Here is a 447,101-nt window from a genome sequence, read left to right on the forward strand (position 1 = left end):
GGAGAGGAGAGGAGAGGAGAGGAGAGGAGAGGAGGAGGAGAGAATAGAGGAAAGGAGAGGAGAGGAGAGTAGAATTAACCAGGTTGGAAAAGACCTTTGAGATCATCCAGTCCAACCTCTCACCCAACACCATCTGATCAACTCAACCATGGCACCAAGTGCCTCAGCCAGTCTCTTCCCAAACACCTCCAGGGATGGTGTCTCCACCACCTCCCTGGGCAGCACATTCCCAAGGCCAGTCTCTCCTGCTGGGAAGAACTTCTTCCTCACCATCCAGCCTTCCTGCAGGGATTGTTTCCACCTTGTCCCACAGAGTTTGTTGGGATGGAGCATCAGGATTTCACCCTCTGGGCCTTTAGTCTCAGCTAGGGATCACAGAATCACAGAATGGTTTGGGTTGGTAGGGACCTTAAAGATCATCCAGCTCCAGCCCCCTGCCATGGGCAGGGACATCTCCCACCAGCCCAGCTTGCTCAAAGCCTCATCCAGCCTGGCCTCAAACACTTCCACATCCACAACTGCTCTGGGCAGCCTATTCCAGTGTCCTAGAGCAGTCAGTTTCATGAGCTGGGCTTGGACCAGAGGACTGCTGGAGTCAACACACTGGAAGTCACCTTCTGAACATCTCAGCAAGCCTTCTGGGGTTTTTCTTTAGCTTGGGAAAGAAGCAGGGAGGCAGTTCCAGAAAGCCACATGTTCTGAAGGGCAGTGTGCTGCTCCTTTGGAGGCCCTGGTGGGACTCAGGGCACACCTCCCCAGCCAGATCTCATGAGCTCAGTGAATCAGCAGCTTTTACCAAGACAAGAGAGCAAACAGCACCTCAAAGCAGCTGGCTTTAAGTGCTGCAGCTGAGGTCTGGAGCTAGGGCAAACTGAAAGGCTGAAAGCCTTCCTTTGGTGCTAGACTCTGCCACTGAGGCTGCACTTGCTCATGAGCAGTGCCTGGAAACCCTGACTTTCAACCCAGCTCACCCCACATCACCCTGCCTCTGTGGTCACCAACCTGACAGCACTCAGTGGTTTTGGGGAGTGGTTTCTCTTCAGCCAGCTGAGCTCTGCACTTCTTGAGGTTTTCTGTTTCATCTGGACCCTGCTCCCCAGTGGTCTGTGGGCTCAGGCTAGGAGCTGCTCATCAAAGCAGCCACTTCACTGCATCCTTGACTGGTCAGGACCGTGCTCCACTCACTGGCATCTCCCAGAGCTTCCCTTGGTGACAGCAATGTCACAGGTTCCTGTTTCTGGAGGATTCTGAAGAAAAGCAAGCTCTTCTGATAAATCAGCTGCTGGTTTTCCTGCTGCACTTCTCTGAACTGTGTGCTGTCACTGCCAACCTCTCCTTCCACTCTGGTTATAAGCAGAGGGTCAGCAGAACCTCCTTGCCCATCACTTCTCTCAGTGAGACTGAAGGAGTCTGGGTGCTTCTGCTGTGGACTGACCCTGGGGGAGGACATGGTAAGTGCCCCTGTGGCTGCCTGCAATGCTTTGTTCATGCTCTGGTTGAACAGGGATTGGTTTCTAAAGGCCAAGCTCTCCATGGGTGTAACCCCAACCAATGCTCTGGAGGTTTCAGAAGGGCTGAAGCAGCTGAGGGGATCTTTTCTCAAGGGTGGGTGTGAAGAAGAAGGGGCCAGGCCCTCTTCAGTGGTGTCCTGTGACAGGACAAAAGGCAATGGGCACAAACTGGAACCCAGGAGGCTTCATCTCAGCATGAGGAGAAACCTCTTTACTGCAAGGGTGCTGGAGCACTGCATCAGGCTGCCCAGAGGGGCTGTGGGGTCTCCTTTCCTGAAGACTTTCAAAGCCCATCTGGATGTGTTCCTGTGTGACCTGCCCTGGGTGACTCTGCTTTGGTAGGGAGAATGGACTCAATGATTTCTAGAGGTCTCTTCCAACCCCTACTATTCTGTCAGCCTAAAGAGCAAGCAAAATCCCTGTAGGGCTGGCTGCTGGTCCTGATCCTCCTGTTCACACCCAGATTAGCTCTAGCTCTCCTGCTGTTTGGCTGGTAAGTGTGTGGCCAAAGGCTTGTGTGATTAGCCTTCAGGCTACAGTGAAGATCAAACCTCTTTTCCCTGCTTTGCCTGGTTGAAGTTGTGGCTGCCTCATCCCTGGAAGTGTTTAAGCCCAGGCTGGATGAGGCCTTGAGCAACCTGCTCCAGTGGAAGCTGTCCCTGCCCGTGGCAAGGGCTTGGAACTGGATGATCTTTAAGGTCCCTTCCACCTCAAACCATTCTGTGATATTCCAAGGAGAATGCAAAATTCTGAGGAGTTTTTAGGTGTTTCCTTTTTACTCCTCAAAATTTCCCCCCCTGGGTACATCCCTACAGGTCCTCTGCCTCTGTCAGCAGGAAATTAGTGCATAATAGTCCACATTTGGTTTTCTACAGAGTGGGCATCAAATTCAGGCCATGTGTGAGAAACTTGAAGCCCATGAGCTTGTGGATTTTTGGCAGCCCAAGAGCTGAGCTGGTCCCTGCCACCCCAGAGGTGCAGCTTTGGGTAGAAGAGTGTGGCCAGCAGGAGCAGGGAGGTCCTTGTGCCCTGTGCTCAGCACTGCTTAGGGCACACCTTGAGTCCTGTGTCCAGTTCTGGACCCCTCAGTTTAAGAAGAACACTCCTTCCTGACTGACCCCCAGCCCTCAGATATTGATAGACATTGATCAGGTCCCCTCTCAGCCTTCTCTTCTCCAGACCTAACAGCCCCAGAGCTCTCAGCTTTTCTCAGTGCTCCAGTCCCTTCAGCATCCTTGTAGCCCTCTGCTGGACTCTGCTGCAGATCCCTGTCCCCCTTGCACTGGGGAGCCCAGAGCTAGATGCAGTATTTAAGAAGGACATTGAGAGACTTGAAGGTGTCCAGAGAAGGGCAAGAAAGCTGGGGAGGGGTCTGGAGCACAGCCCTGTGAGGAGAGGCTGAGGGAGCTGGGGTTGCTTAGCCTGGAGAAGAGGAGGCTCAGGGGAGACCTTCTTGCTCTCTCCAACTCCCTGAAGAGAGGTTGTAGCCAGGTGGGGGTTGGGCTCTTCTCCCAGGCAAGCAGCCCCAGAACAAGAGGACACAGTCTCAAAGGGGTAGTTAGAGATCTCCTCAGCCTCTTGGATCCCCGCAGGTCCATGAGACCAGACAGAATCCATCCTAGGGTGCTGAGAGAGCTGGCAGATGAGCTGGCCAAGCTGCTCTCCATCATTTTTCAGCAGTCCTGGCTCACTGGAGAGGTCCCAGAAGACTGGAAGCTGGCCAATGTGACAGTAGTCAAAACACAGCTACCCCTGGCAAGGCCATGGAGGAAAGAGAGAGAGAAGCTGCAAGCAGAAGTGACAGAAGAAGAAAGAGAAAGAACTGTTTATGCCTCTGCTCTCTATCCCCATTAGCAGTCCAATGAGTTATAGCAGACCTTATCATTATCTTCCTTTTACTTCCAATGGTAATTTATTTTACTTTCAGTCTTAGCAGTCTGGGTCTAGGCTCAAGTTCCCCCTTCAAAGGGTAACAAATCCCTCAGGATGCAGTGCAGAGCTGCAAACTATGACCATAGCAGGGCAGGCTGAGAGCATCCTGCAGGAAATGTCCTCTTCCATGGAGCCACTGCCTCAAAGGGGCCCTGAGCATTTTGGGGAGATGCTGGGATCATGAAATGATAGAATCATGGAACCATTTGGCTTGGAAGGGATCTTAAAGGTCATCTAGTTCCAACTCCCCCTGCCATGGGCAGGGCTCTTTAGCCTGGAGAAGAGGAGGCTCAGGGGAGACCTTGCTCCCTACAACTGCCTGAAGGGAGCCTGTAGCCAGGTGGGGGTTGGTCTCTTCTCCCAGGCAAGCAACACCAGAACAAGAGGACACAGTCTCAAGCTGTGCCAGGGGAGGTTTAGGCTTGATCTTAAAAGAAGTTCTTCCCAGCAAGAGAGATTGGCCATGGGAATGTGCTGCCCAGGGAGGTGGTGGAGTCACCGTCACTGGAGGTGTTTAGGAAGAGCCTGGCTGAGGCACTTGGTGCCATGGTTGAGTTGATCAGATGGTGCTGGGTGATAGGTGGGACTGGATGATCTCAAAGGTCTTCTCCAACCTGGTTAATTCTGTATTCTGGATCTTCAACTAGATCAGGTTGCTCAAAGCCTCATCCAGCCTGGCCTTGAACTCTTCCAGGAATGGGGCATCCACAGCTCCCCTGGGCAGCCTGTCACAGTGCCTCACCACCCTCACAGCCAAGAAATTCTTCCTGATATCTGATCTAAACTTCCTCTCTTTCAGTTTGAAGCCATTGCCTCTCATCCTGTCACTACACTGACCCACGTAGAGTCCCTCCTCAGCTTTCTTGTAGTCCCCCTTAGAGTATTGGGAGGCTGCAAGAAGCTCTCCTGGGAGCTGAGTAGCTCTATGTGTGTGCTGAGGGCTCCAGAGCTGCCCCAGCTCTGCAGGGAGGTCTCAGCAGAGCACAGCAGAGGGGCAGAATCCCCTCCCTGCCCCTGCTGCCCACCCTGCTGGGGATCTGGGCTGGCAGCACACAGTGCAGGGCACTGGCTCATGTCCAGTTTTCCATCCACTAGCACCCCCAAGACCTTCTCTTCCTGGGCTGTTCTCCATCCTTACATCCCACAGCCTGGACTGATTCCAGGGATTGCCTCACACTATGTGCAGAGCCTTGCACTTGGTCTTGTAGAACCTCATGAGGTTCACATGGGCTCACTTCTCAACCCTGCCCAGTTCCCTCTGCATGGATCCTGTCAACTGTGTCAACTGCAGCAGCCCCTGAGGAGCACCACGATGTGTTATGGCCTCAGATCCTCAGGATCAGAGATCATTTGCAAACCTGCCCTCTGCTGCTTCAGCCACGGCTGCTTCTGACCCAGCTCAGCCCTCAGGGGGTGTCACTGGGAGGTAGTTTTAGGCTGTACCTATAAAATGTTCCACAGATCTTGAACAGAAAGTGGGAGGATCACTCTTGGGTGGACAAAGGAAACTACTGATGAGTTGTAAGCAATCCCACTGGACAGATAACAAACATCAGGCTGGTCCTGTAAGCTCTTTTCCTTCTCTCTTTGGGATTCCTTGCTCTGGGAGGTACTAACTTTCTTCTGCTTGGCTTTCTTGACCTTGGCTGTGTTCTTTGTTTTGGCTGAGTAGCCTAACACAACAACTCTCTGCTCCTTCTCTTGTCCCTTTGTGTCCAGGGTGGGGGTAAGGAAGGGAGCAGGGAAGGGAAAGCTGTTAGCAGCTCCCCTGGTTTTTGGCCAGGGAGGTTCTTGTGCTGTTTATCAACTGTCAATAGCTGCAAATATTGTAACTGTTGTACATTTTGTACACATTCATTACATTTCATTGTAGATTGTGGTTTTGTTTGTAAATGCAGCTTCATTTGCATCCAGCTGGGCTGGGCTGGCAATTTAATGGTGGGGGGAGGGAGGGAATTTTCAACCCACCTCACACTGCTTTCTCTTTCCCACCCCAGCCCTTGCAGGTCACCACTCAGGGTTCTCCCAGGTCTCTGGAACTGCTGGCTTCCCCCACCTCCATGAACAGCAGTGTTGACTGCCTGCCCCAGGGGCTGCCCCCCAGCATCCCTGCCCTGGGAAGCCTTCTCCTGCTGGGCTGCCTGGTGCTGAACGGGATGAGCTTCTGGGTGTTCTGCTTCCGCATCAAGCAGTGGGATTCGGGCACCATCCTGCAGTTCAGCCTGGTGCTGGGGGACATCCTGATCATCCCTGCTGCTCCACTCAGGATTTCCTACTTCAGCCTTGGCAACCAGTGGGTGTTTGGGCAGTTTCTCTGCCAGCTGGAGGTCTTCCTGCACAGCACCCACATGTACAGCAGCATCTACTTCCTGATGGTCATCTGCATCCACCGGTACTTTGTGGTGGTGAGCTACAAGAGCAAGACCCTCTGGAAGGAGAAAAGCTTCTTGATTAAGCTGAGCTTATTCATCTGGCTCATCCTCTTCATCCAAGGGCTGCCTTTCTTCTTCCTCCTCAAGACTTCAGTTATTGATGGCTCAGCAAAATGCCTGAATATTCACCAGTCAGACTTGTCCTCTGTTTACTTCCTCTACAACACAGTCTTGGTTGTGCTCTCTTTCCTCCTGCCCTTTGCCATTTCCTTGACTTTTGGAGTTCTGTTGGGTGCTGCCATCAATCAAGTGGCAAAGAAGAGCTTCAGTGGCAAGAAGATGAAGAGCAGGTCTCTGCAGATGATCACAGTGTCCCTGGTGATCTTTGCTGTCTGCTTTGGGCCCCTGCACATCTGTAGGACCGTTGCCGTCGTCATGAAGTACTATGGCCTGGCTTGCAAGCTCCTGCAGCAAGCAGAACTTGCCTACTACATCAGCTGGGTGTTCACCATGGCAAACACCTGTCTGGATCCCCTGATCTATGTGTTTGCCAATGACAAGTTCAAGAAGTGCTTTGCTGACTCCTTTCGCAAGCGCTGGGGCAGGAGGATGGCTACCAAAGGGCCAGGAGCCAGCAGCTCAGACCCCCCCACGGCATCCTGTGTGAACCAGCAGCTGACTCTGCAGTCCTGCCAGGGGCTGGACCTCATCCTGCACTGAAAACTCCAAACCTGCCCCAAGCACCCCCACAAATCCTATTGGCTCTCCTTGGTTTGAGCAGTGACTCTTTGGTGCCTCCAGTAAAGCCACCTGGCTGCAGGCAGCTTTGCTTTGCAGTAACCCTGGGGAAGGTGGTCCCTGATCAGTGGCTGGGAGAAAAGGGTTTGAAGCTTTTCCTAAGCTGTGGCTTTGTACTGGGCTCCCCAGGCCTAGAGAGATTTAACAAGGACTAGAGAGATTTAACAAGGCCTAGAGAGACCTGGGCATATCAGACAGAGCCCAGTGAAGGGCCATGATGGTGATGAAGCATCTGACATACCCAGGCACCAGTGGTGTCCCCCAGGGATCAGTTCTGGGCCCCATCCTGTTCAATATCTTTATTGATGATCTGGATGAGGGGATTGAGTCCATCATCAGTAAATTTGCAAACAACACCAAGCTGGGAGCAGATGTTGGTCAGTTAGAGGGCAGAAGGGCTCTGCAGAGGGACCTTGCCAGGCTGGACAGATGGGCAGAGGCCAACAGGATGGCATTCAGCAAGTCCAAGTGCCAGGGGCTGCACTTTGGCCACAGCAACCTCAGGCATTGCTACAGGCTGGGGTCAGAGTAGCTGAGAGCAGCCAGGCAGAAAGGGACTTGGGGATACAGGTTGACAGCAGCTGAACATGAGCCAGCAGTGTGCCCAGGCAGCCAAGAAGGCCAAGGGCATCCTGGCCTGCATCAGGAATAGTGTGGCCAGCAGGAGCAGGGAAGTCATTGCGCCCTGTGCTCAGCACTGCTTAGGCCACACCTTGAGTCCTGTGTCCAGTTCTGGGCTCCTCAGGTTAGAAAAGATGTTGAGATGCTGGAAGGTGTCCAGAGAAGGGCAAGAAAGCTGGGGAGGGGTCTGGAGCACAGCCCTGTGAGGAGAGGCTGAGGGAGCTGGGGTTGCTTAGCCTGCAGAAGAAGAGGCTCAGGGGAGACCTTCTTGCTCTCTCCAACTCCCTGAAGGGAGGTTGTAGCCAGGTGGGGGTTGGTCTCTTCTCCCAGGCAAGCAGCAGCAGAACAAGAGGACACAGTCTCAAGCTGTGCCAGGGGAAGTTTAGGCTGGAGGTGAGGAGAAAGTTCTTCCCATCAAGAGAGATTGGCCATGGGAATGTGCTGCCCAGGGAGGTGGTGGAGTCCCCATCCCTGGAGGTGTTCAAGAGGGGATTGGATGTGGCACTTGGTGCTATGGTTTAATAATCATGAGGTCTGTGTTGATAGGTTGGACTCGATCCTTGAGGTCTCTTCCAACCTTAGTGATACTGTGAGACTGTGAGACTGTGACTTGGTGATCTCTGAGGTCTTTTCCAACCTTATTGCTTCTATGACTCTATAACTTGGAACAATGGTTTACTTAGTCAGGAGGTGTTGGGTGACAGGTTGGACTTGATGATCTCTGAGGTCTTTTCCATCCTTACTGATTCTATGATTCTATCTGAGGAGAGGCTGAGGGAGCTGGGAATGCTCAGCCTGGAGAAAGCTCCTGGGGATCTCACCAGTGGCTGGAAATCCCTCACACATCCTGGCTGTGCACAACCAACCACTCTGCAGCAGTGGTTCCACATCCCTGGCAAGCCCTGGTGCCAGGTTATCCCTTGGGATGTCACCAGAAGGCCATTTCTGCTGTGACTGTATTGCCTTTGGGGGAGAAGGAGAGAGCTGTCGTGCTGCACGGCTGGCTGCGAGGCTCTGCTGGCACCAAGTGCTGTGATGCTGAGGATGGACACAGGAGGAGGAAGAAACCACAGGAAACTCTTAGCACTGACCAGCCCCTTCTCCTCCATGACAGGGTGTGATGGAAATGAGAGAGAGAAACCACCCCACGAGGTCCTCTGCCTGACAGCCATCACACTGACAAGGAGTCCAAAGCCAAGGCCGTCTGCTGGGGCAGGAAGAAGCAAGCAGCAGCCTGCATGTGTCACAGGCTGGGACTTGTGCCCTGTGCTGCCATGGGGAACACCCCCAGACTGCACAGACAGGAGCCCCAACAATCACAGGCCAGAGGAGGTTGGAAGACACCTTAGGAGGTCATCAGGACCAGGCCCCTGCCCAAGCAGGGCCATCCAGAGCTGCCAGGCCCCAGGAGGTGCTACAGGCACCCAGCTGAGGTGGCCCAAGGCAATGGTTCCCACCCGTGGGGGTAACTTCTCTCCCACCTGGACTGAGCACACAGACCTCAGGGCCCAGCAGAGCTGGGAGGAAGAGGTGGACTGAGCAGCAGGAAGAGGGGGAGGAAGCAGCCTGGGTTGGGGTCATGATGCCAGCCACATGGCTAATAACTCTGAGACCTTCCTGGCATTTTCATGTCTTTATTGAGGGGAGACCTGGGTTCTCATGAGCTGAGCAGAGCCCTCTGGCCCCACGGGGCTCAGCATGTGGCCCTGCTGCTGGCTGGACCTTGCTTTTGCCAGCTCTGAGGCCTTCTTCTGGTGTCACTGCTGGCATTGCTTCTTGGGAGGCAGGGCAGAGCCCTCAGGGCTGTTGGCCTTCCTCTTGAGAGGGCGCTGGGGCCCCTGGCATGAGCAGTCCCTGCCCTGGCTGGCACCAGAGGCTGCTGCTGCAGCTTCCTCCAGCTCCAGGAGCTCTTCCTGCTTCCCTGGCATGGGAGTGGGGACAGAGCAGAGGCAGCCAGGATGCCCCTGAGGAGCAGGACTGGAGGTGCCTGGGACACCACTGGTGGCCCCTGGGGCAGGGCTGCTGGGTGGGGCTGGGGTGGGCACAGGGGTGCCCGCTGCGGGAGGCCTGGCCACGAGGTCGCCCAGCCCTGGCTCTCGGCTGGCAGCCCAGCTGGGGCTGGCCACAGGGCTGTGCCTCGGCTGGCACCCCAAGAGAGCCAAGCAGATGACTTCCCCAGGGCTCTCCTCCAGCCTCCTGGCGAGCTGGCAGTGCCCCTGCAGCAGCAGCTGCTGTGCTTCGCTCCCGGAGCCAGCCCTGCTGAAGGCAGTCAGCTTCTGCACCAGCTCCGCGGTGTGGCTGCGCAGCTCAGCCCGCAGCTCCCTCCCCAGCTGCCCTCCCTGCAGACCCAGGGCGCTCAGCACCATCTCTCCCAGCCTCAGCACCCGAGAGTGCTCTGTGCCCAGGCCGTGGCCCAGCTCCCAGCGCAGCCAGGGCCGCAGGAGCTGCAGCGGCTCTGGGCGCATCCTGGGGGGGAAGGTCGCCCATGGGCCCCTCCAGAGGCTGCCCAGGCCCTGGCTGCGAGCCATCCCTGCCCTGTCTGGCACAACCTGAGCATTCCCTGCCCTGCCTGCCACGAGAGAGAGCTGCTGCAGCCTTCCTCAGCTTCGAGAGCAGCATTTCTTGCTTCCATGGGCGGCAGCAGCTGGGATGCCCCTGGGGAGCAGTGGCCGAGGTGCTCGGGGGGCAGCGCTGCTGGATGGGGCTGGGCCAGGCACAGCTGCTCCCTCGTGGGAGGCAGCAGGGCTGGAGCTGGCTGCATGGTCACCTCTCCATCCCCCTTGGCAGGCAGGAGGGCTGGGGCTGCCCATGGGGCTGCCCATGGGGCTGCCCTGCCTTCTCTCAGGGAAGCCACTGGGGCTAGTGCTGCCCATGAGGTTGTCCTCCCAGCCCTCTTGGTAGGCAGCCCAGCTTGCACTGGCCACAGGGCCATGGTGCTGCCATCTCTTGAAGACATCAGAGCAGAGGTCTTTGCCAGGGCTCTCCTTCAGCTTTGCCCTGGCATCAGGGGAGACCCCAAGGAGCAGCAGGGCCAGGCTCCTGCACTGTCCCACGGTGAAGCCAATGAGCTTCTGCACAAATGCTGTCGTGTGGCCTTGGAGCTTGGCCTGCAGCAGCTCAGCCAAGTGCTCTTCATGCAGACCCACAACAGGCAGGGTGCTCAGGATCCTTCCTTCCAGCACAAGCCCCTGAGAATGCTCTGCCCCCAAAACATGCTGCAGCTCCTGATGCAGCCAGGGCTGCAGGAGCTGGAGGAGAGCTGGGTGCTGCCTGAAAATGAACGCCCAGGAGCTGGGCTGAAGGCCTCCCACGAACCCTGCATACAGATTCCATGGCTGGCATGCCCTGGAGCTGCCCTCTGCTGCTGCAGGTGGTCTTCTGGGGACCTCTTCCAGCAAGTGCCAGCTGGCAGTCACTGTCCTCTTGCAGACAGGGCATTCAGGCTTGAATGCTACGTAGTGTATGATGCACTTGAACCAGAAGCGGCGGCAGCAGGGCAGGACACAGCCTGCCTCCAGCCCAGCGTCCAGGCACAGCAGGCAGCAGTCCTCTGAGGCCATGGCCATGCTCAGAACAGGCTGTGCTTGGGCTGGGGAGAGCTGGTGGGGATGGACAACTCCTCTAGAACAATGCAGCATCAGGGGGGTCCTGCTGGAAGAGGGAGAGAGGCTACAGTCACTGTGTGGCCCAGGGAGGGGGGGAAGAGAAGCCCAGGTCCCTCAAGAGGAAGCCTAGCCAGCTAGTCCAGATCCCACAAGAAGAAGCCCACCAGCTAGCCCAGGTCCCTCAGGAAGAAGCCCAGCCAGCTAGCCCAGGTCCCTCAGGAAGAAGCCCAGCCAGCTAGCCCAGGTCCCTCAGGAAGAAGCCCAGCCAGCTAGCCCAGGTCCCTCAGGAAGAAGCCCAGCCAGCTAGCCCAGGTCCCTCAGGAAGAAGCCCAGCCAGCTAGCCCAGGTCCCTCAGGAAGAAGCCCAGCCAGCTAGCCCAGGTCCCTCAGGAAGAAGCCCAGCCAGCTAGCCCAGGTCCCTCAGGAAGAAGCCCAGCCAGCTAGCCCAGGTCTCTCAGGAAGAAGCCCACCAGCTAGCCCAGGTCCCTCAGGAAGAAGCCCAGCCAGCTAGCCCAGGTCCCTCGGGAAGAAGCCCAGCCAGCTAGCCCAGGTCCCTCAGGAAGAAGCCCAGCCAGCTAGCCCAGGTCCCTCAGGAAGAAGCTCACCCAGCCAGCCCAGGTCCCTCAGGAAAAAGCCCAGCCAGCTAGCCCAGGTCCCTCAGGAAGAAGCCCACCAGCTAGCCCAGGTCCCTCAGGAAGAAGCCCAGCCAGCTAGCCCAGGTCCCTCAGGAAGAAGCCCAGCCAGCTAGCCCAGGTCCCTCAGGAAGAAGCCCAGCCAGCTAGCCCAGGTCCCTCAGGAAGAAGCCCAGCCAGCTAGCCCAGGTCTCTCAGGAAGAAGCCCACCAGCTAGCCCAGGTCCCTCAGGAAGAAGCCCAGCCAGCTAGCCCAGGTCCCTCGGGAAGAAGCCCAGCCAGCTAGCCCAGGTCCCTCAGGAAGAAGCTCACCCAGCCAGCCCAGGTCCCTCAGGAAAAAGCCCAGCCAGCTAGCCCAGGTCCCTCAGGAAGAAGCTCACCCAGCCAGCCCAGGTCCCTCAGGAAGAAGCCCAGCCAGCTAGCCCAGGTCCCTCAGGAAGAAGCTCACCCAGCTAGCCCAGGTCCCTCAGGAAGAAGCTCACCCAGCTAGCCCAGGTCCCTCAGGAAGAAGCCCAGCCAGCTAGCCCAGGTCCCTCAGGAAGAAGCCCAGCCAGCTAGCCCAGGTCCCTCAGGAAGAAGCCCAGCCAGCTAGCCCAGGTCCCTCAGGAAGAAGCTCACCCAGCCAGCCCAGGTCCCTCAGGAAAAAGCCCAGCCAGCTAGCCCAGGTCCCTCAGGAAGAAGCTCACCCAGCTAGCCCAGGTCCCTCAGGAAGAAGCCCAGCCAGCTAGCCCAGGTCTCTCAGGAAGAAGCCCAGCCAGCTAGCCCAGGTCCCTCAGGAAGAAGCTCACCCAGCCAGCCCAGGTCCCTCAGGAAAAAGCCCAGCCAGCTAGCCCAGGTCCCTCAGGAAGAAGCTCACCCAGCCAGCCCAGGTCCCTCAGGAAGAAGCCCAGCCAGCTAGCCCAGGTCCCTCAGGAAGAAGCCCAGCCAGCTAGCCCAGGTCCCTCAGGAAGAAGCCCAGCCAGCTCCCCAGGCTGAAGCTTCCCCAGCCTGCTCACCTCTGCTGCAGTTGACCTGCCACTGCCCCAAGTGCCTGAAGCAGGCAGCGCTGGGGAAGAGGCTGCAGTGGCTCCATGGATGGGCACCTTGCTCCAGCACCACCAGTTGCCAGGGCACAAACCCAGCCCTCAGCCAAAGGCTTGCTCTGCACTCCAAGCTGCACCCACACAAGGCAGCTGGGAGGCAGCACAGAAGGCAGCTGGCAGTTGCTGGGTGCCCAGCACAGGCAGTGAGGGTGGTGATGTGGCAGTGCAGTGCTGATGTCACAGTCAGGTGCTGGGGGATGCTGCTATGGCACAGCCTCACCTGCAGCCCCCACCCAGCAGCCCTGTGGCCCCAGCACACACCTCAGGGATTCCCACTGCCTGCTCCATCCCTTGTGTCTTCTACTGTGTGCTCAGCAGCCACCAAGGCCTTGGCCATGGATTCCTGGAGCTCCCTCAGCTCACCTCTGCAGGCACACACAGCAAGAGGGCTCCTGGGAAGCCCAGCCCAAGAAGGAGCCCAGAGCACAGACGTGGCATGAACAGCTCCTGTGCTGCTGAGAGCACTCAAGGTGACCAGCACCACTGGGCTGCTGGAGGCCTGAGCTGAAGAAATGGTAGCAAGAGGGATTTTGGTGTCAGAGGTGGTCTTGGAGTGTTCCAGGCAATGATGTTGGTTGAAAAGAACCCAACAAATAAAACCAATCCCCAGCAGTGCCCTGGTGGGGTGGCTCCCCAGGCATCTCCAAAGCATCCAGAGCTGCCACTGTGCTGTGAATAAAATGGGGCTGCAGGCAGTCCTGTGCCTGGAATAACATTCTGGCCCAGAAACTTGCCCTCTGGCTCCCAAACCCACCCAGTGATGCCAGGACCTGTGCCCACTGCCAGGACCTGTGCCCACTGCCAGGACCTGTGCCCACTGCCAGGACAGGCTCTTGCTCTGTCTCACCCCAGCCAAGCTCAGAGGAAATCCTCTTGGTGTGAAGTGGTGCTGTGCCTGGCTGTGCCATTTCCTCCCTTCCCTCTGATTGCTGCCACACATCATCTCTGCCCAGACTCCTGCAAGTCCTTGGCCACTGCTTGCCCATGGGCAGGACTTTCTGTGCCAGAAAGAAAATGGCTGCAGCTCAGAGCCCCTTGCCTGAGTCTGGGAGGTGCCAGTCCCACATCCTTCTGCTGTGGCCCTGCTTTCCCCTTGGGCAGTAACCCACTCATGTTAGAGGCTGCTTTAATATCTCCAGTCCCTCACAGAGTCAGAGAATGGTTTGAGTTGGAAGGGATCTCAAAGATCAACCAGCTCCAACCCCCTGCCATGGGCAGGGACACCTCCCACCAGCCCAGCTTGCTCAAGGCCTCATCCAGCCTGGCCCTGAACATCTCCTGGGAGGGGGCAGCCACAGCCTCCCTGGGCAACCTGTGCCAGAGTCTCCCCAGCCTCACTCTCAACAATTTCCTCCTCTCCACTCTCAGTCTCCCCTCTCCCAGCTCAAAGCCATTGTTCCTCATCCTGGCACTCCCAGCCTTTGTCACAAGTCCCTCCCCAGCTCTCCTGGAGCCCTTCAGGTACTGGAAGGCTGCTCTGAGGTCTGCCTGGAGCCTTCTCTTCTCCAGGCTGAACAGCCCCAACTCTCCCAGCCTGTCCCCATAGGGGAGGCTCTCCAGCCTCTGATCATCTTTGCGGCCTCCTCTAGACCCTCTCCAACAGCCCCAGGTCCTTCTTGTGCTGGGGGCACCAGAACTGGAGGCAGTGCTGCAGGTGGGGTCTGAGCAGAGCAGAGGGGCAGAATCCCCTCCCTGTGCTGCTGGCCACACTGCTTTTGACTCCTTGCCAGCATGGAACCCCAGGAGTCACTGAAGGTGCAAAGGCATGGATGGATCCCCAGGGATGAATGTCCCCAAGGCTGGGGGAGGGAGGCTGTCCCAAGCTGGGTGCTGTGGGGAGGAGATGGAGCCCTTGCACGCTGACACAGAGCTGCTCCTGCTGTAACACTGCTGTGCTCCCCAGGGCCTCCTGTCCCTTGAAGTCCCCCATGTGCCATCAGCCAAAACTGGTGATGGGGCAGCTGGGGAGGGCTCAGTCGAGACACCATGGTGTGGGAACAGTGGTCAGGTCTGGTTAAATTGGGCAGAGAAGCACCCAGAGGTTTTGTTCAGGGCTGGAGCAGGCTCTTAGTCCTCCAGGATGTGAAATTCAACTTTTCCCTGTGCCTCTTCCTGCTCTGACTTGTCCCGTGGCTACCAATGCCTTTAGCCCAGAGGGCAGCAGAGCCCCAGCCTTCAGCAGCAGCTTGGGAGCAGGTGAAGTCACTCCTGGAGCTAGCATATCTCCTAGCTGAGTGGCCCCTTTGGGAGCACTGCTGGTCCCAGACCACTTTGTGTTCATGGGCAAGGAGTAGTTAGTGACTTTGCAGCCTGGAGAGGCAGGAGGGTGGAAGGGGATGGGATGGGACTGCAGGTGTCCCAGCCTTGCTCCACCATGCAGGAGGAAACGGTGTGATGCCCGTCAGCCTTGGAGATGGTGAAGGAGGTTGCAGAGACAAATCTGTTCCTTGCAAGAGGATTTGGCTGCCAGATTTTGGGAAGCTGAAGAGAAGGCTGCTGGAGGGATGTTTTATCCCACCCCAGGGAGTAAAACAGGGAACAGTGATGGGGATGCAGAGAGGGGCAGGGGTGGCCCAGGGCAATGTCCCTTTGGGGCTAAGGCTGGCTGTGCCATCAGCTCCAGCTGCCACAGGGAGGGTCCTGGGGACCAGCTCTGGATCTGTTGGGGTGTCTACAGCCATGTTGGGGTGCTGGAGCCCCCTCATCAGGGGTGGAAGCTCAGACATGGGGGTGCAGCCCCCCCTGTCTCCATGCACATGGAGGCTGCCATGCCCTGCTGTGCCATTCTGGCCTCAGGCTCTTCTGCCTCATGCCATAGGTTTGGCTTTTTGGCTTTGGCTGCTGATCAGCTCAGGCACTGTAATGTCCTCAGTTGTGTTGGGCAGCAAAAGCTGCAAGGGTTAGGTGATGGTGGGGGGCTGCAGTGCCAGCTGACCCCAGGGCAATGCTGGCTCCTGAGGCTCCTGAGATTTGGGCAATGAAAGCAGCTGCACTGCAGTCTTGGAAGCATTTGGAGAGCTTCATGCTGGGGGCAGGGGTTGAGCCCCAGGATGGGACAGTAGCTCCAGGGTGGTTGTTGCTGTCACAGAAGAGCAGATTTCCATCAGCTGAACCTCTGCTGGGTGGGGATGGAAGCCAGCGTGGGTGTGGGGTACTCTGCTAGGGAACAAAACTAACTCCTTTTGACTCAATCTACTTGCAAAATGAGTTACATGAGCCAAAAATGAAGTGCTTAGCTTGGGGCTCTTGTTCCCCAGAACAAGGCAGCTCCTAGGGCTGGCAGGTTTGCCTGACATTCCCCCTTCTGAGGAAGGGCAACCTTCTGGGCTTGGCTCTGGAGGCGATGAAAATGAGTTACAGCCCCTGCAGGCTCCAACTCTCCTACCCACAGCCCTCTCCTGCACCCAGCTGCCTCACTCTGGGTCAGCTCAGAGTCAACTCTGGCCACAATCTGCCTTTGGTTTGTGCAGAAGGCTGCAAGAAGATGTCCTTCTTTCAAGCTTTTGCCCCCAGAATGCCTACCCAGCTGCACCTCAGACACCACACAGCACCACCTCTTCAGGGCAGCTTTATTCTGTGTCCATAAGGCCAAACCCTTCAAGCTTTCAGAACTGCCTCAAAAGCATTCCTTTGTTGTTGTTCCCTGCCACCACCTTTAAAGCTCCAGCTCCTGGAAGCACATGACTGCAAGGAGGTGACATTGCTTCTGCAGAGCAAAGCAACTTCCTTGGGTAAGCTCCAACAGCAAAGCCACCAACAAAGAGCCTCCTTTTGCTTTGATTTCTTGCTGGTTTGGAGGGAAGCAAAGCTCCCTCATGACTGAGGCAAACAGAGTCACACTGGCCTGGACAGCCAGCCTGGCAGCTGGGAGGGCTCAGTGAGAGCAGGGAGGGAAGTGAAAAAGCTTTTGCATGTGTGTAAGGGTGCAGAACCGAGTTGCCAAACAGGATACAGGCTGGGAAACCAGCTGGGCGAGGAGGCTGCAGCCTGCTCCGGGGCATCGCCTGCGGGGGGTTAGGATCCTCTGCTCACCCCTGGTGAGGCCACACCTGGAATCATGGAATCAATCAGGTTGGAAGAGACCTCATAGGTCATCAAGTCACAGTATCACAGTACCACCAAAGTTGGAACAGACCTCAAAGATCATCAGGTCTAACCTGTCACCACAGACCTCATGACTAGACCATGGCACCAAGTGCCACATCCAGTCCCCCCCAACCCCTTCCTGGCTGCAACCTCCCTTCAGGTAGTTGTAGAGAGCAGTGAGGCCTCCCCTGAGCCTCCTCCTCTCCAGGCTAAACAATCCCAGCTCCCTCAGCCTCTCCTCACAGGGCTGTGCTCAAGGTCTCTCACCAGCCTTGTTGCCCTTCTCTGGACACCTTCAAGTGTCTCGATGTCCTTCTTATCCTGTCCAACCTGACACCCAACACCTCCTGACTACTAAACCATGGCACCAAGTGCCACATCCAATCCCCTCTGGAACACCTCCAGGGATAGAACCTCCACCACCTCCCTGGGCAGCACATCCCAATGGCCAATCTCTCTTGCTGGGAAGAACTTCTTCCTAACCTCCAGCCTAAACCTCCCCTGGCACAGCTTGAGACTGTGTCCTCTTGTTCTGGTGCTGCTTGCCTGGGAGAAGAGACCAACCCCCACCTGGCTACAACCTCCCTTCAGGGAGTTGGAGAGAGCAATGAGGTCTCCCCTGAGCCTCCTCTTCTGCAGGCTAAGCAACCCCAGCTCCCTCAGCCTCTCCTCACAGGGCTGTGCTCCAGACCCCTCCCCACCTTTCTTGCCCTTCTCTGGACACCTTCAAGTCTCTCAATGTCCTTCTTAAATACTGCATCTAGCTCTGGGCTCCCCAGTGCAAGAGGGACAGGGATCTGCAGCAGAGTCCAGCAGAGGGCTACAAGGATGCTGAAGGGACTGGAGCACTGAGAAAAGCTGAGAGCCCTGGGGCTGTTAGGTCCGGAGAAGAGAAGGCTGAGAGGAGACCTATCAATATCTGAGGGCCATCAATATATATCAATATATCAATATCAATATCAATATCAATATATCAAAATATCAATATATCAAAATATCAATATATCAAAATATCAATATATCAATATCTGACCTATCAATATCTGTCTATCAATATCTGAGGGCTGGGGGTCAGGAAGGAAGGGACAGGGACAGGCTCTGCTCACTGTGCCCTGGGACAAGGGGCAATGGATGGAAACTCCAGCACAGGAATTTCCACCTCAACATGAGGAGGAATATCTTCACTGTGAGAGTCCCCGAGCCCTGGAGCAGGCTGCCCAGAGAGGTTGTGGAGTCTCCTTCTCTGGAGGCTTTCCAGCCCCATCTGGATGTGTTCCTGTGTGCCCTGTGCTGGATTCCATGGTCCTGCTCTGGCAGGGGGGTTGGACTTGAAGATCTCCAGAGGTTCCTTCCAACCCCAAACATCCTGTGGTCTGTGATCCTGTGGGCCTGTGATCCTACTGACAACAAAGAGAGGTTCTTATTTCCAGTGCTTCACTGCTGATTCATTCATAGCATGGCTTAGATCAGAAGAGACCTTAAAAATCATTTAGTTTCAACCCCCCCCCCCCCCCCCCCCCCATAAGCAGAGCCTCCTGCCACCAGATCAGGTTGCTCAAAGCCCCATCCAACCTGGCCTTGATTTTGAGACTGCTCAGAGCACTTTGTTGCTACAGGAGATGGAGTTGGGAGATGGAGTTTTGCTGGAATGAATGCTGTCAGTCCAAACAAAACTCCCCTGGGTTTGTGTCCCAGGAGGCTGGCTGGAGCCCAAGGAGGGATTTCACAGGGTGATGACAGGACCCTTAGTCCCACCCCCAAAGCAAAGAGCTGGGAGCTGGGTGAGACCCCTGTGGGGCAGAGCTTGCTGCTGTGCTGTGGAGAGTTCCAGCTCGTGGTTTTCTTCCCTACAGAGATGAGAAGGAACTTCCCCCTATGAGTCACAGTTCACAGGGTCCATCTCAGCAGAGATCAGATCCTTCTCACTGGCCAGGAAACCCTCAGGCCCCAGCCCCACTGGGGCAGCCCTGGTTTGTGGCTCCTGCAGGCAGCCTGTCCTCCCCCAGCTCTGAGCTGTGGGGGACCCAGAGGAAGGCTTGGGTGACATTTAACCCAACCATTTGCTGGTCTACTAGATTTGGTGTTCCAGCTCCTGCAGAGCCACCCTGTGCTGCTGCTCCTGCACTGACAACCTGCAAACTGCAGCTGCTGGGCTGGCAACCAGCCCCTTTTGCTTTGGCTTCCCAGGATTGTGCATGTGCCCTGTGCTCCCCTTTTCCCCTCCCCCAGTTTCTGTCCTACAGCCTGAAGTGATTGCCAGAGGAGTCCAAAAGAAACCCAAACCAAAACCTTGCAGGAGGAAACTGCGTGGGGGCTAGGGCTGGGTTTCAGCCTGCCTGTGGAGCTGGGGGTTCAGCACAGCCCATGACTGTGTCCCTGCTCTGGGAGGCCTTTCTGCTGCCTGTTGGGAGCAGCCTTGCCCTGATGGATGCACACACATCCCTCCAAAATAATTTGTAAGAGCTTCTTGCAGACAGACCCCAAAGCACCACCTCTGCTGCCAGGCACCCTGGGCTCAGGCTCACTCCAGACCCCAAGGCTGGAGGGGACTCTCTGGCTTCACAAAGTGGTTTCTCTGTGACCCAGAGCAAGTTCCTCACTCCTCAGGGCCAGTAGGTGTTGCAAAGTGCTGTCTCCCCGTTGCCAAGAGGAGACTTTGCTTCCCACAGTGCCCACAGGAGAGGTGGGTGTGGGAGGCTGCCCTCCCAAACCAGCTGAGCAAGGAGCTGCCAAACCAGCCTGGGTGGCATGTGGAGGAAGGAACAAAGCTTTGCCATGTTGGCACTGAGCTACTCCAGGGTGAGCTTTATCTCTGGCTGTGAAGGTAGAGAGGCAGCTACAATTGCACCAGGCAAAATACATCCTGGTGTGTGTGAAGGCTGAAGGGCAGCAGAGATCTGCTTGAAACCCCTCCTCACCTGCTCCAGAACAGGGTTTGAAGCCTCCACTGTGCCCAGGGAGAGGTTCTGGGCAGAGTGAAGCTTCCTCTGCCTGGATTGGGCTGGCTCTGGTGGATCTGGAGTCACCTATGGGTTGAAGTTCTCCCAGGGGGACAGAGGAGGAAAATCATGGTTTGGAGGCTTGGGCTCCCCTTGGGATAGGAGTGAGTGGTGCACTGGCTGGGCTCTTCTGCTGCTGGCTTTTGCCAGTGTGTGATGGGGAAATGGGTGGGATGAGCCTGACTGGGATGATCCCAACTTTCAGGAGGGACATGGGCTGGTGCTGGGCACTTTGGTGGCCACCAGAATGCTGTCTAAGCTGGGATCCACAGGCATGTTCTGGTAGGCAGGCAGAGTGATGGGGGGGTGGGTGTGCAGCTATGTGTCTGCATGTGTGTGCACAGAAGGTGCATGGAGACAGGGGCTTGGGTGCAAACATCTCGGCATGAGGAGATTTGCTGTTGCTGAAACATGTTTGAACTGTAAATGGAAACTGTCAGCTCAGGTGTTTGGTAGGAAAAGTGCAGATCTAACCATCCACTGGGGACAGGGAAATGTCAACACAGCTCCTCCCCCCACCAAGCATGATGCTGAGTGGTCTCTGCTAAACCCTTCAGCACTCATCTGACCCACCCTGGCCTCCTCCTGATGCATCCCAGCAGCCAGCAGCAGCCCCAGCAAGCCACTGCAGAGCTGCTGGGCCATGCACAGCCCCTGCTGCCCTTTCTTCACAGCCTCCCCTGGGCCAGAGAAAATGGCCTGCAGGCAGGAAAATTCCCTCCCAGGCCCTCTAATCCCTTTATGGTGTTTGTGGCGGGCTCCCCCGTGCCGACCCTGCTCTTTGCCTTCCCTCTAATCTCTCTGTCAAACACTTGGGGCAGGAGGCAAACCACTGTGGGTTCTTCAGACCTGAACTGGGAGAGGAACTGCTCTCACCTGGGGCTCCCCAGCCCAGGGCTCAGGGAGATGCTGCTGGGGTTTAACCACCTCAGTTCTGAGCAGCATCCTGAATCCTGGAGGAGAATTTGGAGTACAACCCAAACCTGGCATCCCAAAGTCTCTGCTTTCAAGAGAGGTGATTCTGCCACTCTTTCCCACCTGGAGTGCTGTGCCCAGCCATAGGGTCCCCAGCACAAGGAGATAGACCTGCTGGAGTATGGCCATGAGGATGAGCAGAGGGCTGGAGAACCTCTGAGTACAGGCTGAGAGAGTGGAGGCTGTTCAGCCTGGAGAAAAGAAAGCTCTGGGAGCCCTTAGAGCTGCACTTCAATGTCTGCAGGGCAGCCACAGGCAGGCTGGGGAGGGACTGATCAGAAGGGCCTGTGGGGATAGGACAAAGGGCAATGGTCTGAAAGTGGAGCAGGGCAGAGGTAGGTTGGACATCAGGAGGAAGTTCTTCTGGTGAAACACTGGAACGGGTTGCTCAGGAAGTTGTGGAGGCTCCATCCCTGGAGACATTCAAGGTCAAACTTGCTGTGGCCCTAGGCAGCCTGATTTAGTTGGAGGTGTCCCTGCTGAGTGCAGGGGGGATGGGCAAGGTGACCTTTGAGGGTCTCTTCCAACCCAAGGCATTCTATGCCCAGGGATGGTTCCTCCCAGGCAGGTGTGTGGAGGGATGTGGCAGGCAAAGCTGAAAGGTGCCCAGCTCCAATTCCCTGCCCTTCTTGGAGCACCACCAGCTTGTAGCTGGGGTGAAGGTGTGAACAGTCACCCCAAGGGGGTGGGTTAGTCCCTGTTTAACCCCTTCTGGGTAAAGCCTGCAGTGTTTCTGAAGGTTTGCAACCTTCACAGGCTTTTGTTGGTCTCTGAAAGCAAAGGTCTTGGGTGTACTCTGGCAAGGCTGGAAAACACTTGGGCTGATAAGGCCTCAAAGTCAGAGAGATAAAACCTGAGGGTATTTAGGTGCTGGCCAGGCCTCCTCAGGAGAGCTCTCTGGGCATTGCTGGCTGCAGGCTGATGGCCACCACCCCAAAAAGGGGCTGGGCAAGGGAGGTTCCTCTCACCCTCTACCCTGCCCTGCTGAGACCACACCTGGAGTACTGTGTCCAATTTTGGGCTTCCAAGTTCAAGAGAGACAGAGACCTGCTGGAGAGAGTCCAAGGGAGCACCAGGAGGATGATCTGGAGACTTGAGCATCTCCCCTGTGAAGAGAGACTGAGAGCCCTGGGGCTGTTTGGTCTGGAGAAGGCCAAGAGGGATCTGATCAATGTCTATCAATAGCTGAGGGGTGGGGGGCAAGGGGAGGGGGCCAAGCTCTTTTCAGCAGTGTGTAGTGATAAGCCAAGGAGCAATGGATACAAACTGGAACAGGGCAGGTTCCACCTCAACATGAGGAGAAACTTCTTTGCAGTGAGAGTGACAGAGCCCTGGAGCAGGCTGCCCAGGGGGGTTGTGGAGTCTCCTTCTCTGGAGCCTTTCCAAACCCACCTGGATGCATTCCTGTGCAGACTGCCCTGGGGGATCCTGCTTTTGGCGGGGGGGGGGGGGGGGGGGGGGGGTGTGACTCAGTGATCTCTGGAGGTCCTTTCCAACCATTCTGTGATTCTGTGAACAGCCCTGCCACATCCTGCAGCAGGATGGCATCTCAGCCACCCTGGTGAAGGCAATGGTTTGCTCTGTGCTGTGGCAATAAAGCACAATCAGCTTCTCTTCCTTCCGTCCTTATCTCGAGGACCTGCTCTGTGCCGCGCCGCAGCTCGGAGCACTCCTCAGCAAAGTCCTCTGCAGATCTAATCTGTGACCTTCTAGTTCTGCAAGGACAGCCCTGCTCCCTTCCTGCCTTCATCTCCTCTGGCCACCTGACCTTGGGCCAGTCACTGATTCCCTGGGCCGGGTGCCTCATGGTGGTTAATATTTACTGTACCTGGCGGGGAGGGGAGCGGGCAGGAGCCTGCTGAGTGCTCAGGGCAAAAACATGATTGAAGAGGCTGAAGGATCCAGGTGTGACTTGTGCGTGGTGCTGCTGCTGTAAGGTAGAGCTGATGCCACAGCCAAAGCTGTGCTGAGGTCAGATTTCATCCTGGGCAAAACCCAGCGGGCAGGTGCCCAGCTCTGCATGGCAGAAATACTTCCTGCTGCCGACTAAAATGCCCTTTGGCATGAAGTAATGGAGTGTGGTGCCTTGGTCGTGGTGCTTGGGCAGGGAGGGCACCCCAGGCATGCACCCACGGGCTGGTGTCACCCCTGCCACCCCTAAGCAGCAGTAAACAGAGGGTGTTTGCCCTGCTGGGGCCGGCTGGGCTTTGACCAGGTGAGGGATTATCGGTGTTTATTCTGTCTTCCCCTTGTGGCTATTTTGGTGCTCAGCGGTTCCAGCCGTTCAAAGAGGAGCAGGTGAGTACTAACACAGCCTGAGTCTGGGGTTGTTTCTCCACGGTCTTAAGCCCACTCCTGCTTTGGGATGTTTCTTCAGAGCTGGGCACATCCAGGAGGGAAGCTGGGAATAAAAGGAGGCTCTCCCATACCCAGCTGACTCAGAAGGGTGCAGGAACTTGGCTGAACCTTAGCATCTCACCTGAACTTTAGCATCTCACCTGAACGTGCCATTGCTGGTCCTGCTGTCTGCTGTGAAGGATGTGATACAGCAGGCTCTGCAGAGGTGCTCACTTCTTCCTGGGCTGGGTTTGTGATGATTCCCAAGGGCTGCAGGTCCATCTCTGTCCTCCCTGCTTTCCATGAAAGCTCAGCACCAGCCCCAGGAACAGGGCTCTAATTGAAGAAATCCCTGCTCACTGGAGGGGGAGGTTGGACTAGATGACCTTTAAATGTCCCTTCCAACCCGAATCACTCCATGATTCTATGGTCCCAGGGGCTCCAGTTCCCTGAGCAGGACAGAGGTGGGTGCAGAGATGAGGGCCAAGGAACTCAGCAGAGCTGTGGACACCGCCGTGGCTCGTGCTGGCTCAGCGCCTGTTGCAACACCTCCGGGAAGTGCTGCTGCTGGGTTGCACACCCAGGGGCTTCCTCCTGTGCTGCCTCCCTGCTTGGGACAAATTCCAACCAGGAATGAGGAAATGCTGAGCTTTGCAACCACATTCATGGATGTGTCCCTAAAACACCTCAGAGAGGCAGGTGTCTGCCTTCAAGCTGCACCCTGGCTTCAGCTACAGGAGACCATGTTTGTCACCTGGGCAGCATCAAGGAGATGGGTGACACTAGGACTAGGACTGGGTCTAGGACTGGGACTAGAACTAGGACTAGGACTAGGGGGAATGGATCCAAACTACAAGAGTAGAGGAGGGGAGAATTAGATTAGGTGCTGGAAAGAAGTTCTTCCCCATGAGGGTGGTGAGAGACCGGCACAAGTTGCCCAGGGAGGTGGTGGAAGCCTCATCCCTGGAGGTTGTTAAGGCCAGGCTGGATGTGGTTGTGAGCAACCTGCTGTAGTATGAGGTGTCCCTGGCCATGGCAGGGGGGTTGGAACTGGCTGAGCCTTGAGGTCCCTTCCAGCCCTGACAATTCAGTGATTCTATGACACAGTGGAGACCTGAGTACGCTGCCAGTGCCGTTGTGGGGAACCTCGAGCACATTCCTGGGTGCTAAAGTCCTTTGGAGGAGCTCTGCTCGGGGCAGCACCCATGGTCAGTGGCGTGGGTGACGTCCAGGCTGCCCACAGCCTGCTGCCGTTGATGTCACCACCCGGGGATCAGAATTGCTAATTAGGTTTTGCTTCTCTCTCTCTGCCAATCTCATTTCCTGGTTCTTGTGCAATCATGGATGCTTTCGGGTTTCTTCCTGGTTGTTGATCCACCTGTGGGACCAAAACACCTTCAGAGGAAAAGCAGAGCTGGGGGGTTGGGGTCAGTGCCCAGCAAGGAGGTGTTGAGTGGGGAACAGTTTGAAGGTCTGCACCCAGCGAGGTGTCCAGGGCTGGGGTATCAACCAGAAGGAGGATTTTTTTAGCTGCTCTGGTGCAGATGTTCTATTGTTCTGCTGAAAAACATTCCCGGGGGTGAGTCAGACAGCCCAAGGCACGAGACTGCCTTAAGGACCCAGGGAATTAGCAAAACAATGGTTTGAAACAGGAGCTGGGCAGGTTTAGACTGGACAGTAGGAAGGAGTTCTTTACTGTGAGGGTGGTGAGACACTGGAACAGGTTGCCCAGAGAAGCTGTGGATGCTTCATACAATCATGGAATTGTCAGGGCTGGAAGGGACCTCAAGGCTCAGCCAGTTCCAACCCCCCTGACATGGCCAGGGACACCTCACACTACAGCAGGTTGCTCACAGCCACATCCAGCCTGGCTGCAAACACCTCCAGGGATGAAGCTTCCACCACCTCCCTGGGCAGCCTGTGCCAGGCTCTCACCACCCTCATGGGGAAGAACTTCTTCCTAACATCCAACCTGAATCTCCCCATTTCTGGTTTTGCTCCATTCCCTCCAGACCTATCACTATGGGGAACCATCCCTGGAAGTGTTTAAGGCCAGGCTGGATAAGGCTCTGAGCAAAACCTGTTCTAGTGTGAGCTGTCCCTGCCCATGGCAGGGGGGTTGGAACTGGATGGTCTTTAAGTCCCTTCCGACGCAAACCGTTCCATGATTTTATGAAACCCCCAAACTGCTCTGGAGCTTGGTCCTGCTTTACAGCCCTTTCTTCTCTTTTAACACTGCTTAAAACTGAGGCTGGAGAACGGGGAAGCACTGGGCTGCCTGGGCTTGCTGGGGGGTTGTTTGAAACCCTGCCCTCCTCCCAGGAAAACAAAACAAAACAAAACATCAGGAGACAAGGGCCGGGAGGTGCCGGCGCAGGCTGTTTGCTTCTGTGCTGGCACAGCTGCGATCTGGCTACTCAGATGTGAGCCTTGTAACCCAGTGTCTATGGGAAACAGGGAAGGCAGAGGTCTGTTTAATTAATCTAATTGAGACTGGGGCTCGGCTCGACAGCTGGGAATTGCTGCTGTATAGAAACAATCTACTCCGGTTCGCTGCTGCTGGCTGAGGGCTTTTAGCTGCCGGTAAAGCAGAGCGGAGCCACGGCTGCTCCTGCGTGGTTTGGGTTTTAAAGTTGCTTGGCTGAGCTCTGGTGCCTGGAAATTGGGCTGCAGCTCAAGGGTTTGCAGAGGAAGGGGCTGGAGTTGGGGGTGTCAGCATTCTCCCAGGAGCTCACCCCTCGGCCCTCAGCCTTTTGGGCCGTCCAGGTGCACAGGAGGCAAATGCAACCTGGTGGCTGTGAGGGGATGAAGCTGGGCAGGCAGCAGCTGTCCCTGGGGTGTCCAAGACAGGATGCAGGGCCAGGGGTGGTGTTAGGGCTGTCAGGCATCTGGGTGCCCCTGTCTCCAGGGATCTGTTTGCCTGTGTCCCCAGGGATCTGAGTGGCCCTGTCCCTAGGAATCTGTTTGCCTGTGTCCCCAGGGATCTGAGTGCTTGTGTCCCTAGCAATCTGAGTGCTCCTGTCCCCAGGGTTCTGGTTGCCCATGGCCCCAGGGATCTAGTTGCCTGTATCCCTAGAGATCTGGTTGCCTATGTCCCCAGGCATCTGTGTGCCTCTGCCCTTAGGGTTCTTACTGCCCCTGTTCCCAGACATCTGGATACCCTGTCCCAGGGCATCTCACTGCTCATGTCCCCAAGGCCAACCACCTAGCCCAATCTATTCCCAGGCATCACACCTCTACAGGGTCCCAGTTTGGATTTTGGGGGATCCAGGGGGAGGAGGCCATGCCAGCCTCACCAGCTCCACACCCCACAGCACCAGAGCAGGTCTGGGGTCAAAACACTCACTCATGTGTAAGAAGGCAACTCTGCAAAAGCCAAGTGCCAAGAGAGAGGACACCTGCAGCATGGGGGATGGAGGTGATAAATCATGTTTTCAATTGTGGAATCATTTTGGTTGGAAAAGACCTTCAAGATCATCAAGTCCAACCATTAACCCAGTACTGCCAGGTCACCACTAACCCATGGCCCTCAGCAGCACATCGACACAGCTTTAAACCCATTCACTGATGGAGACTCCACCTCTGCCTGAGGCAGCCTGCTCCAGGGCTTGACAATGCTTTTGGGGAAGAAATTGCTCCTGAAGTCCAACCTAAACCCCCCCTGGTTCAATTTCAGGCGATTTCCTCTCCTTCTCCAACCTGATACTAGAGAGAAGAGACCAACCCCCACCTCACTGCAACCTCCTTTCAGGTTGCTGTAGAGAGTGAAGAAGTCTCCCCTCAGCCTCCTTTTCTCCAGGATGAACAAACCTCAGCTGCTCCTCCCCAGCCCTGTTCTCCAGACCCTTCCCCAGCTTCATTGCCCTTCTCTGGGCATGCTCCAGCTTTTCAGTGTCCTTCTTCTACTGAGGGCCCCAAAACCGAACCCAGTATTCGAGGTGCGGCCACACCATTGCTGAGCACAGGGGCACAACCACTGCCCTGGCCCCGCTGTTCACACCATTGCTGATCCAAGCCAGGATGCTGGTGGCCTCTTGGCCACAGGGCACACAGCGGCCCCTGCCCAGCCGGCGATGCCCAGTCCCTGCTATCTGCCCATCCCAAGCCGTTCTCTCTCCAGTCACCAGCGGCAGTCAATGAGGAGATGTCTCAGCCGTGTGCCGCTCACCCTTCCCACCCGGGCCCAGCCCCGCCAGCCCTTCCCCGCCGCTGCTGCCGGGGCGGGGGCGGAGCGCGGCGCCGCCGGGGCCGCCCCGGGGCGGGCGCGGGCTGCTATAAAGTGCGGCGGGAGCGGGCGCGGGGCTCGTTGGGGCCGGTGAGCGGTGGGAGCGCGGGTTCGAGTCCCGCAGTGGAAGGTCCGCGGTGGGGTCAGAGTAGCCGGGGGTGGGCGGTGGTGTGTGTTTGGGGACAGACGTTTTGCGGGGGAGGGGTGGTTTTGAGGGAGGGGTGTTTTGGGAGGAGGTATTTTGGGGAGGAGGTTGTTTGTAGCTGAATGGGGCCGAAGGGGCTAAGGATGCTGACCTGCGGGCTCTGGCAGGGCCGTCGCCATGTCGGTGTCGCACAGCTCCAGGCTGAACAAGCTGGTGCGGGAGCAGTACATGAAGCTGCCCCAGGACGGGCTGGTGCAGGTCACCTACGTCTGGATCGATGGCAGCGGCGAGGGTGTGCGCTGCAAGACCAGGACCCTCGATAAGGAGCCCAAGAGCATCGAAGGTAACGCCAGAGCTTCACCCCGCAGACGGTGGGTGGCATGGTGCTGGGGCCCCAGCATGGCTGGAGAGAAGCTGTGGGGTACTTTGGGTGGTGGGGGTTGGGGCTTCTCTTCCTGCTGGTGTGACACCGGCCGCGGTTGTCTCGCAGGCTCTATGCGGCGGCAGGTAAATATCTGTCCCGCATCGCTGCGGTTTGCTTAATCCCTAAGCTCTGTCTGTAAACATCTGTCATTAGTGCTGGGTGGAGAGGGCAGGAGAGGAGGAGATCCTCGCCCCTTTCCGCTGGGCAAACAGGCACGGAGAAGTGTTGGCATCCGGATGGGGTTTGGCAGAGGGAGCTGAAGTGGTCAGGGCCGATCCTGCCTGTGGCCCGATGGTGCTGAGGGGGTGAGCACACCGAACTCCAGGGAGAGGCAAGAAAACCTTTGTGGCCATCATCCCAAGGCACTTGGTGCCCTCTGGGTACTCCATCCTAGGTCTGAGCCACTGACACCTACCACAGTCCATATGAGAGAGACATTTCCCCACTCCTGCTACTTTCTCTGTCCCCTGATGCCTTGCAGACGTCCCTGAGTGGAATTTCGATGGCTCCAGCACGGCACAGGCTGAGGGCTCCAACAGTGACATGTTCCTGGTGCCAGTCCGCATGTTCAGGGACCCTTTTTGTCTGGACCCCAACAAGCTGGTGCTCTGCGAAGTGCTGAAGTACAACAGGAAACCTGCAGGTGAGCAGCTCCAGCACCCAGTCCCCAGCTCCCAGGGGCTGCCCCCTCGGTATTTAGGGTACCATCTCTCCAAGGAGCTGCTCGCTCTGAGCCGCTGGCACTGGGGAGCGCCTGGCCCGAGGCTCCAGGATTCAAGCAGTGCTGGTGGATGTTGCTTGCAGGAACCTGTTCTAGTGGTGCAGGGCGAGGTGCAGAGACGTGGAGCAAGCAGCCCTTGCCAACTCGAGTGTGCCGAAGGCAGCACCTGGGTTCCGAGCCTCGGCACGCCCAGCCCCCAGGGCTTGCCATGGGGGATCCGGAGCTGGAAGTGGCAGCAAGGTTTAACGTGCCGGGTCATGGCTGCTCTCCTCGCTGATGGGTGGCTGCAGAAAAGGAGGGAGAAGGTGCTGCTGTGGCGTGGGCTGGCTCGGGGTGACCTTCTGCAAGCGACTCCGGAGCGAGCTGGCGCTTGGCCTTATCGCTGCAGGCAGAAGGCTGTGGTCCCGCTGTCTGTCCAGTCTGTCTGATAAAGCCACAGACAGAGGAGGGGGAGCTGGTCTGCAGGAACTCTGCCGGGCTCTTTGCCGGCCAAGAGCCGGTGATTTGCCGGAAAAGTGGAGCCACGTCCCTGCAGGGGGTGTGGGGGGAGGGGGACGGCATCCGCAGGGTCATGAGCACATCTGCTGCGAGAGGAGAGGCTGCGGGCAGCGATGGTGAAAGACGGAGCTGGTTCCTCTTTAGACAGTGTCATGCCTTTTGTGGGGGGAGAGTCTGGGCTTGGATTCCTGCTCAGCAGCTCCTCTACCAGAGCGATTTGTAATGAGAGTCCCTGGCCCGGGAGCTCCTGGGGCTGGAGCTGGGACACAGAGCTCAGCCTGGAGCCCCGTGGACAAGAGGGGTGGACCCTCCAGCTCTGCCCAGGGTGGGAACATCCATGGATGTTAAGGGCTCTGTTGGGGAACTGCCTTCCCCACTTTTCCTGTTGCAAGGGAGATGTCACTGCCCCTCTCCAGTCCCAGGAGCTGCTCTGGGGTGCTTTATTGTGATCCAAAAGCAAAATTTGCAGCCCAGAGGCTGCTGGTCCTTGTGACAACAGTTTTGCAGCTCTTTTGGCCTGCTGTTGCAGTCCAGGTTCTCATTCCCCTTGCCTCACATGTTGTCCCATGATAGAAGGGTCCTCTATCTGCCTGGCAAAGCCCCCATTGCCCTGAGCACCATGAAGGACCAAGTCAGGGCCAGCTGGGATGCAAACCAAACCATGGGCCTGGAGAAAGATGAGGATAATTAAGCTGAGGCTCATAGAAAGAGGAGGGGGGTGAAGTAGTGATGGAAAATGTATAGACCCTGTTTCCAGATCTGCTGGATGCCTCTAGGACAGGGCTGGGCAATGGCTCCTGGTGTCTGTGTGTAAGAGGAGGATGGCCATTTACCATCAGTGGAGGTTTGGGTAGGAGGCCAATTAAACCTCCATGGCCTGATGCTATGGTGATGGAATAGCTCTGCAAGGAGGAAACTGTTGTGCAGGGAGCACTGCAGGAAGAGAGAATTCTCTCTCCAGTTTACTTAAGGCTTCTGTAGCAAGCACTTGGCAGAGGTGGAGCCTTGAGCTCTGACTGGGATGGATCAGAGGATGGTGGATGCCTGCCCATAACGTGGCTCTAACCTGGACCTCTTTGCTCCCAGAGACCAACCTGAGACACACATGCAAGAAGGTCATGGACTTGGTTAAGGACAGCCACCCCTGGTTTGGGATGGAGCAGGAGTACACTCTACTGGGCATCAACGGCCACCCCTACGGCTGGCCTGACAACGGCTTTCCCGGCCCACAGGGTGAGTGCTCCCTCCCTTCCCCAGCCCAGGTTCTCCCCTCAGCTCCCACCCTGCTGCCTGTAGGGTGCCACTCACCTAATGCAAAGCCTGCTCCCCAGCCTCGAGTGCAGCTTTCCCATCGTGGCTGCCGCCAGGCAGGAGCTAGGATGAGGCTGGGAGCTGTTTGTTGACAGCACTGGTGCCCCGTGGCTCACAGGAGCTGGCACTGCCACCCCCACCAGACCTTGGCTGCACAAACAGCTCAGCTGCTTGACTTGTTTGGCAAGAGCTGGAGAAACCTCCTCCTCATGGCTGTTTGGAAAGGTTCAGCACATTGTGCCCTCCTGCAGCAGGGAGTGAGCCCCAAGCGCCTTCTGCTGCCTCCTGGGAGAGGGCCAGGGGTTTCCCAACCGGACTGCATCAGCCTTTGGTGGGGAGCAGAGCTTTCAACATCTCCCTTCCCCGAGGCAAGGAGCAGATCTTCCTCTGACCTGCCTGAATGAGGAAGAGCTGTGTAAAGCCTCAGTGAGCTGAATTTCCTGGCCATGAACAATGCCAACTTGTCAGAGCAATCTTGGATGCTTGATGTGCTCCGAGGGTCAGCGAGGTGCCTGAGGGCAGAGCAAGCCAACCTCTCCTTATCTCCTGGCCACCTCCCAGCTGATGTGTTACAAGTCCTGTTTAACTGCCTAGATAAGGCTGAGGTTCCACAGCTGAACTGCTGCTCATGCTGCTGGTCCTGGAGCAGGGGTTGATGGATTTGATGCCTCATGGAATTAAATGGTGTTACACTCCCATAAATCCTCTGCAGGTGTTGGCTGGCAGATGGCAGGGGTGGAATTATGCTGCAGTGCTGTCATTGCTCCCAAAAGCTTTACTCCTCTTTCCTTTCCAGGCCCCTATTACTGTGGGGTTGGAGCAGACAAGGTGTACGGGCGTGACATCGTGGAGTCCCACTACAAGGCCTGTCTCTATGCAGGGGTGAAGATCTGTGGCACCAATGCAGAGGTGATGCCCTCCCAGGTATGTGTGGACAGCTCCTGTTTCACTGATGGGTGTGAGTCACCACGAGGCTGGAACAAGCCAGCACCTCCAGGATGCCAAATCCAGGCACTCCTTACAGTTCATCTCAGTGGGAGCAGTGGCACTGCTAGGAGGCCAATGTGCAAGGTTGGAGAGCAGGGCTGGTGAGGAGCAGCTGAGGGAACTGGGCTGGTTTGGTCTGGAGAAAAGGAGCCTGAGGGGAGATTTCACTGCTCTCTACAGCTCCCTGAAAGGAGGCCATTGTGAGCTGGGTGTTGCTCTCTTCTCCCAAGTAACAAGTGATAGGACAAGAGGGAGTGGCCTCGGCTTGAGATTGGGTGGTAGGAAAATTTTTTGTCCCTGATAGGGTTATCAGATGCTAGAACAGGCTGCCCAGGAAGGTGGTGCAGTCTCCATCCCTGGAGGTGTTTAAAAGCCCTTTGGTTGTGGTGCTTGGGAATATGGCTCAGTGGTGGACTTGGTAGAGTAGGGTTAACAGCTGGACTCAATCCTGAAGCTCTCTTCCAACCTAAACTGTTCTGTGACTCCCAGTGTGAGAATCCCTGCTCTTTGGGGCAGGAAAAGTGAAATCACAGATGAGGCAAACTGAAGGAGAGCTCCTTGCAGAGCTGAGCCTGATCTCTGGCAGCCATGTGGAGCTGGATGCTCTCCTGCACTGTCCTCCCTCCACAGAGCAGGGTACAGGAGACAGCATGAGCCAGGGAGCAGCATGTGGAGTGTTGGGTGCCTGTCCTCTGCCCCTCTACCCCAGAAGCTGGGAAGCTGAGTGGGACATGGCTTTGGGGAGTAGCTGGGGAGGGGGGGATTTGGGTTTGTTCAGGAGTTAGCTGAAGGCAGCCCCTGATTGCATTAGTGAGTGGCCAGACTGGCTGGCAGCAGCTTGGCCCCGCAGCCATGAGTGGCTGGCTCCCTATTGCTGATGTGGCAGTGATAAGCAGGGGGCTTATCTGCAGGGTGGTTGAGGGCAGGGCTTTTAACGACCCTGCTGTTTGCCATGGCTTTTCTAGGGTCCTTCCTGGTGACTTTCTGCATCCTGGGCTCAGGCTCAGCCAAGCTGTGCCACCAGCCATTGAATGTGTCACGCTCCGCTTAGTCACTGGGGGTGGCACAACCCTGGCTCCAGCCAGGGAAGGAACAATCCAGGCTCCTTGTTTGTCTCCTGCCTTGTTTGCAGTGTGGGTTGGGGAGTCAGTATTCAGCCTGGAGAAGAGAGGGCCCCAGGGAGATCTTAGTGTTTCTTTAGTACCTGAAGGGGCTCCAGGAGAGCTGGGGATGGGCTTTTGACAGGGGCTGGGGGTGACAGGACAAGGGACAATGGCTTTGAGCTGGGAGAAAGGAGACTGAGTCTGGAGAGGAGAAGAAATTGTTGAGAGTGAGGCTGGGGAGACACTGGAACAGGTTGCCCAGGAAGGCTGTGGATGTCACCTTCCTGGGGGTGTTCAAGGCCATGTTGGATGAGGCCCTGAGCAAGCTGGGCTGGTGGGAGGTGTCCCTGCCCATGGCAGGGGGTTGGAACTGGATGATCTTTGGGGTGCCTTCCAGCCCAACCCATTCTATGATTCTATACAGGATCCTCCACACCAGCAGGCCCAGCACCATCCTTTAAGGCAGGTGTGGTGCTTGCTTACCTCAGTTTGGGTTAAACCCCCTCTGATCTGCTCGATTTGGTCACAAGCAGTTCATTCCCATTTATCTTCCCTGGAGGGGTTCAAGAGGGGATTGGATGTGGCACTTGGTGCCATGGTCTAGTCATGAGGTCTGTGGTGACAGGTTGGACTTGATGATCCCTGAGGTCTCTTCCAACCTTAGCTACACTGTGATACTGTGATCTTCACATGCCAAAGCTCTCCTGTCACTTAACTTGGATGCTCCTCTCCTCTCTTGATGGTTCCCAAGGGACAAAGCTCAGCCATGCCCCAGGCTGGCAGCCCTCACTGCGGGGTGGCTGGGGACACACAAACCTGCCCATCCTCACTGCTGCATCCTCTTCTCCTTTCCAGTGGGAATTCCAGGTGGGGCCATGTGAAGGCATCGAGATGGGAGACCACCTGTGGATGGCTCGGTTCATCCTCCACCGCGTCTGCGAGGACTTTGGGGTCGTGGCTACTCTGGACCCCAAACCTATGACTGGCAACTGGAACGGCGCTGGGTGCCACACCAACTACAGCACCGAGGAGATGCGGAGAGAAGGAGGCCTCAAGTGAGTCCAGGCAGCTGCTCCTGAGGGGCTTGGGGTGTCCTTGGCCATGTGGTAGTTCCCTGTGCCTGGGGGGTGAGGTGTGCATCCCCGCCCCCTGTGCCTGGGGGTGTGTGTGTACATCCCTGTGCCCGTGCCTGGGCGGGGGGTGTGTGTGTGCATCCCCACCCCTTGTGCCTGGGGGTGTGTGTGTACATCCCTGTGCCCGTGCCTGGGGGGGGTAGGGGGTGTGTGCATCCCCAGCCCCTGTGCCCGTGCCTGGGGGGCAGTGTGTGTACCCCCAGCCCCTGTGCCTGGGGAGGGGGTGTGTGTGCATCCCCACCCCCTGTGCCCATGCCTGGGGGTGTGTGGGGTGTGTGCATCCTCAGCCCCTGTGCCTGGGGTGTGTGTGTGTGTAACACCTCCCCCCCTGTGCCCATGCCTGGGGGTGTGTGTGTGTGTGTAACACCTCCCCCCCTGTGCCCATGCCTGGGGGTGTGTGTGTGTGTAACACCTCCACCCCCTGTGCCCGTGCCTGGTGGGGGCAGTGTGTGCACCCCCAGCCCCTGTGTGTGTGCATCCTCAGCCCCTGTGCCCCTGCCTGGGGGGTGTGTGTGTGTGTAACACCTCCACCCCCTGTGCCTGGGGTGTGTGCATCCCTACCCCTGTGCCCGGGGATGTGTGTCACCCTGTGCCCTTCACCTGTGGTTTCACCAGGCAGGGTTGGGGCTGCCCCACCTCAGTTTAGTTTGAAAGCAGCAGGTTTGGGAGAGCATCCCCTGGGCCGTTGTCCCTGCACAGAGGGAGAGGGTGTCGGGGGGTGCCTTTTGGGGTGGAACACCTTCCACCTCTACTCCCCCGGCCCAGAGGGACCTGCGGGCAAACCCGAGCCGCCCTCCTCTGCCCGCAGGCACATCGAAGCTGCCATCGAGAAGCTGAGCCGGCGCCACGACTACCACATCTGCGTGTACGACCCGCGGGGCGGCAGGGACAACTCGCGGCGCCTCACCGGCCACCACGAGACCTCCAACATCTTCGAGTTCTCGGCGGGGGTGGCCAACCGCGGCGCCAGCATCCGCATCCCGCGCCAGGTCGGCCAGGACGGCTGCGGCTACTTCGAGGACCGGCGGCCGGCCGCCAACTGCGACCCTTACGCCGTCACCGAGGCCATCATGAGGACCACGGTGCTGAACGAGACCGGGGTGGAGACCAAGGACTACGCTGCCCGCTGAGCGCCCCTCCCCGGGGGGGGGTCGGGTGGAGGTTTTTGTTTCTACACTGAGCCTCTCCCGTGGGATTTTTGTGCCTCGGCTGCCAGCTCAGACTCTTTAGGAACCTGGCTTCTGCTGTTGTGAAACGTGGCCTTAGAATATCTATAAATATCTATATTTGATAGCCAGAGGGAAGGCCTCCATCTGTTTGGTGTTTTTTCCTCAGCCATTGTTGTTTTGGGTTTGGTTTTGGTTTGTTTGCTTTTTTGCCCCCTGGTTGTAGGTTGTATGAGGGGAGGTTGGTTTGGTTTTGCCCCCTGGTTGTAGGTTGTATGAGGGGAGGTTGGTTTGGTTTTGCCCCCTGGTTGTAGGTTGTATGAGGGGAGGCTGGTTTGGTTTTGCCCCCTGGTTGTAGGTTGTATGAGGGGAGGTTGGTTTGGTTTTGCCCCCTGGTTTTAGGCTGTGTATGAGGGGAGGTTGGTTTGGTTTTGCCCCCTGGTTTTAGGTTGTATGAGGGGAGGTTGGTTTGGTTTTGCCCCCTGGTTTTAGGTTGTATGAGGGGAGATTGGTTTGGTTTTGCCCCCCTGGTTTTAGGTTGTATGAGGGGAGGTTGGTTTGGTTTGTTCTGGTTTTTGGTTTGTTGTTTTGGGTTGTTTTTTTTTAACCCTTGGATGGCATCTCCTTCCTGATGGACTTTACACTGTGATGTACATAGATTCCCTATGTGGAAGGCTGCTGCAGCTGCTGCTGTTTGCACCTAGGGGAGGGTGGGTGCCTTTATTTCCATCTCTCTGTTGCAAGGAAGTGATAATAAATGTCCAGGCTGCGTGGCAGCTGGGTAATGCTGCCCTGGAGGTGCTCCTCTGTGTAGGTCCTACAGCTCTGTGGAGGATTTAATGTGGCTCTTGCTGGTGGGTTGCAGCCATCAAACAGCCTGCAGCAGCCCTGGAGGAGTGGAGATTCATAGAATGGTTTGGGTTGGAAGGGACCTCAGTAGTCATCCAGTTCCAAGTACTCTGCCACCTCCCACCAGCCCAGGTTGCTCAAGGCCTCATCCAACCTGGCCTTGAACACCTCCAGGCAGGAGGCAGCCACAGCCTCCCTGGGCAGCCTGTGCCAGAGTCTCCCCAGCCTCTCTCTCAAGGATTTCTTCCTCATTTCTAGTTTCAATCTCCCCTCTCCCAGCTCAAAGCCATTGCCTCTTGTCTTATCTCTACAAGCCCTTGTAAAATGTCTCCCTAGCTTTCTTGTAACCCACTTCAGATGCTGGAAGGCCACCCTAAGGTCTCCCTGGAGCCTTCTCCAGGCTGAACAGCCTCAACTCTGCCCATCCTCTCCAGCCCTCCAATCACCTTTGTGGCCTCTTCTGGAGCCCCTCCAACAGTTCCATGTCCTCCTCCTGCTGGGAGCACCAGAACTGGATGCAGCACTCCAGGTGGGGCCTCATGAGAGCAGAGCAGAGGGGAAGAATCACCTCATTCATCTCGGGGCAGGTGCCTGGGGCTGCCTTGCCTGGTTTGCTGGTGGCCCAGAGGCCATCTCCTTCCATCGTGATCCCCTGCAAGGCAAACAGAGCGGCAGAGGCTGAGCAAACAGCCGCGGGGGCAGCAGCTGGCGGTGTTTACACAGGGTGTGTGCTGATGACTCGGCAAAGAGCCCTGCTGGGCACAGCCAGCAGCAGCCTCCCCTCCAGGGACATCCTCGGGGGAGGGAGGGGAGCCCCTCTGCGCAGGGACATCCCCTGCTGCACCTCTGGGCCACGCCACGGCAGGGATGTGGAGCAGCTCCTGGGGCTGGAATCTCTTTCCAAGGTGGAGGGAGGGTTATAGATTTTATTCACAGCATGAAACTCCCAGGCAGGGCATTGCCAGGTGGGTGTGGTGTGAACACCTCCTTGCTCTCTACATTGTTTGAGCCTCTTGGCTCCTGGCTCCACGAAGGACATTGAGGTGCTGGAGGATGTCCAGAGAATAAAACTGGGGGAGGGCCTGGAGAACAGAGCTGGGGAGGAGCAGCTGAGAGACCTGAGGGTGTTTAGCCTGGAGAAGAGGATGCTGAGGGGAGACCTCTTTGCTCTTTACAGCTCCCTGAAAGGAGGCTGCAGTGAGGTGGGGCTGGTCTCTTCTCCCTAGTACTATCTGAGAGGAAATGGCCTGGAATTGTGCCAGGGAAAGGTTAGGTTGAAGATCAGGAAAGATTTCCTTGCAGCAAGAGTGGTCAGGGATTGGCACAGGCTGCCCAGGGAGGTGGTGGAGTCCCCAGTCCTGGAGGTGTTCCCTGGCCTGCATCAGGAACAGTGTGGCCAGCAGGAGCAGGGAAGTCCTTGTGCCCTGTACTCTGCTTTGGTTAGGCTACACCTTGAGTCCTGTGTCCAGTGCTGGGCCCCTCAGTTTAAGAAGGACATTGAGAGACTTGAAGGTGTCCAGAGAAGGGCAACAAGGCTGGGGAGGGGTCTGGAGCACAGCCCTGTGAGGAGAGGCTGAGGGAGCTGGGGTTGCTTAGCCTGGAGAAGAGGAGACTCAGGGGTGACCTCATTGCCCTCTACAACTACCTGAGGGGTGGTTGTGGCCGGGAAGGGGTTGGTCTCTTCTGCCAGGCAAGCAACACCAGAACAAGAGGACACAGTCTCAAGTTGTGCCAGGGGAGGTTTAGACTCGAGGTGAGGAGGAAGTTCTTCACCAAGCGAGTCATTTGCCATGGGAATGTGCTGCCCAGGGAGGTGGTGGAGTCCCCATCCCTGGAGGTGTTCAAGAGGAGATTGGATGTGGCACTTGGTGCCATGGTTTAGTCATGGGGTCTGTGTTGATAGGTTGGACTCAGTGATCCTCGAGGCCCTTTCCAACCTCAGTTATACTGTGAGACTGTAATTGTGGCCATGGTGCTTTGGGACATGGTTTAATGGCCATGGTGGGGTTGGGTTTGTGGTTGGACTGGATGACCTTAGAGGTCTTTTCCGTGATTCAGGGGCCAGGCCTTTGGAGTGCCTCCATGCTGAAGCTGTGGTGAGGAGCTGGATGCAAGCACACAGGGGTCAGTTTTCCAGGCCCAGGAACACCCTGAACAGGCAGGTCAGATCCCTGGGAAAGACCTGCAGGATGTGACCCAGTTGCAGTCACCCCCAGGTGGGGTTGCCTAGAGGGAGGGAAGCAGCAGCAGGAGCAGCCAGGGGACATCATGTCCACTCCAGTGCAGCCATGGGGATTATGAAACTGGTTTTGTTTATCTTTGAAGCTGATGCAGGTGAGAAGCTGAGAGGGAGGACCTGAGCTCCCTCCTGAAGGTGATGGTGCTGCCAGCAGAGTGAGGGCAGCAGGAGCTGGGAGGGAGGTGGCTGTGCCCATGTCAGCCAGCCATGAGTCCTCTGTGTCTCTGAGCTGCTGAAGAACAAATGCAGCCCAGTCCCCACCCTGGGAAGGACAAATTCTCCTTCTAGTAAATGCTGTTCAGGATGTTTCATGTTTCCCATCAAAGCCACCCTGCTGTCTTGTTTCCTCTGATGGCTTTCATGGGTAATTTGAGCACTGGGACAGCGGCTGCTGGATGCAGCTGGAAAATCCATAAAGGACTAAATCTGGAGCAGGAAGAGTGATGGTTGTGTCCCCAGCTGAACCAGTGGCTTAGAGTGCCTCAGATTTCCTGGTGTGCTGTGCAGCCCTTCTGAATCTGGGAATTGTGTTTTGGGGAATCCCTGTAGCCAGCATGCAAATATCTTTGGCTGGACACAGCACTGTGCTGCCTCCAACCACTTTGGGCCTGCCCTTGGGTCTCACTGGGTGGAATTTCCCCTCCTGGGTGATTTCTCTTTTACAGAGGACTTTTCTCTTTGGTGGAGGGCAGTGAAGCTCCAGGGAAAATCCCAGGACTTGTAGGCAGGGGCTTTTCCCTGAGCTGGAATCAGCCCTGGTCACCATTCACTGGGGATGCTGCCTGCTGCTCTTCTTGTGGCTGGAACTGCTGCAGCTGTGGACACTTCCATGCTGCCCTTTCATGGAATCAATAAGGTTGGAAAAGACCTCAAAGATCAGCAAGTCCAACCTGTCACCACAGACCTCATGACTACTAAACCATGGCACCAAGTGCCACATCCAATCCCCTCTTGAACACCTCCAGGGATGGGGACTCCACCACCTCCCTGGGCAGCACATTCCCAATGGCTAACAACTCCCTCTGTGAAGAACTTTCTCCTCACCTCCAGCCTAAACCTCCCCTGGCACAGCTTGAGACTGTGTCCTCTTGTTCTGGTGCTGGGTGCCTGGGAGAAGAGACCAACCCCCACCTGGCTCCAACCTCCCTGCAGGGAGTTGGAGAGAGCAAGAAGGTCTCCCCTGAGCCTCCTCTTCTCCAGGCTAAGCATCTTGCTTACACATTTTGAGGTCAAAAGGGGCCAGAAACCATGTCAGGGTTGGGTTTTCTCCTAAAGCAGGAGTGATTCCCACCACCAGGGCCTGCAGCAGGGAAATGAGGACACAGCCAAGGTCCCACTCCCTGTCAGTGCTCTTTTAGAAACAAGACCTTTGTCAGCCATCTCCTGTGGGAGTTTTCCTTCAGCATTGCTGTTTGCTGCTGTCAAAGGAGGCTTCTTGGGTTCAGCCAGTGGAGCAGGTGCTGGGCATGGAGCCAGCCCTTGGGTTGGGGCTCTGGGCTGTGAGGGGGAGATGGTGTCCCTGTCCCCATCTAGGGGTTGGATAGTGCTAGGAGAGGGAGCAGCATCATAGAATCACAGAACAGTTTTGGCTGGAAGAGACCTTTAAGAGCACCAAGTCCAACTGTTAACCCAGCACTGCCAGGTCACCTCTAAACCATAGAATCCAGTTCCAACCCCCTGCCATGGGCAGGGACACCTCACACTACAGCAGGTTGCTCACAGCCACATCCAGCCTGGCCTTCAAAACCTCCAGGGATGAGGCTTCCACCACCTCCCTGGGCAACCTGTGCCAGGCTCTCACCACCCTCGTGGTGGAAAACCACCTCCCTCAGCACCACACCTACAGCTCTTTTCAATCTCTCTGGGAATGGAGACTCCATCACTGCCCTAGGCAGCCTGGTCCAGGGCTTGGTGCTGGGCTGCAAGGGATGGGAGCAGTGCTGGGACCTCACATGGAATCCTCCCCAGTGAGGCTGCTGGGGTACAAGCTGCTGCAGTTTGGGTAATGGTTCTCAAGGGTTTTCCTGATGGAGCATCCCAAGGGCCGTGTGCTGGGGGAGGACAGGTCTGACCCCTTGCAGCCCCTTGCTGGGGTCCTGGCTGGAGCTGTGCTGCATCCTGCAGAGCAGCAGGGTGACAGGTCCCGGGGCTGGGGAGCAGGAGGGTGGCAGGTCCTGGGGCTGGGGAGCAGGAGGGGAGGCAGGTCCCGGGGCTGGGGAGCAGGAGGGGTGGCAGGTCCCGGGGCTGGGGAGCAGGAGGGGTGGCAGGTCCTGGGGCTGGGGAGCAGGAGGATGGCAGGTCCTGGGGCTGGGGAGCAGGAGGGTGGCAGGTCCCGGGGCTGGGGAGCAGGAGGGGTGGCAGGTCCTGGGGCTGGGGAGCAGGAGGGGTGGCAGGTCCCGGGGCTGGGGAGCAGGAGGGGTGGCAGGTCCTGGGGCTGGGGAGCAGGAGGGGTGGCAGGTCCCGGGGCTGGGGAGCAGGAGGGGTGGCAGGTCCTGGGGCTGGGGAGCAGGAGGGGTGGCAGGTCCCGGGGCTGGGGAGCAGGAGGGGGTGGCAGGTCCTGGGGCTGGGGAGCAGGAGGTGGTGGCAGGTCCCGGGGCTGGGGAGCAGGAGGGGTGGCAGGTCCCGGGGCTGGGGAGCAGGAGGGGTGGCAGGTCCCGGGGCTGGGGAGCAGGAGGGGTGGCAGGTCCCGGGGCTGGGGAGCAGGAGGGGTGGCAGGGCCTGGGCCTGGGGAGCAGGAAAGTGGCTGATCCCGGGGCTGGGGAGCAGGAGGATGGCAGGTCCCGGGGCTGGGGAGCAGGAGGGGTGGCAGGTCCCGGGGCTGGGGAGCAGGAGGGGTGGCAGGTCCCGGGGCTGGGGAGCAGGAGGGGTGGCAGGGCCTGGGCCTGGGGAGCAGGAAAGTGGCTGATCCCGGGGCTGGGGAGCAGGAGGATGGCAGGTCCCGGGGCTGGGGAGCAGGAGGGGTGGCAGGTCCCGGGGCTGGGGAGCAGGAGGGGTGGCAGGTCCCGGGGCTGGGGAGCAGGAGGATGGCAGGTCCTGGGGCTGGGGAGCAGTGGGGGTGGCAGGTCCTGGGGAGCAGGAAAGTGGCTGATCCCGGGGCTGGAGAGCCGGAAGGAGGTTTGGGGTCTGGAGTTGCTGCCTGGGGGGTTGCTGCCCTCCTGAGGCACAGCCACACAGAGCGGGACTGTCCTTGGCCCTGCTTGCCCTGGTAGGGAGGTGAAGGTTGGCTAAAGCCTGGTTCCAAAAGAGCGATGTCCAGAAGCCTTTTTTTGTATCTATTTCAGGTCCTGCCCATGCCCACAGCCCAGCCCCTTCCAGGAGCACCCTACCCCCTCGCTGGCTGGACAGATGTCCCCACTCTTACCAGATTTTGCATGTCACAGAACCGTAACTCCTGGACCAGTTTGGGTTGGAAGGGCCTTTGAAGATCACAGTCTCACAGTATTGCTAAGGTTGGAAGAGACCTCGAGGATCATCGAGTCCAACCTGGCACCACAGACCTCATGGCTAAACCATGGCACCAAGTGCCACATCTAATCCCCTCTTGAACACCTCCAGGGATGGAGACTCCACCACCTCCCTGGGCAGCACATCCCAATGACCAACAACTCAGTGAAGAACTTTCTCCTCACCTCCAGCCTAAACCTCCCCTGGCGCAGCTTGAGACTGTGTCCTCTTGTTCTGGTGCTGCTTGCCTGGGAGAAGAGACCAACCCCCACCTGGGTACAACCACCTTTCGGGTAGTTGTAGAGGGCAATGAGGTCACCCCTGAGCCTCCTCTTCTCCAGGCTAAGCAACCCCAGCTCCCTCAGCCTCTCCTCACAGGGCTGTGCTCCAGACCCCTCCCCAGCTTTCTTGCCCTTCTCTGGACACCTTCAAGTCTCTCAATGTCCTTCTTGAACTGAGGAGCCCAGAACTGGACACAGGACTCAAGGTGTGGCCTCAGCAGTGCTGAGCACAGGGCACAAGGACTTCCCTGCTCCTGCTGGCCACGCTGCTCCTGATGCAGGCCAGGATGCCATTGGCCTTCTTGGCCCCCTGGGCACACTGCTGGCAAAGATCATCTGGTCCAAGCCCCCTCCAAAGGCTCCTGCAGCGCAGCAAATAAATCCCCCGCTGGGCTCTTTCCTGGGCGGGCAGGCACCTTGCCGGGAGGTGCCTTACCCCTGGGGACAGCTGTCCCCGGGGCTGCGACCCAGCGGCAGGCTCCAGCAGATGGCTCCAGTGGGCTGCCGAGCTGGGACCCGGCGCCAGGCTTCCGCTGCGCTGCCTCCCCGCAGCGCCGAGCGCCCCAGCCAGGCAGGCAGCGCGGAGGGGCGCAGCCAGGGTGGGCCAGGGTTAGGAGCACCCCTCGGCAGGGAGCAGCGACGTGGGAGCTGGCAGGTTGCTCTGTCTTCAGGCCTCTTTTTGTCACTGTAAATTCCAGCGCTTGGAATTCAGTCCAGGCCTTCAGGATTAATTCCTTCCCTCGTTCCCCGCCCCCCCCCCCCCCCCCCCCCCAATCCTCTTCTAAAGAGGACATTCGAATCCCCATTCTGGTGCTAACAATGGCATTAGCCAAAGCTGCTGGCCACAAGTGGGAAGCTCTGGGGAGAATAAAGACCTCAACTCAAATGTCAATAATAACTTCTTTTATCCCTTCCCTGTCTTCCAGCCTGCACAATCTGCTTGGCTCTCTCTAGCTTAATGAGCATTAAAATGTTTTCACATTAGACCTATGGAAAATTCCATTTATTTCTTTGCTCCCCTCCTCAGAAGCTCAGTCTGGCCTTTAAAGGCCAGTCCTCATATTTGGGTTTTGTATAAAAGCCTCTTTGATCTCAAAGGCTCTCAGCTCATCCAGAGATGCAGCTCCATGACCAGCACCTCACTGCTCCTGCTGCTGAAATGCAGCCACAGCTGGAGGGCACAGGGGGCATGGAGTGGTGCTGGACACGCCAGGAGAAGAGTCAGGGGGAGGTTTAGTCTCAAAGTCCTTAGTCCTGGCCCCCCACTAGCCCCATGTGGCTCTCCTGGATTGCTCACCCAGTGAGCATGGCTGGCAGTGGTCAAAGAATAGAATTGTTTAGGTTGGAAGAGGCCTTTAAGATCATTGAGTCCAACCTTTAACCCAGCACTGCCAGGTCACCACTAAACCACATCTGCAGGGCTTTGAAACCCCTCCAGAGATGGAGACTCCACCCCTGCCCTGGGCAGTCTGATCCAGGGCTTGACAACCCTTTCAGGGAAGAGATTGTTCCTCATGTCCAACCCAAACCTGCCCTGCTGCAACTTGAGGCCATTTCCTCTTGTCCTCTCTCTTGTTCCTTGGGAGTAGAGACCACCCCCCACCTGGCTCCAGCCTCCTTTCAGGGAGTTACAGGGAGCCAGAAGGTCTCCCCTCAGCCTCCTTGTCTCCAGTCTAAAGACCCTCAGTCCCCTCAGCCCTGCTCTCCAGACCCTTCACCAGAGTGGTTGTCCCTCTCTGGACCCCAGCACTCCACCTCCCCCAGGCTGGTGCTGGGTGTGCATCCTGCTGCTTTCACCCCAGCTTGATCCCTCCAAGTATGGGAAGAAAGAGTCCCAGGAGCTCAGCTTTAGCTCTGGGTGGGCTGTCTGGGGAATGGCCAGGGTGGGTGACAGCAGTGTCTTGCTGAGAGGAGGATGCAGCCTGGCAATGCAGGATGGGTGACCAACCGACATGGCTGAGAACCTCTCCACATGTCAGCGTGAGGCTGGGCCCCAGCTGCTGGGGGGGAAGGGTCGTGCTGCCTGTCACAGACCTGCCTCTGGCTCACTGCTGGGGAGACACAGCCATTGGCCTGCCAGGAGAGCTGGTTACCATGGCAGGGCACTGGGAGCAGCCAGCCACTTACCTCACCCACAGCACAAGGAGGGGGCTAGCCTGGGAGGTTCAGATGCACCCAGCAGCTGCACTGACACCTCCCAGCTGCTTTGTGTCTGCATGGTGCAAAGCTGAGCAAGTAAGGCATTGCCCTGGGCAGCACCCACAGTCTGGGGGCACCAGGGACAGCTGACTTGATGGTTAGGGGTGTAAGGTGGGGCTTGCTGGGTGTAAGAGGGACCATTGGGTCTGCCCTCCTTCTCCTTGGAGACAGGGCAGGTGGGGCTGCAATGGTGCCGAGCTGCTCCCTGTCCCCACCAGCCCCCCAAGAGCTGCACTGTCAGAGAATAGAACCACAGAATTGGCTTGGTTGGAAGGGACCTCTAAGATCATCGAGTCCAGCTGTCAGCCTAAGACCACCCTGGCCACCAAAGCAAGTCCCTGCTCATCTCACCCACACTGGGATGGGCAGAGAGTCCTCAGTGCCCTGGTGACAAAGCAGCAGGGTCTGCCTAGGTGCTGTGACACCCAGATGGCCAAGTTTCCAGGGCAGGGGCAGCTCCTCGTGGTGATACCTTGTGCACAGGCTCCCGTGTGAGGAGCTGGGAAACCAGAAACCCTGCTGAGCAGAACACCAGAGAAGTTCCCTGGCCAGGCCTGGGGGGCAGGCAGCAGCAAACCGACCCTGGGGAATTTAATTTCTTCTTCAGTCCTTACATCCTGCAGCTGCTGAGAAGAGCTGATGGGATGCCACGAGTGGGAACATACCTCTGGAGGACACTGACTTGAGATTTGCAGTCACAGAACAGGTTTGGTAGGGAAAGACCTTTAAGCCCATCCAGCCCAACCATGTTCTGATTGCCAAGGCTGCTGCTAACCCAGGGCCCTCAGCACCACAGCTCTGTGTCTTTCAAACCATGGACAGGGATTCAGCCACCTCCCTGGGCAGCCTGTGCCAGAGTTTGAGAAGCCTTTCAGAGAAGAGATTTCTTCTCATGTCCAACCTGAACCTCCCCTGAAGCCACTGCCTCTTGTCACAGAATCACCAAGGTTGGAAGAGACCTCAAAGGTCATCAAGTCCAACCTGTCACCACAGACCCCATGACTAAACCATGGCACCAAGTGCCACATCCAATCCCCTCTGGAACACCTCCAGGGGTGGGGACTCCACCACCTCCCTGGGCAGCACATTCCAATGGCTAACAACTCTCTCTGGGAAGAACTTTCTCCTCACCTCCAGCCTAAACCTCCCCTGGCACAGCTTGAGACTGTGTCCTCTTGTTCTGGTGCTGCTTGCCTGGGAGAAGAGACCAACTCCCACTTGGCTCCAACCTCCCTTCAGGTAGTTGTAGACAGCACTTGTTACACCGACCCCCACCTGGCTCCAGCCTCCATTCAGGGGGTTGTAGAGCGCCAGAAGAGCTCTCCTCAGCCTCTTTCTCTCCAGGCTAAATTGCTCTCCTTTCTCTTACTTTTTTTCCCCCCCAAGTCCATTTTACTGAAGCTGTCTGCAGCTCCTGTAGGTGTTTGGGTGGCAGCAGTGAACACAAGTGGTGAAATCACAACAGCAGAGCTCGCTGAGAGGAGGGACGGGTCGAGCTGTAGCTGTGCTGTGGCCAGGCAGGTGTCTGGTGGAGACGTGATTCAGACCCAAATGGATCGATTTCCTCTGGTGCCTCTCTGGCCAGATCACACAAACCAGGGGGGTTTGGCCTTCATCCCTGCCACAGGAGGAGCTCCTGGTGCCTGAGACGTCAATGCAAGGCAGGTTTTAGGAGGACTCTGTAAAAATAGCTGTGGGTAGGGCTGGGCTGGCGATGTTTGCCCATGGGAGGAGCGTGCAAAGGTGCTGCTGGCAAACAGCTGCTAGCAAAACCTGGTCTCCCCTCCAGCACCTCCAGCTCCCAGGGTGCAGGGGGGATGGGGAAACGCAGCTGGGATGTGGTGGTTCAGGGCAGGTTTAGACAGCTTTGGCAGCAGCTGATCTGAGAGGCAAACTCCATCCCCAAGGAGGATGGTGAAGTGAGATCAGTCAGAGGGATTTAGATAGGATGACTTCATTCTCCATGGAGCTTAATCTGGGATGTGGGCCCACAGCTGGGCCTGGGATGTTTCCACCTCACCCACATGCTCACAGGGAACTGCAGCACACTGTTAACAGTCAGCCTGGCTCTGCTCAACCAGGCACCCAATGTCTTTTCCAACACTGTCACCAGCCAAGGGTTCCATGGCTTGTCCCACCAGCTCTTCAGTGCCTAGCATGACCTTTTCCCACCTTCCTCAACCCTCTGGGGAAGGGAAAGGCTCTCTGGTCTCACACACAGCTCAGTGCTGCTCTGCCCTGAGCTGCCTCTCGGTGCTTTATGGCTTGCTGTGCTGCTGTAACACACTGAGCTGCTCTCACCTCTCAGTTTAATGGCTGAAGCTCTTAGATCTTTCTGTGTGGCCCTCCAAGGCATCTGCTCTGCCCTCCTGGCTGCACTCACTGGATGTTTCTCTGCCTTTTTCCTGCCAGGCTGCACCCTTGTACCTCCCCTGGGTGCTGGTGTCTGTGCCACTGCCTCTGTGCTGCTTGCATCAGCCTCTTTGAGAGCCTGTTCCAGGACAGGTCCCTGGGGTAGCAGGGTGGCTTCAGCTTACACTGTCCCAGTGGGCAAACTGGGAAGCTGGGGCTTGGCAGGCTTCCCTAGAGAGGCAGTGGCAGGCAGTGGATATGGACCTTCAGAAGCTCATCATGCTCAGCTCCCACCAGCACGTGTGGAGGCAGGCAGAGCAGTGGGGATGTACCCACACCCTTTTGCCTTCACTTGCCCCATGGTGGCAGGTGCTGGCTGCTCCCCCAGGGCAGTGTTGCACCCAGCTCCAGCCCTGGGTCACACCAAATTCATGTGCACCTTTTCCTGTCACCACCCTGCACCCCCAAGGGACCTGTGTGGGTGGGCTGGGCAGCTCTCCTCCACACAGGGAGCTGGGGGCTGCTGGCAGGAGCTGCCCCTAGAAGCTGTCACAAGCTGCTTGTGTCCCCAAGGGGACAGTGTTTGACTTTTGACAGCTGCCCCAACACACACCAACCACTGCTGCCTGTTGCCTTGGTGCAAGTGGGCTGCAGGGTCACCTCCAGCTGCATTACTCACCAGCAGCTCAGCTGGCAGTGGCATGGGCTGGCAGAAGATGTCCTGCACATGGCTCCAGCATGGGCAGAGCCCTTGTGTGAGCAGCACTGTGCTGATGCACAGCTGGGGCAGACACCACTCGTGTTGTGACAGTGTAGGGCTTTAATGGTGCCTCCTGCCCTGGCCAGGGCAGGTCTGGCAGGTGTGAGTCACCTGCTGCATGCCAGGCCTGGGTGGCCCCAGACCAGTGACCTTTGAGTCTTGCTGATTAGCTCATGGAACCCTCAGCAACAATGGCTGGGGAAAGGCAAATACCTGCAGGCAGGAGCTGAGCAGGTGGGCTGAGGGGCAGGGGTAGGAAAAGCAAGGGGGGGTGGGGGGTGTCCACCTCCCCAGCTTTCCTACCCAGCATCCACCCATGGTGCAGCCAGGCAGCAAACTCTTTTGGAAAGCATTACTTCAGAGAGAAACGTGTGGAGTGCTGAGGTGCCCTCAGGCACAGCACAGCTCTGGCAGCAGCCTGGGCTGAGAGATTAACTCCTTCCCCTGCCTGCCTGGGTCTGGGTGGCTTTTTGATCCTCCCCAAGGTGTGTCCCTGAGGCCAGCACTGCTGCTGTGCTGTCCTGTTGCTTTCTCAGGCCCTGAAGGGTGGGGAAGGAGCTCTGCACATATGCTATGGAGGGGTGGCTTTGTTCAGAAGGGGACCCTGAGCTGTGCCACCAAGTGTTGGGCTGGAGCCACTTGCAGGGAGGGGTCAGTGTCACCCTCAGCATCTGCCCCTGCACCAAGCCGTGGTTTGGCTCAGACACCCTCCCACCAGCAAGTGCAGGAGCAGCTGCCAGGACATGTTCTCCATGCTAAGGACTGGGACTTTTGCTCTGGACACATGCAGTGACTGATGCAAAGCAGGAAAGTGAAGTGCTCTGAGCCTTGGAGTAGGAGATGTGTGATGAGAGGGATTCTCCAGGGGCTGGTGAAGGCAGCCAGGTGTGGGAGAGCAGCATGGGTGCTGTGGGGTGCCCCCTTGGTGCACAACCTCCTCTCCCCAGACACCATCTCCTGGCCTGAGAGGGCTGGGGGATTTCTGGGTGATTTTTGTCCCTGCTATGTAGGGCAGGGCCCACCCCACAGCTTGTTATCAGCTGGAAGTGAGACATCTGGGATGGGTAAATTAATCCTAGCAGCAGGCTGCTGAGCCACACAGAGATCCACTCCCCTCACTGGCAGCTGTGGTGGTCTCAGATATCAGCACTGCTGCCTTCTGTCCCTGGGTATTCATAGAATCAGAGAATCAAGAAGGTTGGAAAAGACCTCAGAGATCATCAAGTCCAACCTACCACCCAACACCTCCTGACAACTAAACCATGGCACCAAGTGCCACATCCAATCCCCTCTTGAACACCTCCAGGGATGGGGACTCCACCACCTCCCTGGGCAGCACATCCCAATGCCAATCTCTCTTGCTGGGAAGAATTTCTTCCTCACCTCCAGCCTAAACCTCCCCTGGCACAGCTTGAGACTATGTCCTCTTGTTCTGCTGCTGCTTGCCTGGGAGAAGAGACCAACCCCCACCTGGCTACAACCTCCCTTCAGGGAGTTGGAGAGAGCAAGAAGGTCTCCCCTGAGCCTCCTCTTCTCCAGGCTAAACAACCCCAGCTCATCAGTGCCTCTTTGCTGGAGGCTGTCTCCACCACAGGCAGACATTGTGGGAGTGCTCCTCAGCCATTTCTGGGGTGGGGAATGCAGTGGATTTAGGTGAAGGTGCTGCAGGAGGTGTGGCTGAGGACTTTGCATGGGAGTGACTCATGAGACGTCACATCCCTGATGCTGAGCAAGGTGAGGTCCTGATGTCCACCAGGAGGGATGGGATCAGAGGTCAGGAGTGGGGGAAGAGCTTCACTTGCTTCCAGCTGAGCTGGGCTGGCAAAGTGAATGTTGGGAGGGGAAATTCAACCCACTACAGGCAGGGTTAGTGATCTCATTGCTGTAGGACACTCTGCCTGCTCAGGACACCTCCTGGGGTGGCAGAGGAGGACACCTCCTGGGCTGGTGGCCAAAAGGGCCAATGGTATCCTGGCCTGCATCAGGAACAGTGTGGCCAGCAGGAGCAGGGAGGTCATTCTGCCCCTGTACACTGCACTGGTTAGGCCACACCTTGAGTCCTGTCTCCAGTTCTGAACTCCTCAGGTTAGGAAAGATGTTGAGATGCTGGAAGGTGTCCAGAGAAGGGCAACAAAGTTGGGGAGGGGTCTGGAGCTGGGGTTGCTTAGCCTGGAGAAGAGGAGGCTCAGGGGAGACCTTCTTGCTCTCTGCAACTCCCTGAAGGGAGGTTGTAGCCAGGTGGGGGTTGGTCTCTTCTCCCAGGCACCCAGCACCAGAACAAGAGGACACAGTCTCAAGCTGTGCCAGGGGAGGTTTAGGCTGGAGGTTAGGAAGAAGTTCTACACAGAGTGATTGCCCATTGGGATGTGCTGCCCAGGGAGGTGGTGGAGTCACCATCACTGGAGGTGTTGAGGAGGAGACTTGATAGAGTGCTTGGTGCCATGGGTTAGTTGATCAGATGGTGTTGGATGATAGGTTGGACTCGATCTTGAAGGTCTCTTCCAACCTGGTTTATTGTAAGAGTGCTCTAAGAGATGCCCTGCATTGGGCTGCTCTGCTCCCACAGCACAGCTTTGCCATGGAGTTGCCCCTCTGGGGTCCCCAGCAGCCTTCACCTCAGCCTGCTCATCTGTGTTACACAGGGACAGCTGCCTCCCCCCAGCACTGTGTGACCCCAGCCCAGACAGGCAGTGGTGCAGCCAGGGAGAAATGCAAAACAGTGCCTGGTGCTGGGGCCTGAGAGCCCAGCCCCTGGCTGCAGCCGGGCCCTTGCTCTTCTCAGGTGAAGTTCTGCTGGGATCACCGAGGGCGAATCCTCCTGTTCCCAGAGCCTGTAGGTGAGCACAAACCAACCATCCCCAGAAGGCAGAGCAAGGTCTCCCACCACCTGATCCTCCTCCCCAGGCCCACACTGAGGGCTGGAGGCTCCTGCAGCAGAGGAGGAAAGCAGAAGTCCAGGCAGTGCAATTACAATTATAATAATAGTAATTAATACCTTGTCTCTCTCTCTCTAAGGATCTTCCAGTGCTGGCTGGGCATGAACTCAGTGAAGCAAGAGGGGATGGGTGCCAGCTGGGTCAGCAGACCTGGGGGCTTGCTCTCCCTGCCCTCATTTTCTCCATGGTTTAGGGGGAAGATTGAAAGAGAGCTGCCTTAGGAAGGATGGCCCTGAACCAGACCCCTTTGCCCAGGGGTGAGGGTTAATCTATCAGGGGGGAAACAGGCCAGGAGCACCATAATGTTACCCATGGGTGCTCCTCTGGTCTCTAGTGAGGTGCCTGCACACACTGTTGGGGATAAATGCACTCTAAAGCATCAGTTCCTGCATGTGCCCCTGACTGGGGGTGGGAGGCTGCTCCTGCCTGTGGATTTCCAGGGGCACACAAGTGGCAGTGTGGGGGCTGCCTCGACACCAGCCAGCACAGCACCAGCAGGGCTGGAGGGAAGGCTTTGCAGGGAGAGGCTTGGAGAGCTCAAACGGCTCCGTTTGTCAAGGGCATTGAGAGGTGTCTGGATTTTGATGTCTAAGTACCATCAGGAGGAGAAATTGCTCACCACTAAAGGGCTCTTTAACATCAGAGAAAGACAGAACAAGAACCAGTGGCTGAAGCCTGCCAAAGCTGGACTAAAAAGCAGCAAAAGAGCTGAGCAGCAGCAGCAAACTGCCAAGGGATGTGGCAGGGGAGTTTTGTCCCTTGGTGAAGGGTAGGCTTGTCCCTCTGGTAGAGATGCCTCAAGACAACAGGTTCTCTAATCAGGGATGCACTTTGAGGGGAAGCAGATGATATTTATTATGCTGTTACAGCCCCTTGGATTGTCTTTTTCTTTCTCACTCCCTGAATGAAGCCTGCCTGGGAAACTGTCTCCAGGTAGAGAGTCCTGGAGAATCCCTGAGATGGAGCACAAAGCTGCTGCCTGGTCCCTCACAAAGTCCCTCATCACTTACTGCTCTCTTCTCATTGACCCCAGGAGTGGGGCTGGTGGCCCTCACGTGGGGAAGGTTTAGTGCAACCATAGGATGCATCAGGGAGATGCAGCTCCAGGAGAGTCTGGGAGATGCTGCAGACTCCCAGGACACTGAGACCCCAGAGCTTCAAACCAAACCAGTGAGATGCCCACCAGTGGGAATGCTAAAGTCCTGCTGGAATTAAGTCTGGCCAGGGGCATTAAAATTAACAGAGAAGGATTTTACAGGCATGTCAGAGAGAAGAGGCAAGCAACAGACAATGTGGGATGCCTCCAGAGGGATACAGGTGACCTGGCTACTGAGGATACAGAAAAGGCTGAAGTACTCCAGGCCTTTCTGCTTCAGTCTTCACTGGTAACCACTTGAGCCACACCAGAGGGAAATTTCTGTCTCTTGAGAGTGAAGAACCACCCACAGCAGGAGCAGATCAGAGCTGGGAACACCTGGAGAACAGGGAGGTGTGCAAGCCCGTGGAACCTGATGAGATACATCCACAGGTCCTGAAGGAGCTGGAGACTGGGGTTGCTAGAGCACTAGCCAGCACGTTTGAGAAGCCCTGGCAGTCTGGTGAAGTGCCCACAGGTTGGAAAAGGGGAAACATAGCCCTCCTTTTAAAAAGGGGAGCAAAGAAAACCCAGGGAACTACAGAGCAGTCAGTCTCACCTCTGTGCCAGGTGAGATCATGGAGCAGATCCTCCTGGTAAGTGTGCTAAGGCAGATGGAAAATAACCAGGTGAGAGGCAGAGCAGGAGGGTTGGAGCAGATGATCTCTGAGGTCCCTTCTGCAATGACTCTTAACCCTAACATCACCATGAGCCCTTGGGGAAGGGGTCTGGGAGCTGCTTACCTGGCACAGAGCTGAGCCTCTGAACCCACAGCCCAGGGATGAGGGCCCTTGGGGAAGGGGTCTGTGAGCTGCTTACCTGGCACACAGCTGAACCTATGAACCCACAGCCCAGGCATGAGCACCCTTGGTTGTAGCCTCCTGTGGGGAGAGGATAGGTGTGGCTGAGCAACATAACATTTGGGTGAGCAGGTGAAAGGTGTCAGCCAGAAACAAATGGGTAATTGTTGTGGCAGTGTCAGGTGACCTGCTTCACTGATCAGCTGAGAAGCAGTGAGGTGCTGAGTGAAGCAGGGAAGTGGTTTGCAAAGGCAGCAGATGTAGATTGGATGTAAATAGAGCAGTGTCAGGGATTTATATCGCTGCAGGGAGTGGTTGGTGGTGGTGTATCCAGTGCTGGAACAGCAGTGAGCCCTCCTTGGCAGGGAGGTTGGATCTGATGATCTCCAGAGGTCTCTTCCAACCCCTACCACTCTGTGATTCTGCGGTGTGTGGATTGTAGTTCTAGGAAAGCTTAAGAAGCCTAATGGCCAAGCTTTATTTATTTAGAATAAACCAAACCAGGTTGGAAGAGACCTTCAAGATCATCGTGTCCAACCCATCAACCAATCCAACCCACCCAAACAGCTAACCCATGGCACCAAGCACCCCATCAAGTCTCCTCCTGAACACCTCCAATGATGGTGACTCCACCACCTCCCCAGGCAGCCCATTCCAATGGGCAATCACTCTCTCTGTATAGAACTTCTTCATAACATCCAACCTGAACCTCCCCTGGCACAGCCTGAGACTGTGTCCTCTTGTTCTGGTACTGGCTGCCTGGGAGAAGAGACCATCATCTGCCTGTCTACAACCTCCCTTCAGGTAGTTGTAGAGAGGCTCACCCCGAGCCTCCTCTTCTCCAGGCTAAGCAACCCCAGCTCCCTCAGCCTCTCCTCACAGGGCTGTGTTCCAAACCCCTCCCCAGCTTTGTTGCTCTTCTCTGGACTCGTTCCAGCAAGTCAACCTCCTTCCTAAACTGAGGAGCCCAGAACTGGACACAGGACTCAAGGTGTGGCCTAACCAGTGCAGTGTACAGGGGCAGAATGACCTCCCTGCTCCTGCTGGCCACACTGTTCCTGATGCAGGCTGCCTCAGCTGTGCCGCTCTACTGCTTGCTTTCTTCCTCCATCACAGCTACTCCAGTGCCTGACCTTACAGGGTGCTGTAGGCTGACCAGCAAAGCCCCCACCAGGTCACTCACTTGTCCCCCTCAGTAGGATGGGGGAGAGGTTGGAGGAGCAAAAGCTCTTAAGCAAACTCCTGGGTTGAGAGGAAGGACTAGAGCACAAGTCTTCTGGGGAGCAGCTGAGGGAACTGGGGTTGCTTAGTCTGGAGAAAATGGGGCTGAGGGGAGAACTCATTGCTCTCCACAACTCCCTGAGAGGAGGCTGGAGCCAGGTCAGGGTTGGTCTATTCTCCCAAGGCACAAGCAGCAGGACAAAGAGGAAAGGGCTCAAGTTGTACCAGGGGAGGTTTAGGTTGGACAATGAGGAATAATTTCTTCCCCAAAAGGTTGTCAAGCCCTGGAACAGACTGCCCAGGGCACTGATGTGAGTCACCATCCCTGGAGGGACTGAAAAGCTGTGTTGATGTGGCATGGTTTAGTGGTGACCTGGCAGTGCTGGGTTAATGATTTGACTTAGCCTTTGAGGTATTTTCCAACCCAAACAAATCTGCAACTCCATGAATGTCTCCTCGCCCCCTTCTAGCAGAGGGACTGGAGAGCAGGAGAGGGCAGCAGTGTCCCCAGGGTGCTGGGCAGCACCCTGTGAGGCTGGCCTGGCTCCCCAGCCCCCACACACCCCAGCACAAGGGAGCAGGTGGAAATGACATAACTACAAAGTGCCCTGGGGGCAATGTGCTGCTGCCTCACCCAGCAGCAGCCTCGCAGCATCAAACTGGTATCAGTCACAGCTCAGAGCTCCTGGCATTTCCGTGCTGCCTGGCGCCGAGGGCTCCTGGCACCCTCGCCCAGCTCAGCCCCACCAGGTGAGATGAGTGTGTCCAGCATGAGGCATGGTCAGGTGAGGCTGTGCTTCCTCCCTGTCACTGGGCACAACTGCAGGACAACACTTGGAAGACTGAGAGAGGAACAGATTTATCACAGTCACAGAATGCCAGCTGGGAAGGGACCCCAAGGATCACCTGCTCCAACCTTTCTCGGTGATGATGTAGTTGAAATGAGCTGGCCCAGCACCCTGCCAAGCTGAGTCTTCAAACTGGCCAAGGTAGTGGAGTCCACTGCTTGCCTTGGGAGATGATTCCAGTCTCTGACTGTTCTCATGGGGGAACATTTTCCACTGGGAATCTCCCCAGCAGGAACTTGCCCCCATCTCCCCTTGTCTTCTCCATGGGACTCCTTGTGGAAAGGGAGTCTCCATCCTCCTGGCAGCCACTCTTTCTGTTCTGGTCCTTGGCAATAAGGTTTCCCCTAAGCCTTCTCTTCTCCAGGCTGAACAAACCCAGCTCTATCAGCTGGTTGCTAGGCTTCTGAGCATCTCCTGGCTCTTCTTTGGACACTTTCCAGCCTTTTTCATCACAGCAGGGGCCAAAACAGCAGGCAGTGCTCCAGGTGTGGGCTGGCCAATGCTGAGTAGAGTGAGACAATGACTTCTTTATCTCTGCTGGTGATGACTTTGGTGATGCAGCCCAGCATCTGATGCCTAGGAGTTAATCATGAAGTTTTCTGCTTATATTGAGTGCTGGGTTCAATTCTGGGGGGCAGAGTATAAGAAAGACATTGAGGTCCTACAGCAAGAGGAGGGAGAGGAGAGAGCACCCAGAGGAAGTGAGATTTACAACCCCAGGCAGTGCTACAGGCTGGGGTCAGAGTGGCTGAGAGCAGCCAGGCAGAGAGGGACCTGGGGGTGCTGGTGGACAGTAGGCTGAACATGAGCCAGCAGTGTGCCCAGGCAGCCAAGAAGGCTGGTGGGATCCTGGCCTGCATCAGGAACAGTGTGGCCAGCAGGGAGGTCATTCTGCCCCTGTACTCTGCACTGCTGAGGCCACACCTTGAGTCCTGTGTCCAGTTCTGGGCTCCTCAGGTTAGGAAAGATGTTGAGATGCTGGAAGGTGTCCAGAGAAGGGCAAGAAAGCTGGGGAGGGGTCTGGAGCACAGCCCTGTGAGGAGAGGCTGAGGAAGCTGGGGTTGTTTAGCCTGGAGAAGAGGAGGCTCAGGGGAGACCTTCTTGCTCTCTCCAACTCCCTGAAGGGAGGCTGTAGCCAGGTGGGGGTTGGTCTCTTCTCCCAGGCAAGCAGCATCAGAACAAGAGGACACAGTCTCAAGCTGTGCCAGGGGAGGTTTAGGCTGGAGGTTAGGAAGAAATTCTTCATAGAGAGAGAGATTGCCCATTGGAATGTGCTGCCCAGGGAGGTGGTGGAGTCCCCATCACTGGAGGTGTTGAGGAGGAGACTGGATGAGGCACTTGGTGCCATGATTTAGTTGATCAGATGGTGTTGGGTGATAGGTTGGACTTGATGATCTCAAAGGTCTCTTCCAAGCTGGTCTATTCTATTCTATTCTATTCTATTCTATTCTATTCTATTCTATTCTATTCTATTCTATTCTACTCTACTCTACTCTACTCTACTCTACTCTACTCTACTCTACTCTAATTTCCCACCCCCCCTTCCAGACAATAGCCCAAAATAGTCAGAAAGTCAATCTTTTGCAGTTTATCAATATCTTTCTGGGCTTTTTTAACTGCTCTGAATTTCAGCCCTGGTGACTCCACACACCATTAGGTGACAGGTGTGACTCGGGGCCACATGCAGATGAGAAGGGAGGCAGCAACACAAATACCTGTGTGACCTCAATGAGTAAAAGCCTCCTAAGCCAAACACCACCAGTCCCTGTATAGGGAACAGCATGTGCCCTGGTGCTGCAGGCATCACATACATTGAGTTGTACCCATCCAGTTACATCTTGCAAACTGCTGTGTGTGGTCTGGGGGATGAATTAATGCTGTGGCTTTGCAGCCAGGGCCATGGAATCACAGTGTGTTGGGGGTTGGAAGAGGCCTCTAGAGATCACCTAATCAAACCCCCCTGCCAAAGCAGGGTCACCTAGGGCTGGACACACAGGAGTGCATCCAGGTGAGCTTTGAAGGTCTCTAGAGAAGGAGTCTCCACCATCTCTCTAGACAGCCTGCTCCAGGGCTCCAGCACCCTGACAGCAAAGAAGTTTCTCCTCACATTGAGGTGGAACCTCCTGCGTTCCAGTTTGTACCTGCTGTTCCTTGTCCTATTACCACTGAAAAGCGCCTGGCACCTTCATCGTGACACCCACCCCTCAGATATAAACATTAATAAGATCCCCTCTCAGCCTTGTCTTCTGAAGACTAAACAGCCCTAGGATCTCTTAATCTTTCTTCACAGGAGAGATGTCACATTCTCAGGTCTCAGCACTCAGTGCCTGCCTTGCAGTGCTGTAGCTGTGCCACAGCCTGCACAGCCAGAGCTCGGGTGCCTTTGTTCAGCGCCTGGCACAGGAATCCTTTTCGTTCCCATTGTGACCTTGGGCGAGCAACTTGTGCTTAGAATCAACTTTTCTGCAAACAAGGAGCACAAACCTGCTTGCACCAGGAGACCTGCGGTGCAGCGTGACAGGCTTGGCAATGGGGGGGGGGGGGGGCTTGTTTTCACCCCCAGGCATCACGCGTCTTGGTGCCCCTTAGGAGCGAGGGTGCCGCAGCAGCGATGGGGCATCCTCGGCAGCCTGCAGAGCCCTGAGTCCTCAGCCACTTCCCATGGGGGAAGGGAACTCAGTAAATCTGCTCTAGCTCAGGGCGCTTTCAACTCCCCCTCAATTTGTTTGTTTTTGCTGGCAGAGCTAAACAGGGTCTGCAGAGACTGATGAAAGGCTGCAAGCTCGTCTTACAGGGGGAAAAAAAAACCGAGAGAGAGAGAGAGGAGAAAATTGGCGTGCATAGCCTGGCAAAACAAAAGCTAAGGGCAGCACAAGGAGAGCGGTGTGTGGATGTGTGTGGATGCGTGTGGATGCAGCCCTGCGTACACCCCGCGGAAGAGATGCGCTGCTGGCAGCCCTGGCACGGGAGCGCAGGAGTGCTCCTTGCCTGTCTGTACTCTCAGGCTGCAAACAAGAGGCAGCTTTTAACCACCCGAGAAGAGAGCGAGCCTTCTCAGCAGGAGCCCCGGGAGTATATAAACTCCTGTGGTGCTCTACGAGAGCTTTTCCATCGAGACACCCAGCAGCGCAAGGGGTCCTGCAGCCCCATGCGCACGGACTGGTGTCACTGCAGGTCTGCGGGAGGGTGTCTGTCTGTCCGACAGGGTCTGGGCTGGGTGTGCTCTGCAGGTAACAGCCCCTTTTACACTTCTTCATCCTGCAATGCCCTCAGCCAGCGTGCCAGCAGCCGGGTGGTGCCTTTCCCCGGCGCTGCCCTTGGTGTGGGTTTCACTGATGCTTTTTATTGTTACACGATGCTCGGGGAGAGGGGGGGGATGGGAGGGGACGGACACGGCAAGCATGGTGGAGGGAAGGCTGCTGCTCACCCCCCCAGCTTCCCGGGGCACCCCAGCTGGGTCAGACACCTGCACCCTGCTGATATGTGGGGCACACGGGGATGTCATTTACTCCTCAGTCCCGGTCCCAGGCGACCATCAAGTCCCTTCTATTTACCTCTTGCTGGACACTTAAAGCGATTTGGGTTATAAAAATAGGAGGGGGGAGAGGTGACAGCTGGGCTGGGAGAATTACAGGGAGGAGATCAGATTAGAGGGAGCAGGGAGAACCAAGAGGCAAGGTGGCCCCATGCTGGGGCAGTCAGCTCCTTCCTTCACATCTCAGCCCCACAACCAGCTCCTTGACTCACAGCCTGGACCCACAACCAGCTCCTTCCCTTCACAGCCTGGACCCACAACCAGCTCCTTGCCTCACAGCTCAGCCCCACCACCGGCTCCTTGCCCCACAGCCTGGCCGCACCGGCTGCCGTGTCCCTCACGGCACCGCACAAGCCGGTGGCACCCCCCGCCCCTTCCCTCACGACCATCCCCACGGCGCTCCGTCGATGCCCCAGGACCCGCCCCGGCCCCACCGCGCGGGCGGGGCGGGAGGGGGCGGGGGCGGGGGCGGGGCGGAGCCGGCCGTGGCGGGGCAGGGACTGGCGCGGCGTGGAGCGAGGCGGCAGCAGGTAGCGCTGCCGGCGGAGCGGGCCGGGCCGGGCCATGGGGAAGGTGCAGCTCTTCGAGATCCGCCTGGGCGAGAGCCGCGTCGTCTACAGCCCCGGGGAGCCGCTGGCCGGCACCGTCACCGTGCGCCTGTCGGGCTCGCTGCAGTACCGAGGTGAGCCCGCGGCCTGCCTGCCGTCTCCCCCGGGCTGGGGGGGGGCCCTCCCCGGGCCGGGTTCCCGCCGCGGCGGTGCGGGGCCCGGGAGCGGTGCGGGTAGTCCGGGGGAGGGGACGCGGGCTGCCCTTGCCCGTGGTGCTGGAAGTGGGGCGGGGGGCCCGGGAGGAGGTGTGTGCCGTCGTCCCCCGGAGCTGGGGAGCCGGAGCTTCGCGGCTTGCAGCTCCTGCCATGAGGCGGCCGGGGGAGGCGAGCGGCGGCGCCGACAGGAGCAACCTGCTGAATTATTTTCTTCTATCGTTCCTCTGACTTTTTTTTTCCCTCCCATCTCATTAAAAAAAAAGAAATAAATAAAGAAAGAAAGGCAAATGAATCAGCACCCCCCACCCAGTAAAAACACCCAGCCCGGCACCGGCTCCTTTCGCCGCAGCCGCCGAAGCTCCGGGTGCCCAGGGCGGTGGCACCGGGAGGCGGCTGCAGGAGCCTGGTCCCGGCGTCCTGCCTTCTTTCCCGGTGCCCTGCGGCCTCGCTGGGCTGCCAGCATTGCCGTGAACACCGAGCCCCGGTGCTCCGGGGTCTGGGAGAGTGCCGAAATGGGTGTTTTTTACGGCAGGCTGGTGGGAGGAGGCCGGGAGGAGGTGGGCGATGCGATGTCCCGGCTGTCTGCAGCAGGAGCTTCTGCCCACCCGTTCGCAACCGGCTTTTTGTAACATCTCGAATGAACTTGAACGTTTTGAGTTGTGGGAGTACTGGTCGGGGAGATGTCCAGGCTGAGTACACGGCTCTGTGTGAGGGGGGCGTGAGTGCCCTCCTGCATGGTGGGCAAGCAGGAGTGGTCTCAGCAGTGCGGGTGGTGCTGGAGCTGGCTGAGGTGCATGGTTGGCTGTCACTCCAAGTGAGACCCCGGTCCTTCACTGGCCGGTTCAGTCTGTCAGGACAGAGGACCGGGATAGACTGGGGTGAGGCAAGCTGCTGGGATCAGACCTTCTAAACTGGGAACTTGGTCCCCTGCCTTAAGGAAGTCGTTTGTGTTTACAAGTTAGTTTTGTGCTCAGTGCTATGGAGCTGTGAACCGACTTGCTGTTTTCCTTTGGGTTGTCTTGCTTGCTTCTCCTGTGTGCATGTTTCTTCCTTTCACACAGATTATTGGGGGGAGGGGAGGGGGGAGGGAAAGACCAAAGGATGGCAAATGCAGAATTTCTTGGAGAGAGCCATCAGCCTGGATGATGGTGTCTGTGCTTGCCTGTGCCTGGCTTTTGTGAGCACCGCTCCCAGTTGTCTGCAGAAGATTTTTTTTTGGAAGCTTCCTGAGGAAAACCATATCTAGGGCAAGTACAGGCTTGTAGCCTGTTTAACTCCTCTCAGAGCAAACCAGTTGCACATCCAGTGTCTGTCACTTTGGAGGGTACTCCCAGGCAGAATTCTTCCAGCAAATACGTTTTTAGTGCATTGTGGCTGGCTTCCATCCTTGCCCCATCCCACTGAATTCCACCCCAGTTCCTGAAGGTGCCTCTTGGATGGGACAAGAGTGGTTCTGGCCTTGGAGGGCTCAGCTGTGCTGGCCCCTTGCACTGTCAGCTGGGCACAGTTACACCTTGCTGTTGCCCCTACAACTCCCATCTTGGAGAGGGACTGCCAGGCTCTCCTCTTTGCCTGATGTCATTTGCATCCCAGTGTGCTGCAGCTGGCTGTGGAGAAGGAAGAAGGTGTCTCTTTGTTCTAGATCTTTTTTCTGCTTCCTTATTGCTTTGACTCTGTGAACCTTTGGGATCTGGCCTGAGTATTGGCAGAAGCATTGAGCCAAAATCCGAGGTGGGATGTGTAGCTGTTCCCTCTCTGTGCAGAGGTGACCTGAGTGGCTGTTTTGGGCTGAGGTTTCTGAACATTGGCTTTGTCAGCTGGGGTGAAAGCTTTCTATAACTGGTGCCTGAACCTGCCCAAATAAGTCCCACTGGGATGTAATATCAACCTCTGCAGAGCACAGGGTGACTCTGCTGTGTGTCCCCCTCCTTGCTCTCTGGTTTATGGCCTCTGCTGTTTAAAGCCTCCACGCTGGGGCTGCAGTTTTCTTGGCTGTGCACCCTCTCCTTCTGACTGAAGGAAGTGTTTCACCCTCAGAAGGGGAGGCTCATGTAGATGCTGACACTTCCTGGTGTGACAGCAGGCAAATCCATTCTGGAAAGAGGTTATAGAGGGACTGGTCAGCCGTGCTGAGCTCCATGGGCTCAACAGCAGAGGTGTGAGATGACCTCTGCCACGCTGTGGCTTTCTGCTGGGGAGTGGCATCAATTTGGTGTATGCTGCATGCACACCTACAGCTCCTGTGACCAGCTGTGACTTTGCAGACTAGTAAGCAGCTCCCAAGGGAAGACACCAAGTCCTCACCCATTGCAGGCCTGGCCCACAGCACCAAGGCTCAGCACTTCCCATTTCCTGAGCCAGCCTGGTGCGGTGGCTTCTCAGTGTTGTGGTTTTGGAGATCACAAAGGCTAACAAGGCTGCAAATGACTGCTGCACAGGGTAACTCCTTTTGGTGCTCTTGAAAATTGCACCTTCTGCAAGGTGGACAAACAAACACAGCTCATCCTGCCTTGCTAAACACACCAGAAACCTTGGGTCAGAGGAAAGCACAGCTGGAGACACACCTTTTGGGATCATAAATGCTCCCACCTACGCCAGCTTCTGTGCCAGCCCAGCTGACTAGTTCTGGGCCCCTCAGTTCAAGAAGGACATTGAGAGACTTGAAGGTGTCCAGAGAAGGGCAACAAGGCTGGGGAGAGGCCTTGAGCACAGCCCTGTGAGGAGAAGCTGAGGGAGCTGGGGTGGTTTAGCCTGGAGAAGAGGAGGCTCAGGGGTGACCTCATTGCTCTCTACAACTCCCTGAAAGGTGGTTGTAGCCAGGAAGGTGTTGGTCTCTTCTCTCTAGCAACCAGCACCAGAACAAGAGGACACAGTCTCAAGCTGTGCCAGGGGAAGTTGAAGCTCAAGGTGAGGAGGAAGTTCTTCACGGAGAGAGTCATTGGTCATTGGAATGTGCTGCCCAGGGAGGTGGTGGAGTCCCCATCCCTGGAGGTGTTCAAGAGGGGATTGGATGTGGCACTTGGTGCCATGGTCTAGCCTTGAGGTCTGTGGTGACAGGTTGGACTTGATGATCTTTGAGGTCTATTCCAACCTTGGTGATAATGTGACTAGCAGCAAAGGGCTGTTCAGTAGCCCAGCAGCTTCAGCTGACCCTGCGGCAGCTCACAAACGATGCCTGGCCTTTGGTGACCCTTCTGAGGAGGCACCTCCTGTGCCAGCTTCCCTGAAAACTTCTGAGCCTCAGGGGAGAGGCAGTAATGGGAGTGCAGGATTCCTGCTCATTGTGCCTGGCTTGCTGGGTAAATCATCAAACACGGGTGTACAAAGAATAATTAATCTGAACAGGAAGCTGGCGCTGGGACAGCTGGAGATGGAGTTAATTTGGGGGAGAGGAGGGAGGGGAATAGGTTTGTTCTGAGCTGGACAGGCAGCCCTGGTTGCTGGCAGGAGTGTGCTGGAACAAAGGCTTTGCTGCTCAGGGATGCTGGAGCACTTTCCTCTCGGCTCTGTGGCTTCCAGGGTCCGTGCAGATGATTTCAGTCCTGCTGCCTGCCATTCAGTGAGGCTTCTCAAGGGCAGAAGTGTAATGGTAAAATAACAGCCCTCCCTCCCAGGTCATGGAGAGTAAAGAAACTGCAAGTGCTTTCCAGAGCAGATTTCATCACTTTGCTGATCTCTGTTATTTAGCTGTCCAAGTTTATGCAGTGATGACTTGACTTTAAAGTCACTCTCTTGAACTACAAAGCTCCAGGCACAAGTACCTACATCTGTTCAGGCTCTAGAAGCACCCAGGTATACAACTCCCATTTCTGCAGAGCAGAGGGCCTGTGAATCATTGTTTTCATCTCAAATCTGAAGTGTAGTAAATATTCTCACTCCTCATATGGAGAGCTGAGAAAGCTGGTGATGAAGAATGAAGTAGAATAGAATTAAGCAGGTTGGAAAAGCCCTTAGAGATCATCGAGTCCAACCTATCACCCAACACCATCTGGTCAACTAAACCATGGCACCTAGAAAAGCAGGTCACTCCAATCCTGTGTCCAAATTGAGATGACTTCTGCTTCCCTTGAAGGGCTGGAGGAAGAAGTTTGGGTCTGACTGACATTAAGGTGGTTTTGATGCTTGACAGACTCATAGAATGGTTTTGGTTGGACTTCCAACCCCTCTGCCATGGGCAGGGACACCTCCCACTACTCCAGGTTGGTCTAGGTTCCATCCAACCTGGCCCTGAGCACCTCCAGGGAGGGGACATCCACAGCCTCCCTGGGCAACCTGTTCCAGTGTCTCGCCACCCTTAAGTAGTGAAGGTTTGTATAACCTATGCCCTTCTGGAGGGGAAGAGTTAACATCAAAGCACTCTCAGGGCCATGATCCTCTCTATCACTTGACCTCTGATCCAGAGGAAAACAATGTTCTGCAGAAGGGCTTTGGCTTGGGTTGCTTGGGAAGGTGGTTGGTGGTGAAAGAATGGATTCAGTCTATGGTTGGTAGTCTGAAGCTTGCTCTGTCCCCAGTCAGAGGTTTGCCTTCTGTAAAGGTGGATTTGAACTTTGATAGGGAGGTCACTCTGCCCCTGTACACTGCACTGCTCAGGCCACACCTTGAGTACTGTGTCCAGTTCTGGGCTCCTCAGTTTAGGAAGGAGGTTGACTTGCTGGAATGAGTCCAGAGAAGGGCAATGAAGTTGGTGAGGGGTCTGGAGCACAGCCCTGTGAGGAGAGGCTGAAGGAGCTGGGGTTGCTTAGCCTGGAGAAAAGGAGGCTCAGGGGAGACCTTCTTGCTCTCTCCAACTCCCTGAAGGGAGGTTGTAGCCAGGTGGGGGTTGGTCTCTTCTCCCAGGCAGCCAGTACCAGAACAAGAGGACACAGTCTCAGGCTGTGCCAGGGGAGGTTCAGGTTGGATGTTAGGAAGAAGTTCTACACAGAGAGAGTGATTGCCCATTGGAATGGGCTGCCTGGGGAGGTGGTGGAGTTGCTGTCATTGGAGGTGTTCAGGAGGAGACTTGATGGGGTGCTTGGTGCCATGGTTTAGTTGTTTAGGTGGGTTGGATTGGTTGATGGGTTGGACACGATCTTGAAGGTCTCTTCCACCCTGGTTTGGTTTATTCTAAACAAAGAGTTTCCGTATCTGTGCTTGGCGGCGCAGGTCCCCGCTGCACTGAGAGGGGACCCTCTGCCTGCTCCCAGCTCCAGGGCAGGGTGTGCCAAGGGAGCTGGTGCAGTGCAGCAAGGGCTGGGTGTGTTAGGCAGGAGCAGCTCTGGGGCTGTCACTGTCCCCGGTGACACCGGCAGCGCCGGGCGAGGTCCCGGAGCCGGCTGGCGGCGGTGGGTGCCAGGCCGTGGCGAGGCTGGCACGGAGGCACAGGAACGCTCAGCTCCCTCTCCCCGGCAGCCTGGATGGCTGCCGCTGCAGGGGAAGTGGATTAACTTTCTCTTCTCATTGTCTGCAGCGAGCCAGCAGGGAGCTGTGTGGCCAAGCCTGTCTGAGGCCGTGGAACAAAAGAGGGATTTTTTGCTCTCCTGGCTGGCTTGTTGCTGGAGCTCCAACTCCCCTGGAGTCGATAACTAATCGTGAGCTGCTTGTGTGCCTCTCGCTGCTGCTCCCTCCGCCTGCGCGCCGCTCGTGCTCCTCCGAGGAGCTCCGCTTGCCGCTTCCCTTGGCGATGCTGCGGCCTCCCCTCTCCTGTTGAGCAAAATGGGAGAACAAGTGGAGCAGAGTTCTGTCTGTCTGATTTGCTTCCAAGTGTGACAAACGGGGTGTGAGCGCTTATCCCTTCCCCGGAGCGGCACAGAGCTGGCAGAGATGGAGCTCGTCTTTCAGGGCTGGAGTCAGGGAGGCGGCAGGGAGGCTCCTTGGCTGGGAGGAAGAAGTCTGTGGATTTCCATCCCTCTCCTCCCCGCCCCTGGAATGGCCCCACGGGCAAGGTCGGGGGAGGAGGAGCAGGCAGGGAGGGTCTCTGCCAGCCCCTCTGCCAAGGGAGGTGTGGGTGTGTGATGAGGCCTCCTCTGCTCACAGTGTGTGGTGGCATGCCTTCTGCTGAAAGTCCTCCTTGGGGAGGAGGAAGTCGTCTGTCTGTAGAAGACATGTAGCTGTCACTTGACTTGAAGTCTTGCTAGAGGCTCCTACAGCCAGGAAGAACAGGATGGACGTGCAGACCATCTTCTGCTGTCTGGAGAAGGGGATGCTCTGGCTCTTCCAAGAGAGGAAGGACCAACAGGGGAGTTGGGTTGTACTGTGAAGCTGCTGCAGCCCTGCCCTGTGCAAAAGCATAGAGAAAGGTGCTGTGCCAGGCACTGGGGCAAGGCTTTCCTCCCCCTGCTCCAGGCAGCTGCTCCTGAAGCAGCCTGGCAAGCAAACAGCGCTGGGTTTTCCTTTGGTGCCTCCTAGCTCTTGAGGGCTGATTGCTGAGATATCCAATGTAAAGCCTTTTGGCTACTGTTGTGACCTGTGAAGTCTAGCAGCAGGGACTGCTGTGGCAGTTAATTACCTCTTTGTGCTGCTCTTAAAATCTGTCACTCTTCAAACCTCTCGTGTGGAAGTGCAAACTGCTTAGAGAGGAGAAAATGAGCAAAGGAGCAGACTGCTGCCAGTCAGCGGATTTTTGCCCTCTGCAGAGCTGTGCCTCTCTGTGCTCTGAGCCCCTGGGTCGTGTCCAGGATCTGAAATAAGAGGTGAGATGGCTTCAGACCACAGAGATGTGCAGGCTTCTCTCTCCTTGTGATGGCCTTTAAACAGCAGCTCCACGTCCTCCAGCTCCAGTTGCAGTCCTTTGAGCTCCAGCTCAAAGACCAGTTGCAACCAGCTGATGGGGTGGCAGTGATCACAGAATCAACCAGGTTGGAAAAGACCTCAGAGATCATCAAGTCCAACCTATGACCTAATACCTCCTGACAACAAAAGCATGGCTCCAAGTGCCACATCCAATCCCCTCTTGAACACCTCCAGGGATGGGGACTCCACCACCTCCCTGGGCAGCACATTCCAATGGCTAACAACTCTCTCTGAGAAGAACTTTCTCCTCACCTCCAGCCTCAACTTCCCCTGGTGCAGCTTGAGACTGTGTCCTCTTGTTTGGGTGCTGCTTGTCTGGGAGAAGAGACCAACCCCCAGCTGGCTACAACCTCCTTTCAGATAGTTGTAGAGAGCAAGAAGGTCTCCCCTGAGCCTCCTCTTCTCCAGGTGATGAGCATGAGCTGGGTCTTTTGTGGGTAGAAACCTTTCAGCAGCAAGTGGGTAGCTGGCTGGGTACTGCTTTGCCCAGCCTCAGGTGCTGTGTTCAGAGGGGTTGGTCAGTGCCATGTGCTGGAATGGAATGGCTTGAGCAAACTCCCACATTTGTATCTAGACCTTGAGATGTCAGGTCACGGTGGCAGATGTGGTGTGGGGGTGTCCTGAGGGAAGGATGGACACTGTGTTTGACCCTCTTGGCTTCTCATTCCAGGAAGGACAGTGAGGTGTTGGAGTGTGTCCAGAGAAGGGTAACAAAGCTGGGGAAGGATCTGGAGAACAGGGCTGGGGAGGAGCAGCTAAGGGGGCTGGGGGTGTTCAGCCTGGAGAAGAGGAGGCTGAGGGAAGACCTCATTGCTCTCCACAGCTCCCTGAACGGAGGTTGCAGTGAGGTGAGGGTTGGTCTCCTTCTGAGTCTCAGGTGGTAGAACAACAGGCAATAGCCTGAAATTGTGCCAGGGGAGGGTTAGGTTGAAGATTAGGAAAAATATCTTTGCTGCATGAGTGGTCAGGGATTGGCACAGGCTGCCCAGGGAGGTGGTGGAGTCCCCATCCCTGGAGGTGTTGACAAAGCCTGTGGCCATGGCACTTGGGGACATGGTTTAATGGCCATGGTGGTGCTGGGTTGATGGCTGGAGAGCTTTTCCAACTCAGACAATTCCATGATTCTAAGATGAGGGTCACAAGCTAGTGCCAGCCTGAAATTACTTAGAGACCTGGTTTCCAAACACCCTGACCTCTGAGCACCTGAATCTTGATTAAACCCCAGAGCTTATCTGGTGTCTGTAGCCAAGAGGCTGTTTCCAAGAAGCATGAATCATTTCTGGGGCACAAATGCTAACAACTTCCAGTCCTTTGTTCTTGCTGATGGAACCTTGCTCCTGGTCCCTCTGGCTCCAGCAGCTCAGGCCAAAGGTGAGACAGCTGCAGCCACTTGCTGTCCAACCCTCCTGAATCCACCCACCTGAACCACTGATACTCCCTGTGATAAGACTTCAATAAAACTGCCTTGGAAGCTGGTGTCTCCAGGGAGAGAAAGGCAAGGTGTGAGTTGGTGGTGGTGGGGTGTGGGTGTGATTGGTGTGTGGGGGGGGTGTGATTGGTGTGTGTGGGTGTGATTGGTGTGTGTGGGTGTGATTGGTGTGTGTGTGGGAGGTGTGAGTTGGTGTGTGCTGGGTGTGAGGTGCTGCCTTCCTGACAGGGAGTGTCAGGTCCTTTGTCCCAGATGCTTTGCTTTCTGTCTGCTTGGACCTCTGCAGCTGTCCAGCCTGAGCAGGAGGTCTTTGCCAGCTTGCAGCACTCCTAGCAGAGCAAGGGTTTGTTATGTATCCTGTGCTCTGATAACAACAAGAAGTCGTTTCTGCAAACTGATGATCTTGCTATAAATAGAGAATCCAGCTGCTTGCCTTGAATGGCATCAAAGGAAATCAGAGGAGCAGCTCTTGTGCAGGGTGAAGTGGATCCTGGCTGCTTTCTCCAAAGACACTGGTGCTGGGGGATGTCTTGACGAGTGAGATGTGTGAGAGCAGTGCTCCTGAGCTGAGGGTAGTGTGTGAAATCTTCAGCAGGGAGCAGGTGAGGCGAGGTGGCTGGGAGCCCACGCTGCGCCTTGCTGCCTGCCCACCAGAGCACCCGCCGGTCCCGGGCGCAGCGAGGAGGCACTCAGTGCAGTGTTGCTTCACTGCTCTTCTACCATGGGAGGTTTCAAGTGCCTCTTCCTGGAGGAGGTGAGCTGGCTCCAGGCTCGTGCTTGGGAGCTGCAGCAGCACTAAATCACTTGGAGGTGTCTCAGCATATTCCAGCTGCTGACTTGTGAGTTCCGCGCCCGGAGCAAAGCGGAGCGGCAGGGCCTGAGTGCAGTTTGCTTGCCACCTGTGCTCTTGTATCCTTGCCCTCTGTGAGGGCTTCAGCCCTCACACCAAAACTGGTGTTTCCAGGATTGCTGAGCAGCCCTTAGCTCGCTGCTCAAGTCCTTCTCAGGGCCTGGGCTTCAGAGGCTCCCTCAGGACGCCTGGGTCTGGCAATGCTATCTGAGCTGAATCCTCTCAGCGTGTGGTGGGGGGTGGCCAACCTGCAACAGCCTTCTCCTGTGTGAGCTGACTTGGTGAGTGGTCCTCTCTGATGGTGGGGAGCAAGTGCTGGTGAGTCCGTGGTCAGGAGAGTCTCTTGAGCCTCAGGAGGGGATACAGGAACATTACCTCCTCTCCTGAGCATCTGCATGGCCCCTGCAGGGGCTGACTGTTGCTGAGAGGACCAGGAGAGCTGTGCCAGGCTGTGTGGTGGGTGGCAGCCAGGGTCTGCCAAAACGAGCATCAGCCAGCAGGACTTGTTCTAGCCCTAACTCCTGGAGAAGTGTATCTGAGAATCTCAGTAGGAAAGGAGTGTGACTCAGTCCCGCGGCAGAGCCTGGCCCACGGGAGCTCTCCAGCATTACAGTAAGCTTGTTAAGCACGAATTTCCAGAAGTCTTTGAAGCCTTTATTTAGAAAGAGCCTGAAAAGGGAGTCGGCTGTGTTGAATCGAGCTCTTTGTGGTGAGCAGAGAAACCTGAGCAGTGGCTGTTGATCTGCCTGCGGTGGCTTTCGCACCCAGCGCGGAGGGCGATGCTGCGGCGGGGAGCAGAGGGGCTGGCTGCGGGGGAGAGCTCGTGGAACCGGCTCTGGGCTGTGGGAAGAAGGCAGAGCCGGCGGTGGTCACGGGCAGAGGTGTGTTCCCAGGACATCAGAGAGCTCTTGTGCCGGGAGAATCGTCAGCTTGCTCTGCCAGCCGGGTGGGAGGAGGTGCCTGGCTGTGCGCTTGCTGGGGGCACACAGTGGAGTTGGCTAACGAGCTCCAAGAGGCAGTTTGGTGCTGCATGGACCTGACCGCTCTTAAGGCACCCAGCAAATGTCTCCTGAGGCCTGTGGTGGGGTTGTGGTGGGGTTTCTTGCCCGGTTCTTCCTTTTTCAGACAGCCAAGTGAAGTGTACAGGAATATCCTAACTGCTCTGCCTAAAGTAGTGCTAAGTGCTGGGTGGAAACCAGTTTCAGTCTGGGTGAGCTCTAAAAAAAGAGGTTCCTCTTTTCAGTGTCAGTGCTGCTTAGCCTGAGGAAGGGTGGCTGTGGTCCCTGGCTGGCTGGAGTGCTGAGTGCTGGCACCTCCTGGCGTCCCTCAGCATTCCTAATAGCTGGGCTGAGCTGCTGGCCCTGCTCCACTTGTCTGGCTGCACGTTGGGCATCTGGGGCTTGCCTTCCCCTCCCCCAGGGCTCTTCTAGGGGCCAAACGTGTGTGTGTAGCCTTGCTCTACTTTGAAGAGTGTAGCTTGCTTAAGCACAGGCTGTCCAGGGCTCACAAAAGGAGGTTTAAATTGCCCAGGCCCCCTGACAAAGATGACAGTACATTTAGATTGTGAGTAAAACTCTCCTGGACCTCACTGAGATCTTACATGTGAGATGCTTCTGGACCAAGCTGGCAGCATCTGCTGCTCAGGGGTGCCTGTGCTGGCAGGCAGGACCTCACAGAGCTGGTGGGACTGCTCTGGGCAGTGGGGTGAGGGAGAGACAGGAGCTGAGCTGTATTGAGCCCTGAACAGAAAGGAGGATGAGGAGGAGGAAGAAGTGACAGAGGTTGTGTTACTTGCTGGGATCTGCTGGGTCAGAAGCTGAGCTGCTCTTAGCCAAGGTGTGACTCCTGCTGCAAGCAAGCCCTGCCTGAAGCTCAGCCCCATCCATCTGTAAGATCACCCCTGGCTCTCATGGATGGGGGGGCCAGAAGTGAGCCTCAAGCATAGCTCTCAAGGAGAACAGGCATGCTGATCTCCAACCAGGCCAGAGCTTCCTCCTCTCCATTGCTGTCCAGGGAAGTAGAAAGGAAAGAAGTTTCTTGAGACTGAAAGTTGGCAGAGGGGTTGAGGATGGACGTGAAACACTGCCACTATCTCCTCCAGCCTTCTGCTCCTCTGCAGCCTCTCTGCATTTCCCCTCAGATACTAGAGGGGTGGATGTTAGAGAGGAGGCTGTGAATGCTGGCAGTGTGGCTGAGGTGGGTGGCTGGCATGGAGATACTGGTAGTGAGCTGTGAGAGCTGCCTCTCCCTGCCAACGTTGCCTGCAGTGCCTCCTGTCTGATCTGGCTCTTGGGGATGCCTGCATCTGCTGCCTGGCTTGGGAGGGAGAGGCTGAGCCCTTGGCTGGTTATGGTGGTGCACAGTTGCTCTTCTTACATGAGGACCTGAGGGCTGGCATCACCAACCCCTGACCGTGTGTGGCAGCAGGCTCCATGGTGCTGGGCCATGCCACCTCGTTAGGATGGGGTGAGAGTCTGGGCTCCCAGAACTGGTCTGAGGTACACTTTCATAGTTTCATAGTTTCATAGTTTCATTCAGGGTTGGAAGGGACCACAAGGATCATCTAGTTCCAACCCCCCTACCATGGGCAGGGACACCCCACACTAGATCAGCCTGGCCAGAGCCTCATCCAGCCTGCTCTTAAACATCCCCAGGGATGGGGCCTCGACCACCTCCCTGGACAACCCATTCCAGGGTCTCACCACTCTCATGGTGAAGAACCTCCTCCTCACATCTAGCCTGAATCTCCCCACTTCCAGCTTCATGCCATTCCCCCTAGTCCTATCACTCCCTGAGATCCTGAGCAGTCCCTCCCCAGCCTTCCTGTAGCCCCCTTCAGATCCTGGAAGGCCACAATGAGGTCACCTGGGAGCCTTCTCTTCTGCAGACTGAACAGCCCCAACTCCTTCAGTCTGTCCTCATAGGAGAGGTGCTCCAGCCCTCTGATCATCCTTTCCATTTTCTTCCATTGCCACCATGGAGGGAAATTACCTGCCTGAGGCCCAGCCTGGGCTGCAGCATTTCATAGATTCACAGAGTGGTTTGGGTTTGAAGGGACCTTAAAGATCATCCACTTCCAAGCCCCCTGCCACGGGCAGGGACACCTTCCATTATCCCAGGTTGTTCAAGGCCTCATCCAACCTGGCCTTGAACAGTCCAGGGAGGGAGCATCCACAACCTCCCTGGGCAACCTGTGCCAGTGTCTCCCCACCCTCACTCTCAAGAATTTCTTCCTAACATCCAGTCTAACTCTGCCCTTTTCCAGCTGCAATCCACTCTCTCTTATCCTGGCACTCTCAGCCCTTGTCAAAAGTCCCTCCCCAGCTCTCCTGGAGGCCTTTCAGGTACTGCAAGGCTGCTCTAAGGCTGCCTTGGAGCCATGGTTTGGTTGTCAGGAGGTGTTAGGTACTAGGTAATAGGTTGGGCTTGATGATCTCTGAGGTCTTTTGCCAACCTGGTTGGTTCCATGATGCTGTGGTTCATACAAGTTTGCAGAGGCACAGTAGGAAAAAATTTTCCCATCAAGAGTGGTCAGGGATTGGAATGAGCTGCCCAGGGAGGTGGTGGAGTCCCCAAGCCTGGTTGTGTTTCGAGGTGGTTTGCATGTGGTGCTTGGGGATAGGGTTTAGGGCTGACCTTTGTAGAGCAGGGTTCTGGCTTGGACTTGGTGATCCTGAGGCTCTTTTCCAAGCTGACTGTTTCTGTGATTCTCCTCTCCAGGCTGAGCAGCCCAGATTCTCCCAGCCTGTCACTAAGGAGCTGTGTGTGCCTTTGGCACAGGACTGGCAGATGCCAGGCCCAGCCTGTGGCACGGGCCGGTGCCCCTGCTGCAGCCCGCGGGGCCTTGTTTGCCACCCACAGCCCTGTGCAGAGCCAGGCTTGTTAGATGTGCTCAGCTGGGGGTGGCATTCCAGATGTTGGAGATGACCCTTTTCCTCTGAGGGCAGCCAGCAGGCTGATAGAACAGTGCCATGCTATAAATAAACCTGTCAGCTCCACCAGCGAGAGAAAAGCCTTCGGTTTGAGCAGGAGCTTGTGCTGCCAGCAGCCCAGGGGGTGGCTTCCTTCCCTTGGGTTAGAGTAGAATAGAATTAACCAGGTTGGAACAGACCTTAGAGATCATCAAGCCCAACCTATCACCCAACACCATCTGATCAACCAAACCATGGCACCAAGCACCCCATCCAGGCTCTTCCTGAACACCTCCAGGGATGGGGACTCCACCACCTCCCTGGGCAGCACATCCCAAAGGCCAATCTCTCTTGCTGGGAAGAATTTCTTTCTCACCTCCAGCCTAAACCTTCCCTGGCACAGCTTGAGACTGTGTCCTCTTGTTCTGGTGCTGCTTGCCTGGGAGAAGAGACCAACCCCCACCTGGCTACAACCTCCCTGCAGGCAGTTGGAGAGAGCAAGAAGGTCTCCCCTAAGTCTCCTCTTCTCCAGGCTAAGCAACCCCAGCTCCCTCAGCCTCTCCTCACAGGGCTGTGCTCCAGACCCCTCCCCAGCTTTCTTGCCCTTCTCTGGACACCTTCAAGTCTCTCAATGTCCTTCTTGAACTGAGGGGCCCAGAACTGGACACAGGACTCAAGGTGTGGCCTCAGCAGTGCTGAGCACAGGGCACAAGGACTTCCCTGCTCCTGCTGGCCACACTGTTCCTGATGCAGGCCAGGATGCCATTGACTTTCTTGGCCCCCTGGGCACCCTGCTGGCTCCTGTTCAGCTGCTGTCCACCAGTACCCCCAGGTCCCTCTCTGCCTGGCTGCTCTCAGCCACTCTGCCCCCAGCCTGTAGCACTGCCTGGGGTTGTTGTGGCCAATGTGCAGCACCTGGCACTTGGATGTGTTCAGTCTTCTGCCCTTGGCCTCTGCCCAGCCTGGCATGGTCCCTCTGCAGAGCTTCTCTACCCTCTAACAGTTCAGCTCCTGCCCCCAGCTTGGTGTCATCTGCATCAGGTTGACCCCTGATTTTGGAGAGGAACTGGAAGGATGTTGGTTTTTGCTGTTGCTCTCAACCTGATGGAGAAAGTGCTTGCAGGGGGGAGAGGACCAACCTGCCTGGAAAGGACTCAGGGAGGGTTTGCTGCTCTGCTTTTTTTACAGGCACACACCTGCCCAGGCTCCTATTGGAGGCTTCTGCAATCGAGGGGACATGCTCTGTGCCCAACCTAGCTGCACAAATGTCTCCCTCCCTGGGCTGGGCACTTAATGGCTAAAGTAACCCAGAGAATAGTGGCTGTGGGTCACACTGCCCCTGTAGCAGAGCTGTCACTCCCATGCTGTTGCTACAAGTGGAGTCCTTGCAGGCTGTGTTGAGGAGCTGGCTCAGCCTGCCTGCAGTGTGGGCTGGGTCTGGGCTTTCTCCAGGTTGTGCAGGAGACCCAGGTGGGTCCTCCTGCCTTCACCTCACAGCAGGCTAGTATGGCCCTGTTGCTGCAGTCAGGGAGAACTGACACTTGGAGTCCCTAGGGTGACACTTGGAGTCCCTAGGGTGACACTTGGAGTCCCTAGGGTGGGCTTTGCTGAGCTTGGGCTTGCAGGGCTGGCTCCGCTGTCCTGGACATCAGCTCACTGAAAGTCAGGGACTGTCCCTTCCACTGCTGTGAGTGATTGGGCTGGTGTAGCCTCTTGCAGGGTGCAGAGGGCAAGTGCTGACCTGGGGGAGGAATGGCTGGGCAGCAGGTTCTGGAGGGTAACTGATGCTAAAGTCTGTGCTGCTGCAGAGGGAGGAGGCTGTGGGGTGGCCCTGAGCCCCAGCCGGGCTTGTGCGTGGCAGGAGCCTGTCTGCAGCCTCCAAGCACAGAGCTGCACTGGGTGTGAGTTGTGTGATGGGCTGGCAGGCTGAGGGGGGGGTGGCATGTCCCCCTGGGTCACAGGCAGCAGCAGCCAAGGCCTCCGTGTGCTGGAGGCTGCCGCTGGTGTGGGAGATGCTGCTCAGTGTGTCAGCTCCAGACAAGTCACCTCCCAGGGCCCAGCTGCAGGCTTGGGTTCAAGCAGAGATGGAAAGCTTGATCTACTCTTCTAGACAACTCATCTCCTTCCTGCCCATGTGCTGGGCTCTGTGGAAGGAAGAAAATAAATCCTCCCCAGACAATCCTGAGCCTCGTGCCGAGACTGCTGCTGCCTCCAGCACTCTGTGCAGGCTCTGCTCTTGCCTCGCTGGCTCATGCAGGGCCCCAGACTGTTTGTGTCTGCTGAGCTGACAGGATGGCCCCAGAAGGCTGGGCACAGCTGAGAATTAATCAGGAGCTGTTGGTTTAATTAGTAGTGTCTCAGTATATCTGTGCATGAGGGCTGGGTGCTGAGGGAGTAGCTTGTGAGCTTGCAGCCTTAGAGGACACGAGCCCTTTGTGTCTGAGGTTGATCTGGAGTGTTCCTGTGTAAAGACCATGAGTACAAAGCTTCATCTTGCCCCTCTTTGGCATCTCAGCTTCCTTGGTGTCCACTCTTCACTAAGCTTTTCTCCACAGACTGGTTGACTTGCTCTGTCTGTCTGTGGGTCTTGTTGTCTCCCAGGCTTTCCATTTTCCCAGCACCATCTGCTTTGTGGGCAGTGTGGGTAACCCCAAACCCATCATCTCCATCCAGATCCAGGGCAGGGGCTTTACAGAGCCAGGAGATCTCAGGGCATACCAAAACTTGTAATCTTTGTTGAACCCAGAGGTTTCACTCTGAGGTGGAGCTGTGGTGCTGAGCGTGGAGGTGGCCTCCTCCTGCTGCAGGTGCTCATTGCTCAGGCAAGGGCAGGTCCCCACTGCCATTGGCTGGGGAGGGATTTGGGCTCTGGATGACCTATAATCCCCTTCTGCTGGGGCTCTTTCTGGCCCCTGGGGCATGCAGGGGCAGCTAGAGGGGATGGCACCTGCTTCCCAACTGGTGGGGTGCTCTGGGTCCCTGCAGCTCTGGGCATGCAGACAGCAAGCCTGAGGGAGTCTCATTAAAATGTGGTGACAGCCTCTGCCATGGCTTGGGTGGAGAGGAGTGGGGAAAGGAAGCTGTGGCTTCCCATGCTTGGTTTCCTTGACATGAACACTTCTCTGAAGCAGACTTGCTTGTCCCCCACAGCACTTTCTGCCCCTCTGCTCCTCTGTTACCTAGATCCAGGTCTGCACAAGTTTTCCAAGGGGTCCCTCAGTCCCCAGGTAACCTCTGAGCCTGTTGAGAAGCATAGAAGGGCTTGGGTTAGAAGGAACCTTAATGATTATCTACTTCCAAGCCCCTGCCACAGCCAGGGACACTTTTCACTAGCCCAGGTTGCTCAAGGCCTCATGCATCCTGGCCTTGAACACCTCCAGGGAGGGAGCAGCCACAGCTTCTGTGGGCAACCTGATCCAATGTCTCCCCACCCTCACTTTAAAGAATGTCTTCCTAGCCTCCAGTCTCAATCTCTTCTTCCCCTTTCCCCCATTCAATCCATTCACCCTCATCCTGTCACTCCAAGCCCTTGTCAAAAGCCCCTCCCCAGCTTTTCTTGTAGCCCCCTGCAGACACTGGCCAGCAGGTGTGCCCCAGTCCCCTGTGCCGCATGTGGTCGCTGCAGAGGCACAGGGTGGCTTTGCCTTCTGTCTTGTGCCATGCTTGCAGGGCTGGCCACCCCCTTCCCTGCAGCAGGGACAGCTGGAGCCCCTGGGTCCAGCAGGCAGGGCAGAGCCATGGGCTGGCTCAAGGAGGCTCCAGCAGGCAGGAGCAGGGCCGCTCAGGGGTGCAGGTTCAGCGCTCGGTCACCAGCTCTTTGCTGGCCGTGTGCAGGAAGGGCATTGACAGATGCTCTGTTTGTCCTGCATGAGCTGCTGCCAAATGCAACAGCCACACCCCCCAGGCCTTCAGGGGGGTTGAACTAGATCTCCAGAGGTCCCTTCCATACCCTGTCATTCTGTGATTCCCCTCCTGATCCCAGAAGGCCCAAACCAACCAAGCTGTGAGCATCCCCTTCCTTCCACTGCTGTCTGCTTCCCCCACCCCACACAGATGGGTCTGGAAGCCAGAGGAGGTCACCTGGGCCTGGGGCCAGCCCTGCAGCCAGGAGCAAGGTCAGCAGTGACTCTCTGCTTGCTCAGGACATGCCTGGATTTTGGAAGCAGGGTTATGGATGTACAGCCTGCTGCTGGCAGGGGAGGGGGCTGTGTGTCCTCTGCTCTCCTCTCAGCCCAGGAGAGCAACCCACAGGGTCACCAGAAAAAGTAATTTGAAGTCTGTGGCTGCTCTCCTTAAGTCACCTTGGAGGAAGGCAGACGTGCCCAGCTCCTGGCATCTCTAGCTTTGCTTTGTGCAGAGATGGATGGGGCTGAGCTGGCTGCTTGGCTTTCCAGCACTTGGCACAGGCTGCAGCGTTGGCTGCCTGGGAGGCTGCCCAGGGTGGTCCCTGGGGGGGCTGCAGGGGTGAAGGGCTCTTCTCTTCTGCCTGGCTTTGGGATTAATTTCTTCTCTGCCTGCTGCTCTTTGCCTCCCTTCTCCACTCCCTCCCCCCCCCCCCTTTTCTCTGTACTATTCAAAGCAGCCTGAGGAAGCAGGGAGCTGGAGCATGGGCACTGGGGGCCCTGGTAGCAGTGGATTCCAGAGGCAATTTGAATGGGTTTCCAATAATTGAACCTGGCCTGTGCTGGTGTAGAAACCTTCCTTATTTGCTCTGTGTGCAGCTTGGCCCAGAGGTTTCCATGGGAAGGGTCAGGCTGTGCACTTCCCTTCCTGGCAGTCAGGCCGCTGGGCTTTGCACATCAGGTGGCTCCAGCTGCAGCACTCTGCTGGTCCCAGCTTGCCAGACCTGTCCTGGTGGTGCTGGCTTAAGCTGCAGCTGCCCCACTGGCCCCCAAGCACCTGCACTGTGCCTGTGAGCAGCAGCCCACACACCTCAGCTGGGCAAGTCCCCAGTACCATCCTCTGCCCATGGGGTGCTCGTGGAGGGGCTGACTTCATGGTTAGCTTCTCCAAAACCTGGTTAGGAATAAGAGGCATGGTTTGACCTGTTGAACTGGGTGCCTTTGAAACCTCTTGGACAACCTGAGGTGAAGGAGAGCCCAGCAGCTGCCTGGCTTTCCTTTGTGGCTGTGGGGATGAAATTGAGGGGGTTCTCTGGTTGCCCTGGACCTGCTGTCCCCAGTATCAGCCCTTCAGTGGAGGCCTGAGGATCTGCTGGCTCCTCCAGGATCTCCATACCCAGGCACAGGGCAATGGGTCTGCTCAGAGGTGTGGCCATCCTGTTTCTTCCCAAGGGAGGTATGGGGAGCTCATGTTTCTGGAGCAGGTTGGAGAAGAGGCTCCTTAACAAATCCTCTGCCACCTGAACTGCTCTGAGGCTCGTCCTGTGTCTGGTGACTTGGTGTGCCTGGTAATGCTGTGCTGGCAGCTTGGGAGAGCCTGCAGGAACAGGGAGAGTTTCTTTGTTGCTGTGAAATTGCCCTCAAGCTTTTTGGCTTGAAATGTTAGTTTCTGCCCCTTGGGTTGCCACCACATACCTGGAATTGCAAGCTGGGGTGTGTGGTGGTCAGAAATGTGGCAGAGAGAGCTGCCCTCGGGACTGGGACCCCTCAGAGCCCTGCAGTTCCCTCCAGGAGCTGTCCTGCTCTGCAGGCACAGGCTGGCTGTGACCACCCCAGTCTGAGATGTCAAGGGTTAATTGAGAAGCCTCAGAACTCAGAACTGGATTGAGGCTCTGGCCAGGCTGATCTAGTGTGGGGTATCCCTGCCCATGGCAGAGGGGTTGGAACTAGATGATCCTTGTGGTCCCTTCCAACCCTGAATGATACTATGAACTCCTCTGATGGAGAACTCCCTGACTAGCTGCAGTCAGACTTCCAGCCATGGTCTGAGTTAAACCCTCACGGTGGTCTGTAGGGGTTCCACCGTCCCAGCCCGGAGCGTCAGGCTGCCAACCTTTGGTTGCTGTGGGCTGTGTGTGTGCCACGGGAAGGGAGATGGGCCACAAGGGGGCTGTGCCTGGAGGTGCCACCCACCTGCCACAGCAGGAGCTGCCTCAGCTCTGCAATGCAGCAAGAGGCTTGAGTTAGCCCAACAGGCCCTTGTCTGGGCGTCGCAACAGATGGCGGTGAGCTATAAACTGCCGTGGTGAAGGGAGGCTGAGGGGAGCCTGCTCAGGGGCTGTTGCTCCTGAGGGATGTGAATGTTCTGCAGCTCTCTGCTGGGCTGTTCTCACTTGCATCTCCCATATGAAGATGTGGGAGTGGAGGAGTTTGGTCTGGGCTCGCTTTGAGATGAACTAATCCAAATTTTACAGCTTCACAGATTGCATCAGGCTGGAAGGGACCCTCGAAGGGCATCTTGTCCAACCCCCCTGCAGGCAGCAGGGACACCTCCAACTAGATCAGGCTGCTCAGGGCCACAGCAAGTCTGATCTTGGCTATCTCCAAGGATGGGGCCTCAACCACATCCCTGGGCAAACTGTTGCAGTGTTTCATCATCCTCACTGTGCAGAACTTCCTCCTGATGCCCAACCTAACTCTGCCCTGCTCCAGTTTCAAACCATTGCCTCTCCTCCTATCCCCACAGGCCCTTCTAAGCAGTCCCTCCCCAGCTTTCCTGTAGGTCCCCTTCAGATACTGAAATGCAGCTCTAAGGTCTTGCTGGAGCCTTCTCTTCTCCCCAGTTCTTTCAGCCTGGCTTCACAGGAGAGGTGCTGCATAGGTGTGGGACAAGCTGGTTGTGAGCCCAGAGCCAGAGCTGTGTGTCTGAGGTGGGAGCATCTGAGCTGGTGCCAACATGTGGAGGATGCCACCCTCCTGAAACCACTCCCTGTTCCTGATGCTGAAACTCTTATGTGGTTTTGGGCTCTGCTATATGGCAAAAGAGAGGACTGGATCTCACCTGGAGGGGGAGCAGGGGCTGGGGGCATGTGGTGGTTTGCCTCAGGAGGGGATCTGTGCCTGCTCAGACCAGGTCTGGTGTGGTGTGGGCAGTTCCCATCACAGGCCATGCTCTCCTGTTCTTCCCCTGCCTTGGTGGTGCTGATGCATATCACAGACCCCCAGGAGCAGGCTGCTGTGCTGCTGGCCTTGCTGCTGGGTTGATGGTTGGCTAATGAGAGCAGGCATCTGAAAACGTTTGTCCTTTGCCCTTGAGTATAAAACCACTTTGACTGCAATGGGCTCTGGTGTTCCAAGTCATGGACAGGCTTGGTGTTCCAAGTCATGGACAGGCTGTGAAGGCATGGCAGGAGGTCTGTTGAAGGGAGGCTGCTCTTCACTGTGGGATGAGAGACCTCAAGGCCTGGGTAGCCCATTCCACCTGGATGCAGGTAGCAGAGCTCCAGTAAAGGGACTGGAGTAGGAACTATGCATTCCCCCTGAAGAGAGGGCTGGACTTGGGTGTATTATTTCCACCCTGTCTTGAGTCAGTGTGCAGGACAAGGTCATACTTGCCAGGCAGGTGCTCTGGAGAGCTATTCAGGGTGGTTACAAGCAGCACCACTTGCAGCCCTTGATGTTTGGAGGTCGATAGGTGGAGATGGTGAGGTCAGTGTGGCTGAGGAGGTTTGTGGAGCAGGGAGGGGGAGAGCTCTTAAGCCAAGGCAAATTGGCCACCTGCCTGCCAGGGGGTTGCTTCCTAGGAGACACAGCTTGACCAGAGGGAGCAGATGGGTGAAAGAGGAAGAGTCTGTCTGGCAGCTCCTGCCAGCAGAGATGCTCACCTGGCAGAGCTGGGGAGGGGGTTGTGTGGGATCCATTGAAGCTGTTGCAAAACTTGGTGAGAATCAGAACAGGGGATGTTCAGGGTGGCCTAGTTTGTGCCAGGACAGGTCTGTCTGCATGCTCCCTGCCTGGGGGTAGCACCACAGCTCCTCTCCTGCTGTACAGCAAGGCCAGTCTGCCATGGTTGTCTATCTCTGGCCCAGTGTCGACATCAAAGCTTGCTTCCAGGACAGGCATTGGCCAAGGCTAACTGAAAATGTCTTGTGAGTAGCTCATCTTGAAAGCCACACTGCAGGGTGAGCTCTGGGGTGACTTGCCCAAGGCAAAGGCACAGACATAACTCAGATTGCTCTCCTTGCTCTGGCAGGGCTAGGTGTCTCTCAGGTGCTTCCAGACCCTTTTGTGTGGCTTTGCTGTGAGCCCTGTGCCTCTAGCAGCAGGAGGAGGAAGCCTCTGCCTTGAAGTGCTGAGAAACAGTGATGGGAGGTCCTGATGCAGGCCAGGTGTTAATGGGCAAAGTGCTTCTGCTGCAATCCTTTGAAGCAGAGCTGCTCCCAGGGGCTGGGGATGTCTTGTGAGGATGGTGGGCTGGGAACTTGAGCAGCAGCCAAGCTCATTCAGGCTGCACTGGGGGGGCTCCAGCTCTCTACTGCTGCTGCAGACAGGGCTGTGCACCTCTTCCAGCTGGCCAGTGGGCTTGGTACTGAGCATGTTTCTCTTCCCAGGGACAGTGGGATGCTCAGTGGGCTGCTTGGCTCCTTGTGGAGTGGGGAGCAGCAGAACCCTCTGCCATTCATCCCTGTCTGACTGAGGTGTACAGGAGAGCATCTCTGCCACGAAGGTCTCTGCTGTCAGCCCAAGTGTTGAGGCTGATCCATGTGTTGGGAGGGACATTGCTTCACTTGGGAGAAAACTAGAGAGGGTTACCTCTCATGGAACTGAAATCACTGCTGAGGGCTCTCTCAGTGCCAGGAGGCCAGCTCAAGGGCTTCAAAGGTGGTAACATCTGGGGGAGCAGGAAGTGTGCAGAGAGGAAGGGGAACCCCTGCTCCTGAAATGAAAGCATGGCCTGACTCCTCTGCTCCATTTTCCCATCCTCTCTGTGTGTTCCTGAGGCACTGCTCCTGCACAAGCCCCTCTGTGGTACCTGGAGCAAGGCTGCCCCTGAGGCTTGTGCTGTCCCAGTGCTCAGGCTGGTGTTTTCTCTCCACAGCCATCAAGGTGAGCTGCGTGGGCTCCGGCGGGGTCTCTAACAAGATCAATGACACAGCCTGGACCGTGGAGGAGCAGTACTTCAACAGCACTCTGTCCCTGGCAGACAAAGGTAAGATCCACAGAGATGAGGTGGAGACCTGTGGCTCTGAGGTGGGCTGCAGAAATGTGTCACCAAGGCTTCAGCACTGAGACTTGTGAACGTGTCCAGAGAAGAGCAATGAGGCTGGGGAGAGGCCTCAAGCACAAGCCCTGCGAGGAGAGGCTGAGGGAGCTGGGGTTGTTTAGCCTGGAGAAGAGGAGGCTCTAGGGAGGCCTTATTGCTCTCTACAGCTACCTGAAAGGAGGTTGTAGCCAGCTGGGGGTTGGTCTCTTCTCCCAGGCAAGCAGCACCAGAACAAGAGGACACAGTCTCAAGCTGTGCCAGGGGAGGTTCAGGCTTGAGGTGAAATCACAGAAGGAGTGATTGGCCATTGGAGTCACCATCCCTGGAGGTGTTTATAAAAGGATTGAACATGGCAATTGAAGCCATGGTTTAGTTAGTCATGAGGTGTTAGGTAATAGGTTGGACTAGATGATCTCTCAGGTCTTTTCCAACCTTATTGATTCTATGATTCTCCATGCAGTATTCTCCTTCCCAGGCTGCTCTGGCCTGTGCACAGGGGAGAGGAGCCAATATTAGAGATTACAAGAGCTCAGAAGGAGCTGTGCACAGAGAGGCATCCTGAATAGCTGCAGAACTTGGCAGCCACCCCACAAATACTGCTTGCATATCCTCTGGCCCTGGTCTGCCTGGAAGAGAGCTGCCAGCAGCAGCTCTGCTGTTTCAAGGCCCTGTGGGTTCACTCTGCTCCACTTCCTGTGTGTGTTGTCTGTGGTGGTGACAAAACACTGATCAAGGCTGGTCAGCTTCAGGTAGTTGCAGGCCAGGAGTAGTTTGAACTGAAAGGGATGTGGAAGTGTCACTTGTCCTCCAAGAAACTGTCTGGGAGCATGGCAGGAGCAGCCTGGGGCAGCACCACCACACCCCTGCAAGCTGAGATGCCCAGAGATAGCGAGGGGTTGTGTTTTCCTGTGGGTAAAGTGATCCCAGCAGCCTCTGGGGAATCTGGGCTGGGATGAATGCTGCCTTTCTGCTGGTAAATAGGTCAGCCCCACCACAAATAATTCATGCTGGGCCCTGGCTCCTCAGGAAATCAAGCCCTGCCAGCGTTCACCTGCTGAAGGCAGTGGCTGTGCTGGTGACTGTAGCATGGCAGAAGCCCAGGGGAGCAGAAGCTCAGCCCTCTGATCCTGTTTTATCTAATAACAGGAAATGGGTAAAACTGAAGTGGCAGTTTCTGCCAGCTCAGCAATTTTCCAAGCAGAGCTTTCAGCATGGAGGGGAGGCTGACCTCATCCTTCAGCAACTGGCGAGAGCGCTGCTTGCCCTTGGGCCCTGGAGAAGGGAGACAGCTGACTTGGCTCTCCCCTTGGCCTGGCTCAGAGCCCAGGGGCTACAGTTGGAGGTAAGCTGCCCAGGAGGGCTCCTGCCTGGTTTTGGATGTGGTGCTGAGCACAGCCAGAGAACCTTGCTCTGAATGCTGGGGCAGCAAAATCCCAGAGGCTTTATGAGGTGCTGCAGGCCATTGAGCTTAGATGAGTTGGGAGCTGGAGGCTGACTGGGGACTTGAGGGGAGGTTTAAACCTGCAGCTGTGCTGAAAAGCCATAGAATGGTTTGGGTTGGAAAGGACCTTAAAGGTCTAGTTCAAAACCCCTGCCATGGGCAGGGAACACCTCCTACTACACCTTGTTGCTCAAGCTCCCATCCAACCTGGCTTTGAACACTTCAAGGCTTGGAGCCTCCACAACTTCTCTGAGCAACCTGCTCCAGTGCCTCACTACCCCCATGAGGAAGAACTTCTTCCTCATGTCTAATCTCAATCCAGCTTCTTCCAGTTTGAAGCCATTGCCCCTTGTCTTGTCACTACCTGCCCTTGTAGAAACCCTCTCTCCTTCTCCTGCAGGTCTGCACATAATATGTAATGGTTCAAGGGAGAGCTGTGACACTGGGTAATCATGGAATGCTGTAGGTTGGAAGGGACCTTTAAAGGTCATCTAGACCAACCCCCTGCAGTCAGCACAGTATCACCAAGGTTGGAAGAGACCTTAAAGATCATCGAGTCCAACCTGTCACCACAGACCTCGTGACTAAACCATGGCTCCAAGTGCCACATCCAGTCCCCTCTTGAACACCTCCAGGGATGGGGACTCCACCACCTCCCTGGGCAGCACATCCCAATGGCTAACAGCTCTCTCTGGGAAGAACTTTCTCCTCACCTCCAGGCTAAGCTTCCCCTGGCACAGCTTGAGACTGTGTCCTCTTGTTCTGGTGCTGCTTGCCTGAGAGAAGAGACCAACTTCCTACTGGCTGCAATCCCCCTTCAGGGAGCTGTAGAGGGCAAGAAGGTCTCCCCTGAGCCTTCTCTTCTCCAGGCTAAGCAACCCCAGCTCCCTCAGCCTCTCCTCACAGGGCTGTGCTCCAGACCCCTCCCCAGCTTTGTTGCCCTTCTCTGGACACCTTCAAGTCTCTCAATGTCCTTCCTGAACTGAGGAACCCAGAAGTGGACACAGGACTCAAGGTGTGGCCTAAGCAGTGCTGAGTACAGGGCACAAGGACTTCCCTGCTCCTGCTGGCCACACTGTTCCTGATGCAGGCCAGGATGCCATTGACTTTCTTGGCCACCTGGGCACACTGCTGGCTCATGTTCAGGCAGCTGTCAATCAGCACCCCCAGGTCCCTCTCTATTTGGCAGCTCTCAGCCACTCTGCCCCCAGCCTGTAGAACTGCCTGAGGTTGTTGTGGCCAAAGTCCAGCACCCAGCACTTGGACTTGTTGAATGCCATCCTGTTGGCCTCTGCCCATCTGTCCAGTCGGTCAAGGTCCCTCGGCAGAGCCCTTCTGCCCTCTAACTGACCAACATCTGCTCCCAGCTTGCTGTCATCTGCAAATTTGCTGATGACTGCCTCAATCCCCTCACCCAGATCATCAATGAAGGGACATCTTCAACCAGAGCAGGGTGCTCAGAACCCCAAAGAATCTGCCCTGATTGATTCTGTCCTGGTAAAAGCTGAGCAGTGGCAAAGGCCAACGAGGAAATGGGAGTGGAAGAGGTGTGTGTGCTGGCTGTTGGTTTTGCAGCCCCTGGGAGGTTTGGATAGCTGCTTCAGCACTTGGTTCTTGTGAGGCTGCCCTTGGGAGCCATCCCCTTGCCAGCTAGGACCAGCATGGACTGGGAAGGATGGAAGGAAAAGGCATTGATGTCTGCATGCTTTGATGACTCTGGCACAGCCCCTTGGAAGGCCTGAGTTACAGAGACAGCTGAAGTGTGGCTTCCCAGCTCTTCAACCATCAAGGGGAAGCCCCAGTCTTTTGGTTCTCAATTTTTTAGGGCCCAGGCAGTTTATCTGGCTCAGTTTATCTGCAGTGCTGCTATCTGTGAGCTGCCAGCACTGCAGACTCTGCCAGGCTGAGGCTTGAGTGGGTGCCCAGGGCTGGGGTGGCAGGGCTGGGCTGCTCCCTCTGCGCTGCAGCTGCTCATGGAGCTGGCAGCTGAAGTCTTCAGAGCTACCACAGCTCCAGGCATGTGAGGTGAGAAATGGCAGTTCCTGACTTGTCAGAGATGTAATGAAGGGAAGGTCTGTGCTGGAGGACTGTGCATCCTGTGCTCCAAAGCTGAGGTGCTGTAATGTTGCTGTCCTGCCTGGCAAAGCCATACTGCACTTCTGGGAAGAGCCTGCTCCCAGCTAGCAGCAATCAGCCTGAGGCAGTGTGCCAGGTACTTACAGCCCATGACCTCTGCTCTTCTGCTTTCCACTTCAGAGTGGACACAACCACTGGGAGCTCTCAGCTGCAGGGAAGCAGGGAGAGGGGGGTGGTCCCTGTGGGTGGGATCCCAGCCAAGGGCAGCACCCGTGGGGCATTTGCTCTTTGTGTGACTGAGGAGTTACCATCCTGGGCTTGCCATGTTGATCCCACACACCTCTTCCCATGCTCTGAGGGCACAGGGGGGAGTGAGTGATGGGATGTGGCTGGCCAAGGGCAGTGTCAACTTTGCCTTTGGACCCGAGTCCTCCCCTAGAGCCAGCTCTGATCCTGTCCCTTGCTGCTGCCACACTGGATATGGGAACAAAAGCCCTGGGGGCTGGCAGGACTCCAGCCCACAGCCAGGGAAGTGAGATAACTGCTGTCACAGCCCTCAGTATGACCCTGATCCATGTCTGGGCCCATGAATCAGGGGCAAGCCAGCCTGCTGCTCCGTGGCCCTGTCTGTCTGTGATGGGGCTGCTGGCAGCCTGGCAGCCTGGCACAGCATGGCTGGAGCTCGCAAGGGGAGTCGTGTGACAGCCTCAGGGACATGAGCAGCAGGGCAGGAGCTTGACACTGACTCAGCCACAGGGTTTTAGGCTCCCCAGGAATAGCTCTCAGCTGCCCTTTTCCTGAACAGAGCATGGAGGAGCTCCAGCCAGTCCCTTGGTGCCTGCTCTGCTCAGAGCAGAGCTGTCCCTCTCCCCGTGGCTCTGGCCAGGAAGGCTTGGCAGGAATGGGCTGCTCTGGGATCTGGCACCAAGGCAGTCTGGGGTGCAGTTGCCTCTGTGTGGTGAGCTGCCTCTCCACACAGGTCTCACACTGGCTGGGGGTAGAAGGTCAGGCAGTCTTGTGCTTTTGGGGCACTGGGCTGGGCCATGCTCTCTGGGTGCTGGCAGGAGCCCAGGGAGCCAGGTCAGTTGATGGAGTTGGAAGCTTTCCCAAGCAATGACCCCAAAGGAGCCCAGTGCCAGCCCATGACTCCTTTGCTGACCAGCACTGGCCAGCCTCTGGTGAAAAGCAGCAAGCACCACAGGCAAAGGTTAGAGGTTCCACCAGTACAGGTGAGGGATTGAGCTGCTGGAAGGCTGCTCTGTGGTGTCCCTGGGGCACACCACTGGTGCCTGGCTGCCAGCTGGATGTGGCACCATTCACCACCACTCTCTGGGCTCAGCCTCCAGCCAGTTCCTAACCCAGCTCAGAGAGCTGCTGTCCAAGCCAGGGGCTGACAGCTTAGCCAGCAGTTTGCTGTGGGGGATGGTGGCAAAGGCCTTGCTGCAGTCCAGGCAGACCACATCCACAGCCTGCCCCACAGCCAGCAGGCAGTCACCTGGGCATAGGAGGAGATCAGGTTGGAGAGGCAGGACCTGCCCTTCCTAAATCCATGTTGGCTGGCACCTGTGGGGACCTGCAGGGAGACCAGCTCAGCCTGAAACCACCCCACCTCTCTCTGCCTTCCCACATCCTGAGCAGTAGGTGTAAACAGGCAGCCAAGTGCTCTCTGAGGACAGGCTGGGGGGAGGGGAGCAGAGCTTTGCACAGCCACGGAGGCTCGGGTTGCTCTTTAAGCATCAGGGAGTGATGCCAAGCTACTGCACCCACACATCTTTGCATTGAGATGAGTGAGGGGGCAGCTCTGGAGCATCAGCTGTTGCTGGTATTAGACACTGCTGTGGATTTTTTTCAGGCTGTAGGTTGTATGAGAAAGGAGACAGAGCCTGAAATAACCCAGGTGCCTGCTTTGCTACGTAAGGCTCTTATTCAAGGCACTGGCCTCACCCTTCATTTCTCTTCTTGACCCCACTCAGAGCACATCTAGGGTGCAGAGGGCTCAGTCTTGCTGCTGGAGCAGCTCAGGTTGGTGGCTTTGCCTCAGAGGACCTCGGTTGTGCCTGTGCTGCTGTGGTGCTTGCCCCTGAGCAGTGCTGTGTCCGTGCTCTGGGAAAGCCTCTTGCTGGGGCTGAGCAGGGGCCCAGGACCTGCTGGGGGGGTCGTGCAGGGTCTGTGCTGTAGCCTGGGCACTCACACAGAGCAGAGGTTTCAGGAACTCAGGCTGTTTACAGAGAAGCTGTAGGGAAGTGCTGAGCTGCTCTGGAGCCCCTCACCTCCCTTCGTGGCTGGAGGACACGGGGCAGCACCAGGGAGGTTGCTGGGCCCGTGGTGGCTCTCAGGGGAGCCTCATTATTGCTTCCCAGAGAGGAGGCCAAGGCAGGGTTGGCTTTTCCCACTTGACCTGAGTTTGACTTGGACACTTGTTCCCTGGTGCTTATTTTCTTAGGTCCTCTTTTTGCAAAGCAGTGCAATAGGGGTGGGAGGAACCTTGCCATGGAGGGAGGGTGCTGGGTTTCTCCAGGTGTCAGCGGTGCCAGCCAGCACAGTGCTGCTTGTGCCCTCTGCTCTCAGACAGAGATGCTTCTCTTGATCCAATATAATGGAGCCATTCAGCCCAGCTGAGGCCTCCTGCTCCTCCCCTCCCTGCTGCAGCTCTGCCCTCGTTCACTGGGAAAGGAGCAGGTCACAGAATCACAGAATGGCAGGGGTTGGAAGGGACCTATGGAGATCATTGAGTCCATCCCCCCCTGCCAGGGCAGGGTCACCCAGGGCAGGTCACACAGGAAGGCATCCAGGCAGGAAGTTCCTCCTCATGTTTAGATGGAACTTCCCATGTTCAAGTTCATGCCCAGCACCTCTTGTCCTGTCACTGGGGAGCACTGAGAAGAGTCTGGCCCCATCCTCCTGACACCTACCCCTTAGATCTTGGTCAGCACTGATAAGATCTCCCTTCAGCCTCCTCCTCTTTGAGCTGAGCAGCCCCAGGTCCACCTCTCCTGTGAGGACAGACTGAAGGAGTCGGGGCTGTTCAGTCTGGAGAAGAGAAGGCTCCCAGGTGACCTCATTGTGGCCTTCCAGTATCTGAAGGGGGCTACAGGAAGGCTGGGGAGGGACTGCTCAGGATCTCCGGCAGTGATAGGACTAGGGGGAATGGAATGAAGCTGGAGGGGAGGAGGAAGTTCTTCCCCATGAGAGTGGTGAAGCCCTGGCATGGGTTGTCCAGGGAGGTGGTTGGGGCCCTGTCCCTGGAGGTGTTTAAGGCCAGGCTGGATGAGGCTGTGGCCAGGCTGATCTAGTGTGGGGTGTCCCTGCCCGTGGCAGGGGGGTTGGAACTGGCTGATCCTTGTGGTCCCTTCCAACCCTGACTGATTCTATGGTTCTATGTGCCCATACCCACAGGGGGCTCTTTTCCTTGGCCACCTGTGTCTCTGGCTGCACACACAGCCCCGTGGACGACTGCTGCAGGCACAGGTGGACTTTTGGGGGGTGGATGGGTGGTGGTTTGTTTCCTTTAAACCCTACCTGAGCTGATGCCTTGCAGGGAGCTGGCTGTGATTTCCAGCTGACCTTCCTTTTGGCAGCTTGTTAGGGAGCTAGAAAGCGCCGTGGGGAATTCCTGGCCGCTCCAGGCGCTTCCTCTGCTGGCAGGTTTTGTGCACAAAGAGCTAGCAAGGGGCAGCTGTGCAGCACCTCCTCCCTGGGGTGGTGCTCTGCCAGCCTGGCACAACACCTTCACAGCCAACAGTTGGCAGGGGGTGGTGAGCCTGCTTCCAGGTGAATGTTCAAAGCTTGGTGACCTGACTGAGGAGCCATTGAGAGACTTCGTAGATCATAGAATGGTTGGGGTTGGAAGGGACCTTTAAAGGGCATCTAGTTCACCACCCCCCCCTTGCACTCAGCAGGGACATCTGCCACTAGAGCAGGTTGCTCAGAGCCTGTCAAGCTGGCCTGGAGTAGTCCCAGGGATGGGGCATCTCCCACCTCTCTGGGCAGCTTGGGCCAGGGCCTCGCCACCCTCAGTGTCAACCATTTCATCCTTCTCTCTGGTCTGAATCTCCCTCTGTCAGTTTAAACCATCATCCCTTCTCCTGTCACAACAAGCCCTGCTCAAAAAGGCCTGGGTCTCTTGTTCTGTGCCCAGGAGTCCCTGTGAGTAGGAGGTGGCAAGGCAGTGAGTGGTGCTCCTGGGCAGGGGTGAGCTGATAAGGATGTGCTGGTGCCAGCCTCTTTGCTGCCACATTCAGGAGCAGTAACTGCAGGTTCAGACCAGGAAAACTATATGGAAGGAGCTTCAGTTGCCTTGGGTCACAACAGCTTCCTCAGCACTTCCCAGTTTCTTGCCTCAATAGCTCACTGTTAATCCTCAGAGGGCTGTGCAGTGCTGCCCTGCTGCCAGGTCCTGCTAATTCATTGCAAATGCCACTGAAAAACGCTGACCCAGCTCTGCAAGCGGTGGACCCTTCACCCTGGCCTCAGTGCTGGGCTTTCTGCTGTGTTTTCTGCCTCTCCCTGCACCTCCTGTGCTGCAGAAAGGTTTATCTGGGCAGCACTAACCTCATCAGAGCGCCGCAGGTTGCTCCTGCTGCGTGTTTGCGTGCATGCAAATGCAGTCGGAGCGAGCTGCCGCTTTGAGCAGGAGCTGGGAGCCTGCTGGGGACCGCGGGGACCGTGACCCCTCGGTGCCCTCTGCAGCTCTGCTCAGACGCAGGGCTGCTTACTGCCGGGAGCGCGCCCGGCGCGGCCGAGCCCAGCTCAGCACCGAGTCCCTGCCCTGGCAGGTCTGGCCGTGCGTGCTGGAAGGTCGCCCTGCTGCTGCTGCTGCTCCTGAGCACGGTGCCTGCAGCAGGGCAGGGGTGGCAGCAGCACATGTGTCTGTTTACCCTCCCCTGTTGCTGTTTGTAATCCCCTCGATTAGCTTAAGCCACCCGAGGTCGAAGTGGAATCCTCAGGCTAAAGCCGCGGTGGCCCAGCACTGCCTGAAGTGGCCTGGCACAGGCAGAACTAATGCTTCCCATCTGACCTCTCTGTGGCAGCCTCCTGTGACCTACAACAGCTTGCTCTTGCTTTTTTTAATGTCTAATACTCAAGTGTTTGGGCTGCAAAAGTGGACCAGGAAGGCAGGGGTGAGCAGGGTGCTGGCTCCAGGGAGTGCCAGTTTGTTCAGCAGCTGGGGAAATGGGACCCTGTAGAATCACACAATGGTTTGGGCTGGAAAATGCCTTTAAGGTGATTAAGTCCAATGATACTCTAACTCTGCCAAGGCTGGTGTTAAACCATGGCCCTCAGCACCACAGCTCTGCCTCTCTTTGACACCTCCAGGCATGGGCATTCAACCACCTCCCTGGGCAGCCTGTGCCAGGCTTTGAGAACCCTTTCAGTGAAGAAGCTTTTTCTAATGCCCAACCTAAACCTCCCCTGGTGAAGCTTGAGGCCATTTCTTCTCATCCTGTTACTTGGGAGAAGAGACCAACCCCCACCTGGATCCATCCTCCTTTCAAGGAGTTATAGAGAGCCTTGAGGTCTCCCCTCAGCCTCCTCCAGGCTGAACACCCCCAGCTCCCTCAGCTGCTCATCCCCAGCTCCCTCAGCTGCTCCTCCCCAGCCCTGTTCTCCAGACCCTTCCCCAGCTTGGTTGTCCTTCTCTGGACCTGCTCCAACCCCTCAATGCTCTGTAGTAAGGGCTCCACAACTGAACCCAGAACTCAAGGTGTGGCCTCACCAGAGCCCAGTACAGGGGCACAATCACTTCTCTGCTCCTGCTGGTCATCCAGGCCAGGATGCTGTTAGCCTTTTTGGCCACCTGAGCACACTGCTGGCTCATACTTAACAGCTATTGATCAAGAGCCTTTCTCTCCTGGGCAGGTCTCCAGCTACTCTGCTCCAAGCCTGACCCTTTCATGTGACTCAAGTGCAGGACCCAGCACTGTAGCCCAGTACAGAGGCAGAGCTCCCAGTTTCTCCACCCAAAAATGGGAAACACAAACCTGCTGCTTTCCTGTCCTGTCTGGAGAGCCTGGAGAGAATACCTGAGCTGTGTGTCATTAGCACTGCTGCCAGCCTGGCTTGACAGCTTCAGAAGAGCTCACTTTCCCCAGGGGAGCAGGAGGGCTGGTTTTAGGCAGCAGGAAGACTACATTGCTCCAAGTGATGGCAGAAGAACCAGCAGGCACCAGGTACCTCTCTGTGCTGCGTGATTTGGCCAGCACAATTAATGCCTCACTCTTTAAGTAGCCAGAGAGAAGCTGCCATATGGCCCAGCCTGCTGCTCCTCTACTAGGAGAACCAAAAAATGAGTACTCCAAAGGTGCAGCTTGTGCCTGCTCTAGTGCCCACCTGTGCAGCAGGAGGGGGCCCAGCCACTGCTGCTCTTGCACGGTCCAGGCGGGGAGAGCCGGAGCTGGGGACAGGGGCCCCGCTTTGACAGCTCCTGGGCTCCTGCCCTTGGGGTTCAGGGACACCTCGTTGTGGGTACAGAGCCAAAAGCAGTTCCCTCTTCAGGGGTGGAGGGAGAGATGCACAGAATATTCAGGTGGTGTGCCCCAGCCTAGCTGTGGACAAAGCCTAGTGAGGCAGAGAGGAGTGGCGTTGCCTGGCCTGGCAGACCGCTCACCCTCTGGGCTGCCTCTCCCACCCCACCAGAGCCTGTGACTTCACAGGGTGAGTAACAGAGCTTGTCTGAGCCTGTCCTGCTGCTGCCTCACTGGCCAAGGCATCTCCCAGCCCTCTTCTGGCTTTTCTTCCCTTGGCACTGACTTGGAGGTTCTGACTTGGTGGTGGTAGTCAGCTCATGGAGAGACAGCTGTGATGCCTCATGGCTTCCACCTCCTCAGGGATGGAGATGCTGGGAATGGAGGAGCCAGCCATGGAGGAGGTGTTTGGCAGATGTTGCTGTGGTGGCACGGGTGTGAGTGTGCAGCCCAGGCAGAGCTGCCCCCACCAGTACAGACTGTTTGCATGGGCCACTGACTGGGAAGGCTGCAGAACAGCCCTGGGAAGCCCAGGTGAGACCCAGCAGGCAGGGCTCAGTGTGTGGCTGGTTCCTTCTGAAGCCCATCCCTGCCCTGCCTGGGCAGAGGCTGCCAGAGGACCTTTCCCAGCCCTTGGCTGGCTACTGGCAGGGCAGGGTGTGGGCAGGCAGCTTCCCATTGCCCTTGGAAGGTGGCTTGGAAAGTCTTGTGACTTCCTCTGGCTGCTGGCACTGCCTGGACAAGGGCTTGGCAGCACTGGCCAAGGAAGCTGCACTGCTCTGAAGAGCTCAAACCCTGTCAGCACCTGAGCTGTGGCCGAGTGAGCTTGGCTCTGTGCAGGGAAGCCTTGCCTGGCTCTGGCCACATAATATCATAGAACAGTTTGGGTTGGAAGGGACCTTTAAAGATTATCCAGTTCCAACCCCTCTGCCATGGGCAGGGACACCTGCCACCAGCCCAGCTTGCTCATCCAACCTGGCCCCTCCAGGGAGGGGACATCCACAACCTCCCTGGGCAACCTGTTCCAGCATCTCCCCACCCTCACTGGAAAGAATTTCTTCCTCCTTTCCAGTCTCAGTCTCCCCTCTTCCAGCTCCAAGCCATTGTCCTCATTCTGTCACTCCCAGCCCTCGTCCAAAGTCCCTCCCCAGCTCTCCTAGAGCCCCTTCAGGTACTGGAAGGCTGCTCTGAGGTCTCTCTGGAGCCTTCTCTCCTCCAGGCTGAATAGCTCCAACCCTCTCAGCCTGTCCCCACAGGGGAGGTTCTCCAGACCTCCTGGGGATCAAGGTGTTTCTTTTCTGCAGGAGTCTTCCTAGGCCTCCTCCACAGGCATGAGCAAAATCCCTGCCCCAGTGGGGAGCAGCTGAGCTGTCAGCAGGAGATTCCATTTGCTCCCAAGCAAATCTCCGCTGCATCCAGGGAAATCTCCAAGGTCGCTCTCCGCTTCTCACTGCAGGCTGACTCTTCCCCCCCCTCGGCATGTTGTTGCTGCTCCTGCTGTCTAGATCTGTTTTCTCACGGGCTGTCTGGGGCAGCAGCTCCCTTCCCTTCGGGAATGTTTAGGGAGGCTGTTTCCAAGGGCCGTGTGGGGGTGGCCAGGCTCTGCTGGCTGGGCGCCTATCTAGAGGAAAGGCTGCTGCAGGTAGGGCCCCGCAGCAGGACCCTGCTAATCCAGCTTGCCCCTGCTGCCTAATGACTTTCTCAGGGTATTTTTAGCCGCATGCAAACTTTCAGGAAGAGCTTTTCGGCAGCCGAGCACACTGTGGCCTTTGTGCAGGCTCCCGGGAGCGGGGAGGTGAGGGCTCGGCACGGCCGCCGGGGCTCGCCCAGCCCTTTCCCCTCGCCCTGTGCCTGCAGGCGGCTCGGGAGCGCTGCAGCCTGGGGCTGTCAGAGACCCCCTGAGCCGTGCTGAACTCCCGCTGACCTGCCCTTGCCTGTGTGCACTCTACAGCTTGGTTTGGCAGAGCTTCTGGTTCAGGAGCAGCTGAGAGAGCAGCTTTCAGCAGGGGCTGCTCCTCCCGGGCACCGGCACCCTCAGACCAGACTCTCACCCCTGCCTGCTGCCAACAGCAGCCTCTGTGGCACAGTCAGCCTGCAAGTGAAAGCACATTAGGTGGCCTGGGTCTTTCCTTGGAAGCTGTCAGGGCTGGAGGAGCTGGGGCAAAGAGTGGCTTCCCATGGGCTTTGTGTCCCCCTTGCTGCTTGGGGATGCTGGAGCTGCACCGCAGATGCAGCTGGGCAGGCAGAGCAGCTCTGCATTCCGTGCACGGTGCTGCGTCTCCCCTGCTGGCATCTGGGATCTGTCCAAGGCTGTGTGTGGCTTGCAGGGACACAGGGCCGTGTCCTGCCCTGGTGCAGGATGGGTGAGCACCGCAAGGGTTCCTCACAGGGAGCTGAGGTGGGTTTTGTGGCTGTTTTCCAGGCACAAGGTGCCTGGGTGTTGGTCACACGGTGCCCTGCCCGTGCTCACAGGGTGGCAGGGACAAGGGAGATGGCAGGGGTTTGCCACTAGAGCAACACCAGTCAGTGCTTGTAAATGGGAGCCCAGCCTTCAGGAGCAGCATTGCCTCCTGGAGAGTTTCAAAGCAGCTGCCACCTCCCTGCCCACTGGAATGGGGGACTCAAGAGAGCCCACTACAGGGGCAGGATCACTTCCCTGCTCCTCCTGCTCACAGTGTTCCTGATCCAGACCACAATGCTGTTGGCCTTCTGGGCCACCTGAGCACATTGCTGGGGCATGGGCATGGTCAAGCCTGCTGGCAAACTCCCTGTCTGTGGAGGATCTCAGGGTTGGCATAAAGATGCCTCTCACTCTTCAGAGTAAGTAGAGTGTGGGTTGGAAGGAGCAGATCTGAAAACAAGAGCTGCTGCTGATTGCCTGCAGCATCTCTCTGCTTAATGGAGTGGAGAATGGAGCTCCCTGCATCCTGTGGCTCAGTGCAGGGCTGAGGTCTGGGCTCTCACGACTGTGAGCTAAGCAGTGCTGCAATGCCCTTGGTCCATGTGAGCTGTGAGAGGCCACAACTTCAGTCTGGGGTAGCTGGGCTTGGCTGTGATGAGCAGGAATGGCCTTTCCCAGCCCTTATGGGCAGCTTCTTGCAGGCAAGAGCTGCAGGAGGGATTTGCAGCTAGGGTCACAGCCTGAGGATGCTGTGAGGGAAGTTCTTGTCTGAGCTATCAGCATAGTCCATACTGACCTGTGAGCAGTTCTTACCTGGTGATTTGCTCAGAGGCTGGGCCACCAGTGTGAAAACTGTGCCACCAAGTCAGGCAGTGCTCTGACAGCCAAGCCATGTCCTCTGCCAGGGGTGCTGGCCATGCTCATTGCTGGGAGAGCACATTGTCTTGCTCTCTGCTGCTGTTGTGAGCAACTCTCAGGACCTCTGGTTTTCTGCAGGGGCTTAGAAACTGTGAACATGAAGTGCTTGCAGGGTCACTTCCAGCCCAGCTTGGTGCACATGAGCTAGGCAGGGGCTTGATGACCTTGTTAGCTTGTGCTGCCTGTAGTGCAGCAGAGAGTCTTCCACTTTGTGGACTCTGTAAGCTCTTCCTAAGGGCCCTAGAAAGGCTGTGAAGCTTCATGTTCTTAACAGGAGACATGAAATCACTCTCTGAAGGTTTACCTGAGGCTCTGCAGCTCAGACAGCAGGAAAGTCATCAGACCTTTGTGGAATCTCAGTGACCACTGCCCCCTGGGACTCCCATCTCCCTTCACATTGCAGGAGCAGGACTTGCTCCCTCTCCTTTTCAATCAGAAAAAGCCATAGAATGGTTTGGGTTGGAAGGGACCATCCAGTTCCAGCCCCCACCTCCCACTAGCCCAGGTTGCTCAAGGCCTCATCCAACCTGGCCTTGAACACTTCCATAGAGGAGCATCCACAACCTCCCTGGGCAGCCTGTTCCAGTGTCTCACCACCCTCACACTGAAGAACTTATTCCTAACATCCAGACTAAATCTCCCCTCTTCCAGCTTCAATCCATTCCTTCTCATCCTGTTGCTCCCAGCCCTTGTTAGAAGTCCCTCCCCAGCTCTCCTGGAGCCCCTTCAGGTACTGGAAGACTGCTTTAAGGTCTCCCTGGAGCCTTCTCCTCTCCAGGCTGAACAGCCCCAATGCTCAGCCTGTCCCCACAGGGGAGGTTCTCCAGCCCTCTGATCAGCTTTGTGGCCTCCTCTGGACCCTCTCCAGCAGCTCCAGGTCCTTCTTGTGCTGAGGGCACCAGAGCTGGAGGCAGTGCTGCAGGTGGGGTCTGAGCAGAGCAGAGGGGGAGAGGTCTGCTTACTGCAATGCAGAAGCTGCACTGGAGAGCTGATGTACTCCAGTGTATTGATTCCCATTCCCCAAGTGAGGATAAGGGGTCCCAGATGGGCATGGGATGGGGTCCAAGATGGGCATGGGATGGTGCCCAGTGAAAGGCAGGAACAGGCACTGGGTTACTCAGGTCACTGCTATTCAGCAGGCTCTGCCCCACAAGCAAGGGGCAGAGGCACCTGCTGCACCTCAGGGCCCTGCCTTCAGCCAGGAGGCTGCGCAGGGAGGCTGAAGCTGCCGCACGGCTCCCTGCCTGGCTCGGCTCCATGCCTGGCTCAGCTCCCTGCCTGGCTCAGCTGCTCAGCTCCCCAGGCAGGGCCGTGCCTGGCTGTGGGCCTCCACCTGGTGACAGGAGCAGGGGTTGCATTTTAGCCTACATAACCCGGGCTGGTCTGGGGGCCCGGGAGGGCAGTCACCAGGGAGACCTGCTGGGTGTGGCGATGGGAAGCAGCAAACCCCGAGGAAGGCTATAAACAGACATCTCCTGGCTTCCTCCGGCCCTGCCTTTGCTGCATTGTTTGAGCTGCCTTTGTGCTGCAGGCAGGATGCACACCAGCTGGGGGGTGGCTGAGCAAGCAGGGGGGCAGCCTCTCCTGACCTGAAGGAAACACCAAACCCAGCCCTGCTCTGCCTGGACCACAGAGTGTGTGTGTGGGGGGGGTTTACCTTTCTCTTCTCCCACCTCTCCCCGTGGTGTAATTGGCAGATGAGCTGGCCAAGCCACTATCCATCATTTTCCAGCAGTCCTGGCTCACTGGAGAGGCCCCAGAGGACTGGAAGCTGCCAACGTAGTGCCCATCCACAAGCAGGGCCGGTTGGATGAGCCAGGGAATTCCAGGCCTGTCAGCCTGACCTCAGTGCCAGGCAAGATCATGGAACAGTCATCCTGAGTGCAATCACACAGCACTTACAGGATGGCCAAGGGATCAGGCCCAGCCAGCATGGATTTAGGAAGGGCAGGTCCTGCCTGACCAACCTGATCTCCTTCTATGATCAAGTGACTGCCTGGTGGCTGTGGGGCAGGCTGTGGATGTGGTCTGCCTGGACTGCAGCAAGGCCTTTGCCACCATCCCCCACAGCAAACTCCTGGCCAAGCTGTCAGCCCCTGGCTTGGACAGCAGCTCTCTGAGCTGGGTTAGGAACTGGCTGGAGGCTGAGCCCAGAGAGTGGTGGTGAATGGTGCCACAGCCAGCTGGCAGCCAGGCACCAGTGGTGTGCCCCAGGGATCAGTGCTGGGCCCCAGCCTCTTTAACATCTTCATTGATGATCTGGGTGAGGGCATTGAGTCCATCAGCAGTAAATTTGCTGATGACACCAAGCTGGGGGCAGGAGTTGATCTGCTGGAGGGTAGGAGAGCTCTGCAGAGGGACCTTGCCAGGCTGGGCAGATGGGCAGAGGCCAAGGGCAGGAGATTGAACACATCCAAGTGCCAGGTGCTGCACATTGGCCACAGCAACCCCAGGCAGAGCTACAGGCTGGGGTCAGAGTGGCTGAGAGCAGCCAGGCAGAGAGGGATCTGGGGGGAGTGGTTGACAGCAGCTGAACATGAGCCTGCAGTGTGCCCAGGCAGCTAAGAGGGCCAATGGCATCCTGGCCTGCATCAGGAACAGTGTGGCCAGCAGGAGCAGGGAGGTCATTCTGCCCCTGGACACTGCACTGGTTAGGCCACACCTTGAGTCCTGTGTCCAGTTCTGGGCTCCTCAGTTTAGGAAGGAGGTTGACTTGCTGGAAGGTGTCCAGAGAAGGGCAAGAAAGCTGGGGAGGGGTCTGGAGCACAGCCCTGTGAGGAGAGGCTGAGGGAGCTGGGGTTGCTTAGCCTGCAGAAGAGGAGGCTCAGGGGAGACCTTCTTGCTCTCTCCAACTCCCTGAAGGGAGGTTGTAGACAGGCAGAGGTTGGTCTCTTCTCCCAGGCAGCCAGCACCAGAACAAGAGGACACAGTCTCAGGCTGCACCAGGGGAGGTTTAGGCTGGATGTTAGGAAGAAGTTCTATACAGAGAGAGTGATTGCCCATTGGGATGGGCTGCCTGGGGAGGTCGTGGAGTCGCCATCATTGGAGGTGTTGAGGAGGAGACTTGCTGGGGTGCTTGGTGCCATGGGTTAGTTGTTTAGGTGGTGTTGGATTGGTTGATGGGTTGGACACAATGATCTTGAAGGTCTCTTCCAACCTGGTCTGGTTTGGTTTATTCTAATCCACTTTAGACCCCTGACACCAGGCCTGCATTGCTGCCAGCTGTGCAGAGCCAGCATTGCCAAGGGGCAGGCTGTCTCCTCTGTCTTGCCTCGACAAAAGAGCCCAATCTGGAGTCTTTGTGTCTCCATCAACAACCCTACCCTGCAGCATAAACACAGCATCACTTCAGAGGTACCCAGGCCTCCTAGGAAACCTCTCCTCCTTACCCATGTTTTACAGATGCAGATAAACATCAGGGGGGTTCTTACTGAAAGCAACTTTGGGCTCACACTGGGGGTCCAGTTCAGCCCTCATGCTGCGCTGGGAGGGCATCTGGAATCTGGGTGGCAGTGCCAGGAGGTGGATGGGGCTGAGGGGGTTGCAGTCTGTAGCAGTTTTAGCCATGTGCTGAGGCTTGGCTCTGGGCTGAGCCCTCAAGGCCACTGCTGCAGAGTGAGATGTGCTTGGGGAAAACCAGTGCTGAGGTTTTAACATTATGGAGATCTTTTCCCCAGATACAAGCAGCTGAGCTGAGGTGGTGCAGGTCCCTTCCTGGGACCAGAGTGGGGATTTAGGCCTGAGAGATGGACCTCTGGTTCCAGCTGCAGAACACTCCACAGGCTATGTGGGGCTTAGCATGTGGCTAAGGCTATGGCAGCTTGCTGCCCACCAGACCTCCTTAACACCCTTAGGCAGTGCCTGTGCTTTCTCACCTTCCCCTGCCTGGCTGTGGCCTGCTTCAGGGGAGACAAACACACAGCATCCCTTCTCCATGCCCTGTGTCAGTCATCTGGGGCTAACCACTTGCTGTGGCACTGAGATCCCTTAAACCCTGCCCCAAATTCCCTTACTGCCAGGGTGTCTTAGGTAGAAGCAGTCACTGAGTCACCTCCTGTCCCAAGGAGAGGCAGGGGGCAGCAGATGTTCCTGTTGACTTAAGCACTGCTCTCTGGATCTGGAGTTGTCCAGTGGGCTGTAGGCAGCTGAAGCTGTGTGTTGCTGCTGGCCTCTCTCCCCAGATCATCCTCTCCAGAAGATCACACAATTCCAAGGCAGTGGCCTCTCCCACTTACCTTCTGCTCTTGTTTCCTGCAGGGGTCCTGACAGCTGGAGAGCACAACTTTCCCTTCCAGTTCCTGCTGCCAGGTATGGTGCAGATAAATGGCTGAAGGCACTTCCATGGAAGCCTTGGCTCTTGCAGCCCCTCGAGCTGTGCTGCACAGGACTGGGGCTGGGTGGCAGAGGCAGGCTGACATCTTGGCTGGAGGTGCTAGAGGGAACATATGGTCAACCACAGATAGCAGAAGAGCTTAGACAAGCAGTGGGTACCTTCAGCACTGATGCAGAGCCAGGTCTGAGCTAGCACTGATGCCTCTCCAAGCATGACCCTGTGAGCTCTCTGGGTTGTGCAGGGCTCCTGGCCTGTGGCTGGCCAGAGAAAGGATCTCTGCTCTTGCCTGTCTGGTTGTGGAGGATGTCTCCTGTAAGGAGGTTGCAGCAAGGTCTCCAAGTGACCAATATGTCCAGCCCCAGGTGTTCTTTGAGGGAAGCTCCATGTGCTCTGTCTCTCTGGCACTTGCAGCACCCCTCATGTGGTGAGGAAAGCTGCTTAAAGGGACTGCACTTCTAGTTCAGAAACACTTGGCCTGACTCGGCCTTATGACCCTTCTCTTTCTCTCTTGACTCCAGCCTCTGCTCCTACGTCATTTGAAGGCCCCTTTGGCAAGGTGCTGCACCAGGTGAAGGCTGTGATAGACACACCTCGCTTCTCCAAGGACTACAAGTGCAACAGGATCTTCTATGTCCTCTGCCCTCTCAACCTGAACGACATCCCTGACATCGAGGTAAGAGCGAGGAGCAGCGTGCCTGGCAAGTGCCAAGGCTTCTGCTCTGCTCCTTGTCCTGCTGCTTGTCTGGGGAACAACTGTGTGCTTGGACAACCCTCTGCTGCATGCCCTCAATGTGCAAGAGCAGGTCAAGGACTCAGTCTGTCCTGCCTGGCCCTCACTCCCTGCTCCAGGTGACTTCTGACTCTTCTGACATTGCTGTGTAAGATTCAGGTGTGCAGAGAGGTGCTGGCCAGTAGCACCAGGTAGGGGTAGGGTAGGGGTAGGGTAGGGTAGGGTAGAATGGAATGGAATGGAATGGAATGGAATGGAATGGAATGGAATGGAATGGAATGGAATGGAATGGAATAGAATAGAATAGAATAGAATAGAATAGAATAGAATAGAATAGAATAGAATAGAATAGAATAGAATAGAATAGAATAGAATAGGTTGGAAAAGACCTTTGAGATCATCAAGTCCAACCTGTCACCCAACAGCATCTGATCAACTCAACCATGGCACCAAGTGCCTCAGCCAGGCTCTTCCTAAACACCTCCAGGGATGGGGACTCCACCACCTCCCTGGGCAGCACATTCCCATGGCCAATCTCTCTTTCTGTGAAGAACTTCTTCCTCACCTCCAGCCTAAACCTCCCCTGGTGCAGCTTGAGACTGTGTCCTCTTGTTCTGCTGCTGCTTGCCTGGGAGAAGAGACCAACCCCCTCCTGGCTACAACCTCCCTTCAGGGAGCTGGAGAGAGCAAGAAGGTCTCCCCTGAGCCTTCTCTTCTCCAGGCTAAGCAACCCCAGCTCCCTCAGCCTCTCCTCCCAGGGCTGTGCTCCAGACCCCTCCCCAGCTTTCTTGACCTTCTCTGGACACCTTCAAGTCTCTCAATGTCCTTCTTAAACTGAGGAGCCCAGAAGTGGACACAGGACTCAAGGTGTGGCCTCAGCAGTGCTGAGCACAGGGCACAAAGACTTCCCTGCTCCTGCTGGCCACACTGTTCCTGATGCAGGCCAGGATGCCCTTGGCCTTCTTGGCCACCTGGGCACACTGCTGGCTCATGGTCAACTGCTGTCAACCACTACCCCCAGGTCCCTCTCTGCCTGGCTGCTCTCAGCCACTCTGCCCCCAGCCTGTAGCACTGCCTGGGGTTGTTGTGGCCAATATGTAGAACCTGGCACTCAGATACGTTCAGTCTCCTGCCCTTGGCCTCTGCCCATCTGTCCAGCCTGGCAAGGTCCCTCTGCAGAGCTCTCCTACCCTCTAACAGATCAACTCCTGCCCCCAGCTTGGTGTCACCTGCACATTTACTGATGATGGACTCAATCCCCTCATCCAGATCATCAATAAAGACACTAAAGATCATGGTGCTTATATAGACCTGGGTTTGGGGAATTTGCTGTGAAGGGAAGAGTCACTAATGGGACAACAAAACAGGGGGTGGGGTGAAGTGAGCCCTTGCTGCCTGTGGCAGTGCTGTGGGGCTGGTGCTGGTTCTTTCCATCCTCTTCGATCAGACCTTAGCTTGTTTGGGATCTCTGAGTGTCTTCCTGGGGGCTCTTGGTGTCTCCTGAGCTGATACCTGTGTCTCTCTGCTGTCCTGCAGCAGCCCAACACTATGTCAATCACCAAGAAGTTCAACTACAAGCTTGTGAAAAGTGGCAACATCATCCTGACAGCCACCTCGGATCTGAAGGGCTACATCGTGGGGCAAGCGATCCAGCTGCGTACCGACATAGAGAACAAGTCAGGCCGGGACACCGGGGCCGTGGTGGCCAGCCTGCTCCAGGTAGGCATCCAGAAGGCTCATTCTTCACCTTCTGCTGGGACCTCACCCTGCTGAGGCCTCTGTGAAACTGGGACAGCTCTCACCAACCTGCATCTCTGCTGCCTGTGGCTGGGAGGTGGCAGCGAGGAGGCCAAACCTCTGCGCAGCTGTGCTGCTCTCTGCCTTGCCGTGGAAGGGGATGGTGGAACTTGTCTTGCTTGAAGCAGCTCAGTCTGGCACACAGCAATGGGGGGGTTCTGCTTTGCACATTAGGTTTGGGCTGATCTGTTGGAGAGCAGCTCTGGGAAAAAGGAACTGGGAGTCCTGGTGGACAAGAGGATGGCTGTGAGCCAGCAATGTGCCCTTGTGGCCAGAAGGCCAATGGCATCCTGGGGAGAACAGAATAGAACAGAACAGAATAGAATAGAATAGAATAGAATAGAATAGAATAGAATAGAATAGAATAGAATAGAATAGAATAGAATAGACCAGACCTTCAAGGTCATTGTGTCCAACCCATCAACCAATCCAACCTACCTAAAATCTCTTGAGTGCATCAAGAAGAGTGTGGCCAGCAGATCGAGGGAGGTTGTCCTCCCCCTGCACTCTGCCCTGGTGAGGCCACATCTGGAGCAGTGTCCAGTTCTGGGCTCCCCAGCTCAAGGACAGGCACTTGCTGGAGATGGTGCAGGAGAGGGCTATGAAGATAGGGGACTGGAACATCTCTTATGAGGAAAGACTGAGAGAATTTGGGCTTTTTAGTCTGGAAAGGATAAGACTAGGGGAGGGGGATCTCATAAATGCTTATAAATCCTTCAGGGGTGGGTGTCAGGAGGATGGGACCACTCTTTTTTCCAGTGGTACCCAGTGTCAGGACAAGAGGCAACAGGCACAAACCAAAACATAACAAGTTCCATCTGACCACGAGGAGGAATTTCTTTAATTGAAGGGTGTTGGAGCCCTGGAACAGGCTGCCCAGAGAAGGTGGTGGAGTCTTCATCTCTGGAGACATTCCAAACCCTCTGCCCAGACATGTTCCTGTGTGACCTTCTCTAGGTGACCTTGCCTGGGCAGGGGGTTTGGACTGGATGATCTCCAGAGGTCCCTTCCAGCCACTCCCACTCTGTGATTCTGTATGTGACAAAGCAGTTGGGTGGTTTTGTGTCCTGGCTTGTGTTTGGGGGGTGGGGGACACAGAAGCCCCTCTGCAGCCTGGCTGCTAGCTGCTGCTTTCTCCTGCCTGTGCAGAAAGTGGCTTACAAATCCAAGCGCTGGATTTACGACCTGAGGACCATTGCTGAGGTGGAAGGCTCAGGAGTGAAAGCCTGGAAGCATGCAGAGTGGAAGGAGCAGATCCTCGTGCCAGCACTGCCCCAGTCCATCCTGCAGGGCTGCAGCCTCATCCATATTGACTACTACATCCAGGTGAGTACCTCAGTGCTCCTGGGGAGCTGCAGTGGGCCATTGGATGTGGCACTTGAGGCTGTGGTTTAGTAGTCATGAGGTCTTGGGTGACAGGATGGACTTGGTGATCTTTGAGGTCTTTTCTAACCTTATTGACTCTTCCACTCTTCCTCCACTCTTCCTCCACTCTTCCTCCACTCTTCCTCCACTCTTCCTCCACTCTTCCTCCACTCTTCCTCCACTCTTCTTCCACTCTTCTTCCACTCTTCTTCCACTCTTCCTCCACTCTTCCTCCACTCTTCCTCCACTCTTCCACTCTTCCTCCACTCTTCCACTCTTCCTCCACTCTTCCACTCTTCCTCCACTCTTCCACTCTTCCTCCACTCTTCCACTCTCCCTCCACTCTTCCACTCTCCCTCCACTCTCCCTCCACTCTCCCTCCACTCTCCCTCCACTCTCCCTCCACTCTTCTTCCACTCTTCCTCCACTCTTCCTCCACTCTTCCTCCACTCTTCCTCCACTCTTCCTCCACTCTTCCTCCACTCTTCCTCCACTCTTCTTCCACTCTACCACTCTTCTACTCTACCACTCTTCCACTCTACCACTCTTCCACTCTTCCACTCTACCGCTCTTCCCTGCAGCTTCTGTGCTGCTTCTGTGCCAAGCAATTCTGCTGGCCCCTGGGTCAGGTGAACCTTCCCAGAGCAGTGTCTGATGAAGGGGATGCCACTGTGTGTTCTTCTCTTGCAGGTTTCCCTCAAGTCACCAGAGGTTTCTGTCACTCTGCCCATCTACATCGGCAACATTGCTGTGAACAGGGTCCCGCTGAGCCCGTCCTGCTCCATCCAGCACATGCCCTCTGCCGTGGTGCCCAGCGCCCCCCCGGAGGAGGAGGAGGCTGCGGCTGCCTACCACCCGATGGACAATGTCTCGATCCCCACCAAAAGCCATTCCCAGCAGCAGCCATTCAGCTACGCCCCAGGACTGAGCTTCCAGGAGCTGAGGGCGGACTCTGAGCAGACAGGCTCCCCCAGCCACCCCACGCTCTGCCTCTCAACAGGAGCCACTGTCCCTTACTACGCGGAGGGGAACGTGGTGCCGGTCCCCACGGCCAGCTCCCTCATCCTGCCTCCCGAGTACAGCACCTGGGGCTACCCCTACGGTGAGCAGCCCAGGGCTGAACGGCCTGGGGGGTAGCTGGAAACCTCTCCTACCACCAGAGTCTCTGCTAGCTGTGAGCTGGGTGGGCACAGAGATGTCAGCCTGCTGAGGGCTGATGTCAGAGGAGACCACAACAAAACTGGGGAGGGATGTTTTGCAAGAGCTTCTAATGATAGAACAAGGGGGGATGGATTGAAGCTGGGGAGATTTGGACTGGAGGTTAGGAAGAACTTCTTGGCAGTGGGGGTGGGGAGACACTGGCACAGGTTGCCCAGGGACATTGTGGATGTCCCCTCTCTGGAGGTGTTCAAGGCCAGACTGGATGAGGCCTTGAGCAAGCTGGGCTGGTGGGAGGTGTCCCTGCCCATGGCAGGGGCTTGGAACTGGATGAGCTTTAAGGTCCCTTCCAACCCAATCCATTCTGTGATTCTCTGAATCTGTGAGACCATGAGATCTCTCTGCCTGCTTTAGCCTCCAGAGAAGTCCTCTCTTGGAGCTGCAGAAGCCAGCTGTCTGCTCCCATGTCTGCCCTGAGCTGGTCCTGAGAGAGAGGATCTCCCTCTTCCTAAGTGAGCTCTCAGTCTCCCACTGCTAGAAAAAGTTTCTTGGCTTGTGGTGAGGCTGGTGGGAGCAGAGCCAGGAGAATGATGTAACTGAAATCTTCTGTCTGACTTGGAGCAGGCCTGCAGCTGGTCTGAAGGCACGGGCTGTGGGGGTGGGAGCTGAGAGACTCCAGGGTGGAAGAGCTTGGGGGAATCCCAGCGTGCTGGATCGCTGCAGCAGTGCTTGTCCCAGCAGCTGAGGTGGCAGGGAGCAGCAGTGTCTGTTAGCACAGCCCTGCCCTGTCTGTTAGCACTGGGGGAACAAGACACCCTGTGTGCCCCCTCAGCCCTGGCTTGGGGCACAGGGACACAGTGGTGATCTGGAGGCACTGGAGTACCTGGGGATGCTTGGGGAAGAAGGAGAGGCACGAAAGAGGGCTCTGAGGTGCTGATTTTAACCCCTGGAGGTGTCAGGGCAGGGGTGAGAGTGGCTGGTTCACAGTGTGTGTGTGCACACAGCAGGGCTTGTTGTAGGGCCCTGCAGAGAGAGGGCCTGAGGACAGCATCCCAGAGGGGCAGGGCTTGGAAGGGGCCTGTGTCAGGAGGCTGGGGCCAGCCCTTGTTCAGTGGTGCCCAGTGACAGGACAAGGGGTAATGGGCACAAACTTGAACAGAGGAAGCTCCATCCCACCACGAGGAGGAACTTCTTTAATTGAAGGGGACTGGAGCAGGCTGCCCAGAGAGGTGGTGGAGTCTCCATCTCTGGAACCATTCCAAACCCAGCTGGATGTGTTCCTGTGTGACCTCCTCTAGGTTCATGGTAGCTTTACTCTGCAGCCAGTTACACCAACTGGGCTGAAAGGGAACCCCCTGAACACCTTCCATAACTGCTCTTACTCTTTCTTTTCCTCACAGAGGCACCTCCCTCCTATGAGCAGAGCTGCAGCAGTGCCAACTCCAGCATCAGCAATGGCAACTAGCCCTTCCCAGCTTCGAGCCCCGCTGGCACTGCCCGCCCCGGGCACCGTGGTTCATCTGCCTGCTGCAAAGGCTGCTACAGCACAAGGTGGCTTCTCCTCTGGCTGGCTGCTCGCTGGGGTCAGTGGCACAGCCCAGGCTGGGCTTTTGAAGTCTCTTTCTAGGGAGGAGGGGGGAAAAAACCAACCAACCAACCAAAAGAGCAGCCAGAGCAGCCTGTGTGTGCGTGTAGGAGGGGACTCCTGCTGCCTCACCCAGTGCTGGAGAGCTGCTTCTGCCCCCGGGGTGCCCTCTGCAGCAGCCTGTGTTTAAAGTACTGTAGCCAACACTAACTGCTTTCCTACCCAAGCACCTGCGATGCCTTATCTGAAACGCTCCTGGCTGGGCAAGTTTCCACTCTAGGTGGGGGCTGGGCTCTGTGCACTTCCTCCCTTCTCTCTGCAGGGGCCAGGTGCTCTCCAGAAATGGGTTTTGACAGCCTTTCTTCTCCTCCTCGTAGGTCCTGAGGGTAGGTGAAACAGGAGGTTTCTTGGAGTGAGCAGGTTCAGAAGGTCAGGGACTCTTCCAAAGCCACAAGCACAAGCCCTGGCTGTCGCTGTGCTGGGGGGAGACTGCCCAGCAGCGCTGGGGGGTGACTGCCCAGCAGCCTTTGCTCCCCTCTCTGGACCTCTGCCTGTGTACACTGGGAGGAGAGCAGGCTCTGGCAGCAGGGAGCTTGCCACGGCGTTGCTCGTGACCCAAGAGGCCCTGGTGAACTGTGGAGGGCGAGCCTGGTGGTACCATGGGGTACCAGCCAGCCAGCTCCTGGTACCATGGGTACCACCAGCCAGCTCCTGGTACCATGGGTACCACCAGCCAGCTCCTGGGCTTTGCTACCAAGGGCAGCTTTTCACAAGGCCTGTGGGGCCCTTGCTCGCTGCCAGAGCGCAGCACCCAGGATGAGCAGCACTGAGCCTGCAAGCTGGGCACCAGCTCCCTCTGCCCCATCTGCCAGCCCTGCAGGGTGCCCTCTCCATCCCCCCTGCCGCTGTCTTTGGCAGGCCAGATTTACATGACAATCAAGTTACAAAATCTGTCCAATGCTACCTCTGAGTCTGCCCAAGGACCCTAGGGGTGGAAGCCCTTCCCTGGGGGTGTCCCTCCCTCCCTCCAGGCTCAGGCTGGCATCTGGCAGGAGCGGGCCAGGCTGCCGCGGCCCAGCACGAGGGCAGGTGGCCTGGGGACTGCGCTCCCTGAGGGACGGTGCTGGTTCACTGCTTGTCCCCTGAGCCACCTCTGGGGCCACAGAAACGAGCAAGAGGGGACACAAAAGTGCTACTGCTCAGCTGCAGCCTGTGCTGGAGCTGACAGGTCGGGGGAAGAAGCTGGTGGGTGCAAACCACCCTGGTTTGGCTTTGTTTTGGTTTGGTTTGCTCTTTGGTTTCTTGAACCCTTCCCCTTGTTGAGCTTTTTGACTGCCCAAAAGCTGAGGAAGCCACAAACCAGAGAGATCAGAGCCACAGGCCTCCTGCCAGGGCTCAGACTGTGGACTGCAGACCTTTGGGACTGCCTCATGCTGGGTGGGCAGCACCTGAGGAACCTCTTAGGAGCGCTTACAGCCTCTGCTGCACCCCTGCTGGCAGGCAGGCAGGCAGGCAGGCAGCTGGGGCCAGGCCCTGCTTTGCACTCTCCCTCTGCAAATGCTTTTTATTTGGTTTTATCTCTTCTGGGCTTTTTTAAGTGTCTGAAGCTCTTTAAGGGTAAAGGTAGAGAAGTTGTCCTCCTGAGCAGTGCTGGCACAACATGCACCAAGGGTGAGAGAATGATTGTCCTTGACCCTGAATATCTATAAATATCTATATATATATATATATATGAGATGAAGTTTTGTTTTTAAGGACTGAACTCAGAAACACAAATTTTAATGCTGTATTTAATAAATTATTCTAAGAGAAACTCTGTGCTGCTTCCTCCATCGCTGGTCCTCAGCCATCTGCCTGTCCAGGCCAAAACCAGGCCTGTGCACCTTGCACCACACCTCTCCATGGCTTTCTCAATCCCTCCAGGGATGGGGACTCTGCCTGGGCAACCTTTTCAGGGAAGGAATTGTTCCTCATGTCCAACCTAAACCTCCCCAGGTTGCAGCTTGAGGCCATTTCCTCTTATCCTGTTGCATAGAAAAGGAGGTCAACCCCCACCTAGCTCCAGCCTCCTTTCAGGGAGTTGTAGAGAGCCAGAAGGTCTCTCCTCAGCTTCCTTGTCTCCAGGCTGAACAGCTCCCTCAGCTGCTCCTCCCCAGCCCTGTTCTCCAGACCCTTCCCCAGCTTTGTTGCCCTTTCTGGACCTGCTCCAGCCCCTCAGTGTCCTTCTCAAAGTGAGGGGCTCAAACCTGACCCTCAGTATTTGAGATGTGTCCTCACCAGTGCTGAGGGCAGGGGCACCGTCACTTCCCTACTCCTGCTGGCCACACCATTGCTGATCCAGGCCAGGATGCTGCTGGCCACCTGAGCAGGCACTGGCTCATCTTCAGCTGGCCATTGTTCCCAGCTCCTTTTCCACCAGGCAGCTCTCCAGCCACTCTGCCCCCAGTATTTCCAAATGTTTGGAGGGAGTTTGGCACCAAGTGGACTCAGCTCTGGAAAGAGCAGCCCCTCTGCTGCTTCTCAGCCCCATGGGTCTGGGGCAGCGCTGTCTGAAGAGGTGGCTTGGTGGAGAGGGAGTGGAGAGTGAACTCTCCCTTCAGTAGAATGGAGAGGGAAGGGCTGCAGCCCTGCAGCCCAGCAGTCCAGGCCCTCTCCTGAAGAGCTCTTGGGAATAAGCTTATTGAAAATGAAAGGTGGCTCCTCCCCATGCCCACAGTTTGGTGATGCCATGGCTGAGGCATGCAGGTGATACCTAAAGGTTGTCCTGGCAAGCAGCCTGTGCTGTCATCTGTGTCTTGGACATGAGGATCCTTCTTCACTCTCTGCTCAACCTAGGCTTCTGCTCAGCTTTTATTAAGGCTCTCTCCTTTGCCTGGTGGTTGGTGCCTGCTGTGAGAAGGGGTTAAAAGCAGGTGTGTGGCTGTCATGGTCTCCCTTCCTGCTGCTCTTCCTCCCAGTTAGTTGAACCTAGTTTGCCTGGCTCAGCCTGTGGCCTTCCATGCTGTCAGCTCCTTTCAGACCTCAGCCCAAATCCCCTCCACACCTCTGCAAAAATTCCTGTGACCTGCCAATGCTTCTGGGTGTGCCAAGTTCTGCTACAGGCTCCTGACCCAGCCAGGGTCTGGGAGAGGCAGCCTGGGCTAGGACCAAGTTCCTGGTTCCTTGTTCTCTATTCCTGAAGCTAAGCTACTGGTGATGTGTCCAGCACATTTCCTTGGCTGGAAAACTGGAGTGCTGCTTGGTTACTGTGGCCAGAGCCACTGGGATGCTCTTCTAGGCCCCCAGCCAGTGCCTGTCCTCCTTGTTTACCCTTTGCAGTTGGGAATGCACCATTCCTGGTGGGGACTGTGGAGAGGAGAAGCCAACTGTATCTCATGCAGCCCCTGTGCCTCTGCACTGCCCCTGTGCACCTGAGCTTGCTCTCCCAAATTAGCAGAGGACATGGAATGCTTTGGTTTGGAAGGCACCTTTCAAGGTCACCTGGTCCAACCCCTCTGCAGTGAGCTGGGACATCTTTCAAACAGATCAGGTGGCACACAGCCCCTCTCCACCCTGACCTTGAAGGCTTCATGCAGGTGTATTTGCTACAGACTGGTCCTCCAGCAGCTCTTACTGTACACAGTGACTGCTTGGCAAGGCAAGGGGCAAGTGGGCACACTCTTCACTGCTGAGGAGTCTTCTGGCTGCTGTGGAGGGAGCAGGAAGGAGCTGGAGCTAGACCTCGTGGTGGTCCTTGTTCTGTTGTGTGCTAGAACTTGGGCAGGCACAGCTCCTGCAGAGAGAGACCTCTGAGATGTGGGAGATGGCTGTGGCCAGGCTGCAGCAGGGTATACTCTCAGCTTGTCTCTGAGCAGCCTCCTGTTGTGCCCATGGCCAGAAACAACCAGCAAAGGTTTCCATTGTCCTGCCCAGCCAGGCCTGGCCCCCAGTGCTGTGGCAGCCACCCAAAGCCTGACACAAAGAGCTTTATCTGTGTTTCATGGACCCCTTTGAAATTGTCCAGCATTCCAGGGTGGAGGAGTTAGTCCAGCTCTTCTTAAACCCCCCCATGGTCATGGCCCCAGGACACTGCAGCAGCAAGGTTCTTGGGGTGTTTGGCTACTTTAGATGAGCTTGGTGGAGCAAACCCAGTCTGGGTGTGGAGAGGGTGAGTGGACAGTGCTGCTGTCTTTGGCCTCACTGCTCTGCAGCCTCTCCAGCTTCCACCTCTGTAAGTCCTGGGAAGCTCCTCTAGGCCCTGGGCCATCCCTGCCACCCTGAACTCTGGAATGAAGAGATAAAAAAGGCCATTCTCTGCCCCCAGCTGTGGGCAAACAACTTCAGTGCCCAGGAATTCATTCAACCTCCTGTCTCAGACTTGTCAGCAGTTGTTTGGGTGTTGTTTGAAGTGGGGGAGGGAAGCAGTGGGGTGCAAGTGAAGTTTGTTTGCTGATGGTCTCCAAATCTGCATTCAGGGGAAAATACCAAAATCATCATTTGCCTTCCCCCCCCACACCCCATGCTGCTTCCTTTTCACCCTCCATGGCTTTGCTTTTGTCCCACTCTCCACGTGTGCCTCCTCCACTGTTTTGTTTTCTCCCATGCTTGTGTCCTACCAAAGTCCACTTTGGCACCTGCTGCCCACTGCCTGCAGGAGATAGGGAAAGAGGAGATCATAGAATCATAGAATCAATAAGGTTGGAAAAGACCTCAATGATCATCAAGTCCAACCTGTAACAAGACCAAGGGCAGGGTCCTGCAGCTGGGTGGAGGCAATCCCAGGCACAAATCCAGGCTGGGCAGGGACTGGCCTGAAAGCAGCCCTGAGGAGAGAGCCTTGGGGGTGCTGGGGGAGGAGAAGCTCACCAGGAGCTCTCAGTGTGCACTTGCAGCCCAGAAAGCCAACCAGAGCCTGGGCTGCAGCAGGAGAAGTGTGGCCAGCAGGGCAAGGGAGGTGATTCTCCCCCTCTGCTCAGCTCTGGGGAGACCCCACCTGGAGTACTGCCTCCAGTTCTGGAGCCCCTATTGCAAGAGGGATCTGGAGGTGCTGGAAGGTGTCCAGAGAAGGGCCACAAGGATGATCAGAGGGCTGGAGCACCTCTCCTATGAGGACAGACTGAAGGAGTTGGGGCTGTTCAGTGTGGAGAAGAGAAGGCTCCCAGGTGACCTCATTGTGGCCTTCCAGGATCTGAAGGGGGCTCCAGGAAGGCTGGGGAGGGACTGCTCAGGATCCCAGGCAGTGATAGGACTAGGGGGAATGGAATGAAGCTGGAGGTGGGGAGATTGAGGCTGGAGGGGAGGAGGAAGTTCTTCCCCATGAGAGTGGTGAAGCCCTGGAATGGGTTGTCCAGGGAGGTGGTTGAGGCCCTGTCCCTGGAGGTGTTTAAGCCCAGGCTGGATGAGGCTGTGGCCAGGCTGATCTAGTGTGGGGTGTCCCTGCCCACAGCAGGGGGGTTGGAACTGGATGATCCTTGTGGTGCCTTCCAACCCTGACTGATACTATGATACTATGACTACTAAACCATGGTTCCAAGTGCCACATCCAATCCTTTTCTAAACAGCTCCAGGGATGGGGACTCCACCACCTCCCTGGGCAGCACATTCCAATGACAAACAACTCTCTGGGAAGAACTTTCTCCTCACCTCCAGCCTAAACCTCCCCTGGCACAGCTTGAGACTGTGTCCTCTTGTTCTGGTGCTGCTTGCCTGGGAGAAGAGACCAACCCCCACCTGGCTACAACCTCCCTGCAGGGAGTTGCAGAGAGCAAGAAGGTCTCCCCTGAGCCTCCTCTTCTCCAGGCTAAGCAACCCCAGCTCCCTCAGCCTCTCCTCACAGGGCTGTGCTCCAGACCCCTCCCCAGCCTCATTGCCCTTCTCTGGACACCTTCAAGTCTCTCAATGTCCTTCTTGAACTGAGTAGCCCAGAACTGGATGAGGGACAAGAAACTCTTTGTTGGCTGTGATTATTTTTTCGGCTTTCCCCCTTAGCTTTCAGTGGTTTTGTACAAGTAAATATTTCCTGCTAGAAGTTTTCCTGTTGAGCCAGCACAAGAGAGGAGATAAAAGGTTGTCTGGGGGTCCAGTTGGGCTTTATGCTCTGTATTCTAAACCCTTTCCAGCTATCTGCAACAGGAGTGTCCCAGCTCTCCTCCTGAGGAGGCTGGTGGGGTGAAGCCCTCAGAACTTGTGCCCTGCCTTGCACCAATGCTGCTGACTGGAATTCTTTGCTCCTGTGGTTCTCTTTACCCGTGGTGGGGAAGTTTTCTATAACATTTGCCGTGGCTCTGTACAACCTGAGACTTTTGTGCAGTTTAATACCAGGTTTTAAAATGGAAATGAGCAGTTTCAAATGTTTACCATGGCTGCTGGGGAGTTACTTAGAGGTTTTTTTTTGGGGGGAGGGGGGCCCTGGCTTTTAAACCACCAAATGTAAAGAACTGTCAATGTAAATAAAGATCTTTTTAAAGACCAAGCGAGCTCCTGGTGGGGGCAGGGTGCAGCTTGTACACCGAGGTGCTGGCACAGGGGGTGAGAAGTGGCTCTTGGCTTACAGAGGAGACATCCACACCTGCAGCTGAAGCTCAGAAGCTGATTTCTAGCCAGCGATAAAGCAAAGCCACATCTCCAACTCAGCTGGGGGACCGCCGGGCTGGGCAGACTACTGGTGGGACGATCCCCATTGTCCCCACGATGGAGAAAGGTCCAGCAGGAAGGAGCCAGGCTGGAGGAAGCGCTGGGGCGGTTGGGTGTTCTCTTCCTGCTGGCAGGAATCCCAGGATGTGGAGGTCCGTCCCTGCTCGCCCGGCTCGGTGCGGGAGAGGGCGGTGTCAGCCCGGCCGGAGGGCTGCAGCTGCAGCCACCATGGCCAAGCTGTTTGTGGGCTCCATGCTGCCTATGGCCCTGAGCTCCGCCGCTGCTCTCACGGCTCGCAGCAGCTGCTGCAGGGCAACGGGAAGCTAATGGCAAACCAGATCTTGTCCTTGCCCTGCCTGCCTGAGTTAGCACGTGTAGCTAAACTGGTGGAGCTGCAGGGTTTGAGGGCAGCCAGAGAACCATGGCAGGTGGTGATGGGCTCTGGGTGTTCCCAGGGATTTGTGCTTCTTGCGGGAGCCTCTTCCCTGCCTGGTGGCTCAGGGGGGTTTGTCCCAGCAACCGTAGTGTCCCAGCTCCAGATGAGAAAGATAGAGCCTCAAAAAACACAAGGGGAGAGGTAGCGCCGGACCCACTGGCCTGATGGCCCATCCTGCCCTGCCAACCCATCCTGTCCTGCCAACCCTCCTCTGCCTTGTCCCGGAGGCACAAGAGCACCCACAGCTGCTGGGATCTGGGTGTGTGGTTTGTGGTTTGTAGGAGCAGGGGTGGAGGTGAGCGATTCCCTCCCACGTTAAGGTGAGCATCGCTAGTGCAGGATGGAGGCGATGATGCTCCAGGGTGACCCTGGGGCTGAGGCCGTTTGGAGGTGATGAAGCAAATGGTCACTCCATCCTGGGGGCAGACAAGGACACCCATCCCAGCCAGCATCACCGCGGCCGGCTCAGCTCTTTCCCCTGCCTGAGGCAGGGAGCGCTGGGACCCCCGGGTCCCCACACGGCGGCAGGCACCGGAGGGGCTGCGGTGGGAACTCCCTTGGCCCTGCCGGAGCTGCCACTGCACAGCTGGCTCCCGGGGGGATGTGGGTTCATTAATTAGCTGCTGCTGAATTGGGGCAGGGGCTGCGCTGCTGGGGTGACGCTGGGCCGGGCAGGGGCTGCGCGGCGGCGGGGGGCTCAGTGCCAGCGGGGAGCTGCGCGGCGGCGGGGGGCTGAGCGGCGGCGGGGGGGCTGAGCGGCGGCGGGGGGGAGCTGCGCGGCGGCGGGGGGGGAGCTGCGCGGCGGCGGGGGGGAGCTGCGCGGCGGCGGGGGGGAGTTGCGCGGCGGCGGGGGCTGCGCAGCGGCGGGGGGCTGCGCTGCTGGGGTGACGCTGGGCCGGGCAGGGGCTGAACGGCGGCGGCGGGAAGCTGAACGGCGGCGGGGAGCTGAGCGGCGGCTCCCGCCTCAGGCCCGGGGACTCTTATTTTGACCGCGGCGCGGCCGGGCCGGGCGGGGGCAGCAGTCGCCGGCACTGGGCTGCGCTGCGGGCCGGGCGGGGCCGCTGCGGCTCGGCCTTCCCCTTCCGAGAGCCTTTCTCCTGCGCAGGGCGGCAGGGGCTGAGGCCGGCGCCGCGTCGCGGCGGTGCCCGGGTGAGCGGCGCCGGCAGCTGTCGCCTCTAGCAGTGATTTGAGGCTGAGGTCCTGGACGGCCTTTTAGGGTCTCTCACACACTCCCCTCCGCACGCCGCGGGGGAGGCCTCGCAGGGGCAGGAGCGGCCGTGGGCGCAGCCGAAGGCCGCGGAAGGGGAGCGGGCGCGGTCAGGGCGCTGGGTGCGGGCAGGGCGCTGGGTGCCAGCCGGGCGCGGGCAGGGCGCTGGGTGCGGGCAGGGCGCTGGGTGCCAGCCGGGCGCGGGCAGGGCGCTGGGTGCCAGCCGGGCGCTGGGTGCGGGCAGGGCGCTGGGTGCCAGCCCGGCGCTGGGTGCCAGCCCCGCGGGGCCGGGTGCGCTGGGGGAGCTGGGCTCCGCCGGGCAGTACCGAGGCTGTCAGAACTGGGGCCGAGTCTCGGGTTAGCAGGTGTGTGCGGGCACCGGTGGTCTCTCCCACGGTGCTCTACCGTCTCCAATCCCACTGGGTTTACTAAGTGCATCTTCTGATGGTCTCATTGCCCACTGGTGCTGGGTGGGTGGTGTGAATGCTCAGTGCCGCAACGGCGCCAGGATGAGAGCAGTGGTAACCGCAGGTGCAACCCCAGCGCCAGACCAGGGGGCTCTGGAGAAAATCTCCAGGAGCAGCTGGTGGCCAGGGCCTCGCAGCTGGAGTCTCCTGCAAAGCAAAGCAAACACCAGGCTTGTCAGCCCCTCCGTGAGGAGTGAGGTGTCGGAGTGGGGCTGCAGGAAATCAGCCCGTGGGCCGAGGGAGGGAAGGTCGTTCCTCGAAGAGCTGCTAATAAAGGTGTGAATTGGTGTCAGGGTGCTGTGTTTGTTCTCCGTGAAACCAGCGCGCCGCTGCTCAGGGAGGCTGCTGCAGCAGCGTATCCCCAGTGCTGCTGTCATTTCCCTCGCTGGCAGCGAAGCAGCCGCCTATGGAGGTGTTTATCTCCCCCCTTGTGGTATCTTTGACGAGCTGTAAAAGAGCTAATTGTTTTGCCATCATGGATTTATGGGCCTGGGTATTGGGAGGGGCTCTGCGGGCTTTGGGAGGGTGCTTGGGGTGCAGGGAGGGAGTGAAGTGGCTGGAATCCCTCCTGGGACCCTGCGGGGCAGGACCGAGGTGAGCTGCCCCCTTCTCCCTGTGATGTCCATCCCGGTTTGTAGACTCTTAATAGCTTGCAGGCATAGGAATACCACAGTAGTGGCAGAAGTCGCAGCAGAAGACAGTTGTCTAAGGGTCATTCTTTTTGGCAGGAGGACAGAGGGGGTCAGGATCTTTCAGGGGTCTTCTTGCATGGGCTTTGTTTAGGTTTATGGGGAAGTGCTGCCATGGTATTCCTCTCATGGTATTCCTAGAAGTTTGGGAAACCCATTATCCACCAGGAGCGGCTAAATTTGGAGGTGCTCTTGCCCTTGCATAGCACCGGAAGAGCACCAAGCTGCGGCCGTGAATGGTGGGGTAAAAGCCGCGGTACGAGGGGCCAAAGCCGCCCTCTCAGGAGCTGCCGGCACAGGTAGCCCCGAGTCCGTGTTTTGGGAGTGCGAAGAGCCCAGCCTGGCCTTGTCCCCGGCTCACCCACTGCCCCACCTGTACGGCAGCCTCCCGCTGGGCGCCGCCATGACGCGGAAGGAGCCCCGTGGGGGCCGCCATGCTGGAGCGCGCATGCGTAGTGAGCGGCGGAGCGTCTCCATTGAGAAGAATGAGGGGAAAGGGGCGGGACCAAGGCGCGAGGAGCCGCCGAGGGGGCGGGGCTACGCTCCGGGGCTCTGGCCATGGCCACAGTGGATGCCGAGGTGAGTGAGCGGCGGCGTCCATCTGCCCGGGCGGGAGGGAAGGAAGATGGGGGAGCGTACAGTGGTATCGCCCAGGGCCAGGCGGGTTCTGTCGGAGGCCGGGAGGGGGTCCGTGCCCCCGCCGCCCCATGGTTCAGTCCAACTCCTCTGAGGGGAAGAATGTGGGAGCCGCTGCCATTGTGTGTAGGGGGGGGCCCGGGACTCTGTATAAGTAACACCCCTGCACGGTGAGTCAGTGGTATGGGCCATACAGGTTCCGGGGTTCCTCCCCAATGGGAGCGAGTGCGTGTGGCGGAGGCGGGGGAGTGCCGAGGCCTCCATCCACGTTCCGGGGCCCGCCCATGCGGCGCGGCGCGGCGCTGGGCGGCGCTGGCGCCGCTCCATCCAGAGTGCGGGGCCGGGCCGGGCGGGGCGGCGGCGGCGAGGCCGCCGCTATGAGCCATGCATGGTCCCGGGCGGCGGGCCGGCGCCCGCGCGGGGGCAGGCGCGAGACATGCAGAGCGCCGCGCCCGCGCAGCAGCGGCGGGGCGGCCCCGGCCCCGCTCCTGGCCCGCCCCCGGCGGTCTGGCCCCGCGCGGCGGGAGGAGCCGGCGCGCGGCCTGGCGCGGCCTGGCCCCGGCGGCGGCGCAGGGAGGCCGCAGCTCGCCGTGCCCTGCCCGGCAGCCCCGCGGCTCGGGGAGCCGTCTGCGGGAGCCAGCCGCGCCTGGGGCGGGCCCGGCTCTGGCGGGGCTGCGGGGGCGCCTTCGGCCGGCACGTCTCTTGAGTTTCCCCGCAGAAAACCCTCCGAGGTCTCTTCGGAGCCTCTCCTGTACTGCCTGCTGGAGCAGGCCCCCGGCTTGCCCCTGCTCCCGGGGAGGGAAAAGTGCCTCCCGGCGAGCCGAGGGGAGCGGGCTGCGATGTGCGGGAGCTGCAGCAGCTCCTCGGCGAGGCCGGGCTGCCAGCCGCACGCAGCCTGTGTTCCCATGGTTGGCTTAGCGGCCTGAGATGCTCGCTCGGAGCGCAAGGCGAGCGCCGGGATCGCTTCCAAAGTCCCCACAGAAAACCGCCTTTGCCGCGTAATGACTATTAGCTTTAATTAGCCGGGTCTGTGGATGTCCCCGAAGAGCACAGCGCGGCTCAGCTCCCCCATCCCGCTGTGCCGGCGGCACACGGAGCTGAAACCCTGCCTGCACCTGCGGTGGTGCTCAGTGCCAGAGCGAAACTTTCCCCTTAGTTGTGTTGGAGAACATAAACGTCTCACGAGTCTGTTTGCCCTGGAGTGAGCATCAGCTTGCAGGGTGCTGGCTGCTGAGCCTTGGGCTGCACAAAGACAGTGAGGAGATAATTACACAGGTGAGCATTCGTAAGCACAGGGAGCGAGGTGGAGGTGAGTGGTGCTCTGTAGCTGTGAGCAGCTGCTCAGCAGCATCTCCCAACAGCTGGGTTACACCTTCCAGTCCAGCTGTGACAGGCTGTGCTGTGGCCTGTCCCAGCTTCCCCCTCTATTCAGAGGGAACCTCTGCCCTGTTTGGGATGGAGTTTGTGGCATGGCCATGCAAGGGGAAGTACTGCAAGGAAAGATTGAATCACAGAATCAACAAGGTTGGAAAAGACCTGAAAGTCCAACCTGTCACCCAACACCTCCTGACTGCTAAACCATGGCTCAAAGTGTCACATCCAGTCCCCTCTTGAACACCTCCAGGGATGGGGACTCCACCACCTCCCTGGGCAGCACATCCCAATGGCTAACAACTTTCTCTGGGAAGAACTTTCTCCTCACCTCCAGCCTAAACCTCCCCTGGCACAGCTTGAGACTGTGTCCTCTTGTTCTGGTGCTGCTTGCCTGGGAGAGACCAGCCCCCACCTGGCTACAGCCTCCCTTCAGGAAGTTGTAGAGAGCAAGAAGGTCTCCCCTGAGCCTCCTCTTCTCCAGGCTAAAGTTCATTACTCGGACAAGATTTCCCTCATCTTTGGTTGCAGTTTTGTCCAAGGCTTTCCCTTCCACCACAACTGCCTCTCAAGGCCTGGTCCTGCTGCCTCTCCCCTTCTACTCTGCCCTGGTAATGCTGCATCTGGAATACTGTGTCCAGTTCTGGGCCCCTCAGTTCAGGAAGGACCTCAGGGAATTGCTTGAAAGAGTGCAGCACAGAGCCACAAAGCTGCTGAAGGCAGTGGAACATCTCCCTGTGAGGGCAGACTGAGGGAGCTGGGGCTTGGAGCAGAGGAGCCTGAGGGGTGACCTCATTCCTGTTTATAAAGCTATGAAGGGCAGTGTCAGGATGGAGCCAGTGATAGGAGCAGAGGAGGTTCCATGTGAACATAAGGAAAAACCTCTTCACTGTGGGGGTTGCAGAGCCCTGGAGCAGGCTGCCCGAGCCCTGGAGCAGGCTGCCCAGAGAGGTTGGGGAGTCTTCTTCTGTGGAGACTTTCAAAACCCACCTGGATGTGTTCCTGTGTGACCTGCCCTGGGTGATGCTGCTCTGGCAGGGGGGTTGGGCTGGGTGAGGCACTCTAACATTCTGTGATTCCTTTGTACCTTTAAAGAGGATCAGCTCTTCACCTTGTGATAGAGGAATCAGCCCTCAGGTGCTTCAGTGACTCCATGGTCCTGTTTTGCCTTTGGCTGCCTGGGTGGGATTGCTTTCAGGAGAATAGCTGTAACCAGGGCAGGAGTCTGCTTGTAACTCATCAACTCTTAGTGGTCTTTACACTACAGGTGCACACCTTTTATTTTGGGCAGCACCTCCCAGGAGTCCTGGCTGCTCTGCTGTCTGTGCAGAGCATTAAAGAAACATTCCTCTTCCTGGCTTAATATCCCCAGATGTTGCTGTGATTATGGAGCAGGAATGGTGACTCACTTGGAGTTCAAGTCCTCTCCTCCCCTCCCCCCATAAACTCAGAGAAAGCTGTGACCAGATCTGCTTTTTGAGGGCAGAGGGGAGGAAGTTGGTATCCATCAGGCTGGAATTCAGAGGCTGGAGGAGATGCTTTTTGCTTCCCCAGCGTTGCTGGGGCAGAGCAAGGAGTGACAGCCCAAAACTGTGGTGTTCTGCCTCGTGCAAGATGGAGCAGAGACAAGGGATTGTTTCACTTGGTGGAGAGAGGTGCAGAGGTGTGTTGCTGGGAGGAGATGTTTGCTCTGAGCAGAGCTGGGTGGGGGTGGGCCAGCTGGAGGAGTGCTGTCTGTCTGACTATCTCTAGGGAGTGTCCACACCGCCTCTGCAGAACTCCAGACAGAATGGCCAGCATAGGATAACTTCTTGCCTAATCTTATGTTGATGAGTGAGGGAGAATCTCTCTGAGCACCAAAGTCACGAGGAGAAGTTCTTGAGCTGTAAACTTGGGTGGCTGTTCTCTTCTGGCTGCCTTACCCAGAGGCTGCTCCAACTAATCCCTTGGTTGAGCTGCCAGGTAAGTAGCTGTGCTGCAGACATTAGGTACAGTGACCACGCTGCTGCAGAGGAGCCTGGTTTGGCTGGTGCTTGTCTTTAGCAGGTGTCTTGTATCCAGGCAGTTTGGGGCTCTGATGTCTTTTCCACCTACTATGAATGCAGCGCTGAAGATTAAAGTTGAAGGCATCGAGCTCGTCTTGCTCAGCCAGTTCTGTGATCCTGCAGATTCATTGAATTTGCTGCTGCTGCTCCTGTTTGTGAAGAGAATGAGCTGATCTGGTGGTTGGTGTGTTTCCTAAACTGGTGGTTTGGTGGGAGCTCGGAGAGGGAGGTTTCAGGCCTCACCGCTCCATCGGGCTGGTGCTGCCCTGCAGCGGGCTGGCGCCAGTGTGCCAAGCGGGGAGGAAGGTGTGTGTGCGGCTTTGAACGAAGTGCTTCTCTTCAGAAGTCACACTGCATTTGTCATCATTTTCCTCCCTCCTATCTGCTCTGATCTGTTACATCTTTTTTCTCCTGGAGATGCAGCTTTGATCTTTGGAGCACAGAGGCGGCGTGCAAGCCACAGAGGGGACAGACTCCTCGCCACGCAGCACCCGCAGCCCAGCCCGGAGCTCCCAGCGCTGCAGCACCCAGCAGCTCCCCGGGCTGTAAGGCTGAGGAACTCAGCAGGCTGAGCAGCTTCTCAGATCAGGCTGGTGGTGCTGAGGCTTTGCCCTGGCTTTGATCCTTGCTCTCATCCCCCCAGCCAGCTGGTGCCGGAGCTCTGCAGGCAGCCCCTCCGCCCGTTCAATGAGCTCCCCACTGGATTAAGGGGCAAGGCGCTGTCAAAGCGCTGCCTATTCACGGGGCCCCGGCTGAAAGGAGGTTGCTGTAATAGGCCACTGAGTGCAGGAGTGATAATAGGAAAAGGCAGGACCTAATGAGCAGTGCCTTTGAGCTGTGAGCACGTAGATGGCTTCTTCAGTTTCCCACTTTCTGTTTTGCAGGTGAGGTGAAATCCAGCGCTCCTTTCAGGCCTGCCCTGCCCTGCCCTCCCTCCTCTCTCATTTACAGCTGGTGTCACACGTGAGGAGAGGGCTTTGCTTTGCTTTGCTTTCCCAGGGCTGGGGAAGGAGCCTGTGTCAGTAAGCCACATCAGGAGAAGCTGGTGCATTTGAAGCCTCATCATCATCTTCTCTCCTTCGTGAGCTGTCTGAAGCCTGCATGCTTTGATAGCTGCAGGACAGCTGTTTGTCTTGGTGCTGCAAGGGAGGTGTTAATGCTGTAGCTTGACAGGGGGGCTGGATGAACTTGGAGGTCCTTTCCAGTTGGAACAATTCTGTGTAGGAATAATTGATACTGTATTGGCATGAGATTGGGAACAGAGGCAAAATGGGTGTGTTTCCAGCTGGGTTCAGTCTCCTCTGGAGCACCAGGGTGAGTGTGGTGTGCAGCATTTTAGCTGTGCCTTTGTATGAAGAAAGAAGGATTCTTTTTCACTTCTCTGATGCTAAACCCCTAGTAAGGAGAGTTTATACCACGAGGGTGATGCAGCACTGGAACAGGTTGTCCAGGGAGGTAGTCAAGGCCCCATCCCTGGAGTTATTCAAGGTCAAGCTCTACAAGGCTCTAAGCAACCTGATCCAGTGGAGGATGTCCCTGCTGACTGCAGGGGGGTTGGACTGGATGACCTTTGGGGGTCCCTTCCAGCCCAAGCCATTCTATGATCTGTGATTCTGTAACTTTATCCATTAGAGTGTTTCACACAGGGGTTACTCTGTTAGCACATTAAGATTCCACACTGCCCTGTGCAGGACAGAATTTTCCTCTTGTCAAGTGGATGCTATCATCTCTCCATTTAGCTTGGATATTAGAAGAGACCTTTTCACTGAAGGGATTCTCAAACACTGGAACAGGCTCCCTAGGGAGGCAGCTGAATCCCCATCCCTGGAGGTGTTTGAAAGAGGCAGAGATGTAGTGCTGAGGGCTGTGGTTTAGCCCCAGCCTTGTTAGAGTTAGAGCATGGTTGGACTGAATGGTCTGAAAGATCTCTTCCATCCAAAAGCATTCTGTGATTGTATCCCCTTTTGTAAGATGGATTCTTGTGTGCTGAGCAAGCTGTGGGCTGGCACAGGCCCCTCTGGGAGCTCATCCTTTTCTTCCAAGTAAAAGAAACTTGAATCATACCAGAGCTTCAAATAACCACAGGATGGGCAAATGTGACTTCTGAAGTTTGAAGAAAGCCTTAGGAGTGCCCTTCAGTTGTGTTAAGCGAACGTGGCTCAGCCAAGAGAACTGAAGAAAGCATCTGGAGAAGGTTTTGTTGGGTCAAGGCAGAGACAGAGGCCTGGGCTGTACTTTAAAACAAGCTCTGCTGATATAATTACCCTGCCTGGAGAGGATGATTGTTCATTTTGCCTTCCTGAAATTGTCACACTAATTAAAGTCCTTGCTGTGGACAGAGCTGCAGCAGTTCAGAGCTGCTTTCAGACCCAGGCAGCCTATTTTCTGCTTCCCAAAGCGGAGCCTTGGGCTGCGCCTCAGAAGTTTGCCGACTTAGTTCTCTGGCCACGGAGGCAAGGAAATTGCTGTCCCCGAAGCTGTGTCAGCAAAAGTCCTGGGGGAGATGCAATTACCAGCAAACACCCTAACAAGAAGCAGCAAAACAAACAAACAGCTCTTCTGTGGAGGGAGCTGGTTGGAGCTGTGCTGGCAGATTGAGCTGGCCAGGCGCTCTGCTTGCCGCCAGCTGTGCCAGCTGAGGAGGGCATCGGCAGCCCTTAGCGGCTGGCAGAGAGCTGCGCCCGGCCCCGGGGGAGGGCTGCCAAAGGTGCATGAGAGCAGCTGATGGCAGCCTGATTAGGGACTGCTGCTGTGGTGTTGCCACTGATCAGCTGGGGCCTTGCTCTTTAGCAGCCTGCCTGGCATTTTGTGATCTCTCCTGTCCCTCCTGAAGCTGGGGCAGTGCTGCCTGTGTGGCATCCCTGCTGCAGAAGCAGAGCTGGGGAAGAGATGGCATCAGGGCTTCTTCCTCTTACTTTTGCCTAGCTTGCAGCACAGCAGAGCTGGTGCCTGTAGTTTGGATCCTCAGAAGAGGGGAAGGTGGTAGGGGATTATGTTTTGTGCAAGACTGAGTGTTTCAAGGAGCCTGCTTGTGTGCTTCTGGAGATTTTCCCCTTCCCTGACTGTGGTGGGAGATGAAGGTTGCCACTGAGAGGCTCACCTTGCTGTCTGTGCCTCAGATGGATCAGGGAGAGGTGGTGTGAGTCCATCTGGAGGTGATCAAGGCCAAGTTGGCCAAGGCCTTGAGCAGCCTGATCTAATGGGAGGTTTAAGAAGGACATCGAAACACTTGAAGGTGTCCAGAGAAGGGCAACAAGGCTGGGGAGAGGCCTTGAGCACAGCCCTGTGAGGAGAGGCTGAGGGAGCTGGGGTTGCTTAGCCTGGAGAAGAGGAGGCTCAGGGGAGACCTCATTGCCCTCTACAACTACCTGAGGGGTGGTTGTGGCCGGGAAGGGGTTGGTCTCTTCTCCCAGGCAAGCAGCACCAGAACAAGAGGACACAGTCTCAAGCTGTGCCAGGGGAGGTTTAGACTCGAGGTGAGGAGGAAGTTCTTCACCGAGCGAGTCATTGGTCATTGGGATGTGCTGCCCAGGGAGGTGGTGGAGTCCCCATCCCTGGAGGCATTCAAGAGGGGATTGGATGTGGCACTTGGTGCCAATGTCTAGTCATGAGGTCTGTGTTGATAGGTTGGACTTGATGATCTTCGAGGTCCTTTCCAACCTAAGTTATACTGTGAGGCTGATACTGAGGTGTCCCTGTCCATGGCAGGGGGGTTGGAACAGGATGATCTTTGAGGTCCATTGCAAGCCAAACCATTCTATGAATCAACGTGTGGGCAGGCACATCCCCTTGGTGATGGCTGGCAACTGGTTGAAGTGGTGAAGTAAATCTGGCAGGGAGTAGAAGAGTTTGCTATGGCCCCACTGGCTTAGCTTGGCTGCCAGGCTCCTGGAATGTGTATAAACCCTGAACAAACTGTAATGACAGCATGGCTTGGTGCTGGTGTTGCTGTGTCTGAGACAGAAAAGCTTTCCTGCTTTTAATTAAAGACTTCTAGCACAGGCAGGGTATGAAGCAATCACAGAATGATAGAATGGCTTGGGTTGGAAGGGACCTTGAACACCATCCAGTTCCAACCTCCCTGCCATGGGCAGGGACACTTCTCAGCTAGGCTTGGCTGCTCAAGGCCTCATCCAGCCTGGCCTTGAACAGCTCCATGGAGGAGGCATCCACCATGAGCAACCTGTGCCAGAGTCTCACCACCCTTGTGCTGAAGAACAGCTTCCTCAGATCCAGTCTAAACCTGCTCCCCCTCAGCTTCAAACCATTTCCCCTTATCCTGTCTCCAGACACCCTCAGGAAAAGTCTCTCTGCAGCCTTCCTGTAGGATCCTTTCAGGAGCTGGAAGGCAGCTCTAAGGTCTCCCTGGAGTCTTCTCTTCTCCAGGCTGAACACCCCCAGCTCCCTCAGCCTGTCCTTACAGCAGAGGTGCTCCAGCCCTTGGATCATCTTTGTGGCAAGCAGGAATTGTTCTTCCAGGAGGATTCCTGTTCCCTTAGTGCCCAGCCAGCTCCCCACCATTCTCTTGCCTCCGGGCCAGCTCCTTTTGCCCACATTCACCTTGGGATAGTTTGGTGTCCCAGTCCAAACCCTGCTGCCTGACACAGGCTGCAGGCAGCTGCTGAGCAAGGCGAGCCCACACAGCGTAGGGCTGAGCTGCCTGTGTGGCCAAGGGAGCAGCTCAGGGTGGAGGTGGGCTGGTAAATATTAAATCTGCCCTTCCCTGTGTCATCTCTCCTCAAGGGAGAGCTCTCAGAGGCAGTGGTGAGCAGTGCCAGTTAGGAGAGGGAGAAGGTGAGTGGGATGGACTGGTAGAGCAGAAAATTCAGGTCCACTTCTGTTTGCATACGGCTGAAGCATCCTGCAGAGACAGCACATGGGAGAGGGAGGAGGTAAATGTGGAGCCAGAGAAGTGAGCTGGCATGGAGAAACTCAGCACAGAGCCAGGTAAGTGACTGAGCCTCCTTGTTACAGGGAAATGTAAAATCATGCAAACAGGGATAAAAACATTCAAAGTGATGATAAGTTCTCGGGTCAGCTAGGCCAGAACATCACCCAGGAGGTGGTGATGAGCTTGCTGTAGCTACAGCATCCAAAGCCAGCAGCCTGAGGACTGGGGAGCTGAGCAGCTTGAGGTGAGTGGAGCTGCCAGTGGTGCCTAAAGACTGCAGAACAGCCCCATGGGCCCTGATTTGGGGCAGAGGGTTTGAGCTGAGGCCAGGAGGCTCGTGCTGCAGAAACACATGCCTGCTTGTGCTTGTCTTGTTGCTGAGAAGAGGAATGTGGTGCTCCTTGCTTCTGAGGGCAGAGGGCAGCCAGGATGAATCTGGTGGCTTGAGGCATCTGCAGAGGGCACAGCATGAGAGCATGGGCACCTCTCTGGGGAGGGAACTGCAGTGCAGGTGTCCAAAGTGAAATGTGCTGCTGGTTAACTGCCTTGGTTGAGTTGAGAGTCTCTGTGTGCTTCAGAGTGCTGCCTCAGACTTGGCATTAACTTCACTCAAGTGTAGATGTGTGCACAGATGGTTTTTAGCTCCTTAAGTGGCAGAAGAGAACTCTGGTCTCCTCAGGATTATTGGCCATGACCTGCTGATGCATTTGAGTGCAGGGAAATTGATGGTTCCTTTCCCCTTCTCCCTGTTAAGCATGAGCTCCTGGAGTCCTGAGAGTCTCAGCTGCTCTCCTCCTCTCCAGCCCCACATTTCCAGTCCTTGCTGTGTCAGAGGAACTTTTCAGAGGTAATTTCTCCTGAAGGCTCAAAGCCAGAAGGCAGATTACCCAAACCATGTTATCCAGCTTCAGTGCTAGTTGGGGATGTTTCCTACTGCTGATGCAGAGCACTGGGAGGTGCTCTCAAATATCATAATGATGTTTCCATCATGATGTTTCAACATGCACATGATGGAATGCAAGGGAAGGATTAATGAGTTTCAGAATGACAGCTGTTGGTTTGGGAATGGAAAGTACTCCTGTCACAGTATCAGGAGGTCCCTCTGTGTCTGGTGACTGCAGATGTCCAAAGGCCTCTTGACTTCAGAGCCCTGTCCTGCCTCCAGGCTGGCTAAGGGTTTCAGTGCAGTGTTAGCTCAGCCCAGGTGGGAGCAGCTGGGCAGCAAAGCCATAGACATCTGTCCACTCACAACATCTTTGTAGCTTCATTTATCCTCTCTTGATTGAAGGGCTGGAGAGCAACCCCCTGTGGAGAAGGACTTGGGGGTGCTGGTGGGTGGAAAGCTGCACGTGAGCTGGCGTGTAAGGATGTGGCACTTGGGGACGTGGTTTAATGGCCATGGTGGTGCTGGGCTGATGGTTGGACTCCATGATCTTAGAATCAGAGAATTGTCAGGGTTGGAAGGGACCTCAAGGCTCAGCCAGTTCCAACCCCCCTGCCATGGGCAGGGACACCTCACACTGCAGCAGGTTGCTCACAGCCACATCCAGCCTGGCTGCAAACACCTCCAGGGATGAGGCTTCCACCACCTCCCTGGGTGGCCTGTGCTACGCTCTCACCATCCCCATTCCTATCCCTCCCTGACACCTTCAAAATTCCCTTCCCAGCTTTCTTGTAGCCCCCTGCAGATCCTGGAAGGCCACAATTAGGTCTCCTCGGAGCCTTCTCCAGACTGAACAGCCCCAACTCCCTCAGCCTGTCCTCATAGCAGAGGTGCTCCAGCTTTCCAACCCAAAGGATTCTATGATTCTATCATTTTATGTCTGCTCTGGGTGCCCTGGGAATCCCAGCCATGCCTGGAGGGGAGGATTTGGGGGGCTGCAGAGGCAGTGCCTCCAGCTGGGATGGCACCAGGACCCGTGCTGAAGCGGAGGTGAGGCTTTCAGTCTCTTGCACTTTTAGTATCATAGTATCAGTCAGGGTTGGAAGGGACCACAAGGATCACCCAGTTCCAACCCCCCTGCCATGGGCAGGGACACCCCACACTAGATCAGCCTGGCCAGGGCCTCATCCAGCCTGGCCTTAAACACCTCCAGGGACAGGGCCCCAACTACCTCCCTGGACAACCCAGTCCAGGGCTTCACCACTCTCATGGGGAAGAACTTCCTCCTCCCCTCCAGCCTCAATCTCCCCACCTCCAGCTTCATTCCATTCCCCCTAGTCCTATCACTCCCTGAGATCCTGAGCAGTCCCTCCCCAGCCTTCCTGTAGCCCCCTTCAGATCCTGGAAGGCCACAAGGAGGTCACCTGGGAGCCTTCTCTTCTCCAGACTGAACAGTCCCAACTCCTTCAGTCTGTCCTCATAGGAGAGGTGCTCCAGCCCTCTGCTCATCCTCCTGGCCCTGCTCTGGACACCTTCCAACACCTCCAGATCCCTCTTGTCCCTCCTGTAATAGGGGCTCCAGAACTGGAGGCAGGACTCCAGGTGGGGTCTCCCCAGAGCTGAGCAGAGGGGGAGAATCACCTCCCTTGCCCTGCTGGCCACACTTCTCCTGGTCATCCAGTGCAACCCCCTCTGCAGTGAGCAGGGGCATCCTCAGCTAGATCAGGCTGCCCAGAGCCCTGTCAAGCCCTGAAGAAATGACCTTATTTTTTCCATGCATTTCTCATGTCAGGGGGGTGGGGGTGTGGGTTAGGTAGCAAATTTACACCTTGTCAAATGTGTTTGATCAGTGTAAAGAGGAGAGTATCTCTGTTGGGCAGATGAAAGCTTTAACAGGGAGGCTGCTTGCGCGTAGCATCCTCTGGGCCCTGCAAGCCTGAGCACAGACCTCCAGATTGTCAGCACATAAAGCGTGAGTCTAAATATTTCATTAATTGAGGAGCATTATTAATATTTGATTGATTAAATCAACACCCAGAAGGCTTTGCAGAAGCCAGCACCACTGCTCAACTGGTAACCAAGACACGAGGCTTGTTTGTCATAGCTTCTGTCAGCTCAAAATGGTTTAGGTGTTAAGGGTGCCACGAAATCCAGAGAGAGAAATCCTTTTGTTCCTTGGATTAGGAAGGGGTTGGGGTTGGGGTGTTTTTTTAGTGCTCCTTGGATACCTTGGTTCAAATCAGTGCTTTAATGCCTGCTAAATAGGCAAAGATGGGTGCTTATAAGTATGTGTCCTACAGGACCGGGAGATGACATCTGGAATATTTCATCTCTTCTTTTTCCGTTGTCACACTTGGAGGAGAAGCAGCAAATGTCCCTCTAAAGATGGCCTTTGGGTGAGGTGGAATGTTTGCTCTTGCTCTAGTGCCAGATCCTCTAGCTTTCAGAGCATGTGCTGGGGCGAGGGGCAGAGCTGTGCTGGCTTTTAATCAGCATCCCCCTGGAGTGGGGAGATGCCACCAGTGAGCAAACAAACTGCTGCTGAGCACACGTGCTGAAGATTTGTCGGCTTTGCCTTCAGGGAATTTACAGTGGGGAGTGCTTAGCACAGCCTGCAGCTCGTGTCCTTGGAAGAGAGCAGTGAGGGGAGGTCAGTCTGTCCTGGTTGTTATGGGCAGCAGGGGCAGGGAGGGGATTCTGCCCCTCTGCTCAGCTCTGCTGAGACCCTACCTGCAGTGCTAAGGCAGCTCTGGAGCCCTCAGCACAGCACAGCCAGGGACCTGTTGGAGCAGGGCCAGAGGAGGCCACAGCAGTGCTGGCAGGGCTGGAAGCCCTCTGCTGTGAGGCCAGGCTGAGAGAGTTGGGGTTGTGCAGCCTGGAGGAGAGAAGGCTCCAGGGAGACCTTCTGGTGGCCTTGCAGTACTGAAAGCAAGCTGGGGACAGACTTGTGACAGGAGAAGAGGTGATGGTTTGAAACTAAAAGAGGAAGATTCAGCCTGGAGAGAAGGACGAAATGTTTGACACTGATGGCAGTGAGAGCCTGTCCCAGGTTGCCCAAAGAGGTGGTAGATGTCCCATCCCTGGAACCATTCCAGGTCCTGAGGCTCTGAGCACCCTGCTCCAGCTGCAGCTGTCCCTGCTGAGTGCAGGGGGGTTGGACTGGATGAGCTTTACAGGTCCCTTCCCCTTCCACCATTCTGTTTCCACTTTGTTTCCCACTCAGTGCAAGTTGATTTCTCATTGGTTTTTTGTTTGCAGCCTTTAGCCCAGGTGTCTGTCACACACCCTGCACCAACTCCTACTTTTGGGGGGGATTTCTTTGTGAGTTTTATGTTCTCCTTTCCTGCTGGAAGTCTCCTTTGTGCTGGTGATAAAGCTGCACTGTTGGGTTTCTAAGAGCTTCGGCACCTTTTCTCTCCCAGCTCTGTGTCGATAGCACATCAGTCTTAGTCATTTAAGTCTATTATGAAAACTGATTGGTTTGATGCCTCCTCAAATCCACACCTCCAGACTATCCTCTTGGAGGTTCTTTTATAGACATCATTTATCTTCTGCCCCAGTCTGACAGCAGGCTGTAATTTCCCTTAGCTGCTGCAGATGCAAATGCTGGTGCCGGCTGGAATTACAAGGCACAGGTTTTATTGCCCTGGCTGCTGCTTGGCCTGGGGTTGTGGCTCTGGGCTGCCATCACCAATGACAGATGACACAAAGATCCTCCTCACCCCCAGCCAGCGTCAGGGCTTAAATCCAGCTCCTGGTGTGACCCCGGAGGCAGCTGGGCTGCGGAGGAGAAGGTCAGGAGGTGATGGGGTGTGAGGGTGATTTGTCAGGGCTGAGGCTTGGCTACTGCTAGGAAGTTTTTGCGGCCAACTTGCCTTTCTTCACCGGCCCTTTGTTCGCCTCCACGCTTCCGCCGAGAGGCAGGACCGGCGGCTCCTCCATTGGCCGCAGGCAGCCTCCTCCCTCCCTCCCCGTGCGGCACCGGCCGGGGATGCGCTCCGGGGGCAGCGCCGGCCCCGGGCTCCTGCCCCAGCAGCCTCCTGCAGCGGGGAGGGGGAACAGCTGGCAGAGGGGATTCCCTCCTCTGCTGTGACCTGCCCCTAGCCAAGCCAGCACCAGATCGAGCCCTCAGCAGGGCCCCAAGGAAGCCACTTGGATATTTAGGGTCATGAGGCTGGAGGAGGGCCTGGAGCACGTCCTGCAAAGAGGGGCTTGAGGGAGCTGGGGTTGTTCAGTCTGGAGAAGAGGAGGCTGAGGGGAGACCTCATTGCCTCTACAGCTCCCTGAAAGGAGTTTGCAGAGAGGAGGGGCAGCCTCTTCTCCCTGGTGGCAAGTGACAGGACTGGAGGAAATGGATGGAAGCTGTGCCAGGAGAGGTTTAAGCTGAATATTAGGAAATATTTCTTCACTGAAAGGGTTCTCAGACAATGAAATGGTCTGCCCAGGGCAGTGGTGGAGTCACCATCTCTGGAGGTGTTTAAGCAGAGTGTGGACCTGGTGGTCAGGGACATGGTTTGATGGTGACCTTGCAGTGCTGGGTCTAAGTTTGGACTGGATGATCTTGAAGGTCTCTTCCAACCAAAGATCTTCTGTGGTTATTCTGTGATTCTCAGTGACTTCCCAGAAGTTGGGAGGTTTGCTCTGTCTCCCCTCAAGGTGCTTGTGAAGCAGCAGCAGGGGCATGTCAGCAGCTTGAGGCTGGGTAGTCTGCAGACCTGGCCACAGAGCCGACTGCAGGAGGCCCCTTTGTCTGGGTGCTTATACACTGGATGCCCGGGGACGCTCTAAATGCTTGAAATGACAAAAAGTCCACAAGTGGAAGCTGGTTTGGAGCTGCCAAGGGCTGCCTCTGTTGCAGGTGTCTGCTTTTAAAGAGAAATGTAGATGGTGACACAGCCCTTGGTCCCCTGTGCTCTCCCTGAGGAGTCCGAGATCTGCCATGTGCTGGGGTGGTAATGCTGCTGCTGCTGCTCCCTGCCCAGGCAAGGAGATTGGACAGCAGTCCTTCTCCCTGCTGGGTGCTCATTAACATTTTCCTGCTGATGTATTATTAATTAAGCTATGCTTTTTATTGCCTTGCAAGTATAGATAGTGCTTTGTAAGCACAGAACAGAACCTGCTTCTTTCCCAGGCTTTCTGAAGCCATGTGCAAAGTGAGAGCGTTGGAAAAACAGACTGTGGGGCTGACTGCTGAAGCAGGAGCAGCCTCTGGGGTTTGTTTTCTTTTTTCCCTCCTAGCAGATGTCCAGCTTCATGGCTGACTGGGGCTGCTGAATGTGGAGCTATATGAGCAGAGAGCAGAGGACTCACAAATGCAGTGTGTGCAGAATTAGTGCAGACAGATAATAGGACTTAAGTGCCAGGAGAGTTTGCAGCACTGACCCTCCATGAGACAGAAGATTACAGAGACTACAGTGCAATGTTACAGTTAAAAGACTCTTGAGACCTGATCTGAACCCAGAGACCTTGGGGAGGGATTTGCCATCAATGTGGGGCAGTGGTCACTGGCAGCCCAGCAGGCAGCTGTGTGCTGGGCTGCATCAGAACCAGTGTGACCAGCAGGCCAAGGGAGGGGATTCTGTCCCTCTGCTCTGCTCTGGTGAGACCCCACCTGCAGCCCTGCCTCCAGTTCTGGTGCCCCCAGCACAGGAACGACCTGGAACTGCTGGAGAGGGTCCAGAGGAGGCCACAAAGCTGATCAGAGGCTGGAGAACCTGCCCTGTGGGAACAGGCTGGGAGAGTTGGGGCTGTTCAGCCTGGAGAAGAGAAGGCTCCAGGGAGAGACCTCAGAGCAGCCTTCCAGTACCTGAAGGGGGCTCCAGGAGAGCTGTGGAGGGACTTTTGACAAGGGCTTGGGGTGACAGGATGAGAAGCAATGGCCTGAAACTGGAACATGGCAGATTTAGGTTGGACATCAGGAGGAAGTTCTTTACTATGAGGGTGGTGAAATACTGCAACAGGTTGCCCAGGGATGTGGTTGAGGTCCCAGCCCTGGAGACATTCCAGATCAGACTTGAGGTGGCCCTGAGCAGCCTGATCTAGTTGGAGGTGTCCCTGCTGCCTGCAGGGGGGTTGGACAAGATGACCTTTGAAGGTCTCTTCCAACCTGATGCAATCTGTGAAGCTGTAAGTAAAGGCAGGAGAAGCTTTCCTGCCTCTGCTGGATAACATTAAGTGTCCTTTGGGTTTTCAGCCAGGTGAGCCTCAACTGTTTGCTACCAGCATTGTTGTCTGGTGTCTGTTAGACACTGTCCACCTTTCCAATTGGATTCCCAGCAGTGCAGCCATTCCTGGACTTCCCTTCTGTCCTCAGTTCTTTCTGTAGGAATGCTCAAATCAAGCTTTCTGTTGCCTTCCAAGTGGAGGTGGTGGAGTCCCCATCCCTGGGAGCGTTCAAGAGATGTGTGGCCGTGGCACTTGGGGACATGGTTTGGTGGCCATGGTGGTGCTGGGTTGATGGTTGGCCTGGATGGTCCTAGAGGTCTTTTCCAAGCACAACAGTTCTGTGCTGCTGTGCTTCAGGGGCTGTTTTCCCAAGCTGATTTGTAGAGCTCCTCTTTCCGCAGCCGCTGCCATTCTCTTGGTGCCTTGTCTCCTCCCCTCCACTCACCAGCTGCAGGCTGGCATTAAGCAGCTCTGTCTTGACAGGAGAATGCTGGATCGTGTTGCTGCCATCTGGGCTGGGCAGCAGAGGGGAGGAGTAGTTAAAATCTCTCTTTTCTGCTACATCCTGAGCCACTGATGTGACAGCATCGGCATCAGAGGGCTGGAGGATCTCTCCTATAAACTGAGGCCGAATGAATTGGGGCTGTTCAGCCTGGAGGAGAGAAGGCTCCAGGGAGACCTTAGAGCAACGTTTCAGTATCTGCAGGGGAGCTGCAGGCAGGCTGGGGAGGGACTGTGCAGAAGGGCCTGTGGGGGTAGGACAAAGGGCAATAGTTTGAAACTGGAGCAGGGCAGAGTTAGGTTGGACATCAGGAGGAAGTTCTTCACAATGAGGATGGTGAAATACTGCAACAAGTTGCCCAGGGATGTGGTGGAGGCCTCATCCCTGGAGACATTCAGGATCAAATTTCATGTGGCCCTGGGCAGCCTGATCTAGTTGGAGGTGTCCCTGCTGCCTGCAGGGGGTTGGACAAGATGACCTTTGAAGATCTCTTTCAACCTGATGCAGATCAGCTTCTTCAGAGATGTGCCCACAATCATGATGTGCCCCTTCATGAGTGTGCCGGGTGGCCTGCCTGTGGCACAGGGTGGCTGTATGGACATATCTGCTACAAGGGCATCTGAGCATTGCTACCTGGCTCTTTTGGAAGGTCACAGTCAGTGTTTTGTGTTATCAGGGCCTTTGGATCGAGCTGCAGCAAACCCCTTCAGTGTCCCTGAGCTCTGGATTCTCCCCCTGTGTTACAGCAGGCTTGAGAGCGTGGGGCTTGGCCATCTCTTCCCAGAGCAAGGAGGTTCTCCTGGTGCTGTGGTCCTCAGCAGCTGATGGAACATCTCCACCTCTAGTTTTAATCTAGAGGCTGGATAAATACTCTTCATCCTCTTTGCTGCTTGGTTTGCAACCTGTCCAGGTGTTAGAGGCTGGAGGTGGGGCCAGGCTTTGGGCCTGCCTTCCTTGAAGCTGGTGCTGCCTTCTCCAGCCATCGTTGTCCTTTCCCTAAGCCACCAGGAGAATGTTTGCCTGTGTCAGCTTCACTAAAGCATTTGCTTAAGCTTTGAAAGAAAGAATTCTTTTTGGCTGTCATACTGAAAGCCAGATGCCTCCAGCACTTCCTCTCTGATACTTCTGCTCAGTTTGCTGAGTGGTTTTTAATCCCATGCCAGTAGGGTCTAAGTGTCTGGATTGCAAATGTGACGACTGCAGGTAGCTTGCTTTTCCCTGCTACCTTTCAGAGCCTCCTGGAAGTAGTTCCTAGATTCAAGGAATGGTTTGGGTTGGAAGGAATCTTAGAGCTCATCCAGTTCCAACCCCCTGCCATGGGCAGGGACACCTCCCACCAGCCCAGCTTGCTCAAGGCCTCATCCAGCCTGGCCTTCAACACCTCCAGGGAGGGGGCAGCCACAACCTCCCTGGGCAACCTGTGCCAGAGTCTCCCCAGCCTCACTGCAAAGAATTTCTTCCTCATTTCCAGTCTCCCCTCTTCTGGCTCAAAGCCATTGGCCCTTGTCCTTTCACTACAAGCCCTTGTCAGAAGTCCCTCCCCAGCTTTCTTGTAGCCCCCTTCAGGTACTGGAAGGCTGCTCCAAGGTCTCCCTGAAGCCTTCTCCAGTAGTTGGGAGACTGAAGGCTGAGAGCCACTGGTGCCTGTGATAGGAAGACCAGGCACAGAGGGACAGTTCTTGCTGTATGAAGACAGACCCTCTCACAGTGTTTATCTTCAGAGACAAATCAGAGCTAGTCAGATCCTCATGAACAGTATTGGGCAAAGCAAATCTGTGCCTGTGAAGTCTGAGGATCTTCTGAGCTCTTCCAAAGCCCTCCCCTATCTAACCTGGTGCTGCAGACAGCGTGGTGCCATGAGCACAGAGTGCCATGGGTGGGTTTTGACGGTGGGCTGCAGTCACACAGAAGCCTGCTGTTTCCTCTCTCCCTCTCCCCACACTGCAGTGGGCAGTACTGACAAGTGGGGCACTGTGCACACAAGGTTGGTGTGGTGTCTCTGTGCTGAAAGTGCTAGAAGGGACAAAGGAAAGTCCTTGCATCAGTCTGCTTTGAGGATTATTTTCTAAAGCATCCATATTCATTGCCACCACGTGGGCCACTCTGATAAGCCCTGAAAGTGGTGGTGAGATCCCATTAAGAGACTAATTTTGTCAACCTTTGGCCAGTGAACTGCTGGAATTTAACCTAAATTGGATTTGTCCACTGAGGGTGCTCTGGCCTTGTCTCCTGCAAAGGCAACCTGCTAGACATGCCAGCAGGGATTAACTTTGCCTGTCCCCTGGTTCCTGCCTCTCTGCACCAAAGTCAGCCATGAGGTCTTGGGCTGCAGTGGGCATGAAGTAATGAGTCATGAAGAAGAGCAGTGCCTTGGGCAGTCAAGAGAAGGGGGCAGGGGGAGACCTTGCTCTCAATGACTACCTGAAAGAAGGTTGGAGTGAGGTGGGGGTTGGGCTCTTCTCCCTAGTAACAAGTGATAGGACAAGAGGAATTGGCCTCAAGTTGCACTGGGGGAGGTTTAGGTTGGACATGAGAAGAAACTTCTTCACTGAAAGGGTTCTCAAACACTGGGACAGGCTGCCCAGGGAGGTGGTTGGATGCCCATCCATGCAGAGATGTGGTGCTGAGGGCCATGGGTTAGCAGCAGCCTTGGCAGAGTTAGAGGATGGTTGGAGTGGATGAGCTTCAAGGTCTTTTCCTTACCAAAGCATTCTGTGATTCTCTGGTCTTGTCATCTTGTGACTGCTGCTGTTTCATGGGAGAAGCTGAGCAATGGTCTGGTGTTGCTGCCTCATTGCTGGTTTATGATGTTGTTGCTGGGTTGTTTCCCTTTTGCAGAGTGGGGATGCTGACATCACAGCTTAGAGCCTGTGATCTGTCAAAGCCAGGCCAAGAGCAGGCAGCATGGTTGCTCTCCTTCCTGAGGAAATAACTGTTTCAGTGCTTAGCAACTCCAACAGTTCTCTGGCTCCTCTTCAGAGCTGTGCTACAGCCAGGCTGTCATGGAATTGGAGGGGTTGGAAAAGCCTTTGAGGATCATCGAGTCCAGCCACCAACCTAACACCACCGTGGCCATCAAACCATGTCCCCAAGTGCCATGGCCACAGGTTTCTTGAATACCTTCAGGGGTGGTGACTCCACCACCTTCTTGGGCAGCCTCTTCCAATCCCTGACCACACTTGCAGCAAAGACAGTTTTCCTAATCTCCAACCTAAACCTTCCCTGGAACAATTTAAAGCCCCTTCCTGTTCTGTAACCTGAGACTAGGGAGAAGAGCCCAACCCCCACCTCACTGCAACCTCCTCTCAGGGAGCTGTAGAGGGCAATGAGGTCTTCCCTCAGCCTTCTCTTCTCCAGGCTGAACACCCCCAGCTCCCTCAGCTGCTCCTCCCCAGCCCTGTTCTCCAGACCCTTCCCCAGCTTTGTTATCCTTCTCTGGACACACTGCAGCCCCTCAGTGTCCTTACAGTGTGGATCCACTGACCTCCCACTCACCTGTACGTGAGGAGGAGGAGAGAAAAGGGCAGCTTGTTTCACAACAGAAGGCAGCAGGCATTGTGTGGAAGTACTTCTGGTAGGCTGCAGACCTGAGGAGCTCTCTGCAGCGCAGGCTGTGGGATCCTGTCAGCTGCTGCTTTGGTGTGTTGTGGCTTTACTATAAATGGTGAGAGAGATGCACTCCTTTTCCTGGGTGCCTCTTCCATGCCTTGCTGGGATGTTGCAGACCAGACTGACACTGCAAAAGCCACCTGTAGATGCTCTGTGGTATGAAGGGGAGAAATCCTCTCAGATTTTGGGTGTACATTCCCACAGATTCCTGCTGGCCTGGCCCTGATGAAACAAAGAGCCACAGACCCTGTGTGTAGTTAGAGGTGCAAACCTCAGTAGGCTGCTCCACAAGAAGTCTGACCCAGCTGGTAAGCACAGTTCAAGTAATTCATTCTCTGCTGCCTGATTGTCCCTCTGAGACCATGAAAGGTGTTGAAGAGTGAGGACACTTAGGCCTTATCCTCAGATACCTGCATTGTGTGGTAGGTTCATAGATCCATGGAATGGTTTGGGTTGGAAGGGACCTTAAACATGATGCAGTTCCAACTCCCTTCCCACAGGCAAGGACATCTTCCACTAGCCCAGGTAGGTCAGGGCCTCATCCATCCTGGCCTTGAACACCTCCAACCTAAACCTCCCCTGGCACCATGTCAGGCTGTGGAGGTTTCACAGTTTTCTGGTCAGGAGGAAGCAGAGCACCTGGAGGTGTTCAAGAAACATGGATGTGGCACTCTGGGGGCATGGTTTAATGGCCCTGGTGGTGGTAGTTGATGGTTGGACTCAACAACCTCAGAGGTCTTTCCCAACCAAAACAAACCTGTGATTCCATGAGGCTATGATTCCCTGGAAGTAACTGATTGAAGGAGAAGTCTTTTGCTGCCCCCACTTTCTCTCCTCACCTTCATCCAGCTGCAACTTTCATGCTCCTCCTGACAAATGAGGAGTGTCAGAGGTGGGTTTCACCACATCGTGTCCTGTCTCCTGCTGGGCTGATTAGTGATACACCTCCCTAGTGCTCTGCAGGAGCCTGGCTGGCCTGGCTGCCTCCTCAGCCAGGGTGAGGGCTGGGTGGCTTCTTAAATGATGATATTTTAAAATCTGAGAACAGCTTTGATTTATTGACCTGCTGCCTCTCTGAATCGAGCTGTCTGGGCTGGCATCTGCAGATAAGAGGCTGTCGAGTAATTGCTTATTATTGACTGATTGCCAGCTTGGGCTCTTTGCTTGAAGAAGAATCAATAGCAGTCAATCTTCAAAGTCTAAACTCTCAGGGGCTCTGACTGCTTTCCAAATTGGGAATGACAGGTCAGGATAGCTCCATATCTGATAGCCCAACCTCGTGTTTGGGTGTAATCCTGCAACGGAGGAGGAAGCACGGGACATGATCTTCCTGCAGCAGGGCTTTCAAAGGCTGGGATTTTTCATTGCAGGCGTTTTCAGGGACAGATCCCACCCTGGCTCCAAACCCAGGAGCTGGAGCAGCCTCAGAAGCACCTGAGCTCAGTGGGAGGCGAGGGCAGGATGCGTGCAGGCATGGCTGATTAAAGTCCCCAAAGGATGGAGCAGGGAGGGGTGGCTGAACAGCCTGTGCTGTGACACGTCCCAACCAACCAGTTTGGATGCCTTCTAAATAAAACAAGGCATCTATTTTAATGCATGGTAACAGAGATTTCCTTTCTGTGGGTGATTCTATTTAGGTGACAAGAGAACAAAATACCCAGTGTCACCCATACGTTTTCTCAGCCCCTCTGGAGCCTGTCGCTATGGTGAGCAGCGCAGTTTAAAAGCAGCCATAGCCCTTCTTTAACACTATCCTGACATGGTGCCTTGCCTGGGGATTCACATGGAAGGCTTGAAACAGAGAAAAGGGCTTCATGCCATCAAAGGCACTCAAGACTTGCTTTAAAAACACCTAAGTGTTTAGGTCCTCGCAGTGGCTGGGTGAAGGCTGGCGGCTGGTTTGTGAAGCCATCTCCCGCCCTCGGCTGGAGCCCACTCTGGATCTCCCCAGGGCTCAGGGGCTGGAGTCTGTTCTCTGTGCCCCACACTCAAGCAGGGTTTCAAACTTGAAATCAGAGCCCCTTTGTGGGGGAGGGGGAGGCTTGGATCTCCAGCAGCCACAAAGAGCAATTAAGCAACAGAACATAAAATAAGATAGATGGGGAGGGGAAGGGCAGTGCCCTGGTGATACAGGGAGAGGAAAATGGATGAATCTGTTCCTGAAGCAGAAACATTTAGCCTTGGTTTTGGAGCTGTCTTTTCACCAGGGAAGCTCCAATTCAAGGTGGCACCATTTGGGGTGAGGGAGGAATGCCTCAAACAGAGCAGTTGCCTCTCCAGTGGACTAGGAGAGAATGGGCAAGATTACTTGGCCAGCCTCGGTTAGATGCTGGATTTGTTGTCTACTAACAAATCCTCATTTGCATGGGTCCTTAATCTGTGGAGTTAAATGTGTCTCAGGAGCTGTTACCTGCTGGGCTGCTGAGTTGAGAAGTAGGTTTTTAAAGCTGTTCTTTTCCATCTGACTCTTCACCTTCCCCTCCCCCCCCCCCAGCTGCACCCCAAATCATCTGCCTGCTTGTTTGCAAACCTGAGACGAGCCAACAAACGACAGGAGAAGGGAATCTGCCAGCCAAAAGCAGCTGGTTTGGACTTCAGGTTGGGTGGATAAACTGTCCACCAGCTTGGAGAGAAAAGCCAAGATCAGCCATTTGAAACGTGCCTCGCAGGGAAACCACCCCCACCCCCCCCTCCTCTTCCTGAAAGGGCACAAGGACGTCAAGCCTCCAGACCTGCTCTGGAGGTGGAGGCTTGGGCAGAGAGCCCTTTTGGAGCTCTGGGAAGGGATTTAGCCCTCTTGTATTTATTTTTTGGGGGTGTGTGTGTGGGGTGGTGGTGTTTGGTGTCGTGTAACTTTCGCCTGTCGCCCTGAAATGGCATTTCCTCCTGTCTGCAGCAGCCCTCATTTCGTGAAATGGATGCAACTGCTGCAAAGAGCTCTGGCGTGAGCATGCTCACTGGAAGATTAATCCTTTAGAGGGAGTTGGAGAGTTAAGCTACTGTAATTTCTCTGCAGTTGGCTGCAGTAAACAACTGCTCCAAAGGCACGAGGAAAAAAAAATTGACGGAGGTACATGGCATTAATGTCCATCTCTTTTCGTGCTTCTACTGGCAGGCTGAGGGCTTGGTAAAGCTTGGGCTCTTCTTTGGTTTGGTTTGGTTTGGGTGTTTTTATTTGGGCCTTTCCTTTTCTTTTTCTCTCTTTCTTTTTGTAAAGAGCTGGGGAAGAGGGATTCTGTGCACTGGTGTTTTTCCTGGGTGACCTTTCGTGTCGTGGTGTCTTTTGGTGTCCTCCAGGCCAAAGCAGTCCTGTTTCCAAGCCAGGCCATCCTGAGGCACTAGAGCCTGGGGGTAGAGCAGCAGGGTGGCTTCGTGTTGAGTTGAACGATTAGAGGAGGTGAGGCCTTGCTGCACGTTGAGCTGTGCTGGCAGGAGGGAGCTGGAAACACTTGGTCCTGTGTAGTCGTGATCAGAACCCAGTGGGACTCTCTCTGCCATGCTTCTGGTGGAAGGAAAAGGTAGAAAGGGATTTGGCTTTTGCTTGCCTACAGGATAACAATCTCTTGTGTCATTATTATTTGTTATTACCATCATTATTTTGCTCCCTCTTCCCCCATGCTTGAGGAGCTGCAAACCTGTGTCAGATGGGGGAAGAGAAATAATGGTTGAGCTGTTTTGGCTTTGCTTTAAAGGATGAGCACTTTGCGTGTGCTGAGGAGCGAAAGCCTCGCCAGGTAAGTGTTGCAGGCACAGGGATTGCATCAAGGTGAAGCTGAGCTCCTTTCTTCCTTTCTTCCTTCCTTCCTTCCTTCCTTCCCTCCTTCCCTCCTTCCTTCCCCAGTTGCCTCTTTGTGGGTGCATCCTGGAGGAAGCAAACCCTCTCTTAGCTGCCAGTGAGCGAGCGGTGGTTTACCTCCTCGCCTCCAACAGGCATGGGTGAAGGAGGACCTGATTCATCACCCTTGGTGCTTGGTATATCAGCTGCCTCCAAATGCTCAAGGCACAGGCAACAGAAGGGCCAACCTGGGGGCTCCAGGGACATCAAGGAGAGCTGCCTTGGGTGGTTTGGTTTTTGTCAGGGCTTGAGCTGGCAGAGGCAGTGCTCACTACCCATGGCTTGTCTCTTTACCTCTTAACAACACTGAAGGAGGAGGAAATGGAGGCGAGCCCTCAGCAAAACTTGCCTGGCTTGGGGGGTGGTGGGGAAGGGTTCTGAGCGTTGTGTGCCTGACTGAAATGAATCACTCCCCTCCAGCTGGAGCTGTTAGAGGGCACTCCACAGGAGAGTGTGTGAGTGGAAGAAGGGCAACATCCTTCCTCCTCCCAGGAGTCCATGATAACAATAGCTGTAGCTCTGCCTGTGCCACTGTCGTGCATGGCTCTGACTGTCCCCCAGGGGTTGCCCGGTGCTGAATCCCTGTCCAAGGGCAGCAGCATCCCTTGACCATGTTGTGTGTTGGAGAATGGCTTCAAGGTTCTTGGAGTGGCGTGAAGAAGGGAATAACTCCACAGTTTTGCCAGTGCCACCTGGCTCTGTCCCCTGGGAGCTGCCAGCCACGTGCAGAGGTGGGTGCTGAAGGCTGCCAGACGAGTTCAGAAGGGCACTTCCAGCACACACCTGGCCCGTTGGAAGACAAATTTTGCCTCCCCAACGTTTGGCTTGGTCCCTCCTTTTCCCCCTCCTTTCCAGAAGCCCTGGCTAGCACAGATTGTCTGTTCTGTGGGTGATGGTTTCAGGGAACATTGATGGCTGGGTGCGTGGGGGGAATGATTAGCTGCCGAATGCAAATGGATTGTTTCTTGCTGTTTCCAAATCATTGTAATTTCTATTGAGGATGGGTTAATTATATCTTCCCTTTTGAGGGGTGTGAGGAAAATGACAGAGATCCAGCAATACAAATCTATCTTGGGAGGGATGTTGTTTTTAGCACGCTGCTTTGGAAGTGGTGAGAACAAAGCCTCTTCCCTTGGAGGGGCCTGTGGCTGTGTTGGGATCCAGTTGCATGTCTCTCGGTGGTGGATCAGTGTTTTCTGTCTCAGAGTTTTATCTTCTGCCAGCACCATTTCTGTCACCATGACAAGAGAGGTGGGGGGGGTGTTCAGTTCAGAGGAAAATGATCAGCTGTCTCCATCCCTGGAGATAGTCAAAGTGGGGCTTGACAGGGCTCTGGGCAGCCTGATCTAGCTGAGGGTGCCCCTGCTCACTGCAGAGGGGGTTGGACTGGAAAAGTGTGGCCAGCAGGTCAAGGGAGGTGATCCTCCCCCTCTGCTCAGCTCTGGGGAGACCCCACCTGGAGTACTGCCTCCAGTTCTGGAGCCCCTATGACAAGAGGGATGTGGAGGTGCTGGAAGGTGTCCAGAGCAGGGCCAGGAGGATGAGCAGAGGGCTGGAGCACCTCTCCTATGAGGACAGACTGAAGGAGTTGGGGCTGTTCAGTCTGGAGGAGAGAAGGCTCCCAGGTGACCTCATTGTGGCCTTCCAGGATCTGAAGGGGGCTCCAGGAAGGCTGGGGAGGGACTGCTCAGGATCTCAGGCAGTGATAGGACTAGGGGGAATGGAATGAAGCTGGAGGTGGGGAGATTGAGGCTGGAGGGGAGGAGGAAGTTCTTCCCCATGAGAGTGGTGAAGCCCTGGAATGGGTTGTGCAGGGAGGTGGTTGGGGCCCTGTCCCTGGAGGTGTTTAAGGCCAGGCTGGATGAGGCTCTGGCCAGGCTGATCTAGTGTGGGGTGTCCCTGCCCATGGCAGGGGGGTTGGAATTAGATGATCCTTGTGGTCCCTTCCAACCCTGACTGATACTATGATACCTTTGGAGGTCCCATCCAACCCAAACTGTTCCATGATTCTATGATTCTGCTTGAAGGGCATTTGGTTGAAGGGCTGGGAAATAGTTTGGGGTTATTTTTAAAGCAAAGAGAAAAGCAAGAAAAGTTACAGCAAACCTTAAAATGTCTGATCAGGGTCTAACACAAAGGCCTCCTTAACCTGAAGTGTGTTGTGGGGGGGCTGCTTTACCAGGACCTTTAGGTTGAAGGTTGTACTCAATGGTCTTACAAGTTCTCTTCCAACCAAAACAATTCTGGGATTCTAAGGCAGGCCCCCAAGGTCTTGTGGCTCTGCAACCAGTCCTGAGGTTCTTCTCCCTATCTCCCCCTGTGCAGGTCATTGCTCTGGGTCACTTTAGGGAGCCTGGGTGTGTTGCCTCACTCCTTACTGCAACCTCACTGGGAGGTGAATCACGTTCAAAGTGGATTGAATCACATTCAGGGTGGTTTGTACCAGCTTTAAGCTTTTTCTTTTGGTCTTCAGTACCAGGGTAAGCATCTCTAGCACCAGAAAATGGGGGAAAGGCTCAGCAAAAGGACAAAGGTTCCCATAATGCCATGCCTTTGGGCTCAAACCCAAAGAGCCAAGCTCTCCTCCTCCTTGTTGCAGAGTAAAATTGGGGAAATGAGCAATTTTCAGCTACTGAGGATTGCCCCTAGCATGGAGCACCAGGCTTCAGCCTTACCAGGCCTTTGGTGGCCTGGGGACTTTGTGCTTCCAGATCAGAGCAGCTTTATGAGTGTCTCAGCCCACAGCAGCTTCCCTCCAGCGCAGGGCTCTCTTTGCTGAGAAGTTCAGCTCCTCTTCAGCCAGCCCTGGACCTGATCAGTCTGAAAGCACACAATAGCTACATCCAGATTTAATTGCTGTTTGGTTTAATATTTGTGTTCCTGGGCTCTGCTGGAGGAGCTCTGGAGATCCCTGCTGGGGTGTTCCCATGGAGTGAGAGCCCCCCCAGCCCTCCTCCAGTGTGGCCAAACCGAGCACAGGTTGGTTCTGCAGCCTGGGCAGCTCCTGGTGCAGTGTGTGCTGTGAGGCAGGCTGTGACCCCAGCAGCCCAGGGCATGGCCACCTTTGGGAGCCACAGCCAGTGGGGAATGGGGGTGTCAGTGTGGGGAGGCAGCAGCCAGTGCTCAGGATGGGGTCATCTGGGGAGAGCCCAGGTGTCACCCCCCTGGGTGTTTAACTCCTGTCAGCAGGGGGACTGCTGGCTGCTTCCCTGAGATGGGCTCTTCAGGAGGCTTCATCATCTCCACTGAGACTCTCCTCTGGGAATTTTTGGTCAAAAGCTCTGCCTCTCTGCCCAGGTTTGTCTCTTCCTCCATCAGCAGAACTTTGCTTAATGGAGGAACTGAAACCTGCATTTGGGACTTGCTGCCTTCTTTGGTATCCTAGCAGCCAAGGGCTGTGCTCAGAACAGAAAGCACAAACTGGAACTGAATCTTCCAGGTGTATCTGAGGAAGCCTTAAGCAAGCCTGGCAGTCACAGGGAGAGGGAGAGCTGCTGTGCTGGGGAAGGTACTGCATCCAAGTCCCAGTCTTTAATAATCTAATGATGACTACTTCAAAGCCTGATGTCTTTGCTTCTCTCCCTTCTCACTGCTTCAGCCAACCTCTAGTCAATTGGGAACGACTTGAGAACCAGACATTATGATCTAAGCCTTGTAATTACTTGCTGGGGTGAATCCTGTTTCTGCTGTGAAGCTGAGGAAGGCTTTTCTGTGCTGCTCAGCATTTCTCCACCTTCATGCATCACTGAGGCTCACTTCAGAGGAGGAGTTTTATCTCCTGTCTTTCTTGGCCATTTTGAAATCCACCTTATGGCTGCATTTCAGCTTTCTTGACACCCTGAACTAGCTCCTTGCTGCTGCAGCCTTGCTTTGTGCCCTATGGCAGCGCTCTCTCTCTCTGTCCCAAGCCCTCCTGCCAGGCTGCCAGGTCTTCTCCATGTCCTGGGCAAAGCAGGGAAGGACTAATTGTGGCTTTCCAGTATCTGAAGGGGGCTACAGGAAGGCTGGGGAAGGACTTCTCAGGATCTCAGGGAGTGATAGGACTAGGGGGAATGGAATGAAGCTGGAGGTGGGGAGATTGAGGCTGGAGGGGAGGAGGAAGTTCTTCCCCATGAGAGTGGTGAAGCCCTGGAATGGGTTGTGCAGGGAGGTGGTTGAGGCCCTGTCCCTGGAGGTGTTTAAGCCCAGGCTGGATGAGGCTCTGGCCAGGCTGATCTAGTGTGGGGTGTCCCTGCCCATGGCAGGGGGGTTGGAACTAGCTGATCCTTGTGGTCCCTTCCAACCCTGACTGATACTATGATACTATTCAGCATCTCCCCAGCAGCTCCCATGGTATCCCTGTGCTGCTGGGAGGCCAGTGGGGCATGGCTTTGAGAAGGGACCACAGCAAGGCTGGAAGCAGCAGCAGCTGGCCAGGGGCACTCTCTGCCCCCCTTCTGCCTGAGGATTAATTAGTGAAGTTGTGGGCACAGGGGAAGGAGCTGCATTTTTGAGCCACATTCCTGTGGAATTGATCAGCATGGAGGAGAAACCTTTGGGCTTCTGAGTGCTGGAGAAGGAAAACACTGCAGCACGTTGTGCTGGGAGAAGTATGGTCTGTGGTGGAAGGGAAGATGGAAGAAAAACCCTGTTCTAAAGACCTGCATCCACCTGCAGATGGAATTAAACAGAGCAAGGAGAGAGCAGAAGCAGGAGACAGAGCTGTGAGCTTGGCAGTGGAGGAGAAGAGAGGACAGGGAGGGGTGGTGGGATGGATGGGGCTGCGCTGGAGGAGGTTTTGAAGGTGGTGGTGAAGTGATTTGGTGGCTCCTAAAATGACTTAAAAGAAGAGGAAGTGAACTGCAGGGTGGTTCTTCAAGCACCATCTAGTCTGTGACCTACTTGCTGCCACAGTGATTTGCAGCTAGAGAAGCAAACAGAAGAACTGGCTGTTCCCATGGGAAGGTCAGGGGTGCCAGGACGTGTGGCAGCTCTTCCCAGTGGTGCCCTCTCCAGCTGCTGGGACATGGCAGGGCTTGGGCACCTGGGACTTGGACAGTCACTGCTGGAGAAGGCATAGGAGCAGCTCTGAGCCCTGCATTTCCTGGTGTCACAGCAGTGGAGGGAGTCAAGGCTGGGTCCTGGAACCAGGCTCAGATTTATGAGCTGCCTTAACCACATGAGCTGCTCACTGCAGGAGTGAGCTCCTTCCCTGGAAGGGGTGTGGGGCACTGCCTGAGTGTCCTGTCTGGGGTCATGGCTCCCCAGGCTGTGGGATGAACAGTAGAAATTATCCAGCCTGAACCTCTTTGACAGACCACTGCAAACCAAGAGTCTGCTGCCTCCTGCTTCAGCTCCTTCAGGAGCCCCCACTGACCTGATCATTCCTAATCTCATCTCATTTTCCAGATCATCAATTTGATTTCTCAGTCCTCTTAGAGTTCTTAGTGTTGCTGGGAATCCCTGCTTCCCTCAGTTATCTGTGTTCCCTTTCCAAAGCTGTACCAGCCTTGAATCACCATTTCCCTACTCTCTTTATAACTCACACTGCTTGTTAGAGGAGTCCTGCAGAAATGCAGTTCCTCCCAAGAGACCCCAGGATGTTCCCACTACCTAGCAATGTATCAGGAACAGTGTGGCCAGCAGGAGCAGGGAGGTCATTCTGCCCTGTGCTCAGCACTGCTTCGGCCACACCTTGAGTCCTGTGTCCAGTTCTGGGCTCCTCAGGTTAGGAAAGATGTTGAGCTGCTGGAAGGTGTCCAGAGAAGGGCAAGAAAGCTGGGGAGGGGTCTGGAGCACAGCCCTGTGAGGAGAGGCTGAGGGAGCTGGGGTTGCTTAGCCTGCAGAAGAGGAGGCTCGGGGGAGACCTTCTTGCTCTCTCCAACTTCCTGAAGGGAGCTTGTAGCCAGGTGGGGGTTGGTCTCTTCTCCCAGGCAAGCAGCAGCAGAACAAGAGGACACAGTCTCAAGCTGTGCCAGGGGAGGTTTAGGTTGGATGTCAGGAAGAAGTTCTTCCCAGCAAGAGAGATTGGCCATGGGAATGTGCTGCCCAGGGAGGTGGTGGAGTCCCCATCCCTGGAGGTGTTTAGGAAGAGCCTGGATGAGGCACTTGGTGCCATGGGTTAGTTGATCAGATGGTGTTGGGTGATAGGTTGGACTGGATGATCTTGAAGGCCTTTTCCAACCTGGTCTACTCTACTCTACTCTACTCTACTCTACTCTACTCTACTCTACTCTACTCTACTCTACTCTACTCTACTCTACTCTACTCTACTCTACTCTACTCTATTCTACTCTATTCTATTTCACTTCCCTGCTTTCTAATATGAACTCCAGGGCTCTCCTGTGCCCCTTGTTCCCTTCTCCCCCTGGGGTTTGGGAGTTAAAAGCCTTGCCTTGCCTTGCCTTGCCTTGAAGTGAGTGCCTGTGTGTAGGTGTCTGTGCATGTCAGAGTGTGTCAGCTGCACCTCCAGCCATGGTAGTCGTGATGCTGAGCATCTCCTGCTACAGGCTGGCATCAGACAGGGGCACTGCTTAGACAGCTGCCCTCCTCCTTTGTGTTGGGTAGACAACTGCCCATCTCTTTGGCATTCACCAACCAGCATTAGCACAGAATCATGGAATGCTTTAGGTTGGAAGGGACTCTTAAAGCTCATCCAGTCCAACCCCCCTGCAGTCAGCAGGGACAGCTGCAGCTACAGCAGGTTGCTCAGAGCCCCAAACAACCTCACCTGGAATGGTTCCAGGGATGGGGCAGGTCCCACCCCTCTGGGCAGCCTGGGAGAGGCTCTCACTATCCCCCATGCAAAATACTTGTTCCTTCTCTCCAGGCTGAATCTGCCTCTTTTACCTCAAACCATCACCCCTTGGCCTGTCACAGCAGGCCTTACTCAAAAGTTTGTCCCCAGCTTTCTGTTTTGCCCCTTTAAGTACTAAAAGGCCACCAGCAGGTCTTCCTGGAGCATATCACCTTCCTTTGCTTGATTTTGAAAGGGGTTCCAGTGTCTTATACAGTGCTTGAAATCCTGGTAGGTTTATGAATATCATGGACTCAGTGAGGGCAGCTTTGGATGGGGAGGGGGCCCTAAAATCCAGTGTCCTGCTGTACTCAGTGCCCAGTGCTGGGGCTGCTCTTACTCCCATCACACCTCTTCCACTGGCACTAGGGCAGCATCCAGCCTGGGGCTGCTTCAGATTCATAGATTCATGCAATGGTTTGGGTTGGAAGGGACCTTAGAAATCACAGTCTCACAGTATAACTAAGGTTGGAAGAGACCTTGAGGATCATTGAGTCCAACCTATCAACACAGACCTCATGACTAGACCATGGCACCAAGTGCCACATCCAATCCCCTCTTGAACACCTCCAGGGATGGGGACTCCACCACCTCCCTGGGCAGCACATTCCAATGATGAATGACTCGCTCAGTGAAGAACTTTCTCCTCACCTCGAGTCTAAACCTCCCCTGGCACAGCTTGAGACTGTGTCCTCTTGTTCTGGTGCTGCTTGCCTGGGAGAAGAGACCAACTCCCACCTGGCTACAACCTCCCTTCAGGTAGTTGTAGAGGGCAATGAGGTCTCCCCTTAGCCTCCTCTTCTCCAGGCTAAACAACCCCAGCTCCCTCAGCCTCTCCTCACAGGGCTGTGCTCCAGACCCCTCCCCAGCTTTGTTGCCCTTCTCTGGACACCTTCAGGTCTGTCAATGTCTTTCTTAAACTGAGGGGCCCAGAACTGGACACAGTACCAGCTCCATGCCATGGGCAGGGACACCTCCCACCAGCCCATCTTGCCCAAGGCTTCATCCAGCCTGGCCTTGAACCCCTCCAGGGAGGAGGCAGCCACAGCCTCCTTGGGCAGCCTGTTCCAGTGTCTCCCCCACCTCCCTGTGAAGATGTATTTCTGTACAAAGAGAGGTTGGGAAGCAGCCTTTGTATCTTTATTTGCTGTGTTCTAAGTTGCTTTATTAAGTAAATAGCTAACTGAAGTGGCTCTAACAGGATCTGGAGTGGCAACCTCCCTTCTCCTGGGAGTTAGCAGCCCAGGGTTATTTAACTCCAAACCTTCTGCACTGGCCTTGCAAGCTCCATCCAAGAAGATCTTCCCCTTGGAAAGAAGTGTGAGGAGAAGTCCTCTGTTTGTCAGGAGTTGTGAATTGTGCTCTTGTCTAAGCTGATTATTTGATTTATTCCAATAATCCTCTCTTCCAGAAGAGGAGAAAATGAATTGTCTTCCTCTTCCCATAATGATTTGCCCTTCAGCCAGTTGCCAGGCAAAGTGCTTAAAGCCTGAAATGAAAAGATTGTGACCCTTTAGTGGCTGCTTGAAATCCTTCAGCTGCTGTAGGAACATGTTGGGGGGTTTAACAGGGAGAGGCATTGGAGCAGTCCCAGAGAGTGCTGTTTGCTCTGTGCTCTGTAGGATTATCAGGAGGTTTTTCTTTGCTCCTGCATATGAAAACGGGGTCAAGACTGCTGTGGTAGATGGTGTGAGCCCTGGGTAGGATTTTGCTGGCAGTGTGCACTGCCTGCAGTTTCAGCCCTAAAGTTACTCATCATTAACAAGGAGCATTTGTTGTCCTTGGGCTGATTGTGTCTCTTTCTGGGGAGGTGGCTTTGCTGCATTTCAGTGGCTGGAGATGCATAGAACGTTTAGGTTGGAGGGGACCTTAAAGATCATCCAGTTCCAACCCCCTGCCGTGGGCAGGGACACCTCCCACCAGCCCAGCTTGCTCAAGGCCTCATCCAGCCTGGCCTTCAACACCTCATAGTATCATAGTATCATTCAGGGTTGGAAGGGACCACAAGGATCATCTAGTTCCAACCCCCCTGCCATGGGCAGGGACACCCCACACTAGATCAGCCTGGCCACAGCCTCATCCAGCCTGGCCTTAAACACCTCCAGGGACAGGGCCCCAACCACCTCCCTGGACAACCCATTCCAGGGCTTCACCACTCTCATGGGGAAGAACTTCCTCCTCCCCTCCAGCCTCAATCTCCCCACCTCCAGCTTCATTCCATTCCCCCTAGTCCTATCACTCCCTGAGATCCTGAGCAGTCCCTCCCCAGCTTTCCTGTAGCCCCCTTCAGATCCTGGAAGGCCACAATGAGGTCACCTGGGAGCCTTCTCTTCTCCAGACTGAACAGCCCCAACTCCTTCAGTCTGTCCTCATAGGAGGGGTGCTCCAGCCCTCTGCTCATCCTCCTGGCCCTTCTCTGGACACCTTCCAGCACCTCCAGATCCCTCTTGTCATAGGGGCTCCAGAACTGGAGGCAGTACTCCAGGTGGGGTCTCACCAGGGATGGGCTCTTACTCCCATCACACCTCTCCCACTGGCACTAGGGCAGCATCCAGGCTGGGGCTGCTTCAGATTCATTGATTCTAGAATGGTTTGGGTTGGAAAGGACCTTAGAGATCATCCAGTTCCAACCCCCTGCCGTGGACAGGGACACCTCCCCCCAGCCCAGCTTGCTCAAAACCTTGAACCCCTCCAGGGAGGGGGCAGCCACAGCCTCCTTGGGCAACCTGTTTAGTGTCTCCCCACCCTCACTGCAAAGAATTTCTTCCTCACCTCCTAGTCTAAATCTCCCCTCTTCCAGCTTCTATCCATTCTCTCTCATCTTATCACAATGAGCCCTTCTACACAGTCCCCTCCCAGCTTCCAGGTGTCATAGGATGAGGTTTTCCCTTCACCAGCTTTCCACAGACACCCACCTGGCTTTGGGGTATTTTAAACTTTGTCTGGCTGAGGGAAATTAATTTGGGAAAATGCTGAAAATCTTCCTTAAAAGGCTCAGAAGTGATGTAGTATTCAGTGATAAATCTCAGAGCTAACTCAGAGCCTTTGTGGGAGGGTTGGCTGAGGAAGGCAGCTTCATATTTTAGCAGCTAACACATTCAGTTCTCATCCCAGGCTGTGTGTTCAGGGCTCCTGACTTGCCAGGACTGGGGAAGCTGGTGTGCAAGCAGACCTAGACCAGCCTCAGAGGGGACCACACCTTGAGTCCTGTGTCCAGTTCTGGGCCACTCAATTTAAGAAGGACATTGAGAGACTTGAAGGTGTCCAGAGAAGGGCAAGAAAGCTGGGGAGCACAGCCCTGTGAGGAGAGGCTGAGGGAGCTGGGGTTGCTTAGCCTGGAGAAGAGGAGGCTCAGGGGAGACCTTCTTGCTCTCTCCAACTCCCTGCAGGGAGGTTGTAGCCAGGTGGGGGTTGGTCTCTTCTCCCAGGCACCCAGCAGCAGAACAAGAGGACACAGTCTCAAGCTGTGCCAGGGGAGGTTTGGGCTGGAGGTGAGGAGAAATTTCTTCCCAGCAAGATTGGCCATTGGAATGTGCTGCCCAGGGAGGTGGTGGAGTCCCCATCCCTGGAGGTGTTCAAGAGGGGATTGGATGTGGCCCTTGGAGCCATGGTTTAGTAGTCAGGAGGTGTTGGGTGACAGGTTGGACTTGATGATCTCTGAGGTCTTTTCCAACCTTATTGGTTCTATGATTCTATGAATCTGCCCTTCACTGTGCTTCCCAGTTTTAGTCCAACAGGTTTTGAGAGATGCACAAAAACTTGGGCTTGGGAAGAGCCTTGCTGCCAGGGGGGAGAATGCTGAGGGCAGGCAAAGAGAAAAAGCACAGCGAGACAAAAACAAGTCCTCTGCAACAGCACAAGAAGGACCTGGAACTGCTGGAGAGGGTCCAGAGGAGGCCATGAAGATGATCAGAGGGCTGGGGCACCTCCCCTGTGGGGACAGGCTGGGAGAGTTGGGGCTGTTCAGCCTGGAGAAGAGAAGGCTCCAGGGAGACCTTGGAGCAGCCTTCCAGTACCTGAAGGGCTCCAGGAGAGCTGGGGAGGGACTTCTGACAAGGGCTGGGAGTGCCAGGACAAGGGACAATGGCTTTGAGCTGAAAGAGGGGAGATTGAGACTGGAGATGAGGAAGAAAATACTTATAGTGAGGGTGGGGAGACACTGGCACAGGTTGCCCAGGGAGGCTGTGGATTCTCCCTCCCTGGAGGTGTTGAAGGCCAGGTTGGATAAGGCCCTGAGCAGCCTGGGCTGGTGGGAGGTGTCCCTGCCCATGGCAGGGGGATTGGAACTGGATGATTTTTAAGGTCCCTTTCAACCCAACTCATTCTATGAATCTATGCAGAAGTGTGTGTTGCTCAGCCATTGCTGTCCCCATGAGCACTGCACATCCAGGTGTAGGTTCCCAGGCTCAGGGACAGTGGAGGTGGAGCTCATCTCCACTATGTGCAGGGGAAAGGTGCTGGCACCAGACCTGGATGTGGTCCTGGCTCTCCTCACAGCATGCCTGAAGGCATTGGGGGACAGTTAGAGTTTGTGTTTCAATAGGAGAAACCACATGGCACAAACCCCCTGCTCTCTGTCCTGTCTATCCCTCTCCCCTTACATCAAATAGCTCCAAAGGAGCAGAGTGCAATCCCTCATGGGAGAGAGTGGGGTAGGAGTTAATTCATTTCCATGATCCTTCTGTAGCACTTAGTCCAGCTAACAGTTCTTTGTCTCACTTGGCTGCTGCAGTAATCCCATAAGGGACCCACTGGGGGAAGGCTGGGCACAAAGGACCAGTGGCCCCAGGGTGTTTCCATTAGCTGAAGAGCACATGTGGTCAGCTGTTGCGTTTGGATGGAGATGTGGAAGCAATTCTTTCCAGTGAGGGTGGGGAGACACTGGAACAGGTTGCCCAGGGAGGCTGTGGATGTGCCCTCCCTGGAAGTGTTCAAGTTTGATGAGGCCTTGAGCAAGCTGGGCTGCTGGGAGATGTCCCTGCCCGTGGCAGGGGGTTGGAACTGGAAGATCTTTTAGGTCCTTTTCAACCCAACCCACTTGGTGATTTACAGCAGTTTTGTGCTGCCATCTCAAGCAGAAGAACAAGGAAGGGATCTTTAATACCACCCAGCTCCAGGAGACCACCCTACTGAGAGTTCATCATCCAACCTTCCTTAGCAGAGGGGCACTCCCTCCTGCTGAGAGTGAGCTCAGGGAACACAAGGGTGTGTGGGTGTCCTCCTCAGGTCTCACTGTGCATAGACAGTCCTTTGTTTCCTGTTAAACATCATCACCCTGGCAGGGCAACTCAGTCACACCTGTCCTGACAGATTGGGTTGTGCCAAAGACTGCTTGCAAATCACTCTCCCTTACTCTTAATTGGAGACCTCTCTCTCCTCCTCCTCGTTCAGAAGGCCTGGAGGTGCAGATTGCAGCATAAAGCCACCCAGGTTGGTTTGCTCTGTAGCTGTTGGATTGCTGTCTCTCACTGCTGGTGCACTTGGCTCGTTGCACATAGCATGGAAGAAGTTATCTCAGGCAGAGAGCACTCAGGCGACCTCCTCCTCTGTCAGAAGCTGCTCTTGAGTTCAGTATTTTAGGCTGAGTCTCTTAAATCACAGATGGAGCTGCATTTCCAGCTACACAAAGCCATACAGCTCACTGGAGGAGGTGAAAATACTCTGCTTTGCAGTAGCTGTGGCCCTGCTCTGTAGGCAGAGTAAGCTACCTGTGCGTGAGGCGGAGGCAGAAGCCTGAATGGAATCAGTCCTGCAGACTCGGGTACCAAAGAGCTCCACGCTCGCTGCCGTGGCTGCCAGAAGGGCTTTTGGAGCAGCAAAGGTTGTGAAGCTGGGGCAGGGAACATCAGAGCCTCAGAGCTGGCCGGAGGAGGAAGCTGTCCTTTGGTACAGCAGCTGGGGGCGGGAAGAGTGGCTGTTAATGGCTGTGGTTTACAAGGCACCTTCCTCATGCTCCAGGCATTTCGTGTGCTCGGCAGTGACCTGTGGGCCTTTTTCAAATGAGAGCAGTTGTACAGGCGTTTTCTCCTCATCTTTTGATGGCTCCTTGCAGGAGTAGCAGTGTTTGTTAGCTGGGGGCTGTTACCGCTCCCCTGGGACCAGCCTGCTTTTGAAGACTAATAGATTTTGTTTCCCAGTCGCCACCACTGCACTGATAATCTGCTCCTTTTGTCTCCTCTTCCCTAAGGGAGCTTTTGCCCTTCCTGGATCTCATCCTGATCCCTGCTTGTGAAAGCTAAGCCCAGGTTGCTGATGAAATCAGTTGTCTGATGCGCTGCACCATCTCCGATGGTGCAGGGAGGGAAGGAACCTGTGCCCTGCCAGAACAGCTGTACAGGGAACCTTAGAATCATAGAATCCAAGTGCCACATCCAATCCTTTCCTGAATACCTCCAGGGATGGGGACTCCACCACCTCCCTGGGCAGCACATTCCAATGGCTAACAACTCTCTCTGGGAAGAACTTTCTCCTCACCTCCAGCCTAAACCTCCCCTGGCACAGCTTGAGACTGTGTCCTCTTGTTCTGCTGCTGCTTGCCTGGGAGAAGAGACCAACCCCCACCTGGCTACAACCACCCTTCAGGGAGCTGGAGAGAGCAAGAAAGTCTCCCCTGAGCCTCCTCTTCTCCAGGCTAAGCAACCCCAGCTCCCTCAGCCTCTCCTCACAGGGCTCACAGACCCCTCCCCAGTTCACTGCCCTTCTCTGGACACCTTCTGCCTTGGCTCAGGGCACCCAGTCCTCCTTCCCCTGCATCCTCTGGCTGGCTGGGGTAAGAGGAGCTTACTAGATTTGGGTCCTCAAAAGTATTTTCTCCTGGTTGTGTGGTTAGGGTTGATTATTGTAATGTCTATATCAGTAATCTGGGTGAGGGAGTTGAGTGCACCCTCAGTAAGGTTGCAAATGACATCAAATTGGATGGGTGTTTGGGTCTGCTTGAGGGCAGGAAGGGTCTGCAAAGGGATCTGACAAAGCTGGGTGGATGGGCAGAGATCAGTGGGATGAGGTTCAACAAGGCCAAGGGCAAGGTCCTGCCCTTGGGTCCCAACAGCCACACAAAGGCTCCAGGCTTGGGGCAGAGTGGCTGGAAACTGCCTGGCAGAAAAGGACCTGGGGGGGGTGCTGCTTGAGAGTGTGGCATGAGCCATTGTGTGCCCAGGTGGCCAAGAAGGCCACCAGCATCCTGGTCTGGGTTGCAGGAGCAGAGAACCAGTTGTGCCCCTGTACTCTCCACTGGTGGGGCTGCACCTCAAATACTGGCTTCAGTGTTGGGTCCCTCACTCAATCACATTGAGAGGCTGGACCAGGTCCAGAGAAGGGCAACAAAACTCATGAAGGGCCTGGAGAGCAGGACTAGTGATGAGCAGCTGAGGGAACTGGGGGTGTTCAGTCTGGAGAAGAGGAGGTTGAGGGGAAAACTTACTGTTCTGTGCAGCTCCCTGAAAGGAGGTTGCAGGGAGGTCTCTTTGTCCTAGTATCAGGTGGCAGAGCAAGAGGAAATGGCCTCAGGTTGCACCAGGGGAGGTTTAGGTTGAACATTTCAGGGGGGGAAGGGTTAGACTAGATGGCCTTTAGAGGTCCCTTCCAACCCAAGCCATTCTGTGATTAAGGAAAATGTATTTGCTGAAAGAGTGTTCAAAGCCTGGATCAGGCTGCCCAGGGAGGTGGTGGAGTCCCATCCCTGGAGGGGTTTAAAAGCTGTGTAGATGTGGTGCTTAGAGACATGGTTTAGTGGTGACCTGGCAGTGTTGGGTTGACAGTTGGACTTGATCTTAAAAGGTTTCTTCCAAGCAAAACAATTCCATGATTCTCTTGCACGGCTTCATCCATCTTCTCCTCTCCCCTCCCAGCACTTCAGGTTCTGTGTTACCTGTGTGCAGGAAGGAGGCTGAGGAGATAACAGATCTCCAGCATTAGTGGTGAGCCTGTAAGTGAATGTTTAGAGCTGGTGGCATCACTGTGAGGCTTTCACCCTCTGGAGCTTAGGGACAAGAAGATTATGAGAAGCAGGTGATGGTGGGTGCTGTCCTATGGTCATAGGGCTGGTTAACCTCCCCTCTAGGGACAGGCTGAGAGAGTTGGGGCTGTTCAGCCTGGAGAAGAGAGGGCACCAGGGAGACCTTAGAGCAGCCTTCCAATATCTGAAGGGGCTCCAGGAGAGCTGGGGAGGGACTTTTGACAGGGGCTGGGAGTGACAGGACAAGGGGCTTTGAGCTGGGAGAGGGGAGATTGAGACTGGAGAGGAGGAAGAAATTGTTGAGGGTGAGGGTGGGGAGAGACTGGCACAGGTTGCCCAGGGAGGCTGTGGCTGCTCCCTCCTTGGAGGTGTAATGTCTTTATCAATGATCTGGGTGAGGGAGTTGAGTGCACCCTCAGTAAGGTTGCAAATGCCATCAAATTGGATGGGAGTTTGGGTGTGCTTGAGGGCAGGAAGGCTCTGCACAGGTTGCCCAGGGAGGCTGTGGATTCCCCCTCCCTGGAGGTGTTGAAGGCCAGGTTGGATGAGGCCTTGAGCAAGCTGGGCTGGTGGGAGGTGTCCCTGCCCGTGGCAGTGGGGTTGGAACTGGATGATCTTGGGGGTCCCTTCCAACCCAACTCATTCCATGATCTTCTAGGTCTTTTCCCAGTGAACCAATCCTGATCCTGTCATGTGTGAACTTGCATGGAGTTCCTCCAGCCTGGCAGGGTTGGGCTGGGCTGTGTCTGGAGGGCTCATTTCTCAGCGCTGCAGATTTATTGTGCTCCCCACAGGCCTATTGTCTGAGGAGACACCAAAAGTTCTTTGCTATTGAATCTTTGTCTGCAGAGAGCACTGGAGAGGGGGTGTGTGTGTGTATATATATGTGTGTGTGTGTCTATATGTTTATGTGACCGTGTGTGTGTGTGTGCATTTCTCTTTCTACATCAGACTGAAACAACTTTCCCTTGTCTGAGTCACTGCTGCATTTTGGAGCAGGCAGAAGAGTTCCCATGGCTGAGATGATGCTCAGTGGAATTTGTTTGGAGGTTTCCAAGGCTCAGGAGAAAAAAATAAATGCGTTCAAAAATGTGGGGAATGGCAGATTTAGGGTTGGGTTTTTTTTTTTGGGGGGTGGGGAACAACAGCAACAAAGAAAACCCCCAAAGGGGGGGGAAAAAAAGATCATTATCACATTCCAAATCTCCCATCTGCCCCCCCCCCCCCACTTCCCAATGTGCTTTTTGAGGAGCTGCAAATGCTTGTTGGCATAGAAACTACAGAACTGGAGCAAAGCATGCAAATGGAAAAGGAACCATTCTGCCTGGGCAACAGGGGCTGAGCCGCTGCAAAGCTGCCTCCAGCCTTTTAAGGGGCCAAGAAAACTGGCCAGATGTTCCTTGAATTACAATGGCACTAAGTAGTTTTGGGTTTTCCTGTTTGTTCCTAAATCCCCCAACGGCTCGGGGGAGGTGGGGGGTGGGTGGGTGGAGAGAATGCAAGAGCCATTAGCAGAGGGCTTTCTTCTCTTAGGGAAAGAATTCCTAGGCCAGAAATATGGCTGAAATCTGTTTGGCTGCGAGTGGTGCCAAGTCATCATTAGAACATGTGGATATTTCTGGGCTTTAGTCTGTTGGAGATGCATGCAGGATCCAGTTCTGTTAAATTAAGCAGCAATATTGGCCTGGCTGTTGGTTGAAATATGAAATGTGGCAGTCGGAACACCAAGCAAAATGCTTGCACATTTGAGTTGCTCCAGGAAGTTGTTGCTTTGGGTTTGGGGCTTGTTGGCTTGTTGGGGTTTGGGGTTTTTTTTTTAACTTTAAATGTTATTCCAAGGAATAATCAAGAGCCCTTAAAAACTGTCCCTGCTCTCCTCAATAATTTACCTCCCTCCTCCCTGTGCCAGGCTTTGGCAGTGGTGCAGCTTCCCAGCTCCTTGTTTCCTAGGACATGGACCGGATAGGATAGGATAGGATAGGATAGGATAGGATAGAATAGAATCATAGAATAGAATCATAGAATAATAGAATAGAGTCATAGAATAGAGTAGAATCATAGACTAGACTCATAGAATAGAATAGATTTAGATTTGAATAGAATAGATTTGAATTTAATTGAATTGAACTGAATTGAACTGAATTGAATTGAATTGAATTGAATTGAATTGAATTGAATTGAATTGAATTGAATTGAATTGAATTGAACTGAATTGAATTGAATTGAATTGAACTGAATTGAATTGAATTGAATTGAATGAACCAGGTTGGAAAAGACCTTTGAGATCATCGAGTCCAACCTATCACCCAACACCATCTGATCAACTCAACCATGGCACCAAGCACCCCATCCAGGCTCTTCCTAAACACCTTCAGGGATGGTGACTCCACCACCTCCCTGGGCAGCACATCCCAATGGCCAATCTCTCTTGCTGGGAAGAACTTCTTCCTAACATCCAGCCTAAACCTCCCCTGGCACAGCTTGAGACTGTGTCCTCTTGTTCTGTTGGTGGTTGCCTGGGAGAACAGACCAACCCCCACCTGGCTACAACCTCCCTTCAGGGAGTTGTAGAGAGCAATAAGGTCTCCTCTGAGCCTCCTCTTCTCCAGGCTAAGCAACCCCAGCTCCCTCAGCCTCTCCTCACAGGGCTGTGCTCCAAAGGGAGAGGCTTTAGAGGAAGCCACAAAAGTGATCAGAGGGCTGGAGCATCTCTGGTATGGGGAGAGGCTGGTTGGGTGGGGGGTGTTCAGTCTGGAGAAGAGCCTGGAGGGCACCAGGGAGACCTTAGTGAGGCCTTTCAGTATCTGAAGGGGCTGCAGGAGAGCTGGGGAGGGACTTCTGACAAGAGCTGGGAGTGCCAGGACGAGGGGGAATGGTTTGAAAGCACTGGACATCAGGAAGAAGCTCTTTACTATGAAGGTAGTGGAACACTTGAACAGGTTGCCCAGGGAGGTAGTAGAGGTCTCATCCATGGAGACATTCAAGGTCAGACTTGATGGGGCTCTGAGCAACCTGTTCTAGTTGGAGATGTCCCTGCTGACTTCAGGGGACTTGGACTAGATGACCTTTAAGGTCCCTTCCAACCCCAGTGTGTTCTATGATTCTGTGTAGCTGCTCTTTCAGGCTCAGCATTCATATCCTCAGTGTTTGAAATGTTGTCACTTCAGACTCTGCACCATGAAGTGTCTGTTAGAAATCTCTGACACTTCTGAGATTCAGCTCTCCAGCATCCTGGGCCACCTTGCTTTTGACAAGGAAGGTTGGGCCAGATGATCTTTGAGGTCTCCTCCTTTCAGATGTGCTGAGGAGGCAAAAAAAAAAGGCCAAGTGATGTTTGGCAGGTGCTGCAGCAGCTCCTTGCTTGACTCCCACCCATCTGGAGAGAGAGCATCCCACAGACTGCGAGGTGTAAGCCGTGTGCTGTGGTAACACTGTGCAACACTCTCCCTTCACTGGCGGTGTCTGGGCCTATATTGGCAGCTGCTGACTGGGATCTTTCTTGGAGGAGCACGTTCAGCCCATCTGGTTGGGTTTTCTTGGTTTGTGCATTGGCAGTGCTGAAATTTGGTTCCACAAGTGCAGCAGGAGTCATTTATCAAAGGCACACAGGAAGGAGCTGTCTTGGTGTGATGCTCTGCTTCTGGGTTTTGAAGTGAATCATGGGGGTGATCCGTGTTTCAAGTGGAGCACCAGAGCTTGCAGCCACCAAGCAAATGTCTTTGAGTGCTGTTGGAGAAGAGAAAGCTGACCTCACATACAGGAAAGGCTGAGGGAGTTGGGGCTGTTTAGCCTGGAGAAGAGGAGGCTGAGGGGAATTGTGAATGCTTACAAGGGATGGGTGTCAGGAAGATGGGGCCAGACTCTTCTCAGTGTTGCCCATTGACAGGACAAGAGGTAAAGGGCATGAACTTGATCATAGGAAGTTCCATCTAAACATGAGAAGGAACTTGATATTAGGAAGAAATTCTTGAGAGTGAGGGTGGGGAGACCCTGGAACAGGTTGCCCAGGGAGGCTGTAGATGGCTCCTTCTTGGAGGTATTCAAGGCCAGGCTGGATGAGGCCTTAAGAAACCTGGTTTGAAACCTGGTCTGAGATTTGAGCTCTCCATAGCAGCCTTGTGTGTGTCCTCTGTAACACAGCAAGGCTTTAGTGTTCTAGTTTGAAACTCTCACTGAGCTGGCCACCCAAAATCAGCATCTGACTCTTGATTTGAAATTTGGTTGTGTTTTGACCTCTGGTTTGTTTCCTTTCATGTAGAGAAGCGTCAGAAGGAGCTCATCAATCTGAGATTTGAGCTCTCCATAGCAGCCTTGTGTTTGTCCTCTGTAACACAGCAAGGCTTTAGTGTTCTAGCTCTGGGAACCCAAACAGATTGGGTGATTTAATGATTTGGCCATTAAAATAAATCCCAGGACTATCAGCCCACGTTTAAATCTGTCTGCAGACACACATGGGGCTCAGGGCATCCATTGACTCTTTGCTACCTGCAGACAGCAGGCTGTAGGGGTTGCAAGGCAGGACAGGTAGAGAAAAGGAAGTGAAAGCAGTAGATAAATTGGTCAATGAGTGGTGTAATGGCACTCAATTTCCATATTTGCTATTATTTTGTCACAGTATTTTCATACAATCATAGAATGCTTTGGGTTGTGTGGTAGGTTAAGAATTCCCTCCTCCAACATGAAATTTGCCAGCCCAGCTCAGCTGGAAGCAAAGGAAGCAGAACTACTACAAGCAGAACTACCATCTGCAATGAAGGATTGACAAGATTTACAGATACTTACAATCAATAAACAGCACAGGAACCCCAAGGACCAGGGGAAGGTTCTAGCTTCTCCCTCCCTGCCTCCCCCTTACCCCCCTGTACAAAAGGGACAAGAGACAGAAGCAGAGGAGTTCATCGCAGTCACACCAAAAGCAGTGCAGCCAAGGTCAAGCAGAAGCAAGTTAGCATCTCCCAGCCTGAGGAAGTGAGAAGAGAGGGAGATTGTTTTGTACAAGGAGTTTCAGTCTCTTCCAAGGGGGTTGTTTAGAACTGTCATTATTTTCCTTCTTACACCCACTGGTGATTGATTTGCATTTTACTACTTTCTCTTCAAGATCTGTGAACAATTTGGAAAGGCATAGCCTAAAACTACCACAGGTTGGAAAGGACTTTAAAGATATCCAGTTCCATGGGCAGGGATGCCTCCCACCAGCCCAGGCTGCTCAAGGCCTCATCCAGCCTGGCCTTGAACATGTCCAGGGAGGGAGAATCCACAGCCTCCCTGGGCAACCTGTGCCAGTGTCTCCCCAGCCTCACTATAATATTTTCTTCCTCATCTCCAGTCTCAATCTCCCCTCTTCCAGCTCAAAGCCATTGTTCCTCATCCTGTCACTCCCAGCCTTTGTTCAAAGTCCCTCCCCAGCTCTCCTGGAGCCCCTTCAGGTACTGGAAGGCTGCTCCAAGGTCCCCCTGGAGCCTTCTCTTCTCCAGGCTGAACTCTCCCAGCCTCTCCCCACAGGGTAGGTGCTCCAGCCCTCTGATCATCTTCAGGGCCTCCTCTGGACCCTCTCCAGCAGTTCCAGGTCCTTCTTGTGCTGTTGCAGAGGACTTGTTTTTAACTCACTGTGCTTTTTCTCTTTGCCTGCCCTCAGCATTCTCCCCCCTGGCAGCAAGGCTCTTCCCAAGCCCAGGCATTTATGCATCTCTCAAAACCTGTTGGACTAAAACTGGGAAGCACAGTGAAGGGCAGATTCATAGAATCATAGAACCAATAAGGTTGGAAAAGACCTCAGAGATCATCAAGTCCAACCTGTCACCCAACACCTCCTGACTACTAAACCATGGCTCCAAGTGCCACATCCAATCCCCTCTTGAACACCTCCAGGGATGGTGACTCCACCACCTCCCTGGGCAGCACATTCCAATGGCTAACAACTCTCTCTGGGGGCACCAGAACTGGAGGCAGTGCTCCAGCCAGAGTCTCACCAGGGCAGATTTGTGGAGGACCACCCCAGAAATTTTTGGCAGTGAATTATCCAAGCCTTGTTTTTTCCACCTGCAAAACAGCTGTGTTAATTTTGCCTACTGTTCCCCTCTCTTATTATCAATTGCTTTATAGGAATGCCCAGGAATTTGCCTTGTTGCAGTACACTGAAGCCAATCACACTGATTTCACAGCTGGTTCTTCTTCACATGCTGATGCTTAGATGCCTTTTTCAGTGTATGCTCTGCTTTTGATCAGGAAGAACTAGACTGTTCTCCTTCTTCTTCCCCCAGAAGAGGAAGGTGACTAGAACAGTCTCCTTGACATAAAACTCAAGACCAAAACATTGGTTGGAATAAAACTGAGTGCACTACATGGTGAAGGTTGCCCAGCGTTGCAGGGTGCAGGCTGGGGGCTCTGCTGCCAGGGCTGGAGCCGGAATGGAATCCTGTGGTAGCTGTGTTCAGTGTCCTCAGCCACGCTGGAAAAGCCAGTGTGCTGAAAAGAGAGGAGGTTTTCAAGCCCTGGGGTGAGGCCCTCTGGCAGTTTTGATGGATGTTTGCAGGATTTGGGTTTTTTTGGTGCTTTTTGTTTACCCTTTTCCCTCTGAGTGACTGCTTTTGTCCTGCTGTGAGCAGGTTCAAGAGGACAGCAAGGCTGCTTGTATGGGGTTTGGCTGCTCTTGTCTGTACAGTGGCCTTTACAAGCTCTGAACCTCTTTGGAGTATCTGGTATGTTAGAGCTCAAGGCCTGACTTTCAGATGTGTGAAGCATCAGGGGTTCACATCAGCTTTACTGCTGGGCACTGGCTCTAGCAAGGACTCTGTGATTCTCCAGGGGCATTGGCCTTTATGTGGTGAGAGGAAGCTTTTCTTGCTCCTGTTGGTGCAGCTCCCTTGGCTTTTCCTACTGTGGGGATGCTAATAGGAACCAGTTTGGGGCTCTGCTCCCTCAGAGATGAAGGTAATCTCCTCAAGGAGAGATTACATCCTGGCCTCAGCCCAAGCATGCTGGGAAATGAACTCTGCTGAGTCAGCCTCCAGGAGGGCATGTTTAAAGAGCCATGGGTTTATTTCCTGCTCTCCTGTGTGTCCATTTTATGCCATATCTGGCAGATTTCTGGAAGGTGCTGAGCTCTTGTGATTCCGGACAAAGGCTCTGGAGGGTGGAGGTACTGCCTGCCTCTGCAGATCAGGCTATAGATACCTCAGCTCTGCCACTTTTTGCCCTCCCTCCTCCTTCTTGCCTGCGCAGAGAGGTTCTGTGTCATCACCATGGGATTTACTGCCTTCAGCATGAGGACCTTTGATGTGAGCAGGCTCTAAGAGAAAGAGTTAGAGCTGCATAGGGAAGCTGGCTTCCCACTTCAGCCCTAATGGGAGGAAAAAGTTGAGCTTGAAGCAGGCAAAACATACCCAGAAGACGTGAATGCTTTCATTTTGATCAACCTTGTGTTGCCTCCTCAACCTGTGTTGAGAGCAGGTGTGTTTGAGCAGGCCTGGTCTGACTTTTGCAGCTCCATGGTAGGAGCAAGACAGGATTTCCCTTGGATTCCATTGGAATCACCCTACCTAGCCTAGGGTAAGCAAATGACTCTGCCTTTGCTTCCCCTCCCCCCCTCCCCACCTGTCCCCAAGGAAACAATATAAATTCCAATGCCTCCTGTGTGCATCTATGGAGGGGGGGGGAAAGGGCTTTCTAAACAGTGCTGAACTGTGGTTTTCCCTTCGTGCAGCAAAGCAATTGTTCATTAGCCAAACCCATTAACAATTCTCTTGCCAACCCTGTGGGTGAAGTGACTCTGCTGTAATTCCTTTGGATGGACCACAGCTGCAGGTATGTGTGTCTTCATTGCATTGAAAAAAAACAAACCCAAACCAATACATAAAAAAGGATTAAAAAGAAAGGGGAATCAAAAAAGGGGGGGCAGAAAGCAATGCTTGCAAATTGGTCTTTGTTTCCAAGGAAACAAACTTGACATGCTTGAGCTGTGCGAGATGCAAACACTGCTAGCTTCAGCAGACCTGGCTGCTGGATGTTATGGGCTGGGTATTGTTTTTAAACTGCCCCCCGTTTCGTGGCAGGGGTGAGGCCCAGAATAGCATCTGTCTGCAGAGTTTACCAATCTGGGCTTAATGCAGGCCCTGTGGGGTCTTGGATTTGCCTAATGTGGTGCGGAGAGGATGGCAGCCTGCGCTGGGAATGCGGCTCCCCGAGGAACGTCCCCCCGGGAAGGGGCAGCCAAAGGGGGGGCAGACGGCTCCTGCTGGGCCCCGGGCCTGGGGCTTTGGTGAAACCCTGCAGCAAAGTAGAGGTCTGAGGGGAGTTAAGCACTGCTCTTTGTGCCACATTATTATGGTTTATCCTGGGTCACTTTATCAAAGGCTTGGGGCTCTGAAAATGTTTCAGTCAAATGCAGCTTGCCAGCGTTTGGCGTGGAAGGCTGCCTGGTGTTCAGCACTCCACCAGGAATCCCACCCCAAATAAGCTGCTCAAAAGCTGCAGTCGAGGACTGGGCCTGGATTCATCAGAGAACTGATGAGGGAACAAGATGCTGAGTTGTTTGTGTGGTGCACATGAACATGCTGTGGACTGATGAAAATCCTGACTTGAACTTGGCTCACTGAGTTGTACAGAAAAGCCTCTTCGGATTGTGCTTACCTGGGGAGCCTGGTCCAGGAGAGAAGCTGGGGGTTTGGCATTCATCTGTGTCACCCTGATTGTTCCTGAAACACTGTGTTGATAAAGTAACTTGATTTATTTATTTTTCTCTTCCTTTGAAGCATCCAAAGCCGAGCAGTGAAGCAGGCACTGTACATACATGGCAGGAGTCTCAGCCATGCGTGGCGCGGAAGCCAGCCTGGCTCGGCAGAGCGTGCACACAATTAAACCCATCTCCACGTCCAGAGCTGGGTTTGGCTGGGGCCCAATGTGAGGAATCAGGCATCCATTAAAACTTTGCTGGGATCAAATAATCAATTTTTGTCCTGGCCTGCAAAGCTTTACTTCAGCAACAACCATCTTTGCATTCTGGGGTAGCTCTGGAGTCTCCTTCTCAGGAGACTTTCAAAACCCACCTGGATGTGTTCCTGTGTGACCTGCTTTAGGTGATCCTGCTTTGGCAGGGGGGTTGGACTTGATCTTTTGAGGTCCCTTCCAAGCCCCCAACATTCTGTGTGAATCTGTGAGCTGGTGAGGATCTGCAGGGGGTTATGCAAAGGATGGATAAGGAAATGCAAGTTTTAAGGAACAGTCAAGTTCCACGTGCAGGGCTGTCCTCCTCCAGCACTGACAACACCCAGGGGACTTCAACCTTGGGTGCCTTTGCTTATTTTGTGGTTTGGGAAACTGGAAAAGATGAAAAAACTCCTTTATTACTCCTTTGAAATGGTCTTACTGAATCAAGGAGACAAGGTAACGATGGAGTAATCTGAGGGCTGACCAGTGAGGAACAAACCTCTCTTAAAATTCAGGTCCCGAGGAAATCAGAGCATGAAGTGTGTTGTGCTGTTGTCTCTTTCTCCCTCTCTGCTCCTTGAGTTTCTTGCAAATGGAATTAAAATAACCTTCAAGGTGGCAGAGGGTGGACTGGGGTAGGTTTAGCTTTAAGATGGATGGGCAGCACGATTTGCATTGCAAGCTCAAAGCCTCAGTTGAAGCCCTTTGGGGACAGAAAAAAAAGAAAGGGGGAAAAAAAAGGAATAAAATGAATGGTATTGAGTGAAAATATTGTCATTTGTGGAAGGCCCAGAGTGAAGAGTGTGCTGGTTTGGGTGTCATTAGGAAATGCTCCTCTTTTGCACAAGGCTTGGCTGAGAGAGGAATTTCCTTGCTTTTGTTCTAAACTGAGATGCTTGCTGCCTAAAAATGCCTGAGATCCCCGCAGCGAGAGCTTCACCTCCTTGACAGGGGATGGAAACAGGAAGGTTGGCTGGATCAGGAGGAATCCTGCACCTTCTTTTTTCCCCTTTTTTTCTTCTTCTTCTTTTTTTTTTTCCCTCCTTTCTTTGCTAATGACACTTCCTTATGCTTACATTTCATTAAAGCTCTGAAATGGCTGAAGATCAGCCAGTACTGAGCATGCTCCGGGGTGGAGGCTGCACCCATAGAGTGAGATGGATTTGTGGCTGGAGGAGTGATAGGCCTGGAGTCAGGATCTGGAAGGACCCAGCAGCTCCAGACCCAGCAGCCAGGACTGAGGTAGGGCAAATCCGGCTGATTCCTTCCTGTGCCCCCGGGCCGGGGGAGCGAGGAGCCCGGATGGAGTAAGAGCTGCTGGAATGGATTCAAAAGCAGCAGAGTTCACCACTGACACGAGATGGCTTCACACCGCTGCCTGCGGGCCGGCGGGGAGGGGGTTGGAAGCGCTGACCTTTGCTGGCTGCTGAACCCATCCAAAGGACAGACCTGGCTGATGGTGGGGTGGTGACATAAAGCGACAGCAGGCAGGGGCTGGCAGCAAAGCCTGCGGGGACCTGCTGGGTTGTGCCTTCACGCTGGAAGGCATGTGATGGTGTTTCAGTCGTGGGCTGCCTGGCTCGGCCGCTGATTGCCATTAATGGCCTGTGCCTTGCATGGCACAGACCTGCTCCACAGCTCAAATCTAGGTCTGGCTGTGATTGTGAGAGGGCAGAAAAAAAGTAGGACTCAAACTCTCTCTCTCTCTCTTTTTTTTTTGGGCTTGTTTTGCATTCCAAAGATTGCAAACAAACCTTGCCACATCAGGTCCTCCAAAGTGGCGAGGAGAGGAGGGAATATCGATGTGTTTATTCTTTTGGCTGGGAGATTTTTCCCTGCTTCTTGCAGGGGTTTAAGGTGTTGGCAAGAGGGCTTGGGGGAAGGAAGCAGACTGTGTGAGTTGTGCAAAGGTGGGCTGTTGGATTTGGTCTGTAGTTGCCAGCTTTTCACAAGGAATGTGTAAGCACCAGCAGGTTGTGTGCTGCCTGAGCTACTGACTCCAGTTGTTGGACAAGCGAGCTGTGTGGTGAAGTGCCAATAAAACATTTACACTGGCTCCAATGTTTGTCTTAGTGAGGTCTAGGCAAGATCTGACTTTGCATGGAGCAGGGGGGAAGGTGTTGGTCGTGAGGCTGAGCCCTCGAAGAGCCTAGCTTCTATGGGAGGTGAGTTGCTGGGTGTTCACACTTGCTTGAGCCTGGCTGTGAGCGAAGGTAAGGCAAGAGGTTTGCGTTGCTGTGAGGGCACTGGGAATAAGTTGGCATCACAAAAGTTCTTGTGGTTAACTTCATTAACAGAAATCTTTGTGATCATGGTCCCTCGTGCAGTAAGGTAGATCAGCCCTTTCTCCAGGGCTGCTTTTCATAGATTCAGGGGGTGCTTGGTAAAGAAGAAAACACAGGTTGTGATTTTCCTGCCGTGTCCCTGGTGATGGTCTCGCACAGTTGGGTCAATGTGCATGATGAGTCACTTCATTACCTAAAGAAACTTGCCTCCTTATTGCCTGCTTCTGCATTTCCTGTGTTCCCAGCACTTCCTTGGTGTTTTCTGAGCCTGTCTGGTTTTGTCAGCCCTGCTCTGAGCTGGTGACCAGCTTGCTTACTGATGTTGCTTTTACAGTCCCGGCATAAAAGTCTGCTGGAGCCCCAGCTTGCTGGCCACGCAGGACTTCTGTTACTCTTTAATGGACTCTGGCTTGTTTATGGTTGGATGAATGCACAAAGAAAAGCGTTTCTGTAAAATCAACAGCATTGTAATTGTAGACTGGGAGGAAAAGGGGTTGATTTTCTTTGGCTCAGATGGGGGCTGCGTTTACAGCCTTTCAACAGTCATCCTGGTGGCTTTTTCTCCTTGTGCAACCGCGGCGTTGAGTTGATCTCGGCCCCAAGTTTTCGCCTATGGTCCGGGGCTCCCTTGATGAGGAAATTCGAGTTAAACAGTTTCAGATGCTGGAAAAAAAACCCCACTCGTGTGATAATTTCCTATTGTGCTTGTGTGAAAGGTGTAAGGTAGCCTTAAAGACCCACTGCCACCTTATGGCAGTTGCTGAAAAGCAGTCTCTTTAGAGCCAGTTCTGTACACACATCATGCTCGCTTCTTTATTTCTCCGCTCTCCTTAACTAGTGATATTTGCATGAAGGCAGGAGCTTGGTGGTTGTTTTTTCTTTCTCTCTTTTTTTGTGTTGTTTTTTTTTTTTAAGAGTTCATCTGCTCCTTCTGTTCCTTGCAGAAACTGTAGAATGTCAGCGGAATTGCTGGTAGAGCCATCAACGGCGATATTTCATAGCTCAGGAGCTGGGGGGAGAGAGAGAGAGATACAAAAAGCATCATGGATAAGCACTGATTCTCCTCCATGAAGAACTTGCTTCTTTTCACCTGAATGCCATAATCCTTTAGAAAAAAAAAAATAATAATCTCTCTATCTATCTAATTAAATAAATAAATAAACTAGGTGTGAGGTCAAAGAACAGGGACACGTTGAACACGTGAGGCTCGTCAGCAAGAACCTCCAGCGGGGCTCCAGCGTTTGTTTCAGTGAAGTGTTGCAGCAGAAGCCAGATTGAATGTGAGCAGCCATTTTTACAGCCGGCTCTGCTGGGCAGAAGACTCCAAATCTAAGCAGGATGGCTTTGCAGGGACATGGCTCTGGTTCCCACCCCATCTACCATCCCCCCAATAAACCAATAAAACATTTGCCCGTGGAGCAAACGGTGAGTGTGGTTAAAGCTTGCTCCCTGTGCTGAAATGGGATGTGCAAGGCATGCTGTGTTTAGGAGCCTTCTGGAGCAAGGCTGTTGTTTGTAGGGTGGAAGCTCTTGGTTGGTGCTAGCTGAATGAAGGGGAGGTGATGGTGGTGGGTTTAGATTGCCAGAAGAGAAGGAAGGAGCTGTGGTTAACTGTAAGTTAAAGCTGAGGGAGTTTATAATTGGGAACTGTTAGGAATAGAGATCTGTTCTAAATTACAGCTGTCTGGCCAATATGCTTCTAAATAAAGTCCTAGGATTGCCCTTGTAAATGAAATATGCAACGCTTATTCTTATCAAAACATGGAAACCTCTCCCTGAGAGCTTACATCTCAACATCTGTTGCAACAGCAGCTTTTTTATTTCCTTTTTTTTTTTTCCTTTTATTTTTTCCTTTCCTTTTTTTTTTTCCTTTCCTTTTTTTTGCCTTTCATTTTCATCTCCTTTCATTTTTTTCCTTTGATATTTTTTTCCCCTTTCCTTTTATTTCCCCCCCACCCCTTTATTTTTTTTCTTCTTCCTCTACTTGGTGTGTGTGATGTACTCAAGGCAGCATCCTGGGGAACATGTTTCCTATTAAGTAAAAAACAGTTTTTCAACTTTGCTGGGGAAAGAGGGGGAGGGAGATGGCTTGGAAACTTCAAGGGGGAAAAAAACAACCCCAACAAACAAACCCCCAACAATCCAGCCAGGTTTTGGAAGGTGGAGAAGGCTGTGATTCCAGAAGTGTGCATTAATGACTGTCTGCACCTTTAGGACTGGAGCCTCAGCTCAGAGGTGGATATTTGGGCTCCTTTGGGGGATGTTGAGGATACTCAGTTTGTCCTGGGACATTCTGGTTAAGAAATGTGCTACAAAATGGCTGAGGAGGGAAGGGAGGCGTTTTAACGGCTTGTGGCGGAGCTGGGCAGTGCAGAGGCAGATCATTATTCCAGCAGAAATCCTTGCCTTGTATCAAAAGGCTCTTCAGCTGGTTGTGCTTTGGGGAGGCTGAAAAGAAGCTTCAGATTTGAGCAAATGGAAGAAGAGAAGCCTGGTGGAAATTAGGAAAACCCCTTGTATTTTGCAGAGCTAAATATTGTTCTTCCTATGGAATGAAAACTCTCCCTTTGCCTCCCACTTGTGCTTCCTCTGCAAGGGAGCTGTGAAAATGCTGTATGTAATGGTGTAATTAAGCAAAAGCCCTGAGGAACCCAGTGTCCTTTGTGCAGGGAGGTTGTTGTGCTGCTGCCTTCCTCCTGAAAATGGGAGATTTCTGAAAGGGATATTCCAGCCTAGAACGGGAGAGCAGAGGCCAGAGTGCCGCCGTGTAAAATACCTTGAGGTTTTCTGGTCCATGGTAGAAGACAGTTTTAAAGGAGCATGCTATGGTGTCTTGTATTTGTTTGGTAGGGAAACTGCTGGAGAGCATTTGGGTTAAAGAAGGGGGAAAGCTTCACAGGGCACAGGCTTGTTCTTCTTACCATTCACCATTAGAAAAGCTGCCTCCTTGGCCAGCCTGGAGCCGAGTCTTCAGCCAGCTGGTGAAAAAAGAGCTTGTGCAGCACCTGAGCTCTGCAGAAGGGGGGAAAAGGGGGTCCTGGGGCAGGAGGCAGTGCTGTGAGAGCTGCTGGATGCTGCCCAGGCTGTGGTGGTCTGGAAGCCTTTCTCCTTCTAGATAGTATGACTTTAAGGTCTTCTTAACCAGCACAGAGCATCCCTTGGCACTGTGCAGATGCTGGTATGATGCTGATCGATCGCTTCGCTCAAGTTGGTTGTTGAAGAGCTGCAGTAATACCCTGATCAGCTTTGGTTTATTATTTTTCCCCCCTCTCTGTTAAATGGTGTTTAGTGCTTTCAAGGATGGCTGTGAGATGTGGAAAGTGTGTCTCGTTCTGAGCATGTATTTAACCAGGTCTAGTGTGGAGATGTGGTGGGGAGTGCTGCCCTTCTGCCTGCACGGGAAGGCTGAGGTTCTCCAGCATTATTTTCTCTCTGAAAGGGGATGTTGGCTGTGGTAGTTCATTGCCTCTGCCTTCATTAATACCTTTGTTTTTGTTTCTGGGGGTTTAATGAAAGCTGGATAATTTCATGCTGCAAGGAAGGGCAACGCATCAACTGTTTCCAAGCCACCTTTGGTTGGAACTAGAGTCATCCTTTGATGCGCTGCGTGAGACAACCTCTGTGTAGCGGGGGTTTGGTTGCTTTTGTTTAGGGATTTTTGAGTATGTCTTAAATGAGTTACCTCTACACTTCTCAGCAGCTGACAGAAAGGCCAGGAAAATCTCATTTTGTCCATGTTAAAACTTTGAGTTCTACGTCAAACCAACCCCCAGTGGGTTGAAAAGAGAGCTCCTTGCTTTCTACTGTCACCTCAGATATTCCTGATCTATGAATTTCAGTCATCTCGATTTAGCCTTGTGTGTTTTAACTGTTTAGTAGGGAAATGGTGAGGAAAAGAACATCCTCGTGGCCGAGGCAGATCCGTGGCAGGCTCTTCTGCTGCTTTAACTGCTGCTGCTTTGCAAATGAGCCCAGACACAGTGGCGGATTAGCTGCTTGGGCTGGAGAAACCGTGGCCTGTTGATGCTTCCAGGCAGGAGACGCTCAGCAGAGAGGATGTAGCAGAGGAGCTGATGGCTTCCTGCTTGTGCTGAAGGCCTGCGCTTGCCTGCCTGCTCTTGGTGCAAGGTGTAAGGCAAAACAACCCCTTGGGCTCCTCCAAACCTCACTATGGATTTCGATGGCCTTTTCTCTCCCTGCAGTGCAGGCTGCTCCCTGCCCCCTCCAGCCCAACGTAACACATTACACTTGGCTGTCTTCATTTGAATCCCTGCTCTTAAAGAGAACTGCCCTCCCTGCTCTCATTGTTTTCTCTTTGGCCAACAACAAGCGGGTGGTGCCACAGGGCCATTGCTGAGTTTCCTCTTCCTTCTGGCCTCCTCTGCCGGGCTGCCTGCCGCCCTCCCCTTGCTCGGGTGGGAGGTTCTCCAGCAGCCTCCAGCTCCAGCAGGCTCCTGCTCCAGCCTCCAAGAAATGCCAGCCTTGTGCTTGAATCCCTTCCAGCTGTTCTCTGCTTACAGATGTTCCTGTGAGTTGCTCTGGCAGTTTTACTGGGATCTTGAGCATGTATGAAGGTTGCCAAGAGTTGAGGCTTGATTGTTAAGTGGGACAGAGACAAACTACTTTTATTTTGAAGCTAAAAAGTCACCTTTCATCTTGCTGGCTGGGCTAGCTCTATCATATGGTTAGACATAGGCTGAACTCGGAGGTCTTGCACCTCGTAGTGCACTGTCACTTCATTAGGGCTTTCCCCCCTCATTCCATTTTTCATCCCTCTCTTTTTTAATGACCCCCTTTGTGATATCCTTTTAAGGCTGGTTGTACCAGGTCAGGTTGTCTTTATTAATCCCCAAAGTGAAAAATGGCTCAGCAGATTGGATCCTACATGTGCTTGCAGTTGGACACTGCAGACTGAACCGGTTTAACCCATGTGCCTTCCTCCTAGAGCTCAGAAGTTGGCTGCTTTATTAAAGCAGAACAAAACCATCACGGGAGCATCCCCAAGCTGCCCAGCATCTCTCCCTGTCCCTCCTGCCTCTGCTTTTCCTGTGGGCAAAGGCTACTCTTGAGGGCCACCCAGACAGAACAACTCACTCTATGGTTTAAAAGGCCTTTTTTCCCCCCCTTTTCTTGTCTTTTTTTCTTTTTTCTTTTTTTTTTTTTTTCCAGGCCAGCCATCAGTTTTGAGGCCTGGCACCCTGTCAGAAAGTTGACAGATGATCTGCATTACCGGTGCGTCCCCGGGATGCCCGGGATAATCGCTCCAATGGACGCCCTGGAGCCGGCAGGTTCTCTGTGAAATGGCTGCAGCAGCTTGGAGGGAGCAGTGAAATGGTCTCCTCTGGGCATGCTCACTCTGTAGAGGGAGCTTTTATCACATGAGCAGAAACTGAATCACTGCTCATGAGGATCTGGAATATGCAACTCTTTGAGTCTTCACCAGAAGAAGACAACAAGATGTCTGCAGGTACAGCAGGGTCCATCTCCCAGGCCTCTCAAAGAGTGGCTCCCCGCCGGCCCTGGCGCAGGCAGGCTGTCTCCTGATGGGAAGGAGAAGCCTTGCAGAGGAGGAAGAGTTTGGGGAATGGTGGCTGGGGGTTCTTTATTTGTCTCTTTCTCTATACAGTAATTTTCCTGCCCTGTGTGTGGGAGGGCAGGCAGGGTGTGCTGGGGAGCTGGCTGGAGGAGGCTGGCCAGGCTCTGTCTGTGCTCTGAGGCTTGGTCCTTCTGCTCTGCCATGGGCTTGCAGGTACTTCAGCCTCTGACACTGCCTGGCTGTGGGGAGGCTTGGGCTTTGTTTCCTGGCGTTTGGGTGGTCTTTTATTTGTCTTCTGGCGCGGAGAGGCTCGTTTGGCGTTGGGGGGTTTGGTTTGGTTTTTTTTGTGTGCTTTTTTTCCTCCATTTTTTAAAGTGTGAAGTTTCTGGAAAATTCTCCCAGGAGCCCTCCTTGCTTGCAGCTCTTGCAAGCAAGAAGAGCAAACGCTGGGGTATCCGAGCAGCTCCAAGACTGAACTTCCAAAGGGCAGGAGAAGGCCTGTGGCTACATGGCAGCTCCTCACTAGGTCTGCTTTGGACAGCCCCTGCTTGCATCACGCGAGCCTACAGCTCACTTCTTCGACTGGAGGCAAGAGCAAAAATCATTTTTCCAGGAAGAAACAATCCCTTTTTTTATTTTGGGACAGCTTCCTCCCTTCTTTCTTCTTTGCCCTTTTTTTTTTTGGGGGTATTTTTTGGTTTTTTTTAATAGCCACTTGCAATCCAAGGGAACAGCTGATTAAAACAAAACATCCGTGGCTGCTTTCATGGCAGGAGGCCCAAGTCTGCAGCTTATTTTAAAAGTTGCCTAAAAATTCAGACCCCCCCTGGCCTTGACATGCTCTTGGGGCCTTTTTTTTCCTGTTGTTTGTGTAGTGTTGGCTGCCACAGACCTCGGTGGGACTTGGGGTGGACACTGAAGGTCTCAGAGCCTTGGGGTGTCCGGGCCAGTGGGCATAACGCTGCTGTGAGCTGGCCGTCCCCCCTGAAGCAGCCTTGCAGATGTGAGAGTGAATTTTCAGTCGAGGAGCGAGATGTGAAGATGGCATTTAAAAGGCTTGGAAGCTTACAGGATGATCTGTGATACCTCATCTAAATACCCATTGTGTCTCCACTGGACTATAAATACACTCGTTACTCATCATCTAGAAGATATGTGCTAAAGGGAGAGGCATCAGGAGAAGTGGCAACGGACAGGAGCAAGGTTTCCTTGGAGCAGAGAAGAGCAGAGAGGCCTTGACGTGCTGCCTCATCTCCCAGCCGGGGATAACGAATGCGCTTTGGCTCTGATGAAAGCTGAGGAAGCAAAACAACCAAGAAATCCACTGAGTGTGTGCTGCTGTGTGGTGGGGACCACGATGGCACTGGCCAGACGGCTGGCTGCAAACACCTAAAGCTCCATCGCTGCCGGCCGGTGCCCTTTGAAAGCATCTGCAGAGAGACGCCGAGCAGCCTGACCTACTTTGGAGGGAAGAGAGAAACCCGAGGTGTGGGCTTGGTGCCGCTTTCCAGCAAGGGTTAAGAGCCCCAAAGTGAGGCCTTAGGGTCTTGGTTTTCTTTCCCTTCATCTTTTTCGCTGACTTTTAAGTGCCAGCACAAGCTTCTCCCTCTTTCCCAAGAGGGCGTTTGGAAAGAGCTGGGCTCTGTGGCACACCAGAGGCATATTTTCTGCTGATCAACTCATTAGACAAACTTTGGGCCTGGTCACAGGGGTGTGTGGGGCAGGATCAGGCCCATGAGCTGGGGACTTGGGCTGTGGTGCTCATCCTGGGGCTCCTTTTGCCAGTGCTGGAGCCCAGCTCCCCTGACCCTTCCTGTGCACTGCCATCTCCTAACAAAAGAGGATCGCATGCATCTTGTGCAATGGCAGGGAGCCATTTTATTCAGGTAAACAAGGAACTTCACCCTCCTGGCCAGCTGGTTTGGGGGAGGGCTGACTTGACTCCTGCTGTTCTTCTTTGTCGTCCTTTTGCTGCTTTTCCCTGAAGTTTTTCCTCCTCACCTTCCAGCTCCGGAGCTGAGAGCGGTCGAGGAATCCCTGCAGTGGGAGGGTTACCTTGTGTTTGGTTCAGCCGAAAGGCTCGGGGCTCTGAGAGCTCCCAGGACCATATGTTCCTGCAGGGACATGTAGTGTCAGTGATTTGGAAACTGATCTTCAATTTATAACCCTTAACTACCATTGTCAGCCAATTATTTCTGATTCCTGAGAGTTTTGACACCCAGCCCTCTTTGCAGAGGAGACTCCTCTGTCCCATTGTGTTTCCCTCGATCCTGTGGGGTCTATCCCTTCCTGTGCCTATGTGAGCTCCTCGGTCTGTTGGGTGGAGGAGGAGATGTCTGGCTTTGCTGTACGGTGGTGTTGGTCCTGGTGGGGGGTAGAGGAGGAGGATGGGCAGCACTGCCTGCCAGGATTTACAGTAGTGAGGAAAGCAGCGGGAGTGAAGCTCACACACTGTACAAGCTAGTTGGAAAGTACCCTTAAAAAAAGGACAAAAAGTAGAGGGAGGAAAAAAATGTAGACCAAGCTCGTAAAAGTGTGCAAACAACCACAAAAAAACATGCCAGGATCCACCATAACAGCTTGCTTCTCCCAAGCCAGGTGATTTGTTTTCCTTCTTCTGTCAGTCCCCATCAGGAGGGCCAATGCTGGTGGATGTGGTGGAGAAGGGTCGAGGCATTGGGGGTTAAGATCTGACATGCAAGCTTCTTCCCCGCAACGCTGCCATACTGTGTCGGAGCAGCACAGTGCCTCTTGCAAAAGAAGCTTTTCACAACTTGTCCTTGTTCCAAGGATGAGGAAATCTCCAGCTCTTCTGGCATTTTCTCTCCACCATAAATCAGAGCTGCTTTCACCTGTAAATATGATCAACACGGACGGGGAGAGGACTGGAACGGAGAGGGGCTTGGAGCAACCTCGCAAGGCTTTTTTTGTTTTTCATGGAGCTCTTGGTGTTAAATGAGGAACTTCTCCCCTCCTCCTCTCCTCATTTTCCTGCCTGCCTGCAAAAATACTCTCTGGTTTGCATTTAAAGGAGAAAAGTGTATGTGCTGGGGCTAAGCCAAGTTGTTTATTCAAGGGAAATACCATATTTCCAAGCCTTTCTCTCACAGAGGAAGCCTTGACGGAGGATGGCAGACTGGGCTGGGTGGTATATTTTTAGGTGACATCGAAGCACACGGTTGTGATTCAAGGAGGCTTGAAAAATCATGGCTGGCATTTTGCATCGAGATCTGCAAGACCTCTCCTCCTCGCTGCCCCAACCCCCCACCAGGCTTCACTTCTCCTTCCAAAACAGGTGGATTTTGACCTAAATCAAGAAGAGGGGGGGTGGAAAAAAAAAACACCCCAACCCCACAACAACCCAAACAACAAACCCAAGCCAACAGGAGAGGAAAAAAAACTTAACAACAAAACCACCACCACAAGCCCCAAAGCAGCCTGCTGCTTTTTTGCAGCTTCCCTTCTGCAGAGTGGATTTTCTGGTGAGGGGGCTGGGGGCCCAGGGTGGGTGGGGAGGCAGATGCCCGCAGCCCTGCTCTGCTCTCCTCTCCTCCTGTCAAAAGATGGCAGGTCAGTGTGTGTCTGTAAACAATGCAGTTATGAAATGGCAGCGCCAGGCCGAGCTGAGCATGCTCGGGGGAGCTGCCTGTAGGGGGAGGTGAGCCGAGAAAGATGATCTAATTCAGTGCAATTCTTGGGATTGAAGGAAAAGACCAGGCTCCACTCTTAATGACAGAGCAGAAAAAGCAGGCCCCACGCCGGGGACGAAGCCCGTAGGCCATGGAGGAGAGGGGGTGAGGATCTCCCACCTCTAGGACTTCGGGTGCTGGGCAGCGCTGTGTCCCTTTCTCACCCTCCAGGAGAGTAAAGCCTTGGTGAGGTTTTGCTGTAGTTACTAGAGGGACAGGCCCGAGGGTGCAACTTTTTATGATGATTATTCTTGTTTTGTCTTTTTCTGGGTTTTGCCTCCCTCTCCCTCTCCGCTTTTCCGTCTCGCAGGCGTCGCTGGCTTGCTGCTGGCCTCTTGATGGCTGGAGGTGACCCACGTGGAGGTGGCCTGGGCAGCTGAGCGAGGTCCTCCACTTCCCAAAGGAAGCCCGTTTTGGGGGTTTCCCACCTCTGCCACCCCAATGAGCCCTTCTGCCGGGCACCATCGGGATGGGCAGGGGGAGAGGGAGCTGCTCTGCTGATTGTGGTGGTTTGGGGGTGGGAGGAAGAGGAGCATGGAGGCTGAAGAGGTGCCTGAGCCCCACTGATGGGGGTGAGCTGCCTTCCAGCTCCCCTGCCTTGGGCTGCTGCAACTTGCTTGTTCCAGGCTCCTTTTGGTGCTATGGCTTTATCCTGGCGAAGCCTTCCCGGTGACTTGGCGTTTCTGGATGGTTGGTTTGCTTTTGCTAGAGCTACTGATGAATCTTGGTCTCCATTTTAGGGTTTTCTTCCCCCCCCTCCACTCATGGGTTCTAGGAGAGAGCAGGCAGCAGCTGTGCTCCTTGCTAACCTCAGCCCGTGGAAGGAGGAGATGCCTTTGTCTGCTCTGGATTTACACTTGCCTGCACATACAAGTTGCACTGGCTTTAACTCTACTGGGACACAGCTAGATGGCTACGATGCTTTCCAGCGTGGAGGCAGTGAGGAAGAGTAAATTGATCTCCCCTGTAGAGGAGGGCCTGTGCTCTGCAGCCCCCTCCCTTGCCTGCAGCCTGCACGTCATTGTGGAGCGCCTTGGCTTAGGAGAAGTCACTTTCAGTCCTGTTGTGTTTCATGCACGTGTCTCCTTGTTCCCAGCTGTTGCATGCAGGGACTTGCGCCTCCTTTCTACCCTTCCCTCTGGTTTTTGGGAGCTGATTTGTGTGGCTGGGATAGGGGAGAGGACATGGAGGGGGGTAGAGAAGGAAGTGTTTCTTTTCTTTAGGAAGAGTCTGGATGAAAGGAATTCAGGAGACAAAAGAATTGCAAAGAATTTGATTTGGGGACAAACTTCAGGCGGAGGGGCAGTGCTTGTTGTGAGCTGCAGATAAAATTCCAGGCTCACATGATTGCATGAGGCTTATAAGGAAGTGGCCTTAACCTAGAAAAGAGCAGGAGCTTTGAGACTGGTGACTGCTTTGTAGGCCAGGTATGCTCGTGGTTGTGTTTCCTTCCTTCTCCAGCTGAAATACTTCTGCTGCTTCTAATGACAGGCCCGTGGTCAGCGTCCCCACGAGCACTGAGCCCAGAGCAGAACTTGAGCAGTGCTGAGATCTGCCAGGAGCAGCAGCCCTCGTGTGCCTACAAAAGCACCACTCTCCTTTCTACAAGGCTTGTCTTCATCGTTACTTCTGCTCTGACGACCTGCAAAGTGTTTGTCCTCTCTTTGTGGCAAAGATTATTCTGAGCAAGTTGGTCTGGGCTGTGTTCTTTGGATCTTTTAGGAGGAAAAAAAATGGGTTGAGAGTCTGCTGCTGCTGAGGTTGCATCATTTATTGAGAGCTTTGCCTCTCTGCAGTGTGTGTTGCAAACCTTGCTGGCTTGCAGAGGAATGGAAGTCCTGCCCTGCTGAAGGACCGGTGAGAGCCTTGCCTGAGCTTTGGCTATGATGGGGAGCTGGCGTTGAGGTGTGTGCCCCAACCACTCTTGGGGAGCAGTGCCTGGTGGTGTCACCTCTTGGTGTGTTGGTGCCTACCTCTGAGCTGGAGGTAGCAGGCCATGCAGGATCAGTCCTGTCCATCCCTCCCGTCTGTGGGCAGATGTGCTGGGGCAGCCGTCACCCCAAATGGGAGCCAGCAGAGCTTCAGAGGGGTCCTCCTGCTCCCAGCCCTTTTATTTCAGATCAACCTGGTTTAGCTGCATGATCAACCTGGTTTAGCTGCATGGCTCTGATCAGAATAAGGCTGCTGCAAAACCTCAGGTTCTTGAACAGCTGATTTTTAAGGGAAAAAAAAAGAAAAGGCAAGCAAAAAGCCCTCAGTGAAGGTAGACTTCTTAGCACATCAACTGCGCTCCTTCCTGCTCTGCTTCATGATGCAACTCTCTGGTCTCTTGGGCTTGGTAAGCTGCTGTCTGCTGGAGTTTTGCTGTGCATGTGTTGTCTTTGCCTATAAAGCCTCTTTGGATCTTTGTGAAGGGCACCCGGATGGCTGCTGAGGATGCCAAGGAGGAGGCTGAGAAAGCTCTTTCTGTGTTTCCCAGCTTTGTTCTTTCTCTCTTCTTTCTTCTTTCCCTGGGCTGGTTTTTGGGGGTTGTTGTCTTAAAGGCTCCACTGGAGTGTCTTGTCGTGGTCTGTTTGGCAGTGCTTGCAGAGCCTTTCCGTCTTCCATCCCCTCCAAAGACCTCCTCACTGAGGAGAGGAAACATGGTTTGTGGTAAAGAGAGCTGGAGAGGAAAAACTAACCCAGCACTAGCTCCTCTGCTTGGCTTCTCATGGCTTCTTAGAGCCCTTTCAAAGACCTAATCAGCCATTCTTCAGATGCAATCATTTTTTTTCCCCCCTTCCTCTTGAAACCTACAAATGAAAAGGTGTGTGTGTGGGGGGGGAAAGGATAATGCTTCATTGATGGTGGTGTGGACTTTATGGAGGCTTTCTAGCCACTGGAGGTTAATAATCAGTCTGGAGTTGAGGAGGGAATGGAGCCTGCAGGGAAAGGGGGGAAGGAGGGGAAGGAAAAAAATAATGGAGTAAGTGAGACTTTTATTGTGAAGCAGCCTGAGCTTGGCAGTTGGCTTTGTTGGGACTGCTGCAGGAGCAGACATTGCTCGGCGGGGAGGGTGGGATAGGATTTCCCTGCCAATCGGCAGCCGAAGGATTGGGGCTTGGAGAGTCTGAGCAGAAAGAGAAGTTTGCTCTGGATTTAAGGGAGGGGAGGGGAAGGGAGGGGGGAAAAAAAAGTCCCACATGCACAGGCACTCCCCCACGCCCACAAAATGGAGGTATTGACACTGGCTGGCGGTGCAGTGGCTGCGAAGTTGGCTGGGAGGAGCTGTGGGTTGGTGGGAATGGATGGGTAGTGCTGCCCGGCTGCTGCCTGCTGGGCGCCCAAGCGGGTGCCTGTAGGGTGCTGGGGGCTGCCTCTGCAGGGTGGTGATGGAGCAAGGAGGGGAGAGCGCTGGCCTGGGGGGAAGAGGCTTCGAGTGCTTTGCAGGGGTTTCCTCTAGCTTCCTTTGTAGCAGAATGCTTCAGAACTCCGAGTTGGCTCTTTGGAAGGACGCTGATGATTGTATTTCCTACCATGATGCTGAGTTTGTGTTTGTTTCAGAGCAAGGCATGGAAGTTGTAAAGCCACTGCTGCTGCTAGTGAGGGATGTGTCTCTGAGCTACGACCCAGCAGAGCCTGTCAGGTGCTGCCTTGCTTAGCCTTGCCTTGGCACCCAGCTTTTTACTCTCCCAGGAGAAGAGTGATGGGTTCTCTCTTGCCTCCCTTGGCACTGGAAATTCTGCTTTGAGAGCTCCTGCCGCTGGCCAGGACGTGGGGCAGCCCCAGGCGCCTGGTAACTGCAGCGAGGAGCAAGGGTGGTTGTTAGCTGTTGAGCTCTGATGGACTCCAGGGTTCCTGCAGTGGCTTTTCTCCAGGCATCGTGGGCTGAGCAGCAGCAGCACCTCTGTGGAGGGCAGAGTGTGGATGGTTTGTGGTCTGGGGGTACTGCCTACAAAATAAACTTAGAGTCAGATGGCTAAGAGCGACCTGCTGGAAATCCTGGGGCTTCCAGTGTGAGTCACTTGAACAGCAGGAATATCATGGACCTTTCCTTCTTGCAACAAAGGTTGGGAAAACAAGCTGGGCCCTGTCAGACAGACTGAAGCCCTTTGTGCCTTTTGCTGCTGAAGGCCTGAGTGCCCCTTCCCATGGGTGGGAGTTGAGGGGCTGTGCTCAACCCCCAACTTAGTGCAGTTCTCTTTGCAGCAGGGCAAGTCCCTGAGAAGGCTGAGGTTGTTTCCAGATTACATGAAGTTTGGAAAGAGGAGAGGTTGGGTTTACAAGCAGATGTTTGCAGCAAGGTTCTACTATAAATTACCAGTTGAGCAAATAAATGGAGGGGGGGGGGAACAGCTGATGTACGGTCAAAGTTTGGGCTGGGTTTTATGATCATCTCTTGGTGGAAGCTGTTGGTTGGTTCTGTTTCAGGCTCTCTGGTAGTTGGCTGAGCTGAGCTTTTGAGTGCTTACAGCTTGCTTTTTGGTCTGTGCCTGGGAATCTGAAGGTGTGTGCTCGGGGCACAAGTTCTCTCTTGCTGAGAGCATCTAGACGTGGCTGTGTTTGCTGTCTGCTTGTGCTCAGGGGCAGGCAGCCACCCAGAACTTCCTCGCTTGAGGAGCAACCCATGAAGGTGCCCTTAGCTCTGTGTGGGCAGGGCTGGCAGGTGCTGGAGCCTTCCCCAAAAACCAGTGCCCAGCTGTGTCCCTTGAGTTTATTCCTTCCCATCAGCTGCATGTTGCTTTGCAGCTGGTGGCATTCGCTCACCTGGCTGGTGCTGCATTTCCCTCTGGTCAAAGAGCAAAGCTGTTGTGGCTGAAGCATCACCAGGTTCCTCAGGCTGAGGCATCTTTCTCTGCTCTGCAGTAGCTGGCTGGCCAGCAGGTTTTGCTTCTCAGGGGAGAACTGCATGCCTCCTCTTGATCAGTTGGACTTCCAACCTGGTTGATTCTGTGGTTTAGGTGCAGGGCAGGGTGGTCCTGTGGGCACCAAGGGGCAGGGGCCCGGTGCTGGATGAGCTGGCTGCTGAATTGGGGTGAAGGAAGACCCTGTGCTGCGGCACCTGCAGCACCAGCTGGGTTCACATGGCAACAAAAATCCCAGAGGGGCTGGTGGCAGCAGCACCAGAGCTCCTCTCTCATGTGAGCTTTGGACAGAAGTCAGTGTGGGGAAGGGTGAGCTGCTGGTGGGGATGATTTTGGAGCTGATGCAGCAGCCTTCACCTGTGCATCTTCTCTCGCTCACTTCTTTCATGGGAGCGGGGCAGCCCGGGCTCCGTCGTTGTTTTTTTCCCCCCTCTCTTTATCGCTCAGCACGCTTTAAACCTTGTGATTTGCATGGCTGCAGGCACCATCTGCTCTCTGTGCTGGCCTACAGCAGTTGGCTTGACCTGGGCTTATTCTTCTCCTGGGACACAGGCAGGGAGTGGTGAACCCTTCACCCAGCCTGGCCCCGTCACGTGGTGGCTCTGCGGGGCTGTCGCCATCTTTCCCTCGCAGCCCAGCTCCTCTCCTTAAACACACAGCTGGGGCAAGGGGCAAGGGACCCCTTCTCTTCTGCCTGGCTTTGGGGGATTTTTTTAATGCCAAGTTACTTTGTTTTGATAGCCTTGCCCTCCCCCCCCCCCCCTTTTTTTTTTTTTTTAATCCATTTGGTCTTGCCACTTTAAAAAAGAAAGGGGAAAAAAAAGGAAGGTATTAAAGCTGCAAACCTGATCTAGCAACCTGACCTCAGGCATTGGGAAGGCAGAGGAGATGAGCAGGTGCTCCCTTTTTACAACAAAATAGGGGGGAAATAGAGAGGGGGAATAAGAAAAGTTGCTTTCTCTGGAGTTAAAAATGGAGCTCATTAACTGTAATAAACATGGCTGTGAGGATTGAGGGGTTAGCTGGAGCTGCATTTGAATGAACACAAAACCAATCCCCAACCACCACCAGCACCCTGGGGCTGGAGCTGTTGGTAAATGATGTGCAAGGAGAAGGTTGATGGTTCAGCCTCTCCCCCCCCTCCCACCTCCTTCCCCAATCCTCAGAAGTTTAGGGAGAATGAGGGTCAGCTCTTGGAGGTGCCTTTCAGGGCAGTTGGGTGTGTGCTGGTACAGATCCCCTCAGCTGGGTTCCCAACACCTGGCACTCGGAGCGTGTCTGGCTGTGCCTTAAGCGGAGCTGTGGGTTCTCAGCCTGGGCACAGCCCAAAGCCCCTCTGCTGTCAGCTGGGGTGAGCCTTGCTGCCTTTTATCTCTGACCTGTGCCTTGCTGGCAGCTTCCTGGCAGCAGAATCGTGTCTGCTGATGATGTAAACAGGATGTGTCCATGATTGTTTCTTCTCTCAAATGCAGTCTCTCTCTGAACATGGAACTGAACCTTGGTGTTTCTTCTTTTCTCTCCCTTCTCTCCCACCCCTAGCGAGCAGTGCTGAGTAAAGGAGAGACAAGGAAAGACGTCTGCATGAAGACTGAGCTGCTGAAAGATATCACCAACAGCAAAGAGGAAGGTGAGCACCTGTCTCTGTTGAGGGCCAGACCTTCCTCACGAGGTTGGCACGCGATGGGAGCAAAACTGGGGGCTTGGAGATGTACTCTGTCCCCTAAGGGTCTCAGGTGTGCTCCCAGGCATGGAGTGGCTTCAACCTGTGTTTATTCTGAGCAGGGCTCTTCCCCAGAAGACATAAATTTCCTTTGCAGTCCATCTATCACCACCCACCCAAAGAATATCTAATTTTCACTTCTGCTTTGGTGTGGCTGTGAAGTGCAGAGGAGTTACTTTGAACCTGCTCTGGGTGACAGGTTTTAGCTGAACTCTGCTCCCTGCCACATGATGACCAAGCCCTTTTCCTCCCTCTACTGAAGTTAACTTTCTGTTTCCCTCTGAGTTTCTCTGCAGCTCCAGGACAGGCACTGATGGCTGCAGGTGGCCAGTGGGGTTAGACACAACTCCCCTGGTGCCCCTGTGGGATGCTCCATGGCTTCTGCCTTCTTTCCCCTCCCTTCCACTTGGCAGGATGTTAATTGGAGAAAGCCTTTCCCGTGTGCTTGTCTGTGAATTGCCTGCACACAAATCTGAGGGCTTAATAAATGTGTCAGTGGGATTAGGATAAAAAAAAAACCCACCACCCTTTATCTCCCCTCACCTCCTTCCTCCTTTCTTTCCCTGGATTTATTATTCCTTGAGTAGCTGCCTCTCATAGCTCTGCAGGGATTTGGGGTAGTTTTGTTCTCTTTGCCATAACAGAGCGTTAGCAAAGCGCCGAACTGGCCCCGTGGAAATACCAAGTCTTAGCTGGAAACAAAGTTTTGGATTTAATTCAGAAGTGTGTGAGCCCAGCACTGCTTTTTCTTTCTCTTCTGCCCAGCATCATGTTTTATCAAGCTGCTCTAGTGAGAAACTAAAGCTCAGGACGGGGAAAGCCCTGAGCGCTGCGTCAGAGGCGGCCGCGGCGCTTCCGTGGGAGCTGGGAGCGTGTGAGGGCTGCTCCAGACACTGCCTGCCTGTGCACCTCTGATCTGGGCAGACTAGAGCTGAAGTCTGAGATGTCAGTGGGAAGTCATGTTGCTCTGGGAGGAGACTTTTACTTTGATCTCCCCTCTTGCTTGCCTCAAGACTGTAAAGCCAGTCCATTTAGCTCTTGATCTCAAGGCAAGTGTCATGAGTCCAGGGAGGTAACAACCTAGGAAGAGTGGGAAGAGAAAGCTTGCTGTGTCTTGGATGTCTGCAGTGGTTGTGACTTCAAGCAAATGCTTCAACCACTGCCCTGGGCAGCCTGTTCCAGGGCTGGACAACCCTTCTGGGGAAGAAATTGGTGCTCATGTCCAACCTCAACCTCCCCTGGTGCAAAATGAGGCCATTTCCTCTCCCTTGTTCTTAGGGAGAAGAGACCAACCCTGACCTGGCTTCGACCTCCTTTCAGGGAGTTGTAGAATGACAGAGGGGTCTCTCACCCTCAGCCTCCTTTTCTTCAGGACAAACAACCCCAGTTCCCTCTGCTGCTCCTCACTCTTTCAATTTGCTGACAGGAATGCACAATTCCCACCCCTCCCCAGGATCAAGCAGACCCTCCACAGCAGTTTTGACCTTAAGTCTTTTTCTCAATACTAAACATGGAATTAAAATCCCCATGAAGAGAACAGAATCTTAAGAAGGAGGGGAAAAGTTAAAGCAGACAGTTTGAGGTCACCTCATCTAATTTTAGGTGTCAAAAATGTCTCTCTAAGTGTGGGGTGCCTCTAAGGGCAAAGGAAGCTGAGAACCCTTTCTGTGCAGGCAGTCTGGAGGCTTCATAAGGTGCTCAAATTCCAAGCACTTCAGCTTATCCCAGAATGGTAAGGGCTGGAAGGGCTGAAGGATGGCCAAGGGCTCAGGTCCAGCCAACATGGATTTAGGAAGGGCAGGTCCTGCCTCTCCAACCTGATCTCCTCCTATGCCCAGGTGACTGCCTGGTGGACGTGAGGAGGCCTGTGGATATGGTCTGCCTGGACTGCAGCAAGGCCTTTGACACCATCCCCCACAGCAAACTGCTGGCTAAGCTGTCAGCTCATGGCTTGGACCACTACAGTCTGTGCTGGGTTAGGAACTGGCTGGAGGCTGAGCCCAGAGAGTGGTGGTGAATGGTGCCACAGCCAGCTGGCAGCCAGGCACCAGTGGTGTGCCCCAGGGATCAGTGCTGGGCCCTGTGCTCTTTAACATCTTCCTTGATGATCTGGATGAGGGGGTCGAGTCAGTCATCAGCAAGTTTGCAGATGACACCAAGTTAGGAGCAGATGTTGGTCAGTTAGAGGGTAGAAAGGCTCTGCAGAGGGACCTTGCCAGGCTGGACAGATGGGCAGAGGCCAAGGGGATGGCATTCAACAAGTCCAAGTGCCAGGGGCTGCATTTTGGCTACGGCAATCCCATGCAGAGCTACAGGCTGGGGTCAGAGTGGCTGAGAGCTCCCAAACAGAGAGGGACCTGGGGGTGCTGATTGACAGCTGCCTGAATATGAGCCAGCAGTGTGCCCAGGTGGCCAAGAGAGCCAATGGCACCCTGGCCTGCATCAGGAACAGTGTGGCCAGAAGGAGCAGGAAAGTCCTTGTGCCCTGTGCTCAGCACTGCTTAGGCCACACCTTGAGTCCTGTGTCCAGTTCTGAGCCCCTCAGTTTAAGAAGGACATTGAGAGACTTGAAGGTGTCCAGAGAAGGGCAACAAGGCTGGGGAGAGGCCTTGAACACAGCCCTGTGAGGAGAGGGTGAGGGAGCTGGGGTTGTTTAGCCTGGAGAAGAGGAGGCTCAGGGGTGACCTCATTGCCCTCTACAACTACCCGAAAGGTGGTTATAGCCAGGAGGGTGTTGGTCTCTTCTCCCAGGCAAGCAGCACCAGAACAAGAGGACACAGTCTCAAGCTGTGCCAGGGGAGGTTTAGGCTGGAGGTGAGGAGAAAGTTCTTCACCAAGCGAGTCATTGGCCATTGGAATGTGCTGCCCAGGGAGGTGGTGGAGTCCCCATCCCTGGAGGTGTTCCAGAGGGGATTGGATGTGGCACTTGGTGCCATGGTCTAGGCATGGGGTCTGTGTTGATAGGTTGGACTCGATGATCCTTGAGGTCCTTTCCAACCTAAGTTATACTGTGAGACTGGACCTCCCCTGCCAAAGCTGGGTCATGTAGGGCATATCACCCAGGAATACATCCAGGTAGGTTTTGAAGGTTTCCAGAGGATGAGACTCCAGTTCTATCACTGGGGAAAGAGAGGTCCTAGAATCTAGTTGTGGTGTTCAGATTTGTCTCCTCTTCCCCAGCATCCCCCACGTGTGGATGACAATGGTCTGCGTGGTCGTTGTGCCACGTGCATCATTCCTCACTGACCTTCCTTACCCAGCTGGGATCGTCACAGGAGTTCAATTAGTTGCTGTCCCCAAAGTCTGTTAATAACAGTGTTTAGAGCTGGCAAAGAGCTTGCATTTGTGAGTGCTACGTGACCATGCAAGCCTGACAGCACACTGGAGAGCTGGCACAAAGAGTTTCTTTGAACCCTGGTTCTGGGCTCAGGGATGGGTGGCAGCACATGGAGCTGGGGAGGCATGGGCTGGAAAAGCAACCCAAAGGCTGAGAGTTCTCTCTCTTTAAGTTTGCTTGCAAAGTGGTTTTCTTCAGTGAGCAGGCTGGGACCTGTACTGTTGAATGTCTTTATCAGTGCCACAGACAGCAGGACAGAGTTGCACCCTCAGCAAGGTTGCAGATGGCATCAGGCATGTTTAGATGGAACATCCTAGGATCAGGTCTGTGCCTCTTACCTCTTGGTCTGTCACTGGGCATCACTGAGAAAAGCCTGGCCCCATCCTCCTGCCACCTGTCCTTTAGGTATTTATAAGCATTGATCAGATCCCTCCCCCTGGTTTTCTCCAGGCTGAAAGCCCCAAGCCCCTCAGCCTTTCTTCATGGTCCAGTCCCATAATCATCTTCACAGCCCTTTGCTCTACCTGCTCAAGCAGTTTCCTGTTCTTGAACTGGGGAGCTTAGAACCAGACCCAGTTCTCCAGATGAGGGTTTACCAGGGCAGAGTAGAGGAGGAGAACCTCCCTTGACCTGCTGGCCACACTCTTAATGCATCTTAGGATGCCTAGGATGCTCTTGGTCATGAGAGCTCATTGCTGGCTCGTGGTCATACTGCTGTCCACCAGCACTCCCAGGTCTTTCTCCACAGAGATGCCTTCCTTCAGATCAGCTCCCCCTGTGCTGGTGCAGGGGTTGTTCCTCCCCAGGGGCAGGACCATACACTTGTCCTTGCTGAATTTCTAGGGTTGCTCTCTGCCCATCTCTCCAGCCTGGCTGGGTCACACTGGATGGCAGCACAGCCTGACAGGGTGTCAGCCACCACTTCCAGCTTTGTGTCCAGTCTGTCCCTTCAGCCAGGTCATTGATGAATATATTGAACAGTCCTGGCCCCAGTCCTGGCCCCTGGGGAACACTCTTTGTTACAGAGCTCCTGCCACGAGCCCTGGCATTTCATTCTCTGTTCCTGGAGCGGCAGGCATGGCAGACATGCACTGCTGTTACCAGCTGGGATGTCCTCTTCTGGCTGCATCCTGGCATTGAGGAGAGAAATGATAGAGCTATAAATTTAACAGACATCTGGAGCACCAAGATCTTTGTGTGCTCTCAGCATTTTCATGTCCAGTTCTGGGCCTGAATCCCAGCCTGGGTAAAGCCCAGAGGAAATCACTTGCTGTCCTCTCCTGTAGAGCTGCTTGATACAGACAGGGAGCAGGCTGTGGATGAGGCTGAGGTTTGTTGTCCATGGGGAAATGTTCCAGCTCAGTTTTACACACGGGGGTGAGTTTAGGACCATCTTTCCCTTTGATGACAAGGGAAAAGGGGATGGGAGATGGAGAAGGTGAGTGGAGATGTTTGTAGGCCACGTTGTCTTTAGTCTGACTTGGAGAGAAACCAATTAAGAAGTGGTTTCTCTGCAGGAGATGCAAGTGATTTCAATTCTCCTCACATTTAGGGCTCCTAACTCTGGGCTCCATCTCACTTGACCTTTGAAAGCAAACAGCTCCTTTTTTTACTGCCCAGCCCCAGAGGTGGAAAGTTCCACTAAAGCAGCAGGAGGAAGGCAAGTTGGAAGTGAAGTTCTCCCTTAGCCTTGGCATTGCTGAGACTTACTCATAGAATCACAGAATGGTTTGGGTTGGAAGGGACCTCAAAGATGATCTAGGTCCAAACCCCCTTGCACTGCAGGGACACCTCCCACCAGCCCAGGCTGATCATCCTCATCCAACCTGACCTTGAACACCTCCAGGGAGGGAGAATCTACAGCCTCCCTGGGCAGCCTGTTCCAGTGTCTCACCACCCTCACTGGAAAGAATTTCTTCCTAATCTCCAGTGTAAATCTGCCCTCTTCCAGCTCAAAGCCATTGCCCCTTGTCCTGTCACTCCCAGCCCTTAGGAAAAAGACCTTTTCCAGCTCTCCTGTAGCCCCCTTCAGGTACTGGAAGGCTGCTCTGAGGTCTCCCCAGAGCCTTCTCTTCTCCAGGCTGAACAGCCCCAACTCTCCCAGCCTGTCCCCACAGGGGAGGTTCTCCAGCCCTTTGATCATTTTTGTGGCCTCCTCTGAGCTCTCTCCATCAGAGCTGCCCCAGCACTGCAGGTGGGGTCTGAGCAGAGCAGAGGGGCAGAATCCCCTCCCTGTGCTGCTGCTCTCCCTGCTTTGGATGCAGCCCAGCACACAGCTGCCTGCTGGGCTGCCAATGGCCATTGCTGGTTCCTGGGGAGTTTCCATCAACTGACACCTCCAGGTCCTTCTCAAGACTTCTCTCAATCCCACAGGAAAGGAATGCATTCATCTCACTCAGGACATGGAAGTGCTTTGAGTCACTGCTGGTGTTCACAGGCAGCCCACTGGTGAGCTGCTGAATCCCATTGTGTGCCTGGTGTAGTCTCAGCACTGAGCTTTCACAGCAGTTGTTGTTCTTCACCCTTCTCTACCTTTCATGTCTTGTTTTGGCTCTTGGGTGTCTGATGGGGGATGGGAAGCAGTGACACTGCTGCAGGGTGACAGTGCTCCAGAGCCCTGGGAGGAGTGATATTTGTGTTTTGGAAACACAGGGCAGACCCTTGGATGGATATCGCTCAGCTTTGGGGTGGGGGGAAGGAGAGACCATCACTGTGTCACCCCAGAGAGGAACTTGGGCCTGGAACACTAAATGCTCTTCATTTTTTGGGCTCATTTATGGGGCTTTTAAAGTTGATACTCTAATTCTGAGCTAGTGCAGCTCCTTTCTGCTTGCATTTGGCATGTCCATGGGGTGTCTGCTTTATCCAAAGGCAGGTAGATGGCTGGAGTCAGGCTGTGCTTTCTGAGCTGTCATCACTCTGTTGCTTACAAAGGTGCCTTAGGGGCACCCCACAGTTCGACTTTTTAGACACCTAAAATTAGATGAGGTGTCCTGAAACTGTCTGCCTTGGTTTCTTTCCTCCTTCTTCAGACTTTTCTCTGCATGGGAATTCTAATTCAGTGTTCAGTGTTGAGTAGACTTGGAGTCAAAACTGCTGCAGAGGGTCTGCTTGGTCCTTGGGGAGGGGTCCTGGGGAAGTGTGCATTTCTGCCAATGAATTGGAGGAGCAACTTCTGAGGAGCAGCTGAGGGATCTGGGGCTGGCCAGCCTAGACAAAGGAGGCTGAGAGGAGCTCTTCTGTCTCACTGTAACTCCCTGAAAGGAGGTTGGAGCCAGGTCAGGGTTGGTCTCCTCTCCGAAGCCAACATGGATTTCGGAGGGGCAGGTCCTGCCTCTCCAACCTGATCTCCTCCTATGCCCAGGTGACTGCCTGGTGGATGTGGGGAGGCTGTGGATGTGATCTGCCTGGACTTCAGTAAGGCCTTTGCCACCATCCCCCACAGCAAACTGCTGGCTAACCTGTCAGCTCCTGGCTTGGACAGCAGCTCTCTGAGCTGGGTTAGGAACTGGCTGGAGGCTGAGCCCAGAGAGTGGTGGTGAATGGTGCCACAGCCAGCTGGCAGCCAGGCACCAGTGGTGTGCCCCAGGGACCAGTGCTGGGCCCTGTGCTCTTTAACATCTTCATTGATGATCTGGATGAGGGCATTGAGTCAGTCATCAGCAAGTTTGCAGATGACAGCAAGTTAGGAGCAGATGTTGGTCAGTTAGAGGGCAGAAGGGCTCTGCAGAGGGACCTCGACCGACTGGACAGATGGGCAGAGGCCAACAGGATGGCATTCAACAAGTCCAAGTGCCAGGGGCTGCACTTTGGCCACAACAACCCCAGGCAGTGCTACAGGCTGGGGTCAGAGTGGCTGAGAGCTGCCAGGTAGAGGGGGACCTGGGGGTGCTGATTGACAGCTGCCTTGAATATGAGCCAGCAGTGTGCCCAGGTGGCCAAGAGAGCCAATGGCATCCTGGCCTGCAGCAGGAAAAGTGTGGCCAGCAGGAGCAGGGAGGTCACTGTGCCCTGTGCTCAGCACTGCTTAGGCCACACCTTGAGTCCTGTGTCCAGTTCTGGGCTCCTCAGTTCAAGAAGGACATTGAGAGACTTGAAGGTGTCCAGAGAAGGGCAAGAAAGCTGGGGAGGGGTCTGGAGCACAGCCCTGTGAGGAGAGGCTGAGGGAGCTGGGGTTGCTTAGCCTGGAGAAGAGGAGGCTCAGGGGAGACCTTCTTGCTCTCTGCAACTCCCTGAAGGGAGGTTGTAGCCAGGTGGGGGTTGGTCTCTTCTCCCAGGCATCCAGCACCAGAACAAGAGGACACAGTCTCAAGCTGTGCCAGGGGAGGTTTAGGCTGGAGGTGAGGAAGAAGTTCTACACAGAGAGAGAGATTGGCCATTGGAATGGGCTGCTGATGGAGGTGGTGGAGTCACCATCATTGGAGGTGTTCAAGAGGGGATTGGATGTGGCACTTGGTGCCATGGTCTGGTCATGAGGTCTGTGGTGACAGGTTGGACTCAATGATCTCTGAGGTCTCTTCCAACCTTGGTGATTCTGTGGTACTGTGATACTGTGAAGTGACAGGACGAGAGGAACCAGCCTCAATTGCACCAGGGGAGGTTTGGGTTGGACATGAGCACAGATTTCTTCCCCAGAAGGGTTGTCAAGCCTTGGAGCAGGCTGCCCAAGGCAGTGGTTGCAGGGAAGTGTTTCGAAGCCATGCAGATGTGGTGCTCAGGGACATGGTGGAGAAGCAGACCTAGGTTAATGGTTGGACTTGATGACTTTAAAGGCTTTGTTCCAGTCTAACCAATTCTACCTTAAGGGGCATTATAGGCAGGCAGAGGTTGGTCTCTTCTCCCAGGCAAGCAGCACCAGAACAAGAGGCCACAGTCTCAGGCTGCACCAGGGGAGGTTTAGACTGGAGGTTAGGAAGAAGTTCTACACAGAGAGAGAGATTGGCCATTGGAATGGGCTGCCTGGGGAGGTGGTGGAGTCACCATCATTGGAGGTGTTCAGGAGGAGACTTGATGGGGTGCTTGGTGCCATGGGTTAGTTGATTAGATGCTATTGGATGATAGGTTGGATGTGATGATCTTGAAGGTCTATTCTACTCTACTCTACTCTACTCTACTCTACTCTACTCTACTCTACTCTACTCTACTCTACTCTACTCTACTCTATCCTATCCTATCCCATCCCTATTCTATTCTGCTCTACTCTACTCTAGCCTATCCCTTCCTATCCCTTCCTATCCCTTCCTATCCCATTCCTATCCTATTCTATTCTATTCTGCTCTGCTCTGCTCTGCTCTGCTCTATTCTATTCTATTCTGCAGGGCAGGGTGGGTGCATAATCCTGTCACAACCATGACCCCAAGAGCTGCTGGCAGCTCCTCCAGCTCTGTGCAGCTTCAGGGACAATGCCATTTCCTATCTCTGTTTTGTCACACCTCTAGTCACACAGATTTGGATGTCTGGTGCCTGTTTGTAGGGGTTTGGTGACACCTCTGCAGTCAATCAGATTGCATTTCCCACACTCAATAAGAATGCTTGTGTGTGGGAAACTCTGTCTGGGACTTCAATTTTAGCCTCATGGATTTTTCATGAAGTCCATGATACTTGCTGGAGTGATGCAGCTGTTATTTCCCCTAGGGCACTGCTCTCATTTACCTGTTGGGCTTATTTTCCCCCTCCTCTTGGTTGCCTTCATGGCAGGTAGAGCAATATTTGCCCTCTGCCTGTTCAGGTTATCTGATAGTCACCCACTGAAGTTATTTGGTGGCTCTGGGGGGAGTGAGCAGTATTTAAATGTGTCCAGTTCTGGGCCCCTCAGTTTAGGAAGGAGGTTGACTTGCTGGAATGAGTCCAGAGAAGGGCAACAAAGCTGGGGAGGGGTCTGGAGCACAGCCCTGTGAGGAGAGGCTGAGGGAGCTGGGGTTGCTTAGCCTGGAGAGGAGGAGGCTCAGGGGAGACCTTCTTGCTCTCTCCAACTCCCTGCAGGGAGGTTGTAGCCAGGTGGGGGTTGGTCTCTTCTCCCAGGCACCCAGCACCAGAACAAGAGGACACAGTCTCAAGCTGCACCAGGGGAGGTTTAGACTGGATGTTAGGAAGAAGTTCTTCCCAGCAAGAGAGACTGGCCATGGGAATGTGCTGCCCAGGGAGGTGGTGGAGTCCCCATCCCTGGAGGTGTTTAGGAAGAGACTTGATGGGGTGCTTGGTGCCATGGTTGAGTTGATCAGCTGGTGTTGGGTGATAGGTTGGACCTGATGATCTCAAAGGTCTTTTCCAACCTGCTTAATTCTATTCTGTTCTAATTAAATCAACAAAACCTCAAAAGTACTGAAAATATTGAAGGCTTCACTTGGCCAGGTGCTCAGTGCTGAGCACTAGAAACCTCCCTCTGTGCTTAGGGAGCTCAGTTTTGGTCTTTTTTTCTGGCACTGGCTGCTGAAACCATTGTTCAACTGACCACAGCAGAGTCTTTTAAGCACCACATGCAGAAAGAGGAACCAGGATTTCAAGAGTCCAGACACAGCTGTTGGCTTCCTCTGCCCAGGGCTTTACAAACAGTTAAAGACCAATGGAAAAACTCAGCTCTTTCCCTTCTCCCAGAGTTGTTGCTGTCCAAAACAAACCCTTGGGCCTCTTATCAGACCTTTCAGTACACAGAAAGTGGTCTGGGTGGGTGGTGTGAGAGGGCAGCAGATGGAGGGTGATGACTTTCAATTGTGCTTGGAGAGCTGCTCAGTGACTGCCTGCTGGAGGTGGGGCCCCTCAGCATGCCCTCCAGTAAGCACTGGTGAGCTTTTTCTAGAGGCTTTGGAGCTCTTCTTGGAGACTCTGAGCCAGCAGAGTCTGTGTAGGAGGCAGTCACAGGTTGGGTTTTCTGGGTGTGGGGGGATAGAGCACTTAGTGCAGGTGTCTCACCTGGAGAAGTGGTCAGAGCTGAGCCCCATGGAAGAGTTCCTGCTCGTCACCAGGGTCTGAGGACACTTTCCAGTAAGCTGCTTTGTGCCAAGCATCTGTGGCTTCCAGCTGGAAGTAAGGAGCAGGACTAGGACTGTCCCCATTTGTAAGTTACAGGTAGGACTAGGCTGGAGCAGGTTGAGCACAGCAGGTCTTTGACACCCATCTAGGCAGAGCCCAAACAAGGCTGGCTTCAATTCATAGATTCACACAATGGGTTGGCTTGGAAGGGACCTTCAAGGTCATCCAGTTCCAGTCCCTCTGGCACTGGGAGGGACACCTCCCACTAGACCAGGTTGCACTTTCTTTCCTGCAAGAGAGGTGAGGCATTGGCACAGGCTGCCCAGGGAGGTGGTGGGGTCCCCAGCCCTGGAGGTGTTCAAGAACCCTGTGGCCATGGGACTTTGGGACATGGTTTAATGGCCATGGTGGTGTTAGGTTGATGTTTGGACTGGGTGATCTTAGAGGTTTCTTCCAACCAAAATGATTCTGTGAAGTAAGGTGTACCCAGCATGCTGGGCTGGCTGGCAAAGTTGTCCTCCAGTTTGACTCTGGGCCCTGCTGAACACTGCAGGTGAAAACTGCTTTGATTGGAGCTGGTTGTGAATCAGTGCTGCCTGCTCTGCCAGCCCACTTGTGGTGGTGATGCTTTACATAGCTGCCTGGCCCCTGGAAGATAAGAAATCCAGAGAATCCCTACCAGCAGGCTGAGCTAATCATTGTAGTGATCACTCCAGCGAGTTGTTGTCACTCCTGGTTGCCTGGGGAGCTGCTGGTTTGTTGTGTCTCAAACCCTGCTGCAGGAACAGGGGCTGAAATACCTGATGGGATCCATTCCTGGAAGGGGAAGCATGGAGAAAAAGCTTCTACCTGGATTCACAGAATGCTTTGTGTTGGAAGGGACCTTAAAGATTATCCAGTTCCAAACCCCCTGGCACAGTCAGGGACACCTCCCACTAGCCCAGGTTGCTCAAGGCCTCATCCAGCCTGGTCTGGAACACCTCCAGGGAGAGGACATCCACAGCCTCCCTGGAGAACCTGTTCCAGTGTCTCCCCACCTTCACTGTGTAGAATTTCCTAACCTCCAGTCTTAGTCTCCCCTCCTCCAGCTTCAATCCATTCCCTCTCATCCTGTCACTACAGACCCTTGTAAAAAGTCTTTCTTGCAGGCCCTTTTTACCAGGACATTCCTGTTTCTGCCTGTGTGAGCTTTTGCCCAGTCTGCCAAAATCTTGCTGATTTGAACCATGTCATTATTTGAAGTCTAGAATTGTGATTACCAAGCTTCACCCTGGGGTTTGCTCAGGCCTGGCACTGTGAATCCTGCTCCTGTGCTGCTTCACCCTTGGGTTTGCTCTGGGGGGGCACTGTGAATCCTGCTCCTGTGCTGCTTCACCCTTGGGTTTGCTCAGGCCTGGCACTGTGAATCCTGCTCCTGTGCTGCTTCAGCCTTGGGTTTGCTCTGGGGTGGCACTGTGAATCCTGCTCCTGTGCTGCTTCACCCTTGGGTTTGCTCTGGGGCAGCACTGTGAATCCTGCTCCTGTGCTGCTTCACCCTTGGGTTTGCTCAGGCCTGGCACTGTGAATCCTGCTCCTGTGCTGCTTCACCCTGGCAAGAGAGCCAGTCTCCACTGAACAGCCAGTCTCCACTGGACACCCTTGCCAGGAGAGCTGGGATTGCCAGGGAGGTGTTGCTTGCCACGTTTCATGTAGTGGCAGAGCCCTGGTGCAGACCTTTGGCTGCTGAGCTGTCTGTGCCACGAAAGCTCTCCTGGCCAGCCCTCCCGGCAAGCACTGGTTGTGTCAGTCTGGCCCTGCTCAGGGCATTGCCAGAGATCTGAATACAAGGCTGGGCAGGATTATGTTTGCCATGGGAAGCATTGACATATGGTCCAATAAATGTAGTTACTGGAGGAGCTAAAGATAATATTTGCCTGGGAAAGTCCCTCTTTGGGAACAAATGGCCACATCTGCAGCGTGCTGCCTTCAGCTGAGCCACCCATCCCGCTTGTCACCAGCTGAGGATCCAGGCAAGCCGGGCAGGTGGGTGAGCAAGCTGGATGGAGGGGTGGAGACACCTTCTCAGCAAGCAGGTCACTGGAGGGGAGGTCTGCTCCTTGTTGGACACTCTCAAGGAGCTGCCCCCTGAGCTTTATGGCCACTTGTGACCCTTCCCTTTCTCCTCTCTTCCTCCTCACCCTCCCTCTTTCCCCAGGGTTTAATGCCATGGCTGCAGATGAAAGCGCGACGGAAAAGCAAGCAGGGGAACCAAAAATGGCAGTGGACGGCGAAACCAACGGTTCCTGCGAGCACAGCGAGGCTGGTGGCCACCCAAACCCAGCTAAAACCACTCAGGACAACACAAAAGTGAGCCAGCAGGACTCTGGCAGCAAGTTGAACAGGATAGCAGAGAACGGCATCTCGGAGCGGGACGGCGAGGCCGGCAAGCAGAACCACCTGAAGGCCAATGACTTCCCCCAGAGCGCCCTGACGGGCAGCAATGGGTATATCCTAACCAAGCAGATGGCACAGGAGCAGCCTCTAAGGACTACCAGCACCTTTGCTTCTCTCACTGGCCACGCTGCAAAAACCCTGCCAGGAGGAGGGAGCAAAGGCAGAACTGTGGGCTCCTTCTCTCAGCTGCAGGCCGCCGTGCCGAGCAAGCTCGGGGAGGGCAGTAAGGACATGGATGCTAAGAAAGCCCTTGCTGCTAACACTGAAGTCAAGGTCCACAGAGCACGGAAGACAATGCCTAAACCCACCCCCAGCCTGGTAATGTATATGGCCAGCAGTCACTGTGCCTCCTGCTGCTGCTGCTGCACTTGCTCTTGGCTTTCCCTGAGGGTGTGACAGGGACCCCCTGCTGCACGGGCCAGGCGGCACTGGGAGGTGTCCTGCTGAGGGCATTGGTTTGCTTCATGTAGAGGGTTTGATTCCCTTTGTTCTTTCCCCACAGAGAGACAGAGGTGGTAGATGAGAGTCACGTGGCTGTTGTCAGCTCTCATCCCCAGTGTGTTTCTAGAGACCGTGTCCAGTTTGGGGATCCCCAGCTCAGGAGAGACAGGGATCTGCTGGAGAGAGTCCAGTGGAGGCTACAAGGGTGATTAAGGGTGAAAGGCTGAGAGCCCTGGGGCTGTTTAGTCTGGACAGGAGAAGGCTGAGAGGGCATCTGATCAGTGTCTATAAATAATCTGAGGGGTGGGGGCCAGGCTCTTTTGGGTGGTGCCCAGTGACAGGGCAAGGAACAACAGGTACAAGTGGGAGCTCAGGAAGTTCCACCTCAACATGAGAGGAAAATTCTTTGGTGTCAGGATGCTGGAGGCCTGGAGCAGGCTGTCCAGAGAGGTTGTGGAGTCTGCTTCTCTGGAGACTTTCAAGACCTGCCTGGATGTGTTCCTGGGTGATCCTGCTTTGGCAGTGGATCTGGACTTGATCTGGAGAGGTCCCTTCCAGCCCCTACTATTCCATGATTCTATGATTCTCTATATCAATTACCTTTTATCAATTACCTTTTCCATCAGTTCCATGTGAGGCCCTAAGCAGCCTTTCTCTCTTGGCTGGGTTGCTCCTCAGCTGTCTGCTGAAATCTAGAGCAGCCTGGGAAACAAATTGGATTTCTTAGAAGTTTGACCCAAAGGAAATTAAGCAGAGCATGTTAACTTGAGCCTCCTCCTAAGCTTGGAAGCTCTCAAGAAGCTGATATCTTGGACAACTTGATTGCTTTGCCCTGTCCTTAGAGTAGTACAGCAGATGATCATTTCTCTCTCTCTCTGTTGCTGGTGGTATAGCAACTCATTCAGGAATCTTCACCCCAGAGTCCCAAGGGGTGAATTTACCATCACTTAGTGGAACAGAGTTCTGCCTCTTGTTCTAGGAAGCAAAAGTAGATGTATCACAGTCTCACAGTATAACTTAGGTTGGAAAGGACCTCGAGGATCATCAAGTCCAACCTATCAACACAGACCTCATAACTAAACCACGGCACCAAGTGCCACATCCAGTCCCCTCTTGAACACCTCCAGGGATGGGGACTCCACCACCTCCCTGGGCAGCACATTCCAATGGCCAACAACTCTCTCTGGGAAGAACTTTCTCCTCACCTCGAGTCTAAACCTCCCCTGGCACAGCTTGAGACTGTGTCCCCTTGTTCTGGTGCTGCTTGCCTGGGAGAAGAGACCAACCCCTTCCCAGCTACAACCACCTTTCAGATAGTTGTAGAGGGCAATGAGGTCACCCCTGAGCCTCCTCTTCTCCAGGCTAAGCAACCCCAGCTCCCTCAGCCTCTCCTCACAGGGCTGTGTTCAAGGCCTCTCCCCAGCCTTGTTGCCCTTCTCTGGACACCTTCAAGCCTCTCAATGTCCTTCTTAAACTGAGGGGTCCAGAACTGGACACAGGACTCAAGGTGTGGCCTAAGCAGTGCTGAGCACAGGGCACAATGACTTCCCTGCTCCTGCTGGCCATACTGTTCCTGATGCAGGCCAGGATGCCCTTGGCCCCCTGGGCACACTGCTGGCTCATGTTCAGGCGGCTGTCAGTCAGCACCCCCAGGTCCCTCTCTGTTTGGCAGCACTAATGTGAAGTCATCTGGTGCCTTCCTGTTACAGTGGAGTCAACAGAAATGGGCCTGTCTTTGGCATTGCCTGAGTTTGGTGCTTCTGGCTAATTTTGGGTTCTTTTGCCAAAGGTAGGGAATAGCTGCTGGAACTCCCCTGCACACATTTAGTCTCCATCCCTGTGACATTCTGTGTTTAGCGCCAATGAACCACATCCTCCTTGTGTCACAGAACTGGGGGGGGGCTGCAAGGGACCTCTGGAGATCATCCAGTCCAACCTCCCTGCTAAAGCAGGGCACCCACAGCAGCTTGCTCAGGATCACAGTGGTCAGGAGGGTTTAGAATCTCTCCAGAGAAGGAGACTCCACAACCTCCCTGAGCAGCCTGTGCCAGGGCTCCAGCACCCTCACACCAAAGAAGTTTCTTCTTATGCTCAGGTGAAGCCTCCTGGGATCTAATTTGTTCTGTTGTCCCTTCTCCTGCCACTGGGAACCACTGAAGAAGAGTCTGGCCTTGTCCTCTTGCCCCCCACCCTTTAGCTCTTGCTGAGCATTGATCAGATCCCCTCTGGGGCTGCTCTTCTCCAGCCCCAGGGCTCTCAGCCTTTCCTCCTCACAGGGATGCTTCAGGCCCCTCAGCATCTTTGTAGCCTCTACTGGACTCTCTCCAGTGTCCTGTCTCTCATGTCCAGTGGTGGAGAGAGACTGACCTTAAAGCATGCTGCAGTAGGTCAAGGACAGGAGTGTGAGCCCTGCTTGGCAGTGGGGGTTACACAGAGATGAATGCTCCCAGAGGTGCTGCAGCTTTGGAAGGTTGGTGCTGGGGATCCCTCTCAGCTCCCAGCATATTATGGACCAGGGATGCTCAGCTGCCACCCACTTGTTGCAGCACAGCAGTGGTATGATGAAAGGTCTCAAAGCTGTGAAATGCTGTGGTCTAGAGCTGGGAGGGAGGGAAAAGAAGAGATGGGTGGCCCCTGGCCAGCCCCAGGTGGGGAAAGGTGCCCTTGGCTGTGCGTGTGGAAGCAGGTGGGTGTCCAAGGAGCACATCAGGATTGCACAGCTCATGGGCACACAGCCTGCCCAGTCAGGCACAAACCACACCTCCCACCATGTCCCACCTTGCTTCCCCAACTGCTCATTTCCCCTGCTTGCATCTGACTCTCCCTCTCCCCCCTGCTGCTGTGGGTAAGCCCAGCCTGGGCAGCCACAGGGGAAGCCCAGCTGCAACACCTGCAGCCTGCTGCCAATCTCACGTGAGGCTGTCTCCTCCCCAAAGAAGGCTTTGCCACCAAAACTGCCTCCCAGTTTTCCCCCAGCAGCCTGGTGTGCACTTCAGTGAGGCCAGGCAAAGCCCCAGACACTTGGGGAGATTCTTCAGGGAAAGATCTCTTGGGGCACAGTGACTGAAAGAGGCAGTTCCCTTCTAAAAGACAGCTGCTGGGCTGGGAGGGAGTGCTTCATGTTTCATGGTACATCAAAAGAATATTCTTATGCAGCCCCTTGGGCTTCAAGGTTTGTCTCTGGGAAGCTGCCTGCAAGGTGTGCAGGTGCTTTTGCAGCTCCCTTTCAGGAGCTGCTGCTGCTGCTGCTTTGCTCACACAGCAAGAGGCAGCTTCAGAGACCAAAGCCTGCAGGTGTTGGGCTGTCCTAGCAAGTGCATCCCTGGCCCTCAGTGCTGCTGCCCACTTCCCTTGGGCTTTAAAACAGGGGGAGAAGCAAAACTCAGCAGAGGGCTGGGAAGAAGAGGCTGTTCCCATGTTCTCCCCTCAAGCCATCTGAATGTCAACCCAAGATCTGATCTCATTTCTGGGAGACAATAAACCATCTGTTTTGTTCAGCCTTCCTGCTAATTACTCCCTAATTTCCCCCTGTTGTCTTTCCAACTGACATCCTATTTTGTTCTGAGTAGCAGAGGCCTTTGCTGCTTGTCATTCTTCTGGCCTGATCAGTGCTTTGTTGAGCTCCTTCTAAGAGGCTCCTCCAGCATGGCCTTGCAGTAACTCCTCCTGCACCAGCCTCCACCTTCCCACCTTTTCCCCTTCAAAAGCAGCCTCAGAGCAGGTGCCAGAGTCCAGGAAGCTCTGGGAATCCCCCAGAAGCTGGTGGTACAGGACACAGTCATTGTCTCTGCTCCTGTTTTTTAGAGCATTGTTCTTTCCTTGGTAGACTGTTGGTGCAGACCTGGGAGGAGGAGAGGAGGAAGGTGGTGTGTGTTGCCAGCAGTGTGTAGAAGCCTCTGCTCCCCCTGGCTCCTGCAGAAACACACTGGGGCTGAAGGAATTACTTTCTGTAACCCAATGCCTGTCAAGGGAGCTTGGTAGCCTTTTCCTGCATGTGTGGGCTGGTCTTTGAAAGGAAGCAGCCAATTTCCTCACCAATGTAACCTCAGCTTTTTCCTCTGTTTAGGAGTTGCTTCCTGAACTGGGATCGAAGCTGACTCTGAAGCAGGTGACAGTTTCAATTGATGGTGTCTGATGTTGAGGTGGCTTTTGAGCAGGGACCTCAGGAGAGTTGCTTACAGCCTCATTCCTGCTCCCCTCCTGTGTTCACTAACACAAGACTTGCACCTTCTGCAAGAATCTTCCTTTCCTTCCTAATCCCTTTACAGCCCTACTGAAAGCCCAAAAGATTCCAGGGCCAGGCAGCAGCCTGAAAGGAGCCTGGCTGTTGGGTGGTGTATGAGTGCTGTGCTTGGAGAAGGCCTCTCCTGCTTAGAAACTCCCAGTTTCTGAGCTTGACATCATCAAGACATGTCTGGAAGGGATAAAGAATGGTAGAGGGAGTGACTGCCACCCTGCAGTTATCTCTGGAGCTAGAAGGAGCAGATGGCTGAGCTGGGAATCCCAGGTTATGTTTCTATTCATCACTTGGTGACCACCAGGCTGTAGCTTGAGGTGTGTGGCTCTGGTGGTGGGGGTGTTTTTATGCTCTGCAGAGGGCTGGGCCAGTGGAACTGTGAAGTGTTGGAAGAAACAGTGCAAAGCTCCCTGGGATCTGTATCTCAGCCCAAAAAGTAGGGGTCCAGTGTCACTGGGGGGAGACAGAGCCTGGAGGAGGAGACCCTCTCCTCGTGGTGGTGTTTCTCCCCATATTCATCAGGATGTGCCTGTAAGCAGTGCTGCCTCTAAACACCTGAGCCCAGGATGGGTGAGCTGCTTGCTGTCTGTGCAGCCAGGTGTTGCTGTGGCTGAGAGATGTTCTCCATGTTGGTGCCCAGCACTGCTGGCCTGGGCTGTGGCTGCTCTGCAGGAGCTCCTGGGCTGAGAGTGTTTCTGTGTTCATCTCCTGGGGCCAGGCAGGTGGCACTTGCTGGTCTGCAGGCATCTGGGATTGCTCAGCAGTCTGAAACCATCTCTAAAGTGCAGAAAACTCCCAAGATAAGCAGGTCCGGATGGGGATGGTGTCTCCTCGAGGCAGGGGAAGCAAAGGAGAATAAATAAAAAGGGGTCTAGAGCTTGTGAGGAGCAGCTGAGGGATCTGGGGTTGTTCAGCCTGGAGAAGAAGAGGATCCTTGCTCCAAGGTGAGGCTTAGGCCAGGTCAGGATCCCCAGCAGCTGTGCTGAAATTCAGTAGGGAAAAGCAGTTCTGCAGCAGGGAGAGGGGCACCATGGCAGCCCCTATGGGCACTGCTTGGCACCCCGTCTTACAGCAGCCTGCTGTTGCTTGCTAAAATCCCCTTCACCAGTTGGTAGAGGCAGACATCCCTGGGAGCTGCTGCCCTGTGCTCTTCCAAGGCAGTGGTTTGATAGAGTCCATGTTACCCCTCTGTACAACAGAGAGAAGGGGGTTGCTCCCTGACAGCTGCAGTGGTGGCTCATTTAGTCCTCCTGCCTAGTTGGCTTTGGTTTCAAGCTTAGAATCATTGAACCATTTGGGTTGGAAAAGCTCTCTAAGACCATCCAGTCCAGCCATCAACCCAGCACCACCATGGCTACTAAACCATGGCCCCAGGGGCCATGGCCACAGGTTTCTTGAGTACCTCCAGGGATGGGGACTCCCTGGGCAGCCTGTGCCAATCCCTGACCACTCCTGCAGCAAAGACATTTTTCCTCATCTCCAACCTACCCCTCCCCTGGCACACTTTCAGGCCATTTCTTCTCATCCTATCACCTGAGACTAGGGAGAAGAGCCCAGCCCCCACCTCACTGCAGCCTCCTGTGAGGGAGTTGTGGAGAGCAATGAGGTCTCCCCTCAGCCTCCTCTTCTCCAGGCTAAACACCCCCAGCTCCCTCAGCTGCTCCTCCCCAGCCCTGTTCTCCAGACCCTTCCCCAGCTTCATTGCCCTTCTCTGAGCACTCTCCAGCTCCTCAATGTTTTCCTTGGAGCCAGGGGCCCAAAACAGGACCCAATATTTGAGGAGCAGCCTCAGCAGGGCCGAGTACAGGTTGTACTGTGCTGGAGATGAAAGTGCTGAAGAGAACAGATAAAAGCTTCTCTGTCAAAGCTGGAGGTGTTTCAGGTGGTGAGAGTGAATGGCAGTTCTGTGGTGCTTTTCAAAGCTGTCCTGTGCCAAAGCAGGACCTGCAGGGCCTGTGCCAGCATCCTTGTACCAGCACACAGATGCAGTTCTGGTCTGGTTTCTCTTCAGTGGTTGCTACCTTTCTTGCTTAGGTAATGGAAAGATCTCTTAACTGCTGGGCTGTGAGGAGAATGCTGTGTGGGGGCTGCCAAACTAACAGAGGGTTTAATTAGTCAGCTTTATAGTATCATAGCATCAGGCAGGGTTGGAAGGGACCACAAGGATCAGCCAGTTCCAACCCCCCTGCCATGGGCAGGGACACCCCACACTAGATCAGCCTGGCCACAGCCTCATCCAGCCTGGCCTTAAACACCTCCAGGGCTGGGGCCTCAACCACCTCCCTGGACAACCCATTCCAGGGCTTCACCACTCTCATGGGGAAGAACTTCCTCCTGCCCTCCAGCCTGAATCTTCCCACCTCCAGCTTCATTCCATTCCCCCTAGTCCTATCACTGCCTGAGATCCTGAGCAGTCCCTCCCCAGCCTTCCTGGAGCCCCCTTCAGATCCTGGAAGGCCACAATGAGGTCACCTGGGAGCCTTCTCTTCTCCAGACTGAACAGCCCCAACCCCTTCAGTCTGTCCTCACAGGAGAGGTGCTCCAGCCCTCTGCTCATCCTCCTGGCCCTTCTCTGGACACCTTCCAGCACCTCCAGATCCCTCCTGTCATAGGGGCTCCAGAACTGGAGCTTTGCTTGTTGTGTGTTTTTACTTTTGGAAGACTCAAAAAGAAGATATTCTGTCTTTGGCCACTTCAGTAACTTCAGTGTGAGGGGGGTGAGACACTGGAAGAGGTTGCCCTCAGAAGTTGTGGATGTCCCATCCCTGGAAGAGCTCAAGGCCAGGCTGGATGGGACTTCTAGCAGCATGGTCTGGTTGAAGATGTCCCTGCTCACTGCAAAGAGGTTGGAACCAGATGATCTTGAAGGACCCTTCTAACCCAAACCATTCTGTGATTCTCCCTGCATCTAGGCAGAGAGGGACCTGGGGGTGCTGGTCGTTGGTAGGCTGAACAGGAGCCTGCAGTGTGCCCAGGCAGCAAAGAAAGCCAATGGCATCCTGGCCTGCATCAGGAACAGTGTGGCCAGCAGGAGCAGGGAGGTCATTCTGCCCCTGTACACTGCACTGGTTAGGCCACACCTTGAGTCCTGTGTCCAGTTCTGGGCTCCTCAATTTACGAAGGAGGTTGAGTTGCTGGAAGGTGTCCAGAGAAGGGCAAGAAAGCTGGGCAGGGGTCTGGAGCACAGCCCTGTGAGGAGAGGCTGAGGGAGCTGGGGTTGCTTAGCCTGGAGAAGAGGAGGCTCAGGGAAGACCTTATTGCTCTCTCCAACTCCCTGAAGGGAGGCTGTAGCCAGGTGGGGGTTGGTCTCTTCTCCCAGGCAAGCAGCAGCAGAACAAGAGGCCACAGTCTCAAGCTGTGCCAGGGGAGGTTTAGGCTGGATGTGAGGAAGAAGTTCTACAGAGGGAGAGTGTTTGGCTGTTGGAATGTGCTGCCCAGGGAGGTGGTGGAGTCACCATTACTGGAGGTGTTCAGGAGGAGACTTGCTGGGGTGCTTGGTGCCGTGGTTTAGTTGATTAGGTGGTGTTGGATGATGGGTTGGACTTGATGTTCTTGAAGGTCTCTTCCAACCTGGTTTATTCTGTTCTGTTCTGTTCTATTCTGTTCTATTCTGTTCTATTATGTTCTGTTCTGTTCTGTTCTAGGGGACTTTGGTGCATGGTCAGTCCCACATTGTTCCGTAAGACTTACTGAAGTGGAAGTTTTAGGTATACACAGATACAAACCCAGAAGAAGCTGGTCACAATCCAGAAGGCTCTGCTTGCAGTGAGGGTTTCTGATGACACACAGCTTTTTAATTCAGTCTAAAAAGGCTTAATGCATTTCATTATTTGACAGGCAGAGCAATTAAGCATTGGAACAGCATAAAGGAGCTGGTGGATTTGTGGCCTTTGAAATTGTTAATCCAAGACCAGATAGATGCCTTTGAAGAAGAGCTGTGGCAGTTGAGGCATAAGTTATGGGCTTGGGGCAGGCATGGGTGGCAGTTTGATGGCCTTTTCCTGCAGGTCATTTCTGGTTATCATTACAGCTCGCCTGGCCCCCTCACCTTGTGCCAGCAGCCTGCACATGGCAGAGCTGTGATGAGGAGAATCAGCCTCTTCCCCCTTTGTTCACAAGGTCACCTCACTTGAAAGAGGTGTCTGAGGACTGACCCTGGACTTCAAAGAGTGTTTCTGTCATTTGCTGCTTTTTAGCCCTGCCCTTCTTGTGCCTGGGTGCCTCTGTCTGGTCTGGTGTTTTGGCTGTAGCTTCAGAAATCCTCAGTGAAGAGGAGGCTGAGGGGGATCTTATCAGTGCTCACAGATAGCTGAGGGGTGGATGTCAGGAAGATAGGGCCTGGCTCTTCTCAGTGGTCCCCAGTGGCAGGACAAGAGGTAATGGCTGTACACTTGAACACAGGAAGTTCCACCTGAACATGAGGAAGAAGTTTACTGTGAGGGTGGCAGTGCACTGCCCCAGGCTGCCCAGAGAGGTGGTGGAACTTTCATCTCTGGATCCTTTCAAGGCCTGCCTGGATGTGTTCCTGTGTGACCTGCCTTAGGTGATCCTGCTTTGGCAGGGGGGTTGGACTCAATCTTCAGAGGTCCCTTCCAGCCCCTACCATTCTGGGCTGCTGTGTGATTCTGTAACAAGTATTTACCAGCAAGTGGAGCAGCACTAAGACATTGCCAGCACAGAGCTTGTAATCTGTCTGTGCTCTTGGTTTTCTCTCTGCCAAACCTGCCTCCTGGTTGTCAGTGGAGGAGAACCCCAAAGCATCATTTGAGATTGGATATTAGGAGAAATGTCTTTGCTACAAGAGTGGGCAGGCATGAGAACAGGCTGCCCAGGGAGGTGGTGGAGTCACTGTCCCTGGAGGTGTTCAGGAAACTTCTGGCCATGGCACTTCGCAGTGAGGCTAGTGAAATGCTGGAACAGCTTGCCAGAGAGGTGGTTGAGGCCCCATCCCTGGAAACATTCCAGGTCAAATCAGATGGGGTCCTGAGCAAGCTGCTCTAGTTGGAGATGTCCCTGCTGACTGCAGGGGAGGTGGCCAGGATGACCTCTGAGGGTCCTTTCAAACCTGAGGCAATTTGTGGTTCTAAGACTCTGTTCTTGGGCTTGCTTGATGTGCTAGCCACAGTCAGGGTGTTTCAGGGAACAGCTGTATTTGCTGCATTTGTCTTCTCCAGAGCCAACCAAATGTCTGAGAAAGTAGAGCCTCATGCTTTTCATGATCTGCAGCTGCTTTGGATCTGCCCCTCTGCCTCTGCCCTTCAGGGGCAGCAGCTCTCAACCAGGGCAGAAGCAGCAGGCTGGGAGTGTCTCATAGCCTTTAAGCAGAGTAACACCACGTGCTGGAGGAGGGGCTGTGTGCTGCTTGGGCTGTGTGGTCCTGTCTTCAAGTGACAGTGGTTAGTCCTGAGAGAAAGGAGTTCAGTGTGCTTCCTGGGGGGTTGTTGGGTTTGTGTTGCTTTATTTTACTTGATAGTTTGTCTTAATGCAGAGCCTCAGTGTAACTGCATTTTGTCTTCCAGCATGCAAGTAAAGACCCCAAAGATGGGAGAGACAGCAGAGATCGAAAAGAACCCAAGGAGGAAGGCAACAAAAACATCCTGGAGTTTGGGAAACCGTTGCCATTGCCCTCTCTCCCAGGCCTTCACCAGTCACTACCTCAGAACCAGAGCTATGTGGCCACCACGAAGTCGCAGACAGGTAACAAGGGTCAGACCCCTGCCAGCTCCCAGGGGAGTGGCTGTGTGTGGGAGATCATAGAATCAATAAGGTTGGAAAAGACCTCAAAGATCAGCAAGTCCAACCTGTCACCCAACACCTCCTGACTACTAAACCATGGTTCCAAGTGCCACATCCAATCCCATCTTGAATACCTCCAGGGGTGGGGACTCCACCACCTCCCTGGGCAGCACATCCCAATGGCCAAACACTCTCTCTCTGTAGAACTTCTTCCTAACATCCAGCCTAAACCTCCCCTGGCACAGCTTGAGACTGTGTCCTCTTGTTCTGCTGCTGGGTGCCTGGGAGAAGAGACCAACCCCCACCTGGCTACAACCTCCCTTCAGGGAGCTGGAGAGAGCAAGAAGGTCTCCCCTGAGCCTCCTCTTCTCCAGGCTAAGCAACCCCAGCTCCCTCAGCCTCTCCTCACAGGGCTGTGCTCCAGACCCCTCCCCAGCTTTCTTGCCCTTCTCTGGACACCTTCAAGTCTCTCAATGTCCTTCGTAAATTGAGGAGCTCAGAACTGGACACAGGACTCAAGGTGTGGCCTAAGCAGTGCTGAGCACAGGGCACAAGGACTTCCCTGCTCCTGCTGGCCACACTGTTCCTGATGCAGGCCAGGATGCCATTGGCCTTCTTGGCCCCCTGGGCACACTGCTGACTCATGTTCAGCTGCTGTCAATCAGCACCCCCAGGTCCCTCTCTGCCTGGCTGCTCTCAGCCACTCTGCCCCCAGCCTGTAGCACTGCCTGAGGTGGTTGTGGCCAAAGTGCAGCACCCAGCACTTGGACTTGTTGAATGCCATCATGAGGCAGTTTAACAGGGACTGAAGCCTCTGGCAGAACCTTTTTCCCACTGAATCTCCTTCAGCATTTCCTTCCCCCCTGGCACCAGTACAGCTGCTGCCTTAGACCTGGTTTGACAGATGCTGGTTCAGCCACATCTCTGTGTGCAGACATTGCATTGCAGGCATAGGCTTGTGGCCTCTGGACTCCCTTCTGGTCACCTCTGGATGTTGTGCAATGAGGTGGGCTTCCTTTTCTCCCAAGTAACAGGCAGTAGGATAAGAGGAAGTGGCCTCAGGTTGCACCAGAGGAGGTTTAGGTTGGACATGAGGAACAGTTTCTTGCCCAGAAGGGTTGTCAAGCCTTGGACCAGGCTTCCCAGGGCAACGGTGGGGTCCCCACCCTTGGAGAGGTTTGAAAGCTGTGTGGCTAAATGCCATGGCAGTGCTGGGTTAATGGCTGAACTGATGACATTGAAGGTCTTTTCCAACCTAAATGATTCCATGAGTCTTGCAGTCCCGTGCTACAGTAGCCTCCCAAGTGAAGTCCATCAGTTTCTGCTCTGCCGTGAGCACCTGCTGTGCAGCCCTTCCTGTGCCACCTTGTTTCATGGGGTGCAGGTCCCTCCCTGGCAGTGTGGAGAGGTAAGTGTGCTCCATCAGGCACCACCACACTGAGGATCACTCTTCTGCTACAACTGCTTGCTGGAAGAGACACTTTCATCCCATCTTCCTATGGGAGGTTCTCCTCCCCCACTCTTAGGGATGTTACTCTCCACTGGTGAGGCCTCACCTGGAGTACTGTGTCCAGTTCTGGGCACCCCAGCTCAAGAAGAACTACTGGACAGATCCCAGTGCAGGGCCACAGAGATGCTGAGGGGACTGGAACAGATCTCTTAGGAGGAAAGGCTGAGGGCTGGGGCTGTTTAGCCTGCAGAAGAGGTGGCTGAAGGGAGATCTTACCAATGCTTACAAAGATCTAAGGGGTGAGTGTCAGGAGGATGGGGCCAGACTCTTCTCAGTGGTCCCCAGTGACAGGTTAAGGGGTGCTGGGCATGAACTTGAACATGGGAAGTTCCATCTAAACATGAGGAGGAACTTCTTTACTGTGAAGGGTGGCAGAGCACTGCAGCAGGCTGCTCAGAGAGGTGGTGGAGTCTCCTCTGAAGACTTTCAAGGTCTGCCTGGACATGTTCCTGTGTGACCTTCTTTAGGTGATCCTGCTCTGGCAGGGGTTTGGACTCGATGGTCTTCAGAGGTCCCTTCCCATCCCTGGGATTCTGTGAGACTCTGAAGAGATTTCTATCGATTGATTCTGTTTCACCACACCAGTTGAGTGCTACAGACTGCATCCTGCTAAGGAAATGGAGCTAACAGATTTTTTTGACAGGTCTCTTCATAGATTCTTGGTGAAATTTGATCAGAGCAGAAATGCTTTCAAGGAACAGGGTTGTGCAGCTGCAAACAGTGCTGCTGGTGCTGAAACTGCCTGCTCCCTGCTGCATGTTCTCAAAGAGCCTCCACCAAACATCCTTCTGAAGTGCATTCAGCAAGGAGGGTGTCAGGCAGTGAGGTGTGATGGCTGAGTTGATTAGGAGGCCAGGAGGGAGACTTAACAAATTAAGACCCAATCAAAGCAGTGAAAGACATCAAACAGACTTCCATAGTAGGTGTGAAATGAGGTTAATAGCAAACGGCTCTCGATTGAAGGTACCTTGTCCCTGGGTGTTCTGCAGGCATTGTACATCCCTTGCATTGTCAGGTGGTATAATTAGCCTTGCAGGATCTGTCTGAGCAGGCTGGGTTCTATTCAGCTTCCTACAGCACCTGCCAAATGCAGGTTAATGTAAGGATTTGATGCTGTGTGTGGGGATGATGGGGCCAGGATGAGCGTGGAGAGGATACTCAGAATTTGGCTGGGTTAGCAGCACTGGCAGGAAGCTCTCTGAGTGTTTGCCATGTGTGTGTGAGAGATCTTTTGGCTGACTTGTAGTTAAATTCCAGAGATTCACAGGATGGTTGGGGTTGGAAGAAACTTTAAAGATCATTCAGTCCCAACCCCCCTGTCCCATGGGCAGGGACACTTCCTGCTAAACCAGGTTGCTCAAGGCCTCATCCAGCCTGGCCTTCAACACCTCTCCACACCCTCCCTGGGCAACCTGTTCCAGTGTCTCACTACCCTCACTGTAAAGAATTTCTTCCTCATCTCCACTCTCAATCTCCCCTCTCCCAGCTCAAAGCCATTGTTCCTCATTCTGTCACTCCCAGCCCTTGTCAGAAGCCCCTGCCCAGCTCTCCTGGAGCTGCCTGTCCTCTTGTTTGAGACTGTGTCCTCTTGTTCTGGTGCTGGGTGCCTGGGAGAAGAGACCAACCCCCACCTGGCTCCAACCTCCCTTCAGGGAGTTGGAGAGAGCAAGAAGGCCTCCCCCGAGCCTCCTCTTCTCCAGGCTGAACAGCCTCAACTCTCCCAGCCTGTCCCCACAGGGGAGGTTCTTCAGCCCTCTGATCATCTTTGTGGCCTCTTCAGCAGCTCCAGGTCCTGCTTGTGCTGGGGACACCAGACCTGGAGGCAGTGCTGGCGGTTTGGTCTCATGAGAGCAGAGCAGAGTGGGAGAATCGCTTCACTCTTGCAGCGAATTTGTGGGAGTGGGAAGCCTTCTTCTCAGGTCCTGCCCTCAAATGTAATTTCCTCTCAGAACAGCCTCTGGTCTCCACCCCTTCTTCCCATTCCTGAGCAAACTTGGGGTTTCTTTTGCTTTTCTTTTCCAGCTGCTGCAGTATCTCGGAAGAAAAAACGGAGAATGGGAACCTATAGCCTGGTTCCCAAGAAAAAGACCAAAGTGTTAAAACAGAGAACAATGATTGAGATGTTTAAGAGCATAACTCATTCCTCTATGGGTGCCAAGGTAAGGGGAGCACTGAGCCAACTGGACATGCTTGCTGTCACCATGCACATCTCTCATCCTTGCACACCAACCCCGTGGATAGGTGCAGGAATGAGCTGGCCTCTTGCAGTCAGCATCTTCCTCTTGGAGTCTACATCTTTTCTGGCAACAGCATCCTGCCTGTAGCAGTCTTGCTGCTTTCAAAATGGCTTTTTGAGAGTGGCTCTTCAGATAACAGCTCTTACACAAACGTTTTCCAGTGAATGTTCCTCTTCTATCCCCTGAGTCCTGTGGAACAGGAGATACTTCAAGCCTACTTCATGTGGTAACCTTCTTGTTTTGGTGTCCTCCAGATAACTGTTTAGTGTTGCTGCTTCAGGCTGCAACCTCAATGCTTTCTTGAGGCAAAACAAGAGGTCACTCAAAGAGGTTTAGGCAGGGACTCATTCCTGATCAAGCTCTGCTTTTGCTGCAACCCCTGTCCTGAAGGTTTGGTCTTAGAATTCAAGGTGAGCAGTACTGGGCTTCCGTAGAGTAGAGTGAAAATTCCTCTGTGATGGCTTTCAGTTCCCTAGAAACATTCTTGGGGGTTCAACCCTTGCCCTTCCATGTTTGAACTAGACTGCAGGGCTCTGCCTGAAGGCTTCTGCCCAGCAGCCCTTCTCCCCTTAAAGCTTTGTACAACCACGTGAGTCTGGAATGACTCCTCATGGCTCCTCGGTCCCCAGGTTGACAGGGTTAGATGTCACAGCCTGTCAGGCTGGCTTTGCTGGCAGCACTGAGGAGCTCTGGGGGGCCACACAGCCAGCTTTGCCCTGGCAGCTCGAAGGCTCCTCGTACAGAGGTGATCTGGGATGGATTCAGCTGCTCTGTCCTGTGAGTTGATGTTGTCTTTGTGGCTCACGTGCTTGGACGACTTTCAGAGTGAAAAGGACCTGGGTGATGCCAGCCTTCATGTGAACGGGGAAAGCATAGATGTAGACTCTGAAGAGGAAGACTCTGATGAGTTGGAAGAGGAGGATGATCACGGAGCAGAACAGGCAGTTCTGTTTCCTGTAGATGATAACAGGACCTCTAAAGACAGCGCATCCGATGCAGACGCCAGAAAGGTATTCACCTGCCCTCTGCAGGACCTGAGGGAGTGGGATGGGACACCTTGGACAGCTGGGATAGGAGTGACACCACCTGAGGCAGTTTCTTAGGCTTTCTTTGGCCTGCAAGATGGTGGAAGGTGCAGCAGTGGTAGTGAGGCTGTTTGATGAGCTTTTCCTGCTCCCCACTGTAGCTCTCCACCTACCCCCAGTTTCAGCCTTGTGGTCCATGCAGAATGTGACACCCTGTGAGATGCAGAACCCACACCACATTTAGGTGCAGGATTCACTGAACCCATAAGAGCTGTCTTCCTAATTTACTGGTTGGTAAAGCATTCAGCTTGGCTTGGTTCATTTTTCCCCAAGCCAGGACACACAGTGTAGGCATGAGGCTGCTTTTGGATAATCAAGGAAGTTGAGATTTCATTGGAAAACTTTCTTCTGGGGTTGAACTGCATTTTTCCCTCTACCATTCCCATGGATGTACCATGACATGCATTTGCTGCTTTGGAGGTCTTGCCCTGGAGAGGAAATCCTATTGGTGCATGTGCATGCTGGGGCTGAGAGCTGGGGGCAGCAGGATGATGGGGAGATGTCTGCTGGGTGCTGGGCTCAGCAGGATGATGAGCAGATGCTCAGCTGGGTGGAACAGGATAATGGGGAGATGCTCTGCTGGGTGCTGGGCAGAGCAGGATGATGAGGAGATGCTGAGCTGGGTGAAACAGGATAATGGGGAGATGCTCTTCTGAGTGCTGGGCAGAGCAAGATGATGAGGAGATGCTGAGCTGGGTGAAACAGGATAATGGGGAGATGCTCTTCTGAGTGCTGGGCAGAGCAAGATGATGAGGAGATGCTGAGCTGGGTGCTGGGTGAAGCAGGATAATGGGGAGATCTCTGCTGGGTGCAGCAGGATGATGGGGAGATGCTCTGCTGGGTAGAACATGATGAAGGAGAGATGCTCTGAGGGGTGCTGCGTGAAGCATGCTGGGGCTGAGAGCTGGGTGCAGCAGCATGATGGGGGGATGTCTGATGGGTGCTGGGCACAGCAGGATGATGAGGAGATGCCATGCTTGGTGCTGGGCACAGCAGGACAGTGAGGAGATGCCATGCTTGGTGCTGGGCACAGCAGGACGATGAGGAGGTGCCATGCTTGGTGCTGGGCACAGCAGGACGATGAGGAGGTGCCATGCTTGGTGCTGGGCACAGCAGGACGATGAGGAGATGCCTTGCTGGGTGCTGGGCACAGCAGGATGATGGAGAGATACCATGCTTGGTGCTGGGCACAGCAGGAGGATGAGGAGATGCCCTGCTGGGTGCTGGGCAGAGCAGGAGGATGAAGAGATGCCCTGCTGGGTGCTGGGCAGAGCAGGAGGATGAGGAGATGCCCTGCTGGGTGCTGGGCAGAGCAGGAGGATGAGGAGATGCCCTGCTGGGTGCTGGGCAGAGCAGGAGGATGTTTTGATGCCCTACTTGGAGAGACCTGACCTGACTCTTTCTGTTCTTGGGCAATGGTGGCTGCAGCTTGATGATGGCGACTCTGAGGAGGAGCAAGAGTCTGGAGAGTCGATCGAGGAGGAGGAGGATGGCGATGAGTCTGACTTGGTAAGCCGCTGCTCCCTGTGCCTTTCAGCCTTTGTCCTCTTGAGAGCCATTCCCCCCCTGGCACTGCTGCCAGAGGGTGAGCAGAGCCCTGCAGTTTCCTGTCTCTGACCGAAGTCATTCCCTGAAACCACCCCCAGGGAGGATTGTTTTCCACGAGGTGCTTAACCCTGATCTGCCCTACGATTAATTGCTTTCTGATGCTAATTAATGGGCGTTTGTTTGTTGTTTTGTTGTGTTGTTGTTGTTGTTGTTTTTTTCCAAACAAGGTGTTGAATGCTTTTAATCATTTGAATGTTAGCAGAAATATTTAAGGGTGCTTAAATCCTTCAGATGCAGACTTGGCAAGTGGTAGAGCCAGCGATGTTTTCTTCACAACCTGAAGCTCTGCACGGCTTTGGAGCTCAGGTAGAGTTGTTCACCAATCCCTTGGGCCAGCTCACAGCCTGAATTCACATCGATCTGACACATGCCACCTCATCATCCCAGCTGAGCAGCTCTTAACCAGGGAGACAGACAGCACTGCAGACAGGCAGACAGACAGACGCTCACCCGAGGAGGCTGTATAGCGCTAGGGCAAGACTTTCACCAGCTGCTGGTGATTTTTGACTTCTTCTTTTTAGGTGGCTGGTGAAGACAACCTGATTAGTTAAAATTGATTTAAATTATTCAGTGGGTGTTTCTATTCCCCCCTCCTCCCTTGTAGTTAAAGATTTTGCTCCCTTTCCACAGAGGAGCCACCAGTTAAGGCACCTCAACTCTTTAGTCACCATGAAGAAATTCTTGGCTTCAACCCCTTGATGTTTTGAGTTGGGAGGTAGAAATGACTATACCAAGGGGCCCACTTGAGGTCTTAAGGGCCTTGTTCCTTGTGCTCTGACCCTGCAGGAGCCAGAGAGGACCAAGCAGCAGGTGCTGTGTGGCCTGCCCCTTTCTTTTTTGTGGCTGAGGCCAGCCTGCAGCATTAGCTCAAACCAAGCACTGAGCTTGCAGTCAAGCCCAACCTCCCAAGTCATATCTCCACATCCTAGATGGTGGTTTTTGCTCTGCTCACATCTGGTGAGTCAGTTGGTTCCCCAGACAGGGACAGGCTCAAATGCAAACCTCTCCCCCCACAAGCTGTGTGATGCAATTGGTGTAAGCCATGTGGTGGGGCACAACTGAGCCCATGCTCAGGGGCCGTTATCAGGGGCAGTGTAGACAGACCCTGGGGCTGCCCCAGAGAGCCAGGGCTTGAGGCCACTTTTGCCTTTGCTCACTGTGGTAGCAGGGGACAGTGCAGCATCAGCTTCCTATGAAGGCAGGACCTGATCCAGCTGCTCTTAGTGGTAGCAGGAGGTTGTTCATAGGCTTTGGTGGGAGAGGGCTGGGCATCAGGAGCTGACAGCCGCAGTTTGAACATGACTTTTATGATTGATGTGTTGAAGACTGCCTTACAGAGTTGGGACCCCTGCTTCTCTGCTTTGATGTTGACTTTGAAAACCCCACCCCAGACAGCTGCATTGTTTCCAAGCCCAAATCCAAACCCTGTTTGTATTTCCCCCACGTGTCTGAGTATTCGCTGCATGATGAGTCCGTGCTACCCCGCACCTCGCTTTAGGGAGGGGGCTGGTCTGCTGCCATAGAGCTCAACTCCCCTGTGTCCATCCCAACCCTCTCAGGGCTCTTCAGGTGCAAGTTGGGGCGGTTTGTTCTTTTCTTTCTGTTGGCATTTCCTTGCATGACTGTGGATCAGTGTGAACATTTCAGCCTGCAAAGCCCTGGACGCTTCCCGGGGCGAGGAGCTGCAAGTGCGGGGGGTGTGTGTGTGTGTGCCTCCATCCTTGCGGTGTTGCACGGAGGTGCTTGGCTACTCCTCACTGCTATGAGTGTGGTGTCAGAGCCTACGTGGAAGAGAAAGTGAAGCATGCACCATTGAGATGGCAGGAAATACACCCACACGTGTGCTTGTGTTTCCTTTTTGGCGCTATAAAGACATCTTAGCACCACTTGATTTCAAACCCCCAGTCCTTAAGGCCTTTTCGCGCAAGTCAAGCTGCGAGAAGGCTGTTTCGCACGGGCGCAAGGGACTGCCGGGACGCTGCTGCCAACATGCCTTACATGCACCTGGCCTCTCTGGTTATTCAGAGCTCGGAGTCCAGCATCAAGAAGAAGCTGCTGAAGAGGAAAGGAAAGATGGAAAGTCCGTGGCTGAAACCCACTCGCAAGAGGAGACGGAGGAATAAAAAGAAACAAGGCGGTGTGCTAGGTAATGAACCGGGCTGTGCTCCTCTCGGCCTGCCAGCTGGGGAGGGGGAAGGACCTGAGGGCCCATGAGGCAGAGCTCTCTCTTCCTTCCCCTGTGGGGGCAGGCTGGGAGAGTTGGGGCAGTTCAGCCTGGAGAAGAGAAGGCTCCAGGGAGGCCTTAGAGCAGCCTTCCAGTACCTGAAAGGGGCTGCAGGTGAGCTGGGGAGGGACTTCTGACAAGGGCTGGGAGTGATAGGATGAGGAACAATGGCTCTGAGCTGGGAGAAAGGAGATTGAGAGTGGAGATGAGGAAGAAATTCTTTACAGGCAACTGGAACAGGTTGCCCAGGAAGATTGTGGCTGCCCCTCCCTGGAGGTATTCAAGGCCAGGTTAGATGAGGCCTTGAGCAAGCTGAGCTGATGGGAGGTGTCCCTGCTCGTGGCAGGGAGTTTGGTACTGGGTGATCTTTAATGTCCCTTCCAACCCAAACCATTGTATGATTCCTTTACAAGGATGGGCTGTTTGGTAAACCTGGGTGGGAACTTGCATCTCATGAGCAGTAGCTGCTGTTCTGCACCCTGCAGCAGCAGAATCCATGAGGTGGCTTTATCCTTGGCATGCTGGAGGAATGTTTCAGAGCCTATTATTCCAGAGTATCCAGGAAGGACCTTGTGGACTCGTGTGCCATGAGCTCAGGGAGTGGTTAGATGAGCTCAGAGTGATGCTCAGTTGCTGCTGTCTGGATGTCTGTCCAGTTGAATGGAACATGCACATCGTTGCTTGTTCTGAGAGCACCACAGTAACGAGTGGCTTCTGGCCCATCTCATGGTGTGGATGTTGTTCAGGTGGTCATTCTTGTGTGACTGCAGTTACCTAGGACTCAAAAGGGGTTGCCTTCTGAAAGCTTTGGGGTGGGGAGAGCCAGGAATGCAGGCTGGATGTGATACTCCTCTTCAGGCAAGTTAACAACATGGGTAAAAAAGAAAGCAAGCAGCTGTGTCTTCAGCTTTGTTCCTCAGGTTTCACACATCCAGTGCCATCAAAGGGTTTATTCTTCTCTGCTTGCTCATTGCAAACAGTCCAGTTTTTCTCATCACTACTCCTGAGCTAAATGACCATACTTCAGCTGCTGGTCTCTCTGTGGGGTTTGCCAGTCACCTGGCTTGCTCCTCTTCTTCCCAAGGCAGCCCCTCTCTCAGGACAAAGCATGGGATATTGATCCCTTTCAGAGGAAACAGCTAGCTCTTCATTTCAGACCTTCAATAAAGGTGGCAGCCATTCTCCCTGATTAACAAAAGTCTTTTGGCCAAGCTAGAGTGGGAAAAGCAAACCAGGGGAGGAAGCAAAGCCAAGGGAGTGCAAAGAGATTGACACTTCCAAGGAAGGCTTTAAGGGACCCCCCTGAAGCCTCTTCCCAGTGAGAGATCCCCCTGCAGTCTCTTCCCAGTGAGGGATCCCCCTGCAGTCTCTTCCCAGTGAGGGATCCCTATGCAGTCTCTTCCCAGTGAGGGACCCCCCTGAAGTCTCTTCCCAGTGGGGGATCCCTCTGCAGTCTCTTCCCAGTGAGGGATCCCCCTGCAGTCTCTTCCCAGTGAGGGATCTCCATGCAGTCTCTTCCCAGTAAGGGTTCCCCATCCACTCTTCCCAGTGAGGGATCTCCATGCAGTCTCTTCCCAGTGAGGGATGTCCATGCAGTCTCTTCCCAGTGAGGGATCTCCATGCAGTCTCTTCCCAGTGAGGGATCTCCATGCAGTCTCTTCCCAGTAAGGGTTCCCCATCCACTCTTCCCAGTGAGGGATCTCCATGCAGTCTCTTCCCAGTGAGGGATGTCCATGCAGTCTCTTCCCAGTGAGGGATGTCCATGCAGTCTCTTCCCAGTGAGGGATCTCCATGCAGTCTCTTCCCAGTAAGGGTTCCCCATCCACTCTCTTCCCAGTGAGGGATCTCCATGCAGTCTCTTCCCAGTGAGGGATGTCCATGCAGTCTCTTCCCAGTGAGGGATCTCCATGCAGTCTCTTCCCAGTGAGGGATGCCCATGCAGTCTCTTCCCAGTGAGGGATGCCCATGCAGTCTCTTCCCAGTGAGGGATGTCCATGCAGACTCTTCCCAGTGAGGGATGTCCATGCAGTCTCTTCCCAGTGAGGGATCCCCTTGCAGTCTCTTCCCAGTGAGGGATCCCCATGCAGTCTCTTCCCAGGGAGGGATCCTCATGCAGTCTCTTCTCAGCAGCAGCTTTGCTCACTTAGATCCAGACCTTGGCTTTCATGTTTTCCCCCTCCCATTAAGCTGAATGTCACCTGTCTCATCCCCTTCAGGATGTACATGATCAGCTGCTTTGCTCTGCCTGGCCAGAGCGTACCTGGAGCCCTTGGCAGCAGGTTGGAGGCAGGAGGATGTGTTGAGCCCTGGTTCCATCCCTTCCTTGTGCCATTTCAGCTTCTGCTGCCGGTGCGGTGCAGCAGCAGGCAGATGTGCCTTTTGGTGCCACCTTTGTTGTTGTTGTTCCCTGCCTAAGTGGAGGGGGAAGATCTGTCTGCTCAGACAGGGCAGGGAGCAGGGGAGCAGCCCTGCCATGCACGCCCAGGTGCTGCATTTTCATCATGCTGTGTGCATCTGTGGCCATGGCTCCCCGAGGAGCCTGCATACAGCCTGCTGGCTTAGCCATGGCCCTCGCCCCCACACCTGCTGGCACACCAGCCATGGGTTTTCGTAGCTTACATTCTCTTAGTGTGTTTCCACCTGTGTTTCCATCTAGGTGCCGAAGCCTACAAACCATCTTTGGTAGGCAGAGAAGGCCCTGGTCAGGAGAACAGTATGGAGTACATGGAGGTGTCCCTGGATTCCCTGGATCTCCGGGTGAAGGGAATCCTCTCCTCGCCAGCGGGAGGTGAGTTGGGGGCTGGGGTCGGGCCAAGTCCTGCCGGTGCCGGGGCGGAGGACAGGGAGCAGGGCGTGGAGCTGGAGCAGGGGCCGGGCCCGGGCCGGGGCTTTGTTCTGCGGGCGCTGCCGGGGCGGTGCGCGGCGTCCCGGCTGCCCCCTGGCGGCCGCGGGGCCGGCTCGGCACAGACCGCACCGGCCCCGGGGTCCCCCGCGATGGGGACGGGGAGCCCAGCTCGAGTGGGGCACGGTGGCTTGGGATGGGGTCCAAGGTGCTGTTGCAGCCCTCCCATCGCGCTTGCCGGCTGCCCTCCGTTCCTTGAAGCATGCTCTTTTACATCTGCCCAGTGCCCCCAGCAGCCTCTCGGTCAGCCCCAAGGAGGGCTGGGCCAAGCCTTTGTGCCTGGTGCTAACCCCCAGCCGCTGTTCCCAGTGCTGAACTTGCCTCCTTCCAGCATCTCCTTACTGACCTGGATCTAGCTGTCAGTCCCCTGTTGCTCTTTGACTTCCAGAGGTTGTGTATTTTTCTGATCCAGGCACATCAAAGAGTGGGTAGGAGTGTTCACCACCAAGGCAGGGTCAGGGTGGATGAGAGATGCTTTCATAGAGCCTTTGGATGTCAAAAAGATTAGCAGAGTGACAGCATGGAAGGCAAGGAATGAGCTTTGTGATTTGTGGGCCTCAAAAAAGCTCTTAAACCTTTAAGATCTTGACAGGATTTTACGTGAAAACTGCAAGGACTTTCCCTGCTTGGCTGTCTTGAAATATCCTATCCCTTCTCTATCCCTAGTCTTGTAACTTGTTGGCTAAAGGAAGCTCCTGACAAGATGAAAGCTTGGCTGATAGGGTCATGGCCACGGGCAGGGTGCTGCAGGGGAAAGAGCTGCCATTGCCAGGGCAGCTAAAGAGGAATCCCTCCCAGGAATGAGGTTAATCTTTGCAGTTTTGCAGCAGAAGAACTCTCCTTTCAAAAGCTTAAAAAATAGCAGCATGCTTCCTGCTTGCTGGGACTCAATCCCAGAGCAGGCTTGGGTAGGGAGGGCTTGGGATGCTTCACAGGCAGCCAGTCCGAAGGCAAAAGTGTGAAGGTTTGCTTCTCTTATGGAATCACAGAATGGTAGGGGGTGGCAGGGACTTCTGGGGGAGTCCAACCCCCTTCCCAAAGCAGGATCACCTAAAGAATCATAGAATGGTAGGGGTTGGAAGGGACTTCTGGGGGAGTCCAGCCCCCCTCCCAAACCAGGATCACCTAAAGAATCACAGAATGGTAGGGGTTGGAAGGGACTTCTAGGGGAGTTCAACCTCACTCCCAAAGCAGGATCCTCCTAAAGAATCAGAGAATGGTAGGGGTTAGAAGGGACTTCTGGGGGAGTCCAACCTGCCTCCCAAAGCAGGATCACCTAAAGAATCACAGAATAGTAGGAGCCAGAAGGCTCCTCTGGAGGTCGTTGAGTCCAAGACCTCTGCCAAAGCAGGATCACCTAGAGCAGGTTACACAGCATATCCAGACAGGTCTTGTAAGTCTCCAGAGAAGGAGACACAGGTCATGCAGAAACACATCCAGGAGGGATTTTGAATGTCTCCAGAGATGGAGGCTCCACAACCTCTCTGGGCAACCTGCTCCAGTGCTCCATCACCCTTCCAGCAAAGAATTTCCTCCTTGAGTTCAGATGGAACTTTTTATCCTTGTCCTGATGTGTTCTGAAGAGATGTTCCAGCTGTGTAGGATGAGGAGAGGACTGAAGTGTCCCCTTTGTGCCTGGGCCAGTGTTTTGCAGTCATGGGTAACCTAATGGCTTGAATCCTAATGAGTTGAATCCAGAGGAGGCACAGGAATGTTCACGCTGTGCCTCCATCGCTGGCAGGGAGCCCCCTCCAAAGCCATTATCCACTTTTAAATAGGTTTGCAAGCGCTCACAATCTGAGGGAGAGAGCTGGGGAGAAGGCAGAACATCTCAGTGTCTTGCTGCTTGCTTTTTCCTCCAGTTTGTTCTCCTTCCAAAATAAATAATCCTGGGTTGGCTGAGACCAAACAGTCCCAGGAATTCAGTTTTCCCTTCTGTGTCATAGAAGTAGATGTTTTTGCCTTCCTGATCTCCTCTATTTGTCACTCCACTGACTGTTCACATTTCTGACTCTGGGTGGTTTCCTCCACGCTTTCTGGTGCCAGGGCCCCAGTGTTTTGGGGCAGGTGGGGAGGGGAGGCAGGCTGATAAATGGCTGTACCTCAGCTTGTTTTTCCTTGTCAAGGTTTCCTCAGAGTAAACTCTTCTCAACTTCTCACTCCTGATCTCAGCAGTGTCATTTGTGGTGTGTGCTCAGGCTTCCAAGATGCTTCTGGTGCAAGGAAAGCATCCTTTTTTTATACAGGGTTTTAGGGAGTGCCTTCAAAGTGTTTCAGGACACGGAATAGGAGGATGCCACAGGACGTGGGTGGTGTTATCAACTGCATCCTTTCCCCTGCAAGAGAATTCCAGGGCTTGATGTACTGGTTTTCTGTACTCCAGGTCTTTCCAATGGTCCTGAAGCAATGGAAGTAGATGGTCTCCAGGAAGTCCCCCTCTGTAGCTGTCGAATGGAAACCCCCAAAAGCAGAGAGATCACCACGCTAGCCAACAACCAGTGCATGGCCACGGAGAGTGTGGATAATGAGGTAGGAGCCTGTCCTTCAGCTTCTCACAGGCTTGTCTGCTGAGGACCAAGCCATGAAGAGTCAGAAGTTGTGCTGGGCACATGTGTTGGGTCACTGCTAGGCTGGGAACCCACTGATGTGTGGGAGTGGCAGGGCAAGCACCTGGCTGGCCGAGCTGAGGCCTCCAGCGCTCCGCACGTATCGCATGCTTGGGTTGAGGCTGCTCCCAAGGGAAGAGGTTGTGCTCTCTGCAGTTGGAGAGGAGCTGGGTGGATCTCTCCTGCTTGTCCTGGCCTGTGCAGCTGGATCAAGCTGATGTAACAGACACACTTCAGGCCAAGTGGGCTAAAATACATTAGCATGCATCAAAGTGGGAAAACCCAATCAGAGGGAGCTTGCAGCTGGTTTCCCTTGACTACCAAGGAGCTGATGTGAACCTTTCCATAGCCAGCTCTGGAGTTTTGTGAGCTTGGCATGGCCTGTGATGGCTCAGCCTGCCTCAGCCTTCTTCTCTCCTCCTTCTCAAGAGGCTTCTGTTACAAAGCCTCCCATGTCCTGGCAACTCTGTGCAGCCCTCCAGGTCTGGTGACTGAAAGTGGTGCCATCCAGTCAATACAGCTGGGCTAGCTGGGCACCACTGGTTCCAGAAATAGAGAGTTAAATGGCAGAAGTGACTCCCTCCAGGAGTCTGTAAAGTGAGACTGCAGGACAGGAACACACTCAGGAGGAACTTGGGTTTCTTGGAAGCTTCAGCTGAGCCTCAGTCACACTGCAGCAGTCTGATACTTGCTGGTAGTAGGACAAGGAGTGAGAATATCCCTAGTTCTCCTGTAGGATCCCAGGAGAAGGGTGGATGGAGGGAGAAAAGGGTAATCAGATTTGCAGCCCAGCTCTGCTTCTGTGAGTACCTATGGAGAATTTCCAAAGCATGGCAACATTGAGTAATTAAGGAGAGAATGTCCTGGAACCTTACAGGAGAGAGGAGGATCCCAGGCTGCTAAATAACCAGAAGGTACATGGAAGAGTTTTTGTGTGTGCTGTGGTTGGACACTTCTGTCCCCGGATAAATCAGAGATAGGAGAAGCAAAGGCCAGGCTTTATGTGAGATTCTTTCTCTCATAATGGGAGAAGTGACTCATAGGTGTTAGAAGAATATCAGCCATGTGAATAGTGAGTTCTCCAGGCTGTCATGTCCTTGGAGAATGGTCTAAATAGTTTTGAGCACCCTGCTGCACTCTCTAATGGTTGGAAAATAGCAGTTAATCATTTGGTACCTTTTTTTAGAGTTTCTAACAAATAAGAGTGTGTGATGTCATAATGCAGGGGCTTCCTCACATGGACAGTGCAGCTTTGCACGTGTTGCATCTCCTCAGCTCCCCAGTTGAAAGCAGTTCTTTGGTCCTCTCTTGCCACCCTGCACCCCCTGGGTCCGTCTGCTAAGGGCGGTCCCGCCAGCCGAGGTGTCCCTACCCTGGGCAGACTTTGCAGCTGGGATTTGGGGGAGCTCAGTCAGAGAGGCCAGGGGTGAGTGACGAGCCTAGGTTAAAATCTGGTCTCTTTGTCTGTAGGGCTGTTGGTTCTGCAGAGGGAAAATCTAGGTTTGTTGAGGAGGAAGCAGCAGGTCAGAGCTCAGCCAGAGCCGAGGGCCAAGCTGGCACCGTGGTCCCCAGAGACTCCTCTGCTCGTGGTGCCAGCACACAGTAAACCTTGCTCAGGTTTGGGTAGGGACATTGCCTTGTAGCAGCCTTTCACTTTCATCTTTCTGGTTTATGAATGTCCCCTGCCAAGCATCTGGGGAGAGCAAGGTTCTTATCGAGAGGAGCTGGCAAGGTCCAAGCAGTCTCTTGTCCTGCTAGCAGGTGGCACCTGGGATATGAACGTGTCAGCTGTGTGAGTGGGGGCAGCAGAAGGAAGTGCTGAGCCTTCTGCTGCAGCAGAGCCACTGACACTGGCTGGGAAAGGTGAGCCCCAGTTATGGGGCCTGCTGGCATGAGCAGGACAAGGTGGTGCAGAGTGAGACAGCTTTTGAAGTCCACAGCTGGCCATGGGGGAAAGCATGTTCAAACTGCGACTTCAGCTGAGCTCTCCTGGAAGCCTGGCTCTCCATCCCTGTGGTCTGGGCAGGGGCCAGTACTGGAACCAGCACAGACTCATAACTTCACTGGCAACGAGGAGTGATGATTTCCCCCTTTATCTTCCTGTGACTTCTGCTTTTGAACTGTAACAAGATTTAGTGTGTATGGTCTTGTCCTCCCGGTCACCACCACCCGCTCTTCCTGGCTGAGGAGAGTGTGTGCTGCGTGAGTCAGGCCCCTGGGACTGCCCCTTCTGCCTCTGCTTGGCTCTTGCCTCTTTCCAGATACCACTTGGTCTGTGTTTGTGTTTTGCTTTGTTGTGGGGTTGTTTTTTTTCTGTTGTTGGTTTTTGTTTCCTCTTTGTGTTGCAAGGAGCAAGCGAGTCGGGGTCCACATGCATGTTAGTTAGCAAATGACGCATCCCTTCCTGCGAGGGCAGCTTTCACAGCTTCCTGCTGCACTGCTAATGCTCTCTGGCACACAGCTGAATGCCTGTGGAAAAGCCAGGGCTCTCCTCGAGGGCAGTGGGCAGAGCCTTCCCCCTGCACAAGCACAGGGAGTGTGTTGGTCTGCAGTAATTTCATGTCCTTTAATCTCTCCCGTTCCAGCTGGGCCGCTGCACAAACAGTGTGGTTAAGTATGAACTGATGCGCCCGTCTAACAAAGTCCAGCTTTTGGTGCTGTGTGAGGACCATAGAGGGAGGATGGTGAAACACCAGTGTTGCCCTGGCTGTGGATACTTTTGCACTGCAGTAAGTCCGTGCTCTCACAATCTAGGGAAGGGGGTGCCTGGCGCAGGAGCTGGAAGAGCTGAAGGTGGAGATGGTACCTGAAGGGCTTTACTGACTTCCTGGCATCAGCTCCACCTCGGTCCACAGCATGTCAGGTGGTGTTCTCAACAGCAAATGTGTGTGAGGGTAGTTGCAACCATCACCTTTCTCTCCCTGGAGACCCCCAGGGGTGCTACTGAAGGGATTTCAGGGAGTGGAAGAGCCTTAGGGATTCCTTTGTTCAGGGGCTGCTGTGGTTTTTTGTTCAGGGGCTGCTGTGTTTTTATTTCCTTTCTCTCTGTTACAGGTCAACTGCATCAAAAATTGTGTGAGCCCAGGTTGCAAATGGCTCTGTGTACACACATCTCTGTCCTCCTGATAGTTTAGATGGGGGACTTGAGTGATGGCACTGGAACAAGGCAGTGGTTGAGATCTCCTGCTGCTTCTTCCACCTCTGTCACTGGGGCTTTTTAATAGCATTGGTCCAGTCCTTAAAGTCCTCAGCATCCTCCTTTCCCTGTTGGTTAAAACCCACCAATCTAGTGCCTCATGGGGTGATGAGGAGGCTTAATTGTCTGATGCTAGTGTTCTTCAGGATGACTCAATAGAAGGTGCTACAGGAGTCTCAAGCTTTATTGTGCTAAATGGAACCATCCTGGGCTTTCATGCTGAGTCAAAGATCATTTAAAGGATAAAATCCTCAAACCCCTTAAAGGCAATTTTGAAAAGCTGAAATGGAGTATATTTATACAATCCCAGAATCATTAAGGTTGGAAAAGACCTTTAAGACCATTCAATCCAACTTTAACCCAACTACCATGACCACTAAACTGTGTCCTGAAGTGCCACATCTACAGCTTCTTGAACACCCCCAGGGATGATGACTCCACCACCTCCCTGGGCAGCCTGTGCCAATCCCTGACCACTCTTGCAGCAAAGATATTATTCTTAATCTCCACTAAACCTCCCCTGGCACAACTGAAACTCATTTTCTCTCATCCTATCACAAGTGACTTGGGAGAAGATACCAACACCAGCCTCACTCCCACCTCCTTCCAGGGACTTGCAGAGAGCAATGAGGTCTCCCCTCAGCCTCTTCTTCTCCAGGCCATACAACCCCAGCTCCCTCAGTTGCTCCTTGTGTGACCTGCCCTCCAAACCTCTCCCCAGCCTCGTTGCTCTTTGGATAGCCTCCAGGACCTCAATGTCTTTGTTAAGCTGTGGCACTCAGAATTGAACCCAGCACTCAAGCTGTGGCCTCACCAGGGCTGGCTACAGGGGCACCATCACTGCCCTCCTCCTGCTGAAATCAGATTGCTCAGGAGGATTGTGCCTTCTGGAGGAGAGTGGGTTTGGACCAGCCTTTGCTTACATGCTCCTGCAGCTCTGTGTGACATGTCACTGTTCACAGAGGTGACCCAGGGAGTGTTGTCCTGTGCTCATCCCTCACTAGCACCACAGAGCACAGCAGGGCTGATACCACAGGGCAGTGAATTCTGTGGTATTCCAGTCTGGAGAATTTTGCTGGAAGGGAAAAACAATTTCAGGCAGGGTTGCCCAAGTGTGTGAAATGAGAAGCAGCCATAGTCTTGGGGCTGCTCTGAGCAGAGAAGTCACAGGCTTTGGGTTCCATTGGGCTGAGCAGCTGATTTAGTTGTGTTGGTGCAGGTTCCTGGAATGGTTTGTGCACAGCTTTGTTGGTTCAATGCTGGCTCAGCAGGCAGCTCTGAAGTTTTCTCTTCCAGTTCTGAGGCATCCTTACAGTACACTGGCACTTCTAGGAACATAAGCAAGAACTCCAAGCCTTAGAGGAAAGAGCTGGAAATTGGACCTCCCTTACCTTCTCTTTCCCAAGCACAACAAAACCCAACTTGCTTTGCAGTCTCTAACCAAGTGAGCTTTTTCCCCATGACCTTGCTTTTGTTCTCTTCCAAGAAGTGGCAGTGCTTGCTTACTGTACGGGAAGCGCCAGGGCCAGGAGTGAAGTGTTTGAGAGCTCTGCGGATGCAGCAGGTGGAAGGGGGAAGGCACCCGGTGCCCCAGGTGTGAGCTGCTTCTCTGTGGTTTCTTTAGGGCACTTTCATGGAGTGTCAGCCCGAGAGCAGCATCTCCCACCGTTTCCACAAGAGCTGTGCCTCCCAGGTCAACGACATGAGCTACTGCCCCCACTGCGGGGAGGAGGCCTCCAAGGCGAAGGAGGTGACAATAGCCAAGGCAGACACGACCTCGACGGTGTCCCTGGCCTACGAGCAGCAGAAACCAGCAGCTGTGGAGGGAAGGGCTGACACCACCACGGGGAGGTGAGCTTGGGAGCAGGGGAGGTCAGCTTGCTGTAATCTCAGGCCTCATGGTAGACCACGCTTTGTGTTTGAAGGTTTGTGCTCCTCCTGGTGGAGAAAGTGCCCTGGGGTCTTGCTCTGAGGAGGAGGTCCTGCCCTGGCTTCCTTCCCTGAGGCAGAGGTCCTGTTCTGGGGTCCTGCTCTGGGTTCCTTCCCTGAGGCAGAGGTCCTGCTCTGGGTTCCTTCTCTGAGGAGGAGGTCCTGTTCTGGGGTTCTGCTCTGAGGAGGAGATCCTGCTCTGGGTTCCTTTTCTGAGGCAGAGGTCCTGCTCTGGGTTCCTTCTCTGAGCAGAGGTCCTGCTCTGGCTTCCTTCTCTGAGACAGAGGTCCTGTTCTGGGTTCCTTCTCTGAGGCAGAGGTCCTGTTCTGGGGTTCTGCTCTGAGGAGGAGATCCTGCCCTGGCTTCCTTCTCTGAGACAGAGGTCCTGCTCTGAGTTCCTTCTCTGAGACAGAGGTCCTGCTTTGGGGTCCTGCTTTGAGAACCTGCTTTGAGGAAGAAGTCCTGCTCTGGGCTCCTCCTCTGAGGCAGAGGTTCTGCTCTGGGCTCCTTCTTTGAGCCAAACTCAGCTGTAGGAAGTGTGTTTTGTGTGGCTCAGTCTGTTGGAGAAGAGCACAGCAGCCCCAGGGTGAGCTGGAGCAGAAGCTGGGAAGGTAAGAGGGGTTCAGGAGTTAAAACCATTCCTTCTATTTGTAGGAATGGAGTAATGGTGGAATGAGTTGATGTTGCTAGGTCTGCTAAGTGACAGAGAAGTTCATGTAGGACCTGGCTGTGGCTGCTGACTTGTACCCAGTGGGCACAAGTACAAAGAGAGGATGAAAGCACAGAGGAAAACAGGTCAAGCCATCCCTGCACTCAACAGTGCTCCAACTTCCTCTCCAATCTGATCATGGTCTGGTGGCTTTGGTGACTTGCCCCTTTTTCCTGGCTTTCCTGTAGCACAGAGTGTAGCAAAATGTAGTCATAGGAAAGCTTTTGGGAGTAAGTTCTTACCAAAAAGGCTGTAAAATATATTGGTTTGTGTTTTGCTGTCACTTACTGTATACAGAGTCCATTCCCATCCCCTCCTTGGCACACAGTGCAGGCTGTTGTGTATTTTTAATGGCTGTGCTTTGGCTCTCTCTCCTCTTGTTTCTTTCTCTTCAGTGGCACTGGGACTCGGTTGTCAGAGGAAGACAAGCCAGAAAGTTCAGCTGCTGAGGGGTTTGACATGGCTGGGTCTTCAGTTTTTCCAAAGCCTACTACTAGCCTGAGCCAGGGACCAGTTAAAGAAACTCTGGAAAGTGCCCTGATTGCCCTGGACTCTGAAAAGTAAGAAGGAGGCAGCTGGGTCTCTCTACTTCCAGCAAAGTTGCTTAACCTGAGGGAAAACTGAGACTTAGTTTCTCTGCATTTTGGCCTCACTCAGACCTCTCTTGTTCACTTCAGTCATCTGTCACCCCCAGCAGATAACTCATTCAAGAGAGCAGTTATGGAATGGAATGGGATGGGATGGAAAGGAATGGGATGGAAAGGAATGGGATGCAATAGAATGGGATGGAACAGAATGGGATGGAATAGAATGGGATGCAATAGAATGGGATGGAAAAGAATGGGATGGAATAGAATGGGATGCAACAGAATGGGATGGAAAAGAATGGGATGCAATAGAATGGGATGCAATAGAATGGGATGCAGCAGAATGGGATGGAAAAGAATGGGATGCAATAGAATGGGATGCAACAGAATGGGATGGAAAAGAATGGGATGGAATAGAATGGGATGCAACAGAATGGGATGCAGCAGAATGGGATGCAGCAGAATGGGATGCAGCAGAATGGGATGGAAAAGAATGGGATGGAAAAGAATGGGATGCAACAGAATGGGATGCAACAGAATGGGATGGAAAAGAATGGGATGCAACAGAATGAGATGGAAAAGAATGGGATGCAATAGAATGGGATTCAGCAGAATGGGATGCAGCAGAATGGGATGCAACAGAATGAGATGGAAAAGAATGGGATGCAATAGAATGGGATGGAATAGAATGGGATGCAATGGAATGGGAGGGAACAGAATGGGATGGAACAGAATGGGATGGAACAGAATGGGATGCAACAGAATGGGATGCAACAGAATGGGATGCAACAGAATGGGATGGAATAGAATGGGAGGGAACAGAATGGGATGCAACAGAATGGGATGCAACAGAATGGGATGCAACAGAATGGGATGGAACAGAATGGGATGGAATAGAATGGGATGCAACAGAATGGGATGGAAAAGAATGGGATGCAATAGAATGGGATGCAATAGAATGGGATGCAATAGCATTGCGTTGCATTGCATTGCATTGAATTAACTAGGTTGGAAAAGACCTTCAAGATCATCAAGTCCAACCTATCACCCAACACCATCTGATCAGCTAAACCATGGCACCAAGTGCCTCATCCAGGCTCTTCCCAAACACCTCCAGTGCTCTGTCTTACTGATTTCTCTGGAGGATTCAGTTTTTCACTGGCCTTCCAGCCACAGCTGTAACTTCAAGGAGTTCCTGTTGGCAGCCCCAAGACCCAGAATTGGTTGATGTGCACTGAATAGATACAGCCCTCACTCTACAGCAAAGGTGGTTGTGGCTGGAGCAGGAAGCCTTGTGTCCAACTCTGGATTCCTCAGCGCAGGAGGGAACTGGAAATGTTGAAGCAGGGCCAGAGAAGGCCACAGTGGAAGCCTTCCACTGTGAAGCCAGGCTGAGAGAGTTTGGGTCACTCAGCCTGGAGAAAAGAAGGCTCCATGGAGACTTCTGATGGCCTTTCCATGCTCAAAGGGACTGCTAAGAAAGATGGGGACAGAGTTTTTAGCAGGGCTTGTTACGGAATCATAGAATTATTTGGGTTGGAAAAGACCTCTAAGATTGAGTCCAGCCCTTGATCTGACACCACCATGGCCCAAAGTCTGCAGGTTTCTTGAACACCTCCAGGAATGGTGACTACCTCCTCCCTGGGCAGCCTGTTCCAGTGCTGACTGCAAGGGTGTTGGGCTTGAGGACCTGAAAAGTCCCTTCCAACCCAAACCATTCTGTGGTACATTGTAAGACTTCCTTCCAGCCCCTGTTCTTGTGTTTTGCTGGCACTCTGGAGCTGTGCCATAGGTGCAGACTTTGCCATGCCCGTGGGGTAGCAGTGGGATGGGTTCAAATGCTGGAAGTGTTCTTCCAGGAGTGTTAATTGTTGCCCTTTTCCCTTCAACCTGCAGACCCAAGAAGTTACGGTTCCATCCAAAGCAGTTGTACTTCTCTGCAAGGCAAGGAGAGCTGCAAAAGGTCCTGCTGATGTTGGGTAGGTGGCTCCTTCCCAGGACATTGTGTGTCTGGCAGCACTCCCAGCTCCTGCCTGGCAGCTGCCAGAGTCCAGTTCCCAGCACGGCCGCACGTCATACTCCCCGCTGCCCCTTGTGAGCGGAGCTGGAGGAGAAAGCCGCTGCCACAAGTGATGTCTCACTGGGAGGGGATTCATCTTTCCCTGAAGTGTGAACCTGCTCCCAGCTTGTTGCTGCATTTGGGAATGCCTTTATCCAGAGCAAGGTGTTTGTATGCCCAGGTGTGATTCTTCCACTCAAACAGAACCTTTCCTCTCCACGCAGTTGGGTATTAGCACCCAGTGGAGAGGTCAAAAGATGGGAGGCAGCTTAAGCAGAGACCTGTCAGCAAGACAGCAGAAAGGAAGAGCCCTTCCATACACAGGATTTGTGTTGGGGGCACGTAGTTTGCTGTCACCAGATGACTCTGAGCTCTGAGTTTGTTTGAAGCAACAAATATTCCTGTGGAATCTCCTCCTTTGAAGGACAGGATGTTTCCTTGGCATCATTTCCTTTCCCCTCCAGTACTTTGCAGTACATTTTTGGCTGCTTTCTGTTCTTGTCATTTATCAGCTTCTTCCTTTTTCCCCCCCACCCCCCTCCCTCCTTCTAGCAAGTGTTAGCTTCATTGTTCCTGCCTTGAATAGCACAAAAATGATATTCATTGATACTTAACTATGGCTTCAGCATACGCAACCTGTTATCATGCCCAGACATCTTTGTCTGGCTGCCATCATCTGCTGTCAGTCTGTGCACAGCTGTGAGAGGCTCTGGCCAGATCTGGTAGCTGGAGAAGCTCCATCTACTTTGTAGCTTTGAGTTTGCAGGCCTGCAAAGAGGATCAGCTAATCTTAGTGGCAGCTCCTAGTGGGGAGACAAGAGGCCAGGTAGTGCTGACTGCTTCTTTCCAGCCTCTGTGCTGCTTGAAGCGAAGCAGCAGCTCTTTCCCTTTTACCCTTGGGTGGTGGTTGTGGTTTGGTTGCACTGAGAGGTGGTGGACTGTGGATCTGAAGGAGATGGCTTGTGTAGAAACTGTAATGCCTTAAGGATATTAAACTCCATGGTGTTACTGCAGCTCTTGGTTTGAGGGCTGCTGCATACTGAATGCCCAGGGGACTACCCTGAGAGCTTTCTGGCTTGAATGTGTGGTGGGTCGTGAGAAGGGCTGGGAATGGGCTGGGAACCCCTCTCTTAAAAGCTTTCAGTTGAGACCTACTTCTTCTGTTACACTTCAGGCTCTGAATGATGCTTGAAAGCATTTCTGCTCTTGTTTTGCAGTGGATGGAATTGACCCTAATTTTAAAATGGAGAATCAGAATAAGAGAACTCCTCTGCATGCTGCTGCTGAGTCTGGCCATGTGGACATCTGCCATATGCTGATTCAGGTCTGTCTGCACTTACAGTCTACAAGCAATTCTCTGTGGCTCTTGGTCTCCTGCCCCACATGGCTGAAGCACACTTTGGCACTGAACCTCCTCCTTCTGAGGTTTTGCTAAGTGGGGAGTGGTGGAGAGTAAAATCAGATCTAGGAGGTCATGCCTGGAGCTGCCTTTCTAGCCTGTTCTCCAAGCAGGCTTCACTGAGTGGGCAATGAGCAGGTGAAGCTTCCATGCAGGGCACTGTGAAGCATGTGGGAAGCTATCTGCCTGAGCACAGCCAGCACTGCCAGATGTGCAAGCAAGGGCTGACTGCTGGCAGACTGCAGCTTATCTGCAAGCTGCTGCTCTTTGTAACAAAGAGCCTGGAAGCCAGCAGTCCCTGCCTTGCCTTCTGTCAAAACCAAAGGCACTCCAGCAGGATTTCCATCTATGCTGTAAGTGTCCCATGTGTGAAAAGGAGAAAAGATGCAAAGTTTGGGTTGGTGGTCAGAGATTTGGGTTCTAAGTGAGGGAAAATGGTCAAAGACATAGGGATGTGCTCACTGAACCTGCTCCAAAATGATGTCAATGAAAGGGACAAAAATGTTACAGTGCTGGGAAAAGCAGGAGGTTGATTTGTCTGATTTGTTACACAGAGAGTGTCTAGAAAGTAGCAGAGCAATATCCATCAATAGTTATCAGAGGGCTGGAGCACCTCTGCTATGGAAACAGACTGAGGGAGTTGGGTTTCTTCAGTCTGGAGAGGAGAAGGCTCCAAGGAGACCTCATTGTGCACTTCCAGTATCTGAAGGGGGCTAAAGGAAAGCTGGGGAGGAACTTCTGAGGGTGTCAGGGAGTGACAGGACTGGGGGGGATGGAACAAAACTAGGAATGGGGAGATTGAGATTGGATGTTAGGAAGAAGTTGTTCCCCAGGAGGGTGGTGAGAGCCTGGCACAGGTTGCCCAGGGAGGTGGTGGAAGCCTCATCCCTGGAGGTGTTTGCAGCCAGGCTGGAGGTGGCTGTGAGCAACCTGCTGCAGTGTGAGGTGTCCCTGGCCATGGCAGGGGGGTTGGAAGTGGCTGAGCCTTGAGGTCCCTTCCAACCCTGACAGTTCTATGATTCTATAATCACAAGAGTTATTCAATGCCAGCTGTTGATTTCCTTGTGCTCTGGTTATTGGCTGTAGAAGGCAGCAGGGAGGGCAGGCAGTGCTGCTGCCTTCCAGGACAGCTGAAGCTGGTCTGCCTTCTTTCTTGGTTTTGTGTGTTTGGGGTTTTTTTCCCTGCTTTAATAAAGCTGAATTTCAGGAAAAAAAGCTCCAAACTTCCTACTGAATCCCAACTCCTGCATCCTTCCTCTGCTAGGCAGGAATAGTTATGACTGGCCTTGTATCAGTGCTGGGCCCCATGCTCTTTAACATCTTTATTGATGATCTGGATGAGGGCATTGAGTCCATCAGCAGTAAATTTGCTGACAACACCAAGCTGGGGGCAGGAGTTGATCTGCTGGAGGGTAGAGAGGCTCTGCAGAGGGACCTGGACAGGCTGGACAGATGGGCAGAGGCCAAGGGCAGGAGATTGAACACATCCAAGTGTCAGGTTCTGCACATTGGCCACAGCACCCCCAGGCAGTGCTACAGGCTGGGGTCAGAGTGGCTGAGAGCAGCCAGGCAGAGAGGCACCTGGGGGTGCTGGTGGACAGTAGGCTGAACATGAGCCAGCAGTGTGCCCAGGAAGCCAAGAAGGCCAATGGCATCCTGGCCTGCATCAGGAAGAGTGTGGCCAGCAGGAGCAGGGAAGTCATTCTGCCCCTGTACACTGCACTGGTTAGGCCACACCCTGAGTCCTGTGTCCAGTTCTGGGCTCCTCAGTTTAGGAAGGAGGTTGACTTGCTGGAAGGTGTCCAGAGAAGGGCAAGAAAGCTGGGGAGGGGTCTGGAGCACAGCCCTGTGAGGAGAGGCTGAGGGAGCTGGGGTTGCTTAGCCTGGAGAGGAGGAGGCTCAGGGGAGACCTTCTTGCTCTCTCCAACTCCCTGAAGGGAGGTTGTAGCCAGGCAGAGGTTGATCTCTTCTCCCAGGCAGCCAGTACCAGTACAAGAGGACATGATCTCAGGCTGTGCCAGGGGAGGTTTAGGTTGGATGTTAGGAAGAAGTTCTATACAGAAAGAGAGATTGGCCATTGGAATGTGCTGCCCAGGGAGGTGGTGGAGTCACCATCACTGGAGGTGTACAGGAGGAGACTTGCTGGGGTGCTTGGTGCCATGGGTTAGTTGTTTAGGTGGTGTTGGATTGGTTGATGGGTTGGACACGATGATCTTGAAGGTCTCTTCCAACCTGGTCTATTCTGTTCTATTCTGTTGCTTTTGGCCTCTGAACAGGCTGGTGCTAATATAGACAGCTGCTCTGAAGACCAGAGGACTCCACTGATGGAAGCAGCAGAAAACAACCACCTGGAAACTGTGAAATACCTTATCAAGGCTGGAGCACTGGTAGATCCTAAGGTACCAGTTCATTCCTTACCTCTTTCTCCTGGAGAAATCACTCTTCAGCCTTTCTCTCCTGACAGGTTTATGTCTTGGCTGGCAGCGCAGGGGCAGAGGGGAAGCGGGCTCGCTTGTCTCGGGCATGAAGGCTTTGGCAAGGCTGTGGTTGTTGGCAGTGCCATTGTAATGGGGCAGTGTCCTGGCTGTGAGCAGTATGGGGCAAGTGCTGTCACTTGCTACAGCAGTTTGTGGCACCAGATGTGTGTGTGTTGGGGAGGGGGTTGGAGTTCATATGGGACCGCTAAGTACCAGCGGCACGAGTCCATTCTACTGAGTTTGAGTTCACAGTTTTCTTCTCTTATGGACTCCAGTGATGAGAATTTTGGGGTGACATTTTAAAACAGGCTGCTTATTAGGTGCTTGCCAAGCCAGCAAAATGAGAGAGGAAGTTTTGCTGTCCAAAGGACTGGTGTGTGGTTCCTCGCAGTCACGCTGCAGCGGTCAGAATCGGCTCCCATCTCGAAAGGCTACCCTTTAATTTAAACAAACACAATCAAATGCAGCTGTCTGCTTGCCTTTAGCATGCTCTGGTTCCTTTGCAGGCTTGGAAAATATACAGCCTGTTTATTAGTCCCATAAATCAGATGCTATTTGGAGCACAGGAACCCTCCCCGTGTGAACTTCCCATTGTCAGGACCTGCTGCTGCTGCTGGCGCTCTCCTCTGCCATCGCCGGGGAGCACGGCAGGGGGAGGGTGCTCCTGTCCAATGGAGCTGGGCAGGGCCAGGAGGATTGCACAAGGTGTCAAGTGCACCCCGAGCCTTAAATGGGTCTTTGGGAGCCTGTTTGTGGGCTGGGAAGGGAGAAAGAACAGAAAGGTGTGGGCTCATGCTGGCCGATGTCCCGAGTGCCTTGGAGCGATGCAGACATCTCTCACCTGATGAAGAGAACAAAGAGGGTTTATTGCTCTTAAAGGTAAAGGAAAACATCCTGAGCTTGCAAAAGCAAATGAGAAGCCTGAGATCACGTCTGAAGTCTAGACTAGTTTATTATGTTAATTAGTTTCTTGCACCAAATTAGTCATCTCCTTGAAAGCAGCAACCTTGCAGTTTAGAATCGGCTCCAGCCATTTGGGTGAGATGTAGCAGCTCTTAACTGCTGTGGGTGTGAGCTGAGCCTGCTCAGCCCAGTCCTGCAGGACTGCTGGGGCAGAGGAATACTGAAGACAGTGGTGGGGGCTTCTCAGAGGCCAGGGCAGAGCTGTTGATCCTGGTAACAGGAGGTAAAAGCTCCACTCAAAACCTGAAGAAACTCCCTATTACAATCCCCCTGCTCTCTGCAGGCTTAGCTCATGCTCATCAAGGGGAAATCTGTGATGTTAGTCAGATGTGACAGGCACTTATGGGGGTGTAGAAACCTCTTCTGTACCCCAAGAAGCCCATGGAGTGTAAACTCTGACCCCAGGTGTCCCATCGTTGGTTACTTGGAGAGTTGCTCCCTAGCCCTGTGCCGTGTTCTCTGCTCAGCTCCATCCGAGAGCATTTGCCTCTGATGTTGCTTCCACAGGCTTGGCTGGAAGGAGTCATTTTGGGTTTCAGTCCTTCATTTCCTTCCCCTCATTTCCTGGTCTCTGGGCCTTGCCATTTACTAAGCTCTTGGGATATAAAGGCCTGATAAAAATCAGGCTCCAGCCGCTGAGATCTTTGGTGTCAGTGTGGGAGTACCTCCGTCATGACTCACAGCCTGTCCATCTCCACCAGACCTGGGCTTCTCAGCTCCCAAAGGCTTTTTCACCCTTGATGGTTGTTTTTAACTCTTATCTCAGCCAGATGCCTGCAGGCACAAGGGGGGCTTGGTCTTTTGGGAAGCTCCCACCCCCTGTGCAGAACACCCTTGCCCTGCTGCCAGGTGCTGGGATGAGGCCTTGTGCCACTGAAAGAGAGCACAAACCCTGCATAAATGGAGCATTTCAGGTTGAGACCAGGCTGCTTTTCTGACCAAAGTGCAAGTTCTGCCTCTGTAAGGGATTTCTGCCTCCCCTTGGCTTTCCATACATGGAGAAGAGTTGGAGAGGGTCTGCTGGGCAAGGGGAGCATCTGCCAGGGTTTGGGGTTGGTACTCTCCCTAGGTTTGCAGAGGTGTCTCTTCCCATCACCTTTGCACTCTCAGCCTCCTACTTCACACAAGTTGCAGCTCCTCTGAGCTTTGTGTGCAGCTCCCTCAGCTCACTGTTGGTGGTGGTTGATGCTGCTCCCTTCCCCCGTGGCAGTGGGCAGGGGGCTTTTGGAGTCCTCTGCTCCCTCTCTGAACATCTCTGGTGTTCCTGAGTGCTACCAGTGGCACATGGACATGGGAAACACTGACAAGAGATGTCCTCTGAGTGCTTGTTCTGTGCTTGTGCCCAGGATGTGGAGGGCTCCACATGTCTGCACTTGGCTGCCAAGAAGGGGCACTACGACGTTGTTCAGTACCTCCTCTCCAATGGCAAGATGGACATCAACTGCCAGGTGAGGCCTTTCTGCAAGGGGCAGAAGCTGCTTTTCTTGGGCCAGGGAGCTCAGTCTGCACAGCAGCTACTCAGCTACAGTCCTGCTGCTGGAGGGCACCTGAAAAACTACAGGGTGACATGCCATGGGCATCCTGGTATGCCAGAGATGGTGATCCCCTCCACTGACCTCGTGGATCCTTTCTTTCCCTGTGCATTGATTTGCAGTTGCTCCTTGACCCTGAATTTGCAGGTAGAGTCTGTTGCTCAACTGTGCTCATCCTAGCAGGGCAGGAGGTGGGAGCATCCCCAGCAGCATGGGCAGCAGGTGGAGGGAAGAAATTCTGCCCCTCTGCTCAGCTCTGCTGAGACACACACCCCCCCACAGTGCTGGGGCAGCTCTGGAGTCCTCAGCACAGCACAGCCAGGGACCTGTTGGAGCAGGGCCAGAGGAGGCCACAGCAGTGCTGGCAGGGCTGGAAGCCCTCTGCTGTGAGGCCAGGCTGAGAGAGTTGGGCTTGGTCAACCTGGAGAAGCCCTTCTGGTCGCCTTGCAGCGCTTAAAGAGGCCAAGCAGAAAGCTGGGGACAGACTTTTTCTCAGGGCTTGTTGTGACAGGTCAAGGGGAGATGGTTTGAAACGTTTTAGTTTAGAGGGAGATTTGGATGAGATGGAAGGAAGCTTTTTATGCAGAGGGTGGTGAGACCCTGGCCCAGGTTTCCCAGAGGGGTGGGACATGCCTCATCCCTGGAGCCATCCCAGGTCAGGTTGTCTGGGCTCTGAGTAATCTTCTCTAGTTGCAGATGTCCCTGCTGGCTGCAGGGGATTGGACTAGATGGCACTTAGAGCTCCCTTCCAACCCAAGCCATGCTATGATTCTATCAAGGACATGCTGTGGGATAGATCAAGCCTAGCACCTGCCATCACAGAGCTTATCCACTGCCCTAGGGGTGAGGGAATGCTGCATCAGGGTTCCTCATTCTGGCTGAAGGCCAGCTCCCACAGGCTTCTCAGGGAGCTTTTGTAAGAGCTTTTAGACTGGTTGGATATTGGTTGTGTCTTTTGGACAGTCAGCTGTGTTTGGACAACCTGGAGCCATTGCCAGTAGGCTGAGCTGCAGCTAAGCTCCAGCCTGCTAAGGTGTTGGTTTGAGTCACCCTGGGCTCTACAGGACCCTGAGGGACCAATCCCTGCAGCAACATAAACTGCAGGAGAGTGATCCCAGAATCATAGAACTGTTTTGGTTGGAAGAGCTCTCTAAGATCATCCAGTCCACCCATCACCCCAACACCACCATGGCCATCAACCCAGTCCACCCATCACCCCAACACCACCATGGCCATCAACCCAGTCCACCCATCACCCCAACACCACCATGGCCATCAAACCAGTCCACCCATCACCCCAACACCACCATGGCCATCAAACCAGTCCACCCATCATCCCAGCACCACCATGGCCATCAAACCAGTCCACCCATCACCCCAGCACCACCATGGCCATCAACCCAGTCCACCCATCACCCCAACACCACCATGGCCATCAATCCAGTCCACCCATCACCCCAACACCACCATGGCCATCAAACCAGTCCACCCAACACCACCATGGCCATCAAACCAGTCCACCCATCACCCCAGCACCACCATGGCCATCAAACCATGCCCCAGAGTGCCATGGCCACACTGCACTCGAACACCTCCAGGGATGGGGACTCCACCACCTCCCTGGACAGCCTGTGCCAATCCCTGAGCACTCTTGCAGCAAAGAGACATCTGAGACAGGTGTGGGGAGGAGAAGGGGTCTGTGGCTGCTCTGAGGCTTGGGAAGCAGCAGGAGACTGTGCTGCTGTGAGGCTCTGACCCTTTCCTTCTCTCCTCAGGACGACGGAGGCTGGACGCCGATGATCTGGGCCACCGAGTACAAGCACATCGAGCTGGTGAAGCTGCTGCTTGCCAAGGGCTCAGACATCAACATCCGGGACAATGTGAGGGGCTTCCTCCCACCCCTTCCAGAGGGGAACCTCACTCTCTGTTTAAAACCCAAGCAAGCCCAAGGAGGCAGATTTTGGCCTCAGTGCAGGGAGGTGCAGGGCTCCCTTGATGTGGATGGTGTGGGGCAGTGAGGGACAGCTGTCTGGTGGGGGAATTTTCCCCCACATTCTGGGAAGAGGCTGGCAAGAAGTCCTTTTCCTCCAGCTCTTCTGACACAGCCCATCAGGATGTTGTACAAGTGCTGCAGGCTGTAGTCAGCTCTGTGCCCCACTGCTTCTAGCTCATCTGGGTCCACTTGGACACTGCAGCAGGCAGATCCCCTTGAGTCCAGACTTACCAGCTCTGCATTGGTCATGGACCAGTATGCACTGGGGATGGGTTAGGGGGCTCCTGTGTGCCTTTTGAGGGGCAGAAGCTTGTGCTGGTGTTTTCTGGATGGATTGGGCAGACACTGAGCCAGCAAGTATGGCAAGTCTGGCTTGTCCTTGGCATAGCAGGCCTGTAGTCACCAGTGCTGACAGAGCCTGCCTAGGCTGGCAGCTCAGCCTGCTGGGGCTGGCTCTTGGCCTGCTCTTCACCTCTGTAAATCCTGCCCAAGTGGGATGTCCTCTGTGAGTCCCTGGGAGCTCCCTGCCCCCAGCAGCACTGCATGTAGTACTGTGCAGCAGGTTCCACAGGGATCTTGCAAGGGAACAGATCTGATCCAGGGGAGGTGCTGTCTCCTTTTTAACCAGGTTCTCTTCAGGAGGCTCATGAGATCAGCACTGCTTTGCTTCTTTTTTTCCTAGTAGCATGTTTCTCATTTATTCCTTCCTATCTGTAAGGATGGTGGGGTTGTTTATCTGCTTGAAGGAGGGAGGCTCTACAGAGGAATCTGGCTGGGCTGGATCAATGGGCCAAGGCCATCTCCCTTAATGCCTCATTTTGTGTCTTGGGTGCTAGCAGGGGTAGGTGTTGGCATGATTGTCTATGGGGCTCAGAAAAGGCCCAGCTCTTCCCAAGGAGTTGCTGTCCCTAGTCTGAAAGCTCTGTTTGGTAGGAGCCTATTTCTTTGGTAGCTTAGATATTCTCCAGGCAGGTCTGGATCTGATACTGTTCCTAATAAGCCCAAAATTCAAGGCAGGAGAGAGGCCTTCTGGCATTGCTGCCTTGCTTCAGAGCCTTTCTGCTTCGATGCTACAGACACTGGGATTGAGGGCACCCTCAGCAAGTCTGCAGGTGATACCAAGCTGAGTGCTGCTCTTGATAAAGTCTGAAGGATGGGATCACATCCAGAGGGAACTGGACAGGCTGCAGAGGTGGCTGAGGAGAATCTCATGAGGTCCAATAAGGCAATCTTAGATATCAGCCCAGGCTGGGGGGATGATGAGATTGAGAGCAGCCCTGCAGAAAAGGACTTGGGGGTGCTGGTGCACAAGAAGCTGGACATGAGGCAGCAATGGGCACTGGCAGCCCAGAAGGCCCATGACAGCCTGGGCTGCATCAAAAGCAGCATGGCCAGAGATGGAGAGAGAGGATCCTGCCCCTCTGCTCTGCTGTGGGGAGACCTCACCTGCAGTGCTGTGTCCAGCTGTGGGACCCCCAACACAAGAGAGACATGGACCTGATGGAGTGGGCCTAGAGGAGGCCACAAAGATGATCAGAGAGCTGGAGAACCTCTGCTGTGGGAGCAGGCTGAGAGAATTGGGGCTGTTCAGCCTGGAGAAGAGAAGGCTGCAGGGACACCTTAGAGCTGCATTTCAATGTCTGCAGGGGACCTACAGGCAGGCTGGGGAGGGACTGTTCAGAAGGGCCTGTGGGGATAGGCTGAGGGAAGATGGTTTGAAACTGGAGCAGGGGAGGTTTATCTTGGCCATCAGAAGGAAGCTCTTCACGATGAGGATGGTGAAATACTGCAACAGGTTGCCCAGAGAGGTGGTTGAGGCCCTATGCCTGCAGACATTCAAAGTCAAACTTCATGTAGCCCTGGGCAGCCTGATCTAGTTGGAGATGTCTCTGTTGAGCTCAGGGGGGTTGGACAAAGATGACCTGTGAGGGTCCCTTTCAAGCCAATGCAATCTGTGAGCCTGGGACAGGACAGCACTGACTTGTTTGGCTACCAGTTAAAAGATCAGACACTAAATGATGGAACCCAAATCAGCTCAGTCAACAAGTCACTTGACAGACCATCATCCTCTGCAGATTTATGGATCACATAACCCTTCCTTACCTGTGCTAGGGTACTCCTGATTGCAGTCATTAAATGCAGTGTCACTTGTGCTGGGAAACATCATCCTGCAGGAGAAGTGCTCCTGATTGTAATTATGCTGCTGTTAGGCAGGAGCTGATGCAAGGCAGAGTAGGGAGTCTGGAGGTCTGCAACCTGTCTGAGCAGCAACATGTGGTGTGCAATCACCAGGATTAATTATTTTCTGTAGATTGAGTGATGGGATGAGGAGTTTCTATTATAGATGTTGCCACAGCAGTGCTGGCAGGGCTGGAAGCCCTCTGCTGTGAGAGGCTGAGAGAGTTGGGCTTGTTCAGCCTGGAGAAGAAAAGGCTCCAGGGAGACCTTCTGGTAGCCTTTCAGTGCTTAGAGGGCTGAGCAGAAAGCTGGGGACAGGCTTTTGAGCATAGCCTCTTGTGACAGGACAAAGGGGGGATGGTTTGAACTGAAAGTGGGAGATGGAGAGGAGGAAGAAATGTTTGACACTGAGGGTGGTGAGAGCCTGGCCCAGGTTCCCCAGAGAGGTGGGAGATGCTCCATCCCTGGGACCATTCTAGGTGAGGTTGTCTGGGGCTGTGAGCAACCTGCTGTAGTTGTGGATGTCCCTGCTGGCTGCAGGAGGGTTGGAACTAGAGGATCTAGATCTAAGGGTCCCTTCCAACCCAAACTATTCCGTGACTCTATAACGAGAGGCAGAAGCTGTAGAGCAAAAGGCCTCCGCACTCCCTGGGGCGTGTCAGTAGCCTCCCTGTTTCAGAAGGGATCTAAGTGAGGTTGCAATGACTAAAGCTGTGCTTTGGTTTTGCTTTAAAATAAAAATTGGGGGGGGGGGGGGGGGAAGGTAGCCAAGTAAGCTGATGCCTGTCCCTGCTGTTGTAATGGGTGTCTTCAGAGCTTGTCGTGGGGAAGGGTTCGCCGTGTGCTGCTGCAAATTGCACTGTAACAGCAAACAGAGTAGCAGGGCTTAAAATACCTCCTTCCAAAAGATGAGTGTTCAGCTATTTCCAGTGCTGCTGCTGAGGGATGAGCACATACAGTATTTAAGAGAAGCCTCAAGTGGGATTGATTGCTTTCCCCGTGGCTCCTGGTTCATTTTCTAGCACCTTCACAGAGCCTGTAGCTTCTGCTCTGCTCTCTGCAGCGCCGGCAGACGAGCTGCTGCTTTCCTGTCTGGCTGGGCTGGGGAAGCACAGCTTTGAGGCTTCTCCAGCGTGTTCATGTCTGCCACCTCTCTTCGTGGATGGATCCAGATTGCTTTGTGGCTTAGGGACAGATGATTTGCCTGTGTGTGTAAGGCAGGTGATGGAGACCTCTCCGTGTGCAGCCTCCTCCTCTTTGGTGCACAGAGATGGCCGCAGTGAGAACTCTCTGTGTGTCTGCACAGAGAATTTCCTGCCTGTCCTGGCAGCCCTGGCCAGAAAGAGCAGTGGATCTGTTGGAGAGGGCCATAGCAATAATGGAAGGGCTGGAAGCCCTCTGCTGTGAGGCCAGGCTGAGAGAGTTCAGCCTGGAGGAGATTCTGGGGAGACCTGCTTAAAGGGATCGAGTAGAAGGCTGGGGACAGGCCTTTGAGCAGGGCCTGCTGTGACAGGACAAGGGCTGATGGTTTGGAACTGAAAAAGGGAGATTCAGACTGCAGAAAAGGGAGAAATTTTGTACACTGAGAGTGGTGAGACCTTGTCCCAAGTTTCCCAGAGAGGTGGTAGCTGACCCATCCCTGGAACCATCCCAGGTCAGGTTATCTGGAGCTCTAAGCAGCCTGCTCTAGTTGCAGGTGTCCCTGCTGACCTGGAAAGGTCCTTTCCCACCCAAACCATTCCATGATCCTCCACAGAGAAGGAGACTGCAAGCCACATGTTTCATGCTGCAAGTGTAGAGCTAAGGGTGGCGAAGTCCCAAAGGGATGGGGTTTGAATGCACTAAACAGCCTCTGCTCTGTCTCCTTTCCCTCCAGGAGGAAAATATCTGTTTGCACTGGGCTGCTTTTTCTGGCTGTGTGGACATAGCAGAGATCCTGCTGGCTGCTAAGTGTGATCTGCACGCTGTGAATATCCACGGGGACTCACCCCTGCACATTGCAGCCAGGGAGAACCGCTACGAGTGTGTCGTGTGAGTACAGCTCCAGCCCCGCTGCTTCTCTCCCTTCCCCTCCTCACTCCTTTCCACCCAGCTGCTCCTGGCAAGCTCAGGAGATCCTTTAGAAATGCCTTTGGCACCTAAGCACAAACCAAAAAGGGGATGGAAGGCTTGTTTCTCCACTGGCCTGCTCCTCTGGGCAGTGGGTCTGAAATACTACTGCTGAACAAGAGATGAGAAAGCATGGAGCTGTCCTGGAGCCTTGGCCAGAGGGTCAAAGGGCCTTGCTCAGCCTGGGCTTCCCACCAGCAGGGCACCAGCCATCCTTCATTAAAGCTTTTTGTTTTTTCCCCACAACTAGCATGGCTTAATATGGTAACAGGGCTTTGCTCCTTGCCTGCTCTGAATAAAGCCATCATGTGCACTCACCAAAAGCTGGTGAGTATAAACAAGGGCCAAGTCCAGTCCCAGTTTCCTGTGGGACCCTTCTGCTTCCACCCTACCTTTCCCACCCCGTGTCTCTCCTTGCCAGAGAGTTTGAAGCCTGCCTGGAGCTAGGCTGGTACCAGCAGGGTACCTGGCATGCCTGAAGCAAGGCGAGGTTTGCCCAGAGCTCTCACGAGCGCCTAGAGCTCCAGTCTGTGGCTTCTGCCAGCGCCTTCACCTAGAAGGATTCACTGAACCATGCTTAATAAAGAAACCTCAGGTGATTATTCACTACCACAGATTCTTCCTTGTCCCTTAGGGGCTGGCTGGAGGGTGTGATTCAGCTCGTTTTCCCCTTGTGTGGGTTCGTTCAGGGGGTGCTGATCCTCTCTTGCTGTTTTGCAGTCTCTTTCTTTCCCGTGGCTCGGATGTCACTTTAAAGAACAAGGAGGGTGAGACTCCACTCCAGTGCTCCAGCCTTAACTCTCAGGTCTGGGTGGCCCTACAGATGAACAAGACTCTAAAAGAATCATCTACTGAGAAGCCTCCCCAGATAGACAAGGTGGTGAGCAGGTGAGGATATACCTGGCTGTGCTTTTGTGGGTCGTGGATTTAGAGCCTTTGCACCGGGGAGGCTGGGGGCCTGGTTTGGGAAAGGACTGCCAGGGCATGCTTAGCTTTTATAACTGGTGTGAAGGGCAGTTTGAGATTAGCAAGAGCTCAGAACATGCTGATTCAGACTGTGGTTTGTAAATTCATCCTCCTAGTGGAAATGTTTGCAAGCACAAAGAGCAATCTGGAAGACAGGGTGATAAAAAATGAACTCTTGTGTTAGCCTGAGCTGCTTTCAAGCTCTGAGTGCTCAGTGATCAGACAATAATGCTGCCCCAGGATTGGGGGGGGTGTGGGGCAGAGCTTTTCTTCTGTTCAGCCTGGAGAAGAGAAAGCTCCAAGCAAGACCTTTCTGTGGCCTTCCAGTACCTGAAGGGGCTACAGGAAAGCTGGGGAGGGACTTCTAGAAGGGCTTGTAGTGGTAGGATGGGAGGGAATGGATTTGAGCTGGAGGAGGGGAGATTGAGAGTGGAGATGAGGAAGAAATTCTTTCCAGTGAGGGTGGGGAGACACTGGCACAGGTTGCCCAGGGAGGCTGTGGCTGCCCCCTGCCTGGAGGTGTTCAAGCCAGGCTGGATGAGGCCTTGAGCAACCTAGGCTAGTGCAGCCAATGCCAGGGAGATTGGACCTCAGGGTCCTTGCAAGCCAACCTGTTCTGTGAATCTGTGACATTCTCTTTCTGCCACGGACAGAGACATCGCCCGGGGCTACGAGCGGATCCCCATCCCCTGCGTCAACTCGGTGGACAGCGAGCCCTGCCCCACCAACTACAAATACGTGTCGCAGAACTGCGTCACCTCCCCCATGGACATCGACAGGAACATCACCCACCTGCAGGTGTGCCCCTGCCCTGCTCCCTGCAGCAAATGCAGCCTGCCCTGCTCCCTGCAGCAAACGCAGCCTGCCCTGCCCTGCTCCCTGCAGCAAATGCAGCCTGCCCTGCCCTGCTCCCTGCAGCAAATGCAGCCTGCCCTGCTCCCTGCAGCAAATGCAGCCTGCCCTGCCCTGCTCCCTGCAGCAAATGCAGCCTGCCCTGCTCCCTGCAGCAAATGCAGCCTGCCCTGCCCTGCTCCCTGCAGCAAATGCAGCCTGCCCTGCCCTGCTCCCTGCAGCAAACGCAGCCCGTGCACTCAGAATGCTGCTGTCTGCTCCTGATGCTGCTCCAAGCTCCACCTGAGGCTGCAGTCCTAAACGCCAGCTCCTGCTCTAGGAGATGGGATTCTGCTTTTCTTCCTTGCTGAGACTCGAGATCACCTCTGCTCAGCTGTCTGGTGCAGCATCAGCCATCTGGTGCTGGCTGATCTGGCTCCCATTTAGCCTCTCACTCTTTGTGTCTGGAGAGCTAGGGAGTTGTTGTTCCCTGTGCTGTCTTCCTACTGACTGCAGCATCCAGGCTGAGGTCTTCGTGGTCATACTGGAAGTTCAGGGTTGTGAAAGCAGAGTAGGGGAAACATAGGGTGAGGCTGACCCCTCTGGGTACAGCTCTGAGGTGGCCAAAGTGCACTGCCAAGCCCTGTTGTGCAGCAGCTGGTGGTGGGACTGCGTTGGTTTGGGGAGTGCTGGGGAAGCAGCCAGCTGGAGCACCCAGATGGGAAGAAGCAAGCAGCAGGGGAGCGCTGAGACATCATATTGCATCATCTCCTAGCTCTGGTCTCCTCTTAGAGCTTTCCTTGCCCTCAAGTGTAGAATACAGCTCGTAGGCCATGGAGGAAGGTTGGTTACAGAGGGGGACATCCTCTCCTTAGAAATGGAGATGGCTCAGTGTGAGTTCCTTGTCTGCAAGCCCAGGTCCTTTGATATTCATCACACAGAGAGATAAATACCAGAGTACAAATGCCACTGAAGCAGCGAAGCTTGGTTGTCTTTCTGTCTAACATGCTGGAGCAGCAGGCTGGTGGTTTCCTCTCTGGCCTGGCCACAGGAGCTGTTGTCTCTGTGTGAGTGGTGTGGAGCTAACTCCTGTTCTTCTCTTCCAGTATTGTGTGTGTATAGACGACTGCTCCTCCAGCAACTGCATGTGTGGCCAGCTCAGTATGCGCTGCTGGTATGATAAGGTGAGGACACAGACCCTCCTGTTGGCTTCCTCCAGTGTTTGGGAGCTGAGCTTTGCCCAGTCCAGGGCTTGTGGCAGTACTTTTCCAACAGCTCCTTGCGCAGCTCCTCCCTTTTTGCTTTTAAAAGGCCTCAAGGCGCGGCCTCAGCCGGGAGACCTGTGGGCTGACAGCGGAATGGGGACTCAGGGAAGCTTTCCTGGTGTTATTTATTTGTGTTCCCCTCGTGCCAAGTGAGCCATTAATTACAGCCATGTGATAGAGAGCACTTAATAACCCATGCGTGAAATCAGCTCCCGTTTCGGAGCCGCGCAGCACGCTGCGCTCTGTAAACAAGGGGAGGGGAGGGGAGGGGAGGAGGGCTTCTGGCCTTTTATTTATGGTGATGAAGGCAAAGTGAAGCTGTTTTTAACTGCAGCATTGCCAGGAGCCTGGTTTGGTTTGGGTAAGTGTGCTTCAAGCCCTCCAGGGAGGCTTTGAGGTTGATGTTCGGACAGGTTTGTGCTGCGCTCAGGAGCTGGGTGAATCTCTCCACCTTCCTCCCCCCCCGGGGGGCACGCTGGCAACTTTCTTTGCTTCAGAGCCATTTTGTTGACATGCTAATAGGTAATTACATCTTGCAAACCTTAACAGCCAAATTTGTTAAAATGTGATGAGCTGCCTCACCAGCTCCCTTAATCATTCAGGGTTGGCAGCTTTTTGGGGGAGTGTCATCCGGGGAGGTAACGTGGCTCAACGGATCTTTGGTGTGCTGGATTCGCCCCCTGGAAGCTTAGGCTTCGTTCCAGGGACAGACTTAAGCATCAAGTTCTGCCCTCCAGTACTTCAAAACAGTCGTTGTGATGGGGCACACTGTGAGCTCTGAGGGTTGGTGGTGTGTGGAGTGATGGCAGGCAGCAAAACTCTGGCTGGTGTCTGGCTGTGTGTCAGCTCTGGGTGGTAGCGGCGAGCGTGCCCCTGCCAGGGTAGGGCAGAACCGCTGCAGAGGTTGAGGTCTGGGGTGGGCTGAAAATTGCCCCCAATATTAAATGGCCAAAGCAGCTCAGCTGGAAGCAAATGGAGCTGTACTGACAAGCAAAACTACAATCTGCAATGGAATACAATGGATATGTGCAAAGCCAAAATTTAGAATCATAGAATCAATAAGGTTGGAAAAGACCTCAGAGATCATCAAGTCCAAGCTGTCACCCAACACCTCCTGACGCCCAAACCATGGCTCCAAGTGCCACATCCAATCCCCTCCTGAACACCTCCAGGGATGGTGACTCCACCACCTCCCTGGGCAGCACATTCCAATGGCCAATCTCTCTTGCTGGAAAGAACTTTCTTCTCACCTCCAGCCTAAACTTCCCCTGGTGCAGCTTGAGACTGTGTCCTCTTGTTCTGGTGCTGCTTGCCTGGGAGAAGAGACCAACCCCCACCTGGCTACAACCTCCCTTCAGGGAGTTGGAGACAGCAGTAAGGTCTGCCCTGAGCCTCCTCTACTCCAGGCTAAGCAACCCCAGCTCTATTTACATATATCTATAAGCATTTACAAGTGGATAAACAGCACAAGAACCCCCCCTGGACAAACCAGGGGAACGAACAGCTTCCCCCTCCCTGCTCCCTACCGTCCTGTACACAGCAAGAGGAGAGAAGGAGCAGAGCGTTGTTTGGTTAGTGCTTAGCCAAAACAAAGCGATGCAGCCAAGGTCAGCAAAGAGCCAGCAGAAACACCAGCCAGAGGGAGGAAGCTGAAAAGAGAGAGAGTTAGTTTACAGATCTAAGCTTTATAGCAGCTGTCTGTCCAGTGGGATTATTCAGAGCTTATCATTGTTTCCCTTGTTACACCCAGTGGCGATTTGTTGACATTCTACCACTCTCTGCTCAAGATCGGTGGAGAATTTTCCAAGCACAGCCTGAAACTCCCACAAGATCTGATGCTGCTTTTGGGGGGAGGTTGGGTCAGGGCTGTTTTGCCTCTTCTGGCTTGGAGGGTTCAGAGGAACAGCCAGCTAACCAGTCTTGAATGCCTCTGCTCCTCAGGATGGCCGACTCCTGCCTGAGTTCAACATGGCCGAGCCGCCGCTGATCTTCGAGTGCAATCACGCGTGCTCCTGCTGGAGAACCTGCAGGAACCGGGTGGTGCAGAACGGGCTCAGGTGAGGAGGAGGATCCAAACACAGCTTAGCTTGGCAAGACCAGCACCAGGCTCCTCAGCTTGCTGGCTCTCTAGTCTCAGCTCACCCACAGAGCCACAAAACCCTGGCTTCCTGAGGGGAGACAGAAGTTGGGGTGGAGCAGGTGCCGGCGCGGCGTGGTCGGGATGCAGGCAGGCTCCTGTGTGCTGCTGGTGGGAGCGAAGCGGCAGTGAGTTACGAGCTCAGTTAACCTTTGCACCCTGTCCCATCACATGGAGCTGCAGTGTTCTCTCATCAGCCTGGCCTTAAAACATGAAAATGGCTTCTGGGTTTGCCTGGATGTAACTTTTCAGGCGGGGATCTGTGGCTTGGAAGAGACCTTTAAGACCATCAAGTCCAGCTATGGTCCCAGCGCTGCCAAGTCACCACTAACCCATGTCCCTCAGCACCACATCCACGTGGCTTTGAAACCCCTCTAGGGACGGGCACTCCACCACTGCCCTGGACAGCCTGTTCCAGGCCTTGACAACCCTTCTGGGGAACAAATTGTTCATTGTGTCCAACCTAAACCTCCTCTGGTGCAACTTGAGGCTGTGTCTTCTTTTTCTTTTGCTTGTTCCTTGGGAGAAGAGACCAGACCCCCCCTGGCTCCAACCTCTCAGAGAGTAGTAGAGAGCCAGAAGGTCTTTCCTTAGCAATAGACCAGCACTCCCAGACTTGACTGCTTACAATGTCCCAGTTAATGGTGTGACTTCCCCCTGAACTGGCTCCCTGAGTACCTGCTGGCCTCAGTGCTTAGGATTAGGCCATTAGGATTTTGCTGCCAGGCTGAAAATGTAACTCTTCTGGTTTGACTCTCTGCTGTGGAGAAGTTTGCCACTGCACCAAGTTCAAAGGAGTCCCACTGGGAAAAAAGAAGACTGTGGCACTTTTCTTTCCCCTGTAGCACTGACAAGACTTTTTTTCCTCCTTGTTAAGCTTTGTAGTTTCAGTGACATTTTGGGACGTTAAAAATAAGTGAGGAGAAAGCTTGATGCATTTCCACAGAACTTTTCCTTCTCTCTGGTTTATCCCTGCCAAGCTCCAGAGCTCTGGTGTGTCTATGTGGGTGTTCATTTAGGAGCTGTACAGCTAGAGCTGTTGGGTTTGCATTTCAGCCTCGGTGAAGTGTTTCTCTGACAGACAGAAGGGTTGAACGCCCAACCGTGAGCCTGGGAGAGCTGGTGGTAGGGACAGGGGCTTGGCAGAGCTGGGCTTGAGGTCTTGGGGACCCCTGTTTGGGCTGCAGCAAGGCACATGGCTGCTCCTGCTCTATTTGCAGTGCTTCCTTACTCAGATTTGCTCTGAATTATCTCCACTCAGCAGCACACAGGTTTCCATCTGGCCCCACCTCAGCTGGGAGGCAGAGATCAGAGCTGTGGTCCTGCTTCTGCCAGTGTCAGCCCTGCAGCAGAGCCTGCACCTGAGCTTGGCTCTGATGGGATGGACAAGGCAAAACATAGGGGAGCTTCCTCAAGGCTGAAATCAGAGAATCACAGAATGGGGGCTTTTGACAGGGACCTCTGGGGACCATCCAGTCCAGCCCTCTGCTCCAGCAGCGTCACCCACAGCAGCTTGCTCAGGATCACAATGTCCACCTGGGTTTGGAATCTCTCCAGAGGAGGAGACTCCCCAGCCTCTCTGGGCAGCCTGCTCCAGGGCTTCAGCACCCTCACACCAAAGACCTTTCTTATCTTCAGATGGAACCTCCTGGGTTCCAGTTTGTGCCCATTGCCCTTTGTCCTGTCTGTGGGCACTGACAAGTGTCTGACCCTGTCCTCTTGTCCCTCACCCTTTAGCTCTTGCTGAGTCCTGATCAGATCCTCTCTGGGGCTGCTCTTGTCCAGGCTCAACAGCCCCAGGGCTCTCAGCCTTTGCTCCTCACAGAGATGCTCCAGGCCACTCAGCATCTTCAAAGCCTCTGCTGGACTCTCTCCAGTAGTTCCCTGCCTTTTTTGAACTGGGGAGCCCAGAACTGGATCCAGTACTTCAGCTGTGGCCTCTCTAGGGCAGAATAGAGTGGGAGGAGACCCTCCCTTGTCCTGCTAGCCACACTCTTTTTCATATACCCAAACAGAGTGGTATAACCAGTTCCCTGAGAGCCAGCATGAAGTCATTTCTTGCCCTGGTGAAGGCTTCAGGAGCTGTGAGGAAACAGAAGCAAACATGCAGCCCTTGGTTTGAGCTGACACTGCAAGGAGGGAATGGGGGGGGGGGAAGAGAGCTACTGGGAAAAACAAGAGGGTGAAGTTCAGGTGAGAGTCAGATTTCTCTTTATTCTGACAACAGCGCTGCTGAGAGCAGCGTTTGGTTCCCTTGGGGGCAGAACAAACCTTCCCCAGCCCTGGAGACTGTTCATCCTGCACTTAACTCAAGTTCTGGCTGAGCAGGAGGCAGAGTGGCTTACAGGATTGTTTCTCTGCCTATAAACCCCATCAGTAAAATTCCACACAGCTGCTATTACACCAACAAGTTTCAAGTTGCAGCCTTTCTTCCTTGTCTTTCAGCCAGGGAGCTGGATCTGATGGAGCTGCTAAATGCACTGGCCTCAGCAGAGGGCACAGGGATCAGAGCTCTTAGCTCAGGGTGTTCTGAAATCACCATGAGCTCCCTGCCTTGCCCCTGCAGCACCCCTCCCTGCAGATCCACCCTGTCCTAGGTGCCCTTCCCCCTCCCCTGCCCTCCCCTGAGTGCTGGGTGTGTGTGGAAGGGAAGAGAACTGCTGGTGGTGGGAGTCTGGTCTCCTGTGTGTAAATCATCAGTGGTGTAGCCACACTGAGCATCCAGTCTCACACCCTCTTCCCCAGTCTCTGGCTGTGCCCCTTGCAAGCTGCATGGAGGAGGTGCTGGTGGGTGCCCAGCCCTTGTCCCCATCCCTTCTGCCCACATGCTCAGTGGTGGGAGTGGAGAGCCCCCACTGATGCCAGCAGGAGAACTCAGGGGGTCCAATTTTGGAATCATCTTTGAGGTTGTGCTGATGGAAAGGTGCTGCCTGTTTCTTTGTCATCTCTGTAGTGGGCTGAGGGAGCTGGGGTTGTCCAGGCTGGAGAAGAGGAGGCCGAGGAGAGACCTCGTTGCTCTCTGCAGCTCCCTGAAAAGAGATTGGAGTGAGCTGGGAGTTGGTCTCTTCTCCCCAGTGATAGCATGAGAGGAAATGGCCTCAAGCTACACCAGGAGAGGTTTGGGTTGGACATGAGAAGAAACTTCTTCTCTGCAGGGGTTCTCAAACACTGGAGCAGGCTGCCCAGGGGGGTGGTTGAGTCTCAGTGCCTGCAGGTGTTTGACAGAGGCAGAGATGTGCTGAGGGCCATGGCTTAGCCCCAGCCTTGGTAGAATTGGAGAATGCTTGGACTCAGTGCTTTGCAAGCAAGTTGAGTCTGTGATTCAGTGCCAGTTGCTTGTCTGTCTGTGCAGAGCTGCCATTCATGTGGTCCCTCTCTCCTGCAGGACTCGGTTGCAGCTCTACCGGACGCAGCGGATGGGCTGGGGAGTGCGGACAACACAGGACATCCCCCTGGGAACCTTCGTCTGCGAGTAAGCTCTGCAGCTTGCCTGAGCCCCTCAGGGCTGGCCTGCTTCCCTCCTCTCCAAGGAGGGTTTTCACCCAAAGCAAATTGGCACCCAGCTCAGCCAGAGGTTTCCTGCACTGTTTGTCCCTGTCCTCATGGCAGGACGTTTTCTCCATCAGTCTCTGTCTTGCTGAGGTTTGTGCTCAGCCCTCGCCCCTCTTCAGACACAAGAGAAAAGGGGATTTGGGTTCTGCTGTAAGTGTGCTCTACTCATGTGTGCCCTGTGGGTATTCATAGAGTCATAGAAGGGACCTTAAACATCATCCAGTTCCAACCCCCACATCATGGGCAAGCACACCTCCCACCAGCCCAGCTTGCTCAAGGCCTCATCCAGCCTGGCCCTGAACACCTCCTGGGAGGAGGCAGCCACAGCCTCCCTGGGCAACCTGTGCCAGTATGTCTCTACCTTCACTCTCAAGTATTCCTTCCTCATCTCCAGTCTCAATCTCTCCTCTTCCAGCTCAAAGCCATTGCCCCTTGTCCTACCACTCCAAGCCCTTGTCCAAGGAGCCCCTTCAGGCCCTGGAAGGCTGCTCTGAGGTCTCCCTCCAAGCTGAACAGCCCCAGCTCTCCCAGCCTGTCCTTGTAGGGGAGGATGCTACGGGCTGGGGGACACTTAAGGCCAAGGCAATTTGGAACAACCTGGTTCTATCAGATCATGTTTTTTTCTGTTTCAGTTCTGACTCCTCAGGAGGCTTTCCAAGTGTCCCAGCTCTGCTTTGGGTCTGATTCAGCAGAACAGCAAAGCACTTGGCCTTGAGCACAGGGTTCGGCCCCGAGTCAATAAAGTACTTAAGAACAAAAAATGTTCAGGTTTATGTCTAGTGAGAAAGAAATCTGCTGGTGAACCCCCTTTAGGCTTTAAAGTGGTGCCTCTGCTTTACTAAACATTGTGGAAAGTGTTTTTCTTCCTTGCAATGCTAACAGTGAGTTAAAACCTCCTAAAGACCTTGGAAATAGGTGCTGGGGTGTTGGGGGATTGTTCCTTGTGGAGCTAGTTGTTGATGTTCTGCAGGGTTGGGGTGAGGGCTGGGGGAAGATCAGCTGCAGCAGATCAGCCAAGTGTTTGTTCCCTGTTAGGATCTGCCAGATACTAAAGGGTTTGCTCAGAGGTAAAGCTTTAAACTGCTGTTTCTGAGGGTTGTCTCCACTCTGTCTTCAGAGATTCAGGGAATGGTTTGGGTTGGAAGGGACATTAAAGATCATCTAGTTCCAACCCTCACACCATGGGCAGAGACACTTCCCACCAGCCCAGGTTGCTCAAGGCCTCATCCAACCTGGCCTTGAACACCTTCAGGCAGGAGGCAGCCACAGCCTCCCTGGGTCACCTGTTCCAGTATCTCTCCACCCTCACTCTAAAGAATTTCTTCCCAATCTCCAGTCTCTATCTCCCCTCTCCCAGCTCAAAGCCATTGCCCCTTGTTCTGTCACTCCCAGCCCTTCTCAAGTCCCTCCCCAGCTTTCTTGTAGCCTCTTCAGTTACTGGAAGGCTGCTCTATGGTCTTGCTGGAGTTTTCTCTTCTCCAGGCTGAACATCTCCGACTCTCCCATAGGGGAGGTTCTTCATCCCTCTAATCATCTTCATGGGCTCCCCTGGACCTGCTCCTGTAGTTCCATGTCCTTCCTGTGCTGGGGGCACTAGAGATAGGGCTTTGTTAAGTACCAAAGGTTCCTGTGTCCCAGGTCAGTGGCCAGAGGTGAGGCAGAGCCTGTGAGTAAAACTGCTCCCAAAGGAGCATTTGGCTGACTTAACCAAATCCTGGAACACTGACAGGCAGGAGGAATGAACAGTGGTGAGGAGGCAGCCCAGGGAGACAGGGCAGCCCTCTGCACAGTGTGATTCACACAGCTGGTTGCAGAGCATGTCAGAGCTGAGGGGGTGCAGATACCCCAACAGCTCAGCTCTTGCCTCCACCCTTGGCAGGAGCTGCTGAAGCTGTTTCAGTGGCAGCTCCATCTCCTTCATTCCCCAGATGAGCTAATGCATCCCTTGCCCATGCACCTTCCTCCTTATCTCCATCACTCACACGCACATGTTACTTACTCAGCTCCCCAGCTCACGGTGCTCCTCTCCTCCTCAAGCCAGCTGCACTGATGAGTGAGGACTCCTCTGAGTCTTCATGGGCAGCCTAAAGACTTGGGTGGTTCCTCTCCTGGATTCACAGATTGCATTAGGTTGGAAGGGACCCCAAAGGTCACCTTGGGCAACCTTGCTGCAGGCAGCAGGGATAGCTCCAACTAAGTCAGGCTGCCCAGGTCCACATCAGGTCTCAGCTTGAATGTCTCTGAGGTTGGGGCCTCCAGCCACATCCCTGGGCAACCTGTTGCAGTATTTCACCACTCTCATTGTGAAGAACTTCCTCTTCATGCCCAAGCTAACTCTGCCCTGCTCCAGTTTCAAACCACTGCCCCTCACCCTATCCCCACAGCCCTTCTGAGCATTCCCTCCCCAAGCCTTCCTGCAGGGCCCCTTCAGATACTGAAATGCTGCTCTGAGGTCTCTCCAGAGCCTTCTCCTCTCCAGGCTGAACAGCCCCAGCCTGTCCTTCTCTCTCTGGTCACCTTTTCTTTGCAGCTTGCAGAGCCACTCACTTCCCAGGTCCCAGGTTATGGAAGGATGTGTGCAAAAGGGAGCAGGGTCCTCAGCCCTGCTTCAGAAAGAGGGGGTGGTGACATTCAAGGCCAAACTTGATATGTCTCTGAGCAGCTTGATCTGGTTGGAGGTGTCCCTGCTGCCTGCAGGGGGGTTGGACAAGATGAGCTTTGAGGCTCCCTTCCAACCTGCTGCAATCTGTGAGACTGAGAAGTGAGTTCCAGGAGCAGTTGTTAGTGGAACACCCAATCAGGCCCTTGTAATTACATTGTGGCTTTGGCTGCACTCAGCTGTAAACCTGAAGTGGCTGTCCCCAGGCACAGTCCCTCTCTGTGCAGCATTGTTCAGCTGCTGCTGGCTGCTCTGCCATGCCACAGCAAGTTCCCCCTCTCTCTTTGGCCTCCATCTTCCAGGGCTTTAGGTCATGGCCCAGCATTTGACTTCCAGCATGGCTGCAGCCTGACAGGAGCCCTTCATGAGTAGTGAGCTGTGCTGGGGGCAGACAGGAGGATCACACACAGCAGCAGCCTCCTGCTCTGCCAGAGCAGCTTGGCCAGATCACCCAGCTCAGGGAACTGCAGCCAAACCATCTCTTGTCACAGAGCACATGGGGCCTCTCCAGCTTGATGTTCTGTGGCTCTCCTCCTGCCCAGCCCTGGGCTTAAAGGGCTGCCTTGATCCACAGGATGTGGTTGAGGGCTTTGAGAATGCCTTGAGAGCTGCAGGGGAATGCTGTGGCAGGGGCTGCTGCTGGTGCAAGGCTCTCCTGATGCTGTGGAGATTATTTATTCATATTGTGAATCCTTGGCTTATAATTAATTAGTGTTGCATGGCAGGCTGGGAAGACTCAGATCCCAGAATCTGCTCTGCTGTTGCTTCTTTCTCATCTCCTCCTGCCTCTCTTGCTTTCATTGCAAGCAGGTCAGGGCTGGAAATCAGAGAATCATAGAGTGTTGGGGGTTGGAAGGGACCTCTGGAGATGATGGAGTTCAACCCCACCTGCCAAAGCAGGGTCACCTAGGACAGGCCACAGAGGAATGCATCCAGGTGGGTCCAGAGAAGGAGACTCCACAGCCTCTCTGGGCAGCCTGCTCCAGGGCTCTGTCACCCTCACATCAAAGAATTTTCTCCTTGTGTTGAGGTGGAATCTCCTGTGTTCCAGTTTGTGCCCATTGCCCTTTGTCCAGGACACTGCTGAGAAGAGCCTGGCCCCTGCTTCTTGACACCCACCCTTCAGATACTTGGAACCAGGCTTCTCTCCTGCAGACTAAACAGCCCCAGGTCTTTCAGCCCTTCCTCCTCAGACAGAGTTTCCAGTCCCTTCAGCATCCTTGGGGCCTCTGTTGGACACACTCTAGGGTATCCCTGTCCTTGAAGTGGGGAGCCCAGGACTGGACCCAGTACTCCAGATGTGGTCTCAGCAGGGCAGAGTAGAGTGGGAGGAGAATCTCCCTTGACCTGCTGGCCATACTCTTCTGAACACAGCCCAGGCCTTCTGTCCCCTCTTCTGAACACAGCCCAGGCCTTCTGTCCCATTGATAACTTACCTATTGCTGTCCCATGGATAACTTACTGTAGGCCAGGACCATCCAAAACTGTTTAAGATGGACACAGGAGGACAAATATGGGAACAGCAGTGCAGCAGGGCCTCCTGCAGCAAGGCATTTGGCATCAAAACTCACATCTCTCTAGGGTGAGAAAGGTCCTGTGTGCATTTAGTCCTTCTCAGCAGGCCAGGCCAAGCAGCACTTGCTTCATGGTGCTGTCAGAGCCTGGTTGTGATCTGTCCTACAGCTGGTTTTACAGCCAGGTGGTTACTACTGGGAGCACATCTCTGATCTAGTCTGGTTAGACAGGGGTTGAGAAAGCAGCCTAGATCCTTCCAGGGCTCCTGCCTGGTTCAGTTTGGGTGAAGACTTTACAAGAAGAGGTTTGTAGGCAGTGTAATCTCTGAGGGTGCTGGAGCCCTGGAGTTGGCTGCCCAGAGAGGTTGTGGAGTGCTGGAGAGCTTCCAGATCCCCCTGGACATCATGATCCTGAGCAACCTGCTGTGGGTGACCCTGCTTTAGATGATCTCCAAAGGTCCCTTCCAACCCCCACCATGCTGGCATTCTGCAAAACTCCCCTGGAAAATGGAGGAAGGACAGAGAGGAACCCTCTGCTCTGGGCTGTGAACAGCACAAGCACTGCAGTGGTGGCTGTGAGAGCCAGGCTGTGAGTCTGCCCATGAGCATGGGGAGAACTGGATGGAGGGGCTGAGCTTGGCCACCACAGAGATATGCAAATGGAGTCACCATCCCCAGGAAGCAGGGACTGTTGCTGGAAGTCAGACTCCATGGTTACATTAAAAGGGTTGCCCTGAAAAGATGAGGTCTGGAGCCAGGTTTTAGCTGCTGTAAGCTGGCAAAGCTCGGGTGGCTCTGAGGTGACCTGCTCTGCCAAGGCTGTGGGCTGCCAGCTGGGGTTGGGATTGATCCCTTTCTTTCCCTCTTCCCAGAAGGAGATGTTCAAGCCCAGGCTTGTGATTGCCTGGGCATCCAATTTCTGCCTCTCCTCTTTGTCTGCAGGTATGTTGGGGAGCTGATATCTGACTCCGAGGCAGATGTCCGTGAGGAGGACTCCTACCTCTTCGACCTTGACAACAAGGTACTGTATCTGAAGGTGTCTCATGAGGCAAACCCAAGGTCTTGCCCCTCCCAAAGAGCAGAGAGACTCTTTGTGTCCATCTTGAGGCACAGCACAAGCTGAAAGCCTGCAAACAGGAGGATTGTGTTCCCAGGATCGAGACGGGCTGAGGTGAGGCTTGGAGGGCTTGGTGCATCTGTAGTGGAGCCCAGCATCCCTGGGCCACCGTGGTGTGTGCTGCCCACACCACCTCTGCTGCAGGATGCTCTTCTGACAAAGCCATTTGGGCAGCCTGAGGTCAGAGGTTCAGTGTCTGATGCTCCAGTTTGCACTTGCAGGCTTGGGGCTGTGTTGATTTGCACCTCTGTAAGTTGTTCATAAAAAGGTGAGCTGCAGGCCTCAGACCCCAGGTTTACTGCTAAAGGGTTTCATCAGCTAACCCTGACTTGAGGCTTATTCTGCTGGTAGTTCTGCTCTGCTCTGAGGAGGGCTGCTCAAGGCAGGGCTGCTTTGAACAGTGTGATCTGAAGCTTTTCAGCAAGGCCATCAGTTCAGGTTTCACATGGGAAAGGAGAGGAGAAAGGTGAGCTGAGGACTCTGAGGAGGGAGGTGGCTTCCCAGGAAGGCTGTAAACAGTGTCTGCTTGTGTGTGTCATCAGAAGCAAGACAGAGGCTGTTGCTTTGGGTTTTGTGTGTGATTTGATTGGGGTTTTTTTAAGCAACAGACACTCAGCAGCTGCAGGAGGACAGGGAATGGTCCTGCAGTCAGTCTGCAGTCATTAAGAGACTGAAAAGCACCAAAGACTTCAATCTGGTTTGGGCATTCAGGAGCCCACCTGGACTTTGCTTTGCCTTTAGGTTATCCCCTGCCTGGCTACCAGGAGGGACAAGCTCTGTGTTTGCTCCTACAAAGCCTTCAGTGAAGCCAGGAGGGAGAGCTGAGTACAGGCACAGGCATCCTCTTATTAGAGCACCTTCAAAGTGGAGCATCTACAGAAAAGCAAGCACCAAGTCATGGAGAGGTGATCAGAAGAGGCCCAAGGGGCTGGGTGGAGGAGGGCAGAGCAGAGCCAGCCAGGAGTAACCTTGGGGTCCTGGTGTGCCTGAGAGGGGTGGCCTGAATGGACCTGAGCTGTAGTGAGTGTGGCTGGGTCATTATTTCTGTTGTCCCTGTTCCTGGTGGTGTCACTCAGGGGCATGGTGGCTGGGTCAGTGTGCCAGGTCATGCAGTCACATCCCACTCCATGTCTGAAAGAGAGCAGACATCACAGCCCCAGCTTGCTGCCATTCTTGGCTTCCCAGGAGGAGGACACACCTCAACAGGTGCTCTCAGCTTCCACTGCTTAGAGGGATGGCTCCCTTCTCTCTTGTACATGGTGGAGAACACTGTGCTCCTTCTGGGGAAGATGAGGTTGAGCTTTTGTTGTGGTTGCCTTCTTGTTGGTGTTGTCCACCCCTCTCCCATGGCAGGCCCATCACACACTTGGCCCTGCTGTGCTCTGGTGAGCAGTGGCAGTGGTCAGAGCTGTACATTGCTGCATCTGTGTGACCTCTGCCTGCAAGCAGGAGGGCTTGCTCCAGGCTTGCTCCAGGCATCCTCCCTTCAAAGACACCCCAGTGCCTTCCCTATCCTGGAAGGAACTCTAGAATGGTTTAGGTTGTAACAGACCTTTCAGAACATCAAGTCCAAGCATTAACCCAGCACTGCCAGGTCACCACTGAACCATGGCCCTCACCTACACAGCTCTGAAACCCCTCCAGGGATGGTGACTCCACCACTGCCCTGGGCAGCCTGTTCCAGGCCTTGACAACCCTTTTAGGGAAGGAAATGCTCAAGTCCAACTTAAGCCTCCCTGCTGCAGCTTGAGGCTGTTTCCTCTTGTCCTATAAAGTGTTCCTTGGGAGGAGAAACCAATCATAGAATTGTTAGGGTAGGAAGGGACCTCAAGGCTCAGCCAGTTCTAACCCCCCTGCCATGGGCAGGGACACCTCACACTACAGCAGGTTGCTCACAGCCACATCCAGACTGGCTGCAAACACCTCCAGGGATGAGGCTTCCACCACCTCCCTGGGCAACCTGTGCCAGGCTCTCACCACCCTCATGGGGAACAACTTCTTCCTAACATCCAATCTCAATCTCCTCACTTCTAGTTTTGTTCCATCCCCCCCAGTCCTATCACTCCCTGACACCCTCAAAAGTCCCTCCCCAGCTTTCTTGTAGCCCCCTTCAGATCCTGGAAGGCCACAATGAGGTCACCTCGGAGCCTTCTCCTCTCCAGACTGAACAGCCCCAACTCCCTCAGTCTGTCCTCACAGCAGAGCAGCTCCAGCCCTCTGCTCATCCTCGTGGCCCTTCTCTGGACAGGCTTCTCACTGCCTCAATGCACTGCCTCACTCCAGAGCAGGTTAATGGTTTCTCTTCTTTCTCTCTCTCTCTTGGTTCCCAACAACCTCATAGCAAGGTGGGAAACAGTTTGCTTTGGGACTTGTCCTCCTCAGGAGCTTCACAGTGAGGACACTGCCTGTGCTGGCCCAGGCAGCAGGCTCCTTTCTGGAGAGCCACATCTTGGCTTGCACGGTGGAGAGCTCAGCCGCTTCTGGCTGGTGAAGCCTCGTAGCAGTGGCTCTTCCATGGATTAAAGTGAGGGGGTGCTGGGAGTTAAACATAGCATTGCAACTGGAGCTGGTTAGCAGTGTGTGTGATGTGAGACCATGTGGGGTGATGCCTCCTCCAGTCCCTGGGACATCTTCCCCTGGGCCCCTGCAGCAGTGGGTGGTGTGATCTGGCTCAGCTCATCCATTAACGACTGCAAGGTGCTTGCCCAAAAGGGAGCTGGAGCACCACTAATGGAGCCTTTTGCTTTTGGCCTCTTTGCAGCTGAAATTAGCTTCTGTAATTAAAGTCTCTGCTTTGCACAGTCATTCTCTGCTGCAACAGAAGAGCCCTGATGGGGGGCTCTTTTATTTTCATGGAAAACAAAGTATTGCTGCTCTCTGGGAAGGGCCTGGCTGTGTTCTCACTTTCTCTTCTATCTGCAAACCTCTGCCTTTTCTGGAGGCTCTGGCTTTGTGTTGCCAAGCTGTTGTGTTCAATTAGAGGACAGAACAGGTGCCTGCTCCCCTGTCCAGCGGCTGTGCCCATAAGGTGTCTGCTCCAAGCATCATAGAATCATAGAGTTCTTTGGGTTGGAAGAGGCCTCTTAGGTCACCCAGTCCAACCAGCGAGCCAACCCCACCATGGCCACTAAACCATGGCCCCAAGTGCCTTGGCCACGCTTTTACTGCACAGCTCCAGGCATGGGGACTGCACCACCTCCCTGGGCAGCCTGTGCCAATCCCTGACCACTCTTGCAGCAAACAAATTAATCCTCATCTCCAACCTCACCCTCCCCTGGCACAATTCCAGGCCATTTCCTTTTGTTCTGTTACCTGATACATGGGAGAAGAGCCCAACCCCCACCTCACTGCAACCTCCTTTCAGGGAGTTGTGGAGAGCAATGAGGTCTCCCTCAGCCTCCTCTCCTCCAGACTGAACACCCCCAGCTCCCTCAGCTGCTCCTCCCTAGCCCTGTTCTGCAGACCCTTCCCCAGCTGTATGCACCAAGGTGGGGCTGGGGATTGCTGATGTGCCAAGCAGTGCCAGGGGCCTTTGGAAGGTGTGTGTGCTGGTGGGTGCCCTGCAGCAGGCTGTGTCTGGGTACAGAGATGTGTTTCGTCCTCCTAAAGCCACCGTGGCTGTCCTGCCCTGGCTCCTCTCGAAGCTCTGCAGAGCAGCTCTGGGGCAGGCGGTGGTTTGCTCGTCTCTTTCATCTGAAGGAGCAGCAGCAGCAGCAGCAGTGGCACTGAAGCTGCCCTCAGCTGATGCCAGCTGCACTGTTGTTCCCCAGGATGGAGAGGTCTACTGCATCGATGCTCGTTTCTACGGCAACATCAGCCGCTTCATCAACCACCTCTGCGAGCCCAACCTCATCCCCGTGCGCGTCTTCATGGCGCACCAGGACCTGCGCTTCCCCAGGATCGCCTTCTTCAGCACCAGGCACATAGAAGCCGGAGAGGAGATCGGGTAGGTGCTGCCCCCGAGGGCTGCCCTGCTCCCCCGGGGCTGCCCTGCTCCCCCAGGGCTGCCCTGCCCCCTCGGGGCTGCCCTGACTCCCCCGGGGCTGCCCTGCCCCCCTGGGGCTGTCCTGCCCTTGGGGAGCCACTGCCTGGCTCTGGGGTGGAGGAAGTGCAAAGGGAAGGAGGCTCAGCTGCTCCTGAACTCACTCGCTCCAATCCCTCCAGAGTTTCCTGGGGATATCACAGAAGGCATCAGGTTGGAAGGGAGCCTCAAAGGTGATCCTGGCCAACCTCCCTGCAGGCAGCAGGGACACCTCCAACTAGATCAGGCTGCCGAGGGCCACATCACATTGGACCTTGAATGTCTGCAGGGATGAGACCTCAACCACATCCCTGGGCAACCTGTTGCAGTATTTCACCAGCCTCACTGTGCAGAACTTCCTCCTGATGTCCTACCTAAACCTCCCCTGCTCCAGTTTCAAACCATTGCCTCTCATCCTATCACCACAGCCCCTTCTAAACAGTCCCTCCCCAGCCTGCCTGTGGGTCCCTTTTAGACACTGAAGATGTGGAAAGAGCTTCTAGCCAAAAACAAAAGTCATGATCTGAAGCTCTGCAAACCAAAGACACTGAAGATATTGGAAACAGCTCCTAGCCAAAAAAAATCCCATGCCCTGCAAACCCAAGGCTGCTGCCCCCAGCCTCTGTGTGCCTCTGCTTTGCAGTGACCCCCATCTCTGTCTTGTCTTTTGCAGCTTTGACTATGGAGACAGGTTCTGGGACATCAAAGGCAAATTCTTCAGCTGTCAGTGTGGTTCACCCAAGTGCAAACACTCGAGCTCAGCGCTGGCCCAGCGCCAGGCCAGCACCTCCTCGTCCCAGGACACGCAGGAAAATGGGCTCCCCGACACCAGCTCTGCCACGGCAGCCGGCCCCTTTTGAGGCTCTGCTCCCCAGAGACTGACTGGTTTTAACCCTTTAGGTTCACATACTGTCTGAGTTTCCATTTAAAGAGAGAAAAACAGAAACAAAACCAACAAACCCACACAAAACCCTTCAAAGAAAGAAAACAAAGGCACTCAAGGAAAAGCCAGGCCAGGGCTTGGGACACTTAGGGCTGTGCCACCGACTGTTAACTCGAGGAGTGAGTCAGAGCAAATCCCACCTGAGTGATGTTCTCCCTCTCCCCAGTCCAGGCAAGCTGCTGGGTTTCCCAGGTGTGTATGGAGGATGGGGAGGCTGCTGAGTTTGATTTTCCAGGTGAGTTGTCCTGGCCTCTGACTCTCCATGTGCCGAGGGCGGCGCGAGCCCGGGAGCGCCGCTGGTGCCCGGAGGGATGGCTCGTGCCCGCTCGTCTCCGCTTCACCTGTAATAAACTCTCAATACTTGATGGGACTTTCTTTCTGAAAGCCAAGGGGGAAGTGGGGAGGGAGAGGGAAAGGGAGGTGCTGGCCTCTGCCTTTGCTTGGCGCAGCCCTGGGGGCAGGCTCCGCTGGCCGCTTTGTGTTGGTTTGGTCGGCTGTTGGTTTTTAATCCTCGATTCCTCCCACGCCTGCCAGGACGCTGCGGTGAGGCCTTTGCCCAGGAGCTGGAGGGCGTCTCTGCCAACCCCCCTCCTGCTCACCAAACCCACCAGGCTCGGTCTTTCTTTTCTCTGCCGACGAGAAGAAACTCTCAGTCCTTACAACCCCTTTGCTCCCTGGCTCTCTCCAGAGCCACCTGGAGACTCTTCCCCTCTGCTCCCTCCCAGGCTCTCCTCCGTTACAAACCAGCTCCGCTCCGAGCCACGCGGCTCCGTTACTGTCTCAGTGTTCGGTTCGTCCATGGAAGGATCTCCCTCCCCCCCCATCGCTGCCAGGAGGGAAGGTTGCCAGGGGGATTGTTCAAGACACTACTTAAGGAACCCAGCTCTTTCTTTCTTTTTTATTGTTATTATTTGGAAAGACAAAAAGCAAAGGATCTCTCCAGAGAGCCTCTCCTCTGCTGGGGGGAAGAAGGGGGCGGGCAGCAGCCAGGCCATGTCCCGGGCCGGGCAGCATCCAGGCCATGTCCCGGTCGGGAAGGCTGCCCCCCGAAGCTCATCCCTTTCCCCCATCCCTTTTCTCAACGTTCTTTTCGGTTGTTCTTTTTTTTTTCACTCACCCAACTTCAGGAGGTTTTCAATAAAACTGATTTCTTAGGGTTGGGGGTTTTCTTCTTCTCATTACCTAAATGTTGGGGACTCAAAACCAAGAGAGAAAAGGTGAAAGAGACTGCACGGAAAACCCACGCGAAAGATAAACCCAAACGGGGGGGGGAAAGGTCGATAAAGAAAACAACACTCACACCAAAATAAAGGAGAAAAAGACACAAAAAAAAAAAGAGGAGAAAAGAGAAATTATCCAACCCCTCGAAAAAAAACCCCAACAGGATAAAAAAAGAGAGAACCCACACACAGACAACACACAACCCCCCCCCCCACCCCCACCCCCCTTACCCCCGCTCCCCCATACACAAAAACGGTGCTGATTCTGGTGTGATTTTTTGCTCACCACGTGAACAGAAAACTTATCAATTGTATAAAAAGAAAAGAAATGGACAAAAAAAAACCAACAAAACAAACAAAAAAAAACCAAAAAAGAAAAGAAAAGAAGGAAAAAAAAAAAAAAAAGAAAAGAAAAGAACAAAGTGATTTTAGTATAAAAAAAAATGCAGGAAAAAAAAAACCACAAAAAACAAACAAAGAAAGAAAAAAAAAGAAGAAGCCTTTTTTAAATTGTTAGTATTGTAGTGTGAATAAATTTTTGCCGTCACCTTTTGTGTGGTGGCTGAAGCAGGTCATTATTATCTGAAGGGGTTTGGTTTTTTTCCTTCCCTTTTTTTTTTTCCTTTGTTTTGCTTTTTTTTTCTTGTTTTATTTTCTTCCCCCCCCCCCTTTTAATTTTTTTCTTCCCTCCTTTTTTTTCTTTTCCTTTTCTTTTCCTTTTTTTTTAATTTCTTTTTTCCTTACCCTTTTTTCCTTCCTTTTTTTCTTTCCCTTTTTTCCCTTTTCCTTTTATTTCCTTTTCCTTTTATTTCCTTTTCCTTTTTTCCTTTTCCTTTTTTCCTTTTCCTTTTATTTCCTTTTCTTTTTTCCTTTTCCTTTTCCTTTTTTCCTTTTTTCCTTTTCCTTTTTTCCTTTTCCTTTTCTTTTTTCCTTTTCCTTTTTTCCTTTTCATTTTTCTTTTTTCCTTTTTTCTTTTCCCTTTCTTCTTTTCCTTTTTTCCTTTTTTCTTTTACTTTTTTCTTTCCCTTTTTTCCTTTTCCTTTTTTCTTTCCTTTTCTTTTCCTTTTTTCTTTCCTTTTCTTTTCCTTTTTTCTTTCCTTTTCTTTTCCTTTTTTCTTTCCTTTTCTTTTCCTTTTTTCTTTTCCTTTTTTCCTTTTTCTTTTATTTCCTTTTCCTTTCTTCCTTTTCCTTTCTTCCTTTTCCTTTCTTCCTTTTCCTTTCTTCCTTTTCCTTTCTTCCTTTTCCTTTTTTCCTTTTCTCCTTTTCCTTTTCTTTTCCTTTTTTCTTTTCCTTTTTTCCCTTTCTTCTTTTTCTTTTTTCCTTTTTCCCCTTCCTTTTTTTCTTTCCTCTTTTACTTTTCCTTTTTATCTTTCCTTTTTTCTTTCCCCTTTCTTATTTTCCTTTTTTCTTTTCCTTTTTTCTTTTGCCTTTTTTCTTTTGCCTTTTTTCCTTTGTCCCTTTTCCTTTTTTCCCCCTTTTTCCTTTATTTTATTTCCCCTTTTCCCTTTTCCTTTTTTCTTTTCCTATTTTTCCTTTCCATTTTTCCCTGTTCATTTTTTTCCTTTTCCTTTTCCCCCCTTTTCCTGGTTTTTTTTTTTTTCCTTTTCCTTTATTTAATTTTCCTTTTTTTCTTTTCCTTTGTTTTCTTTTCCTTTTTTTTTTTTTTTCCTTGTTTTTTTTCCCTTCCCCTTTTTTCCCCCTTCCCCCCTCTCCCTTTTTGATTATTTTAGTTGTTTGGGTTTTTTTTTTTCCCCCTGTATCTTTAAATACTGTAATTAGTGCAGTTACAGCTTTGTTGGTTTGTTTTTTTTCTCGTTGGTTTCTTTGGGGGGGGTTCATCTCTTCTAGAACATTCATAATGCCCTCATGTTTATTATTATTATTATTATTGTTATAATTATTATTATTATTTGGTTTTATTTTTGGTTTTATTTTATTTTCTGTTAATGGTTTTGGACACTTTTAAAGGAGCAGCCTTTTGGCTCTGATCATTTTCTTGTTCTGTTTTCAATGAAATCAATAAAAAACAAAGGAAAAAAAAGGTGTTTTAAAAGGAGTTTGGCTTTTTTTTGGTTTTGTCTGCTGGGGTGGAGAGGGATGGTTGGGATTTGCTGGCCTGGGGTTTCAAGGCTGGTTACCAGATCCCACAACTGTCAGGGTTGGAAGGGACCTCAAGGATCAGCCAGTTCCAACCCCCCTGCCATGGCCAGGGACACCTCACACCGCAGCAGGTTGCTCACAGCCACATCCAGCCTGGCTGCAAACACCTCCAGGCAGGAGGCTTCCACCACCTCCTTGGGCAACCTGTGCCAGGCTCTCACCACCCTCATGTATCATAGTATCATAGTATCATAGTATCAGTCAGGGTTGGAAGGGACCACAAGGATCAGCCAGTTCCAACCCCCCTGCCATGGGCAGGGACACCCCACACTAGATCAGGCTGGCCAGAGCCTCATCCAGCCTGGCCTTAAACACCTCCAGGGACAGGGCCCCAACCACCTCCCTGCACAACCCATTCCAGGGCTTCACCACTCTCATGGGGAAGAACTTCCTCCTCCCCTCCAGCCTGAATCTCCCCACCTCCAGCTTCATTCCATTCCCCCTAGTCCTATCACTACCTGGGGAAGAACTTCTTCCTACTGTCTAATCTAAATCTCCCCTCTAGCTTGGATCCATTCCCTCCAGTCCTATCACTACCCAACATCCTAAAATCTCCCTCCCTAGCTTTCTTGCAGCTCCCTTCAGGTCCTGGAAGGCTGCTCTAAGGTCCCCCTGGAGCCTTCTCTACTCCAAACTGAACCCCAGCGCTCTCAGCCTGTCCTTGTAAGAGAGGAGCTCCAGCCCTCTGCTTGTCCTCATGGCCCTTCCCTATGTGTCAGAGGCTCTGTGTGAAGCCTTCTGCACTTCCACAGGGAATGAGGAAGAGAAGCTGGTGGGAAACTGACCCAGCTGGGATGAAAATGTGAACAATCCAATGAACTAGAGATACCAATCAAGGTGGAGCCCAACCCCTGATGGCAGTCATGGCACCATTGGCACCACTGATGCTGGGGGCAGACACTGGGGAAGGCCCAGACTGGACTTGGCAGCAGATGGGAACTGGATTCAGGAGCTGGATTCTGGGACTGCATTCAGGAACACAGGGATCAGGAGGTCTCCTGAGACTTGCCAGTGAAGAAGAGGCTTGACCCTGGTGATCCCTCAGCTTGCTGCTGAAGATGCCCTCCTTGGGCTGCAATCCCTTGTTGGGCACTTGAGGGTCACCTGTCCTGTCCTCCCCACAGGTTCCACCTCTGACTTCCTGCCCCCCAGCTGTGCAATGCCCTTAGTCTGCAGAGGAGCAAGCCTCAGACAGAGCCTTTCTGCAGCCCAGCCCTTGGCAGGAGCTCTCATCAGCTTCTCCCTGCCTTGAGCAGCCCCTGGCTGTGCTGAGCTGCCCTGAGCTGCAGGAAGTGCCTCAGTGAGCAGAGCCTGAGGTGAGAAGTGACAGCCCTGAGCAGATCACTTCTGGTCCAGCCCAAACCAGGATATTTGGCTTAAAGGTGGAAACCAGGAGAGCAAAACCAACCCCTCTGTGCTTCCAGGCAAGGAAGAAGAACCCAAACTGTTTGCTCTCTGTTTAGGGAGGGTTTGGGGATGGGTTTTAAATGTTGTGGCATCTCTCAGCCTCAAAGTCAGCAGTCTGGGGGCCTGGGTTCACTGAGTGGGCAGTGCCCAGTGAAGACTGGCAGGGGCTGTGGTGCCTCCTCCTCACCTCCATGGAGGACAATAAATGATATTATATCCAAAAGGCCACAGAAGGGGTGGGGGGGAGAATCTCCTACCTGTGACAAACCCCAGGGACTGTCACTGTCAGGGGAGGAGGAATCTCCTCTGTGCTCTGCTGGCTTCTGCCTGGGCCAGCAGCTCCAGCTGGGGCAGGGGCTGGGTTGGGGATTCCTCTCCTGGGGGAGCATTGCCAAGGGGTCCCCCTGAGCCCTGGGGTGCCAGGTGGGGGGTGCTGAGGCTGCATGACTAAGCAGAGCCACAGCACCCTTGCCCTCAACCTGCATCAGGAGGAGAAGAGACTCAGTCACTGCCAGTCAATAGCTCATGAAAATATTCATAACAGGCAGGAACAGCCTGGCCTGGTGCCAGCCAGCACTGGGAGGAGTGGGAAGGGCTTTGGTCATGGCCTCAGACACTCACCCACCTCACAGGAGCCTTCATTGCTCATGCAACCCTGTAGGTGCCCTCATCATCCTCACTCACACGTTATCATAGAGAATGGTTTGGGCTGGGAGGGACCTGAAAGGTCATCCAGTTCCAACCCCCTGCCATGGGCAGGTTGCTCAAGGTCTCATCCAGCCTGGCCTTGAACACCTCCAGGGGGGTTCCCCAACCTCCCTGGGCAACCTGTTGCAATGTCTCATCACCCTCACCATCAAGCATTTCTTCCTCATTTCCAGTCTCAGTCTCCCCTCTCCCAGCTCAAAGCCACTGTTCCTCATGCTGTCACTCCCAGCCCTTGTCACAAGTCCCTCCCCAGCTCTCCTGGAGCCCCTTCAGGTTGGGCAGCTTGAGCACAGCTGGTGAGTGAAGATGATGTTTGGCTGTTGGTTTTGTCTGATGAGGTGGAACTGCCAGAAGTGCCACCAGGAGCAGGCAGAGCTGTCAGGGACCCCTGGAGCCAGCCACGTGCCCTGGCACCTTGAGATCACTTAGCCATGGGCTGATGCTAATTACTGTCACACCTTCCAATGCTGTATAATTAAACATTGTAATGAACATCATCTGCTGTAATTGAAGGTGAGGAGTGGAAAACCCCCAGAGAAATCTTAGCCCAGAGTGGAACTTGCCTGGAGACACTGATTTTCCTGGGGCTGAGGTGGGAACCTCCCCTGCTCTTGGTGCTGTGTGTGGGTCACTTGGTGCAGGTCCTGGGCACAGAGGCTCACAAATTGCACCAGGTTGGAAGGGAGCCTCAAAGGTCATCTTCTCCAACCCCCCTGCAGGCAGCAGGGACATCTCCAGCTAGATAGGTAGTGATAGGACTAGGGGGAATGGAATGAAGCTGGAGGTGGGGAGATCCAGGCTGGAGGGGAGGAGGAAGTTCTTCCCCATGAGAGTGGTGAAGCCCTGGAATGGGTTGTCCAGGGAGGTGGTTGGGGCCCTGTCCCTGGAGGTGTTTAAGCCCAGGCTGGATGAGGCTGTGGGCAGGCTGATCTAGTGTGGGGTGTCCCTGCCCATGGCAGGGGGGTTGGAACTGGCTGATCCTTGTGGTGCCTTCCAACCCTGACTGATACTATGATATTAGATCAGGCTGCCCAGGGCCACATCAAATCTGATCTTGTATGTCTTCAGTGATGGAGCCTCGACCACCTCCCTGGGCCACCTGTGCCAGTGTCTCCCCACCCTCCCCTCCTGATGTCCAACCCCCTGAGCTAGAAGGAGGTTTTGTGTGTCCTGTGTGCACCCAGGTAGCTGGGAGGGGGGTAACAGCTAAAGCTCTGATTTCATACAGCTGGAGGAGATGCTGCACTCCTCTCATGCATGGACAGCCCTGCTCCTCTTCTTCCCACTGGATCTCCCCAGTGAAGGTCAGGGACTCCTGAGCCAGGTGGAGGTGTGTGGCAGATCTGCAGTGAGCTGGCCTGGACAGGCTGCAGGGGCTCCTTTTGGGATGCTGCACTGCACCCACAGCTGGGGCAGATGCCAGCTGACTGCAGGTGCAGGGCTGGGCAGTCTGAGGTGCCTTGTGGAGGGGCTGAGCTGTGGCACAGAGCTGGGCTCCTTGGGCAGAGGGGAACCTAAAGCACCCCAAAAAGCTGCATCCATCACCCTGTGGCTGCTCTGGCCCAGTGAAGCCATGAAATCAGCCTGAAATACTGGAGCTGGTCCAGCTTCAGCTCATCACAGGCTCCATCTCTGTCCCCCAGTGCTGGCCTCCCTTGCTTGAGGAAGTGTGAGCCAGGTGGTGGCTGTCCTGCAGCCCAGGTGGGGCCTACAAAACTTCTACAAATGGAGGATTTCACCTCCTGTCTCATTCCTGAGCCTTTGGCAGAGCTGGGAGAGGTTTTGTTTTATCTGCCCCTAGCACAGGATATTCCCTGCTCTGCTGAAAGAGCTCCTTATCACCCTTTTAATTTCCTCTCTGTGCTGCAGGGCTGGATGGGAAGCCACAGCCACCGTTGGCAGGAAAAGGTCTCCATGTCCTGGCTGCTGCTGCTGCTGCTGCCAGCCCTGCACCAGGGTGAGCTTCTAGTCTGAAGTCTGCAGGTGGGATGGGGATAGGATAGGATAGGATAGGATAGGATAGGATAGGATAGGATAGGATAGGATAGGATAGGATAGGATAGGATAGGATAGGATAGGATAGGATAAACCAGGTTGGAAGAGACCTTCAAGATCATTGTGCCCAACCTATCATCCAACACCACCTCATCAACTAAACCATGGCACCAAGCACCCTGTCAAGTCTCCAATGATGAAGCAGGTGATAGGAGAGGCCACAAATATGATCCAGGGCTGGAAGCCCTCTGCTGTGAGGCCAGGCTGAGAGTTGTGGAGAAGAGAAGGCTCCAGGGAGACCTTCTGGTGGCTTTTTAGTGCTTAAAGGGCTGATCAGGAAGCTGGGGACAAACCTTTTAGGAGGGCCTGCTGTGACAGGCCAAGGGATGATGGTTTGAAACTAAAAGAGGGAGGTTCAGACTGGAGAGAAGGAAGAAATGTTTGACACTGAGGGTGGTGAGAGCCTGGCCCAGGACATCCAGAGAGGTGGGAGCTGCCCCATGCCTGGCACCATCCCAGGTGAGGTTGTTTGGGGCTCTGAGCTACCTGCTCTAGTTGCAGATGTCCCTGCTGGCTGCAGGGGGTATGGACTATGTGATCTTCAAAGGTCCCTTCCTACCCAAACCATCCCATGGCTCTGTGATTCTATGAGAGGTGTTGACACTGAGGGAGGCCAAGCTCAGCCCACATCCCCCCACCCCTTTCCCTGGCACTGCCCAGACAAACACTTCTGAACACTGCCTGCAAGCAGAGGTGTGAGGCTGCTGCTTTAGGTGGGAGGCTGAACGAGGTCAGACCTGCACCTGAGGCTTCCCACCCAGCTCTTCCTCTCCACTTCTGCTTAACCAGTGTGAGAGTCACCACAGAGCACCTGGCCACTGCTCTGAGCAGCTGCTGGGGCTCCACCTTGCTGGGCAGAAGGCACAAGGAGGTGATGTCCTCCTGGGTGCACCTGTGTGCCTTGCAAGGTGGCAGTGCCCATCACCTTGGCTGGGCAACTGCACCACAGTGCCAAGGGAAACCAAAGCCCCCAGCTTGGTGCCAAGAAGTGTGTGGTGCCAGCTGCTGCTCCTGTGCAGGATGAAGCTCAGCCACAGGATACTGAGGGCTTTTCCTCCCCCCCCATACACTGAACAGTTTAAGACTCATCTTGCCAGGGTGCTGGGACAGCTCATTTCAGCTCTCCTGTGACCTAGAAAGGTTGGAGCAGATGATGCTTGGGGTCCCTTCCAACCTGGCATTCTGTGATTCTGTGTACCCAGCCTGGGAAGCTTTGCTTCTCCTGGATCTTGGCCTGAGCCAAACCCTTGGGCTGCCTCTGCAAGCATCAAGTGGACTTCAGCAGCCCCTGCCCCAAGGAATGCCCCCATGGCTGGCAAGTTTGTGTTTACAATGACCCCTCTGGGGTGAGTGAGGAAGTGGAAGGAAGGAAACTGAGGCAGTGAGCGTGTCCTGACTGTTGCACCCTGGTCCACACACGCTCAGCTCTAGCACAGGTGGGGTTTGATAAGCAGCTCTTCACCTTCATTTCTCTTGGAGGCCTGAAGGGTTTGCAGCTGCCTAAGATGGAGCTCTTTGCCTCTGCTCCACCCCTGAACCTCCTGAAACCAGGGGGTTTGTGCCCCAGGGCTGCCAGTGTTCTTATTGCTGATGCTGTTGGGGTGGGATCAAACTCATCAGCAGAGCAAACCTCCCCAGCTGACCTGGTAGGGGCAGGGAATCAGCACAGCCAGCCAAGAGTGCTCAAGGACTTGGAGCTCTGCTGTCACCAGGACAAGAGCTTATGGCAGGGAAAGGGCTGTGTGAAGAGAGGTCTGTTTGCCAACTTCCCTGGCTGCAGAAGTCTGTGACACTGCTGCAGGAAGAGGAAATGTTGGACTAGTTGGATCCTATGTGCCCAGTTTGGATCCTACCTGCCCAGTTAGCACCCTGGGAGAGTGCAACAGGCATCAAACATCTCAGCCTGGGCACAGCAAAGTGCATTTGGGGCTGAGTTAATTCAAAGGAGGTGGCTGGGGAGCAGGGCAGGGCCAAGGGTTGGGGGAACACCGAAGGATCTACACCTGCAGGGTGTTAGTATCATAGTATCAGTCAAGGTTGGAAGGGACCACAAGGATCAGCCAGTTCCAACCCCCCTGCCATGGGCAGGGACACCCCACACTAGATCAGGCTGCCCAGAGCCTCATCCAGCCTGGGCTTAAACACCTCCAGGGCTGGGGCCCCAACCACCTCCCTGGACAACCCATTCCAGGGCTTCACCACTCTCATGGGGAAGAACTTCCTCCTCCCCTCCAGCCTGAATCTCCCCACCTCCAGCTTCATTCCATTCCCCCTAGTTCTCTTTCCCTCCGGGGGTGCTTTAAAAGCTCAGTGCTGGGAGCTGTGTGCTGCTGCCTGACCTGGGCTCTGCTGCCTGACCCCTCAGGGCCAGTGAGATGCTCTGTAGCTGAACTGGAGCTGAGATGAGGATTTGTGGTGTTGATAAGGTGGAAAACAGGAAGATTTTGGGGGGCTTAGAAGTCCTCTCCGCTGGAGGACTGGGGAGCCTGGGAAGGTGTCTGGGGCCCACTGGGTGCAAAGCACCTGATGCTGGAGAGCTTCCCCTGCCTTCTGCAGGAGCCTCCATCTGTGTTTTCAGAGTGAGGGTGATTGAAACAGAGATGTGTTTGTCTGGGCTGTGTAATAAGCTCACCAAGGAAGAGAAAAAATAATCAGCAGCCCTTGTTTGAGAAGCAGAGGGAGAGGCAAGAAATCACTGAGATTCTCCTTCCTCCTTTCAGAACCCCCACGGCAGTGAATTAGCTGTGATGGGTGAGCAATAAAAAGCCTTCTGTGTGGCTCCCTTGCAGCAGATAAAGCACAAAGCCCCAGTGAGGCAGGGCTCAGGGTGGGCAGGAAAACATTCCACCTGAGCAGCAGCAATTAGTGCACTTGGCTTTGTCTTCGTCGTGCCCTGTAAACACAACTCTGAGCAGCAGATAAGCTTCACCCAGCCATAATAAGACAAATATCCTTTGCTTCTGCTGCTGGGAAGAGAATTTCTCTCAATTTGTGCAGCTGCTGGAGGAAAAAGAGCTGGGATGAATTGTTCAGGAGCTGGTGAGCAGCCTGTGTGGCCTGCCCCACCAGCGAAGGGATGTGCAAATGAGTGAGAAGAGGCTGGGGAGGATCTTCCCTTCTTGATCAGCAGCAGCCCTCTGACACCAGCTTCACTTTAGAGGGGCAGATGGCTGGACTTGATCTTGAAGGTCTTGTCCAGCTTTTGGGCCTTTGTGATGCTATGTTCAGGCAAACATTTTGGTTTGTTGGGGACTGCTTTGAGTTTCCTCATGAGGTTATCAGAGCTGGGCCCAGGACAACCTCATGAGGTTCAACAAGACCAAGGGCAAGGGCCTGCAGCTGGGTCAGGGCAATCCCAAACACCAATACAGGCTGGGCAGGGGATGGCCTGAGAGCAGCCCTGAGGAAAAGGCCTTGGGGGTGCTGGGGGAGGAGAAGCTCAGCAGGAGCCAGCAGTGAGCACTTGCAGCCCAGAGAGCCAAGCAGAGCCTGGGCTGCAGCAAGAGAAGCAGAGCCAGCAGGGCCAGGGAGGGGATTCTGCCCCTCTGCTCCACTCTGCTGAGACCACAGCTGGAGCTCTGGGGCCAGCTCTGGAGCCTCTGTGCCAGGAAGGATCTGGAGGTGCTGGAAGGTGTCCAGAGAAGGGCCACAAGGATGAGCAGAGGGCTGGAGCTGCTCTGCTGTGAGGACAGACTGAGGGAGTTGGGGTTGTGCAGTCTGGAGAGGAGAAGGCCCTGAGGTGACCTAATTGTGGCCTTCCAGTATCTGAAGAGGGCTACAGGAAGGCTGGGGGGGGACTTTGGAGGGTGTCAGGGAGTGATAGGACTGGGGGGGATGGAACAAAACTAGAAATGGGGAGATGGAGATTGGATGTTAGGAAGAAGTTGCTCCCCATGAGGGTGGTGAGAGCCTGGCACAGGTTGCCCAGGGAGGTGGTGGAAGCCTCATCCCTGGAGGTGTTTGCAGCCAGGCTGGATGTGGCTGTGAGCAACCTGCTGTAGTGTGAGGTGTCCCTGGCCATGGCAGGGGGTTGGAACTGGCTGAGCCTTGAGGTCCCTTCCTACCCTACCAGCTCTGTGATTCTCTCCTGCTGTAGCTGGGAGATGCTGTGCCAAACACGCTGCAAATCTCCTGGAGCAGCTGCAGCTCTTCTGGGGAGAGCAGGCTGAGTTGGCTACCCAATGGGATGCTGGAGCTGTGCACCTCAGGTGCTGGAAGAGCTGGAGTCAGTGACTGAGCAGGAAGAAACAAGGTGCTCAGCACCAGCATCTGACACCAGTGGGGGATGGCAGGCTGCTGGTCGTGAATGGGAGGCAAAACTGACTTCAGGCAACTCTGTCCTGATGCTCTTTGTACCCAAGCCATCCCTGAACTTCATTTGGGAATAGATGGCCAGCAGGAGCAGGGAAGTGATTGCTCTACCTGTGCCCAGCACTGGTGAGGCCACATCTCTGAATCTGTGCTGTGACAGGACAAGGAATGATGGTTTGAAACTAAAAGAGGAGAAGGAAGAAGTGTTTGACACTGATGGTGGTGAGACCCTGGCCCAGGTTGCCAGAGAGGTGGGAGATGCTCCATCCCTGGAATCATTCCAGGTGAGGCTGTTTGAGGCTCTGAGCAATCTGCTCTGGTTGCAGGTGTCCCTGCTGGCTGCAGGGGGTTGGTCTGGATGCACTTCAAAGGTCCCATCCCAGGCAACCCAGTCTGTGGTTCTGTGGCTGCTGGTGGCTGCTGACCTGTGTGAAACCTGTTTGGTTTTCCCCCATGATTTGCAAGGTCTCCATTGTCAGTGGTCAGACAAGGGATGTGTGGCTGCCTTAAACACAGATGCCTCTGGCCTTCCAGCATGGCAAAGAAGATGCAGCTGCCCAGGGCCCTGCCCAAGGGGAGCTCCTGGTGCTGCCTGCATGATCCTGGGGTCGTCACCACCACACACATCTGGACTGAAGGCAATCTGCTCCTGCAGTGCATGACTCCTGCTGGTGCTGGGCAGAGGGTGGGGACAGAAAATGGGTTGCTGGCTGCTGCTGAAGTGCCCCAAGCTGGGGGGGGAGGCCATCAGCCAGAGCAGCAATGTTACACTTCTCTGGAACAAGAGGTTTGCTGCCTATTGGGTTCTGTTCAAAGAATTCAATTTAGGAAACATTATGCTGAGGAGAGGAGGAGAAGGGCAAAACATTATGTCTAAATCATTTCAATTAACCATCCCAGGCCTTTTGTGCTAATTCAGTTGAAGCAAGTGCTGCCTGCTCCTCAGAGCTGCCCAACCAAGCCCTTAGCACAGCAGTGGCAAACATGGCTCCAGCAACGTCCAGGATGGCTTCTTCCAGCTGGCCCCAGGGACAGGCTGCTATGGTGTTCCTGAGCCTGAGTTCAGAGGGTCCTAGAATGGTTTGGGTTGGAAGGGATCTTAAAGACAATCCAGTTCCACCCCCCTGCCATGGGCAGGGACACCTCCCACCCTCTTGCTCAGGGCTTCATCCAGCCTGGCCCTGAACGCCTCCAGGGCACAGCCTCCCTGGGCAACCTGTGCCAGAGTCTCCCCAGCCTCACTGGAAAGAATTTCTTCCTCATCTCCAGTCTCAATCTCCTCTCTCCCAGCTCAAAGCCATTGTTCCTCATCCTGGCACTCCCAGCCCTTGTCAAAAGTCCCTCCCCAGCTCTCCTGGAGCCCTTCAGGTACTGAAGCACAGCCCTATGAGAAGAGGCTGAGGGAGCTGGGATTGTTTAGCCTGGAGAAGAGGAAGCTCAGGGGAGACCTTCTTGCTATCTACAACTTCCTGAAGGGAGGTTGTAGCCAGGTGGGGGTTGGTCTCTTCTCCCAGGCAACCAGCACCAGAACAAGAGGACACAGTCTCAAGCTGTGCCAGGGGAGGTTCAGGCTGGAGGTGAGGAGAAAGTTCTTCCCAGGGAGAGTCATTTGTCATTGGAATGTGCTGCCCAGGGAGGTGGTGGAGTCCCCATCCCTGGAGGTGTTCCAGAGGGGATTGGATGTGGCACTTGGTGCCATGGTTTAGTCATGAGGTCTGTGGTGCCAGGTTGGACTTGATGATCTTTGAGGTCTCTTCCAACCGTAGTGATACTGTGAGGCTGCTCTGAGGTCTCCCTGGAGACTTCCCTCCCTAGGCTGAACAACCCCAACTCTCTCAGCCTGTCCCCACAGGGGAGGTTCTCCAGCCCTTGGATCATCTTTGTGGCCTCCCCTCCAACAGCTCCAGGCCCTCCTTGTGCTGGGGGCACCAGGTCTGGACACAGTGCTGCAGGTGTGGGCTCAGCAGAGCAGAGGGAGTTCTTACAGCCCAGATTTTCCATTCTTTGTTTTGCTTTGAGAAATAGCTCAGATCCCTCTTGCACAGGCAGCCCTTGCTGCCACTGACCTTGGCACATGGGACATTTCTCAAGCTAATTGTTCCACCAGTGTAAACCTCCCAGCACTGCCTGGAACTGGGCACACGAGCCAGCTCGACTCTGCTTGGGGAAGACCAACCCAGATCCAAATGTGAAGCTGCATCAGGAGCCTCTGGCAGTCAACCACACTTCTGAAAGCTAGCAGATCCTCCTGCTAGAGGAAGTTAAATTCTCTCTTCAGATGATTGATTTCCCTTCCTTGACCTTTGAAGTGGTTGCACTTGCTGTTAAGAGACCAGCCAGCGTTGAGCTGTTTGCTTTATCCAGCTGTGCTTCAGGCCACTTCCCACATTTGGATGGCAGAAATGTTTACTTTTGTCTGAGTGCTGGGAATCCCTGGCAGTTCAGCTCCAAATCCAAGGAAGCTTCAACACTTGGAAGGTTGGGAAGGGTTGTAAAAGCCCTGAACAGCCTGTCTGGGCTTGTGCTGGGCTTTGTCTTCACCATCTCTCTGCCAGCTTCCTAGGCAACTCTCATGGCTCCAAGTCCCCTTTGCTGACAACACCAAGCTGGGGCAGGAGCTGATCTGCTGGAGGGTAGAGAGGCTCTGCAGAGGGACCTGGACAGGCTGGGCAGATGGGCAGAGTCCAAGGGCAGGAGATTGAACACATCCAAGTGCCAGGTGCTGCACATTGGCCACAGCAACCCCATGCAGTGCTACAGGCTGGGGTCAGAGTGGCTGAGAGCAGCCAGGCAGAGAGGGACCTGGGGGTGGTGGTCGATGGTAGGCTGAACATGAGCCTGCAGTGTGCCCAGGTGGCCAAGAAGGCCAATGGCATCCTGGCCTGCATCAGGAAGAGTGTGGCCAGCAGGAGCAGGGAAGTCCTTGTGCCCTGTGCTCAGCACTGCTGAGGCCACACCTTGAGTCCTGTGTCCAGTTCTGGGCTCCTCAGTTTAGGAAAGATGTTGAGATGCTGGAAGGTGTCCAGAGAAGGGCAACAAAGCTGGGGAGGGGTCTGGAGCACAGCCCTGTGAGGAGAGGCTGAGGGAGCTGGGGTTGCTTAGCCTGGAGAAGAGGAGGCTCAGGGGAGACCTTCTTGCTCTCTGCAACTCCCTGAAGGGAGGTTGTAGCCAGGTGGGGGTTGGTCTCTTCTCCCAGGCAAGCAGCAGCAGAACAAGAGGACACAGTCTCAAGCTGTGCCAGGGGAGGTTTAGACTGGAGATTAGGAAGAAGTTCTACACAAAGAGAGTGATTGCCCATTGGAATGTGCTGCCCAGGGAGGTGGTGGAGTCACCATCACTGGAGGTGTTTAGGAGGAGACTTGATGGGGTGCTTGTTGCCATGGGTTAGTTGTTTAGGTGGTGTTGGATTGGTTGATGGGTTGGACACGATGATCTTGAAGGCCTCTTCCAACCTGGTCTATTCTATTCTATTCTATTCTATTCTATTCTATTCTATTCTATTCTATTCTATTCTATTCTATTCTATTCTATTCTATTCTATTCTATTCTATTCTATTCTCTGACATCCTAAAAAGATGACAATGAGGAATTGAAAACAGCTTTTCTTTTGCTTTCCCCAAATGTTTACAGACCTCCTCTAGCAAGGAGAGGATTTACAGGGCTTCTGGAAGGGGCGAGGAGGGGACACTAAGATTGCAGAGGACTTCCCTTGGAAACTGTTGAGCTCTGTTTGTTTTATGCCTCTTGCAAAGCAAAAGGAGCCTGAGGTGTTTATTTCTCAGGGAAGGGAAGGGAAAACCACAGCTGTTCCCCCGGGCTAATCCTGTCCTAAACTCTCTGAAACAGGAGCAGCAGAGCCCTCAAAAAAGAAGAATATTTGGAAGGCTGTGCTGGGCTGCTTGGTGGTTGTGTGCTGGTGAATGCTGCAGGACTAAAGAGAGCAACCCCTTTCTGACTTAAAATGTTGGGTGCATGGGAAGTGAGTGAAGTGCTCAGGGAGGTCAGAAAATAGGTGGAGTGAGAGCATGCCTGGCAGTGTGTGTGGTGCTGGACCTGGTGCTTGCAGGCTGACTGGGCAGGGGAGGCTGCTGGAGCTGGGAGTGAAATGAAGAAAAGAGCAGAGCTGAAGGCAACTTGATCAAGGGGACACAGTCCCAAGCTGTGCCAGGGGAGGTTTAGGCTGGAGGTGAGGAGAGAGTTCTTCACAGAAAGAGTTGTTGGCCATTGGAATGTGCTGCCCAGGGAGGTGGTGGAGTCCCCATCCCTGGAGGGGTTCAAGAGGGGATTGGATGTGGCACCTGGAGCCATGGTTTAGTTGTCAGGAGGTGACTTGATGATCTCTGAGGTCTTTTCCAACCTTATTGATTCTATGACCAATCTTGCAGCCTCTGTTGGATACTCTCCAGCAGCTCCCTGTCCCTCTTGAACTGGAGAGCACAGAACTGGCCACAATACTCCAGGTGTGATCTCACCAGGGCTGAGTAGAGAGGGAGGAGAACCTCCCTTGACCTGCTGGCCACACTCTTCTCCATGCACCCCAGACTCACTCCCAGTCCTGCTGCTCTTGACCTTTAGCCCTTGGTGGGTTGCTCTGGAGCTTCCAGTGAATCATCTGCCTCTCTGGAGATACTCAAAACCCACCTGGATGTGTTCCTGTGTGAGCTGGTGTAGGTGACCCTGTCCTGGCAGGGGGGGTTGGACTGGATGAGCTTTCGAGGTCCCTTCCAGCCCCTGCAATTCTGAGATCCCATGGAGAGGCAGAGTGGCTCCAGGGCTGGGAGCTGAGCTGCTCTCCAGCACATTCCTATTCCACCCAAGTGATGGTCCCTGTGAGTTTCACGTTCCAGCAGGCGATGTCAAGCGGGCACTGAGTGCCCCATCCACTGGCAGAGGCACGGGTCCCTCCCCGCTGCCTGTGAGCCCTAATTACTGTGGTGAGCTGGCAGAGCTGCCAGCTTGAGGCCCTGGCTGTACATCTGTGTTGCACCAAGGAGCAAGTGGAACAGTGAACACCATCATTTGGCAGGAACATGGGGACTCGCCCCTTCCCTGGGAGGGGGGGTGGGGGGAAGAGGCCATCGTGGAAGAAAAGGGCCCCAGGGAGTGGAGAGCTCCTGGCTGCAGCTGGCCTCAAGGTCCTGGATCAGCCAGCTGAAGACATATTTAGAAGCAGTATTTGATCTGCTCTACTCTGCCCTGATGAGGAATGTGGAAGACTGTGTCCAGTGCTGGACTCCCTGGGTCAAGGAGGGCTTGCTGGAGAGGGCACAGGCAGGGTCTGTGAAGGTGCCTAGGGACAGGAACAGCTCTCTTGTAAGACTGCAAAATCTGGGCCCTTTTAGTCTGGAATAAAAACCAGCAGACTGAGGAGAGATCTTCTCAGTGCTGGTCAATACTTAAAGGCTGGGTACCAGGAGGATGGAACCAGCCCACTTTTTCAGTGGTGACCTGTGGCAGGACAAGAAGTAACTGGCACAAAGTTGAACACAAGGAACTTCTTTAAGGCTGACAGAGCCCTGGAACAAGCTGCTCAGGGAGGTGGTGGAGTCCCCATCCCTGGGGGTGCTCAGGAAATATGTGGCCATGGCACTTGGGGACATTGGGTTAGTGGCCATGGTGGTATTGACAGTTGGACTTGATGACCTTAGAGAGCTTCTTAGATGCCCTTAGGGACCTTCTACCCAACCCACAGTATCTCAGTCTCACAGTATAACTGAGGTTGGAAAGGACCTCGAGGATCATCGAGTCCAACCTATCAACACAGACCCCATGACTAGACCATGGCACCAAGTGCCACATCCAATCTCCTCTTGAACACCTCCAGGGATGGGGACTCCACCACCTCCCTGGGCAGCACATCCCAATGACGAACGACTCGCTTGGTGAAGAACTTCCTCCTCACCTCGAGTCTAAACCTCCCCTGGCACAGCTTGAGACTGTGTCCTCTTGTTCTGGTGCTGGTTGCCTGGGAGAAGAGACCAACCCCCACCTGGCTACAACCTCCCTTCAGGGAGTTGGAGAGAGCAAGAAGGTCTCCCCTGAGCCTCCTCTTCTCCAGGCTAAGCAACCCCAGCTCCCTCAGCCTCTCCTCACAGGGCTGTGCTCCAGACCCCTCCCCAGCTTTCTTGCCCTTCTCTGGACACCTTCAAGTCTCTCAATGTCCTTCTTAAACTGAGGGGCCCAGAACTGGACACAGGACTCAAGGTGCAGCCTAACCAAAGCAGAGTACAGGGCACAATGACCTCCCTGCTCCTGCACCCAGTTCTGGTTCTGTGATTCTTGCTGTGCAATTCTTAGCTGTGGTTTCTTCCTCTGATTTCCCAGGGTCTGGCAGTGCTGTGCCCCTTGTGCAGCACTGCCCACCAAACCCCTTGCCCAGCTTATCTCCATTTAGGCAGCTTCCCCTGTGCCTGGGTCAGCCTGTGCAGCCCCTGCCCTCGCAGCTCTGCAGGGGGAGGGTTTGAAGTGGGAGCTCTTCAGCCACCTGACTTTCCTTGCCATAAACGTTTGGCTGGGGCCTGTGCTGTGTTTGCTGATTAGAATCATTTCCTCAGCAACAGCAGCTCTCAGTGTCTCCTCTGAAGTGAGGAGGAATAATTAAGTCCTCTCACTAATGCAAATAAATAATGCCTTTGGAGAGTCCTGAGTGCATTGTAAATCATCAGAGCTGTGCTCCCGAGATGCCACCTCCTTGTGTCCTGGTGCTGAGTGATTACAGCAGGCCTTTATCATGTGTTGTGCACAGACCACCTGCTGGCCCCTAATGCCACCTGTAATGTCACTGCCTGAAGAGGCTGGTGATGCTGTGCTGTCCCTGATGCCTGATTGTGACCTGCTATTGTTGTCTGCAACTCCTTTGTAGTGAGAATGAAACATCTCCCCTATGGGGGCAGGCTGTGAGGGTTGGGGCTGTTCAGCCTAGAGAAGAGAAGGCTCTGGGGAGGCCTTCCCTTCACCCTGGTGAGGGAATGAGCTCACCATGGGGTGAAGTCACAGCTGTCCTCCTCCAAGAGGAACCTTGGACAGAGCAGGGGTGACTTGCTGCTTTGGGAGGCCTGGCTGTGAGCTCTCCTGGCTGAATGCTGACAGCTGAGACAGACTGGCTGCTTTAGCCTGGCCTCTTCATGGTGAACCATGAGCCTGGAGAAGAGCTGCAGGAGCAGCCCTGCGCTACAGGAGCAGCTGTCTGGTGTGTGGACCAGCTTCGCTGAAGGGCTTGTTGAGCACTGGAGCGGGCTGCCCGGGGAGGGGATTGGGTCATCATCCCTGGCTGTGCTGGAAAGCTGTGTGGGTGTGGTGCTAAGGGATGTGGCTGGGTGGTGGACTCAGCACAGCAAGGTTAAAGGTTGGACTCGGTGATCTTGAAGGTCTTTTCCAACCCAAATGGTTCTGTGATTTCCCAAGGGAATGAGGAGAGAGATGTCCCAGGTCATGCAAGCTCACCAGGAGCTCTCAGTGTGCACTTGCAGCCCAGAAAGCCAATCAGAGCCTGGGCTGCATCAGCAGAAGTGTGGCCAGCAGGGCAAGGGAGGTGATCCTCCCCCTCTGCTCAGCTCTGGGGAGACCCCACCTGGAGTACTGTGTCCAGTTCTGGAGCCCCTATGACAAGAGGGATCTGGAGGTGCTGGAAGGTGTCCAGAGAAGGGCCATGAGGATGAGCAGAGGGCTGGAGCTGCTCTGCTGTGAGGACAGAGTGAAGGAGTTGGGGCTGTTCAGTCTGGAGAAGAGGAGGCTCCCAGGTGACCTCATTGTGGCCTTCCAGGATCTGAAGGGGGCTACAGGAAGGCTGGGGAGGGACTGCTGAGGATCTCAGGCAGTGATAGGACTAGGGGGAATGGAATGAAGCTGGAGGTGGGGAGATTGAGGCTGGAGGGGAGGAGGAAGTTCTTCCCCATGAGAGTGGTGAAGCCCTGGAATGGGTTGTCCAGGGAGGTGGTTGGGGCCCTGTCCCTGGAGGTGTTTAAGAGCAGGCTGGATGAGGCTCTGGCCAGGCTGATCTAGTGTGGGGTGTCCCTGCCCATGGCAGGGGGGTTGGAACTAGATGATCCTTGTGGTCCCTTCCAACCCTGACTGATACTGTGATACTGTGACCCCTCTGCAGGGTGCTGGCATCGAAGGAGGAAGAGCTTGTGCTGGGCAGTGGCTGCTCTACTCCTGCCTGCTCCAGGGCTTGTGGGATGAGTGAGGGGTGGTCAAGTGTTTCTGTAAATGTCTGGGAAGGTGAGGATGGAGCAGCTTGTGGCATGGCACTGGCAGCTGCCTGGCAGCCTTGAAGCTGCATCTTGTGCTCCCAGGGCAGCTGGACCCAGAGCTGGTGGCAGAGCTGCTGCCGATGCCTGGCAGAGCTGAAGTCCCTGAGCTGGGCAGGGTGGTTGTGAACCTCCCCCAGCAATTTCCCTTGCAAGCCATCAGGCTCTTGGAATCTTGGCTAAACCAGAAAGCTGCTGGATCTCTAAGGCCGCCCTGCTGAGTGCCCGGGGCTGTGCTGGCTGCGCCAAAGGCAGGGGTGACAAAAAGGGCGGCCGCCAGCCGCAGAGGTGCGGGATGTCCTGTCCTGCCCTGCCGGTGGGTGTGGGTCGGGGGGCTGGGGTCCTACAGCCCCTCCTGGGATGTGGGGATGGGGTGAGAGGAGTTTCATTTCCGGCCGTGCCGGAGCAGAGGGCGCTGGAGCCCGACAAAAATCCCCAGGCTGCGGCGAGTGGCTGCCCGGCTGTCCCCCCGAATCGTCCCTGGCACCCCCTGCCCGGCTGCCCCCCCGAACCATCCCTGGCACCCCCTGCCCGGCTGCCCCCCCGAACCGTCCCTGGCACCCCCTGCCCGGCTCCCTCCTCGAACCGTCCCTGGCACCCCCTGCCCGGCTCCCCCCCCGAACCGTCCCTGGCACCCCCTGCCCGGCTCCCCCCCCGAATCGTCCCTGGCACCCCCCTGCCCGGCTCCCCCCCCGAATCGTCCCTGGCACCCCCTGCCCGGCTGCCCCCCCGAACCATCCCTGGCAACCCCTGCCCGGCTCCCCCCCCGAACCATCCCTGGCACCCCCTGCCCGGCTCCCCCCTCGAACCGTCCCTGGCACCCCCTGCCCGGCTGCCCCCCCGAACCATCCCTGGCACCCCCTGCCCGGCTGCCCCCCCGAACCATCCCTGGCACCCCCTGCCCGGCTCCCCCCTCGAACCGTCCCTGGCACCCCCCTGCCCGGCTCCCCCCTCGAACCGTCCCTGGCACCCCCTGCCCGGCTGCCCCCCCGAACCATCCCTGGCACCCCCTGCCCGGCTGCCCCCCCGAACCATCCCTGGCACCCCCTGCCCGGCTCCCCCCTCGAACCGTCCCTGGCACCCCCTGCCCGGCTCCCCCCTCGAACCGTCCCTGGCACCCCCTGCCCGGCTGCCCCCCCGAACCATCCCTGGCACCCCCTGCCCGGCTCCCCCCTCGAACCGTCCCTGGCACCCCCTGCCCGGCTGCCCCCCCGAACCATCCCTGGCACCCCCTGCCCGGCTCCCCCCTCGAACCGTCCCTGGCACCCCCTGCCCGGCTGCCCCCCCGAACCATCCCTGGCAACCCCTGCCCGGCTGCCCCCCCGAACCATCCCTGGCACCCCCTGCCCGGCTCCCCCCTCGAACCGTCCCTGGCACCCCCTGCCCGGCTCCCCGCTCGAACCCTTCCCGGCACCCCCTGCCCGGCTCCCCCCTCGAACGGTCCCTGGCACCCCCTGCCCGGCTCCCCGCTCGAACCCTTCCCGGCTGCCCCCCCCGAACCGTCCCCGGCACCCCCTGCCCGGCTCCCCCGAACCCCCTTCGTGCATCCCCCGATCTCCCCTCGGCACCTTGTGCTCCCCCCGGCTCCCCGGGAGGTGCTGATTCCGCCGCTGCGGTCCCACGGCTGCGGGGTGGCATCTGCAGGACCGACCTGCTCTCCGAGGTGACAGTGATGGGCAGCTGCTCCCCGGCCAGGGTGGTGAGAGGCCGGGGGAGGAAGCTGAGCTGGAGGTGGCAGGTTTTCCTCCGAGGCAACTCGGAATCCCAGAATCGTTTGGGCTGGACAGGACCTTTAAGACCCTCGAGTTCAACCAGTGCCTCTACCAAGGCTGGTGCTAACCTGTGTCCCTCAGCACCACATCCCTGTGTCTCTGAAACACCACCCTGGGGACCCTGCTCCAGTGTTTGAGAACCCTTGCAGTGAAGGAATTTCTTCCAATGCCCGACCTAAGCCTCTCCTGGTGCAACCTGAGGCCCTTTCTTCTCATCCTCTCACGTGTTACTAGGGAGAAGAGTCTGACCCTGGAGCAGCCCATCACAGCCCAGCTCACACCCAGGCTTGCCTTGCAGGTCCTGCAGGGTTTCCATAGCATAGAATCACAGAATCAGTTTGGTTGGAAAAGACCTTAAAGACCATTAAGTCCAACTTTACCAAGGTTGGGGCTAAACTCTGTCCCGCAGCTCCACATCTCTGCCTCTTCTAGAGCCCTCTAGGGATGGGGATTCAATCACCTCCCTGGAGAGCCTGTTCCGGCGCTCCTACCTTCTTCCTAGCAGCTCTGGACAGTCAGCAGACCCTGGCTGGGGTTTCTGTCTCTTTGCCACCAGCTCAGCTGCAGCACTGCCGAGCCCAGAGAGTGGTGGTGAATGGTGTCACATCCAGCTGGTGGCCAGTCACCAGTGGAGTCCCCCAGGGATCAGTGCTGGGCCCCATCCTCTTTAACATCTTTATTGATGATCTGGATGAGGACATTGAGTCCATCATCAGTAAATTTGCTGACAACACCAAGCTGGGGGCAGAAGTTGATCTGCTGGAGGGTAGAGAGGCTCTGCAGAGGGACCTGGACAGGCTGGACAGATGGGCAGAGGCCAAGGGCAGGAGATTGAACACATCCAAGTGCCAGGTTCTACACATTGGCCACAACAACCCCAGGCAGAGCTACAGGCTGGGGGCAGAGTGGCTGAGAGCAGCCAGGCAGAGAGGGACCTGGGGGTGCTGGTAGATGGTAGGCTGAACATGAGCCTGCAGTGTGCCCAGGTGGCCAGGAGGGCCAATGGCATCCTGGCCTGCATCAGGAACAGTGTGGCCAGCAGGAGCAGGGAGGTCATTCTGCCCCTGTACACTGCACTGGTTAGGCCACACCTCGAGTCCTGTGTCCAGTTCTGGGCTCCTCAGGTTAGGAAGGAGGTTGACTTGCTGGAAGGTGTCCAGAGAAGGGCAAGAAAGCTGGGGAGGGGTCTGGAGCACAGCCCTGTGAGGAGAGGCTGAGGGAGCTGGGGTTGCTTAGCCTGGAGAGGAGGAGACTCAGGGGTGACCTTATTGCTGTCTACAACTACCTGAAGGGAGGTTGGAGACAGGCAGAGGTTGGTCTCTTCTCCCAGGCAAGCAGCAGCAGAACAAGAGGACACAGTCTCAGGCTGTGCCAGGGGAGGTTCAGGCTGGAGGTCAGGAGGAAGTTTTACACAGAGAGAGTGATTGGCCATTGGAATGTGCTGCCTGGGGAGGTGGTGGAGTCACCATCCCTGGAGGTGTTCAGGAGGAGACTTGATGGGGTGCTTGGTGCCATGGGTTAGTTGTTTAGGTGGTGTTGGATGACAGGTTGGACTCGATGATCTTGAAGGTCTCTTCCAACCTGGTCTATTCTATTCTATTCTATTCTATTCTATTCTATTCTATTCTATTCTATTCTATTCTATTCTATTCTATTCTATTCTATTCTATTCTATTCTATTCTATTCTATTCTTTTCTTCATTCCTCCCCAGGGTGCCCCACCTTGCTCCAGAGGGTTTCCAGCACCCCCCTCCCCCCTTCCTTGGCATCCTGAATGGGCCCTGAGCAGCTGGTGCCTCCTGACAAAGTGCCTTCACATGCTGCTGACCATTTGCTTTTGCATTTGGGGTTGACACCACCTTGTCCCCTATTAACCCTTTGGTGCTGGCTCTGTTGCCTGAAGAAAACCTTCAGATTGCTTTTTTGCCTCTTCAGCACACCCATAGCCTTGGTCCAATGACTCTTCTCTCCCCCTCCCCATCCTCTGACCCTGGGGGTTTATTTTCAGGCCTTCCCACGTTTCTGCTGGGCTGCACACTCGTTCCCCACTGCCATGGGGGGCTCTGACTCCTTTGCACTCTCCCATCTGCAGTGGGGAGAGCTTTGTGGCCTCTGCCTGTGCCCTGGGCTGCTGCTGCTCCTGGCAGGGACATGGCACTGCCAGGGACAGGTCTTTCCCAGGCCTTTTCCCCACTGTGGGCATAAACCCTGGGGCTGCAGCTGCCAGGGCCAGGGCTCTGACACTGTGGGCTTGTTGCAAGGAGGAAGCAGAGCCCTCTCAGCCCATCACTTCTCAATCCAAAGGTGTGGAATCACAGAATCACAGAAGGGTAGGGGCTGGGAGGGACCTCTGGTGATTATAGAGTCCAACTCTCTGTTAACTCAGGTATGCCTGGAGCAGGTTGCACAGGAACACATCTGGACAGGAGACTCCACAGCCCCTCTGGGCAGCCTGCTCCAGGCCTCCAGCACCCTCAAACTGAAGAAGTTTCTCCTTAAGTTCAAGTGAAACCTTCTGTGTTCTAGTTTGTACCTGCTGCCTCTTGTCCTTTCACTGGCCACCACTGAGGAGAGCCCAACCCCACACTTATGTTCTCCACCCTGAAGGTATTTGCATGCACTGATAAAATCCTCTCTCAGACTCCTCTCAGTGGCCCAGGGCTCTAAGCCTCCCCTTGTAAGTGAGATGCTTCAGTCCCCCATTCATCACTGAGCCCCAACTGGACTCTCCAATAGTTCCCTGTCCTCATCAGCCTGGGGAGCCCAGAATTGGACACAATACTCCAGAGGTGGTCTCACCAGGGCAGAGCAGAGGGGTGAAAGACCATCCCTTGACCCTGTAGCAGCTCTGCCCTTCCCTTTTAGGAGGAGCAAGTCCCTGTGGGTTTTGCTTTGTCCCTGGTCTGAGGTGTGACAGGTCTCCTGGGCAATGAACTCATGCCCTGAGTGCTTTTGCTGGCTCTTAACCCAAACGTTCACAGTCTCACAGCATCACCAAGCTTGGAAGAGGCCTCAAAGATCATCAAGTCCAACCTGTCACCACAGACCTCATGACTAGACCATATCTTCTCCCACCAGTGAGAGAGAGCAGCAGCAGCCCCCTTTCCCCCCCACTTTATGGAGTGGTTGTGCACCAGGGGCAAGCGGCTGGAGGGAAGGGATCCATCCAGAGGGACCTGGACAGGCTGGAGAGGTGGGCACAAGCCAACCTCATGAAGTTCAATAAGAGCAAGTGCAGGGTCCTGCAGCTGGGTGGAGGCAATCCCAGGCACAAATCCAGGCTGGACAGGGACTGACTGGAAAGCAGCCCTGAGGAGAGAGACTTGGGGGTGCTGGGGGAGGAGAAGCTCAGCAGGAGCTCTCAGTGTGCACTTGCAGCCTGCAAAGCCAACCAGAGCCTGGGCTGCAGCAGGAGAAGTGTGGCCAGCAGGGCAAGGGAGGTGATTCTCCCCCTCTGCTCAGCTCTGGGGAGACCCCACCTGGAGTACTGCCTCCAGTTCTGGAGCCCCTATGGCAAGAGGGATCTGGAGGTGCTGGAAGGTGTCCAGAGAAGGGCCAGGAGGATGAGCAGAGGGCTGGAGCTGCTCTGCTGTGAGGACAGACTGAAGGAGTTGGGGCTGTTCAGTCTGCAGAAGAGAAGGCTCCCAGGTGACCTCATTGTGGCTTTCCAGGATCTGAAGGGGGCTCCAGGAAGGCTGGGGAGGGACTGCTCAGGATCTCAGGTAGTGATAGGACTAGGGGGAATGGAATGAAGCTGGAGGTGGGGAGATTGAGGCTGGAGGGGAGGAGGAAGTTCTTCCCCATGAGAGTGGTGAAGCCCTGGAATGGGTTGTCCAGGGAGATGGTTGGGGCCCTGTCCCTGGAGGTGTTTAAGGCCAGGCTGGCTGAGGCTCTGGCCAGGCTGATCTAGTGTGGGGTGTCCCTGCCCATGGCAGGGGGGTTGGAACTGGCTGATCCTTGTGGTCCCTTCCAACCCTGATTGATACAAAGATACAAAGATGTGTTTAAAGGATTAACTCCTCCTTTGCCTCCCCTCGCTCTAGCGCGGCAGCCGACGGAGAGCGTGCTGGAGCCTGCTGGCTGGTGTGTGTGTGACCACGAGAGATTAATTAAACAGTGAGCCCTAATTACTGAGGCTAAGGCTGGCCGACTTCCTGTGCCTTGTGAAATAGCTGAAGCCTTCATTTACCCTCCAGTGTGGACATAACTCCCCCCATTAGCTGAATAAACAAGGAGCGCCCAAGCTCAACGGATCGGCTGCCTGATAGGTTTCATAGTTTCATAGTTTCATTCAGGGTTGGAAGGGACCACAAGGATCATCTAGTTCCAACCCCCCTGCCATGGGCAGGGACACCCCACACTAGATCAGCCTGGCCAGAGCCTCATCCAGCCTGGGCTTAAACACCTCCAGGGACAGGGCCCCAACCACCTCCCTGGACAACCCAGTCCAGGGCTTCACCACTCTCATGGGGAAGAACTTCCTCCTCCCCTCCAGCCTCAATCTCCCCACCTCCAGCTTCATTCCATTCCCCCTAGTCCTATCACTGCCTGAGATCCTGAGAAGTCCTTCCCCAGCCTTCCTGTAGCCCCCTTCAGATCCTGGAAGGCCACAATGAGGTCACCTGGGAGCCTTCTCTTCTCCAGACTGAACAGCCCCAACTCCTTCAGTCTGTCCTCACAGCAGAGCAGCTCCAGCCCTTTGCTCATCCTCCTGGCCCTTCTCTGGACACCTTCCAGCACCTCCAGATCCCTCTTGTAATAGGGGCTCCAGAACTGGAGGCAGGACTCCAGGTGGGGTCTCCCCAGAGCTGAGTAGAGGGGGAGGATCACCTCCCTCGACCTGCTGGCCACACTTCTGCTGCTGCAGCCCAGGATCTGATTGGCTTTGCGGGCTGCAAGTGCACATTGAGAGCTCATGTTGAGCTTTTTGTCCACCAGCACCCCCAAGTCTCTCTCCTCAGGGCTGCTTTCCAGCCAGTCCCTGCCCAGCCTGGATTTGTGCCTGGGATTGCCTCGACCCAGATGCAGGACCCTGCATTTGCTCTTGTTGAACTTCATGAGGTTGGCTTGTGCCCACCTCTCCAGCCTGTCCAGGTCCCTCTGGATGGATCCCTTCCCTCCAGCTGTCTGCTGCACCACACAGCTTGGTGTCAGCAGCAAACCTGCTGAGGGTGCACTCAATGCCACTGTCCATGGCACCCACAAAGATGTTGAACAAGACAGGTCCCAGGACTGCTCCCTGAGGGACTCTGCTTATCCCTGGCCTCCACTGGGACATGGAGCCACTGACAGCCACTCTTTGGGTGCGGCCATCAAACCAGTTCCTTATCCATCTAGTGGTCCACCCATCAGCAGGGTTTAAACGGAGCTGCCTCCTGCTGCAGGTGTTTGGCTGTCCCCTGCCTGCCCAGCAGGCACAAGAGAGTCGTTTTGGGGTGGGTGGTTCTGGGTTTTTTTTTCTCCCTGCACCAACCAGCCCTAAGCCTGGGGGATCCCCTGCCTGCTGATACTGTTCAGCTTTCAAGCTGCTTATCCCCGGCGCTGGCATTTGCATTTCACTGCAGGTTGGGGAAGACAAAAAGACCACAGAGAAGATGTTGAAAAGGAGGAAAAGCAACCCAAACCCCAGCTCCCACTGCATGGTGGTGGAAGTAGGGCATCTGGCTCCTGTTTCTGCCTTTCAACAGCTTCCTTAACAAGCACGAGAGGTTGTGAGAAGGGAAAGTCAGTCTGCAGCTCCAGAGCTTTGTGTGTGTGTGTGTGTGTGTGTGTGTTGCTCCTTTTCTGTGTGCATTAACCTTGCAGGCCTTGGAATGCTGTGGAGTGTGCACTGCTGGCTTTAATTCCTGATATTCTTGTGTGCTGCATGGCTCCTGGTCTGCTCCTAGACAGAGTAACAGCACATGCACCCATTAACTGTAGTTCATGGAGTGCTTCATCAGACCTCCAGTCTGTCTCTTAAATTTATGCATGAGGTGGATGGGAGGCCCCGAGTGGCTTGGAAGCTTTGCTGAGCTGAGCACTCTGCAGAGGAAAGAGCATCCCAGATTCAGAGAATCACAGAATGGTAGGGGTTGGGAGGGACCTGTGTCCAGTTCTGGGCCCCTCAGTTTAAGATGGACATAGAGACACTTGAAGGTGTCCAGAGAAGGGCAAGGAGGCTGGGGAGGGGTCTGGAGCACAGCCCTGTGAGGAGAGGCTGAGGGAGCTGGGGTTGCTTAGCCTGGAGAAGAGGAGGCTCAGGGGAGACCTTCTTGCTGTATACAACTCCCTGCAGGGAGGTTGGAGCCAGGTGGGGGTTGGTCTCTTCTCCCAGGCAAGCAGCAGCAGAACAAGAGGACATAGTCTCAAGCTGTGCCAAGGAAAGTTTACTCTGGAGGTGAGGAGAAAGTTCTTCCCAGAGAGAGTCATTAGCCATTGGAATGTGCTGCCCAGGGAGGTGGTGGAGTCCCCATCCCTGGAGGTGTTCAAGAGTGGATTGGATGTGGCACTTGGTGCCATGGTTTAGTCATGAGGTCTGTGGTGACAGGTTGGACTCGATGATCCTCAAGGTCTCTTCCAGCCTTAGTGATACTGTGACATCTGGAGATCATTGAGTCCAACCCCACCTGCTAGAGCAGGTCACTCAGGAACACATCCAGATGGGTCTTGAAAGTCTCCAGAGGAGACTCCACAACCTCTCTGGGCAGCCTGCTGAAGGGCTCCAGCAGCCTCACAACAAAGAGATTTCTTCTCCTGTTCAGATGGAACCTCCTGAGTTCCATTTTGTGCTTGTTTCCACTTGTCCTGTCACTGGGCACCACTGTGAGTCCAGCCCCATCTATTTCCCCTCACCCCTTAGCTCTTGCAGAGCACTGATCAGATCCCCTCTCAGCCTGCTCTTCTCCAGACTAAGCAACCTCAGGTCTTTCAGCCTTTCTTCCTCACAGAGGCTCTTCAGACTTCTCAGCATCTTCACAGCCTCCACTGAACTCTCTCCAGTAGTTCCCTGTCTCTCTTAGGGAGACCAGAACTAGACACAGTACTCCAGATGTGGCCCTGCCAGGGCAGAGTAGAGGGGCAGGACAACCTCCTTGACCAGCTGGTCACACTTTTCTTAATGCACCATGGTTTATGGTTAACTTGCTCTCCACTAGGACCCAGAGGTCCTCTTCACAGAGCTGAAGATGGTTCTTCAGTCCCCAGGTTCTTCAGAATCTTAGAGGACCTTGGGAATCCAAACCTCCTACACTTCTAGAATAGAATTAACCAGGTTGGAAAAGACCTCAGAGATCATCAAGTCCAACCTATCACCCAGCACCATCTGATCAACTAAACCATGGCACCAAGTGCCTCATCCAGTCTCAAACACCTCCAGGGATGGTGACTCCACCACCTCCCTGGGCAGCACATTCCCATGGCCAATCTCTCTTGCTGGGAAGAATTTCTTCCTCACCTCCAGCCTAAACCTCCCCTGGCACAGTCTGAGACTGTGTCCTCTTGTTCTGGTGCTGCTTGCCTGGGAGAAGAGACCAACCCCCACCTGGCTACAACCTCCCTTCAGGGAGTTGGAGAGAGCAAGAAGGTCTCCCCTGAGCCTCCTCTTCTCCAGGCTCAGCAACCCCAGCTCCCTCAGCCTCTCCTCCCAGGGCTGTGCTCCAGACCCCTCCCCAGCTTTGTTGCCCTTCTCTGGACACCTTCCAGCAAGTCAACCTCCTTCCTAAACTGAGGAGCCCAGAACTGGACACAGGATTCCAGGTGTGGCCTGAGCAGTGCTGAGCACAGGGCAGAATGACCTCCCTGCTCCTGCTGGCCACACTATTCTGTCACTGTGCATCTCACACCACAGCAGCTGCCAACATGGAGCCCTTTGTATGGCTCCTTCTGTCTGGTTTCTCTCTTTATGCCTGAAGAGCTTCACTGGCCCATCACTCAGAAGATGACAAACTCTTCGACCTTGATCTATCTGTATTTAATGGCAATGCTGAAAATAACCCAGGCAAAGTGTGCCTGCTCCTGCAGGGGGATGTGACACACACCTGACGTGCCAGGAGCTTTGCATAATGCACGGCAGACGTCTGCGGGGGACAAGCGCCGACACCGCTGGCTCCGTGTGGAGCCTGGGAGCAGCCTCTCTTCAACTTGCATTCACCTTTGGGTGAGGGGCTGATGGAATTCCCAAACTCACAGTCTCACAGTATAACTGAGGTTGGAAAGGACCTCGAGGATCATCGAGTCCAACCTATCAACACAGACTCCATGACTAGACCATGGCACCAAGTGCCACATCCAATCCCCTCTGGAACACCTCCAGGGATGGGGACTCCACCACCTCCCTGGGCAGCACATCCCTATGACGAATGACTCGCTCAGTGAAGAACTTTCTCCTCACCTCGAGTCTAAACCTCCCCTGGTGCAGCTTGAGACTGTGTCCTCTTGTTCTGGTGCTGGTTGCCTGGGAGAAGAGACCAACCCCTTCCCGGCCACAACAACCCCTCAGGTAGTTGTAGAGGGCAATGAGGTCATCCCTGAGCCTCCTCTTCTCCAGGCTAAACAATCCCAGCTCCCTCAGCCTCTCCTCACAGGGCTTGTGTTCAAGGCCTCTCACTAGCCTTGTTGACTGACTCTTGCCTCTGCTTTGCCTCTGACTCTCCTTTGCCAATACATCTAGCTCCTGATCTGGACCAGTGGAGTATTGGCCCTGTGTTGGCTCTTGGGATGCTCCTCACCGTTGGATGTTTAGGGGTGATGCTCACGCAGAGCTGAGCCAAGACATCAGTTTGTCTAAAGTCAGACTTGAGAAGGTGTTTTGACATCTAAATGTTGAGAGGCATCTAGGGCTGATTTTCTGAGGAGCTTAAGCAGAGGACAGACCTGAATCTTAAGGAGGATTAGATGTCTAATAATTTTGGTGCTGCAGGCAGATGTGTGCTGAAAGACAGGCTAAGCCTCATCAAACCTCCCTCTCTGCTGATCAACTCATCAGTTGAACTGTTCTCCAAAGCAATGGAAGAGAGGATGTGAGTTGTTGCCCTTCTTGGAGACCAGTGGTGTGTAGAAAATGGTCTTAGAATGCCAAGGAGAATTCACAGAATCACCAATATTGGAAGAGACCTCAAAGATCATCAGGTGAAACCTGTCACCACAGACCTCATGACTAAACCATGGCTCCAAGTGCCACATCCAATCCCCTCTTGAACACCTCCAGGGATGATCATCAAATGCTTTAGGTTGGAAGGGGCCTTCAAAGCTCATCCAGTCCAACCCCCTCTCCCTCCCCACTCTGCAGTCAGCAGGGACATTTTCAGCTGAAGCAGGTTGCTCAGAGCACCAAACAACCTCACCTGGAATGGCTCCAGGGATGGGGCAGCTCCCACCTCTCTGGGAAACCTGTGTCAGGGTCTCACCACCATCAGTGTCAAACATTTCTTCTCTCCACTCTGAATCTCCCTCTTTTAGTTTCAAACCATCCCCCCTTGTCCTGTCACAACAGGCCCTGAGAAAAAGTCTGTCCCCAGCTTTCTGCTTGGCTCCTTGAAGCACTTGAAAGGTCACCAGAAGGTCTCCCTGGAGCCTTCTCTCCTCCAGGCTGCACAACCCCAACTCTCTCAGCCTGGCCTCACAGCAGAGGGCTTCCAGCCCTGCCAGCACTGCTGTGGCCTCCTCTGGCCCTGCTCCCACAGGTCCCTGGCTGTGCTGAGGACTCCAGAGCTGGATGCAGTACTCCTTGATCTGATCTCCTGGGCTGGAAGAGCTGTGTGGTGCTGTGGATTTGGGATGGTGCTAGCTTGGAGCTCTGTGCACCCCTTCATGCAGAGCTGAAATTGCTGGGCCAGGCAGACCCAGCCTTGGGGCTTTGCTGTCAGTGCTCCTACCCCAAGCCATGAGCTCCCAGGAGCAGGGTGTCTCTCACTCTGCATGTGCACACAGCTTGGGTAACTGTCCCCAGGGGTTTAGGACACTGTGTTACAGACCACACCATGGCTATGGCTTGTGTGTAAGAGGAGATGTATCCTCAGGAGGCCTCTCTTTCCCTTTTAAGCTTTTATACTTGATAAGAAGCAACAGAGCACCTTCCTGCTGGCCTCCCCTCTCTGGTTGTCTTGTCAAGCTGTTCTGCATCCTCTGGCAGGCTGGAGCACAAGCCTCAACAGTTTTGGCTCCCTGTATGGCAGCAGGATTTTCCTCTAGCACAGCTGGTGCAAAATGCCTGCATGGGAGGGAGGAGAGCACCAGTTCCTGGTGAGTTGCTTTGCAGCCAAGCTGCATTTGACCTGGAGCTGTGGACCTTCCTATGGGACTGGAAGGAGCTGTGCAATCTGTGTTCTCTGGTTAGCTTTTAAAGGAAATATATCCTGGGGAGCTGCTCTGCTTGGGCCCAGAGATTGGAGCTGGATGGGGTTGGAATGGTTGCTCTGTTCTTCAACCTTCTTCCAACCTTCTGAGAGGAAAATACCAGCCTGACCAACAGTCTACACCCACTGAGCTCAGCTGGACACAAGGCATGCCAGGAAACCTTGACCTTCCCTCAAGGTGTTGACCCAGCTGCTCAAGGCATAGAGGAGTACCCCAGGGAGGAGGCAGAGCATGGTGGGTTTCCCTTCCTCTCTTAAAGGGAGAATTCTTTTACTTTCCTGCTGCAAAGGTCTCCTTCCTGACCTGCTCAGTGGGGAGTGACAGCCTGGGAGGATGTTGTGCTTTAAGGGGGATGTTGGAGTTGTGTTGGTGGATGTTAGCCCTCACCCCTCATACAGGTCTTGTGTGCTCATATCTCTGCAACAGAGCAAGCTGGAAATCCACTTCCCTGTGGTTTGGCCAGAAAACTTTCCAGCAGTGGATTCAGCCTGTCCCAGGAGTCCCTGTGAGCTGCTTTGCCAGGACAAGTAAATAATACCACTGGTGCTTGCCATGGTCCAAGTGTCCCAATCACCTGACACGCACAGACCTGCAACACTGGGCCATTTTCCTCTGCCCTGCCTCAGCAAGGCTGGCTGCTTTGGCTTCCCAGATGGAAGTGCTGCTCCATTAAACCCAGTCACCTGCCTCAGGCTTGGGATGGAGGTGAAAGTCCAGGGCCATGCTTGGTTGCCTGGCAAAGCTGTGCAGGGAGGAAGAAGGCTTCGTGCTGGAGCCAAGGCAGGCAGTGCTGGAGAGCAGCACGATTCGCTCGCCTCTGCCTTTGGGGCTTGTGAGGAGGAGCTGCTGCTGCCCAAGTCCATTTCTGGTTTTGTCATGAGATGCTCTTTGCCCTGCTGTGGTGGCAGATTACAGACATCTGACCTCTTTCACTGCCCCTGCATATTTATTGTGTGTGTGGGGGCTTTCTTTTGACTCCTCTGCTCCTTTCCTAATCTTAAAAAGCCTGAACGCTTCCCTTCCCAAAGCCAAACCATCCTTGCAATTGCAATCTTCTTCTTGTCTTTAAGGTTTTTCAGTGCTTAAGATCTGTGTGTTCTTCCCTATGGTGTGAAGGAAAAAAAGAAAAGAAAAGAAAAGGAGGGGGAAAAAAAAAAAGCAGAAGCCCTGAGCGTGCAGCTCGAGAAAAGGGCGAGCTGTGGTTTAATAGAACAGCCTCACGACACGCTCACAGCATTTGCTTGCTGTCACAAACACCCCCACCACCCCGTCTGCTGACTTCACTGCAGTGCTGTGGTGTGGGGAGTTTGTTCCTGGAAGAGGCAGGATGCTTTGCTGGCTCTGGGAGGAGAGAATCGTAGAATGGGTTGGCTTGGAAGGCACCTTAAAGCCCATCGGGTGGCACGCCACAGGCAGGGACGCCTCCCGCCAGCCCAGGCTGCTCAAAGCCTCACCCAGCTTGGCCTTGAGCACCTCCAGGGAGGAGGCAACCACAGCCTTCCCTGGGCAACCTGTGTCAGTGTCTCCCCACCCTCCCTCTCAACAATTTCTTCCTAATCTCCAGTCTCAATCCTCTCTCTCCCAGCTCCAAACGATTGCTCTCCATCCTGTCACTGTAAGCCTTTCTAAGAAGTCCCTCCCCAGCTCTCTTGTAGCCCCCTTGAGGTCCTGGCAGGCTGCTCTATGGCCTCCCTGGAGCTTTAGACATCCAGTTTAAATCTCCCCTCTTCCAGCTCTCCTCCTTTGTCCTATCAATACAAGCCCTTGTATAAAGCTGATGTGGGGAGGGTGGGTGGGCAAGGGGCAAATGTTTTTTACCTGCTCCTCAAGATCAGGTGCAGGCAGCAAATGCTGGGTTTTTTTCCAAGCTGTTGTGTAACCCACACCCCCCCTCTCCCCCCTTCCTCCCCTTCCCTTTTAAGCATAAAGAATTGTGGAAAATCAATGTCATTCTCTTTTTTTTTTTTTCCCCCAGATGCTGATTTCCATCAGAAGAGGTGGGGGATTATTCAAAATCAGCACTTCCCCTTCCAGTGGCTACTGCTAAAAGCAGTCACATTTTATTTCCCCCCTCCTCCCCTCACTACAAAACATGAGCCTGCAGAATCTATTAGATTTAGTGACCAGAAGCAGAGAAGTGAAAAATTCAGGCAACTAAATAAATCAGCTGTGGGAGGCTTGATTTAGTTAGTTATTTATTTAATTCCAGATGAAAAGCTAAATTCATTACAGGCAAACTGTAGTAAGGATGAAAATGAAAGTTTCTCCCCCCAGACCATTTTCAGGAGAGCATTTTCCTGCTGTGCTCAGCCTCTGAGCTCAGAGCTCCCTGCACCTCCCTCCTTCCTCCATCAAATAAACTTCCCCTCATGCCCCACTGGCGTGGCTCAGCCCAGCAGCGCTGAAAGCTCATAGGAGGAAGCTCATTTTAACCTCTTCCCAGGGCCTGTTTGAGTGTAACAGGGAGCTGGAGCCGGGCAGAGCTGGAGCAACCTGGTGGCAGCCAAAGCGCAAGGCTTCCTTTCCCAAAGACTTCAGCTTCCTTTCCCAAAGACTTCAGCTTCCTTCTCCAGGCAAAGGTTTTTTCCCCCCCAGAAGACTCCAGAGTTCAGTTTAATCTGCAAATTATACCAAAACTGGCCTTGGGGGAATCACATTCCCAGCACATGCAAAGGAAGAAAACCTACAGGTTGGAACTTTTCCTTGAGCAGGTCCCCAGGGCTTGCAGAACCTGGGTGGCCGTGCCCATGGCGGAGCGGTTGGTGGCTGTTGCTGGGGCTGACCCTCAAGGCAGCAGGATGGGATGCACCTATCTCCCCTGCTGCTTCCCTCTGTGCCTCAAAGAGCAAGTTCTTGGTGCTTCTAGCTCACCAGTGCTGCCTCTGAGGGTACCTTCTGGCTCTGCTGCAGCGAGAGAAAGCCTTTCAGATACCAAAACCCTGGGTGGGAAGCTGGTATCTTCCAGGGAGCCACCCTTCTGGTGGCTATTGCCAGCCCTTCTCTGTGCCATGTGTGGCTGTTGCCAGCCCTCTTGTCATCTCCTGAAGCCAGCAGATGTTATTGCTGCAGACTTGCCTAGTCGGTGGGCTGGTTTCGAACCGCTACAGCTTGGATGACTAAGGCAAAAAAAACACATTAGCAGCAGAGTCCAGGGTTTCCTTGCTGTGGGGGCAGTGAAAATGTCCCCCAGATGGCAGCCCTGGCTTCTCTGGTGGGTCCCTTCTCAAAGTTAAGAGCTTATATCCCACATTCAGCCAAAATGCAATAGCAGATCCCCAGCAGCTACTGCAGTGGCTGTTGAAGCAAGGAGCTCCGGGAACAAGGAGGAGTTAAACGTTCTGACTTGTGGTGGATGGGAGCAACAGAGGGTGTTGGAATAAACAGGATTAAAGGATTTCATCCATAAATACGGGATTAAAGGTATCCAGTGCTCTGCAGGAGTCATTCAAACCAAGGAGAAACAAAGTAAGTTGTCCGGAAGGGCGCAGCTCTCTGCTCTGAGCGCACACTGCCCTGCACCACCTTATCCCCCTGCGCCACCCCCGTCCGTCCCTGAAACGGAGCTGAACCCCCAGGGGCCGGATCTGAAGGGAGCACCACCCCTTGCCCCGCACCCCCAGTTCCCCCCACCTTGCACTCCCACTTCACCCCGCACCCACCCACCACCGGTGCCTCCCAGCCTCCCCTGGGGCTGCTGATGGCACAGGCTGGGCGGGTGGGGGTACTGGGAGATCCGATGCCCAGCGTTGCCCGTGCCCCCGGTCCCCTCCCCCCGCGGATGGGAGCCCCCAAGGGTGCAGCAGCTGGGCGCTGCACATCTGGCCAGCGGCGCGCAGGCGCGGGGGCCGCCTCGCCTGCCCTCCCCCTCCCCAAAAAAAAGCCTGCGGCACCCCCCCTAGACCGGGGCTTTGCGCACCCACGGAGCCCTGCGCAGGGGGCGGGAGGGTCGATCCCTCCTTCCCCTCCGGCTCGGGGAGGGGCCGCGGCTCTGCCGTATTTACCGGGGTGGGCGGCGGCTCCCGGGCCGGGCCGGCTCCATCCCTTCCTCCCTGCCTCCCTCCGTCCCTGCCCGCCCCCCGGTGCCGGTGACTGGAGCGGGCGGAGCCGCGGCGGCCGATTGGCTCCGGGCATCACATGCGGCGGGGCCGAGCTGGAGCCGGAGCCGTAGCCGGGCTGGACTGAACTGGGCTGGGCACGGCGGAGCGTTCCGACGGCGGGCACGGCAGCAGCAGAGCCCCTTCCCAGCCCGGAGCCCCACCGGTCACCGCTGAAGGGACACGCCGGCCACCACCACCTCCCGCAGCCCCCGGCCATGAGGTCGGGCCGGAGAAACGGCACCTGTGCGGGGAGGTGAGCAGAGCCCCGGAGCCTTCCTCCTCCTCCCCGGGCAGCCAGAGCGGCGGGGAAGAGGAGGGGGTGGAGGAAGGGAAAAGGAGATTTTTTTTTCCCCCCCTTTTTTTTTTTCCTTTTGTTTTTTGAACCTATCTCAATATTTTGCTGCGATCGATCCCGACCCCGCCAGCGAAGCCCCCGGAGGGAGGAGAAGTGCTGCGCGCTGTGATGCGTCTTCCTCTCGCCTCGGCTGCCAGTTTGGATTGTAGCGCCCGGCTCCGTGCTCTGCGAGGATGGCTCGGTTTGGGGATGAGCTGCCCACCCGCTATGGAGGTGGAGGGCCGGCCGGGGCTGGAAGAGGGAGCAGCCGGCAAGGTGGCCCCCAGGCCGGCCAGAGGATGTATAAGCAGTCGATGGCTCAGAGGGCCAGGACTATGGCTCTCTACAACCCCATCCCTGTCAAACAGAACTGCTTCACAGTCAACAGATCCCTCTTCATCTTCAGTGAAGATAATGTTATACGGAAATACGCCAAGAGAATAACAGAGTGGCCATATCCTTTCAGGGAGGCTGTGTGGGCACGGTGGGGAAGATGGGGAGGTGGGGAGACTGGGGGAAGAATGAGATTTCTCCCCCTTTCCCCTCCCTCCCCCCAATGGCAGCCAGGGCTGAGGGGCTGGTGCTAATGTAGACGTGTGCGTGCGCTCCGGGGTGTGCGATGGGTGTGTGACATGGAGCCGTGTGTCCGACATCATGCACGGCCGTCTGGCTGGGTGTCAGCTCTGCTGGGGACGGGGGAGCCTGCTGTGGCTGTGGCAGTGGCAGTGGCAGTGGCAGGGGTGTGTGTGTGTGTGTGTGTGTGAGACATACGTGCCTGTCACTGGGCGTTCAGGTGTCGGATGTGCAGCTGGGAGACATTTACGTTGCCAACCGTTTGAGCCAAAGGCAAAGGGGTCTGTGAGAGTCATGCTAATGAACCCTCATTTACCTTTCCATCTCAGAGCCTTTCAACTCCTCTGCCTCACTCTGAGGAGGAGAAGGATCGTGAGATGAAAATGGTGACACCTTAACATTGAAGCTGCATCAATAGTAAGGATGGTGATAGCCAAGGTGCCTTGCAAAGCCCATTAAGAGAACCATTGCAGCCAGGTTTTTAGTACATCACCTTCTGAACCCATTAGAATCAAGATGAATCTTGTCACTCAGGTTAGGTGAGCAGCCTAGTCTTAGGCTGTACTAAAAAAATAGGGATAAAAGGAAAAATAATCTAGGAAATATTTGTAACAGGGGGAGACAGAAAGTGGAGACAAGGATCATCTGCTCTGCTGGGGAAGGGGCAGATGCTTTCTGTCTCAGAAACAGCTCCCAGGCCAAGTGAGCTGCAGAGCGCTTCCTCAGAAGGAGGCTTTGCTTCTGATGGTGCACACAGTGAGGTGGTGAGCCAGGAGAAAAGAGAAGCAGACTGTTTGAGATTACCAGAGTGTAGATATTGTGTGTGTGTGTGTCTGTGTGTGTGTACATTGCACTGGTGATCTCAAGGGAGCAGGTTGTTTTCTTTTCATTTGATATCACACACCTCTTAATCCTCAGCTAATAGCAGCAAGGCCTCCTCCCAGCTTCCTAGCAACACTTTCAATTGCCACAGAGGCCAGCTCCTCTTCAGCCTTCCCCAGTTTTCACTTCCTGAGGGGCTAACAGGGGAAAAAAAAACCCAACCACCAGTGGAGTGCATGCACTTCCCATACCCCTGAACACACAGACACAGGTATTGATCTTCCTGCCCACGTTATACAGCATCCCAGGGATCACTGTACTTCCTCAGCCATTTCTCCTTCCCTGCAATCAAGTAGGAATAAACAATCCCTGAAGTCAGAGCATGGCGTTCCTGGCAAGGCCAGGCGCAGTCTGTCCTCCCCTGCCTCTTGGGTGACTTGTCTGTGTCTGTCTGTTGAAGTGTGTGGAGGGGACCCATCCCTTCAGCAGTGTCTGAGGGGCACCCATCCCTTCAGCGATGTCTGAGGGGGATCCAGCCCTTCAGCAGTGTCTGAGGGGCACCCAGCCCTTCAGCAGTGTCTGAGGGGCACCCATCCCTTCAGCGGTGTGTGAGTGGCACCCATCCATTCAGCAGTGTTTGAGGGGCACCCATCCCTTCAGTGGCGTGTGAGGGGCACCCATCCCTTCAGCAGTGTCTGAGGGGCACCCATCCCTTCAGCGGTGTGTGAGGGGCACCCATCCCTTCAGCAGCGCCACCGGCTCGTCCCCACGGCGGGGCTACCGCTGTCCGCGGTGCTGAGCGCAGCTGAGCAGAGCTATCCGCGGTGCTGCGCTGGGGTCCCAACGAAGCCATCCGCGGTGCTGAGGAGAGCTGTCCGCGGTACTGAGTGCACTCCTCCATGGTGCTGAGCGGATCTTGATGCCCACGGTGCTAAGCTGAGCCACCAGGGTGGTGAGCAGAGCCCTCCGCTGTGCTGAGCAGAGCTGTCCCCAGCCCTGCGGCCCCGCTGCCTCCCGCCAGCGCGGCTCCGCCCTGGGAGCGCAGGGGCTCATCAGTGCCGAGGGCAAGAGGTGCCAGGGCAAGGGAAAGGTCTAACTAGTGTCGGGTTTGTTTCTGTCCCGGGAGGTTCTTGCCTTCAAACATCCGGACAGGGAGCTGTGAGGATCAAATTGTTTACTGTCCCCAGGAGCAGGCATCGTGATCCAGGAGCAGCTCAGGGTTTGGACATGCCTGGGTGTTCTAAACCCAACTTTTCTAGCCCATTGCTTATCTATGCTGTGTTCTCAGCTGAAATGCCAGGGAATTTCTGAAGAACAGTCCAGCAGGGGCTGTTCAGCCCTATCTTCTATTTTAGGGCAGTTTAGTTGGTTGATCTGTGTTGATAGGTTGGACTCGATGATCCTCGAGGTCCTTTCCAACCTAAGTTATACTGTGAGACTGTAATAATAACAATAATACTTAGTTATTTTTATGTACTTTGGATCTTTTGTTTTGTTGCTCCTTGAGCAACAGCTCAGCTGCTGTCTAAGTCACCAATTCTCTCTGAGAAGAGAGACAGTTTCCTGCTTTCCTTCCAAAGCCACCTCAGAAAGAACTGAGCAAGGCAAGGAGGCTGAGTGTCTTGGGGAAAAGACCTTAGAAGGCTCAACTAATGTAGGCAGCAATGGGATTTGGATGAGGCTCTCCTTGTGTTGTCTACTGTCTTCTTTAACTTCTGGCCCCCACTCCATTTGAATACATGATTTTAGCTACAATCATAGCCAATTGTATCGTGCTGGCTCTGGAACAGCATTTGCCGGATGGAGACAAGACGCCCATGTCAGAGAGACTGGTGAGTTGTGTAAATTTCTTGACTCTTCCCCTCCCCTCCTCCTCCCTCCCCCTTCCCCCCCCCCTCCCCCCCTTTCTTTCTGATCTAACACCCAAAGCAGTCAGCCAGCTGGTGTCACGAGGGCTTGTGTCTACTTTGAAGATCCTCACGTAAACAAACGGGCATTGACTTGACAGTCAGGGAAAATAAGTCAGCGACAACAAGTCTGACTCTAACCTCCCAGCCCCAGCTTCACAAGAATGCTTCATCACTCCAGCCAGCCCTGCCTGCATCTTACAATCAGAAGAGCAGCAAACTTAGGTGGACTATAAACCAAGAGAGGAACTGACAGCCAAATGCTCAGGGTTGTCTGTAGAATCAGATGAACCCCGGTGATATTTTCCCAGGAAGTGGTAGAGAAGATTAAGCTTTTAGGTTTGGATATCTTGGGGCTTGTAGTGATGGGATGGGGGGAGGTGGATTTAAGATGGAAGAGGGGAGATTGAGACTGGAGGTGAGGAAGAAATGCTTGAGATTGAGGGTGGGGAGACACTGGAACAGGTTGTCCAGGGAGGCTGTGGATGCTCCCCGCCTGGAGGTGTTCAAGGCCAGGTTGGATGAAGCCTTGAGCAAGCTGGGCTGGTGGGAGGTGTCCCTGCCCATGGCAGGGGGTTGGAACTGGATGATCTTTAAGGTCCCTCCCAATCCAAAGTATGATCTTTCAGCTCTCAGAAGATATCAAGGACCCTACAAAGAAAACTTTGGGTTTAAATGATTACACCTTCCAACAAAATACAACCACCACAAACCAACCAAAAACCCCAAACCGACAAACAGACCCCAACCAACCTCCCCCACCCCCCAAAAACCCCCAAACCAACTTACAGAGGAAATCATTTACCTGCAGGCTCTTTGGGCATGAGCACAATGGCTTTGTTTCAAAAGAAAATACAAGAAAGGCTTTAAACTCATCCTTCCATTTATCATCACTGCAGGCAAAAGGGCTAATAACTTGGTTTGCTTCTTCTCCTGCTGTTAATGACTGGATCATCTCTCATGCCATTAATCTAGGTCCATGTTCAGAGGATGAGTGAATGTGGGTCCGTGTGTGTTTCACATGTAGATATCAACCTATGCCAACAAAGCTGACATTAGGCTGGCTGCCAAAAGCTAGAGCCTCTGAATGCTGATTTCTTCAGGTTCCAAGTTTGGTCTAGAAAGAGCTTGGGGGTCACCTGGTTGCAACTCAGAATCAGAAACATTTGGGCAGCCCTTTAAGATCATTGAGTCCAATCACTCTTTAGCTCTGCCAAGTTAGAGGCCTAAACCATGTACCTCAGCATCACACCTCTGTGTCTTTTTTGAGGGATGGGGATCCAACCACCGCCCTGGGCAGCCTGTGCCAGTGTTTGAGAACCCTTTCAGTGAAGAAATGTCTTCTAATGTCCAGCCTAAACTTGCTGCAGCTTGAGGGCCATTTCCTCTCGTCCTATCACTTGTAACTAGGGAGAAGAGACCAACACCCACCTCACTCCAACCTCCTCTCAGAATGCATCCACCCATGCTGACTGCCCACCTACACTGTGTGTGCTTAGTCTCTCTCCAGTTTGAGCAGTTCTGCTCTAGAAGAGATGAGGAAAAAATTGATACCAAGGATGTACAGTGATCTTCCTGCCATTCAACATGTCCTTGTGTGTTTTGGGCTTGGCCAGCAAGCCAAGTCTGGATTTGTGAGCAAAGCACAGGGTTAGACCCAGGGTACTGACCAAGCTGGGGGAATTTCCTCCTGAATCATGAGCATATAGACTGATAAAAAGGAGAAGTGGTGGCGTGGCTGCTGTGCCTTGGTAAGCCCTTGGTGAGGTGTTCTCTTAGCAGCAGTAGCAATGGTCAGCATGTTGTTTCTATCACACAATCATAGGACTGCTTTGGTTGGAAAAGGCCTCTAAGATCCCCCAGTCCAACCACTGACCTAACACCACCATGGCCATTAAGCTGTGTCCCAAAGTGCCATGTGTATAGATGTCTTGAACGCTTCCAAGGACAGTGACTCCACCACCTCCCTGGGCAGCCTGTTCCAAACCCTGACCTTGCAATCCCTTGCAGCAAAGAAATACTTCCTAATATCCAACCTGAACCTCCCCAGCACAATTCCAGGCCATTTTCCCTCATCTTATCACCTGATGTTAGGAAGAAGACGCTGACCCCCCACCTTACTACAAGCTCCTTTCTGTGTTCCTCTACATCCCTGGCTTTGTAAGGGCACCTTAGAAACTCTTTTTTGGTCCTTTCCCCACTCTATTAATTCCATTTTACAACCCCCAGCACCACACACTCCTCCAGCTGCAGCTCAGATCATCCCAAAGGGAGGCATTGGTGTTGTGGCCGAGGTGTAAGGTGATGGAATCAAGCACTGTGTATGTGTGCACCCTGTTGGCTCTGCCTGGGTGATGAAGGAGGAATTAACCCTGGGGTTTTGTCCCAGACACCATTGTGCAGTGTTGCCTTTGACCCAGCTGTTCTTGAAGCCATTTTAGCCACAGCACATGTGTGCCTCCGAAGCAGAAGAGGGATTTATCATGGAATAACAATGAGAATATCTACAAGTCCTGAAGTGCTTCCTACTTTCAACACGTGCTGGCAAGAGTGAGGCTTGTGGACAGGGAGAACTGACTCTGGGTTTTCAAACTGAAATCTCTTCAGAATGCTCCTGCTGCTTCCACAAACTGCTCCAACTCTGTGTTGAAGCAGAGTGGGCAAACACTTGCAGGTTGGTTGAGCCAAATCAGAGGTCCATGCAGAACAGCAGGTGCTTTATTGCTGCCTTTGGCAGGAGCGGAGTTGGCCTTATTTTTGCTTAATGACTTATGGATATAACTTCCCTTCTCTTGGGTTCATTAAAATCTCCAGATTGGAGTGAGGGCTCATCACAGAGGAGTTAATCAGATCTGAGGGATATGAGATGCACATCTCCAGCCTTTTATGAGCGAGCAATGTAAGCGGAGTCGGTGAAGAAAAACCAAAGCTGCCCAGATAATTTGTGCCGCAGACACAAAGAGAGAAATCTTGAGGCTGGCTGGCTGGCTGTTAAAGCTGAGAGAAAGAGGGAGGAGGAACCCATGCAAACACTTCAGGGTTTTTTTTTCCCTTCTGATCAAAATTTCTTCCTCTGTATCTCCCCAGAGACCCAACAGACAAACCTGCAGTGCAGTCTCCCTTGGCTGTTGCCTGTGCTACTTGCCGAGCAGGGTTAATTAAACACATGGGAAGAGCAAGTGGTGGCTCAGTACATGCAATGCTGGGAGAATTTGAATGGCTGACTTAGGAGGAATTGTCCTCTGCCTGTACTCTGCATGTAGTTGGTAGTACAGAAAAGCATTACTTGGCTTGAGGATGGAAATTCTGGTCAAACCCAGGGCGCTGGTAAAACACTCATCTGGTGGTCAAAGCATTTAGCGGTGAGCTCAAGCATTAGCTTCCAGTTCTTGTTCTTCAGACAAGAGAAATAAGGCCATTCTTCCCTGAGCAGCAATACCATAGAATGGTTTGGGTGGGAAGGGATCTTACCATCTAGTTCCAACTCACCACACCCACCACCCATGGGCAGGGGCACCTCCCACCAGCCCAGGTTGCTCACAGCCTCATCCAGCCTGGCCTTGAACACCTCTAGGGAGGAGGCATCCACAACCTCCCTGGGCAACTTGTGCCAGAGTCTCCCTACCCTCACTCTCAAGAATTTCTTCCTCATTTCCAGTCTCAAGCTCCCCTCTTCCCGCTCAAAACCATTGCCCCTTGTCCTGTCACTCCCAGCCCTTGGCAGAAGTCCCTCCCCAGCTCTCCGGTATCCATCTTCAGGTTCTGGAAGGCTGCTCTAAGGTCTCCCTGGAGTCTTCTCTTCTCCAGGCTGAAGAGCCTCAACTCTCCTAGCCTGTCCCCATAGGGAAGGTTCTTCATCCTTCTGATCATCTTTGTGGCCTCTTCTGGACTCACTCTAACAGCTCCATATCCTTCTTGTGTTGGGGGGACCAGAACTGGATGCAAGACTTCAGGTGGGGTCTCAGGAGAGCAGAGTAGAGGGGGAGAATCACCTCCCTTGTCCTACAGGTCACACTTCTTTTGGTGACCTATTCCCTAGACTCTTGCCTGCTCTGAGCTGTGAGTCTCTGTGTGCTTTGGCTGCTGGAGGTGTTTACTTCATGTCAGTAAATCTCCCCTGGAATGGAGGTGCCACAGTCTTGCTGCTGTCCATCTCCCTGAGTGCCTCAGCCACCAGGCTGCAGTCAACCTCTCTCTGTTCCCGTAAATATCGCATTGTTTGTACACGCTGGAGCCACGCCAGCCTAAAAGATGCTGAGGGAGTTGTATTGAGTGGCCCAGAGCCTGGTGGTGAGAGCTCCAGACGTGGGAATGTGAGCCCTGAATGGCCTTGTGGGTGTTTGCCTTGCTCACAGTACCCTTGGCTGCCCAGGCTGAGGCGTGCTCCTTCTCTCCCTGTCTCCTGCCTCATTTCTCAGTTTGCTGTGAGAAGCTTCAGCAGACCTTAGATTTGTCCAAGCCTGCCTGAGATATGAGAACATGCAGGAGGGGAAATGCTTTTTGTGCTTCTCTCTGGGGGACATCCTGTCTGAGGAGACCTGTGGGTCTATAGGACACTCTTCTGCTGCAGGGCTCTGAGCATTTGGCTCCCCTGGGTGTTTTAGATGTGAGGGCAGAGCAGAATCTTCCTCAGCTATTCAGCATGGCAGCTTGTGCACTTCAGCCCATCCACTGGCACTTCCTCCAGTCACACCTGAGCTGTTCACATCATCATCCTTTGGATGTGGTAGCCTTGATAGGTTTGAGTGTGTAAGGCTTCCTTCATGCAAAGGCCAAGGAAAGACACTAGGACAGGGACTAGGGATAGTAATGACTTTCCAGACTCAGAAGTTGTTTCTGATGTGAAACCTATTGATTAAATGTGTGTTTGGCCCAGCATCAAGCTTTGCTGTGCCCACATCAAGCAACCTGCTGGCACAGCTCTGACTGCTGCCCAAATCCTCCACCCTCTTTCCAAGCATGCACACTGAGACTCATTCTAACCTGCATTCCCACCCTTCAGGCCAGGCAGCAGCACAGCCTCCTGTCTGAGGGTGGCTGCAGGGCTTCTGGATTGACAGTGGTGTCCTCTCGGTGCTGCACAGGGCACGTCACCCATGTTATGTGAGTCTTCTAGGTGTGGAAAGTCTGCCTTTCCGTACCAAGCAGATTGAGAGAGGTGATTCTGCCACTCTAGTCTGCTCTGGTGCAGACCTCACCTGGATTACCACATCCAACTGTGGAACACCAACACAAGAGACACATGGACCTGCTGGAGTGAGTCCAGAGGAGGGCCACAAAGATAATCAGGGGGCTAGAAAACCTCTCCTACAAGGACAGGCTGAGAGAGTTTGGGTTGTTCAGCCTGGAGAAGAGAAGGCTGCAGGGACACCTTGTAAATATATTTTAATAGATGAAGAGGACCTGCAGGAAGGCTGGGGAGGGGCTGTGCAGAAGGGCCTGTGGGCATAGGACAAAGGGCAATGGTTTGAAACTGGAGCAGGGGAGATTGGACATGAGGAGGAAGTTCTTTACAAAGAGAATAGTAAAATGCTGGAACAGGTTGCCCAGGGATGTGGTTAAGGTCCCATCCCTCAAGACATTCAAGATCAGACTTGATGTGGCCCTGGGCAGCCTGCTCTAGTTGGAGATGTCCCTGCTGCCTGCTGGGGGTTTGTGGCAAGCTGACTTTGAGGGTCTCTTCCAACTCAATGTAATCTGTGAGTCTGTGACAGTAGTGTGCCCACAACATGGGCCAGTGCTGGGGCAGAGGTGGCCAGGAGTTGCCATCCTTGTCAAATGAATTCTTGTATCCAAGCTGTGGCCTCAAGACTTGACACTTGTCTTCTTTCTGTAGAAGAGAACTGAAATCCCCTTCTGTTGTCAGCAGAAATGCAAAATGTAAGCAGCTGTGCATGGAAGAGGAGCTCAGCAATTTGGCTCTGCTGGTCAGGACTGGAGAAGCTTTCCAGCTCCTTCCATCACACACAGTCTTGTCAACACCTTTTTACATCTTCAGCCCTCACTGCCTGATGGGGCACAAGTTGCATTATTTGCCCTGTTTGCCCCTCTGCTTGGGCTAGATCAGTGTGACTCTAGACAGCTTTACAAAAGGGGGTTGGACTCAATGATCTCCAGAGGGCCCTTCCAACCCCTAACATCCTGTGATCCTGTGACCCTCCTTCTATCCCCTCTTATTTCCCCAGCTGCTCACTCCCAACCCTCTAAATGACAGCTTCTCTTCCTAATACACACCCAAGCCCATCTGTGAGCCTTTCTACTTCCCTAGAAGCTGACAAGAACTTCTTTGACCCACTTCCTCAGAGCTTCTGTGTAGTCCTAGCTTTGGGAAGAGCATATCCTGTCAAACCCTTGAGTACCTGAAGCCCGCCTCAGCTGGGAGCTGTAATTGCAAGGCACCTGACCTAGATTGAGCAACTGACTGGTGGCAGAGTAGATATAAAGCTTCCAGGAAGCGAGGGAGTAGTGTGGAGGAGTGCATGTGGGGAAAGGTATGGTTTTGGGTCTTCTTTTTTTGTTTTGGTGTGTTAGGAGGGTTATTTTTGGAGGCTTGCTAGTAGTTGTGGGATGGAGTGATAGGCTATGCTGGGAGGCCTTTGTCTGCAAAGATTTGGCCTGCTTGTTGAAGTAGAAGGTGGTGGGGGGTTGAAGAGTGAGTGCACCAGGCTGTCAGAGTGCTCCTGTGTGCACAAAGGGAAAGCAGAGGAGCAGCAGCAGCAGCAAGGTAGCTTCTGGCAGAGGAGTGTGGCCAGTGCTCTGAGGGAGCTTCTCCTTCCTTCCATTTACTCCCTCCTGGTGAATCCTCACCTGGAATACTGTGTCCAGCTCTGGGCTCCCTCCTGGTGAAGCCTCACCTGGAATACTGTGTCCAGCTCTGGACTCCCTCCTGGTGAAGCCTCACCTGGAATACTGTGTCCAGCTCTGGACTCCCTCCTGGTGAAGCCTCACCTGGAATACTGTGTCCAGTTCTGGGCACCCCAGCTCAAGAAGGACAAAGAACTGCTGGATAGAGTCCAGTGCAGGGCCATGAAGATGCTGAGGGGACCGGAACAGCTCTCCTCTGAGGAAAGGCTGAGAGCTGGGGCTGTCTATCTTGGGGAAAAGGAGGCTGAGGGGAGATCTTCCCAGTGCTTACAAATATCTAGGGGGTGGGTGTCAGGAAGATGGAGCCAGACTCATCTCAGTGGTCTCCAGGGACAGGACAAGAGGCAATGGATACAAACTGGAAACCAGGAAGTTCCTTCCATCCAAACATGAGAAGAAAATTCTTTGCCATGAGGGTGGCAGAGCACTGGAACACGCTGCCCAGAGAGTTTGTGGAGTCTCCTTTTCTGGAGAAGTGCAAAGCCCACCTGGATATGTTCCTGTGTGACCTGCCCTGGGTGACCCTGCTTTGACAGTGGGGTTGGACTGAATGATCCCTGAGGTCAATTCCAACCTGAGATTCTCTGACTTCTGACCCTCTTCTTCCCTGTTTTCTCTACTGGGATGCAGTCCTGGGGTGTCTCTAGTTCCTGCTGTGGAGAAACTGCTGGGGGAATACTCTTATTGCAGGATTTCTCTGAAGGTCATAGAAGACCTGCTGGCCTTGCCTTGTTCTTGTTTCTCTGTGGGTAGTTAGCACTGAGATGGTTAGCTGGAGTTTCTCAGTCTGTCATTGTCTCCCTCTGTGGAGGGCAGAGGGCCTGCAGGTGCTGCTGTTTGTGAGAAGCTAGTCTGGGGCTTTTGTTTTCTTTCCCTTCCACTTCAGCCAAGGGCTGATGGTGTGAGGTCAGGAGTCTCCTGCTCTGTTTTGCTGGCTGGCCAGTCAGAACGTGTGAGATCTGCAGGGGACTGCTCATCTTGCCTGGCCGTGGGGCAATGGAAGGTGGAGCTGCATGGGCTGTGAGGTGAGGAAAAGTGCAGGAGAGAAGAGATGATGTTGGTTGGAAGATGAAGCACCTGGAGGAGCTGGGGTCACTGAGGTGTGCAGGGCTGAGAGGTGCTGCTTGCTAGGGAACAAATATTTTCTTGGGCTGCTGATGGAAGAGCCTGCCCAGAAGTAGTAGTTGCCAACAGCTGGGAGGCATCTTCTGTGGCTGACTCACTGAGTTGGGTGTACAATGATGTGCCAAGTGCCTCTTTGGGAGGGGGATGCTGTTATGTGGCTCTTCTAGGTGTGAAAGAGCTGCCTTTTGTAACAAGCAGCGTGCCCAAAACGTGGGGCAGAGCTGGGCAGGAGTTGCCATCCTCGGCAAACCAATGCTTGCATCCCAACTGCTGCTGGCTTTGTTTTGTGGCCACAAGACTTGACATTTGTGTTCCTTCTGTAGGAAAGATCTACAACCACCTTTGGTCATTAGCAGCAGAACTGCAGAATGTAAACAACTGTGCACCAAAGAGGAGCTCAGCTCTTTGGCTCTGCTGCTCAGAAATGCTGAAGCCACTGAAACAAAGATTCCTAATCTCTTCACTTGGGCATTTGCTTCCATTTGGGGCAGGGCTGCTTTGCTTCCATTGGCTTCAGCTGAAATCAGGGAGCTGAGGCACATTTGGAAATTGGGTGCAGGTGCCAAAGCTAATTAACATGTTCTGGAGATGGATGCCCATCACTTTCACCTCTTGCTTTGTTCCCATTTCTTGCCTCTATCTTCTTTCCAAATGTGAATGCTTCCATTTGGCATCGAATTTGTCATGAGATTTATCAAAATGAAGTATAAAGCTGAAGGATTTGGTGGCACGGGGTGGGGGGGAGAATAAAAAAGGTTTAGTTAAACTGTGGAGACTAAGCTTAGAATCATACTATCAGTCAGGGTTGGAAGGGACCACAAGGATCATCTAGTTCCAACCCCCCTGCCATGGGCAGGGACACCCCACACTAGATCAGGCTGCCCAGAGCCTCATCCAGCCTGGCCTTAAACACCTCCAGGGACAGGGCCCCAACCACCTCCCTGGACAACCCATTCCAGGGCTTCACCACCCTCATGGTGAAGAACTTCCTCCTCCCCTCCAGCCTCAATCTCCCCACCTCCAGCTTCATTCCATTCCCCCTACTCCTATCACTGCCTGAGATCCTCAGCAGTCCCTCCCCAGCCTTCCTGTAGCCCCCTTCAGATCCTGGAAGGCCACAATGAGGTCACCTTGGAGCCCTCTCTTCTGTAGACTGAACAGCCCCAACTCCTTCAGTCTGTCCTCACAGCAGAGCAGCTCCAGCCCTCTGCTCATCCTCCTGGCCCTTCTCTGGACACCTTCCAGCACCTCCAGACCCCTCATGTCATAGGGGCTCCAGAACTGGAGGCAGTACTCCAGGTGGGGTCTCCCCAGAGCTGAGCAGAGGGGGAGAATCACCTCCCTTGCCCTGCTGGCCACACTTCTTGATTCTTTTTCTTTCTAGTGAGTTAGGACAGAAAGCTGTGATCCCATGGTGTGCTTTAGTCTGCACCATGGGCCTGAAAGACAGATCTCACTGCTCCTGCTGTGAAGGGAGGGAGTGGGGATTTCTCCTGGAATGAGATACAGGCTGAAGGGAAACTAAGTGAGACTGGAAATTGAGAAAATGGAGGCAGAAGAGGGAAGGAAGAGCTGATGTAATAAGGGACAAACAATTTCCTGCCAGTGTTTGCAGGCTTGCTGTGCAAGTGGGAAGCACAGGTTTTCTTCCATGGCAATAGGCACATAAATAATAGAATCATAGGGCTTGGAAGGGACCTATGAAGATCAAGTCCAATCTCCCCTGCCAAGTCAGGGTTGTCTTAGGGCAGGCCACACAGGAACACATCCAGATGGGTCTTGAAAGTCTCCAGAGAAGGAGACTCTGCAACCTCTCTGAGCAGCCTCTTCCAGCACCCTCACAGTAAAGAAGTTTTTTTCCTCATGTGGAGGTAATCTCAAGTAGAATCATAACCTTAGAGCAACATTTCAACACTGAAATTCCCTCCAGGATGTTAAGTGAAGGTGGAAAGCGTGAGGTGAAATGATTGACATAAAACCAGATGGAGTTTTCTAGGCAAACACCAAAACCCCCCAAACAGAAAAACAAACAACCAAAAAACCCCAAACCCAAACATTCCTCTTCAGATAAAGAATATTGAAATTCTTTTTCTGTGCCTCCAGTGAACTTAAGGCTTTTGGTTTGGAGTCCAGAGAGCTGAAGAGGGCAGGAAGTTGGTGCAGAGGGTTGTTTATATGACAACCATGTTGCCAGTGCAACAGCATTGGGTATAGAATCACAGAATTGGAAGGGACCTCAAGGCTCAGCCAGTTCCAACCCCCCTGCCATGGGCAGGGACACCTCACACTGCAGCAGGTTGCTCACAGCCACCTCTAGCCTGGCTGCAAACCTCCAGGGATGAGGCTTCCACCACCTCCCTGGGCAACCTGTGCCAGGCTCTCACCACCCTCATGGGGAACAACTTCTTCCTAACATCCAATCTCAATCTCCCATTTCTAGTTTTGCTCCATTCCCCCTAGTCCTATCACTCCCTGATACCCTTAGAAGTCCCTCCCCAGCTTTCTTGTAGCCCCCTTCAGATCCTGGAAGGCCACAATTAGTTCTCCTCAGAGCCTTTTCTTCTCCAGACTGAACAGCCCCAACTCCCTCAGCCTGTCCTCACAGGGGTGATGCTCCAGCCCTCTGCTCATCCTCGTGGCCATGCTCTGGCCATGCTCCAGCATCCCTGATGCCTCCCATTTTTCTTCTTTTCCAGGATGACACTGAGCCCTACTTTATTGGAATATTTTGTTTTGAAGCTGGCATAAAGATCATCGCTCTGGGGTTTGTTTTTCACAAAGGCTCTTACCTGCGGAACGGTTGGAACGTGATGGATTTTGTCGTGGTCCTCACAGGGTAAGTTGCCACCCCTTGCCCGAAGGTGAAGGGCCACTCTGCTTTGATTTGTGTTGTCTTTCAACTGTGCTGTGAGTGATTTCAATGAAATAAGGCTAGACCCCTGCATTTCTGACCTTATTGTCTTTAACCAAGGCCGAGTGAGTCGCTTCAAAGCGTTCTTTGAACCACCTGAAAGAGGTTTTGAGGCTCTTTATTTGTGCATCTGTTGGCATGTCCCTCGGCCAGATGCTTGCTGACATTTCCTGGGCTTTGCACTAGGTGCTTGAACCTGATTTAAATCAATCTACCTTCTGCCATTACAGGGTGGCTTGAAAAGCCGAGGTGGTGTGAGCTAATGAATTAAATGCATCCCATTTTTAAGCTGTTACAGCTCTGACACGAGTGAAGCTCCTGCAGGAATCAATTTGGTCTGCTTGGAAAGAAAAGAAAGAACTGCCCTGAGAATAATTCAAAGGAAAAATGTGGCCTGTGCTTTGCAGCCTGGGTTTGAAAGGCTTCATTGATTCCTTGCTGGGGGAGGCTCACAATATAGCTGAGTGTTACACCTTGCAGTGGTTTCTTTACCTGTGGAAACGTCGTAAGTGGCTAATGAGAAAGCAGACCTGAAGTAAGACTTATGGCCTAAAACTGTGCTTGAGAACTCCAGAGGAAATGCCAGGAGGCTGTTCCCTGTGCTCTGCACCCTGGTTTGAAATGCTGCATTGATTGCTTCCTTGGGAAGGCAGTGTTTGTGTGGTGTTATATGTGTTGCAATGGTTTCCTTACCTCTGTCGTGTTTAAGTCTAGTGGGTGACGAAAACACAAACACTAAGTAGCACTTTTGGCCTGCTAATTGTGTTCACAGACATTAAATGCCACTTATGGCCTCCCAGTTGTGTTTGAAAGCTTCAAAGGAAACGTTCCAAAGGCCTGCATGAGGCCCTGATCTTGCAGCCTTCGCTTTGGGAAGGATTTCTGGGGGAGAGTCTGGCTCTGGTGACGGATACGCTCTCGCTCACAAATCTTCTCTGCTCTTGCCTGTGAAGAACAGAGCATTCTTTGGTTGGGTTAGTGGTGCAGAGTAGGATGCTGATGGGGAGGGAAAGTCCTGCATCCATAGCCAAATGTGTTCATCAGATGGATTATTGCTGTAATTCTATTTGCACTCGGTGCACCATGTGATAGGGCAATTGAGAGGCTGAAGGGAGTTCTTGATGTGTTGAGAGGAGGAAAATCAACATGCAAGGGCTTGCTAGTCCTGCTGCTGGGGCTGGGTGTGTTTGATCCATAGGAATTTCAGTGGAGCCACAGGGAGAATTGAATTTACATACCTGGAAGCATGGAAGTGTGTGTGAGTGTGAGTTACCAGGGTGAATCAATTGTTTGTGCTGATGGGAGGTTCCAATTCCTGGTTTGCACGGTGCCCTTTGGTGTGGTAAAAGCAATAAATCAAGGCCCTGATTTAGGGAAGGACTGTGGCATCTGGCTTGGTTTATCCTTCAGCAGGGCAGTCAAGCAGATGTTTGTGTTCAGCTGACTCCAGCAGTTCTGTGTATCAGGTTAAGGTGATAGGTAAAAGCTTTCCTGAAGCACAGCAGAATCCTTTGGTTATGGTTTAGGTTTGTGGGTTTATAAACACTATTGATGATGCTGGGGAGGGGTCTGGAGCACAGCCCTGGGAGGAGAGGCTGAGGGAGCTGGGGTTGCTTAGCCTGGAGAAGAGGAGGCTCAGGGGAGACCTTCTTGTTCTCTCCAACTCCCTGAAGGGAGGTTGTAGTCAGGTGGGGGTTGGTCTCTTCTCCCAGGCAAGCAGCACCAGAAGAAGAGGACACAGTCTCAAGCTGTGCCAGGGGAGGTTTAGACTGGAGGTGAAGAAGTTGTTCTTCACAGAGAGAGAGATTGGCCATTGGTGGTAGAGTCACCATCCCTGGAGGTGTTTAGGAAGAGCCTGGATGGGGTGCTTGGTGCCATGGTTTAGTTGATCAGATGGTGCTGGGTGATAGGTTGGACTTGATGATCTCGAAGGTCTTTTCCAACCTCATTAATTCTATTCTATCTTCTCTAACCTCATCAATAGCTGAAGGGTGGGGGGCATGAGGGTGGTCCCAGACTCTCATTGAAAGCACTCAAAGGCAGGACAAGGGGCAGTGGGCAGAGCCCAGGAGGTTCCATATGAACATGAGGAGAAACTTCTTTGGTGTGAGGGAGCCTGGAGCAGGCTGCCTGGAGAGGTTGTGGAGTCTCCCTCTCTGGAGAGCTTCCAAACCCACGCTGGCCATTGCGATGCTGGGCAAGCTGCTGTGAGTGCCCTGCTTTAGCAAGGGGTTGGACTGGGTGATTTTCAGAGGCCCCCTCCAACCCCTGCCATGCTGGCACTGTCTGCTGAACACAGGCTAACAATCCAAATAGGTACTTTCTTTGGAAAAATCATACAATAGAAACAACAAGGTTGGAAAAGACCTCAAAGATCATCAAGTCCAAGCTGTCATTCAACACCTCATGACTACTAAACCATGGCATCAAGTGCCACATCCAATCCCCTCTGGAACACCTCCAGGGATGGGGACTCCACCACCTCCCTGGGCAGCACATTCCAATGGCTAACAACTCTCTCTGGGAAGAACTTTCTCCTCACCTCCAGCGTAAACTTCCCCTGGCACAGCTTGAGACTGTGTCCTCTTGTTCTGGTGCTGCTTGCCTGGCAGAAGAGACCAACCCCCACCTGGCTACAACCTCCCTTCAGGGAGTTGGAGAGAGCAAGAAGGTCTCCCCTGAGCCTTCTCTTCTCCAGGCTAAATAACCCCAGCTCCCTCAGCCTCTCCTCACAGGGCTGTGCTCCAGACCCCTCCCCAGCTTTCTTGCCCTTCTCTGGACACCTTCAAATCTCTCAATGTCCTTCTTAAACTGAGGGGCCCAGAACTGGACACAGGACTCAAGGTGTGGCCAAACCAGTGCTTAGAAAACTGTCTGGTTGGGAGAGCTTCAAAGTTCTGCAGCAGCAGCAGCTGTGGCAGGGTGTGTGTGTGCCCTGCCTCTGGAATCACCACCAAACGTGTGATGCTGCAGGCGTGTCACCAGCATCTTCCTGGCGCTGGCTTTGCGCTGCGTGCCGGCGCCGTTTGATCGCCGAGTGCTAATTGCGGCCCAGCGCCGTGATTAGGCAGCTGTAATGAGGCCCCCCACTGCCAGCTGCAAACATGCCTCTGCTGCTTCTGAAGTACAGTCCTGTTAACGTCAGAGCTGCTGGTTTCCAACGGTGACACTCGCTGAGCTCCGGTGGAGTCCTCTTGTACGTGGACTTCCCACCAGGCAGGCGGTGCGGGGAAGGCAAAAGTGCGAACCCAAGAGCCATCTCCCCCGGGGGAGTGCAGAGCTCTAGTCCTGGGGCTCAAGAGTTGGATTTAGCGAGGGGCTTGAGATCATGCCAGAGTTTTGGTGCCCTGGTGTGGGACCTTGCTGAAAATAACAGGGCTGCTATTGTGCTTGGCTGGAGAATTGCTCTCCTGAACCTGGGGCTGTTGGTGTAGGAAAGAGGTTGACTTGCTGGGAGATGTCCAGAGAAGGGCAAGAATGCTGAGGAGGGGTCTGGAGCACAGCCCTGTGAGGAGAGGCTGAGGGAGCTGGGGTTGCTTAGCCTGGAGAAGAGGAGGCTCAGGGGAGACCTTCTTGCTCTCTCCAACTCCCTGAAGGGAGGTTGTAGCCAGGTGGGAGTTGGTCTCTTCTCCCAGGCAAGCAGCACCAGAAGAAGAGGACACAGTCTCAAGCTGTGCCAGGGGAGGTTTAGGCTGGAGGTGAGGAAGAAATTCTTCCCATCAAGAGATATTGGCCATTGGAATGTGCTGCCCAGGGAGGTGGTGGAGTCCCCATCCCTGGAGGTGTTTAGGAGGAGACTGGCTGGGGTGCTTGGTGCCATGGCTTAGTTGATCAGATGGTGTTGGGTGATAGCTTGGACTTGATGATCTCTGAGGTCTTTTCCAACCTGCTTAATTCTATTCTAATTCTAAATGCTCTCCTGAAGCTGGGGCTGCATTTCCAAACCCAGTGATGAAGTGCAGGGGCCTACAGTCGAGAGAAAAACGTTGATAAAGCTGCAGCTTCCCACAGGGGATTGAATTAGTGTTTCCTCTGTAGCCTGTTGTGTTTTGCTCTGAATTTCCTAGATCCTTATTCATCGCTCGCTCCGGCGTTGCCATGGGTCTGTGCTAGAAAGCGACATCTCCTCTGCCTAGGGCTGAGGCTTCCTTCTCTGTCCAGAAACCCTTTGATCTGCTCCTCACCTGCCCTGGCTCAGCTCGCAGGGAGAAGCCTGTGCAAGGCTGTTTATTGGGACAAACCTTTTCCTGCCATTTCCACATCGTGACTTTAGAGGCAGCTTGCTGAGGGAGAACGTTTCCCACTGACAAAGCTTCTCCAGGGAGGGGCTCTGAGGGGGTGACATAAGTGGGGCTTTAATTTTCTTTTCTGTGGAATCACAGATCATAAAATGCTTTGGGTTGGAAGGGACCTCAAGGATCATCCAGTTCCAATCCCCCTGCCATGGGCAGGGACGCCTCCCACCGGCTCAGGTTGCTCAAGGCCTCATCCAGCCTGGCTTTGAACACCTCTAGGGAGGAGGCAGCCACAGCCTCCCTGGGCAACCTGTGCCAGTGTCTCCCCACCCTCCCTGTAAAGAATTTCTTCCTCATCTCCAGTCTAAATCTGCCTTCCTCAAGCTTCATTCCATTTTCCTCCTGAAGGAAGGTGGCCTCAGATTTGCCAGGCTCAGACAAATGATCCAGCAGGCTCTGCAATTTATTGGGGAATAATAAAAAGGAAAGTGCTGAACTCCTCCTGAATGTCTTCTTACAAATATAGAGAGGTAGGAGAGCAGCTTTTGAAATATCATTTTACTACTCAAAAAGCTTTGCTTTGCCATATGTGCAGGATTTCTACTGGGGGGGAGAAAACATGTTGCTTCATGTTTCTGAGGCAGGGCTCAGTTTCACAGGGATGCTCCATATTATGGAGGGCCTTTGAGTTGTCTTTTCTTCTTTTCCCCATGTGAGTAGGAGAGAGCAGGAGCACACATTTGTGACCCTGCACGTGGAGCTGTGTGCCTGCTCGTCCTGTCCAGTGCACAGGCCATGAGGATGAGCAGAGGGCTGGAGCTGCTCTCCTGTGGAGACAGATAGAGAGAGTTGGGGTTGTTCAGTCTGGGGAAGAGAAGGTTCCAAGGAGACCTAATTGTGGCCTTCCAGTATCTGAAGGGGGGGCTACAAGAAAGCTGGGGAGGGACTTTTGAGGGTGCCAGGGAGTGATAGGACTGGGGGGCATGGAGCAAAACTAGAAATGGGGAGATTGAGATTGGATGTGAGGAAGAGGTTCTTCCCCATGAGGGTGGTGAGAGGCTGGTGCAGGTTGCCCAGGGAGGTGGTGGAAGCCTCATCCCTGGAGGTGTTTGCAGCCAGGCTGGATGTGGCTGTGAGCAACCTGCTGTAGAACAGAACAGAATTAACCAGGTTGGAAAAGACCTTTGAGACCATCGAATCCAACCTATCATCCAACACTATCTAATCAGTTAAACCATGGCACAAAGCACCCCAGCCAGTCTCTTCCTAAACACCTCCAGTGTTCCCCTCAGTTTAGGAAGGAGGTTAACTTGCTGGAACGAGTCCAGAGAAGGGCAAAGAAGTTGGTGAGGGGCTTGGAACACAGCCCTGTGAGGAGAGGCTGAGGGAGCTGGGGTTGCTCAGCCTGGAGAGGAGGAGACTCAGGGGTGACCTTATTGCTCTCTACAACTACCTGAAGGGAGGTTGTAAACAGGCAGAGGTTGGTCTCTTCTCCCAGGCAGCCAGCACCAGACCAAGAGGACACAGTCTCAGGCTGTGCCAGGGGAGGTTCAGGCTGGAGGTCAGGAGGAAGTTTTACACAGAGAGAGTGATTGCCCACTGGAATGGACTGCCCAAGGAGGTGGTGGAATCACCATCCCTGGAGGTGTTCAGGAGGAGACTTGATGGGGTGCTTTGTGCCATGGATTAGTTGATTAGGTGGTGTTGGATGATAGGTTGGACACAATGATCTTGAATGTCTCTTCCAACCTGGTTTATTCTATTCTAGTGTGAGGCCTCCCTGCCCCCTGGCAGGGGGGGTTGGAACTGGATGATCCTTGAGGTCCTTAACGATTCTGTGGATGTCAGAAAACCTGATCTCGTTTCCAGCTTTTAGCTGAAGCCCCTGAAAGCAAAGAGCAGCTTTGCTCTCCTTAGCTGTTTCCATAGGAAGGAGGCCAGCCAGTGTCTGGGTGTGCTCCGGAGGAGGCTGTGGGGGAAGGCTCTGCGCTGATCGAACTCACCCTTATGTAAACACTACAGTGCACACTCACTAACCCTTCCCACCTCTTTTTCTTTTCCCAACCTATTTTTTTTTGCCTGGTGGGAGCTGGATGCCTGCATGCTGGCATTAGTGATACATATGGATGTTAATTTCTTTCATTTACCTGCAATGATGGATGAGGCTTTGTTTTCCCTTCTATGTTTTCTTTTTTGGGAGGGTCACAATCAGACAGTAGAAGCTGTTAATCAGGGAACAAATCAGGGCTGTGCTATCTGAAGCCAGGATCAATATCTTATTGAGCTAAACTGGAGACTAACAGATAAGGGCTCAAACCAGCTTGGTTTGCTGTTCCAGAAAGCACTCCTGCAGATTCTTTCCTCAGCACTGCTCTCCTGGCTGGCTTGTTTACTTCCAAGGAAGCCTGTGGATTTGCTGCTAACACCAAGGCCTGAGGAAAGAATAGATTCTGCTCCTGGAAGGATGGGGTTTGCTCTGGAATTTTACTTCATCTTATCCCCACCCCCCCAGTTATTTCTTCTTAACTCCTCCAGTTGTAGCTGAGGCTGGAGGGCAGGCTGCCCTGCTGTGATCTGCCTGTTGCTCTCCTGGAGAGCCACAAGGATGTTTTATAGCTCCTGCTCAGCTTATTTTTCACGTGTTTATGGGTTTATATTTGCTCCAGTGATGACATCACTCCATGAGCAGCTCCAAATCTCAGGAAAATGCAATTTCCCAGCTGGCCTGGGACTCTATGAGCTTAATGCACTTTTCCCAAGGTAGGAGTAAAGAGGCTTGCTTTTTTCCCTCACTTGATTGCTGCAACCTGTCTTGGGCTGGAAACCTCAGAAATCCACAGCTCTCTTGGGAACAAAGTCATGCCTCAGATGGCAGGGAATGGAGCTATGAGGCCTCAAGGGCTCAAATGTAGAACAGAACAGAATAAAACAGGTTGGAAGAGACCTTTGAGATCATAGAGACCAACCTATCACCCAACACCATCTGATCAACTAAACCATGGCACCAAGCACCCCATGAAGTCTCCTCCTAAACAGCTCCAGGGATGGTGACTCCACCACCTCCCTGGGCAGCACATCCCAATGGCCAATCTCTCTATGAAGAACTTCTTCCCAACATCCAGCCAGTGTGTTCCTGTTGGAGTTCATGGGAAGAATTCTCATGGCATCCTGGGCTTTGGATACAAGAGCCCAAAGAGCTGCTGGGTTGAACTCCAACCATCCCTTCCAGCTGGAGCTGGTGCATTAGGGTGGCTGCTGAAGGGAATAATGGAGACCAAGGCATGGATAAAATGATCCTTACCTTCTTTATTAGCCAAAGTTCAGGTGTCTAGGAATTTTTTGAGGGGAGAGAAACCCATATGGACCTGCTGGCAGGTCTGGGACTGTCCATGGTTGTGTTTTGGAGCCTGTTTGTACTTTTGGCTTCATCATATCCTGGGTGATGAGTCTCATGGTTGAACTGCACACCACACAAAGGGGTGATGCTTATCCCTTTCTTTTTGCATCACTAACTACCTCAGACTTCCACTGGTGCCTGCTAGGTGTTGGACAGTCAGGCCTGGAGAGCACTCATTCCTTTTTCTGCATGGTTGTGGTTTTATCAATCTCCAGCATTTCCCTAGCCAGAGATGGGTTTGTTTTGCTGCCCTCAACCAGAGAGCTTTCCTGTGCCCTACTGACCTCCATGGCTGCTCTGGTCTTTACCTAGTTCTCCCATGACCTTTTGGAAGCAGTGACCACAGCCTGGTATAAATAAATATGGAGCACTTGAAAGGATCCTGCTCTGTCCTCTGTGAGCAGAGGTAATATTTCTCTGGCTTTCAGTCAGGTTGGAATAAACACTCTCCAAGAGTCCTGGGAGCTTCTTGAGCCAGTTGGATCTGCTGCCTAGATCTCTGGGTGGGACTGGCAGAGACAGAGTGTGCCAGGTCTGGAGGTGCCAAATGATGTGCACAAAGTCTCTGTGCTGCTGCTGCTGCTGTTTTGGTCTGTCAGGAACAAATTACAGGGGCTAGAATTATCCTGATTATCTGGATGCCTGAGGAATGTGCTCCTAGCTCCTGCCTGGTGATGCTCATCACTTGGAAGGGAACTCATTTAGTAGCATAATGAAGACCTGTTCATCTTTGATGTTCGTTTTGCTATTCACCAGGATCATCTTAGCATGTGGGCAGTCTGAGATGCTATTCCTGGTGCAGTGTATGAGGAGCAGCAGCCTTGGTTGCAGTGATGACTGTCAAAGGGGGAGGCATGAGCACCACCCAGCCTGGTCTGTGCAGCAGGCTACCCACCCCTGGCCTTTCAATTCAAGGTGGATGTACCTCTGACAGCGTGGAGTGAGATGTGACTGTGGAAGGATTTGGCAAGCAGAAGTCTGCTTAAAGGTTGGGATCCCTAAAGCTGCTAAATACACAGATGATCATATCCTATAGCACTTTTTTCTTCACAGGCATGTTCCTGTGCATGCAAAAGCCCTTGGACTGGGGCATCTGCATGATGGGGTCCTGTGTGACTGCCTCCTGCGTCCTCCCCACCACACCTCAGTCTTGTCACCCCCAAAGGGCTGTAGGGCATCATCAATTTTGAAAAGCAAGATTAAAATGAATGAAACCCCTCTGGGTGCCCTGCCAGCAGCATGATCAGTGCTTTGCTTGTAGGCTTTAGAGCCAGACACCTTGGGAACAAAGGGTCAAGGGGCAGGGAAATGAAGGTTTCTCTCTGCTTTCCCAGCATGGACCTTTTGTCACTTCTGTGCTAGAAAGCAAAGCTCAGCAGCAAGAGGAGTGGGGGAAGTGGCCACTTGGAGAGGGCCAAGCTTCATCTTGATGAGCGGCCACGAGGGAAAGGAGCAACCCTGTTTGCCTGGTTACACAGTAGGGGTGGTGGTGGTGGAGGACTGAGGCTGATTGCTATTAGCATTGACCATGAGTCATGCAAGAGCCAAACCTCTATGGATTTCGATGGAGCTAATCCTTGTTTTCTGTTTCTTTTATGCCCCAGTGAAGGATGGATAATTGTTGGCTCAGAAAAGCTAAGGGTAGCTTCTGAAATCAAATCAAAGAACTGGAGAAGGCAAAGGGAATTTGCCTGCTCTGTGTGGGTGGCCCCAGTATGGGGCAGTAATGGGGGAAAGCACCTGGGCTTATTTTGAGGCAGGGCAAAGGAGAGGTTGGTAACTGGAAGGGGAAAAGGGGGGGGGGGGGGTGAGGTTTTAGTCTGAATAGCCAATTCTTTTACTTCTTCTATTTATTTGTCCCTTGGCCTTATGGGTTCCTGGGGAGCTGAAGTTCTTCCCTTCAAAGGGGAAGATGCTGGAGAGGGAGAAGGAATTCATGGGCTCCAAACCTGCCTTGGCAAGTGTTCCTGTTTCCTTTTATGCCCTACTGCAGCCAGGTTGTCCCAGTGGGGCAGCAGGCTCCTTGGGAACTGGAGCTTGCTTTCCCTCTGGGCTCATTTCTCCTAGCAAAGGGGGTCCTGGGCCCTGCTGAGCCTGTTGGGGTGTTAATTAGGGCTCATGTCTCTGTTTTGCTACTTAGAGTGGCTTTTGTGCATTGATTTTTGGTGGGGGTGGGTAGACACGGGTTGAGCTGAGCAGGTGGGTGTGTAATTGTGTGGCTGGCTGCTAAATTAGAAGGAGACTTTCCTGAGCAGAGGGAGGTCTCAGGGCTGTGCTTCCAAGGAGGCTACAGATGGTCACAGCCCCTCAGAGGACCTGCAGGTGGGGTGGGGTGGGTGGCCCTTCCCTGACAGAAGGTCTCCTTGAAGCATGGCTCTGCTCTGGTTGTGGCAAATCAAATGTTTCAGGTCAGAGTACTTCTCAAGGGCAAAAAGATAATGAGATTGATGTACATCTCCCTTACTTTATTAGAAGTGACTGCAAGGTATTGAACACCTGGCATGGGAGCTGATAAACGAGGGGACTGCACAACAAGGAGCCAGCAAGTTGGGGCACGGACACAGAGCTCTGCTCCAGAGAGGCAGGAAACAAACACTTGAGGCCTCCACCTTGCTCTGCTTTCTGTGTTTCCTGCCTGTTTATGCTCCCTTGAAGCTTTTCTATTCACAGACAGGGGAGTGCCAGACATCATCTGATGGTGCTTAGAATCATAGAAGTGTCAGGGCTGGAAGGGACCTCAAGGATCATCTACTTCCAACCCCCCTGCCATGGCCAAGGACACCTCACACTACAGCAGGTTGCTCACAGCCACATCCAGCTGGGCTGCAAACACCTCCAGGGATGAGGCTTCCACCACCTCCCTGGGCAGCCTGTGCCAGGCTCTCACCACCCTCATGGGGAACAACTTCTTCCTAACATCCAATCTGAATCTACCCATTTCTAGTTCTGCTCCACCCCTCCAAGTCCTATCACTCCCTGACACCCTCCAAAGTCCCTCCCCAGCTTTCCTGTAGCCCCCTGCAGATCCTAGAAGGCCATGATTAGGTCTCCTTGGAGCCTTCTCCTCTCCAAACTGAACAGCCCCAAATCTGTCTGTCCTCAGAGCAGCTCCAGCCCTCTGCTCATCCTTGTGGCCCTTCTCTGGACACCTTCCAGCACCTCCAGATCCTTCCTGGAACAGAGGCTCCAGAACTGGCCACAGAGCTCCAGGTGTGGTCTCTGCAGGGTGGAACAGAGAGGGAGAATCACCTCCCTGGCCCTGCTGGCTATGTCTCTCTTGCTGCTGCCTGGCTCACGTCTCCCTGCCTTGCAGGAGGTGAATTTGGGCAGTTGCAAAGTGCGAGCAGCTGTCCCAAGCAAAGGGAGGTCTGACTTTGCCTCAGAGCCAGGCAGGATCGTTAGTCCAGAGTCCAGACAGCCTTTTTTAGATGTTTATGGCTCTCAAAGGGAAGTTGGAGGCAGGAAATATTGCCTTCTGTTGAAGGGACCAGCTGGGCTATGCAAAATCAGTGGTGGAGACTGAAGGTGGGGAAAGGACTCTGGACCTTATGGTCTGCTCTTAATATCTGCTCCTGCCTTAGGGATGATGTAGTGTGGGCATTTGTTTGACTGCTTGCTCTTCCCTAGAGGTGGGAAGCATTGCATCTCTAGCTGCTGTTACAGCTGGGTGTGAATTCTGGGGATTGAAAACTGTAACAACAGCTGTGGAGAGATCTGAAGTTTGTCTTCATGCTTCTCAGGTGAAAAAACGGACAGGGAGAGCCCCCTGCTCAATCAGAGCACCCAAGTCCTCTCTCTGCTGAAGAGAAGACTGAGAGGGGATCATATCAGTGTTTATGAATGTCTGAAGGGTGAGTGTCAAGCAGGGGCCAGGCTCTTTTCAGTGGTGCCCTGTGACAGGACAAGAGGCAGTGGGCACAAACTGGAACCCAGGAAGCTCCACCTGAACAGGAGCAGAAACTTCTTTACTGTGAGCTGGAGCCCTGGAGCAGGCTGCCCAGAGAGGTGGTGGAGTCCTTATCTCTGGAGACTTTCAAGACCCATGTGGATGTGTTCCTGGGGGATCCTGCTTTGGTAGGGGGTTGGACTCAATCATCTTCAGAGGTCCCTTCCAACCCCTCCCAATCTATGCTTTTGTGATTAGCTGAGGAGAGCTGTGCAAGGCTGCTCAGGCTGCTGTTTCTCAAATGTTTGTGCTGCTGTGTCTCAGTTCCCAAGTGGCTACATTTTGATGGCAAAGTGTCTGCTCATGTGAGATGATAAGAGCCTGGCTGTGACTGTGGAAAAGAATGAGAATTTAGAAGATTAGTTTTCAGTTGTAATCTCACCTGAGTGCCAGGAGCAATGGTGTCTCCTTTGCACATGCACCCTTGGATCCACAACCTATCCCAAAGGGTTTGGGTGCTTTGGGACCATTGCCTTCCACAGGGCTCCCTGACAACACAAGGGGAGCTTCTTGGAGGTGGAAAATGGAACTTTCATTTTGTTCTTTCTGATCCATTATCAAGGTGTGTGGGACCCTCCTCTCAGCACAAGGCTTCAGTGGAAGATGGAACTGGGAGGATGAGTGGCTCAGGTCCCAGTATAGGGAACTCAAGCTCTAGGGTCAGTACCTGGAGATGATTTTACAATGCCAAGTTTAGGCTCTTTGCTTAATTTCAGCTATGAATGGATCGTCTCTGTGCTGAACAATCTGAACTAGGATGGAAGGAAGAGGATGCTCAGTGGATGAATCCAGTAATGCTAGTGCCTGCTGGATGAATCAGGGCAGTGTTCATTGCGTGGACCAGGGATCAGTGCTGGGCCCCATCCTCTTTAACATCTTCATTGATGATCTGGGTGAGGGCATTGAGTCAGTCATCAGCAGGTGTGCAGGTGACACCAAGCTGGGAGCAGATGTTGGTCAGTTAAATGGTAGAAGGGCTCTGCAGAGGGACCTCGACCGACTGGACAGATGGGCAGAGGCCAACAGGATGGCATTCAACAAGTCCAAGTGCCAGGTGCTGCACTTTGGCCACAACAACCCCAGGCAGTGCTACAGGCTGAGTGGCTGAGAGCAGCCAAACAGAGAGGGACCTGGGGGTGCTGATTGACAGCTGCCTAAACATGAGCCAGCAGTGTGCCCAGGGGGCCAAGAAGGCCAAGGGCATCCTGGCCTGCATCAGGAACAGTGTGGCCTGCAGGGAAGTCATTGTGCCCTGTGCTCAGCACTGCTTAGGCCACACCTTGAGGCCTGTGTCCACTCCTGGGCTCCTCAGTTAGGAAGGACATTGGGAGACTTGAAGGTGTCCAGAGAAGGGCAAGAAAGCTGGGGAGAGGTCTGGAGCACAGCCCTGTGAGGAGAGGCTGAGGGAGCTGGGGTTGCTTAGCCTGGAGAAGAGGAGGCTCAGGGGAGACCTTCTTGCTCTCTCCAACTCCCTGAAGGGAGGTTGTAGCCAGGTGGGGGTTGGTCTCTTCTCCCAGGCAAGCAGCACCAGAACAAGAGGACACAGTCTCAAGCTGTGCCAGGGGAAGTTTAGGCTGGAGGTGAGGAGAAAGTTCTTCCCAGAGAGAGTTGTTGGCCATTGGAATGTGCTGCCCAGGGAGGTGGTGGAGTCCCCATCCCTGGAGGTGTTCAGGAGGGGTTTGGATGTGGCACTTGGTGCCATGGTCATGAGGTGCTGGGTGACAGGTTGGACTTGATGATCTCTGAGGTCTCTTCCAACCTTAGTGATACTGTGACTTCTGGCTCAGCTTAGGCTGAGAAGTTGTGCATCCCACACGTGGCAAACCTGTAGTGCGAGCCAGAGGGTTTGGGAAGTTGCTTGCTGCTTACAAAGGAGCATGGCCACCTCTTCAAATATGTATGAGGACTCTTCCCCTCGTGGCATGGTCAGCATTAGCTAAATCAATGGCTGGCAATAAGCATGAGGCTTTGTGTCTCCTCTCTCCTCCATTTTCCTCTCTGCTGGTGGTCAGGAAAATCACCTTTCATTATTTTTGATGAATAAATGAAACACTGATTTGATCAGTGATCCCAGGGTGGAATTAGTGAGGCAGCAGGTCAAGTTTTTCTGGTGGATAGTCTTCTGTGATAAAAGAGTGGAAGTGCCCTGAAATTGTGCCAGGGGAGGTTTAGGTTGGGGATTGAGAAAATTTTCTTTGCTGCAAGAGTGGTCAGGGATTGGCACAGGCTGCCCAGGGAGGTGGTGGAGTCCCCATCCCTGCAGGGGTTCAAGAAGTATGTGGCCATGGAAATGGTTTAGTGGCCATGGTGGAGTTGGGTTGAAGGCTGGGCTCTGTCTTAGAGGTCTTTTCTAGCCCTCCCCCAAATTCCATGATTATTGCTGTCAGTGCTGGAAAAGATGTGTTGGTTTCAAGAGCTGGCTACAGAGGGATGTGTGCATGTGCAGCTGAGTCTCTTGATCAGCTGTGGACCCTTAAAACCATTCCTTTGAAGCAGGAAGGTCAGGTCAGCCCTGAGTTTAAGCCCAAATGGGTTTGGCTGTTGGCTCAGACCAAGTCAGCTCATGTTGGGCTGTGTAAGATTTAGAATGGAATAGAATAAACCAGGTTGGAAGAGACCTTCAAGATCATTGTGTCCAACCCACCTAAATAACTAAACCATGGCACCAAGCACCCCATCAAGTCTCCTCCTGAACACCTCCAGTGATGGTGACTCCACCACCTCCCCAGGCAGCACATTCCAATGGGCAATCACTCTCTCTGTGTAGAACTTCTTCCTAACATCCAACCTAAACCTCCCCTGGTGCAGCCTGAGACTGTGTCCTCTTGTTCTGGTGCTGGGGGCCTGGGAGAAGAGCCCAACCCTCACCTGGCTACAACCTCCCTTTAGGGAGTTGTAGATAGCAAGGAGGTCTCCCCTGAGCCTCCTCTTCTCCAGGCTAAGCAACCCCAGCTCCCTCAGCCTCTCCTCACAGGGCTGTGCTCCAAACCCCTCACCAACTTCATTGCCCTTCCCTGGACTCGTTCCAGCAAGTCAACTTTCTTCCTAAGCTGAGGGGCCCAGAACTGGACACAGTACCCAAGATGTGGCCTAACCAGTGCAGTGTACAGGGGCAGAATGACCTCCCTGCTCCTGCTGGCCACACTGATGAGAAGTACAGACTTGAGCGGTGCTGTGCTTCCCTGGGAAGAGAAGTTGCATGCTGGGCTCTCCAAAGAGGAGAGGGCTACTCCCAGCTTGTCACACCCAGACCATAATTCTCTTTGGAGCTGTGGTGAAGGTTGCTCCTTGGGGATGCTTCTGGAGAGAGGTGAAAAAAAGATTCCCTGCCTTAGTGTCTTTAAATGTGTAAAAGCTCCCTGCAGGGATCTGCCCAACAGGAAGCACCAAGGGTTTAGGAGCATGTTGCTGGTCCATGGGGGGTGGGGATGGAGAGGTAAAGGAGTGAAGGACACAAATGAGCTGCTTAGAGGAGATGAAAACTTTTTCAGCTACTGAATGTCCTTGTTCTGGAAAGCTCTCAAACTAAACTGTAAATCAGCCATCCTTGGTTGGCTCTAGCTTGGTTCTGTTTCAAAGAGGGCTAAGAAGTTAAATTAGAACTCTTGGCTTGTTTTCCAGTTAAAAATAAAGAGAAAGGGGGGGAGGAAAAAAAAGTGAGTCTGAGAGATTGAACTGTCTTTTGGCTTAGTTCCCCATCTCAACCATCCTGAACCAGCATCCTGGAATAAAGTTTGGGCATGGGAGCTTAGGAGGAAGGCTGTGAAAATGATTAAAAGGTTGAAGGAATGTCTATTTAAGGAGGAATGAAAAGGGTGAGAGAGTTAAGAGGAGAAGTCTCCAGAGGGTGAGACAGATAAAGGCAAAAAGAGGGAAAGATGACTTCCTCTATCTATTTTTGACAGGATTCTGAAAGCATCAGGAAAGAGCTTGGAAGTTTGAGAACTTCTTTGCTAATGGAAATGTAATTAACTCATGGAACTCATCACAAGGGCTTGCTTCAGCTGAAATGGTCTTGGTTTTGGTCCTGAGACCAAAGGAGCCTTGGAGATCATCTGCAGCTTCATGAGAGGGGGAAATGGGTTTCTGAAGGGGGAGGATGATTAGGCCCTGTCCATGGTGCTCCCTGAAGGAAGTTAGGTGGAGATGTGAAGAGGCTGTTTCATAATTGTCTTTCTCTTGATCTTGTAACTTCTTCTGAATCATGCTGGAGACCAGGACTCTGGAGCAGCAATGCAGCCTTGTTACAGCAGGACCCAGCAAGTACAGCTCTGGGTGGCGAGGCTGCACTTGGTCTTTTGCTACATGAAATGATACCAATAGGAGCAGTGGTGCTCCATCACCTCACCTCTGCTTTAAAGCTCAATCATTGTCCTGTGAGCCTGTGCCACAGTTTAGAGAGAAACTTCAGCACTCCATTGCTGTGCTAAGTGTGCCCTCAAAGCCTGCAAGCCTGAGCTCCAGGGAAGAGCTGGGTTTGGAAGTTGCCCCTCATTGAAAATGAATCCAAGGTGGTTTCTACTACCTCATCCACTTTGAAGGTGCTGTGGTTTTGTACAGCAGTGAGGGCTGGCACCATCAGGCCAGGTGCTGCAGAGGGGTTACTGCTGTCTTTATGGTGGTACATTACCCTGACCTTGCTGTGAGGGGAGAGAGCTTTCCTCAGCTGTGGTCTCCAACCTTTGCAAGATTTGGTACGTGGAAGAAGGTTGTGGCAGGTGAAATTATCTTCTCAGAGGGGGGGCCCTGTCCTAAATGAGGTTTCAGTCAGATCTGAAAACATCCAGCAGCTAGGAGTCGGGCACCAGAACTCTCCTGCTGGGTAGGAGTGTTAACAAACCTCCTGCCCAATGCCAAAGACAAATCTCTGCTGCTGGCCTGGCCTCGGGTGCTGGGTGAGGGGTAGCAGCCAAGAGCTGTGTAAGAAGCCTGTGGTTTTGGCTGGTCCATTGGGTAGTAGATGGGTAGCACCTCTCTTGATGGTCACCAGAAGTAGGTCTAGGGGAAAGCTGAGATGAAAGCCTCAAGTCTTGGCTTGATGAAGATGCCAACCACTGTATCCTGGCTGCAGGACAAAGACTGAAGCCCAGCACTCCTTTTTAATCCCACTCTTTTCAAAAGCTCATAGCCATGTGCTCCATGGGGGTGATCCTGTCTCAGTCCAAACCCATTTAGCTGATACCATCCTCATCACTGATCCATGCAGATTATCTCTACCCTGAGCAACGTGCTGGAATTTTACCTTTCCTCTCTTCTGCTGCCAAATGCAAGCTTTGTGTAGCCGCTTCCTGAGCAGAAGCATGACAAATGGCCTCAAGTTGCACCAGGGGAGGCTTAGATTGGATATTAGGGGAGAGTGTCATCACTGAGAGGATCACCAGGCAGTGGTGGTGGAGTCACCATCCCTGGAGATGTTCAGAAGACATTTGGATGCTTAGGGACATGGTCTAACACTTGTGCAGGGGGAGCTGTTGGGTTATGGTTGGACTCAGGGGTCCTCAGGGTCATTTTCAGCCAAGCCATGAAACTCCTGAAGTCCTGTGATCAAACTGCTGGCCTGGCCTGGGCTGGCAGGATGAATCCTGAGCTGCTTGTGTAGTTAAATTATTTTTCTATAGCACTGAATAAAGAACTTAAAAGGGTGAGGTGCAATGTAAGGACATTTGGAAAGACAAAACTTGGCTTCCAGTTGGGGGAAAAGGGGAAGAGTACTCCATGATTCACTGCAGTCTGTGGTTAAAAGCACCCTGCAGGGTGCCCCCCGCCCCAGGTTACAACATTAAAGCTAATTATAACAGGTATAAAATAATGCTAACCCTTGACTTTCACAAGAGGTGAAAAGAACAAAGGAAGCTCAGCATGATCCAATTTCCTTCCTTTAATTGGGAGGTATGAGAGAACATGAGACTACAGCAGCAGCTAGTGCTGTACCTGAGAGATCAAGGATAGTGCTCTCAGTTCTCCTGCCTGGCAGGCTGGATAATGGAGAAGGATTTTTGGGTGTCCTGTGATTCTCTGCCCATGTCACTGGCTACTGAAAAGACTTTTTAATCATAGAATCAATACAGTTGGAAAAGACCTCAGAGGTCATCAAGCCCAACCGATCACCCAACACCATCTAATCAACTAAACCATGGCTCCAAGTGCCATGTCCAATCCCTTTTTGATCATCTCCAGGGATGGGGACTCCACCACCTCCCTGGGCAGCACATTCCAATGGGCTTCTTTCTGGGAAGAACTTTCTCCTCACCTCCAGCCTAGACCTCCCCTGGCACAGCTTGAGACTGTGTCCTCTTGTTCTGCTGCTGCTTGCCTGGGAGAAGAGACCAACCCCCACCTGGCTACAACCTCCCTGCAGGGAGTTGGAGAGAGCAAGAAGGTCTCCCCTGAGCCTCCTCTTCTCCAGGCTAAGTAACCCCAGTCTCTCCTCATAGGGCTTGTACTCTTGACCACTCATGAGCCATTACATTTCTCTTGCATCCACAAAGATGTTCCAAGGGCTGGAGCAGCTCTGCTGTGAGGACAGGCTGAGGGAGCTGGGGCTGTTCAGCCTGAAGAAGACTCTGAAAGAATCTTAGTGCTGCCTTCCAATACCTGATGGGATCCGACAGGAAGGCTGGAGAGGGACTTTTCGTCAGGGTGACCGATAATAGGACAAGGGGGAATGGTTTTAGGCTGAAGGAGAGTAGGTTTAGACTGGATTGTAGGCAGAAGCTCTTCAGTATGAGGGTGGTGAGACTCTGGAATAGGCTGCCCAGGGTGGCTGTGGATGCCTCCTCCCTGGAAGTGCTCAAGGCCAGGTTGGATGAGGCCTTGAGCAACCTGGGCTGGTGGAAGGTGTCCCTGCCAATGCAGAGATATTGGAATAGATGACTGACAGCTGGTTGAACATGAGCCAGCAGTTTGCCCAGGGGGCCAAGAAGGCCAAAGGCATCCTGGCCTGCATCAGCAATAGTGTGGCCAACAGGAACAAGGAAATCATTGTGCCCTGTGCTCAGCACTGCTTAGGCCACACCTTGAGTCCTGTGTCCAGTTCTGGGCTCCTCAGTTTAAGAAGGACATTGAGAGACTTGAAGGTGTCCAGAGAAGGGCAAGAAAGCTGGGGAGGGGTCTGGAGCACAGCCCTGTGAGGAGAGGCTGAGGGAGCTGGGGTTGCTTAGCCTGGAGAAGAGGAGGCTCAGGGGAGACCTTCTTGCTCTCTCCAACTCCCTGCAGGGAGGTTGTAGCCAGGTGGGGGTTGGTCTCTTCTCCCAGGAAAGCAGCAGCAGAATAAGAGGACACAGTCTCAAGCTGTGCCAGGGGAGATTTAGGCTGGGGGTTAGGAGAGAGTTCTTCATAGAAAGTGAGATTGGCTATTGGCATGTGCTGCCCAGGGAGGTGGTGGAGTCCCCATCCCTGGAGGTGTTCAAGAGGGGATTGGATGTGGCACTTGGTGCCATGGTTTAGTTGTCAGGAGGTGTTGGGTGACAGCTTGGACTTGATGATCTCTGAGGTCTTTTCCAACCTTGTTGATTTTATGATCTCTAGGGCCCCTTCCATTTGAAGGCAGCCTGTGATTCCTCCTTCATGAAAAGTGATGATGATGATGGTCTCCACATTTGTCCAGTACTAGTGGGGAAAAGGCAGGCTGAGAGTGGTGAGAAGAGGGTTTAAAATGCCTCAAAAAGAAGTAAAAATAAGTCGGGGGGGGGGAGGGGAACCATCATGAAGAATGTTGAAATCAAGTGAGGAGAATTTGAATCAGAAGTAAAATAGATGGTAACAGCATAATCTTCTAGAAATGCAGATGCTCACTCACAGTGAGTGGGAGAGCCTCGCATGGAGCTCAGCGTTCGTGTACCACGGGGAATGTGTTAGGAGGCTGGCGTGCCACACAGGGGGGACTGCAACTGTGGGTGTCTGTCAGATTTGAACCTGAGGAAGGATGGGACCTTTGGGGGAGGTGACATGCTTGGAGGCAAAATGTCCAGGAGGCTTCTCATTGATTTGTTGGAGAACCACCCCGCCCCAAAGACCCCAAACCAAAAGGGATGGCTCTGCTTTTGCTGGGCAGGAAGGGCCTGGATGGAGAGCAGAATGTCCCCCAGGGCCAGGGCAGTCCCTCAGGATAATCATAGAATCAGAAAGGTTGGAAGAGACCTCAAGGATCATCAAGTCCAACCTGTCAGCCAAGACCATCATCACCTTCAGTTTTCATGAAGGAGGAGTCACAGGCTGGCTTCAATTGGAAGGGGCTCTAGAGATCATAGAATCAACAAGGTTGGAAAAGGCCTCAAAGGTCAAATCCAACCCAGCACCCAACATCTCATGACTACTAAACCATGGCACCAAGTGCCACATCCAATCCCCTCTTGAGCACCTTCAGGGATGGGGACTCCACCACCTCCCTGGGCAGCACATCCCAATGGCCAACAACTCTCTCTGGGAAGAACTCTCTCCTATAGGGTCCTGGTTTTGAATTGCTTGGGCCATGGGTTGCCTTTGGTGCATTCAGGGAGTGAATAAAAGGGAGAGGTTGGAAATCCTTGCCTGGTTTCTCTGTCCACAGAAGGAGGCTGGAGGCTGGGAGGGTTTACTGCAGCACAAGCATTGCTGACTGGAATCCCTTGCCAGGTTCAGCTGTTTGGGTTTCCAAGGCCTGATCTGAGAAATCAGCCAATGTCTGCTTGGTAGGAAGGAGCCCAGAGAACAAAAACAAGCAGGGCATGGATTTTCTTTCTCTTTTTCCCCAAACTCTGGAAGATCTCCAGCTCTTCTGCTCACTCTAGGGCTTCCCTCTGATCTTGCTTGTGGGGCAAGGGTGAGCAAACCTTCCCTTGTAACTGTAAACCTCTGTCTCTAGCAGTGATGGGATCAATGCTACGTGGGGTGGAATAGCAGTGGTGGGATCAATGTCTCATGGGATGGAGTATGGGGAATTAGTATCATAGAATTGTCAGGGTTGGATGGGACCTCAAGGCTCAGCCAGTTCCAACCCCCCTGCCATGGCCAGGGACACCTCACACTACAGCAAGTTGCTCACAGCCACATCCAGCCTGGCCTTAAAAACCTCCAGGCATGAGGCTTCCACCACCTCCCTGGGCAACCTGTGCCAGGCTCTCACCACCCTCATGGGGAACAACTTCTTCATAACATCCAATCTCAATCTCCCCATTTCTAGTTTTGCTCCATCCCCCCCATTCCTATCCCTCCCTGACACCCTCAAAAGTCCCTCCCCAGCTTTCTTGTAGCCCCCTTCAGATCCTGGAAGGCCACAATAAGGTCTCCTTTGAGCAGTCTCTTCTCCAAACTGAACCACCCCAACTCTCTCACCCTGTCCTCACTCACAGGAGAGGTGCTCCAGCCCTCTGCTCATCCCTGTAGCCCTTCAGGTCCCTGTTGTACCTCCTCACCCATTAACAGGAGCAGAGTTGCCCTCCCCTTGCATCTTTGGAAACCTGAGTTCCTAGGCAGGAGGGTTTGGGTGAGGTTTAATTTCCACCTAATAGGCTGTTAAAATCTTCACATCATTTCTTGGAGAATGCCATTAGAAATCAATTACAGTAATGGGGCTCTGCTGGAGACCTTCTCAAATATGGATGGGAGCAGGGGAAGTGACTTTGCAAAACAGGGCCCTTGGCACTGCAGGCACTTTCTCTGCTTCATCTTCCCAGGCACATGGATGGCCCAAGCCTGATCTTTGGTATTAGCTCTGTGGGAGATGCCCAAGCTGTTCAGGAACAGATGGGAGATGTTCTGCACTGTGGTGGAAACCTGTTGTCACTGGGGTCAGGAGGGAGTAATCCTCTTGTCCTGTGGTAGATGCTTCCCTGACCATGCTGTTGGGCTCCTTGCCCAAAATCACTCCAGCATCACTGTCAGCTCTGGTAGCTTTTGAAGGCCTTGGGCATCCAACTCTGCAGAGCAGATATCTGCCACCTTAGAAATCTGTGGTGCTCCTTGCTGCTGGCATTGTAGTATCGCAGTATCACCAAGGTTGGAAGAGACCTCGAGGATCATCAAGTCCAACCTCTCACCACAGACCTTATGACTAAACCACAGCACCAAGTGCCACATCCAACCTCCTCTTGAACACCTCCAGGGATGGGGACTCCACCACCTCCCTGGGCAGCACATCCCAATGACCAATGACTCTCTTGGTGAAGAACTTTCTCCTCACCTCGAGTCTAAACTTCCCCTGACACAGCTTGAGACTGTGTCCTCTTGTTCTGGTGCTGCTTGCCTGGGAGAAGAGACCAACCCCCACCTGGCTACAACCTCCCTGCAGGGAGTTGGAGAGAGCAATGAGGTCACTCCTGAGCCTCCTCTTCTCCAGGCTAAGCAACCCCAGCTCCCTCAGACTCTCCTCCCAGGGCTGTGCCCCAGACCCCTCCCCAGCCTTGTTGCCCTTCTCTGGACACCTTCAAGTCTCTCAATGTCCTTCTTAAACTGAGGAGCCCAGAACTAGACACAGGACTCAAGGTGTGGCCTAAGCAGTGCTGAGCACAGGGCACAATAACTTCCCTGCTCCTCCTGGCCACATTCTTCCTGATGCAGGCCAGGATGTCAATGGCCTTCTTGGCCATCTGGGCACACTGCTGGCTCATGTTTAGGCAGCTGTCAGTCAGCACCCCCAGGTCCCTCTCTGTTTGGGAGCTCTCAGCCACTCTGCCCCCAGCCTGTAGCTCTGCCTGGGGTTGTTGTGGCCCAAGTGCAGCCCCTGGCACTTGGACTTGTTGAATGCCATCCTGTTGGACTCTGCCCACCTGTCCAGTTGGTTGAGGTCCCTCTGCAGAGCTCTTCTACCCTCTAACTGACCAACATCTGATCCATGAGCTTCTGCTGTCATGTGGCAAATGGCCCATGGTCTGGGCCCAAACCCACCCAGTGGCCGGACACCAGCCTGGGAGAGTGGAGATCAGCTTTGCTGTGTGGTGGCCACTAGAAGCTGGGTCACTTGGCCCCATCTGGGAAACAACAGCACTGCCCAAGTGTTTAAGAGTGCTGAGGCAAAAGCATTGGAGCATCCTAAGTAAGGGAGGTTGTGTGGCTGTCTGAAATCGTCATCGGAAAGTTGTTTTGGTTGGAAGAGACCTTTAAGGTCATCCAGTCTAACCATTCTCTAACTCTGCCAAGGCTAGGGCTAAACCATGTCCCTCAGCACCACACTTCTGCCTCTTTTCAACACCTCCAGACATGGGGATTCAGTCACCTCCCTGGGCAGCCTGTGCCAGTCTTTGAGAACCCTTTCAGCAAAGAAGTTTCTTCTGAAGTCCAACTTTAAACATCCCCTGGTGCAGCTTGAGGCCATTTCTTCTTGTCCTGTCACTTGTTGCTTGGGAGAGGAGACCAACCCCCACCTGGCTCCAGCCTCTTTACAGGGAGTTGTAGAGAGCCAGAAGCTCTCCCTCAGCTTCTTCAGGCTGAACACCCCCAGGTCCCTTAGCTGTTCCTCACCAGACCTCTTCTCCAGGCCCTTCACCATCTTCATTGCCCTAATGGTCAGAGCATGCTGCTCCCATCCTGCCTGCACTGAACAATGTCTTCACCTCTGATTCCTCGTTTGCAGTTCACCATCCTCTCAACTCTTATTCAATGCACAGCTGCGAGCTACCATTTGTCACACTGCTGCCATGTGGAGCACAGGTCCTCATCTTCACCAGCAAGCCATTAGGGTCATACTTAGGTCAGCTTTCCTTCTTAGGAATGAGGGACTTCAGCAAAACAAAAGCCACCACTAAAATCCCTCAAGCACCGGGAGGAATGGGCTGAGGGCCCAGGTGGATGCTGCTGTGTGCCTTGACTGAAGGACTTCCAAGGTGCAGCTGAGAAGAGCTCTCTCTTGCCTTTGCTGAGGCATTGACGTAGGGCGACAGGTAGAAAAGTGCTGATCTGGTACCCTTCAGCAGAGCTGCCTCCTGTCCAAGGGCTTCAGTGGGTGTGTTGTCACCCTTCAGACCTCGGGGCTGAAGTCTAAGACAACACGTGAGCTCCCCAGGCTGCCTCCCCTGCCTTGGCACCGCTGCCAGCCGCCTCGTGCAGCCTGCGGCTGGGCCGGGGCTCAGCGGGCAGGAGATGCTGCAGACCCTGGGAAGGTGACTTGATGGAAATCACTAGTGAAACGTTCAGCCTTTGCTTTCTCACCTCGGGGCTGGATGAGTGCTGTCCCTCTCATGAGGCTCCAGCGGGAGCGGCTGGGGCTGGGGCTGGGGCGTGCGGCAGCCTCTCCTGCAGCGGGCGGAGCAGAGCCTCAGCCTGTGCCCGCACGGGAGCCTCTTCCCATGCCCGCTGGGGAGCCTCTTCCCTTCAGCTGTGATGAGAGCAGCTTCTCAGCAGCACAGAGCCCACCTCTTGCCACTTCCCACCTCCTCCGGCCTCGAGGCTGGCTTGTGTGAGAGGGATCACTAAATCCATGAGCTGGATCTGGGTGCAGGCATGCAGCGGGGAGACGGAAAGGGCGATGCTTGGGGCCAGCCCCAGCCAGGCTCCCAGCAGAGCGTTCCTGGAAACAGGAGAAGTTTCAGGCAAATATCTGGGAGAGAGGCTATTGTATTTTATATTTTTTAGCCTGTCTCTTGCTGTTCCTTTTCTGCCTGGCACTGGGCTGTGATTCCAGGAACCCAGCCTGTACATGGGAGCTGCCTCTCGAACAGGGAGAGAAGTAATTAAAGCTTCCAGCTTGCTCCCTTTCAGACTGGTGGTGTTTCTTCAGCTGTAGAAGGAAGGTGGGGACAAAATGTACAAGCTGAGATCTGACATCCTGTTCCAGCATGGAGCAGGTGAATGAAAGAATGCAGAGACTATTCAGAGGGCTTTGGGGCCGCTCCTGAAGCGAGCAGAGCCGGTTGGCTGCTGCCAGGTGCAGCCTTTCTTGCTGTTGCTGCCTTCTCCTCCCCATAATTAAGTAAATTTAGCTGTCTGATAGGTATGGAAATGTCTGTGGAGCAACTGCTTTGGCTGTACAAATGAATTGACTTGCTTGTAGCTTGGAGGGGGGGGAGGGGAAAACCCCACCATAAAATAAATCAAGGCAGTGGTTTTCTGCCATGCACAGGTATTGACAGACCTGAGGTGCTGAGGGAAAGCAGATTTGAAAGGCAAAGCTATTGGGTAAAAGTATTGAATGGTTTGGGTTGGAAGGGACCTTAAAGATTATCCAGTTCAAATCTCCTTGCCATGGGCAGGGACAGCTCCCACTAGATCAGGTTGCTCAATGCCCCTTCCAGTCTAGGCACTGAACATCATGGGCAGAGTCCAACAGGATGGCATCCAACAAGTCCAAGTGCTGGGTGCTGCACTTTGGCCACAACAACCCCATGCAGAGCTACAGGATGGGGACAGGCTGGCTGGAGAGTAGCCAGGCAGAAAGGGACCTGGAGGTGCTGACTGACAGCAGCTGAACAAGAGCCAGCAGTGTGCCCAGGTGGCAAAGAAGGCCAATAGCATCCTGTGGCCAGCAGGAGCAGGGAAGTCCTTGTGCCCTGTGCTCAGCACTGCTGAGGCCACACCTTGAGGCCTCTGTCCAGTTCTGGGCTCCTCAGTTAAAGAAGGACATTGAGAGACTTGAAGGTGTCCAGAGAAGGGCAACAAAGCTGGGGAGGGGTCTGGAGCACAGCCCTGTGAGGAGAGGCTGAGGGAGCTGGGGTTGCTTAGCCTGGAGAAGAGGAGGCTCAGGGGAGACCTTCTTGCTCTCTCCAACTCCCTGAAGGGAGGCTGTAGCCAGGTGGGGGTTGGTCTCTTCTCCCAGGCAAGCAGCACCAGAACAAGAAGACACAGTCTCAAGCTGTGCCAGGGGAGGTTTAGGCTGGAGGTGAGGAGAAAGTTCTTCCTGGAAAGAGAGATTGGCCATTGGAATGTGCTGCCCAGGGAGGTGGTGGAGTCCCCATCCCTGGAGGTGTTCCAGAGGGGATTGGATGTGGCACTTGGAGCCATGGTTTAGTTGTCAGGAGGTGTTGGGTGTTGGGTTGGACTTGATCATCTCTGAGGTCTTTTCCAACCTTATTGCTGCTATGGTCTTGGGGTGGGGCATCCATGACCTCCTTGGGCAACCTGTTCCAGTGTTTCACCATGCTCCCAAGAAAGAATTTTTCTGGTGTCCAGTCTAAATCTCCCCCCTTCCCACGTCAATCCATTTCTCCTTGTCCTGTCACTGCAAGCCAGAAGTCCCTCCCCAGCTTTCTTGTATCCCTCTTCAGGTGCTGGAAGGCTGCTCTGAGGTCTCCCTGGGACCTTCTGCAGGCTGAACAATGCCAACTCTCTCAGCCTGTCCCCACGGGGGAGGTTCTCCATCCCTCTGATCACCTTTGTGGCCTCCTCTGGACCTGCCCTAGCAGTTCTATGTTGCCTTTCTGCTGGGGGCTCCAGGAGTGGACACAGTGCTGCAGGTGGGGGGAAGAAATGTTCTCTCTAATCTGATGTAAGAATTTTTTGGGGGTGCTTTTAATGCTCTCAGTACCCTCAGTTTCATTTGGGGAAGTGAAAACCTAACATCCTCCCATGTAGAAAAGACCAAAGTCTGAAACTATCAACTGAACAGTGCTGACATACAAAATATGTTGGGTTTTTTTCCCCACCCTGTTCCCTTCAAGGAAAGGCTTTGGGAAACTTGGCTTGGGTTACTGCTGTGATGTGGTTGACCTGAATCTGGGGGGGTGGGTGTGGGATTGTGGCATTCTGTTTTGGGCTCTCTAGTTCAAGAGGGACAGGGATCTGCTGGAGAGAGTCCAGCAGAGGGCTACAAGGATGATCAGGGGACTGGAGCACTGCCTGGTGAGGAGAGGCTGAGGGAGCTGGGGCTGTTCAGTCTGGAGAGGAGAAGGCTGAGAGGGGAATCTAATAAATGTTTATCAATATCTGAGGGCTGGGGGTCAGGAGGGAGGGGACAGGCTCTGCTCACTTGCTCCCTGGGATAGGACAAGGAGCAATGGAGGTAAGCTGCAGCACAGGAGGGTCCACCTCAACTCAAGGAGGAGCTTCTTCACTGTGAGGGTCATAGAGTACTGGAGCAGGCTGCCCAGAGTGGTTATAGAGTCTCTCTCTGGAGACTTTCAAGCTCCATCTGGATGTGTTCCTGTGTGACCTGAGCTGGATTCTATGCTCCTGCTCTGGCAGGGGGGTTGGACTTGATGATCTCTTGGGTCCCTTCCGACCCCTGACATCCTGTGATCCTCTACAACTCAACAAAGGGTTATCCATCTGAAAGCATCTCTCATGCTGCTGTGATAACTTCTTTTCTGGGTGGATGTGAGGGGCAGAAGCCAGCCAGAGCAGCCTTCAACTTCAGCCTGCTGAAATGGGCCACAAGGATGGTGAGGGCACCTTGGGCTGTTTAGCCTGGAGGAGAGCAGCCTGAGAGGGGATCTTCTCAGTGCTGATCAACGGCTAAAGGTGGAGGCCATGAGGATAGGGCCAGACTCTCTTCAGTGGTGTCCTGTGATAGGACAAGGGGCAAAGGCTATGACCAAGAACCCAGGAGGTTTTACTTGAACTTAAGGAGAAACTTTGAGGATGCTGGAGCCCTGGAGCAGCCTGCCCAGAGAAGCTGTGGAATCACTTTCTCTGGAGAGATTCCAAACCTACCTGGCCATCCCACTCCTGTGCTGCCTGATCTGGTTGTCTCTCTCAGACTGGATTATCTCCAGAGGTCCCTTCCAAACCCTACCATTCTATGTTGTCTCTGTCCCTGAATCTTCCTATTTTCTCTGTGCTTGCTGTTGCAGAGTGAGGAGCCAGCCTCCAGAAGCTAGACTTCAACCTGCTTAGGCTAATTTATGGTTGCACAGCAAAGCTGTGGTCCTTGGTTTTGATGCCCTGTGGGTCTCCATCACCTGGGGAGCTGGGCTGCTCTGAGTCACCCTGCTCCACCCTGCCCTAATGGGAGCCATTGCTTGTGCCCCTCAGTGAAGGGTATGAGATGGCCATGATGGAGTGCACCAAGTGGGTGACCATCAGCCTTGGGTGCCCATGGGATGGTGCAGGCTGTGCTGCAGGGTGCAGATGACCTCCTCACTGTCAAACACTAACTTGTCTCTGTAGCATACCTGCCCCTGCAACCTTTTACATCCTCTGTGTGCAGCACACACGTGGTGGGTGGTGTCCAGCTCTGTTTGCTTTCAGTGCTTTACTCCTGGGGGGTGGCAGGGGGGAAGGCTTCTCCTCTGCCTCATCCTGGTTGCACCTGTGTCATGAGTGGGGAGGAGGGAGCACAAGAATTGCTCTGTGGGGATACTCTTAGGAGCAGGGACAACCCACCAGGCACCTGGTCCACCTCCAGGCTGCTTTGTCCTGTCACAGAGCCAAGCTGGTATTCCAGAATCATTTTCTGCACAGTGAGGAATTTGTAGGAACCAGGGAAGTGTCGAGGTGTCTGGCACTGTGTCTGCTCCATGCTGGCCTTTGGTCACCTCCATGTCTCTCTGCTGGGCTCCAGCTTTGTCTGAGGCTGTAGAAGGGACTGTGCTAATCTCCTTTGCCATCTTTGTTGCTTGGTGCACAGCCTGGGGTCTTGCTCACAGCTCATTGCTCCAGCCATGGGCTGGAGATGATGGGGAGTTGTCCTTTCCTCCCAGGTCACTCTTCATGGAGCCCATTGCTACAGTAAGAGTGCTTCACACATTGATTCACTTTCACAGTGGCCCTGTGAGGTAGACTGGGATGTTTCTTCTTTTGGGGAGGAAAGGGAGGTACAGAAATAGGAAAGACAAAAGTAACCATAGATTTTCACTTCATGCTTTGAAAGGATGATTTGGGGGATCAGCAATAGGCTCATTTGTCCTGTGGGGGGGCTCATTCCCTTTCAATCTGGAGTGTGGCCAGAGAAGGGCAACAGAGCTGGTGAAAGCTCTAGAGAACAGAGCTGATTGAAGCCTCTAGAGAACATATCTGGTGAGGAACAGCAGAGGGAAGTGGGGTGGTTTAGCTTGGAGAAGAAGAGGAGGCTAAAAGGAGGTTGCAGTGAGGTGGGGGTTGGTGTCTTCTCCCTAGCAGCAGGTGATGGAATGAGAAGAAATAGCCTGTAATTGTGCCAGGGGAGGTTTAGGTTGGAGATTGAGAAAGCTTTCTTTGCTGCAAGAGTGGTCAGGCATTGGCACAGGCTGCCCAGGGAGGTGGTGGAGTCCCCATCCCTAGAAGTGTTCAAGAAATGTGTGGCCATGGCGCTTTGGGATATGGTTTAATGGCCAGGATGGTGCTGGGTTGATGGTTGGGCTGGATGATCTTGGAGGCTTTTTCCAACCCAAACAATTCTAGGATGCTTAGGTTGGACATTAGAAGAAACTTCTTCAATGCAAGGGTTCTCAAATGCTGGAGCAGGCTGCCCAGGGAGGTTGGGGAGTCTCTCTTCTCCCAGGCAACCAGCACCAGAACAAGAGGACACAGTCTCAAGCTGCGCCAGGGGAGGTTTAGACTCGAGGTGAGGAGAAAGTTCTTCACCGAGCGAGTCGTTCGTCATTGGGATGTGCTGCCCAGGGAGGTGGTGGTGTCCCCATCCCTGGAGGTGTTCCAGAGGGGATTGGATGTGGCACTTGGTGCCATGGTCTAGTCATGGGGTCTGTGTTGATAGGTTGGACTCAATGATCCTCGAGATCTCTTCCAACCTTAGTTATACTGTGAGACTGTGTGATACTGTGATACTCTCTCTCTGGAGGTATTCAAAACCTGCCTGGATGTGTTCCTGGGTGATCCTGCTCTCTGGGTGATCCTGCTCTCTCATGGGGGTTGGACTGGATGAGCTTTTGAGGTCCCTTCCAGCCCCTAACCCTCTGTGATTTGTCATGAAGCTCCTGGAGTTTTCTTGACTTAGGAAGGGGCCCTGCAAGCTTCTGGAGTTTTCTTACTCATCCCTCCTGATTTAGGAGGAGGCCCTGGCACTCAGTTCCTAAAGAATGCTCAGACACCTAGAAAACTTCACCTAAAAGTAGAAAGCTCTCAACAATGAAGAGGTGGGAGTGCAGGGCTCTGCGTCTGCTGCTATCTTGGTGCGCTTCTCATCTCGTGGTGCGTGGGGAGGGGAAAAATCCCGTAGGTGAGGGTGGCAAAGAACAGCTCAATGGACTCTTTAGCTCCAAGATGACAGTTTATGCAACTTGTACTGAATGCTCATCTGAAACCTTCTGCCTCTCACAGAAGACACAGAAAAATTCAGGCAGGGAACGACCCTCAGGGTCACCAAGCCCAACCCCCAACCCTACTCTGCAAGGTTCAGCCCCAAGCACCACATCCAACCCCCCTTTAAACACACCCAGGCTTGGTGACTCAACCCTGGGCAGCACATTCCAGTGCCTGATCACTCTGTCTGAAATATTTTTCCTACTGTCCAGTCTAAACCTCCCCTACTGCAGCTTGAGGCCATTCCCTCCTCTTCTATCACTAATTACCTGGCAGAAGAGACCAGCAGCAGCCTCTCCACAACCTCCTTTCAGGTAGTTGTAGAGATCCAGGAGGTCTCCCCTCAGCCTCCTCTGTTTCATGCTAACCATCCCCAGCTCCTTCAGTCCCTCTTCATCAGATTTATTCTCCAGGCCCTTCCCAGCTTCCTTGCCCTGCTCTGCCCTGGCTCCAGCCCCTCCACAGCTCTCTTGTATTGAGGTGCCCAAAACTGGACACAACCCTCGAGGTATGGCCTCCCCAGAGCTGAGCCCCAGGGGACAATCCCCTCCCTGCTCCTGCTGGCCACAGCATTGCTGATCCCAGCCAGGAGGCCTTTGGCTTTCTTGGCCACCTGGGCACACTGCTGGCTCCTCTTCAGCTGCTTGTCCATCAGAGCCCCCAGGTCCCTTTCTGCCAGGCAGCTTTCAGCCACACTGCCCCAAGCCTGGAGCATTGCTTGGGGCCGTTGTGACTCAAGTGCAGGCCCTGGCATTTGGCCCTGTTGAAGCTCCCTCATCCCATCATTTAGCTCTGTTTGCCATCTGTTAGTGAAAAGGGATTTCTGAAGTTGTTGGTGATGGAGCTGCACTGCGGAGGGGGAGAAAACCCCAGCCCTTGGTGGGATTCTTTCTTTGCTTGGTATATTGTGTGCTTGAGGAGGAAAGTGTCCAAGAATAATTGAGATGAATCAGTTTGCTATATGTGGCTTGCTTGAATATTTAACATCTAGAGATCCTGTGAAGCAAAAAGGGGCAAGGAACAAATGCTGTTTATTTTTAGGATGAGCAAGTGGATGGAGCTGCTGGCCTAGATCGTGTACTCCTTCCAGGAGCACAGGAGGAAACAATCCAAAGCAGAGGGTGGCTCTGTGTGCTGGGGAGGGTTTCTCGTGCTTAGTGAAGCTGGCAGAAGCAGCTGGTGTTCGTGCAGAGTTGTTTCAGTTGTGGAGGGAACAATCATGGGAGGCCTCCTGGAAACCTAGAATAAAATCTCTTCCCTCCTCCCTCTGCCCCTTCCCCATTCCTCCTTCTGCCTCTTCCCCATTCCTCTCTCTCTGCCTCTTCCCCATTCCTCCCTCTGCCCCTTCCCCATTCCTCTCTCTCTGCCCCTTCCCCATTCCTCTCTCTCTGCCCCTTCCCCATTCCTCCCTCTGCCTCTTCCCCATTCCTCCCTCTGCCTCTTCCCCATTCCTCTCTCCCTGCCTCTTCCCCATTCCTCTCTCCCTGCCTCTTCCCCCATTCCTCTCTCTGCCTCTTCCCCATTCCTCTCCCTCTGCCTCTTCCCCATTCCTCTCCCTCTGCCTCTTCCCCATTCCTCTCTCTCTGCCTCTTCCCCATTCCTCTCTCCCTGCCCCTTCCCCATTCAACCCCAGGTTATTCCTCTGGTCAGGGGCTGTGGGCTGCCTGGTGAAAGAAGCTCCCAGAGCCCACTTTGGGCCAGAACTGTTGTAGATGGGAAGGTTCCCTGGGACTCAGAGGCCACCTTAAGCCTTTTTGTTTCGACAGGACGAGAATGGGCATGTTGCATGAGATAAGAGGGGAGCTGGCTGGTGCCAACCTGCAGGAGGGGTCCATAGAATCACAGAATGGTTCTGGTTGGAAAAGACCTCCATCCTTAATCTCCTACCCTTTATGTCCTGCTCCATGGCAATAAGGTCTCCTCTAAGCCTTCTCTTCTCCAATCTGAACAAACCCAGCTCCCAGCCTTTCCTCACATTGCCCCTGTTTCCCTGGCCAGTGGTTGCTTCCTTGCTTTCCCAGCTGTCCCAGTATGAAAATCTGGGGAGTTCTGTTGGCACTTTCCAGATTGCTCCTCTTTCCTGTGCCATTCCTGGCTCTTTGCATGGCTTTCAGTGGAAAACAGAGGAGAGGCTGAGGGAGCTGGGGTTGCTTAGCCTGGAGAAGAGGAGGCTCAGGGGAGACCTTCTTGCTCTCTTCAACTACCTGAAGGGAGGTTGTAGCCAGGTGGGGGTTGGTCTCTTCTCCCAGGCAAGCAGCCCCAGAACAAGAGGACACAGTCTGAAGCTGCACCAGGGGAAGTTTAGGCTGGAGGTCAGGAGAAAGCTCTTCACAGAGAGTTGTTAGCCATTGGGATGTGTTGCCCAGGGAGGTGGTGGAGTCCCCATCCCTGGAGGTGTTCAAGAGGGGACTGGATGTGGCACTTGGTGCCATGGTTTAGTCATGAGGTCTGTGATGACAGGCTGGACTTGATGATCTTTGAGAGAATCCAACAGAGAGCCAGAGGGATGGTTAGGGGACTTGAGCCTCTCCCCTGTGAAAAAGGACTGAGGGCCCTGGGGCTGTTTAGTCTGGAGAAGAGAAGGCTGAGAGGGGATCTGACCAATATCTATCAATATCTGAGGGGTGGGGGGCAAGTGGAGGGAGCCAAGCTCTTTTGGGTGGTGTACAGTAACAAGAGAAGGAACAATGGATGAGGCACTTGGTGCCATGGTTTAGTTGATCAGATTGTGTTGGGTGATAGGTTGGGCTTGATGAGCTCAAAGGTCTTTTCCAACTTGGTCTATTCTTTCTATTCTATTCTATTCTATTCTATTCTATTCTATTCTATTCTATTCTATTCTATTCTATTCTATTCTATTCTATTCTATTCTATTCTATTCTATTCCTATTCCTATTCCTATTCCTATTCCTATTCCTATTCCTATTCTAATGGAGACAAACTTGAACAGAGCAGGTTCCACCCCAACATGAGGAGGATCTTCTTTGCTGTGAGGGTGCCAGAGCCCTGGAGCAGGCTGCCCAGGGAGGTTGTGGAGCCTCCCTCTCTGGACACACTCAAAACCTGTCTGGATGCATTCCTGTGCAGACCTGCCCTATGGGATCCTGCTCTGGCAGGGGGGGTTGGGCTGGATGATCTCTGGAAGTCCCTTCCAACCTCTACTGCCCTGTGATTCTCTAACCTGCTCACGAACCCTCAACTGTTTGAGGTTGATATGAATAATCCCCAGATTCAGCCATAGGTGCAGGTAGGGAAGAAGTCTGTCTGTGTTCCCTGCAGTTCTTACTGGGAGGTGTTGCTGTTGCTTTAAGACCAAGCCATACTACAAGGAGGGAAATAAGTGAGGGGAGGGGGGAGGAGGGGGAACTTTGTCTTTCTGCTGAGAAATGGAAAATTTCTACCCCCAAAGAAGAGCATTTCAGGAAATGACAGCTCAATGGAAGTGCATCTCTCTAATTCATTCACTGTCAAATGATCCTTATTTGAATGGGAGGAGAGAAGCCTGCTGTGGGGTAAGTTATTTGGCTCCATGCTTGGGGAGCAAAAAACCAAAGAGGGGAAATCCATGAGCAGCCATTCTCAGTTTGCAACTGGGGAGACTGGGATGCAGGGAAGATGAAGGATGAAGACTCCAGACTATTGCTCTTGCAATTTGCATTTTGTGGGTATCTATAAAATTAAATCCCAATTACATTAGCTTGAAGCAGGAGTCCTTACCAGGCAGGGGGAAAGCTGTCTGCAGCATTAAATGTCTACTCAGGCTAGTTTTCTTGGAATGAAATCATTAGCACTAAATAGCTTGCTGCTCTTGCTGAGGTGGGATCGTGTTCTCTGTGTTTTAATAGCAAACCCAAAGCCATTTTGGAGGAGGGTTTTTTGGGGAGAGAAAACACATTCTCAGCCATGTGATCCTGCAAGCAGCTGTTCCTGCTTGGATGCTTCTTGCTCCAAAGGGGACAGGCAAACCCCAGCTGACTTGGGCTGATTTGTGTGACTGACAGCTCTGCTACAACTCTTAGCAGAGGTTTTATTCTTCCTTCCCTATAGAGGAGACTAGACTAAACCAGGTTGGAAGAGACCTTCCAGATCATCGTGTCCAACCCATCAACCAATCCAACACCACCTAATAACTAACCCATGGCACCAAGCACCCTCTGAAGTCTCCTCCTGAACACCTCCAATGATGGTGATTCCAGCACCTCCCTGGGCAGCACATCCCAACAGCTAATCACTCTCTCTGTATAGAACTTCTTCCTAACATCCAACCTGAACCTCCCCTGGTGCAGCCTGAGACTGTGTCCTCTTGTTCTGGTGCTGGGGGCCTGGGAGAAGAGACCAACCTCTGCCTGTCTACAACCTCCCTTCAGGTAGTTGTAGAGAGCAATAAGGTCACCCCTGAGTCTCCTCCTCTCCAGACTAAGTAAGCCCAGCTCCCTCAGCCTCTCCTCACAGGGCTGTGTTTCTAACACCTCCCCAACTTTGTTGCCCTTCTCTGGACTCATTCCATCAAGTCAACCTCCTTCCTAAACCGAGGGGCCCAGAACTGGACACAGGACTCAAGGTGTGGCCTAACCAGTGCAGTGTACAGGGGCAGAATGACCTCCCTGCTCCTGCTGGCCACACTTTTCCTGATGCAGGCCAGGATGCCATTGGCCCTCTTGGCTGCCTGGGCACACTGCTGGCTCATGTTCAGCTGCTGTCCACCAGCACCCACAGGTCCCTCTCTGCCTGGCTGCTCTCAGCCACTCTGCCCCCAGCCTGTAGCACTGCCTGGGGTTGCTGTGGCCAATGTGCAGAACCTGGCACTTGGATGTGTTCAATCTCCTGCCCTTGGACTCTGCCCATCTGCCCAGCCTGTTGAGGTCCCTCTGCAGAACCTGCCCCTAGCTTGGTGTCATCTGCACATTTATTACTGATGGACTCAATGCCCTCATCCAGATCATCAATAAAGATGTAAATGAGCATGGGGCCCAGCACTGATCGTTGGGGCACACCACTAGTGACCCAAAGACACCACTAGTGATCTTTTAGTAAGAGATATCCCTGCCTATGGCAGGGGGTTAGAACTGGATAAGCTTTAAGGTCTCTTCCAACCCAAACCATTCTATGACTTTATGATTTCACTCAGCCCTTCCAAAGGTTTCATCATGGTTTGGGCTCTGTAGTTGTGTGCTGCTGCTGTTCCTATAGCATGGGCTCTGGGTGCCTCTTGCTGGCACCTACAGCTCTGAGGATGTTTGGTGTGTCAAGTTCTGCACAGAGATAAGAATGTGATGGGAAGGTGAGTGAGCTCCCAGAAGTCCTTCTTTTTCCCAGCTCAAGAGTGTTCCTCTTGTGTACAAAAGAGGTTTCCCCTCATGTCCATCTTTACTGCAGTCTTCTGTGTGGTAGTGGTGGCTGAGACCCTTTGCCCCCTGCTGCCTGAGACCCTTTGCCAGCTGGTGCCTGAGCAGGTTGGTCACCAGCATCTTTGCAAAGGGCCTTTCCTTTGCCCAGAGGGAAAGGCAGAGGCTGTGTGGTTAGATTTTAGCAGTTTGCTGTAGGTGGCAGGTCCTGGACACTCTTTTTGCCAGCCTCAGTGGGCTTCAGAGCAGTCCAAAAAGCATTTAACTACGTTTCAGAACAGAACTCCCAGCTTGGGACTGGCTTGGTTTGTGCAGCTGCTGGCAGAGGTCCCACGGGCTTCTCATGGCTCCACAGAGGGTTCAGGGCAGGGGGAGATAGGATGGTGCCACATCTGTGCAGGGCAAAGAACTGAGCCCTCCTGCTTAATGGCTCTTTGTGCTCACCTTCTCCCAGACCAACATGCACAGGGGAGACCTTATTGCTGTCTACTACTCCCTGAAGGGAGGTTGCAGCCAGGTGGGGGTTGGTCTCTTCTCCCAGGCAAGCAGCACCAGAACAAGAGGACACAGTCTCAAGCTGTGCCAGGGGAGGTTTAGGCTGGATGTCAGGAAGAAGTTCTTCCCAGCAAGAGAGATTCACCATTGGAATGTGCTGCCCAGGGAGGTGGTGGAGTCACCATCACTGGAAGTGTTTAAAAAGAGCCTGGATGAGGCACTTGGTGCCACAATTCAGGCAACCAGCACCAGAACAAGAGGACACAGTCTCAAGCTGTGCCAGGGGAGGTTTAGGCTGGAGGTGAGGAGAAAGTTCTTCCTAGCAAGAGAGATTGGCCATTGGAATGTGCTGCCTAGGGAGGTGGTGGAGTCACCGTCAGTGGAGGTGTTTAGGAGGAGAATTGATAGGGTGCTTGGTGCCATGGTTTAGTTGATTAGATGGTGTTGGGTGATGGGTTGGACTCGATGATCTTGAAGGTCTCTTCCAATCTGGTCTGGTCTATTCTATTCTATTCTTCTGTGATATGTTGGACTTGATGATGTTGAAGGTCTCTTCCAACCTGGTCTGGTCTTTCCTCTTCTCTTCCTCTTCTCTTCCTCTTCTCTTCCTCTTCTCTTCCTCTTCTCTTCCTCTTCTCTTCCTCTTCTCTTCCTCTTCTCTTCCTCTTCTCTTCCTCTTCTCTTCCTCTTCTCTTCCTCTTCTCTTCCTCTTCTCTTCCTCTTCTCTTCCTCTTCTCTTCTCTGATAGGTTGGACTTGATGGTCTCAAAGCTCTTTTCCAAGCTGGTTAACTCTGTACACTGAAGGTTGGGGCACAGGTGTGCCACTTGTACACTCCATGGGCAAGAGGTGGGAAGGCACAGCGTCGCTGGCTGGGGACCTGTCAACAGCTGCTGCTTGGGTGTGCAGAGCTCCTGCACCCTGCTGAATTATTCCTTCAGCAGTAAAGGCAGTCAGATTGACAGCTCAAACATTTTTTTTTCTCTCTTTGTAATGCCTTTTTTTTTGTTGTTGTTGTTGTTTTTGGACTCAGGATTGATGGCTCTCTTTGTGCTCGTAAAACAGAGAGCACATCCTCTGTCCTGTTCCAGCGTGGCAGGCGTCAGTTTGAATCCATCACTTTGAAATGATATCATTGCAAATGGGGGGCAGGATGAAGAATGAAGTCTCTTGAACCCTCCTCACTTCGAATTAATGTCCTTTCCTGCAAGTAATTACTGTCCCATAGACAAATCCCTTTTGTACCTCGGAATAAGGCTTGCTAGACCCTCGTGCCGCCGAGTCCTTCATGCTGTCCCTTTCAAGCTGCTCTGAACCAAAAATACACAGAGACTCCAGGGCATGATGAATTTTCAGCCCCTTTTAATTGGTTTTGTAGAACTATTTGAGGTTGGGAGCGAAGCTGGAGAACATCCCTGGGTGACTTTGTCCTGGACACCAGTGGGATTTCTCTGGTGAGACCCCCCACCTGGAGTACTGCGCCCAGGTCTGGACCCCCAGTACAGGAAGGATCTGGAGGTGCTGGAAGGTGTCCAGAGAAGGGCCAAGAGGATGAGCAGAGGGCTGGAGCTGCTCTGCTATGAGAACAGACTGAGGGAGTTGGGGTTGTTCAGTCTGGAGAGGAGAAGGCTCTGAGGAGACCTAACTGTGGCCTTCCAGTATCTGAAGGGGGCTACAGGAAAGCTGAGGAGGGACTTCTGAGGATGTTGGGTAGTGATAGGACTGGGGAGAATGGAGCAAATCTAGTAGTGGGTAGATTGAGATTGGATGTGAGGAAGAAGTTATTGCCCATGAGGGTGGTGAGAGCCTGGCACAGGTTGCCCAGGGAGGTGGTGGAAGCCTCATCCCTAGAGGGTTTTGCAGCCAGGCTGGATGTGGCTGTGAGCAACCTGCTGTAGTGTGAGGTGTCCCTGCCCATGGCAGGGGGGGTGGAACTGGCTGAACCTTGAGGTCCCTTCCAACCCTGACAATTCTATGATTTGCCCTGTTGCTTTTCAGGTCTGCAAGCAGCAAGCTGATTTTGTAGCTCATCCTTTGACCCTCCTGGCACAGCTAACAAATGGCTGCAGTCATCTTTTGTTGTAAAGATATTCTACTTGTTCTTAGGGCTGTGAATAGCTACTTCCAGGAACATCTCATGATGGGTTTTGTGCAGGTGAAAGGAGAGGAAAAGCTCCAAGCCTAGGAGTAGGCTAACATAACTCATGTCCTGTCTGTCAGGCTTGCTTCTGTTTCTCAGTGCCTGTGGCACGATGAAGGCAAATCTGTCCCCAGTTGTTTCCTGTGCAGCAGAGAAACCACTGGTGTCTCTGGCTGTCTGGAAACTTCAAACCTCTCTTCTCCAGGGGATTCTTTTCTTCCCACTTCAGCACTGCTTTGTGACTGATCCTGTTGGGTTCTAAAACTGCTCTCTTGGTTATAGCTGATGGACCAACTTGCTGTCTGAAAGGAGCCTTAACAACGTGGATGTTGCAGCCTAGGGATGCAGGCTTCTCCTAGGCTGGAGCAAGTGGGCTAAGGAGAATCTCTTGAGGTTCAATGAGGCAAACTGTGAGGTCCTGAACCACAGTGGGGGCAATCCTTGATATCAATACAGGCTGGGGATGAAGAGATTGAGAGCAGCCCTGCAGAGAGGGACTTGGGGATGTTGGTGGATGAGAAGCTGGACATGAGGCAGCAACGGGCACTTGCAGCCCAGAAGGTCAATGGCAGCCTGGGCTGCATCAAAAGCAGTGTGGTCAGAGATGGAGAGAGGGGATCCTGCCCCTCTGCTCTGGGGAGATCTCACCTGTGGTGCTGTGTCCTGCTCCAAACACAAGAAGGATATAGACCTCCTGGAGCAGGTCCAGAGGAGGCCATGAAGGGCTGGAGCACCTCCGAGGTCAGGATGAGAGCATTGGGGCTGTTCAGCCTGGACAAGAAAAGGCTTCAGGGGGACCTCAGAGCAGCATTTCAATATCTGAAGGGGGCCTACAGGAAGGCTGGGGAAGGCCTGTGGTGATAGGGTGAGGAGCAATGGTTTGAAACTGGAGCAGGGGAAATTCAGGTTAGACGTCAGGAGGACGTTCTTCACTGTGAGGGTGGTGAAACACTGCAACAGGCTCCCCAGGGAGGTGGTGGAGGCCTCATCCCTGGAGACATTCAAAGTCAGACTTGATGTGGTTGGACTTGATGATCTTTGAGGTCTGTTCCAAGCTTGGTGATTCTGTGAGCAACTTGCTGTAGTTGATGTCTCTGACTGTAGGGAGGTTGCACAAAATAACCTTTGGGGGTTCCTTCCAGTCTGATGCTTTCTATGGTTCTGTGATTCCTCCACAATATTTAGGGTGATTCCTCTGTCTCACAGGCTACCAGGCAGCTGTTTCCCTCTGTTGTGTGTGCATGTGCTCTGCACTCTTATGTCTTCCATTTGTCAATCTTTCTACCACTATTCAACCTGTTCTCATCAATCTGACCCCTGGGATTTGCCTCTTTGCTCCTTCTTATCACAGGGTGGTGGGGATTGGGATTTATCCTTTTCTTCTGAACTTATTTTTAACTAAATCAATGCAAATAGCTGAACTGTGCACAAGGTCTCCAAAAGTGTACCTGGAAGTCTTAAGGCTTGGTGTGGCCTCACTCCCGGGGAAGACAAAGAATTGAAATGGTTTAGTGGTCATGGAGCTGTTGGGTGGAGGGTTGGAATTGGTGATCTTAGAGGTCTTTTCCAAGCTTAATTATTCTGTGACCTCTGGGTATCATAGAATCAATAAGGTTGGAAAATATCTCAGAGATCATCAAGTCTATCCTGTCACCCAACACCTCCTGACAACTAAACCATGACTCCAAGTGCCACATCCAAGCCTTTTTTGAGCACCTCCAGGGATGGGGACTCCACCACCTCCCTGGGCAGCACATTCCAGTGGCCAATCTCTCTTGCTGGGAAGAACTTTCTCCTCACCTCCGACCTAAACTTCCCCTGGCACATCTTGAGACTGTGTCCTCTTGTTCTGATGCTGGTTTTCTGATGCTGGGAGAAGAGCCCAACCCCCACCTGGCTACAACCTCCCTTCAGGGAGTTGGAGAGAGCAAGAAGGTCTCCCCTGAGCCTCCTCTTCTGCAGGCTAAGCAACCCCAGCTCCCTCAGCCTCTCCTCACAGGGCATATTATCTGGCAGATCATGCAGAGCAGGTATCACTTGAAACAGGATGGTTATGAGCACAAAGCTATGCAGTCAAGTCCTTTCCAACCCAGAGCCTCTCAGAACATGAAAGACTGGACACCAGAGTGAAGAGAGGATAGGATAGAATAGAATAAACCAGGTTGGAAAAGACCTTTGAGATCATCAAGTCCAACCTATCACCCAACACCATCTGATCAACTCAACCATGGCACCAAGCACCTCATCACTTCTCTTCCTAAACACCTCCAGGGATGGGGACTCCACCACCTCCCTGGGCAGCACATCCCAATGGCCAATCTCTCTTGCTGGGAAGAACTTATTCCTCACCTCCAGCCTAAACCTCCCCTGGCACTGCTTGAGGCTGTGTCCTCTTGTTCTGGTGTTGGTTGCACCAACCCCCACCTGGCTACAAGCTCCCTGGCCCTGTTGGGGTGTTAATGAACCTGCTCCACAATTACTTCCTTTGCTAATGATTAGCTGGCACCAGAAGCTTCGGGACAAATCAGCCCCAGCCTGTGCGGCCATCGCTCCGTGTCCTTAAGCAGGCACTGACCCAACCAGGCAGAGCTGGTTAAAAATGTCAGTGTAACCTCTTGGGTGTCTGCCTCCCCACCAGCCTCTGTGTTAGGTCTTCTGAGAGAAGTTTTCAAGAGAGATTTAATTTCTCTCTCTCTCCCTCTCTCATGCTTTGGATCACAAGCGAGGTGGCCCTGATGATCTAAGCAAATGGATGTGCTGCTCTTGGCCATTTCATCTTCCTAAGGGCCATTTAGCACTCTTCTATTAGTTTTTCTCCTTTTTTTCCCTTCTGCTGGTGCAAAGAAGCTCTTCAAAGTAAGTGTCAAGGAACTTGATGCAGACAATTGATGCCATCCTCTGAGCTGTCCTTGCCAGCCCAGCTTTAAATATCTCGGATGACACTGTGAAAGGCTCCCCGCAGGGCTCTGAGAACCCAGAATGAGCGAGCATCCTTGGATTAAATGATGATTAAGTGGCTGATGAGATGGGATGAATGAGGTGCCTCGAGGCAAGAACTCCTCCATTATCCCAGCTGACCTGGGGCCAAATCTCCTCCATCTCCCCATCTGTAAAAATAGGAGGTTATTGTGTCAGGAGTTAAGGTTGAAGTTAGAGCCTCAAACCGACTTGCTCTGGAGGGCAGAGGTCGCCTTTCTGCTCGTGGCACCCACCCCAGTGTTTCTGCACCACTCATCATGTTCAGCAGAAACTCTCTTATTCATAGAATGGTTTGGAAGGGACCTTTGAAGATTACCCAGTTCCACCTCCCTGCTGTGGGCAGGGACAACTTCCACCAGCCCAGCTTGCTCAAGGCCTCATCCAACCTGGCCTTGTACACTTCCAGGAAGGGAGCATCCATGACCTCCCTGGCCACCTGTTCCAGTGTCTCACCACTCTCAGTCTAAAGAAGTCACTACAAGCCCCTGTAAAAAGTCCCTTCCCAGCTTTCCTGTAGCCCCTTCAGGTACTGGAAGCTGCTCCAAGGTCTCCCTAGAGTCTTCTCCAGGCTGAGCAGCCCCCAACTCTCCCAGGCTGTCCCCACAGGGGAGGTTCTGCAGCCCTCTGATCATCTTTGTGGCCTCCTCTGGAGCCTCTCCAGCAGCTCCAGGTCCTTCTTGTGCTGGGGGCCCCAGAGCTGGAGGCAGTGCTGCAGGTGGGGTCTGAGCAGAGCAGAGCAGAGGGGCAGAATCCCCTCCCTGTGCTGCTGCTCTCCCTGCTCTGGCTGCAGCTCAGCACTCAGCTGGCTCTGGGCTGCCAGGGACCATTGCTGGCTCCTGGGGAGTTTGTCACCAACTGACACCCCCAAGGCCTTCTCCTCCAGGCTGCTCTTGAGCCACTCCTCACCCAGCCTGGATTTGTGCTTGGGATTGCCCTGACCCAGGTGCAGGACCTTGCACTTAGCTTTGCTGAACTTCATGAGGTTGGCTTGGGCTCAGCTCTGCAGGCTGTCCAAGCCTCTCTGGATGCATCTCTTCCTTCCAGCATGCCAACCAGAGCACACAGCTTGGTGCCATCTGCTATGATGGACTAAGATACGAGGTAGGTTTGTTGGTAGGCTGATATCCTTTGGGTGAGCTCTGCACCAACTCAAAATGGCTTCACAAAGTTGTCCCCTAAGCAAGTCTTGATGAGGCCTGGTGGGGACCATCGTGCCTCCAGCTCCTGTGCATCTTTCAATGGGGAGCTTGCAGCAGCTGGCAATCAAGCAATCATCAAATATCTCATGAAAGATGAGAGAGAAACATAACCATCACCCCTCTTCTAGGAGAGGAAGTGGAAAGGGGGGGTTAGAAGAATAGTAATAAAGCAAGAGAGAAGAAAAATGCAGTCCTCTTGATGTTTCATTTAGGCAGCTGCCTGCTTTTTTAAGAGCAGGAAGAGGAGAGGGTACAGAGCATGCTAAATTTCCTCCTCCTCTAGAGCTCAGTGTGAAGCTCATTGCAGATCTTCCTGGTGCAGATAGAGAAGTGAGGCCCCAACCCAGCAAGGTCACGGAGCCCACATGGCACTTCTCACTCAACTGTTGTTTTTTTAGTCCTAGCATCCTGGCAGTGACACATCTTAGCAGCTGCCTCCATAAGCCTTCCTTGCACCTTTCATTGCATATGGGCTCTTCTTGGCTTCCTGGCCAGAGCTTCAGAGCATCACTGTAGGCTGGCAAATAGCTCCCTGCCACCCCTCCCAGAGGTTGCATCCCCTGTGCTATGGGAAGCGACTGAGGCTTAGGTTGGATGTTAGGACAAAGCTCATCTCAGCAAGAGAGACTGGCCATTGGAATGTGATTCCCAGGGAGGTGGTGGAGTCACCATCCCTGAAGGTGTTTAGGAAGAGACTGGATGAGGCAGGGCCAATGGCATTCTGGCCTGCATCAGGAACAGTGTGGCCAGCAGGAGCAAGGAAGTCATTCTGCCCCTGTACACTGCACTGGTTAGGCCACACCTTGAGTCCTGTGTCCAGTTTTGGGCTCCTCAGTTTAGGAAGGAGGTTGAGTTGCTGGAAGGTGTCCAGAGAAGGGCAACAAAGCTGGTGAGGGGTTTGGATCACAGCCCTGTGAGGAGAGGCTGAGGGAGCTGGGGTTGCTCAGCCTGGAGAAGAGGAGGCTCAGGGGAGACCTCATTGCTCTCTACATCTACCAGAAGGGAGGTTGTAGCCAGGTGGGGGTTGGTCTCTTCTCCCAGGCAAGCAGCAGCAGAACAAGAGGACACAGTCTCAAGCTGTACCAGGGGAGGTTTAGGCTGGAGGTGAGGAGAAAGTTCTTCCCAGCAAGAGAGCTTGGCCATTGGAATGTGCTGCCCAAGGAGGTGGTGGAGTCCCCATCCCTGGAGGTGTTCCAGAGGGGATTGGATGTGGCACTTGGTGCCATGGTCTAGTAGTCAGGAGGTGCTGGGTGACAGCTTGGACTTGATGATCTTTGAGGTCTTTTCCAACCTTGTTGATTCTATGTCACATTCCCTGGGTGCACTGGAGAAAGGGCTCTCCAGAAGGCCAAAGAGATGGTTAAGATCATCCATAGAGACAGCAGCAGTCTCACCAAGGAGAAAGACATGAGATTAGAAAGACATCTGTTAATAGACAGTTGAAAGATGGAAATTCGAACCTAAAAATGGGGAAGGAAGAAAATGTGAAGTGCTTCATTTTGGATGCCCTGAAATACATTGACTTTGCACATTTGACTTTGTGCTTGGAAACCCCACTGATCTAAACTGCAAGCTCCTAAATGGGAGCCCCTATGACAAGAGGGATCTGGAGGTGCTGGAAGGTGTCCAGAGAAGGGCCAGGAGGATGAGCAGAGGGCTGGAGCTGCTCTGCTGTGAGGACAGACTGAAGGAGTTGGGGCTGTTCAGTCTGGAGAAGAGAAGGCTCCCAGGTGACCTCATTGTGGCCTTCCAGGATCTGAAGGGGGCTACAGGAAGGCTGGGGAGGGACTGCTGAGGATCTCAGGCAGTGATAGGACTAGGGGGAATGGAATGAAGCTGGAGGTGGGGAGATTGAGGCTGGAGGGGAGGAGGAAGTTCTTCCCCATGAGAGTGGTGAAGCCCTGGAATGGGTTGTCCAGGGAGGTGGTTGAGGCCCTGTCCCTGGAGGTGTTTAAGCCCAGGCTGGATGAGGCTCTGGCCAGGCTGATCTAGTGTGGGGTGTCCCTGCCCATGGCAGGGGGGTTGGAACTAGCTGATCCTTGTGGTCCCTTCCAACCCTGACTGATTCTATGATTCTAAATGATTCAGACATCATAAATCCCTTACCTGCTGCTCACACTGAATGCTTGGTTGACCTAGTATGGCTTTCTCCCTGGGAAAGCACCTGGCCTTGCAAACTTCTTTCTTATGTTCTCCAGTTGGATCATTTCAAAATCCAAAGCTGCCTTGCCCAACTCCAGGTGTCCTGAATATTTTTTTGCATTGGTTCTACCCTCAGAAATGTGGTGAGGGATTTTTTTAACCCCCTGGAGAAGCCTCTGCAGCCAAGATTTTCTAGTCTCCTGTGAAATGCTCTCCTCTTCAATTAGAAAGGTCCTGCCTGCTGGCATGGGAAGGGCTGAAGCCTGATAGGGAAACAGGACAAAGTAAACACAGGGGAATAAAAGAGCCAAAAGAATGTTTGAACATGGACCAAATGGCAGGTTCTGCATGAGGGTCAGGGCAATCCCAGGCATTGATACAGGCTGGGCAGGGACTGGCTGGAGAGCAGCCCTGAGGAAAAGGCCTTGGGGGTGCTGGGGGAGGAGAAGCTCAAAAGGAGCCAGTAGTGAGCACTTGCAGCCCAGAGAGCCAAGCAGAGCCTGGGATGCAGCAAGAGAAATATGGCCAGCAGGGCCAGGGAGGGGATTCTGCCCCTCTGCTTCACTCTGCTGAGACCACAGCTGGAGCTCTGGGGCCAGTTCTGGAGCCCCTATTACAGGAAGGATCTGGAGGGATGGAAGGAGGATGAGCAGAGGGCTGGAGCTGCTCTGCTAGGAGGACAGACTGAGGGAGTTGGGGCTGTTCAGTCTGGAGAAGAGAAGGCTCTGAGGAGACCTAATTGTGGCATTCCTGTATCTGAAGAGGGCTACAAGAAAGCTGGGGAGAGACTTTTGAGGGTGTCAGGGAATGATAGGACTGGGAGGAATGGAGCAAAACTAGTAGTGGGTAGATTGAGATTGGATGTGAGGAAGAAGTTGTTCCCCATGAGGGTGGTGAGAGCCTGGCACAGGTTGCCCAGGGAGGTGGTGGCAGCCTCATCCCTGGAGGTTTTGAAGGCCAGGCTGGATGTGGCTGTGAGCAAAGTCCCTCCAAAGTCCCTGCCCAGCTTTCCTGTAGACCACTTCAGTTCCTGGAAGGCCACAATTAGGCCTTCTTGGAGCCTTCTCCTCTCCAGACTGAACAACCCCAGCTCCCTCAGCCTGTCCTCATAGGAGAGGAGCTCCAGCACTCTAATCACCTGCAGTGGGGTTGGCCTGGCTGAGCTTCAAAAATCCCTTCTGACCCAAACTATTCCATGATCCTAATGTCTCAAAACACTGTAAGGATTTCATGCTCTTTGTGACTAGCTCTGTGCTTACAAACCAGGGCTTTGGTGAGGAAGAGGAGGAACAATCTTTCAGGCAAAAAAAAAAACCCAACCCCACACTCAACCAGGCCTTCTCTCAAACCAAGGATTTGTGTCCATTCTGCCTCTCCCTGTGAGGGAGGAGGGTTTGAGGCTGAGTGGAAAACAACCACAGAGTTTTCAAAGCAAATTCCTGGATGGAGTGTGCCAGCTGCCAGTCAGCCCTGAGTGCTGGGTGCCTGTCTCCTGTGTCTGGGCTTTTTGAAGCTCTGAGCTGTGCAGCACTGGGTTGGTCTTACAGCCTGTTTGTACACTCTACCAGAAACCAATTTACCCCAGGTGGCCCTGGTCCAGTTGTAAGCCAGTCCTGAAAGCCCTCAGGCAGGAGATAAGCAGCTGGGCTGCCTATCCGTATTCAAACACTTCTCTTCCTCTCTGGAGACATTCAGCCCCATCTGGATGTGTTCCTGTGTGACCTGCTCTAGGTGCTCCTGCTCTGGCAGGGGGGTTGGACTGGATGAGCTTTTGAGGTCACTTCCAGCCCCTAATATTCTGTGACTTCTTCTGCCTTCAAGTGTGTGTTCAGATATCTATGCACACACAGAATTTCAGGGGCTGGAAGAGACCTAGAAAGAGCATCCAGTCCAACCCCCTTGCCAGAGCAGGATCACCTACACCAGATTACACAGGAATGCATCCAGGTGAGTTTTGAATCCCACCAGAGATGGAGACTCCACAACCTCCCCAAGCAGCCTGCTCCAGTGCTCTGTTTTGTTTGGAGCTGGGAGGTTTGATACCTTCACACCTTCTTTTCTCAGGGTTTCATAGAATGGTTTGGGTTGGAAGGGACCTTAAAGATCATCCAGTTCCAACCCCCATTCCATTAGCACGGACACCTTCCACTAGACCAGGTTGCTCATCCTGGCCTTGAACCTTATCTCATGCTGCTTGTTCCACCAGTTTCATATCTTAGCTCAGGAAAGAGCAGGACAGGTTTCAGCTGAATTAGGAGGAAGAAGCTGAACTGTTGAGGACTTTATTCAGGATTTGGGCATGGAATCATAGAATGGCTTGGGTTGGAAGGGACCTTAAAGATCATCTCATTCCAGCCCCCTGCCACAGTCAGGGACACCTTCCACTAGACCAGGTTGCCCAACCTTCCACAACCTCCCTGGGCAACCTGTTCCAGTTTCTCACCACCCTCACTCTAGAGAATTTCTTCCTAATCTCCAGTCTAAGCCTCCCTTTTCCCAGCTTCAATCCATTGCCCCTGGTCCTGCCACAACAACCCTTTGTGAAAAGTCCCTCCCCAGCTCTCCTGTAGCCCCCTTCAGGTACTGGAAGCCTGCTGTAAAGTCGATTTTATGCCCCACATGGGACCAAGGGCTGCTTTCATTTCACATAGGATCTTCCAAAGAGGAGCCAATCTCTAGGGCAGTTAAGCTGGAGAAGCACACATTAGTGTATTGTTTTATCTATGTTTATGTCTATCTATATATGTAGCCCTCCCTTCTTGCCCCCCCACACAGATACTTTTGAAGCCCTTTCTTCCAGTGTCCTTAAATCCCAACCCTCTGAAAGCTGGCTTTTAATTTAAGTGCATTTCTCATCACAGCTTTTCAGCAGAAGTGGGGCTCAATCTTAGCTTCCCAAGCAGCATGTCCCAAAATGTTTTAATTTAAGGAATTATTGCATCCCATTTGGTTTTATGAACCTCTTTCTCTGCATTTGCAAAGAGCCCAGAGATGATCCAGGGCTGCATTGTACCAGGGCCTATGCAAATAGGAGTTGGATCTGAAACCAATTAGAGGCTCAATTTCCACATGTAGGGCAGTCATTAATCTCTGGTTTGCCAGACATTAATAGCTACTTTCTCCAGGACAATAGCTACACATCTACATTTTGGGAATGGGATTCAGCAGAAATTAAGCTTGCATGCAAGGCAGTAATTGTTGCATCTCTGCTAGCAGGAAAGATGAGCAGCAGCTGGTTTAGCACCCATGTATAATGTATTTGTTAATGGGCCAGAAAAGTGGGCAGTGACGATACAAGGGTCAAAGTCTCGTGTAATTAGTGAGATTAGCCAAGACTGAAGGCTTTCAGGAGGTGGGGACCAAGCTGGCAGGATTGGCAGGATGATTGAAGGTGGAAGTCAGAGAATCCTGGGATGGCGGGGGTTGGAAAGGACCTTTGGAGATTGAGCCCACCCCCCCGACAGAGCAGGATCACCTACCATAAATCAGCCAGGAAGACATCACAGAATGGTAGGGGGTGGAAGGGACCTCTGGAGCTTGATTCCAGCCCCCCCTGCCAAAGCAGACCTAAGGTAGATCACACAGGAGTGCATCCAGGCAGGTTTGAAAGCTCCAGAGATGGAGACTCTGTAACCTCTCCGGGCAGCCTGCTCCAGTGCTCTGCAACCCTCAAAGTAAGGACAAAATTCTTCATAGTTACATAAACTCCTGGGTTCCAGTTTGTGTCCCTTGCCCCTTGTCCACAGGAAGGCAGCCTACACCATGGAAGGGGAATCTGAGCTGCTCATGTGACAATTGCACCCTAAATGGGTGGTAAATGGGGAAGAGGGGTGAGGAAAAACCAAGTGATGCTGTGAAGAGTGAGTGGAACATCTATTCAATGCAGGGCTGGATGGTAGGAAGAAGTTCTTCACAGAAAGAGAGATTGCCCACTGGGATGTGCTGCCCAGGGAGGTGGTGGAGTCCCCATCACTGGAGGTGTTTAGGAAGAGCCTGGATGAGGCACTTGGTGCCATGGTTTAGTTGATCAGATGGTGTTGGGTGATAGGTTGTACTCAATGATCTTGAAGGTCTTTTCCAACCTGGTTAATTCTATTCTGTTCAGGGCAATAGTGATAAACACAGTAGGGTTCAGCAAGATTCAATATAATGACAGAATCATAGAATTGTCAGGGTTGGAAGGGATCTCAAGGGTCATCCAGTTGCAATCTCCTTGCCATGGGCAGGGACACCTCACACTACAGCAGGTTGCTCACAGCCACATCCAGCCTGGCCTTCAAAACCTCCAGGGATGAGGCTTCCACCATCTCCCTGGGAAACCTGTGCCGGTGTCTCACCACCCTCATGGGGAACAACTTCTTCCTGACATCCAATCTGAATCTACCCATTTCTAGTTTTGTTCCATTCCCCCCAGCCCTATCTCTCCCTAACACCCCCAAAAGTTCCTCACCAGCAGAAAGTCCCACAGCAGAGGACCCTTTCCTAGTCGCTCTCTGATCCTAATGGAGTAGAGGGAATAAAAATAGAAGGTGTCAAGATGAAACCCAGAAGAACTAAAGCAATCCTAATGAAAAGTCTGGGGTCATTTAGTGTAAAAGAGATGACTAAATGGGAACATGAGAGGTGTAAAAATAAGAAATGATAGGCCAGTGAATCAGCAGCTCCTTCTCTTATTTATGAAGCAGAAGTAGAAATTGCGTGTAGCTGTTGGAAATAGTAAAACCCAAAACCCCCACATGGGAGGAAGGATGATGTTTGTGCTGCTTTCTGCAGAGGAGACAAGCTGGGCAGCTTAGACTCAAGGTGTTATGAAGGCTCAGGCCCTGTGTATGTGACATAGAATCAGAGAATCAATCAGGTTGGAAAAGACCTCAAAGATCATCAAGTCCAACCTGTCACCCAACATCTCCTGACAGCTAAACCATGGCTCCAAGTGCCACGTCCAATCCCCTCTTGAACACCTGCAGGGGTGGTGACTCCACCACCTGCCTGGGCAGCCCCTCTCAGGACAGTTCAGCATGGCATTACAGGTGTGGTGCCATGGTTGTGTTTCATAGAATGTTTTTGGGCTGGAAAAGCTCTCTAAGGTTATCAAGCCCAACCATCAACCCAATACCACCATGGCCATTGTGGTGGTTTTAGCCTTAACTAGGAGTTAAGAGCTCAGGTGGGGGCAAGGCTGAGAATCTCTCCCCCACTCCGCCCCCCCATCCCTCCCAACAGAGAGGGGAAAAAAAGGAAGGAGCAAATCCACCAAGCAATAACTTGGAGTCAGCCTGGAAGTAGAGAGGTAAAGAGTTTTCTTTATGTAATATATATATAACAATACCAGGTATGGTTCACAAGGGCAAGGAACAAGGATGGATGGGAAAAAAGAAGAATACAAAACCAGTCTCTCTCTGAAGAGGCACAGAGGCAGCAGGGAGAAGGATCAGGCCTGACCATGTGGCAGAGGAGCAGGAAGGCAGCTGCAGTAGCTGCCATCCAGGAGAGGCAGGAGCCAAAAGGAGAGCTAGTAGCTGCAGTGCCCTGCTTTTTCTAACCTAGCTGGGCAGGGAGGGGGGAGTGGAACAAACTCAGTTTCCCCTGGGGAAAACACCCTGCAGGGAGGGCAAAGCACCCACAAGCCCTGCCCTCTTTGTTTTCAGAAAGGGCGCTAACCCACCACAGCCATTAAGCCATGTTCCCAGCTGCCATGGCCACACATTGCTTGAACACCTCTGGGGATGGGGACTCCTCCACCTCCCTGGGCAGCCTGTGCCACTCCCTCTCCTTGCAGCAGAGAAATTGTTCCTAATATCCAACCTAACCCTCCCTTGGTGCAAGTTCAGTCCATTTCCTCTTGTTCTGTCAGTTGATTCCAGGGAGGAGAGACTGACCCTCACCTCACTCCAACCTCACTTCAGGGAGCTGTAGAGAGCCAGATGATCTCCCCTCAGCCTCCTCTTCTGAAGAAGCAGCAATCCTAATTCCCTCAGCTGTTTCTCACAAGACTTGGTCTATAAAGACTTCTTGACACCTGCAAGCCTGGGAGGGAGGGAGGGAAGGAGGTGAGTGGGGAACACTTTGGGGTTTCCTGCCTTGTCTCCCCAGTATTTCATAGAACTGTGGCATCATTTTGGTTAGATGAGAGACCTTCAAGATTCATAGTTATAGATTCATAGAATGGGTTGGGTTGGGAGGGCCCTTGAAGATCATCCAGTTCCAACCCCCTGCCATGCACAGGGACACCTCCTATCAGCCCAGGTTGCTCAAGGTCTCATCCGACATGGCCTTGAACACCTCCAGGGAGGGAACATCCACAACCTCCCTGGGCAACCTGTGCCAGTGTCTCCCCACCTTCACTCTAAAGAATTTCTTCCTCATCTCTAGTCTCAATCTCTCCTCTGCCAGCTTCAGTCCATTTCCCCTCATCCTGTCTCAGTTATCTGGTCCAGGCTGCAGCTGGAGATGGTTTTTCTGAGGCATTTCTCTCTCTCTTTCTTCAGGACAGGCCTTGTTGTGTACAAAGTTCTCCAGGCTGGGGCTGGATTTCAGTCTGTGTTTGTAAGAAGAAGGTTCAGGGGCTCTGTGATCGACTTCCTGATCGTTTCCCATCCTGCAGCAGTGAAAGCTGCAGCCGAGCAGGGTCCTTGCTCCCTGCTGCGTGCTGAGTGCGGTGGAGGTGCCGCGGGCCCAGGCACAGAGCGGCACCATGGGGACGCTGTCGCAGAGGGGGGTGGGTGGCTGGGGAGGGAGCCTGCCTGCCGCTAAAAATAAGGCCTGGGGGGCGGGTGGGGGATCTCCCCTCCAGCACACATCTGCTCCTGGGCTGGCAGCGCTCCAGGCATCCCTCTCGCCTACCCTGCCTTGGTCCAGAGTGGTTTGGTCTCTCTGGTTGCTGCCGTGTTGGAATTAGCTGGGGAGAGACACTTCACCCATTTCCTCGCCTGGTTTCTATGGTGATGTTCCACTCAACGGTTTCCAGCAGGTCTGAGTTTATCTCCCTGCAGCTAAGGCAGCCTGTGCTGATCCACCACAGTCTGGGCTCTACACCTGGGCAGAGAGCCGAGGGCTCACACCACCCAAAGTGAGATGGCACTGGGTGCAACCTTTTGCCTGCTGGCTTTGGCAAGAGCTGGCATCATCTCCTGAAATAATGTTGGGATTGTTTGTTGCTGCTGTTTGGCACCCTGAGCTTGGAAGGCTGGGAAGCACATGGAAATGTGCACCCTCATGTTCTTCCTCTCTGCTCCTTCAGTGCAGACAGCTCAGGGACAGCCAGCTTGGGCTTGGTGAAGGCTGAAAATGCAGTGCATGATGTGGGAGGGAGAACGTGTGAGAGAAGGGTGTTGGAAGCAGTTGGGAGAGGGGCTGTGCTGGGGATGTTCAGCCTGGGTATATCTGTGTTGACTCCAGGTGAGTAATTCACACCCTTTTCCTCCATGAAGTTGATGCTGCAGTTCCCATTCCAGCTCCATCGAGAATCATAGCATCATAGAATGGTAGGAAAGGACCTCTGAAGATTGAGTCAAATCCCCCTCCTAGAGCAGGATCTCCTAGGGCAGGTCATATAGGAACGCATCCAGATGGATCTTGAGCATCTCTGGAGAAGGTTTTGGGGAATAGACCTTCTAATATGGCTTGAAGACATTGGGTGCTGGCAAGGAAAGGTGATGAATGTCTCCCCATGCTCAAGGAAGGTGTTGGGGATCACTTTCTTCCTGCTCTTGAGGCTGGTGGAGTCCCAGTCCAGGCTGCACTGGACACCTTCCCTTGTGCTGGCTCACAGGGCTACAGCTCATCCATTCCCACAGGCACTTGGTCATGAAGATTCCTCAGGGACTCTGTACGTCATTTGTATCCTAGAGAAGAAGGCTCAGCACCACTGCTTGGTGCACCAGCTTAGCTTTGGCTGTGGTGTTGTTTTGGAATGGAGATGTTCTCTTTAGCCTTCCCCAGAGAAAATAGGCTTCCAAACTTGCCTTTGCCTTAGCACTGTTGTAGTCATAGAATCACAGAAAGGTTTGGGCCAGAAGGGACCTGCAAAGGTCATCCAGTCCGACGCCCCTGCAGTCAGCAGGGACATCTTCAACTAGATCAGGTTGCCCAGAGCCTTGCTAAGCCTCACCTTGAATGTCTCTAGAGATGGGACCTCAACCACCACCCTGGGCAACCTGTTGCAGTATTCTACCACCCATCTCCCTCATGAGCAGAGCCTGAGGGAGCTGAGGGCTCTGGAGCTTGGAGAGGAGGAGCCTGAGGGTGACCTCATTGCTATTGATCAAGATGTGCAGGGTGAGTGCCCAGAGGCTGGGGCCAGGCCCTGCTAGGGGATGCCCAATGCCAGCACAAGGGGCAGGGGTGGGAGCTGAGGCAAAGGAAGTTCCACGGAAACAGGAGGAAAGTTTTTTTCCCTGTGAGGGTGCCAGAGCCCTGGAGCAGGCTGCCCAGGGGGGTTGTGGAGTCTCCCTCTCTGGAGACATTCAAAACCCTCCTGAATGTGTTCCTGTGTGATCTGGTCTAGGTGACCCTGCTCTGGCAGGGGGCTTGGACTGGATGTACTTTTGAGGTCCCTTCCAGGCCCTGGCACTCTGTGATCCTGTGGATCTCTCAGTTCCAACCGCCCACCAGCCCAGGTTGTCCAAGGCCTCATCCAACCTGGCCTTGAATGACTCCAGGGAGGGAATATTCACAGCCTCCCTGGGCAACCTGTTCCAGTGCCTCCCCACCCTCACTGTGGGGAATTTCTTCCTACTCTCCAGTCTCAATCTCCTCTGCTCAAGCTTCAATCCACTCCTTGTACATCCTTCTCACTTCTTCACCTCCACATCCCCAGGACTAAAGCTCGCTTCTGAGGGCTGCCAGCTCGAGCAGTGCCTTGGAGTCTCAGCAGGGCTGCCTCTTCCCGTGGTTGCTGGGTGAGCAGGCAGGGAAGGAGCTCTGCTGTGGGCTCAGACAGCATCTGTGCCTTCCCAAGGAAATGTGGCTGCACCGTCAAGTCTCCTGCGATGTGACGCAGGTAGTTGGCTGCCTCCCTGCTCCGCTTCACACCTCTCAGCAGTGTGAGTGATCTCAGCAGTGGCATTTGAACATGCCCACAGCCCAAGCTCCAGCAATTTCTCTTCCTTTTCAAAGGGCCACCGTTGAGAGGAGATATGTGGAAACAAATGAAGGCTTCACTGAGGGACTTGCAAACAGCCCAGGCTTCCCCCAAGGGTGATGAGGAGACTGTGGGTGAAGCAAACCCTGGCCTCTGCTCCCACCACCTGTGATCAACCCTCAGTGCTTAGGCCAGCTATGGGAGCCTGTCTGTGGTAGGGAGAAAGTACTCCTGGTCCAAGCTGGAGAGAGAGATTTGGGGAAAATCACCTTTGTTTCTGCCCACTTGAATAAAACAGAAATAACCAGGCTGGAAGAGACCTTTGAGATCATCAATTCCAACCTATCACCCAACACCATCTGATCAATAAACCATAGCACTGAGCACCCCATCCAGTCTCTTCCTAAACACCTCCAGGGACGGGGACTCCACCACCTCCCTGGGCAGCACATTCCCATGGCCAATCTTTCCTTCTGTGGAGAACTTAACGGAAAGCTACAGCACATCAAGAGGAAACCTTTGGACCTGCATCCACTCCTTGAATCCTAGAATTACAAAGGTGAGATGGCTGCTTGCTGCCCTTGGAAATAGAATGGAATAGTTGGGTTGGAAGGGACCTCAAAAATAATCAAGTTTCAACCCCTGCATTATGGGCATGGACACCTTCCACTAGCCCAGGTTGCTCATGGCCTCATCCAGTCCAGCCTTGAACACCTCCAGGGAGGGGGCAGCCACAACCTTCCTGAGCAACCTGTTCCAGTGTCTCCCCAGCCTCACTCTCAAGAATTTCTTCCTCATCTCCAGTCTTAACCTCCCCTTTTACAGTTGCAGTCCATTTCCCCTCATCCTATCACTATAAGCCCTTGCAAACAGTCCCTCCCCAGCTCTCCTGTAGCCCTCTTCAGGTACTGGAAGGCTGCTCTAAGGTCTCTCTGGAGCCTTCTCTTCTCCAGGCTGAACAGCCCCAACTCTCTCCACCTGTCCCTATGAGGGAGGTGCTCCAGCCCTCTGCTCATCTTCATGATCTTCATCTATACTTTTGAGAACGAGATGTTTTCTTGGACCCAGATAGAGGATATTTATGCAGCAGGTGAGGTTGGACAGTTCAAGAAACCACCTAAAATTACTCCAAACCTCCAGAGCCCTCCCTGGTCTAGGGCATGATCCAACTCAACATTCTGTAAGGGAAGTTTAGTAAGGTGATGGCCTGCATCAGGAGCAGTGTGGCCAGGAGGAGCAGGGAAGTCATTGTGCCCTTGTATTCTGCTCTGGTTAGGCCATACCTTGAGTACTGTGCCTAGTTCTGGGCCCCTCAGGCTAAGAAGGACATTGAGAGACTTGAAGGTGTCCAGAGAAGGGCAACAAGGCTGGGGAGAGGCCTTGAGCACAAGCCCTACAAGGAGAGGCTGAGGGAGCTGGGGTTGCTTAGCCTGGAGAAGAGGAGGCTCAGGGGAGACCTTCTTGCTATCCACAACAACCTGAAGGGAAGCTGTGGCCAAAAGGGGGTTGGTCTCTTCCTTCAAGCAACCAGCACCAGAACAAGAGGACAGAGTCTCAAGCTGTGCCAGGGGAGGTTTGGACTCAAGGTGAGGAGAAAGTTCTTCACAGAGAGAGTTGTTAGCCACTGGAATGTGCTGCCCAGGGAGGTGGTGGAGTCCCCATCCCTGGAGGTGTTCAAGAGGGGATTGGATGTGGCACTTGGTGTCATGGTCTAGTCATGAGGTCTGTGGTGACAGGTTGGACTTGATGATCTTTGAAGTCTCTTCCAACCTTGGTGATTCTGTGGTTCTCACTAAGCAGCTACCTACAACTGACCTGTGCTGCAGCTGATTGTGCTGCTTTGGTTTATTTTCGTCCATCTCAGACTAACAGCTTGTGTGTCTGACAGTAGCTTGCTTTTGCTTTTTCCCCTTCCAGTGTAGGATTATTAATAGATGAGGCCTCAACAAAGAAGCAGACCATTTGAGAAATGAGATGGGACACTTGCTCTACGCTGGGAGAAGAAAACAACCACCCCAGCCATGCACACCCACATGAAACATTCTTTTCTTTTTAAAGCATGTCTGCAAGAAGCTCTCCTGCCTTTGGGAGACATTCCTGCTCCCAGGAGGTCATGATTCAGTCTTTCTGCCCTCTTCAAACAGATTCAAATCTCAAGGACTTCTCCCCCCCCAACCCCACCCCCATCCCTATTGTGCTTGAATGATTTTCAACTTAGGTCAGATGCTGACTTGCACAAGGCTGGGCTCAAGCAGCATCTCCTTTTATCTCTCTAATCTGAGGCTTCATAGGCTCTCTTCAGGCTCTAAATAAAGTGAGACCAAACATAATCAAATCTCCTGCTTCAGGGCAGAATAGGATTGCCTGGAGGTATCAGGAAGGAATTGTTTTGCTGTTGTGAACAGCACTGATTAGTGCAATGGGGGCTGATGGTTGGGGGTTTTTCTTCCCTACCACCTCTTGGAATGGATCTTTGCTTCTGATATGCTCATGGCTCATTTCCTGAAGCTTGGAAAGTGGATTCTGAGGGGCAATGAAACTTCATGTTCAGGCTCTGGGAGAATTTTTGGGTTCAGAGCTGAAGTAGGACTTCACAACACCGTAGCACAAAGGAGGTGAAAGTGTTTGTGGAGAAGGAGCACACTGCCTCCATTCAGGCATTGAACTATTCCCTGGGGGGATGCTGCTGCCTTGGCTCATACTTCCCATTTGGTCTCCTGGGAGGAATAATACCATGGACCAGTGCAGGTTAGGGAGTGACCTGCTGGAAAGGAGCTCCATGGAGAAGGACCTTGGAGTCCTGGTGGACACTAAGTTATCCATGAGACAGCAAAGTGCCCTTGTGACCAAGAAGGCTGATGGTAGCCTGGGGTGCAATAAGAAGAGTGTGGCCAGCAGGTCAAGGGAGGTTCTCCTCCCCCTCTACTCTGCCTTGGTAAGACCACAGCTGCAGTACTGGCTCCAGTTCTGGGCTCTGCTTCGAGGACAGGGATGTACTAGGCAGAGTATGAGGATGATGAAGGGACTGGAACATCTGTCTGATGGGGAAAGGCTGAGGGACCTGGGGCTGTTCAGTCTGGGGAAGAGAAAATTGAGAGCTCTTATTAATGTTTAGAACTGTCTGAGGGTGGGTGTCAAAAAGAAGGGGGCAGGCTCTTCTCAGTGGTGTCCTGTGATGGGACAAGGGGCAATGGACACAAACTGGAAGTTCCACCTCAACACTTCTGTTTGCCCCCAAAACTTGCCCTCTGTGGTGCTGTAATACACTTTCCTTCTGGTCAGCCAGCAGACTCCAAATGCAGAATGGTTTCAGAGAAGCTTTTTTGTCAGTGCAGCACCTGCCCCATTTCCCCAGGGACCCCCTGCAGTAGGTAAATACTTGAGACTAGCAGGAGCACCGATGGGAAGGATGGAACATCACTGAGCTTAGCAGGAGAGGCTTTGTCTGAAGGCCTTGAGCCACATTCAGCCCAGATACCAGGTGGGTAATAGCCTGGAGCTGATCTTTGCCAGCTGGCTCAAACCTTATGGTAGTCCTGGGTGCAGGTGAGTGAGGGGAAGGTTTGAAAAAGCAGAGGGTTGGCAGCCTCTGCCCTGGTGCCAGAGAGAGGTTGGTGCTGGCTGAGGCTCAGGAGCAGAAAGCACTGAGCTGAGATCAGGGCTCTGGAATCACCAATGGGACTGAGGTTGCTCCTGAAGTTCAGGTTGCTCCTGAATTCCTTCTCTCTCTGTGAAAAGAGAGGGTGACAGCACATGTCTGGTCTGGGTCTTAGCTGTGCCTCATGAGAGTGCAGGTTGCTGAGGGACAGTTGTGTCTTTTGTATGCAGACCTCTGCATTTCTGTGAGGGGTGGTAGGCTGCTGGCCACCTTTGCTAGGGCTGTTGGTGGGTGGCTGGTTTCTGAACCTCAGGCTGCTGCTCCCATGCTGTGGCACCACTTTGTTTGGGGCTACCTGTCCTTTTCCCACAGTGACACAGATGTGACTCTCATCTGATAGGCTTATGGAGCCCCTTTGGAGCCCCTCAGGCTCCTGCTCCCATGTTGTGGCACCACTTTGAGGCTACCTGTTCTATTCCCACAGTGTCACAGGTGTGACTCTCATCTGATAGGCTTATGGAGCCCCTTTGGAGCCCCTCAGGCTCCTGCTCCCATGTTGTGACACCACATTGTTTGAGGCTACCTGTTCTATTCCCACAGTGACACAGAAGTGACTCTCATTTGATAGGCTCATGGAACCCTTTGGAATGAGATTCTGCTTTCTCCTTAGGTGGGGGCTGTGAAAGCCACACACTCCTGTGATACAGAGAAGACAGCAGAATTGCCTGCTGAGGCAGGTGGCTAATTTGGAGGCTTCACCATTAAAGACCTCATCTCCTGGGTTAAGCCAAACAAGAGCTGTGTTGCCTTAGAGAAGCAGAGCTCCACTTGAGCCAGGCCTGGAGTGCTCTGTAATTTGGGAGGGGCAAGCTGCAAACAGCTTGGATAAGTTTTCAAATGGATTTAAGTACATTCAGGTTAAATTTCATTCCAATGCCCTTTTGAACAGAGGGCACCCTGATAGATAACCATAGAAGGGGAAGATGCTGCTGAAGTGTTGGAAAGAGTCTGGTGCTGTTCTGTGGTTGCCTTCCTCAAGAGCTGTGGCTGAAGTGCTGTTGGCCCTCACTACAAGATGAGGGCTAGAATGTTTGAAATCAGAAGGAATTCTTGCCTCTGCCTGACAGGTGGTTGGGGCCAGGGGGGTGTTGGGCTCTTGTCCCCCGTGAAAATTGATGGGGTGGGAGGAAATGGCCTTGGGCTGCACCAGGAGAGGTTTAGGTTGGACATACAAGGAGAGGCTGAGGGAGCTGGGGTTGCTTAGCCTGGAGAAGAGGAGGCTCAGGGGAGACCTTCTTGCTCTCTCCAACTCCCTGCAGGGAGGTTGTAGCTAAGTGGGGGTTGGTCTCTTCTCCCAGGCAAGCAGCAGCAGAACAAGAGGACACAGTCTCAGGCTGTGCCAGGGGAGGTTTAGGCTGGAGGTGAGGAGAAAGTTGTTCCCAGAGAGAGTTGTTAGCCATTGGGATGTGCTGCCCAGGGAGGTGGTGGAGTCCCCATCCCTGGAGGTGTTCCAGAGGGGATTGGATGTGGCACTTGGTGTTATGGTTAGTTGTCATGAGGTCTGTGGTGACAGGTTGGACTTGATGAACTTTTCCAACCTTACTGATTCTATGATTCTAAGAAACCAGAAAGGTTGTGCTGATGGAAAGGAGCTGCCTTTTTTAGTCATCTCTGTAGTGGCTGAGGGAACTGGGGTTGTCCAGCCTGGAGAAAAGGAGACTGAGGGGAGACCTCATGGCTCTCTGCAGCTCACTGAAAGGAATTTAGAATGATCTGAGGGCTGGTCTCTTCTCTCTTGTAACAAGTGAGAGTATGAGAAGAAATGAGAGGTTTTGACTGGACATGAGAAGAAACTTCTTCACTGGAAGGGTTCTCAAACACTGGGACAGGCTGCCCAGGGAGGTGGTTGAATGCCCATCCCTGGAGCAGTTTAAAAGAGGCAGAGATGTGGTGCTGAGGGACAGCAGCCACCTTGGTCGAGTTAGAGAATGGTTGGGCTGGGTGAGCTTAGAAGTCTTTTCCAACCAAAGCAATTCTGTGAGAAGGGGAAGTAGGCTGAGCTCCATGTCTGGTACTCCTTGCTTCACACCAGACCTGTGTGTGTGTGATGATAACAGAGTGATCCAGGCTCACCCAGCCCTCCTTTCCCCAGTTTTCCTATTTGCCTGCTGCCTGTGAAAGTAAACCAGCTGTGGGTGTGACACATTCTTGTATCTCAGGACCTTCTGGCATGCTGGACTGTATTTCTTCTCTGCCCTATTGGCTGCAGATAATTGGTGGCTCAGGCCCCATGAAAAATTCAAAAAGCCCAGAAGAAAGTGATATAAAAAGAAAGAAAAACATCTGTTAGAGCTGTGGAACTGATAGCTGAAGTCACAGCTGAGGCTGTGAATGGCTCTGCCCTAATGAGCCTGCACTTGGAGTATTGTGTCCAGTTCTGGGCTCCTCAGCTCAGGAGAGAGAGAGAATTTCTGGAGAGGAGCATCTCTTCTGCCAGGCAAGCAGCACCAGAACAAGAGGACACAGTCTCAAGCTGTGCCAGGGGAGGTTCAGACTGGATGTTAGGAAGAAGTTCTACACAGAGAGAGGGATTGGCCATTGGGATGTGCTGCCTGAGGAGGTGGTGGAGTCACCATCACCGGAGGTGTTTAAGAATGGATTGGATGAGGCACTTAATGCCATGGTCTGGTTGATTAGATAGGGTTGGGTGATTAGTTGGACTTGATGATCTTGAAGATCTCTTCCAACCTGGTCTGGTCTGGTCTGGTCTGGTCTGGTCTGGTCTGGTCTGGTCTGGTCTATCCTATCCTATCCTATCCTATCCTATCCTATCCTATCCTATCCTATCCTATCCTATCCTATCCTATCCTATCCTATCCTATCCTATCCTATCCTATCCTATCCTATCCTATCCTACCCTACCCTATCCTATCCTACCCTATCCTACCCTACCCTACCCTACCCTACCCTACCCTACCCTACCCTACCCTACCCTACCCTACCCCACCCCACCCCTGTGGGCCTGCCAGCATGGCTTTGTGTCTCATCAGTCTCTCAAGGAGAAGGACCTGTCACAAGGTCACAGCATTGCTCTGAAGAGGACTAACCTGTGCAGCCTCAAGAGCAGTCCTCTTGCATGCTCTTGGAGGACTCTTTACTGGAAGTTCTTTACTATGAGGGTGGTGAGTCACTGGAACAGGCTGCCCAGAGAAGCTGTGGATGCCTCATGCCTGGAAGTGTTTAGTACCAGCTTAGATGAGGCTTTGAGCAGCCTGGTCTAGTGGAAGGTGTCCTTGCCCATGGCTGGGGGGGTGGATCTAGATTGAGTACTGGTCGATGGTAGGCTGAACAGGAGCCAGCAGTGTGCCCAGGTGGCCAGGAGGGCCAATGGCATCCTGGCCTGTATCAGGAACAGTGTGGCCAGCAGGAGCAGGGAGGTCATTCTGCCCCTGTACACTGCACTGCTTAGGCCACACCTTGAGTCCTGTGTCCAGTTCTGGACCCCTCAGTTTAGGAAAGAAGTTGAGATGCTGGAAGGTGTCCAGAGAAGGGCAAGAAAGCTGGGGAGGGGTCTGGAGCACAGCCCTGTGAGGAGAGGCTGAGGGAGCTGGGGTTGCTTAGCCTGGAGAAGAGGAGGCTCAGGGGAGACCTTCTTGCTCTCTCCAACTCCCTGAAGGGAGGTTGTAGCCAGGAGGGGGTTGGTCTCTTCTCTCAGGCAAGCAGCAGCAGAACAAGAGGCCACAGTCTCAAGCTGTGCCAGGGGAGGTTTAGGCTGGAGAAAGTTCTTCCCAGCAAGAGAGATTGGCCATTGGGATGTGCTGCCCAGGGAGGTGGTGGAGTCCCCATCCCTGGAGGTGCTCAGGAGGGGATTGGATATGGTACTTGGAGCCATGGTTTAGTTGTCAGGTGGTGCTTGGTGACAGGTTGGACTTGATGATCTCTGAGGTCTTTTCCAACCTTATTGATTCTCTGATTCTATGATCTGCTGGCTGTAGGAGGAGCTACACAAACAAGGAGGGCAGGTAACAGTGGCCATGGGATTCATCATTTTGCAACCTGTGGGGTTTGGTTTGGGGTTTTTCTCCTGCTTTTTGGAGTTAAATCCTTAATCATCTCAACTTTAGCTGTAAGGCACCTTTCTTGGGGGCACTGAAGGAGTTACCCAAGCTATAAAAGTGTGCTACTAAAGAAAATAGCCTCATAAAGACAAAAAAAAGTATAGAAATGGAAAGCAGTACTAAAAAGGCACTGTCATGGAGGTGGCAGCTGGTACAAGTCATATATCCCTGTCAAAACTCTCCCTTCTTAAGCTGTAAAGAGTCATAGTTTGCCACTGGGAGTTCAGATGCTGTGGTGACAGGACCAGGGGAAGACTTTGAGCAGAAGTGGACAGATGGAGAGAGTGAAGTCAAAGCCTAGGGTACCTGGCTGACCTTGTAAAGTGAGGAATGTCACTGCTCCATCAGCCCGGACCAGAGAAGTGCCTCAGGCCCCCACAGCGAATTGGTTCTCACTAGGGATCCATCTTCATTAGGTACCTGCCATCCTTCCCTGTGCTGCCTGGGGCCAGAAGTGAGGACAGGAACTGCTCTTCACCCTGAAGCACTCATGAACAGAGCACAGTGCTGTAACCCACCCCTATTCTGCACACACAAGCTCTGTCCAGAGAATGCAAAGGTGTCCTCCTGGTGTTTGTCCTCAACAGGGGATCTTGTGCTTGATCAGAGACAGGAACTCTGTGTCATCCACTCAGCCCTCCCTGTTCCTAACCACTGAATGAATCCCCAGTCAGCTGGCAGATGACGCCCAGCTGAGGAGGGAGTGTTGGTCTGCTGGAGGCTAGGAAGGCTCTCTGGAGGGACCTGGACAGACTGGGTCCATGGCTGAGGGCAATGGGATGAGGTTCAATAAGGCCAAGTGTCTTGCACCTGGGTCACAACAACCCCATGAAGGCTCCAGGCTTGGGGTTTAGTTTCCCTCCCACCTGGGGGTGTTGGTTGCCTCCCAGGTGAATATGAGCCAGGGTGTGCCCAGGAGGCCCAGAAAGCCACCAGCATCCTGGCCTGGATTGGGAGCAGTGTGGCCAGCAGGAGCAGGGATGTGATTGTGCCTCTGTACTCAGTACTGGTGAGGCCACACCTTGAGTACTGGCCTTGGTTTTGGAGCCATCATTGTAAGAAGGACATTGAGGGGCTGGAGCTGAAGCTGATGAAGGGTCTGGAGAACAAAGTCTATGAGGAGCAGCTGAGGGACCTGGGGTTGTTCAGCCTGGAGAAGAGGAGGCTGAAAGGAGACCTTCCAGCTCTCTACAGCTCCTTGAAAGGAGATTGGAGCCAGGTGGGGGTCAATATCTTCTCCCAAGTAGCAAGTGACAGGACAGGAGGTAATGGCCTCAAGTAGCACCAGGGGAAGTTTAGGTTGGACATTAGAAGAAACTTCTTCCCTGAAAGGTTTCTCAAAGCCTGGCACAGGCTGCCCAGGGAGGTGGTTGAATGCCCATCCCTGGAGGGGATGTAAAGAGGCAGAGTTGTGGTGCTGAGGGCTGTGGTTTAGCCCCAGCCTTGGCAGAGTTAGAGAACGGTTGGCCTGGATGATCTTAGAGGCCTTTTCCAACCAAAACTATTCTATGACTCTCTCTGTGTGAGCAAAGCTGCTGCTCTGAGGATTTCCAGAGCCACGTCTAGCTGAGCACTGGTGGTCTCCCAGCTTCTGCTGAAGGCTGTGCTGTCCTCGCTGTGTGCTCAGCTGTGTGCCGTGGCAGGGAGGTAGGAAGGAGCCTGCAAGCTGGGCTGGAGCTGTGAAAGCTCAGAGGCTGGGGGAGATGCAACAGCAGTGGCTTATCCAGCTCCCTCTGCTGAGCCCAGAGGCAGCCTCCACTATTGCCCAACAGTGGTGGCACAGCAAATTGTGCCTTTTGTAAGCAAAGTGGGCTTTTAATCAGCAGCAATTGCTGTGTGATTCCTCAGAAAGAGGAGCGAAGCATCCCCCACTTCCATCCCCACCTCCGCTCTCCAGCCCCCAGTTTATTCTGCCTGCTCTATTTTCGACTTCCCAGAGTTACTGGGAGAACAGGATTAGCAACTGATCATTTATGCTGATTTTTCCAAGCGCTGAGATGTCTTTCATTAAAACTGTCACTCAACGACAACAACAACAAAAAAATCCCACCCCAAACCACCACTCCCACTTCTGCCTTCGGCTCTGCCCTGCACGGCAGCCAGGGCTGCAGCCTGCCCCTGCCTCTGGGACGGAGGCAGCTGGGTGCAGCTCTGCTTGAAAGAAAGAGAAGGGCCAGCAGGACTTGCTGGAGGGGGCAACTGGCCCAAGCTGCACCTCGAGGCTCCTCACAAAGCTGTTGTATCACAGAATCACCAAGGTTGGAAGAGAACTCAAAGATCATCGAGTCCAACCTGTCATCACAGACCTCATGACTAAACCATGGCACCAAGTGCCACATCCAATCCCCTCTTGAACACCTCCAGGGATGGGGACTCCACCACCTCCCTGGGCAGCACATTCCAATGGCTAACAACTCTCAGTGAAGAACTTTCTCCTCACCTCCAGCCTAAACCTCCCCTGGCACAGCTTGAGACTGTGTCCACTTGTTCTGCTGCTGCTTGCTAGAAGGAAGAGACCAACACCCTCCTGACTACAATATCCCTTCAGGGAGTTGGAGAGAGCAATGAGGTCTCCCCTGAGCCTCCTCTTCTCCAGGCTAAGCAACCCCAGCTCCCTCAGCCTCTCCTCACAGGGCTGTGCTCCAGACCCCTCCCCAGCTTTGTTGTCCTTCTCTGGACACCTTCCAGCATCTCAACTTCTTTCCTAAACTGAGGGGTCCAGAACTGGACACAGGACTCAAGGTGTGGCCTAACCAGTGCTGAGCACAGGGCACAATGACCTCCCTGCTCCTGCTGGCCACACTGTTCCTGATGCAGGCCAGGATGCCATTGGCCTTCTTGGCCACCTGAACACACTGCTGGCTCATGTACAGCCAGCTGTCAATCAGCACCCCCAGGTCCCTCTCTGTTTGGCTGCTCTCAGCCACTCCAACCCCAGCCTGTAGCTCTGTACTTGTGTGGCAGAGGGTGCAGCGTTGTGGCTGTGCAAGGGCTGGGAGTGACAGGAGCAGGGGCAATGCCTTTGAGCAGGAAGAGAGGAGATTGATACTGGAGATGAGGAAGAAATTCTTTAGAGGGAGAGTGAAGAGATACTGGAACAGTTTGCCCAGGGAGGTTGTGGCTGCCCCCTCCCTGGAGGCATTCAAGGCCAGGCTGGATGAGGCCTTGAGCAAGCTGGGCTGGTGGGAGGTGTCCCTGCCTGTGGCAGGGGGTTAGAACCATGCTGTGATTCTATGGTCACTGCTTTCATGCAGCCACAGGTGAAGATCTTCTCAGGGCCTGAAGGAAGCAAGGGTTTGTTTGTTAGCAGCCTTGACAAGAAGCCTGCTTTAGCTACTCAAGGCTGTGGAAAATGCTTCGCCGTGTCTGAGAGGCATTTACGGTCTGAAGATGGGGGTGTGCCTCTCTCCAGGCTGGAGGCATATGGAAACAGGCCAGCCCATAAAAGCTTTCAGCATGGCTCCCCAGAGGCACTGCAGCAACAACCAGCTCCCCATGCTGGGGCTGGGAGGCTGAGAAGGGATGTGGCCTCCAGCTCATCCTGCTGTTAACCCCTCCATGCCAGGATGGGCATCCTGCTGCTGCTTCTGTGTGTTTCCCCTCTGCTTGGCTCTGCTGCTGTCCCACCAGGTGCTCAGCCAGCTCACCCTGCCCCTTCAGCAAGGGTGCTGGGGTGAGGCCTGGCAAATAATTCACAGATTCATAGAATGGGTTGGGTTGGAAGGGACCTTAAAGATCCCTTAAAGATCCCTTAAAGTTCCAACGCCCTGCCATGGGCAGGGACACCTCCCACCAGCCCAGCTTGCTCAGGGCCTCATCCAACATGGCCTTGAACACCTGCAGGGAGGGGGCATCCACAAACTCCCTGGGCAACCTGTGCCAGAGTCTCCCCACCCTCACTCTAAAGAATTTCTTCCTCATCTCCAGTCTCGATCTCCCCTCTGCCAGCTCAAAGCCATTGCCCCTTGTCCTGTCACTCCAAGCCCTTGTCTAGTCCCATGTCCCTCTACAGCTCCCCTGCATCTCTTCAGGTAGTGGAAGGCACCTTGGAGCCTTCTCTTCTCTAGGCTGAACAGCCCCAAGTCTCTCAGCCAGTCCCCATGGGGGAGGTGCTGCAGCCCTCTGATCATGATTGTAGTCGTGCCCAGCTTCTGATCACCTCCTGCGTTCCTGGGGTGCCCGCGGGCAGCATCCCCAGCCTTGAAAGGCAGCTCCAATTACTCACCTTGCCTCCCATTGCTTTGCTCCACAAGCTCCATTTTGATCACCCTACTCCTGGTAACTGGTAGCATTACCTACCAGGGCTTTGATGTTCAGAGACTGAAGTATGTTGGAGGCAGCATAAAAATTGCATGTAATTATCCTTGGTCTGAGTCTGTGGGAGCAAGGAAGCATCAATATTGATGCGTGACGACATTCATGTTTTATGTGCCAGCAGAGATCTCCTCTCTTCTCCTCCATATTCAGCAGGAGTTTTTGATCACTGCCTGTGTGCAGCACCACCAGAGAGCTGCTCTCCTGCTGCTTCCTTGCTTCCTGGGGCTGGCCTCTGGAGCTCACTACAGTGGATGGAGCCCAGCCCTGCAGTCTTGCAGCCAGGAGCAGGGCGACAGCTTCCCTAAGTGTCTCTGCTCCAGGTTTCTTCTCTGTCTGTACTTCTGCACCAGTGGATGAATAATTTGGGCTGAAGGATGGAGGAGGGAGGGAGGGAAGGAGGATGAGTGCTCATGGCTGGGAGAAGGGAGGTTAAAAATCCTGCAATGGCCATGAGAAGGGCAAGAAAGCTGGGGAGGGGTCTGGAGCACAGCCCTGTGAGGAGAGGCTGAGGGAGCTGGGGTTGCTTAGCCTGGAGAAGAGAAGGCTCAGGGGAGACCTTCTTGCTCTCTCCAACTCCCTGCAAGGAGGTTGTAGCCAGGTGAGGGTTGGTCTCTTCTCCCAGGCAACCAGCACAAGAACATGAGGACACAGACTCAAGCTGTGCCAGGGGAGGTTTAGGCTGGATGTTAGGAAGAAATTCTTCCCATCAAGAGAGATTGGCCATGGGAATGTGCTGCCCAGAAAGGTGGTAGGCTTGACACCCCTGGAGTTGTTTAAGAAAGGATTGGATGAGGTGCTTAGTGCCATGGTCTGGTTGATTAGATAGGGTTGGGTGATTAGTTGGACTTGATGATCTTGGAGGTCTCTTCCAACCTGCTTGATTCTATGATCCTATGATTCAATCTCCAGAGGTCTCTTCCAGCCTCTACCATTCTGTGATTCCATGATAACCACTGGTGCAGGGACAAAAGAGAGGGCAGTGCTGTCTCTGGAGGTGTTTAGGAAGAGCCTGGCTGGGGCACTTGGTGCCATGGTTTGGTTGATCAGATGGTGTTGGGTGATAGGTTGGACTCAATGATCTCAAAGGTCTTTTCCAAGCTGGTTAATTCTATGCTAGTCTATAAATACCTGGAGGGTGGGTGTCAAGTGGAGGGGACCAGTCTCTTTTCAGTGGTGCTCAGTAAGACAAGGAACAACTGGTTCAAGATTGAACAGGGAAGATTTCACCTTAACATGGGGAGAAACTTCTTTATAGTGAGGGTGATGGAGCATTGGAGCAGGCTGCCCAGAGAGGTTGTGGAGTCTCCTTCTCTGGAGCCTTTCCAAACCCCCCTGGATGCATTCCTGTGCAGACTGCCCTGGGTGACCCTGCTTTGGCAGGGGGGTTGGACTCAATGATTTCTGGAGGTCCCTTCCAACCTCTAATGGGCTGTGAGACTGTAATGAGCCTAAACTGACTTGAGAGGGTGAAACAACAAAAAGCCACACAACAGGGGGAATCTGTGGGACAATGACATCCTCCTCCCTGGGACAGAGTATGTGTGTGCCAGGCAGAGAGCATCAGGGTGGTGGGATCTGTTTATCTGCTCACAGCAGAGTTGGAGTCTCAATAGGACCATAGCCAGCCCTGCCCCAAGGTAGGTGGCACCTTCAGGCTTCCAGACCCCTGACCTGTTGTAGCTTTGAGAAACCTGGATCTTGAATCTTGTGCAATAGGGTCCTGTTGACAACACTCCAGCATGTGGGAAACAATCTGGTGGTTGTGAATGGGGCAAGGCTGGTAGGAGAGGGAGAAAAACTGGTCATGGAATCATAGAATGTCTCAGGTATCATAGTATCAGTCAGGGTTGGAAGGGACCACAAGGATCATCTAGTTCCAACCCCCCTGCCATGGGCAGGGACACCCCACACTAGATCAGCCTGGCCAGAGCCTCATCCAGCCTGGCCTTAAACACCTCCAGGGACAGGGCCCCAACCACCTCCCTGCACAACCCATTCCAGGGCTTCACCACTCTCATGGGGAAGAACTTCCTCCTCCCCTCCAGCCTCAATCTCCCCACCTCCACCTTCATTCCATTCCCCCTAGTCCTATCACTCCCTGAGATCCTGAGCAGTCCCTCCCCAGCCTTCCTGGAGCCCCCTTCAGATCCTGGAAGGCCACAATGAGGTCACCTCAGAGCCTTCTCTTCTCCAGACTGCACAGCCCCAACTCTCTCAGTCTGTCCTCACAGCAGAGCAGCTCCAGGCCTCTGCTCATCCTCGTGGCCCTTCTCTGGACATGCTCCAGCACATCCAGTGCCTTAGGACAATGAATATATTTAGGCCATGGTGTGTATGGGTATATACCCATGCAGAAGTCCCACTTCCACCACACTTCTGGCCCTTGAGTATCTATGGTGGTGATTAAAGGTCTGCCCCAGCTTCATGGAGCTGAGCCCATTCTGCACGGCTGTACCTGGCAAGGGCTCCTGGCTCACTGAGCAGGCTCAGTGTATAGGATCTCCCCAGCTCCTTCCTACTGCAGCTCATTATTCCCATATTCAACCCTCAGAGGAGTGATCTGATGAGAAATGCCACTGCTCTGGTGTTTGTAGAATGGTTTCTCCCAGGGGAAGCTGCCTTTTTCCTAATGCTGCATCAAAATGCATTTCCTTCCCAGCTCCCGAGGAAACCACAGAGAGAGAAGAAAATTGGGGGGGAAAAAAAGCCTCCCTCCTGGTCACTATGAAATGTAAATTTCTCCAAATATTCAGGAGGGGAAGGACATTTCCTCTGCTTTCTTATCCTGTGGTCACTTCTAAAATATGTTTTGCTCCAGATGACCACATGGCTGCTGTCTGGAGAGGAGCAGCCTGAGAGGAGACCTTAGACTAGACTAGAATAGACTAGAATAGAATGAACCAGCTTGGAAAAGACCTCTGAGATAATCAAGTCCAAACTAGCACCCAGCACCATCTGATCAACTAAACCATGGCACCAAGTGCCACATCCAGGCTCTTCCTAAACACCTCCAGGGATGGGGACTCCACCACCTCCCTGGGCAGCACATTCCCATGGTCAATCTCTCTTGCTGGGAAGAATTTCTCCCTCACCTCCAGCCTGAACCTCCCCTGGCACAGCTTGAGACTGTGGCCTCTTGTTCTGGTGCTGTTTGCCTGGGAGAAGAGACCAACCCCCACCTGGCTACAACCTCCCTTCAGGGAGTTGGAGAGAGCAAGAAGGTCTCCCCTGAGCCTCCTCTTCTCCAGGCTAAGCAACCCCAGCTCCCTCAGCCTCTCCTCACAGGACTGTGCTCCAGACCCCTCCCCAGCCTCATTGCCCTTCTCTGGACACCTTCCAGCAGCTCTACATCTTTCCTAACCTGAGGAGCCCAGAACTGGACACAGAATTATTGTTTACAAAAGGAATGTTTGCAGAATGAACATTTACAACTCTCTGAGGGGTGGGTGTCAGGAAGCAGGGGCCAGGCTCTTCTCAGTGATGCCCTGTGATAGGACAAGGGGCAACGGGCAGAAAGTGGAACCCAGGAAGCTGCACCTCAACATGAGGAGAAACAACTGGGAGAGTGGCAGAGCCCTGGAGCAGGCTGCCCAGGGAGGTTGTGGAGTCTCCTTCTCTGGAGACTTTCAAGAGCCATCTGGATGTGTTCCTGTGTGAGGTGCTCCAGGTGACTGTGCTCTGGCAGGGGGATTGGACTCCATCTTCAGAGGTCCCTTCCACCCCTACCATTTCAGTAACTAGAGTGTGGCTGGCATCTAACTAACTCAAGTGGCTGTGGCTGTGGTTCCTCCTCCAGGCTGTCAGTGTCAGCTCCTCTTCAGTTTTTGTGATGTTCCTAATTACAATCAAGACACCCAGAAACACTCTTTATTTGGTTGGTTTTTAGCAGCTTGCTTTGTTGAAATTAGTTGCTTTGATGAGGGCGATCTATTATGCTTCAAAGTGAGGTTGGGTTCTGCTAAGTAATGCTGTAAATTGGGTACCACGGGGGCAGCTGGTGGCAAAGGAGAGCTGAGGATGGGAGGTGTGCTCTGAAGTTCACAGTATCACAGTATCACTAAGGTTGGAAGAGACCTCAAGGATCATCAAGTCCAACCTGTCACCACAGACCTCATGACTACACCATGGCACCAAGTGCCACATCCAATCCCCTCTTGAACACCTCCAGGGATGGGGACTCCACCACCTCCCTGGGCAGCACATCCCAATGGCTAACGACTCATTCGGTGAAGAACTTTCTCCTCACCTCCAGCCTAAACTTCCCCTGGCACAGCTTGAGACTGTGTCCTCTTGTTCTGCTGCTGCTTGCCTGGGAGAGGAGACCAACCCCCACCTGGCTACAACCTCCCTTCAGGGAGTTGCAGAGAGCAAGAAGGTCTCCCCTGAGCCTCCTCTTCTCCAGGCTAAGCAACCCCAGCTCCCTCAGCCTCTCCTCACAGGGCTGTGCTCCAGACCCCTCCCCAGCTTTCTTGCCCTTCTCTGGACACCTTCCAGCATCTCAACATCTTTCCTAACCTGAGGAGCCCAGAACTGGACACAGGACTCAAGGTGTGGCCTGAGCAGTGCTGAGCACAGGGCACAATTACCTCCCTGCTCCTGCTGGCCACACTCTTCCTGATGCAGGCCAGGATGCCCTTGGCCTCCTTGGCCCCCTGGGCACACTGCTGGCTCATGTTTAGGTGGCTGTCAATCAGCACCCCCAGGTCCCTTTCTGTTTGGCTGCTCTCAGCCACTCTGACCCCAGCCTGTAGCTGTGCATGGGGTTGCTGTGGCCAAAGTGCAGCACCTGGCAGCCCCCACCTGGCTACAACCTCCCTTCAGGTAGTTGTAGACAGCAATCAGGTCTCCCCTGAGCCTCCTCTTCTCCAGGTAGCCAGGTGGGGGTTGGTCTCTTCTCCCAGGCAAGCAGCACCAGAACAAGAGGCCACAGTCTCAAGCTGTGCCAGGGGAGGTTTAGGCTGGAGGTGAGGAGAAAGTTCTTCCCAGAGAGAGTTGTTAGACGTTGGAATGTGCTGCCCAGGGAGGTGGTGGAGTCACTGTTCCTGGAGGTGTTTAGGAAGAGCCTGGAGGAGGCACTTGGTGCCATGGTTTAGTTGATCAGATATTGTTGGGTGACAGGTTGGACTCGATGATCTTGAAGGTCTTTTCCAACCTGGTCTGGTCTATTCTTATTCTATTCTTTTTCTTATCCTTATTCTTATTCTTATTCTTATTCTTATTCTTATTCTTATTCTTATTCTTATTCTTATTCTTATTCTTATTCTTATTCTTATTCCTATTCTTATTCCTATTCTATTCTATCCTATTCTATGATCTATCCTATTCTATGATCTATCCTATTCTATGATCTATCCTATCCTATCCTATCCTATCCTATCCTATCCTATCCTATCCTATCCTATCCTATCCTAACTGTTCAGTGTAGGGGACTCCACTGCTTCCCTTGGGAGATGATTGCAATCTCTGAACTGTTCTCATGGGGAAACATTTTCTTCTGGTGTCCAATGGGCATCTCCCCAGCAGTAATTTGTCCCCATCCCCCCTTGGCTCCTGCCTGGGACTCCTTGTGAAAAGGAAGTCTCCATCCTCCTGAAAATGTACAGTGTTAAATGTTGGACTTTGTGGGTTGAGTGTTGCCCATTCCCTTCTTCATGGAGGTTTAGGAGGGTTGAGTGTCCCTCATTATCTCATGGCAGCTTAGGAGGGTCACCTGAAGAGCTTCTCCCTGCTGTCCCTGCTTGGATGGATTTATTCCTGCAGTCAGCAGTCTGATCTGCTTGCAAACAGCCTGCTGCTGGGTGAGTGTTGTTTTTGTCTTGAAGCAAAGCCTTTCTTCCCTAAAGTGCATTGTTTGGAAGGAAATTACAGTGGGTATTTGTTTGGGTTGGTTAAACCTCTAAAGAAATCACTTTTTTTGTTGTTGTTGTTGCCTTAGAAAAGAAAAAGCACAGAGAGAGAGAGAGAGAGAGGAGAGACAGCCACCAGCAGCTCTTTATTTCCAGCATATTGTAACCTACTTGTCAGTGCAGTTAAAAGCAGTCTCTGCTGCAAGGCTCTCACTGAAACCATGACCTGGGGCCAGGATTAAGCAATCAGTTTGCAGGTTTCTCCCTGCGTTGGCAGATTTGATGTATTGCTGATCCAATTAAGTTCTCACACAGTGGCTGGATTGTTACTGCAGGACTTCTTTGTTTATTAACCTTTCTTAGGGACAGCTTCCTTCCCTAACCCTCAGCAGATTGGACATATGTTAAGCTAGCACAACAGAGGAGGAAGCGAGCGTCAGGAGGAGGTGAACCAGCTGTGGGTCTGCTGCAGGAGGTAACCTTGGCTCTAGCAGGGTTGCAGTTAGGGGAGCTCCAGCAGTCTGTGGGCTCTGAGATGCTGTTTCAATATTAACTGTTCTAGAGGGTAATATAAATACCTTCTCTCTGCTAAGGATCTTTTCTCCAGCTGACCTCCTGTTAAAGCTTTCCACTTCAGGTGGATTTCAGTCTCGGGTCACAGGATAGTGGGGGCTAGAAGGGACCCTCTGGAGACCATAGAATCGTGGCATGGTGGGGGTTGGAAGGGACCTCTGGAGGTCATCCTGTCCAATCTTCCTGCTAAAGCACCCCCAGCAGCTTGCCCAGGGTCACAATGGCCAGGGTGGGGTTGGAAGCTCTCCAGAGATGGAGCCTCCACAACCTCTCTGGGCAGCCTGCTCCAGGCCTCCAGCCTCACACCAAAGAAGTTTCTCCTCCTGTTCAGATGGAACCTCCTAGCTTCTAGTTTGTGCCCAGTGCCTCTTGTCCTGCCCCTGGGCACCACTGAAAAAACTCTGGGCCCGTCCTCTTGCCCTCCACCCTTTAGTATTGACTAGATCCCTCCTCAGTCTGCTCCTCTCCAGGCTCAACAGCCCCAGGGCTTTCAGCCTTTTCTCCTCCTTCTCCAATCTCCTCAGGATCTTTGTAGCCTCTGCTGCACTCTTTCCTGTAGTTCTCTGTTTCTCTTGAACTGGGGAGCCCAGAAGTGGACTGAATGCTCCAGCTGTGGCCTCCCTGGGGCAGAATAGAGGGGGAGGAGAGCCCCTGTTGTACCATGCATGGTTTTGTGGCAACAGCTTTTTCTCTGCTCTTCACTGCTGCTGGCACTTCAGCTCAGTTATGCTCACTCTTTATTGCTCCAGACCAACCACTTAAGACCTGTGATGTTGTTTCTGTGCCTTGGCTGGCCTGTGTCTGATGTGCTGGAGAAACCATTGTGGGAGGGCACCTTGTCTCCCAGGAGGGGTTTGCCTCTGTGTGCACCACATCATGTCTGAGTCAAGAGGAGCTTGTATTCCCCTGGGCAACATTGGAATGGCTGCAGTGGAAGGGCTGGGGGTGGGTGGTGTGTTTCTCATTGTACAAGCTGTGTTAGCTCAGAAAGGCAGGAAATTGCTCTTGACTTGCTGGTCTCTGCTTCATGTCACTCATCAGGTGTGTGTGCTTAACACAGCTTGATTGGCATCTCCCTACCTAGAACCTCTGGATGGAGATGCCCCAAGCCCTGTGACAGGCTGTGGAGCCAGCAGCAGTTCCATGGAGGGGCAAATCTCCCAAGTATCTGTACCTATTCCAACCCTATAGGGGCAGAAACAACCTCACAGTGCCCAAGGGCATGGATCAGATTCCTTGGCTTGGAAGGGATCCTCTAAGGGCACCTTGCCCAACCCCCCTGCAGTCAGAAGGGACACCTCCAATGAGATTAGGCTGCTCAGGGCCACATCAAGCCTGATCTTGAATGACTTCAGGGATGGAGCTTCCACCACACCCCTGGGCAGCCTGTTCCAGTATTTCACCATCATCATTGTGAACAACTTCCTCCTGATGTCCACCCTGCTCCAGCTTCAATCCATTGTCCCTTATCCTGTTATTACAAGCCCTTGTCAGAAATCCCTCCCCAGCTCTCCTGTAGCCCCCTTCAGGTACTGGGAGGCTGCTCTATGATCTCCCTGGAGCCTTCTCTTCTCCAGGCTGAGCAGCCCCAACTCTCTCAGCCTGTCCCCATAGGGGAAGCCCTCCAGTTAAGCCAGTGGGATTTACTCCTGTGCTTAAAGGCACGGGCAGAGGCTCTGCTGGACCACAGCCTGCACAAACAGCAACGGCAGAGCTGGAAGTTGTTGGTGCAAGTTGCTCTCCATAACTTTAAACAAACCCCAGACTTATTTCCTTCTTGGTTTTGTCCTGTAGCCAAAGTTTTCCAGCCTTTGTCTTTGTTCTGTTGACTCGCCTGGGGCAACTCACAGCAGCCCAGACTCTCTGCAGCTGATTTCCCTGCTTAGGTATTTACTACCCTGCAACAGCCCCTGGGGGAACCCTTTCTGGAAGCAGCAGCCTGACTCTTGGCAGTCTGTGAAGAGGGAGTGAAAGGTGTTTGACTCGCCAGGTGTTCTCTCTGAGAAGGAACAAAGTAAACAGCTTCTTTAGGCTTGACTCTGCTGCTTGTTCTGCTTTGACTGCTTGCTTTCTGAACTGGCACCCATGGTGTCTGTAGCATCCTCTGAGAGCAGGCAGAGCTTCTTGAAGGAAGCAAAACGTCAGAAGGCACTGGAAGAGAGCAAGGCTGCTTCCCAAACTCAAGGCATGGTTCTGTTACATCATCTGAAGAGAGGTTTCTTTCTTCTAGTTACCCTTAGAGTCATAGAAGCAATAAGGTTGGAAAAGACCTCAGAGATCATCAAGTCCAACCTAGCACCCAACACCTCCTGACTAACTAAACCATGGCACTAAGTGCCACATCCAATCCCCTCTTGAACACCTCCAGGGATGGGGACTCCACCACCTCCCTGGGCAGCACATCCCAATGGCCAGTCTCTCTTGCTGGGAAGAACTTTCTCCTCACCTCCAGCCTAAACCTCCCCTGGCACAGCTTGAGACTGTGTCCTCTTGTTCTGCTGCTGCTTGCCTGGGAGAAGAGACCAACCCCCACCTGGCTACAACCTCCCTTCAGGGAGTTGCAGAGAGCAAGAAGGTCTCCCCTGAGCCTCCTCTTCTCCAGGCTAAGCAACCCCAGCTCCCTCAGCCTCTCCTCACAGGGCTGTGCTCCAGACCCCTCCCCAGCTTTCTTGCCCTTCTCTGGACACCTTCCAGCATCTCAACATCTTTCCTAACCTGAGGAGCCCAGAACTGGACACAGGACTCAAGGTGTGGCCTAAGCAGTGCTGAGCACAGGGCACAAGGACTTCCCTGAAAAATCATGGATTGTTAGTTCCATCATTCCAGGTATGCTATTGATCAGTTTGGGAAGCTGAATAAGAGTGGAGAGATGCTTCAAACCCCTTGGATGTTCTAGTAGTGCCACAGTGTTAACAGCAGACACATAGCAGCATCCCATGTATCATAGTATCATAGTATCAGTCAGGGTTGGAAGGGACCACAAGGATCACCCAGTTCCAACCCCTCTGCCATGGGCAGGGACACCCCACACTAGATCAGGCTGCCCAGAGCCTCATCCAGCCTGGCCTTAAACACCTCCAGGGACAGGGCCCCAACCACCTCCCTGCACAACCCATTCCAGGGCTTCACCACTCTCATGGGGAAGAACTTCCTCCTCCCCTCCAGCCTCAATCTCCCCACCTCCAGCTTCATTCCATTCCCCCTAGTCCTATCACTCCCTGAGATCCTGAGCAGTCCCTCCCCAGCCTTCCTGTAGCCCCCTTCAGACACAGATGTGCTGCTGTGGGGCTGCTCAGCAGCAGCAGCTTCTCCGTCTCATCCTCACCCTATGGGCTGTGCAAGCTCAGGGGCAGCTGCTGGGGCACAGTGAACCCCACAAAGGCCTGGGGGGGCTCTGTGCCTCCTGGGGACCTACAGCTCTCCCAGCACTGGCCTATTTTCTTAATTTTTTTATTTAATGCCTCAGATATTTTTAGCTCTTGAGCTACAAATATAGTTAATGCATTCAGCACTGACGTCAAAGCCAGAGCCAGTGGGTAGCTGGAATAGCTAAGGTTTTATTTAATCATCTTGGTAAGCATTTCCCACCACCCCCCACTCTCCCTTCCTTTCTTTCTCAGTTAGGGAAAGAGGATCTAGAGAGGCAGCTCAAGCTGGGCCAGACTGCCAGGCTAGGGGAAGGTTTGCTTTGGTTTGGTTTGGCTTTCCAAGAGGAACCTCATTCCCTGCCTTGTTGCTCTTCAGGCAATGATTTCTGTTGGAAAAGTGAGGCTGAGATGCTGTCCTCTGGGCCTGGCACCATCAAGCCCTTGATGCATTGAGTGCACCCTCAGCAGGTTTGCTGCTGACACCAAGCTGTGTGGTGCAGCAGACAGGCTGGAGGGAAGGGAGGCCATCCAGAGGGACCTGGACAGGCTGGAGAGGTGGGCACAAGCCAACCTCAGGAGGTTCAACAAGACCAAGGGCAGGGTCCTGCATCTGGGCTGGGGCAATCCCAAGCACCAATACAGGCTGGGCAGGGACTGGCTGGAAAGCAGCCCTGAGGAGAGAGACTTGGGGGTGCTGGGGGAGGAGAAGCTCACCAGGAGCTCTCAGTGTGCACTTGCAGCCCAGAAAGCCAATCAGCTCCTGGGCTGCAGCAGGAGAAGTGTGGCCAGCAGGGCAAGGGAGGTGATTCTCCCCCTCTGCTCAGCTCTGGGGGGACCCCACCTGGAGTACTGCCTCCAGTTCTGGAGCCCCTGTGACAAGGGGGATGTGGAGGTGCTGGAAGGTGTCCAGAGAAGGGCCAGGAGGATGAGCAGAGGGCTGGAGCACCTCTCCTATGAGGACAGACTGAAGGAGTTGGGGCTGTTCAGTCTGGAGAAGAGAAGGCTCCCAGGTGACCTCATTGTGGCCTTCCAGGATCTGAAGGGGGCTACAGGAAGGCTGGGGAGGGACTGCTGAGGATCTCAGGCAGTGATAGGACTAGGGGGAATGGAATGAAGCTGGAGGTGGGGAGATTGAGGCTGGAGGGGAGGAGGAAGTTCTTCCCCATGAGAGTGGTGAAACCCTGGAATCATAGAATCATAGAATCATAGAACCAATAAGGTTGGAAAAGACCTCAGAGATCATCAAGTCCAACCTGTCACCCAACACCTCCTGACTACTAAACCATGGCTCCAAGGGCCACATCCAATGGGTTGTCCAGGGAGGTGGTTGGGGCCCTGTCCCTGGAGGTGTTTAAGGCCAGGCTGGATGAGGCTCTGGCCAGGCTGATCTAGTGTGGGGTGTCCCTGCCCATAGCAGGGGAGTTGGAACTAGATGATCCTTGTGGTCCCTTCCAACCCTGACTGATACTATGATAATTGGGTGGTTATGTTTGTCCCTGGGAGGAAGTGAATTCCAGAGCAGCTGCAGAGCTTCTCTGCTTTGTTCTGAAGGTCTCTAGTTCAGACCCAGGTATTTTGGTCCCTGGCATGTTAGCCATGCAGCCTTCCTGGTCCTGGCTTTAGCCATAAGCTTTCTGTAGGGATGATGAAGCTGTGACCTTTCCCATGACTGAGAGCTAGTGTGGGAATGAATCCAAGGTATAACTGTACATAAAGACAACCTCTGCAAGCAGCTGAGGCTGGCCCCAGCCCTGGGCATGCCATGGATCTCCTGATGTTGTGGTCTTAACCATCCACTGTGCTAAATAATTGAATGGCAAAGTGTTTAAAAGTGCTCTCACTGCTTCGATTTTGGATGAGGTAAACAGGCTTGAAATGTTGGTCAGAGGAGAGGAGGGAGAGAGAATGGGCAGGGGTGGAGCTCAGCCCAGAGCAGAGTGAGAGCCTAAGGAGATGGTTAATCTCTTGGGTGGCTTCTCCCCACTCTCCCAGGGCAACAACCACGGACCCCAACCCTTCTGTCTTTGTGAAGACAAACCAGTGATGACTGCAAGGGAAGTTTCTCCCTCCTCAACCACTCTGGCAGAGCTGGGGATGGGACAGGTCTCACTGGACAGGGAGAAGCTACCAGGTCCTGGAACTCCCAAAGCAAGAGAGAGAGGTTTTGGGGAGAGCAGGTCCTGCTGCAGACCACAGGGAGAGCTTTGCTTGTGCCCCACGGTTCCATGCATTGCTGTGCCCAGCCCTGACACAAAGCAGCAAGAAGGGAGGTGCTGTGGGTGCTGGCCCATGGGGGGGACAATGAATTTAATGGTGCTCACACCGTGGGGCTGAGCCTGTTAATTAGTTGTATCCTGGTTTTTACAGCCAGGAGCATGACATTTGAGTCCAGTATCTCTGTGCCACAGAGGTGAGAGAAAATCAAACCTCTTCTCGCTGGGTCTCAGCTGTCAGACAGCTCCAGATCTGGTTTGCTGTTCACACCTTAAGCATTGGATTCTCTTGAGAGCTGGCCTTGGAGCTCAGCATTGTGGGCTGATGCTGAGGATTGGGCTACTCATGTGTTGAACCATCCAGGGTTCAGGGCTGGCTTGTGCCTCCTGAAAGGTGCCTCCATCCAAAACCACGTGGAAAAAGCGTTTTTGAGTAGTTTAATTTATCTCTAGGCAAAGGTTCTTGCTGTAGTAGCATTCTGGTAAGAGGCTGGGTGACAGGAATCAAGAGTTCCAGTCATACAAAAAGCTGCTGAGGGGCCTGGAGCAGCTCTGTGAGGAGCAAAGGCTGAGAGCCCTGGGGCTGAGAGCTTGGAGAGGAGCAGCCCCAGAGGGGAGCTAAGCAATGCTCAGCAAGAGATAAAGGGTGTGGGGCAAAAGGCTGGGGCCAGACTCTTTGCAGTGATGCCCAGGGACAGGACAAGAGGCAACAAGCATAAACTGGAACCCAGGAGGTTCCATCTGAACAGGAGGAGGATCTTTGGTGTGAGGGTCATGGATCCCTGCCCAGCAAGGTCATGGAGTCTCCCCTGGAGAGTTTCCAATCCCCCCCGGGCATTGTATCACAGTATCACAGTATCACTTCGGTTGGAAAGGACCTCGAGGATCATCGAGTCCAACCTATCAACACAGACCCCATGACTAGACCATGGCACCAAGTGCCACGTCCAATCTCCCCTTGAACGCCTCCAGGGATGGTGACTCCACCACCTCCCTGGGCAGCACATTCCAATGCGGAATGACTCTCTCGGTGAAGAACTTTCTCCTCACCTCCAGCCTAAACCTCCCCTGGTGCAGTGTGAGACTGTGTCCTCTCATTCTGGTGCTGGTTACTAGAGAAAAGAGACCAACTTCCTCCTGGCTACAATCCCCCTTCAGGTAGACAGCAATTAGGTCTCCCCTGAGCCTCCTCTTCTCCAGGCTAAACAATCCCAGCTCACTCAGCCTCTCCTCACAGGGCTGTGCTCAAGGCCTCTCCCCAGCCTCGTTTTGTGCTCCTGGGCAAGCTGCTGTGGGTGCCCTGCTTGAGCAGGGAGCTGGGACTGGATGATCTCCAGAGGTCTCTTCCAACCTCCACCATGCTGGCATCCTGTAACTCCAGTGAGAGCACAGCCACTCACCTGCTGGAGCTGGGGAGCTGTGTGCTCAGCTGTGATACCTTTTTGCCATACCTAACCCTCTCTTGGGAGGGCACATTTGGAGCAGCCTTTGTGTCACTCTTCCAAGGGCTGGGCTGGGAGCAGCAGCACCCCATGCACTTGGCACCTCTGTTGCTGTGGTGAAGTGCTTGCTTTTTCTTTTTAAAGCCATCCACTGAGAAAAGGGGGCAGAGCAGCCTCCCTTTGTGGGTGGCTGGAGGATTGGGTGGCTGTGATTGCGAGGTGTGCTGTGCTCAGGAGGGGCTAAATCACAAGTGTCATCCCCTTAGCACGCAGCAGTAAGCTGAAGTAAAGTATGTGAGCATCTTAATTCTGCAAGTTAAGACTTGAGGATAAATGCAGGAGAGATGTTTCTGCAAGTAGCTTTAGAGATGTTTAATTGTTTCCCCTTAAAGCAGCTTGGGGACTTGCTAAAGCTTTGGCTGTGCTGAGCCTATAAGCCCCTAAGGAAGGTTTGTGTGAGCTATGCACTGCCTGTTTGCAGAGCGCTCAGGTAACATCCATGGGGCTGCCAGCACCAGCTCTTACCACGGAGCCAAATGGGGAGAGGAACGTTCTGGTGGCTCCAGGTAGTGGTTTGGGCTTGATTAGATCTTGTCCCCTGTGGTCTCCAGCTCCCTGCTTAGCACTGGCTTTTGGTTGTCATAGGATCATAGGATTGTTTGGGTTGGAAAAGTCCTCTGTGACCATCCAGTCCAACCATCAACCCAACACCATCACAGCCCCTAAACCGTGTCCCCAGGTGCCATGCCCACAGGTTTCTTGAACATCTCCAGGGATGGTGACTCCACCACCTCCCTGGGCAGCCTCTTCCAATCCCTGACACTGCTGTGCCACAGTTTCTTGATGGGAGCCAGGTTGGCCTTCTGCTTGAGAACTTGAGGTTGTTCTACCTGATGCACCAGAGAAGCAGAACCCTGCTGGCCTTCTGGGCCACCCACAGGCTAAATGCTAGGATGAAGTTCTACACAGAGAGAGTGATTGCCCATTGGAATGGGCTGCCCAAGGAGGTGGTGGAGTCACCATCATTGGAGGTGTTCAGGAGGAGACTTGATGGGGTGCTTGGTGCCATGGGTTAGTTGTTTAGGTAGGTTGGATTGGTTGATGGGTTGGACACGATGATCTTGACGGTCTCTTCCAAACTGGTCTATTCTATTCTATTCTATTCTATTCTATTCTATTCTATTCTATTCTATTCTACTCTATTCTATTCTATTCTATTACCAGAACAAGAGGACACAGTCTCAGGCTGCGCCAGTGGAGGTTTAGGCCAGAGGTTAGGAGGAAGTTTTACACAGAGAGAGTGATTGTCCATTGGAATGGGCTGCCTGGGGAGGTGGTGGAGTCGCCATCACTGGAGGTGTTCAGGAGGAGACTTGACAGGGTGCTTGGTTGCATGGTTTAGTTGGTTGGGTGGTGTTGGATGATAGGTTGGACACGATGATCTTGAACGTCTCTTCCAACCTGGTCTGGTCATTCTATTCCATTCCATTCCATTCCATTCCATTCCATTCCATTCCATTCCATTCCATTCCATTCCATTCCATTCCATTCCATTCCATTCCATTCCATTCCATTCCATTCCATTCCATTCCATACGTGAGGCTGATGAGCATCCCCACCTGCTCCTGGGAGGAGGACCACCTTGCCTTGTTGCCTTGGCTTTGCTTTGCTGCTGCAGGGCGAAGCTGAGCCTGCTGCTGCTGCACCAAGCCAGCGCCGGGGTGGAGTCTGTAAGGCTCTCTTATTGTCTAAGGACTTTGGTACAAGCGACTCCAGGGCCCCTTGCAAGCAGGTTCTGTCTGTGCCTGGGATTGTTTTGCCTGCTGTGAGCCATCCAGTGTGTCTCTCCCCTCCCTCTGCCAGCGGCTCCTGTTGTCTCAGCTCTTGCTCCAGGCTCATTCTCCAGGTGACGATGTTCTTTCACTGCAACAGTAAACCCAAACGTTCTCCCTAGCAGGCAGAGCCCTGCCGTGTGATTTGTGTCCTTTATTTCACTCTGTAAATGAAAAACTGCTGCAGGCTGCTTTGCAAGAAGGTATTTGGGGGGGTCTCTGGAGAATGACTGGGTTGGGGTCTGATCCTTGCTGTGCAGGGGCTGTGGGTCCAGAATGGAGCCAGCCTGGTGATTTATGTGCAGCTCAGACTAGACTTGGACCCTGACCAGTATTGATCCAGCCACAGAGCGATGACTTTCTCCCTTAAATTGATTCCTGTGAAGGGTTCTGCTGGGATTCCTCTTTTCTCTTTGCCTGGTGAGCACACCAAGTAGGTGATCTCAGCTGAAGCTTGCCAGGTATTTTAATTCCAGCCTGCTCCAGCTGTTGCAAAGCTCAGCACGTTCCTCACTGAAGCGAAGGTCAGCTTCATCCAGCTGCAGAACCTTTGTTCAGCACAAGGGTTTGGGGTCCTGTGTTTTTGGCCAGGATCTTACAAACAGAGTTCACAGAAGCCCAGCAGGGTGATTGGAAGGGGACCTGTGGAGGTCACCTACTTCAGGCTCCCTGCTGAAGCAGGGTCACCCACAGCAGGTTACCCAGGACGGTGTGCAGGTGGGTTTGGAATCTCTCCAAAGGAGGAGACAGCACAACCTCTCTCTTGTTCCTAGTGCTGCAAAGTCTCACAAAGGCTGGGCCTACCTGTAGATGCCACTGTGTCACAGAATCATAGAGTGGCAGGGGTTGGAAGGGACCTTCAGAGTCCTACCACCTTGCCAAGGCAGGGTCACCTGGAGAAGGTCACACAGGGACACATCCAGACAGGTTCTAAATGTCTCCAGAGATAGAGACCCCACCACCTCCCTGAGCAGCCTGTTCCAGGGCTCTATCACCCTCCAAATAAAGAAGGAATATCTTCACAGTCTCACAGTATCGCCAAGGTTGGAAGAGACCTCAAGGATCATCAAGTCCAACCTGGCACCACAGACCTCATGACTAGACCATGGCACCAAGTGCCACATCCAATCCCCTCTGGAACACCTCCAGGGATGGGGACTCCACCACCTCCCTGGGCAGCACATTCCAATGTTGCAGGGGCAATGAGGTCACCCCTGAGCCTCCTCTTCTCCAGGCTAAGAAACCCCAGCTCCCTCAGCCTCTCCTCACAGGGCTGTGCTCCAGACCCCTCCCCAGCTTTCTTGCCCTTCTCTGGACACCTTCAAGTCTCTCAATGTCCTTCTTAAACTGAGGGGCCCAGAACTGGACACAGGACTCAAGGTGCAACCTAACCAATGCAAAGTACAAAACACAATGACCTCCTTGCTCCTGCTGGCCACACTATTCTTAATGAAGGCCAGGATGCCCTTGGCCTCCTTGGCCACCTGGGCACACTGCTGGCTCATGTTCAGGCAGCTGTCAATCAACACCCCCAGGTCCCTCTCCGTTTGGGAGCTCTCAGCCACTCTGCCCCCAGCCTGTAGCTCTGCCTGGGGTTGCTGTGGCCAAAGTGCAGCACCTGGCACTTGGACTTGTTGAATGCCATCCCATTAGACTCTGCCCATCTGTCCAGCCTGGCAAGGTTCCTCTGCAGAACCCTCCTACCCTCTAACTGACCAACATCTGCTCCTAACTTGGTGTCATCTGCAAACTTGCTAATGACTGACTCCATCCCCTCACCCAGATCATCAATGAAGATGTTAAAGAGGATGGGGCCCAGCACTGATCCCTGGGGGATGCCACTGGTGACTGGAACTTCCTATGTTCAAGTTTGTGCCTGTAACCCCTTGTCCTGTCACTGGGCACCACTGATAAAATGACTGTCCCCCATCCTCCTGGCACCCACCCTTGAAGCATTCATAAGATCTCATTGATGATGCCTGCCCTCAATCTCCTCTTTTCCAGACTAAAAAGCCCAAATTCTCTCAGTCTTTCCTTATCAGGGAGATGTTCCACTGCCCTCAGCATCTTTGCAGCCTTTTCCTGTACTGTCTCCGGCAAGCCTCTGTCCTTCTTGGACTGGGGAGCCCAGAAGTGGACCCAGTACTCTAGATGTGGCCTCACCAGGGCAGAGTAGAGGGAGAGGAGAACCTCCCCTGCTTGCCATACTCTTGATGCACCCCAGGATGCCATTGGCCTTCTTGGCAACTGCTGTCTACAGCTACCTGCAGGGAGGTTGTAGCCAGGTGGGGGTTGGACTCTTCTCCCAGGCAATCAGAACAAGAGGACACAGTCTCAAGCTGGGCCAGGCTGGATGTTAGGAAGAAGTTGTTCCTAGAGAGATTGGCCCTTGAGATGTGCTGCCCAGGGAGGTGGTGGAGTCCCCATCCCTGGAGGTGTTTAAGAAGAGCCTGGATGAGGCACTTGGTGCCATGGTTTAGTTTGTCTACTTCTTTCTCCTTCTTTCTCCTTCCTTTTTTCTCCTTCTTTCTCCTTCTTTCTCCTTCCTTCTTTCTCCTTCCTTCTTTCTCCTTCCTTCTTTCTCCTTCCTTCTTTCTCCTTCCTTCTTTCTCCTTCCCTTTCCTTCTCCTTCCTTCTCCTTCCTTCTCCTTCCTTCTCCTTCCTTCTCCTTCTTTCTCCTTCTTTCTCCTTCTTTCTCCTTCTTTCTCCTTCCTTCTTTCTCCTTCTTTCTTTCTTTCTCCTTCTTTCTTTCTCCTACTTCTTTCTCCTTCTTTCTTCTACCTCTACCTCCTCCTACCTTTTTCTACCTCTACCTCTTCCTCCTTCCTTCTTCTATCTCCTTCCTTCTTCTACCTCCACCTTCTTCCTTCTTCTACCTCCTCCACCTTCTTTCTTCTACTCTTTCTTCTGAAGCCCTTCTTCTCTTCTGATGTTGTCAGATGAATCTGGCCTGGACAGAAGAAGATTTTTGTGTGCCAAGTTGGTTGTCTGTGTCCAGTTCTGGAGCCCCTATTACAGGAAGGATCTGGAGGTGCTGAAGGTGTCCAGAGAAGGGCCATGAGGATGAGCAGAGGGCTGGAGCTGCTCTGCTGTGAGGACAGGCTGAGAGAGTTGGAGTTGTGAAGTCTGGAACAGAGAAGGCTCCCAGGAGACCTCACTGTGGCCTTCCAGTATCTGAAGTGGGCTACAAGTAAGTTGGGAAGGGACTTTGGAGGGTGTCAGGGAGTGATAGGACTGGGAGAGATGGAGCAAAACTAGAGATGGGTAGATTGAGATTGGATGTTAGGAAGAAGTTGTTCCCCATGAGGGTGGTGAGAGCCTGGCACAGGTTGCCCAGGGAGGTGGTGGAAGCCTCATCCCTGGAGGTGTTTGCAGCCAGGCTGGATGTGGCTGTGAGCAACCTGCTGTAGTGTGAGGTGTCCCTGCCCATGGCAGGGGAGTCCTCCACCTCCTTTGTGAACCACAGGGGGAAGCGAGCTGGGGTAGCTGCAGCTTTGGGGCTCCTTGCTGTGCAGTTTGGGTGGCTTATGGGGCAGGTGAGCATGGAAAAGGGATGCAGCAGAGCAACCACATTGCCCAAAGGGACTGCAGAGCTTTGGCTTTCTCAGCACAAGGTGCCAGACTTGGAGCACAGTGTCTGACCACGAGGCAGGTGCCCGTGAGCCTCCCTGCCAGCAGACCTCAGAGGACCCCATCCTGCTCGTGCCTGGCATCCACCCAGGCTTCTCCTCACTGGTAGCTGCTCTGAGACACATGGATACCTGCCCACCAGGACCTGGACCAAACCTCCTGGCTTCACACAAGCCACCAACCAGCCATCATATGGTGGTTCTGAATCCCTGCTGCTCTGGGCTGGACTGGGACCAGCAGCTTGTGGGCTGGGCAAATGCCTGCCAGGCTCCAGTAGCTGCTGAGCTCCCAGGGATGCTGGGGACGTGCAGGTAGACATGTGCTGGATGGGCCTGCACAGCATGAAAGCATCAGGGTGATATTTTTGGCCTTGCCCTTCCTTAGGGATAGGGAAGGTCAATACAATAAACTCACTTCAAGGGATGCCTGATGTGAAAGGCAGCTCCTTTGGAGGACAGAGTTGTTTGGTGAGCTGTTCAGACAGCTGCTGAGTGCACTGGGGGCCTCCAGGTGCAGTTTGGAGGAATAGATGGATAGGGTTGGCAGACCAAGAAAGTCATCATGCCCCTGTATTCTGCTCTGGTGAGGCTGCACCCAGAATACTGGGTTGGGTTTTGGAGCCCTCACTCCAAGAAGGACATTAAGGGGCTGGAGTGTGTTCAGAGAAGGGCAACAAAGCTGCTGAAGGGTCTGGAGAGCAGGGCTGGGAAGGAGCAGCTGAGGGAACAGGGTCTGCTCAGCCTGGAGAAAAGGAAGTTGAGGGCAGACCTCTTTGCTCTCTACAAACCCCTGACAGGAGGTTGGAGTGAGGTGGGGGCTGGTCTCTTCTTGCTGGTATCTGATGACAGAAGGAGAGGAAATGGCTGGAATTGTGCCAGGGGAGGGTTAGGTCGGAGATTAGGGAAGAATTCTTTGCTGCAAGAGTGGTCGGGGATTGGCACAGGCTGCCCAGGGAGGTGGTGGAGTCATCATCCCTGGGGGTGTTCAGGAAAGGTGTGGACATGGCAGTCTGGGGCATGGTGTAGTGGCCATGGTGGGGTTGGGTTGCTGGTTGGACTGGATGAGCTCAGAGAGCTTTTCCAACTGAAACAATGCTGTGATTCTGTGAGCCCAGTGAACAGACTGCTTGGAAGGAGTAAACTTCTATCCCCTGCCCCCAAACTCCTTATGTAAGCCCAGCCAGGGATCAATCTCTTTACTTTTGTGACTGCAAGTGTGATTTATTTTTTCCCCTCAGCTCAAAGCTAATAAGAGGAAACCTTTGGAGGGCATCAAGTCAATTGAAACCGAGTTGGAGAGAGAGTTCTTCCCACAATTCTATGATGCTAAGGAGAGCTTAGCCAGTGCAGAGGGTTTTACATGAACTCATGGCACTCACCAGGTCAAGGCAGGAGCTTCCAACATCTCTTTCTTCCTGACTTCTCGGGCAGGAATCATAGAATCAATAAGATTGGAAAAGACCTCAGAGATCATCAAGTCCAACCTGTCACCCAAGAGCTCATGGCTACTAAACCATGGCTCCAAGTGCCACATCCAATCCCCTCTTGAACATCCCCAGGGATGGGGACTTCACCACCTCCCTGGGCAGCACATTCCCATGGCCAATCTCTCTTGCTGGGAAGAACTTTCTCCTCACCTCCAGCCTAAACCTCCCCTGGCACAGCTTGAGACTGTGGCCTCTTGTTCTGCTGCTGCTTGCCTGGGAGAAGAGACCAACCCCCACCTGGCTACAACCTCCCTGCAGGGAGTTGGAGAGAGCAAGAAGGTCTCCCCTGAGCCTCCTCTTCTCCAGGCTAAGCAACCCCAGCTCCCTCAGCCTCTCCTCACAGGGCTGTGCTCCAGACCCCTCCCCAGCTTTCCTGCCCTTCTCTGGACACCTTCCAGCATCTCAACATTTTTCCTAACCTGAGGAGCCCAGAACTGGACACAGGACTCAAGGTGTGGCCTAAGCAGTGCTGAGCACAGGGCACAAGGACTTCCCTGCTCCTGCTGGCCACACTGTTCCTGATGCAGGCCAGGATGCCCTTGGCCTTCTTGGTCCCCTGGGCACACTGCTGGCTCGTGTTCAGCTGCTGTCACCCAGCACCCCCAGGTCCCTCTCTGCCTGGCTGCTCTCAGCCACTCTGCCCCCAGCCTGTAGCACTGCCTGGGGCTGTTGTGGCCAATCTCAAAGATCTCTCCCAGGCAGAACAGCTCTGGGATCATGCCCTGTGTCCTCACAGTCCCCATTTCCCCCTATTTCCGTTTCTAATTTCTAGTAATTGAGCTGAAGGAGCCTGCTTGGAGCTGATTTCTCAATACAGTTTTCTTTACATCTCCTTCTGATTCCTGGCCTGGCTCCAGCTGCTTGCTTGATGGTGCATTTTATTTCAGCTTCTTAATTTGCTCTTAGAGTTGTCAACACCGTGGGGCCCTCTTGCTGCTTGCCTTTGCCTAAGTAGGGTGGATATATTTCTCAGGGTAGTTAACCACTTGGTTGCTGCTGACACAGTAAACCTTGCAGGGCTTTGCTGTGGTGGTGCCAGGTGAGAGGCTCTCCTGGGCTGTGCTGCTCAATGTTCTCAGTACTCTCAGGTAGGGAAGAAGCCACAGACATGGAGATGAATTTTCATGCAGCCCAGCACGTGGCTGCCAGTGACCACAGCTGGCTCCTGTTAGGTCACCTACTGACATCCTCCATTCATCAACTAACACCCCCAAGTCCTCCTTGGCACTGCTCTTGAGCCACTCCCTGCCCAGCCTGTATTTGTGGTTGAAGGATGGCTTGAGAGCAGTCTTGAGGAGAAGGACTTGGGGGTGTGAGGTGATGAGAAACTCCCTGTGAGCCAACAGTGCTTGCTGACAGCCCGGCAGGCAGCTGTGTGCTGAGCTGCATCCAAAGCAGGGCACAGGGAGGGGATTCTGCCCCTATGCTCTGCTCTGCTCACACCCCACCTGTAGCACTGCCTCCAGCTCTGGGTCCCCAGCACAAGAAGGACCTGGAACTTTTGGAGTGGGTCCAGAGGAGGTCACAAAGACAATCAGAGGGCTGGAGAACCTTCCCTGTGGGGACAGGCTGGGAGAGTTGGAGCTGTTCAGCCTGGAGAGGAGAAGGCTCCAGGGAGACCTCAGAGCAGCCTTCCAGCGTCTGAAGGGGCTCCAGGAGAGCTGGGGAGGGACTTTGGACAAGGGCTGGGAGTGCCAGGATGAGGGACAATGGCTTTGAGCTGGGAGAGGAGAGACTGAGACTGGAGATGAGGAAGAAATTGTTGAGAGTGAGGCTGGGGAGACACTGGCACATTGTGAATGCCTCCTCCCCTCAGGTGTTGAAGACCAGACTGGAGGGGACCTGGAGCAGCCTGGTCTAGTGGAAATTGTCCCTGTCCATTGCAGAGGGGTTGGAACTGGAGGATCTTTAAGGTGCCTTCCAACCCAGACCATTCTGTGTTGATTCTGTCAGGATGGATTCACCAGGCTCCCCCTCAGGTGCCTTTGATCCTGGTGCCAGCACGCAGCTGCCCAGCAACTGGCTGAAAGGAGCAGATGCAGATGCACTGTTGTCTCTTTCCCCATCCACAGGCAGGTAATTGCATTTGAAAGGAATATTATGGGCTCCCAACAGCTTTCAGCACAGATCTCTGTGATCACAGCTCCAAGGAGGTCGAACTCTCCCTCTTGGCAAGTCCGTGCAGCTCTGTTGAGTGCGGCAGAACCAGGCTGACCTGCAGCTACCTCGGAGCTGGCTCTCTGCCTTTGCAGCTCTCTCTCTCTCTCATGCTGGTTTTTGTTGATGCAACAGAAAGCATTTCCATCTCCTCTCCCTACCCAAGTAACAGACAGGATCAAATCAGGCTTGTGATGAAGCAAAAATGCAAAGAGGAGGCCTCAACCAGAAGCCCAAATGCTCTCTTTCATGAGTGCCTTCCTCCCTTGGGTGGCTCAGGGTTTTGTGGCTTTCATAGGAGAGCTTTCCCCCTGCATCTTTTTCTTGCTTTACCATTTGCATTTTGCAGAGCTTGATTATGCAGGCAAAATGTGGCTGCTTTGCAGGTGTCCCAATACATTTTCACTTTTCCAGCAGATCCTTTTGACACTGCACGTTCTCCTAGGCACTGCTGTTGAAATCTCCCAGCTGCTCTCTGCTTACTGCTGCCTAGATGGGAAAAAATTGCTCCTGGAATGTGTGATCCTCTGTGGGCTTGGGTGTTTTAAAGTGCTCACATTGGTCCTTTGAGTGGTTGGGCATGGCAGGACTGCAGAGATGATCCAAAGGCTGGAGGATAGGCTGAGGGAGGTCATTCTGCCCCTGTACACTGCACTGCTTAGGCCACACCTGGAGTCCTGTGTTCAGGTCAGGAAGGAGGTTGACTTGCTGGAAGATGTCCAACAAAGTTGGTGAAGGGTTTGGAACACAAGCCCTGTGAGGAGAGGCTGAGGGAGCTGGGGTTGCTTAGCCTGGAGAAAAAGAGGCTGAGGAGAACCCTTCTGGCTCTCCACAACTCCCTGAAAGGAGGTTGGAGCCAGGTGGGGGTTGGTCTCATCTCCCAAGAAACAATGCATAGGATAAGGGAAACTGGCCTCAAGTGGCACAGGGATGGTCTGGGTTGGACAGGAGGAACAATTTCTTCACCCAAAGAGTTGTCAAGGCCTGGAGCAGGCTGCCCAGAGCCTGTTTCTGCAGGGCTTTAAAAGCTGTGTAGGTGTGGTGCTGAGGTACATGGTTCAGTGGAGAAGAGAAGGTTGTGGGAAGACCTTAGAGCAGCCTTTCAGTATCTGAAGTGGGCTACAGGAGAGCTGGGGAGGGACTTTTCATGAGGGTGTCTAGAGACAGGACAAGGGGGAATGGTTTGAAGCTGAGGGGGAGCAGGGTTAAAGTGGAGCTTAGGAAGAAGTTCCTCAGTATGAGGGTGGTGAGACTCCGGAAGAGGTTGCCCAGGGAGGTTGTGGATGTTCAAGGCCAGGTTGGATGAGGCCTTGAGCAACTAAGTCTAGCTGAGAGGTATCCTTGCCCACATCTTGGAAAAGATGATCTCTAAGGTCCCTTCCACCCTAAGCCAATCTATGAGTCTGTATCATTAGCTCTGGAGAGTGGCCCCATGTGGTTGCCTGGTGGCTCTGTCAGACAGGTTAGTCCATTGCTCACTGGGGAATCATCATTGAGAAAATCAAGCACATGTTTGTAGCCTGTTACTCAAATGCTGCTCTGCTGCTGGGGCTGAATCATCACCCCTGTGCACATCATCTCTGTTTATTGTTTACCTTGCTGCTGAATTAATCAGCAAGTTGCTTTCTGGAGGAGAAAGGCAGAAGCAGTGCTTCAACCTTGCTGGTGGCAAAAAAGCTCTTTGGATTCCACCTTATGGCAGAATCACCTCTGCAAAATGACTCCCCTTGAATTTCATGCAGGGGGCTCAGAGTCCAGCTCTCAGCTGTGGATGTTGTTGCACTGGGCAATGTCTAATCCTGCTCATTTGTGTCTGTGTTATGTGGTGTGTAGGAATTGGGGGGGGAAAAAAGAAGCTTGATCTTCCCTTGTGGTACAGCAAGGCCAACAGCACCAGGGAAGTGATTGCTTCCCCCCCTGCTCAGCACTGGGGAGGCCACACCTTGAGCATGGTGTTCAGTTTTGGGGCTTTCACGCCAAGAAGGACAATGAGAGGCTGCAGCAGGTCCAGAGAAGGGCAAGAAAGCTGGGGAAGGGTCTGGAGAAGAGGGCTGGGGAGGAGCAGCCGAGTGAACTGAGAGGAGGCTGAGGGGAGACCTCATTGCTCTCTACAAATCCCTGACAGGAGGTTGGAGTGATGTGGGTGCTGGCCTCTTCTCACTGGCATCAGGTGATGGAAGGAGAGGAAATGGCCTGGAGTTGTGCCAGGGGAGGTTTAGGTTGACCATGAGGAAAAATTTCACAGTATCACCAAGGTTGGAAGAGACCTCAAGGATCATCGAGTCCAACCTATCAACACAGACCTCATGACCAGACCATGGCACCAAGTGCCACATCCAATCCCCTCTGGAACACCTCCAGGGATGGGGACTCCACCACCTCCCTGGGCAGCACATCCCAATGGCTAACAATTCTCTTGGTGAAGAACTTTCTCCTCACCTCGAGTCTAAACCTCCCCTGGCACAGCTTGAGACTGTGTCCTCTTGTTCTGGTGCTGCTTGCCTGGGAGAAGAGACCAACCCCCACCTGGCTACAACCTCCTTTCAGGTAGTTGTAGAGGGCAATGAGGTCTCCCCTGAGCCTCCTCTTCTGCAGGCTAAGCAACCCCAGCTCCCTCAGCCACTCCTCAATTTCTTCCCCTGGAAGAGGCTGCTGCAGGCAGTGGTGGAGTCTCCATCCCTGAAGGGGTTTTAGAGCTTCACAACAAAAAGGTGGTGCTGAGGCACATGGTTCAGTGGAGACCTGGCAGAGCTGGGTTAACAGTTGCATTCTGTCATGTTGAAGGTGCAACCTGAACAGTTCTGTGCTTCTAAGGAATGGGAAGGACTAACAGCATGTGCCATCACTGTGTGGGTGTCAGGTGGTGGCCAAAGGGAGATGTGCTTGCACCACGGGGAGGGTTTGCAGGCGAATGTAAAGCAAGTTGCTGATCCAAATGAGGCAGTGCCAGGCAATGCCAGCCCCAGCACAGCTCCTTTTGCAGCAAAGAAACAAACTGCAATTACTTTCTGTTTATTAGCCAGAAGAGGATTTTGTTGCTGCTGTGTTGTTTGCTCGGTGTTTCCCCCCCCCCCCCTTGAACGCAGACATCTGCAGAAGATCCACATCAGCCCACTTGGAGCTTGAATAGAAGAGGATTCTGAGCCTGATGGGGATGGAAAAAAGCCCAAAGATGGTTAATAGTTCCTAGCTTTAATTTTCTCCTGGGTGCTTGGCTTGGCAAAGTCTCTCCACCCTTGCAGGCAAGTGGGTGGTGATTTGCATGGAAAGGGAGAAGGAAGACGAAGTTGGGATGCAGAGTAGTAGAAGAAATTGCCATTAGTTGGGGGGGAAAAAGAAGCTTGGACTCATCCCAGGTAACTGTAAGTCCTGAGAATGATGTGTTTGCATTAGAGAATTAGGTGCCAGAGAGAAATGTCTCCATGGAGCAGTTCCACAGCCTGGAATTGCCTCAGAGGGAGCACCTCTGTGCATTTGAGGGAGACAAATTAGAGTCTGCTTGGGCTGCTGGTGTGTGACTGAGCTACTCTGCCCTGAGCTGTTGCGGTGCTAACTCTCCATGGCTCTGCTGAGCTTTGTTTCCCCCCAGTCCCTCAAGTAGGGGAATGAGAGCTCGCTTGAAATAGGAGACTTCTCTTGGAGTAGTGTCTAGCTATGGTTTTACACAGAGAGAGTGATTGCACGTTGGAATGGGCTGCCTGAGGAGGTGGTGGAGTCACCATCACTGGAGGTGTTCAGGAGGAGACTTGATGGGGTGCTTGGTGCCATGGGTTAGTTGATCAGGGGGTGTTGGGTGATGGGTTGGACACAATGATCTTGAAGGTCTCTTCCAACCTGGTCTATTCTATTCTATTCTATTCTATTCTATTCTATTCTATTCTATTCTATTCTATTCTATTCTATTCTATTCTATTCCACTCTACTCTACTCTACTCTGTTCTCCTCTTCTCTTCTCTTCTCTTCTCTTCTCTTCTCTTCTCTTCTCTTCTCTTCTCTTCTCTTCTCTTCTCTTCTCTTCTCTTCTCTTCTCTTCTCTTCTCTTCTCTTCTCTTCTCTTCTCTTCTCTTCTCTTCTCTTCTCTTCTCTTCTCTTCTCTTCTCTTCTCTTCTCTTCTCTTCTCTTCTCTTCTCTTCTCTTCTCTTCTCTTCTCTTCTCTTCTCTTCTCTTCTCTCCTCTCCTCTTCTCTTCTCTCCTCTCCTCTTCTCTCCTCTTCTCTTCTCTCCTCTTCTCTTCTCTCCTCGAGTCTCCTCTCCTCGAGTCTCCTCTCCTCGAGTCTCCTCTCCTCGAGTCTCCTCTCCTCGAGTCTCCTCTCCTCTCCTCGAGTCTCCTCTCCTCTCCTCGAGTCTCCTCTCCTCGAGTCTCCTCTCCTCTCCTCGAGTCTCCTCTCCTCGAGTCTCCTCTCCTCTCCTCGAGTCTCCTCTCCTCGAGTCTCCTCTCCTCTCCTCGAGTCTCCTCTCCTCTCCTCCCCCCAAGCCAAGAGGTACATAGACCTGCTGGAGCAGGTCCAGAGCAGGCCATGAAGATGATCAGAGGGCTGGAGCATCTCTCCTATGAAGGCACGCTGGGGGACTTGGGGCTGTTCAGCTAAGAGAAGAGAAACTTCCAGGGAAACCTTACAGCAGCTTTCCAGTACCTGAGGAGACCTACAGGAAGGCTGGGGAGGGACAGTTTAGGAGGGCCTGAGCCAAAGGATGAGGGGCAGTGGTTTGAAACTTGGGTGGGGTAGACTGAGGTTGGACATCAGGAGGAAGTTCTTCACAATGAGAGTGGTAAAATACTGGAACAGGTTACCCAGGGGTGTGGTTGATGCCTTATCTCTGGAGACATTCAAGGGCAAACCTGATCTAGTTTGTCTACAACTACCTGAAGGGAGGTTGTAGCCAGGTGGGGGTTGGTCTCCTCTCCCAGGCAACCAGCACCAGAACAAGAGGGGACAGTCTCAAGCTGTGCCAGGGGAGGTTTAGACTGGAGGTGAAGAGAAAGTTCTTCCCAGCAAGAGAGATTGGCCATGGGAATGTGCTGCCCAGGGAGGTGGTGGAGTCCCCATCCCTGGAGGTGTTCAAGAGGGGATTGGATGTGGCACTTGGAGCCATGGTTTAGTTGTCAGGAAGTGTTGGGTGACAGGTTGGACTTGAGGATCTCTGAGGTCTTTTCCAACCTTTTCTATGATTCTATGAAATGTTTAAAGATTTCTTTTCCCCTCTATACTTCCAAACCAACTCCAAAATTATTTCTCAATGGATTTGCTCCTTCCTATTTTTTTTTTTTCCCTCTCTATTGGGAATGAGGAGGGAGGAACAGAGGAGGGATTCTCAGTCTTGCCTCCCCCCCACCTCCACAGTCTCAGGCTGTGCCAGGGGAGGTTTAGGCTGGATGTTAGGAAGGAATTCTACACAGAGAGAGTGATTGCCCCTTGGAATGTGCTGCCCTGGAGGTGGTGGAGTCACCATCATTGGAGGTGTTCAGGAGGAGACTGGATGGGGTGCTTGGTGCCATGGGTTAGTTGATTAGGTGGTGTTGGATGATAGGTTGGACTTGATGATCTTGAAGGGCTCTTCCAACCTGGTTATTTCTAGTTCTAGTTCTAGTTCTAGTTCTAGTTCTAGTTCGTATTCTATTCTATTCTATTCTATTCTATTCTATTCTATTCTATTCTATTCTATTCTATTCTATTCTATTCCATTCCATTCCATTCCATTCCATTCCATTCCATTCCATTCCATTCCATTCCATGCTCTTAAATCCCCAGTAAGGCTCAAACCACCTCAAGGTGGATGCCACAGGGCGGGGGGGGGGGAATTGTAGGCTTGTAGGAGCTGGGCTTCAGCTTTCATCCCTACACTTCTCCAGGCTGGCTTTGCAGAGTGAAGGAGCCAGCAGCACGAAGCTTGGTGGCAGCAAGAGCAGGTTTGGTTTGCAGCTTGCAGCAGCAAGAGCAGGTTTGCCCCTCTGTGTGTGTGTGTGTTGTGCTGCAGAGCACACAAAGCACTTTGGTTTCATTCTTTTTTCCTTTTACAGCCCGAGGTAAAACTTTAATAGCTGTCTGATGGGAAATTTCCATGTCAGCTGCTCTGGAATTTGGTTGGAGGGCCGAGCCAGGAGAAGCATATTGCAGCAGGGGGATTCCTGGTTATGTGAGAGCCACAAATGTGACCCAGGAAGGCAGGGATCCAAGAGAAGAATGCAAAGTTTGAATGCTGACAGTTGCCTCGTTCCACCAGGCAAACGAAACACCAAATGTTCAAGTTCAAGCTGGGGTGGCAGCTTCTTTATTTTTATGGGTTTTTTTCTTCCTCTCCCCCCCTCCCCCCCTTCCTTCTTGAAGGATCTGGCCACCCCCAGACTGGGTCTGATGCAGTTTCTTTCTTGAACATATTGAAGGCAGAATTCATCATCTTGGTAACTTTTTCCATATGGCTGTTAGCCTCCTGGAAATAGTTCTGTGTTTGGCTTCCTCTTCCTTAGGCCTTCTCTCCCACAGCTCATTAGATTTATTGGGGTTTTTTTTGGGGGTGAGGAATGTATTTTTTTTGTGTGCCTGCTTGAGTGTGAGTCCCTAAGTCCCAAAGGAGCCTGTGTGGAATCTGGGCTGAGGGATTAGCAGGGAGCGGTAAGGGATGCGCGGCGCTGCACGCACCTCTCTAGCCCACGGCTCCCACATGGCTCCTGGCACCAGGCTCAGTCATCCCAGCTCCCATGCACACACTCATTCATGGCCTTTCAGTCCTTTGCCAAGTCCTCAGCTCCACCTTTATTTAGAATTAACCTTTATTTAGAATAAACCAAACCAGGTTGGAAGAGACCTTCAAGATCATCGCATCCAACCCATCAACCAATCCAACACCACCCAAACAGCTAACCCATGGCACCAAGCACCCCAGCAAGTCTCCTCCTGAACACCTCCAATGACAGTGACTCCACCACCTCCCTGGGCAGCACATTCCAATGGGCAATCACTCTTTCTGTATAGAACTTCTTCCTAACATCCAACCTGAACCTCCCCTGGTGCAGCCTGAGACTGTGTCCTCTTGTTCTGGTACTGGCTGCCTGGGAGAAGAGACCATCATCAGCCTGTCTACAACCTCCCTTCAGGTAGTTGTAGAGAGTGATAAGGTCACCCCTGAGCCTCCTCTTCTCCAGGCTGAGCAACCCCAGCTCCCTCAGTCTTTCCTCATAGGGCTTGTGTTCCAAACCCCTCCCCAACTTTGTTGCTCTTAAATCTCAGTATCAAGAAGCAGGATAAAACCCCCAGAGGTTTTGTGCCTCTCCATGGTCTTCATACTGGTGCAGCTTTGGAATGCAGGCACCTTGTCATGGGCAAGAAAGGGGAAGAGGTTAGTGGGAGGCATGGCCCAGGGGGGAAGGAGGGGATTCTGCCCCTCTGCTGTGCTCTGCTGAGACCCCTCTGCAGTGCTGGGGTCATCTCTGGAGTCCTCAGCACAGCACAGCCAGGGACCTGTTGGGGCAGGGCCAGAGGAGGCCACAGCAGTGCTGGCAGGGCTGGAAGCCCTCTGCTGTGAGGGCAGGCTGAGAGAGTTGGGGTTGTGCAGCCTGGAGGAGAGAAGGCTCCAGGGAGACCTTCTGGTGGCCTTGCAGTTATTAAAGGGTTGATCAGAAAGCTGGGGACAGACTTTTTCTCAGGGCCTGTTGTGACAGGACAAGGGGTGAAGGTTTGAACTGAAAGAGATTGAGACTGGAGAGAAGGAAGAAAGGTTTTCTGCTGAGGATGGTGAGACCCTGTGGCAGGTTGCCCAGAGTGGTGGAAGCTGCCCCATGCCTGGAACCATTCCAGGTCAGGTTGGTTAAGGCTCTGAGCAACCTGCTCCAGCTGCAGATGTCCCTGCTGACTGCATGGGGCTCGGACTGGGTGAGCTGGAAGGGTCCCTTTGCACCCCCGTGGAAGCTTTCCATGGTGCTATGAAATGAAATGAGCATTAGCACAGCACTGCTTCATCTTCCCACCTGAGCTGCTGGCAGGTGAGCACAAGCAGCTTGGGAGTGCTACATCTGGACTGCTGTCTCTTGAGGAAGCCCCAGCCCAGAGCTTTCATGCCTGTTGGAAGCTCTGTCCTTGCAAGGTGAGCACTGTGCTGTCACAGCCAGCAGCATGCAGCACCTCTGCTGCTCTTGCTGAAGATGCTGCTGCCCTTCAGCAGCTCAGTGCCCTCTGGGAGACACAGAGCTGCCCAGGGTGTGCTTGGTACCAGGAGGCTGCTACAGCTGGGTTGAAAAGCCAGGCTCAGCTCTATTTTTGATGTTCTAGAGGAGCTCTTGGATGCCTAACAGACAACAGGCAGGGGGGGTGGGATTGGGAATGTTTCCTGTGGAGCCCTCTGGGGAAAAAGCAGCTGGTGAGCTTTGAGTGCCTAAAGGGCTGATGAGAAAGCTGGGGACAGACATTTGAGTAGGGCCTGTTGTGACAGGCCAAGGGGTGAGGGTTTGAGACTGAAAGAGGGAGATTCAGACTGGAGAGAAGGAAGAAATGCTTGAAACTGAGGGTGGGGAGAGCCTGGCCCAGGTTGCCCAGGGAGGTGTCAGATGCCCCATCCCTGGAAGCATTCCAGATGAGGCTGTCTGGGGCTCTGAGCAACCTGCTCTAGCTGCAGATGTCCCTGCTGGCTGCAGGGGGCTTGGTCTAGATGAAACTGAAAGGTCCCTTCTCACCCAACCATTCCATGATTCTATGACTGCTCTTCTCCAAGAGCTAATGGAACCCCAGCAGCAGCATGTTTTGTGCTCCTCTCTTCAAGCAGTGCTGCTGTATTTGACTCCTGGGGCTGGCCAGGGAGTTTGGATTCAGAGTCCTGATTGTTTGCCATGAGTCCTGCTTGTGATCTTACAGGCATAAGTGAAGCAGCCAAAGGAGAGCAGGGTTTGTTGACAGTGGTGCCATCAAAGCCATCTCCTTCCCTTGATGTTCTCAGAGACTAACACCTGGTGCTGAAGGAGACCTGATCCTAGCTGGAACAACCCTGAGGTGTTGTTCCCTTGCTGGTGGAAATCCTGCACGGGTGCCAAGGATTGACTCTCCCAGCAACCTGCTCAGGGTCAAAAGCTGTGGGCTCTGTTCACCTGCAGGGGTGCAGACTGACAGTCAGCAATGTGAGTTTGTTGTTGAGGAAGGTTAGGAGCTGATGCTAGCTCTAGAGATAAAAACCCACAGGAAATAGAATCACAGAATCATTGAGTCAGCCAGGTTGGAAAAGACCTCAGAGATCATCGAGTCCACCCTATCACCTAATACCCAACACCTCCTGACAACTAAACCATGGCTCCAAGTGCCACATCCAATCCCCTCTGGAACACCCCCCAGGGGTGGGGACTCCACCACCTCCCTGGGCAGCACATTCCAATGGCAAATTACTCTCTCTGGGAAGAACTTTCTCTTCACCTCCAGCCTAAACCTCCCCTGGCACAGCTTGAGACTCTGTCCTCTTGTTCTGGTGCTGCTTGCCTGGGAGAAGAGACCAACCCCCACCTGGCTACAACCTCCCTTCAGGGAGTTGGAGAGAGCAAGAAGGTCTCCCCTGAGCCTCCTCTTCTGCAGGCTAAGCAACCCCAGCTCCCTCAGCCTCTCCTCACAGGCCTGTGCTCCAGACCTCATAGTAGGCTGCCCTCCCTCTGCCCTGCCCAACACCTGCATCTCAAACTACGTTTGTCTCCATGGGAAGAGGGTGAACTCCTGCTAAGCAGGCTGAGAATATCCTCCCTGAAAGCTGTGTCACCCCTCTGACTTGTGCCATCGTGCTCTTCAGCATCTACTTTCTTCCCAGCAAGAGAGATTGGCCATTGGGATGTGCTGCCCAGGGAGGTGGTGGAGTCCCCATCCCTGGAGGGGTTCAAGAGGGGATTGGAGGTGGCACTTGGTGCCATGGCTTAGTTAGTCAAGAGCTGTTGGGTGACAGGTTGGACTTGATGATCTTTGAGGTCTTTTCCAGCTTTATTGATACTGTGATACTCCTCCAGCAGTGCCAGGCAGCAGTAGGACCCTGTTGGTGCCAGGCACTGCCTTCCCTGGGTCATCTGGTGTCTCACAGGTCAAGCTCTGCATGTCCAGATGGCAGCAAATTGCCCATTAGGTGAATAATTGATTATTTTCTCCTGGAAGGGGAACAGGACCTGGAGCTGACCTGTGTTCCCAAGAGACACTGCTTAGTAACCTTAGGTGTTGATCGTGGAGCTGATGGCCTTTGGAGAACATCAAGTCCTCCTGGGTGCTGGATGAGCTCTGTACCCTCTGTGCATATGCAGCTCTCCTGCTTTTGAGCCATGAGCTGCCCAGGGCAAGAGGACAGAAAGGAGATTTTACTTCTTCCCAGATCAGAAGGACAGAAAGATTTTACTTCTTCCCAGGGCAGAAGGACAGAAAGGAGATTTTAACTCTTCCCAGGGCAAAAGGACAGAAAGATTTTACCTGTTCCCAAGGCAAAAGGAGAGAAAAGAGATTTTACCTCTTCCCAGGGCAGAAGGACAGAGAGGAGATTTTACCTCTTCCCAAGGCAAAAGGAGAGAAAGGAGATTTTACCTCTCCCCAAGATGCAGAATAGAAATGCTCCACCCTGGGCTGGAAGTTTCAATGGAAATCATATTTACAAACATCTACAAAAGGCACTCAGGTGCAAGGAAGACATTCACAGATTGGGCTCAGTTCTTCACCTGAGCCTATCAGGGCCAAAGCCTTCCTCCCCCTCAGCCTCAGCAGTGGTGGAGCTGGGAATTCCCTGCCAGCCAAGGCCAGGAGAAAGCCTCTCCCCCACGCACTGTAAGATACCAGCACACAGCCCAGGATGGAGAGCAGAGAGAGAGGGAACTGGCTGTGCCCTCCCTCAGATGGAGAGGTGCAGGAAAATGGAATAGAATAGCAGCCAGCAGTGTGCTCTGGTGGCCAAGAAGGCCAGCACCATCCTGGGGTGGACTAGAAGGGCTGTGACCAGTAGGTTGAGAGAGGTTCTCCTCCCCCTCTACTCTGCCTTGCTGAGGCTCCACCTGGAATATTGTGTCCAGTTCTGGCACCCTCAGTTAGAGAGGGACAGGGAGCTACTAGAGAGAGTCCAGCACAGAGCCACAAGGATGATGAAGGGAGTGGAACCCCTTCCTTAGGAGGAGAGAATGCTCCAAGCTCTTTAGCTTGGAGAGGAAGAGCCTGAGAGGTGACCTCATTCCTGTTGACAAAGATGAGCAGGGTGAGTGCCCAGAGGCTGGAGCCAAGCTCTGCTAGGTGATGCCCAGTGCCAGCACAAGGGGCAGTGGTGGAAATGAGGCATAGAAAGTTCCACATGAACATGAGGAGGATGACAGAGCCCTGGAGCAGGCTGCCCAGGGGGGTTGTGGAGTCTCCCTCTCTGGAGAGATTCAAAACCCACCTGGATGAGTTCCTGTGTGACCTGCTCTAGGTGACCCTGCTCTGGCAGGGGATTGGACTGGATGATCTCTCCAGGTCCCTTCCAGCCCCTAACATTCTGTGGTTGTGTGATTACAATATCCTGGGACAAGCTGCCTGTCCTCCTGGGACTCTCTAGCCTCTGGAGGACTTTTCTTTATGGTTACACCAATTTAGCTGTAATTTCCCTTGACCTACAACAGCAACCCATCTTTCTTTCTCTCCTGGGTATCATTAGATGGGGAAGGGAGACCAAGGAAGGCTTCATTTCTGAAGCTGAAGCTCTGCTGAGCTCCTGGCTGGTGGAGCCCTGAGGATTTTAGGGGTTGTTGTGAGCAGCAGGAGCACAGGAGGACGTTGTGTGGGATGCTGAGCTGATGAGCAGCATCTAGAAAATGAGTGATTAAAGTCCCCAAGAGCTGGCTGGAAGTGATCTGAGGTTGCTTAAGGCCCCTGAAATGAGAAGGGAAGAGTCACAAGCTGAGTTGTCTTGGCCAGAAGCTGGTTTGTATGGCAGGCTGCAGACAGGGGAGATGGAGAGAAGCAGCCCAGTTATTGGCACAGGCTGCCTGGCAAATGCTCTCTTCCAGCCCCCAGGGTGTGTGCTGCCAGTGGACAGAGCTGGTGTGCAAAAACAACCTGGCTGGCCTGGGGAGAATCTGGGTCTGGTGAGTCTCTGAGAGCTCCTCTTTTGACATCTTCAAGGACTCAGATGCATGGAGAGCTTTGGGGCTGCTGCCACATCCTCACTCAGAGCAGCTGACCTTTAGGAGAACAGAAGAGTGGTTGAGTTTTTCTCACTTGATTCCTTGGCAGCCTGCTCCCAGACTCTCACCATAGCTTTGCCCAGCCAGTGCAGCCCGTGTGCAGGTGTGGACATTGCTGCCTCCCCAGCTGAGATGGGAAGCACTTGAGCAAGTCTAGGGAGCAATGGGTAACATCAGCCAGCAGTGTGCCCAGGGGGCCAAGAAGGCCAAGGGCATCAGGAACAGTGGGGCCAGCAGGGGCAGGGAAGTCATTGTGCCCTGTGCTCAGCACTGCTTAGGCCACACCTTGAGTCCTGGGTCCAGTTCTGGGCTCCTCAGTTTAAGAAGGACATTGAGAGACTTGAAGGTGTCCAGAGAAGGGCAAGAAAGCTGGGGAGGGGTCTGGAGCACAGCCCTGTGAGGAGAGGCTGAGGGAGCTGGGGTTGCTTAGCCTGGAGAAGAGGAGGCTCAGGGGAGACCTTCTTGCTCTCTCCAACTCCCTGCAGGGAGGTTGTAGCCAGGTGGGGGTTGGTCTCTTCTCCCAGGTAAGCAGCACCAGAACAAGAGGCCACAGTCTCAAGCTGTGCCAGGGGAGGTTTAGGCTGGAGGTGAGGAGAAAGTTCTTCACAGCAAGAGAGATTGGCCATGGGAATGTGCTGCCCAGGGAGGTGGTGGAGTCCCCATCCCTGGAGGTGTTCAAGAGGGGATTGGATGTGGCACTTGGAGCCATGGTTTAGTAGCCATGAGGTCTGTGGTGACAGGTTGGACTTGATCTCTGAGGTCTTTTCTAACCTTGTTGATCCTATGATTCTGTGATGGTTGGAGGGAGCCTTTCCTGGGCTGTGCTAGCCAGCTTGTGCTCAGCTTCCCCAGGTGGAGCTGGCTCCTACCCAAGGTGGGTTCAGTCCATGGGAGGGCAACACTGGTGCAGTGACAGTCTGAAGGTTTCACAGAATCACTGTGGCTGGAAAAGACCTTTAACAACATCAAGTCCAACCATTATCTAACTCTACCAGGGCCACTACTACACCCTATCTTTGAGCACCATACCTGGATGGCTTTTAAATACACCCTGGGATGGCAATTCAGGCACTGCCCTGTGCAGCCTGTTCCAGGGCTTGACAACCTTTTGGCATCGAAGTTTTTGCTAGGCCCACCCTACACCTCCCCTGGTGTCACTTGATGCCACTTCCTCTTGTTCTACCAGTTGGGACTTTAGGGAAGAGACCAGCCCCCACCTCCAGCCTCCTTTCAGGGAGCTGCAGAGAGTGAGAAGGCCTCCCCTCAGACTCCTTCTCTTCAGAACCCAATTCCCTCAGCTGCTCCTAACAAGATTTGTTCTCTAGAGCCTTCAGTAGCTTCACTGCCCTTCGTTTCTTGCTGGAGCAGCCCAGGGTGCTGCTGAGGTGGCAGCTGCATTGCCAGTATCTAACAGACAATGCACTTGGCATTACCCTTGATGTTCAGCTTTGTTCCATTAATTTCTCACATTAAAAGCTATTGCCCTTGTGTAGCAAGGAGGAGGAAGGACAAGACAGCGACACTGCTGCTTTGCTATGTCCCACATTCCACCAGAGGGTCATTTGCTTTCAGGCATGCAGAAGGCATGCAAGCTTTAAGCCCCAAAAGGCAAAGGTATCCTGGGCTGCATCTTAGGATGCATGGCCAGCAGGTCAAGGGAGGTGATGCTGCCCCTCTGCTCTTGTGAGACACCACCTAGAGGACTGCATCCAGCCCTGGAGTCCCCAGTGCAAGAAGGACATGGAACAACCCCAGGCAGTGCTACAGGCTGGGGGCAGAGTGGCTGAGAGCAGCCAGGCAGAGAGGGACCTGGGGGTAGTGGCTGAGAGCAGCTGAACATGAGACAGCAGTGTGCCCAGGGGGCCAAGAAGGCCAAGGGCATCCTGGCCTGCATCAGGAACAGTGTGGCCAGCAGGAGCAGGGAAGTCCTTGTGCCCTGTGCTCAGCACTGCTTAGGCCACACCTTGAGTCCTGTGTCCAGTTCTGGGCTCCTCAGGTTAGGAAAGATGTTGAGCTGCTGGAAGGTGTCCAGAGAAGGGCAAGAAAGCTGGGGAGGGGTCTGGAGCACAGCCCTGTGAGGAGAGGCTGAGGGAGCTGGGGTTGCTTAGCCTGGAGAAGAGGAGGCTCAGGGGAGACCTTCTTGCTCTCTCCAACTCCCTGAAGGGAGGTTGTAGCCAGGTGGGGGTTGGTCTCTTCTGCCAGGCAAGCAGCAGCAGAACAAGAGGACACAGTCTCAAGCTGTGCCAGGGGAGGTTTAGGCTGGAGGTGAGGAGAAAGTTCTTCCCAGTAAGAGAGATTGGCCATTGGGATGTGCTGCCCAAGGAGGTGGTGGAGTCCCCATCCCTGGAGGTGTTCCAGAGGGGATTGGATGTGGCACTTGGAGCCATGGTCTAGTCATGAAGTCTGTGTTGATAGGTTGGACTCAATGATCCTCGAGGTCTCTTCCAACCTTAGTTACACTGTGAGACTGTGATACATCCAGGTGGGGCTTGGAGGTTTCTAGAGAGGAAGACTCCACCACCTCTCTGGGCAGCCTGTTCCAGGGCTCCTTCACCCTCACAGCAAAGAAGCTTCTTCTCATGTTGAGGTGGAGCTTCCTGGGTTCCAACTTGTGCCCACTGCCCCTCTCTACTTTGCTGTGCACTGTTTGCACCCTAGGGTCCTCCTTTTCTTTGCCTGGTACACCAGAGCTTTCCTTGCCCCTGCCAGCACCCTCAGGAGGAGCTTTTGTCTGGGGACATGCTCAGCTCTCACCCAGCTCTTGTGAGACAGACAAAGGTAATATTTCAGGAGCCTGCTAAGATCCCACGTTCCTCCCTGAAGTGTCAGCCTGAGCCATCTGTACCCTTCCCACACCCACAGCCCATGCTTGTACTTTTGTTTTCTGGGAGTCTCCCACCCCAAGGCCAGACCAGAAGCAGCTGGGCCCTAGCAGCAGACCCACACTTTTTGTGTAGACAATTCCCAGGTGTCTCCTCCAGCCCATCCTACTCAGCAGCCTGCCAGCTAGTTTCCTGTGAGGACAGGCAAGGTGGATCTGAGGCAGCTTGGCAAACCTCTGTTTCCCTCTGAGGCAGCCCCAAATGCCAGCCTGATACCTGCTTCAACCATCTCTTGGCCTTCAGCAAGGACTGAAAGGTGTTTCAGTGTATTGAGTCACCACTGGAAGATGAATCTCATGAGAGCAGAGGGGCAGAATCCCTTCCCTGTGCTGCTGCTCTCCCTGCTTTGGATGCAGCTCAGCACACAGCTGCCTGCTGGGCTGTCAGCAACCATTGCTGGCTCCTGGGGAGGCCTCCTCCAGACTCTTTTTGGGCCATTTCTTGCCCAGCTTGTGTTTGTGCTTGGGGTGGCCCTGACCCAGGTGCAGGACCTTGCACTTGGCCTTGCTGAACTTCATGCAGTTGGCCTGGGCACACCTCTCAAGCCTGTCCAGGTCTCTCTGGTTGACAGCACGAGGAGGAAACTCTTCACTGTGAGGGTCACAGAGCCCTGGAGCAGGCTGCCCAGAGAGCTTGTGGAGTCTCCTTCTGTGGAGCCTTTCCAGCCCCATCTGGGTGTGTTCCTGTGAGACCTGAGCTGGATTCCATGCTCCTGCTCTGGCAGGGGGGTTGCACTCGATGATCTTTGGAGGTCCCTTCCAACCCCTGACATCCTGTGAGCCTGTATAAGGCTTCGAGCAATCTGGGCTGGTGGAAGGTGTCCCTGCCAAAGGCAGGGGGTTAGGAACTGGGTGACCTTCAAGCTCCCTTCCAACCCAAGCCAATGCATGAAGAGTGAGGAGCATGTGTTAATTGCCGGCTCCGTTTCAGCCGGGGTCACTCCCTTGAACTGTTTGTCTTTGATCTGCTGCTTCCTGTAGCTGCTGCCTCCTCTCTCCTGCTGCGTCGAAACGGCTGCCGGCAGTGGGGCTCCCACAGAGCCATCTGATGTCTCTCTCCATGTGCTGTGGTGAGCAGCAGCCGTGGCACATTTCCCCCTTTAATCAGCCTGGTGACGTGTAGGAGGCACCAGTGCTGTTTGTTCAGCTGGAGGGGGCAGGAGCTCAGCCCAAGGCACAGAAAGGAGAGGCTCTGACGCTGCAGGATGTGATGCTGTGCCAGATGGACCCAAGCTGTCACCGTGCAAGCCATGGATGGCCTCAGCAGAGCAGACACCCTCCACGGGAAATAGAATCATGGAATTGTCAGGCTTGGAAGGGACCTCAAGGCTCAGCCAGTTCCAACCCCCCTGCCATGGCCAGGGACACCTCACACTGCAGCAGGTTGCTCACAGCCACCTCCAGCCTGGCTGCAAACACCTCCAGGCAGGAGGCTACCACCACCTCCCTGGGCAACCTGTGCCAGGCTCTCACCACCCTCATGGGGAACAACTTCTTCCTAACATCCAATCTCAATCTCCCCATTTCTAGTTTTGCTCCATCTCCCCCTAGTCCTATCACTCCCTGACACCCTCAATAGTCCCTCCCCAGCTTTCCTGGAGCCCCCTTCAGATCCTGGAAGGCCACAATGAGGTCTCCTGGGAGCCTTCTCTTCTCCAGACTGAACAGCCCCAACTCCTTCAGTCTGTCCTCACAGCAGAGCAGCTCCAGCCCTCTGCTCATCCTTGTGGCCCTTCTCTGGACACCTTCCAGCACCTCCAGAACCTTCCTGTAAGATAGGCTCCACACAGTACTCCAGGTGAGATCTCACCAGTGTGGAGCAGAGGGGGAGAATCACCTCCCTGGCCCTGCTGGCCACACTTCTCTTGCTGCAGCCCAGGCTCTGCTTGGCTCTCTGGGCTGCAAGTGCTCACTGCTGGCTCCTGTTGAGCTTCTCCTCCCCCACAATAGCTTGGGTGACATCAATGGGGACCATTCTGCCCTGGCTGAGATGTCTCCCAGTGAAGGTGATTGGTTCAGGCAGAGGGCTGTTCTCATGTGTTGATGGTGGTTTTGGCTCTGGAGTTACCTTGGATATTGCTGCATTGCATGGGAAGTGTGGCTCAGCCCCACCAAGCATGGTTGTCCTCTTGCCTCTTTGCATCTCACGCCACAGAATGCACTGTGGTGTCAGGGCAATCCTGAGCATGGACCAAATGGCAGGTCCTGCATGAGGGTCAGGGCAATCCCAGGCATTGATACAGGCTGGGCAGGGACTGGCTGGAGAGCAGCCCTGAAGAAAAAGCCTTGGGGCTGCTAGTGGAGGAGAAGCTCAACAGGAGCCAGCAGTGAGCACTTGCAGCCCAGAGAGCCAAGCAGAGCCTGGGCTGCAGCAAGAGAAGCAGAGCCAGCAGGGCCAGGGAGGGGATTCTGCCCCTCTGCTCCACTCTGCTGAGACCACAGCTGGAGCTCTGGGGCCAGGTCTGGAGCCTCTGTGCCAGGAAGGATCTGGAGGTGCTGGAAGGTGTCCAGAGCAGGGCCACGAGGATGAGCAGAGGCCTGGAGCTGCTCCGCTGTGAGGACAGACTGAGAGAGTTGGGGTTGTTCAGTCTGCAGAAGAGAAGGTTCCAAGGAGACCTAATTGTGGCCTTCCAGGATCTGAAGAGGGCTACAAGAAGGGGAGGGACTTTGTAGGGTGACAGGGAGTGATAGGACTGGGGGAGATGGAGCAAAACTAGAAATGGGGAGATTCATACTGGATGCTAGGAAGAAATTTTTCTCTTTGAGGGTGGTGAGAGCCTGGCACAGGTTGCCCAGGGAGGTGGTGGAAGCCTCCTGCCTGGAGGTGTTTGCAGCCAGGCTGGATGTGGCTGTGAGCAACCTGCTGTGGTGTGAGGTGTCCCTGCCCATGGCAGGGGGGTTGGAAGTGGCTGAGCCTTGAGGTCCCTTCCAGCCCTGACAGTTCTGTGATTCTACGTTGGAGAGATTTGGCAGGGGCCATAACAAGAAGGTTACCTTGTAAGGTATTTCTGCAGGTGTGCTAAGCCATACTGGAGAAGGCTCACCCCTTGCAGATCCACCCAGCAGCTGCTTGATCTTGATGAAACTATCAGAACCCCTGTCTCTGCAGGAGTTGACTCTGGCTGGTAATTTACCCCCTTGAGATTTAGAGGCTGTTCCCTGGTGGCTTGCAGTCTCTTGTGCTGGGCAAGGTGGCAGATGCTGTACAAACACAGATTGTTCCTATTGCACTGCTGGGCACCAGCTCACCTTCATGGCCCTCCACTTCCATCCCATCCCTGTTTGCTCTCTTGATATGCTCCCAAGTACAAACATAGGCTGGGTGAGGAGGGGCTTGAGAGTACTCTGGAGGAGAGGGCCTTGGGGGTGTGAGTGGATGACAAACTCCCCAGGAGCCAGCAATGGTCTCTGGCAGCCCAGCAGGCAGAATACAGAATAGAATATAGAATAAACCAGGTTGGAAGAGACCTTCAAGATCATCGTGTCCAACCCATCAACCAATCCAACACCACCTAAACAACTAACCCATGGCACCAAGCACCTCATCAAGTCTCCTCCTGAACACCTCCAGTGATGGTGACTCCACCACCTCCCCAGGCAGCCCATTCCAATGGGCAATCTCTCTCTCTGTATAGAACTTCTTCCTAACATCCAACCTAAACCTCCCCTGGTGCAGCCTGAGACTGTGCCCTCTTGTTCTGGTGTTCAGCTGAGTGCTGAGCTGCAGCCAGAGCAGGGAGAGCAGCAGCTCAGGGAGGGGATTCTGCCCCTCTGCTCTGCTCTGCTCAGACCCCACCTGCAGCACTGCCTCCAGTTCTGGGGCCCCCAGCACAAGAAGGACCTGGAGCTGCTGGAGAGGCTCCAGAGGAGGCCACAAAGATGATCAGAGGGCTGAAGAGTCTTCCCTATGGGGACAGGCTGGGAGAGTTGGGGCTGTTCAGCCTGGAGAGGAGAGGGTTCCAGGGAGACTTTAGAGCAGGTTTCCAGTACCTGAAGGGGCTCCAAGAGATCTGGGGAGGGACTTTTGACAAGGGCTTTGGAGTGTTAGGACAAAGGACAATAGCTTTGAGCTGGGAGAGAGGAAACTGAGGCTGGAGATGAACAGTAAGTTCTTTACAGTGAATGTAGTGAGACAGTGGGACAGGTTGCCAAGAGATATTGTGGCTGCCCCCTCCCTGGAGGTGCTCAGACCAGACTGGCTGGGACCTGGAGCAGTGTGGTGTAGTGGAAGGTGTCCCTGCCTAGAGGGGGGGATCAGAACTGGATGATCTTTCAGGTCCTTCCACCCCAAACCATTCTATGACAAGCTCCTGAGGGCAGGGCTGTTGGAGGTAAGGAAGACGCTGGGGTTGATCACATACCAGTGTGCTGCACCCAGCTTTGGGGTTTGCTTATCAAAGCACAGACTGTTCAGTTCTGAGGGCTTCCACTAGGATGAGGTTCACAAGGCTGTTATTAATTGTGCTGCTCTTGTGCTGCTTGACCCTGAATGAAGAGCAGCCTGGATGCCTGAGATTTATCCTTACGGCTGCCTGTGCTGCTGGCCTAAAAACCAGGCTTAAATTCCCATTGATGGTTCCCTTTGTTACCCTTATTGCTAATAGCCAAGATAACAGACAAAGAGTTCTTTAGAAGGCTCAATTTGCTTTGGGAAGATAAGGAGAAGGAAGATGACTATTAGCTAATTTGGCTGTGTCATGGTGACTCCTCGACATTTGTCTCCTGTGGAACTTGTGTCTTGTGACCCTTTAAGGTGGCTGGTTTGGTTCCACAAGCACAGACCCTGCCTTGAAGGCCAAAGTCCTATTTGCAGCAGCCCTTTCTCTGCTTGCTGGGCATCAGCTGACCAGGGAGGAGGAGGAGATGGCCCCATCCCATCCCTGAGCAGCCCCACGGTGAGCAGCCAGCCAGTGGTGTTCAGGACAGAGATCAGAGTTTGTTGCCATTCCCTTCAGCAGAGAAGGATTCCAATAATCTCTTCCCCCACCCCTTTCTTTGTGCAGTTCCATGGGGTTTAGGGAAAGCTGGGCCTCTCAGTTCTCCGCTTTCCTGAGCCCAGTTTATTCTGGTGGAGAGAGAGAGAGACATCTTCACAGGATGTCAGGGATTGGAAGAGACCTCTGAAGATCATCGAGTCCAACCCCCCTGCCAGAGCAGGAGCATAGAATCCAGCACAGGTCACACAGGAACACATCCAGATGGGGCTGCAAAGGCTCCAGAGAAGGAGACTCCACAACCTCTCTGGGCAGCCTGCTCCAGGGCTCTGGGACCCTCACAGTGAGGAAGTTCCTCCTTATGTTGAGGTGGATCCTCCTGTGCTGGAGTTTATACCCATTGCTCCTTGTCCTACCCCAGGGAGCAACTGAGCAGAGCCTGTCCCTGTCCCCTCCCTCCTGACCCCCAGCCCTCAGATATTTATTAAATCCCCTCTCAGTCTCCTTTCCAGACTGAACAGCCCCAGGGCTCTCAGCCTCTCCTCACCAGGCAGTGCTCCAGCCCCTTCATCATCCTCATAGCCCTCCCTTGGACTCTCTCCAGCAGATCCCTGTCCCTCCTGAACTGGGGAGCCCAGAGCTGGATGCAATATTCCAGGTGAGGTCTCAGCAGGGCAGAGTAGAGGGGGAGAACCTCCCTGGCTCTGCTGGCCACACTCCTCTGAATGCAGCCCAGGATCCCATTGGCCTTCTTGGCCCCCAGGGCACATTGCTGTCCCATGCAGAGCTTGTTGCCCACCAGCACTCCCAGGTCCTTCTCCACAGGGCTGCTCTCCAGCACATCCCCTCCTAACCTCTACTGCTGCAGCTGCTTCTTCCTTCCCAGATGGAGGACTCTCCACTTATCCTTGTTGAACCCCATTAGGTTCCTCTCTGCCCAGCTCTCAGTCTGTCCCAGTCTCTTCTGCATCCATTGCTCTCACCTTTGTCCCTGCATTGCAGCACAATGCCCGCAGTGGGGGACCAGCTTGGCCACCCCTCTGCTGGATGGGTGCCTCCTGCCCTGCATGGGGCATCTCCTCGTGCTCCTGTAGCCACCCCCACACGTGGAGCTGGGCCAGGGGATCACTTGCATAACATGGAGAGCATCTAAGTGGGCTCTGCTGAGCTGCAGCAAGGCTAAAATGCTGCCTCTCCTCTATAAATAGAGTGAGTAGGCCAGTTTGCCTTGAGACAAGAAGCTTCCCTCCCCCGAGAGCATCCAAAACTTTCATGCCTGATGGAGCTGGAGCCACTAAAGGAACCAATTCCTCCCTATTAATTGCCCCCTTGGCCTTTCCTCTCCCTTTTTAACCTCAGCTGCAGCTTGATTGTCCTGCCCTGGCTGGCTCCTGCTGGGTGAGGATGAGGATGCTTTGGTGAGGGATGTCTTGGTGGGAGATAGTGGTGGGCTTCTCCACAGCTGGCTTCCTAGGAGAGAGGTAAAAATTGAAGGTTCACTTGAAGCAAGGCTTTGTGGAGGTAGCTGTGGGCTATTTCCTTCTGATAGAGGCAGACAAGGTGAAAGGCAAGTGGCTGAAGGGCTCAGGCTGCTTTGGGGAACTTCTGGAAGCGTTTCCAAAATGAATTTGAGCCTTGCAGGCAGCCAGGTGCAGATCCCAGGGGAGCAGCAGAGTGCTGCAAGGGAAGGCTGTGCTCTGCTTGTCTGTCTGTGATGTCTCTCAGCGTTGTGATCTCTTTGTCTGTGAGGTTTGGTGCATCTGGCCCCATCGAGCCAGGCTGAGTGAGTCCAGAACAGCCTCTGCCACAGCCCCTGTCCCTCCTTATCTCCAGCTTTGTTCAGCCACCATCCACCCCTGCTCTGAGCCTCCCTTCCAGGCTGTGACCTCCTGGGGTCTTTTTCATCTGAGGCTCAGGTCAGAAGCAGTAACCTCCCTGCACTGGCCCTTGCTGGAATCAAATCTGAGCTGAACCTTATAAGAAGTTCCCATAAATCCTTTTGATCTGCTGTTCCAAGCCCAAGCCTTTTCTTTCTCTTCTTACTTTTACTGTTCTGCTAATCCAACCCCTGAGATCTTCACGGGAATTGGGAGCTTTGTGTCCCCCCTCCCCCCACCCCCTGCCCTTTCCATCTTGAGAAGCTTCCTGCACTACAGGCTCCAGGCTGCTGGCTAAACACTGATTCATTCTCATTCCTTCCTGCTGCAGGGGACAAAGGAAGTGTGCTGAGAGCTGACTGTTTGGGAATGTTTTAGCCCATTCCTGCAGCCAGGTGTTCTGCTTCTCATTTCTCACTTGGCCCCAGCTCTGCCTCCTGCCTGCTTCTCCCTTTGGTGCTCTGTTGCCATGGATTGGGGAAAACGGTCTGGGTTAGTAAAGCAATGCTGGAGTGGTTTCCTCAACTGAGTGTGGTTGGTGGCTCAGGGGATGTTTGCTCAGTCCTTGTGTTCTCCACCTGGCATCACAGACTTGTCCAACCATCAGCCTGGCCCCACCATGGCCACTAAACCACATCCCTGAAGTGCCATGGCCACAGGTTTTCCTTGAACCCCTCCAGGGATGGGGACTCCAGCACCTCCCTGGGCAGCCTGTGCCAGTCCCTGAGCACTCTGGCAGCAAAGACATTTGTCCTAATCTCCAAACTAAACCTCCCTTGGTGCAGCCTGAGGCTGTTTCCTCTTGTTCTGTCACTTGTTACTAGGGAGAAGAGAACAACCCCCACCTCCAACAGAGCTGGGGAAGGGTCTGGAGAGCAGGGCTGGGGAGGAGCAGCTGAGGGAGCTGGGGGTGTTTAGCCTGGAGAAGAGGAGGCTGAGGGAGACCTCCTTGCTCTCTGCAGCTCCCTGAAAGGAGGTTGGAATGATCTGGGGGTTGGTCTCTTCTCCCTAGTAACAAGGGATAGGATGAGAGGAAATAGCCTCAAGCTGCACCAGGGGAGGTTTAAGTTGGAGATGAGGAAAAATGTCTTTGCTGCCAGAGTGCTCAGGGACTGGCAGAGGCTGCCCAGGGAGGTGGTGGAGTCCCCAGCCCTGGAGGGGTTCAAGAAACCTGTGGCCATGGCACCTGGGGCCATGGTTTGCTGGCCATGGTGGGGGTGGGTTGATGGTTGGACTGGAGGGTCTCAGAGGTGTTATCTGACTGACACAATTCTCTGCCTGTGTGCTGAGATGGGGGCTGCGATGCACAGCAGTGGTGAGGCAGAGCAGGCCAGCTGTAGCTGCTGATGCCCAGCCAAGGCCTCTTCCAGCTGCCTGAAGCTCAGTTTCACACCACCTTCAGCAGGGAAGGTGGAGCTGAAAAGCCAGCAGGCTCTTTTCAGAGAGGCTGGTGCTGTGCTGGGTGCCTTGTAGGTGTGTGAGGAGGCAGTGGGTGGGTGTGATGGTTGGGCTCCCTGGCCCCACCGCTGCAGCCACCACAGCCACCACAGCCACCAGCTGGGAGGGCTTGGGGAGCAGCCTCCTTCCCTTGAGGCAGTTGTAAATCCATTTCCACTGGAGGAAAACTCCTCTTCCTATCCCCCCCCACACCCTTATAAATGCTCTGACACTTGTTTTTGTATTTAGCTTGTCATGATCCTTGCTTTCAGCCTCATTTCTTATCTCTCTGGTAACAGGACCTGGCTGTCCTTTAGGAGTTATTGCTTTCAGTTTGCAGCACAGTGCTTGGTGTCCTCCAGACAAGGTCTCGTAGGGATTAGAGGGTGTATGCATTTATTTCCTCCTCCTCTCTGTCTGCCTTGCTGCCTGTAACACCTTTGGATCCCACTGAAACACGCTTCTTGTCCTCAGAGTTGGAACAGAGTCTGCTTCTTCCTCTTTTGGTGGCTTTCCTGGCTCTGGCTCCTCCATAAATGTCACCAATGGATCTCTGGGCAGCAGCTCCAACGCTGTCAGCTGAAGACAGGCTTAAAAAAAGCCAACCAAACAAAACCCTCTGCGTGAGGAGCCAGAAGCTGCCTGAGCTGCCAATCTCATCTCCCAGCCCTGAAACTGTGCCTTTTCGGTGGAGGGGGGGTTAAAAAAGGAAGCAACAGAATTGGCTTTCTGCTGGTTCTGCTCTGTCATCCCAAGGTGGCTGTGTAGCAGTTACCAGAAGCAGCCTCTGGAGAGCGGGATGCATCACGCCGCAGCCGGCAGGACCCGCGGAGCCGGGGGATGCCGTGCCTCGGGGATGCGCCGCCTTGGCTCTCCTCACTTAATCACAACCTGTGGCTTCCTCCTGGGCTGCTCCGCGCACAGAGAGGCAGTTGCGAGCCACCTGGGAGACAAATGAGCCAAGCAAACATCTATTTGTCTTCAAGCTCCACTTGCTGCTCTTCTTGCCTTTGCTCTGAAAAGCAGAGGGAAATGTGGGAGGCTGCTCCCAGTGCCTGGTGGATTGCCGACTGCTCAGGGACAAGGAGTGCCCATTGGGGTTGAGTTTGCATGAAATCAGCTCTTAAAGGAGCTGGAAAGCCACAGGAGCTCAGGATATTCTGAGATCATTGGTTTTCTACTGAGTCTTTGCTGAAGGCTGCAGTGGACCTCTCCTCATTGAGCACAGCCCTGTGAGGAGAGGCTGAGGGAGCTGGGGTTGTTTAGCCTGGAGAAGAGGAGGCTCAGGGGAGACCTCATTGCCCTCTACAACTACCTGAAAGGTGGTTGTAGCCAGGAAGGGGTTGGTCTCTTCTCCCAGGCAACCAGCACCAGAACAAGAGGACACAGTCTCAAGCTGTGCCAGGGGAGGTTTAGACTCGAGGTGAGGAGAAAGTTCTTCACCGAGAGAGCCATTCATCATTGGGATGTGCTGCCCAGGGAGGTGGTGGAGTCCCCATCCCTGGAGGTGTTCAAGAGGGGATTGGATGTGGCACTTGATGCCATGGTCTAGTCATGAGGTCTGTGGTGACAGGTTGGACTCCATGATCCTCGAGGTCTCTTCCAACCTTAGTGATACTGTGATACCTTGGAGAGTTATTGCTTCTCCTGCAATGAGGCCAGACACTGACCAGGGCTTGGAATGGAACTGTGGGGATCAATGAGTCCAACCTCCCTCCCAGAGCAGATCTCCACTGATCTCAGGGGTGATGTGTTGGACCTGGGGCTCTCCAGTGGTTCTAAACTGCATTAACCTTCATCTCTTCATCATTCTGGGAAGTCATTCATAGACTCTCAGAATGGTAGGGGTTGGGAGGGACCTCTGGCAATCACTGAGTCCAACCCCTCTGCCAGAGCAGAGTCACCCAGGGCAGGTCACCCAGGAGTGCATCCAGCTGGGTCTAGAAAAGAGAAGGAGACTCCACAGCCTCTCTGGGCAGCCTGCTCCAGGCCTCCAGTTGCCTCATGGCGAAGGAGTTTTCCTTCATGTTGAGGTGGAGCTTCCTGGGTTCCAGTTTGTATCCATTGCCCCATGTCCTACTGTAGGACTCCACTGAAGAGTCTGGCCCCTTCCTCTTGACACTCACCCTTCAGATATGTCTAAACATTAAGTATGCTTTTGACCAACTCCTCCAGTACCTCCCTGCCAAGCCCTTGAGCACAAGCTTCTGGTTTCTGCTCTTTTGGGGTGTGTGGTGTCTTTCCCCCTGGGCAGGAGACAGCTGAGCAGGGCTGTCCTTTGAGGTGGCTGGGGCAGAAGCAGGCCAGGAGCACTGCTCACCAGGTGGGACACTGAAAGCAGTGTTGCTCATCCTCTCCTGCTGTGCCTCTGTGCTGTGGACAGGCTCATCTCTGCAACTCACTGAACAGGGTTTGAGATCAAGGACCTGCAGGAGAAGGATTTGAGCTCATGCTAACCACGAGACACACCTTGGGCACTGGCTGGAGGCTTTTGTGGCTGGCAGTATTACCACTAAAGTAACTGGGCAGAGCCTTGGGGGAAGCAGAGAGACAGAGGAACCCAATGGGGGACACTTGTCTGCAGCTCAGATACTAATTTAGTGTGGTTGCTTTCCAACAAAACATCTGACCCCCCCTACCCCCTTCAGCAGGTTGACTTCCTCCTCCCTCCTTATGCCATCCTAAGCCTTCCTGCTTCCCCTCATCACCCTCATGATGTCATCCCAAGCCTTCCTGCTTCCCCTCATCACCCTCCTGATGTCATCCCAAGCCTTCCTGCTTCCCCTCATCACCCTCCTGATGTCATCCCAAGCATTCCTGCTTCCCCTCATCACTCTCCTGATGTCATCCCAAGCCTTCCTGCTTCCCCTCATCACCCTCCTGATGTCATCCCAAGCCTTCCTGCTTTCCCTCATCACCCTCCTGATGTCATCCCAAGCCTTCCTGCTTTCCCTTATCACCCTCCTGATGTCATCCCAAGTGTTCCTGCTTCCCCTCATCACCCTCCTGATGTCATCCCAAGTGTTCCTGCTTCCCCTCATCATGCTCCTGATGTCATCCCAAGTGTTCCTGCTTCCCCTCATCATGCTCCTGATGTCATCCCAAGCCTTCCTGCTTCCCCTCATCACCCTCCTGATATCATCCCAAGTGTTCCTGCTTCCCCTCATCACATCCTGATGTCATCCCAAGTGTTCCTGCTTCCCCTCATCATGCTCCTGATGTCATCCCAAGTGTTCCTGCTTCCCCTCATCACCCTCCTGATGTCATCCCAAGCCTTCCTGCTTCCCCTCATCACACTCCTGATATCATCCCAAGCCTTCCTGCTTCCCCTCATCACCCTCCTGATGTCATCCCAAGCCTTCCTGCTTCCCCTCATCACACTCCTGATATCATCCCAAGCCTTCCTGCTTCCCCTCATCACACTCCTGATATCATCCCAAGCCTTCCTGCTTCCCCTCATCACCCTCCTGATGTCATCCCAAGCCTTCCTGCTTCCCCTCATCACCCTCCTGATGTCATCCCAAGCCTTCCTGCTTCCCCTCATCACCCTCCTGATGTCATCCCAAGCCTTCCTGCTTTCCCTCCCCACCTTCATCCCAGATAAAGCCTCCACAGGCATCTGCTGCTCTGTGTCCTGTTCCTGGTGCACCTGCTACCGATCTTGCCGATGGGCCTAGGTGAAAGTATCTTTTGCTGGCAGCAGGACATCACTTCTGCTGTGGCCTTGCTGTGGGTGGCAAAGCAAGCAAGAGGAACCAGGGACTGTAACATGCACTCGGGAACAGCAGAGGGAGCTTGGAGATGAGTGCGGGATCCAGGCAGGGGAAGGATCTTGGTCTTTGGTTTGAAGGCTCCAGCTGGAGCTGGTGAGCTCTCCCATTCCCAGGGCAGCTTCACCCATGTGCCCAGGGAGGGATGGGACATGGGAGCTTAGCAGCTCCTCACTGCTCTTAGGGTGTGTGAGACCTTGCAGACCCTCCAGGTGGTGACATCCTGCCTTAGGCTTGGTCTCATCATTCTGGGAGACTGTTGAACAACTCCTTTGGTCCCTCCTTGTTAAGCTCTTGAGCACCAGTTCATCCCTGAGCATGTGCTTAAGCTCTTTGCAGAGCAGAACAACTCTCCCAGCTCCCTCCTGGGGAGGAGAGAGAGCCCTGAGGGACAAAAGTGGATGGGATGTGGGCTGAGAGTAAATGAGACATTGATCCAGTGGGAAAAATACAGGGAAAGGAGCCAAGTGTCCCTGGGCTCCTTCTCCTGGGCTTTGCTATGTGACTGTGGGCAAGGCAATCAATGTCTCTGCAGGTTGTCTGCCTGCCTGGGCTGGAGGAGCTAAGACTGACACACCACAGCCATGCTGAGTGCTGCAGGAGCTTGGTGAAACCACAACCCTGGGCTTGGATCAGCACCTGAGGGGGAGCATGGCTGTGACCTAGAGACCCTGCCAGCATCCCCTGCTCTCCCTCCAGACCATACTGACAGTAGCTTATCCTTCTTTATTGTTAGTGCTAAAAGTGTGTTGGTTGCTCGTGGAAATGCTCTAGTGAGACCTCTCCTGGTGTACTCTCTGCTCCAGCTATGGGATCCACAATGCAACATGGAGATGGAGCTGCTGGAGTGGATTTAGAGGAGGCCACAAAGATGATCAGAGGGCTGGAGAACCTCTCCAATGAAGATAGGGTGAAAGGATTGGGGCTGCTCAGCCTGGAGAAGAGAAGGCTGCAGGGACACCTTAGAGCTGCATTTCAATATCTGAAGGGGACCTACAGGCAGGCTGGGGAGGGACTGTTCAGAAGGGCTGTGGCGATGGGACAAGGGGCAATGGTTTGAATCTGAAGGGGGTAGATTCAGGTTGGACATCAGGAGGAAGTTCTCCACAGTAAGAGTGGTGAAATACTGCAGCAGGTTGCCCAAGGATGTGGTGGAGGCCTCACCCCTGGAAGCATTCAAGGTCAAGTTTGCTGTGACCCTGGGCAGCCTGATCCAGTTGGAGGTGTCCCTGCTGCCTGCAGGGGAGGTTGGACAAGATGAGTTTTTGAGGCTCCCTTCCAACCTGATCCAGGCTGTGAATCTGTGAAATGGATCTTCCAGCAGGGTGTTTTGTGTGTCAGAGCAGGGAAACGAGGGATCAGAGGGATGGCTCAGTGCCATGCTGATGAAAAGCTTTCTTTTCAAAGAGCTACCCAACATTGCCCCTGGCTCCTGTGTTTTGGGACTTCATTTGTTGTTTCTCTTTGTTAATCACTGCTGACAGCTCTCAGGCTAATGATTCTGGGGGTTGTATATACACACACACACATATATGTATATTTTTCTTTGATTGGATGCTTTCTCATTCTAGGATAAAGGCTAAAAGCCATCCCAAATCCCAAGCAACCCATAAAGCTGCTGAGCTAAGCGAGGCCCAAAGGGCTGTGCAGGCTGTGGGTGTTGGTGCAGGCACCAGGGAGATGCCAGCGCTGAGCCATCTGAATGGCAAAGCCTGCTGGGTTTATTGTATGTCTGACATGGGTGCTGTCTGGAGCCCTGCTAAGTCTGGCCTTACTCAGGCCACTGCTGGCATGGCTGTGGAATTCACACTCAGCACTGGGGGACAAAGCAGGGAGAGCTCAGGGGGCTTAGTGCGGGGGTGCTGATGCTGCCCGGGCTGTCGACTGCTCGTGGGGAGGCTGGGAGGATGGGGATTAGATCCAGCCCTGGCTCTGCCTGGGGCATGGCTCCCTGGGATTTGCACACTGCAGAGCCTGGCTCCACAGCATGAGCCTGCTGAGCTGGTGGGGGATGTGTCTGGTTTGCAAGGCAGGCTGAGCTGATGAGGCTGCAGGTGTACAGTGTGGTGCTGTGTGCTGAGAGTGGCAGGTGGGGTTTGCTGATCAGGGCAGGCTGGCTTGAGGAATTGTTGCCCTCAGCTGCAGGTTCCCTGCTCTACTCTGCCCTAGTGAGGCCACACCTGCAGTACTGGGTCCAGTTCTGGGCTCTCCAGTCCAGGAGACTCAAGGAACTACCAGAGAGGGTCCAAGAGAGGCTATGACGATGCTGAGGGGCCTGGAGCACCTCTGTGAGGAGGAAAGGCTGAGAGCCCTGAGGCTGTTGAGAGCCCCAGAGGGGATCTGCTCAATGCTCAGCAAGAGCTCAAGGGTGGGGGGCAAGAGAACTGGGCCCAGTGACAGGTTCCCATTCCCTGAGCAGGTAACATTAGGGAAAGGAGTAGAAAGTGCATCATGTCTTAAAGATGGGGGAATGGAGGGAGGTGAAATAAGGTCGCTCAAACCCAGATCCAGAGCTTGCTCCTGGCTTGCTCAGATGAAGCAAAACAGGTTGGCTTAGCTCTGTCTCCATAGCAGTCTGAGCTGAGCTACACTGAGCTGAGCTACTCTGAGCTGCATCTCCAAGGAGCAAGAGGGGTTGACTGCCTCTGGCTAGGGCAGGAATTTCCTCTCTTGTCCCAGGGAGACCCACGAGAACAAGTCTCTTCTGGGCAGATGTGGTCATGGCTCAGGAGCACCCAGATGAGCCACAAGTGCACCCTGGAAGTCCCTGGCTCCATCCTTCTCAGTCACTCCATGGCCACTTTGAAAGAACAGTGCTAGAAAAAGAAATCAGAGAATCAATAAGGTTGGAAAAGACCTGAGAGATCATCCAGTCCAACCTGTCACCCAACACCTCCTGTCTGCTAAACCATGGCTCCAAGTGCCACATCCAATCCCCTCCTGAACACCTCCAGGGATGGGGACTCCACCACCTCCCTGGGCAGCACATTCCAATGGCCAATCTCTCCTGCTGGGAAAAGTTTCTTCCTCACCTTCCGCCTAAACCTCCCCTGGCACAGCTTGAGACTGTGTCCTCTTGTTCTGGTGCTGCTTGCCTGGGAGAAGAGACCAACCCCCACCTGGCTACAACCTCCCTTCAGGGAGTTGGAGAGAGCAAGAAGGTCTCCCCTGAGCCTCCTCTTCTCCAGGCTAAGCAACCCCAGCTCCCTCAGCCTCTCCTCACAGGGCTGTGCTCCAGACCCCTCCCCAGCTTTGTTGCCCTTCTCTGGACACCTTCCAGCATCTCAACATCTTTCCTAACCTGAGGAGCCCAGAACTGGACCCAGGACTCAAGGTGTGGCCTAAGCAGTGCTGAGCACAGGGCACAAGGACTTCCCTGCTCCTGCTGGCCACACTGTTCCTGATGCAGGCCAGGATGCCCTTGGCCCTCTTGGCCCCCTGGGCATGCTGCAGGCTCATGTTCAGCTGCTGTCAACCATTACCCCCAGGTCCCTTTCTGCCTGGCAGGCTTCATTGCTGCTGGTCACCTCTAGAACCCAGGCAGAAGGGATGCAGTGGGAGCAGGAGGTTTGGACCCGGTGTGGTGTCCTCTGCGTCGGGCGTTTGAACTTGGAGCGTGGTTAATGACCAGGGTGGTTTGACCTGGGTTTCCCCTCTCTGCCTCCGTGGTGTCTGCAGAACAGGCGTGAAATCAGATCAGGCTGATGCTTTCTAAGGGCAGCTGAGGCTGACTTTTGTGAGCAGAATTCAAAAAGAAAAGCTTTTAATGTGTGAGAAATGGAAATGAAATGAAATGAAATGAAAATGGATGTCTTCAGGGCAGCAGAGGGAGCGAGGCCAAGGCGATAGCGAGCGAAACAAACTCTGTGATGGCGGCAGAAAGGAGGGGGGAAAATGAACAGGGAGAAGAACAGAGAGGACAGAGCAAGCAAGACACTGCCACAGGTTGCCCAGGAAGGTGGTGGAAGCCTCATGCCTGGAGGTGTTTGCAGCCAGGCTGGATGTGGCTGTGAGCAACCTGCTGTAGTGTGAGGTGTCCCTGGCCATGGCAGGGGGGTTGGAAGTGGCTGAGCCTTGAGGTCCCTTCCAACCCTGACAACTCTGTGATTCTGTGTTGGAGAGATTTGTCAGGGGCCATAGCAAGAAGGTTACCTTGTAAGGTATTTCTAGAGGTGTGCTAAGCCATACTGGAGAAGCCTCACCCCTTGCAGATCCATCCAGCAGCTGCTTGATCTTGATGAAACTGCCAATCTTGCCCTGTTCACAGAACTGTTGGGGTTGGAAGAGATCTTTGAGATCATGCTGAAAGTCAAAGCTGACAACAAGCTCTTGGGTGAAGTGCTTTGATTGTCCCCTCTGGCCCCAACATCACAGAATCACAGCATGGGTTGGGTTGGAAGGAATCCTGAAGATCATCCAGTTCCAAATGGGGAGAAGAACAGAGAGGACAGAGCAAGCAAAACACTGGCACAGGTTGCCCAGGGAGGTGGTGGAAGCCTCATGCCTGGAGGTGTTTGCAGCCAGGCTGGATGTGGCTGTGAGCAACCTGCTGCAGTGTGAGGTGTCCCTGCCCATGGCAGGGGGGTTGGAGCTGGCTGAGCCTTGAGGTCCCTTCCAACCCTGACAATTCTATGATTCTAAACCAATTTTGGAGTTCAGGCTGGATGTTAGGAGGAAATTCTTCCTAGAAAGAGGTATTGGCCATTGGGATGTGCTGCCCAGGGAGGTGGTGGAGTCCCCATCCCTGAAAGTGTTTAGAAAGAGACTGGTGAGGCACTTGGTGCCATGGGTTAGTTGATTAGATGGTGTTGGGGGATAGGTTGGACTTGATGATCTTGAAGGTCTTTTCCAACCTGGTTAATTCTGTGATTCTGTGTCCCTGCCCATGGCAGGGGGGTTGGAACTGGCTGAGCCTTGAGGTCCCTTCCAATCCTGACAATTCTGTGATTCTACATGTGAGAGTCTGGTGTGCTGTAAGGGTGCAGTGAGGATGCTGGGCTCTTCTGTGGCCTTACACATTGTCTTTGACATGGACCTTTTGGAATGGCTCCAGAGTAGGCCACAATTGTGATCCAAGGTCTGGAAGCCCTCTGCTGTGAGGACAGGCTGAGAGTTGGGGTTGTTCAGCCTGGGGAAGGGAAGGATCCAGGCTGATTTGGAGCAGCCTTCTAGGATCTGAAGGAGGCTACAGAAGAGCTGGGGAGGGATTTGGTACAAAGGCAGGTAGTGACAGGATGAGGGGGACTGACTTCAAACTGGAAGAAGCTGGATTTAGATCAGACATGAGGAAGAAATTCTTCCCCATGAGGATGCTGAGGCAGTGGGACAGGGTGTCCAGAGAAGCCATGGAGGCTCCAAGCCTGGAGGTGTTCAAGGCCAGGTTGGATGAGGCTTTGAGCAAGCTGGGCTGGTGGGAGGTGTCCCTGCCCATGGCAGGGGGTTGGAACTGGATGATCTTTAAGGTCCCTTCCAACCCAAACCATTCTGTGATTCTAATATCCTCATCCTGGATCCACAGAAGCTGTGCTCCTTGCCTTGCTTGGGAATCAGCTGCACAAACCCTGCTGTGGCTCTGGTTCTCAGGCACTTTGCTTCCTTTCTGTTGCTTTAACACTGAAGGGCTTTTTTGCTCCACTTTTGGCTACTTCAGGGAGACCAAGGCACCAGTGCTCCTGTGACATCTTCCTGCTCAGAGAAGCCTGGGACTCGCTGCCACACATCCATGGGGGGCAGAGCATCCTCTCCATCCCCACCTGGCTCTGCTGGAGGCTGAGGGATTTTGCCAGTGGATCTCCAGTCTTTTGGAACAGGATCTTGCCATGATTTTTAGCCAATGACTTTAAAAACCCCTGACCCAACAAAGAAAAGACAACCCAGCAACTCCCAGAACTACCAAGTGAGAAGCTGTTGGCATTAAAGCAGACCCAAACCAGCTCAGCCTCAGCCATGCTGGTTGAGAGGTGTGACTGCAGTTGGTATTAGTTCAAGAATTTAAAGTAGTAGTACAAATACTCTGTAGAATTAGTTCATTCTGTTAACCCTCTTGGGCAAAAAGCATAGATTCAGAACAGTTTTAGTTGGAAAAGGCCTTTAAGATCATCAAGTCCAACCATTTTCCAACACTGCCCAGGCTGGTGCTAAACCATGGACCTCAGCAGCACATCATAGTATCAGTCAGGGTTGGAAGGGACCACAAGGATCAGCCAGTTCCAACCCCCCTGCCATGGGCAGGGACACCCCACACTAGATCAGGCTGCCCAGAGCCTCATCCAGTCTGGCCTTAAACACCTCCAGGGACAGGGCCCCAACCACCTCCCTGGACAACCCATTCCAGGGCTTCACCACTCTCATGGGGAAGAACTTCCTCCTCCCCTCCAGCCTCAATCTCCCCACTTCCAGCTTCATTCCATTCCCCCTAGTCCTATCACTGCCTGAGATCCTGAGCAGTCCCTCCCCAGCCTTCCTGGAGCCCCCTTCAGATCCTGCAAGGCCACAATGAGGTCACCTCAGAGCCTTCTCTTCTGCAGACTGAACAGCCCCAACTCCTTCAGTCTGTCCTCATAGGAGAGGTGCTCCAGCCCTCTGCTCATCCTCCTGGCCCTGGTCTAGACACCTTCCAGCACCTCCACATCCCTCTTGTGCTAGGGGCTCCAGACTGGAGGCAGTACTCCAGGTGGGGTCTCCCCAGAGCTGAGCAGAGGGGGAGAATCACCTCCCTTGCCCTGCTGGCCACACTTCTCCTGCTGCAGCCCAGGCTCTGCTTGGCTTTCTGGGCTGCAAGTGCACACTGAGAGCTCCTGGTGAGCTTCTCCTCCCCCAGCACCCCCAAGGCTCTCTCCTCAGGGCTGCTTTCCAGCCAGTCACTGCCCAGTCTGCATTTGTGCCTGGGATTGCCTCAACCCAGCTGCAGGACCCTGCACTTGCTCTTGTTGAACCTCCTGAGGTTGTCTTGTGCCCACCTCTCCAGCCTGTCCAGGTCCCTCTGGATGGATCCCTTCCCTCCAGCTGTCTGCTGCACCACACAGCTTGGTGTCAGCAGCAAACCTGCTGAGGGTGCACTCAGTGCCACTGTCCATCTTTGCCTTTTAAACACCTCCAGGCATGGGGATTTGACCTGAGCAGCCTGTGCCAGGGTTTGAGAACCTTTCCAGTGAAGAATTTTCTTATAGTATCCAACCTAACCCCACCCTGGTGCAACTTGAGGCCATTTCTTCTCATCCTATCACTTGTTCCTTGGGAGAAGAGATCAAGTCCCACCTGGCTCCAGCTTCCTTGGAGGGAGAGCAATGAGGTCTTCCCTCAGTCTCCTCATTTCCAGACTGATCAATCCCAGTGTCCTCAGCTGCTCCTCCCCAGCCCTGGTCTCCAGACCCTTCCCCAGCCTCATTGCCCTTCTCTGGACACACTCCAGCCCCTCAATGGCCTTTTTGTAGTGAGGGTCCCCCAAAACTGCTCCCAGTGTTTGAGGTGTGACCTCAACAGTGCTGAGTACAGCAGCACAACCTCTTGTTGCCCTTCTCTGGACACCTTCCAGCAGCTCAACCTCTTTCCTAACCTGAGGAGCCCAGAACTGGACACAGGACTCAAGGTGTGGCCTAAGCAGTGCTGAGCACAGGGCACAATGACTTCCCTGCTCCTGCTGGCCACACTGTTCCTGCTGCAGGCCAGGATGCCCTTGGCCTTCTTGGCCCCCTGGGCACACTGCTGGCTCATGTTTAGGTGGCTGTCAATCAGCACCCCCAGGTCCCTTTAGCTTGTAGAATTTGGGTTTGGTGTGAGTCTTGAAATGAAAGCCAAGGTGGCTGCAAAACAAGAGCTTGTTGAACCCAGTGGTGAGACAGGATGTGGCTGCTCTCCTAAATGCAGTTTCTGTGAGCTGGACCCAGCTTAGCAGGAAGCTCTGATAGGATCAAATTGTCATTTTCTGTCAGAAAACTGCTCTTCCAGAAAATGTGCAGCCAGTTCAAATCAATATTTCTCTTTCTGCTGCCCTGGGCAGGCTTGGAAGGCAATGTGCTGGTGCAGTTCCCTGTAATGCTTTTTCCTTTAGCTAAATTGGACCTGGAGACAGAGGAAGCTTCATAAGCCCCTTCCTGCCCCCCAGCCACCTCCTCCACAGCCTGCTGAGCTCAGCAGAGTTGGTCTCTCTTGTCTGGAGCTGCAGGAGGAGGGTTGCTGCCCTCCAACCTTCAGCTGCTCTCTGTTGTTTCCTCCCTGTCTGGACTCCAACCTTTGGAGGCATCCCCTCCTGGTGTCAAGTGAAAAAGCTTCTGTGGCAGCTTGGTGCCATGGTGTTCTATGTGCACCTCATGGAGCTCCCACCTGGGGAGGAAGAAGCCCTGCCCCAGCCTGGGTGAGGGCTGAGCTGCTGGGAAGCAGCCCTCTGGGAAAGGCCCTGGTGGACAGCAGGATCACCATGAGGCAGCAACGTGCCCTTGGAGCCAGGAAGGCAAATGGCATCCTGGGGTGCATCAAGAAGAGTGCAGCCAGCAGGTTGAGGGAGGTTCTCCTCCTCTACTCTGCCCTAGTGAGGTCACAGCTGGAGTATTGTGTCCAGGTTTGGGCTGCCCAGCTCAAGAATGACAGGGAAGTGCCTGAGAGGGTAGAGCAAAGGGCTCTGAGGATGATTAAGGGACTGCAACATCTCTCTCAGGAAGGAAGGCTGAGGGACCTGGGGCTTTTAGCCTGGAGAGGAGAATACTGAGGGAGGCTCTGATCAATGCTTATCAATACTTCAGGGGTGGGTGTCAGGAGGATGGGGCCAGGCTATTCTCAGTGGTGCCCAGTGACAGGACAAGGAGTAACCCTCAGGGCTGAGGTTGAACTTGGAAAGTTCCACCTAAACTTGAGGAGGAATCTGTGAACTTCTTTCCTCTGAGGGTGGCAGAGCACTGGCACAGGCTGCCCAGAGAGGTGGTGGAGTCTCTGTCTTTGGAGACTTAAAAAGCCTGCCTGGGCACCAGCCTGTGCTTCTCATAGGTGACCCTTCTCTGGCAGAGGGGTTGGACTGGGTGATCTCCAGAGGTCCCTTCCAACCCCCCAGCATGCCAGGGTTCTGTGGTTCTGTGACTGGTGTGAGACAAGCCCCTAAGGGTTGCTGCCACCATGGGGTGCAGTGGGGCTGCTGGGCTTGTGGAGTGCAGCTCTTTGGAGGGGGGATGAGGTTTGAGCAATGCTTCCTTGCCTGAAATATCACAGAATCATAGAATCAACCAGGTTGGAAAAGACCTCAGAGATCATCAAGTCCAAGCTGTCACCCAACACCTCCTGACAACTAAACCATGGCTCCAAGTGCCACATCCAATCCCCTCTTGAACACCTCCAGGGATGGGGACTCCACCACCTCCCTGGGCAGCACATCCCAATGGTTAACAACTCTCTCTGGGAAGAACTTTCTCCTCGCCTCCAGCCTAAACTTCCCCTGGCACAGCTTGAGACTGTGGCCTCTTGTTCTGATGCTGCTTGCCTGGGAGAAGAGACCAACCCCCACCTGGCTACAACCTCCCTTCAGGGAGTGGCAGAGAGCAAGAAGGTCTCCCCTGAGCCTCCTCTTCTCCAGGCTAAGCAACCCCAGCTCCCTCAGCCTCTCCTCACAGGGCTGTGCTCCAGACCCCTCCCCAGCTTTCTTGCCCTTCTCTGGACACCTTCAAGTCTCTCAATGTCCTTCTTAAATTCAGGAGCTCAGAACTGGACACAGGACTCAAGGTGTGGCCTAAGCATTGCTGAGCACAGGGCACAATGGCTTCCCTGCTCCTGCTGGCCACACTGTTCCTGATGCAGGCCAGGATGCCATTGGCCCTCTTGGCCCCCTGGGCACACTGCTGGCTCATGTTCAGAACCTGAGCCTGGTGAATTCTTGAGCTAGAAGCAGGAATTCCCATGGCTGGGGCTGAGCAGTGAGGGCTGCTGAGGGGAGGCAGATGCTTTGGGAGGTGTAGTCTCCTGTGAGGCCAAATGCTACAGCTGCAAGCAAAGACACTTTGTTTTTGGGCTCAGTTTTCTTTTTTTACCAACCATCTAATGGAGAACAAATTCCTTAAAGCTGCTTTTTCCCCAGAGGGCTCAGTAGGAAACATTGCCTCAGCATAAAATATGTCTGCTTGCTCTCCAGTCTGAATCTCCCTCTTTCAGTCTCAAACCCTCACCCCTTGGCCTGTCACAACAGGCCCTACTCAAATGTCTGTCCCCAGCTTTCTCATCAGCTCTTTAGGCACTCAAAACTCACCAGCTGCTTTGTCCCCACAGGGCTCCATAGGAAACATTCCCAATCCCACCCCCCCTGCCTGTTGTCTGTTAGGCATCCAAGAGCTCCTCTAGAACATCAAAAATAGAGCTGAGCCTGGCTTTTCAACCCAGCTGTAGCAGCCTCCTGGTACCAAGCACACCCTGGGCAGCTCTGTGTCTCCCAGAGGGCACTGAGCTGCTGAAGGGCAGCAGCATCTTCAGCAAGAGCAGCAGAGGTGCTGCATGCTGCTGGCTGTGACAGCACAGTGCTCACCTTGCAAGGACAGAGCTTCCAACAGGCATGAAAGCTCTGGGCTGGGGCTTCCTCAAGAGACAGCAGTCCAGATGTAGCACTCCCAAGCTGCCTGTGCTCACCTGCCAGCAGCTCAGGTGGGAAGATGAAGCAGTGCTGTGCTAATGCTCATTTCATTTCATAGCACCATGGAAAGCTTCCACGGGGGTGCAAAGGGACCCTTCCAGCTCACCCAGTCCAAGCCCCAGGCAGTCAGCAGGGACATCTGCAGCTGGAGCAGGTTGCTCAGAGCCTTAACCAACCTGACCTGGAATGGTTCCAGGCATGGGGCAGCTTCCACCACTCTGGGCAACCTGCCACAGGGTCTCACCATCCTCAGCAGAAAACCTTTCTTCCTTCTCTCCAGTCTCAATCTCTTTCAGTTCAAACCCTCCCCCCTTGTCCTGTCACAACAGGCCCTGAGAAAAAGTCTGTCCCCAGCTTTCTGATCAACCCTTGAAGCACTGCAAGGCCACCAGAAGGTCTCTCTGGAGCCTTCTCTTCTCCAAGCTTCCCCAACTCTCTCAGCCTGGCCTCACAGCAGAGGGCTTCCAGCCCTGCCAGCACTGCTGTGGCCTCCTCTGGCCCTGCCCCAACAGGTCCCTGGCTGTGCTGTGCTGAGGACTCTAGAGGTGACCCCAGCACTGCAGAGGGGTCTCAGCAGAGCACAGCAGAGGGGCAGAATCCCCTCCCTCCCCACTGGGTCATGACTCCCAGTAACCTTTTTCCCTTTCTTGCCCATGACAAGGTGCCTGCATTCCAAAGCTGCACCGGTAGGATGACCATGGAGAGGCACAAAACTTCTGGGGATGTTATCCTGCTTTTTGCTACTGAGGTGGTGCTCCTAGGAACAAGGACCCTGTTTTGGCAGAAGTGAGCCAGCAGCAGTGCTGCTTGCTGGGCAGGAGGATGTGGCCTCCTGTGCCCTAAACAAGCTTTTCAGCCCTTAGGTCAGGGATGTATGCAGAGGAAGGGCATCAATGCTTGGTTTGGTTCTGAATTTAGCCCCTCTCTTCCCAATCCTACCTGTCCCCCTAGCACTAAAACACAGAATATATCTGGTTGGAAGAGAGCTCAAAGATCATCCAGGCTAACCTTTGACCCTGGCCCAAGAGTCAGCAAACACAATTGAACTCAGTGGGGAGGTCACCAGGGACACATTCTTCTGGTCAAAGGTCCTCCAGAAAAGCTCACCCAGATCTCCCACTTGTGTTCCCCCTTCAAACATCAGCTCACCCAGTTCTCCCACTTGTGTTCCCCCTTCAAACATCAGCTCACCCAGATCTCCCACATGTGTTCCCCATTCAAACATCAGCTCCTGACCAACTGCAGCCACACAACAGGTGAGGGGAGCCAGGTGCATTAAGGACAAGTGAAAAGGGCTGGATGAGGTGTAGCTGGTAAATCCTAGCCCACCCTTTCCTCTCCCTTGAGCCCTTGCAGTTCTGCTTAGCCCCGGGAAGAGCAACACCACCAGGACAGCCTGACCATCAGAGTCCCCTGGGTGTGGGGAGAGATGCATTGGCAGCTCTGGTTGCAGAGCACAGGATGGAGCAGGGAGGGACTTTGCAGACTGACTTCATCACCTTGGCCATGAGGAAGCTCTCACCTTAGGTAAGATCAGCTCTGATTCCAGGTAGCAGTGAGGGCACCATCCTCAGGGTGGCCATCACCACGGAGCTCTGCCAGCATGGCACAGCTCACCAAGCTGTGAAGATCCAGGGGTGGGCTGGCATGGGGGTGGGCTGAGGAGTTCATAGGCTTCAATCTAGCCCTGTAAAGCTGTGGCTCTAGAGGCTGGGCTGTCATTCTCAGTGTTTGTTGAACAGTCTGAGGCAAAACAAGCTCCAGCACGTATGGTGGACCCTCAGAATGGATCTTGGGGGGGTGTGTGTGTGTTTGTTTGGCTGGGTTTTTTTCTCTCCCCAGAGCTGTAAATTAGATCTGTTGCTCCCTTTTCCTGGCTTGGTTTGTGTTTATATTGTAGAGCTCGTTTGTGCTGACATGCAGAGAATTACTGAAGTTAAAAGAGCCATTTTAAACCACCTCATTTAGCAAACACCAGAAAGAAATGCTCCATTCCTTCTTCAGTTTTTCCTTTCCTGGCTGAGGCTCTTTCTCTCCTGCATCCAGCCCAAATTACTCAGTGCTTTGGGTTGCACTCCACACTCATATTTTTTTTTCCCTTTGATAAAGTGTTTTTCCTCAAGGAGTTTGCTCAGCTCTCTTCCCTTCCCAGGGTTCCAAAGGCGAAGGAAAACAATATCTCTCCCCCTCCCAGGGTGCTGATTAGGAGCTCATCTGATTGAGGGTGCACACCAAGCGGGGGGAAGCTGGCTGTGTGTGGATTGAGGATGCTGTGATGCATTGCACATGGGTTGGATTTTCCTCAAGTGCTAATTGTCTTCACACACAGGCTGGGGATCTGCACCTGTCTGTGCTGGCAGGGTGGTTTGGTGTGTGCCCTGAAGGGCTGTTTGTGTGAGTCATAGGAGGGGAGGGCTTGGAAGGGACCTCTGGGGAGCAGTGAGTCGAACCTCCTTCCCAGAGCAGATCTTCACTGATCTCAGGGGTGTGTCAGACCTCCCAGGCTCTCCAGGGGTTCTAAACTGCATTAACCTTCATCTCCTCGTTGTTCTGGGAAGCCATTCATAGAACCACAGAATGGGAGGGGTTAGGAGGGACCTCTGGAGATCATTGAGTCCAATCCCCCTCCCAGAGCAGGATCACCCAGGGCAGCTCACACAGGAATGCATCCAAATGGGTCTTGAAAAGCCTTCAGAGAAGGACACTCCACAGCCTCTCTGGGCAGCCTGCTCCAGGGCTCCAGCAGCCTCACAATAAGTTTCTACCCATAGTAAAGAAGTTTCTACCCATATTGGGATTGTTTAGCCTGGAGAAGAGGAGGCTCAGGGGAGACCTTATTGCTGTCTACAACTATCATAGTATCAGTCAGGGTTGGAAGGGACCACAAGGATCTAGTTCCAACCCCTCTGCCATGGGCAGGGACACCCCACACTAGATCAGGCTGCCCAGAGCCTCATCCAGCCTGGGCTTAAACACCTCCAGGGATGGGGCCTCAACTACCTGAAGGGAGGTTGTAGCCTGGTGGGGGTTGGCCTTTTCTCCCAGGCAAGCAGCACCAGAACAAGAGGACACAGTCTCAAGCTGTGCCAGAGGAGGTTTAGGCTGGAGGTGAGGAGAAAGTTCTTCCCAGAGAGAGTTGTTAGCCATTGGAATGTGCTGCCCAGGGAGGTGGTGGAGTCCCCATGCCTGGAGGTGTTCAAGAGGGGATTGGATGTGGCACTTGGAGCCATGGTTTAGCAGTCGGGAGGTGTTGGGTGACAGGTTGGACTTGATGATCTTTGAGGTCTTTTCCAACCTTACTGATTCTATGATAATACTGACTCGACTCAGACAATGCTATGATACTGAAGAGGAACTTCCTGGGTTCCAGTTTGTATCCATTGCCCCTTGTCCTATCACAGGACACCAGTGAGAAGAGCCTGGTCCCTTCTTCTTGACACTCACCCTTCAGATATTGATAAGACCTCCTCTCAGTCTCCTCTGGACTAACCAGCCCCAGGTCACAGAATCACCAAGGTTGGAACAGACCTCAAAGATCATCGAGTCCAACCTGTCACCACAGACCTCATGACTCAACCATGGCACCTAGTGCCACTTCCAAGCCTTTCCTCCTCAGACATGTTCCACTCTCTTCATCATCCTTGGAGCCTCCTTTGGACACTCTCTAGGCTATCCCTCTCGAACTGGGGAGCCTGAAACTGGATGGAAGGAGGCCTGACAGTGGTCCGAATATTGGAAGCCCTTAATTTTCCCTGGGGCAGCTGGAGATGAGTTTGTGGTGCTGCTAATATTGAGGCAGAGCCTCCCCAGGTTAGCTGATGTGTGCTTCCATTTTTTTTAGGAGGGTAATTAGCAGAGAAGGATTGAGAGGCTTGCTCTGGTTTGACCTGACTCAGTTCATTTGGTTTCTTTCCACCCACCCCCCTCAGTCTAAGAGGATGGTGCCCTCCACCATCTGAGCTACAGCCTTTAACAAGACATTTGCTGCTGTGCTGCTGTGATTGAGGTGGAACAGGAGGCCCTCTCTTCGTGGATGGCTTTAATTGAAATCCACTTAACCACACAACTGCTACAAATCTCCACAGGCTCTGGCAGTGAGGAGGTTTGAGATAGATTTATACATCATTTATGTTTGCATACAGCTTTATACATCTATATAATCTTTTTTGGTGCATGCTAGAAAATGGTTTGTTAAACCTTCACCTGTCTCTGGGGTGGCCAGGACTGGGGAGGTGGGGAGAGGTTATGGGCTTGGCAGGGATGTCTCTGCACTTCAGGGAGCCAGGCCTGCTCACCTGGCTTGAATATTCAGCAGATAAACTCTTGGGTCACCTTGATTAGCCCTGCTAAGGAATTGATCTGCCACACATGGCTGAGGTAGATGGAGACAATTAAGGCATCTTCTCTGCTGCTCTCAGAGGAATGCAAACCTCCTTTGGTGCAGCCTCCCCACCCTTGGTGCAGCCACCAGCATGTGAACATCTGTTGTGGGTCCCCACAGGTCCTTGTCACAGAATACAGAATTAACCAGGTTGGAAAAGACCTCAGAGATCATCAAGTCCAACCTATCACCCAACACCATCTGACCAACTAAACCATGGCACCAAGTGCCACATCCAAGCCTTTTTTAAACACCTCCAGGGATGGGGACTCCACCACCTCCCTGGGCAGCACATTCCAATGGCTAACAATTCTGGCACAGCTTGAGACTGTGTTCTCTTGTTCTGGTGCTGGTTGCCTGGGAGAAGAGACCAACCCCCACCTGGCTACAACCTCCCTTCAGGTAGTTGTAGATGGCAATAAGGTCTCCCCCTGAGCTGCCTTCTCTCCAGGCTAAGCAACCCCACTGTGCCTCTGCTCAGATTGCTTCAGGGCTCTCCCTTACCACCAGCACCTGATCAGTGGGCTATGGGGATCACCCTTCTGTGCTGACAACCTCCTCCCTGGTGGCCAGAAGAGAAGCTGTGCTGAGGGGCAGGCAAAGGAGGGTGCCAAGGTCTCTGCAGAGCTCAGAGCACTTTTACTGTGCACTGCTTGGAAGTGAAATATGACCAAGCATCAGCCTCTCCTCAGTCAGTGGTGCTGGTATCTGGAGCTGGAAGGCTTGGGGTTGATGTGTCTGGCTGGAGATGTGCAGTTCATGTGTGAACACAGACTGAGGGTGATGGAGAAGCTGTGGATAACTTGAGTGGTGATACTGGTGAGGCCTTGGCTTGAGTGCTGGGCTCAGTTTTGGGCCCCTCACTGCAAGAAGGACATTGAGGGGCTGGAGCAGGTCCAGAGAAGGGCAATGAAGCTGGGGAAGGGTCTGGGGAGCAGAGCTGGGGATGAGCAGCTGAGGGAGCTGGGGGTGTTCAGCCTGGAGAAGAGGAGGCTGAGGGAGACCTCATTGCCCTCTACAGCTCCCTGGAAGGAGGTTGTAATGAGGTGGGGGTTGGGCTCTTCTCCTAAGCAACAAGTGCTAGGACAAGATAAAATAGTCTCAGGTTGTGCCAGGGCAGGTATAGGTTGGAGATTAGGAACAATTGCTTTGCTACAAGAATGGTCAGGGATTGGCAGAGGCTGCCCAGGGAGGTGGTGGAGTCCCCAGCCCTGGAGGGGTTTCACAGCCAGGTAGATGCAGGGCTGGGGGAGATGGTTTAGTGATGACCTGGCAGTGGTGATTAATGGTTGGACTTGATGAGCTTAAACATCTTTTCCAATCAAAATGATCCTGATTCCATCATTCTTCTGCTGCACTGGGCCATGGCCAAGGCTTTGCTGGATAAGCTGAAGGAGTGAAGCAGGAGGTTGTCCTACAGCGGAGGGGTGAAAGGCTTCAGGTTAGGCCAAAGAGAGATCCCTTAGGACAGGATCCCCTTTGGGCTCAGTGTGGTGCCTGCAGTCTCTGCAGCTCTCCTGCCTGGTAGGACCATGGAGGCAGCAGGTTTGGTACCTCAGCCTGTTTGTCCTCTGAGGCTCTCCAGGAGCAGCACAGCCTTGCAGCCGTGGCTGGTGCTCAGCGGTTTCTCTTTGGCAGGAGGGGAGGAGAAGGACAGGGGAGAGCTCTAATTATAAAGCTGCTCCTGCCAGATATTTCATGCCCTTAATTGCTGACACAGGCTGGCCTGGGATGGTTTCCTCCCTCCTTTGCTGCTTAAATAAATAAGTAAAAGCAGGTTAAAGGATGCTTATGGTCTGGAGCAAGCTGTGTGACGGATGAGAAGGGACATTTGTGCCACTGCTTTGGCCTGCTCCTTCTCATGGCTGCTCTGAAAACCACAGGGTGAGGGTGGCTGGGATTTATTGACTGGCAAAGGTGGCACAAGGCAGCTTGGATTTTGAAGGTGCAATTTGACTTCATCTTCCCAGGCCAGGGAGGATATGAAAGCCTACAGATGAGTCAATTATCTGGGCTGCAGGCGAGCAGGGGCTGAGCTGCGGAGGAGGATTTGCTGCCCTTGCTCCCTGCCGAGAGGCTGGGAGTGGCCACAGGAGATGATCTGTCACTGAGGGGCATGGAAAATGCTGCCCCAGCTCAGCCTGGCCAGAGGGGAGCGTTTGCAGGGCCAGCAGTGGGAGAGCTTCTCCCAGGGATAACGGAGCAGCAAGTGGTTGCCACTGGTGTCAAGGGTCAGGGCTGGACCAGCAACTAAGCGAGTGCCAGAGGGTCTCCATGAACTGAGCAGGGAGGACATTCTGCACTGTAGCAGACAGGCAGAGAGGGACCTGGGTGTACTGGTTGACAGCAGCTGAACATGAGCCAGCAGTGTGCCCAGATGGCCAAGAAGGCCAAGGGCATCCTGGCCTGCATCAGGAACAGTGTGGCCAGCAGGAGCAGGGAAGTCCTTGTGCCCTGTGCTCAGCACTGCTTAGGCCACACCTTGAGTCCTGTGTCCAGGTCTGGGCTCTTCAGGTTAGGAAAGATGTTGAGCTGCTGGAAGGTGTCCAGAGAAGGGCAAGAAAGCTGGGGAGGGGTCTGGAGCACAGCCCTGTGAGGAGAGGCTGAGGGAGCTGGGGTTGCTTAGCCTGGAGAAGAGGAGGCTCAGGGGAGACCTTCTTGCTCTCTCCAACTCCCTGAAGGGAGGTTGTAGCCAGCTGGGGGTTGGTCTCTTCTCCCAGACAAGCAGCACCAGAACAAGAAGACACAGCCTCAAGCTGTGCCAGGGGAGGTTTAGGCTGGAGGTTAGGAAGAAGTTCTACACAGAGAGAGTGATTGGCCATGGGAATGTGCTGCCCAGGGAGGTGGTGGAGTCACCATCATTGGAGGTGCTCAGGAGGAGACTTGGTAGGGTGCTTGGTGCCATGGGTTAGTTGATTAGGTGGTGTTGGATGATAGGTTGGATGTAATGATCTTGAAGGTCTCTTCCATCCTGGTTTATTCTATTCTCTAACAGATGTGTTGGAGAGCAACAGTGGGCAGGGAGGGCAGGTGGGAAGAACATCCATCAGATCCCACGACTGATTTTACTGCCTTTGCTCTGCTTCATCCAGATTCATCCAGCTGCACCCAGCAGCTACCTGGGGAGAGCTGTTTACAGCCTGAAAGTTTTAAACCTCATAAAGCACCACCTCCAGCCAAATCCCCTCTCCCAGCTGCCCTATCTCTATGCATAACTGGTGGCAGACTCCTTTCCAGGCAGCTTCTGGAATGAGCTCTCTGGGTTTTGGGGCAGAGCATCCTGCAGAGCTGTAAAATGCTGGTGCTGGAGCTGTGGGCTGTCAGGAGCTGCTGCTGGAAGGGCAGGTGTGGGATGCAGCAGGAGTTTACTTCCCACTGTGTGTAATGAAATCATCTTCTGTCCCTCTGCCCTGCCCTGGGGATGCTGCTCTGAACCTGCAGCCTTCCCAGAGCAGAAGCTCCTCCAAATGTCCCCTTGCAGCATCAGATGTCCTCAGGAGGATCACTGGTGAAGAGGGAGGATCTTGTAAGCTGTTTGGGATAGGGACTATGTCCTTGAAGGAGCTGTGCAGGTTGCCCAGGGAGGCTGTGGATGGCCCTTCCCTGGAGGTGTTCAAGGCCAGGAGGAGGCCTTGAGCAAGCTGGGCTGGTGGGAGGTGTCCCTGCCCATGGCATGGGGGTTGGAACTGGGTGATCTTTAAAGTCCTTTCCATCCCAACCCCTCCTCTGAGTCTATTAGATGTGTATTTGAGAGGCTGCTGCTGTGCTTTGGGGCACTCAGATCTGTAGCTGCAAGCCTGGGGCTGCCTGCTCTGTGGTGAGGCACAGCCAGGACCTGTGATTTGCTCCTGGCTCCTCAGCTCCTCTCTTCCTTTCTGCAGCCTTGGTCCTTGCATCCTCAGGTGCTGGGCAGACAATTAGCTTCTGTGTTCCCCAGCCATTGTGTGGTGGCTTTGCCTGTCCCTGCAAACATGAGCTGGAAACTGCCTTGGAGAAAGCAGGGCCAGAGCTGGGTGGCAGAGCAGCTAATCACCTTTCTAATGCAATTATGGCTGGGCTGGTGAGCCTTTTATCTCAGTCCCTGTTCTTCTGCTGGTAACACAACAACAGGCAGGGATCAGCATTTAATAGGCCAGGGCTTGCCTATGGCTGCCTGAACCATCTTTCTGCCCTTGCTGGGGAGGACTATTTGAAAGGAGGTTTCAGGCTGAGTTTTCTGGGGAGGAGAGGTGACTTTGGAAGAGGAAGGAGCAGAGGGAGAAGCCCCTTGTGCTCTTTGAGCAGCAGATGAACTGTCCTGTGCATGAGCTTGAGCCTGGAGATGGTCCTGTGCACAGCTGAGGTGGCACAGTCTGATGTGAGTTGTGTTGTGGGTCTGAAGCAGAGAGAGGTCTGCTTTGGTTGATGGGTGCTGTGGTGTGTCCCTGCCTGTCACAACTCTGCTCTGAGCAGTCTCCCACGACTGCCAGAGGAGAAGGGATGGGGACTGCAAGTCCCTGCTGGGATGGGAGCCTGGGGAAGAGGCAATTCCCATCTTAGAGCTTCCAAGCCAGAGGTGGGGCTCCCAGTCCACCTCCCCAGGCAGGCTGAGAGCACCTGCTTAAATTCTGGGGACACAGCCTGGCATCATGGGGCTGGGTCTTTGTGGCGGTGTGTAAGGCAAAGGACTCCATGGCAGTCTTCATTTCCCAGCTGGTGAGACCAAGGGAATCTCTTTACTGTCTCACAGCATCCCAGAATGCTAGGGGTTGGAAGGCACCTCTGGAGATCACTCAGTCCAACCCCCCTGCCAAGGCAGGGTCACCTACAGAAGGTCACACAGGAACACAGCCAGGCAGGTTTGGGATGTCTGAAGAGATGGAGACTCCTCCACCTCTCTGGGCAGCCTGCTCCAAGGCTCCATCATCTCTTCAACTAGAGAAGTTCCTCTTCATGTTTAGGTGGAACTTCTTATGTACAGGCTTGTGCCTGCTACCCCTTGTCTCATCAGGAAGAGCTAACCAAGCTAACCACCTCTTGCCCCTTAGCAGCACAGAGGCACTTTCCCACTTCTGTCCTCCTGAGGCTTTTGAGAGACAAAACCACATCCCTGGCACCTCCCTGGGGCACTGCACTCTCCTCCCCACCCTGGTGTCACCTGCTGTATGGGATCCATGCAGGGACCAGTGTCAGCCTCCTGCTTCCAACCCTCTGCCCCTTGGCTGGTCCTGTGCAAAGGGCTGATGCTGTAGCAGACAGCTCCTCAATCCTCCCCTACCAGGAAGGCTCAGTTGTCAGCAGCTGTCCCCTCTGCTCTCCCTGGCTGAGCAGGGAGAAGGGAAGGGTGGGTCTGGAGAGCTGATGGAGCTGTGAGCCAGCAAAAAGGTCAGAGTGGTAGCATTTGCTGTTTTCTTTCACAGAACATCAAAGGCATTACAGCTCTGCTCTCTCCCTCCTGTAATGAGGGAGAAAATGGTAACGAGAGGGAAATGAAGTCTTTGCTCCTGCAGCTGGGTCAGGGGAAGGGAAATGGTGCAGAGATTATCTCCTGCACTTAGCTGTGGCTTCCAGGGGCTGCATGTGCAGGTTCAGCCTCTCAGCTCTGTGCACAGGTGTTAAACTCAGCTCTAAGGACAGGCAATGGTGCAATGAATGTGGTGGGCTTAGCTTGCTCCTTGTTTGGGGTTCAGTGCCTTTAGCAGAGGCTATCTTCAGATTCCAAGATGTGTTTGGGAAGGACAGGCTGCTTGAGTTGGGGCTGTTCAGCCTGGAGAGGAGAAGGCTCCAAGAAGACCTCAGAGCAACCTTCCAGTACCTGAAGGGGCTCCAGGAGAGCTGGGGAGGGACTTTTGACAAGGGTGAGACAGGATGAGGGAAAATGGCTTTGAGCTGGGAGAGGGGAGACTGAGAGTGGAGATGAGGAAGAAATTCTTTGCAGTGAGGGTGGGGAGACTCTGGCACAGGTTGCCCAGGGAGGCTGTGGCTGCCCCCTCCTAGGAGGTGTTCAAGGCCAGGCTGGAGGAGGCCTTGAGCAAGCTGGGCTGAGGGGAGGTGTCCCTGCCCATGGCAGAGGGGTTGGAACTGGAGGGTCTTTGATGTTCCTTCCGGTACAAACCCTTCTGTGGGGGAGGTACCAATTGGTACACCTTGTGTGAACACCTCCAGGGATGGTGGCTCCACCTCTTCAATGGCTGACCCCTTTCTGTCCCAGTTCACAGCATTTCTGCCATGGCAGGGACACCTCCCACCAGCCCAGGCTGCTCAAGCACTCATCCAACCTGGCCTTGAACACCTTCAGGGAGGGAGCATCCACAGCCTCCCTGGGCAACCTGTGCCAGTGTCTCCCCACGCTCACTCCCACTCCATCTTTCATCCTGATGGGATGGGGACTATGAACCAAGGCAGGGTGAGTGCAGCCTCCCTCTAGGTTTGAAGGCTGGCTGCCCAGAAATCCAAGGGTTTTCCCCAAGGAGGAACAGGAGAGGAAAAATCCTGACTCCAGAAGTCTTAGTTTCAGAAGGTAGAGCTTCCCCTGGGAGGTTTCAACCTGTTTTTAAGTGCAGCTGCCTGCATTCAACCCACTTTCCAGTAGCACTGCAGTTAAACACAGCCAAATACAAAGAGAATCTGAACTCTCATTTGAAGTCAAAATGAAACTCAAATGTTATTTCCCACTGGAAAACTGAAAGAGATCTTTCCCTGAACACAGACATTTCTTTTCCCTTTTATTTTGTTCTTTTTTGGTGGTGGTGGGGGAAAAAGACATTTTTTCAGCTCAACTCCCCTGCTCTGAGTGCTTTCTTTTGAAGAGCCACCAGTGCTGCTTGATGCTGTGGCTGGAGTCTGCCTGGACCTCACAAGGCCTTTGCCACCCTCCCCCACAGCAAACTCTTGGCCAAGCTGTCAGCCCCTGGCTTGGACAGCAGCTCTCTGAGCTGGGTTAGGAACTGGCTGGAGGCTGAGTCCAGAGAGTGGTGGTGAATGGTGCCACAGCCAGCTGGCAGCCAGGCACCAGTGGTGTGCCCCAGGGATCAGTGCTGGGCCCTGTGCTCTTTAACATCTTCATTGATGATCTGCATGAGGGCATTGAGTCCATCATCAGTAAATGTGCAAATGACAGCAAGCTGGGGGCAGGAGTTGATCTGTGAGAGGGTACAGAGGCTCTGCAGAGGGACCTCGACAGGCTGGACAGATGGGCAGAGTCCAAGGTCATGAGACTGAGCACATCTAAGTGCCAGGTTCTGCACTTTGGCCACAACAACCCCAGGCAGTGCTACAGGCTGGGGGCAGAGTGGATGAGAGCAGCCAGGCAGAGAGGGACCTGGGGGTAGTGGTCGATGGTAGGCTGAACATGAGCCTGCAGTGTGCCCAGGCAGCCAAGAAGGCCAAGGGCATCCTGGCCTGCATCAGGAACAGTGTGGCCAGCAGGAGCAGGGAGGTCCTGCCCTGTGCTCAGCACTGCTTAGGCCACACCTTGAGTCCTGTGTCCAGTTCTGGGCTCCTCAGTTTAGGAAGGAGGTTGAGTTGCTGGAAGGTGTCCAGAGAAGGGCAAGAAAGCTGGGGAGGGGTCTGGAGCACAGCCCTGTGAGGAGAGGCTGAGGGAGCTGGGGTTGCTTAGCCTGGAGAAGAGGAGGCTCAGGGGAGACCTTCTTGCTCTCTGCAACTCCCTGCAGGGAGGTTGTAGCCAGGTGGGGGTTGGTCTCTTCTCCCAGGCAAGCAGCAGCAGAACAAGAGGACACAGTCTCAAGCTGTGCCAGGGAAGGTTTAGGCCAGAGGTTAGGAAGAAATTCTTCCCCGCAAGAGAGATTGCCCATTGGAATGTGCTGCTTGAGGAGGTGGTGGAGTCACCATCATTGGAGGTGTTCAGGAGGAGACTTGATAGAGTGCTTGGTTGCATGGTTCAGTTGATTAGGTGGTGTTGGATGATGGGTTGGACTTGATCTTGAAGGTGTTTGCCAAACTGGTTTATTCTATTCTATTGCCATGGAGGTGCCCCCCATTTGGAACCATGGAAGTGTCAGGGTTGGAAAGGACCTCAAGGCTCAGCCAGTTCCAACCCCCCTGCCATGGGCAGGGACACCTCACACTACAGCAGGCTGCTCACAGCCACATCCAGCCTGGCTGCAAACACCTCCAGGCATGAGGCTGCCACCACCTCCCTGGGCAACCTGTGCCAGGCTCTCACCACCCTCATGGGGAAGAACTTCTTCCTCACATCCAATCTCAATCTCCCCATTTCTAGTTTTGCTCCATCCCCCTAAGTCCTGTCCCTCCCTGACACCCTCAAAACTCCCTCCCCAGCTTTCTTGTAGCCCCCTTCAGATACTGGAAGGCCACAATTAGGTCTCTTTGGAGCCTTCTCTTCTCCAGACTGAGCAGCCCCAACTCCTTCAGTCTCTCCTCATAGCACAGGAGCTCCAGCTGCTGTCATGGTCCTTCTCTGGACATATTCCAACACCTCAAGATGCCTAAGACCATAAGAAATCCCTCCCCAGCTTTCTTGTAGTCTCTTTGAGTTACTAGAAGGCCGGAAGAAGGTCTCAGTGTTTTGCTGGGCTGCTCATGATGTAGCAGTTACACAGCACAGAGTTTTGTGCTGCCTTCTGCCGTTTCCCTTCACTCAGGCAATGCTTCAGACCCTGAGGTGTGGTGGTGATGCCACTGTGCTGGATGCTGGAGTGCTGCAGAGCAGCTGGCAGCATCTGGCCTGAGCTGTGGGCTGGTCTGGAGAAGCTGGGGAGAGCAGAGCAGGAAGAAAGCAGAGCAGAGGGCTGAAGGCCTCCAAACAAGCTGGAAGGAGGTCTTGAATTATTTTAGGTGCCTCTCACCCCTGGTGCTTCCCCAGCCCTCAGTGCCATGGGTACATATCATCCCCAGCCCTCCACCAGCATCTCTCTGCCCTGCCCTCAGCTTTGGTGCAGGAGGAAGATCTTCACAATGAGAGTGGTGAAATACTGGAACAGGTTGCCCAGGGATGTGGTCCCATCCCTAAGGACATCCATGAGGAGACCTGATGTGGCCCTGAGCAGCTTGATCTAGCTGGAGATGTCTCTGCTGACTGCAGGGGGGGTTGGACAAGATGACCTTTCAGAGCCCCTTCCAAGCTGATGCAGTCTGTGAGTTACCAAACTTGCCCCCTGTGTGCTGGGGGAAGATGGGGTGGGTGATGTGAGGATGGCTGGGGTGGGACAAAGCCCAGTTCCCCTCCCTCCATCCCCTGCCTGGAGATGGCATACACACATCTGGAGCTGCCTCCTGCTGCTGTTTCCAGGGCTACCAGAGGAAGGACTTGCTCAGGATGCCAGAGGGAAGGAGATGACTAAGCAAATGTCAGAATTGCTTCCTCTGGAGCCATGCTGTGTCCTCCCAGCACCTTCCCTGCTTGGAGCTTAGTGCTGTCTAGACGATGGTCTGTCTGTGCAAACTCTCCATTGCCACAGTGCCAACAGTCTGCCAAAGGGCTCAGAGGGCCTTCCCCTCCTCACTGCTGCTGGGTGCAGCCCCAGGCCGGCTTTGCTCTGCTCTGAGAGCAGTGAGTCGAGTGGTTGTTTAATGGGGAGGGGTGGCATGGCCAGGAGGGGAACTGAAGGGGCAGAGCCCACAGCTGGGCACTGCCAGCCCCCTGAGGTTTAAACCCAGTCAAAGGGTTTGCATAGGGACCTTGACTGACTGGACAGATGGGCAGAGTCCAACAGGATGGCATTCAACAAGTCTAAGTGCCAGGT

At 53.9% G+C, this 447,101-nt stretch overlaps 4 protein-coding genes and 1 long non-coding RNA gene across 22 annotated transcripts; 4 read left to right on the forward strand and 1 right to left on the reverse strand.

Moving 5' to 3' along the window:
- Positions 1-5,503: 5,503 nt before the first annotated feature.
- LOC137454209 (P2Y purinoceptor 2-like) lies at positions 5,504-6,535 on the forward strand. The gene has a single exon (XM_068164177.1). It carries the CDS (start codon positions 5,504-5,506, stop codon positions 6,533-6,535), a length of 1,032 nt encoding a protein of 343 aa, XP_068020278.1.
- Positions 6,536-27,233: 20,698 nt separating this feature from the next.
- On the forward strand, positions 27,234-34,799 carry LOC137454166 (glutamine synthetase). Of its 2 annotated transcripts, XM_068164108.1 has the most exons (7): positions 27,234-27,303; positions 27,486-27,661; positions 28,224-28,385; positions 30,048-30,194; positions 31,069-31,196; positions 33,218-33,417; positions 34,304-34,799. In XM_068164108.1, the coding sequence occupies exons 2-7, from the start codon at positions 27,496-27,498 to the stop codon at positions 34,623-34,625; spliced, it is 1,125 nt and encodes a 374-aa protein (XP_068020209.1). In that variant the 5' UTR covers positions 27,234-27,303; positions 27,486-27,495; the 3' UTR covers positions 34,626-34,799. The 2 variants fall into 2 exon arrangements, with proteins under 2 accessions (XP_068020209.1, XP_068020210.1); XM_068164109.1 differs by lacking the exon at positions 27,234-27,303.
- A 566-nt stretch (positions 34,800-35,365) lies between these two features.
- LOC137454167 (uncharacterized) lies at positions 35,366-51,753 on the reverse strand. Its single transcript, XR_010990553.1, has 3 exons — positions 51,676-51,753; positions 35,957-36,162; positions 35,366-35,549 (listed from the first exon to the last, which is right to left on the reverse strand). It is a non-coding gene; the product is annotated as an uncharacterized lncRNA (long non-coding RNA).
- A 6,007-nt stretch (positions 51,754-57,760) lies between these two features.
- On the forward strand, positions 57,761-110,818 carry ARRDC1 (arrestin domain containing 1). The gene is made up of 8 exons (XM_068164236.1): positions 57,761-57,942; positions 79,925-80,035; positions 97,647-97,697; positions 98,241-98,395; positions 99,989-100,171; positions 101,399-101,575; positions 102,305-102,716; positions 104,173-110,818. The coding sequence occupies exons 1-8, from the start codon at positions 57,825-57,827 to the stop codon at positions 104,235-104,237; spliced, it is 1,272 nt and encodes a 423-aa protein (XP_068020337.1). The 5' UTR covers positions 57,761-57,824; the 3' UTR covers positions 104,238-110,818.
- A 3,472-nt stretch (positions 110,819-114,290) lies between these two features.
- EHMT1 (euchromatic histone lysine methyltransferase 1) lies at positions 114,291-258,196 on the forward strand. Of its 17 annotated transcripts, none has more exons than XM_068164139.1 (29): positions 114,291-114,347; positions 179,253-179,340; positions 191,934-192,490; positions 196,680-196,721; positions 202,370-202,547; positions 206,119-206,255; positions 207,158-207,343; positions 208,847-208,927; positions 209,258-209,332; positions 211,052-211,172; positions 213,907-214,038; positions 216,536-216,681; positions 219,344-219,487; positions 221,579-221,805; positions 222,988-223,152; positions 225,076-225,158; positions 226,456-226,562; positions 228,914-229,036; positions 231,424-231,525; positions 233,385-233,489; positions 237,657-237,811; positions 238,610-238,777; positions 239,509-239,653; positions 240,793-240,870; positions 242,893-243,008; positions 246,474-246,560; positions 251,756-251,834; positions 255,701-255,876; positions 256,625-258,196. In XM_068164139.1, exons 1-29 carry the CDS (start codon positions 114,327-114,329, stop codon positions 256,809-256,811), a joined length of 4,011 nt encoding a protein of 1,336 aa, XP_068020240.1. In that variant the 5' UTR covers positions 114,291-114,326; the 3' UTR covers positions 256,812-258,196. The 17 variants fall into 17 exon arrangements, with proteins under 17 accessions (XP_068020240.1, XP_068020249.1, XP_068020252.1 ...); XM_068164148.1 differs by lacking the exon at positions 114,291-114,347 and adding an exon at positions 115,321-115,679; XM_068164151.1 differs by lacking the exon at positions 114,291-114,347 and adding an exon at positions 117,689-117,737.
- The last annotated feature ends 188,905 nt before the right edge of the window (positions 258,197-447,101 follow it).

Source organism: Melanerpes formicivorus, unplaced genomic scaffold, assembly GCF_026170545.1.
Source record: "Melanerpes formicivorus ecotype bairdi unplaced genomic scaffold, bMelFor1.0.p_v2 SCAF_77, whole genome shotgun sequence".
NCBI classification, from domain to species: domain Eukaryota; kingdom Metazoa; phylum Chordata; class Aves; order Piciformes; family Picidae; genus Melanerpes; species Melanerpes formicivorus.

Excerpts from the sequence above, each read along its gene's own strand:
- LOC137454209 (XM_068164177.1), top strand. The coding sequence starts at position 5,504 with ATGAACAGCAGTGTTGACTGCCTGCCCCAGGGGCTGCCCCCCAGCATC.
- LOC137454166 (XM_068164108.1), top strand. The coding sequence starts at position 27,496 with ATGTCGGTGTCGCACAGCTCCAGGCTGAACAAGCTGGTGCGGGAGCAG. Across the intron at positions 27,662-28,223 it reads GGAGCCCAAGAGCATCGAAG|ACGTCCCTGAGTGGAATTTC; the intron begins GTAACGCCAGAG and ends GATGCCTTGCAG. Across the intron at positions 30,195-31,068 it reads CGGCTTTCCCGGCCCACAGG|GCCCCTATTACTGTGGGGTT; the intron begins GTGAGTGCTCCC and ends TTTCCTTTCCAG.
- ARRDC1 (XM_068164236.1), top strand. The coding sequence starts at position 57,825 with ATGGGGAAGGTGCAGCTCTTCGAGATCCGCCTGGGCGAGAGCCGCGTC. Across the intron at positions 57,943-79,924 it reads GGGCTCGCTGCAGTACCGAG|CCATCAAGGTGAGCTGCGTG; the intron begins GTGAGCCCGCGG and ends TTCTCTCCACAG. Across the intron at positions 80,036-97,646 it reads TCTGTCCCTGGCAGACAAAG|GGGTCCTGACAGCTGGAGAG; the intron begins GTAAGATCCACA and ends TGTTTCCTGCAG.
- EHMT1 (XM_068164136.1), top strand. The coding sequence starts at position 164,983 with ATGGCTTTGCAGGGACATGGCTCTGGTTCCCACCCCATCTACCATCCC. Across the intron at positions 196,722-202,369 it reads CGAAGCTGACTCTGAAGCAG|CATGCAAGTAAAGACCCCAA; the intron begins GTGACAGTTTCA and ends TTTGTCTTCCAG. Across the intron at positions 202,548-206,118 it reads CACCACGAAGTCGCAGACAG|CTGCTGCAGTATCTCGGAAG; the intron begins GTAACAAGGGTC and ends TTTCTTTTCCAG.